The sequence below is a fragment of the Lepidochelys kempii genome, chromosome 3, assembly GCF_965140285.1.
Source record: "Lepidochelys kempii isolate rLepKem1 chromosome 3, rLepKem1.hap1, whole genome shotgun sequence".
NCBI lineage: Eukaryota > Metazoa > Chordata > Testudines > Cheloniidae > Lepidochelys > Lepidochelys kempii.
Window position 1 is genome coordinate 174371037 of NC_136382.1, and position 465052 is coordinate 174836088.

The window sequence follows — 465052 nt, forward strand, 5'->3', positions numbered from 1 at the left end:
TCTGAGAGATCATATTGTTAAGTGTTTGGGGATTAGTGCATAATGAATAAATGTCATCTCAGATTACTAACCTATAATGAGTGCATTCTTTGTTTCTTCTCTTTATTTTCTGGAGGGCAGGGGGGCTTGGAATGTTATTTTAATATACACTTGCTGAGGTTTCTTGAATGTCATCTCCCCCTCCCCCCCATTAGACTATAAGACTAATAATAATAAAACTCAGTGCTCTACTTCTGGATCTGCTTCCAAGTACTACTTATATTGCTCTCTGTCTATTTATACTGTATTCATCACTGTGGGATGGGTATTTATACCTATGTGTGATATCTGAGTACTCTCTAGAGGACACAAGTTTGACATTACAACTTTGCACTGTAAAGACAGAAACCTTGATGTAATGGAGTAATTATGAAGGATGGATTTTTTAGAGGGGATGATACTTTGTGCTTTTGTAATGACAAAGCACTGTACAGACACTAACACTCACAACATTCATATGAGCTAGGTTAGTAAGTATTATTATCCCTATTTCCCAGATGGAGAGACTGAGACCTGGGATAATTAAAGATACTTTTATGAGGTCGCTACAAAATTTAGGACTCTGTCTCTCCTAATCCCATGTGTAGTCCACTTGAATGTTTTACCTTTCAAGAAGATAAACGATGCAAGGACATAACCCAAACTGAACATACTAAATTCAGGGCATTTAAGTATTTACATCAGAAATAAATAGATTCAGATACACTCTTCTGTGTACTTTTACTTTTACTTTTTAAAAAGTGTGCTTTTACTATTTATAACAAACAGGAAGAAGGCATGTAAATACACCAGAGGAATTGTAATCAAGGGAATAGTTCTATACAGATCAATAACAGTACAGCAAAAAGGCAGCCAAAGCAATGCAAGATTAGGGAATTGTTATGAACCCAATTAACACAGGGCTTTTCAATACATAATTAAAAAACCAGGATATCATGGCAGTGTAGAAGATCCTGTTGAGAGGTTTTTCTTCAAGTGCTTGCCCATGTCCATTCCATGTTAAGTGTGTGCGTGCTGTGTGCACTTGTTGCCAGAGATTTTTCCTTCTGGGGTATCCATTGGGCCAGATCTAGCACCCTCTGGAAGTGCACTTATGCACCAGTGTAAGGAGAGCTACTCGCGCCGTACCCTTTCAGTTCCTTCTTACCACCTGTGATGGTTGCTGGAACAACCCTCCTTGGTTCAGCAAGGCTTTCAGACTCCTTTGTTCATAGTAATCATAGTTCAGTGTCTATAGTTAGTATAAATAGATAGTTCCTATCGTTGAGAACAGGGCTGGCTCCAGCGTTTTTGCCACCACAAGCGGCAAAAAATAACAAAAAACCTTGCCGCGGAGGCAGAGTGATGGTGAGGCCACCGAATTGCTGCCAGCAACCGAAGAAGAGTTGCGTCCCCGCCACCGAATTGCCGCCGAGTGTGAAACGCGCTGTGACAGAGCGGCCGCCAAATTCCCGCCGCCGCCAAGGGCGGAGTGCTGCCCCAGAGCCCCATCTCCTGCCGCCCCTTTACATTTGCTGTGCTAGGCACATGCTTGGTTCGCTGGTGCCTAGAGTCGGCCCTGGTTGAGAGACTTCTTTGCCTCAGAGGCCGGTCATGGCCTGGGCTACAAGCCTTGTGCCTCCTGTGGCAAACCTATGCTTGTGACTGACCCGCACTCCAGCTGCTTAAAGTGCTTGGGGGAAACCCATGTGAGGGACAAGTGCCAGATCTGTTGGGACTTCAGACTCCTCACCAAAAAGGACAGGGACATCAAGCTGTAAGCTATCCTCATGGAAGCCAGTGTCAGAACCGAGCCACTTCGATTCGGCACCGAGTACTTCGGTGTCAGCGTGAAGCACTCCCCCAGTGCTGAGCTCTTCCTGCACTGTTCACCATTTCCAGTGCTGACGAAGAAGCACAAGAAGCAGCGCACTGGCAGAGGATGGTCGCCGGTTCAGAAGAGAGACAAACAGAGAGAAGGCAGCATAGTGAGACCTGTGCTGGGCCACTCTTCTTCTCCCTGGCCCATGTTGGCACCGTCAACTCCACCTAGGGGATTGATCTTCTGCTGACACCAGGAAGCCATCTCAGTGCCAGCAGCCTTACAGTGCTATTTACCTTGGGGTCTTTCCAAGCTGCTATGGACCTTCTTTCTCTGCTGGTCCCGCCAACCCAAATGGGACATCTGCCAGCTCCAGCGTCTGGAAGCAGGAGGAAACAAGGAGCATCAGGTGCCTTCCTGGCACCAGGCCATGTGGACCTTCTAGGGGCACACCTTCCCTGATCCCAGTGTCCCAATCTTCAGTGTGTTGCCAGTCCCCAGAACCTCGGCACCATATGGAGATGGAACCAGGTACCGCTCCACCATGCTCAATGAGAGAAGACTCCTCTTCAGAGTCCAAAGGGGAACCTTATGTGCCACTGAAAGCCCACCACTAGTACCCAGTGTATATGCCAACAGACTTTGGTGCTGGGCCCCTGGCCAGCGGGTCACTGGCTGATGTAGTGGCCTTACTGGAACCCCTGGGGGTTCCCCCAATAGCAGGTCCTCCCTCCAACTGCTTCTACTCAGTGGTTTCTGAGAGATGGGCTCCTGCTCCTTTCCACTTGGCACCAGACCCTGACTCCGGTACCAACCTCCAGGAGATGGCTCCAATGGATGTAGTTGAGGAAGAGGAAGGATCTCCTCCTCCTGTGCAAGCTGCCTCCTTTTCCCAGATGAGGCTGTTGCAGGTCCCAGTAGCCTGCTTCTGCAGGATGATTTCAGGGCCCATCAGGACCTTCTGAAGTGGGGTGCTGCAAACTTGGGCCTGGAAATTTGAGAAGCTCAGAGACGTTGCTCAGCCTCGTTGATACTCTGGCTGCAGCAGTTCCATCCAAGGTGGCCCTGCCCATCAATGAGGTGGTGATGGGACTAGTTAAGGCCCTGTGGCAAACTCATCCTTCTCTTCCCCCCCCCCACCACCTCAAAGAGGACAGAAAAGAAGTATTATGCACCAGCAGGAAGATTTGAATACCTGTACTTACATCCCCTCACAGGGTCTCTGGTGGTATCTTCAGTGAATAAAAGGGACAGGCAGGGCCAGTCAAGCGCTCGAAACAAAAAGAAGCTAAGAGACTAGACCTTTTCAGAAGAAAGGTTTATTTAACAGGTAGCCTTCAACTACATATCTCCAACCAGCAAGCTTTGCTGGGGAGATACGGATTTCAATCTGTGCGACTCCTTGACTAAATTCATACAATCATAGAATATCAGGGTTGGAAGAGACCTCAGGAGGTCATCTAGTCCAACCCCCCTGCTCAAAGCAGGACCAACCCCAACTAATTCATCCCAGCCAGGGCTTTGTCAAGCCTGACCTTGAAAACGTATAAGGAAGGAGATTCCACCACCTCCCTAGGTAACACATTCCAGTGCTTCACCACCCTCCTAGTGAAAAAGTTTTTCCTAATATCCAACCTAAACCTCCCCCACTGCAACTTGAGACCATTACTCCATGTTTTGTCATCTGCTACCACTGAGAACAGTCTAGATCCATCCTCTTTGGAACCCTGTTTCAGGTAGTTGAAAGCAGCTATCAAATCCCCCCTCATTCTTCTCTTCTGCAGACTAAACAATCCCAGTTCCCTCAGCCTCTCCTCATAAGTCATGTGTTCCAGTCCCCTAATCATTTTTGTTGCCCTCCGCTGGATGCTTTCCAATTTTTCCACATCCTTCTTGTAGTGTGGGGCCCAAAACAACTCCACCTAGGGGATTGATCTTCTGCTGACACCAGGAAGCCATCTCAGAGCCAGCAGCCTTACAGTGCTATTTACCTTGGGGTCTTTCCAAGCTGCTATGGACCTTCTTTCTCTGCTGGTCCCGCCAACCCAAATGGGACATCTGCCAGCTCCAGCGTCTGGAAGCAGGAGGAAACAAGGAGCATCAGGTGCCTTCCTGGCACCAGGCCATGTGGACCTTCTAGGGGCACACCTTCCCGGATGCAGTGCATCCGGTCTCATGGACTTGTGCTTGTCCAGCTTTTCTAAATAGTGCTGAACCACTTCTTTCTCCACAGAGGGCTGGTCACCTCCTCCCCATGCTGTGCTTCCCAGTGCAGCAGTTTGGGAGCTGACCGTGTTCGTGAAGACAGAGGCAAAAAGAGCATTGAGTACATTAGCTTTTTCCCTCTGTCACTAGGTTGCCTCCCTCGTTCAGTAAGAGGCCTACACTTTCCTTGGATTTCTTCTTGTTGCTAACATACCTGAAGAAACCCTTCTTGTTACTCTTAACATCTCTTGCTAGCTGCAACTCCAAGTGTGATTTGGCCTTCCTTATTTCACTCCTGCATGCCCGAGCCATATTTTTATACTCCTCCCTGGTCATTTGTCCAATCTTCCACTTCTTGTAAGCTTCTTCTTTGTGTTTAAGATCAGCAAGGATTTCACTGTTAAGCCAAGCTGGTCACCTGCCATATTTACTAATCTTTCTACACATCAGGATGGTTTGTTCCTGCAACCTCAATAAGGATTCTTTAAAAGACAGCCAGCTCTCCTGGACTCCTTTCCCCCTCATGTTGTTCTCCCAGGGGATCCTGCCCATCAGTTTCTGAAGGAGTCAAAGTCTGCTTTTCTGAAGTCCATGGTCCGTATTCTGCTGCTCCCCTTTCTTCCTTGTGTCAGGATTCTGAACTCGACCATCTCATGGTCACTGCCTCCCAGGTTCCCATCCACTTTTGCTTCCCCTACTAATTCTTCTCAGTTTGTGAGGAGCAGGTCAAGAAGAGCTCTGCCCCTAGTTGGTTCCTCCAGCACTTGCATCAGGAAATTATCCCCTACACTTTCCAAAAACTTCCTGGATTGTCTGTGCACTGCTGTATTGCTCTCCCAGCTGATATCAGGGTGATCGAAGTCTCCCATGAGAACCAGGGCTTGTGATCTAGTAACTTCTGTTAGTTTCCTGAAGAAAGCCTCGTCCACCTCATCCCCCTGGTCCGGCGGTCTATAGCAGACTCCCACCACAACATCACCCTTGTTGCTCACGCTTCTAAACTTAATCCAGAGACATTCAGGTTTTTCTGCAGTTTCATACTGGAGCTCTGAGCAGTCATACTGCTCTCTTACATACAATGCAACTCCCCCACCTTTTCTGCTCTGCCTGTCCTTCCTGAACAGTTTATATCCATCCATGACCGTACTCCAGTCATGTGAGTTATCCCACCAAGTCTCTGTTATTCCAGTCGTGTCATAATTCCTTGACTGTGCCAGGACTTCCAGTTCTCCCTGCTTGTTTCCCAGGCTTCTTGCATTTGTGTATAGGCACTTAAGGTAACTTGCTGATCGTCCCTCTTTCTCAGTATGAGGCAGGAGTCCTCCCCTCTTGCACTCTTCTGCTCGTGCTTCCTCCCAAAATCCCACTTCTCCACTTACCTCAGGGCTTTGATCTCCTTACCCCAGTGAATCTAGTTTAAAGCCCTCCTCACTAGGTTAGCCAGCCTGCTTGCGAAGATGCTCTTTCCTCTCTTTGTTAGGTGGAGCCCGTCTCTGCCTAGCACTCCTCCTTCTTGGAACACCATCCCATGGTCAAAGAATCCAAAGCCTTCTCTCCGACACCACCTGCATAGCCATTCGTTGACTTCCACAGTTTGACGGTCTCGACCCGGGCCTTTTTCCTTCCACAGGGAGGATGGACCAGTTGCATCTCAAACTCCTTTATCCTTCTTCCCAGAGCCACGTAGTCTTCAGTGATCCACTCACAGTCATTCTTGGCAGCATCATTGGTACCCATGTGGAGAAGCAGGAAGGGGTAGCGATCCGAGGGCTTTGAGTCTCGGCAGTTTCTCTGTCATATCATGAATTCTAGCTCCTAGCAAGCAGCAGACTTCTTGGTTTTTCTGGTCGGGGCGGCAGATAGATGACTCAGTCCCCTGCCCCAAGAGGCAAGGCAGGAGTTCATGACCCTCTTGGAAGAGGGTAAGAACATAGCCAGTACCTCTCTCCAGGCAGCTCCATATGCTGCCAACTCGGCAGCCAGGACAACGTCCTCTGCAGTCACCATGAGGCACTGTTTTTGGCTCCAGTCCTCCAGCGTCTCTTCTGAGGTCTAACATTTACACTCCATCAGCTTCCAGGAAGCACTTCAGGCCTCAGCATCCTCCTTGCTTCTCGGCGCCTCTAAGACAGGAGCCCGACAAAAGAAACGGGAGAGGTTATAAATGATACTCACCACTCCCATCCACCTCATCTTCCCAGTCCTGGTCTCAGAGATACTTGGCATGCCCAAGCAGGCTTTTAGAAGGTGCGCTTAAGGGCATTGTAGCTGTTACCATTTCAAATCCTCCTCCCCTGTTATTTTTGCACCGTCTGTCGCCCTTCCGCCTGGCATGGTCATTCATGACATCAGACCATTGGGTCCTGAGCACAGTGATAGTCAGATAGTCACCCTTGAGTTTCTGTCCCCCATCCCTCCCACCTCACCCCACCCCAGTCCTCGTCCCTCTTCAGGGAGCCTTCTCACAAGCAATCCCTCCTATGTATGTGGGTCATGGAGGACGTTCCTCAAGACTTGAAAGGGAAGAGGTTTTACTCCCAGTATTTCCTAATCCCAAAGGCAAAAAGGAGGTCTCCGACCCATCTTGGACCTGCATAACCTCAATAGATATCTCAAAAAACAGAGGTTCCTCATGGTCTCCCTGGCCTCCATCATTTTCTCCCTGGATCCAGGAGACTGGTACAACGCCCTCAACTTAAAGGATGCATACTTGCACATTTTTATCATCCGTGGCCACATGTTTATAGTGGGTCAACGCCAGTACCAATTTGCCATCCTCCTCTTCGGCCTATCGGCAACCCCATGGGTTTTCTTGAAGTGTATGGCAGATGTAGCAGCCTTCCTCAGGTGGTGAGGTGTACAAATCTATCTGTACCTCAACAACTGGCTGATCAAAGGTTGGTCACAGGCTCAAGTACACAACAGCATCAGCATGGTCTAAGCCACCTTCAGAGCACTGGGTCTGCTGATAAACAAGCAAAAGTCAACTCTTGTCCTGGGTCAGAGAATAGAATTTATTGGGACAGTGCTTGACTTGACCCAAGCCAGGGCCTCCCTGCCAGAGGCCAGATTCCAGACCATGTCAGACCTGAAATCCAAGGTCATGGCCCACCCTTTCACAACAGCTTGGGTGTGCCTCAAGCTGCTGGATCACATGGCGGCTTGTACTTTTGTGGTTCAGCACGCAAGACTGTGTCTCAGGCCTCTCTAGATGTGGCTAGCTTCAGTTTACTCTCCAAGCAGACACCACTTGAACTCATGATCCCTCCCCGGATGCTCGCGTCCCTGGGCTGGTGAAAAGACCCAAGATCAGTGATGATGGGGGTGCTCTTTGATACCCCTCAACTGTCAGTAACCTTAATCTTGGATGCGTTAGACCTAGGGTGGGATGCCCACCTCAACAATCTCAGGACTCAGGGCCTCTGGTCCTGAGAAGAACTCTTCCTGCCCATTAATGTCAGGGAGCTCAGGGGTGTATGCTTAGCATGCCAGATGTTCCTCCCCCAGATCTCAGATGAGGGGGTTCAAGTCCTACTGTGGCATGTTTTACATCAACAAGCAGGGAGTGGCTTGATCTTTGGCCTTGTGTCGGGAGGCCATCCATCTGTGGCACTTCTGTGCGAAGCACTCCATTCATCTCTAGGTGTCATGTCTCCTGGGAGCCTACAATGTACTGGTGGATCACCTCAGCAGACCCTTCTGCTCTCACCACAAGTGGTCCTTCACCCAGAGGTCACCAGATTCATCTTCCAAAGGTGGGAGCCTCCCCAAGTGGACCTGGTCTCCAGGCAGAACATGAAATGCCATCGGTTTTGTTCGCTGCACAGACACAGCCCGTTCTCCCTTTCTGATGCCTTCCTGCTCTTGTAGACAGGCCACCTACTTTACACTTTTTCTCCGATCCCCTTGGTGCACAAGGTCCTCCTAAAAATCAAACAGGATAAGGCAAGAGTTATTCTGATAGCCCTGCCATGGTGGTGCCAGCATTGCTTCGGCACGCTCCTGGATCTTGGTGGCAGCACACTCTCACTCCCACTCCATCCAGACCTGATTCCACAAGACCACAGATGGTTATTTCACCTGAAGCTTGCCTCCCTGCACCTAACCACATGGACGCTGCATGGCTGAACCCGGAAGAACAGACCTGCTTGGAACAGGTTCAGCAGATCTTGCTAGGCAGTAGAAAGTCTTCCACTGGGGCTACCTTCTTGGCCAAGTGGAAGCATTTCTCCCCTTCAGTCTATTTGCTCCACCTAAAACAGCAGGGTCCCCCCTTTGAGCCATTAGCATCATGCTCCCTGACACTTCTCTCCTGGAAGGTTGCCTTCCTGCTGGTGATCACCTCGGCCAGAAGGGTCTCTGAGATCAAGACCTTTAAGTCAGAGCCACCCTACATGGTGTTTTTCAAGGACAAGGTCCAACTGTGCCCCTATCTGGCCTTCCTGCCAAAGATGGTGTCGCAATTCCATAGCAACCAGGTCATTTTCTATCAGTCTTCATCCCAAAGCCTCTCAAAAACTCAGAGGAATGACAGCTTCACTCATTAGACATTAGGTGGGCCCTTGCCTTTTATATTGAGAGGACTAAACCCTTCCACAAATCTACACAACTCTTTGTAGCAATAGCAGAAAGAATGAGAGAGCTATTTGTGACAACCCAAGGGATCTTGTCCTGGATAAACGCCTGTGTTCAAGCTTGCTATGAGCAGGCGAATGACCCAGCTTCGGTCGTCTTAACCACTCATTCCACAAGAGCCCAGGCTTCATCAGCAGCGTTCCTTGTGCATGTCCCAATCCAGGACACCTGCAGAGCTGTGACCTGGTCGTCAGTGCATGCCTTCACATCTACACCATCACCCAACAGGCCCAAGGCAAAGCCAGTTTCAGAAGAGAAGTGTTGCAGACAGCATGTCCATGAACTCTAAGCTCACCTTCAGGGGTACTGCTTGTGAGTCACCTAACATGTAATGGATATGAGCAAGGATTCGGGGTGGGGAAAACAGTTACTAACCTTTCATAACTGTTCAGGATGTGTTGCTCATGTCCATTCCATGACCTACCTTCCTACCCCTCTGTTAGAGTTAACAGGCAAGAAGGACCTGAGCCGGTGGTGTCCCTTATACCAGCACATAGGCACGTGGCTCTGGAGGATGCTAGAACCAGCCTAAAGGATACCACTGAGGGAAAAATCTCCAGAAATGGTGCATGTGGTGCTTATGCACCTAACGTGGAATGGACCATGAGCAATACATCTCGAAGAACAACAGGTATGAAAGGTTAGTAAACGGGTTATTTTGTACACTTACTATACCTAGCACTGAACTTGCTAAAATAATACTATTTTAAGCCTTTACTATGACAGTCAGATTTTATATTTTGATTATAGTTGATAGGTGCTTATTTTGTTTCTAGAAGTAAGACTGCCGGTAGTTGATACCTAAATTAATTCTAGCTGCTGCCTTTAATGGCAAAAACAGAATGAAACTATTCTTTGGCATATTCACAAAGGCGCTTCAAGTGGGTCAAGCCTAATTGGCCACTGAATATTACTATGGTTCCACTAAAATACAGTTGCAGGTGCATAAATTTGATTAGGAACCAGAAGGATGCAAAACAGAGAAGATCAAAAGAGATATTTGTAGGAATTTATATGAATGTTAGTGTTGCATAGGTCTCGTGAGCTCTCTGCACAGAGGTGAATTTCATCAAAAATCTCCATACATACTTTTAAAAAGTCCATTATATTATCATCGTTTGCCAGTAGGAATGTCTGATAATATTTAAAGTGAGGAATGAGGGAAGAGAATAGAGTAATCGTTTAAAATTAATTAATCTGCATTTGCTTTGGGAGGCAGAAATGCAAGGTGTTTGAGATGTATCCCTAATTGTAATTTTTGCTTTTTAAAGTTATTTCCATGGATACACACTTATGGATTCTGTATACTGTACTATGAAGCTTCATAGTGGCTGGAAGCAGATCAAATGAGGTAGCTGCTCTGGAAAGAAATGCATTGTTCCTTCCTCCACATTGAGACATGCCATGCCATTCATTTTATGTATTTAGAGAAAAGTGTACAGTCAGTGTGTTTCAAAGCAGTTCAAAACAAAGTAGTCGTGGACTCAACTGGCTGTATGTTATTTTGTGCACAAAGCTAGTTTGCAATTACAGATTGATTTGATTTGTAGAGATTGTTAGCTGTCCTTATATTTATTGGTCTTCATTATAACATTAAAATGTGTAGCACAGAGTTTAAAATTCTGAAATTGAATAAATGGAGTAGATGAATTTTTAAAAGAGTAAGATAATGTATTGTGGCAAGGCACCTCCTTCATTTCACCAGACTTAGCACTTCCCCCTCTGGTGATGGCGGGCCTGGGAAATCAGCATCACTCTGAGCAGGGTTTGTCTTCTCCCTTCTGTGCGTCTTTGGCTATGTATTGACCTGAGGTAACCACTTCTCAGCTTGTACGGAGAAGGGCCTTTAACGTTCTAGGGCTAATATATCGGCCTTCCAGGACCCTATTGCAGCCGTCCGGCCTGACTTTGTCACAGTATTTACTACTTGGTCCAATTCCTCTTTTGTTCTCACCTTTTCTTTTCTCCTTTCAGCTCTTAGCTTTTCCCCATCACTTGTTACTACCTTGTATTTAAGGCCAAATTCTGCCATCCCTCCCCATGTTGAATAGTACCTTACTCCAGAAATAGGCCCATTAATTTCAGTGCTCATGGAACAAAGTACTGCTCCAGGTGAGTAAGGATATCGGTATCAGCACGATCAAATAGTTTGATGTTCTACTGAAACAATTCTAGGAATCTTCTTGCTATGGTATAGGACTGGCTTTGCGAAGATCAATAAAGATACTTTAAAAAGCCAGCTCAAGCCATTCAGAACTGTGGGTGAGGAGCTCTGGGGTATGTGTGTGGGTAGGTGGCGGGTGTTAATAACATGCATATTTCCTGGCTTTTTTAATTGTTCATCTTCCTAGTGCTGGTCTCTTAAGGCCTTATCCAAAGCCCATTAAAGTCAACGGAACGTTTTCCACTAACTAGATCCAAAGCCCACTGGTGCAGGAATCGGTAGATGCTATTTACTGATGGGGAAAGCTAGCTTACTGTCCCATATTTGAAGTGATCCAGATTAATAGGCTCCCTAAAGCAACACTCATCCAATGCCCTCCCTGCTGGGAGCCACACCTGCAGCTCCAAGTGTAGACATACTCTTAGTTTACAAATTTCTTAGGTGGTCTTAGGAATTTGGGTGTATTGTTGCTGCAAAACCTGCAGGGTCTATTGTGACACTGTATCATGTATGGCACCTTAGAGACTAACCAATTTATTTGAGCATAAGCTTTCGTGAGCTACAACTCACTTCATCGGATGCATACTGTGGAAAGTATAGAAGATCTTTTTATACACACAAAGCATGAAAAAATGGGTGATTATCACTACAAAAGGTTTTCTCTCCCCCCACCCCACTCTCCTGCTGGTAATAGCTTATCTAAAGTGATCACTCTCCTTACAAAGTGTATGATAATCAAGGTGGGCCATTTCCAGCACAAATCCAGGGTTTAACAAGAACGTCTGTGGGGGGGGGGGGGGGTAGGAAAAAACAAGGGGAAATCGGTTACCTTGCATAATGACTTAGCCACTCCCAGTCTCTATTCAAGCCTAAGTTAATTGTATCCAATTTGCAAATGAATTCCAATTCAACAGTCTCTCGCTGAAGTCTGGTTTTGAAGTTTTTTTGTTGTAACATCACAACACACCTCTGAACAACATACTAATCCACAGAGACCTCCTTACCAACACTACAAAAAGAAGGATTCTAGGTGGACTCCTCCTGAAGGTCGAGACAGCAGACTGGACTTCTACATAGAATGCTTCCGCCGACGTGCATGGGCTGAAATTTTGGAAAAGCAGCATCACTTGCCCCACAACCTCAGCCGTGCAGAACACAATGCCATCCACAGCCTCAGAAATAACTCTGACATCATAATCAAAAGGCTGACAAAGGAGGTGCTGTTGTCATCATGAATAGGTCGGAATATGAACAAGAGGCTGGTCGGCAGCTCTCCAACACCACTTTCTGCAAGCCATTACCCTCTGATCCCACTGAGAGTTACCAAAAGAAACTACAGCATTTGCTCAAGAAACTCCCTGAAAAAGCACAAGATCAAATCCGCACAGACACACCCCTGGAACCCCGACCTGGGATATTCTATCTACTACCCAAGATCCATAAACCTGGAAATCCTGGGCGCCCCATCATCTCAGGCATTAGCACCCTGACAGCAGGATTGTCTGGCTATGTAGACTCCCTCCTCAGGCCCTACGCTACCAGCACTCCCAGCTACCTTCGAGACACCACTGACTTCCTGAGGAAACTACAATCCATCGGTGATCTTCCTGATAACACCATCCTGGCCACTATGGATGTAGAAGCCCTCTACACCAACATTCCACACAAAGATGGACTACAAGCCGTCAAGAACACTATCCCCGATAATGTCACGGCTAACCTGGTGGCTGAACTTTGTGACTTTGTCCTTACCCATAACTACTTCACATTTGGGGACAATGTATACCTTCAGATCAGCGGCACTGCTATGGGTACCCGCATGGCCCCACAGTATGCCAACATTTTTATGGCTGATTTAGAACAACGCTTCCTCAGCTCTCGTCCCCTAAAGCCCCTACTCTACTTGCGCTATATTGATGACATCTTCATCATCTGGACCCATGGAAAAGAAGCCCTTGAGGAATTCCACCATGATTTCAACAATTTCCATCCCACCACCAACCTCAGCCTGGTCCAGTCCACACAAGAGATCCACTTCCTGGACACTACAGTGCTAATAAACAATGGTCACATAAACACCACCCTATACCGGAAACCTACTGACCGCTATTCCTACCTGCATGCCTCCAGCTTTCACCCTGACCACACCACACAATCCATCGTCTACAGCCAAGCTCTGCGATACAACCGCATTTGCTCCAACCCCTCAGACAGAGACAAACACCTACAAGATCTCTGTCAAGCTTTCTTACAACTACAATACCCACCTGCAGAAGTGAAGAAACAGATTGATAGAGCCAGAAGAGTTCCCAGAAGTTACCTACTACAGGACAGGCCTAACAAAGAAAATAACAGAACGCCACTAGCCGTCACCTTCAGCCCCCAACTAAAACCCCTCCAACGCATTATTAAGGATCTACAACCTATCCTAAAGGATGACCCAACACTCTCACAAATCTTGGGAGACAGGCCAGTCCTTGCCTACAGACAGCCCCGCAACCTAAAGCAAATACTCACCAACAACCACATACCACACAACAGAACCACTAACCCAGGAACTTATCCTTGCAACAAAGCCCGTTGCCAACTGTGCCCACATATCTATTCAGGGGACACCATCACAGGGCCTAATAACATCAGCCACACTATCAGAGGCTCGTTCACCTGCACATCCACCAATGTGATATATGCCATCATGTGCCAGCAATGCCCCTCTGCCATGTACATTGGTCAAACTGGACAGTCTCTACGTAAAAGAATAAATGGACACAAATCAGATGTCAAGAATTATAACATTCATAAACCAGTCGGAGAACACTTCAATCTCTCTGGTCACGCGATCACAGACATGAAGGTCGCTATCTTAAAACAAAAAAACTTCAAATCCAGACTCCAGCGAGAAACTGCTGAATTGGAATTCATTTGCAAATTGGATACTATTAATTTAGGCTTAAATAGAGACTTGGAGTGGCTAAGTGGAGTAGCCTGTTTCCTCTTGTTTTTTCCTACCCCCCCCCAGATGCTCTGGTTTAACTTGGATTTTAACTTGAAGAGTGGTCAGTTTGGATGAGCTATTACCAGCAGGAGAGTGAGTTTGTGTGTGTATGGGGGTGGGGGGGATGTGAGAACCTGGATTTATGCAGGAAATAGCCCAGCTTGATTGTCATGCACATTGTGTAAAGAGTTGTCACTTTGGATGGGCTATCACCAGCAGGAGAGTGAATTTGTGTAGGGGGGTGGAGGGTGAGAAAACCTGGATTTGTGCTGGAAATCACTTTAGATAAGCTATTACCAGCAGGACAGTGGGGTGGGAATAGGTATTGTTTCATATTCTCTGTGTATATATAAAGCCTGCTGCAGTTTCCACGATATGCATCTGAGGAAGTGAGCTGTAGCTCACGAAAGCTTATGCTCTAATAAATTGGTTAGTCTCTAAGGTGCCACAAGTCCTCCTTTTCTTTTTGCGAATACAGACTAACACGGCTGTTACTCTGAAACATGTGAAAGGAAGCAATTGTTAATGAGTAATCAATGTAAGAAGTAACATTCTGTTACTGAATCATCATTCCTTTGTTGTAGCCATTGAAAGCTGTAACACTGCAAGGAGCTCTAGTCCTGAAAGGAATTCACTCTGAATTTTTTTTAAAAAAAGTGGTCCTTTGAAGTCTGTTGTTAGGTGTGTTCCTGTTCAGCTGGAAAGGCAATACTGAGATCACCTTTTATTCACTCCATGTTAACCCTTTAGTTCACTTACTGCCAACTATATTGACACATCATCATCTTACTGGCATCTCCCTAGCTCCAGGTCCACTTGATCCTTCCTGCTGACTCCCACTCCTCTGGACCCTCCCCATAACTGCACATACACATTCAAAAACGAACTAGGTAAGTTCATGGAGGATAAGTCCATCAATGGCGTCCCTACCTTCTGTTTGCCAGAAGCTGGGAATGAGCGACAGGGGATGGACCACTTGATCATTACCTGTTAGATTCACTCCCTCTGGGGCACCTGGCATTGGCCACTGTCAGAAGACAGGATCTGGGGCTAGATGGACCTTTGGTCTGACCCAGTATGGCTGTTATGTTTTTATTCACCTGAACACCACTACTCAGCCTCAAGGCTAACTTCACCTGACCTACCCCACCCCAGTTCTCCCTAGTGCCTCCTGGGTGACACTCCCACTTCCCTTTCCAGCTCCCCTCCCGCACTACCAGGCAGGGCTTTGGAGCTGTGCTCCGGCTCCGCTCCAGCTCCAGGCAAAAACCTGCAGCTTCACTGCTCCGGAGCTGCTCCGCTCTCCAGCTCTGGGCTCTGCTCTAAACCCTGCTACCAGGCGGCCATTCCTTCTGAATCCTCCCCAACCTGCCTATTACTCTCCTAGTGCACATTAGTTCAGGAATGAGGGGTTTAATCACACTAAGAAATTGATAACAATCCTCATTAACTAAACCCCAATAACCGATTTAAAGTTAAGGAGCCTCATATATTGTAAGGATGGAGAACTTACATACATCTTATTGTTACTTACTTGTACTGTGGCAGCACCTAGGAGCTCCAGTCAGGGACCAGGAGCGGTTGTGCCAGGTGCTGTCAGAACACAGAACAAAACGATACACATTGCTTCAAAGAGCTTTCAGTCGAAGTATACATTTTTTGTAGTTTTCCTTTTGTTGATCTGAGCTCTAGGAAGCTTCTCCTAAGTAGGAAGCTCTCTTGTCTTGTCAGCTTTTGATCTAGCTGCTCCCATTGGCTTCAGAGCTAGGTTACTGCTGAGTCCTGTTGAAAATCACGCTCTAAGAATTCAGTGACTTGATGGGCTCAGAAGCAGAGGAGTGTGTAATTAAATAACCTATTATCATTCTGTAGATCCCCTCTGTTCCCAGTTCTCAAACATTCTGGAATCTGTTGAAGCACCACTCTAATAGGGTTGCAAACAGAACACAGACTAGTTCAAGGCCCTTAATACTACTTCTAAAAGCACTGATTATTCAAACACTAGCAAAAGTTTAGCTAAAAATAATGTTAATAAATTGTAGCACTTCTCAAATGCAGATGCTAAAATGCTTTACGAAGATGAGTAAGCAATTTTATTCTCATCTTGTAGCTGGGAAATTGAGGCACAGAGAGAGTTGTGACTTTTTGTCCAGGGTTACAGAACCAATCAGTGACTGAGCCAGGAATACAACCTGTGGTCTCTTGACTCTTATCCCACCTGCTGAACCACGTGACCTTCACATAGGGCTGATTCTGTGTGGTGCTGAGTACCTCACAAGCTCAAACCTAGGAGGGCTATTTACTCCAAATTTATGACAAAATGAACTTAATTTATTTCAAATTAGTAGCCTCCTAAAATTTACATTTATCTGCCCATCGCCGAATTTGCTCGGTTGCCTTGGAAACAGGAGGTTAATGGTGCAATAAATGGGGGTGAAACGAAAGAGCTGTGGTGCAACAACATAGTAAGCTCTTGATTTAAAATTTTGGATTCTGCCAAGTTTTTTTTTGCTGATCTCTCAATCTAAATTATGGATTTACCCATTTAGAGAACTCTCAATTACATCTGAGACACTCCCAGTAAAATTGCAGCAACATATTCTTCCATAATTTAATCCTCAAACCCAACTAGGCTTGCTTCTCTTAACAACAAAATCTAGGTCTAGGCCTCTCTTTGACTCGTATGATCATAGAGGACTTCGTTGGAAGACAAAATTCTTCTGAAGCCAAAACAGTCTTGGACAGATTTTTCTACAGTTGATGCTTGTGTAGTGCCTGGCACAATGAATCCTGATGGGGCCTCTGGGCGGATATAACACAGATAAATACATGGCAACAGAGCAAAATATTTGATATGTTGCAAGGAGGAGGCGATGATGCTGCTGAAATATCACAGGGCCTGTATGTCCAGCATTGCAATGTATCCTGTTTTCACCTTCCCTATACTGTTAGATTCTCTTGCCATACTAGCTGTTAGAAGTTCCTATAGCTAGTGTATTACAGAAGGTGATACCCAAGCATATACTATCAATTAGAGAACAAAATGCTGATGACAGGTGGGGTGGTATGTGGCAATACAACCCCCAAAAGGGGTTTCTGAAAATCTAAAGGAAAAATGAACGAAGCACTAGGTAATTACAGTATTTCTATTGTTAACTTTTCCTGATGCAGTCCATTTTGCTATCCTGCAGGATTTACACCTGCAGTTGATGGCAGTAGCCTCATTTGTGCTGTAGGAAACCCCATGTTCAGATGTACTCAGGTAGAGTTTTTGTAGGTGCTGAATGGACGTGACGTTATGGGTCAGGCTACACATAGGGCTTTTTGCAGCATGTAAGGACAAAACCATTACCAACATTTTTAGCTTTTCACATCATTGGTGAATTTGGCCTCTTTACTGCCAGTGAGAGAACGTTATTTTCAGGTGTGGATGTATTATTTAAAAGTATATACAGCTATATCAAAAGAATTACTAAAGAGAGATTAAGCAAGTGAACTTTTAAAAATAAATACCCTCCTACCCCTAGAACTTAGGGTGCTTAGTTACTCTTTGGAATTAGACCTTCAGTTTAGCTGCATGATATTTTGCATGCTATCAAACAATAAGCAAGCTGCATGGCAATTGTGTAGCATCAAATAACAGACTTCTTAGTTAATCAGAGCATCTAAATAATTATACATGAGAAATGCTTGTAGAAATTGACCCTTCTGTCGTAGAGAAATAATCATGGCAATCTGTGCATAGATAGTGTGACAGGGTCGGGCCAGATGGCTATAGGAGAGTGATAGAAGGCAGATATGTAAGCCCCAGGCTAAGTAGGTCCTTTTCCCTGGGTAAGGTAACAGGGAAGGTTCCAGAACAATCAGGAACCTTCTGGAGACAATTGAGACAGGCTGATTAGAACATCTGCAGCCAATCAAGAAGCTGCTAGAATCAATTAAGGCAGGCTAATCAGGGCACCTGGGTTTTAAAAAGGAGCTCACTTCAGTTTGTGGTGTGCGTGTGAGGAGCTGGGAGCAAGAGGCACTTGGAGCTGAGAGTGAGAACGCGGACTGTTGGAGGACTGAGATGTACAAGCATTATCAGATACCAGGAGGAAGGTCCTACGGTGAGGGTAAAGAAGGTGTTGGGAGGAGGCCATGGGGAAGTAGCCCAGGAAGTTGTAGCTGTCCCACAGCTGTTCCAGGAGGCACTCTGGACAGCTGCATTCCACAGGGCCCTGGGCTGGAACCAGGAGTAGCGGGCGGGCCCGGGTTCCCCCCAAATCCTCCCAACTCCTGGTCAGACACAGGAGGAGTCAACCTGGACTGTGAATTCAGAAAAACGGCCAAGCTGAGGGCTGCCGTGAAGCTCCAAGGCGAGAAAATCCGCCAATAAGCGCAAGACCCACCAAGGTAGAGCAGGAACTTTGTCACCATAGCTACATTACTACCTCCATACTGATCAGATTTGTTTTCCTATCTGATGCTAGAGTAGATGGCTGTTAGCCGACGGCCAAGGATGTTTGGTGAGGTGCCAGCTATGCCCGTTTATACCATCCGTGACTTTAACCGCTAGGACGCACTGTCCCTTCGCGGCGGGCAGCCCGGGCTAGGCTGACGGATGCCCCAAGGTCCTAACCACCCGTGACTTTAACTGCTAGAGCTCAGAGCTCCTTCGCAGCGGGCAGTCAATACTGACTGACAGGTGCCCCAATGGCAGCACTAAGAGCCTCTCCACACCCGTGACTTTAACTGCTAGAGCTCAGAGCTCCTTCGCAGCGGGCAGCCAGGATTGACTGACAGGTGCCCCAAGAGTTTGCCCCGTGGAGGAGGCACAACTCAACGCTAGGCTCTTAGTACTCTCACCTAATGGCCAGGCTTTAGAGCCAAAACGGCTGAGGTTCTTTAATTGTGTTGGCTGCTTTACAGTAAACCAGAGAAAACAAGTCAGGCTTATGCACAAATGGTTACCAAAATTTATTAAGCTAGATTCTAATCATGTGGTTACAAAATTGCTAGTGCCTACTTATTTAAATGTAGAGATGTTACACACACAAACAAGTTACAAAACTGAAGCCACAATCCCAAAGAAAGAAAACAAAATATAGAGCTCTATTTCAAAATATGTGTACACTAAAGATAGGAGATCAGGTGTGGGTGCTTCTTACCCTCCTTGCATCTCTCGATTCCAGCGGTGCCAAGCCAGGATCGGTCACTCAATTCCGCGGAAAGACGAATAAGGGACAAGTAGGGACCCTCTTAGCTGCAGAAGCCTTGGGAGGCTGTCACTTATCTGACCAGCAGATAGATAGTGAAAAGCACTCAAAAATCATGGTGCTGTAGGTCCCCTACTTATACCTCTGTACTCCTTTATTCTCTTTCTCCTTTCTTATGCCAAATTGAGGCTGGTCTGTCGGGGTGACGCCAGCTTTCACAAGAGTAGTTTACACTTGCAAAGGAGAGAAACAATAAGTTTCGACTACTGGACATTTCTTTTATCAGGGTAAATATTTTCCCACCTAGGATGTTGGTGTGTGTGCATCACGCTATTTAGTTGGGGCTAAGAGCCATGTCTGTCACAGGGCCTCTGCCTGCTGTGAGCTTAATCCTTGTATCTGTTCCCAGAGGCACATTTTAGCAGCACACCTGTGCTTTCACAGCTTCAAAGGCTGTGCTGGAATATATGTTAAGTGCCCTGTTCCTGCTTCCTCCTGTGTTTCCAGCAATGCTGGTCTGAGGGGGGGGGGGGGAAGGGCTGGCTGTCTGGCTACAATGGCACAGCACATGATGCATGTTCCTTCCTTTTAATGTTCTTCAGCTGATCCTGCTAACAAAATCTTAGTGGCAGATCAGCTACAGATAATTATCATCTCTCAACTATAAAACCGCTCAGGGAAACCAGTTCGGAAACTATGAAAGCAAGAAAACAATGTCGAGAGAAGCAGATTTGCCTACAACACCGAGAGTACAAAGGGACTGCTAGGGCCTAATCCTAACCTCAGTGGAAATAGTGTGTGTACAGTACCTCTCAGGATCAGCTCCTCCTTCAGAGGAGGTGGCCACAAAGAAACAAATTTCAGCAAATGTTGTATCTGTATGAGTACGGTGGTAATATTGACTGAGATACAGAACAGTAGTTCAATATTAGTGTAAAACAATAAAGGTCCAGTAGTGACTGAAAACTTTTAATCAGAATAAAAACACCCATTCTCTCATTGGCTGCTTCCCATGTAAATTGGTAAATTGGTAAAAATGCAATGAAAAATTAAGCTTTGCCAATAGTTTCTACACAGTGATATTGGAAATGGCTAGTGTCCTCCCTTATACTTAAAATAGGAAATAACGCTGTGGCAACCAGCTGACATCATTAACAATCGGTTGACTCTTCCATGGTGACCAACCTTCATAACTGCAAGTGAAATCCACACAAATCAAAACTTCAGATTACTCAGTCTGATGGTGGATGGTGCTACTAAAATAAGCCCAGTAGTCAAAGTAGAAGCAAAAAAATGGTTAGTCACAAAGTCACTTAGGGCCTGATTTTCAAATGCAATCAGGAGCCTAAAGAGCTAGACAGGCACCTAGATGGATTTTCAAAAGAACCTAAGCAGGTTATTATCTATGAAAGGAAGGATGGTCCAGTGGTTAGGGCACTAACTGAGACTTGGAAAAAGCTGGGTTCAAGTCCCTGTTCTGCCACATTCTTCCTTTGTGACTTGGACAGGTCACTTAAACCCAAAGTTTTAATGGTATTTAGGCATTCCTGCGCTCACATTTGCAAAACCTAATTGATTTAGGAGCCTAAATCTCATTTTTCAAAAGGAGTTAATCATTTAGTTCCTAAATCCCTTTTAAAGATCTGGGTCTTAGCCTCTCAATTGTAGAGCACCCAGATATTATGGTAATAGGGCCTATGTAAGTCCTGCAGATGATTAAATAGTGTTTAAGCACAAAAAAAGAGAGGCAAAACAGTGCAACATTGTGGCTTTATTCTTTCCTCCACAAAGCATGTTCTCTCTCATCGAATACTTCCTGAAAATAGAACTCTCTAAGTCCTTAGACATAATTATATGATAGCACCCCCCCCCCACCCAGGTAGAAGCTATTTATCCTAACAGTTTAGACACCTAACTGTCATTGAAATCAATTATAATAAGGGGCCTAACCTGCTCAGATGCTTTTGCAAATACCACTGTGTGCCTATCAACATTGTTAGAAATCTGACCCTTGATGACATGGCTAGTGTATGTTCTGCAAAGTAGCAGCTGAATATTCCCTAAGGACTGTCATAAATATAAAGGGAAGGGTAAATACCTTTAAAATCCCTCCTGGCCAGAGGAAATATCCTTTCACCTGTAAAGGGTTAAGAAGCTAGGATAACCTCGCTGGCACCTGACCAAAATGACCAATGAGGAGACAAGATACTTTCAAAAGCTGGGAGGAGGGAGAAAAACAAAGGGTCTCTGTCCGTCTGTGTGATGTTTTTGCCAGGGACAGAACAGGAATGGAGTCTTAGAATTTAGTAAGTAATCTAGCTAGATATGTGTTAGATTATAATTTCTTTAAATGGCTGAGAAATTGAGCGGTGCTGAAAGGAATAGATATTCCTGTCTGTGTGTCTTTTTGTAACTTAAGGTTTTGCCTAGAGGGATTCTCTATGTTTTGAATCTAATTACCCTTTAAGGTATTTACCATCCTGATTTTACAGAGGTGATTCTTTTTACTTCTATTAAAATTCTTCTTTTCAAGAACTGAATGCTTTTTTTCATTGTTCTTAAGATCCAAGGGTTTGGGTCTGTGGTCACCTATGCAAATTGGTGAGGATTTTTACCAAACCTTCCCCAGGAAGTGGGTTGCAAGGGTTGGGAGGATTTTTTGGGGGAAAGACGTTTCCAAACAACGCTTTCCTAATAAAAATAAACCCAGATAAACGTTTGATGGTGGCAGTGGAAGTCCAAGGGCAAAGGGTAAAATAGTTTGTACCTTGGGGAAGTTTTAACCTAAGCTGGTAAAAGTAAGCTTAGGAGGTTTTCATGCAGGTACCCACATCTGTACCCTAGGGTTCAGAGTGGGGAAGGAACCTTGACAAGGACTTATACTGTAAATCTTGCTTGCTACAGTATCTGACACCAAACAGACTAGCTGGCATGCCTGGCTTTGGGCCTGTGGGATGGCATGTCATGCAAGAGGTTAAAGTGGGGCATAGGGGAAGAAAAGAAACATTCAAAATCCTACCAGACTTCATTGCTAATTTGAGATGCTTGCAGTACTCTCATGCTGTGCAGTGTCTTCAAGTTTGAATAATATTCTTTATATTTTATACAAGAGGAAAGTGCAATAAGATCTTTTACTAAATTCATAATGATTTCCTAGCCAGTTTGGAGGGTGATTATTATCAGCTAAGGATGATGATCTGGTTTATAGTATGTATGTCAAGTCACTGTTTGAAAGGCTATTTTGTCATATCATTCATTGCTGAGGTGTCACTGTAGCATTACTGTCTTTCTATATGCATTTATCATCTTCTTCCTCTTTTCCAAGCTAGCTGAGGGTTGGTTCACTGGACCAGTCTTTTTCGGACTTGCAGGTTCAATGCGTGTTTCATATACACTCTGTCCTCCTGTACACAGTCTATCCACTATTTTCATGACTGTTCTCTTGTTTTCCGCCCATGAACTCTAATCTCAAATGCCTTCTAAACAGGATTCCCTTCATCTGTCCTTGGTACATGCCCACACTATCTCAGCATCCTGTCTTTCAGCTTCTCTCTCTGACTATTGATAACATCATTCCACATGTGGTCCAGCAATGTCGCCCCCTCACTGCCCTCAAACATCTCATTTCAGTGTTCAAGACTTCAAGTCTTCTGAGGTGCCTCTCTTGGGCCACCTACATCTCTGATCCTTACAGAAGAGGTGGTCTTGCCATAGATTATCCTTTAAGTAATCTGGACATCTGTTTATCATAAATCACTCCTATCTTGCTCCAGACGTCTCCTGCATTCGGTAGCCTTGCTTGCAGTTCTCTGTGGGGATTTCAGACACATTTGGAAAAATGCAAGTGCTAGGGACAAATTGGTTCCATTCCAAAAAAGCACAAGACTCCCCAAAATGAAGAAGTTCCTGTAAGTCTAACTGCTCTAAAATCTGGTTATGCAGCTCAGTCTCACATGGGTGCATTGAGATAGGCACTAAAATCCATAGTCAGTTACCTAAATAAGTGGCCTGATTTCAGACGTACAGTGCACCCATCTCCTATTTGTTATAGAACACCTAAGATGGACAAAAGGGTACATTTATTTGAGATCAACCTTGTCCTTTGAAAATGCCATTTACAGATGATAAAAACAGGCAGGGCCAGACTGTAACTGATGGGAAATATATCGCATTCCCTCATTAACAGGTCAGATTATTTTTCATGATCAGCTACAGCAGCTCTGCATTCTGTATAGCTGTAAAATATGCCGCTATATAATGTCTAGAAAAAATGCATATAGGAGACCAAATGACTGCTTGGAATACCTGATCTAAGCAAGTATTAACTCTTTCAGCCTGGCTGTGGTTGTGGAAGGAGCTCTAACCCCTAATGAATCAGGGTTACTTTGTTCATGAGTGGTATCACTGATATGTTCTTAGATAATCCATTTTGGTGGCACTTAAGGCCCTATCTTTGTTCCTTTAAAGTACATGTTTTTTAAACTTCGCATTAAAATTTCCCGTGATCCATCCTTCTTCCCAAATGTGTATCCCAAGAGGCCAGACTTGCATCTGTTGTTGGACGGTAGACATAGAATCATAGTATATCAGGGTTGGAAGGGACCCCAGAAGGTCATCTAGTCCAACCCCCTGCTCAAAGCAGGACCAATTCCCAGTTAAATCATCCCAGCCAGGGCTTTGTCAAGCCTGACCTTAAAAACCTCTAAGGAAGGAGATTCTACCACCTCCCTAGGTAACGCATTCCAGTGTTTCACCACCCTCTTAGTGAAAAAGTTTTTCCTAATATCCAATCTAAACCTCCCCCACTGCAACTTGAGACCATTACTCCTCGTTCTGTCATCTGCTACCATTGAGAACAGTCTAGAGCCATCCTCTTTGGAACCCCCTTTCAGGTAGTTGAAAGCAGCTATCAAATCCCCCCTCATTCTTCTCTTCTGCAGGCTAAACAATCCCAGCTCCCTCAGCCTCTCCTCATAACTCATGTGTTCCAGTCCCCTAATCATTTTTGTTGCCCTTCGCTGGACTCTCTCCAATTTATCCACATCCTTCTTGAAGTGTGGGGCCCAAAACTGGACACAGTACTCCAGATGAGGCCTCACCAATGTCGAATAGAGGGGAACGATCACGTCCCTCGATCTGCTCGCTATGCCCCTACTTATACATCCCAAAATGCCATTGGCCTTGTTGGCAACAAGGGCACACTGCTGACTCATATCCAGCTTCTCGTCCACTGTCACCCCTAGGTCCTTTTCTGCAGAACTGCTGCCTAGCCATTCGGTCCCTAGTCTGTAGCTGTGCATTGGGTTCTTCCATCCTAAGTGCAGGACCCTGCACTTATCCTTATTGAACCTCATCAGATTTCTTTTGGCCCAATCCTCCAATTTGTCTAGGTCCTTCTGTATCCTATCCCTCCCCTCCAGCGTATCTACCACTCCTCCCAGTTTAGTATCATCCACAAATTTGCTGAGAGTGCAATCCACACCATCCTCCAGATCATTTATGAAGATATTGAACAAAACCGGCCCCAGGACCGACCCTTGGGGCACTCCACTTGATACCGGCTGCCAACTAGACATGGAGCCATTGATCACTACCCGTTGAGCCCGACAATCTAGCCAGCTTTCTACCCACCTTATAGTGCATGAATGTCCTGTTGAAGGTCCCTTCAACAGATTTGTGTTCATCACCATAGGAACTTCCTGAGATGGAGGAGTTTTAATGGTTCAGCAGGTTTCATTTACATTTAACCACATGCTTGATTTCTGGCTCACCTCCTCCCACCAGTCTGTTCCTTTCTTTGTCCATAAGAATTTTGGAAATTAAAACACAACTATACTCAATTAGCCAACATTAATTAATTAGTTTCTAATCCACTAACTTCCTTAATTAAATCCAGGTTAATTTAAAATGTATTATATCCCTATAGGCATTTTTGGTAACATAATCATAATTATACAATAAATAGTTGATTAAGATCTATGCATATTCATTGTATAATTAGGAATAAATAGTTTAAATTACTGAAGAATTGATTAAGGGATTTAGGAGTTTAGAAATATTTTAAAGGTGGTGAAATCCTCCAGTCTTTACTCATTCCCCTAAGCAGAAAAGCATGTTCAGACAAACCAATAATTTGCCAGCCAGTTATTCAAAGGGATTTACTCAGTTTCTTATGTTGTCTGAAGACGAATGACAAAATCAGATTCACTTGGAAATGTGTGTTTTGTCCTGGACAAATGGTTATAGATGTAACAATAGTGGCACAATGTGGTCAGACATTCAGAGATGGTATCACATCCATGCATGGTTCAAGAATCATACATGATTGAAGTTCAGGAAGCTGTGGCCATGTTTGATGTTCTATGTTTGCAGATTTCAAGAAGAAGAAAGTTCAAGCCCATGATATACTTGTGATTGGGTCCAAATTTGATTTTAACCAATCTCATCAAAATGCTGGATCAGGAGTAAATTACCTGGTTTGGAAAAAATGTGACTGGTTTTAGAGAAAAGATTAATGAAGTCCTGAGACTACTTAATTTCCAAGTGAAAATTTAATAAAAAATCATGCCTAAATACATCAAAAAATTGAAACCCTGGAAACTTTTATAAAATGTACTAGTATTAGGATATTAGGCACAGCAGAATCTTTGGGAAAGGAATTTGTTGTTTGAAAACATTTTCTGTTTGTTGAATTTCCTTGTCTGCTTCATCTCAACAAGGACAATCAAAGCAATTCTGGCATCACTGTGGGATTATGAAGAGGGAAAGGTAGGATTATAATTTTCAGATAAAAGGAATTAATTTTTTTCCTGATGTTAGCAGAACTATTTAAAACCATAGAAGAAAATTCTCAGCACTACACAGTGAATTGTCGTCATTTGGCTATAAAACTTCCATATTGTTTCCAGAAAAACTGAAACTTAACAGATGCTTTTAAATAATTTTAATTTTTACTATGACAATGTAGACATCATCTTATTGGCATAATGAGGTCAAAACCCCCATCATTTAAATGAAGTTGCTAATTTAGACCCCAAACCTATCAAGTCTATGCATGAGTTTATCTTTACTTACCATGAGGCAGATCCTGAGATGGTGTAAATTATCACTGCTCCATTGACTTCAAAAAAGTTATGACAATTACACCAGCTGAAGCTCTGCCTGACTGTAGACTCACTAATGCATGGAGACCCATGGAGCCTGATTGTGTATAAAGTAAAGAACATGCATAAGTCTGTGCAGGACTGGGGTCTTAGGCCCTTATGAGCATATTCTTAGATTCTGGTGATTCTGGGTGTTACCTGGCTATGAACAGACAAAATTTTTGTTTGCAGTGTTGTTGTAGCCATATTGGTCCTAGGATCTTAGAGAGACAAGGTGAGTGAGGTAATATACTTGTGTTGGTGAGAGAGACAAGCTTTTGAGCTTACACAGAGCTGTTCCTCACGTCTGGGTAAGGTACTCACAGAATTGCAGCTAAATACAAAATGGAACAGATTGTCTAGCATAAGGAGTTAATGTTGTAAGAGACCATTCAAGGTGAAGAGGGCAGTTAACACCTCTGGAGTTGTAGGACAAAGTGGGTTATAGACTGTGTTAATGCGCCATAAATTCAGTGTCTATTTTTATGGTAAACTGCACGTGTCTTGTACCTTAGCCCCATCTTGGAATCTGCTGCCTCTGTGCAGAGCCCCATTCACTCATATGAGACACCATGTGAGCACAGCCATGTGCACACATGAAGTGGATTGCAAGATCAGGGATTTATGCTTTATAACACTAGTCTATATTCCTTTATTGTAATCACATGACAGTAATGTTACCTGAGACAATAAAAATATAATTAAACTATATTTTGCTTGCCTCAAAAATTTGCTGTACATTTGGATGATTTTGAAGAATAACATGATTCATTTTGTACTGTTACTGGTGGGCCAGAAATTTAACACATCATTCTTGTTGTCAATGATTAAATCACTCTTTACTGTCACTATTCAGAGTGTTTTATTGGAGCAGGGATTGGGGTGCAACCATACCAGCATGCAAGTCACACCCTAAGTGTCCATGTGCTAGACAGCCCTGCTTCAGCAGTTCTGACCCCACCAGCCTGTGTACAGTCCCACCAACCTTGTTTACAAGAAGCAAGGTGACCCCAACACACTCCAAATTCTGAATTTTTCCAAAACCATGTGTTCTGCAATGTCCATGTGGTCTGCAATTTTCCTGGACAGTTCACAGAAAGTATAAAGTTAGTTTGTTCCTCTAAAGATCCAAAACCTCATCACAGCTTATTAACTTAATTGGAGTAAATTCTCCTGTGATGCTGGCAAATCAGGTGTCAGCTCTTGACAAGATTGCTGGTGTTAGCTAAGAACTAACGAACTTATAGCTGGAGACCAGACTGCCTGACAATTGGCGTAGTCTTGGCAGGTTCAAATGCTACAGGTCAAGTACGTTTATAGATCATAACTAAGGCTACAATTATGTCATGGAGGTCACAGAAGTCACGGAATCTGTGACTTCCATTGACTTCTGTGACATTTTCTGCCCCGGGGCTGGTGCTCCCAGTCAGCGCTGCCCCCTCAGCTGCCCAGCCCTGACTACCCCTTTTGCCAGGGATATTTTTAGTGAAAGAGACCAATCATGGGCTTCTGTGAATTTTTGTTTATTGCCCGTGACCTGTCCATGCCTTTTACTAAAAATATCAGTGACAAAAACGTACCCTTAATCATAACCCTGCCACTGTTAAAAGCTGATATTGAGAGTTTTTAAGTGCTAAAGATTAGTCAAAAAAGTGAACCATAGTCATATGAATGTCTTGACACAACAGACCTTGAAAAATTATGTAAAAATAGGGGAATATCACATTGAAAAAAAACTTCAGATCAGGAATTGAGAGCTTCGCTTCTAGACTTTGTCCAAGGAGCAGGGTCTGAACACCCCAGATGCCACAGGGACTGCTGCAGCATAACTAGTTTGGCTGGAGCTCCTGGAAGCCTAGAAAGAATGTGAGCACTAGATCCTGATGGTGGAAATCCAAATCAAGGAGAAGAAAGAAACCAAGGAGGCTGAGCAGAGAGCCTGCCAAAGATGCAAAGCCACTGCTGAAATTGAGGAGGAAGCTCACTGAAGATGCATAGAACAACTAGAAGCTGAGGAAAGACCATACCAGAAACAGATGTAAACTCATGCATTGCAGCTCAAAGTTCTGGAGCAGCAAAAGCGTCAGGGAATGGGAGAAAGCCTGCCCAATTTATCAAGAGACTGACTTCGTTGGGAGACTGTGTGGGATCCACAAGATCCCAGAGGATAAATGGATGCCTATCCTTGTAACCGGGTTGACAAGTTTATAATGATATAGAGGAAGTTGAGGCTAAAGTGTATAAGAGAATATATTGAAAAGGTTTCAGATCACTCCTGAGTCACATCGACTAAAGTATAGAAATCTTAAAATGTTGGACAATGTCACTTGTGGCATATGTGCATAAGACGAGTAATTATATGAAAAAATAGGTAGTAGGGGCAGGGGCCGAAGGTTGCTATGACAACCTGATCTGGTGGCACAAGAACCATGATTGTGGATGGTCACTGATGAGGTAAAAGTGGCCATCTGTGACAAAAAACCCTCCACGGTTTAGGAGGCAACGGAAATTGCTGATGAATATTTTCAGTTGAGGGCTCATGGGGCGTGCAAACCCCCGGGGAAGGGAAATCCTCCATTCCCCAGGTAAAGAGGGAGGAGTCATCTAGCAATAAACCTAACCCCAATTTTGTCCAAAAAAAAAAAAAAAACTCAAGGGGGCCCAGATTTTAAAATCTCTTACTCTAAGGGAAGGCAGGCAAATCTGCCATCACTCTGTGGCTCCTAACTATGTAAAACTAAATTGCCCCAAATTTAAGGTCACCCCACATTCTGCACCCACAACCCTCACCATGAGTGCCACTGCTACCACTGTGAGTGTTAACACCACCCAGAGGCAGTGGGGGATTAATGCATGGGTCCTGGACAAGTTGAGGGCACTGGGAGGACCAGAACCTGTGCAGAAGTATGTTTGTGGGGCAAAACTGTGGGCCCAACCTCTGCTCCTTCTTTCCCCCAAGGCCCCGCCACCTGGCCAGAAGCCGGAGAGCCAGCCATGGTAAGAGCCACCCAGGAAACCCTGGATCCTCTATCTCTGAGCAGTGCCCCCTGGGAGGTGGAAATATGGGTTGGGGCTGCTCTTGGGACCCCCAGCTCCGTGCCTAGGGCAGGTGGAAGGTCTGGGACTCCTCACTCAGGGCTGCCTGGGTGCACCATTTAGGGTGGAGGGAGCACCTACTCTCCCCACCCCCAAGTTTCCTACCATAGTGCAGTGCAAACAGGAAAGTGAACTGCTGCTCTGTGCTCTCAATGGTGGGAGAAACCTGAAGCCCCTAGCTATAGTCTTTGAAGTTGTTGTTGGCTGACAAGGCTGTCCCTGAGGAGCTGGATCAGCAGCTTCCACACTCCCAGGGCTGTGGGAAACGTAAATTCCCCCGCTGTGTGGGCTGCTGCTTAGGGTGACCATATGTTTTGACCAGGACAGTCCCTTTTCTAAGCCCTGTCCTGGCCATCCCATGTTTTTGGCAAAAGTGGGCATTTGTCCCCTTTCCTTTTGCCAACTTGATCAGTTGGCAAAAGCAAACAAGACACATGCTCACTTTTGTCAAAAAGGTAGGGAGGGTGTGGAGGAACGGGCAGGGGGTGAGTGCTGGTGACAGTGGGGGAGAGGCCAGGCTTGGGTAGGGGGCAGGCAAGGCTCAGGCGACGAATGATGCCAGTCCCAGCCTTGCATGGTGGGGAGGCAGGGCTTGGGCGAGTGGTTTGGGCCAGCCTCACACAGGGGTGCGGGCAAGCTTGGGCTAGTCCCATGCAGTGTCCCGTTTTCCCTTTGAGAAATATGGTCACCCTACTGCTGCTGCTCTGTGCCCAGGAGCAGAAGAGCTGTCTGTATTGCTCTGTCCACCTCCACCCCTTTGCAGAGCGAGTCTAATGAGGTTCCCAAATGCCCTTCCAGCTGGGTGGCTGAGAGCCTGTGTACCCATTAGATACCCCTGCAGCTACAGCAGCGCTAGCAGCCCCAGACCAGAGGGGAACTCAAAGCACTTTGTGTGGAGTAAATAGCTCCTTGTCACCCAGCTGATAGGATGAGAGCCAGGAGAGAGCTGTTTCTGGATAGACTTGGTGGAGAGAAGAGACCTGTTGAGTGCTGATCTCCTTAAGTCTCTCCCATGCAGCTGATCAGTTTATTTTCAGTGTGACGGTCAGTGCTTCTCTTATACATTTCAGTTGCTCCTGATGGAAATCAGAGGAAGTTATTGTACGTACCTTTACTTCTCAATCAGATAATAAAAATGTTTTCTTTCTTGAATTAGTCTGTGTACCACTTGGATTATTTTTAACACAATTCCTGGAGAGCTCTTAATCCTACCAGGTTGTTACAGCCTTGGAACAAGTCTCTTTACTAACTTCCTTAATATCTGAGTATGCCCTAGAAATGACATTGTTTAGAGGGCAAATGTTCTTATATAGTGTCATATTATATTTCATTCAGGCACGGTTAAGAATCATCCAGTTGCGTCACTGTAGATGCATGCTCAGGATTCCTATATTATGTTATAGAACTGAGCAGTTTCCAGAGGCTAAAACAGGCTTTTAGATCAATGATTTGTAATTTTTTAAATTCATTTTTATGGTTTGAATCTTTACACGTTTAGTACCTTGAACTGAAATGTGTTTTCATTTGTGCTGGAGAAATATCAAATGTATTGTATAAACAGATTACAGTGTTTAAGACTTTATGTCTAAATACTGAGTAACTTAATAGGAAAAGAAAACATATCGCCATTGAAAAAAGTGATAATTTTATATGCTGGAGATACACCTTCAGGCGTGTCAGAGCTGATAGGAAACTCATGTTGGCCAATTTCTTGTAATATTTTCTTTCCAATTATAAAAGCTTTTTGTCTTTCCTTTTTTTTAAGCTAGTGCCAAAACGAATTTGTTCTCTAATTTGTTAGTTATTCTGATTTAGAAGAATGTTTGTGGGGAAACTCAACTACTTTAGACTTCATAACTTTTTAATGAGAAATGAGATGTACAAATTAAGAGTGCCTATGTTTGCTTGCTTATAATTTTCCAGAAGGTAATAAAAATGAAAATTAAAAAAGGTATGTGGATATTTTAGGGTGATTGGTGTGATGCTGTAAGGACAGTGATATTGAGCAAATATGCTGCATTAATTTTATTTACTGATAAAAATTATTAGTTCTTGTATTAAGGCTCCAAAACGGATATAGGAAAGTAAATGCAAAGTAATGCACATTGGAAAACATAATCCCAAGTATACATACAAAATGATGGGATCTAAATGAGCTTTTACCACTCAAGAAAGAGATCTTGGAGTCAGTGTGGAAAGTTCTCTGAAAACATCCACTCAATGTACAGTGGCAGTCAAAGAAGCAAACAGAATATTAGGAACCATTAGGAAAGGGATAGATAACAAGACAGAAAATAACATATTGCCTCTATATAAATCCCTGATATGTCCACATCTTGAATATTGTGTGCAGATCTGGTCTTCCCCTCTCAAAAGAGATATATTGGAAAAGGTAAAGAGAAGGGCAACAAAAATGACTGGGGTATGGAACAGCTTCTGTATGACAAGAGATTAAAAAGAATGAAGCTTGGAAAAGAGACAACTAAGGGGATATGATAGAGGTCTATAAAATCTTGACTGGTGTGGAGTAAGTGAATAAGGAAATGTTATTTACTCCCTCATATAACACAAGAACTAGGGGTCACTCAAAGAAATTAATAGGCAGCAGGTTTAAAACAAACAAAAGGAAGTACAGGTTTCAGAGTAGCAGCCGTGTTAGTCTGTATCCGCAAAAAGAAAAGGAGTACTTGTGGCACCTTAGAGACTAACCAATTTATTTGGTTTGAGTGTGTGTTTGCTGGGAGGGCAGTGTGAGAGCCTGAGCGAGTGCCTGATTGGCTGGTAGCCTGCAGGGGGCGGGCACTGGGGCTGTCTGTTTGTTTGTTTCAGGGAAGTCTGGCTGTTTAAAAATAGCCAGAGCTTCACGAACCAGCTGAGCAGCGGGGGACAGCAGAGCAGCACACAGCAGGAGTTTGCCTGGGAGTTCGCCTGGAGTGAGCCCAGTGAGGCTTACATCTTGCCAACTTCTCTGAGGAAGCTCATAGTAAGAAGGTGATATGGAAGGGGGGGGTTCAGCTGTTGTGACCTGCACTGGATGTGCCATGTTTGTCTTTCTTCCATAGGACAGAAGCGACTTTGTCTGTACAAAGTGCAAGCTGGTCTCCATACTGGAAGAGAAGATTGAAGGTCTGGAGCAACAGATAACGACCCTGCGTTGCATACGAGAAACGGAGGATTTTCTGGACAAAAGTCAGGATATGCTTCTACGGGCGCAAAGCTCTAAAGATTTAGAGCAGGTTGCACAGCGGAGCCAAGAGGCCAGTGAAGAAGCTTGGCAACATGTGACCTCCAGAAGAAGAAGGGGGAATGTCCGTGTTCCAGCAACACGGACACAGGTAACTAACCGCTTTCATGTTCTCTCCACAGGTACTGTTGCGGAGAGTGGACCAGATGATATGTCTGGGGGGACAAAGCAGAAGGAGACTCCGCTGGTTGGAAGGCATGAGATGCACTGTCCTGAGATGGGGGGTTCCACGACCACCACTCCCAAGAGAAGGAGGCGGGTGGTGGTGGTCGGGGACTCTCTACTCCGGGGGACTGAGTCATCTATCTGCCGCCCTGACCGGGAAAACCAAGAAGTCTGCTGCTTGCTGGGGGCTAAGATTCATGATGTGACGGAGAGTCTGCCGAGACTCATCAAGCCCTCGGATCACTACCCCTTCCTGCTTCTCCACGTGGGCACCAATGATACTGCCAAGAATGACCTTGAGCAGATCACTGCGGACTACGTGGCTCTGGGAAGAAGGATAAAGGAGTTTGAGGCGCAAGTGGTGTTCTCGTCCATCCTCCCCGTGGAAGGAAAAGGCCTGGGTAGGGACCGTCGAATCGTGGAAGTCGATGAATGGCTACGCAGGTGGTGTCGGAGAGAAGGCTTTGGATTCTTTGACCATGGGATGGTGTTCCATGAAGGAGGAGTGCTAGGCAGAGACGGGCTCCACCTTACGAAGAGAGGGAAGAGCATCTTTGCGAGCAGGCTGGCTAACCTAGTGAGGAGGGCTTTAAACTAGGTTCACCGGGGGAAGGAGACCAAAGCCCTGAGGTAAGTGCGAAAGCGGGATACCGGGAGGAAGCACAGGCAGGAATGTCTGTGAGGGGAGGGCTCCTGCCTCATACTGAGAATGAGGGGCGATCAGCAGGTTATCGCAAGTGCTTATATACGAATGCACAAAGCCTTGGAAACAAGCAGAGAGAACTGGAGGTCCTGGAGATGTCAAGGAATTATGACGTGATTGGAATAACAGAGACTTGGTGGGATAACTCACATGACTGGAGTACTGTCATGGATGGTTATAAACTGTTCAGGAAGGACAGGCAGGGCAGAAAAGGTGGGGGAGTAGCACTGTATGTAAGGGAGCAGTATGACTGCTCAGAGCTCCGGTACGAAACTGCAGAAAAACCTGAGTGTCTCTGGATTAAGTTTAGAAGTGTGAGTAACAAGAGTGATGTAGTGGTGGGAGTCTGCTATAGACCACCAGACCAGGGGGATGAGGTGGATGAGGCTTTCTTCCGGCAGCTCGCGGAAGCTACTAGATCACACGCCCTGGTTCTCATGGGTGACTTTAATTTTCCTGATATCTGCTGGGAGAGCAATACAGCGGTGCATAAACAATCCAGGAAGTTTTTGGAAAGCGTAGGGGACAATTTCCTGGTGCAAGTGCTAGAGGAGCCAACTAGGGGGGGAGCTTTTCTTGACCTGCTGCTCACAAACCGGGAAGAATTAGCAGGGGAAGCAAAAGTGTGTGGCGGTTCAATGACGAGAAAGAACAGAGCTTTAAGCAAGCAAGCGAGCTGGTCTGCTAACGGGCTTCTGCCTGTCAGCTTTCCACCTTCCCCCTTTATTCTTTCTCTCCCCCCGCGCATTACATTCTCCAACAGATAAAAGGAATACACTGGCTTTGTTTAACATTCTTATTTACCAATTTCTATCTACCGCATTCCTTGCTCTCGGGCCTTGAGCCCAGTCCTGGGAGGCTTCCCACGGTTCATGTCATCTGGGCAAGATTCCAAGGCTGATGCCCTTGAAAGGAGCTGTGTGCGCACAGGTCCAGCACAACACTCTGGGTGTTCCCTGAATGTTGCCAAGCGCATGAACCTTGTATGAATCCTACATCCCCTCCTTTTTTGTTTATTTGTGCTCGGCCATCTCATGGTAGCCATCAATTTGCTTTTGCAAGCCACTTAACTCCCGGACAGATGAGGTCATAACTCGTGGAGCCTGCCAGGGCGGTTCTCGACAAAGCCTTAACAAAAAGGAAATACATTGCACACAGCAACAGCAAAAAATGAGCTTAAGAAGGTAAAGTGTAATTGGCCAGGCCCCAATTAGCCATGCTAGAGTACTGGGAAGAGAGGTTCGGGTAAGCAGCGAGCATCATCTCATTCCCAATTTCCTCAGGGTGATGACATACTGGAATAAGGCATGTACCTAACAATTCTTCAGCTGCTACAAAATCAAATAAACAAAAGTGGGTAATATTTGCTATTGAAGCCAATCTTTCCCATAGGTTATATGTCCTTCGGGCCCGTAATGGAGAAAGCGCTCCCGAGTCAACCCCTCCAGGAAATAGCAGGCACAAAAAGCATACAATCAGTACAGAATTAGCAGTAATTTGGGCGAGAATTGCCACAAACAAAGTCTCAGGAGTCTCTGGCTGTTGGTTTGCTGCCAGTCGTCATTGAGCCACGGCAACCAATGCTTTTACTGCTCCCCACGTCACGGGCTGGCTTGGGACGCTTCGCCTCCTCCGTTTCCGTCCCGCCGTTGTCGACCCGGGAGGCACCGCGTTCTCCTCCAAGGTCAGCTGAAACTCCGGTATGGGGTTCGACAGCCCCTGGTGCCACGCCATGCTGTTTCAGTGCCAGTTGCACACACCGGGCCGGAACCCACAACGGTCCTGCAGGGAGAGACACAGCAGCATATCCCCGACCCCAAGTGATTAGAGGTACTGGGCCCAGCCATTGCGGATCGGGCAGCTGACGGTAATAGACATGCGGTCTTTCCAGTACCTCGGATTTGTGAAAATGCCGATCCGTGGGGGTCTGCTGATCTGCATTCAGCGTTAAATTATTTAAAGTAAACAAAAAGGTATGCATTTGTTGCTGAATGTCTCCTAAGGTTTGGAGACGCAGCTCCCCTTGTTTTAATTGTTTGTCAAGGTTTTTAGCGTGTGATTTGCACGTTCAACAATGGGTTGGCCCGTGGAATTATAAGGGATCCCGTGTTTTAGACGGACGTCCCATCGGGTACAAAAAGTGGAGAGGGCTGTGGAGCAATAGGCTGGGGCATTATCCGTTTTTATCTGGCTCGGGCGACCCATAACAGCAAAACAGGCTAGCAAATGGTGAATAACTTTGGGAGTGGCTTCCCCACGCTGTGGGGTCGCCCAGAGGAATCCTGAATAGGTATCAATGGAAACATGTAAAAACGAATAGGGGCGGAATTGTGGCACGTGAGTGACATCCATTTGCCACAGCTGATTCGCCACGGTACCTCTGGGGTTAACGGCATAAGAAAAGGTAGGGGCAGCAGCGGCACGGTGGGGGCAGGAACGAACAATAGAACGTGCATGATCAGCAGGAATATGAAACTATCGGGCCAAAACAGAGGCAGACTGATGAAAAAAGGAATGACTTTCAATGGGGTCAGAAAAAAGGGAATTTACCTGACCACGTAACGTGCGATCGGCGCGCGCATTGCCCTCAGTGAGTAGCCCAGGCAGAGGGGTATGACTGCAAATATGAGCAACAAAATAAGGGAAATTACGAGTGGTGAGGAGATACTGTAAGGACAAAAACAGGCAAAGAAGGTCCGCATCGACCTGAGGGGTAATAAGGGCAAGGGGTAAATGATCAATTACCTGATAAACATAATGCGTGTCCACGATCACATTAAAGGGACAATCAGCAAAAAGTTGAAAGGCCAAAATAACAGCAGCTAGTTCCAAGGACTAGTAAAGCTCTCCAAGCGCTGTGCATGCAAATATTGTTGTACAAGTGAATGAAGCGCTTTCAGCTTTTCTAGGGGGAGGGGGCCACTGGTCAATCCATACGGGCTCTAAGGATTGCCATACCAATGGTAACGCGGATGGCAAGGTGGGTGAGGGAGGATTTTGGGCCATTATATATTAATATCGAGGGTGGTGTCCAGCTTTGTAAGTAAGTCACGGCCCCAAATATTGAGGTGGACAAGGAGCACAAAAGGGCGGATTGTAGCAAGGGCACGGCCTCCAGGTTTAGAGACCGTGACCCAAGACAAACTTTGGCGCCCGGGTTTGCTACCCCCGATCCCCCACAACTCTTTAGAAGGAACTGTTGGCCAACCGACCGGCCACTCCGGATCACGAATCACTGTAATGTCAGCTCCAGTGTCCACCAGCCCTGTAAAAGGAACATTATTTAAGAGAAGTGTTAACTGCGGTTTTGAGGGGCGGACCGACATTGTTAGAGCAACAAGTGGAGAGGACGTGTTGTGAGATGGCGACTGAGCCAGCGTCGATCAAAACCGCCTCCGCCCCAGGCTCGATCCTCTGCGGCTGGCACCTGATAGGGGACTAAAATCAATTGTGCAATTGACCGTCCACGCGGGAGCGACCGTGGAAGATGGGTCCATACCTGAACCTTAATTATGCCGTTGTAATCGGTGTCAATGACCCCTGGGATGACAAAAAAAACCCTGTTTCCCAGCGTGTGAGCGAGAGAGAACCAGACCCACAAATCCAGCAGGGAGAGGTCCCATCACCTGGGTAGGTATGGTGCAAACCTCCCCCGGCAACTGAAAATCAGCGTCCTCCTGCATAATCAAATCAAGCCCTGCACTTCCAGCAGTCGCTGCCCTCATGGAGTCTACGGATTTTAAAGCAGAGGAACAGTTGTCTGAGTGGGAAACACCCCCGTTTGGCCTTGGGTTCGGGGGGAACCCGTCGTGCGGTTTCCCGACCCGCTACGGCACTGATTAGCCCAGTGATAGCCCTTCCGACACTTGGGGCACTTCTTTGAGGGGCGGGCGGGTGCCGTCGATGAGCGGCACTCCCACTGAAAGTGACCCTCCTTACCACAGTGGTAACAACGCTTCCCCTCCTTCCCGCTTTTCCGCAGGGCGGCGGCCAGAACCCCAGCTTTATGTGCTTGAGTTCCGATGTTTTGGCACGCCCGCAGCATGTCCGACAGCTCTAGAATCCCAGAGGCTTGTGCCGCCTGGAGGGCACGGCGGCAATCCTCGTTCGCATTTTCAACCGCCATTTTTAACAGGATCTCCTGAGCTGCCGCAGGGTTATCCACCTGTCGGAGGATAGCCTTCTGCAATCTGTTGGTAAAATCCATAAAGGACTCTGACGCACCCTGACGGATACTGGCAAAGCTTTTGGTAGGCTTGCCTGAATCCGGGACCTTCCGGAAAGCATGCTGGGCGCAGGTGGAAATAATGGGGAAGACGGCCGGAGGGAGTTGAGACTGCATCTGAACAGTAGCAAACTGGTCCTCCCCTGCCAACTGCTCATAAATGACACCTTGCGCTATATATACCTGGGCTTGGCGTTCCGCCATCTGCCGATACTCACTAAGCCAAATAACATACTGACTGGGCGTCAGCATCATGCGCAACAGCGCCTTCCAACCTTCACGGATCAGGGTGTACCCAGTACCTAGCCCTTCAATGAGACCACTTACATACGTGCTAATGAGGCCGAACTCGCGAATCGCTTTCTTTACCTCTCTGATCACCGAGTAGGGCAAACTGACCCAGTTTGCGACCTGGTTGCCCTGGCTATCATCTAGCCAGGTCACTGGACAAACTGAGACCAGATCAGCCAGCTCCCCTGCTGTAAGATCTGAGCGAGTCTTCGCTGCGTGAACCATTTGTTACACCAGCGAAAGCCCCTGAGCAGACGCGGATGACCCTCCGGGGGGCCCCGTAGCATTGGGCCCCACGAGGGGAGGGTGATCACACACCGGCTCCAGTGGGGAAGGCCAGGGAGGCGGTGGTGGTAATAGAGGCACTGGGGGCGAAGCAGGGGGAAGGATGGCTGCAGGAGCGGACGGGGGTGGTGGGATCGGCAGCCCCTCTGTTGGCGCGGGAGAGGGCCTTTCCGAGGCGACACACTGTGTCGCATCGCCATGAGGGGGGATGGCTGCAGGAGCGGACGGGAGTGGCGAGATCACCAGCCTCGCGAGGGAGGGCCTGTCCGAAGCGACACGCTGTATCGCGTCGCGGCAGAGGTGCCAGGCATGTAAAGCCTGCACGGGCGCCCGAGGCTCTTTGTGCAATGTCTGGCCCAACCGCTCCCAGTCCGCTAGCTTAAGGGTTCTGGCTTCAGGGTACCACGGGCACTGGGCACTCACCTCCTGTAGCAGGAGAGTGAGTTCTCGAGTGGGGAAATCATGCTGAGCCTTACGCAGCAAATACTGTAGCTCACTGCGGTGTTGCACTTGCAAAGCAGAGAGGGAGCTTCCCATACTTACCACAATGAAAAATACTCACCGGGATCCGCAAAGCGAATGAGTGACGCATCTGAAACCCTTGCCGGGCGAGGTGAGTGCTGAGGGCCCCACGTTTGGGCGCCAGTTGTGGCGGTTCAATGACAAGACAGAACAGAGCTTTAAGCAAGCAAGCGAGCTGGTCTGCTAACGGGCTTCTGCCTGTCAGCTTTCCACCTTCCCCCTTTATTCTTTCTCTCCCCCCGTGCATTACATTCTCCAACAGATAAAAGGAATACACTGGCTTTGTTTAACATTCTTATTTACCAATTTCTATCTACTGCATTCCTTGCTCTCGGGCCTTGAGCCCAGTCCTGGGAGGCTTCCCACGGTTCATGTCATCTGGGTGAGATTCAAAGGTTGATGCCCTTGAAAGGAGCTGTGTGTGCACAGGTCCAGCACAACACTCCGGGTGTGCCCTGAATGTTGCCAAGCGCATGAACCTTGTATGAATCCTACAAAAGTGGATGGGAATCTGGGAGGCAGTGACCATGAGTTGGTTGAGTTCAGGATCCTGACACAGGGAAGAAAGGTAAGCAGCAGGATACGGACCCTGGACTTCAGGAAAGCAGACTTTGACTCCCTCAGGGAACGGATGGGTAGGATCCCCTGGGGGACTAACATGAAGGGGAAAGGAGTCCAGGAGAGCTGGCTGTATTTCAAGGAATCCCTGTTGAGGTTACAGGGACAAACCATCCCGATGTGTCGAAAGAATAGTAAATATGGCAGGCGACCAGCTTGGCTTAACGGTGAAATCCTAGCGGATCTTAAGCATAAAAAAGAAGCTTACAAGAAGTGGAAGGTTGGACATATGACCAGGGAGGAGTATACAAATATTGCTCGGGCATGTAGGAATGAAATCAGGAGGGCCAAATCGCACCTGGAGCTGCAGCTAGCGAGAGATGTTAAGAGTAACAAGAAGGGTTTCTTCAGGTATGTTGGCAACAAGAAGAAAGCCAAGGAAAGTGTGGGCCCCTTAATGAATGAGGGAGGCAACCTAGTGACAGAGGATGTGGAAAAAGCTAATGTACTCAGTGCTTTTTTTGCCTCTGTCTTCACGAACAAGGTCAGCTCCCAGACTGCTGTGCTGGGCATCACAACATGGGGAATAGATGGCCAGCCCTCTGTGGAGAAAGAGGTGGTTAGGGACTATTTAGAAAAGCTGGACGTGCACAAGTCCATGGGGCCGGACGAGTTGCATCCGAGAGTGCTAAAGGAACTGGCGGCTGTGATTGCAGAACCATTGGCCATTATCTTTGAAAACTCGTGGCGAATGGGGGAAGTCCCGGATGACTGGAAAAAGGCTAATGTAGTGCCAATCTTTAAAAAAGGGAAGAAGGAGGATCCTGGGAACTACAGGCCAGTCAGCCTCACTTCAGTCCCTGGAAAAATCATGGAGCAGGTCCTCAAAGAATCAATCCTGAAGCACTTACATGAGAGGAAAGTGATCAGGAACAGTCAGCATGGATTCACCAAGGGAAGGTCATGCCTGACTAATCTAATCACCTTCTATGATGAGATTACTGGTTCTGTGGATAAAGGGAAAGCAGTGGATGTATTGTTTCTTGACTTTAGCAAAGCTTTTGACACGGTCTCCCACAGTATTCTTGTTAGCAAGTTAAAGAAGTACGGGCTGGATGAATGCACTATAAGATGGGTAGAAAGTTGGCTAGATTGTCGGGCTCAACGGGTAGTGATCAATGGCTCCATGTCTAGTTGGCAGCCGGTGTCAAGTGGAGTGCCCCAGGGGTCGGTCCTGGGGCTGGTTTTGTTCAATATCTTCATAAATGATCTGGAGGATGGTGTGGATTGCACTCTCAGCAAATTTGCGGATGATACTAAACTGTGAGGAGTGGTAGATACGCTGGAGGGCAGGGATAGGATACAGAGGGACCTAGACAAATTGGAGGATTGGGCCAAAAGAAATCTGATGAGGTTCAATAAGGATAAGTGCAGGGTCCTGCACTTAGGACGGAAGAACCCAATGCACAGCTACAGACTAGGGACCGAATGGCTAGGCAGCAGTTCTGCGGAAAAGGACCTAGGGGTGACAGTGGACGAGAAGCTGGATATGAGTCAGCAGTGTGCCCTTGTTGCCAACAAGGCCAATGGCATTTTGGGCTGTATAAGTAGGGGCATTGCCAGCAGATCGAGGGACATGATCGTTCCCCTGTTTTTGACATTGGTGAGGCCTCTTCTGGAGTACTGTGTCCAGTTTTGGGCCCCACACTACAAGAAGGATGTGGATAAATTGGAGAGAGTCCAGCGAAGGGCAACAAAAATGATTAGGGGTCTGGAACACATGACTTATGAGGAGAGGCTGAGGGAACTGGGATTGTTTAGTCTGCAGAAGAGAAGAATGAGGGGGGATTTGATAGCTCCTTTTAACTACCTGAGAGGTGGTTCCAGAGAGGATGGTTCTAGATTATTCTCAGTGGTAGAAGAGGACAGGACAAGGAGTAATGGTCTCAAGTTGCAGTGGGGGAGGTTTAGGTTGGATATTAGGAAAAACTTTTTCACTAGGAGGGTGGTGAAACACTGGAATGCGTTGCCTAGGGAGGTGGTGGAATCTCCTTCCTTAGAAGTTTTTAAGGTCAGGCTTGACAAAGCCCTGGCTGGGATGATTTAATTGGGGATTGGTCCTGCTTTTGAGCAGGGGGTTGGACTAGATGACCTCCTGAGGTCCCTTCCAACCCTGATATTCTATGATTCTATGATTTGTGCATAAGCTTTCGTGAGCTTCGCTGTAGCTCACGAAAGCTTATGCTCAAATAAATTGGTTAGTCTCTAAGGTGCCACAGGTACTCCTTTTTTTAAAAGAAAGTTATGTGTCACAGACTGCACAGTCAAACTGTGGACCTGGTTGCCAAGGGATGTTGTGAAGGCCAAAAATATAACAGGGTTTAAAAAAGAACTAGTTAAATTCATGGAGGATAGGTCCATCAATGGCTATTAGCCAGGATGGGCAGGGATGCAACCCCATACTCTGAGTGTCCCTATCCTCTGTTTGCCAGAAGCTGGGAGTGGATGACCAAGGATGGATCGATCACTCAGTGATTGCCTGTTCTGTTCATTCACACTGAAGTCCTGACATTGGCCACTGTTAGAAGACGGTACTGGGCTAGATGGACCGTTGGTTTGACCCAGTACGGCCATTCTTATGAAACCTCAAGTCTTGGGATTAGAAACACCTTGCTGTATTATCACCTTATTGTTCTAAATTTACATATAAACATAAAATATGGCTTTAATTGGTGTTCGTATATATTTTTGTCTTTCTTTATATAGGAATTAGATACAGTCCTCCTGTCAACTAATTTCTAAGTTATCTGCAAAAAAACGCTACAGTTTTCAGGTGCCTATGTAGCCCCTGGAATCACTGAAATGACTCCCCTGGGCTCTTATCACGGCCTGGCTCTGGCTTCCAATGTGGCCAGGGAGCAGGCCCTTGCAGGGAAGAGGAGGAACAGGGGGTGGGGCCCTGTGGTGATGGGGGTCTAAACCCTGCACCGGGAAGAGACTGCTGCTGCCACTCTCCACCTGCCCCAGGCTGCTATGCCCACGTTAAAAAGTGGGCTGGCATGGCCTTCCCACTTTTACAAGTGTGTGTGTGGGGGCATGGCCCCCTTAGCCCTCTTTGTTCGAGTGCTGCTGGCTGTGGGGGGGCCCAGATGTTCTTTGTATCCGGGGCCCCAATAAATCTTAATCTTGCCCATTATTAAAGAGGGGTTTATCAGAGTGTCTGTAGATATTGTGGGACTTCTCACTAAACTTTCCAGGAATGGAAAGAAATATATACTTCTTGTGGTGGATTCTGCCACCAGACACCCTGAAGCTACAGCCTTGTCTAAGATTGAAGCTGAAACAGTGGCTATAGTTTTATTCACCATTTTTAGCAGAGTAGGTTTTCCCAGAGAAATCTTGACAGACCATAGTTCAAATTTCATGTCTGTAGGCTTTAAAAAGTTGTGGCAATTATGTGGCATGAACCATGTGAGGGCTGCTCCCTATCACGCAGAAATTCACGGGCTTGTGGAAAGATTTAATGGAACTTTAAAATCTGTGCTAAGAATGTGGGTCTCCAGCAGGGGTGAAAGGGAGCCGGTAGGGGCCGGTACTGCGTACCAGTAAGACCCCGCACTGGCCCATACCCAGCCCACAGTAAAGCGTTGCCACGGCAGCGCTTTAATGTCTCTGTCCCTTTTGCCTCCCCTGTCAGCAGCCCTGCTGGTAGGCTCCGTACCGGCAGGGCCACCGACAGAGGGGCCGGAGGGGGCAGCAACGTTAAAGCGCTGCCGCGGCGCTTTAATGTTGCTGCACCCCCCAGTTGGCACTTTAACATTCCTGCCCCTTTTGGCCCCCCCGGCTGCCGACGGGCGGGGGGGAGCAAAGGGAGCAGCTGCCTTGGGGCCAGTGATTTAAAAGGGCCTGCGGCTCCAGACGCTGCTGCTGCTATGGCAGCAGTGGCGTCCAGAGCCCCAGGCCCTTTAAATCAACACGGGAGCCCTGGGCGGCATGGGCCAGCTGGGCTGGTGGGGGGATGCTGACCCCCCCCCAGCCCCGCCCCTTCCACCTGAGGCCCCGCCCCTTCCAGGGGCTGGAGCCACCCTGCCCCATACCGGTAAGTGGCCTCAGTTACTTTCACCCCTGGTCTCCAGGCATGAGACCATTTGGGATGTGTTACTCCCGTGTTTGCTATATGCATACAGAAGTGTTCCCCCAAAGTCTACTGTTTTTTTTTCCCCTTTGATCTCCTGTATGGGAGGCAGGTTAGGGAACCCGTAGATTTGATTCGAGGCTCTTGGGACGGAAGGGCAGAAGAGACAGGGCAGCCTATAGGAGATACTCCTGGGGGAATTCTGTGCCAAAAAAGTTAAAATTCGGAGCACAATATTTTAAAATTCTGCAAAATTCTGCGTATCTATTCGACATTGGTGAGGCCTCATCTGGAGTACTGTGTCCAGTTTTGGGCCCCACACTACAAGAAGGATGTGGATAAATTGGAGAGAGTCCAGCGAAGGGCAACAAAAATGATTAGGGGTCTGGAACACATGACTTATGAGGAGAGGCTGAGGGAGCTGGGATTGTTTAGCCTGCAGAAGAGAAGAATGAGGGGGGATTTGATAGCTGCTTTCAACTACCTGAAAGGGGGTTCCAAAGAGGATGGCTCTAGACTGTTCTCAATGGTAGCAGATGACAGAACGAGGAGTAATGGTCTCAAGTTGCAGTGGGGGAGGTTTAGATTGGATATTAGGAAAAACTTTTTCACTAGGAGGGTGGTGAAACACTGGAATGCGTTACCTAGGGAGGTGGTAGAATCTCCTTCCTTAGAGGTTTTTAAGGTCAGGCTTGACAAAGCCCTGGCTGGGATGATTTAACTGGGAATTGGTCCTGCTTTGAGCAGGGGGTTGGACTAGATGACCTTCTGGGGTCCCTTCCAGCCCTGATATTCTATGATTCTATGATTTGTCAAAATAACACTATATAATCACGCCGGTTTCAATTATTTTGGTAATTTTTTTCAAAATACCTCTCAGCAAGTATGTCTGTAGCATTACAGACAGAAAAATTTCCCCCAGGCGTAGAGAGATAAAGAAACCCTTATGTCAACCTCTATGCTTCTCTGCCGTCTTCCCCCCACAGCCCAGCTGGGGGGGGGGCAGACACTCTCACCCCCTTCCCTCCGGAGCACAACTGTGGGGCCCCCCCAGCCCAGACACTCACACCCCCTCCTCCTCAGAGCCCAGCTGCGGCTCCTCCAACCCAGACACTCTCACCCCCCTAACCCCCAGAGGCCAGCTGCAGGCCCCCCTCCCCCCCGGCCCAGACACTCATCGACTCCTAGAGCTCAGGGATCCAGAAGGAGAAACAGCCTAATGCTGGGTCCCAGGCTTGCATGGAGTTTCCTGCGTACCGCCGCCTCCTTCCTTTAGAGCTTGCTGGGAACTGCAGCTGCTAGGAACCCTCCAGTTCCCTTCCCCTCCCCGCAACCTTGTCTTCTATTTGTGAGCTAGGCTCTGCCAGGTCCAGCAGCCCCTAGGGGCAGCTGACATCTCTGCAGCCCATTTCTGGGGGTGGAGGGGGGAATTCTGCACACCCAACATTAATTTCTGCAAAATTCTGCATTGCACACTGTTGCAGAATTTCCCCAGCAGTAAGGGGAGTATGTCACTTGTTTTAAGGAGAATTTACAGGTTCTGATTAATTTAGTGCAACAGGATCTTTAAAAAAAGTTAGGAAACTCAGAAAGTTTGGTATGATCAGCATACTGAAGAATGGTCGTTTGATACTAGTGATTTGCTGTTAGCGCTAATCCCAGTGAGGAAAAACGAAACACAGGATTATTGGGAAAGACCTTCTGAGGTGATTGAAAGAGTGAATGAAGTCACATATGATGTAAGGAAGCCCAGTGACAGGGGAGCTGTGCAAACAATGCATATCACTATATTAAAATCTTACAATGAAAGAGTGGTGATGGTGGTGAATATTTGTTGTGCTGATGGGGGAATGTTCTCCACCCCTTTAATTGATTTGGTCAGGGAGAGCAGGGAAGAGTACTGGAGAGCACTGAATTTGAGTATGGTTTAAATCCAACCCAAAAGCAGGAAATGCTGGTCCTTTTAAAGCACCACAAAGGTATTTTCCAACCAGCCAGGTTTAACTGACAAGGTTGTACATTCCATTGAAATCTCAGAGCCCCACTCTGCTTCTAGCAGATCATGCCGGGCTAAAGGGGAACTGTAGAGACAAATCCAGGAGGAGGTGGACAGCATGGTAGAAATTAAAGTAATTATTAAGTCAAAAAGCCCTGGGGCATCCCCTATTGTAATGGAACCGAAAAAGGACAAAACAATGAGATTTTGTGTGGATTACAGAAAGCTAAATGCTATGACCCATATCCCACACTCCAAATAGAGGACGTAGTGGATCTATTGCGGGGAGTGAAAAATTCATAAGCACCCTAGATTTGACTTGTGGGTACTGGCAGACTCCCTTAGATGCTGAGGCCCAGGAAAAATCTCCTTTCATAGTAGAGACTGGCCTGTATGAGTGTAAGGTTTTGCCTTTTGGATTAATGAAGGAGTCACATTTCAGAGGCTTTTCAAATGAGGTGGTGTAGGGGTTCCAAATATTTGCCAGAACCTATATAAATTAATGACTTGACTATTTTCAGTAGCTCCTGGCAAGACTACTTAAACCATGTGGGAGTTGTGTTACAAATGCTGAGAGAAGCCAACCTCACTTTCAAGGTCTCCAAATGCAAGATGGGGGCTGTAGAGGTGTCCTACCCTAGGACACGGGAATGGGGGCGGGGGGGGGGTTGATTTGCCCCAACCATTTAAAGGTAAAAGCCATTTGGAGTCGTCCTGCCCCTCAAACCAAGAAGCAGGGGCAATCCTTTATTGGTCTGGCCAACTGTTCCCAGAAGTTTGTAAAAGGGTTTAGTGACATTGTGACCCACATTAACAGACCTCACAAAAAAAGGGAAACCAGACTGGCAGTAATGAAGAGAGGCCTGTGAGAAAGGCTTCCAGAACATAAGAGGCTTTGTCTAAAAAGCTTGTTTTGGTCAGCCCTCATTTCAGCAAACCATTTGTGCTGTGTACTGATGCTTCTACTGTTGTGTTAGGTGCACTACTGATGCAGGATGGGGTGGGGGCCAAGAAGCATCCTGTTGTCTACTTAAGCAAAAAACTGACCCTCACTGAACAAAACTATGCGGTCATCGAGAAAGTATCTATGCCATTGGATGGGCTGGTAAGCAACTTAAACCTTATTTGTGTAATAACAAATTTAATGTTTTATGTGATTACGCCTTTGGAGTCTAGACATACAGGAATTTGACATTAAAATAATTCATATCAAGTGAAAGGAAAATGTAGTGGCTGGTGCCTTGTTGAGAATGGGGGGGAGTGTCAGTAATACCCCTTCCTAAGCCAGTTTTGCATTGACAAACCAGGTGCCTGCTCTTGCCAACACTGCAAGCATTAGCTAAGAACTAACAAACTCATAGCTAGAGACCTGACCTTCACCTGTATGTTAGTTTAGCTCAAAGTAGGTATTAATTTATAAGAATGTGTTTAGTGTATAGACTCTGTGAAATGCTTGTAAATTGCGGCATGCATTAATTTCACTTGCAATGTTGGTATTCCATGCCATAAGAGATTATGTAAGTTTTGCTTTATAACTTTGAAAATGTTTGTTCTGAATTTGTGAACCCAGCCGTGGGAATCACCCTCCCCACTCATCTAGAAGGACTATTAAAATCAGATGAGCCATGAAGGAACATCGTAATACAAAGGACTGGTCAATGGTCCTATTACACCATGGAAATGCTATGTGCAAGGAAGCTCATCCCGTGGACACGGAAGCTGAACAAAAACAAACAAAACAAAGTCACAGGAAAATTTTCCATCTCCTTGCTGTTTGATCGCTGACTGGGCGAGAGAGACCAAACTAAAGCCAAATATCCCTGGGGTTGCCTCCTGGATTGGCCCTGAAAGACACTTGGAATTGATAGATCACTATGACTCTGGCACTCTTAAGATCTAGATGATAACTCACTTGTGTGTATATGTTTGCTTGCTTTAACCTGTAAATAACTCTCATTTCTTTTTCCTAATTAATAAACCTTTAGACAGTTTATTACAGAACTGGCTACAGACGTTGACTTTGGTGTAAGATCTAGGGTACCAACTGATCAAGGATAAGTGACTGGTCTCTTGGGACTGGAAGCAACCTGAATATTATGTGATTTTTGGTGTGTATGACCATTTATCACTAAGTCCACTTTGTCTGGGTGGCGAGATAGATGGGAGAGTCTAAGGGGATTATCTGTGACTCCATGGTAAGACTGTTATACCGAACCAGGAGGTCACATTACTGGCTTGGTGAAATGTAGTTATAGACTGTGCCACCAATTTTTGGTGTCTACCCTGTTTTTGGCAGTCTGCCCTGAGATAGGCACTCACAGTTGTGAGCCACTCCAGACAGCATGGCAACACCCTTCCCTTTAAACTTGGCACTGAGTTGGTTTATAGTAAAAATAAAACAAAGTTATTAATAATAGGACATAGGTTAAGTGATGCCATGTAAAAGGAATAAAGTTAGAAAGGGTAACAAGCAACTGAAAGTGAAAACATGCATCTCAAAGTCTAAAACTTAACACAGCAAAGATACAGGCTTTGTTCTATATTGTTTCTCTCACCAGTCATTCTTCTTCCCAGCCATGCCTGACTTTACCTCAGTCAGGATCTTCCACAAAAGTACAAGTAGATATTTGAGCCATTAGCAATTATGTCTGAAAAGTCATGGAAGACGGGAGACATTCCAGAAGACTGGAAAAAGGCAAATATAGTGCCCATCTATAAAAAAAGGGGAAATAAGGACAACCCAGGGAATTACAGACCAGTCAGCTTAAATTCTGTACCCAGAAAGATAATGGAGCAAATAATTAAGCAATCAATTTGCAAACACCTACAAGATAGTAAGATGATAAATAACAGTCAGCATGGATTTGTCAACAAATCATGTCAAACCAACCTGATAGCTTTCTTTGACAGGGTAACAAGCCTTGTGGATAGGGGGGAAGTGGTAGATGTGGTATATCTTGACTTTAGTAAGGCTTTTGATACTGTCTTGCATGACCTTCTCATAAACAAACTAGGGAAATACAACCTAGATGGAGCTATTATAAGGTGGTTGCATAAATGGTTGGAAAATCATTCCCAGAGAGTAGTTATCAATGGTTCACAGTCATGCTGGAAGGGCATAACAAGTGGGGTCCCGCAGGGATCAGTTCTGGCTCCAGTTCTGTTCAATATCTTCATCAATGATTTAGGTAATGGCATAGAGAGTACACTTACAAAGTTTGTGGACAATACCAAGCTGGGAGGGGTTGCAGTGCTTTGGAAGATAGGATTAAAATTCAAAATGATCTGGATAAACTGGAGAAATGGTCTGAAGTAAATAGGATGAAATTCAACAAGGACAAATGCAAAGTACTCCACTTAGGAAGGAACAATCAGTTGCAGACATACAAAATGGGAAATGACTGCCTAGGAAGGAGTACTGTGGAAAGGGATCTGGGGGTCATAGTGGATTACAAGCTAAATATGAGTCAACAGTGTAACGCTGTTGCAAAAAAAGCAAACATCATTCTGGGATGTTATTAGCAGGGGTGTTGTAAACAAGACACGAGAAGTAATTCTTCCTCTCTACTCTGCGCTGATTAGACCTCAACTGGAGTATTGTGTCCAGTTCTGGGCACCACATTTCAGGAAAGATATGGACAAATTGGAGAAAGTCCAGAGAAGAGCAACAAAAATGATTAAAGGTCTAGAAAACATGACCCATGAGGGAAGATTGAAAAAATTGGGCTGGTTAGTCTGGAGAAGAGAAGACTGAGGGGGGACATGATAACAGTTTTCAAGTACATAAAAGGTTGTTACAAGAAGGAGAGAGAAAAATTGTTCTTGTCCTCTGAGGATAGGACAAGAGGCAATGGGCTTCAATTGCAGCAAGGATGGTTTAGGTTGGACGTTAGGAAAAACTTCCTAACTGTCAGAGTGGTTAGGCACTGGAACAAATTGCCTAGGGAGGTGGTGGAATCTCCATCACTGGGGATTTTTAAGAGCAAGTTGGACAAACATCTGTCAGGGATGGTCTAATAATACTTAGTCCTGCCTTGAGTGTAGGGGGCAGGATTAGATGACCTCTTGAGTCCCCTCCAGTTCTATGATTCCTTTGTCTTCCTAGGTGAAAGGTCTTTGTCTAAGCAGATATCTCACCTATATTGAGTTCCCAGAGACTTGACCTCCCCCTTGGTTGAAGGACCCATCTTTTTCATCTTGCAAGAGTTCTGTTCCTTTGTATCTGCCTTGTGATGGCTGCCAAAGATGGCTTCTGTCTCCCAAAGTTCAATGACTTTGTTTCAAGATCCAGGATGACCTCATGCTGTTCTTCCCTTCCTGTGGACTTCCCATCTCCCTGTATGTAAATAGAGGTTTCATTGTTTTGATTCCACCATGCTTAATTTACATTGGAGACAGATAAATAGCTGCCTTCTCTCCTGTCAGGGAGAAACAGGTTCCCTCCCAGTTTAGCCACAGATTTTAAAACGTATTATGTATCCATATATCCTCATATAGCGTTAATACATACATTTCACAATGCTATTAATCACCAGTGTGCCATTAGCTTTCAGAAAAGACCCCACTCTGTTAACAAATACAGTAATATTGTATACAATCAGTTGATTTAATTCTTTAACACTCAAGGTTCAGCCCTCCTGTCTTTATAGACCAGTGAACGTTTGCAATGGATTCTTCTGAGGGTCACCCCTAAAAGTTGTTGGGATATGTAAGGGTTAAGTTGAGACCTGGGAAACTGCTGGTATGGTATGAGGGAGTAGAAGCATGGGCCGTTTCTACACTTGATAAATAAAGTGCTACCCTTCTCCCTTCCCTTCTCCTTGTTAAGGATTGATAGGTGTTGTAGCTGTATAAGGAATGTGGGGATCTGAAAGATACTCTTTTTGTGTAGAGCAGTGTTATCTCCCCCTCCCTTCCTTTCCCAGCTACATAGACGAGCTCGGGGTCATGGCCCCTTCCTCCCTCCCCTGAAAATTGCTGATTAAGGGAACTTGTGGCAACAATTACTGCAAAGAAATGTGTTTTCAAGGTTAAAATGTGTGTGTATAATATGCGTAATGCTATAATCAGTCAAGAGGGGTGGGTATAATCATAGTATGGGTGTTCGTATGATTTAATAAGGGTTTTGGGGGTATTGTAGCAAAAGTAGGTAAGTTTACATACTAACTTAGATAAAAAGAGAGTGCTATAACTAATCCAGTACTTACTCAACAATTGGGTCGAGGGGAACAAGTACTACAATAAAGAAGCCTGTCTACTCAATCTGCCTCTGGGTCCTCCTGCTCTTCTTCTAACAAAAGTAAAGTTTGTTCAACCTGGGAGGAAGGTGACATGAAGTTTGGTGGTGAAGGAAGCTCCATCCTCTTTCTTTCCCCACTTGGTAGCTTAATAGCTTTGTTTACCTAATATGTAAAAAACCAAACCAAACCAAACCACTTCATTGTTTTTTTCCTGAAGACTGGGCTGGCTGGAGAACCAAATATACACAATCTTTTGCCTAAAGCAAACCTGTATATCAACTTCCCATGACATACCAGGTCCAAACACACTTTAGTCATAATTTGAGCGTATATCCATAATGCCTAATATCTCCCACATACATACATCACACAAGAATATTAATGATCCAGGAGTAATTAGCCTTGAAATAATATCTCACAAGGCATATTTTGTACAAGATTATTACTATAATGTGTAGGGCATGAATATAGGGATGTTTAGGGCTACACCTCCCTGCTTACAATGCTGTAGGAGGGTTAGCTCCTTGCTGACCCGGGGCAGCATATCAAAGCCCACTGTGCTGCAACACCTCACTATGTTTAATTATATCTGAAATGACCATCTTAAGCCCACATATTATGGGGCATCTTCCACCCTCCTTAACATATATACTTCCCCTCACACTTGCTTCTCACCTATCTGGGTCGCCCAGGCCAATAAAGAGTCCTATTACCCCTGAAGATATTTACTCACCTCTCTTACTACTCTTAATCTGCCCTGCTGTCAGTGGAGTGGTGGCCCTCAGCTATTTACCTAGCTGTGCTAGTGCCCGGCCACTCATTGCTGATCCTGTGCCACAGCACTGTCTAGCTGTGCCTCAGTTTCCCTCACCCAGACCAGTAAAGCGTGAAACCAGACATCTTATCACTCAGTCTGCCCTGTTCCCAGCAGAGTTCTGGCCCACAACCACCCTTACCTGTCCCAGTGTCTGTACATGTTAAGCAGTTTTGTGCCACAGCAACATCCAGCTGTGCCTCAGTTTCCCTGCTTTCAGTGGCATTCTGGCCCACAGCTTTCCTAGCTGTGCCAGGGGCTCACCACTCTCCTATTTTATACAATGACTGCACACACACTAGTGTGTAGGGTGTGAATATAGGGGTGCTTAGTGTCATATTTACACTGGGAAGTTTCTCACTCAATCGATAAGGGATTTGCTAAACAAATGTTGTGCCAGAAGTCCAGGCAAGGCCTCTTCTTTTCATGATTGCAGTAGGAGGTAAAAGTCTAGCTTGGCTAGTGTGAGAATGAGCAACTGAAGACACAACTTTGATCAGTTAGCATAAGAAATAAATCTGTATCCTAATAGAACTAGGCTATGACCATGCTTCTTTGCAATAGTTTGCCATTTAGCTGAAGACATCTATTATGCAAAAGAATAGGAGCACTTTGTCCTTTTCATCCTCATTGTACTTTGACGGGTCAGTCAGGTTTATTTATAAACCACAGGCTAATTACTTTGCTTCCCGTTTCACTGAACAAAGGTATGTTGCCACCTCTCCTAGCTTCAGCAAGACTTCTCACAAGGACAAGATGTTCTGAATAAAAATGGCTGAAGAGGAAAGTAAAAACTTCTCTGTTGAGCTGAGTGAGAAAGGAGGTATAGAAAACAAAGGATTTGCTCAAAATGAGGTGCTTAATGAAAAGGAATGCAATGCCAGCCTCCAAGAGGAGATACCAGAAACATGCACTGTCGGCATCAGCTCAGCAGCTGTGCAGAGCCAGGACTGTGAAGTTTTGAAGCCCTTTGCAGGAATGCCTAAGGAAGTCTTGCTTAAATTCTCACGTCAGGCACGGTACAGAGTCACCAGAGAGATCCTCTTCTGGCTCATAATTGCATCTACACCAGTGCTTGTGGGGGCTACAATTGCAATTGTTGCCGTGTCGCCAAAGTGCCTGAGCTGGTGGCAAGCTAGTCCCATTTATCAGATCTACCCACGTTCGTTTAAGGACACCAACAAGGATGGGAATGGTGATCTGAAAGGTGGGTGCTCTACATTTTTGTGACTTTCAGTCCTTGGTTGCATGAAGCTGTATGTATTATATATATTTCTGTTACCACAATCTCTCACTCCCTAAGAAGTGTATTAACAATAGAGGCAGCAACCTGATTAGAGACAGATGGGATCACAAGTTAGCTAATAATCCACAGGTAGCCAGAACTGTGATTATCATTAACCATCTAATTAGGAAGGGCTCAAGTTGTAGAATCTAAACCTTTATCAAAGTTAAAACCTCCCCAAAGTATGCCACTGTTCAGAGCTGGGGTTTTGATTTGGCCCATCAGAGAGAAAAAGAGAGAGAACAGCGGCAAAACTGCAATTTGGATTAGAATTTCCCACCAAAATTTGGGGAGTGTTTGGAACCCAATGTTTTATTGGACAATCAATTAATTGCCATTTTGGATTTTGCTCCATAAAAAATCTGCGGGGAAAAGAAGCCATTAACAAACGAAAGAGTAGGGGAAGAAATGCTATTTTTGAGCCTTTAGGGAGACTCAGTACAAGTGTATCTGATACTACATGGATGGTGCCAAATATTAAGAACTCAGTTGACTCACAGATTTTACTACAAGAAATGGATAGTAAAAGACAAAAAAAATAAAAAGTATATACAACAGGTACTAGACCATCATATCTTCTATCAGGAAGTGAAGAAGAGTGTGTTTCTATAAGTGGATAATATTTGTAATATGCCATGAACATAGATTAATTTTGATTTAAGAGGAGGGAGACTGGTGTGATTTAGGGACTGGAGCAGGGGTCTCAAACACGTGGCCTGCAGGCCGAATGCAGCCCGTGGAGTTATTTCCTGTGGCCTGCCAAACTCCCCTTGGCCCCCTCCCCAAGTGCACCGCATCCCCGCTCCTCCGCCTACCTCCCAGCGCTTCCCGCTGCCAAACGGCTGTTTGGCAGCACTTAGAGTTTCCAGGAGCGAGGGGGAGGAGTGGGGACGTGGCATGCTGAGGGGAGGAGGTAGAGAAGAGGCGGGGCCAGGTCAGGGATTTGGGGAAGGGGTTGGAATTGGGGGTGGGAAGAGGCGGGGCAGGGGCAGGGCCTCATAGAAGGGGTGGAGTGGGAATGGGGGGGAACGGCTTTAACCAAAGTAATTTTAAAAGTAAATGCGTGTTTTGTCGTTTGAGGGAGGTGCATTACTGAGGGTTTATATTTTATTAAAACCCCTCTTCGCATTACAGTTTTTAAAAAGTGAATACATTGACTTTTAATAGCATACTATATTACTCTTCATTTTTTACTATACTTTTGTATCGTTGTATGAAAAGGTTTCAGTGATGTGACCCGTGGGCCAATGTACTAGTCCTCATGTGGCCCTCGTTGTGATTTGAGTTTGAGATCCCTGGACTGGAGAGAGAATTAGAGTGAGTAGTAGAGAAAAAGTACAGGTTAAAAGAAGAAGTGGGTTTTTTACCCACGGAAGCTTATGTGCAAATAAATCTCTTAGCCTTTAAGGTGCCACTGGACTCCTCATTGTTTTTGTGGATACAGACAAACACGGCTACCCCCTGATAATAGGTTAAAAGAGAATGTCTTCTATCTAACTGGAGGTGAAGCCTAGGGCTTTTTCATTTAAATCACACTTCCCTGCTTCTCAGGGTGGTTGTGTGGATTAACTCACATTCCTTGAAAATGAAAAATACATAATACATACATTTTATTAACCTCAACATCTTCCAGGTGTGGGAAACTTAATTTCAACAGAAATGACAATGCTGCCACAGACATGTTGTTTTTGTCCTTGCAAAACAGACTCTCTTTATTTACAGGTATTCAAGAAAAACTGGATCATATCGTGTATTTAAATATAAAAACGATCTGGATTACTTCTGTTTATAAGTCGCCCTTAAAAGACTTTGGGTATGGAGTTGAAGACTTCCAGGACGTTGATGCTATGTTTGGAACGATGAGTGATTTCGAAAATCTGATTGCAGCTATACATGAAAAAGGTAAACTTGAGCTATGGCCTCCCCCCCCCCGCCCTCCCCAAAATGCACTGCTCACACATGGAATGCAGATGTACTTTTCTTCTTTTAATAGGGTTGCCAACTTTCTAATCGCAGAAAAACGGACACCCTTGCCCCTGCCCCTTCCTTGAGACCCTGTCCTCCACTCCCTCCATCCTTCCTCCCTCCGTCGCTTGCTCTCCCCTACCCTCACTCACAGGGGGTTGGGGTGCAGGAGGGGGTGAGGGCTCTGGCTGGGGGTGCTGGTTCCAGGGTGGGGCCAGAAATGAGGGGTTTAGGCTGCAGGGGGGGGTCTAGGCTGGGGCCAAGGGGTTTGGCGTGTGGGAGGGGGCTCAGGCACGGGGTTAGGATGCTGGACAGGGTGCAGGCTCTGGGAGGGGGCTTGGGTGGGGCAGGGAGTTGGGGAATAGGAGGGGGTGTGGGCTCTGGGCGGTGTTTACCTCAGGTGGCTCCTGGGAAGGCTGGCATGTCCCTCCGGCTCTGTGTGCCACCCCCGCACGCAGGTGCTGCCCCTGCAGCTCCCATTGGCTGCGGTTTCCAGCCAATGGGAGGCGTGGAGCTGGTGCTTGCAGCGGGGGCAGCACATGGAGATTCTGTGGCTACCCCTATGCCTAGGAGCTGGAGGGATGCGTTGCCGCTTCCGGGAGCTGCATGTAGTGAGGTAGGGAGCCTGCCTGAGCCACCAACTAGAATTTTTACGGCCCAGCCAGCCACCAGGGTCCCTTTTCAACCAGTTGTTCCAGTCAAAAACTGGACACCTGGCAACCCTAGTTCTGAAGGGATGAGTACTGACTGCAGCATTGCAACCCTTTCTACCAATCTTGCAGAAGCTTCTCCATTAGGGCTTCGTGGAACTTGGCCTATGCAACATGGATGGGAGCTAGGTAGTGGGAGAGGGAAGCCAGTACTACAGCATATGGACTCTGTAGATCCTCTAAAATCCACACAGGTCTCAGGATAGCTACTGGTGTTTTGGGATGAAACTCTTTTCACGTTCCATGTCGTGGGACAGGCCCTGTTCTTTTTGACAGGTTGTATTTATTAGTCCCTGCAGCAGTCTTCTGATGACTGAAGCCTGAGATGCTGTCACTTCCATCTTTGCATCCATAAGCAATAATATTCTTGCTGGAGTTAGAAAATAAAATAAAGAAGATGGGGAAAACTTGGGTTCTTTCCCTGTCGTGACCTACTTTGTTTGTCTGTTTAGATCCCAGTCCCACAAGCATTTATTCAAGCACTTAACTTCATACGGGTGAGTAGTCCCATTAACTACAAAGGGACTGCTCATGTGCGCTAAGTTAAACAGATACATAAGTGACTGTAGGATGGGGCCTGAGTGTCTACACTCTAAAGGATTTCACCAGTATAGGTTATACCAGTTCCCAAAATTAAATGACCTATACTGAAAAAAGGACTTTTTGCTGATATAATAGTATCTAAACTAGGGCTTTTGCTGACATAGCTATGTTGATCAGTGGTGTGACTCTTCTGCTCCTCCCGCCCCCCCCCCTTAACTGACAGCTATGCTGGCAAAACTTTTCCATGTAGACTAGGTCTTAGACTCTAAGCCCTTGAGGACAGCGGCCTCTCTTAATTGTATGTCTGTAAAGCCACCAGTGTTGTTTTGGCTTCTATGTTAATACTGTACATTTTGTGACTTGAGATGTTTTGTTTTGATTTAATCTTTCCCACATTTGATTTGCAAGGTTTAAAGGTGATAATGGATTTAATACCAAACCACACAAGTGACAAACACAGTTGGTTTCAGCTGAGTCGCAATCGGACTGGGAAGTATGCAGATTACTACATCTGGCATGATTGTGCACACACTGATGGGACAATCACTCCTCCCAACAACTGGGTAAATAGAAGGTTTGGGGTCACCTTCAAATCAGAAAATGAGTAGCAAAATCACAGCAATGTTGTGAATATGAAACCATTGTGTGGTAGCTACTGCACACAGCATGTAAACTCAAATCTTTTGTTTCATTAGTAACTTCTGCTTGTATATTTGAGTTCATCTGAACAATGTGAATCAAGATACTAGAATAAGACAGTGAGGCAGCATTGCTTTTCTTCGATTTCCTATGTTTTTAATCTGTTTTGATTTTTGTTCCTCTCCTTTAATTTTGTATCTAATACACTTTGGTATATGGTAGGACTGTCAATTAATCACACTTAACTCAAGTGATTAATGCAAAACAAATTAATAGATTTTTTAAATTGCAGTTTTAATTGCAGTGTTTACCCATACCAATTTATATTTATGATGTGTTTCTACATTGTCAAATATATTGATTCCAATTACAACACAGAATAAAAGTGTACACTGCTCAATTTATATTATTTTGATTAAATACTTGCACTGTAATAAAGATAAGAAATAGTATTTTTCAATTCACCTCATACAAGTACTTTAGTGCAATCTTTATCATGAAAGTGCAACTTACAAACGTAGAATTATTTTTTTCCACATAACTGCACTCAAAAACAAAACAATGTAAAACTTTAGAGCCTACAAGTCCACTCAGTCCTACTTCTTGATCAGCCAATCTTGAAGACAAACAAATTTGTTTACATTTATGGGAGATAATGCTGCCTGCTTATTTACAATGTCATTTGAAAGTGAAATCAGGCATTCACATAGCACTCTTGTAGCCAGCATCACAAGGTATTTATATGCCAGATATGCTAAAAATTTGTATGCCCCTTCATGCTTCAACTTCTCTTTTACAGTGCAAATTGTTGTATTAAAAATAAAATAAAATGAGCACTGTACACTTTGTATTCTGTGTTGTAATTGACAATGTAGAAAATATTTATCATAAATTTAAATTGGTATTCTATTATTAACAGTGCGATTAGAATGGCCATGAATCATGACTTTTTAAAACCTCATGATTATCGTGATTATTTCTTTTAATCATTTGACAGCCCTAGTATATGGGCATTCCATTTGGGGAGCTTCTTCCCAGCAGTCCTTTATGCCAGCCAACTATGATGTCAGAAAAACAAACCAGCACTTTGCTGGATTATTGCTTTCCTTCCTATCTGGCCAAGATGCTGGAAATTGGCTTATCTACTTATTTTCCATGTTTTAATTGGAAATCCAACCATTTACTATATGATAAGAACTTGCATCTTCTAAATAAATGAGTTAAAAACCAATAAATTAACATATTAGGCCATAATTATTTTTAACTTAATAACACAGCGAAAGTTTTGAGAAATACCATGAACATTGTCTCAAATCTAATCCAGATACAGCTGATGACTTTATTATTCTCAAATATTCACTGTTGCTGATATTTCAAAAGAGGCTGTTATGTCAGTTGGGGCTTTGTAGAAACAATAGCCAATAGAAATGCTCCCATAAAACTGAAGAAAATTCTCAGTGAAAACCTGCTTTTAAAAAACATGAATCCTTCCTTTGAGCATTTATAGCACAGACATACCAGCATTATGCTGGTTTATGAGAACTGGTGGAATCTCCATCCTTAGAGGTTTTAAAGGCCCAGCTTGACAAAGCCTTGACTGGGATGATTTGGTTGGTGTTGATCCTGCTCTGAGCAGCAGATTAGACTAGATGACCTCCTGAGGTCTCTTCCAACCCTAATCTTCTATGATTCTATGAACTGAAAATGAAATTGACTGTGAAACTGACTAGTTTATTTTCATGGTTTAACCTGAGAGAAATGCAAAAAGTTAAGAAACATAATTATTTAAAATCCAGTTTACTTTTCACAGTTGTTTTCAGTGTTTATTTTCTAAGCTGTTACTAGTAACAGCAGTGTAACAGCTGCTTCTTAGCACCAATAATAATAATAAATAAGACTACTTTTTTTAAAAGGTATGATGTTTAACTGTACAGTGTCTGTTTAAAACTTAGTGGCACAAAAAAGGCTTCCCATTTCTCTCCATATCTTTTTGTCACAGACGAACAGGAAGAAAAGTCCAGCTCAACACATTGCAAGCTCATCATGTATTTTATAGCATTGTCAATTAATTGAAGTTAACTCACTTGATTAACTCAAAAAAATCAATCATGATTAAAAAATTAATTGTGATTAATCACAGTTTTAATCGCACTGTTAAACAATAGAATACCAATTGAAGTGTATCAAATATTTTGGACGTTTTTCTATATTTGCATATATATTGTATTCTGTGTTGTAATTGAAATCAACATGTATATTATTTTTATTACAAATATTTGCTCTGTAAAATTATAAACAAAAGAAATAGTATTTTTCAATTCACCTCATACAAGTACTTTAGTGCAATCTCTTTGTCATGAAAGTGCAACTTACAAATGTATTTGTTTATTTGTTTTGTTTTTGAGTTCAGTTATGTAACCATGTAAAACTTCAAAGCCTACAAGTCCACTCAGTCCTACTTCCTGTTCAGCCAATTGCTCAGACAAATAAGTTTGTTTACATTTACAGGAGATAATGCTGCCATTTTCTTATTTACAATGTCACCAGAAAGTGAGAACATGCATTTGCATGGCACTTTTGTATCTGGCATTGCAAGGTATTTATGTGCCAGATATGCTAAACATTCGTATGATCCTTCATGCTTCCATTCCAGAGGACATGCTTCAATGCTGATGATGCTCGTAAAAAAAAAAATGCATTAATTAAATTTGTGACTGAACTCGTTGGGGGAGAATTGAATATCCCCTGCTCTGTTTTACCCACATTCTGCCATATATTTCATGTTACAGCAGTCTCGAATGATGACCTAGCACAAGTTGTTCATTTTAAGAACACTTCCATTGCAGATTTCATAAAACGCAAAGAAGGTACCAATGTGAGATTTCTAAAGATAGCTACAGCACTTAACCCAAGTTTAAGAATCCGAAGTACCTTCCAAAATCTAAGAGGGATGAAGTGTGGAGCATGCTTTCGGAAGTCTTAAAAGAGCAACATTCTGATGCAGAAACTACAGAACCCGAACCACCAAAAATGAAAGTCAACCTTCTGTTGGTGGCATCTGACTCAGATAATGCAAATGAACATGTGTTGGTCCGCACTGCCTTGGATTGTTATCGAGCAGAATGCATCATTAGCATGGACTGGAATGGTTCCCTGGAATGGTAGTTGAAGTTGAAGGGACATATGAATCTTTAGCGCACCTGGCATGTAAATATCTTGCAATGCCAGCTACAACAGTGCCATGAGAATGCCTGTTCTCACTTTCAGGTGACATTGTAAACAATAAGTGGGCAGCATTATCTACTGCAGATGTAAATGAACTTGTTTGAGCGATTGGCTGAACAAGAAGTAGGACTGAGTGAACTTGCAGGCTCTGAAGTTTTTCATTGTTTTTGAGTGCAGTTATGGAACAAAAAAAATCTACATTTGTAAGTTGCACTTTCACGACAAAAAAATTGCACTACAGTACTTGTAAGAGATGAATTGAAAAATACTATTTGTTTTGTTTTTTTACAGTGCAAATACTTGTAATAAAAATGAATACAAAGTGAGCACTGTACACTTTGTATTCTGTGTTGTAAATGAAAATAGATTTGAAAATGTACAAAACATCCACAAATATTTGAATAAACGGTACTCTATAATTGTTTATCAATGCGATTAATCACAATTAATTTTTTTAATTGCTTGACAGCCCTAGTATTTTATTAATAGTCCTTTTTATTACTGTTGAAATTCTTAGAAGCACCTAAATTGCTTGTACAAAATATACTAGGCTTGGGAAAAAAATGACAGTCTTATACCAGGATTAAGCAGATTTTTATTATGTTTGGTGAGCAACTTCAAAATTTGAGCAAATAAATATTTATGTAATGTGACAAAGCTCTGTCCATGTCTCCGTGGGTCCTGCAGTTCCTGGCGGATTTTGCTAGCCTCAGAGGCTCACTGTGACCCTCCACGTAGCCCTTCTTTCTCTAGAGGCAAGGGTCACAGCCTACTGAGTCATTTTCATCATAAGCCAGCAAGGGAGGTGAGGAAAAGCCATTCTCCCTTGCACAATCTCTGTTGTCTCCCAGTCTCAGTGATTAATCAGGGGGCCAAAAGCGGGGGAGACCAGGCCCGCCCTCTACTTCGGGCTCCAGCCCATGGACCCTAATAGTATGAGCTATGGTAGATAGACTTTTTAGAAACAGGACATGTACAATTTCCTGGGCTACTTCCCCACAGCATCCCCCACTTCCTCAAGACCCACTTCACTCTACCTCAGGGCCTCCTTCCTTGTGCCTGATATGGTGTGTACTGCTCAGTCTCTCCAACAGCACAACTTCCTCCTGCAGCTCCTGATATGCATGCCCACCTGCCTAACTGGGGGGCTTTTAACTAGTTTCAGCCAACTCCTGATTGGATTCAGGTGTCCCAATCAACCTAGCAGCCATCCTGCTTTCTGGAAAGATCTTAATTGGTCCCAGGTGTCTTAATTGACCTGGAGCAGCTGCCATTTGCTTATTCTGGTAACAGGGATTTGTTTAGCCTGTGGCTAATGTATCTGTCTCCCATTACTTTACTACAGCCATCTGGCCTTGCCCCATCACAATAATAATATGAGATTGACCAAGCACAAGTACGTCTATTAAAGATGATAAATACCAAGGCATAAGCAGAAGTGTACTAGTGTAGATGATTTGCATATGAAAGATCATATATAGCAGCTGTTATGTCTTTGCAGGTTAAATAAGTTAGTAGTAGGAGTAGGTGAAATATATGGAAATTGTTTTACAGTTGTGGATGAGATTTATACTTGTATAGAAATGTGAATTTGTTAAGTTAATGTTAAGGAAAAACATATAATTTAAATGAGGGTATTTTCTGTTTACGTTTATTAATGAAAAAATAGAGTAATATTAAATTCCATTTTTTAGTCATCATGATTTGAAGATGTACTGAGCACATACAGCTCCCATTGACTTCAATGTTTTTCATGTAACATTCATATATGTTCAGTAAATTGGATTTTAAATAGTTATATTGCATATTTACTTTTGCATTTCTCTCCTTTGGACAATGAAAATAGACTAATCAGTTTCAGGCCAACTAACTGTTATGGATAGTAAATGAATACTATTTACTAAGTGATGCATGCCTTTCTATATGCTTGTAAAGCACTGTGTAAATTACAATGCTGTGCAAATGCTCATCATTTCTTAAATAATTAATAATCATCATTTACTTATGTGATCAGGTGAGTGTTTATGGGAATTCCAGTTGGCAATATGATGAGGTGAGAAAGCAATGTTATTTTCACCAGTTTGGGAAAGAACAACCGGATTTAAACTTCCGCAACTCTGCCGTGCAAGAAGAAATCCATGTAAGTATATAATCCACTGCTGCTATTCCAGTAGTAAGGAAATGGTTGGGTTTTATGTTTGTTTTAATTTTTAGAACGTAATTTCTTCATATAGTTGACAATCCAGTGGGAAGCAATTCAAGGATTAGTGTCTATGCAAACAATATAGACAAGGAAGTGTCAACACAAATATACCTGTTTAGGCAAAATCTAAACCATATATTGTAATGCTTCAAGTATCATAGTCTTATCTTTGAAGAGTGTCCTTCTAATTAAGAAAAAGAGGCAGCGTTCCATTGAAAGGGTCACCTACATTGCAGTACCACGGCCTGTAGTCTGCAGTGTTCTGACCATTATTGTATTATACTTTTAAAAGGATTAAACAGATAATATCTAGGATCTAGTTTCTATGTGTGAGGCTTACACAAATGTACACCTCTCCCTGGCTGCTCAAATGCAGACAGCACTCATCTTCTCCTGAGTCCTAAGACAGACACAGGACCTGCCATGTATTTGTTATAATTGTCTTGACCCAGCAGCAAAAAAGTCTCTGCCTCCTGCTGCCCTGGGACTTCTCTACCTGGGTCCCAGCAGCATCATTTCCCTGCGACCCCCTCCTGCTGCCCCAGGACCTTCTCTCTGCTGTAGGCCCTATGTGAAAGGAGGGCTCAGTGGCAGGGCAGGGCTGTCTCTTTAGCCCCGAAGCTCTCACACAGAGCTATGCCAAGCCCTGAAAATCTTGTGATCGGAGGAGTGTCTCACTTCATTGTGACAGCTCTTCCTGAAGCTTCCAAAATACTATGCTTGTGAAGTGTTCACACAGGAGATCATTGCCTTCTCCCAGCTGCTCAGAGGGAACTCCCCTTACCCACCCCACACAGGCTGGGGGAGCTCCCACTTTATCCTCTCCATCTCCCACCCCATCATTGTCCTCTGTACCCCATTCACCTGCAACTTCCAAATCTTTCTCCTGCGCCCCCCAGTGCCCTGCTCCCCCTCACTCCCTCCTTCACTTCTCAGCATTTGGGCTGCTCTCAACAGTCCATGTGGCCCGTCTTGCACCCTGAATCACAGAGTGGCAGCCGTTTTGCCTGTGGGCCTGGCTTCAACCTCATGGAAAATAGTTGGAGGTGGTAGCCAAATTTATTAAGAGCCGCCTGACTTCTAGGCGCAGATAAAGCATAGGAAAAGAGCAGCCATCTTGCTGGCTTCAGCCCCACTGACAGTAATAGGAGATGGTGCCATTTTGAATTAGGGAAAAATCATGAGTTGGCACCTGTCATCGTGTTTTCATGAAACATTAAAAAAATATAGCCCCAAATTGTGAGGGGGTGCTCAAATCATGAGAGTTGGCAATACTGGGCATCTTAGCATGTCTGCAGAAAAATACTCTTCACTAGAACAGTCTAATAGGTTTCAGAAGTGCTGCTGAGCACCACCAGTTCTATCAGTATTTTAAGGAAGAAGAAAACAGTAGGTTCGTGTTTTAAAAAGAAGCTCTATTTCAAAAGGCTGGTGCTTTGTGACTTAATAGGAGACCAGAGCTACTCTGTGACCATATGAAATCTTTTACGTTCTGTGTGGAGAAACCAAACAAGGGAAGCTGCAACAGTCAAGCTTTACCAACACCCTGTCAATGTTCCACAACCAACCTCTGTGTATAAAGATAGTTCAGTCTCCATGGCACAATCCATCCTCCGTGTTTTTGTGCTGGTTCTAATTGAGAGGGTTTTACAATGTGTACAAGTGCTCAGCTGAGACCTCTTTCAGTGCATGAAATCACCATCGAGGCTATTGACATGGTTACCTGCAGTTGTTTTCAGAATTACTGTAAAGGGACAAACAATTCAATAAAATGGAGTATGTCTTAAACTAATAAAATCAGTGAATCTTTAACATGTACTAGTTGAATTCCATCATATTTTTGACCAAAGTCCTGGCTTGTGCAAGTGTATTGTATATGTAATAATAATAAATGGCAGCACTGTGTGCATTTTTATTACTTAGTTGAAAGATATTGTCTGGCACATAGTAACAGTTACACAGATTGCTGCAGGGGGATTAAACTTTGGACTCATCTGTTAAAATTTAGGACTATTAAAATTATAGTAATAAAATAACTATGCAAGCATAATATAATTTTACTGATAATAGCTAAACTCTGAATTTGATAAAGAAATCACAGATCCAAAACCCTTAACTTAGGTAATCATTTTTCATTTTCCAGAAAATAAATCTGAATTATTTTCACATCAGTTAAATAAAAGAGAACAGATTTACGAAGTATTACTGTGTAAAAGAAAACCAGTGTCAAAAGATCTGTGCAGAACAACGAACATTTGTATCAATATGTTCTCATTGTCTGCAGGCTTGATGAGTATGCACCAATCATAGGGCTTAGCAGAATCAGCTTTCTTTACACTCTGTTCCTCTTGATTAGGTATTTACAAACTGCTATAAGGCCCAGATTCTTTGATAGACTAGATTAAAGGTGGCTTCCTGTGAGGTATGGGTTTTCTTCTGTCCCCTGTCCCCCTTGAATGCTTGGAGCAATCATGGCTCTATGTCTATTATGGCTGAAAAATAATTCAAATATTTCCTTTTTGGTAAGACAAACTCAGCCATTGATAGTAGCTTCAATCTAAAATGGTCAGCTTTAACCCTACTAAAACTTGAAATTTAAAAATGATGTATTGTTATATAATGTTATTAGTATGTATTATGTATTTAATAAATTATGTGCAATGTATTGAATTTAATATTTGGAAAGTGGTTTACTCATCAAGAATTATCTCCATTTTATTTTTAGGATATTATCAAATTTTGGCTTGGCAAAGGCATTGATGGGTTTAGTATCAATGCTGTTAAATTTCTTCTAGAAGCAACACACCTGAGAAATGAACCTCAAGTGAATAAATCCCACAATCCGGTAACACATTTTCTGTTTTGAATTTGTTTGCTCCTTATTGTCTTTGGAGATGTATTTATCACTAATACATTTCCCCTTTGAATTGCTAATGGGACTCGCTCTTTTTTTTTTTTCTGGTAGGTTTTGCATTGACAATAAATTACAGTGAAATGTGTACAGATGAGCTTCAGAAGTATATGACTAATTATTTATGGAACTTGCCTTTAGTGGGGGCCCAATAAAGTCAGGAGATGATGCCAACATTGAGATGCAATAACATTACTGAGTTGACAGAAAGATGTGCATCTTGTTGACTTGGCAAGTCACTACAAGAATCTCATTTATATTGCTTCTGCCTGGAATGTGGTATTCAGCAGTATCTACTGTGTGTGTCATGATCACTAGTGTAAACTGGGTTATATAGATTATTCCTCATTTAGATTGATGTGTTCCTCAAATATTTAGCCCCTCATCTAGCACAGCATTAGAGCAATAAATAACTAATGAAGATACAGCTCCAAAACTGTGCCATTAATGTATTATTTAAATGATTCACTAGTTCAGATAGATATTTTGAAATAACTATATTACCCATAGGGCCACAATACTTGCTATCTTTACGCACAATGAGCGGTACCTTGTGAGTAGTCCCACTGAAATCCTCAGGGAGCAAAAACAGGAGTAAAGGTGGCAGAATCAGTGCCTCATTTATCAAAGTCTGTTTCTAGGGAGTAGGGGCTTGGGGCAGTGAGTGGTGCAATCCCTCTCCCCTTTGCAGTCAAGCCAGCTTCAGGGCATGGGAAAGGAAATGCCAGGAGCGTGGGCTACCTTGTATGTTTTTTGCAGCACCACAGTCTCAGGTGAACAGGAGAAAAGAGTAGGTAATATTATCATGCCCCTAGTTTGCTAACAGACTCAGGTAAAGCATTATCTGAAGTGGTGTACTGTCTTTTGATAAACTTTGGAAAATGTAATTCAATGAACATTAGGAGGGCTAATGCAAAGTGTTACATTATTCTTCAAGGAGAGTATCTCAGCATATTCTGAGCTATATCATGACTACACCACCACCCAAGTCGGCATGCATGATATCATCCGCAGTTTCCGGCACACCATGGATAAATTCAGCACAGAGCCTGGCCGATACAGGTAACTCAGTTTGTTAGCATAGCAGTATTGAATTTTCCCTCTAATGCTAAAGGCACAGTCTCACTGGTTGATAAACTGGTTTGTCATGGTAAAATGCTTTTGTAGGAATACCCGCCATTAATAGTGACATATAGGTATGTAATATATAGAAAGAAAAGCAAATTCTTTTCAAAGACAATACTGAATTATTAGATATGTCAAGGTCCAATCTAATTCCATGTAATTCTGATAAACCTCTGCATGGACACAATTTCAATTTTTCTTTTTAAAAGAACCCACTTGTGTGCTCCTTTGTAGGTTTATGGGAACTGAAGCCAATCAGCAGGAAAACATTGAAGCAACAATGATGTATTATGGAACATCTTTTGTCCAAGAATCAGATTTCCCCTTCAACTTCTACCTAATTAACATGGAAAACCTCTCAGGAAATAGTATTTTTGAAACTGTATCTTTGTGGATGAAGAACATGCCCAAAGGAAAATGGCCCAACTGGGCGGTAAGAGTTCAGACATTTAAATGGCCTATTCCTGCTCCTATTACATCCCACAGCAAAGCTCTCATTGGAGTAAGATCAAGCCCAAAATAACTGTAGCTGTGTATCTGTGGAATCTACCATGTTCTCTCAGTACGCAACAGCAATGGCTGTAGCGGGTCCATGTTGTCCATCCCAAGCATATTTACAGGAGTGTGATAAGCATTTTTGCCTAGTTTTAAACATAATCATCAGGCACAAAGTTTTATTCTTTCAAGATAATATTCCACTCCCCTTTCCCTGGCCAAACAGGGTTTGTGACAGGAATGATGTGGGGTTTGGGAAAGGTGACAGAATCCACCTCCAAACCTTCAGGCAAGTTGGAAACAGCTCCACACCACGTCCATGTCTGCTGCTTTAGCTCTGGGACTGAAATAGAGGCTCTGCCCCTATGCACCTTCTACATAGGGGATTGTGGCCTCTGACTCTACTTAACTGTGCATAAAGTGGTTATACCCCTGCCTCTCTTTCCCCCCATGTTGGGCTGTGCAAGCCAAGCTGCCCAAGTGTGCCGGCTCCTTGTACGTCTACCTCCAGTGCAGTGGGATCACCCTAGTCCCAAAGTGCTGAGAGGCTTCCATTGCTCCTATTATAAGCAATGAATGCTACCCTGACAAAACCAGCACTACGCAGCAGAAAGAATAAGTGTGGTCAGCAAAGCAAACGTTGGCAGAAAGACATGAGAAGTGTAACGGAGGGTATTTGTGTTAGAATGGAAGACACAGTTGGCTGGGATGCTAATATATCTGCATTGTTTACTTCTGTCTGTCATGCTGTTGGCAGTATTTCCAGATTTCAGTTGTCAGGCAGAAAATTGTACTGATACAAAAATACTCAAATATTTTCTCTTGATATGGAAGTGAAAGAAAGAAGCCCAATAAACGTAATAGTTTGCATCATAGGATTTAATGTAGAAAACCTTTGAAAATATAAGAAAAAAGATAATACAAAATGGATATGATGATCAAAGGATGCCTTAATATATCTGCATCCTGAGGTTTATAGTTAAAAAAACCTACCTCTTTTACTTAATATGATAAGATCTCCCTCTGCATTCAGTGATAATGGAATAGATTTGCTACCGTTCTACTGCAACATCTTTTTTTTGGGGGGTGGGGGAGAAGCAATAGTAAAACAGTTATGCTACTGAGCACTCTTATCATAAAGCATGTAAGTGCTTGGACAATACAATAGAAATATATGTGAAACTTTTCCTCTGGGACTACTAGCTACCCAGTGCTTTTAACATACATCACTTCACAAGGAAACATAGAGCCAGATGATCCTCACTTACACCTTTATAAATGCAGAACAATTCCACTAGTTTAAATGAAGTTACTCCATGTTTACATTGATGTAAATGAACAGAACTTGTATTAGACCAATGTCATATGGAAGTATTTAGTCCTAGTATGGGCCTTTATTCTTTTATTTTGATATATTATTTTTGTTTAGGTTGGAGACCCTAGCACTTCTCGAATTGCATCTCGGATTGGAAAAGAATACACTAATGTCATAAATATGCTCCTTTTAACTCTTCCTGGGACATCTACAACTTACTATGGTGAAGAAATAGGAATGGAAAATATTGCATCTGAAAATGTAAGTGAAGGACTTATAAATTCAAATCCCCTAAGGAGCACTATTAGGTCTAAGTACACAGAATTTTCCAACAAAAGACTAACTTTTGTTTAATTAAGCACATATATTTCTCATTCCATCCCCAACTGCTGTCGTTTCTAAAATTACTTTCCCCAGTGAAAGGGGAGCAACCACTTGATTCTCATTTATCATCATCTCCATGAAAAGTCAGCATTGAGTGGGAGCACTCTGAATGGCAGATGTTCCTCCTTTATTGGTTTCTTAGTTCTCTCCCATAGTGGGTTTGAGTGGGACTAGCCTTGACTGAGTGATTAAGCGTGTGGGAGAACCAGAGTAGCTTCATCTTCTCATGCCCCTGCACAGAGCTAGTTGTTATCCAGCCCTAGATGACCTGAGCACAAGGACTCATGTGGATAACAGCAACAGTAGGGCTATCCTTCCCAAAGTAGGCTCCACTGCCTCCATCCCCAGCAGGGCTGAAGGAAGTATATGATGTTAAAGGGTGTAGTAGAATAGAATACACATTGCATTCTTGTCGCTAATAGTGATAATACACATCTAGGCACCAAAGCAGTCTGCCTTGGATACTGAAGAGTTCTGTGTTGAGGCAAGGAGTTTCAGTGACAAACCAACCTTTTCTCCTGACCCTGTCCAGTGGATTAATGAGTACTTCTAGCAGTTAAATCTTTTCAGGAAAACTTTGCCTTTCCTTCCAGAAATATGCTGACAAAGCTTCTCAAGGGCTTATTACTACAGATCCCAGACCTTGTCTGCTGCAAACACAAAGCTGCTGCTTAGAAAGGTGTCACCCTTTGGCACAGCCCCCTCTCTCTCTGGGGTGTCAATCGGCATCCCGTTCTGAGCCCTGGGACACAGAAGGGAAGGAAAGATTTCCTTTAATCCTCAGAGACAGGACTTATGAGCAGGGTCTCTGAGAAAGGAGTAGTCATTTCTGAAGTACACTTCTGCAGCCATGAAAATTTACTCCTGGAGGAATTCTGCACCAAAAAATTAAATTCTGGACACAATATTTCAAAAATCTGCAAATTTATTTATCAAAACAAGATAATATAATCACCCCACTTTCAATTATTTTGGTAATTTATTTCAAAGTACCTGTCAGCAAGTATGTCTTTTGTAACAATAGACAAATAAGATTCAGGAAATTTTTTTGATGAATAGATTCCTCACTAGGCATACTAATACAGAACTCTAAGTAATAAGTCATTTAAAAGACAATACAGAACCATATTTCCAGCATCCCTCAGAAGCAGTGCAAACGCTTCGGGGAGTCAAGGGTACCAGAGGAGTTGAGGGAAGTAATTGCTAGGATAGAGTCTGGGTGTGAACTTGGAGGGTTGCTGGGTATGGGTGGGAAAAGTATGGAACAGGGGTTGGGGGGGGGCAGAGAAGGATTGTTAGAGAGCCTCCCCCATGCAGACCCTGGCTTACCCTTAACTTCTCCCATTCAGTCAGGCACATCTGCCCTTGGCCCCATGTGTCCCTGCACCCCCCTCAGCTAGCCCCCCCCATGTCTCTGTGCCCCCACTCAGCCAACCCCCTTCCCCCAAGTGGCCCTACACCCCCCCCCCCACAATCTCCATGTGTTCCTGCACCTCCACTCCCATACAGTCCCTGCCCCAGTCTGTCCTCCCACACTAGCCCTTATGAACCCCTGTCTTTCTCTCTCCATATTTCCTGTCTCCTGACGTGGCCCAAACAGTGCTGTGAAGAAGGCAGGATCTTTCTCTTCTCTTTGGTCGCTGGGGCTGGCCGGGAACTGGCTGCTCTGTTCTAGTGCCACAGTGGCCCCTTGTTGGCAAAAGATAGAACTGCAGTTACTTTCCACCAGAAGTAATTTTTTTCCCTGCAGGGGAAAAAAATTGTGTGGCACAGAATTCCTGTAGGAGTAACAACTGAAGCCCCAGGAGATAAAGTGAGTAAGGTGAGGGAGCATTACAGGGTACAGACATCTTGGATTGATGCTTATCCTGCCTGTCAGATCATGTGAGCAGGAGACACCTAATATCTATATTGCCATAGGAAAGAAAGTGGTACAGCTGGTCAAAATTTTCCTAACAGCTTTTCACTGAGGCCTTTTTTACATGCCCACCCCCTTTTTTTGTGAAATTGCTGAAATGTGTGTGTGAAATAAACTTTTTTAAATTTTAAAAACATGATATCAAATCATTGCAACTGTTGCTAGAGCTTCTGATAATTTAGAGAAGGTAATCAATCAGTCAAAATTTTTGAAAAAAATATTGAAAAATATTCAGGAAATTTTTTTGAAAAAGTCTTTTTTGAACTCATCAAAACAAAACTTGAAAAGCTAGCTTTGTGAAAACTTCCATTTTCTTGATCAGCTGTAATAATTTGTTTTGCAACATAAGCACACATGTCACACTTTCCAAAATTTTAGATAATTTTATGTTTTGCAAGCAAGTTTTGACATTTTTCATTTACCTGTTACAGACCATGAGTTCTAAGAGTATTACTTGCACTTGAGGAAGGAATTCTACAAAAGGACTCATATATTGAAAACTGTAATATATTTACAAAGCACTCATCAGGACAGATTACATTTGCTCAGATAATTATCAAATATAACACACAGTAGAACAGTTAAACACTGATATGCTACTGAATAAGGTACTTAGTCTTCAAATTTAACAAACTTTGATTACTCAAATATTAGTACAGTATCTCTTTCCAGGATCAGATCACTCCATACATCCACTAACTGTATTTGTATCTATCGAAAAATTTACATGGCTCATTACTGTAAAATCTGACCACCTAATAATCATTAATAGCTTTTTGTCCTCACACTACTTCTGGGTGGGGGTAAGCAAGTACTATCCCCATTTCACAGATGGGGAACTGAAGCACAGAGTAGATAAGTAACCAGAAGTCATACAGAAAATTGGCATCTGACCTGGGAATTGAACACAGGTCTTCAGCACCCAGTCCAGTGCCAAATCCATTACATAGTTTTTCCTCCCCCTTTCAGTGATAGCTTTTGATTCTCTCTCCATGATCCATGCACTTGTGGGATTTTTAATTACTTCCTGTCAAGCTTCAAGTCTAGGACCCAATTAAAGTCCCCTATGAGATGAAATAATGACATGAGAGAGAAGTTTGAGCAAAAGATTGTTTAACTGGATCATTCTTTAGCACATTAACAAGGATGTTGTTGAATGGTGCCCAATACTCTCTTATTTTTAGGTGACCTTTCCAGAGAAGTCACCCATGCAGTGGAATGGCAACCTTCATGCCGGCTTCAGTGAGGGTAACACAAGCTGGTTACCTGTTAATCCAGACTACCAAAATGTAAATGTCGAAGTAAGTATTTAAATTAAGGACACAGTCATATGGGTTAAAAAAAAAATGCTAGCAAAATAGCTTCAGCTAAATGAAGCTCTAATTTGTTTTGATTAGTGGAATGTGGCAGTTAAAACTAAAACCAAGAAAAAATTCTGTGGAAGAAAATTGGTAAAAAAAAAAATCTTATTGCAACAGCAAAGGCTATTTTGCCAGCCTTCATTTAACCAGAAGAATACAGTGGTAACTTTTTTTAGTCTAATTCATTTCATTTTTCAACATTAATCTGCAATCTACCCACCCCCATTTTAATTTAGATTAATACAAGTAGGCTTTGTTAAACTTAGCAGGAAAATAAGATGGATGCATTTCTAGCTTTGGATATGTTGTTTTGTCTAAGACAAACTTAGCAGTCGCTGTTACACCAAGTAGGTCAAGTACAGGTATTATTGATCTATAACAGTGAACAACAGCAAGGAAAAAGCACTGGAAACTAATCCATTGGGGGTTACTTCTGCAGCACTGAAGTCAGTGGGAGCAAGATCAAGTCCTTGGTATGGAATGCTTTGCTGACAAGAGCGTATGAAGCACAATGGAAGGAGCAGAGACAGCCTTGTCTCCTCCTCCTACAACTATCGTCGTTGGTGGAGTGGCAAAGGTGTACAATATGGGGAGAGAGAAGGCAGAGTTGTGAAGGTCCCCAAAGGTTGAGGACAAATAGCTTCAACTTGAATCTGTGGAAGGATTTGCAGAGGGGGCTGAGAGTCAGAAAGCTGTGAAGATAATCTTAGAGGTGGTAAGCACTTCTGTACTACAAATGATGTGACTTTTTTTTTTTTTTAACAGGTTCAAAAGACTCAGCCCAACTCAACACTGAATCTGTATCGAGAGCTAAATTTACTTCGCAACAATGAGCTGCCCATTCATAGGGGATGGATGTGCTACATTTGGAATGACAGCAATGTTTTTGTGTATCTGAGGGAATTAGATGGATTAGACACAGTCTTTATAATGGTTCTCAATTTTGGACAGGAATCAATCATCGACCTGAAAGCCCTAGTTTCTGAGCTTCCATCTGAAGCTACCATAAGACTAAGCACTAATTTTAGCAACACTGGTAAAGTTGTAAATACCAAAACAATTAAAACTGAAAAGGGGGAAGGAATTATCCTAGAGTATAAAACAAGGAAGACAGTTCATACTATGGAAGCTTTCCAAGTTAAGTGTTTTGTGGCTGAAAAAGCATGTTATTCTAGTGCCTTGAATATACTTTACATGCACTGCTAAGCGTGAGGGGATGTAGGAAATTTTGTTTTATGCATTTAAGGCAGGAAGTGTTGATTTCAAGTCAATGCTGTGAATAGTGTGGCAATGGCTTTTTAAACTTGCTGGTTTGTGTATTAAATGAACAGCAGCCCCTAAACTAATGTGGCTTAATTGTCTGGCCTCTTTTATTGGTGTGAGCGGATGGCGGAAGGTGCTTAACTTAAGGGTAACCAGCAACCACAGAGGCTAGAGTTTCCAGAGGGATTGTGAACAGGCACCAGAAAGGGTCAGGATCATCCCCCGTAAAGCCATCCCTGATAAGTATTTGTGCAAGGGCAGAACACTAGCCATATGCCTATAGGGCTCCTAGAGGCATTGTGCCTAAGGTATAAAGCTCTTAAGATTTCCTGCTTGAGTTTTGTACCTGTGTACCCCTACTGTAGGCTGTATCTGACTGCCACAACTCAGCCCCAAATCCTGTGGCAGTTTACACTCCACAGTACTTGTTTTGCAAGTTTCCTATTTGTGTAGCAGGCACTGAATTGTCTGAAATAGTTAGAAGCAAATAAGTTGTCAGGTCAGTTTTAAAACAACTCATTTAGGGGAAAGAGAAAATTGAGAGATGATCAAGGCAAATATGTAACAAATTTAAGTGTTTGTTTAGTATCAGCTAGAAGAGAAATTTACTTACTGAACATGTCATAATTAAGGCTAGTCATGGGTTATGCAACTTCACTGGACCTCCTTGACTTCTAGGGCTTCAGGATGGGGGGGGGGCTGGCTGGAACCAGGACACTGCAGCCCCAGTCCCAGGCTTGGCAGGGGCTGGGGCCGTGTGCCCAAGCCCCACAGCTTTTGGCAGGGGTTGCAGCTGGAGCCATGCTCCCCTGTCCCACAGCCATGGCCAGCTCTGGAGCGGGGGCTTGGCCTGTCAGTCACTCCCCCTGCCCATTATTTTTAGTAAAAGTCATGGACAGGTCATGGGCTCTGAATTTTTGTTTAGTGTCCGTGATCTGTCAGTGACTTTTACTAAAACTAACAGAGAAGAATTATGACTAAGGCTAAGATTTTATCAATGAAAATAGAGATGCTGCTCCTCCAATGCAGCAGGGAAGGAACTTACCACCTGGTATGTATGTGTAAGTCAGTAACTCACACAACTGCACTGGAAGCAGGGACCCATTACAGCTGGTTCCTTTGGAGAATGAGTGCTCATTTTTTAAATGTACAGGTATGTGATATAGCTTTTTCAGAAGTCTGTTTTTAAATCTTTCAACAAATTCTGAAATAACTGTGCATGTTAAGTAAACCACTTCAAGTTATTCTCTCTCAAGTCCAAATTCTTTGTATAGAAAAGCAAGGTGGCTTGTAACCTAAAACAATGAAAATTTAGTTAAAAAAATCAGACTACTTATTCTAAAAAAAACCTTTGAATTTCTGTCAAACTCTTCCCACCCTTTTTCTGGCCCCTTCTTACATTATTCACTCTGATAGCCACTGGTGCCACTAAATGCTGCCCTGCAGCAATCTGAGATTTAAACAGATTTTCCTGCTCAATTTTCTTTAGAAAAAAAGCAGCCACTGGGATCTGTAAAGCTTCCCAGTAAAAAAATGTTATTGGGCAGGGGACAGCAGTAACCGTGAAGGAGGTGTCACCAGGTGCTTTGAGCTGATTTGCTTAAACCATAATGCTATTTGCAGAAAGCTTAGGAGTTAAAAAAAAAAAAAAAAAAATCCACTTAAAATCTGGAATTTCTAAAAGACAAATTGCCCCCCACAGTATAAACCAAACTTGCAAAATTTAAAGCTGCAGAAACTCTTTGGTAATTTTCTCAACCACGAAGGCTGACGAGAGCAAATGAAAGGCAGTTTAAATCAGGACATTTTAAGACTTTACAATTGCATGGTGTAAAGCTTTCGCTTTTACTGTACCAATACTTTGCACTATTTAGAGTTGTTCATCCAAAGGTATCAAAGCACTTTACAAACAATTAAAGCTCAGAACACTGGTGAGCAGTACTGTAGTTAAGTACCCCATTTAAAAGATGGCTAAACTGAGGCACAGTGAGGTTAAGTGACTGTCTATGGTCATACACACAGTGAGCCAGGAACAGCAGCTGAGAATTCTAATTCCCAGGCCCATCCAACTCAACCAGTGTTTCTCATTTGTTAGTGCCAGTGTGTATTAAATAATACACAAAATGATGACATCATAGTGTTAGGACAAAAACAAATCTATAATGAAGTGTATACTAACTATAAAAGTGTACAATAGAGGAATCATACCTCATTTAATGAATCCTCCCACAATGGAGCACAATGACTGCCTCCTGCCTGAACATTTAAGATGATATTAGGTATCAGGTTTCCTGAAACAAAAACATTTAATGTCAGTCACTGTTGAATGAACAAGGAGAGGTGGAGCTGTATATGTTATGTGGAGAGGGATGATATTACCACTACCCTGGACAAGATGTTTGTGTAGTTCTGCAAGCAAGAAAATTGAAAATCCAAGTTGTGAGACATTAAACCACAAGTGATGGGTTGGTGGATGAACTATTTGCATTAAATAGTTCCTCCTGATTACATATTTCAGGAAGTATAGTATACATACCCAATTATCTCCATTCTTTTCAGAAGGATTGATTTTCTCTTCATGAGCAAGGCAGGAGCAGCTGCCATCTTTACTTGTTCCCTGCAACTAGGCTCCCAGCTGATGGGAACAGCTAATTTAAGAGCTAAACCTGTGAAAGAGGGCCTCTTCCCCTCATTAGTACAGATTAGTTGGATTCTGTTGTGTTAAATCTTAATTTTAGCATCTGTTACCGAAAGAAAGTTCTTGGCTGGTGATAACTTCTATCAACAATATATAACTTCCGTGCTTGAACAGTCATGTCATTATATCTCCGGGAATAGCATGTCTACAACTTCAGAATGAACAGGGAAATAGTACGTTTGTGCAGGCTCTGAAAAAAAGGGCTTTAAAATTCACAGCAATGAAATGATAGATTAAGTGGATTATTAATTTACTTTTTAAAAAAATCATTGTTTAGCACCCATTAGCTTGACTATTTTAAGGCAAATTTTGGATCCCAAATGGGTGAGTGCCTTTTAAGAATCTGGAGATTGAGTATTAAAAGCTTTAGCCCTACCCATATCATTACAAGTAGGCAGCTTAACCCATACAATAAATATGGGTAGACTAATTTCTCAAGGTTATAGGTACCCTGAATTGCTTCCAACCTTTAGATATTGTGCTTTATATAGTACACACATGCACAGTGGAACAAATTTTCTAAGGAGGTTATGGAATACCTGTCATTAGATGTTTTTAAGAACACGTTAGACAAACACCTGTTAGGGATGGTCTAGGAGCTGCCTCAGTGCAGTGGACTGAACTAGATGACCTATTGAGGTCCCTTCCACTTTTACATTTCATATGATTGATGGATAATTAGTTATGTCACTTTTGTGTGTGCTTATATAACAATGTATATAAAAGACACTTCCACATTACCTTTCTTATTCATGCTTCTAGCATGATCCCTTTCTGCTTTTCTAAGTTTATGAACATATCTTAACAATCCTATCAGTGGTATTCGTTGATCATTTTCATATGCTGTGATTAAAACTGAAGGATAAGCCTAAAACAGAGATGGGGGGAAAAGTTATTAACATTTTCACTTCCTAAAATGTGAACAACCTGAAGAGTTCCACATTGAATCCCTATACTATTACAGTACTTGAAGGCTTATTACTTTTGACAATGATGGAGAAAAGATATCTATCTTCTATATTTAGCATTGTAGCCAGCTTCTTTTTATAAAGCCCTACATTAGCATCCCTATAATTTTAACTTGAAAATTGGTTTGGTCTGAAAACTGCCAGATTTGCCCTCAAGGGACCATCTGCCATGAAGTGATAACTGAAGAGCAGAATACTCTGACCATGCCTGACCCCTCCTAACACAGTCCCTCTGCTGAGAGTCACTGGAGCAGCTCCACAGTTCCTGAGGACTGCCTCACCCATGCAGGAGTGATGCAAAAGGAGCTCTAATCATTTATCAGCTTACTAATAAGCAAATTTAGTTACAATTAAATTTATTTCTTGCTGTTGTCTTAATTTGCAGATAAAAAGAGTCAAATTAGTAACTTTGCATCAAATTAGATGAGTAAGAGTTCACATACACAGAAGACTATCATTAGGGAAGTTATACAGCATTTGTAACCAGCCACAGTTCAGAGAAAATGAATTAGCCATTCAGAGATGACACTGAAACACTTACTTGCACCATATGTCTAGTGACATTACTCGTCTTCCCACAGTGACAATTCCCTAGTCTGGCAGCAAAACTATTTAAAAATCCTCACAAGGGAAGAAACAATATTTTTCATGTTGTGGTTTGTTGTATAATAGGAATAATCTAATACTTTATAGTATGCCAGCAACAAATAACTTTTGAGATTGATTGTCTAAGGGGAGGTTCAATCAATTTCAGCAGCCATTTATGATTTTGTACACTACAAAGCAATATAGATTATTCCTGAAATAATTAGCCAAAGATGGCTTCTTCATATTCAATCAGGATGTATCTTTTAAGAACACATAGTTCACAAGCTCAGAGCCTTTTTTTTAATCAGCTCTCTGGTCCTAAGGCCCTAAAGAATGCATCCTTAGAAAATCCAACTCTGCATTTTCATGATTAAATGCTTTTGTTTGTTTATTCTGTGTGGTACTATACACTGTATTAAGAAAAAGCAGAATGGTTTAATTACTCCTTAGTACCTGTGGCTTAATATTATGATAAGGGCAGTAACTTTTAATGCATTCCATGTACTTTTCATCTGCTAATGGATTTCCCCATTCTTCCTGTTCTTCAATTGTCAGAGGGAGATCAGTGTCCAACATTGTATTTAGAACATCTAGGAAAGGGGCCTAAAAAACAAAACAAGAAGATGGTTTCACAAATTTAAGATACAGTTAACAAAAGAGGACACTGGACCTTCACGTACAGTCCAGTCTACTCTATTAGAATCCACTAAATGTCTGTGAAGGCACAAATTTACGGCCTGACCCAAAGCCCAATGAAGTCAATGGAAAGACTCCTTTAATCCTCTTATAATCATGTAAGCTTGTTCTTCAGGTTAGCAGTGAGCGTCAGAAAAAGTTTTTCCAAATAATTATTTATTCTATGTTGTGTACAGAGGTTGTGTATGTATAAGCACCTCTTGATTCTACTTCTGCTGAAATCCTGAGCCATACTTCCATCTCCTCTCACCTTCACTATGACAACTCTCTTTTCTATAGCCTTCCATAGTCCTACCTCTTCAGGGTAAAGAATGCCTGTCTGCTCCCTCGTATAATGAGATGGCAACATTACCCCCATCCTTGAACAATCTTACACTGAGTAAGAAATTGCTGACCAATTCTGAAATTAGAGAAGATAAAACAAACAGCATGGTTTAACCTCCTATTCCATTAGAAATCAGTCATCTCACCTGTAAAACTATGGCTCTGATGAGGTAAGGATCAGCATTGCACAGAGCTCCTGCAAGAACTCCTCCTGCACTGCTACCTGTTAGTGCTGTATACTTTGGCTGAGAAAATCCTAGTTCATGCAAGAGCATTATACAAGCCTTAAGGTCGTGGAGACCTTTGAGTTTATTATGCATACATCCATCTTTATGCCAGCTCAGGCCTAACTCTCCGCCACCCCTGAAATTTAAAACAATTCAAGTCACAAATGTCACAGAGCTTATGTTTCAAATATTAAGACATCATCATCACCATCTGTGGTAATACAAAATCATGTTTTATTATCCATAACTAACCCTCTCTTCCTTTCTGTCTAGCTACATACAAACACCTACTCACTTCTTCACAGTAAAATGTCTGAGGAAAAAACCCCCAACCTAGTATGTGTGCACTGTGTCTAGAACTGCACATGCACCAATCTGCTTAGTGTGACTATTTCATAAGGTCATCACAGAAGGACTATGAGGGAAGGTCTGCCTGGGTTGTTGTCACAGTAGATCAGTATTTTAAATTACCAAAGTAGATAATATCACTTTAAAATTATATATACACACACACACACACACTTATAAATAATAAAAGGAAACTGTCAGGGAAAAATTACATTTTTCCATCTGTGTGTTACTAATTGATTAAACAATGAAAAATTAAATCAGTTTATTTTTCACCCATTACATTCATTGAGGTGTTGCCTTTCATTCAGTTTGAGTTAGGACACTAGGCAAATCTGTTTCACTTTCTGGTTCAGATACATTTGCACAGTGCTACAATGTGTGGCTGCAAACACTTCAAGGGAGAGTTTAATTCTTTTTTTTTAAAATAATACTTCATTAATATATATATTATTTTGTTAATCGTATGAAATGTCTCAGATATTTTTCACAAACCAGTAATTTTGATCTAAATTATCTTACAGCATCCTTTAATTTAGAACAAAATCCCAACTGAATGAATTGCCAGAATTCTTCATCTGCAATGTTATCATTGTAAAACAAGTAGGACCGGGCTAAGTCATAAGATGTTAACAGAAAAAGAACATGGTTTTCCATTGAGCAATATCAGAATATAAATGTAACTGGACTTAGAAGCTGATTTTATAGTTGAACTAGCCTTATGAGCTACAAATAATATTTCATTGCATTTTCCCTGTTAAAGAACATAACTGAGAAATAATGGAGTTTTCCTGCATCTTTGATCAGATGAATGAATTTTTTAGAACCAAATGAAAGCTGGAAAAAATGACAGCGATAGGATTGTAGCTGAACAGAAAGCAGAGAAGAGTTAGCCAAAAGAGAGACAAGAAATAGGTTATATGCTTGAATACTGTTTTAAAAAGGCAAATGCTTTTCAACAGATATAGATCAAACATGAATGTACGCCACTGGCCTGGGAATAAGAGGGTGATGGTAAATCCTTACACCATGAACATAATAGCAGAAATTATGTTTTTGAGCAAGGACAAGATATGACTTTACAGAAAATGACGTGTGTATTAGAGAAGCCAGATACTGTCAGGGCTAAACTGAAAAATCAAATACAACCATCCTGTAGATAAGTAGAGACACTCAAGCACTGTGCATGGATCTTGTGAATTTAACCTTATTTGCTTTAAGGCATTTGAGTTGTAATAGAATCACTTAATTACCAAAAAGGATACCTATAATTTTATGGAGAGATGGAAACGTGACACTATAGGAATGGCTACAGTACAAGACAGCAAAATTAAAAGGCTCTTCCTAGCTATCCAGATGAGTCTTAAGAATATTGACCATCTGCCTTACAAATAAAAATCTTTATTACATTATATACCTATAACTTACCTAACATGGCAATATGCTAATATCCAACCATCTTCAATTAGCATCAGATTCTCAGCTTTAAAGCTCATGTTCAAATCTATGCCATAAGCTCCATATACATGAACCAGAAGTGGTTTCCTGTGTAGCTCTTTAGAATTTGTATTATAAAAAACTGTAATTGGCACCAAAATTTCATCCTGGAAATGAAGGAGTATTTTACATTAAAGGATGTTTCAGAGTTCACAATGACACATGGCAATGAAAACGTCAATTATTTATTTTAAATGTGTTTTTTTTTATTACAGTAATTTTTCCCCCACTTAGATTGTACAAAGGACTCTTGAAAAATAAAGCGAGAGACTGAACCTCTGCTGGGCTGGTTTACTGACGCAGAGTATAAAAAGTGCAACACCTGAGGTGTTTTTAAAGTATCAAAGTACCCAGCTCTTCCATCCCCTTGTAACACCATCAATATGTATTATGAACTAATAGTTTAGCACTTACTGTAGCAACAAACTTGTTATTAACTTAACATCTCAACTTTTTTAAACTCAGAAGGTTAACTTTTCCCCCTTCTTGACTGATGTATGCTGTACATCATTTTGGCATTTTTTTGTTTGTCATAAAGACATAACACTAATACAATTGTATCATGTCATGTTCAGCTACAGCCTCTTAACTATAGCATACCAGCTCCAAGGTACACCAACTCTAGAAAAAACATTAACACTGCCTTTTCCTGATCTTTTTACTATAGCGCTGGAGAAAACACCTGCTATTCTAGTAAATATGGCACCAGTAGTTCTTTATGGTATTTATTCCCTATTCCCTTCCAGAAAAGTTTCTACAGAGGAGGTAGGGTGTGTGGGGAAGGTAGTGAGGAGGGGAAACAGCTGAAAAATCTTACCTTGCTCTTAGCTTCTAACCGTACAGTGTGGCAATTAATTGTAATTGGTGCCTCCTGCTCAACGAGATGGTTTTCCGCCAACGTATATGCAAAACGTTTAGGGGGTTGTACTGGGGAGGTGAGCTGAAAATAGCAAGTGCTGGCATTGTACTCAGGATGGGGTTCTGACTCAAATGCACAGGCCCATGCAGGTAACTGAGAAAATGAAGATTGTTAATAATCCCAAAAATGTGAAGTGAAACCTTTTACTGCTTTTATAATTATGTCCATTTTCTCCTCTCCAATGAAAAGAGTTGGACATAATGCTTAATTACCTCAGTTTGCATTTAACACAAGCTCCATGTCTTATACATTAAAATGTTTAATGAAACAGCATCAGCAAGTGTAAGAATTTAGCTAATCTTTTTCTAAAGCCACCTAATGAGGTTCAACAATGATTTAAAATGGAATATAAAACCTAATTCCAAAGTTTTTCATAGAGAGGACAAAATAAATACAGCCATATTCAATGGACCATTTAAAAATGGGAATACTGTATTAGCAAGATTTAAAAAAATATATAATTAAGATATTCTCTCTTTAGCAATTACCTTGTACGCTACTGTATTTTTTAACAATTTTCCTTATCTCATTTCCCCTGTGATATATCACTTCTTGTTCAACTTGTAATACAGCCAAGTCAATGTCACTTATTACTCCAGTGCCGTAAGTTGACTCAGTAGTGCTCAGCCACTTAAAACCCCTGCCTCTAACTTTGTTCCTGTGCTAGCCACTGTGAAGAACAAAACCTTTTCTTGGCACATCTACACTCAGAAACTCACTTCTATTATGTTTAAGATCTTTAACTCTACTAAAAATGAAAGGAATCAAGATTCATTCTTTGAGAGCAGCAGGGTCCTGTGTCAAGCCCCCTGCTAGACCACAACTTACTTTAAGTAATTCTGGTTAGCAGGTTGATAGAGGCTTCAAAAATTGTGCCACTAAAAGTCAAAGTTTTACAGAGAAATTGCAGTCCCTTCTCTGAACAATTGATTCAACTGAACAAGATAATTTAAGAAAGCAACAGTCTCAGTGACTGTGCTGAAAGTGTACTATATTTACCTACAGGAACACCATTAGGAAGGAGGTTTGCGGAGTAATTTATTGCAATAAGGCTAAGAATTCTTCAGATTTGTATTTTTGAATAAATACAAAGAAGCAATTTTAAAGCCTGTGGTTGAATTGTTTGTCTGCAGAAATTAAAGTATTTTGATGAGATAGAAATTAAAAGGAAAAAAATCAGAGTCAATGAAAATCTGGCATCTAACAACTAGGAAAAGGAGGAAATATTTATTTTTATCAAGCATATTGCAATAAACATAATTCTTCTAAATTACTTACTATTAGGGTGTGTCAGCATTACACATTGGTTTTCTGAATACTCTTTCAATATAATCTGACTTTGGCTATCTCAGTGGGCCAGATTATGATACCCTAATTCTCACTGCATAGTACCTCACACCACCGGTTGGCCCACTGAAGTCAATGAGACTACTACTTAACCTGAGTAAGGGGATCAGAAACTCGCCTTATGGTAACAGGTCTGACTGTAATATGAGATCACAGAGGACAGTAACATACACTGGAAAGTACAGACAATGGTATGTCACTCTTCTGGTATTCACAGCTTGTCTGTTGCGGACATTAATATTAATTTCTATTTTTATATTAAAAGCCAAATGTGAATGTCTTCACGTAATAAACCAATTATTTTAAAAATAAAATCTAAAATATACCTTAATAGACTGAACAGAATGAGAAACAAGAGAAATCACATTTAAATAAAGATGACCATAGCGTTTCAAAAACATCACACAGTGATCTCTGAACATCTCTAAGTCTATTAGCTTAGTCTTTTCTTGCAACGTGTAAACCAATTGCCAGTTCTCCATACCATAGGAACCAACTGGAGTCTTCATCAACTACAAAATGAAAAAAAACATACATGAATGAAATGACAGGAGTTACAAAAATAATGCATACGCACTTGGGAATTGTCATACTGGAAGGTGTTAATGTCTGCCATCAATCACAGACCTGGTTAAAGTTGATGGGCATGCTAACCATCCTTCCCTTCAGGCTAAATGGGAATGGAAGGAGCAATTAACTGCCCTTTAATATAGTGATTATAACTTGAGACAATAGGAAGCCACTGTCCAAGCAGGTAAGATGTGCGAGCTGAGGGGTTTCCCTGGAACTGAGGGTACAACTCAGGGGGAGTTAGAGGATTGATTGGTTGCAGCTGCATGAATCTGTGTGCGGGTGCTTGTGTGTGTGTGTGGGGGGAGGGGGGGGCAGGGAAACAGCAGTGAGTGTGGCCCTAAGGGGGAGCAAAGAGACAGCTTGTTGGGCCACAGAACTCACTGGAAAGACTGTAAAAAATGGCAAGCTAAGACATTGCCTGTTATTTGTTTCTACTGCATTTAGGGACTCTATATACATTCTTTGTAAACAGGATTGAATAAAAAAAAATCTGATTTGTATAATCAATTTCTCCTAGTAGGCAAAACAACCCAACAAAGTCATGAAAATTGGCTAACTGCTTGGGCCACCAAGGCAACTGTATAAACACTGGTATCTAGCCATCTCTGCTTTCAGTAATGGCTAGTAACTGATTCTTTAGAGGAAGGTGAAGTACCTTCAAAATAGATTTAAGCCAGTTGTGTGAATACTGCACATGCTTATTCAGTTTCTCTGACTTGAGTGTATATAATGAAGAGTGGTATAAACCAGACAGGCAGAATGTTGGCATCTAGTTAGATGTCTATTCCAACAAGGGACAAGACTTCCTGTTTATGTACTAAAACCTATAAATCAAGAAACTGAGCAGCAGTGTTTTTTTTAAAATAAACCTTGCAGTATTTTCTATGAGATTCTAAACATCTCAGCAGGAAAGTCAATAAAAAGATGAAGTGGTGTCCAAGAGGACAATGTATGCACTAAAGACCGGGAATCAAATTGGGTAGTTACAAATTTCTAATGCATATTGTAGAAATGTACATTTGTAGAAGTAAGGTTAGTGCTGATGCAGTGTGATAGACTGATGCCCTGCAGACTAAAATTATTTTTTTTATATCTAACAGCATGGACAATGGCAGTACAAATTTCCTCACACTGCTCAGCCAATGTGCTTCATCACTAACCTGTGGGTGGTATTTTTCCAGTAGACAAGCTAGCTAGCTAGAAATTGCACTGAAACCAACAACATGTTTTAATATAGGCTAAACAACCAGAGTAATAATTTTCAGCCATTACCAGATGGGCTAGAATCAAACTAGCATTCCTAAAGGTGAAATACTCCCATATACGGTTGTTAGTCCTTAGAGCCATGCAGTCCCCTACATGTCTAGGTTTTTTTTTTTTTAAAATCCTCTAGTAAGCTGTCAAACACAAATAAAATCAAATTTCTCACCCTTTACAGATAAATTAAAGTCATACTTCCATGTGATTTGTAGCAGGCATCTGAACCAATACAATACTTCACTCGTTTGTCAGAAGATTACCTTGTATTCCGCAGGTTCTCCGTAAGTAGTAAGAACGTATAATTCATCATTTCTGTGCTCAACATGATAAATGACCCCTTTGGTTCTCTGTTGTACGAGAATAGGTGAATTAAATGGATCGTTACAGTCAACCAACCAAACTTCGGAACTAGTCTTGCTGTTACTGTTGATGGTGAGAAAACGTCTGTCTTTTGTGCAATATATATCCACAAAAAATCTGCATTAAAAAGAGAAAAGGAAGTTCAACTCATGGATTCTTATTTCAAAAAATTCTCAGTTCTGTCAGAATCAAGTAATTCTATCTAAGTCAAGAGGAAGCATATCTAGTGGTTAGGCCAAGGAATGGGAAGTTCAGCACTCCTGGATTCTAGTGGTAGATGTGTTGTCTCCTTCCTGAGATTCAGAAAAATGCACAGTTATAAAAAGCTGGAATCCTCCAAAGCAACAGTGATGAGAGGCAAGTTTTGAAATCAGCTGGACAAGAACAGATTTTCTTGATGTTTTAGGCGAACTGGCAGCTCATCGAGGAATAACCACTAAATAGGCTCAAAAGATGCAAAAAACATATTATGAAAGAACATCAAACTTGCAAACTCTTCTGCCCAAATGAATGGCTTAGTAAAGCATTCGAAATCATCATCTAGAAAACAGGAAAAACTTAACTTTGTTATAGGGAGTAGTGAGAGACAAAGGGTAATGGCAGCTGCTTCAGAGAAAGACAGTGAATCAAAAGTAAACACTGGCTAGTTGTTGACAAACTGCAACCACTGTTATATATTTGCAGCAAATATTGTACAAAGGTTGTCATGTGAGGTGTCTACAAAAAGGTTATGATTTGTTGGTTATGATTATGCTATCTGTACGTATGTATCATTTTGTAGTTGAAGTTATGAATATTGGCTATGTACTTGTATCTCAATGTGTTTTGATTCTAAGTAGCCTCAGTGAAGCATTTGGTTAGCTTCTTGAGAAACGTCTATTCTCAGTAAGTGCCCAGTCAAGAAACACTTAACTGACAATGAACTTTGGGAGACGCCAATCCATACCTGAACTTTCCTGGGAACATTCAAACTAACATGTAAACAATGGTGTCGGCCTGTAAAGAACTGAGTCATGCATGGACATGTGACTTGCCCATGTGACTCCAAACTCCATCTTGCTGCTGTGAATTCCACAGTAAGACAAAGGGGTGTCCTTTCATGGGCAGAGGATATAAAAGGCCCTGAAAACTCCTCCATTTTGTCTTCAATCCTGCTTCTGACCTCTGGAGGGACTTTTTCTACAAACTGAAGCTCTGAACAAAGGACTGAATGACCCATCCCAACTGTGGATGTACTCCAGAGATTTGATTTGAACCTGCAGTTTACTCTATCACTGCTACAAGCCTGAACCAAGAACTTTGCCATTACTGTATGTAATTGATTCCATTTAACCAATTCTAGCTCTCATCTATATTTTTTCCTTTTACGAATAAGCCTTTAGATTTTAGATTCTAAATGATTGGCAACAGTGTAATTTGTGGGTAAGATTGGACTTGTATATTGACCTGGGTCTGGGCTTGGTCCTTTGGGATCAGGAGAACCTCTCTCTTTTACTGGGGTATTGGTTTCCATAACCATTCGTCCCCATAATGAGTGGCACTGGTAGTGATACTGGGAAACTGGAGTGTCTAAGGGAATTGCTTGTATAATCAAAGTCTTTTCTGTTTGGCTGGTTTGGTTTGCCTTGATGTGCAAAGGAACCCCAGCCTTGGGCTGTAACTGCCCTGCTCTAAGCCATTTGTCCTGAACTGATACTCTCAAAAGTGTCCCACCAAAGGCAGCATTGTTACACTAGTATGAGACACAATCCAACTTTGGCTGAGATGCTTAAAACCACTGAGGAAGGAAATGACAATTTTCTTTTCTTTAAAAAGAATATGAGGAGAATATGAAAAAGACCACGGTATGCATCCGATGAAGTGAGCTGTAGCTCACGAAAACTTATGCTCAAATAAATTGGTTAGTCTCTAAGGTGCCACAAGTACTCCTTTTCTTCTTTCTAAAAAAGAAAATGATCTAAATGAAATCTGGTGTGGCAGAAACAAGAAAAAATAAATTTCCTGGAACAAGTAGAAAGAAAAATCTTGGAAGCAGAACACAAAACTCAAGACACAGGGGGACTAATAATCACCCCCTCCCCGCCCCCCCCAAGTTTGTGACCTACAAAACTACTTTAGAAGTAATAACATCTGGCCTTTGAGATGGTGCGATGCTGTGGAGGTACTTAATATTTTCAGTGGGTTCAGTCTGACTGGGGCAGTGATTGGAATGGGAGGGGAGACTGGCATTTTGGTTTGAATATTAGGATAACCTTAGTTGGATCCACTTTGGGATTGACATTGGTAAATATGGGAAAAGAGAAAAGGCATTGTACGTGAGACATTCTGAGCTGTACTGCCTCTTCTTCACTTGCGTGTGCTGCATTCTTCTTAACTGCAGAGGTTTGTAAAAATGTAAAATGAGTTTTAGAGTCATTTCACTCTAGTGGATGTCAGTATCAATGATGCTTTGAGACTCTGGTAATAGGCATGATACCAAAACCTTAGACAGTGTCCTATCAGCCGCTACCAGATCACAGAAAACCAACTGAGTTCTCAGTGTGATACTGTATCTAAGGGGCTAATGTGATCTTTTGATGCATAACCAGAGGAAGCAGGAGTAGGGAGGTGGTATTACCTGGTATTAGTGATTCTATTACTGGAATACTGGGCCCGCTTCAAAAGAGGGGGTTGAAAAATTGGAAAGAGTACAGAAAAGAGTTATAACAACTTGAAGTCTAGAAAACACACCTTATAGTGAAAGACATAAAAAGCTCAGTGTATTTAGTTTATCCAAGAGAAGATTAAGAGGTGAATTGATAACTCTCTACAGATACCTACATAGGAAAAAGATTTCTGATAGCAGATGGCTCTTTATTCTAGCAGCTAAAAGCCTAATGAGAGCCAATGGTTGGAAGCTGAAACCAGATAGATTCAAACTAGAAGTAAACTGCAAATTGTGAACAGTAAGAATAATTAACCACTGGAACAACTTTCCAAGGGATGTGATGCATTCTTCCATCACTTCAAAGCTCTACATTGCATGTCTTTCTAAGACGACATATTATAGCTCAAGCAGAAGATATGGTCTTGATGCAGAAGTTACTGGGTGAGGATCTATGACCTGTGTTATGCAGGCAATCAGACTAGATAATCATTATGGTCCTTTCTCTGGCCTTAAAATCTACAGATAGGAATTAACAAAATCTTTAAAGAGCATTTTCAGGGCTTTAATTTGACTGTGCTGGTAGTTGTCTTCCCCACACCGTCTGTGAATGTTCCAGAGTTAACTACTGTTACTTGTTTGCCTCTCCCCTAGTTCCCCACGGTCCTGCTCTGGTTCATTCCCTTTCCTCCTTTGTGGTGGGGTTAGAGCTTCTAGACTTTGCAGAGAATAAGCCCCCTGGTTACCCATTGCCTACCAGAGTGGAGCACTGCACTCAATCAGCCAGGATTCCATGGAGGTCAGGCCGTAAAGTGTTCCATTCCTTTCACAAAAGTGTAAGGCCCTAGTTTTATTTTTTTAAATTATATTATTAATCAATCTTAACATTTCTAAGAAGCCGAATGCTGCAAATCTCAAGAGCTCACCTGTTCATCTACATCTTCCTGACGTAGAACAGTAACACAGGAGAATTCTTTAACTTCTTTTGCCCACAAAGCAAGTGGTTCAGCTATGCACTGAGCTAGAACATGAACCTTTACACTCAGCTTGCTGTTTGATTTACAGTAATGACTGTGACCCTCAGAACCGTGTCAACAATTTACCCGTGGGGAAGCGTCTGGTCAGTGCAACTTGTTCCGCTTGATTCTGCCACCTGCTTTATAGTTTTATAAAATTGGATGTATAAAGCGCAGTTGGAAAAAGGATCTCGGTTATTTCATCGCAGTTGTACAGCATCAGCCATGCTCCCGTTAAAAAATTATTTCTTTACTGAGAATGTAATTCAGTAAGACAAAACTATCAACATATTTACAATGTACTGTATAAAGCTAGGATCCTCAGAGAGACTAGATCATGCTGTAGGGCTGGAAAACTAGCTCTGCAGTCAATTTAGCAAGAATCTGCTTTTCCTCCTAAACCACTGCTTCCAGAAAGGTTACTGAAAGGTATGCAGTCGACAATAGTTTGATCACACAACGGCTTCACTCGTAGACTACCATAGCACCAAGGCTTAGCCCAAACATTCTTTTTTTAACAAATGTAACCCACACTAACTGTAGAAAAAAATGCTACTGGTTTTCACCAAAGAACATCTTGACCTGAAACTGACCTTGACATTTATGAACCACTAAACAGGTAACCGAGGACAGTTAAATTTAAGCTGATCACAAATCGGACATAGTACATTATCTCCAAGCACACCTGATAATCAGTAACAGAAAAAACAGATTTTACATGATTTAATACATAGCGTGGAAGAAAACATTTTCTAGATTTTCTGAACAATTATGTGTTTATATATTTTATGAAAATTATTATGAATTATAATTCAACACATACAAGAATATATAAGGGATAGTTTAATATGTTTGATGAGAGATATTACCTTGGATCTTGTTCTGTATAAACTATCTCAGCATGTTTTCTATTAGCGAAAGTGGCCAGAAACACCTTATGGCATACAAGGTTCTTCTGACTGGTGTAGAACAGAACATCATTTGTAGCCCATTCTGAAAAAAAGACAAATGCAAGTGAACTACACCACAATATTTTGTGTTATTGAAGGAGTAAAGAAAAGGAAATATTTTGCCCATCCCAAAGCAAGTTTCAGAGGAGATTTGTGAAAAAGTTTGATCTTGGGAATCTAATCTGAGTTTAATTAAGCTAAAAGTTGTATTTCTTTTTTCCTCAATTAAAACTTATTGTTTTCTGGCCATGACGTTAATAGTTCTGATTTGGCTTAAAGAGGAAATCCAGGCTTCTGTGGGTCAGCACTGAAACATCCCACAGCTGTCCATTATCAAGCATTTCCCTTCTGACTTATTACACATTATGCACTTGGAGAAAACACTTTGCATGGGCATGCCAGCTCCAATTCTGTACTGCATAGAACCTCATGAAGTCATTTACACCTGTGCAAGGTGGGTGTGAATAGCTGCCATTCTGATTAAGTAATGTTTTGCACAAGTATACATGGTCACACAAGGTGGAAGACACTGAAGAATCAAGCCTATTTTGCTTTTCCTTTTATAGATTGAATCGTCTGGGCAGATCACCTCAGATTCTAGTCACAATGAGGGAAAATATGCCAGTGGACAGTTCAAGGCACTAGAACAGCCTATGTATGAACACCTACTGAATGGTCAATCTGCTTTATTCTGATCAGTAAATTAGGAAATTTTGCCCAGAGTTTTGCAGTTCATAGGCTTAGCCAAAAGATCACTGAATACAGGATAACGCATCTAAAACCGGTCTCCATACTGGCCAAACAACAATAATAATAATAAAAATAATCAATCAGTATGGACATACATATGGTGTAACAAAGCAGTACACTCTCTTTACTGTATTGCTCTAATATGCTGTAAAGGCAAAGAAGGTTCTCCACTTCCATTTCAGTATTGTGTTGTATATTTTACCAGCAAAACTGAGAGGTAGTAAAGTTTCCTAAGTTAAATTAAAGGCCCCGGGGTCCCAATCAAAGCCTATTGAAGTCAACAGAAGGACTCCTAATTGACTTTGGGGGCTTTCAATTGGGCCCCATATCCTGAAATCAACTGGAACTGCAGTTGTTCAACATTTTAAAATGTATTTGGCACTTGGGTCCTAATTTTCAGAGGTGCTGATCACCCGCACCACTGACTTCAGTTGGAGCTGCAAGTGCTTGCTAAATCAGGCATGAAGGTCCTGATCCTGCAAATGTTTATGTATGTGAATAACTTTACACACATTCACAAGCCTACTGAACTCAACAGGCACATTCACATACATGAAGTTAATCATGTGCATAAATGGTGGCACGATTAGGAACCTTGTGTAACAAAGGAATGCCCATTGAACTAAATGAGCTGCTTTTGTTTGAATTGCAAAAAGGACAATTGTGTAGTATAAAAGACAAACTTTCGAGCCAGTAAATCTTTGTAATCAATTGAGAACCCTGCTGCAGTTTTAAAACGTGTGTGTCTTGATATGACAAGATAGGTAAAAGATATCACCTTACCTACCTTGTCTCTCTCCTGGGACCAACACCGCTACAGCAACAGTTCTTTATAGTGGATATCAATTTCAACACAGCAGTCCTTTATTTTGTTTAAAATATTATTACTGATTCTAAGTTGCAATATATGGAGCATTTTATCTTGCCGTTTTGTGTATTCCACATTACATTTACAGACCACAGTAACTCCTCACTTAAAGTCATCCCGGTTAATATTGTTTCCTTGCTGATCAATTAGGGAACATGCTCGATTAGAGTTGTGCAATGCTCCCTTATAAGGCCATCCTTTGGCAGCCGCCTGCTTTGTCCACTGCTTGCAGGAAGAGCATTCCCTTGCAACCAGCTGGTGAGGGCTTGGAACCAGGGTGGACCAGCAGCCCCCCGCTCCCCTAAGTTCCCTGTGCAACAGCGGCCCAGCAGGCTATCAATTGCCAGCAGTTCAGCTGTTCCTCCCTCCACTGCCTTGGAGCTGCTCTCCAGAGCCTCCTGCTTGCTGGGGTGGGGGGTGGAGGGCGGGGGAGGACAGGGAGGCTAATGTCAGGGTGTCCCCCTCCCCCCTGCTCCCCGCTTACAGAGCAGGGGGGACACAGGACAGGGCTCAGGGAACTTCCTGGCAGCAGCTGCTGTGGTCTCAGCTTGCTGATTAACTTAACAAGGTAGTGTACTTAAGAGTGGTGTCAGCCTATTTAAAAGGGAAATGCGCATCTCTCTCTCTCTCACACACACACAGGGTGTGTGGCTGTCTCCCCTCCCTCCATTCGTGCTGCCTTGTAGAGTGTGAGGCTACATTAACAACGAGTTAACCCTTGAGGGCTCAGCCAATTGCTAGTTCATCATTTAGCAGTAAGGCATTCCCTGGGAAATATCCCACCCTCTGACTCCATCACCTCAACCAAGTTTCACAATCATCATCATTGCTGTGTAAGTATTAAATTGTTTGTTTAAAACTTATACTCTGTGTGTGTGTGTGCATATATTTATAGACTTTTGTCTGGCAAAAAAAATTTCCCTGGAACCAAACCCCACCCTATTTACATTAATTCTTATGGGGAAATTGGATTCACTTAACATCGTTTCGCTTAAAGTTGCATTTTTTAGGAACATAACTACAACGTTAAGTGAGGAGTTACTGTACTTACCAAAACTAAACACATTTGGGATAATATATTCCACCATTGGTAACTTCTCAAGTTTCGTAACAATACAGCTTGACTCTTCAGAATTTGAGCTTTTTATGCTGGTAGCCATATACCTCTGATCTGGGGAAATTCTGATGCGCTGAATAATCGCATCATGAAAACCAAGATCTTCAGTACTGAGTAACATCTCAACACTTCCTTCATCTAGTACACAAAGAATACAGACAATATTATCCAAGAATCAGCACAATGAATCATAAAAGTTTATATTCTGCTAATGATATCCAAAAGTGGAATTTATTAGCATGGAATAGTTCAGGTGTCTTAACATATGTTAATAAACAGAATCATAACTGAGTTTAATGGCATGTGTGAAAAAGATTTTGTTGTTGCTATTTTTAAAAATATTTTTTGATTTGTAAATTTGCCTGAAATGGAGACCATACTTCTGAAGGAAGGTTTAACTTTAAAGTTCAAATTTTTGAGGTATTTGTGTGCAATGAGAGGAGAAATATTTTTCACCCTTTTGGAATTAAAAAAATGGGTGAATTAATTTTGCTTAATTTTTTTCCTCAGCGAAGTGGTCTATTTTGTATAAACCCAAAGTGCTGACTGAAAAAAAAAATCCAGAAATTTATGACCACGTGAAAACAAGAATTTATCATGGAAGTCTCAATATAGCTTTTGCTACTAATGTAAGTTGATAAATACCAGGGAGGGAGAGGAGTTATTTAAGTTAAGTGCCAATGTTGACACAAGAACAAATGGATATAAACTGGCCATCAACAAGTTTAGGTTTGAAGTTAGACCAGAGGTCCCCAAACTGTGGGGTACGCCCGGAGGGCATGGAGGAACGTCTGGGAGGGGTGCAGCAGGGCCTGGACCAATCCATATGGGATGTGGAGAGGGAGTGCCACCCAGCCCCGCTCCAGTCCCACCCCCAGCCGCATCCCTGGCCCTGCGCCTGGCCCCACCCCCAGCCTCAGTGCGGCCCCAGTCCCAAGGCTTGGGGAGGAGTGGAGCTGCACCTGGCCACGGGTCCTGCTGCCAGCCCCCACCACAGCCCGGCTGGGGCTCCACTCCCAGTCTCAGCCCCCAGCTGCAGCCCCAGTCTTGACCCCCTTACCCCGTCCACATCCATGTCCCCGCTCCCGGCCCTGGCAGGGGGCATGGATGGGGTAAGGGGGGGCTGCAACCTCAAAAGTTTGGGGACTGCTGAGTTAGGCAAATGTTTCCAACAATCAGAGGAGTGAAGTTCTGGTACAGCCTTCCAAGGGGAACAGTGGGGGCAAAAAACCTAACTGGCTTAAAGACTGAGCTCGATAAGTTTATGAAGGGGATAGTATGGTGAGACTGCCTACAATGGTATACAACTGATCTGCGACTGCTAGTAGCAAATATGCCCAAGAGCCATTGATGGAGCACTAGATGGGGAGGGCTCTGAGTTACTACAGAAAATTCTTTCCCAGGTGTCTGGCTGGTAAGTCTTGCTGATGTGCTTAGGGTTCAACCAACAGCCATATTTTAGGGCTGCTAGGCGTTTGGTTTTTGACCGGAATGCCCGGTTGAAAAGGGACCTTGGTGGCTCCGGTCAGCACTGGCGACCAGGCCTTAAAAGTCCACTTGGTAGTTTAGCGGGGGCCTGGGGCTAAGGCAGGCTCCCTACCTGCCCCAGCTCTGCATGGCTCCCAGAAGTGGCCGCCAGGTCCCTGCGGCTCCTAGGCGCTGCCCCCTCCCCGAGTGCTGGTTACGCAGCTCCCACTGGCCGGGAACCACGACCAATGGTATCTGCGGGGGGTGGCACCTGTGGGCACAAAGGCAGCACATGGAACCTCCCTGTCTGCCTATGCGACTAGAGGCTGCAGGGACCTGGTGGTCGCTTCCTTGGAGCTGCAGTAAGCGCCACCAGGACCCTGCAACCCTACCCCGGAGTCTCCTCATACTCCCCAAACCCCTTGTTGGATCATATTAAAGAAGTTCTGTATTAAAATCACAAATGAGTTTGATTCCCCATAGTTTAAATTCTAGGGTATTACTAATTAAGAGGTCTCTTGGTTTTTGGTACTGTTTCTCTCCCTCTATGTGTGAAACTTGCAAGCTGCTAATTGTGTTAGTACATTCTAAGACAGAGTCTGTTCTCAAAGCAATACTCTAACAGAAACAGCATCCAGAGACTCCCCACCCTTTTGTTGTATTAACAATTGTGATTAAAGTAGAGATAGAGGATGTATGTGGATGGATGCTTGGTGTGGATAATAACTGAATGATCAGGGAGGTGCTAAGAATCCAGTGTCCATGGGCTGAAGAAGGCGTCAAGTGGAAATAACCAGAGGACCCCCGCAGGGCAGACTGGAATCCACCCAACAGCCTCAAGAATGGGAGAACCAAAGAACAAGGTAACATCTAGCAGCACGGAGCCGTCAGGAATGTGCTATCTGCTGATTGATTCAGCAACAGCATGATGAAGCAATTCCCATAGACTGGCATAGGAAGACATTCCTATAAAAATAGGACTCTAAAAAGTGAGAACTTTGGGGTCTGATTCTGCAAACCAACTTCCAGGAGCACCAGATGAGCATCTGACAAGGCCCTGCTCCCTCCTCATGTCCAGGCCACCTGGCCAGTGGCTTGGCATGAGCAACTCTAAGGCTGGTAACTATGATAACAACCTTGCAGAACCTGTGTGTGTGTGTTTGTATGAATGAATGTGTGAATAAATATGAGATTGAATGGAATGCTATAGCTATAACTAACTGCTTGCTATGATTCTTTCTGTATTCACAATAAATGTGGTATTTTGCCTTTTTCCCTTTAATAAGATCCTGCTGGTTTTTATTTTATTGGTATAACACCCTCACATCCCCTGCCCCATCCCAAGCTCTCAACCCCCGTCACACCCCAACTCCCTTGCCTAGCCTAAAGCCCCCTCCTGCACCCCAAACCCCTCATCCCCAGCCCTCATCCCCCCTGGACCCCAACCTCCTGGCCATCCCAGAGCCCCCTCCTGCACCCCAAACTCCTCATCCCTGGCCTCACCCCCAGCTGAAGCCCTCAGCCCCCATTCCCCCCGAACCTCCTGCCCCAGCCGGTGAAAGTGAGTGAGGGTGGGGAAGATCAAGCAACAGAGAGAGGGGGGATGGAGTGAGTGGGGGGCAGGGCCTCAGAGAAGGGACGGGGCATGGGCAGAGCCTCTGAGAAGAGGTGGGGTAGGGGTGTTCAGTTTTCTGTAATTAGAAAGTTGGCAACCCTAGCCATATTTGGGGTTGGGAAGGAATTTCCCCCCAGGTCAGATTGGCAGAGACCCTTTCCCCCTTCCTCTGCAGCATGGGGCACAGGACACTTGCTAGTTTAAACTAGAGTGAATGGTGGATTCTCTGTAACCTGAAATTTTTAAATCATGGTTTGAGGACTTCAGTAACTCAGCCAGAAGTTATGAGTCTATTACAGGAGGGGGTGGTTGAAGTTCTGCGGCCTGCATTGTGCAGGATGTCAGACTAGACAACCTTATAAAGTTTGAGACTTTTTAATATGTGTAATCATATGACATTAATCCCCAGTTACTGTGCCATTCTTCTTTCTCGATTCTGGAATCTGAAACTTTTACTACTTTTATAAAATGTATTGCTTAAACATTTTATTATGTAAAACACAATTTTGAGCTATTTTTGTTTTAAGTTTTTTTTTAAAAATTAAGTAACAGGGATGATTAAGCTTGAAGCTAAGTAAAGTATCCTAAAGTGTCAATGCATGCGGAAAGATCTGAGCAATTATAATGTCCAAGAAATATCTTACCAACACTTGCTTTTGAACGAAATATGCAGCCATTTTCTTCAAAGTAAACAGAATCCCCAAACCTAATCTGTTAAGCACAAAACAGACATGTTGCCAATATAGGCAGAATTATATCATGGTCGGACCTTAGAAGTCAAAATATTTCCTAAAAGTTACTACAAACAATCTGTTTTCTTTCAGAGTAACAGCTGTGTTAGTCTGTATTTGCAAAAAAAAAAAAAAAAAGTACTTGTGGCACCTTAGAGACTAACCAATTTATTTGAGCATAAGCTTTCGTGAGCTACAGCTCACTTCATCTGTTTTCTGCTGAGGTTATATAGTACATGAATAGGCCTATGGTTTTATGTATAAATAAAATCTAATTCAGCAATATATGCATAATATTTTATATATAAATAAGACAACAAAATATAAAAGATGTGCTTGATACACTTAAGGATTTTGTTAGCCATATTCAGAGGAATGAAAGGAAGTCACACACACAAAGATTTTCTTTTTTTAAGTCAATATACTGTAACACAGTGCTCACCAACCTGTTGATTGCGATCAACTGGTCAATCCTGGAGCATCGGCCAGTCGATCGCGATCTCCTGGCTGCTAAAAGTCTTGCGGTGCAGGGGCTCAGGCAGGCTGCTTACCTGCTGTGGCCCCACACTGCTCCCAGAAGCGGCTGGCACGTCTCTGCAGCCCCTGGGGGAAGGGTGAGTGTGTGTGTGTGTGAGAGGTAGCTCTGTGTGCTGCCTCCGCCCCCGGCACCGTCCCCATGGGGTCGGCGCTTGCAGGCGCAGGCAGTGCATGGAAACCCACTGCCCCCCTCCCTCCCAGGGGCTTCACGCAGAGACGTGCCAGCAGCCATCCACTTCCAGGAGCGGTTTGGGGCCACAGCAGGTAAGCAGCCTGCCTGAGTCCCACTGCGTTGCCGACATTGAGCCGCCTGTGGTAAGCGTCTCCTGGCTGGAGCCTGCATCTTATACCCCCTCCTGCACCTCAACCCCCAGCCGAAAGCTCCCTCCCAGCCCCCGCACCTCCTCCCACACCCCAAGACCCTGCCTCCTCCTGCACCCAAACTCCCTCCCAGAGCCTGCACCCTTCACCCCCTCTCACACAATGCAATCCCAGCCCCCTCCTGCACCCAAACTCCCTCCCAAAGCTTGCACCTGTCACTCCTGCTCTTCAGCCCCTTGCCCCAGGCTCAGCCAATGCACACCCCAGAGCTGAGAATGTTGCACTGATTTGTGACAATCCCTGAAGGATTTTTGATCTATAAACCATAAATGACACTAATAAAAAGTAAAACTCATGAAATGTCCAGTGGATTCTGAGATTAGGTGCAGTGTGACCATATGACCCCTGCACCCAAACTCCCTCCCAGAGCCTGCACCCCAACCCCCTGCCCCATGCTCAGCCTGCACCCCTCCACACACACTCGGAACCCCTTGGCCCCAGCCCAGAGCCTGCACCCCCTCCTGCACCCCAACCCACTGCCCCAGCCCAGTGAGAGTGAGTGAGGGGGAGAGCAAGCGATGGAGGGAGGGGGGAATGGAGTGGGTGGGGCACAGCCTCGGGGAAGGGGCGGGGTAGATCCTGCATTGATCTTAAATTCAAAAAGCCATCTTGTGCGTAAAAAGGTTGGAGACCACTGCTGTAAGAAAGACATTTCTCTGGTAACTACACAAGCAAAAAGCATTATCCTATGAACAGATGACTTAACAGAATTACTCATTACCCAAGCACATGTTATTTGCCTTAATCCTTGTGCCTGCAAACACTTATGTACCATTAAGCACCGGAATAGACTCACTGAAGTAAATAAAAGCTATAACAACATTTACTAATAAGTAATATACAAATAGGAAAAAGTATGCTAACAACTTGGGTTCAATGGGACTATTCACTACTTAACATTAAAATACTCAGAATTGAGTTTAAGGCTCGAGGCCTAAGGGCCCAATCCTGCAAACACATATGCATGTGCTTAACTTTAACTATCGCAAGTAGATCAATTGACATCAATGAGACTACTCCTGGTATTGAAGTTAAGTGTCTCTAGAACTGGAGCCTAAGAGAACAAAGGTCTTGTAGTTTATGTCATCCTATCACTGCATGGAATCAAAACTCCACAATTCAGATACCATTCCCCCCCCCCACCCTAAACTTAATAATGGGTGAAAGCATTTAACTCTTCTCTTGTATCATATAATCCACATTGTTTGCCAAAAGGCCAGTTTAACTTTATCCTATTAGTTTATTATTGCGTCTATTGACTGTGGTGGCATTAAGACTGCTGTTCACGTAAAAGTAGTCAGTTAGATCAAACATACTGCAAGCATATTCCAGACTATTTTATTCATACTTTATAACTATCAAAATATTTAAAAATCAGGACTATGAACATATAACAACTTAACCAAAAACATGTAGTGTAAAGGCATTTCATAGTAGGAACAACTTAACTGACTCTTACTTGTACTAAACTATGATGCATTTAAAAAATTTTTTTGCCACTCACCACTGGGCTGCTCATGCCGAATGTATACTTGTTGTACATTACTTCTAATTTCTTCTTGATTCTTTCTGCTGTATCCATATATCTTGCTGAAGTTACTTTCCAGTTCTCCTGCTCTGATTTCAAAAGATCCTGGTACAAATACGTCAATGCAATCAAACTCTGATTTTAAATGTCCAAAGTTATGGTTGGATGCTCTTTGTCTATCAAGGTCACTTTGCATCACTTATGCAATATAAATCAACTTAAATTGGCTGGGCTGAAATCCATCTCTTTGAAAATCATTTTCAAGTCACCCTTAAAAAAACACCGTCAATGTAAAACAATAACTCATATTTCTGTCTGGAAATATTTCACCTGCTATGTATTTCAAGTAACACCTAAGATTCATATTATTGGAAAAAATTAGAATTTTTTCTCTGCTTTTTGTTTGTTTATTGCATGCATTAGACATGCACACTGTATAAACCATTTTCACTGTTTCCCCTCTACAGTTAGTCAGATAGGTCTTGATCCTTCAGTTAAATCTGTGCAGGTGCAATGGGCTGCCAGTAGATCCAGTTATGGATATAGACTGACTAGTCTGTGTAGACAAGGACAAGTTTTGTTAAGCATTGTGTCAGCTAGTAGTGGTTAAATCCTGGTCTAATCACTCTGGAGATTCTTTATGCAGTTCTATCCTGATACCCTAATAGTATCTTTCCAGCAGCTAGTTAGATTTTAGGAAAAAAGCTACAGTATACTGGGGGTACCCTCTGAGACCTTATCCACCCAGTAGCCTCCAAGACTTTATCTACTTGCTTCCCAAGAACTCAGCTCAATGCTGAACTGGTCACTGAGGTGTTTTTTTTTTAATTGGCATACAATCAAACTATGCTTCAGCTGATCAGGCTCAAGCATAGGGCATGGGTACAGGGAATATTATACACCCAAACTTACACAGAAACTCCCTTCCTTTATATACATGTATACATCACACAGCATTCCCTATACATTACATCACTCATTTTGGGTGGGATTGGTTTGGTCACTTTGTAGGAACCAATTCCAATTTACGCTTTACCTCATCTTGTGTACCAGGTTTATCTTGTCCATGGTTATCTTATCCATTGTAAATTGTTCCCTGGATGTTCCCCCTTATCTGTTTCCAGCCAGCTGATCCATTTACCTCTGATGAAGTGAGCTGTAGCTCACGAAAGCTTATGCTCAAATAATTTGTTAGTCTCTTAAGGTGCCACAAGTCCTCCTTTTCTCTCTAATTCTGTCTCCCAAGAAATGAGGCCTCACACACGTCCAATTACTCATGTCAAGCCAAGGCTATACAGCAATAAAACTGACCCAACTGTGTACTTAGCTATGGAGAAGTACAGAAGCTGACAAGTTGAACTATGTCATTTGTCTCTGAGTATAACTGAAATCCCAATTCCTATCTCAAACCCTTTTGGAAAAAAAAAGTTTCCTTAACATTTGAAACAGTGTGACTGTCATTATTAATATAAGGGTCATGATAGTTGTTGGCATTATATTTATATTTAAACTGCATACCTTGCAGGAAAAGAATCTCCGTGGCACAGTGTGCCCTCGTGAGTCTGTGTTGTTCCATGAATTTCCCAAACACTTTGTAAACTGAAATTCTTGGACTTTTATTTGACTGCAAAGCGCTATTACGGGATCATAGTTACGGTTAAAGTAGTATCGGAAGCAACCAACACTGAACTTCAGAGTCCGGAGAAAAGATTTCACAGTCCGATGCATGGCGCCCAAATCTTCACTTGACTGACTGTACTCACTCTGAACTTTCCAAGAATCCAAATTTATGTCGGATGCAATTAAATTGGGTACCTGATATGTTCAGGGTGAAACGGAAGCAGGGACTTCTTCAAATGTGAACGCTTTAAACCGAAAGGGGCAAAAGATTCAGACTGAACGCTGTAAACTTTAGTTACCATGCGAACGGCAGGGAGAAGAAAAGCAAACCTGCAGCTGCCTCCCCTAGCCCTTTTCAAACAATTCGTTTGTACACTTAGGCAGCGTGTTTCTCCCCCAGGCTGCAGGCTCGCACGGCAGAAGGGCAGGCTCTGGTGGGCCCGGCGGTGGGAGGGCCAGCCGCAGCCATCCTGCCGGGCACTTTCCTGTCCAGATGTGTCACCAGTTCAAAGAGCTTCTGAAACGTGAGAGAGTTTCAAGGCTCACTGAACTGCACCGACACAATTCTTCAGCCCCGGCCAGTGGCGTTAAAGCACCGCATGGAAACACGCCCAAGCCTGCACGAGGAGGAGGAGGAGGAGAGCTCAGCGGCTCCGAGATCCGATCCACCCAGCCGGTCTCCGAGCGCTGGGCACATGCTGACCGCCCACGCCTCCAGCCGGCCCAGGCAGCCGCCGCGACAGACCCTCCCCGGCCTGCTGCGGGCAGGACAGAGACCAGAGAGGTCCTCGCTCGCCCCCGGCGGGGCAGCTGCTGGAAGTGGAACCGGCCGTACAACGGCTCCCACGCCCGGCCGGCACTCGCCCGCTCCGGCACTGGGGAGGAGCCGCGGCTCCCGCCACTTGAGACTCAGCCCGCCGCCGCCCCCGACCAGGCGCGCAAAGATGACATCGTGGAAGAGCGACTCTATCCCGCGCCGAAGCCAGAGACTCACTTGATTTTCCTACCCCCTGAGCTGCCCACAGTCAAGATGATGGCGGGACGCAGACAAAGTCATTCACTGGCATGCCCATAGCCAAGATGGCGTCCGAACCAATACCTCTCTCGATACGCGGCTACCAGCAGTCAAGATGGCGACCAAAGCTGTGCGCTCTGTCGCCATCTTGGTATGGGCAGTTGGCCAGACAGAGACTTACTATAATCCTCCAGGTTGTTGGTTTTAAGACATATTAACGGTTTCTTTGCTATTTTAGCCCAATTTCGTGCCTTGAAACGTTTGCTTTCGGGCACCTGCCCCTTTCGATAACCGTAACTTCATAGAGAAAAGTGGATATGTAACAAATGGGTTTTATTATCGCGGGATGCTCCTTGTAGTAACTCCCCCGAGCTCCTCAAGGTTACAGCAACCCAGGTGAAGTGCCGTATAGGTCAGGGCAGAAACATGCAAGACAAGATTCATAGGAACCTTCTTGCCCTTATCAAAGATGGCTGCTGCCGTCCCTCCTCCCGAGCCTGCGCTGGGAGGGCCTAGCCGCAGCAACTGGAAGCGCAAGTCCCTTCTCTGGGTCGCTGAGCGCACGTCTCCTCCACCCCGCCCCCCTCTGCTTAGCTCCTCTCTGTCTATCCCCGGCTGCTGCTCCCCGCCCGGGGACGGGTCAGTGAGCGGCTCAGGGCTTGTTTCCCCTTGAGCCCCTGGGGGGCTCCCTCAGGTCTTCCCTGCCTGCTCCCAGCAGCCTCAGCATGACTGAGGCTACAGCCTGGCCCGGGAGCATCCCAGCTCCTGTTGCCAGCTGTGAGTCAGGAGGAGGAAAAGGAGAGGGAGACGCTGAGGAAGGTCCGAAAGGAAGGAAACAGGGAGCCGCTAGAGCCCGGTGGAAACTGCTCAGAGAGGTATCGCGCTACTTTACATTTCCTCAAGGCCCTTTCCTCCCAAGGCTGCCGCAGAGCCTGCTAACCTATGCACAAGGCCACTGACATGCAGCCACTTCTGGGGTGGAGGGCGGTAGCTAGGATATCGTCCCATGGCAAAGCTGCCTGTACTGGGGGAGGGGGACTTTGGTCACACACTGTTGATGAGCCCTGCACTTAGGAGAGTGCTTTCCAGGGGTGCTTGAATGTCCATGCACAACAAGGAAGGATGCAGTTTTTAAGGGCTGTTCTGAAAGATTCCCTAATGCTTTCAGTTGCAATTCACCAGGATGAAGGGCTAAGATAACATCACTGGGATCTAGGTTTGTGGGCACAGGGAGTTTAAGTGTTTCAGATCTAGTGCTGAGACCACTAAATCGCCTCCCAGAACACACACTGTGCACTTCCGTAGCAACATGCTTCACCTAAGAGCCACAAAATGCCATGCAATCACTTAGCTTGTTTTCGCAACATTTTGGTACGGTATATTTGCAATGATTAGGGACCTACAGATCTATGACTATTCAAATGAGTGGAATATTAAAAATGGCATTGAAATACAAACAGTGAAACCCTTCACCACAAACTGAGAGAGTCTTAAAAATTAACTTACAATTAAGGCTGTAGTGGTGGACCAAGGGGCATTAGTGCCCATTCCTGCAGGCAGCCCCAACTTCATTGGGGCTCTCTACAGATGCCAGTGTTTGCACATGCAGAGCAAATTGCAGGCTCAGGGCCTTAGGACGCAACTGTTCTGAGCAACTGGAAACTAATGCCTCAAAATAGTATATGTACTGTTAACTGGCATTTCTATTTTTCTATTAATTTTTATTTATTTTTCATAAAGAAACAAAAATGGTAAATGACCTACAGCTTGTATGTTTTCAAATACCGCATCCTGGGCTTGCCAATAGAATTATGGAATTGTGCAATTTTATAGCTTGTCAAAGCTGCAAGATCAGAAAATACTGCATAGACATAACATGTTAGAGTGGGTGTAACCGTAATAAAATAGGAGAAGACATACAAAAATAGGGAGATGAGGGAAGGAGGTGGTGAGGGAGGAGGGGGAAAAAAAGGAGAGGTTAGGTGGAATGGGAACAGACTTTCATCCTAAAGGATCACAAAGTGCTTTATTATACATTAAAGGTAATCAGTGATGCAAACTCTCATGAAAGAAATAATGTGAATAGATGAGAATGGCAGCTTATTTGTTTGTTTTTTGTAAAAGTAGGTTTCTGGTCCTCATGATTGTGGAGAAAAGTTTGAAAACGTGACCTAAATGTTTCCTAGAGACTCTCAACCCAGAAGACAAACAAAAACAACCTAAAATATGATTTTTAAAAAAAGTATCATGATCTCTAAACAAATCTCATGATTTTTGGGTACCTGAATCGTGATTTTTGAACTCTTAAAGTGGATAATTAACAAAGTCTCATAATACTCATGGATGAGCCTTATGGTTAAAGGGACACTTGTTGCCTTAAAACTCACACTTCTCTTTGAAAATGTTTTTGTATACTATTGTTGCATGTGATGCCTAATGCATCAGTCCTGCATTTAGCTCTGTCCTGCACTTGCAAAGAGCCCTATTGAAGTCAGGGTCAGCCTGTGAGGAACCAGTTGTAGGATTGGGACCTAAGATTGACACTGTATAACTGAAAGGCATTAGAGAGAGAGAGGGGTTTTTTGGTATTATCTTTCATTTTGTTTAATCTGTGCATTTGACAACACCTTATGTATAGTCAATTTCCATCTTTGTGTATTCAAATAGAGCCCAGTCCTGCAAACACTTAAAGGTGTGCCTAACACACATGAATAATGCCACTGAGTTCAGTAGGACTGCTCACTTGGGTAATGTTAAGGACAAGCTTAAGTGTTTGTCAGTCTGTGGCCAAAGTAAAATTACTTATGTTTAAGGGTTTGCAAGATTGAGCATAAAGGCCTCAATCCTGAAGACACTTATTCATGTGCTTAACTTTAGTTGAACAAGCAGTCCCATGGCACTAGTTTTGTGCCTAAAGTTAAGCATATGTGTAAGTGTTTTCAGGACTGGGGCCTAAAGGCAGTATGGGTTGGATCCACAAAGGTACTTAGGTGCCTAAACTCCAGACTTAAGGGCCTAAATCCCAGTTTTGGCTCCACTGCAATCTACAAAACTGCAGCTGAATCCTGTAGGTGCCTAAATCCACTTGGCCCCTACGTTTTCAGAATAAAAGTTCACTAATACCTACGTTTCTGCCTCTGGGCATGCATACTGCTGCCTCGCTCTAGGAACTGAGATGCGCATCTCTTCCTGTAAGCCCCAGAGCAATTCACAAACCAGGGGTAGATAGATTTTACATTGCATGCAGGGCCTGATCTAGTTAGTAGGTGTGCTCAGAGGTCACCTACCAGATCAGGTCTTATCCAAAATCTGGTCCAAGAGGAGGTGATTAGAGCACTTGCCTGGGTGTGGGACACACAGGTTCAATTCTCCCCTCTCTGCTGCGGGGAGGGGCGGGAAGGGGAGAGAATTTAAATAGTGGTCTCCTACTACTCAGCAGAAGTGCTCGAACCACTGAGCTCTCTCTCTCTCTCTCTGTCCTGGAAGGTGGATTTTGCACTTGATGTAGCCTACCTCTTCTTAAAGATCACTGTCAGAGATCACTGCCAGTGCAAGCCATCCTCCCACCTCACTGGTAAATGGCTTGGCATCACCAAAGTGGACAACAGGAAAGCAGTATTTTGAAGCAATGCTGACATTCTGCTCTCCAGCAAAATTTGAATTGTGTCACACTAGTTGTGTCTTCACTGGTCTTTTTTTCTTAAAATTTCCTACTGCTGCTGCCTCTGCTTCCATGAATTTAGCTGCACTCAGGGCAGCAGTAAAAAGAGTGGCAGCAGCCACCAACAGCTTCCAGCATTTCAGAGAGAAATAAATTCCTTTTAGTAAATTAATAGATTTTAAATCAAGAAAGATAAGTTATGAGATAATGTAGGCTGACTTATAATACAGGCCATAGAACTTCACCCAGTAATCCCTGCACTGAATCTAAAAACTTGTGGTTTAACTAGGTATATCTTCTGGAAAGACATGCAATTTTGATGTAAAGATTTCAAGTGTTGAAGAATTTACCATACCTTTGCTAAAACTCTTCCTGTGGTTATTTAATCCTCAGTGTTAAAATTTTGCACATAATAGCTTTAGAGTCCAAGGAAATTGAAAAGTCTTCACATCATTTCTTTAGTTTCACATCAGTTTTAATTTATGAAAAAATTCATTTTTTTAGCTCAGTTCTCCCTTTATTTCCTTTGTCAATGATCTGAATACTCTCCCTATCAGTATGTGCTTGGTGGATGATGGTCACTGTTTGCTTCCTCTCATAAATTACAGCAGAACTTCTGTGCAGGAGAAAAGCAACATTAAGGCCCTGATCTTGCAAATATTTACACTAGAAGTGGAATTCACAAAGGAGGTTTAAACACCTTACTACCCCATAGGGTGCCTAAGTCCAACGTTTAGTAATGCTGGTATTCACAAAACCCTTGCTCAGCTGTCGCCTAAAGGTAGGCATCTAAAGTCATGAAGTGCTTGAGTTTCTGCTTTTAAATTCTCCCCTGCAGGATTCACAAACTAGGCATTCCCTGGCTATCTAGCCTTCAGGACTCAAGCTGGTATATGCGCTTAGAGTATGCCTATATCCATGTTAGAGGAGGAGATGGTGCCACTCCCATCCCCCTTATAACCTTTAGCCCAGTGGTTACTGCACTCAATTTGTGGGAGACTTCAGTTCAGTTTCCCTCATTGTCTTATATAGAACAGGCATTTGAATTTGGGTCTCCAGTCTCCCAGGAATGTGCCCTTACCACCTGGGGTGGGTCTTTTTGAATCTCTCCTTTTGAAGCTGTTCCACTGTATATAAATGATTAAATATTAATTGAGCCCAGAGAGAGGGAGTGACTATATAGTCTCATGGTTAGGGCACTCAGATGGGAAACTCATGTTCCAGCTTCTCCGCTCCAATTAATCTATAGTTATTTATACACACTAGAACAGCTCCAACAGAGTCAGAGAGATCACCACCACCATGTTTCTTGAAAAACCATTCACGTGGCTTAGGCACCTAACTCCAGGAGGGGGGTTCATGGCTGTGAATCCCATATGGAGATAGGTGCCTCCCTCTGGTCTGGATTTAGGTGCCTAAGTCTTTTTGAGGGTGGTACTTAGCCAACAGAAATGCTGCAGATCCCTGTGCTCTATCTTTGGCAGCTCCCTGCTCAGCATGCTGGCTTTTGTGAATCCCATTAGGTGCCTAACTCTCCCCATGCATTGAATAGGGAGTCTGGGAGCCTAACTCAGGGTTGTTAATTCCATTAGGTGCCAGGGAGTCTGAATCCTCCAGTGAAGAGGTCCCCAAACTGTGGGGCAAGCCCCCATAGCGGGGTGTGGAGAATGTTTTGGGGGAGGGGTCAGCAGGCCTGGGGGAGAGGGAGTGCCACCCAGTCCTGCTGCCAGTTTTGCTTCAGCCCTAGCCCCAGCTCCTGGCCCCGTCCGCAGCACCAGTGTGGTTCTGCTGCCGGCCCCCACCGCTGCCCGGCTACAGCTCCACTCCTGCCCCACCCTTCCTTGTCCCCTGGCTGCAGCCTTGTTCCCGGCCCGGGGCTGAGTCTGGAGTTGGGGTCAGGCCGGGAGCGGAGCCGCACCTGGCCGTGGGCCCAACTGCCAGTCCCCACTGCATCTTGGCTGTGGCTCTGCTCCCACTCCCGGCCCCAGACCCATCCCTAGTTGTGGCCCCAGCCTTGGCCCCCTTAACCCTGTCCGCGTTATCCTGCCCAGGAGCCACGGCCCCACTCCTGGGTGGGGCACAGACAGAGGTAAGGGGGAGGCACAGTCCTGAAAAGTTTGGGGACCCCTGCTCTAGTGAATCCCTCGCAAGATTCTTCACTTTAAGCATGTGAGTAGTTCAGTTGACTTCACTGTGATTGCTCAGCTGTCTAAGTTATACATCTGCATAGGTGGTAGTAGGATTGGGTTCTTAATTTTAACTTTTTTTTAATGTGTAATTTTGGTTTCCCCTAATTTGGAGCAGTGGCCCTGGAAAGACTGCCCATATGATAGTATTGTGTTATGGATATGTTTGGTTTACCGTGAGATTCTCTGTTGTTGTCCTTTAAGTCAGGACAAGAGGGAATGCCAAATGGGGCTAATGTATCACAGTAATTATATCCACACTACAATTCTGAGCATTTGTTCAGTTTGTTCATAGTAATTATTGTTCTAGTGTTAATACCTCCTCAGCTTTGGAAGTTTTTGTATAGGGAAGGTTTGGTTGGTTCAGTGAGCAAACCTGCCAGCAGGAGGAGCCTTTAGTCTGTTTTTAACGTGCCCTCTCCCCCCCCCCCCACCAAACACAGAAAATAACCAACCCTCCCCTGTCTCCATTCAGTTTTATTGGACAAAATTCCTATAATTATAATTTATGTTAAAGCAGTAGATCCATAATAGGAAATTAAGATTTGCAGGTAAGAAAATAAAAACTGTGAATTCCTTTTGCAGTAAATTATGTAGGCTGGCTATGCACCCCCCACACAAATATTTCCTTTAATTTGTTCTAATTGTACTGCCCATTAATTGTATCATGTACCTGCTTAAAACACAGAAAAATGCAGAGAACTCAGCAGCAGTGTCTGGGGTGATGCATTTCTCTGTGTGTGGGGAGAAGGCTTATGTTTCCTCCTCAACCTGCATGTATCTGTGACCTTTTCCTCTGCAGATTTCTTGCTTCTTCATGTTCTTTATTAGTTCTTCTATAGGTTTTACATGGTCCAATGAACAAAGATCAATTTAATCTTACTGGTCCATCTGAAGAAAAAAATCTGTTTTGCACTCTTTACCAATAATGTTCAGATTAATCCATGAATCACAGAGAGAGAGAGAGAGAGATGGGGACAACCTTCCTTCATATTCTCCTTAAACACAGCACTTTGAGCAGCAGTTCTCAGACGGTGTCTGAACGCCAGTTTCAGGGGAGCCCCGATGCTCCCAGTGGGGCTGTAGCCCCTCCCCCCCATGCAAGCCCTGTGAAATCAGCTTGTGGTTCCCCAGGCGGCTGTGGGCTCTTGGTTGAGAACCGCTGCTCTAGAGCCCTGCACTGATTTAGAAAAAAAAAAACACTTGGATCTGTATCCAATCTGCAAAGATGTTAAACAATACAACTGCTTCCACAGATATAAAGCGAATATCTGCAGATTTGCAGGGCTCTAGTTACCGGTAGCAAATATTGGCTCTTCTACAGTACAGCTAAACTCAGGAGAAGTTTAGATTGGCCAACAGACTGTTTTTTACAATCATGTGGATTATGTTTGAACAGTTGTGAACCCCCAGGGTATATATGGCTCTCTACATGCCCAAGCAGTGCCTCCCACATCTTCACTGCTATTTATACCCATACTAGCTGGGAGTGCAGTGTCTGAACTCTAAATGCCGCCGTAAGTGTAGACATAATTTAAATGAGTGCCAGACACCGTTCAAATATAGTCCACATGGTTGCAAAAAATGGTCTTTCCCCACTGGTGCAGCCTTTCACTACCACACATAGCTATGCACCACAGTGACAAGTGTGGACACAGCCTGCTTTTCCATGTGGCATGCAGCTACACGTGTAGTGCCTGTACTCTACATCCTGCCATAAGTATAGACATAACCTGGGGTTCACTTAGTAGGGCTCTTAGAATTACCTTTTTCCCTTGGAGAGCTAACTCTTTATATTTGTAGATTTGAAACTATGATATCTCAGTGTCTGTAAGACAGAGCAGTTTTACCAGATCTTGCAAAGAATGGTCTGATTTAACACAGGGGGGAAAGGAGGGCATCTTCATTTTTGTTGTTAGTTATAAGCCACTGTTTTAAACAAAGGCTACGTTTTAGTTATGGGTTTTTTTTTAGCAAAAGTCATGGATAGGTCACGGGCAGTAAACAAAAATTCATGGCCCGTGGCCTGTCCATGACTTTTACTATATACCCCTGACTAAAACTTGGACTGGGGGTCCGTGGGTGCTCTGGGGGGCAGGCTGGGGGCTTCGCAGGTGCTGGGGGTGTGTGTGGCCTGGGACCTGTGCTGGTGTGTGGGGTGGTGCGCGGCCCGGACCCATGCTGGGGGAGGGGGTGCGCAGGCGGCAGTGCATGGACTGGGACCCCTGCTGGTGCTGGGGGGTGGGGATGAGCGGCGGCATGCAGCCCGGGACCCGTTTTGGTTGGGGGAGGGTTGGCGGGGCTGGCAGTCTCCCAGCCCACCTCTGACTGGCATGTTCTTGCAGGTTGTGGGGGGAGGGCGGCTAGGGGGGCTCTGCGCGCTGCTCCCGCCACAAGCGCTGGCTCCACAGCTCCCATTGGCCGGGAATTGCAGCCAATGGGAGCTGCGGGGGTGGTGCCTGCAGGTGCGGGCAGCATGCAGAGCCCTGTGGCCCTTCCACCTAGGAGCTGCAGGGACACGCCTCCCAGGAGTCAACCCAGCATAACTCTTAAGTGTCATAGACTTCAATGGGACTACTTATGTACATAAAGATACACATGCTTAAGCATGCTGCTGGACTGGTGCCGTGGGTACTCGATGAGGTCTAGTTGGGTGAAAACTCAGTTTGGATGAGACAGAGATTACTTAGATTTGTGGGGCATGCCTGCCATTTCTCATCAGTTTCTCCTGTTTCTGGATGACTACATAGCAGATGTGGCCAAGATTGCACTTGGCCAGCAGTCTGTCACTATTTATGTTAGCTACAAAGCTTTAGATAAAGCTATTTAGTTTTGTTACCTTGGGATTGGATTACTTTATTGCATTCTATATGGGCTACACCTGAAGACCTCCAGAAGATTCAACTAGTGCAGAATATGGCTCACTTGATTAGTGGAAGGAAATATTTGCTCCTGTCCTGTGTATTGTGCAGTTGCTCCCAATCTCTTACAAGGTGCAATACAGAGTGGTGTTTAAAACATCAAAAGCCCACACTTTGGGACCTGATGAGCTGAGGTACCTCTCTTCTTGTGTGATGGGGATAGAGAGGGTTGACGAATGGAAACATAATTTTGTAAAAGTCAAAGTTGTTTCAATTTTGTAAGGTTCAAAATAGAACTTTTTCAAAAATTTCCAGGAAGTATTCTGAAAAGTTAGAATTTTTGTTCATCCCCTTATTCCCCTTCTTTCCTTTTCAATGAAACCACATTTTTTAAATGGAAAAATTTTGACTAGCTCTTTCTGAGGCGGGTGAGATCAGCTGAGGTACTTGTTCAAAGATTTTCATTTTCCCTATCAGCCTGCTTGAGAGGAATCTTTTGATCTACAAGGCTTGTGTGTTCTCTGTGGCTTTTTAAGGAAAGGTAGAGTAAATAAGGCATTAGGGGCAGTGGTGTTGTAGTGGGGTGGGACTCAGGATATTAGAGAGACAAGGTGAGTGAGGTAATATCTTTTATTGGATCAATTTCTGCTTGAAGTTGGTCCAGTAAAAGATATTCCCTCACCCACCCTTGTCTCTCTAAGGATTTAGGAGGCAATATTAACTTGAAATCAGTCAGTATTTTAAAAAAAGTTAAAACTATTTTTAAATACTACACCTATCCATAAGTCCCTCTGCCAATTTTTGTGGATTTTATAATGATTTTTTATTTTATAAAATGTTTTTATCTCTCCTGTTCTTGTGTGAAAGACTCACACAGACAAAAAGGGGAAAATGAGTTCCTGACTATACAGGGAAACTGGAAACTAACTATAAACAAAATGTTGTCAAATCCACAGAGTAAACATACTAAAAAATTCTGCAATCTCAGTTAGTTATTCTAATGATAAATGTTTTTTAAAAAGTCTGATTTTTTAAAAACTTGTCCCTTAAGTACATTTTTTTGTTCATTCACATGATTGGATGAGGGTAATTTCATGATTTATTTTGAAAGAATTTTGTTTTATTATATATGTACCCATATATACATATACAGAAGCATATTTTTTTTAGTTTGACATAAATGAGATTTGTTAATGAAGCCTTTTTTTCAGGCGTCATTGGGAGTGAAATTTTTTAAAAAGCTGTATTACTTAAACTGTTTCCAGCCAAATTTTAAGCGTTTATCCACTTTGATTACAGTGGAGTAATCAAATAGTTTAGATTATAGCTCTGGATCAACTTTTTTCTTTCTTGTATTTGTCTGTTTCCTTAGTGACCATTTCTCATTTGCTTTGCTCTAAGGTATGCTAGTTATATTATTCCTTGGGAGGGTATTCATTTAAAATGGCATTATATGGTAAGTAAGTGAGCCTTGAAGTTCACTTGGAGGGCATCATGAAAACAGAGAAAACTGTCTTTCAACCTTTCAAAATGTTATCATGACTAGTTCTAGATAGATTTGTTTTTGTCTACAGTTCTACAATAGCAATACCTATATCTTTGTGACTTGTAACACAATTTTGATGCTTCCGGGAGTTGACTTAAGAAAAGAAACCCGGAGTCTTTTGAAAAATACATGGGTGAAATATAACAATACCACATGTTCTCCCTTTAGTCTACATTTTCTTTAATTACATTCAGATTCTTAAAAAATCTGTCCTTCCATTATGTTTTTGATTTTCAGAGCTCTGCTTGATTTTAGTTCTAGTTTGATGAGAAGACATAATTTACAGTTAAAAAAATGTCTTCAAGGAGTGGGTGTTCAGCTAGCTTAGAGAATGTATTTTACAGAATGATTAGAGGAAATGATATGTCTCTGTAGACCAAAGAATGGAAAACAGAGCAGTGTTTTCATACTGTTTTCTCATTCTGTTAGTAATGATTTGCTTTTGCATAATGACAGGTTTCAGAGTAACAGCTGTGTTAGTCTGTATTTGCAAAAAGAAAAGGAGTACTTGTGGCACCTTAGAGACTAACCAATTTATTTGAGCATAAGCTTTCGTGAGCTACAGCTCACTTCATCGGATGACTTTCCATAGTATGCATCCGATGAAGTGAGCTGTAGCTCACGAAAGCTTATGCTCAAATAAATTGGTTATTCGCTAAGGTGCCACAAGTACTCCTTTTCTTTTTGCTTTTGCTTTCCCATAAAATCTAAACTTTTCTGAAAACCAGTCTTGACAGTTTTCTTTAGCTGTTAAGCTGTTCTGATTATTTTTTCTCTTTAAGTATTACACGGTTACCTCATATAAAGAAGGTATTAACACTGATAAAGTAAAATTTGTGTTTTAATTCTACTGTCTCCTTTATGGCAGCCGTCACGCTCCCTTTATGTTTTAGAGTAGGCACATCCGCACTGGGAAAACTGGGATCTGTAATTTGCTGATGAACTTACCCAACCTTTGTCAGTAAAAGTGTAGTGTAGACAGTGCACTACCAACTAGTGTCCTCAGTGCAACATTAGACAATGCTATTGTAAAAATGCCTGCAACCTATCACTGCTGCAGCTTATAATATTGCTTAACAGGTTAAGGTACACCAATGGAGAATTGCTGGTCCATATTTTTATTACTGTAGACAACCCAATGAGCAAGGATTTCACTACAACCTTCTGCAGAAGATTATTGACTTAGTTGAGGTGTGTGTTATCATTTTACTTTGTGTAGTTCTAGTCTGAAAATTTAGCATATAAAAATGGCACCTGATTATATCCAAATAATAAATCCGTTGAGTATTCAGAGCAATATCCATTTACTTTGGTAAATTAAAATACTTTTTTCTTCTCCCCCTTTTTGCTCTTTATCCACTTGTTTGTTAAGTTCCATTTAATTCCATTTATAGGAATTTAATTATAGCTGTGGAAACCCTTTGAAGGCAGTGAATTGCTCAGAAGTCACTGAGGGCAGTATTTGGTCTGTGAAAGATTTTGTAACGGTGATGATGTGGGAAAAGGAAAGAACCCAATTTAATTCTCGGATCCCAGGATAAGTTTCCTGAACTGGCAGTTAGAAAAGCAATCAATGTTTGTTTTTTGTAAAGTGACCACATTTGCTTTGGAAATATTGAAACCTAATATATTCAGCATCCCACACTGCCATTTTTACAGTCTCTTTTCAGAGCTGAAGAACAAGACTGCAGTGCTGCCTTGCTTTTGCTTTGCATTTCAAGACCGATTATACTGTTTGCTGCTTAGCTATTCCCGTTGATTCCAGACTTACCTCTCCAGTAAGATAAGCCCCCAATTGGACATTTTCTTGTGAGCTGTATACTTAATCTTTAATATTTTATCCTTAATTTCAAAGGTTCTGAAGAAAAATCACTTGGAGGATGTGCATCTTCAACAAGTGTCTATAAGAAGGTTTGCATCGTTCAGTCTCTTTTCAGCAGAAGACTGCAAAAGGATTACAGAAGAGGAAACTGGGACTTGGGTTCAATACACAAGTGTCTTTTATCCTGAGTATAGTGTCTCTTTAAGGTAACTGTCATTCCAGTTTTAAGATTCAAGTACTTTTCAACTCTTGCACAGGAATCAAATCTGAAACTCATGATTTATTCTTCCAATATTTGTGTGTATCTAGAGATAAATTTACAAGTAAACTGTGTCAGAGCTTAATCTTAGTTGATCATTATATTAAACAACCTCTCCAGTTTTCATTGGGACTCATTGAGTTGCCAGAGCTAGAAAGCTTCAGTAAAATAGGCATGGATTGAGCACAGCGGAATGCAAATCTAAGAATGTGTTTAATTTTCCCATTAACTTTTTGTTGTGTTGTTAAATTCTCTATTATGTAAACAAAAGCTGATAAAAGTATAACAAAATTGAGTAAATTACTTGACTTTTTAAATCTTAGTAAAAACATTTAATGACCTGACATCATTTACAAATAAATCTCGTAAAGTTGGTGTTTTTTTGTAGTTACAGTAAATTTGTATTCAGTTTTATTTATAATAACATGATTTTCAGAAAACTCTATAATACTAATTTGGAAGCTTTTTAGAAAAGTACAATGAAGACAGATAAAAGTAGCCAATTTCTGCAGGGAGGGTTTATACATTTTATGAAATTGCCAGCAGACTGGTTCTGACACAAGGAATCTGTATAAAAAAAAAAAAAAAAAGCAGCCCTGCAAGAGCTGTTAGCAAGTTTCTAGAAGTCTCTCCAATATTGTAATGAGTTGCCAAAGCAGTAAACTCTTCCATGTACTGTATTTCTCTTTTCTCCCCTCCCACTTCCCTGCTTTATCCTCCTTTCTCTGACTTGTTTGATTTTCTACACACCTATAACTTGTACTCTCCTCAATAGGCATCAGTGAAACAGTAACTTAAGCATCCCTGAAGTGATGCTTGTTCTAAAGCCCCAAATTAGACCTGCTGTGGGTTTAGGATTTTGTGTTCCATGCACAGAGGAGAATATTCTGGAGAGCCTGACTCATTGAAATTATAAAACTCATTTCTGTTTGACTTGTACCTTTAAATTGAAGTTGCTCTTGGGAACTAAGATCTATACAAACAAGTGACCTTCATTAACTATGACATTTTGCTAGTTTACTAAAAAATGCATGCTGGTTATCTTAAAATAGCAGTTAGGTATAAAGCCAAATATCAGATTACTCTCAATCTTAAACTTGAGCCCAAAGAGACTACCCAATTTTTGTTAATTTTCCATTTTTATATTCAGCAGTGCTATATAGCCTCAATAAGTCTTACCCATTGAATAGAGTGTTTGCTGCTGTTAGCAATGTAATCATGGTAAATACAATATTTACTCTGCATGCCATCTGTTTTAGGGAACGCTAGAGATTCATTTCTTAACGCTTCTTCATCAAATTTCCTTTGCTCTCCATTATCAGCTCTGTAAGGCTGTCTCTGCTCGATGTCTCCTAGACTTTGCTAGTTTCAGGCATGAGTTTTAAGGTTATTCCCAAACCCAAGTCACATTTGTGCCAGCATAGGACAGTGTCAGAGAAGCATCAGGCTTGCCCGATTCTCAAATTTGATATTCGTGTGCTTGTACTTGCACCTTCTTCTGTATCATCACTTCAAATGATATTTTATATTTGGTAAATGGTATTTTTTTCACTAATAAAATTATTAGTTACTATATTATCCTAAAGAGACACAATCAACTTAAAAATCTTATACTGTAAACAGACACACATCTTTGCTTATGTTAATTACACTTTAATTTATTAGAAGTAAATACATTGTAAAACTCATGTTTACTTTTCTTTTATCTTTTGCATACCTTTCAGATTGGCCAATGTAAATCAATGAAGCACTATTTTGTGCTGGAGGGAGCTTTCAGAATTCCATATGGGAATGTTGGGATGATTTCCTGGCAGGTTTTCTTCTTCTCTGGGTAATATTAAATGATGCCTACCAGAGATGACTTGTCCCTAGGGCTAAAAAAATACTTTGATCCAGTTGGTTTGCCTTTGGACTGAATCAGTTTGCACTGAATAGCTCATACTTGTCATTTCGAAGAGTGAATGTGTGTGTGGGGGAGGGAAGGCGGCAGGGAGAGGGGCTCTCTAAACTCCCAGAATATTTTTCCAGGAACAAAATGTAAATACCTCCAGCAAAGAGCAGTTTAGTTGAAATTTCTTTAAGTGGAGTTCCTCCCTTCCCTGTGAGAGAGGATTTTATTAAAAGGATAAACAAACTAAGAGGGCTCCACTGTGAGACTTGTGTGCACTGCTGCTTGACCACGGACTGTTTTAGAGCAGCTGATCATTGGGGGAGGAGTGTGTTCACTCATCCTTTGAATTGGGCATTATAGAACTTGAACTTGAATCAGGCAGTGGATAGATCAGTGGACTGAGTTTCAGGAAGCTTGGTTTCTACTCCTGGCACTGCCACTGGCCTGCTGGCTGACCTTGGCCAAGTCACTTCACCTCTCTCTGCCTCAGCTAAGGAAGAAAGGAAGATAAAGCAGGGGGAGGAAAGCTAATGGAAAACACACATTTTTAGATTCTTTGATTTCTACTGATGAAAAGTGCTATATAAGAGCTATGTGGTATTATTATTATTTATTAGTGTATAGTCTTTCCTAATTTCTGTCTTTCCACTGGTTTGAGCAGCCAGTTCTCTTCCATATGTTGTAATACAGTCCTGCCTGTAGTGATGGCTTGTGATGTCTTTATTGCACTTTTTATTGAAGGTTTTTATTTCTCATGGCAATAACATCAGCCAGCAGAGTTGCAGGACTGCACACTTTGATGGCAGAACCTCTGTATGCTGCCTTTCGTAAGAATAATGTACTGCTGTGACCCTATCTAATATTTTGACTTAAGTAGTCTTGGATTTTCATCTACATGTTTTCCCCCAAGCTGTAGGATCTTCCCAGGAAAGCTGATTGCACATCCTGTATGTTTAAAGGGTTGTCACTATTATCTTGACAGGACTAAATACTTAAGAAAGTTCACCAGGTTGCTTGTGGCTTTTGGCAAAAAGTTTAAAGGCCAAGCTATATCAGTTCAAGGGCTATCAAAATGGATCAAATTGTGTATTCAGATATGCTATGACCTAGTTGGAGGAGTTGGACTAAAGATCTTGGAGACTATTTTATTTAGAGTGGTGGCTTCAGCAGAATCTTTTTGTCATGTATAGATTGAAGTGATCTTCCAGACATCTGACAGGAGCTTGATTCATAACTTTACAAATTGTTATTCTCCCAATACAAAGCCGAGATTGGGTGAAGAGAACACTGATAACTTTTCAATGTGATACTTGTTTGCTCTTCTCCTGAGCGTCGTCACTGCTAACTGATCTCCCATGGGGCTGGGGAGGAGGTTTCCCATAGTTGCCAATGTGTAAAACGTTTTGCCAGAGCCAGTTCTAATAAGCTGGAGCTGTGAAGGCCACTAGGCCCCCTTCTACTGCAGGGTGTCATACTTATTCTGGTAAATTGTAGCTTAGATCCTTAGAAGGGAAGGAGAGAAAAGCAGAGGAAAGTAGAATCCTCCAGCAGTTGCCAGACTTCTGGCTTATTTGAAAATTTCTCACTGAAATTTCCTCCTTCCCCCCATTCTGGCCCTTCTCCACCCCAGAGTCCAATTTTGACATGGTATGTAAACCATTTTCCCTTTGTATGCCGAGCACAGTACTGCACTCTGTATTTTTAGCAGGAGGCAGCTGCAGGGTATAGAGCTGGGAGGTAGCTGCCTGAAGGTTGCAGAAGAGCAGCCAATAAGGGGCTGCTAAAGACCAAGGACAGTCTCTGCTGTGCACAGCACAACTGCATCATAGTTGTCAGCTGCCACAGAGCATCATTTTACCTCTCTCTCTTTCCCTTCTCCCTTCATTCAGGGTCTCCTATCTCTCGTTTTCATATCTTTTCCCCCAAGGAAGGTTCCTTTTTTTCAATTCCCTTTTCTTGCCTTCTCTTCCAAGAAGGGCACTTTTCCCACCCTGGGAGTCCCACGTATTCTTAGCCAACCTTCTGAGGTCTCCCTCACTTGACGACTGTGAGCCGCCAGCATCCCTGATTGTGAGGAAGGGCTGTATGTAGATATTTCTGGAGTTGGTTAACACTGCTCCTGTGTCATCCATAGTGTGTCTGTCACTCTACAGATTCCTATCTTCCTATAGCTGTTTCTGCAGGTTCACTGTCTCTTTTTGCCCAGGGGACATTAGGACCTGATCCAGCAAACATTTGCAGGGTTGAACACAAAATATGAAATGACCCAACCTTAAAATGAGCTTGAGAGAGTAATTCTAGATGGCTAGCCAATGGAAAAGCCATGGCACTTCCAAGCACAGACTTATCAGGGTTATCGAGATGAAATTGCTACCATATCATGGGATTCTGAACAAAGCAAATTATACACATCATGACAGTGGAAATTGTAAGTATAACCCACAGTGTCTGTCTGGGTAGTGAAGTATAAGAACATAGCCCAAGTCATCCTATTTTGTCCAGGCACTATCAGCTGTAGTAGAATTATCCCCTGCCATGTGCCACTGCTTTGCATTTCCCCTCCCCCATCTCCCACCACAGTTGATTTTCTTTTCATAGCAAAAAATCGTTCCTAAAAGCTTTAAATGGCTACGTTTCAAAGGCTGGGTTCCTGTTACACACTGTGTCTCAAATACTTGTACTGCTCTGGTTGAATTCTTAATTGAATGTGGTGTCTGACAGTTTTTCTTTCAGTGTTACTTTTAAATAAATTATTGTATTGTAATAAAAATGGCATGAAAGTAGTAAGCCACTTTTCAGGCATGTAACTTTTAAAAAGAATTATCCTCCGCATTGAAATTACTGATGTTTATTCTCAGTGTAAAGATGTGTGTGTGATGTCAGTGTGTGTGGGGTTTTGGGTGGGTTTCTTTTCTTTTTCTTTCTTTCTTCTTTTTCTTTTCGATAAAATTCTGTTTGTCTGCATTGTTACTACTTCAGGGCCCATTCCTGTGGACCCACTGTTCCTGTCTGTCTTTGTGTTTTTGTACTGGACTCCATCCGTTTTAGTAACTGAGTGCCTCCCAAATTAATAGATTGTCATAGTGATGTCCTTCATGAAATATTCAGCTCTTCTTCCTTTTCTGGCTACAGGAAAGAACACTTAGGGTAGGATTTTTGGGGTGGGAGTGATGTGGGATGTGGCAGTAAGGTAAGTGGAGTTGCTAATATCATTCTGGTTGTGGTGGAAAAGCTCTGTCAAAGGGGAAGCCCTTGCACCATGACCTAAATGTGGCCAGACTCTGGTTTAGTCTAATCTGTGCTAGAGGTTAGTTCTGCAGCTGGATTCCTTCAGATGAGTGCCGCATCTCGGACTTTCCCACATTTCATCGTGGGCTTTGTGATCTGGATTGTCCTAGTAGAGTGTAACTGTCTTGGCATTTTTATAACTGAAGATGCTGTCTCTAGTGTATCTGGGAACTCGTTTGTTATGGCTTTGAAGATTGGAATTAAGGCATTGAGTTGGCAGCAGATTAGACTGGGAGTCAGTGGAGGGACCAGAACATAGGGCAGTGTGTTTATGGAAGCCTAGTCCATGGTGAAGGTGGGCAGGGGTACTCTGCACAAACTGAAGTCTTTCCAGTTAATTCCACTTTTCAGTTTCAAATACAGTGAGTTACATTGATCTAGTCTGTGGGTAACAAATACATGCAGCACTGTGGCTTGATACTCATCAGGGAGGGAAGGGGTCGGGTGAAGTTTTCTAGCAGGCTAGATGCGAAAGAAGAATTTTTTTCATCATAGAGGCTATTTGGCTTTTAATTTGGGAGTTGAACAGGACTTCAGGGCTGTGTACTTCTTTGAAGCCTCTGTCTCCCAGTCTCATCTCTTGCAGCTATTATAGGGACTGGAGTGAGCAGACAAGTAAAGTAGTTCTTTCAACTAAAGTAGAAAACTTTTTCTATTCTTAGTTGTGTCTTTGTCAAGCTGCTAGTTTTTAGCAGCTTTTCTTTTTGAGTATGCAACTTCAGTAGCTTTACTGGAAGATTTTTTTTATATAGTGTAAATAATAATTTTTGCTGGTATTTTACAAAACATATAGTAGTAATAAGTGCACTGTTTAATGCCATGCTTCCAAATTGACGTATTCTTATGGAAAGGGAAATTTATTCTTACATTTTAATTTTACATTGAATAGTTCTGGAGATGAGACATTATGGGTTCTGAATATGTTACTTTTCCCATATGCCATGATATCTATCTTTCAAACAGGAGAATTATTTTTATTAGTAAATTTAATGATATTGACTTTTTCACTTTTACAGTCTGTGTTTACTGTTAAATTTCTGGCTGGTTTTAAGCAAGTAGAGAAAAAAGAGTTACTATTCTGGCAGAAAGAAAAGGAGTACTTGTGGCACCTTAGAGACTAACCAATTTATTAGATGCATCTGAGGAAGTGAGCTGTAGCTCACGAAAGCTTATGCTCTAATAAATTGGTTAGTCTCTAAGGTGCCACAAGTACTCCTTTTCTTTTTGTGAATACAGACTAACACGGCTGTTACTCTGAAACCTGTTATTCTGGCAGAATTATTTCCATTGATCAGTAATTTGCTCTAAATATTAAAATGCAAAACTAGAAAGAATAATCTCAACTATTCACAGCAAAGGTTGCATCTCTGCAAAGAATGTTAAGTGCCATTTGTAAAAGATAATCTCTCTCTCTCTCCTAAATGTGAACTTGTAGAAAATAGTATGAAAAGAAATTATCAGAGGATTCTGGACCTTCTGTCCAGAATTGAGGGGCTTGATATTTGTCCCTTTTCAAAGGATTTGTTGAAAAGTGCCTTAAGAATGGGTTCTGGAATTCCTGTTGAAAGGTTTTGAATTCCTACTGAAAGTTTTAGGGATGTAGATATAATGGGAAATGGTTTAAATCTGAAGCATATGATATGAGTAAATTACAAAGGATGACTTCCTCCCTTCCCGCTACTGCTCAGTGAGGGGCAATATGTCGCTTAAGTAGTAAAGGGATCCTTGTACAGGCCAACCTTGCAGAAGTAAATTTAATCCAAAGCAAAGCAGATTTTAAAAAATGATTTGGCAAAGGTACCTAACTCAGGTATCCTTCAGCCAGCAGAGACTGCTCCATTGTGCTCTAAGATTTATGTACTTGAAAAAAGAGTACATGGACAAAGAAGCTGTTGTTTCATTTCTTTACCATACTAAGTTGTGGTTCAAATTGAAGAGAAGAGGTTTTTTTCTGATTTACAAAGAAGCCAAACGTTTGTTTGATATGGAGTTTTGAGATGATAATCCTGCTGAGATTTATCAGTCCTCTTTGTCAGTTGATCCTGATATTTAGCAAGTTATAGCTAATCCTTTGCTAGTTAAACTACACATAGAAGTAATTCTTTACCCTTCCTGCTCTTCCTTTCTGTTACTTCCAGAACTCTAGCTTCATCATGGTCCATGTCAATTGTTAGCTTTTTCTCTGGATTCCTATGTGGAAATATTATTTGGCAGTAGATTTACTTAGCCTTCTTGTTGCTTTATGTTTAGTATATCTGTAAAATAATCATTATATTTTCTTCTCCACTGATTAAACCGAGGACTTATGTTTGTGGAAAATGGGGAAACTTTTTGTTATACAGTTACAGAGTACTGCTAATCTTTTTCTGGTCCTTCTGAATGCCTTTTGTCTTCATGCTTTTGTTTGTTGACTTGTTAAAATGCATTTTAAAAAAAGGTTTGGCAGTTGAGTTTTCTATGTGTTGTGGAGGAAAGGTGCTTTTCACTCTTTAATTTTTCAGATACTTTTCCTCCCTTTTCTAAAATAGTTTAATTTTAAGTATCTGAAGTTCTGTCATGTCCATAGTTGACAATTAGGAATGTTTTTTGTTAAGACAAAGGGAAATATATTGAAAAATATTGTTTACTCCACTTCTTTCTGTGATTTAAGTGCACACCAAGTGCTGTACTCAAGACATACCATGTGTGTTGTAAATCTGAATATTGTACCCTGAAGGCTTGTCTACATGTGGATGTTAAATCAGTTTGTTCATTGTAAGTACACTGAATTAACTATATTGAACTGAAGTGTGTGTGTCCTCACCACTTTGCTATGCTGTCTTGAGGAACTTCTCTTGTTAATCATTATGTCCCACATAGCTCTTTGCTTCTTCAATGTAACCATGCAGCATTCTCGGCAGATATCCCATGGTGCAATTTTCTGCTGCCTGGTTCGATGTATTCTGGAATTTTTCACAAGGTACATGTTGGGGTGCTTGCTGGAACTGGAAAAATGGAACTTTGTTGAGTTTTATAACAACTCAGCTTATTCATTCTTAAATCCTCTTGGATAAATATCATCTGATCCTGGTGTTTTATGTCTTTTTAACTAATTAACTTTGTTTCAGCACTACCTCTTTTGAAACTTCATTCTCTGACAGTACTTCATCTTTATTACATGAAAAGACTAGATCTGAGGGAAGTATCTCCCCAAAATTCTCTGTGAAGACTGATGAAAAGAAATCCTATAACTTCTTTGCAGTGTCCTTATTCTCATTAGTTCCTCCATTAACACTCTTGTAATCCAGTTGATCTACTGATTCTCTTGTAGGCTTTCTGCTTCTGATGTGCTTAAAGAATTTATTTTCACGTACATGGCTATTTGTTCTTCAAGTTCCCTCTTAATTTTCCTAATTTTTATCATGCAAGAATAAGTTTTGTAAATGCTGAAATCTGTGGATTTCTCCCATCTCTTTCAAGTGGTCCAAAATATTACGTATGTTCCCAAGCTTCCTGTATCGGTTTGGAAGCCTGTATTTACTGCATTACTGAAAGACTAGAAAGGCTCTTTTTGACAGAAAGAAATGTCATTTTCCTTCTCTTCTCTATCTCCATGGAGCATGTTTGTATAGAACATGAATTACATCCCTACCTATTCTCTGCTAATTACTGCTATGTCTTCTCTGCAGGATGAGGTATGTAGATACTTGTAGTTGGATCCAAGGTTCATTTTTCTTTCAGAAGTTACCCCATCTTAAGAGTGCAAGAATCTCTTGTTTATGGAAGAGTAAGTTAACTATATTGTAAGGGGAAAGGTGGAATTGTGTGTGTTCCTCATTCATTAACACACATGTTCAGAGAAAGATGATAGCTGAGCTGTCTTCCATTCTTTGTTTACGACTCCTGTTGTTGCCGTGACTACTGAATTAATAGGCTGGCATTCTTGACTCTGTACTTGCCTAAAGAGTAGAATAGGCAAGAAGTCAAGACTGACCTTGTCTTAGATTGTGATTCATCAGTGCAACCAATCCTCTGCTTCAAGAATTGACTCAGAAAAGAAATAAGAATAAAAATCAAGTAACAAAACCCCAGTCAAACAAACAAAAAAATCTCCAAGTTTCCTTGATTCTTTTTTGTTCCCTTTTTCTTTCACCCATTTAATGCTGAGGGCTAATTTTGGTCAGGGGCATGACCTTTGGATCTCTTGCACGCAATCTCCAGTATGCAAATCTCCAGTATATCGCAGATGGCTGTTAATGCCATACATTTTGTTTGCGTGCTGTGGTGTACAGGAATTCACTGTTTTGATGAATTCTCCTCAGGATGTTTAATGGAGTTGTAGTTGTGATTTTGTTGAGATCATGTTACTGTATAGTGTCTCCTGATTTGATTTTCTGAAGGGTTTAGATTTTTTTGAATCATTCACATATATTTGGTTCCACTGGTTGAAAAATTAAGTTTTCCTGAATCTGCTGACTGCACCCAACTCTCAAACCTAAAAACGTACATTTAGGAAATGAAGATGGGGAAGCATAGGAGGGTGTGCGTGTGTGAGAGAGAGAGAGATGGATTGAAACTGCCCAGGGAATTAAGGATGGGGTTCAATCAGAAGAGCAGAGCCAGGATACCAACTTCAGCAGGTGAAAAAAGTAGTGCATGTGGGAACCAAGGAAGAGACTGGGGGCTGCTATAATTCCAAAATCAGTTTATGCAGATATATTTGTTCTCCTTTAGTTACAGTTTGCCACACTCGGTATGTAGTGTTTGAAATTGTGACTCTCACTTTCTGTTCCTTTGATGGTAAGAGATATGGACATCTTTAAAAACTTGTTTGTGCTTATTAGGCATGTGACACCAATTTGTAATGGTTAAAAGGGTGTGCTTCTACTTTCCCATGTTTTGAAAAAGGTGTATTGTATTGAAACACTTAATCAGCATGTCACCTGGCTCTATGACTGGTCCACAGAGAATAAGAGCCTAGTGCTGCTGCCAGCTAATGGAAGTACTCTTCAATGCAAGCAGTAAGGGCCTGTATTTTTGGTGCTGAAGGTCCCTGGTTGTATCTCTGCAGATATTCTGTGCAGGTAGATGGGTACAGTATTTTAAAATAATCTTGGAGGCAATCAAATTATTCTAAACAAATTCTGACAATTTTTTTGTGAATCTAGATTGAAAGCTGTAGCATTTAAATAAATACAATAAACATTTTAGGTACCATTTATTACTGAATTTATATGCAGGTTCTTTTTATGGCTCTTAATGATTTGTTAAACTGTATTCTATAATTTAAGCATATGACATTCTTATCTTGATCGGTAAAATTTAATCTGTTATTCTTGTTTTATGCTGGTGTAACTTCATTTATTTTAATCAAGTTAAACCAGTGTAAAAGCAAAACTTATTAGTCAGTTGGGCCCCATTTGCTTTGTTCTAATAACACAAATGAGTAAATGCATTAAGTTAAGAGTACATATTGTTGCGAATTACACCTGTTAAGTCACGCACACAACTGCTGCGAATTACACCTGTTAGGTCACGCACACAACTGCTGCGAATTACACCTGGTAGGTCACGCACAGTTCGAATCTAGGCTGAGGCACATAAACAAAGTCCACAACTGCCGAGTTCCCAAAAATCACCAAGTTTATTACGCTCGAGCGTGGTGCCCCCCTGCTAGCCAGGAGGGGACCCCGAATACAGATTATACAAAGGTTATATATTTTTAGCAAAGCATGTTGCCCTCGGGCATCGGAAACCTTAGCCAATAAACAAACCCTTTTCTTATCTACCACCTATCCCTGTTTGGTGCATTCCTCATGCTAAACTAGTATGTTAATTACACAGCATGGTCCTAAAGCCATGCATCAGTAACTTTTATTATCAGGATGGAAGGCCTCACATCAAAGTCCAGGAGATAGGGAGTTTGGGGACTGCCAAAGAACAGATACTGGGAGTCAAGGCAGGCTGGAGACAAGGAGGAGGATTTTCACAGGAATGCAGTATCTAAGGAACACTCCTCCTGGTGCATGATGTGCTTGCTTTTAGACAATGGTGGGCCCCAAACCAAAATGGAGTCACATGTGCTAACTTTTCCTTAACAGTCCTCCCTTTTTTTTTTTTACGTCAGTAAGCTATATCGGGGCTGAGTAACCGCGCTGCAGGATTAGCAACTGCCAACAGCACATACTGCAGCATTGTAGGCATACAAAAAATAACGCAAAAACAATAACCGTCAAAAAAAGTAAATACAAAATACGCCGTCCCCAAGTCCCCGCATCCGGTAGCCATGAGGTGACCTCCTGGAATCCGGTGCTGGTATTGTCGAGGCTGACGTGGTGGAATAGGGCTGCCTGTTGCTTGAGGATGTGGATGTCAGTTTCCACCCTATGGCTGATTTACAAATACACAACAGCTTGAGTTGACCAGAGCACAAACCCCGCCCTGGTTTGCAAGAAGATAATCCAGGGCTAAACGGTTTTGCAATGTAGTTTGGGATAGCTGAGTGACTTCACTTTGAAGGGCAGATAGAGCATTTGCAGTAGCATTTGCCATTAGTTCCAAAGCAGCTGAAATGTTAACTATAGCTTTTTCCAGCTCGCTTATTCCCAACCATGGCAGAAACCAACGCACAAAGGAGTGAAAGCCTCTGGGCTGTTGAGAAAAGGGGTTTAAAGGAATACTTCGTCGGTCCCTCCATACTAGATTGCGGATTTCTCCCCGGGTCAGGTTCTGGTGTACTGTCATGGCGGGTACTATAGCCCCTAAGGTACATGTACCACACCATCCTGGTGGGAGAACCTTATAGGCTGTGTGATTGCATAACCAATACCAGCCAGACCCTTGGGGACTGGCCACGGGGTCCTGGAGTAGGTGGAGGGGCCTTCTGCACCAGAGCTGATTTGGGTGGTGTCCTTACACCCCACAAAATTTTCTACAAAAACTGTATTTTCTGTGCCCTTACGTCGTGACACACACAAAGCATAATTACCCTGGGCCACCATATCAATAGACCATCTTTGGATCGTAACATTCCAGTTAAATGTAGTGTTTGCCCATAGCTTAGTTTGGAGTGTTTGATTAAGGGGATTAGGTACACCTACCAACGGGATCCCCTGACCCAAATATGTGGGAGTATGAATACAAATCCAACACCGTGTTCGATTTATACCCTGTTTTATGGCATGGGTTAAATTTAAAAAGCTATCACCCTCCCATCCTTGTACTGGACTTGGGAATAGGGAGAGGAACTCCCCCAGGCAAACCATACCAATGTCGGCATCCTCCTTTATACCATACAAAAAACAACACCACCAATGTAAGTCCGATACACAGGAACACAAGAAGTCCTGGTGGGCTATAAAGGTCCCAATAGCTGGAAAGCTTAGTCCATGGGTTGGTCGTGGTGTTCATGCGTGAAGTGGCTCGTCCAATGGCTTGTCAGGGTCAGGCGGGGGTCCCAGCGCCAACTTAACATAGCTATGATGGATCCAGAAACCTTTACCTGAAAAGGAGTGGTGGCAGATGGTGGGAGTAATGTTCGTGGCTGTAAGGCGTTTTTGGTATTCATACTTGCCTACAAGCACAGATTCCAGCCTCTGGAATAAACCCACCCCACCACTTCACTTCACATTCCCAAGAATACATCCCGTAACTTCCTCCCTGCCAATGTACAATGCTCCGTCTTTGTCACCAAGGCCAATTCTCAGTGTCTTTTGCAGTCAGGAATCCTTGGATCTTGGTGGTTTCAGCAGAGCAGGCGTTCCTTCTTCTCTCTTTTGCAGTCAGGAATCCTTGGATCTTGGTGGTTTCAGCAGAGCAGGCGTTCCTTCTTCTCTCTTGGAACAATCATGGTTTTGCATTATACAGGGGAGAGGTTACTAGCACGTCACCCTGTAGTGCTTTGGTTTCTTTAGCAAATACTGAACGCAGGTTAGCTCTGTCAGTGGACAAGGGAGAGGTTACTAGCACTTCACCTTGTCCTTTTTCCTACTGTCCAAAAGGAGGAAAGAAAAAAAAACCCAGAAGGAGGGACAGGCTGATCAGTAGTCGAAGTGAAGTCATCTCGAGGTGGAGGGGTCTTTTTGCAGTAAGAAACATGGGTCCAGGCAGTCAGTCCTTGGCACTTCACAACGGTGTTGGTAGTTAGCAGGACTTAATAAGGGCCTTTCCAGCATGGGGCCAGAGTAGTCTTTTGTTGATGGACCTTTATGTAGACCCAGTCACCTGGTTTTAACAAATGGCAGGTTTGCTCAGGATTCTTGAAGCAGGACTTTTTACCTGTAAATACAGAGACCTAACACATTTCATTAATGTCTGGCAGTGTGTTGCAGATCTCACAGCTGCTTGGGCTCATTCAAGCCCCCCTCTTTTTTGGCTGTTAGCCAAATCCTAGCTGTGAGTAGTGTCCTTGGGCAGGTCAGTGTCTTATCTTTGAACCGAGCCTGCCAGCTACAGCGTTGAATTAGCTTTTTTCCGTTTTCTTTCTTCTCCCCTTTTTGGCTGTTATTAACCTGCAAAGGAAACTTTCACTTTTTACTCATACACCTTTGTTTAAAAAGGAACACATATACATTGCCCATTATACAGCACTTTAGTCTTATTGTTTAATGTATGCCACATATACCCTTTTAGGAAAATGACTTTATTACAGAGCTTTGGAGCAACAAGCCAGGACAAGCACACCCACTTTTGAGGAGTCTACTTGGTACAACCTCTGGTGTCCAATAGCTTTCCTCCCTCCCCAGCCCTCTGGCTAGAAATTTGACGTAGCCAGAAGGATCCCATGTATAATATGGGGAGTGGGTTAACCTTTCATGTCCTTGCTTCCAAAGACTGTTGGTGTGCAAATTTTAACAACAATTTTTTTTAATTAAAAGATCTGGCCAATGAAAAAAAATTTTTTTTTTACTTAAGTAAATGTATTAAACTTCAGTATATCACATTTTTCTGATATTATCCAAACACTTTGTATTCCAAGTTGAATAAAACAAGTATCTGCATTTTGATTTAACCCTTCTATTTAGTTTTAAACTAAACTGTCCTATGAAAAAATTAAACACAGCAATTCTGGCCACAAAACAAACACCACAAGACAGGACATAGAACACAGAACAGAATTCCTATTGTGCCAGTAAATTCATGAGATGTTGAATTGCTTTTCAGCTGGCATCAGTTTTCTCTGATTTTCTGAAAGACAAAAAAACCCACAGATCTACCCCTTTTGGGCAGTCAGTCATTGCTTAAAATATCTCCTTTTTATACAAATACCCTTGTTAATTGCAGGCAAAACAGAGGAATTACCCATATTTTTCTTGTATTTGTTTTATAGGCAGCCCAGGTTTCAGTGGCCTCTACCTTATCAGTTAGGTAATTTACATTAAAACAAATGCTTTCCGGCTTGCTTTTGGATCCACAGCTTAAAGATTCTTACTTTAAAAAGGGCACAATAAACTTTACCAGACTTTTGATTGCCTTTTACTTTTAACTCCTGCTGTCAAACACACAGCGACCTGAAAAGGAAGACACCACCTATTGTAGTCCCTTGGAGCCTAATAAGATATTAATTAAGTAGCACTGTATAATTGCATTTCTTTGGAAAAGGGCCCATTTTTTCCAAAATGGCTGCAAAGAAACCAAGAATTCTTTTTCTTTCCAGTATTTCACAAAGTTCAACTGCTTAATTCTTTCCAGCAACTACAGAGTTAACTTCTTACTTTCCTTTCTTAAATCACTTGCTTATTTCCCAAAACGACACCCAATTAACTTAGATTTTACCATTCCAAGTATTATTCCGGCATTTACGTTTTCCATTCCTGTAATTATTTACTCTTTTTTCACTATGATCTTCAAGTTTCCAACCTGTTTTCCAATCTCTCTATCTGTCGCCTGCCCACTTGGGCCCGATCCTATTTTTCTCTCTGAACTGTCCCTTCCATGAGCACCAGCTTTGTTTCACTACCAAATTAACAAGGAGGGTGGGCTTCTTAACTAGCCCCCAGCCCTCCTGGTCTCTTTTCTTAAATATTCTCACTTACAAGGACTACCCGAGTCCTCCCCCCATGAGGCTTGTCACCTGGACAGAAAGCATGGCTAATTGTCAAGCAAGGAGGTGACGGGCATAAGTCGGAAAGCCGGAGGAGGGGCAGAAGCAGGCATAGCACAGAGCGGGTCTGGAGACGCCCGAGATGAATAAGAAAAGGAGGAGGAAAGAGGACGTCCTTTTGCACGTGCATAAGCCCAGTTGTCCCTTACATACCAATAATCCATCTGGGCTGGAGCTTTGTTCTCCAGCCTTTTCCTAAGTGCTGTTAATTTTTTCCCAGCAAAGCGACCATCCGGTGGCCATTTTAAAGGTGTTTGAGTTGCTAGTGCTGGCCATTTAACCTCGCACAAGATTACAGCTTTTTTTTTTATTTACCTAACCCATGGGTACCAGAAATATTCCCCCAATTCTTGAGAATTTCAGCCAAAGGGGTCCCCTTACTTACACTCTGCCCAGAACCCATAATGGGCTACCAAAAGGACACCAAATGTGCCACCCTATCGCCTAAGTGACGGCTCACACACCCCCTCCTCGGAGTTCTCAAAGGTGAACTCACCTTGTGCCGGCTGGAGCTGTCCGAGAGGAGGAGTGTAGTCTCGCTTGTTGGGGCGAGCCTAGAGTTCCTTTGTGGTCGCCAAAACTGTTACGAATTACACCTGGTAGGACACGCACACAACTGCTGAGAATTACACCTGGTAGGACACGCACACAAATGCGATGAATTACATCTGGTAGGTCACACACAGTTCGAATCTAGGCTGAGGCACATAAACAAAGTCCACAACTGCCGAGTTCCCAAAACACACCAAGTTTATTACACTCGAGCGTGGTGCCCCCTGCTAGCCAGGAGGGGACCCCGAATACAGATTATACAAAGGTCATATACTTTTAGCAAAGCATGTTGCCCTCGGGCATCGGAAACCTTAGCCAATAAACAAACCCTTTTCTTATCTACCACCTATCCCTGCTTGGTGCATTCCTCATGCTAAACTAGTATGTTAAATACACAGCATGGTCCTAAAGCCATGCATCAGTAACTTTTATTATCAGGATGGGAGGCCTCACATCAAAGGCCAGGAGATAGGGAGTTTGGGGACTGCCAAAGAACAGATACTGGGAGTCAAGGCAGGCTGGAGACAAGGAGGAGGATTTTCACAGGAATGCAGTATTTAAGGAACACTCCTCCTGGTGCATGATGTGCTTGCTTTTAGACAGTGGTGGGCCCCAAACCAAAATGGAGTCACATGTGCTAACTTTTCCTTAACAATATAAATATTAAACATAATTAAAAATCTTGTTTAAGAATTGGGTTTGTTTTTCTCATAATACTTATACTGTATGCAATCTAATTAAGCAAAATTTGCTTGTTTTTAAGAATACTTCAATGTTGAGAATACAATCTCCCAGATTTTAATTCTCACTCTTCATTTTCAGAACACTTCTCATTATCTTCCCCCTAGTGGCTAAAATAATATGTGTTCATGGCATAGTAATGAAAGGTGTAGTGAAAAGATTTGTGAGATATGAACATGTATGGCAAATTCACTGTCTTAGGAGAAGAATATTTTTACTTGTTGGTAAAATGAAAATATCTGTTGTCTTCTAGATGTAACAATGGACTTTTAAATATCGAAGATGTTCTTACAAGTTTTGACAACACAGGGAATGTCTGTAAGTTATTAATTTATTCTATAAGTACGGTGTTGTATGGGGGAAGCCTGATTTTTGTTAATATAAAGCATTACAAAATGACTGTTCTATGACAATCTGTCTTATCTGGGAAACACTGATATTATGGTGATGGTGGCATATAAAACCTTATGGTTGATAAATGCATGTTTATGCCATTTTACATATAAAAATTGTAAAAATGGGCAGGTCTGATCAATGCAAACTTCTGATTTTTGTTTTTCCCTCTTGGCTACAAATTTTGTTTTGGGGCTAAGACATATCTATTGTGCAACAAGTGTTGTGGACATGTTGCTGTACACAGCCAACACTTTAGAAAGAATGAAAACCTCTTGCCCACTAGTTAGCCATAGAAGCAGGTAACTTGCAGCATTTGTATTTCAAGATGTAAAACCATTTGTCCTCCATTTCTTTGAGGAGACACTTTGTAGTATCAGAGAGGGAAGAACTAGAGTAGATTTTCAAGGACCTTATGTTAACCTTCTCTGACTGTGGTGCAGTAACTAATGGTTGGCATTAATGCTGTCAAAACAGACTGTAGATTTTTGACTGAGTACCAATTTACAAATCTTAAATAAATGTACATAATAATCTACTTACTGATAACTTTTAAAACAATGGTATTGAGAAGACCTGTAATATGTTGGAAACAAAAATTTCAAATGGGGAGGGAAAGGAGTAGAAATATTTCTACATGTTTTGAAAGCATCACCATAGTAAAAGTTGTGGGCTATCTCTTGAATAGATAGTCTGTATGTACTATGTGCTTGATCCTTCAGTATCTCATTCTCTATTCCAGGTTTGTTTGTTTTTTTTGGTTGCTTTTTCAATTGAAAGGCTTAAAGAATAAAGTTGGGGGTCTTTAAGGATCACAGAGTCAAGAGACAAGTTCATTTTTTCCTCTCCTCCTCCAAACTATGACATGAGACTATTCTTCTCAAATATGGCTGTTTCACCTCAAAACTCCTGTCTGTTTCTCCAGTTATATTTCAGTGAATACTGACCATTCAGGAGCAGAAAAATATCAATATATTTTTGACTTCAAAGGAAAATAAATCTGAAGTATGGATAGCTGTTTGAGACTAACATTCTGGGCCATCCATTCTTTACTTGGTAGCCTTCTTTTTTTAACACTGCAGACTTTTTCTGCACAGGCCAAAAAATACTTATAAAATGTGTTTTTGAAGTACTGCCAAGTAGGTGAAGTAGTTCACAGATTTCAGAAGAGAAATGAGATCAGAAGGATTTACAAGTAGCCAAGGGAATAATATCAAGGCCAAGGGAAAAAATCCAAATTTTTTAATAAAGGCTTATATCCGGGACAATGTGAGTCACCAGTAGCTGGATAATTAAGACAAGTGAAAGGATTGGGAGGATATATGGATTTATGAGCACGCCTTGGGATTTTTGGGAAAAAACATTTAGTGATACTGAAAATTCTTGTTTAAATGACATCACATTTTCTAAAAGATGACATTATTATAGATTCATAGATTATACGTTATCATAGATTAATAGATTATATGGGCCCAGCAGGGACCATTGTTATTACCTAGTCTGACCTGCTTTATATCACAGGCCATAGGACTTCCTGAATTACTTCCTGTTTGAACTAGAGAATATCTTTTAGAAAAACATCCAGTCTTTATTTTAGAAGTTTCCAGTGATGGAGAGTCCACCACATCCCTAAGTAAGTTGTTCAAATGGTCAGTTACCGTCACTGTTAAAAATTTGCACCTTATTTCTAGTCTGAATTTGACTACTTTTAACTTACAGCTACTGGGTCTTGTTATACCTTTGTCTGCTAGAGAAAAGCGACTTCTATTATCAAATTTTTGTTCCCCATGTGGATACTTGTAGACTGTGATAAAGCCAAGCCATAAACTTCTCTTTGATAAGCTAAATAGATTTCCTCGAGTTTTACACTTATAAGGTATGTTTTTTAATCCTTTAATAATTCTTGTGGCTTTACTCTGAACCCTTTCCAATTTATCAACATCCTTCTTGAATTGTGGATGCCAGAACTGGACACAGTATTCCAGTAGCAGTTGCACCAGTGCCAAATACAGAGGTATTATAACTGCGCTACTCCTACTGTTTATACATCCAAGGCTCTCATTAGCCTTTTTGGCCACAAAATCACATTGGGAGCTCACGTTTAGCTGATTATCCTCCATGTCCAACAAATCTTTTTCAGAGTCACTGCTTCCAAGAATAGATTCCCCCATTTTGTACACGTGGCCTGCATTCTGTGTTCCTGGAAATGTGACTTCACACTTGGCAGTATTGAAACACCTGTTGTTTGCTTGCACCTAGCTTACCAAAGCAATCCAGATCACTCTGGATCAGTGACCTGACCTCTGCATTATTCTCTGTGTAATCTGTAAACTTTATCAGTGGTGATTTTATGTTTTCTTACAGATCACTGATAAAAATATGAAATAGTGTTACGATTATCAACCAAACTTGTAATTTCATTTAAAAAAAAAATCAAGTTAGGTTGATCAGATCTATTTTCCATAATCCATCTTTGTTGGCATTGCTTATATTATCCTCCTTTAATTCTTTATTAATCCTGTAACAGCTGTTCCATTATTTTGCCTAAGATCAATGTCAGGCTGAAAGGCCTTTCACTACTTAGTTCATCCCATTTACCCTTTTAAAATATCCTTATTCTGTGGGCAGTTAGTCCTTCTGCATTTATTGTCTTTAACATTATTTTACAATAAAATGAATACTGTGACTTTTGTGCAGCAGTTTCTAAATTATGTTTAAGGAAATAGTTATTATTAGAGCATTTGCCTAAACATTCTGAGGTTAGATTATTCATTATTTTCTACATGTCTCCTTGGATTTTTCTAGTGTTATGTTTGACCTTATCAACCAGTGTCTGTTTTTAAAGAACTCCACAGCCTCTCTTAAGTGACAGTCCTAAGGTATCCCCTAGCATTTTACAATATTAAATTACTTCTGTTAAGCAACTAACTGTAATGCAACTGGTCAGTGACAGAGTGACCCTAGGCATCCCGCAGAGCCATTCCTAGGGTACGGCGAATTGAGGTGACCGCTCTGGGCCCTGTGCTTTGAGGGGCCCTGCTGGCTGGCATGCATGGGCGGCGCGTGAACCACTGGCTGGGGGAGGCTACCCCCAACCCTGTACCTTCCACCTGAGGGAGAGAGTGCGGCACCGCCACCGCGGCCTCCACGGCCCTGGGAAGGCAGCCAGAGTGGCCCCAGCCCCCTGGAGCCCAGCGGCACTGCCAAAGCAGGGCCTTGGGGGCAAGGAGGGTAGGCACGCCTTGCTGTTTGGGAAGGCACCGCCTTCACTACCTGGCACAATTGGTCATGGAAATGACGGATTCGTCACTTCCACCCCGGGCCCCGCAGCTCCCTAGAGACGGCCCTGGCATCCCGTATTCATACCCCGCACACTATTGCAATGATATTTGTTCAAAATATACCTTGTGAGGTAAAAAACTAATAACACACTGGTTTTTAATATTAACACATGCATTTTACAATTACGTTATATGTAAAATTATGGATTCTTTCTGTGTGATATTAGAACAGAGGTTCTCAAACTGTGGTCTGCAAGCTCCATTCAGGTGGTCCCTGAATAGTTCCCTCTAAGATGTGCACCTGGGTGGCCGCACATGAGAGAATGAAGGGCCACCCACCTAATTAGTGGAGCCACGCAGGCGCGGCTCTACTAATTAGGTGCCTGGACCTTGGAGAAGATGTACATGTAAGGTGAGGTGGTGGCCTTGGGTGGAATAGGGGGTATGGGGAAGGGGCAGTGGGGTGAGAAGAGGGTGTGGGAGGAATTTGGGACATACAGGGCTGTGGCGGCCAGAGAAAGAGGCGACTTTCCCAAGCTCCAGGGCTGCAGCTGCCTGGGAGAGATGGCCCTCCTTCCCAGCCCCAGCACAGGGGCTGCATTAGAAAGTAAGACTATTGATATTAAAATATGAGTTGTATGCTTTTATTTGTAGAACAAAAAAAGTTTATTAAGATTTTTTTTTATGTAGCGCTTTTATCCAAAGCACTTTACAATAGTTAACTAATGGTACAAACACCATTTGGAAAGCTCATTACATGGTCCGCCGAGACCCTCAGCAATTTTCAAGTGGTCTGTGAAAAAAAACATTTGAGAACCACGATATTAGAACCACCATGTTTAATTCCAGACAGCCAAGCCTAGGTAAATGTGATAAACAGGTCTGTCCTAGACAAAGGAATGTGGGCTTACCTCAATTTACATATTAGCAGTAAACAAAGCCATTGAGCTAAACCTGTGGGCTTATTATGATCCTGAACTCAAGAAACAGAAAATTTACATGGCTCCTGCACCCCACAGAGACACAGGAGGCTGAATCCCCAGGAGGCCTTCCAAGACAAAAACAATTCCTTTGGGGATATGAGAAACAGAGAGACACTCAGTCTTTATCCTTCCCCTTAGAGACAAAGGAACCAAACAATTTGATCTCTGTGGTGGATCCTGGTCAGTAAAAGTCTGTGGCAGGCTGGTCAGTAAAAGCTGAAAAGGAGAGTGAAGGTGAGAGAAACAATCTTGAACAAAGACTATATCTAGCTAGATTAAGTCTTTTAGATCCGTGTTTTCATTTTTATTTTCTTGTACCCATTTCTATCTTTATTGCTTCTACTTGGTATCACTTAACCTATGTTTTTTGTTAATAAACTAGATTTATTTTTACTATAAACTAATTGAGTGTTGTGTCTGAAGGGAAGGGTGTGTTTACCCCAGTTAAGTTAATAAGCTGTAATGGACTGACTTTTTTAAAAAGAGCAGCAAACTTAATATCTTCTGTGACTGCAGAGTGGTAGGGGCTTTGCAATGCAGAGAAACATGTCTGAGGAGCTTGGGGGCTAAAGTTCACTGATGGGTACCTGCTAGGTGAGGTTTGGGCTGGGAGAGCCTTGAGGAATTTTCCAGTGAGGAAGACAGATTGGTGTGGCAGGGAGCTGACAGTCTAATTTCTAGTAAAGCTCACTCTTGCTAAGGCAGAGACGTAACACTGTGGCTCACAGCTCCAGCTATCTCCAGCAGTGTGAAAGCAATGAGGAGTCCTTGTGGCACCTTAGAGACTAATAAATTTATTTGGGCTTAAGCTTTCATGGGCTAGAACCCACTTCATAGCCCTTAACCCACTTATAGCCCACAAAGGCTTATACATTTGTTAGTCTCTAAGGTGCCACAAGGACTCCTCGTGGTTTTTGCTGATACAGACTAACATGGCTACCCCTCTGAAACCTGTCTCCAGCAGTGTGTTACAGACAGATACAGCAATGGTCCCATATACAGTAATACCCTTTCCAGCTCAACAGGTCTCCTAGGTATGGACTTTAGTACTCATTAGGGACACACTAAGTACATATAGGTTGTTCACAGCAGACTCTGCTCTTTGCATAGATCTGTACATTGCTGTAGGGTTTTTGCCTGATTAGTAGATAAACATATAAAATGTTTGCATTTTTGTTTTGCCTACCATATACCTCTGCTATATATAGGACCAATGTTTTGGCTACAAGAGAGTTTTTATACATTAAATATATGCTTTTATTAAATATTGATACATAAAATGCTTTATAAAAATAAAATAATTTTAAGTATTTGCACATCAAATGTTCTCTAAACCATAACATCATTTTGGTATCAAATAAGTATGATTTAATATCTTATTTCTTAGCTTTTTCCAGTAAAATTCCCAGCTACCTTTATTAACACAAGCGTCTTTAAAAGACCATTTCTTGTTAGTCTTTTGTGTTGTTGTTTAGTACCTGTTTCACTGTACTTTACTCTTTTTGCCCATAGTTCTTTAAATAGTCCAGTGACATCACTGTACGTCACCAAGAGTAGAATGGTAGAGCAGATGGAAGTACATATTACCTGTTGTTACAACTCCCAGTAGACATTAACTCATTCTAAGGTGAGCCACTAGCTGGCAGCATTATATAAAATATGAATAAACTGCTGTTTAAGAATACATGTGACTGCTTCCAAAAGTATTACCTGATAACAGGTAGGATTCTATGAAAAATGGAATTAAAAAGAACCTTGAATAGTTCTTCCATAGAGCCCATAGAAGTAGCTACAGTAAGCTATGTACATGAGTCTTCTGGCATTAACTTTGGAAACTGCTCCTTTAACGTCTTGCTCAGACTGCACCCTTGTACCTGATTTCTTTCTTTTTCTAAAAAAAATTTCAAAGTATGTATTTTCCATTAAAGGATTACTGCTAGAAGGTGGAAAAATCACAACTGGAAGTCAGTATTATTTATTATTATTATTATTATTTTATAATTATTTATTTATTATTTTTAAAGAATGTGTAGGAGTAGTCTGGGGCAGAGGAATGATCAGTTCATTCTCCATGGACAACAGTGTGGTGTCTGCTAAGAAGGTCATACAGCCCCAGGCTTTATTAACTTTATCATAGGATGCTTCTTTAAAGGAAGTTCTGCGAGCTGTGGCCAACAGGTGAAGCCCTAGCAGCGTGGTCCAGTGCAGCTGTGCTGATATCGTGGGGTGGTATCAGCATGCTCTGGAGGGCAGACACCTTGCTCATTCCATAAAGAGACAATCCCCCATATCAGTAGAATAACGCGGGGGGAAAAGTCTGCAAGGAGGTTCTTTTGAATGTTTCCTCTCTTTGGCCTCCTCCAATAGAAGCAGGCAATCTGGCCCCACAATTGTTATATGATTATATCTTATAGTAGACATCCTTAGATTATTTATTTATTTATTCATTCATTCATTAAAAATAAACCTAATCAAGTGAAGTGACTAAAAGATTAAATTATCAAAAGATTATAAATCTCCCTCATTACTTGCTGCAAGCCTAAACAAATTGCAATGTGTGGGAAGCTGTGACACAAAATTGTTAAGCATTGTGGAGTTTGCAAGTAATATCCACTTGACACCACCATATGCTTTTCACCCAAACAGCATACTCTGGAGTGTTGTCCTGATGTGAAGATGCACATCTACCACAGGAATAAGTTTGCTTAGAAAAATACATTTTTCTCTTGTAAACTTTACAGAAGATTATTTAATTGTGCAAACATTCCTTTGATTTGAAATCACTGTAAGTTCAAGTTTTTGTTTTCTTGTTAGTTGACTTTTGTGTGATTCCATATGAGTGTAAAATTATATGTTGTGGAACTGAAAAAGCAGCAGAGGGTGCTGCAGTTACAGAACTACCCAGGCATATACTCCAAAGTAGCTGCTGCAGTAAGCAGATACAGTTACTGTGAAGACTTAAACTTTCAATGTTTAATAGATAAGTTATAGATTTTTTTTTTAGTTCTAGTGACTAATTCTGTCTTAACTATACTGTAAAACTTCACTGACAGAATATGACTTACTAGAGTCAAACAATACCATATTGTCGTCTTTGCAGCTCCATAAGAATTCTGTCTGAGGCATAGCTATTAGTGGATTCTAACAATGATGGGTTACTTTCTGATTTTCACTAGTAGTTTGTATGATAAATTGCCATTTTTATTATAATATTTCTTTTTTTGAGCATTAGCCACTTATAGTCTCTGCTAGGGTGCAGACGACAATTACACTGATTTGGTAATATGCAAGAACTGATATGGAGAGATTTCCTTGTTGACTTGCTTCTCTGTGAAAAAGAGAAAATAATAATCTTATTTCTCCAAGTTTAGTTAAAAAGGTGTTGGACTTATCTGCTTTTCTAGTTATTGTTTTGTACAATAACATCTTGTAACATATTCATTACATGAGTATACAAATGCAAAACTCTCAGTTCCCAAACTGTTGTACAGTTGAATGTAGTAATGCACTCAGATAAATGAAGGTAAGGGAACGTTAACCTAACATAAATTCCACCCAGGGTAAAATTACATGTTTATTTGTAGAGTTCAAAGGCCAATGTATTTTCTTGATACGTATTTTTTAAAACCTCTTTTGGTTGTTCGCTAAAAATGTCATAGATTGAAACCTCAACACAGATTTCCGAAAGCATGAGGAGTAGATATTTTTCTTGTTACTGAACTCATTTTTTACATTCTATTAATCATAAACAATAGCAAAGACTCTCATTATCTATTGAAATGTTTTTACTCTAGTGAATTTTGATTGAGATGCTAGAAATTCAAAGCATAAGCATAAGAAATAAATTTGTTAGTCTCTAAGGTGCCACAAGTCCTCCTTTTCTTTTTGTGGATACAGACTAACACGGCTGCTATTCTAAAAACATCAATGTCATCTTTTAGAACATAGATATTGTTTTTACAAATTTGATTTCCTCTCCTTCCAAAATGAACTATTTTTGAGTTTTGGAAAATAAGCATGAACTATGTTAACTTTTCTTTCTTTTCTGCTTACTTTCGTACAATAACATCTTGGAAAATGTTAATTACAAAACAGTATCTGCTTTTTCTAGTTGTTGAACACTGTTTTTGTATTGAATTTTGAGAAATAATTTGATGTATGTATTTTCTCTCTCCTGTTCTCCATAATTTTTTTCAATCAATATTTTTTCAAATTATATTCATTTTGTACATTATGATTTTTCATTCTAAATCAATTACTATTAACATAACTTCTACGCCCCAATCTTTTCATATTTTTAGAAATGTGCTGTTGTGGAAGAAAACACAATGGCTAAATTACAGAAAGGAATCACATTTTCTTACACTCTCCTTTCCCCTCAAATAACTGGAAATAGAGGTTTTGTTTTTTTTCCCGGCAGTGGAATGTGAGGTTCTCTTCAGAGGCCTACTAGTTTCTTCAGAGGTCTCACTGGGTAGCTCAAAGATATCTGAGCTCCGCTATGGAGAGCTTGTGGCAGCTACTGATTCATCACGCCTGGAAGGAGATGCCATCAAGCTATCTAGGGAAAAGGGTAGGATGACATCTTTTATCAGCAGGAGAGGTTGCATGCTGCTCCTGCATTTCGTGTAACATGTCATTCAGTTAGCTGCCACAAGGGAGTGAGACACATTCTGCAAGTGCTGATGCAGAAACTCCTCCTTCTCCTCTATTTTTGGGGACATTTGTTTTCTGTGATGGAAGAAGTATTCTCCTCTTGATGCTCCCTGCCCCCATCATTCATCACTAGATGTCCCCCCTAAAATTGCCATTTAGCTTCTTCCTGCGGCTACTCTCGTCTCACATAATTGACATGTAGAATTATTCTTGGTCATGTCAGAACTGCATACCCCTCTGAGAGAGAAATGGGTACAACTTCCAAGCTTTTAAGTGAGCAAATGCAAGATGTGTGACACCTACCACAGTGTGTGAGAGAGAGAAATGATCTATTGTGTACTTCCTGAAGTTGCCCCTTGAAAAGTTACAAATTATCAACTTCCAAGTACAGTGTGTAACTTCCTAAAAATGTATTTTAAAATATAGGCACCTAAAAATTCTGTTTTACTGTGTCTTTTGTACCAGGGCTGCTTCTGGGTCCCGCGCTTCCTTCTAGCAGTGGGTCAGGATAGCAGCTCATCTCTCAGAATTCCTGCCCCCACTCTGTTTACAGTGGGTGGGGAAATTCTGTCTCCAAACGGCCCAGGTGTCCTAATTAACCTGGAGTAACCCCTGCTCAGTTACCACGGGAAGAAGGAGCTGCTTATCCTAAGGCTAATACCTTCCTTCCTACACTCTCCTGTATCTGTCTGGCCTGACCCTGTCATGCTCTGTAGGGGGAAGCCGTAGTAGTGAAAACACTCCGTAGCAGCCCCAGGAAGGAAAAGGTATCCATAGTATAGATACGGTCAGAGGACATAGAATTTGTCTGAGACTTCAAAATTGTATCAAAATAGGTCACATTTTTACCTCTTTTAGTCCACTGCTTCACTTAATATTTTGCACTTCTGTAATGTTTACTATCCAAGGATCTCAAAGTTCTTTACAAATATTAAAGAATTAAGATGCACTACGTTAGGGAAACTATCTCTATCTTACCGATGGAAAATCAGCCTAAGACTGCAGAGGAAGATTTGTGTTAAAAGTGAGAATAAAATCTAGTCCTCCTTCCTGGTGCTGCATACTGTCTACAAGTTGATACTTCCCTATTTACTGAAAAGGGGACATAACACTGGCCTTCCAGCAATCTTTCTGTTCCCTGCTCTCTAAGTCCTGTTGTTCTTCTCACTTACAGGCTTCTGATGAACCATGACCCTAACCCCATAGTTCAAAAAATCTGCTTCTCACCAAAATCAAATAATAATTAAAACTATATAATACAATTCATACTAACATTGTTGGACTCCTTGATTTTTCTGAGGCTATGTCTACACTACTGTGGTAAGTTGATGTATGCTACGCAACTCAAGCTACGTCAATAACATAGATGGAGTCAATATACCTTAGGTCGAGTTACTGTGGGGTCTACATCGTGGGGGATCGATGGGAGAAAATCTCCCGTCTACTTACCTTACTCTTCTCGTCAGGGGTAGAGTACAGGGGTTGACTGGAGAGCAGTCTGCAGTCGATTTGGCTGGTCTTTACTAGACCTGCTAAATCAACCGCTGGTGGATCGATCTCAGAGCGTAGATCCCGGCTGTAGTGTAGACCTGCCCTGAGATGTAACAATGGGTTTTGCAAATCTTTTATCAGATTCTAATCAAAGTCATCCAGACCCAACAGACATTCAGAGGTAGTCCCAGAAGTGACTTTAAGCCACTGTAGACTGTTCTAAATGTTTTCCAGCATATAGCTTGCAGGAGTTATTTTGGAAAAGAAAAGTAGCAGTGGTATTCTGAGGCTCCTCCCACAAGCCAAGATCTACCCCCAGAAAGCCAGATAAGTAAATCATCTAGAAGTTCAAAATGTGATCATGCATGCTCTGCTGGTCATCTTTGGGCTTGGCTCCTACTTGGTGCATCTCAGATTCCTTGCTGAGGTCTCTTGGGCTCCTTGAGCTTTGTTTCCCCTTTGCTCGGCTCAGAAGACCCCTGAGCTCTGCTCCTTCCCCCTGTCTTGTTGGCTTCAGAGGTCAGTTTTGATGGTACTGGAAGGAATAATCTGATATTCTTACAATCACCACCCATTTAGGATTAGAGAAGAGCCAAGAGAATGCATAAAGGATTGGAAAACATGCCTTATTGTGAAAGACTCAAGCAGCTCAATCTGTTTGGCTTATCAGAGAGAAGGTTAAGAGGTGACTTATGTGGGGAACCTATGTGGGGAAACAAAATTTAATAATAGAGTTGTCACAGGGTAACACTGGCCCTTTAAGGGGGAAGAGACCTGAGCACCTGTGACTAGTAAGCACTCCTCAACTCCACACCCTTCAATTTGTCTTAAAAGCAGGCAGCTGGGCCCTGATAGTGAGAGAAGGACCCTAGGGTGAGTCAAAGCTGCCTGGGACTCAGAAAAAGGGCAGGTGAGAGCTGCCTGAGAAGTCCCTGAAGGAAGATAGGAAAGGAATAAGTGGAGAGCCAAGGGTGGCGAGTTATATAGGCCTGTGGTGCCCAGGGTCCAGGAATATTCCTGGGGGCCTGGCTTCACCAACGTTTGGAGCTGGGTCTCTCCCCTGGTCCTGCCTGCCACCCCCATGTGCCTCCTCCGGAGTGTCCCCCGGGCCCTACCTGCCACCCCTGCGTGCCTCCTCCAGGCGTCCCTGCCACCCCTGCGTCCTTCCAGGCGTCCCTGCCTCAAGTGGGCGGCTGTCCTGCAGCTCTGCTCTGCTCTGCGCTCCCTTGCCAGTGGCGGTGGCGGCCACTGCTGCCTACAAGATGAGAGCAGCGCCGGCAGCAGGTTGAGGCGGCTGCTGCACCTGTGGAGGGAGGAGGGAGGGGAGGTGCACACATGATTGGCAGCCATTCCCTCCCCCGCACCCACTTGGAGGCAACGCTGAGGGGGCTTCTGGGATTTGGAGTCTGGACCTCACCTGAGCAGCTGCTGGGGCTTGGGTGAATGTCTGACCGTATGATCTGTGTTCCCCTTCCCTGCCTGCAGCCACCAATCCTGCCCCACATTGGGCAAAGGGCAGCTCCATCCTCCGTGGGGCTACTGTGAGGGGCAGCAGGCTGCAGCAGGGGAGGAGGCCACATGTGATGGCAGCTCCCTCCCCGCAGCACCCACTACAGGGGAGGCAAGGGGCTTCAGGGACCTGAGAGGACCCAGCCCCTAGGAGCACATGCTGTGATGGTGGTGGCTGAGTGTGCTGCTTGGGGAGAGAGGGCTGGGGGACTGTGATGTCCTCCTCTCTGGCCCCAGCCCTGGGGCAGCCTGCCTGCACCCCAAACTCCTCATCCTCAGCCCCGCCCCACCCCAGAGCCTGCACCCCCAGCCAGAGTGCTCACCCCCCCCCGCAGCCCAACCCTCTGCCCCACCGTGAGCAGCCCTCATCCCTGCACCCCAACCCTCTGCCCTAGCCCTGAGCCCCTCTGTCACTCCAAACCCCTCATCCCCAGCCCCAGCCAGAGCTCTCATCTCCCCACGCACCCCCACATTGTGTAATATAGGGAAACTATTAGACACTTACTGTTTCCAGTCCATTTTTACATTATTTTAAAAAATATACATCGGCTTATAAGGCAGGTGTGGGGCGGGGCGGGACTTGGACCTGTTCTGGGCACCACCAAAAATTATACAAACCTGCTGCCCCTGGTGAGAGGTGCCTGAGCACAGTGGAAAGGAGAGACAGAAGGAGCAGCAGAGTTGCTTTGCGGAAACCTGGAGATAACAGACAGCTCTGCTGGCCCTCCCTGGGAAGAGTGAGGAATTGCAAGGAAGCCAGCAGAAGGAGGAGCCTACTGACCTTCCTGAGCCAGAGAGGGTTGAAGGCTGGGAGCTGCAGAGGGAGATGCCTGCTGGAGGGCCAGAAAGGGCTGAAGGCTGGGGTGAGGTGTGGTAAGAGATGCTGGAGCAATACCTGGTAGGTGAGCATGGTGGGTGAGAGAGAGAGACTGGAGCTGCAGAAAGCATGAGAATACTGAGAGACACCGGGGCTGTAAATTGATGGACTGCTGGAGGCTGGGTTTTTTATGGTTTATATTCACAGGGATTTCTTTGTGATAAATTAATCCCACAGGGGCTATTTGTATTCAGAAAGACTATTTGGACTATTTTAGGGAAGCACTGAAGGGAAAACTGAGGCAGGTGCATTGGTTGTGCTGTTCCTACTGCTGGAGTGCACCCTAGGCAGGGGCTGCAATATAACAAGAGGATTCTTCGGTGTAGCAGACAAAGATATAACAGGTTTCAGAGTAACAGCTGTGTTAGTCTGTATTCACTTTAGATAAGCTATTACCAGCAGGGGAGTGGGGTGGGGGGAGGAATTTTTTCATGCTTTGTGTGTGTAAAAAGATCTTCTACACTTTCCACAGTATGCATCCGATGAAGTGAGCTGTAGCTCACGAAAGCTTATGCTCAAATAAATTGGTTAGTCTCTAAGGTGCCACAAGTCCTCCTTTTCTTTTTAAAGATATAACAATATTCTGTAAGTGAAAGTTGAAAGCTAGATAATTTCAGACTAGAAATAAGGTGCAAATTTTGAACAGTAAAGAGAGGGCTTTCCTTCACTGGAAATTTTTAAATCAAGATTGGATGTTTTTTAAGTGATACGGTCTAGTTCAAATAGGAATTCATTCAAGGAAGTTCTCTGGCCTGTGTTATAGAGGAGGTTGGACTAGTGATCACAGTGGTCCTTTCTGGCCTTTATAATTAATTAATCAATCTATGATGTCCCTCACAGTAGCTTGTATAGATCTTCATAATATGAATATGCCCCTCTTCTTTCTAGCATGCATTTATGTGCAGTGTCATATTTAACAATAATGGTATTTCAATTATTGCCCTTGAGCATGTGCGTTAACCCCTTTTGCTAGGAATGGAGCAATTCATACTTCTCTATTGTTCAAGGCTATTGCTGTGTCTGTGACACTCAGGAGTATTCTGAAGGCTTTTTCGAATGATACGGGTTAGAGACTGACTGATTCGAATTTTGTAGCATAATGTGTTAACCTAAAAAACGAACAAAACTAAACATAAAGATAAACGCCTTCTCTCTGAGCTCCACAGGGGCTGGCCTGTTTTGAACCTTAATTGTGTTTTGCCTTTTGTGAATTGCTGGTGGGATTATCTTTTGTGTTGTTCTTGGGTGTAGGTCCAGGTAATTTTACCAAATAGTGTGTCCTAGACTGGCCTTGGTAGTGCTGAGTATTTGCCTAAGATGACTGGCACTGGAACCTCTGAGAGTATGTGCTCAGTCCTGTGTGGAGGAGATGCCTCATATTGCTTCCACTGCCTGAGCTGTGGTACTTGCAACTTATGAAGAGAATCCGGACCAATCCTCCTTTCTACAAAGAAGAATGGTACTTAGCAGTGGAAAATGTTGGGTTACTTCAGGCTCCCAAACCATTGTGGAGCACTTGTCTACAAGGATAAATAGTGAGTCCTTGATTTCTGAGAGAATTATTTAATGGTATTTTAGATTATGGAAATGTGGCACTTTCCGAACTATATCTGAATATTCTGGGGAAAAAAGGGATCATTGCCTAAACTGCCGTCTTTCAAAAGAACGTGCATGATGAGACATCCATTTACCTCTTTGAATCAGGCACTCAGTACACATCCATCTTGCAGGGAGGACATTTGCTGGCTGACCACAAAAGCTATCCTTACATGGATATTACAAGCCAAGTTCTCAAAAACAAATATGGGTAAAGCTTCCCAGGCATGGTGCACATGTGGACAGTGAGATGATTGTGCCTGCAATTTGTGTTCAGTTATCTGTGACCAAGCACTCCAGCTTGTGTGCATTTTAGCTGATTGTTCAAAAAAATTGTTGTGTATGTCATTCCACTGTCATTTTAATCCTAGTAAAAAATGTTTCCAGGATAAATATGCATCTTGGTCCCATGCTTCTTCTGTTCTAGTATTATTGTAATATGAAAAGCACATTGGAACCTCTTCACAATATTCCAACTAAATTATCACAAGGAATTGGATCGTTCCATTTAAATTAATTACAATAATTTTAAGATAGGGTATGACATCGTTAATTAGATTGGTCATAGGAATAGAAGAATTATTATTTTAATTAAATTTAAGAATGAATTTTATTGTAATGTTTGGTAACTTTTCTTAATCACCTTTTAATTGAAAGTGGGTTGGATGACTATTATTAAAGTTGTCATTTTAGCTGGCATATTGTATATACTAAATCTACAATCTTTTTATTTGCTGCACAGCTTTGTTTTGAATCAAATACTTGGATATAATTTCAGAGCAATTAAAATGAATAGCAGCAGGCCAGTTTCTGTTTCATAACTTGAGTTACAGTTACAGTGTATACTGTTGCAGTTAGACAGTATACACTCATTATTTGTATAAGCCTCAATGTACTCTCTCCCTAGTATCTTTTTTTCTTGTATCATTCCACTGTAGAAAATATTTCAAATGTGATACTCTCTTTCTGTGGAGTATAGAGAAATCACATTTATCTAAAATGTTTCTGGGACTTGGAAACATTTAGATTAATGGGATTGTGGATAATCTGAATATTGACTTGGTAAGTGATTCTTGCTGGATGATGTAACCTAGATTCCCAATATAAGGGAGTTTCAGATGAATGGGGTTTACTCTGTACTCCACAAAATTTATGAAGGCATATGATCAGGAAGTTGCCCAAGTTATCCTACATCAGTTATTTTTAGAACACAAAAAGTGGAAACATGAACAAATTGCTAAGGATGAGTAGTAGAAAAGAATAGTACAAGCATGCAGGAACAAAATCACAAAGGCTAAGGCACAAAATGAGTTACACTTATCAAGGAACATAAAAGGCAATAAGAAGAGGTTCTATACATACATTAGGAGCAAGAGAAAGATGAAAGAAAGTGTAGGTCAATTATTTAGCAGGGAAGGAGAACTAATAATGGATGACATCAAGAAGACTGAGGTGTTTAATGCCTATTTTGCTTCTGTCTTCACCAAAAAGATTAACTGTGACCAGATATTTAATTCAGTTAATGCTAAGAACAAGGGGGAAGGAACGCAAACCAGAATAGGAGACGAACAGATTAAACAATATTTAGATAAACTAGATGTATTTAAGTCAACAGAACCTGAAGAAGTTTATCCTAGGATACATGAGGAACTGGCTGAAGCAATATTGGAAGAGTTAACTATTATTTTCAAGAACTCCTAGACAATGTATGAAGCGACGGAAGACTGGAGAAGGCAAACATAGTATCTATCTTTAAAAATGAGAACGAACAGGACCTGGGGAATTATAGATAAATTTGGCAGAATTCAGGGTTTTTGTTTATAATTTAGATTAATAATATTGATATTTATTTTAGAGCATTTTTTTCAATTTTATTGATTTAAATTTTCACAGTTGCAGGAAATTATGGAGGGAGGTCAGATGATAATTATTTAATGATAGCAGAAGTTGAAATTCAACAAGGTAAAGCTTTATAACCATTAAAACACATTGTCAACATCACATGTCAAAATATACAATACACATGTCTAACTTTGCCGATCTGTAAATTTCAGTTATTATTGATGGAAATATTTTTCATTTGTTTAGTGTGTATGGTGAAATTTACTGACATTTACCAATAAAAATCTAATCCTGCCAAACGTAATTATAGACCAGTCAGCCTAACTTCAATATCTGGAAAGATACTGGGACAAATTATTAAACAATCAGTTTGTAAACACCTTGAGGATAATAGTGTAATAAGTAATAGCCAACATGGATTTGTCAAGAACAAAGATGCCAAACCAACCTATTTTCCTCCCTTGATAGCATTACTGGCCTAGTAGATTGGGAGAAGCTGTAAATGTGATATAACTTGAATTTTAGTAAGGGTTTTGACACAGTCCCACATGACATTCTCATAAGTAAACTAGGGAAATGTGGAATAGATGAAATTACTATAAAGTGGTACACAACTGTTTGAAAGAGTAGTTATCAATGGCTCACTGTCACCCTGGGAGGGCGTATCTAGTGGGGTCCTGCAGTGGTCAATCCTTGGTCCATACAATTCAATATTTTACTTAATGACTTGGATAATGGAGTGGAGTGTCTGCTTATAAAATGTGCGGATGACACCAAGCTTGGAGGGGTTGCAAGCACTTCGGAGGACAGGAGGATTAGAATTCAAAACAATCTTGACAAATTGGAGGATTGGTCTAAAATCAGAAAGATGAAACTCAATAAAGGCAAGTACGAAGCGCTACACTTAGGAAGGAAAAGTCAAATGGACAAGTACAAAATGGGAAATAACAGACTTGGTGGTAGTACTGCTGAAAAGGATCTGAGAGTTAAAGTGGTTCACAAATTGAATGTGAATGAACAGTGTGACATAACTGCAAAAAAGGCAATCATCATTCTGGGGTGTATTCATAGGAGTGTCATATATAAGACATTGGAGGTAGTTATTCCACTCTATTTGGCAGTGGTGAGGCCTTAGTTGAAGTACTATGTCCTGTTCTGGGTGCCACACTTTAGGACACAAGAACAAATGTGGATAAACGTGATGATCAGTTATTGTCCATGTCCACTGAAAGTAGGACAAGAATTAATCTTAATCTGTAGCAGGGAGACACCGGTTATATATTAGGAAAAACTTTCTAACTATAAGGATAGTTAATCACTGGAATATGCTTCCAAAGGAGGTTGTGGAATCCCTGTCGTTGGAGGCTTACAAGAACAGGTTGGACAAACACCTGTTAGGGATAGGCTAGGTATACTTGGTCCTGCCTCAGTGTAGGGGACTTGACTAGATGACCTCTTGAGGTCCCTTCCAGCCCTGCATTTCTGTGATTCTGTGAAATGCTAATTCTAACACCCTATGGTGCTTTATATCTGATATTAACCCTGTAATATGGTTACTCTTAAGAGGGTTCTGGCTCTTTTAATCTCCAAAAATTTACTTACCTTTAAAGAGATTCTGTCAACTTGAAATCTAGCCAGTTTTGAAAATTTGCTTCAAGTCCTACCTTTATGCCTGAGTCCCCTTGCCAATTTTTGTGTATTTATAATTATATCTTCCTTTATTCAAGACCTCTTTCTCCCACCATACAAACTAAGGAAACTACCCTGTATAGGGTATTATTATTATTTATTTGTATTACTGTAGTGCCTGTAAGCCCTCTTTGTGTACCAAGACCCATTGTACTATGTACTGTACAAACAGAGCAAAAACATGTTTGCTTCCCCAAGGACCTTACAATCTTAAGTGTCAGAAAGGTGACAACAGGTGGATAAACAATGAAAGAGACTATATGTAGGTCTGATCTAAAGCCCTTTAAAGTCAGTGGAAGTGTGTCCATGGATTTTGAAGTGCTGTGGATCAGGCCCGAAATAAGCAAGCGGTAAAAATGAGGCAGTTAAGCAAGAGTCTCTGTGGGAAATAAAAGGAATTCTGTTGTCCCCATCACCATATGTTTAAGTGCATATAAAGTTATATATGTTTTCTGGTGTGTATAAACCCCTGCAATTTATTTTCTTTTATTACATTTTATCTATTTTTAAGATACTATTACAGTTTGTAAACATGAAAAACACTTTCTTTTAAATTAATCTTGTGCTTCAGACTTCTACAGTATAATGCACATGCATGCACAGTAAATTATGAACTAATTCCCATTTAGAAACAATTCTCTATGGTTTCTAGTAGCAATTCTGTATGCTTACATTGATCAAATTATATAGCAACTCTCATGAATGAGTAATTACAGTAGAACCTCAGTAGCATGGGGGATCCATTGTGAACTAGTGAAATATTTTTTTCTACATGGCTCCAGCCCTTCTACCTTCTCATTCGAAGGGGATTCAGTGATATGAGGTATATTGTAGTTTGCCACACATATGACAAGGGGAATGGCGATGACTATGCATTATGCCAAAGCAGTGTGGCCCCATTCTTATTCTTTTCATGCAAATACACTGAAGACAGTAAGTCAGTGGTTCCCAAACTTGTTCCGCCGCTTGTGCAGGGAAAGCCCCTGGCGGGCCGGGCCTGTTTGTTTACCTGCCACGTCCGCAGGTTCGGCCGATCGTGGCTCCCAGTGGCCGCGGTTCGCTGCTCCAGGCCAGTGGTAGCTGCTGGAAGCGGCGGCCAGTACGTCCCTCAGCCTGCGCCGCTTCCAGCAGCTCCCATTGGCCTGGAGCAGCGAACCGCGGCCAGTGGGAGCCGCGATTGGCCGAACCTGCGGATGCGGCAGGTAAACCAGTCCAGCACGCCAGGGGCTTTCCCTGAACAAGCAGCGGAACAAGTTTGGGAACCACTGCAGTAAGTAAGTGATTATTATTATTATTTGTTGTTGTATTTAGTAGCACCTAAATACAAAACATTTGAATTCTGAGTGTACATAAATAGAAACTGAATTCCTTTAGTGGTGACTGAATAACTGTGGCCCCAGTTCTGCAAATCCGTATGTATGTGATTAACTTTATGAATTAAGTAGTCTTATTGAGTTCCAGTTGAGTTCAGTGGGTTCACTCCTGTGCAGCAAGTTAATGACGTTCATAAGTGATTGCAGGATAAGGGGCCTAAATAAATTTTTCCAGTGTTCAAGCTATTTCCGGTAATAAATAACAACAATGCTTCAGATACTCAAAGCACATTATATTTGTTTTAGGCAAAACTAGCAGATTTTTAAGAGCCCCCATTGTAGGTAATCCTGTTACTGCAGAATAGTGAAAGTGGGTATGTGTGTGTTTTTTTTTTTTTATAAAGGGAGAGTAGTATGCAATAGTGTGTTTTATATAACTTGTAATTCTCTACTTTAACCTTGCCAGTGGCTGCTGAGCATTTATACTAAAGTATTTATTTGTTTTCTGGAGATCATGGTCACTTCATTAGCCATCTTACCATTGTATTTTATTGGAAACTTTTTTTATGCTTGTTTTTCCTGTCCGAATACTATAGAATAGGATAGTCAACAAAGTGACAAAAAGCATGGTTGGGGTTTTTTGTTTTTTTGTTTTTGCTTGTAGTTTCTGTGAAGATGATGGAATGAACTGAAAGAATCATTACACTTAATGTAGAATTCACAGTTGTCTTTTTAATGGAAAGCCACTGTAAGCTTTTCTGCATGTAAATCTTTTTGCTTTGTGGAAGTGAGAGAGAATAATAGCACTAGTTTGAACATCTGTGCTACCCAAGCTTCTCTACGCAACTCTGTCTGCACCTCAGTGCTATTATGCATTCCAATCTTGAGGAGTGACTGCTAATCATGTGTCTTGGTTTTGTGACATGGGCAGATGTCCATGAAGAATTAGGATGAGGCTGTTACTCGCTTTCACTTGTAACATGAGCCAGGGTTTGAACCTCCAGGTGAAAGTGCATTAATCCTACCGTACCGCCCAGCTCCCAACATACTGTAAATGTAACAGACTGTAAACTGACATAAGCCTTCATTATAGGACCCAAGTGTGTTGGTGGTTCTATCACCTGAGAAATGATACTTTGCAAGTCAGAGTCGTCATATGCACTGGAGCAAAATTAATAAGAAGCTAAAGTAACTTTTATAACCTTGTCCTTTGACATTTCATTTTATTGTCTCGCTCTGGCATATGTTTCATGAGTTAAATTCACCTTTGTTTCAGACAGCCTCCACAGAAACCAATGTATTTCTGAAACTTTTAACGTGGAGCTTCCAGTAATGTTAAGTCAGCTTTCAAAACAGTCTTTTACATTAAATACTTAGAGACTCTTTAAGCTTAAATGGTCATCAGAGAAGGTATTTGTTTTTTATTTACACCAATCTTTATAGAGGTTCATCGTGTCTTCATGAGTTTGGTGAGGGGTTGCTTAAGCAGTGCAAGATAATTGATTTCACAATTGATATAAATGTTTCTGTATTCAAATGGCTTCTTATATTAGTGTCACAATTTATGACAACTGCACCTGTATTCCCTCTCTGTGTTGCACCAGAGCTCCTGGCTCCTCAACCATCACCTCTTTGGCCAAGGTCCATTTTGCTTTCTTTCCAGAGGTTATGAATAGCAAAATGGCCCACAGTTAAAGTTACCACATAGCTCTTTATAAGCATGCACATGTTTCTTAAGGTGCAAGCATTACAAGAGACAACATGTGAAAAGCAATAAAATAACTTGCATGCTAAAAAGGTTATCAGAGGTCCCCCCAACTCTCATCTTGGGTTCTGGTATGGATCAGTCCTTCCAACTTTCCCTCAAGGATTGGGGGCCTGTCCATTTGCTGGATCAGAAAAAAGGCCCTGGGTCATTTAAACTCAGGCTGTTTTTCCAGAAGTCCTTTCTTTGTCTGTTTTTCTTTGGAGAATCCAGTTTGAACAAGTATATTCAAATCTCTCTTGGAGGTGGTACCTCTCTGGGGGGATGATAACCTGGCTGATTTGCCTAAATCACCACCCACTCTTTTTGTTTCCTGGAGGAGCTGTGGAAGCCGTCCCCCATGCACTATAACCCAATCATATGTAAACCATTCATTTGAAACAAGGAACCTCAAAGATACTTAAACTTAATTCAATAAGGTCTCCCAAATCAAAGGAGGAAATTGCCGTATCTGTCATAATTTGTAATCAGTTGTAACATCAAATGACCTTGCCATATCTGTACATAAAACATCTTACTATTCATGTAACAAGATATCAGGCACTTGTTATGTGGAGGCTTGCATTGAGATACAGTACATCTCAGAAAGACCTTTCGCCTCTTAAACATTGGAGAAATACAAAGGTTTTCGCCTTTAAGTGGAAACATGAATTGGAAGTAACCAATATCTTCTGTATAACATTCCCCGCCATAAAATGTTCTCCAAGTTTAAAGAATGAAGACTTCAGTGTTTACAAAGGAAACCAATTTCAGTAAGGATATTTCTCGAATTCTTTGTGTGGAATTTAAACTCGGGTTTTTCTTTGAAAAAGAAAAGCGATGTTGGTATAGCCCTGCTTTATCTTTAGATTTATTGCACTGAAAACAACTCCACATTCCTTTTCCTAAAAAATGCATGTGTTACATGGTTTGTTTCTTGATCCCCGGTCCTTCATAGTTACAGCAATTAAACTTCTATTAAATATTGTGTGCAAAGCACAAATTCCAATACCAATACATCTTTTAAACATAGCACAAAAGAAAACAGTATAAAGTTAAAGCAAGGCAAATTTAAAATGCAGCCGTCTGTGTATATAATATTTTAGGGGTCATAACCTCCTTTGCCATAAAACATGCTTGTCTTCTTGATGTTTGCTTGTCTTTGGGAGACAGAACAGAAACCTTCTGGAATTTCTTTAACCGGCCTGAATATTTATAACAAAACTAACTAAACATGTACAGGTATTGTTATATTTTTCAAGCATCCTGGTTATAACATACTTGTAGCTATTTCTTAATAAAGACACAAACAAGCTTGTAATAATTTAAAACAAGTTATAATAATTTTGTTAATATCATTTCTCTTTAACAGCTGCATGATCTAGTGGTTAGATAGTGGGAGTCAGTAGATCAGGCTTCTAATCCAAGTTTTAACAAATTTACTGTGGGACCTTTGTTAAGTCGTGTAGGACTACATTCTCAAAATTGTCCACTAATCTTAGGTGCCTCAAGTTTTCAGTGCCCAACTTTAGACACTTACGGCTTGGTATTCAGAAATGTTAAGTGGATGTTTTCAGAGAACTATCCACAATGACTCCAAGATCTCTTTCTTGAGTGGTAACACCTAATTTAGACCCCATCATTTTATATGTATAGTTGGGATTATGTTTTCCAATGTGCATTACTTTGCCTTTATCAACATTTAATTTCATCTGCCATTTTATTGCCCAGTCACCCAGCGTGACAGGGTTCAATTGGTTCACCGAGCTGCTCGGGGGCAGTGGGGAGCTACTGTCTCACTGGCAGGCCTTGGTCACACCTTTCTGTCACTAGGGAATTAGCGGAGGGCGAGCGCTGGCACGAGTCTGTGGCGCGCCCCTCAGGCAGGGCGAGCGCCGGCACGAGTCTGTGGCGCGCCCCTCAGGCAAGGGTGGGGGAACGCAGGCTCTCCCAACTCCACTGCGTTCCAGCCCAGGGCCCTGACAGTAGTGGGAGGAGAGGGTCCTGCCACTGGGTCAGCGGGGAGCCATCTGCAACACGCTGACCAAATTGACCCACCGCACTGTGCAGTTCTGCCCCGTGGCTACTTCCTATCCGGTCTCTCGAGCGGGTCCCTCTGGTCTCTTCAGCTCGTCAGAGTATTCAGCTGCTGGCAGCTCCAGCTCCAGCTTCCCCTCCGCGTCAGGCTCATGCTGGCCCGGGTTACTGCCTGGCTCCTCCAGTTCCTCCGGATACTCGGCAGCTGGCAGTCCTGGTAGCCCCTGTCCTTCCACCAGCTTAGATTTCTCCTGGTCCAGGGCCTCCCTGGCTCGGCAGCAGGGTCTGAAGGGAACAGCCAGCAGTCTGTGTCTCCCTCCCTCCCTGGTGCTGCCCTGACTGGGCTAAGGGCCCTGCCCTTTATACTTCCTGTCCCACTCCTCCCCTTCCAGGGGTTGGAGTAAGCTTGGTCTGGCCCTGCCCACTCAGGCTGAGAGAGTAGCTCTTTACCCTCTGGTTCGGAGGGAAGCCACCCTGGCTCCCTACACCCAGTTTTGAGAGAAAGTCACCTAATTTTGAGAGAAAACTTAGCTGAACTCTATTGCTTGCCCTGGCAACTTGGTTCACAACAAACTCATGGTAGATTTCCCCACTCCAAAGATTTCCCACTGACTGGTAGCAGTCTGGCGTAGCAAGCTTCCACGGAGCTATCACCTCTCGCTTCTCCACTGTCAGAGCAGCTCTCATTTTAGTATTGCTGCACTTCAGGGCTGGGGAAAGCTCTTCACACAGTTTCTGGAAGTGGTCTTATGCGTTCGAAAGTTCTGCAGAAGCTGTTCGTCATCCCATAGCTGCATAACCATGCGGTCCCTCTAGTCAGTGCTTGTTTCCCAGGCCGAAAAGCGGTGCTCCACCGTCTCGAGGTGATGCGCGACTGTCACCAGCATCTGCAAATTGGTCTGCTCCATGGCTTCCAGCAGGGCTGCTTGCGTGTCATCACATTGTTCCACATGGCGGCTCCTGCTTCGGTTGAGTAAGTACTGCAGAATAAGGTGCGAGGTGTTTGTAATGCTCACAACAACAGTGTAAATGCTTACTATGCTATGGTGTCTGCGCAGGTAACCCAGGCTTATGAAAAAAGGTGTGTAAAAGGCTTGGCTTCTTTGCTGTTGATTTCAGGGAGGGAGGGAGAAAGGGAGTGAGGTAAGTGCATCATGGTAGGCTAACGCCATGTTCCCATAACCACCCGTACAAATGTTTTGGTCCCATGAGGCATTGCAAGCCAAACCCAACATTCCACTCGGCTCCATGCAGTGTGGGATAGCTACCCGCAGTGCAGTGCTCTTTGTGTCAATGCGAATCCTGCTAGTGAGGATATACTCCGCCGACACAGTGAGCATAGTAGGGACATGCAAGATTAACTAGCTTAAATTGGAGGTTCAATGTCGATTTACATAAAATTGACCTAACTTTGTAGTTTAGACATGCCCTTTGTCATGCAACAAGTTTCACTGACTTCAGTGGGCTCATCACATGAATAAAATGAACTGTACTTTCTTGCTCTCAGGTTGATTTAAAAAAAATTCTGAGGTGGGGAGGTGTGACTCACTGGTGCCTAGTAGTGAGTTTTAGCTGGCCTGGCCATTTCAGTGTACCACAACTCACTAATGTCATAACCTGTATCTACAAAGTGTCATGTAAGATATCACTAGAAAGCTAATAACATATTGATCATTCATATTATTGTGTGGTGTATGTATGGAGGACAAATACAAAATTACAAACAAATTGGAAATTATTATTAAAGTGTGTCTGCCAGGCAGGGATGAAGTTACCCCACCCTAGACAAAGGAACTTGGTTCTGCCACCTTGAAGGTCCTTCCAAGATACATTAAGAGATAATGGGAATGCATTTACACAGAAGGTAAACAAAACCATCAAGCTAACAAGGGAAGGAGATTACAGGAACAGATCAGTTTGCATTTTACTAAACACCAATGGGGGAAGAAACCAGCATGGAACTTCTTTCATTACCAGACTCCATGTCTCCTTCGTCACATCCTGAATGAACTTTATACTGGGAATAACCTTCAGAAGTATCCATTTCAAAGGTTCAAGAGAGGAGAAAAGAACCCTAAGTTATCTTTCACCAAAGAAGAAAAGGGAACTAAACACTTTGGACTTTGTGGGAGATCCTGATCAGAGTGGTGGTTAGCCATCATGCTGGAAGGAAGTGGGCTAAGAATTGTACCTTGAAACAAGACTGAGGCTTTGTTAAGTCTTAGTCTCTAGAAAGTGTTGTTCACATTTTATTTGCTTGTAATGATTTCTAACGCTGTCCTTCATACTTGAACTCATGTCAAGTCCCATCTCCTTTTGTTAATAAACTTGTTTTACTTTTAATCTAAACTGATGAAGTACTGTGTTTGAGTTGAAATGATAATTAACATCTGTTAAAATAAGCAGTGCAGTTTGTCTCTTTAGAGAAGCAAACAAACCTTATTATTCCTTTGAATGGTCCAAGAGAGGGCTGAACATTGCAGAACACATGGTTTTGGGAAAATTCAGGACTGGGTGATGTTGGGATCATCTTACCAGATGTAACCAAAGCTGGTGTATACCAGGGTATGGCTGGGTTGTAACAAGCAGGCAGCTGGAATCAGAGTGCTGAGCTGGAGCTGCTTATCACACAGACACTCCAGTACATGTTTGTCTGCTGGCTGGGAGCATCCAGACAAGGGAGCTATAGCAGCAGAGCATTTTAAGGCACCTGGGGTTACAAGACAGGGAATGACACAGCCCCTCACTGGTCTGGATTGCACCCCAGAATGTGACAGGAGGGTGGGAACTTTTAGGTGAAGTAGGAATCCAGGCAGTAGTGATGAGGTATTTCTAATGATGAATATTGTCAAACCCTACAATTGGCACCAGTGCAACTCAGCAGAGAGAAAAATAGGAAATTCTACTCTTCCCTCGCCCTCAAAAAATGGGAATTCTGCCATTTTTTTTTGTGTGGAACATCATGGAGTTACACCTTATGTGACAAATAGAGTAGTTGATTTTCTAAGAACTTTACAACTGTTAGACCACTGTACTAAGAGATCATTGCCTATCATGCTGACAAATATTGTTTCTTTGTAGTCCTCCATCTAACTGTCTGTATCCGCCTGTTGTCTTTTGTTGTATGCTTAGTCTTTGGGACAGTGGTTGTTCTGTGGTTGTACAGTGCCTAGCACACTGAGGTCCTGATCCATGACAAGGGCTCTAAGGCTCTAAGGTAATACAATAATAAATAATAGATTTTACTTCTAAGATACTAAAATGCCAACAGAAATCTGAAAATACTGTTTGCACATGCTGTTGAAATGTACACTCCAAATCTGCAGAATTCAACAAATCATTGGTCTTCTAACCATAAGGTTTAATAGCCTGGATATTGGAAATGAATCAGTCAAGTTTTCTAAGGCTGGAACTTTGCAAACCATTAACCTTATGATGCCTTGCTACTACAGGAATCTCTGAGCAATTTCTGAGCCTCCTCCAACAGTAGATCAAGTAGGAGACTGTTAAATTTTATCCTTAACTTTAAATGATCTTGCTTTTTGTCATTTTTAACATTGTATTTTTTGTTTTTTGTTTGGAGCTGGTAGTGCCACTTACAATTAAGGTGATGTCACATTTCCTGTGATAAGACCGTATTTTCAGTTCCTTATAACTTTGCTCATCTTTAACTGTTTTGACTGAAATTTTCCATGCTGGATGTATGTCTCAGGCTGAAATTTTTTGGATGGTTTCAGCTAAAACAGTTCAGTCATTTCTGAGAAGGACGCTATTAAAAATATGTTGTTTTGCCCATGTTAAAAAATGTTATGGTGACACTTTCTTTGAGAAGCTCTAGCATCCTTAGGGTTAGCATGCTTTGGAACAGGGACTTGAAATTTTTCAGCGGTGTGCCTTTTTCTGTTTTGAGGAAAGTCTGCCCAAATTTGGCCCAATATTTCAGTCCAAGAAGTTAAAATTGGGCAAAGTTATAAGCAACTGAAAAAAGAGTCTCATAATTGGAGGTGTCAATGGGAAGCCTTTAAAAAATCTGTTTGCACATGCTTCGTAAAGAGTTGTTGGAGTTTGGCAGTTATATTTTCTGAAGATTCCATTTGCCCAGGACAATAGGCTCTGAGAAGGAGTTTCCAAGCAATCGGCTTCTGGCTGCTGTGCATGGGTGTGGAGTTGGACACTTGAACTGAGAGCAAGGACGTTGTCTTTCCTGCGGTCCTGATGTTCCACCTGCCGGCACCCAGGCAGTGTGATGGTAGGTGCCATCTGACTCGAATGCCGAGGGTGGGGGGGGTGTAGATTGAGACAAAGAGCCTGGGGAGAGGACACTGGGACTGGAGGCTTGTTGATTGCACACTGGGACTGGGTAGGTAAGGGGACTGGGAGCTGAGGAGGAAACAGGGTAGACCAGGAGGCATTGGCAAGGAGAAAGACAGACTGACATCAGGTGAGAAGTTGGGGGATAGGGTGAGAGACTGGGATTGGGAAACAGTGGGGTGGGAGACAGATCTGACCAGAAGCCGATGAGTGGAGGGACCTGACTGGGGGCAAAGCATGGTGCTTCGGAAGAGTGAGACTGACAAATGGAGCCAGAGGGGAAGGAGACAGATTGGAAGATGAGTCCTGGGAAGGAGACTGGGACTGGGAGCTGGTAGGATGGGGTGGAGGAGACAGATTGGACAAGGCATCTGGGATGGCAGAAGGTACGTTGACCAAGAAAGAAGACTGGGATTTGAATGGGGAGCCCAAGGTGGGAGACTAGGAATTCCTGTACAAGAAGACTGGGACTGGGATGAGAAGTCTCTGACGAGTGGAGATGGGGATTGGCTAATTGAGGAGAATGGGACTGGGAGAAGGAGCTGGGGATGGGGAAGAGATCGGATTGGGACATGGACAAATTGTAGGGGATGGGGCAGCAAGGATCAAACGTGGAGAACAGGCAGATGGGCATGACCACTAGAGAACACTCCACACCAAAGTCAGGAACTGAATCCAAGATTTCTGAATCTTATCATTCCTCTGCTGTCGGCAAATATCTGTGAAACCCACTGGCAACATGTCCCAATCCTCTCTAGTGCCAGCTAACACAGAGGATGACAACCTACTACTCCTGTCGGTTACTCTTTTACGTTAAGTGGCAGAGGTCTCTGCTGTGAATTTAAAGGTTTTAGCTCTGCTGACAACACATGTGAGTGTCTATATGATGCCACATGATGGAAATTGTTTTTTTCAGTTTGCTTTTTCAAAAACCTAGGAAATTACACACAAAAATCTATATTAAAATACCATTATTAAGGTTGCAAAGTCAAGAACTCAAAAGTTAGGGAATGTCAGAATTAAGGTAGCCTATGGAACATTAATTCAGTTCCCTTGTGCATATGCATTATGATAAAGTTTTGATTACATGATTGCATATAACAGGATCCCTGCCTCATTCAGTGCACAGTCAGTGTTCACTGAATAGGAAATGACTCAGTATTTATCAGGAAGGACCTACTCTGTGGAAAAATGGGGTTGTATAGTGAAAGGAGACTGTGTTGTTCTGGAGGACGCTGCCTCCTTTGTGGAAGAGGTTGGAAGGAATGTAGTGAACGAGGCAGAAGACAAGAATGAGACAAGAAAACGGTCTCATAGTTCAGGCAATTGAATGCTGTCTAGGAGAACTGGGTTCTATTCCTGCCTCCACCACAGAGTTCCTGCTATGATGCTACGCAAGTCACTTAAACCAAACTTTTAAGAGAGGGTCACTAATTGTGTTCATCATTTTCTGGTTGACCAACATTAGACGTTGTGGTCTCACTTGCAGAAGTGATGAACATTCACCGCTGTAAGTGAAGTCCATGAGAGCTGTGCTTTAATGTTTAAAGGGCTACATAATGCTAAGTACTGTAAAACAAACAAACAAACAAAAAAATCAGGGCCTTGCAAACTGGGTACTCAGACTAATGGAAACTTTGAAGTTCATCTTTCAGTGCCTCATGTCCTCAAATGTAAAATGACTTCACTTCACGGGTGCTGTGAAAATAAATTAAATAATGTTTGTGAAACACTCAGATAGTGTAGTGATGAACACCACAGAAAAACCCATGAAGAAATTAATAGTTCTATGTTCAGAGCAGGGTTTGAGTAGTGTGCAGTAAATTAGGCACAAGTCCACTCTTAATCAGGAGGTTAAAACAAAATATTGAATAGCTGCTCATTAAATGAGCACCTTCTGTCCTGTGCACTGAATGAGGCAGGGGTCCCATGGAAAAAATAGTTTGAGAGCACGTAAAAACTGTATCATAATACATATGCACAAGGCGGGTGCATTATGTTGCACTGGGAACTTTAATTTTGGCATTCCATCATTTTTGAGTGCTTGACTTTGCAACCTTAATCTTTCGTTTAACAAGGCTTTTTGTGTGTAATTTTATATTTATATCACAGAGATTACAGAATGAATTATATGTTTAAAGATGTCAGTACATGAAAACAATGATTCTACACTTCTTGAAGTGGCCTTTATAGAATGAAAAATGAAATGCCTAGGTAGGAAGTGTACCAAGAAATCATAATATTCCTTTTCAAAGTATATTGCATCTGCATATATTCAGTACAGCACTTCATTTCTAACCCCTAGACACGGAATCATGGTGTGATTCATAATACTGCTATGTTTTAAAATCAAATATTGTTTTGAAAGAGAAATTCTAGTAACGTTGGCTTTGCTGCATATAATAGCCTAGCCGGTGTCTATAGGTTTGATTCTCCAAGTGTCAATCCAAAGGATATGTAAAACCAAGATGTTCTTGTTTTAGCAAATGTCTGTTCTTCGTAACTAGAAGGAAGTCAGACTAGATGATCATTATAGACCCTTCTGGCCTTTAAGTCTATGAGTCTAAGTGCAGGCCTATTTGTTTAAAAAATGATTTGCTGCACTGGTTCTGAATCTTGACTTGCCCTACTTGTTTATCTTGTAGTTAAGAAGCTATCTCTAAAGAGAGTGACTTCTAATTTAGCTGAAGATGTCACATCTCTCTTCCCTAATATTTAGCTAACCCTGTCTTTATTCCAATATTCCAATAATTATGTTTTGAGATAGGGAAAATAAGTGCATGGATAGCCTATGCAATCTATCTAAGTACTATAGACAGTGGAGATGGAAAAGACTTGTTAGGACATCCAGTCACTCTCTCTGCCATTGTAAATATTTCACAATTTCTCCTTTCTAATGTAGGCATCGCTAATTTAACAGGTTCTTTTAATTTTCTCTGTTAGGGTGAGATCCTGTAAATGCTTATTATACTTACAATTGATCATAATCCTTACTACTGCACAATAGCCCACTGAGTTAATGGGACTATTTACGGTAGCAAGTACTGTCCTTGGTGAGAAGGGTATGAAGTATTGGTTCTTGTTTGTGATTGTGATGTAATGAACTCTAGAAAGATACAAAGAATAAGAAGCATTCAGTGAGAACTTTTAAAAGTTAAAACTTTTAGAACAAATATTTGTGTGTATCCTTGAACTTTAGCCAATGGGAATGTGTCTTGTGAAACATTAAAATTATATTGTTGTTCTATGATTAAGGCTGATCTAAGCTGGGGGGAGAGGTAGATACTCTGGAGGATGAGGATAGGGTCTTGAGTGACCTAGACAAATTGGAGGATTGGGCCAGCAGATTGAGGAAAGTGATTATTAGGCACTGGTGAGGCAACATCTGGAGTATTGTGTCCAGTTTTGGGGCCCCCACTACAGAAAGCATGTGGCCAAATTGGAGAGAGTCCAGTGGAGGGCAATGAAAATGATCAGGGCATTGGGGCACGTGGCTTATGGGGAGAGGCTGAGGGAACTGGGCTTGTTTAGTCTGCAGAAGAGAAGAGTGAGGGGGGATTTGATAGCAGCCTTCAACTACCTGACAAGGGGTTCCAAAGAGGATGGAGCTCAGCTGTTCTGAGTGGTGGACAGAACAAGGAGCAATGGTCTCAGGTTGCAGTGCGGGAGGCCTAGGTTGGATATTAGGAAACACTATTTCACTTGGAGGGTGGTGAAGCACTAGAATGGGTTACTAGGGAGGTGGTGGAATCTCCATCCTTAGAGGTTTTTAAGGCCCGGCTTGACAAAGCCCTGGCTGGGATGATTTAGTTGGTGTTGGTCCTGCTTTGAACAGGGAGTTGGACTAGATGACCTCCTGAGGTCTCTTCCAAGCCTAATCTTCTATGATTCTATGATATTTTAAATTGTCACAGGTGCAGGAAATTATGCGGGGGAGGCAGACAGTGGAGGGGGCCAGACAATTTATTTAATGGCAGTAGATGTTGAGTCAAAAAGTTAAAGCATTATAACTTTTAAAACATAAATTGTCAACATCATATCAAAATATGCAAAATAAGTATTCTTAAATTAAACTCTAATATGTTGTCAAGCAGCATTTATCTTACTTTGCCTATCTGAAATTTTGATTATCAACGGATTTTTTTTTTAAATGTTTTGGGTGTATATAGTGAAATTGACATTTACTAATAAAAAATCTAATCCTTCCAAGTCTACTCATATTGCTTAAATGGAAGAGCAAACTGCTGCCAATGACAGAAGCTTGGCACAGTGACTTGGCTGACATGGCAGCTAAAAAGGGGGAAAAATTTTGGAGAAGAGGAATCTCAGACAAATTTGAAAAGATTTGGTCTGACTGTTCAGAAATCTTTTGATTAATTCCTAGTGAAAGGAAACTCAGAAGTTCCTCTCCTTTCTCCTCCCGGCCCTCTTCCTTCCTTTTGCATTCCTTTACATTTTTGTTTTTTGTTGTCTTTTTGTTCTCTCCTTATTTTTTGGGATAAAATAAAATGTAAATGAAAATAATAATTAAACCCTTATTTAGTGCCTACAGCTCTGTTGTAAGACACATAGTGGTACAGTATATTTTTCTGCAGTCATGAATACTAAATACATTGAGATTAAGTTTAATAAAACTAAGCAAGAAAACATTGCTTTCTTTTATTAATGTTTCAAACATTAACCATATGTGGACATAGTAGAAAGCTAGTAATATTATCTATAAATAGACACACCCAAATCATGAGGTTACTTGCAGTCTATTATGTAAAAAAAAAAAAAAAAAAAAAAAAAAGCATTAATGTGCAAAATGATGCTACCAGGTCGTTTGTGTGTGGGAGAGAGAAATACAAATAACACAGAAGGACAAAGCACAAATTAGATTAAAGGTTAGCAAGAGCAATTTGAGTTATCTCTTGTGCTTAAAGTCTGTAAGTTTCACATAACAGAGAGATACATTTTTTAGATCCTTTGCTGATTATATTGTGTGAGGGTCAGTCTTCTGCTCAATTTCTGAAACTTGGGTCAGAATAAAGATTTTAGGGTCACTTCTTCAAGTACCTAAGCCATTACCATGCTCTAATAGGCCTTGATAGCTCATTTTGTAAATTCTTAGCATTAAGCTGGGCATTGTTTGGATTCATTTCAAATCCTCATGTACTCCGAAGGGTTAATCAGCATCTTCAAAATGTTTCTTGTTGGTTATTGTGAACCAAAGTGTTTTAGTTTGTTTTAATATCTTCTCTCAGTGTGAATATACTCTTAAGTGTAATCTGTGTTTGAAATCACTACAGAAATTCAGTATTAAAATTATAGCTGTAGTTAGATTTTTCAAACCTGTATTTAGGGACATAGACAATTCTTATTTACTTGGCTTAATCTCTGTGCCTTGTTTTGAAAGTTACCTTTAATCTGTTTTAAATCCATAAAGGAAATGAATTTTATAGTTAAAGGACATAACATCAAATATCTTGGTGTATCTGGATTCCATTGTATTTAGACATAGGAATTTTAAGCTAAATTCTCAACTCTACTAATTACAGTAAAATAAGAGTTTAGATCGCTGCTCAATTACTTCTTTGTAAAATGTTGTTCTCTGTTACTCATTTACCTTTGTTTGTCTCCCACCATGTTTAAAGGACACTGCCATCAGTTAATTAATCATTTAATTGGAACAATAAAGCAATCATGTAATTAGGCAGCAGAATTCAGTCATCCCCTGAAATTTACAAGTGCATATCAAAAGGGATAAACTGAAATACCAATTTAAATAATTTTTTTTCAGTATCAGTGTGAAAAAGAAACATTTTAATTTAAAATACTTTAGAACTTTGGAGGGCAAAGGGCGGAGTGTCATCTCACCACCAAAAAAAAAAAAAAGTGTGAAGTTCTGACCTTAAAAACAAAAATTGTCATCCAAAAAGTTGTATGTATTTGAAAAAAATAATGTTGAGTGAGTGGAAACTACACTAAAACAATCGTTATATTGTCAAAGCACAGAAATGGGAGACTCACCAAGGTAAATGATAGTAATATTGAAACAAGTCAAGAAAAAGCTCATGTCACTGAGCTTGGGGATACCACAAGAGGGAGTAAGGAACATAATGGCAACATCAGTGCAGAAACTTCATGAAAAGTGACAAGGGGTAGGAGTTTGGAAAGAGGAGTTTATAAAAAGCTTTTGGAAACCAATATTACATTCCTTCTTCTGAGGAAGAGGAGGTTGAATTTGAGCTTGATGGGAATATTGAGAAAAGTACATTAACTTGTGCTTAAATTTAGTGTGTTTTAATGTCGTCTTAATGTGTTTTAAGTCAGGTTTGGGCTCTACAATTTTAACAGATTTGACTAAGGCTTTAATCCTGTAGTCACATCCATAGGAGTGGAGCCTTGTGTTTCTGGTCTATGCTGCAAAGTCCATATTGCTATTTTTAGTGCAGTAGTGTGAGCCCTGCCAACACAAGTCTGTTAATCTGCACTGGGACACTTGCTAATGATGTGTTGTAATGTTAAATCCCCTTATATTTAAGGCTTGTTTTACAATTTTCCATTAATTGAATCAGTCTCTTCTTTGCCCCATCACCTCCTGTTCTTTCAGTCCTTGTGAAGAGGAACACTCACTGCTAGTGCCATCTAGTGATTGGGCAGAGGTGTGGGAAGTTGCCTTCCTCCTAGGCATTTCCCTTTCTTACTACCTGTCTGTCCTGTGTTGGTCTGTCCTTTCAGTGACTCAGTTCTCCGGCCAGGTCACATGTTCAAGTCCACTCCTTTCAGGGTACATATGAAGAGTCTAATAACTGGGAGGTATTTGGGATTAAGTGAGGGATTCAAGGCTTCCTTTTGGGCTGAGGTCTCTTTGTCCTGACCCTTGTATCTTCAGGGTCTTCCCTCAACTAGGTTCCCCATGGCTGGTCTTCTTTAGGAGTAGGTAGGGGAGCCTGGGTCCACCCTTTCCACCGGTCTCCAATCCAGGTTCAGTGGCAGGCAGCTAAATCCTGCACCCTGGAATGCTCTTCAGTGCCTCCTTTCATCATTTCCTACCAATCCTCTCTCTTTCTACAGGGTAAAGTAAAGAATTAGGCACCAAAATAAAGTCTCTGACCTTCAGAGAGTCATAGGTTCTCTTGTTTGTAGGCTCGGTCAGGTCATTTTAGGCAGGCCTCAGGCAGCAAGAGCTCCTATGGTGCTCCTTCTCAGGAGCTCTGAGTGAAGAGCTGCTTACCTCCACTCTGCCTGCCACTGAGACCTGGCCTATATTACAGACTTAGGTTGAAGTAAGCTGCCATGCATTGACTTAGTTGTACATTTGTCAGCCACTGATGTAAGCACTCCATTAGGCCAACATAGCAACAACTCCTCCCTGAGCAGTGTTGAGCACTGGTCGATGTACTAAGATCAATGCAGCATGAATGTAGATGCTGTGTTACATTATGTTGACCCTAACAGTCTTCTGGCAGCTCTCCCACAATGCCCGACACTGACTGCTCTGGTCACAATTGTGAACTCCACTGGCCCAGGGTTACAAAGACTGGAAGGCCCCGCTTCCCTTTAAAGCCCTGTGAATTTTTGAAATGCCTTTTCCAGTTTGTCCATCTTGGTGAACACACCTGGCAGCACTCCATTGTTGTGTGCAACTGCCCAGCTGACAGTGCCAGGTAAATGTTACAGACATGTTCCAGCCTGGAATAGACAGGAGATATGGGCTCTCTTTGGCCTGTAGGGAGATGAGACTATGCTAGCACAACTGTGGACCAGCCATAGAATCATAGACATCCACAAGCAGATTGCACAGGGATACAGGAGAAGGGGTATGATAGGGATCAGCAGCAGTGCCGCGTGAAAGTGAAGGACCTGCATCAGGCATATCAGACGGTCAGGGAGGCCAACAGTCAGTCCGGTGCCAAGTCACAGACCTGTCTCTTCTACAAAATGCTTCATGTCATACTTGGTGGAGACCTCACCACCACCCCATTGTGGATATCTCCATGGAGCCTGAGTCACAGGCCCCTGGTATGAATAGTAAGGACAAGGAGGAGGACGGGGGCCATGGTCTGGTGGGATCCAGCTATGCCAAGAGCCAGGACTTGTTTGAGCCTCCACCACAGTCCAGTCAGTCCTGGCAGTTGACCACGGGCGAGCCCAATGCAGTGGAAGGAACCTCAGCTAAGTGTGTAAATTTATTTCCCATTACAATGATGGCTCCCCCCACCTTAGCAGGACACAGCTATCAACTTTTCATTAATTTACTTATACTTTAAGAGGTAGTGGTAAAACGAAAAGAGAGAGCTTGTTATCTGCTTTTCATTCCCCTCTAGAGTTAGGCTGGGGCAGCCATGCAGAGCAGTTAGTTCTTCGAGTGCTTACACATGTCCATTCTGCTGTAGGTGTGTGCACACCCTGTGCATAGCTGCCTGAATTTTTCCCCTGCTGGTGTCCATTGGGTCGGCTCTAGCGACCCTTGGTGCCATGCACTCATAGCACTGGTATAAGGGGCTGTGCCAAGCCCGTGCTCCTCAGTTCCTTCTTACTACCCGTGATGGCTGTTGGAACTTCCCTCCTTGCTTTGGCAAGACTCTCTTTGCGGTTCTTCTCATAACCTAGTTGTACATAGTTAGTAGTTATAGTTGTTTGTAGAGTAACAGCCGTGTTAGTCTGTATTCGCAAAAAGAAAAGGAGTACTTGTGGCACCTTAGAGACTAACCAATTTATTAGAGCATAAGCTTTCGTGAGCTACAGCTCACTTCATCAGATGCATATCGTGGAAACTGCAGCAGGCTTTATATATACACAGAGAATATGAACCAATACCTCCTCCCACCCCACTGTCCTGCTGGTAATAGCTTATCTAAAGTGATCATCAGGTGGGCCATTTCCAGCACAAATCCAGGTTTTCTCACCCTCCACCCCCCCACACAAATTCACTCTCCTGCTGGTGATAGCCCATCCAAAGTGACAACTCTTTACACAATGTGCATGACAATCAAGTTGGGCTATTTCCTGCACAAATCCAGGTTTTCTCACATCCCCCCACCCCCATACACACACAAACTCACTCTCCTGCTGGTAATAGCTCATCCAAACTGACCACTCTTCAAGTTAAAATCCAAGTTAAACCAGAACATCTGTGGGGGGGGTAGGAAAAAACAAGAGGAAACAGGCTACCTTGCATAATGACTTAGCCACTCCAAGTCTCTATTTAAGCCTAAATTAATAGTATCCAATTTGCAAATGAATTCCAATTCAGCAGTTTCTCGCTGGAGTCTGGATTTGAAGTTTTTTTGTTTTAAGATAGCGACCTTCATGTCTGTGATTGCGTGAGCAGAGAGATTGAAGTGTTCTCCGACTGGTTTATGAATGTTATAATTCTTGACATCTGATTTGTGTCCATTTATTCTTTTACGTAGAGACTTTGGTACATTGTACATTGGTCAAACTGGACAGTCTCTACGTAAAAGAATAAATGGACACAAATCAGATGTCAAGAATTATAACATTCTGATGATCACTTTAGATAAGCTATTACCAGCAGGACAGTGGGGTGGGAGGAGGTATTGGTTCATATTCTCTGTGTATATATAAAGTCTGCTGCAGTTTCCACGATATGCATCTGATGAAGTGAGCTGTAGCTCACGAAAGCTTATGCTCTAATAAATTGGTTAGTCTCTAAGGTGCCACAAGTACTCCTTTTCTTTATAGTTGTTTGTAGTTTTTAATAGTTTTAATAGATTAGTTTTGGGGGACACCTCTCCATTACTGGAGAATCACCCCTCTCCCCAGTATTGGGGCATGCCTCAGTCACTGGGGTTTAAACCCTGCTCCTCCTGTGGTAAGCTGATGCCAACAAGTGACCCACACTTGAGCTGTCTCAGGTGTTTGGGAGAAACCCATAGGAAGGAGCACTGTCAGATCTGCAGGGAGTTAAAACCCCACACTCAAAAAAACCATGCAGTGAGTCTGAAAGTCCTCCTGATGGAGGCAGCACTGAGACCAACCTTGGAGCCGAGATCTGACTGGGCACCGAGTACATCTGCGTCAGTGCATAGTGCACCCCCGGCAAGTGGAGACTCTCAGCACTGCTTCGCCTCACCGGTGCCCAAGAAGAGAAACAGTCGGAACCGAGACAAGAGCTGGGCCCCGGCACCGAAGGGAGATGGGCAAGGACAACGGGATGGAGTGAGACCCATGTCAGGCCTCCTTCCTTCACCGGCACCCCCCAGTCAGCGGCCTCATCTGTACCGCGTACCCCAGCCAGGGAAGTGCCACAGCCCTCTGAAAGACAGTGCACAGAGCACCTTGCAGTGCCATCCATGCCAGAAGCTTATGCGGTGGCTAGAGACTTAATGGCGCTTCCAGTACCGGGGTCGCTGTGGGATCTGGAGGCGGCACTGCTGGCAGACATGGAGGTCCCCTGAGACCGGCACTGAGACCGGTCTGTAGGGGAAAACCTTCCTTGGGCACCTGTAGGGGAAAACCTTCCTTGGACACCTCACCTAGAGCGTCACCATGGCACTGCTCTCCGGCAGCGGGTGGATCGGCACCGCCGTGGTTGCCCCGTTCTTTCACCTCCTCTTCGGAGTCAGAGTCTTGCTACTTCCATTGTCGACACAGCCAAGACTGCTGGCACCACTCTCTGCACCCCCCCTGCCCAAGTGGAGCGAATACTACTATGGCACCACAGGGTGACTGGCCGATGGCACCGTAGGGACCAACACACATGCAGTATGCGTTCCCACCGGGACATGGCTCTAGCTCGAGACGTTCATACTCTGTGGCCTTGCAGGGCCGAGCTTTCCTGGTACTGCATCGAGAACCCGCGCCCAGTACCGACTTCTGGGCTGAACCCGGCACTGGGCAGCAAGAACAGACCCCTCTGGAAGAGGGAGGAGCAGACATTATACTGACACCACATGCTTCCTCCTCCTCCTTGCCTGATGAAGCATTGCTGGCAAAGGAGTTGTCCCCGATACGGGATGATTATAGGACCCACCAGGACTTATTGAAGCACGTAGTGTCCAACTTAAACATCCAGGCAGAGGAAATAAGGGAATCTATTGAGGACTTCCTGGACATCTTTGGAGTGGCATCTCGGGTGGCCCTTCTCCTGCATGATGTGATTATGAAGCCCATAAAATCTTTGTGGCAGAATCCAGCCTCCCTCTCACAGCCAAGCACACAGAACAAAAATATTTTGTACCGGCCAAGGGCTGAGAGTTCTTGTTCTCTCACCCTTCCCCAGGGTCCCTCTTAGTGGTGGCTGTCAAGTCCAGGCGGGACTGACACCAAAGGCAAAAGACCCTAAAAATTAGACCTACTGGGGAGAAAGGCCTAGTCTACAGGGGGATTACAGCTCCAAATAGTGAATCAGCAGGCCCTGTTGGCCCATTATGATTTTAATATGTGGGGATCGATGGACAAACTCATGGACAAACTACCCCAGAATGATAGACAAGAGTTTTTGGCTCTCATTGAGGAGGGCAAGACAGTGGCAAGAACTTCATTTCAGGCATCCCTGGATGCGGCGGATTCTGTGGCAAGGTTCACCTCCATTCCCTCCTTTTCTCTAACACATCTGTCCCATTCTCTCCCCACCAAACACTTTAAAAAAAAATACTGAAGGTGCCTTCCTTTGTAATTAGCATTTTGTTGAGAGGTCTCCTCATTACAACAATGGCTCAATGTTTGGGTCCATTCTTGAAGTGTTTTTTGTAACCTTTGCATGGCCTGTGTTCCAGGTAGAGCATCCCTCATCATTATAACGTACACTATAGTCGAAAGGTCAGATGTGCTTTAATTTCCCCCCACCTAATACATATTCCAGCATGTCCTCTTCTTTGACGTGTATGAGCCACGGTATTCTCATTTATCCCTATACTCTTTGTTAGCTTTGAACAAAGATGTTACATAATTGCAAACTTGGGAGTCAGGTATTAAAGTTTGTTTGTTAGATTTCAGAAGAAGCTGTTTATTTTAGTAGCCAATTTTCCTGTGTGATGAAGTGAAATGTTGAGACGGCAGCTCCTCATCGGTTGGCAAACAATGCCTAAGAATTTAGCTAATGGCCCCCCTTCAGTGCAGAGAATAGATGGCAACAATTGTACTTCCAGACTAAACTAAGAACTACTTGTTTGGCTGCTAGGTGTTAATGCAAATTTGTTCTTCAGCTCATTCAGCCCTAGGGCTCCCATCCTTTGATTTAATTAAATGTAATTGGTTACACTGCTCCTCCCAGGCCCCTGATGTGTTTTTGTTTATTGCTTACTCTTTGCAATAATGCTTCAATTCAAGTCACAAAATGCTGGGTAAATAAGAGCCTTTTATCCTATGTTGGATTTTCAGGGAGATTATTCCCCTCAAATAGTTTAGTTTTACTGTTAAAAGTAAATGACCAGTGAAATAAACTCATTGGGTGGCAAATGTAGCATATCCAGAAGCAAGGAATTAAGTAGGGTAAATTACATGAGATTAGAGCAAGAAATGAAGTTGTAGCATTAAATTAGTAAGGGATTGAAACCAGTGTTGTAAGAGCTATTGACACTTTTAAATGATGCTTCAATTAGTAGGATCATTATTGATGCGCTATTGTATTTTAAAAATTACTTTTTCAAATATTTGTTATGAAATCACTTATAGATTTATGTTTTTGATCCTTTAAAATAATCTGTTAGCTCATAAATATGCAAGAGACATTATTTGGGTTTGAGAAATGCTTGCTTTACTACATAAATGACATTAACATAAAAATTAGGTCAGGATAATTAGAAGATCCTTGCTCCATTTTGAATGAAAAAGAAAATATTCATATCTTTAATTTTAACTTTTTTCTTTTAAATTAATTTTATTAAATATGAATCTGATTCTGACAAAAGCTACTATCTTTTTTTGTATTTACATATTTCATACTGAAGTGGAAAATTGTCTTAAACTTGTATTTTGACCGCCTGAAAATTGGGAGGAACTGAATTGGCATTTGATCAGGCAGCCCATTCATCTGTGCTTTGTAATTCAGCTTTTAGCACCAATCCAACTAGATGGCTTTTTCTCTCTCTCTCTCTTTCCATTAATCAGGCAGAATGTCCCCTCGTAGTCAACCTTTTTGTATAGCACAGCCAGAATAGCTGCCTTCTCTATTACCCTTTCTCGAGTTTTTGCTGTCTTCCGTTAGAACAGATGTACAAGACTTCAGAGACCTTTTTATGAATGCAACAGGCTTTCTAGGCCTCTCTGGGTCACAGGCAGTATTACTCAGATCAATGATGGTGGAAAAGTATGAAATATCCATGATGACGACACAGGTATTTTCAGTGCAGTGTAAGCCTTCTATCCTTCACAATGAGAGAGTTTTCTGGATTTCTTCACAAGGCCCCTTGTAAAACAGTTGCACTGAGGCTTTAGGTTCATTGTGTTGTGTAATGAAAAGGTCAGGCTAATCTTCGGGGGATACCCTCGATGAAAAACAAGTGGCTAGTAATAGCAGATACCAACTAGTCTTTTGGAGGTGGGAAACTGGCTGTCAGTAGACATTAATGATAATAATTCAGGATGAAAATCAGATTCTGTATCAACATTTTGGAAATAAGAGTTGTTAAAGAGCTGAGCAAAGAGCTTTGATCTCTTGCACAAGTCATTTCTAATGCAAATTATTACTCTGTTGTCCAGTACTGCAACAAAGGAGATAGGACACAGACATTTAGCTGTGGCAACTCACGTGATGTTCAAAAACGGTATAGTAACGGAAGTCTTCATATATCAGTCAGACTCCTTAATTTATAGATCCCTGAGCCCATTGAGAACACCTTTGTAGGTGGCAAAGCCTCTAAACTAGCCTTAGCTTGCTGGTCTAAAGCTTGTATTCAGGATGTGTTTTCATATGAAAATTGGGGCTCATTCTATCTGATCCGTACACTTTCTGGGTTGAGAGAAGGGAATCCTTGTTGAGATAGATTTAGAAAGTGAGAGTTCCTTCCAGTTCTCTTTCACCAGATTGACATATTTGCCTCTGCAGAGTAGACATAGCTATGGAATGTTGAGAATGGTGGTCGCTGAGTAATCCTCCTTAGGTTAGATAACAAGTAAACCTGTTCGCAAATTTTCCATTGGAAAATGCTGATTCAACTGAACCAAAACATTTTGTGGGAACATGTTGACTCTGTGAAAAGTTTCTGTGAAGTTTTGATGGAAACCAGGGAGGAAACTTTCTTGGTGCTGAGTCCCTGGGCTCCTATCTTCAGTGCAGGTAGGCTGCCAAAGAGGCTGGAAAAACATTGTTTAGTTTCTGAAACAGACTTTTTTGAAAATTCAAAGGTGGTGACAAGGTGGGTGAGGTGATATCTTTTATTGGGCCAACTTCTGTTGGTGAAAGAGAGACAAGGTGGGTGAGGTGATATCTTTTATTGGGCCAACTTCTGTTGGTGAAAGAGAGAAGCTTTTGAGCTTACACCTCACCCACCTTGTCTCTCTAATATCCTGGTACCGACATGGCCACCGCAACACTGCATAGAACAAAGGAAGATATCAGGGTTTTTCTTTTCCATCTTATGGAAAGTTTTGGATATCTGACTTTTTTGTTCCAGTTCAAAATGAAAAAACATTTTTTTTTCAGAGTGTGAAATTTTCTGCAGGGTGGAAATTCTAGCTTCTGCACTGTTCTAATATAACAAGAATTTTAAAAAGGTATATCAGAACTTCAGAAAGAGTTTCTACCTATAAATGTTTTTTCTGCATCTCTGATGTACCAGTGTGGAATGACCCTTCCTGATGATATCGATATGTCTGGCAGTAACATTTAGGTACATAATTTTGTGTTCTAAATACATATTACTGTTCACATTACACATTTTGCACTGGTTTAGCAATCTTTGGCTTATTTTGTTTTGGTTATGAGTAAGAGCTGCCTTTAATTGTTCAGGGTTGTTTAATGGCTGTCCATTAAGGTTCCTTTCTGTTTCTGAACAGAAGCTTCAACTGAAGAATTGGAGACAAAAATTATAATTTTAAAGAGTTTCTCTTTATTTCCCAATTTTCCCTTTCTCAGCTCTCTTGTGATTCCAATATCTATTTCTGTGGTTTTACTGGTCTTTCATGTAAATATTTGACCATTGTTTTTCTGCAGTGATTTAGTGCTCTAGTTTTATCTTAAATCTCTGGTGTTCCTGAAGGGTGTTGGAAGGAAGAAATATATAAAAATGTTCCACTGTTTATTACCCAAAGAATACGGAATATTGTATATATTTAATTGTAATTTGGTTTTATCTGTACAAGAAATTGTCTGACCAATAATAACTTAAATAATTAGAAATAGATTTTATTTCCAATGTAGTTAACTATCTTCCCAAAGATAGACTCTGGTTAATATTTGCGGGGTATATATTGTATTTTATCAATATGCAATATACAGTTGTCAGAGAAATACATTCTAGAAATACTGTATTTTACTGAAAAAAGAAAAGGAGTACTTGTGGCACCTTAGAGACTAACAAATTTATTTAGCTCACAAAAGCTTATGCTCAAATAAATTTTAGTCTCTAAGGTGCCACACGTACTCCTTTTCTTTTTGCGGATATAGACTAACACGGCTGCTACTCTGAAACCTATATTTTACTGCTTTGTTTGGTACTTGGAGGTATTCTTATGAGTATTACACTGTGACCTGAAAAATTGCTTACATGGTATTATTATATTACATGTATTATATATATATTACCAGATCATTTTAAAGTATGTTTGCTTCTCTTTTTCCACATAGTTTCTATCCTCTTATGTAGGGAAAAATAGTTTCATAGTCTAAAAGCTCTATTTAAAATTGTCACAATGTAATAAGATGCCTCTTGTACATTATGTAAGACCTACTTTCAGTAGGTGAAATGTATTTATATTAATAAAACACAGAAAAAATCATTTCATCAATAGAAGGCCCTATTCAAATTTCTATATGGGGGTCAAAACACTTCCAGAACCAAGAAATGGAACATAAGTAATATTCTGATTCTTAAGCTGTTAGACATAAATATAATGCTTAAAATAGAACTGTACTTATACCCATTGCTAAATAATGGTATTCATTCAGAAATGTAAAAGAATGCATTTCAATTCAAGTCATGGTTAGTCAGAACTCATCCCTGAAATGATCCTTGTTACACTTTTTCTTATACAATGGCGCCCTGCATGCTGCCTCAAACCTGATGCTGGAATGTTGTGAAATGGCATGAACCTCCTGTGAGGGAGAAAGGGCTAGCCATCCCGCTTCTTCTCAAAACCTCTGACAGGAATTTTCTTGCTACAGAAACTGTTATGGTTAATATACTAGTCAAAATCATAAATATTATGTATTCAGTTTAATGCCTTGCAGTCCGTCCTGCATAGGAGATAAAAACAACATGTCATATAATAATTAAGAATTGAGACTACTGTGATTTACTTTCTGCAGATTCAAGTTCCAGGCATGGACACAGATCCATGCTCAGTGGGAATTAATAGAACACATCATCATGAGACATGACCTGAAATAAAATACCTATCTTACATTGTAGGCCAATATCTTTTCAGTTCAGTACTCTTCACTGGAGTCCAATTAATAGGCTGTACTAACTGAGTGAACATCATTGAAGATCATATCAGGAACAGGAGAACGACAACTACGTGTGTGCTTATGATTTGCTTCCTGCATATCAGTTTGCAATTTAATGTTTTTGAATAGCTCCTGTAATGATTTAGTAGGTTTGGTGCCTAGTTTAAAAAAATAATCCTCTTGCATAAGCTTTTGAATTCAAATAGTCAAAAATAAAAATACCAGCAGCATTCCAAAAGAGGTGGGGAGAAAAAGAATAGTTTCAGAAATACCTCTGTTCATCTCTGTTACTCAAAATAGAGGAGACAAGTGGAAAAAAAGTGTTGACCAGTGTGTCTTCCTTGGTTGTCTTCTATGGATAGCAAAATGGTTTGGAAAAAAGTGGAGTTGCCTATTTTTGTGACTCTTCCCTCATCCTTAGACTCAAACTCTTAACGTGTGTGTGTGCTTATGTTTTAAAGGTTTGGCAAAAGACCCTTTTACTTCCCTAATGCACTCTCTCTTCCCTCATCTATCATAATCCCTGCTCTCATCCCCTCTAATCACATTCACCTGTTGTGATTGATCATATGAGGGGAGCTCCAGCAGCCTTCAAGGATCAGCAGATTGGCCTGAGCTGCTTTGGAAAGTGGTGAGCTGTTTTTTTCAGAGGGCAAGCAACTGCTTTGCTCTCCCACCTTTCTGTGAAAATGTGATGTTCTAGCTGGTGGACCTACCGCTCAATATCTCCGTAATGACTGTAAGATGCTGGCTTGTCACCAGCCCATAAAGGAACTATTCCCAGTCCTACACCCAGAGTCTCTTTTCAGGTACAGTTTTATTTCCAAAACATAGTCAAACACAAAAACAGTTCCTCAGCCCACCCTGGGCTATAGATACAAGGGGATTTTCCTCTTTTTCTCTCTGTCCTTATTGTTTCAGGGCCTACCTCAGGATACTTCCTTGCCCTTTTCACTGAATGTGGCTTCTCAGGGATTTCTCCCTTGGAGAGTCCCTTTTTTCCCCAGAGGTTCCCACAACCTCCCCGCCCAGGGGATTCTGGCAGCCTCTCCTAGGGAACTCCACACTGCTCCTGCTCTTCTTCCTTACTGACAAGTCAGCCTGGTTCTATTATAGTCCTAAGTGCTGACCTGACCTCTTAATTGACCAAACTGGAAGCACCTGCTCTAGCACAGGGGAGCTGGACCTGCATCATTTAAAGGGGCCAGCCACCCTGTGACTGTGACAGTTTCTGTGGATTCAGGAGCCTGCCCACCCACATCTGCCTTTAACATTGGGACCAAAAAGAAGTCTGCTTGCCCTTTAACAACATTTTAACACTCTGGGTCTCAAATGCCTCAGTGTCCTCGGATTTTCTGAAATCTACATTCATGTGGAAATAGAGATTTTAGAATACAGATCTGGATTTCTGGTGCAGGACCCATCAGAGCTTTTCAGAGTCCCATTAACCTCTTCAATGACTCTTCACTATGGATTTGAGCTAATATAACTCTTCCATGAAAGTTTAAAGCTGTGAATCAGAATTTTTACTGCTTAGTAAGTTGCAAATTGTCCTCCAAGGCTTGTGTATGGAAGAGGCAACCTAAAGGCATTTGCCAGTGGTTCTCATAACATTTTTTAGTTATTGCCAATATCCAAATTGCATCTTTTCCCTTATATCAAGAACATTTTGAGCTTTTAAAATTTTCACAGACAATTTGTTCTTTAACTTTAAATCCCAGTCCTGTACATAATTCCCGAGTGATACTTTTCAGAGCCTAAAGAGATGAGATGTCAGTGTCATTAAGTGGTTAGTGTAAGAAACATGTGGATTTTATTTGCAGGTGTTTTAATTAATTGCTGCTATTCAGAAATAGTCATGCAACACGTGCACAAAAATGTATGTGCAGTTGTAGTAACTGCATGCATAAATCAGGAATATCTGTGTCAATAATCAGAATGGTAGTCGTGTTAGTCTGTATCAGCAAAAAAAATGAGGAGTCCTTATGGCACCTTAGAGACTTAGAAATTTATTTGGGCATAAGCTTTCTTGGGCTAGAACCCACTCTGCTGTAAGAGCTCTAGCGTAGCCACTCTATGCCAACTGGCGAGAGCTCAGCCATTAACATAATTAATCCACCCCCAAAGAGTGGCGGTAGCTATATTGATGGGAGAAGCTCTTCTGCCAACATGGCGCTGTGCACACTAGTGCTTATGCATCGTAACTTATCTTCCTCAGGGGGAGTGGAATATTTGCACCTCTGTGCACGTCAGTGCGACATAAATTTTGCCAGCACAGTGTAGTGTAGACATAGCCTTACTTTTGAGATTGAGAATCAAGCCCTTAAACTCTTTATCTTCAGTTAATCCCTCTGTAAACATAAGCATAATAATACTTACCTCCCAGGAATGTTGTGAGACTTAATTGTTTGTAAATACACTTTGAGGTCATTGAATTAAATGTACTGTGTATAGCCATTTAAAGACTTAATTTTTTAATTAGAAGTTCTTTGCTAGTATAGGTTACGTGCAGCACTTAATACTGAAAATGAGTATAAGATAGTAGTGAGTCTCTGAGTTGTGAAGTTTTTAGCAATAAAGGCACCTTCTTCAAAGCCTTTTGCTTATTGTGCTTTGTTGTGATTAGAATTATAATCTGAATGACGTCTCAGCGAAAGGTGCTCCTTGAATTTTGATGGCTTTAACAAGTTGAGAGGATCCCTTTGAGTACTCCTCAGCGCTAGAAAAATTGCCTGTTGCTGAGAACCCCTGCAGGCTTTTGCCATGTTTTCAGAAATGGCACTGAACATGGCTTTTCATGTTCTATGCTTGCAGTTAATCCACGTTCAGCACCAATTCAGTCGCACCTATTGTCGTTACCTGTTGTCACCAATGGATAATTTTTCTAGCATAGGCAAGGCTTTTCTTTATATAGCTTTAATTCTTTTTACTGTCTAAACTCTCCATTGCTGATAGTTAAAATCTTAAAATTACATATCCTTCCCTTCTTATTGTCAACTAAATAAAGGAAAATGCTAGGTGTAGGAACAATTCATTTTGTTTAAATTAACCAAATATCAGGTTAGTCATGCGTGGTGCACTGTTGGTTGCTGAGCACAAATTACTTACCTCTGGTGCAGAAAACTGAGTGGCTAGAGTAGCAGGAGGTCGACTGGGTTCATCATGATTTGCTCAAGTTGTGTCAGGTGACTTGGTGGCATAAGGAACGGGAGAGCAGATGGCTGCTGACTGTTCTGTGCTGTGGAGCACAAACCGGCTAACCAGCAACGTCTATACATTGAGCAATTCCTCTTTATAGGCAAAAAGGTAGAAGTTAAGACCCTTGTAAGTAAATGGGGTATTGTGGGGGCCTGGACAATGTGTGTGGAATGGAATAAAGCTTGTAGATTGTTTATCTGGAGGGTGTGGTCTCGATCTGAATTGGGAAGCATTCCAATGTAATAGGCACAATAGGTTTGCCAGCCCTTATGAAGAGACTGGACAAAGTGCAACAGAGGGAGTATCTAGCTTGTAGTGAAGGGGTGGATGAAGGATAAAGTCACTATTCAGGATCTAAATTATGGTGCAGAAGTAGCTGCATCATATTTAAGATTTCATTAAAGGTCTGAAGCTCTTGTTAAAATGGAGCTGTTGTATTTGACTGTTCAAATGCGCAAGGGCCCACTAGATGATCCTGACATCTTGTCACTTCCCCTGCCTGCATTGTCTGTGTTGTCCCCCATTCGTTGTAAAGTATTGATTTGATTTTATAGTTTAATATTAAGGTTATTAAAATGATCTTTGCACAATGCTCTGTGCTACAGATGATAATTATAAGTTTATAATGTTAATTTTTTGTTTTCTTTTTGCATTGTGATTTTTTTGCTTTTCAGTACAAACATTAATAAAAAAAGGAAGTCTCTACTTTATAAAAAAAATTCCTTGAAATGGCAAGGTGGTTTGATGAAAAAATGAATTGATAAACAGACAATAATAGGAGTTGAAAATTACCGTTTGGCAAATTTTCACTGTACTGTATTGTGTATTTCTCTTTGTACCCATTGGTAACTTTGCAAAGAGTCCTGTGGCACCTTATAGATTAACAGATGTACTGGAGCATGAGCTTTTGTGGGTGAATACCCACTTCATCAGATGCATGTAACTTTAGCACCCTAAAGGCAGAATAACTTCCCAGAATAACTGGTAACCATGTTGATCTATTGATAGAATTGATATAAAAGCATATGAGGTCACTATTCAGGTTTTGTGTTACAGAGTGAATTTGATGAAGTTTTTGGAATTTGTTGGTGGTGGAAGTGAAAACCTTACAGACTATTGGAGCATGTTAGTGACGATGTTGTAGGCAATCGGTAGAAAAATAGGTATAAGTTATTCCCCTTAACGTCTTAATGCCATTCCTTTAAGGTTTTGGGTGGATGGTGTGTGGCCTGCCACAATCTTAACTTCCACTAAAGATGTATTTTTTTTTGTAGGTGAATAGACATATGTGAGATGTTGTAGATGCTGGCAACTAGCAGTAGGGTCAGGTGAACTTGAGGAGTGTTGAGTTTGTGTCCCATTTATGGTGGGCTCGTGATTCACTTGTTAGAATGTACAGGATAATGACAGTCTGTTACCCATTTTTGGAAATATAGGTGGGTTACTGTGAACTGGCACATAGATGAAAGATCGGTAGGGATACTGGGGCACAATTAAGGCTTGTGTTGGACTCTTAACTTCAAATCTCCAGAGTTTCTAGCATTTCATTGTTTTTTAAAATTATTACTTCCTTTTAATTGGAACTCAGATACCAGGGTGATGAGCCCAGTATAATGTGATGATTAGATAGGAGCTGAAATGCATCTAACTGCTGGGCTCTGCTGATACACAGCTGCCACTAACTGCTGCTGGTCTCTTACTCAGTTTTATATGCATGATAGCAGCCATAGTTCATTAGGCCTTCAACTTCCATCTCCTTTTTCTTTTCCTTTCTTTTTCCTTTTCTTTCCTTTTCTCCCTCATGGCCACAGGGTAGGGTTGCCAGATGTCAAGTTTTCAACTGGAATGTCTGGCTGAAAAGGGACCCTGGCAGCAGTGCTGACCGGGCCGTTAAAAGTCTGGTCAGCAGCTCAGCAGAGCTAAGGCAGGCTCCCTGCCTGCCGTGACTCTGTGCAGTTGCTGGAAGTAGCGGCATGTCCCCCCTCCAGCTCCTACGTGTAGGGTAGCCAGGGGGCTCTGCACGCTGTCCCCGCCCCAAGTGCCAGCTTCGCAGCTCCCATTGGCCAGGAACCACGGGCAATGGGAGCTGCGGGGGCAGTGCCTGTGGATGGGGCAGCGTGCAGAGCCACATGGCCGTGCCTCTGTGTAGGAGCCGGAAGAGGACATGCTGCTGCTTCCAGGAGCTGCCTGAGGTAAGCTCCTCCTGTATCCTGTCACCCAACCCCCTGCCCACACCTTGATCCCCCTCCTGCCCTCCGAACCCCTCGGTCCTAGCTCTGATCCCACTCCTGCACTCCAAATCCCTCATCCCCAGCCCCACACCAGAGCCTGCACCCCCAGTTGGAACACTCAGCCCCCCACACCCTAAACTCCTGCCCCAGCCTGGAGCACTCTCTTGCACCCTGAACCCCTCATTTTTGGTCCCACCCTGAAACCCGCACCCCCATCCCAGAGCCCATACCCCCTGCCTCATCCCGGAACCCCCTCCCATACTCCAAACCCCTCAGCTCCACCCTGCAGACTGGAGTCCCCTCTTACACCCCAAACCCCTCATCCTGGGCCCCCCCCGAGCCCTTACATCCAGCCAGAGCCCTTACCCCCTCCTGCATCACAACTCACCCTGAACGCCTCATTTCTGGCTCCACCCCAGAGCCCTCACCCCATCCCGCATCCCAACCCACTGCCTCAGCCTGGCGGCCCCTCCCACACCCTGAACTCCTCATTTCTGGCCTCACTCCAGAGCCTGCAACCCCAGCCAGAACCCTCACCCCTTCTGTCACCCCAACCTCCTGAACCAGCCCTGTGAAAATGAGCGAGTGAGTGAGGGTGGGGAGAGTGAGCAATGGGGTGTGTGTGTGTGTGGAGTGAGTGGGGACAGGACTTCAGAGAAGGGGTGGGGTAGGGACTTGGAGGAAGCGTGGGGCAGGGGCTGGGCAAGGGTGTTTGGTTTTGTGTAAGTAGAAAGTTGGCAACCCTACCAGAGGGAGAGAAAGGGAGAGCTATGCCACTTGCTTCTGCATGTGTTAATATTTTGGCCCCACCAGAGAGAGACAGGATTTTTCTATCACCTATATGGAGATCCTGCTGCTGGAGAAATGCGGTAGCATCCACATCCTGATACCTCTAATAGGCCCCACTGAGGCATGGCTGTTGCTGGCAGAAGGTGGGAGCTTGCAGGCATGGCATCTTGGCCCCAGAACCTGATGCTGGTAAAAACTACTTCCCCACTCTTCTGGTGGGGCCAGGGGGGTACATTTCCCTGGAGTGTCCTTCTCCCAGCCAACATGTGCTTGCAGTAGTGTAATGGATTACACTTCTGACTATGGATCATCTCCCTCACCTTGCTGACAAGGATTTCATCTCCCCAGGCAAGAATCTGTTTTCTCTAGTTAAGGTATTTCAAGAGTGATGGTAAAGGGAAAATTGAGTATAATATTTGTTCCATTATTTTTTGATGGATAGATGCTAAACTTACCATGCCAGATGGCAAATGCCAAGCAGATTCATTTTGTGTTTACTCCTGGGGCTTCCTTTTGTAGGGCTTAATCTCTTATCATTCAATAATAAACTGACTATTCTATTTTTTTAAGGAAGTATTTTTAAATTGATCAAACCAAATAAAAATATATTTCATTTCGGCTGACTAATGTTTTCAAAAAATTTGTAAAATAAGTTATCTGCCTTCAAACTAATCCACAATGTCTTTACTGGAACTGGAGCTCTTCTTTCTCTCTGGAGAATCTGATTAAAAATTGTAATGACTTTATGGAAAAAAGAAAGTAGCAAAACAGCAAATGTCTGAAATAAGTAGCAGAACTAGTGAAGAACACTGGCTGTCATTATTCTCTTTTTGCTTCACCATGTAAAGTCCACCTGTTCAGTGAGGACTGTCTCGTTCTGTGAGATCCATCTGTTTATGAATTTTAAACGAAACTCTCATACATAATTTCACTACTGTTTTTAGAACCTCCCTATTTACACGCATACAATCAAATAAAAAATTAAAGTAGAATACTAATTATAATTTGAGGCCAACTAATTGGAAAATACTGTATAGAAGTTTGTTAATATCAGCTTTATATTATGCTATCAATATTGTTCTTAGTACATACTGTATATTTATGAATTTGAGCATCAAGTTCTTTTGAACTAAACATCATATAGTGAATTTACATAAATAAATACTGCTAATGAACACTTATTTATTATTTTGCATTTCAGTGCTATTTACTACCAGATTTTCAAAAACAATAGACAATTTTGTAATCTCGATTATGTAAAACCAGTAGTTTTTTGGGCCCTAGCAACCATTTAATATGCAAATTAGGTATTTTCAGACTTAATGTACTTCATTTTTATAAAACAAATACATCATTAATCTGATTAAGTTCTTGGATAGGAGTGCTATTCTCAGATCATTGTGGATCATTTATTGTTGGGCATACATCCAAAATAAAAGATTCAAGCATGGCACTTACAGTCTAGGTTTAGTAGAACCATTGAAACCTCTAAATGCCATTTTTCAGAAGAATAGAAAGGCACTGCTACTTGTAATTGCAAGCATCGTCTAAAACTTAGCAACATTTCTTATCCTTAATTGCAGTTCTGGGATGATGATGATGATTCAGTGCACAGAAATTGTGCTATGTTGTTCTTTGATTTTGCAAACTGCATGTTAAATGAATAGTGTAATAGGTTGAGCCTACTGTATGATAAATTCTGTCTTTACTGAAGTGACCTGGTTGGTCACCATGAGGCATGTTTTGCCAACAGCTGCAACTGAGGGTAGAATCTGGCCCTGTTTCTGAATTCGGAAGCTGATTGTGGGTGTTAGCTATGTATTATCATGTTAATGGCTGGTTTTAGGTCAGTGTGAAAAATGACAATAGAGAGAAAAAAGCTAATGAGAAGAGAACGTTTATTAATCGTGGTTTGCATATGTATATTCAATTAAAACACAAAGCATCTGTACCTTGTAATGGATTCATGACCATTCACTATTTTTTGGTCACTACTTTTAGTAGTGTAAAACACAATATGGTCAACCAGGATTTAACATTCATAAAAGTCCGATCCTTCTTCCCCATATCCCCAGCAAGAGGAACATACCAGTTAAATTAAATGGGAATCCCCTTTAGGTATATAATAGTACTGCTGGGCCCTCAGTAACAGTCGTACAGCTTGTTGTCCTCTGTTTATGCTCTCAGTGACACCTGTGCAACCTACTAGTCTACAGTGGGTTTCCACAGATAGAGCTAATTAGAAATTGATGCACAAGAAGAATAGACTGGAGGGCCCAAATCTACAAAGGGATTTAGGTGTGGGGAGCTGCCTAGTTAGCCAACAGCAGATGCTGAGGAGAGAGTGTGTCCTATGTCCCGGCTGGAGGAAGGCATCTGTCTCTACTTGGGATCCACAGCGAGGCACCCTCTCCTGCAGTCAGACTGCTATGCCATTTCTTGCAAGAATGCTGACAGCACATGCCTAACACCATACAAAATGGCTCAGGGGAGGGGAGAAGGACTCCCTTATAACCTTTAGTCCAGTGGTTAGGGCACTCACCTGGAATGTGGGAGACTGCAGGTCAAGTCTCCCCTTGGCCTGATGTCAAAAAGGGATTTGAACATAGGTTTCCCATCTCTCAGGTGAGTGCTCTAGCCATGGGACTACAGAGTGATTCTCTTCCCCCCCCCCCTCCCCCAGCATACTTAATTATTTATACACAGGGAATAGAATCATAGAATATCAGGGTTGGAAGGGACCTCAGGAGGTCATCTAGTCCAACACCCTGCTCAAAGCAGGACCAATCCCTAATTTTTGCCCCGATCTCTAAATGGCCCCCTCAAGGATTGAACTCGCAACCCTGGGTTTAACGGGCCAATGCTCAAACCACTGAGCTATGCGTCTCCCCCCCCCCCGCAGACTTAAAGGAAAAGACATAATAGCTTCAACAGGAGAGATTGAGAGAGACCCATATCAGAATATCTCAAAGCCTGGTGGTCAGATTGCTCCGCCCCCACCCATTAGGTATCTTGTGTGGAGTTAGATGTCCTTTGAGAATTCCTACCACTTGAGCCTCACAGGCAAGATAGGCAGTGCAATGCCTCCCTTCCCCTGGTGTGAAGCTCCCACTGTGGTTTAGGCATGAGATAGGTGCTTGGGTGCCTAGACTGAGACTTTGTGTGCATTCCCAGCTGCGGAAATGTAGACACCTAGGGGACTTTGACAGCGGAAATTTAGGCACTGAGGAATTTTAGAGTTAAGTGGCAGCTGAGCAGGGCTTTTGAGGTTCTCAGTGGAGGGCACCTAAATTTTGGACTTAAGCACCTAAGTCCTTTTGGGGATCTGCGCCTAGCTCACTGTCTTTTGGCTGTGTTGGCTTTGCTGTGCTAGCAGGATTTCTGCACTTCTGTCAGTAAAGTCAGTAGATACAGCTCTGAAAACTCAAGGAGAAGACTTGCTGAGTAAGAAGATGCACTTTTTCAATCACTGTTCTCACCATAACCACACTGTAAATACTCAGCAGTACTGCAGAAGATACTCTGGATGCTTTATATAATTACAAGGAAAAGTGAAGTGGCTTTTAAAAGTTAAAATGGGCCTTCATTTTTATCACAGTATAGTTATCAAATGGAGAATCACCATTTTAATTCTTAGATGAGGGCTGGAACACAGGAAGTCTCGGCATTAGTGTGGAGAGGAAATTAGAGATCTTTAAACTTGTTTTAAATTTTTTTAAAAAAAATACATTTTGTTAATTCAGCCAGCTGCAGTGAAATTACAAAATAAAAAATAATAATTCAGAATTTACTTTACAGGGGCATGTGCCCAAATCATTCATTCATATATATGTAATAAACAAACACACCAGGATTTGTACAGACTATCACTTCTTTAAAAAAGTGACAACAGCTAACTTGTAAACTTAGCCCATGCTAGAATCTTGAATAATTTCCCAGTATTTATTTATTATTCCTAGAGCCAGATTCACTTTAAAGTCCAAAATGACCTGAAGAAGTGGCTGCATTTTTTTTTAAAGCTGCGCTTTTTATAATTTCCCTTTTATTGGAATATTTGTTTTCAGAATTTGAAATGTTAAGCTCTGACTTTCAGTCATGACTAACACATGGATTGACCACTTATTTAACTCAAATTCCTGTGAAACAACTTACACAGTTCACCTGATTTTTCTAAGTATTGTCATTAAAATAGTTGGATTTTGCTTTATTGATATTTCACCTAGTTAATCTTAAAAGAATGGGTTCAAGACGCGTTTGGTGGGATATTGTCTTTAATGAGAATACTTTTGAAAGCTAGAGCTTATGCTATAATATTTTAATCACTATTATGATATTAAATATTTTCCAGTGATGTAGGTATAGTACTAAAGATAATGCAATATCACAGTGTCACCCTAGATTACTGCGGTTTTTTGGTCTTGGATTTTTTTCTATTTTCATGGACTTAAGTATTTATAATTTGGAACATATCAATATACATAGTATTTCTATTGTTTTCAGTGCGGGATTGGGAGCTCAGACTAGCTAAAAATACTACATTAGTTTAATTAAAATCTGAAAAGTGCAAAATTAGCTGAATTTGATGTAAGTTAAAATAAAATGAAAAAAGTTGAAAAAATGTGAAATAGAAAAATACTCAATGGATATGTAAATTAAAGGTCCCAAACCTCATTAAAGTCAATGGGACTATTCACCTACTTAAGATTAAGCACATTCATAAATATTAGTAGGTTGGAGGTCCTGTGGACTCAATTCTTGAAAGGTCCTGAGAGCTTCCTAGGAGTTACTGAGCAGCTGCAACTCCTGTTAAAATCAACGGGACTTGTGGCTGCCAAGCAGGTGCACTTGGAGCCTCAAGGCCCAGACATGTATACCTTTTCTGCAAACCTGACATTGATGTGAATGGGAGTTATGCATGCAGAGTTGTGTGGAACCCAGCTTTAAAGATAAGTCCTGTAGTATTTCCACGCACAACCTCCATCCTCAATTTGTTTCACCGAGTTACATACATATAAGGACTAGAACTAGGTGGGTAACTGATTTCCCAACCTGAGAAAATTTTCAAGATTTCAACATTTCCCCCCGTTCTGAATTAGGATGAAACTGTGACCTTCTGAAATTTTTAGGGCTAGAGATAGAAAGAATACTCAATAGCCCTGTGGTTAGGGGGACTCACCTGTTATGTGGGAAACCCAGGTTCTGAATCAGGCACAGAAGGGACTTGGTGAGCACCCCTAATCACATAACTATTGGCTATTCTTGGCAGAAGTGTCTCTCTCTCTCTCTGATTTTGATCAGAAATTCCATCCTGGACCTGAGAAACCTTCCCCTCGAAAGTTTTGTCCAAACCAATACATTCCCATGAAAAGTGTCAGTTTCAATGTATCAGCATTTTCCAACAAAAAGAAAAAAATCTGTCAAAAATTCCTGCCCAGCTGAGACAGAATTTTACAGTACTAGAAATCATCTTAAGTACAGTTTCAACCAGAACATATCTGTTGTCCTAGTCTCTGCATGGTGATTTTACTGCATACTATGTACTTTTGGTTACAGTGGAGACTCCATCTGAAAACTCTCTCACTTGTTCCTGCCAGCCTAAGATAGTTAGCATACTATGTACTTTTGGTTACAGTGGAGACTCCATCTGAAAACTCTCTCACTTGTTCCTGCCAGCCTAAGATAGTTAAGTGTCCTTTATAATAAGCAATCGAGATGGTCAAAGGATTTCTTATCCCAGCTGAATACACTTCAGTAAATATATAAACAGAACTAAGAACTTGGCAAGTGGTCATTTTTTCTTTTGAATGGCCATGATGAATGTGTACATCTGGGGCCAAATGTTGAGGTTCATAATCTCTCACTGAAGTCAATTAATTGATTAATTCATTTAGCAATCTAATATCCATGTGAGGAAATGTGTGGTAAGTGGTTAGCGAAAGAGACTTGCAGCAGGACTCTGTAATCTTATTTTAGGCTCTGCCACTAATTTACCATGTAATCTTGAGCAAATCATTTTAGCCACTCTTTCAAAACTATCCTCTAATTTGGTTGCTGAGCTTGAGATATCTAGGGCCTGATTTTCAAAGGTGCTAAGCACTCATAGCACCAGTTTGCAGTGTTTGAAATATTTTCTTAATTACAGTTTTCCAAATCAGCCAGTGTACAAGGTATACTTGCCCCACTCCCCATGGATGTTTCTCCTCTTTTTCTCCTTTTCTTTCTCCCACATGGCTGCTTCCACCCCCTGTTCTGCCACATCTTTCTTCTCTGATCCCTAAGCAGGCTTCTTTCCCAGGACCTTAGCATTCTTCTTCTTCATTTCCTGGTAGCTACTACACTCTAATGACTTTTTGTGAATACTCTGATATTTGATGTTGTTCTTAAAGACTACTGGGGTCATGTGACTGTAAATCTCAAATTTCAGTTTTTGGTGGTTGTTTTTTTAAAGTAAGTTTCTATTCCTCCTGGTTGTGGTGAAAAGCTTGAAAATGTGGTTCAAGTGTACCAGAACTTCAAAAATAAAAACAGTCTCCCTTCCAACCCTGCCCCTTAATTCCTTGTATTCCTTTTAAAAATCTCATGATTTTGAGGTCTAATTCATGTTTTTAAATGCTTGAAGACTGACAGTGCTGCAGATGGCTCCAGGTGCTCATCCTGCTGAAAACAGCTAAAAGGCAGGCTGAAGATGTGAGGGGCTGGAGTCTGTTGCTGTTGAGATGAGGAGCAGCCAGGGCTGGCGATGGCAGTGGTAGGAAGGAGCAGATAGGTTTAGAAAAGCTAATTCTGTTGCCCCACAGTTCCAGACATTGGCTGGTAAATTTTTTAATGAAAAATGTGTCCCTTTTTTCATAGAAAAATGTTGAATGTCAGAGCTGATCCAAAAATTCTGTCTGGGATTTTCCTGGCCAAACCAAGCATGGTGACAGCTACAGAGGTTTCAGCTGGAAACTGTGGGTACTCATTACTAAGGCTATGATTTTGTCATGGATATTTTTAGTAAAAGTCATGGATAGGTAATGGGCGACAAACAAAAATTCACGGAATTTACTAAAAACATCCCTGACAAAATGGGCAGGGAGGAGGATCCAGCACTCTGCCCTGCCCTGCTGCAGATTGGCAGAGGCCCTGGGGGTTTTTCACCTTCGTCTGCAGCATGGGGCATGGGTCACTTGCTGGAGGATTCTCTGCACCTCGAAGTCTTTAAATCACGATTTGAGGACTTCAGTAGCTCAGACATAGGTTAGAGGTTTGTTACAGGAGTGGGTGAGTGAGATTCTGTGGCCTGTGTTGTGCAGGAGGTCAGACTAGATGATCATAATGGTCCATTCTGACCTTAAAGTCTATGATTCTATGAAGTCTGTAGACTTCTTTTTTTCATCTCAGTCTTATTTAACAACTGATTTAAAATGACATTGTGTGTACCTCTTAGCTTTAAACCAAGTGGACCACCATGTGCCTTAAAATGATCACTGAATAAATTTTGAAAAAGAAAGTAGTTAATGATATAGAGGTTAACGGTAATTGGGATAAAATATAACATAGTTGTACAAAAGGTAGATTGTGTCAGACCAACCCGATCTCCTTCTCTGAGAAGATAATTGATTTTTTTAGACAAAGGAAATTCAATAGATCTAATTTACCTGGATTTCAATAAGGCGTTTAATACAGTTCCACATGGGAAATTATTAGTTAAATTGGAGAAGGTGGGGATTAATATGAGTATTGAAAGGTGGATAAGGAACTGGTTAAAAGGGGGAAACTACAACGGAAAGGCATACTGAAAGGCAAATTGTCAGGCTAGAGGCAGTTTACTAGTAGAGTTTCTCAGGGATCTGTCTTGGGACTAATCTTATTTAATATTTTCATTACTGACCTTGGCACAAAAAGTGGGTGTGTGCTAATAAAATTTGCAGATGACACAAAGTTGGGTGGTATTGCCAATATGGAGGAGGACCAGAATATCATACAAGATATGGATGACTTTGTAAACTGGAGTAATAGAAATGGGATGAAATTTAATAGTGCAAAGTCATGCATTTAGGGGCTAACAACAAAAATTGTTGTTATAAGTTGGGGACGCATGAATTGGAAGTGACAGAGGAGGAGAAAGACCTGGATATATTGGTTGATCGCAGGATGACTATGAGCTGCCAATGTGATGTGGCCATGGAAAAGGCTAAAGCAGTCCTAGGATGCATCAGGTGACATATTTCCACTCGAGACAGGAAAGCGTTAGTACCATTATACAAGGCACTGATGAAATCTCATCTGGAATACTGTGTGCAGTTCTGGTCTCCCATGTGTAAGAAAGATGAATTCAAACTGGAACAGGTACAGAGAAGGGTTGTAGGATGATCCGAGGAATGGAAAACCTACCTTACAAGAGGAGATTCAAAGAGCTTGGCTTGTTTAGCCTAACCAAACACAGGCTGGGGGAGCTATGATTGCTCTCTATAAATACATCACAGGAATAAATACCAGGGAGGGAGAGGAGTTATTTAAATTTAGCACCAATATGGACACAAGAAGACATGGATATAAACTGTCCATCAACAAGTTCAGGCTTGAAATTAGACAAAGATTTGTAACCATCAGGGGAGTGAAGTTCTGGAACAGTCTTTCAAGGGTAGCAATGGGGCAAAAATCCTAACTGGCTTCAAGATTGAGCTTGATAAATTTGTGGAGGGGATGGTATGATGAGACTGCCACCAATGTCATATAGTTGATCTGTTACTGCTAGCAGCAAATATCCCCAATAGCCGGTGATGAGACACTACATGGGGAGGGCTCTGGGTTAGTACAGACAATTCTTTCCCAGGTATTTGTCTGGTGGGTCTTACTCAAATGCTCAGGGTCTAACTAATTGCCATATTTAGGGTCGGAAAGGAATTTTCCCCCGGGTCATATTGGCAGAGACTCTGGGAGAGTTTTGCCTTCCTCTGCAGCATGGGGCATGGGTCACTTGCAGGTTTAAACTAGTGTAAATGGTGGATTCTCTGTAACTTGAAGTCTTTAAACCATGGTTTAAAGACTTCAGCTCAGCCAGAGGCTAGGGTTCTATTACAGGAGTGTGTGGGTGAGGTTCTATAATGCCTACAATGTGCAGGAGGTCAGATTAGATTATCATGATGGTCCCTTCTAATCTTAAAGTCTGAGAGTCTAAAACCAGAGACACTGTTACATAAATAACACAACTTAATTTTACGGTATTATCATGCAAATTCTTAGTCATGTGAGGCGTCTGTGGAAGCCAATGGAAAAATAATAAAAGAAGAAGAGTCTCACAGGATTCAGGATGCAATTCAGGTCAGTGAGGGGTTGTGTCATCACTTGCCCTGCAAACCTGGGTGTCTCACAATTCCTTGCTGCTGTAGCTCCCAGCCTGGGATGCTTACAACCAGCCTATAGGCATGCAGATCACATCCTGAAGTGTCTGTGTGCTAGACAGCCCTGATTCAGCAGCTCTGACCCCAGCAGCCTGTGTATAGTCCCACTTTAGTCTACACCAGCTTTGGTTCCAATCAGCAAGGTGACCCAAATACACTCCTAGTGCCAAATTTTCTCCAAACTGTATGCTCTGTAATTTCCAGCCCTCTCTTGGACAGATTAGAGAAATAAGGTTAGTTTCTTCTTGCAAAGAGACAAAAGCATATCACAGCTTATTAACTTAACTGGGGCAAATACGCTTTTCTCTTTCAAAACAGCACTGAGTTGGTTTACAGTAAAAAAATAAAAAAATTATTACCAATAGGACATAGGTTAAGTGATACCAAGCAAAAGGAATAAAGTTAGAAAGCATGATAAGCAAATAAAAGTGAGAACATGTATTTAAAATTCTAAAACTTAATATAGCAAGATACCGCTTTATTCAAGATGTTTAGTCTCACCAATCTTCCTTCTTCCCTGCCATGTCTGACTTTCTCCGTCAGACCCTTCCACAGAAGTATGAGGCACTGGCTTTCCTTGTCTTTCTAGGTGAAAGGTCTTTGCCTAAGCAGATTTCTCACTTATATTCAGTTTCCAGAGACTTCAATCCCCCCTTGGTTGAGGGACCCATCTTTTTCAGCTTGCAAGAGCTCTGTTCCCTTGTGTCTGACTAGTGATAGATGCCACAGATGGGTTTCTGTCTCTGCTTATATTTTCCAAAGTTCAGTCACCTTGTTTCATGAGGCAGAATGATGTCATGGTGTTCTTCCCTTTCTGTGGGCTTCTCCATCCTCCTGATGATTTGTGTATAAATGGGACTTCAATTTTTTTGATTCCACCCTGCGTAATTTATACAGGAGACAGTCAAATAACTGCCTTCTCTCCTGTCTGGGAGAGAACTTATTTCTCCCTGTTTGGCCTCAGATTTTAAAACATAATATAGTTATGTATTCATATATCTTCATATAGTGTTAATACATACATTTCAGAATTATATCAATCACCAGTGTACCATTAACTTCCAGAAAAGATCTCACTCTATACACTTCTATAATACAGTAATATTGTATGCACATAGTTGATTCAAATGCTTATTATTGGAGGTCTTTACTGTCTTTATAGACCAGTAAATTTTTGCAATGGATTCTTCTGAGAGTTACCCCTAAAAGTAAAGTTCATTCAAGCTGTGAGGAAGGCAACATGGAATCAGGTGCTGAAGGAAGCTCCATGCTGTTTCTTTCCTCTTTTGTTAGCTTAATAGCTTTGTTTACCTTATATGTAAAAATGGACCTTCCTTGTCTTTGCCTGAAGACTGGGCTAGTCAGAGAATCAAATACACATTCCTTTGTTTAAGGCAAACCTGTTTACCAACTCCCATAATATGCCTGGTTTAAACTCACTTTAGTCATAATTCTAGCTTATATATACATAACTCTTAATGTACACCATGTACATTCATCACTCAAGAATATTAATGATCAATTAGTTACTAGTTTTCCAGTGATATCTTACATGGCACCTTTTAGATAGAGATTATAACCATAATGAGTTGGGGTACAGTGAATTGGTCAGGCCAGCTGAAATGTATTACCTGATACCAGTGAGCCTTTTGTCACTGGCACTGGGATTCTCTTACAAAGCCGCAGGAGGGTTAGCCCGCTAGCTGACCCGGATGCAGCAGAGGCCTCTTTCCTGGACAGGGCTTCTGCCACAATATTTGCTTTCCCCTTTATATAGAAGAAACCTGTTTTGTCTGGACAAAACGTCAGAGTATCCATAATTTTTCCTGCTGAGCTGTTACAAACATTTGATAGTAACATTAATGATCATTTTGCTGTGAGATTTCAAACTATATATTACAGTCATTTTGACAATGAATATGACTTTAATATTTTGTATGTTTGTTTTTATAACAACCTGTGAGTCATTTTTGTCCTGGCTCCTTACTCTGTCATTTGACAAGTGGTCCCAATATTTAAGGTCGTGAGTGAGTGAGACTTTACTGGAAGGAATGAGGAGGGTTCTATTGGGAATGTTCTTAATCCATTTGCAGTAGCAATTGAAGGTCTTAATTACCAAGAACAGAATGGGTACACATTTTTCACATGAAAAGTTGTCATTGGAATATGGCCTTTTTTCAAAAATGCAAGTTTTGTGAATAACTGTCAACATATGGGCCATACTTCAGATATTTCAAGAACTTGTATTTTTACCTACATTTTTATAAAAAATTATGTTGGTAAAAATTTCTGTTTTAAAATGTCAATACAAATATGGAAATTTTGTGAAAAAAGAAAATTTAAATAATGTCACCAATATTTTGGGAAAAATTGTGTTAAAAATAGGTCATTTTCATACGAAAAAAGCTTTTTAAAAATTAGCTGTGGAAGTGAAACCATTTTCATACTTCAAAGAAGAATCTGAAAGGGAAAATTTCAGTCAGCATTTGAAATTATTTTAATTTTTTTTTGTTGATTGGAAACTGGTTTTAATGAGAGCCTGGTTAAAACTATTTACAAATAATTTTAATAAAAACATTGGTTAAAAATTATTGGAAATGGGTCCATTTCAAACCCTGTGAAATAGAAACAGTTTTGACATATTTTCACCAAGCTGTTTTGCCATTTTTTCAACCTGCTCTATTCAAGACCTTCAGTGGGTCACAGTATAAATACTTTGTTTATCCTCTGTTCATAACTTCCAGAGACAGCTCTATTCCTCTGGGACAATGAAGCACAAGTCCTCAGGACAACATAAGAATGGCCATACTGGGTCAGACTAAAGGTCCATCTAGCCCAGTATCCTGTCTTCCGACAGTGGCCAATGCCAGGTGCCCCAGAGGGAATGAACAGAATAGGTAATCATCAAGTGATCCATCCTGTTGCCCATTTCCAGCTTCTGGCAATCAGAGGCTAGGGACACCATCCCTGTCCATCCTGGTTAATAGCTGTAAAGGGGCTAGCCGGAGCTCCACCCTCTCTGGGGCGGCGGGGAGCCACGCCGACTCCCTACACCCAGTTGAGGTTTGGGGAATTAGTTCGGCCGTGGGAGTCTCCCTCGGCAGCCCTTGCGGTAACTGAAATAAGCACCGTAAACCCAGGCCCTAGGTCAGGGTGGGGCAAAAATGAGTCTGGTGCTCAGGCCCTCAGGCAGGCTGAGCAGTAGTCGTGCAATAGAAATAAGCCCAGGCCCTAGGTCAGGGTGGGGCAACAATGAGTCAGGCACTCGGCCCCTCAGGCAGGGGTGAGCAGCAAGAGTACAAATAGTATCAATAAGCCCAGGCCCTGGGTCAGGGTGGGGCAACAGTGAGTGAGGCCCTCAGGTAGGGCTGAGCAGCAGCAGAGCGAATGCAGCCTTAATCCCAGGCCCCCAAAGGACTTGGGAGAGCAGGAGACTGCCACCCACGAGTTGGGTGGCAGGGGGGACACAGGCCCTCCCACTCCACTTCATCCCAGCCTGGGGCCCTAGCAGTGGCAGAAGACCCGCTGCTGTGTCAGTGGGGATCCTGGCAGCAACACGCTGACATAAGCACTGGCTGTGCCGCAGCCAAACTAGGGTCGGCTGTCCCCGGGCTACTTCTAGACTCCCCCTCAGGTAGCACCTGCGTCACAGTGGTGTCCTCCAGGGGGTCCAGCACCATGCGTTCCTCGGGGTAGTTGGTGAGAGGCAGGCCCGGCAACTCCTCCGGGTAGCCGGTGTGGGGCAGGTCAGGCCAGTCCTTGGGTGCACCTAGGGCCGCAGGGGCTTCCCAGTCACGGGCTAGGCTGGAGGCATCTGGCCTCCTTGGTGGCTGTCTCTCCAGTGAGTCTGGAGGTCAAGCCTGTGTACTTCTGGGATGCCGCCTGACCCTCTGAGGGGTGGGCTCAGAGTTTCCTAGCTCCATCCACTCTGGCGTCCGGAAGGGCTTGTCCCTCTCCGGGGCGGCGGGGAGCAACACCGCCTCACTACAATAGCCATTGATGGACCTATCCTCCATGAACTTATCTAATTCCTTTTTGAACCCTGTTATAGTCTTGGCCTTCACAACATTCTCTGTCAAGGAGTTCCACAGGTTGACTGTGCGTTTTATGAGAAAATACTTCTCTTTGTTTGTTTTAAATCTGCTGTCTATTAATTTCATTTGGTTAACCCTCATTCTTATGTTATGAGAAGGAGTAAATAACACTTCCTTATTTACATTCTCCACACCAGTCATGATTTTATGAATCTCTATCATATCCTCCCTTAGTCGTCTCTTTTCCAAGCTGAAAAGTCCCAGTCTTATTCATCTCTCCTCTTATGGCAGCAATTCCATACCCCTACATCTGAACAAGCTTGAAATAGAGCATTTGCGATGGTCTTCGGCTATGGACCAACATAACTAAAGAGATAGGACTAAATCCTCATCTGTCATCTCCAGAGCATGTTGCCAAACGCAACTATGGATTCAGGTCTTCCCATAGTTACTAAAGACAAGAAATTACATGCACACTCACAAGAGGAGAAACAGCAGGAAAGAAAACAAAGCAATAAAACTGCCAATAAAGCTACCAAAAAGCTGGGAAATGGAAATAGTAGAAGCCATTATGATAAAGTTAAACACATCTTGATTGCTGTATTCGGAGTTTGGGTACTACATTAACAGGGATCCTACATTTTCTGAAGCTAGATACTGTGGATACAGAGATAATGGGACCTTCTTAATGTTTGGGAAGTTTGTGCAAAAGGGGCGGGGAAGACAGAAGGTAGACTGACTTGGGAAGAAAAGTAATGATAGAGTTGGGATCACAATTATGATAGTGACAGAGCCAAATAATTTTGAACCCTGAATATCTTTAAAATTTGGGTTCTGAAACAGTTCTGAATAGCATATAGTTTGTGCTGTTAGTTATTTACTCTCTCTCTTATGTACATCCTCCTTACCAAATAATCATAAGCCTTTCCATGCTGATCTTCTTAAATAAATTGGTTAATTATTTAGTGCTCTCTTATGTTCCTTATCTCTGGTCTGCAATGCTGTGCATGTCAATGTGACTTCTTTGATTGTATTCATACTCTGTAGGATATATGCCCCTTCCTTCTGTCTCAGGTTAATCTGTGCATGTTTGTTTGGGTTTTCTTTGTTTACCTTTTCATTCTGGGGCTGTAGTTTCCCCCTCTAACAAGCCCTCTTCTACCTTTTTTGCAGTAACTGTCACTTTAACACATTTATTTTCCAGGAAAAAGGAATGAGATGGGCAGCATTCTCTGGGACTGCGTCAGTGTTACTCTGTGGGATGGCCAGCCATGATAGGCTTCAGGATTCTGTTCACTCTGTCTCATCATCTGTTTTCCTTCTAAAGACCAAAGATGTCACCTCTGTTATCTGTTGTGATGAGAAGCCACTAAGATGCTCCCAAACCCAGGTCTTCTGAATAGTTAGTCAATTTGGGTGCCACAATCATATTGTTATAATAAATGTAGTTCTTTAAAAACAAATAAATCCTAATTTACAATCAGACACTTACTTGGTATTAAAAGTAAAGTGTATTAAAAGCCTTGCCAGAAAATAGAATAATAAAAAGCTATTTTCTGACATTTTAGAAATGGATGAACCTCTTAATATATTATTCTTTATTATATTAATGTGTCCAAAAGTCTAGAGCACTTCACAGCAAACAGAGGCATTAACCCTGACAAGAGACAGCCTACACTCTGAGGCCCTGTGCACGTGCAGTTCTCAGTGTAGGATCAGGGTGTAAATCTGAGACCTGACATCAGTAAGGAAGAGTGAAGTGCAGAAAGATTAGGTTTACATTTGTACAATAATTCATGGGTTAAAATCTTGGCTGTGTTGAAGTCAATGGCAAAATTTGTATTGATTTCAGTAGAGGCAGGATTTCACTCAAGGTCAAAACGCACATTATGATAATCTAGTCTGCTCACCTGCGTAACATAAACCATTGAATTTCACTCAGTAATTCCTGAGTGAAATTCTGTAACTTCTGGCTGAGCCAGCGCATGGCATTTAGAAAGACATCCAGTCTTGATTTAAAGATGTTAATGATGGAGTATCCACCACATTCCTAAGAACATTTTCCAGTGGTTAATTATCCTTTGTTAAAAATGTGTACCTTATTTCTCGTCTGAATTTGTCTAGTTTCTGCATTCAGCCGCTGGATCTTGTTATGCCTTTGTTTTCTAGATTAAAAACCTTCTACTATCAAAAGCCTTCTATCCATGCAGGTATTTATAGACAATGAACAAGTCAGTGCTTTACCTTCTCTTTGATAAACTAAATAGAACTTTTTAAATCTGTCATTGTCAGGAAGGTTTTTCAGACCTCAGATTGTTCTTGTGGCTTTTTTCTGATCCCTTTCTGATTTTTCAGTATCCTTTTTAGAACTATGGATACTAGAACTGGATACATTATTCTAATAATGGTCTCACCTAGGTTTGGCAAGCAGGTCACTTGACCGGTCAAGTAATGTCAATTGACCAGACAACTGACTTCCCATTAGTTGACCATCATCAAATATTGTCAAATATTGCAGCAAAAATATCCAGATGTAGGCGGCGGTCTACTTTTTTTATTGTGTCATGGTATCACAGTCACACTAAAATTAATGACAGGTTTCAGAGTAGCAGCCGTGTTAGTCTGTATTCGCAAAAAGAAAAGGAGTACTTGTGGCACCTTAGAGACTAACCAATTTATTTGAGCATAAGCTTTCGTGAGCTACAGCTCACTTCATTGGATGCATCCGATGAAGTGAGCTATAGCTCACAAAAGCTTATGCTCAAATAAATTTGTTAGTCTCTAAGGTGCCACATGTACTGCTTTTCTTTTTACTAAAATTAATAACTTAAATCTGTCACAGTGGTGCTATCTGTTAGCAAACCTACTTAAATATCTTGATCACTCACTTTACTATATGCTAATATCACCTGTTAAGAAAAAGGTGAACTAATTGAAAATTAGGCATCTTAATTGGCTGGAGTTTTCTAGAATAAGCATTGTATGTATGTATATTTTTATTTGTATACCAGGCCATCAGTATACATGGCAGTTTGCAAAGCACATTTTCCAAGTTAAAAGAGAGAGTCCCTGGCCTGAAGATCTTGCAACCTAAACTGACTAGACAAATGTACAGAAATTAACTCAGAAGGGATTGGGGGAGAAAGAGGAGGGTTCATTAAACCTCATTCCCCAACACAAAGAGAAAAGAGGCACAGCCATTAAGCTGCTCATCGAGTTGGCCTGCTGCCTACCTAAGTGCATTTTAAAATGACTTTTTTCTTTTATAGTTGCTTGTGTTTGTTTTATTTCTGTTTAATTTCATTCTTCTTTTCTTTTGTAATTGTTCAGTCTTGAATAACATTAAATGCTAACCTAACATTGATTTTAAAAAGGTAATACTAACTGTTCTTTCATTTTTTAGAATGTCATATCATTGTGTTTTGCATTTTTCTGTGTTAAAATAATTCAGTTAAGTAACTTGTTTTATGTAGTTAGGCATAGGTATCTCTCTAAGGCTAAGCCTCTTAGAGACCGTAAAATCTCACTCTTTTTTGTTACTGTTGTTACTGCTCTAAGAAATTAGTGCTTTAAATGATTTGACCTTTTTGACATTACTTGACAATATTTGTCTAGTCAATTGACCAGTTATTTTTGCATCTATCAAATGCCCAACTCTAGTCTCACCAATGCTGTATACAGAGGTAATACCACCTCCCTATTCATCCACAATTTATGTTAGCTTTCTAAGCCCTGGTCTACACTAGGACTTTAGGTTGAATTTAGCAGCGTTAAATCGATGTAAACCTGCACACGTCCACACGATGAAGCCCTTTATTTCGACTTAAAGGGCTCTTAAAATCGCTTTCCTTATTCCACTCCTGACAAGTGGATTAGCGCTTAAATCGGCCTTGCCGGGTCGAATTTGGGGTACTGTAGACACAATTCGATGGTATTGGCCTCCGGGAGCTATCCCAGAGTGCTCCATTGTGACCGCTCTGGACAGCACTCTCAACTCAGATGCACTGGCCAGGTAGACAGGAAAAGAACCGCGAACTTTTGAATCTTATTTCCTTTTTGGCCAGCGTGGCAAGCTGCAGGTGACCATGCAGAGCTCATCAGCAGACCTGACCATGATGGAGTCCCAGAATCGCAAAAGAGCTCCAGCATGGACCGAACGGGAGGTACAGGATCTGATCGCTGTATGGGGAGAGGAATCCGTGCTATCAGAACTCCGTTCCAGTTTTTGAAATGCCAAAACCTTTGTCAAAATCTCCCAGGGCATGAAGGACAGAGGCCATAACAAGGACCTGAAGCAGTGCCGCATGAAACTTAAGGAGCTGAGGCAAGCCTACCAGAGAGGCGAATGGCCGCTCCGGGTCAGAGCCCCAAACATGCCACTTCTATGATGAGCTGCATGCCATTTTAGGGGGTTCAGCCACCACTACCCCAGCCGTGTTGTTTGACTCCTGCAATGGAGATGGAGGCAACATGGAAGCAGCTTTTGGGGATGAAGAAGATGATGATGATGATGATGAGGTTGTAGATAGCTCACAGCAAGCAAAAGGAGAAACCGGTTTTCCCGACAGCCAGGAACTGTTTCTCACCCTGGACCTGGAGCCAGTACCCACCGAACCCACCCAGGGCTGCATCCCGGACCCGCCAGGCGGAGAAGGGACCTCCGGTGAGTGTACCTTTTAAAATACTATACATGGTTTAAAAGCAAGCATGTGAAAGGATTAATTTGCCCTGGCATTCACAGCTCTCCTGGATGTACTCCCAAAGCCTTTGCAAAAGGTTTCTGGGGAGGGCAGCCTTATTGCGACCTCCATGGCAGGACACTTTACCACTCCAGGCCAGTAACACGTACTCGGGAATCATTGTAGAACAAAGCATTGCAGTGTATGTTTGCTGGCATTCAAACAACATCCGTTCTTTATCTCTCTGTGTTATCCTCAGGAGAGTGAGATATCATTCATGGTCACCTGGTTGAAATAGGGTGCTTTTCTTAAGCGGACATTCAGAGGTGCCCGTTCCTGCTGGGCTGTTTGCCTGTGGCTGAACAGAAATGTTCCCCGCTGTTAGCCACGGGGAGGGGGGAGGGTTGAGGGGGTAGGGTAGCCACGCGGTGGGGGGAGGCAAAATGTGACCTTGTAACGAAAGCACATGTGCTATGTATGTAATGTTAACAGCAAGGTTTACCCTGAAAGAGTGTAGCCACTGTTTTATAAAATGTGTCTTTTTAAATACCGCTGTCCCTTTTTTTTTTCTCCACCAGCTGCATGTGTTTCAATGATCACAGGATCTTCTCCTTCCCAGAGGCTAGTGAAGATTAGAAAGAAAAAAAAAACACACTCGTGATGAAATGTTCTCTGAGCTCATGCTGTCCTCCCACACTGACGGAGCACAGACGAATGCGTGGAGGCAAATAATGTCAGAGTGCAGGAAAGCACAAAATGACCAGGAGGAGAGGTGGCGGGCTGAAGAGAGGGCTGAAGCTCAAATGTGGCGGCAGCGTGATGAGAGGAGGCAGGATTCAATGCTGAGGCTGCTGGAGGATCAAACCAGTATGCTCCTGTGTATGGTTGAGCTGCAGCAAAGGCAGCTGGAGCACAGACTGCCACTACAGCCCCCGTGTAACCAACCACCCTCCTCCCCAAGTTCCATAGCCTCCACACCCAGACGCCCAAGAACGTGGTGGGGTGGCCTCCGACCAACCAGCCACTCCACCACAGAAGATTGGCCAAAAAAAAAAGAAGGCTGGCATTCAATAAATTTTAAAGTTGTAAACTTTTAAAGTGTTGTGTGGCATTTTCCTTCCCTCCTCCACCAGCCCTCCTGGGCTACCTTGGTAGTCCTCCCCCTGCTTGTGTGATGAATGAATAAAGAATGCATGAATGTGAAGCAACAATGACTTTATTGCCTCTGCAAGTGGTGATCGAAGGGAGGAGGGGAGGGTGGTTAGCTTACAGGGAAGTAGAGTGAACCAAGGGGTGGGGGGTTTCATCAAGGAGAAACAAACAGAACTTTCACACCGTAGCCTGGCCTGTCATGAAACTGGTTTTCAAAGCTTCTCTGATGCGCACCGTGCCCACCTGTGCACTTCTGACCGCCCTGGTGTCTGGCTGTGCGTAACCAACAGCCAGGCGATTTGCCTCAACCTCCCACCCCGCCATAAACGTCTCCCCCTTACTCTCACAGATATTGTGGAGCACACAGCAAGCAGTAATAACAGTGGGAATATTGGTTTCGCTGAGGTCTAAGCGAGTCAGTAAACTGCGCCAGCGCGCCTTTAAACGTCCAAATGCACATTCTACCACCATTCTGCACTTGCTCAGCTTGTAGTTGAATAGCTCCTGACTACTGTCCAAGCTGCCTGTGTACGGCTTCATGAGCCATGGCATTAAGGGGTAGGCTGGGTCCCCAAGGATAACTATAGGCATTTCAACATCCCCAACAGTTATTTTCTGTTCTGGAAATAAAGTCCCTTCCTGCAGCTTTTGAAACAGACCAGAGTTCCTGAAGATGTAAGCGTCATGTACCTTTTCCAGTCATCCCACGTTGATGTTGGTGAAACGTCCCTTGTGATCCACCAGAGCTTGCAGCACTATTGAAAAGTACCCCTTACGGTTTATGTACTCGCCGGCTTGGTGCTCCGGTGCCAAGATAGGGATATGGGTTCCGTCTATGGCCCCACCACAGTTAGGGAATCCCATTGCAGCAAAGCCATCCACTATGACCTGCACATTTCCCAGGGTCACTACCCTTGATATCAGCAGATCTTTGGTTGCATTGGCTACTTGCATCACAGAAGCCCCCGCAGTAGATTTGCCCACTCCAAATTGATTCCCAACTGACTGGTAGCTGTCTGGCGTTGCAAGCTTCCACAGGGCTATCGCCGCTTGCTTCTCAACTGTGAGGGCTGCTCTCATCTTGGTATTTATGCGCTTCAGGGCAGGGGAAAGCAAGTCACAAAGTTCCATGAAAGTGCTCTTACACATGCGAAAGTTTCGCAGCCACTGGGAATCGTCCAAGATCTGCAACACTATACGGTCCCACCAGTCTGTGCTTGTTTCCCGAACCCAGAATCGGCGATCCACCACATGAACCTGCCCCATTAGCACCATGATGCATGCATTGGCAGTGCCCATGCTTTGAGAGAAATCTGTGTCCCCATGTCCTGATCACTCACGTGACCGCGCTGACATCGCCTCCTCACCCGGTATCGCTCTGCCGGGTTCTGGTGCTGCATATACTGCTGAATAATGCGTGTGGTGTTTAATGTGCTCCTAATTGCCAAAGTGAGCTGAGTGGCCTCCATGCTTGCCTTGGTATGGCGTCCGCACATAAAATCGCCTGCCTGCTCACCATAAGATGGTTCAATAGGACTGACTGCAGGACGAAAGAGAATGACCTGGTCAAGTCACTCCAAATTTAGTCCCTGCGCCCATGTCTGACCAGGAGCACCTCGGACATGACAATGACGGCTACCAGTCCTACTGTACCGTCTGCTGCCACAAGGCAATGGGTTGATGCTGCTGTGTAGCAATGCAGTACCATGTCTGCCAGCACCCAGGAGACGTACGGTGACGGTTACCTGAGCGGGCTCCATGCTTGCCGGGGTATGGTGTCTGCACAGGTAACTCAAGAAAAAAGGCGCGAAACAATGGTCTGCTGCTGCTTTCACGGAGGGAGGGAGGGAACGGGGGCCTGACGATATGTACCCAGAACCACCCGCGACAATGTTTTAGTCCCATCAGGCATTGGGATCTCAACCCAGAATTCCAATGGGCAGCGGAGACGGCGGGAACTGTGGGATAGCTACCCACAGTGCAACACTCCGGAAGTCGACGCTTGCCTTGGTACTGTGGAAGCACTCCGCCGAGTTAATGCACTTAATGCACTTAGAGCATTTTCTGTGGGGACACACACACTCGAATATATAAAACCGATTTCTAAAAAACTGACTTCTATAAATTCGACCTAATTTCATAAAGTAGACATACCCTTCGCCACAGCATCACATTGGAAGCTTATGTTCAGTAGTTATCTACCAGTACCCCTATGTATTTTGCAGAGTCACCAGTTTCCAGAATACAGTCTCCCATCCTGCATGTCTTTGTTCTTGGATGTATGACCTTACATTTGGTTCTATTAAAACACATTATTCAAATGCATCCAGTTCACTAAACTATCACTATCGCTCTGTATAACTGACCTGACGTTTATCATTATTTATCTCTCCTCCAATTTCTGTGTAATCTATTAGCTTTGCCAGTAATAATTTTATATTTTCTTCCTGATCATTGATAAAGATATTTGGGCAAGCACAGATCCTGGTGGGATCCTATTAGAAACGCCCTCATAAGACGATTATTCCCCATTTTCAATAGCTTTTTAAGATCTATTAGCCAATTTTAATATGCTGTACCTTGATTTTTTGTATAGTGATAACATTTTAAATCAAAATGGAATTGTTACTAAGATTTGCAGAAGTCTAAGTGACAATTTACATACCTTTCATCAACCAGACTTGTACTCTCAACAAAAAATGGTATCAAGTTTGTTAGACAAGACCTATTTTCCATAAATATTGGATTGGAACTAATTATTCTACCAACTTTTAATTAGTTGCTGACTGCAAGTTTTATCAGCCTTTCTATGATTCTGCCCAGGAATTATGTCAGGCTAACTAGTCTAATACTAGGGTCATCCTGTTTATCTGTGTTTAAATATTGTGGTTACTCAGTTAAGGTACATCTTGGTGAATTAGTAAATTTTTTTCTAATATATAAAAGAAGGAAGATAAATGGTGAATTTTCATGAAGGATATAAATGAGAAGAGAGAGCTTGCTTGATGAACAAGAAGAGGAAGAGTGTTTCAGGTCAAATGGTGGCATGGAAAAAGGTATAGTGATGATTAGGGCCCTACCAAATTCACAGCCATGAAAAACACATCACGGACCATGAAATCTGGTCTCCTGCTGTGAAATCTGGTCTTTTGTGTGCTTTTACCCGATACTATACAGATTTCATGGGGGAGACCAGCGTTTCTCAAATTGGGGGTCCTGAACCAAAAAGGAGTTGCAGGGGGGTCACAAGGTTATTTTAGGGGCATCGCGGTATTGCCACCCTTACTACTGTGTTGCCTTCAAAACTGGATACCGGTGGCTGCTGACTGAGGACCCAGCTCTATAGGCAGCAGCTCAGAAGTAAGGATGGCAATACTCAAGAGGGAGGCACTGGTTTCCCTATTACTGACACTGATCGCCGTTCTGATGGTCGTCGTCCTGACACCAATCCCGGTCACTGACACTATGGGAACAATCTCATTCCCACCTCCAATCTCCTTGGCACCGGACCCACTCGCTGCATTGTTGGTACTGGTCCCCTTGGGCAGGAGATCGGTCTCCGGTGTCAGTGGTCTCTAGACAGATCCAGGCCTCGACAGCCCCTCTGTGGTCTCCGGAAGGGGGCTCCTCTGGAACCGAGGGCCTTTTCAGCCTGTCACCTCTATTTCAGTGGAGAGATTGGGCATCTGAGCCAGCATTGGCAGCAGCAGGGCAGTGGCAGCTGGGGCAGTGGCCTGCTCAGTGGCCATGTTGGAATGCTTGCGGGGTTCTAGTCATGACGATGCCCCCTTCGGTACTTTTGTCGGCCGCTGCCACAGGACAGTGGCTATCGGCACTGGGCCTGGTACTGGAAGCACACCCGTTGGCCGAGTCCCAAGAGGCTGTGCCTACTCCCAAACCATCCTCTCCAGCGGAGGAGAAGGAACAGCTCCCCCTTCCCCCCCCCCCCGATACAGCCCTGATGGGGTGGTCACGGTACCCTCCAGCACCAGCCTGTCTGATAACTTTAAGGACCACCAGGCTTTACTCTGGCAGGTGGCCGAAAACCTGGGTCTACAAGTGGAAGAGATGGCTGAACAGGAGGATACTCTATTAAACATCCTGACAGCCTCAACCCCTACCCATATTGCATGACCGGTGCATGAAGGGGTCTTCAAAATTGCCAAGGGCATTTGCAGACTCCCTCCTTCATCCCTTCCACCTCAAGACGGGCTGAGAAAAAGTACTTTATCATGGCCAAAAATTTTTAATATCTTTATACCCACCCGCCCCACGGCTCGCTAGTGGTCTCCACGGCCAATTTAAAGGAGAAGCAAGGGCAATCCGGTTCCACTCCCAAAAATAAGGAGGCCAAGTGGCAGGACTTGTTTGGAAGAAAAATTTATTCCACTGCAAGTGTACAGTTTTGGGTGGCAAACCACCAGGCCCTCTTGGGCCGTTATAACTTCAATTTATGGGACACTCTCCATAAATTTAAGGCATCCCTCCTGCAAGACCAGGCTCAGGAATTCGTCACCCTGGTGCAGGAGGGCATGTTGGTGGCCTGCTGCGCCCTATAGATGGCATGGGATGTGGTGGACTTGGCGGCCAGGGTGGTGGTATCCACGGTAGTAATGAGGTGCAGTTCCTGGCTTCAAACCGCTGGGCTCTCTCAGGAGATGCAGCACGCCATTCAAGACCTTCCTTTTGACGGGAACGGTCTGTTTTCCGATCAGTGTGAGGCAAGGCTGAACGGGATGAAGGACACCAAAGTTACCCTCCGTTCGCTGGGCATTCACACGCCACAGTTAGTGCAGAAGCTGTTCTGGCCGCCCCCGCTGCCAAGTTCATGGTAGCCTCATCCTGAACCTGCCAGAAGAAGGGACAGGGACAGTGCATTTGGTCATTGCCATCCTTCTGCCTCCCGCTCACTTGCACAGCCTAGCCAGGCCAAACATGGCAGGGCAGAAGTGCCTGTTTTGATAGCACACTTGAGAACGATGCCCCAGCCATTTCCCTGGATCTGCTGCTATCTTTCCCCAGCTGCGTTTTTCCCTACCACTTTGCCTGGTTGTGAATTATGTCAGACCGTTGGGTCCTGGACTTAATAGCTCGGGGCTTACCTGGCAATTTTTGGCCATCCCACCCACCCCTTTTCCCCGTCCCTCTTCAGGGACCCTTCTCATGAGCAACTCCTCATTCAGGATGTTGACAGCCTTCTGAGTCTGGGGGCCATGGAGGAGATTCCTCAGGATATGAAAGAAAAGGGGTTCTCCTCCTGATACTTCCTAATCCCAAAAGCAAAAGGTGGCCCCAGACCCATCCTGGACCTGTGCCGCCTCAACAAGTCTCTCAAGAAGTTGAAATTTCGCATGGTCTCCCTGGCCTCCGTCATCCCCTCCCTGGATCCAGGAGACTGGTACACCATGCTCAACTTAAAAGACGCTCACTTCCATATTTCTATATTCCTGGGTCACAGGTGCTTCCTCTGTTTTGTCGTGATAGAGTGCCATTTCCAGTTCATGGTGCTAGCCTTTGGCCTCTCTTCAGCCCCGAGGATGTTCACAAAGTGCATGACGCTGCTTACCTCAGATGTCAGGGGGGACCACCTATTTCCGTAACTTGATGACTGGCTCATCAAAGGCAGGTCTCCGGACCAGGCACAGAGAAGCCTCGACCTGGTGTGCTCCAACTACCGCAACCTGGTCCTGTTGATAAACACAGAAAAGTCCATGTTAACGCCAGTTCAATGCATAGAGTTCTTCGGGGCCATTTCCAGAAGCACTGTTTGGGGCCATGGTGGACCTCATCAGCCATTTAAGAGACCATCCGCTCACTACAGCCCACAGTTGCCTACGTCTGGAGGGGCACACGGCCGCACGCACATACATGGTCAGCCACGCTAAACTTCATCTGCAGCCTCTGCAGGCATGGCTGGCCTCGGTCTATATCCCTAACAGACACTCCCTGGACCAAGTGGTATCGATACCGAGCCATGTCATTTCGTCCCTGAATTGGTGGCTGGACCCTAAGTCGGTGCTGCAGGGGGTTCCTTTCGCATCCCCGTCACTGACTCTGGTCTCCAATGCCTTGGATCTGGGCTGGGGAAACCACCTGGGTGAGCTCACCACCCAGGGCCGCTGGCTACAGGGCGATCTAGTCCTTCATATCAACGCCCGGGAACTCAGAATGGTTCGCCTGGCCTGCCAGGCATTCTTGCCATACCTGAGAGGCAAGGTGGTGCAGGTCCTGATGGACAATACTGCCGTGATGTATTACATCAACAGGAAGGGAGGGGCCAGATCCTCAGCCCTTTATCAGGAAGCGCTCAGCCCTGGGGACTTCTTCGTGCGGCATACCATTCATCTGATCACCGCCCATCTACTGGCTCCAAGAACGTCCTAGCAGATCGCCTCAGCAGGACCTTCTCATCTCTCCACGAGTGGTCCCTCCATCCAGAGGTGGTTGATGTAATTTTCCAAAGGTGGGGAACTCCCCAGGTGGACCTGTTCATGTCCAAGCAGAACAGGAAGTGCCACTGGTTTTGCTCTATCCAGGGTCTGGACAGAAGTTCCCTTTCAGATGCCTTCCTCATCCCTCATGTATGCCTTTCTGCCAGTACCACTGATCCACAGGGTCCTATGAAAGTCAAGCTGGACACAGTGAGAGTTATCCTCATGGTCACTATGTGGCCCTGTCATCACTGGTTCGGCATGTTGTTGGACCTGTCAGTAGCCACCCCTTTTCTGCACCCAGTGTTTTTGTCCAAGGTCGTGACCCAGTTTCATACTGGCCAGGATATATTTTTACCTGTCTTCTGTCCTAAGCCTCATGCATCGGATGAGGAGCGGAGGCTATACACTCTGGACATCAGGAGGGTGCTGGCTTTCTACATAGATAGAACAAAGCTGTTCCGTAAGTCAATGCAGCTGTTCCTGGCTACTGTTATGAGACCAACCGGCAATTGTGAGGGCTCACTTGACAGGGGCACAGGTGTCATCCTCTACCTTCCTGGCATAGGTTCCAATCCAAGAGAATGGAATCGACATGAGCAAGCACTCAATGAATTAAAAACAGTTACCCGCCTTTTGGTAACTATTGTTCTTTGAGATGTGTTGCTCATGTCCATTCTATTCCATTACCCACCCTCCTGCACCTCTGTCGGAGAAGTCGGCAACAAGGAACTGAGAGGGCGTACAGCCGGCAGCACCTGATATACCAGCACATGAGCACGGCACTCAAGGGGGTCACACAGCTGGCCCTACAGATACTGCTAAGGCAAAAATCTCCAATGACCGCACATGTGGGCGCGAACACACCTGCAATGGAATGGACATGAGCAACACATCTCGAAGAACATCAGTTACAAAAAGGTGGTAACTGTTTTTTAGTTCACTTCCTGTTTTCAGAGGGTCATAGCTTGGAAAGCTGGTATAGATAGAGGGCATTCTATACAGAAAAAGGCACATGATATACATAATTATTGTAAATGCATTTAGAATATATGTAATTAATCTTCTGTTTGGTGCCTGATTCTTGTTGAATCAAATGAATACAAGAGCCCAACTGCCTAATTTTTTAAATCATCTTGCTACTCCTGGCAAGATAAACCTATGGGGGATGAAAATGCAGATATTAAAGCTTAAAAACTGTATTCCAGACAGGACAATATTTTATTTTTAAAGAACAAATCTTTATATCACTCAATGCTTCTAAAACTTTTGTAGCTATGCCTTATATATGTGTATATGACGTGTGTGTGTGTGTGTGTATATGTCATATACACACACACACACACACACATATATAAAGTCATATCCACAAAAGGGGTGTGTGTTTTAAAAAATTGAAACTCTGTTCACTTCATCAACTGCCTAGCATTTAAAGTTAAGAGAAAAATGTGAGTGATGGTAGTTTTTAAAGAAAATATCAAAATCTGAGATAACCAAGGATGTGCTCAAGTGGCATGAATATTTCTGTTCCCGATGGGTCAGCTTTAGGGGTCAAGTTGTGAAGAGAAAGCCATCACACACACTTCATCAACACTGTGGAATGAGAGACCAGTGCATTTACTGAGCAATGGATTTCCAGTGAGCATATAAACTAATTGGTGGATGAACATGCCCCAGGAGCAATGATTTTAAGGTCATAGCAGGCTCAGTGAATTGTGCTGACTTACACTGTGTCTCACTGATAGCTGATCTTACCAATGAGTGGTTTAGAGGCATTCAAGCCTGAACTCTCTTCCATGTGCCTTGAATGGCATGTCAGCGGTCACTGTTTCTGACATCCTTTATATTTGTCCAGTCAGCTCTAAATCTTTAGGTTGGGCTTCAGTGTATTCAGGAAAGAAAAGAGAGAAGCAATTATTTTCAGTCATTGAGTTCTGAAGATCTTAGTGTTAATTATGCCAAACACGGTTGGTTCATCAACAAACTAGAAATCTTAATGTGAGGAGAGAGAGGGAGAACTTGAATCAAGATATTTGTAATGACCAAAAGTGTCTCAGTTATAACTTCCTGCTTTTTGAGCTATATTTTACCTCCTCACCCATTACTTTCATATTTACTTTGAGAGCATATACAAAGTAAATATTTAAATATGGGTAACTTTGCAAATTTAAAAACTGCTGTATCTTTAAGAGATTTACTAATGTGGGCCTCAGTAACATACCTTTTACCTTTGGAAGTAGTTTACTTCTCACATGAAATATATTTCTTTTGTTCTGTAGAAATGTTTGCTCCATTTTTTGAGTACTATGCACACAAAATATTATCATGTGTATGAGTGTGTCTATTAAATTTGCAAGTAATTAAAGGAATGCTACAGTAGCTTTAACTCTTTTTTTTTTGTGTGGAAGGGATAGGGAAAGTTAATTTGTTTTATGATTGTTGTTTAACCTCTGAGTTTTACTCCTTAATCTTAATAGTTTAGAAATATAGCTTTATTAAAAAGAAAAGGAGTACTTGTGGCACCTTAGAGACTAACCAATTTATTAATAATGAACTAATAAATTGGTTAGTCTCTAAGGTGCCACAAGTACTCATTTTCTTTTTGCGAATACAGACTAACACGGCTGTTACTCTGAAACATAGCTTTATTAATAATTTTTGAGCTGGCAGGTGCTCCTTGACCAGATGAAATTCTTCAGAAAGTATCCAGTCAAAGTGTTTGAGGTGAGAGAACTGAAAATTCAGTGTGTATGTTCAGCTGTGACTGATAAAATAAAAATAGCCCGAGAATTAAAGTTCTGTTGAAGGCTTAGTTTAAAAAAAAATATTTCCTGTTGATAATTACAGCAATGAAGTAGAAGTGAAATCTTTCAGCCTAAATTTTCAAAATTGTGAACATCCTATTGTATGTATATGTGCATCTGGTGATGGACACATAAGTCAAACATATGTAAATGTATGCATGCACTCTTGAATTTGGAGCCTTCTTAAAAACGGTACAAGATTACATTACTATATTTTTCAAAGACAAACCATTTAGGTTCTAGAAAATATATCTTGTATAGGTGTGATTTTTTTTATTAGTTCTGAAAGTAACTTGAAAATAGAGCATTCATTTCATTTGCATTTATTTTACAGAAAAGTGATTCTGCATCTATTACTCATGTGAGTATCCCCACTAATTTAAGTTAGATTGCACTTTATGATCTTTCTCCAGCAGGATTTTTTCCTAAACATTTATCGGTGTTGCTACCACCAGTTCAGCTGTGTGCTTTGCCATTGAATGAGACACCCAATGGAAGGATCTCTTTTATGGGATCTGGGCTTATTTTAGAAGTCACAGAACTTTTAAAACTTATTTTACAATTGGTAAGCAAATGCAGTCCTCCGCTACACTTGGCAACCCCCTCTTCTCAGATTAACAGGAAATAATCAGAGATAGGATCAAATATGGAATTAATTTATATCCTTTTTATGTGTATTTAAAGAAGCAATATTGTAATTAAAATGGGAGATAAATATTTGTGGAAATCTCCTATAACTATAATAAACAGGATGTCTGTCATCATATTTCCCATCATTATTCTCTATTAATTCATCCTTCTGTCTCTGTTGCAGTTTTATTGTGGAATATCAATATTTAATTAAAAAACTGAAATAATTAAACTAAATTGTTTTATATAATTTGTAATAATGAATTTTTTTTCAAAACAATATTTTTGTGTGTATATCACTAAAAATGGTGACCCACCTGTTGCAGAAACTTAGAAATGAAAGTCATACATTTTAGCTATTATGAATTTTCTCCGCAAGTTGAGGTTATATTAAAATATTAGCGAATACACCCTCATCCCCAATGCTTAGGATGTGAGATAAGCTGAGCAAAGTAGGGGAATTGTGAATTATGGACACAGGCTTGCGTCCTTAACTCAGCCTATTCAACTCAAATAATAGTATATATGCCTTTCCTTGCAGGGGTTAGTGACGTTGTTTTCCCTTGGGGAAGTGGGGAGGATTTTCCTGTGTACCACTATATACTATCTACTCCTCTGGTTCTGTTGTGGTGAAGGAATGCAAAAGAGATGTAGGTTTTGATCTTGGCAGATGAGGAAGGAAGGATCTGTTTTCAAATTATTATTGCATCTGCCAGATAATCAGTGTTGGAGAGCTAGTTTAAAAAAGTAGTCCTTTTTAAGGAGGGATCTGAAGAAGGGCAGTGAAGCTGTTCCAATTGTGAAGATGACATGAAAAATAGAAGTGAAGCTGAAAGTATGTAACAGAAAAAGGGGAGCAGAGTGTACACTAGTGGATGGGGAATAATGGGAAATGGAAGAAGAGATGTAGAAGGGGGCAGATTTGTGCAGAGCCTTGAAGGTAAGTTAGAATTTGATGAAGAAATCTAGCAAAGAGACTTCAGAGGAGCATAATATGATAGGAACAGCAGGAGAAAATGATTAGACTAGAGGGGGAAACAGGTCACATGTAGAAACAGGAGAGAGAGGTGGAGGTTGCAGCAGTCAAGATGAGAAATGAGCAACCTATAGACCAGGGTTTTATCTATTGGAAAAGTCTTAAAGTGAGCCTAGATGGAGGTGGGAGGAGGAGAGAGAGGAATCAAAGCCGACAACGAGGTTGTAGTCTGGAGTGTCTGGGAGAAATGTAGGTTTGTTGATGGTGGGAGAGTAGGGTGACAAAGGATAAAAATTGGGGGAGGAAAGCTAAGTTAATTTTTTGACATATTGCATTTGAGACAGAAGCTGCGAGTCAGAGAAGGAGATATGAGAATCAAGAGTGGGTCAGAGTTTAGGGATGAAGAGAGAGATATGGGGTTGCAGATGAGGTCACACAAGGGGGAGAATATAGGAGAATAGGAGAGGATCTTAAAGGATGCTGACAGAAAGGAAGAGGGGGGAGAGCATGAGAGTCATCCAAAAGACCTAATGAAGTAATGAGAAGTGAAGGAATGTAGATGAGGAAGTATGATGGTATGGATTCATGGAAGCCTGGGGAGAGGAGTGATAGAGAAGAGGGTGACCCATGGTGTCAAAGGCAGGAAAGTGATCAAGATGAGAAAGCATAGGGAAAAGTCCCTTTGATGTGAGAAAGAGATGATCAGTAGTACCTCAGTAAATGCTGTTTCACTAGCGAGTCAGATTGGAGGGGATTTGTCAGAGAGAGCAGCTGCTAAAAAAGCAAAAACAGTAGGAATGCTCAAGGTAATTGGAGGGACAGAGGAGACGGGAGATGCCATGGTAGTTAGAGGGGGAGATGGTCTTAATATTGTTGTTTGTGAAGTGTGGTTTGTGGTTTGTGTGGGGGGCGGGGAGGGGAGGTTGCACGTGTGCTGTTGTGATTTACAGTCTGAAAACTTTGAAATATTTTGACTTTGGTTCTCAAACTCTCACATTCTGTGGAGATGCTTTGAATGTGTAGAGCAGCACAGAATTGTGATAATATCCATTGTTTAACATTGTGGCATGGGCTTCAAATGTGTTATATTCCATTGCAGCTATAGATCTATCTAGGAGCTCATTTTCCAGACATTCTAGTGTATTAGAACCTAAAAATAAGATTTTATTGCACAGATCTTTGCAATTATCTGTGGTAATGACTTCAGGGCAGGTACAATGTCTAGTGCAATCCTAATTGCATTTTTAGTGAGTTGGGACCTCAGGAATAGGCTACAGATAGTCCACTGATTGATTAGTGGTCTACAAGATGTTTCCATTGAAGTCAAACCAATACATTTTTATAGGAGTACAAAAAACCCGCCCTCCCTGATCATTTTTCTTTTGCTCTCCACTAATTTAAAGAGGGAAGAAATTATTTCAGTGGAGTAACTCTCACTTCTCAGTTTCACTCTTACCTCTTTAGCTTTTTCCTAATATTTTTCCCTCTCGCTTCTTCTTCCCACTTTCCATTTAAGTATTTTTTTTTCTAACCCTGCCTTATTCTTCTCAATTTCTCATTCATAGTTCAGTTTCTGGTTCCTCCACTTTATTCCCGCTCTTCTTTGTCCCTTTTTTTTTTCCCTTCCACCATTTCTTTCCATCTCCTCTAAACTGATTTGTCTCCTGTTCTGTTCTTATTTCCTGCTAGTTGTCATTTGAAATATTATAGGACCAGCTTCAAGCTGATCCTGAGATAGTTCATTGAAAATACTGTGAGAACAGCTGAGTTCACCGTATTTTCACTAGTGGTCAGGATGCCCCAAGGAACAAAATACTGCTGTTTTGGTATGAGTTATATGTAATAACAGAAAATATTAAGGCAAGTAAATGGGCTGGATCTCAAACTAAATCGTGTTGTGTGTATCCAATCAATTTTTAACAGTCTCCAAGGGGTCCTGGGGAGGGAAATTGGCCGTATTTAAAAGTAGTTGGTTTCTCATTATATCGCTCAGCTACACCGCCAAAATTAAAAAAACACCAAGCAATTACTAGTTGGTAACACACTTTTAGTACATACAAAAAATGTCCCCTCAATAAATAAATATACAATTTAATTAAGTGATGGGGTAAGGGAGACTTTAAAGATAGATTATATTCACTGTGCTCCTAAATGTTCAAAATAACCAAACAATTCCTTTTAAAAAGAATATTTTTTCTCACTTAGTGGTCTGCAAACATATATGTGTGTAAATGCTTTTTGTGTGCAGCCATATTTATAGTAATCCTTCCCACTTGATGCTGTCACTGGCACACCTTCTACAATCTATCATTTTATCTTTTCATTCTATCAAGGCACAACATACCTAGCTAATCCATCAGAAAGCCCTATCCTTATCAGGCACTCAAGGATGCTTACACTCTAGGGTATGACAGCATTAGACATCACTTACCTTCATAATCTGAAGACTACTTGGGAGAAAAGTCTATTCTGTCTTCAGAGGTGTTTTATGGACACTTGCATCCATTTTTCTGTTTCCTGTGTTTTGCCTTGTGTATGGTAGAAAAAGTACATAAAAAGCTGCAGCACCTAGAATTATCTTTATCTGTTATTATAGCATGGCATTCTTATGGTTGTATGTTTCTCTATTATTTTTCCATCCATCTTGTAGCTTTTCTCAGCTCCCTGCTTTACTCAGCATAGTGAATTAATGACAGTGAAAGCATTATATATTTTTAATGGCAGTATTTAAAAAAACAAGGGTAACAAAAAAGCCAGTTCTTGTAGTTTCCACTTTATTGCTGAGCCTCCTCTTGCTGAGGTGCTTAGATAATACTTTCAGGAGCATCACAAGGCAAAGGCCTCTCTGCACTTTGAGACACCCTCTATGCATACAGTTGCATGGGGATTTTGACACAATAGATCATAGCTGCCTCTCTGGAGGTGTTATAATGTTTTGTGTCAGATGGTGTTTTCTGGAAGATCACCAATGCATTGTAGGTTTCAGAGTAACAGCCGTGTTAGTCTGTCTTTGCAAAAAGAAAAGGAGTACTTGTGGCACCTTAGAGACTAACCAATTTATTTGAGCATGAGCTTTCGTGAGCTACAATGCATCCGATGAAGTGAGCTGTAGCTCACGAAAGCTCATGCTCAAATAAATTGGTTAGTCTCTAAGGTGCCACAAGTACTCCTTTTCTTTTTGCAGTGCATTGTAGTTTTCTCAGGAAATCAGTGGTGACAGGGAGATAGCTCGGCAGAGAGGCCAGGAAGTATGGAGACTGAACTATCCCTCTCACCCTAGAGAGGATGCCCCTAGTTCTGGTTTGAAGAATAATACCAGTGATGTGACTGCTCTGTGGAGAGAAAGCTTCAGTCCCCAGTACTGACACCTTCTGCAAGCTTTCTGTTCATGTAAAGTTTGTTACCAAAGAAAATGTTAAAAATGAATAAATTCTACATTTTAAGAAGCTTTTTCATCATTCTGTGTTCTAAGTACAGTATATATCTTCTTTGACATTTCCTTCCATTTCAGATTTTAGTATTAAAACCACTGGCACGGAGGAGCACTACCTAGAATAGTGCAAAAGACAGATTCATATTTAAAAATTCCATAGAAAGAAAGCTTCACAAAATAAAATGAAAGATTTGGCTTAATTCAATTAGGGAAAAAAAGAGAATTCAATAAAGACTGAGCTCCTCAGGACACCCCTTTGAACAGGGTGTCGCAGAATAGGTTATTTTAGTGGTGTGGCTATAACCAGCCACAATGGGCAGGGGTGAAGACACAGAGCCATTTGTAATTGGGTAACTCTGTTGACTTCATTGGAGTTACTCCTAATGTACACAAATGTAGGTGATACCAGATTCAGGTCCAAAGTCTTAATTTTTAACTCATGCTTCTGGTGTTAGTGTAATCCAAGCTTTTGCACTGACTTTTTTGCCTACTGGTTTTGTGTGCAAATTTTTAGAACATCTGTATGTCTTTTGCCTATTCTTATCTTCTGGGTGTTGACATTTTCCCAGCACGGAAACTTCTTCATTTATACAGTCACATAATTTTAACAAAATGATTAAAAAAATTTCCCATGTGCTGAGACCTTTCATGCTGAACTTCAGCCTCGAGCAAATGCTTTATAGCCAAGTTACAAGCCCGTGGAAATAAAATCTTATATTGAAGATACTGACAGACCCTAAACTCCAACATTGCCAGCAGCCACGTACTTATGTCAGTGATGTTATCTATCCTACATAGGATTGTAGATATTTTTCCATAAGAGGAAGATTTTTAACTATATATACAAGACTATAACCTCTCTCTCTCTCTCTCTCTCTCTCTCTCTCTCTCTAGTTCTGCATCAGCCATTGCTGTTAATGAAAATAAAGATATGTGCAAACAGAAAAGTCAATAAGCTGGCCATAGAATTCATTAGCTATATTTGCAAGTCATCTGTGATTGTTTTGGTAGCTACAGTTCTTTGATATCCTTAAGTCATTCTGGCATTCCTTTGGGTTTATGATATCAGGATGTGTAAGGATGCCTCATTGCAGGTTTTAGGCACCTTTTTCATAATATACTAAATTATATGGTGAATTGTTAAGACAGATTATACATTTCTTAGTTTAAAAGATGTCTAATCGATTAACTATGCTAAAATATCAGTGCATATATGCTTCAGGCATGATTTTTCTAGTTAACATTATTATGTGTTCATAGGGAAAACAATGCTGGTTCATACTATTGGAAATATTGTCTAGGTTGGTGACTTTAGTTTTGTCATTCAGTTACATATTACTTAGAATAAATATATTTGTGAAAGCAAACACAGAGAGATAAATATGCTATATGTGTGTTCAATACTTTTTTTGTTTTACCTTCCATTAAGGCCAGAATTAGTCAGGCACGCATAGAAAATATGTACTAACTTTAAAGTAAAATAAAATTGGTTTTGATTTAGTTCAAGTCAACCATCTCATTTAAAATTAGCCCAGGGGTCTTGTAAAAAATGCTAGTAATCTAAACATAATAATGCACATTGCCCAATTGCTTCTGTGTATGATATAGGTTCAGTGCTGTGGTGCTTTGACAGCCCATTAGTGAATGTAACGAACAGCTATTTTTAAACAGAAAAAATTCAAGTTGACAGCTTGGCAATGAAATTCAGCTAGTGGCATAATTTTTGTTGTCTTCAGTATACAGAGTGGATTTCAGTTTGGTTTAAATAAATTTGTATCATGGACTTCATAGAGCAAACATTTTTCCCATCAGTTTTACTATATACTTTCTGGTGGCTGAATTTTGTAAAAGCCCCAGACGTACACCCACTTCAGAGTAAATTACTTTATGTTAAAAGTTAGCCATTAATAAATAACGCATCTGGCCAATGTCTAAGTTTGAAATATACAATCTTTCTTCCTAACCTAGTGGGGGTTATATACAGGCTTTACTTCTAGAATCACAGACCCGCTATTTTGCAGTAGCTTCGAAGATTGCAGCTTTTGAAGACCTTCAAGATGACTCTGAGTGTGAGCCAATGGCAAACTAAGAGAGGTGTGAGGAAATGTACCTGTGAAATCACCCATGTTTGGTGGTAGATACCTGGAAATGCAGGGCATGCTCCCATCTGTAACTCCCCTTTCATCACCTACAGTCATGTCTGAGTTGGCTCTTGGATTGGACAGCGAATAAGGTTCTGGCCCCTCACTTTGCCTGTGTGAACAGGAGGTGATGCCTGCTCAGGTCTTCTTTTGGCAGCTTGTAGGGAGAGCATTAAGTAAACACTGTGCTCCTGTTCAACCCACTGGAACGGGGAGCACTGAGATGTCTTGGCATCTTTCTTCTTGTGCAGTGTCCCTCTGCTTTGGGGAGGTAAGTGGAAAATACTAATCTGGACTGGCCAACTCCTGGTTTTTGTGGCTTTTGTGGGCAATTGGAAGAAGAATGTTTTCCATCCACTCCCTACCATTGAGAGAAAATCAGCCTCAGTCTGGCCCCTCCCCTGTTGAGATGAGGGGAAAAGAATCCTATTAGCAGCTCTAAAGACCAGCAGTAGGGAGGCCCTACGGGCAGGATGAGGGACAATTTCATACAGGTGAGAAGATGGTGGGGTCACCTCCTCCCTGTGACTACCTACCACCTCCACCTCCCTTGAGGGTAGGCTGTTAAGTGCTGACTAATAATTCTGTGGTGTGTTTCATAGCAGTACTTCCTGTATTGCTTGGCAACTTCCTCCCCTAGCCAGCTGTCCCAGGCATGGACACCTCCTCAACTTCCTGCTTAGCTTCATCAGTCCCACCATTCTGATCACCAGCTCCTCCCCATACCCATAAGCCATATTTCCTCAGCTCCACATCCAAGTTCCTCTCCTCCCTCAGTGTCATGTTCCTATCCTTTGCAAACACAGCAGAGAAGAATAATTTTCTCCATTCCACGTTTTTCTGGGTGAAATTTCATAGCCTGTGTTATTCAGGAGGTCAGGCTACAGGATCACAATGGTTCTTTCTGGCCTTAAAAATCTATGAATCTATAAAATTCTGCCCAGACTCATCTCATTTTCGTACTTCCGTCACCCAGTCTTTGATATCTCAGAGCCCCCTGTTACTACTTCAAGTAATTCCTAACTTTTACACTACTTTTTTCCCTGATGACGTTCATCTCACTCACCACATTATGCCAACTGATGTCTTTTCCACTCTCCTCCAGTAATGTCTGTCCCCAACTCTTACATCTCTGTAATGTCCTGCTTTCTCTCTTCCTTCCTGCTGCCCATAGTACATTCTACCCACCTTGAGTAATCACTTTCCCAAATCTCTCTTTGCTTTGGTGTAAACTTTCTTGCTATGCCCCATAACCCAATAACCCTGGTTTGCTGTCTTCCTGCTTCCCCCATGGTGCCTGCCTCCCATCTCCTGGAATATAGGCAATGTATTGTCTTTTTTTAGTTAGGTCTGCTGTTTTGAATGCTACTTGGTTTTAATAAGGTTGTTTATATAATGTATCTGCCTATATTGCTGTTACTGAGTGACTGTAGAGAAGTGGAGTATGTGTTTCTGACATTTCTGCTTCCTGTCCATTAGTGCTTTGTGTTGTAGCAAATATATGAGGCAAGGGTGTAGGGGATAAATCGCCTTAGTGCTAAATCATCCTTTATTTGACTTGAGTGCATGGGTGACAGGAAACACACTGAGTTTCAATTCACGGCGTTACTTGTAGATTCCAGGCAGCAGCATGTTCCCTCTCCCATTAGAATGAGCAAGTGGTGAGGCCTTCCTATCCCAAAGATCTTGGAACACTTGTGCAGAGAAAGGGAAGTCATACTGAGGTCCGGATGCACAATATACATGTTGACATAACTGCTTCCAGAGTTGTGCTGTGACGGCCTTCACAAACAGCTGTCCCCACTCACTTCACAGAGGAGTGTTTACTTTGCAGCGAGAACCTGCAGAAGACAGTTAGCTAGGTCAGTGTAATTTTTCCATTAGAAAATCCCCTCAGATTTGAAGATGAATGCTGTCCTGCTTTTTGCTTGGGATGCACCTGCAACCAGAACGCCAGCCCTGCTGAGTTCGGATTTAGCAGTGTCCATTAAATTGTGGGGAAGAGAGTGAATACCATGGAGCTGCACCATAATGAGAGTTGTAGGTGTGCATAATTTAATAGATTTGCAACTTAAAGTATCCTACTACAGAATTTCCAATAAACACTAGGTAGTCTCTCTCTCTCTTCTTTATTCTGAAATGCTTTGCCATTTCTTGTGTTTCAGAAGATTCTAACTTGAATTTTACATGTATGTGTGTGCGCAATTTGAGTGAATCAGAGGAAGGCTGCTTGGTAATGAGATAGAGGCAAAAAATAAATCTGATAATTTTCCGCCCTGGACTCTATCTCTTTTGAACACTAGAGATCACATTCCTTTTCTCCTTCAAATGTTTATGAATATGGAAAATCTGCCTGACCCTATACCATGGTGCAACCCTGATATCACCTGGGAAAGAAGGTTCAGCATATGTCTGTAATTAGTTTCCATTGGATTAGGTGCTGCATTTTGCAGAACACCATGATTTGTACTAATTGGCATCTTTGTTGACAGTCATAATAGAGAGTCCAAGGACTGAGAGCCAAATTGCAACCTCCCTAGTCAAAAGCCTCAAAAGGACTAAAATTAAGTGGAAAGCTCTGCTTGCTTGAGGTATTTGCCTGAAGTTTTTTAAGTGAATAAAACCACACAGTTTCTTTCTCCTCCCGTCCCAGCCATGTATCTAGAAAACCCACAGCTGTGGATGCATAGAATAGGCCACATGGGATGTGGAGCAGGGATGATACTTAGGGTGACCATATGTCCCTTTTTTTAAGCCATGAACCTGATTATCAGTTGGCAAGAGCAAACGGGACAAATGCCAAATTGGACAGTTTTGCCAAAGAAGTGGGGTGCGACCCTTGCAGGGGGTGGAGGAATGTGCGGGAGGAAGCAGGTAAGTGGCAGTGCCAGGGTAAGCAGCAGGACTGATGACCGTTTGAGGAGGTGTTTTACTCATTTTACCCTCTCCATAGAAAAGATTGGAAGATTTGATCAGCCTTAAACAGACAACTGAATGAACTTCTCTCTAACAGAGGTTCTTTGATGTCAGGACTGAAGTTGGTTAGTGTGGGACAAGCAACGTACATTGCTCCTAATCATGCTGGACCTGTTCAGTGAATAAACAGAGAACCTCAGTCTCTAGGGCTGTCAGCTTGACATCTATTGCAAACAAGAAATATATATATATACACATACACACATAGCAGACACAGCATATACACTTAAACCTCTTACAAACCATAAATCTGTGACAGCTGGCAGAAAATTTGGGGGATAGAGAAGCCTGATCTGCAATTCAGATAACATGGGACACAATTTTTCTTTTAATTTTTTTAAAATTAATGTTTTACCTCTATAAACCTTCCTTGTACTGGATAATAAATTTCCTTGGTCTGTCATTAAAGATTTTTTTAAAGTAGTTTGGAGAGCTGATGCTTCCCCATTCAGTATAATTGAAAACTGAAGGTATGTCATTACTTGAGCTGGGAAGTGTGACGTATTTAGACTAGGGCTGTCAATTAATCGCTGTTAACTCATGCAAATAACTTAAAAAAATTAATCGCAATTTAAAAATTAATTGTGATTAATCACAGTTTTAATTGCAGTGTTAAACAATAGTCAACCAATTAAAATGTATTAAATATTGTGGATGTTTTTCTACATTTTCATATATATTCTATTCTGTGTTGCAATTGAAATAAAAGTGTATATTATTTTTGATAAATAATTGCACTGTAAAAATGATAAACAAAAGAAATAGTATTTTTCATTTCACCTCATACAAGTCCATAATGCTATCTCTTTGTGGTGAAAGTGCAATTTACAAATCTAGATTTTTTTTGTTATATAACTGCACTCAAAAACAAAACAACGTAAAACTACAAAGCCTACAAATCCACTCAGTCCTACTTCTTGTTCAGCCAATTGCTAAGCCCTGATCTACACTAGGCATTGAGATCGAATTTGGCAGCATTAAATCGATTTAAACCTGCACCCGTCCACATGACGAAGCCCTTTTTTCCTACTTAAAGGGCTCTTAAAATAGATTTCCTTACTCCACCCCCGACAAGGGGATTAGCGCTGAAATCGGCCTTGCTGGGTCGAATTTGGGGTACTGTGGCCGCAATTAGACGGTATTGGCCTCCAGGAGCTATCCCATAGTTCTCCATTGTGACCGCTCTGGACAGCACTCTCAACTCAGATGCACTGACCAGGTAGACAGGAAAAGGCCCGCAAACATTTGAATTTCAATTTCCTGTTTGGCCAGCATAGCAAGCTGCAGGTGACTATGCAGAGCTCATCAGCAGAGGTGACCATGATGGTGTCCCAGAATCGCAGAAGAGCTCCAGCATGGACTGAACGGGAGGTACGGGATCTGATTGCTGTATGGGGAGAGGAATCCATGCTATCAGAACTACGTTCCAATTTTTGAAATGCCAAAACCTTTGTCAAAACCTCCCAGGGCATGAAGGACAGAGGCCATAACAAGGACCTGAAGCAGTGCCACATGAAACTTAAGGAGCTGAGGCAAGCCTACCAGAAAACCAGAGAGGCGAACGGCCACTCCGGGTCAGAGCCCCAAACATGCCACTTCTATGATGAGCTGCATGCCATTTTAGGGGGTTCAGCCACTACTACCCCAGCCGTGTTGTTTGACTCCTTCAATGAAGATGGAGGCAACACGGAAGCAGGTTTTGGGGACGAAGAAGATGATGATGATGATGAGGTTGTAGATCGCTCACAGCAAGCAAGTGGAGAAACCGGTTTTCCTGACAGCCTGTTTCTCACCTTGGACTTGGAGCCAGTACCCCCTGAACCCACGCAAGGCTGCCTCCCAGACCCGCCAGGCGGAGAAGGGACCTCTGGTGAGTGTACCTTTTAAAATACTATACGTGGTTTAAAAGCAAACATGTTTAATGATTAATTTGCCCTGGCATTCACAGCTCTCCTGGATGTACTCCCAAAGCCTTTGCAAAAGGTTTCTGGAGAGGGCAGCCTTATTCCATCCACCATGGTAGGACACTTTACCACTCCAGGCCAGTAGCACATACTCGGGAATCATTGTAGAACAAAGCATTGCAGTGTATGTTTGCTGACATTCAACCAAAATCCGTTCTTTATCTCTCTGTGTTATCCTCAGGAGAGTGATATCATTCATGGTCACCTGGTTGAAATAGGGTGCTTTTCTTAAGCGGACATTCAGAGGTGCCCGTTCCTGCTGGGCTGTTTGCCTGTGGCTGAACAGAAATGTTCCCCGCTGTTAGCCACAGGGCGGGGAGAGGGTGGAGGGGCTAGCCACGTGGTGGGGGGAGGCAAAATGTGACCTTGTAACGAAAGCACATGTGCTATGTATGTAATGTTAACAGCAAGGTTTACCCTGAAAGAGTGTAGCCACTGTTTTATAAAATGTGTCTTTTTAAATACCACTGTCCCTTTTTTTTCTCTCCACCAGCTGCATGTGTTTCAATGATCACAGGATCTTCTCCTTCCCAGAGGCTAGCGAAGATTAGAAGGCGAAAAAAATGCACTCACGATGAAATGTTCTCTGAGCTCATGCTGTCCTCCCACACTGACAGAGCACAGACGAATGCATAGAGGCAGACAATGTCAGAGTGCAGGAAAGCACAAAATGATCGGGAGGAGAGGTGGTGGGCTTGAAGAGAGTAAGTGGCGGGCTGAAGAGAGGGCTGAAGCTGAAAGGTGGCGGCAGCGTGATGAGAGGAGGCAGGATTCAATGCTGAAGCTGCTGAAGGATCAAACTAATATGCTCCAGCGTATGGTTGAGCTGCAGGAAAGGCAGCAGGAGTACAGACTGCTGCTACAACCCCTATGTAACCAACTGCCCTCCTCCCCAAGTTCCACAGCCTCCTCACCCAAACACCCAAGAACGCGGGGGGGGGGAGGGATGGGGGGGACGGGCCTCTGGCCACCCAGCAACTCCACCCCAGAGGATTGCCCAAGCAACAGAAGGCTGGCATTCAATAAGTTTTAAAGTTTTAAACGTCTAAAGTGCTGTGTGTCCTTGTCCTTCTCTCCTCCACCACCCCTCCCAGGCTACCTTGGTAATTATCCTCCTATTTGTGTGATGAATTAATAAAGAATGCATGAATGTGAAGCAACAATGACTTTATTGCCTCTGCAAGTGGTGATCGAAGGGAGGAGGGGAGGGTGGTTAGCTTATAGGGAAGTAGAGTGAACCAAAGGGCGGGGGGTTTCATCAAGGAGAAACAAACAGAACTTTCACACCGTTCCCTGGCCCGTCATGAAACTGGTTTTCAAAGCTTCTCTGATGCGCACTGCGCCCTCCTGTGCGCTTCTAACAGCCCTGGTGTCTGGCTGTGCGTAACCACAGCTAGGCGATTTGCCTCAACCTCCCATCCCGCCATAAACGTCTCCCCCTTACTCTCACAGATATTGTGGAGAGCACAGCAAGCAGTAATAACAGTGGGAATATTGGTTTCGCTGAGGAACACAATGCCATCCACAGCCTCAGAAACAACTCTGACATCATAATCAAAAAGGCTGACAAAGGAGGTGCTGTTGTCATCATGAATAGGTTGGAATATGAACAAGAGGCTGCTCGGCAGCTCTCCAACACCACTTCTAGAAGCCATTACCCTCTGATTCCACTGAGAGTTACCAAAAGAAACTACAGCATTTGCTCAAGAAACTCCCTGAAAAAGCACAAGATCAAATCCACACAGACACACCCCTGGAATCCCAACCTGGGATATTCTATCTACTATCCAAGATCCATAAACCTGGAAATCCTGGGCGCCCCATCATCTCAGGCATTGGCACCCTGACAGCAGGATTGTCTGGCTATGTAAAAAGAAAAGGAGTACTTGTGGCACCTTAGAGACTAACCAATTTATTAGAGCATAAGCTTTCGTGAGCTACAGCTCACTTCCTCAGATGCATATCGTGGAAACTGCAGCAGGCTTTATATATACACAGAGAATATGAACCAATACCTCCTCCCACCCCACTGTCCTGCTGGTAATAGCTTATCTAAAGTGATCATCAGGTGGGCCATTTCCAGCACAAATCCAGGTTTTCTCACCCTCCACCCCCCCACACAAATTCACTCTCCTGCTGGTGATAGCCCATCCAAAGTGACAACTCTTTACACAATGTGCATGACTTTAGGCTTAAATAGAGACTGGGAGTGGCTAAGTCATTATGCAAGGTAGCCTGTTTCCTCTTGTTTTTTCCTACCCCCCCCCTCCGCCCAGATGTTCTGGTTTAACTTGGATTTAAACTTGAAGAGTGGTCAGTTTGGATGAGCTATTACCAGCAGGAGAGTGAGTTTGTGTGTGTATGGGGGTGGGGGGGATGTGAGAAAACCTGGATTTGTGCAGGAAATAGCCCAACTTGATTGTCATGCACATTGTGTAAAGAGTTGTCACTTTGGATGGGCTATCACCAGCAGGAGAGTGAATTTGTGTGGGGGGGTGGAGGGTGAGAAAACCTGGATTTGTGCTGGAAATGGCCCACCTGATAATCACTTTAGATAAGCTATTACCAGCAGGACAGTGGGGTGGGAGGAGGTATTGGTTCATATTCTCTGTGTATATATAAAGCCTGCTGCAGTTTCCACGATATGCATCTGATGAAGTGAGCTGTAGTTCACGAAAGCTTATGCTCTAATAAATTGGTTAGTCTCTAAGGTGCCACAAGTACTCCTTTTCTTTTTGCGAATACAGACTAACATGGCTGTTACTCTGAAATCTGGCTATGTAGACTCCCTCCTCAGGCCCTACGCTACCAGCACTCCCAGCTACCTTCGAGACACCACTGACTTCCTGAGGAAACTACAATCCATCGGTGATCTTCCTGGTAACACCATCCTGGCCACTATGGATGTAGAAGCCCTCTCCACCAACATTCCACACAAAGATGGACTACAAGCTGTCAAGAACACTATCCCCGACAATGTCACGGCTAACCTGGTGGCTGAACTTTGTGACTTTGTCCTTACCCATAACTATTTTACATATGGGGACAATGTATACCTTCAAATCAGCGGCACAGCTATGGGTACCCGCATGGCCCCACTGTATGCCAACATTTTTATGGCTGACTTAGAACAACGCTTCCTCAGCTCTCGTCCCCTAACGCCCCTACTCTACTTGCGCTATATTGATGACATCTTCATCATCTGGACCCATGGAAAAGAAGCCCTTGAGGAATTCCACCACGTTGATGTTGGTGAAACGTCCCTTTGTGATCCACCAGTGCTTGCTGCACTATTGAAAAGTACCCCTTGCGGTTTATGTACTCACCAGCTTGGTGCTCTGGTGCCAAGATAGGGATATGGGTTCCGTCTATGGCCCCACCACAGTTAGGGAATCCCGTTGCAGCAAAGCCATCCACTATCGCCTGCACATTTCCCAGGGTCACTTCCCTTAATATCAGCAGAACTTTGATTGCGTTGGCTACTTGCATCACAGCAGCCCCCACAGTAGATTTGCCCACTCCAAATTGATTCCCGACTGACCGGTAGCTGTCTGGCGTTGCAAGCTTCCACAGGGCTATCACCACTTGCTTCTCAACTGTGAGGGCTGCTCTCATCTTGGTATTCATGCGCTTCAGGGCAGGGGAAAGCAAGTCACATAGTTCCATGAAAGTGCCCTTACGCATGTGAAAGTTTTGCAGCCACTGGGAATCGTCCCAGACCTGCAACACTATGCAGTCCCACCAGTCTGTGCTTGTTTCCCGAGCCCAGAATCAGCGTTCCACCGCATGAACCTGCCCCATTAGCACCATGATGCATGCATTGGCAGGGCACATGCTTTGAGAGAAGTCTGTGTCCATGTCCTCATCACTCTCATCACCAAGCTGACGTTGCCTACTTGCCCGGTTTCGCTTTGAGAGAAGTCTGTGTCCATGTCCTCATCACTCTCATCACCAAGCTGACGTTGCCTACTTGCCCGGTTTCGCTTTGCCTGCATATGCTGGATAATGCATGTGGTGTTTAATGTGCTCCTAATTGCCAAAGTGATCTGAGCGGGCTCCATGCTTGCTGTGGTATGGCATCTGCACAGAAAAAAGGCGCGGAACGACTGTCTGCTGTTGCCCTGACGGAGAGAGGGGCGACTGACAACATGGCTTACAAGGTTGGCTTACAGGGAATTAAAATCAACAAAGGGGGTGGCTTTGCGAGAAACTGAATGGCCCCCTCAAGGATAGAACTCCAAACCTCAAGGATAGAACTCAAAACTGGGTTTAGCAGGCCGTTGATTTCACAGAGGGAGGGAGGGAGGAGCAAATGAGTACAAAACAAATCTGGTCTATTTCTTGTTTTGAGCCACTTCATCTATCTTTATACATCTTGCTGGCAGCAGACTGTGCAATACGACCGCTAGCCATCGTCATCTCCTGGGTGCTCGGCAGAAGACGGTGCAGTATGACTACTGGCCATCGTCTTTTGCTAGTTGCAGGTTAAAAGACAGTGCACTGCCGGTAGGACTCAGTCGCCATGAGATGAAACAAGGGAAATGACCTGGCTGAGTCACTCCCATGTTTTCCCAGGCACCCGGTTAAAAGAGCACCCAGGACTACGTCGACGATGGCTACCAGTCATGCTGCACTGTCTGCTGCCAAAGGGCAATAAACTGCTGCTGTGTAGCAATGCAGTATCACGTCTGCCACACCCAGGAGACATACTGTGATGGTTAGTTGAGCTGGCTTCATGGTTGCCGTGGTATGGCGTCTGCACAGGTAACTCAAGAAAACAGGCGCAAAACGGTTGTCTGCCCTTGCTTTCATGGATGGGATGGGGGCCTGACAATATGTACCCAGAACCACCCGCGACAATGTTTTAGCCCCATCAGGCCCATCAGGCACTGGGATTTCTACCCAGAATCCAAATGGGCAGCAGAGACTGTGGGAACTGTGGGATAGCTACCCACAGTGCAATGCTCCGGAAGTTGACGGTTGCCTCGGTACTGTGGACAAACTCCGCTGACTACATGCACTTAGAACATTTGTGTGGGGACACACACAATCGACTGTATAAAAACGTTTTCTCCAAACCCGACTTCTATAAATTCGACCTAATTTCATAGTGTAGACATACCCTTAGACAAACAAGGTTGTTTACATTTACAGGAGATAGTGCTGCCCTCTTATTTACAATGTCACCAGAAAGTGAGAACAGGCATTTGCATGGCACTTTTGTAGCTGGCATTGCAAGGTATTTATGTGCCAGATATGCAAAAACATTTGTATGCCCCTTCATGCTTCAGCCACCATTCCAGAGGACATGCTTCCATGCTGATGACACTCATTAAAAAAATAATGTGTTAATTAAATTTGTGACTGAACTCCTTGGAGGAAAATTGTATGTCCACTGCTCTGTTTTACCCACATTCTGCTATGTATTTCATGTTATAGCAGTCTCAGATGATGACCCAGCACATGTTGTTAATTTTAAGAATACTTTCACTGTAGATTTGACAAAACGCAAAGCAGGTACCAATGTGAGATTTCTAAAGATAGTTACAGCACTTGACCCAAGGTTTAAGAATCTGAAAGTGCATTCTAAAATCTAAGCAGGATGAGGTATGGAGCATGCTTTCAGAAGTCTTAAAAGAGCAACACTCCGACTTGTAAACTACAGAACCCGAACCACCAAAAAAGAAAATCAACCTTCTGCTAGTGTCATCTGACTCAGATAATGAAAATGAACACACGTCGGTCCCCACTGCTTTGGATTGTTATCAACCCATCATCATCATGGACGCATGTCTTCTGGAATGGTGGTTGAAGCATGAAGGGACATATAGAATCATGAACTGGCAGGGACCTCGAGAGGTCATCTTGTCCAGTCTCCTGAGAAAGATATGAATCTTTAGCGCATCTGGCACTAAATATCTTGCAACGCCAGCTACAACAGTGCCATGAGAAGCCTGTTCTTGTTTTCAGGTGACATTGTAAACAAGAAGCAGGCAGCATTATCTCCTGCAAATGTAAACAAACTTGTTTGTCTGAGCGATTGGGTGAACAAGAAGTAGGACTGAGTGGACTTGCAGGCTCTAAAAGTTTACATTGTTTTATTTTTGAATAAAGTTTTTTTATACATAATTCTATATTTGTAAGTTCAACTTTCATGATAAAGAGATTGCACTAAAGTACTTGTATTAGGTGAATTGAAAAATACTATTTCTTTTGTTTTTTTACAGTGTAAACATTTGTAATAAAAATATAAAGTGAGCACTGTACACTTTGTATTCTGCGTTGTAATTGAAATAAATATATTTGAAAATGTAGAAAACATCCAAAAATATTGAAATAAATGGTATTCTATTATTGTTTAATGTGCGATTAATCGCGATTAATTTTTTTAATTGCTTGACAGCCCTAATTTGGATGTCACCTAAGCTTGCATAGACTTACTCATGCTAGCTGTGCTTGAGCTAGTCCTAGAAATAGCAGTGTGTCAGCCACAGCTAGCTGCCTGAGTATTTGCCCAGGGAGTTGGATGGGATTGAGCTTGGGGCAGCTAGCCTGAGCAGCTGACCATGCTGCTGCAGACATGCTGCTATTTTTAGGTGCTAGGATCAGCAGCGTTACTACAGGCAAGTCTATGCGAGCTGGTAATCACACCTCCCAGTTCCAATGTAGATGTACCCCGAGAGGCCACCAAGTGAAAGATCTGGGTTCAAATACCACACTAAGACCCTGATTCAGCAAAATATTTAAACGTGTGCTTAAGTCCCACATACTTAAAATTAACCAACTTCTTAAATGCTTTGCTGAATTGTAGCCTTGGTTTATTACTTCCAAAGCCAACAAAGGGCTAAAATAGAGGCAGAGGTGATGTCGTCAGCTCATGATGTAGGAAAACTGTGAATTTCATGGGCTGAGCAGCAACATCTCATGGCCATATGGGCATTAAACATTATCTGAATGGAGTTCGCTTCAGCTCTCCTGGCTGGAGGAGATGTGGTAATGTGAAGTCCCTGTTGGAGATTGGAGTTTGGGAGCAGAGGAACTTAACAAGTGAATACTGTACTCCTCCCTAGTATGTACACCTTTTATTTAATGACCTCCCGAACATCAGCATCTAGATGGGCTCCATCTTTGGGTTTGGAGGGCTGAGTGGGAGTTTGATCTCAAATGACTGTGTGGAATTGGGCCAACTTAATGCTGGGTGAGGTGTGATTTTAAAAAAACAAAAACCCGCCCCTCCCCCCAACCACCCATAAATGAATTAGGTTAGTAAAAATATATTTTATTAGAGGCTTCTCCGTTTCAAATTTTCAGAAGTTTAAGCATTATTTTCACAATGTATTTCCTCCTCTTAACTGTCTATTTCCAAGTAGAGCCTACATTGTTGGGGACTGTTGTTCATACAACTCAGTCTCCAGTTATGTCTGCTCTTGTGAAACAGGTTCTCAATCATTCTTTTCAGCATCCACTGTAATCATAACACAAATCCCAGTGATGATGGGCACATAACTCTCTCTCAAATACCAACACCATTTGATAGCTCAACTAGCCAGAGTGTCACTCTACCCCACAGCATGCTGAGCTTAGAATCCTAGAATATCAGGGTTGGAAGGGACCTCAGGAGGTCATCTAGGCCAACCCCCTGCTCAAAGCAGGACCAATCCCCAACTAAATCATCCCAGCCAGGGCTTTGTCAAGCCTAACCTTAAAAACCTCAAAGGAAGGAGATTCCACCACCTCCCTAGGTAATGCATTCCAGTGCTTCACCACCCTCCTAATGAGAAAGTTTTTTGTAATATCCAACCTAAACCTGCACCACTGGAACTTGAGACCATTACTCCTTGTTCTGTCATCTGCTACCACTGAGAACAGTCTAGATCCATCCTCTTTGGACCCCCCCCTTTCAGGTAGTTGAAAGCAGCTATCAAATCCCCCCTTGTTCTTCTCTTCTGCAGACTAAATGATCCCAGTTCCCTCAGCCTCTCCTCATAAGTCATGTGTTCCAATCCCCTAATCATTTTTGTTGCCCTCCGCTGGATGCTTTCCAATTTTTCCACATCTTTCTTGTAGTGTGGGGCCCAAAACTGGACACAGTACTCCAGATGAGGCCTCACCAATGTCGAATAGAGGGGAACGATCACGTCCCTCCATCTGCTGGCAGTGCCCCTACTTATACAGCCCAAAATGCCGTTAGCCTTCTAGGCACACTGTTGACTCATATCCAGCTTCTCGTCCACTGTAACCCCTAGGTCCTTTTCTGCAGAACAGCTGCCTAGCCATTCGGTCCCTAGTCTGTAGCAGTGCATGGGATTCTTCTGTCCTAAGTGCAGGACTCTGCACTTGTCCTTGTTGAACCTCATCAGATTTCTTTTGGCCCAATCCTCTAATTTGTCTAGGTCCCTCTGTATCCTATCCCTATCTTCCAGCGTATCTACCACTCCTCCCAGTTTAGTGTCATCTGCAAACTTGCTGAGGGTGCACTCCACACCATCCTCCAGATCATTAATGAGCTTGTATCAGTTCAGTGCATAGGATCCTAACTATTGCTTGACATGGCTCTTCTGGTTGGTGGAATAAAGCATGGCTGGCTGCTATTCCACAACAGTAAAATAAAGCAGTGCTCTATTTATTAGGAAAGTGATTAAAGTATATGCGGTTCATGGCAAAGTAATACAGTAAAATTATTTTGTGACAATAGCACCTTCAGAAGCAAATATTATTACTGTTACCAGAGGAAAGTGTTTATTCACAAAATATTGTACAAATGAATTTACAAAAGAATTTAAAAGGGAATCCTGAACTGAGGGAAATCTAATCTATACATAAAAACCTTCTCTAAAATGGTTAGGCCCAGCATGAATTTGGCTAAATATAGTTTATTTTTTTACCTCATTCATTTTGTTGTTGCTGGTTTTTCTGCTTTTCTGTTCCATGAATAATAAAGTGCTCTAGTTACCGGTAGTTGTTTGGATAATACCAACTACCACAAATCTCAGGAGAGCAGTTTTTTGAATTGTCCTAACACTACATGAATGTTTTTTTAGAGTATCAGAGAGAGACAAGCAAAGGACCCCTTATAAATACATTATAAAACACTGTTTATATTTGTCCCCACTCTTTCATCCCCAGCCATGTTAGAAAAGCTCCATTCAGTGTCCTTATCCTAGCCTAGAGCATGGAGATGAAGGTGCTGGCATAGAGACAGTGTTTCAGGTTCCAAACTCAAAGCACAGTGTACGGAAGACCAACGCTCCCCTTCTTGCACGGGCTGGCCCAGAGAAGGAACCTGTACTCCTTTGAACCCCTTCCTGCTTGTAAAGAGGAGAAGCTTCACTACAGGTCCTCAAGGAAGTGTGGGGTGAAAGGAGAGTACACCTAGTCAGCTGGCAGAGATGAGGAGCCAGCTCTCCAAGTCCCCAACCTGGATCACTGTGGAAAGGGTCAGGGCCAACCTTGTCCTGCCACAGATGTTTTTTAAATGTATGTTTTTAAAATTTTTGCTTCCCTTTCTCCACTCTCGCCTCTGTGCACATCCAGTGACATTAGAGCAGTCTGTTGGATACTGCCCCAGGAGACGACATATTATTTGTCTGGGCTTTTGCTGTGCTGAGGTTTTGGATAGCAGCTATGCTGTTTTTTAAAGGTCTGTTTGGGAGATATTTGTTTTGTGGTGGCTGGTAATTAATGTGAGGATTGTCTGCTACTAATTGTTGGCAGTACAGTGTGATATGAATTTCCAGGTAAATTATGTTTTAAAAGATGTAACTATGCCTAAAGATATTGGGGAATGTGTGTGTTTTACAAATATGGATATAAATGAATTTCTCATGGGAAAGAGAAAGTGTGTTCAGCCAATCTAACACTCAAACTGGCTGACCAATGTCATACGCTTTATAACTGGTTACATTATTGGTATTTAACCAAGACGTTTTTCAGGAATTGCCAAGTCCTTTACGCAGTTAGAAGGAGAAACAAGATTATGCCTTAATGATACAACATTTGAATCCATGCTTAGAGATACACATTTTCAATAAATATTACATCATCCATGAGAAACAGAATACAGTGATAGATTGATGCACAGTGGCCGCTCTTAAAAACTTGCCAGTTTTACCTTAAAAACTAGATATGATAACCTCAATATCTGCATTATTCCTTTGTGCTTTCCTATACTCACTGTACAAGTGCCTTGGATACTGCAAATACAAAAGCAAAGTTATTTAGTTATCCAAGGCATTTAGATGATTAGAAGAGAGACATCTGTATATTTTTGGAATTCATTCAGATTTTAAACTATGACTTCAAGGAATAATGGACTGAAAAGTGAAACTCAAAGATGAAATTTTCTCTAGGAAATGTTTGGCACCTATTTTGGTAATATTTTGGAACCTGAATATTTATTACTTGCATGTTGCAATGATTATGCTTTGGAAACTGTGTAATTTACTATGTACTGAAAACTTTGTGACATCATTTGATTAATTTAAAAAGCTTTTCAATTAAGATTACTGTGTGTTGCACTTGTGTTAGTATTTGGTTTCTTTTGTTATCTTCTTATATAACATTTCACCAGGTAATTAAATGTATTAATATTAGGAATGTTTATGTTGGCATCCAGTATTCATACAAAATAGGAAGAATATTTAAAACAACTAAGATGTGGCTGGTATAAAATTTATTTTTGTGAGTAGCTTCTGAGCAGAAATCAGAACAGTGTTTTGTTTTTTTTTTAAATCACACTAAAAAAATCATTAAATCAGCACTCTTTTTAGCTAATAGAGTCCTAAGTGATTTTTTTTTCCTACTTAAGGCTATTCTAGATATGCCTGCTAAGTGGATCTAACAGTACTAGTATATTTTATGTTAGCAAGCCACGATAGAAAAGTGCTTGAAGTTCAGGGGGCATTTGTCTCCTTTCTCACAAATTCATTTAAGTACCAGTCTTGCCATAGCTTTAACTGGGGTAGACAACCATACAAATGACTTGAGATAAAATGAAAATAATGGACTGAGCTGGGTGCCGGGGGTGGTAGTTACACTGCATGCACATCAATAAGCATCGAGTGTTATTCTATGCTAATGTAAGCCTGATGGATCAGCTTTCGCTTTTAGCCTAGAGGACCATTAAGCACTGGAAGCTGGGTCAAACTGATATAGTAAGGCAGACGTACCCTAACGGTTGGCAACAGTAGTTAACAAGCAGTAATTTGCTATGTGTGAGACTAATATTGCTTACAATCTTCATGATCAGAACACAGATCAGAGAAGGGATAATACATCTTTGTTTAATTGCTTATTTAAACTCTGTTAATTTTGCAAAACATTGCTAGCATGTAAAAATGAACAAAACACAGAATAGTTGTTTTAGATACAGTGGAGTGTACTTGTTATGTTACAAATATTAATTTGCTGCAAATATTTTCCATAAAATGTAAATAAATTGTTCTAGCAGAATAATGCTTAATTGATGTTATTTCATTTGGAATTAAATGATATGCATAGCTATTGAGTTTATTTTATGACTTTGAACGTATAAAAGTATAAGAAAATCAGAAGTAATTGATTCACAGTAATGATTTGAAGCCAAGTTAGTGCTGTTTTTCTGTGTGTGGGTGACTTTGAAGGGGACTCCCGTGTATTGCCTTGACAAAACCAAGCACTGAAAAATCTTTTTGTTTTGTTTTGTTAACCTCTGACTCACTGTTACCTGATAGATAGACAACATTTAAACATAAGTTTCCTGTTTTGGAGAAACATAGCCAAGATTTAGGAGAATTATTTGTATTCTTTTAACTTTTTTGTTGAAGAAACAAGTCAAAAAGGAAACTGAGTCCCATGAAATGTTTCATGTATGTACATGTTTGTATGGGCTAAGGAAGACATTGGATTTTAAATCAGTAGCCCTTATTTCTGAATCTTTAAAATTCAATTTTTTTCTGAGATTTTCAATATGGTGTTTATTGTATCCAATATTGACTCCTTGTGATGGCCAGAATAACACACACAAATTCTGATGGATATTAACTGAAGTCAGTTTAGCATATTGGTTAAAGTAGTCTCTTAGGTTTCAAAGTTGTTATGTTCAAATCCTCTTGAAATTATAGCCAAAATAGGCTTTGATCCTGCAAGTTCTGTATGGCCAGGTTCCTCATGGAACCCCCGTGAAGTCAGTGTGGGTCTTCCCACAGCTTATCAGATCAGGAACACAGTTGTCAGCGCCTATTCAGCACTGCAATCTCTACTCAGCTCTCGAGTCCCCGGGGCCCTGCACACAGTGCAGTGTTAGCAGGAAGAGTCTTTCCTGCTTTGTTGCTACAAAATGGCTTGGTGGGGGTGCATAGACAGCTCATTCCATTTGTAGATTTGAGGGGATCTTGTTGCTCGTCAGAGACTCAAGATATTGGGTGGTTCTCCCCCTTGTTCCAAAAACATAGGTGGGGTGGAAGGAGTAGAAGTCCACTGGACAACTTCTGTCTCTCAGGTGATGGCTGAAAAAAAATGGCGGCAATGCCTAGGATATGTGGGGCGGGTGAAAGGAAGATGAGGTCCCAGAGCTTCAAGACTGAGCTTTGTATTGTGTGATATTGAGATTCATGTCTCAATATCCTCCAAATAGTAAGAGTTTATTTCTGCTAATAATTACTTGTGGTTAAAGTTTCTGATTTCCAGTTTCTTACTGTAAATATTTTAAGGTTCAGTGACTTAAATAGTCAGGTTAAGCAAAACTGGCTTGTTTTGCCTTCCACCCATTTAACAGCTCCCACATGTTGATTTCCGAAGCATTGCAAGGGAAAAATATTCACCCAAGTTGTGTTCGTCTTAATGTGCCCTTTAAATTGTTTACCATTTGTTTAATAAAGATATTTTCTTACTATTACATCATTTTATAAAGATAAACTTCTTTTCCTGCTAGTCACTTTTTGTGCATGTGAATTATTTTTGTTATGTTAAACGTGCACAAAGAGCACATATTGAAAAGGTCTTTCTTTCTTTCTTTACTCCCTCAAGGAGAACAAAAGTGTCATTTAAAGTTGTTAGTGGATAATCTTACTCTGCAAATCAAGATGAGAATATATCATTTAGCTTTTAGATACTTATAAGAATGTTGAAGATTCATGAGGGTTCAGATAAGATAATAAGACACGTTTTAAATGCATATGAATGAAAGCGTAAAAGGGTGTCTAATTCTTCTTTTGACCCACTCTGTTTTTGGGTACTGAAAAGAGATGCTGCAGCGAGAGAGAGATACTGATTGATTCCTGTTGTCTCATTGTAGCAGGTGTGGCTTGTTAACTCCACCCTGGTTATAAGGAAGTTAGAGTGACTCATTGCAGAGATGGAAATAGATCCTAGGAGGCAGTAGTATTGGCAAAGAAAGTCACATGTTTAGGGAACAAAATTAGGATGACGTTTGTTTTTCGGTTACTCGAGTTACCAGTAAACCCATATCTCAAAAAGAGGTTGTTTGTACCAAATACAGTGTGTGAAGATTCTGTTCAGAGCAGGGCAGGAACTCTACCATCCTATGTATGGCACTGTATTAAGTTTGGCACTTCTGGACACTGTGCATCAAGGGCCTGATCTAAAGTCAATGGAAAGACTTCAGTGAGCTTTGGCTCAGATTCAAAGGAGGAAGATGGAACAACAAATACAACTGCAGCAAACCTAGCTGCAGTTTATAAAAGCACAACAGGTTCAAAACAGCAGCATGCCGACTGCAGTCCAACTGCAAATGCTTCAGGAGCAGCTTCTACAAGAACAAGGGGCCACCAAATGAAATTAATAGGTAGCAAGTTTAAAACAAACACAAGGAAGTATTTTTTCACAAAGTGCACTGTCAACCTCTGGCACTCCTTGCCAGAGGGTATTATGAAGGCCAATACTATAACAGGGTTCAAAAGGGAGCTAGACAGATACACGGAAGATAGGTCCATCAATGGCTATTAGCCAGAATGGGCAGGAATGGTGTCCCTAGCCTCTGTTTGCCAGAAGCTGGGATTGGGTGACAGGGCATGGGTCACTTGATGATAACCTGTCTGTTCATTCCCTTTGGGGCACCTACCATTGGCCACTGTCAGAGGACAGGATACTGGGCTTGATGGACCTTTGGTCTGATCCAGTATGGCCATTCTTATGTTCTTATGTACATATGTTTATCAGTCTAGATGTGCTGCCCAGGCAGAAAGTAAATCCCAGTCCTTTCCTCTCCAAATTGGAGTCAGAAGAGTACACACAGACTTAGCTAATTGAGCAGCAATCTATGGTAGTACAGTGAGTCTAGTCTGGTCTGTTAGATCTGTCCCTTTTCTAACTAAAGGAGCACAAGCCATGTATCAGACCCTGAAGGAGACCTCTAGCAGACTGAGGACAGGAAGGCTATTTTGGAGCACTTGGAGGTCTCAGAGAAATATTGGCAGAAGCTATAAAGTGATCACTGTTCCTCTGTGGTGTAGTTTTTCTTCTTCACCCAATGCCTGATGGATTGAGTAACTTGTTGGCTCAAGCCTGAGATCAGACAATCAGTAGCAGAAATAACAGGACTTAGGTCTGTTGTCTGCTGTGTGCCTGGGAGGGTGCAAATTTGGTGCAAATACTGGGAGGGTGCAAATTTGGGTGCAAATACTGGCCATACTGACAGTGGCTGTAGGGTAGACAGGACTGGCTGTAGGCTGTTCTGCCAGAGGAACAAGCACGACAATAGCCATACCTGAAGGACAGTCGGTTGGATGGGTGGAAGAACTGTCAAAAGAAAACACAAAGGGACTTTGGGCCTACACACAATGTATTTGTTGCGACTCCAATGGAGTCCAAAGAACAAAGATGCTTTCTCTAAATCCATCAGTATCTACCAACCCAAACTCTCATCTATTTGTAGAGCAGAAACATAGGACATATAAAGAAATTAAAAATAAAGAGTTCTACTCCTTTATGGAGTATGACTACACGGCATTTGACTCTGAAGAGACTTGCAGCCTTTCTAAGGCCACAAGGGCCAGAACTCCCAAGTCATATATGGTGTCAATTGAGCTAAAAGGGAGGATGATATCAGTTCTTATAAACCTCAGCATTGGCCAACTTTAACAAGAAAGGCCTGAGTTATTGCAGTTAATAGAGCCTTATTACATTTACTCATGCATAGGAAGGACCCCCCCACAGATGTGTAACTCAGCTGCCAGCCCAGGATAAATTGGGAAATGAATGAATTGACTCTGAGGGTTTGTCTAGACCAGTGGTTTTCCACCTTTTTTCATTTGCAGATCCCTAAAAAATTTCGAATGGAGATGTGGACCTCTTTGGAAATCTTAGACCTAGTCTGTAAACCCCCAGTGGTCCATGGAGCAGAGATTGAAAACCTCTGGTCTATATATAGAGCTAGTGTGCAGCGAGGCCAGTTAGTATATGGCAGGCTAGTGTGCTGTAGATTTACACCCCAGATTACTGTACACTAACTCTCCATAGATAAGTTGTGAGTCAGATGTTCCATTCACTACCTTGACTTGTCTTGGGGATGGACTGGGGACACTTTCTTACCTTCCTAACTCAAGAAGATTGTTCAGGGGATTCATGGATCTCATTCAGGCCTATAGCACAAAAAATGCCTCAGAGAGTAAGAGCATTAGGTCTTCTGGCAGTGACATGGGACTTTGGCCCTAAGTCGACTACAGGAAGGAAAAGAAAGTGAGGGTGTCTTGGGCATTGTTCTGTGTGCGGGGAGGGTTTTTAACCGGGTGTCAAGGTTCTCCTGTTAACCCGTCCTATTAACAGGTTTTGAAAACCTCCAAGGCAATGCTGATTAATTCCCGCCAATTCACTGCAGTAGGTATCAGGGAAGTAGGAGTGCTGCTTTGGTCAGAGGGAACTAGGGTCTGGGACAGAGAGATCTCTTCAGGGAACCCTAGAAACAGCACATGTTGAGGTTTACTTTTTTTAGTTGATGTTTGAGTTACCAATAAAAACAAACACAAGAAAATATGACAAAATATGTTTGTATGGACCCTATTTGGAGCAAGATGGGAGGTCCACCTGATTGTAGGGGTATCCAGTATTCTGTATCTGTTGTCCACATAAGAGCTAATTACTAGTTTTGTTTTATTAAAATATCACTGAAACACTTACAATTTTCTGTGAAACCAAGGGGTTTGGACATACTTGTTGCGAAGTGTCTTAAAGTATTTCTCTTTGGGAGCCTGTATTTGTGAACCAAAGGACAGAATCTATTTAAATACAAGTGATGGCATGTAAATTATGTTTAAAATAGGATTTTAAAAACTGTATAAGCTTATAATGCATTATGATTTTTTAAAAAATACGTCTTCATGATACATTTTAAGACATTTAAAATACGTTCTATCCTTAGGGGAAGCACTGTAGTTCTGCAGTACTTGAGTAGACATAACTTAATACTATACCTACAAAGAAAATCACAGTTTTAAAAATTGTTTATACTGAGTGCTTTCAAAATGAAGACACTCTAAAATTATAAAAGTATGTTGTTACAGATCTGAAGTAGGGGATTTTTAATCATTCTTTGAAGGTCAAGAATCTTGCAAATTGAAATGATCCACATCATAGCCAACATGTGGTCCTTACAAAGCTTTTCATATTGCAATGTCAGTTGAAGGGACCTACAGCATGTGTCTGTTGTGTTGATGTCTGTATTTCAACTCATGTATTTATTAATTTGCTGTGGTACATTAATAGATTTATTTTACTTTTAATGCATCCCATTTAGTGACCTTGTATTAATAAAATTGAGAGATCATAGAAAATGATGACTGTGAATTCTATTTGTTTTTTATTATATCGTCCTGTGGAAGATATTGACCTTCTTAATCACATCAAAGTATTAGATATGACCTACTCTTGTAAAGTAAGTCAAGTAATCATATCCACATTATTTAATAAAATGATATCAATAAAAGAATAAGACATTAAAATGATTATCGGAGGTAAGAGAAAGAAGGGGTAATGCAATAGCTTTTCACTTCTGGAAGGCTGGTTTCAAATAGGTTATGGTCAGAATGAATACAATTTTGGTGATCTTGACTACTAGATAGATTGGATTTTTGGCTATGTTTTCAGACTGTCACACAATTTATAGTTTGATGAGAAGCCCAGGGCTGGTATAGCTAGGTTATTTCAGATCAGAAATAAGATTCCCTGGCAGAATTGTGAGAGTAAGCTTGTAAAACACTTCATTGCCCTGAGCATGACTCTAGCCATTAAAATCAGTATTTTATTTCTATGAAATACTACAATGGCACTGCAATTAAAATATATATTTATGGGTTATACTGTTGTTAAATGTTTAAATTGTAAGCCCTTCTAGGCAGGTTTTGTCTCTTTTCTGTGTTTATACATCACGTGGTAATACCATAATAGAACTATATACTACTACCTGTTATTACTGGTAGAGAAGTAGAAATAATTTGACAAATACTAAGACCACTAGTTTTGTACAAATGATCAGCAGCAGACTAGAGGTGCTCGTATAATGAGCACATTGAAAAGAAACACCCCTTGGAAGGCATACATGACATGCTCAAAGAAGATTAAAATAAAACTTGAAAATAAAAAGAGAACGAGAGATGAAGAACAAGGCATAGGCTTGCAAGTGATACTAAATATGGCTGACTGAGTTAATACTGGGCCAACTGAAGTGGGAGCACTTTCTACATGATTAGATAGATGTAACTTGTGTTTACAACGAACAAAATTTCTGGTCCTCGTTAAGATTCTACAAGGGCCTGACAAAGGTCTGAAATCAATAGGGCTACTTATTGAGTGAGGGTTCTAGAATGGGCTACAATATATTGGATCTCACAGAAACATTTTTTGGAGTGGAGGGGAATTTTAGAATAGAGTTCACTGTTTTCTGGAATCCACAATTAGAGGCTTGAAGGTTGACAGGTCCAAAATATAAGCTACTTCAACAATAACATATTTAAAAACAATCCTCACTTCTGAAAACTACAGAACACCTCATAAAAATGTGGATGTCAACTGAACAAAAGCCCAGGTACTCAGCTGAGCAACTCGCCATCAATAAATTCAGGGTGCTGAATTTATTTGTGATTGTTCACTTTAATGTCACACTGTCCCTCTGTTCTGTCTGGATACTTTGTTCCTACAAGTAGGTATTTTACTGAAATGTGTAAAAATCCACACAAGATGTGAGGAGCCAGTTAGAATGGAGAGGAAGGCATAAAAGGTGGTCGCACCATTTGTGTCTTCAAAGAGAAACAAAGATACTAGCTAAATCAGCCTATTGAAGACCATACCAGAGCAGAATTTGATGAATTTAGGGTATTATTTAGGCATTGAGTATAAAATGAGAATTTTTCAGTGCTTGGCTAGTATAGGTTTTTATATAAATAGCAATTAAAAGTTGTTACACAGTTACAAACAAAATGAAGAGAGATGCTCTTCTTTTCTCTTTTGAAGGGGGTGATTGTACTTGTAGGATTCCTCATAGAACTTTAAACACTGGTGAGCAACAAAAAATGTGCTCATGTTTCTCTCTCTCTCTCTCTCTCTCTTTTTTTTGTTAACTCTATCACTCTTTGTACCTGTACAATCTGTATCAACTGATCTGTGGTGGACAGAGAGCAAATTGCTTCTTTTTGTCTGTGGTTCTTTTTGTTGTCTTTTCTGCCTAATTTTTCAGTATGCTATAGTAGTATTTCTTTGTATTTGAGACCTCCAGTAAGTGTGTTTATATGGTTTGCATACCACTCGCTTTGTTTGGTGGTGTTTATCCTCTCTCTCTTTTTGTCCTTGTTTTTATATTTCCTCTTTGCTGTGTGCTGCAATCAGAGATGTAGAGTTGAGGAATGAATTCGATGAGTCCTGCTGTTGAACTCAAGTCTCCTAGTTCACAGCAGTGCTGCGACAGTACAGTGTACAGTAGTTCTATTTATTTTCATAGTAAGAGTGCTACTTGCTTCTCACTGAGTGGGTCTCTGTTACTAGAATCTGTTTGGTGTAAGACTACTTTACTTTGGCTTATAAATATATTAAAGCCCTTTGAATCTGCCCTTTGTTTTAGCCTTTTTTCTTTATAACATTGGCAAAGCAAGCTTCTCAGATACTAAACTATAATGAAGGCAGCATGTATTTAAATCTAATCAGCATCACCAGGATTAAAATGCAATGGGGGAAAATGTCATTTTGTAAGGTTCCGCATTTCTTACTAATGAAGTGAGTAGATGAGTAGCTTTATTGTCTTCTTTATTCATGAATCAAGAAAATTGCACTGTAATTCTTTCTCTACAATGCCTGCATTTGGAATTGTCAGAGGTACAGATCTAAAAAAGCTCAACAACAAAAGTGAGAAGTCTTGTGTTGTGCTTTTAATTATTATTTTCCTTGTATATTACTATGTCTGGCATTACTTGGGAATTTTGGGATGAAAACATTTTAATGTTTTTTTATTGTGCCGTTTTAAAGGCTATTCAAGTGGCTCTTTGGGGGAAAATATTGCATAACAGGCTGTGTCTTAGTTAAATGGTTGGTACCTTCTATCCCCTTCCTACCCTTTTTCTTTCCAGTTATGCCTCAGAATAAAATATCTCTAGCTGGTGTTGCTAATAAACATTGCACTGGATTACACAATATTTATTAGCAACTGGGGAATCTTCACTTGCCAGCAAACTTGCATGTATTGAACTGAATGAGTAAAGTTCAGGGGCTGATATATTTTCCTACCCCAAATCACCTTGCTGCTTGGGCTCCAGGCAGAAGTTGGAGTTTGTTTTACAAAACATGAAAAAGCTTTTAAACTAATGTCTTTGAGGTAAATCTGCAGCAAAAGTGAGGACACCTGCTGTTAAGAAAAGCGCTTGCACATTCAGCACACTTACATCCCCAATAGAGGGAACTGCTGAGTAAAATGCTGTCCACTATTGTTCAGATCCTATAGATGGCAGCAGTTCATGCAATTTAAGAACATAACAATGGAATCATTTATGGGTATGAGAATAAAGCTGTCATGAACCAAACTAATGGGGCCTTTATACTGTAAAGTGTTCCTCTTTGAAATATGATATGTGAGACAAAATTACATCTTAGTTTCACTTTTAAGATTTAAGTAGCTCATCTTTCTTTTAAGTTATATTTTATATTTTCAATCTTGTCCCCAGCCAAGTTTGAAAAGATCCATAATTTTATGGTATCACTTTATGAAGTACACAAAGCTAAGTAACCCAAGGGAAAAGACTGTGTGGTACTTTATTTTAAAATATTACAATGACCTAATGTTAATTCTGAACATTGTACCTGTGTTGCAAAATCCTGGTCACTACACAAACATACATCTGATGGGCAGGAGTCTGACTGGTAATGTACTAAAAATTGTTGCTCCAATTTGAGAAGCCCAGTTGAACCCAGGTTGTCATTCTAAATTAAATGCTGATTTTGGCCCAGTGTGAATAATACACAGTTTGATAAAGCTTAAATTCTTTGCAAGGGAGAGACTCAGAACTGAGGTAGCATGTTTATTGAATTGCTTCTCTCTAGAGAGAAGCTTGTCACTTGACCTTAAACATAAGAGCTAAGTTAAATTGGACCAACTGAATTGCTATATACTAAATATAAAATGTCCTTTTATTGTACACTTATTGGTGCAAATAGCTATATTGTTTTTACTTTTCAGCTTAAATAAAACTTTAAAAATGAATTTAATCTCTAACCTTGGCTTTTTTCACAATGAAATTCATAGCACAACACTAGAAATGTTCTTTCAGGATATGTGAAGGCCCTGCTGCTGAAATGCAGATTTCTTTTTATTTTGATATTAAAATTATTCTGAGAACTTGTACACAGTGATTTATGCAATTTACGGTGGCAACCAGTGAACCTCCTCATCACCTACTTGTTTAAAAAGAAAGGAGTGAAATCACCTTGCCCACTGCATCATTTGAGATAAAACTCTAAGAAATGGGCATCCTACTATCACAATGAGACAATCCATAAAAACTATCGTGCCTGTTTACTTTGGTCTGAAGGTCAATCTTCCTTTGTTGGATAAATGCAGTGTTGTACTGTACTTCAGATATAAATATATCCTGACAAGAGAGAACATTTGTCTATCTAGCATTTTCTTTCCATTAAATACTTCACCTGTACTTTAGGACATGTATGCACACTCGTTATGCCTGAAAGTATAAAAGTTAAAAACTCTGAAAGTTTATACTTATTAGTGTATGTAATGTTAATGCAAAATGAATTTTTAAAGAAAAGTTGGAGATATATTAAAAGCCATTTTACAGATAAGAAAGTAAAAATAAGGCTCCTATACCATGCAATTTTAGTCTATTTAGCAGTCATACTGTACTTTTTTGGGGTACTTAGAATCATAGAATCATAGAATATCAGGGTTGGAAGGGACCTCAGGAGATCATCTAGTCCAACCCCCTGCTCAAAGCAGGACCAATCCCCAATTTTTGCCCCAGATCCCTAAATGGCCCCCTCAAGGATTGAACTCACAACCCTGGGTTTAGCAGGCCAATGCTCAAACCACTGAGCTATGGCAGGGACTAACTTAATTTTAATCACATAAAATTATTGAGTAAAAGCTGAAAATGCACATGATTGTTATTTTAAAAACAGAGATTTTTTTATCAGAAATACATTGCTTAATATGTGTTTTGGCCCTGATCCTGCATGGTGCTGAACAGTTCACAGAAGTTGCTAAGTGCCCTCAACTCTCTTTTGAAGTTTGACTATTTTCAGTGAACCATGTCTACACTACAACCTTAAATCAACCTAGATTAGGTTGACTTACAGCCACTGCGGTAATTACTTCTGTTGGTGGTGCGTGTCCTCACCAGGAGCGATTTCATCGACTGAGGAGGAGCAGTGGGGGAGGGGGAAGGGGATGGGGAGGTGGGAGACTGAGAGCCAAGGCTCTCAGCTCCACTTAGCTCCCTGCCCGGAGCTCAGCTGCCCTCCGGGCTTCTCTCCTTCCCTCTCCCAGCTGGGAGCTGGGGGGAAAGCTGCCTGTGGCTTCTTGTCTCCAGTGGGGAGATCCACACCTAGAGTCTGGTCAGCTGCTGTGCTCCTGGAGGGGAACCAAAAGCTTAGGGATGCAGCAGAGCTCCCAGCATGGAGCCGGGAGCCCAGGCCCCAGCCCAAGGTGGGAGCCTGGTTGGCAGCTGGGCTTGGAGCAGAGGCCTGGCAGCAGCCCAGCTGGGAGCTGGATGTTCTTGTCAATTTTACAGCTCCAGGGGAGCCATGAAACTGACAAGACAGCCAACTGCTGATGTAAGTAACTACTTGTTTACATGGACACTGTGTCGCCCTAACTACACCGACATAAGTCCTACACCTCTTGTGGTGGAGGAGTTCTGTCGGTGTAGTAGAGCATCTACATTAGTGAGACAAGGCTGTAGTGTGTACACTGACATAGTTAGGTCTACATAAACTGCCTTAAGTCAACTTAACTGTGTAGTGTAGACCAGGGCTTAATAAAGTAGTTCAGCAAGACTGTGACTAATTAATAAATACCATTTGAGTAGTTCTGTATGGTTATCTTTTAATGTGTTTTGAAAAATGAGGCACAACCAAAGCAGCTAAGTGGGTCAAATCATACTTGCCTTCTTCGTGCAAATAGCTCCACTGACATATGTGGGCCTACTTGTATGAGTCAGGCAAGTAGGATTTGGACCTCTGTGTGTTTTTTCTTTTTTCTTTCTTTCTGTATGTTAAACTATGTGTATGTATATATTTTACTTACACACACATGGTTTATTTAAATTCTGATCCTGAAGCATGATTAATTAGCATAGACCCCTTTCACCTTTCCTTGGATTCTGCATGGGCACAGAGATCCAGTTAGACTGTAAGGCCCCATTCATGGTTGGTTTGAAGGTGCAGTTGAGGAGGATTTGATTAAATAATATATTATAAGCAACTATGAAAATACAAGATAAACTTCAGGAAATCAACTATTAGTTCTAATGACAGATGTTTAAGTACCCAAACATTTTAACTCTCTTATTAAAAGAGGAAGGAGAAACACATTTTTAAAAAGATTTGAAGTTGTAGTGGAATATAATTTTAGGTAAAACTTCCCAACTAGTCCAAACAGTGAGATCTGCTCAGCTCTTCCCTTCTTATGTTAGAACATATAATTAACAGTCAGGAAGATTATTTTCTTAATTCTGATAGGTCCATATGGTTAAATGCTCACTTCAAAATACTTCTGAGTAGACAAAAAGGCATTATTGGGTGGTTAGTATCTCATTTTAAATAACTGAAAAGGTAATAAAATTGGTTCAGAATTGTGCAAAAAACCTGATTTCCCCCCCCCCGCCCCCACTACAAGTAGTGACAGATAATGAATTATAGGCATTCTTATAGCCAAATATTGGAATGTCAGTCATTAGGTATCTCTGTTACTCTCTTCACCTGTAAACCTAAGACTGTTTAAACTCTGAGAAGCTTAGTTTATGGCATGAATTTTATAGCGCATCAAATAGGATCCTGATCCACTGCCTTCAGATGTTCCATGCTGCTCAGGATCAGGCTGATACTTTGGGAAAATATGCACTTACAGAAACTGAATTAAGACTTGCACAGGGAAGAGAGCCATTTTTGTAAATCTTTTTATTTTTCTTCAAAAAGCTTTTGGTTTTTGGAAATATTTCATTCTTTTTTATTGAATGCAAACACTTATTCATTTCAAATTTAGAATTTTCTTTGTTTTCTGGGGATCGGGGTTACAATAGAATAAATTATGTCTAGGATTTTTTTAACTTTTTCATTGTTCTTCTTTCCTTTTGCTGTTTTGTAACTTTTCAGTACTTCCTTAACTTTGGGAAAAGTTCCAAAATAGCAAAAGAAAAGTGAAGCTCTGGAACTCAGTCACTGTATACTTTCCAAAGTTGGAGAAGTTTTGATGGGACACCAATTCAGAACTGATTTGTAGGCTACTACCATCTCCTTCACTTCTAATGACACCTACACAAAATTAGATAGATTAAGAAGCCAATCAGGGATAGTTTATTCTATTGTGTGTGTGTGTGGTGGTCATATTTTTGATGCATCTCTTTCCCTCTCCATGTTTTAAGTTGCTTGCTTTAGCAATCTGTAAGTTTTTTGGAGTAGGCACTGAGTCTTCCTGTGTGTGTGGATATGCCTAACACATTTTGGATGTTCCTGAAATTAATAACAATAAAACTAGTCATTCTTAGGCACTACAAAGATATGGCACAATCCTGAAACTGTTACTTATGTGAGAAGTTCTTGCAGTTGCAAGTATTGACTTCATGAGAAAATGTGCATGAATAAGGTTTGTAGATCTGGGTCTATATAAAAATAACCACAATTTGAAACATGCATTATGTCTAATTGTATAGCTTCTCAATAACTACCAACCAACAAACAATTTTCCTCCCAAAGACTGCAAGAGCTTTTCAGTAAATAGAGTCTGTGAACCTATGAGTCTTTAGTCTAACCATTAAGGACTGACCTCTTTTCCCTCAGCAAGGTATCTGCTGGCCATATTTATAAGCTCCCTCAATTGGCCTGAGCTGAGATGGAAACCTGAAAGAGGTGTCATCATGGACCCCTTGTAAAAACGTCACAGACGTCCTGTGGGCTCAAGACTTCCATTTGAGAGCCCTCCCACTGACCCAAGTTGCCAATACCAATATCATTATGTTTTCAAAATAATGTTTAATAACTAGACATACCCTTTAACAGGTGCTTCTATGGTTTGCTCAAGTTCATTGTTTCTTAGATCCCGTAAAATAAAAGTTATTGGGTCACATGCATTAGCACCCTCCAGAACTCAATATTTAGTATCTTCTGTTTACACCTGGGTTCTAGGAGAAAGCCTAGGTTGCTTAAAGAGATCTCTGTTGCACAGTTTCAGTAGGCGGTGTTTCCTCCCTTTTTTCATCTACTTAGTGTTCAGTACATCCCCAAGAAAACATTTTGTAGGATTCATTTAAAATTAATATTGGTTTAGATATTGGCTTATGGTTGGCTTTTGACCTGAAGCAAGCATAAGGGTTAATACCTCTTATGTTTTTATCCTATCTAGTGTGACTGTACATATTGTTTATATAAATGTCTAATAATTTTTGTCATTAAATTAAGCTCTTTATCTTAATATGCAAATTCCACAGGTTGTTTTATATTTAAATTTAAAATTGGTAGCTTTCTAATTTAATTGCGTATGATGCCCGTCTCTGAACTATTCCTATTTCTGCTATGTATTATATATATATTAAAGCTAAGAGCATTCCACGGAGTTATGTTATATTTCATTATTATTCTTAATAATCTTTTCTCTTTTGACCACAACCATGAATTGAACAGATATTTTCACCGAGCTTTGCACATGATACAAAGGTACATGGAGATAGTACAGTTAATTTGGCATTCATTAATGTGTATGCTCAGTACAAATTTCTTCCTTCTAACATGCAAAATGTTGCACTTGTCTATATTAAAATACATCTGCCATCATGCTACCAAGCTTGGTTTTGTTGTTTTTTTCCTGGGGTTTTCTCTAGTCTTGACTAAACTGAATGATTTTGTCATCTGCTAATATTACTATCTCAATATTCATTCTCTTTCATATAATTAATAAATATATTGACAGCACTGATCCTTACATGGATACTTGGGTAGCTCACTGTATTATCCTCCTTCCATGTTGAAAATTGACCATTTAATCCAAATCTTTGTTTTCTGTCTCTTAGGTCCTGGTCCTGAAACTGGCTCTGGGAACTTGAGAGTCTGCCTGGGCAGAGTCAGTTGCACAATGAGGACCATAACCAACCTATAATCTATGATGGAATACTTTTTCTTATACCATTATTACTGAGTTTCTTAATTGCTTTCTGCTGTGGACTTTATCAAAGGATTCTGAAAGTCCAGATAAATTATATCTACAAGTTCTCCTTTATTCACTATTGCTGATACCTGCAAAGAATCATAATAGAGAGGCATGATTTTTCCTTACAAAAGCCATGCTGATCTATCTTTACTATATCATATTCATCTTGGTGTTTAGAACTGTCTTCAGTTATTTTTTCAATTAATTTACATTATGTGCGGTACATTGCGTTTTTTAAAGCATTAGCTATCTTCCAGTTCAGTAGCTGATTTCTGTGATAGAAGTATGCATATATAGTTAGCAATTCAAGTTAGCCACAAACTACTTTAGGATTCTCCAGTAAGCACTGGCTTTTTTTTAACCACCTGGAAGTCTAAAAGATTTTTATTTACATGGCTGGGAGAGCTTGCCAGTGTTTAGAAGTAATCAATTACTGTAATTATTTCATTTTAAAAGTAATCTAATTACATGTAACTAATAACCCTGAGAACATGAAGGTAACCACACTGAAACAGTGAACATACAATTATTACTCTTGGGTGAATTCTGCGCCACTGCGCATGCACAGAATTTATGTCCCCCGCAGATTTCTTTGCTTCCCTGCAGAAAAATGACTTTCTGATGTGGAAGCAAAGCGAAGCCACAAGAGCGGGCATGCGATCCTCCCCAGCAGTTTGTTTCCAGTGCCCAGGGCAGCCAGCAGAGAGGTAAATCACCATAGGGCAGCAGGTAGGATTGGGGAGGACCCGGCTGCTGACTCCTACCCTGTGCTGGGCTCAGCTGCTAGTCCCAGCTGGGCTGGGGAGGACAGGACTTCCTCTTCCCCTACAAGGCAGCTGGGGCCATGTCAGACCCACCCCCAGATTTCTCCCCCAGCTGTTGGAAGCTCTGCAAACTCCCCCACTCCCATGCCCATCACTTCTCAACTGCAGTGGGATGGATCACTGTATGGAGAGCTCCTCCCCCATCCTCCCAACCCCTGTGCATCCAGAACCCCTCATACCCAGAACCTCCCACAGAGCCTCACTCCCCCAACATTGAGAACCCCCCCGCGACAAGCCTCACTCCCCCTGCACCTGGACTACCCCGATCTGCCACCTCTGTGCAGCCAGTGGCCTGTGCTCCCCAATGCCATGCTGGAACTTCTACATTTATTTGACAAATACAGTTTGCAGAATTTTAAAATATTGTGTGCAGAATTTTTAATTTTTTGGCGCAGAGTGCCCTCAGGAGTATAATCATTATTGCGTTATTCTTATTAAAGCTTTTACCAGTTAAGTACAGCACGGCATATATTTTCCTTATTAATTTATATTTTAATTAATTTCTACTTTTTATTGCACCTTATTCTGTAATATTTCTGTCTTGCCGTTCTTTGTCCCCATCAGATCTTGGAAAATTTTCAGAGTGGCTGAAGGGTGCTGTTCTGTGGATTCAGTTCAATGTAGACTTATCCCTTCCCTGCCAGATGATGATTCCAGAGTGATTACAGTAGTCTACATCCTCTAATCATCTCATGAATCTGATTTGCACTAAACATTACTATTTTTTGTGTGTCCATTACCATAATTTTCTATTTTAGAAAACTGTGTCATGGAACTATAACAACTAGCAACAATTGGAAAAGTTTATAATACTGTTTGGTCACAGAAAGCGGAAAGATAATTTTAAAAAGTGCTCTTTCTACACATTAAAAGAAAAAGGGATACAATGTGAGTTAAATATAACATTTCAATATTAAAATTGCAATAATGTATCTCTACAGACTGATTTGGATTATCTTAGTTCAGAGCTGGAGGTAGATGCACCGATTTTCTTGAAATACAAATTAGGTATGTATATTAGATAAACCATCAGAGCTTTGTATGTTGTGTGTAAACTTAAAAAAATATATGATGGGAAATTGAGTGGCTCCAGGGATTGGCCCTGGAATATTTAGTAGAGCTATATGGTGTAGAAATGGGTATTGAGACATAGATGTAAAACTGTCACATCAAAATTTGAAATCAAGAGAAACTCTAAGTTTCACATGATTATCACAAAGTAATCTAATTACATGTAACTAATAACCCTGAGAACATGAAGGTAACCACACTGAAACAGTGAACATACAATTATTACTCTTGGGTGAATTCTGCGCCACTGCGCATGCACAGAATTTATGCATTAGTGAGAGATCTCACTCCAAACAACATCCTCTGCCCTCTCTCTTGTACCTTTAGTTGTCTATCGTAATACTCCTGAAGTCTTCAGAAGCAATTGACTTGGGGCTTGGCACCAATTCAGATATTTTTGGGGGTATGTGTGCAATTCCAGTCCATGTACCCTGCCCCTCAGCCAGGACCCCATTCTGGTCCTCTCTTGTGTCCCCGCCCCCCTCCCACAAGGATACTGGGTTTGCCTTGGCCAAGGAGTCTCCCCTCTCTCTGACCCATGCAGTGCATCAGCTGGGGTCACCAGGAGTCAAGTTCTCAGCAGACTCCCCTGCACTCTGCTGTATGGGAACAGACTTCCTGTGTGCCAGTTGGCATTTGACTCGCCATCCCTGCAACTGCAAGGGCCAAATTTCAGTGGTGTTGTGACCCTGTGTGCCAAGTCACAACACTACTCACTGAAATTTGGCCTGGCTGCCCCTCCATCTGTGTGGAGGGGCCAGCGGCTCAAATTTCAGGGGTGTTGCAACCATGCAGCTGGAGCAGGATTTAGTACAGGACCACCGCTTAAAAGTGGTCAAGTCATTCCCTCTCCCTTCCCCCCCACTTGTTGGCCTATGAAACTTTGGGGGGAAGGGCGGTTTACCCTCTCCCGCGGAGCCCTCCCCCTAATTGGTGCCACTGGGTCTTGCCATTCTGAGTGTAGCAACTCCTAAATCCTAAGTGCTCTGGGGAGAGTTAGGTCCCTATGAAAGGCATCCTTAGAAGCCAGCAAGCTGCATGGGGAGTGGTATAAGGTAGCCAGGAAAGAGATGGGTCTTAAACTTCCCATTTTGAGTCTTTGGGGTGTGGTAACTAGGCCTATTTATTGCTCCTGTTCCCGTTCCATCGGAATATTGTTCAGGTCAGGAGGCTGCTTTGTCCTCAACTTCCGTCACAAGGCAGGGAGGAAGGATGGTCTGGTGGGTATGGGAATGAACTGTCTTTGGAAGATCTGGATTCAATTCCTGCCTGTGCTACAGACTTTCTTTGTGACCTAGTACAAATCACTTGTGGCCTGATCCAGAACTCATGAAGTCAATGGAAAGACTCTGAGTTTAATGGGTTTAGACCAGGGATCTTAAACTCAACTCACCACGAGGGCCACATGAGGACTAGTACATTGGCCCTAGGGCCGCATCACTGAAATCTTTTCATACAGTGATACAAATGTAGTCAAAAATGAAAAAAATGAAGAGTAATATAGTATGCTATTAAAAGTCAACATATTAACTTTTTTAAAACTGTAATGCGAAGAGGGGTTTTAATAAAATATAAGCACTCAGTAATGCACCTCCATCAAACGACAAAACATGCATTTACTTTTAGAATTACTTTGGTTAAAGCCCCCCTCCCTCTGCCTCTGGCCCCACCCCCACTCCACCCCTTCCATGAGGCCCTGCCCCTGCCCTGCCTCTTCCCACCCCTTCCACACCCCCATTCCAACCTCTCCCCCGAAGTGCCCGCCCCAAACCCACCCCCTCCCTGACCCTATTCCAACCCCTTCCCCAAATCCCCGCCCCGGCCCCGCCTCTTCTCCGCCTCCTCCCCTAAGCGCACAGCGTCCCCAATCCTCCTCCTCCCTCTTGGAAAGACCTAACAGCTGTTTGGCGGCGGGAAGCACTGGGAGGTAGGCAGAGGAGCAGGGATGCAGTGCACTTGCGGGGTCGGAGAGTGGAGGGGGGAGCTTGGCTACCGGTGGAGTTGGCGCCTATGGTGGGCCGCGGGAACGGCCTCTGGACCACGTGTTTAGGACCCTTCATTTAGACTGACCTTTAATGTTTGTGCCTCAGTCCCAGTCTTCTGATTGTAGCTTGTGTCTCTTTCTCCCCTCCTTTGTCTGTCTTGCCTAGTTAAACTGCAAGCTGTTTGGCAGGGATTATTTTACTGTATATTTGTACAGTTCCTAACACAGTGGGGCATAGATCTTAGTTGAGGATCCTGCGTTAGTGATGCTGCTGTGGCATGAGACATTGTATATACAACATTTCAGTAACTGGGTGATGTGGTTATCTTAGGTTCCAGACTGTAGTAATACACAGGAGAGTGCCAGCAGTAATGAGAACCAGAACTGTTTTCTTTCCTGCTTCAGAATGCAGGTGTGTAGGTTGGCTGTCTACTTCCTTTCAGAGATTTCCAATGATTGAGCACCCAGTGGGCCTGCTTACTGAACACCTTTACCCCAGACTCAGGTTGAGAAGGAGCAGTTCATCTGGTCACTCACTGAAAAGCCCAGGAGCTGGGGTAGTCATCCACCCAGTGAAAACTACTTGCCACATTCCTACTCCACAAGAGCACCTAAAGTTAAGTGAGTTAAGTAGGCAGGTCCAGATTTGTAATCCCCTTATTTTTCAGGCTTATCTTTTTGAACTTCCACATAAAAGATGCAAAACCAAAATGGTTTATCAAATCCCCCTGCCTAATTTGTACCCCAAGCAAATTAGTATGCACTCTGGAGCATTATATTGGTAACTTCTTTATCTCCTTTTTCTCTCTCACTTTTTACCCCTAGTAATATACAGAATGTGCAGTGTAGCTTCCACTTTCTCTTTCAGCTAGAAAGAAAATTCATTGTGTCTTCTTAAAAGTTAAGTACTCTCTTGAGTGTTTTTTTGGAACTTGGGATGTTGTATTAGCTTGTCTTAGTTCTTTTAATCAGTATATGTCTATTATTTAAGGTATGGGGCTTTGTTGCTAGGTTTCCTATATTGGGACACTTGATATTCTTATAAAGCAAATGTTTTCTTAAATCCGTGGATAAAAACAAATTGCAGGATTCTGTTAACTATGGCAGTAATTAAATACTGGAAACTGCTGAAAACAGTGTTCAATCTGAGTGATTTGTAAAGAGGGGATATAGCCCTTTTAGGGAATCTGCATGTATCATATAGAGAGAAAATTCTTAAAAAAACTAGCCATTTAGTACATTCCAAAGATGAAACCTTTGTTCTTCAGAACAATCTTTGAGCCAGACCAACAGAATATCCAAAGAGGGGGCATGAATTCAACCAAAAGCAGATTAAACTCTCAATGTAACTCCTTCGCTTCCAACATTATTTGGAACTAAGAATTTCACCTGTTCCAAAGCATTTTTAAAGCTGAAAATTCAGAATGAGTGTTCTTTTCCAAGGCAGCCCTGGTTACAGAAACATCTTTCATTCTCTCCTTGCAAATCAACATCCTGAAGCATGGAAGCAGTTATGCTTTAGGACAGATAAATAGGCGGCAGAAATTACCCAGTTCCCTCAAACTAACAATTCTGGAAATTCTATCCAGTAATCATAAAATTTAGTAATGGGAAATACCTATTATGTAATCTTTTGCATTGCCTTCCAAGATCGTTGAAAAAAAAGGTAACAGTTTTTTTCCACTCACATTCTAAATGTCTCAAGCAATGAGGTTTCTGCTAAATTTCCTGGAGACTATTCTTGAGTCCAGCAGAACTCACTATTAGGAATCTGTATTGATGTTCAGACTAAATTTTACTTTGCTATTCCTGCATATAGCTGTTCTCCCCTGCCACCTCCTCAATCTATGATATTAAACAGTTCTTCTCTCTACTTAGTTTTTACACCTTTAAAAATATTGGTATACTGTCGTCATATCTTTCCTTTAGTCATTGGTGACACAGAAACGATCTCAAAGAATATCAAGGTTGGAAAGTTGAGCCCTCAAAAGTTAGGAGATGCCAGAATTAAGATTGCCTGTGCAACCTTAATTTGGCTGCCTTCTGTATATGCATTATGACGCGGTGTTTAATTACATGATCACATACTATTTCTCTCACAGGATACGTGCCCCATTCAGTACACAGGATGGACTGTGTTCACTTAATCAGCTGCTATTTAATATTGTGTTTTCTCTTTATTGTCCAATGTGTGGCCCCATGCTTTATTTACTGCACACTATACAAACCCTGCTGTAAAAGCAATATTAATAATTTCATCAAGGCTATTTCTATGGTGCTCATTACTATACTATGTGAGTGCTTCACAGATCTTAATTTATCTTCACAATACCCTATAAGGTGAGGGTTTGATATTATATCTATTTTACAGATAGGCAAAGAGACATGATTAAAAGTTTCCACTAATTTCGGGCTCCCTATCTGAGAATTTTTGACCTGATTTTTCAAAGTACTTAGTATTATCAAGCACTTCCTATGTTTAAAGAACAGCTCCCATTGGCTTCAGTTGCAGCCCTGAGTGCTCAACACTTCTGCAAATCAAACCTCAGGAATCTCAGATCAGGCACAAAGAAATGAGGAACACACGATCAGTGGCCATCTATGAAAAGTTTGGCCTAAGTGACTTGACTAGCATCACATAGGAACTTTGTGGCAGAGGCAGAACCCAGTTCTCCAGCTCAGCATTCAACTGCCTTAAAACTGTCTTTTCTCTTCGACAATTCCTTGCCTCATTCACTAAATAGCTTCCAGCTTCTGCAGCAAATGAAGCAGGGGTCATGTTTGGTGTGGGTTTTGTTTTTTTAAACAAAAAATCCAAGTGATGTAATGTCCCAGTCACGATCTTAGGATAAACAAGAGAGTGAGCACTTGCCTGCTTGCAATTTATTAAAAGTTGTGTGTGTCTTGGATCCAGGTGACATCCATAGATTGTGCACACATGAGAAGGGAAGCAGTGGCAGCATCCTGATATATTAGTGGGGGATTAGGTTGCCCCTCAGGATTCCTGCCTGTAAGAGTCCAGTTTTTTCATTAGATGAATAGTTTGTTTGGGGCAGAATACACTGGGATTGCTTTTTTAGGAGGGGAACCATATAATTAAGTTGAAAGAGGCTGGGGATAGGTTGATAAAATTAATTTGATGGGTGTGATCAGGTGGAATGCTCATGTCAAAAAGTCACCACTACTGAGGTCAGGTTTATTAACAAAAATGGGATTCTAAAATAAACATGAAAGCCCAGCCAAAATCTCCTCCTCTGTTTTGGCCACCTCCATAGTTATTCTATGCAAGCGTAAGCTTTCTGCCCTCGCAAGGCTGTTCCTTGCCTTTTTTTCCCTCAGGACCTGTCTGTCCCAAACTTGTAACTGTCTCTAGCTAAGGGCTGCTTCTGCTTTCCCAATGTCTAATCAGTGCTGCTGCTGCACTAGAGAGTCAAAAGACCCCCACTTAACATTTTCTAAGCAGGATCAACATTTTCAGGGTGTTTTGGGTAGACTGTGTGAGGGAATTGATTTCCTGAGGATGGGTGATGCACAGGGGGGCTAGAATGCGAATGGGCAGGAAGCAGACATGTTTTGTTTGCGGGCTAATCCTTATGCTCTCATTCATTGCACAAGTAGAATTATTACAGGGTTCTTTATTATCTGCTTTTCTGGTATCCCCTACGTGTCATCAAGCCTTTCTCTGGGTGTGCAGCAATGGGAGGAGTTAGTCTTACATTGCCTAATGATCAGTTGAATTGTCCCCAGTACCCTTGGCAGAATCCTGAGTTCAGCATTCAAGCCGGGGAAGATAATGATCCAACCAGCGGACCAAATTTGTTGATGAATCCTGGTCACGTGCCACCTGAGGCACGTTGTGCATACGCTAAGAAGACAACTAAGATAATGTTCCAGAAAGCTCAAAATGAATACCTTTTTTCTAAAGTAGATTTTGTACTTGAGTTTTTGGAATAAATACTTTGTATAGATTACTGGTTTTTTTTGTTTTGTTTTTGCTTTGTAATTCTTTAAAGGAGATAGATGAAACCGTAATAATGAAGGGCTAGAGTCTGCCTGGCCTTTATGTGGGTGCATAGAGGAAGTAGGGTGACCAGACAGCAAGTGTGAAAAATAGGGACAGGAGGTGGTGGTGGGGGGGTAATAGGAACTTATATAAGAAAAAGACCCAAAAATCGGGACTGTCCCTATAAAATCGGGACATCTGGTCACTCTAGGGGGAAGGGCCAATGAGCCTTCTTCTCTCGCTCCACTCTTCTACTTTGCATGGCATAGGAAAAATCCCAATTCCTGTTCTTGGGGGAGTGCAGGATCCTTACTCCATAAGGGACATACAACACTCCAAGGAGGCAGTGAGGAGGTTAGTCCACAATTCCACTCTGATTTGCATCAGGCGGCTGCATGAGGTATGATAAATTTGTCTCCGCATAGGGAATTAGTAGCCGAATGTCTCCTGGTGTTTCTGTGGGGCAGTAGAGCTCTACACTTTCCCCTGTATAATGCCGGGCCTAGAAAACACAAATCCTTAATGAAGAAATTTAGTACATTTTTACCAATTATTTTGTATATAGCTTTAGCCAAAAAGAGACAGTTTTAACTTTAATTTATTTTAGCACGTCAAATGACATGCTGTTGAACCTATAACATTTGGTAATAGGTCAAGAGTTTTCAATAATTAAGTAATTTAGTTTAATTTTTTTAACACAAATAACACCTTTTCATACATTTTATACAAACTTCAAACAACATATGTTTTATCTTAATGCCTAATAAGAAGAAATTTGTTACATTAAAGTGCATGCTGTTTGCTTGTGCATTTGAAATACCAGTCATTTTATAGCAATTTTGAGTTATTTTTCTGTCACTTTGTATTCCCATTCAAAGAGACATACAGAAACCCTCACTCAGAACAACTCCCTTAGGGTTTACACATGGATGTCAGCAGTGGTGAGCAGGAGGCGTAGTGCACAATAAGCGTAGGTCATAAAAATGTCAACTTTTAGTAACTTGCATGTATTATTATCCTATATTGTGTTCCCTTGAAATTCAGAAAGTGTCATTTTGTTACTTTTTTTAAGGTTAGATGGGCAAAAGAGACCGATACTTTTTTCTTACTTGTATTTTTTTTTAAACTGCTGGATACATCCCCATCCCATTAACCATGGCCAGAATTATAGCTAATATTGATATCTAGTGAGAAGGCCATGTGTTAGCAATATCAAACGCTCATAGCTAGACCTTTATAGTGCTGAAAGAGAAATCATAAACATTTGCTTATTTTTGTTGTTGAAACCAGCGTGCTGATGTTGTTTTAGCCAGAGAAAGTGCTAATCAATAAGGGAACAAATTACAGCTGGGTACCATTTTTATTTGTGCCAAGATACAAAGTTTAGAGTGTTTGGATCTGTGATTTTGGTTTGGTTGTGTCTCTACAGGATCACATGCTGAGAGGTCCCCATGCAACAGCTACCTTGTCTCACAACAGAACCTTTGAGGTTTGGGTCCTATTTGGAACCAGCATAGAAGGCAGAGACCAAGAGGCTCAAAAATGGGAAACAGTTTTCAATTCTTTTATTTTGAGTCATAAGTTAGGTTTTCTCCTTTTTACACTGTTTTCCTTGAAGTCAAATATCCTCCTTTCCCCTCTGTTGTCCACACACAAGTATTCATGAGTCTTTGGCCTCCTTTAATAGGCATGTGCTGGGAACTTAGATTGGTAAACTCTTTGGAGCCTAAACTGTCTCTTTGTTATGTGTTTGTGTAGCACCTGTCACAGAAAAGCCCTCGTCTATTGTTGGACCCCCATGCAGTACTGCAATACAAATAATAATAATAATTAATGACTACATGCTGATCCCAGCACCTATCAAATATAGATTGATGAATAAGAAGAATTAGCTCTGTCCTTTCCTGCAGTGTCTAGCTCCTTTCAACCTGAGTGACATTCCTTTCTTTCTATGCCTCAATTTAAACCCTGCTCTTGACTCCATTTCTTCTGGCCCTACTCCTCCTTGTCCTTGTTTCTTTCCCATCTGGCCTCATCCTTCCCTTCTTTTCTTCCAGTACCTGCCCCTGATTTCTTCTTTCCCCACAAACCAGCTGGAAATCCCTCTTCTCCAAGGCCAGTAATCAGTGGAAAAGATATGTCTTTGTAGGATTTCAGATAGTCATTTTAAAAAAAAGTTTTAAGGTAGATAGGTCCTTGGGGAATCAGGGCAGTTGCACTGGGAGCCTTCAAAACAGCAGGAAGGAAGCAAATAGAGATGTCTTGTGTCTGCAGGTGCTGCTGCCTGACCCAGCTGAAAGCTGGCACAGAGACCTGCTTCTGTAGCTACAACTCTCAGGGTTTCCTGCAAGTTAATGCTGGGCTGAACAAGGGCCTGAACTGGCTGACAAGCCCAACCATAGACTGGACTGGGAGACACAAGGGAATTTCCAGAGCCCCATTAGCACCACCATGACTATCTTTTGCAGTGCTGCAAAACCTCATGGATGAGTGGGTGAAAGTAGACTGCATCCCTATGCAGGCTTGACAGTTATATTCTGCATCTTCCCACCGAAGATTAGAGGCACAAGGGGGGTGAGAGCCAATCTTAATGGGAAAAGAAAATCCTAAAGCCCATCTCCTTCAGGGGACTCCCTTCCAACCATATGAGGGTGAGGGCAGCCCATCTCCACAGGCAGGCTTGCCAAAGGAGATGGGGGTGACATTGTGAAGAAGATGTAAATAACTGTGGTTTGAGCAAATACATGTTGGAAATCTTAAACATTATCCATCATATATGATCAAGTTATTCATTATCTCGTTTATTTTTTATTAAGTAAACTCAATCAGCAGTCTCTCCTACTCTGTATTTCAAGTCAATTTCACCAGTAATGCTCACTTCTCAATGAATCTGCAACGTCCTTCTCATTTCAGAATGGAACATATGGTTGCTACCCTGACACTATTCTCCTGACTAGACTGAATAGTTACAGTGGAAACTCTGGAATCTAACTGTATGTGCAGCGCACTGTCTCAATCCCCCCTCCCTTTTTTTAAACTATCTACTTGTAATCTTTCTCTTTGTATTTAATCTCCTCTCCATGCTTTCTGCAGTGAAGCATGATGCTGACACAATGCATATGCCAGTATCTATTTTTGGGGTGGAGGCAAGAATTTCCCTTTTCTTCTCCTAACCCAATAAAAAGCTTCTTTGCCAAACAACAATTAGTATTCAGTGATCTTCTGCCTTGGATTTTCTTCTTCTCTTGTAAAGTGAAATTAGATTGTCTCTTCCTAACCCAGAATAGGCCATGGAAATGGCTGTCCCTGTCTTTGGCCCAACATTTTAATAAAATTAACAGTAATATTTTACTAGTTTCTCAATAAAAGCTCTTAGAACCTCTCTCTCCAATGACTAATTTTTGAAAAATTGACACAAAGTATGTTTATTTAACCAGTGCAGCTTCTCTTTTATGCAAGAATAGATCAGGGCTATTGAAATGAATTGATCCTTTCCTGTTCTACAACAATGCAGTGATGACACTGATGCACAGTGCAGTCAATACTTAAAGAGAAGAACAGCAGCTATCAAGCTAGCAAGGGTAAATACTCCCTGCTGCTCAGAAGAAGAAAATTCACTCTTTATCGTTTTGTAAACAATCTTTTAAGAGCTAGTTCAGTGGAGGAAATATGGTCAGATTTCATATATATTTTATATACAGTTTGTGGTAGTCCCTTATAACTGATACACCCTTAGGGAAACCTAGTCTTGTAAGAGTGAGCTACTTCAGTGGTTTACAGCTCTACAGCTCTGAACATCACAGAAGTGTTAATAATATACTGTGGTGGTTCTGTATGCTTTTAAGGGAATATTAATTTTGAATGATCACTGCTCTCGATATTTAAATATGCTTTAGTTATTTTCAGATAAACTTATGCATTTATGTTAAGTCAGATAAGAGGAGGGAATTCAGAGATGAGCGCCACACTGTTCTGAACTCAATGCATTAGGTAGTACAGGAATCTCAGATCAGTGATGATTTCAGTGCCCTGTAACATAATCATATAGAGAGAGCTTGTGAAAATCTTTCATCTGAAAGATTTTAGATTAAAATTGGCTGCCTTTATTTTGTCTAGAAATATTTTGTTTTGAAATTTCCAGATTTTTGACAAAGAAAAGAAAACCAAACAAATGTATTTTTTGGTTTTTGAAAATGAAAATACTTTTTCTTCTTTCTCACCATTTCCCCTCCCATTTTCCTAGCTTTCTTTCTTTCTTTCTTTCTTATTTTGCTAATGAAAAAGGACAAGCGAGAAAATGTTCAGTTTGGGGTTTTTTAGTAAAAAAAAAAAAATCAATTTTTTTGGATTTCTTGCCCCAAAGTGTTTTGTAAAGCATACTTACTGTTTTTCACAAGCTTTGCTTATGTGCTACAATTCTAGGGTAAAATGGAGTCAAAGATGGAATAGCCGTCTTAAATTGGATTTGTCTTCCTTATTGCTTCAAAGGCCAGGAGGCCTGGGGTCATCCAGTCCTGTTCAGTTAGCCCTCCCCCGCTATACCTACATTGGATGTGGGACTTAAGGGAGGAAAGCCAACAGTTGAGGACTGGCTGGGAAGGAGTGTCCCTGAGCCAGAGGGGAGAGGAGGTCCTCTCCAACCTTGAGCATCTAGGTAGGAGACTCTGGGAGGTGGCTGCAGTCAGTTGCAAGTTGCAGAGAGCAGGGATCTCCTGCAGGAAAAAGACTACAGCCAGATAGGTTTGGTAGTGGCCTGCCAAAGCAGAAAAGGAATTGAACTTTGAGCATGACCCAGCTAGAGGGCTGAGACACTTGAATCTCCAGGAGAGATGGAAGACTTCAGTGAAGGGAAACAGAAGCAAGGCATGATAAAGCCAAGCCAGGGCACAAGAGGGGAAGAGGGAGGCAGCAACCCGGTAACACTTATAGTAATTAAATGACACCCGCAACAAATATTTGAATGTACAGTGTTTTAATGCAATTTTCTTTTGTTTGTTTTTTTAACATTTTTCCACACTTGTATTGGTTCATGATTTTTCCTTGCAGCTGATACCATGTCAATGAATTTGTTATTACCCAACCTCAATGCAGACAGAAACAAAATGCTTTGAAGAAAATAAAAATAGTTTTCATTTTAAATAAATATTGTTCTGTGACTGATTGTTGTCAGTCCTGACTGAAGTGTTCCTCTCACTGAGCAATGTCAGAAGGGTGGCAGGAAAGCACAGTTCAGGATTTTTGCACCCTCCAGGACATCCAACTTGCATGAGAAATCTCTTCAGCTATATCTTCTTTAATTCTAACCCCTTTGTGCCACTCAGGGCTCAACCTTGACCCTTTGCCTTCCCAGACTTCGGTCTCTACCAAATTTTGTAGCATGGCTCCTTACTTTTGCATTCCAACACAATCCTATCCTAAAGGCCTGCTGTACCCTACTTTGTATCACTTCCGTCACTATTATGAAATTGCTCTTCTCATCTTCTAGGCCTTTCATGGTCAAAGCTTCATTTATTTCTGTCATCTCATCTTTCACTGTTCTTGTTCTTATTACTCTGCCAATTCTGGCCTCTTCTCATTGCATCATTCCTCTCCTGTATTGGAGGCTTATCCTTTGCTGCAACTACACCAGCTTTTTGTAACGGTTTGTCCACCTGCCTCATTGGTTCAGCATCTCTTTTAAAATGCAGCATAAAACACTTCTCCCTTACCCTGCCCAGAACCAATACATTGTTGATAATTTCCACAGATTGGGCCTTCACCCATCCTCCATGATTGTCCTTGTTTACTATCATCATTTTCTCCTATCATAACTCCTTATTGTCATACTAGTATTGTCATAGCTGCCGTGCATGATGAGAGAGAGTTGCATGAGTGGTACAGTATACAATTAAATTGTATTTTATCTATTTGCCTTTATCTCTTTCCTGGTTCTTACTTTGAGAAGGCAAATATGGAGCAGATAACATGCTCTTAAAAATAGCAAGTTGAAATTAATTTAGTATTTATAACAGATTCTCCTGAGAGAATTTACGTTAGAAGATAGCTTATTCCTATCTATGTTTTGTGAACAAGACTTTAAGTTTTTGAAATTATACTAGTGTTAATTTACTTTGTAGATATTTTTGCCTTTTCATAGGTTCTTCCTTGGACACTGATGTGGTTTTCTATAATTTAGTTATGTATTTATTTTTGTTTAATAACTGTAGACTGAGTAATTCCTTGCCCAATGAAATAAGAAAGTTATTGTTTTGCTGTTACCTTGTCCTCTGCCCTTCCTCCCACCTCTTGGTCACTTGTGTTGTCCGTGTGTTATAGAGTCTAGACTATGAACTCTTTGGGGGAAGTGACTCTCTCTTTTTAATAAGTATTTGTACAGTTTGTACAGTGTAACACAATGGCGCCTTGATCCCTGATTGGGACCTTGGGCAGTACCATCATACAAGTAGTAAATGTATAAATCAACCTTAGTAGTATTATTTAGGGGGAGGTTTTCAAAGGGACAAGGGGCAGTTGCATGTCCAATGCTCATTGAAATTCAGTAAGAGTTGGATGCTTAGCTCCCATTTGTATCTTTGAAAAATCTCCCCTTTGCTGAATATCAGCCTGGAGTTATAGCCTAAATATTCAGTTTCTGCAGAGTTGTATTCTCATTCACAACTGTTTCCAGAGTTGACTATTAGAACCATGTCCTAATAGTTCTTTTCTTTTTCAACCTATTCAAGGATATCTGAAGACCTTGAGTAGCACAAAATAAAAATATATTTGACAGTCATGTAGTCCTTTCAGTTTAAATCTAGTGGTACCACAAATAAATATATTTTCATTCTATCCTCTCTCTCTTAATTTATATGTTTACTTTCATCCCTGTTTTAAAAACTTCCTGATGACTGAATTCCCTATGACTTCAGTGGGGCCTGGATTTCACCCCTGCCTTCTATTTGGTCTGGGTGTAGGGGTGTGTGTGTGAGAGAGAGAGAGTCATGCTGTCCTAATCTAGATTTCATATACTATAGTCCATACTTAGTTACAAAGGGTATTCTGAAACGAATGGTCCCATTTCCTCCCTAAAGTAATAATCACCATACATGGGAGTTGTATCTTTGCTTGTAGCACATGGTTTTTTTGCTAAGTAATCTTTTTCAATTAAATAGAAATTAAAAATCTACTGAAATGTATTAATTATTTATTTGCATTGGAGAAATGCTCAAAGGCCTCAGTAAGAAGCAAGGGGGGCTATACAGACATGTAGGTTGATACACTCTCTGTCCCAAGAACTTCCAATGTAATGTTGTCTAAAATTCTTAAATGTTATAGTTAGATCTGAATAATTAGAAAACATAAATTATTGTAATCGGGATAAATGTAGGAAAAATGGTCTGGCAATTAAAATATGCTGATCTAAATGTTACTATAATACTCAGTATGAACAGTGATGAGCTGCCAAAATCTTAACAACGGGTTCCCTCCTCACCCCACGAGGGGGTCGTTGCCCACCCGTGCCCCCGGGACTCCTGCCCCATCCAACCCCCCCGCATTCCTTGACGCCCCCGCCAGTACCCCTGCCCCATCCACCCCCCTCCCCTGACCTCTGACTGCCCCCAGAACTGGGCAGGAGGATCTCGTGGGCCACCGTAGTGGGTGCCCACCCCACCACTAAGAGCCAGAGGCACCTGCCAGGGGGCAAGGTGGAAAGTCCCGGTGATGCTTACCTGGGGCAGCTCCCAGGAAGCATCCGGCAGGTCCCTCTGGCTCCTAGGGGCAGGGGAGCATAGCTGGGGGGGAGCAGGGGGAGCGGCCGCTCCCCCACTGATCACATCAAAAGTGGCGCCTTAGGCGACGACTCCCTGGGTGCTCCGGGGCTGGAGCACCCACGGGGAAAATTTGGTGCGTGCAGAGCACCCCCCGGCAGCTCCCCGCCCTGCGCCCGGCCCCAGCTCACCTCCGCTCCACCTCCTCCCCTGAACGCACTGCCCTGCTCTGCTTCTCCACTCCCCCCCTCCACCCCGGCTTCCTGCAAATCAGCTGTTTGGCGGGAAGCCGGGGAGGACTGAGAAGCAGTCCATGGCTTCACACTCAGCGGAGGTGAGCTGGGGCGGGGAGCAGTTCCCCTGTGGCCCTCCCCCCCCCCCCAGGTTACCTGCTGCAGCGTGGGTGATCCTCCTCGTGCCCCTCCCACCTGAGCTCACCTCTGCTCTGCCTCCCTGGGCCTGAGCAGGAAGCCACCGCTTGCTTCTCAGCATGCCCCAGCTTCCTGCGCGAACAGCTGATTTGCGGGAAGCCGCGGGGGGAGGGGGTTGTGCAGAGAAGCAGAGCAGGGCGGCACGTTCAGGGGAGAAGGCGGAGGCGGGGGCGGAGCGGAGGTGAGCTCGGGCCAGGGGTGGGGCGGGGAGCTGCTGGTGGGTGCTCTGTACCCATCAAATTTTCCCCTTGGGTGCTCCAGGGCTGGAGCACCCGTGGAGTCGGCGCCTAAGGCGCCACTTTTGGCTGGTTAAATTTAGAAGCCCTTTTTGAACCGGTTGTCCCCTGCGGAACAACCGGTTCTAAAAGGGCTTCTAAATTTAACAACAGGGTTCTAGCGAACCGGTGCAAACCGGCTCCAGTTCACCACTGGGTATGAACCTCAGGCCAGAAAACCCTGAGAAAGTTTCAACAATCACCATTTAAATACATAGTCTTTGAAAGAATTTGCTTCAATAGGAGAACACTTTAACCACCTAAAAACAACTGGACAATATCTCTTATACATGTTGCAGAAATTAAGTAGAACTTCCTTGAAATTAACAAGGGATGTTCTTTGTCATGCAACAGTTTAATTTGTATCTTAAACTGACAGAATTCTGCATGCTATCATGTTCTTATTTTTTATTTTTGTTTTTCCTGAACTTAGAGTTTCCATTTATTTTTCATTACTTTGTCAGATTACATAACTCTTTTGAACTTCACCTTATATTAGTCAGTTTTCTGTATACTCAATATGCCTTGAAGAAATGATCATACTGTTTCTGGTATCCTGGAAAATAAAATATACGGTAGCTGTGAAAGGTGATTGCTCGAATGAACGTTTGTTAAGGTCTGAGAAATATCTAGGTTTTCACTAGAGCTCTAATGGAAAGATTGCTACTGACTTTGAAGACCCAGTATTTTAAACAATATTTTTTGAAGAATATGAGAAGGAAAGAAAGAGAGACTCCTATTCCTAACCCCATACACCTCAGAAAAAAACTTGAAAAGGCTTTTTCCCCAGAGTAACGTTTAGTATACCAATGTAATTGATATGTAGGGCTTTCGAGAGTGCAAGTGTCCTTAACTGTCTGATTAGAATAGGAGTACTTGTGGCACCTTAGAGACTAACAAATTTATTAGAGCATAAGCTTTCATGGCTACAGCCCACTTCATCGAATGCATAGAATGGAACATACAGTAAAAAGAGATATACATACAGAGAAGGTGGAAGTTGCCATACAAACTGTAAGAGGCTAATTAATTAAGATGAGCTATTATCAGCAGGAGAAAAAAACTTTTGTAGTGATAATCAAGATGGCCCATTTACACAGTTGACAAGAATGTGTGAGGATACTTAACATGGGGAAATAGATTCAATATGTGTAATGACCGAGCTGCTCTGAAACCTGTCTGATTAGAATTTCTGTTGGATGGTGCTTAGCAAGGTATGATGTGCTCAGATGAAATGTATTGAGTGAGTGCACATTAGTGACAAATAAGAGTGGGAAAAATGCCTCAGAACATGTCATCATTGAGAACACAGAGTTTTGTGTGTAGAATACTGAATGAGAACAAAAGTAGTGGGGTACAGAATCTGCGGGGATGTAATAATGCTTATTTTATGTTCCCAACCTATATGATGGTTTTAAACATTTATTTCTTAATTTTTGATTATTTTTTTCATACATAAAATATTGTGATCTGTTTTTGACCACATATGAACAACTGTATGCCCAATATGATGGTGAACAATTATTAACTAACTTAAATAGCCAGGATGGATTAAATAGCTGTTGCTGGAAAGCGTTTTGCAATGCATTAGCAGTATAAGGTATATAAAAGTTGAAATACTTGCAACATTTTGCAGCTCTGAGAAGCAACAGCCTGTATAAACTCACTGGTAAAATGTTCATGATGCAGTTCTGATACCTGTATTATAGGAGTCTGATATATCCGCATGCCCCTTTCTCTGTTTCTGCTCTTTTCTTTGGAGTTGCAAATTCCTCTTCCAAAATGAAAATGGGGCCCAGTTATGTGTATGTTTAAAGATATTCAAGGAATCACAAACTATTTTTATATTTATGTTTTCGATCACATATGCTCTTTTTTATCTTGCTGTTTTCTGTCCTATTTTTGGTGTTCTGTATGTCTTGAATGCCAAAGTTAATGTAGGTTTCAGAGTAGCAGCCGTGTTAGTCTGTATTCGCAAAAAGAAAAGGAGGACTTGTGGCACCTTAGAGACTAACAAATTTATTTGATCATAAGCTTTCGTGAGCTACAGCTCACTTCATCGGATGCATGCAGTGATACAAAATCAGTAACATTTTATGTGATGATAACATTCAGCTTTTAGGTGGATAAACCAAAGAAGACTCCATATTAGTCACTGGATTGTTTAAAATAATATATTTTAAAACTTCTGATTTTATTCTCTAATTAAAAGGAGATCCATATATTTCTTAATTCTTTACAGCTATCCTGGTTTTTCTGATGGTTTTGTTTCCTGTTCCAGTAGCCCTAGTTCTTTAAACTAAATGTTGGTAACTCTCTTTGTTGACATTCTGATGAGTGGCATATGACTTGTTTTACAATACAAGAATGTTAGCTTGTTGGAGTGGGTGATTCCCTGGCTCTGCCATTGCTTTGCTGAGTGACTTTGGGTAGGTCACCTAGCATCTCTGTGCCTCTGTTTACTTACCTGTAAAATAGGTATAATAGTGCTTATCTGCCTTACGTTGGTAGTGTTTACAAAGCTCTTTTATGGTCTCATATGAAAGGTGCAAGTGCATAACATTATTTATTATTATATTAAAAGTTCATCATTTTAATTAAAGATTTTGGGCCAAGTGTTCCTGCAGTGCAGTACACAAAGTGCAGGTCAGGGATGTGTTTGCAACAGTGGTTTAAAGATCATCTTTGCACTCCTATGGTCTTGGTATCCTTGTGCAGTCTCTGTGCAGGGATGATGTCCTTGCACAGATCCCTGGAGAAGCTTGGGAGCTGTTCTAACTTACGGCAGCTGTAAATGCCCACAAAGGGCAAAAAGCCACTTCCAAGAATCTGTGTGAAGTCATACCACCTTTACTCTGGCCATTGATTCTTTCTCTGCTATACCAATAGCGAGAATGAGTGATGTAACCACTGTAGCTCTCGCCACTGGAAGATCATTATTACAAAGGAGTGATCCCCACTGGACTGCTTGAATGGGTTAGGGCTAAATTCTACCTGCTGTGTGGTGCAAAGCAGCCATATTGCACTTCAGAATGTGTCCCTTCTTCACGTTGAGAACTAAATATTAAAATACGAGCAGATTCTCTTCTTATTTTTGCAAATTGTGATGATTTGGGGATCTGTACAATCTATGAATTCCCTGTGCCAATATGGACACTCTGTATATATCTTTATCAAGCTGAAACTCCATTTTGAATGTGCAGCTCTTTGCCTTCTGTTAACTCCATGTTGGACTGAAATTCTAAGGGGCAGTGGCTCAGGGCTACCAATAGATTGTTAAACCTTGATGGTACTCTGTTCAAGAAGAAACATATTGAGACAAAAGGCTGGCTCCTACCTAGGAGAACTGATGTATCAGGAGAGAGGTCACCTGGCAACAAAGTCACCTGATATGGGTCTGTGGTCACCTGCTGAGGCTGATTGCAGAGTCACCTGGCAACGGGGGCTGGAGGTTATAAAAGAAAGGGTCTCTCAGCAGTCAATTTAGAGGGAGAGAACAGACCAGACTAGAGATTCCATGTTCAGGAGGGCAGAGGAGAGAGGAAGAATCTTGGGCCCTGGACTCCTTAGAGAACTCTTGCCTATTCCCAAAGAACTCCCCAGAGTGGTGAGGAAACTGAGGCAGGGAGAATGCAGATAGATGTTTTTATTATTTCCTGTAGATCTGTGTATCCCTTGTGCTATTAAGTAAAGAGTAACAGTGTTTTAGAATCCTGTTCAAAGTCTGTGTGTGTGTCTGTTTGCTTTTACTGTTGCATACCTCTTTGAAGAGGAATACTGTAAACCTGACTGCTCATACCTTCAATGGGATTCTGAGGAATATGCAAAAGCCACTGGAGAAGCTTTGAGGAGACATCACTGTTTCAGGGTCTAGGCAGTTGGATTGAGGGGGGGATCCGCACTGGCAAGAGGGATGTCAGATATGAGATCTGCACCTCGAGTGCATTCCTAGAGGCCCAAAGCCAGGAATAGTGCCTAAATTATGTCTAGCCCGTAGGGCATGTAGGATTCAGCATTGGATCCGCTCACAGCAGTCTACCAGATCTGTGGCACAATGAAACCACTACAGAAATATATTTAAAAATACATAGCAGTTATTTTAGACATGTTTGCTCTGAAGCAATTACGAAGTAGCACAAAAAGTGTCATATAATAGCATTTGGCTTTGGATAAGCAAAGTGCATTCTTTATGACACAAACCTCTATTAAGCCACTTACACAGATTATCCGCCAAAAAATGTCTTGTCTTTGGTCTCAGTATGACTGACAACCAATTGCAAAGCAACATAAAAACTGCCATAGACTCAGTGAAATGACATTATTTTATCTGTTATTGAAAACATGGCTATAAATTGCACTGAAGGAAAACTACAGTATTTTCTCCAAAAGCTCTTGAACTAAAATTATGCTTCAACCCACTAAACATAAATGTAAATTGTTTTACAAGATTAGTATATTTTTAAAAAGGGTTTGCAGTAGGATAGCCGTATCTTCAGTTCCATAGGAATTTACCCCTCTACTACAATGTACATGTGGAATGATCCAGAATTTTCTTCACACAGTGTAGTATTTGATCCCTTCTAATTCGAAGGGTACATCTACACAGCAGGTGGGAGCGTGCTTTCCAGCATGGGTAGACAGAAGTACGCTGGCTCTGCTGAAGCTAGCATGGGAAAAAATAGTTGTGTAGGGTGGGGGAAGCGTGGGTTGCTCAGGCAGGCCACCAGGTACATACAAGCTCCTGGCTAACCTATTATTTTTAGTGGGGCTAGCTTGAGCAGAGCTAGTGCGTGTTTGCCTACCCATGCTAGGGAGCATGCTCCCAGCTGCAGTGCAGACATGCCCTTAGATGGAACAGTATTCAGAATAATACAGTCATAGATGTTAGAGAAAGGAAAAGTCTTGAAGTCTTGCACATCTCCCTACAATTATGGGGTTGTTCCTAATAGTAAATTATATAGAGGGCTTAGTACTCTCTAGTTTTAAATTTTTCATTAAGTGTGTTTTCTTTGAGAAACTGTTCTGTAGTGTCACAATTGACTTCACTTGTAGGATTTTTTCTATATATTTCTTGTGTTCATCCCTGTCCTCCGTTTTATAACCATCGTAATCAATCCCACCTCCTCCTTGCTGGTTACAGGTTTCAAATATTTCTAGTGTGTCATATCCCACAGTCAATGGGAGTTTTCCCATTGACTTCAGTAGGACTTGATTTTACTCAGAGGGTTTTTAGGTCTCTCCTTGAGTCACTCTTTCTAGCCAATTAATAATCTTCCTTGATTTTTTAAATTAATTCCTGCCCATGTATAGACATTTTTGTATATATAATTCTTGGCAATTTAATAATACTCCGGATGCTGCCTCATCATTACTATAATACAATTAGATTATAACCTCCCCTGGGATCACTCTGTATAGGCAGTCCAAAGCTGTGTAAGCTTTTCATTTGCCATCATAACACATTGCTTGTTCTCCGTAGTCATCTCTTGATCTTTTTTGATATTGCTGCTCTCCACATATCTCCCACACACTGAATGCATCCAAATTTCAAAGTAGACACAGCATGAATATGCAGTCCTCATTGATTTATCAGGCAAATTACTATACCTCTTTCTCCATAGCATTTCTATCAAAGAAATTGTCCTAGGTGTCAAACTGTTTGTCCAGTGACTGAAAGGTTTCATGCGGTTCTCTGTTGTTATTTATATGTATATGGAGAAAATTGCCATATATGAGTAATTTGAAAAAAATTCAACAATTTCAGCAGTAGTGATCTAGAAACTGAATGGGTTGAAAACACAATATTCCAGTGCACTGCTGCATATGTAATGTATGTGCAGCATATGCTGAGGTCTTTTTCAAAACATTTACATTAAACCTGTCAAGTATTTATGAACAGCAAAAATTAATTTCCCCCAGTTCTGTCATCAGTTAGAGAAATGGATTTCAGCACTGAAGACTGTCAGTGTTTCCTGAGTACCAGAACAGCTCGCTTCAATGTCATAGAATTACACCAGGTGGCCTGCTAAGAGTCAGCTTAATGTGATTTCAAATGATAGGGTAGGGAATGTGAGGGAAATTAAAATAGTATCATACTTATGATTTAAAAGCAAGTTAATTACAAGGGCTTGTTAATAAACAAAGAAAAATCCAGGCTGTATTATCTGTTGTATAGCATATCAATAATGAACATGATACTATAAAAAATAAAATTTAACACTACGTAACTTTGAGTTGGCTAGGAAATATTTAATTAAATTGTTGACAGATGTTAGGCTTACTAATGGCTTTTTGTATTTTGAAAGAATTGTTAAATGTTGTTCCTAGCTTTTAAATTGTTAGTAAAAGACCATTGTTTAACTGACAAGATTAACACAGTTGTAGCCATTTTCTCTCTAAAATTGTTGATGATTTGCTTGATGCAAATGAAAAAGCATTTGAACGCAGCCAGCCAATGCTTTGAAATCAAAATCTCTACATCTACACCTATGGTCCAGTAATTTCTATCTGTTCTAATGCTTCATTCCAAATTCCTTCACTCCCATTTTCTAAGCTGTTCATGACTCTCTGGGTTCTTTCAAATAGGTGCTCATCACTCAGTAAAAGGTGGCAGATACTTTTTTTTTTCCCTCTTGATGGGCTAGTGTTGATTAGTCCCTGCTGCACTAATGCAGGCATTGTATCTGTTGTGCTCAAAGATGACTAAAGTTTAGTATTGCCAGAGTTAATTCATAGGTGGTTATTCATATACCTGACATCTGACTACTTACTACTCATGTCAAAATACTTTTATGATCAAGAATGCCTTATACTGACTTGTGTATTGAAAAAGGAAAGGAGAGCATAGTGCTTTAATTTATGTCTTGAAAAATGGGTTAAGGAACTGGACAGGCATATTTATTTCAATTAAGAAATCTTTTGCTTGTTCTAAAACTTGAAAATTATTTCAAGAGCAGCACTCTGATTCAGTGGATAAGGTACAGACCTGAGAGTTATCAAGAGACCTGACTTCTAGTACTCTCTTTGCCACTGACATGTCAGGTGGCTTTGGGCAAATCATTTAACTCTTTGTGCCTCCGTTTCCTCATCTGTAAAAGGAGGTTGATACTGTCATTCTCCCAGTAAAGCACTTATCTTTGGATAAAAAGTGCCCTACAAGTGTTAAAGTACAGTATTCATTGTACGGAATTTAATAGAGAAGCTTGACATTAAAAGTAGGCCAATCATTTTGAACGAAATGTTTTTATTTCTGAAATGGCCCTTGAAATTCTGGATAATAATTTCCTGTTATTGGAAAGACACTTGTTGACGAGGTAAAACCAAATGTACTGAAGGCACTTCGTTACATTTTGTACTATCATACAGTTGCCCTCACTGCTCCAGGATTCCAGGGATCAGACTTCTAATTGGCATGTACTGTGAAAATAATTTGTAAATTTCTCAAAAGGTCACTCCTGTAACTGAGGAGATACATCTGATACATTTAAATTTATAATGGAAATGTTGGCAATATTTTGATCCTATTTATTTATTTACATTTGGTGTGCTGAATAAATATACTGAATAAATAAATAAGTATTAATAAAACAGGAGGACAACTGACTGTAAGTCTTGCTTATTATGAAGCCATAATACGCAAAATACACTTCTGATTCTGCACAGCACAGTTAAAGGACATGCATCATCTTACTGAGTTTCCAGTTTTTGTTTTTGAACCATATAATCTTTTCAACAGTAAATGAGAGGTTGTTGGGCAGAATTCCTCTCCTTTTGAACTTTGGTCATACTTCATTTAAAAAAAAATGGAAGTAATTGTATTGTATGAATTAAAGCTTTGCTTCTATATCTTTATGCCAAAACGTGATCCATAAAATGTAACTCATCACATTCTTTGAAGCCACTTAGAAGGAAAAAATGGTTGATATCCATTTCTTCCCTGGGATGTTGTATGCAATGTGTAAATGCCTCCGAAACTGGAAAATGCATGAAACAGTGACAGAGAATATGCCAAAGGAGATTGTATGTCTTCCTGCATATTTACATATTATAAAAATAAAAGAAATACCTATTATGGAAATATCAATTGAAGCATAAAACCTTTTACAGTCATGAGTTATTTCAAACAATTCTGACCATAAAAGTTGAAATACTTGTTTATGAATAGTCTGTTCTATCAAAAGCATCAATTTAAATGTATTCATATTGTACATTTTAAGCCCTACCTCATCTTATATCAAAAGTATCTGGGTAGGCAAATCCATATTAATGAATTTAATAGCTCTTACATTGTGCTTTATTGGTACATCTTCAAAGCACTATAAACACTACTTAATCTCAATAGTTTTTCTATCCTAAATAACAAATACAAAGGACAGGCAGAACAGACTGAGGTGGATAACTTGTAAGTACTCCCATTCGAGACCCCATTGCTTTGTTGAATTAGGGCCTTATGGGGATTCTCTCAGTAGAGTCAGGACTATGATATATTCAATATCTCTCTTCCATTTTAATTGTCTTCTAAAGAGCTCTGAAGGATTGCGTTCTCAGAATTCTGAGCATTCAGGAACTTTTGGCTGTCAGAATGAGAATATAGTGTTCAGAGTAAAATTGCTGGTAAGGTTGGTGAGCAACCTTGCATTTAAATCTGACTTGCACACCACTTTGCAAGGTTTTCTTCAAGCCACTACAATATTTTGTTTGTTTTTTATAATCATCTTTGCACAATCAGAAGAATGAGTGAACTAACTGTCTACAATTTCTCTAAGCTTCAATTTTTAATTTTTCACAAAACATGATTCTTAGCATGATGCTTGTATTTCCACTGAAGTATCTCCAAGTTTTCATTTTAAGATATGCCAAAGACTATGGCTAAATTTAAAGGAAGCGAATGTCAGAGAGGTAGGTAGACAATAGGTAGACCTTGAAAGTTTAGACTCTTGGATAAGACTTTTGAGCTGGGAGACTGAAACAAGGAATGTTTTATGGAATTTAAATGGAGCAAGTGCTGAATTTTAGCTCCTTCTGACCAGACGTTTTTTGCAGAACAGAGCAAGGTTCTTGCCTCTAGAGATTTGTAGTGTGGCAATAAGTTCTTTGTCAGTTGTGTTATCAAATATGAACTGACTTGAGAGCTGGTTGAAAAGGAGAGCTTCTCTCTGAAAGGGGGATTTGGTCTGATGACTTCCAGATAAACAAAATTATTGAAGCAACAGAACTTGAGGGTGCTAGGACCTGCAATTCATTATTGCCCTACACAAATTCATCCCAGACAGACCCTAAATTGAAAGAAAATGTAAGGGAATACCCCTGTAGCTTACCAAGGAGTTAGGGACCTACAAGAGAAGCAAGGTACAACTGAGCATGGGTGGCTGAGTGACCAAAGTTCAAGCCCAAGCATTACATCATCTTTGTATATGGTGGAAAGAGCCATATATAGTTGGGAAAATTAATCATTTCTGAGGCTGCCCTCCAAAAACCACAACAATAAAAAAAACCTGGAACTATGTTCTTGTTGTTGTGATTTTGAATTTACACACAAGTGAAATTGATGGGAAGTCAAAAATTTAGCAGTTTTTGCAAACTTTCTTACACAGCTTTATTATGATGCAGAGTTTCTATCAGAATGCTTGTGAGTAGCAAGTTTGCCATAAATTCTAATCCTGCCAACACCTTCACCACTTGCACTTTTTCGTGCCTCCTGACTAATAGTTTGCTCTCTGGTACCTACTTGGGACCCAGCTCAATAGAGTATGGATTGCTATTGGACAAACAATGCTAGTGGCAGAAGACACAGTTTTGCTATATTCAAGCACCAATACCAGTGGAGCTAGCTGCAGAGAGAAAAAAGTTTGCCCAGTAGCATGAATAGTAAGTGTATTTGGCCATCTGAATATTCTCTCAGCCTTCCTCCTCCCTCTACATTCAACCTCAAAACAGGCTCAGATTCCCAGACCATCACTTACAATTGTCGTCTTGGTGGTTTGGGAGAGATCCTGGTGGCTTTGTATCTCTCTTCCCTACAATGTTTCTAGGGGCAGGGATGATGGGCTAGGGGCTTTCTTCTTCCCAGCTTTAGTCTTCTCAGGGAAGAAAGAACAAATTCCCCCCGCAACACAGCAGGAAAATCTTCTATTCCTGTGGCTGCTATATTGCTCCTGGACTGTAAGAGCTTGTCCATGTGGAGACTTAGTGGAGACATCATGCAGGACTGCAGCCCAGGGCCCCAAGCCCTGCCACGCAGGTCTGAAGCCTAAGCAACTTAGCTTTGTGGCGTCGGGCCCCAGGCAATTGCCCTGCTTACTACCCACTAACACCGGCCCTGGCTTTTATATGCAAAGAAACTGTTGTTGTGGCACAGCTGGGCCATGGAGTTTTTATAGCATGTTGGGAGGGCTTCAGAAAGAAAAAGGACGAGAACCCCGCTGTAGTGCACTTTGATATACTGCTGTTTGAAACAGTTCATGAGAATACACCACAGAGCTTCTAGTGCACTACAGCATGGTCCACACTGACAGTTAGTATGTGGCAGGCTAGTGCCCTGTAGATTTACACCAGGGCTTGCCATGCACTAACTCTTCATGTGGACAAGTGCGAAGGTGCTCCAGATGGTCCTGCGCGTGATAAAGTACGGAAACTCTGGGGAAACCTTCCACATGATATAGATCTTGTCTTTTCTTTGAATTGTAGTGTTCTGACTAGACTTAGCAAAAATGGGAATTTCTGTCCCATGATATTTCAACGTTAGTTTTTGCCTCAAATTTGGACAATTCAGGTTGAATTCACCCAAAATAAAATATATATATATTTTCCCAATGGAAATTTTTTTTGCAAAATCAAAATTTTCTCTCCGAAAATTTACATGTAGCAGGAAATGTTTTTTCCATTGAAAAATCCTTTCAATTCCTGACCACCTCTCATCCTTACTTGGCCCCTATAACTTCAGGATGGAGCTCTTATAGTGCGGCTTTGTGATTTCTATCAGCTCTTCACTAACCAGAATATTACCATCTACTATATAACATTTCCATTATAAGCACCATCTTTACTCTTGCATTGGAAATGAGTGCTGAAGATCTTTATTTTTCTAGTAGCTGCTGCTAGACATTTTGCCACTGCTACAAGATCAGTTGTTTTCATCTATTTAAATTATATAATCTTTTCAATGGCATCCATTTTAGTATGGTAAAATCCTAGTATCCAGGTAGATAGTCTATCATTCTGAATAAATTATCTTTTCCATTTAAGAGAAGGGGAGGGGAGGGAAGAGGTGGAAAGAGCCAGAAAGACTTTAAATGACAAATAATTCTGTATTAAATAAAAGTACAAGAATAAACATAATTCTCTGCATTTAATCTGTATCACTTCTTGTTTTAATCATTATGTAGAAATTAGCCAGTGCTTAGATTTCATATGTACATAACACTGGGTTGGTTAAAAGCCTTGTAACTTATTTTCACCGGTCAACTTGTCCCTATTAACCAGAATTTCTGTTAGTACTGTCCCAGTTCAGTAGCAGCCATTACTATTCAGTGCAGGTTCTTATACTGTGCCCATCACTGTGGTATCCAAGTACCTTCCAAAATATTTATTATCATTAGGCTAAACCCGTTCTCTCCAGTAAAGCAACCTTCTTGATGAAGAGCATTCCAATTAAATGGTGTCCAATAAGGTTTTCTCCTTGGTCACATTTGAGGTTTTCTGTCAGAAATCAACACAAACGTTTTATTTAAATTTTCTTCACTAATTATAACTTCTAAATCTATTGTAAGTAAAGTTTAAGGACGCATAGGAGGAAATCTTGGTCCCACTGGAGTCAATAGCAAAACTCCTGTTGACTTCAGTGGAACCAGGATTTCACCCCATAATCTTTTATAAACTGACTTCAAATCTGTTCTCATCCTTACATCTCATCTCATTAACAGTATCACTCCAATTTCGATTTTTAGGCTCCTCAAGGCAGAGAGCTTGTCTATACTCTGTTTGTACAACTCCATGCCATCTATGGCAGTATTTAACTATCAATAACTGTACTGGCCTCCCAGATTCTCAAATATAATCCATACCCAGATATTAATCTTGAATATTTATCTTTTTTGTAGTAAGTCATAATATGGTTTAATGCTATTAATTTTGCAAGCCTATTACTTGTAATGATAATAATCTTTATTGTTTTAATTGTTGATTTAAGGCAACAACCCCAAATCCTAACTTTGCTTCAAATTGTGTACTCATTTCCAGTTGGAATTCTGGTTTTCTAGAAAAGGATGTACTATTGGGTGTAATACTGAAAATTCCCACAAATTTGTTGCCTGACATATTTTAAAATGAAAAAAAAACAACCCACGTATTTTGAGGTTTATTCAACATGCTCTACAATTATAATATTTATTGAAAAATCTGAGAGAGCCAAGGCTCCCTTGTGGTGTTGGGTTTTGTCAGGAGCGGATTTACCATGAAACAAACGATGTGGTGGCACGAGGCCCCCAACGACTGGGGGGTCCCCAAAATGCTCAACAGAGGTCATCTGACAATCTGCCCCTGAGTCCCGGCCAGCGATACAGCAGGGCTCAGACAGGCAGGCTGCTCCCGGAAGTGGCCAGCTGCTGGCATGTCTCTGTGACCCTGGTGGGAGGGAGGCAGCTCCGCACGCTGCCCCCTCCCCACAAGGCATGCTCAGGGATGTGCCAGCAGCGGGGCTAAGGTGGCTCCCTGCCTGCTCTGCCTCCCTCCCTCTTCACTGCTGGAAGTGGCTGGCATGTCCCTGTGGCCCCTGAGGGGAGGGTGTGTCTCCGCATGCTGCCCTTGCCCTGAGTGCCAACTCTGGACTGCCATTGGCCGGGAACTGCGGCCAATGGGAGCTGCGGGGGCAGCGTTTGCAAGCACCGGTGCATGGAGACCTCCACCCCCGCCTAGGAATCACTGCCGGGGGCGGGGGTGGTGGTGTGCTAGTCATTTTGGGAGCCTATTTGTTGGAGAAGATGAATTTTAAAATGTGGTGTGTATGAAAAACGCATTGTCTTTTAGAAAATAAAAGTGCTGTCGATGTCTTCACAAAACAAAATGGTGATGGTGAGACAATAATTTGAGATGAAAATATTTTTTGAAAATAGGTGGCACAAAAATTAAAACTCAAGACATGTTTCTATTAATAGTAGAAACAGAGCACTGCTTCTGAGCCTTTCCAGAAGGTATCATTTGACTTAGATCTGTTATGGGGAAAATTTCTATGTAGATTGTCAGCTTTTGGCAATAATATTCGGTAGCTTCTGCTCTGGCTTGAACAATAATAATAATTTAAATGGAGGCCCCTAGAATCAGACCCCATGACATCTCTTGGGTACAAACTAGATACATGGCTTTGGCCAACTGTAGGTTCAAAGTCTGACATTTAACCTTGAAAAGATCTTTTGTTGGCCCGCAGCTGCAGTTGTCCTTGTCCTGGACTTGCCAACCTTTAGTATTATTTACAATGGTCAACATTTTTGTGTGCTGCTCCTCTTCCGTGACATACGTCAGGCTAGGCTCAGCCTCATTCTGCCATGACCATTTCCATCATCACAAGCCCTTGATCTGTTTCACGTGTTATGGAATCGATAAATCTCATCCCTAAAGAGTCCAGCAGGCCTTTGATTCCTGACCTGACATTTGCTAATGCTATTCCTGATGACCTGCCACTACGGATCTTCAGAACTGCACTCTGTGTTTGACAACACTCATAATATGAATCAATATTTAGCATTCAGTAAGTGAGCTGGGGAGTCATTTTATTGCTGCAAAAGGCTACATTGCCCCTGGGCATCTGTCAGAAATGGGTAGTTATTAATAGCCCTCTCTTTTCACTTAGCATAGTCAGTAGGGGTCAGGCATGAAATGATTTAATCAGTTTATGATATCTGTGACAGAGAGCACTTAAAATGTAATCACAAAATTTAGGAAGAAGTGTCCCTGGGCTGTAGTAATGTTTTCCTCGTTTAATTTTCTCTGAGGTTGATACAATACACTGGGAGGTTGACCAGGTTACAAAACGACCCTTATTTTGTACTCTCTTACTTCATGTGTATCTCAGCATTTTTTGTATTTAAAGGAAAAAATATGTTTAAATTGCAGAGCGTCAAGTGCCCTCCTCGTGGATTGTGGTGATCATCTTGGAAAAACCTCTGTGAACATGAGTTTGTGGGCAGGATGAAAGGAGATGATGAATTTCACAAGTCTAAAAGGGGACAGAACTGGCCCAAAGTAGCAAGTTACACAGATTCATTCTTGCAAAGTTTAGAAATCTTGAAAAAATTGGGTGCATTAGTTAAATTTGCCATGACTGGTTCTTACAGAGAAGATCACCATAGGTGTCACTGACCAGCTCCATTTTCTTGACCAATGTGTTAAGCACAAACAGACTTTTCTTTAATCTCTAGCATTTCTTCTCTTTTCACCTACTTTGTCTAAAACATAGCTGGATATCCTGGACAATGAATGTAAAATCTCACTCTCCAATCGGGAGAGTTTCTCTGTGTCATCCTTGCAATATTCTGGGGGTGTTTCACAGAATAAAATTTTGTTTCACACTTTTGCCCTTTTTGGCGGGATCACTTCAAGAATCCTTTTCCATTGACCACAGAATAAAGATAATGTTCCTTTCTCTTCTTTAATGGTTGTTCCTTTATTCCAGATGCTGAGGTTGTGACTGTGAGAGTAATCGTGTGATGTTCTATAGTGTGTCTTTGTTGCATCTCCCTAAAATATGCATTGATTTCATTAGTAATTAAGAATGAAAACAGCTGTTTCTGGGTATCAGCTGTGCTAGTCTCAGGTGCATTATTTTAGATGGGATGTATTATGGCAGCTTCATCAGCCATTTCCCATGAATCTAGGTAATTCCTGTGCACTAGCTTCTCATGTAAAAGGACCACTCAGTGAACAAGAAATACTCCTTTTCTTTATAAGCAAAGTGTATTTTCTTTTTGCAAATACAGACTAACACGGCTGCTACTCTGAAACCTGTCACTTTGCTTATAGATTGGGAATGTGCTGCTTTGTTCAACTACATTACAGACAGAGAAGGGGGGAAAACACACATTCACTAAACAGGAGATAAGAGGGAGTGGAGCATGGATCCAACCCATAATACTCTGAGTAACCCACTTATTCCATTGTTGACTACTTTACTACATCCCTACACTCTTAATTTACAGCATGGAAGTAGTCTTTTAAATAAGTAGGGGTCTTTTCTCTCTTACGGGTCAGGACCTCTCTGCAGCAGATGGAGATGCTTCCAGGGGCCGAGACCCACTGCACACAGTCTCTTGGTCCAGCAATTCTGTAGATATCTCTGTCTTGAACATTTCTGGCAAAACTGCATCCTCTCATGGCTTCAGCTTCTTTAGGTGGTCAACATTCATGGGCAAAAGCTCTGGTGATTGCACATCACTCTGCAAGTGAACATGATCCTGATGTCATCTTACAGTTCAACCATCTCATTATTGGACTGTAAAACTCAAGGGTCCACTTTTGTCTAGGATAGTACATGAAATCTACATCGGCTGGCAAGTACTGGGTTCTTTGGGCCCAGCTCTCTGTCTTTAGCATCATAGTCATGGTTCTGTTTTTGAAAACCTGGCTTCCTTAACACTTCGCCCTCCATGCTAGGATGAATTAAGTCCAGATGAGTTCTTATCTTTCTTCCCATCAATGCCCATCATAGTTTGGGGAAGTGTTAAGCCAGTTTTGTTTCAAAGCTCCCATTAAGCATCATTTTCATCCCTTTTAAAAGTCCTCACAGCTCTCTCTGCTAGGCCTTTGGAAGCTGGATGATATGAGGAAGCTTGAATATCTTCAATCCCATTTTTACTATGAAAGACTTTTAACCCTATGCTTGTAAATTTGTACCATTGTCTGTGACAGGCACTCCCAGTAGGCTTTGTGTGGCAAAGGTCTCTCTGAGCTTTTCACAGGTAGCTGTGGAGGTTATCACATGCACTTCTAATTATGTCAAATGTGCATCCACTAGGATTAAAAATATTTTTCCTATATATGGACTTTCAAAGTCAATATATATGCAGAACGTTTCCCCAGGTCAAAGGCTAACACGGCAGCCAGGGTGCTGCCATGGCCAGCCTGCCCTGGTTTTCACTGACGAGTCCCACAAGTGGTTTGTGATCTCTCAGCTGGTTTTGTGACATATGAAATTAGAACTGCCATACTCTGAGGACATGATTTCAGTTCAACGTCCTGCTCATAATCTTTAGATAAATCTGGGAATATTTTTCCTGAGATCTCAATAAACAGCCAATGTATACTTTGTTTATTTTAGATCCAGCCTGAATTCAACTAGAGCACTTGACTTCCTCAATGTTTCCAAAGGCTTATTTTCCCTTCCTCTCATGGAATGATCATGCTATCTTACTGTCACTAATTTTGACTTCCTGAAACTGAGATAGATATTTTGAGTTCCTGAACTTTGTCGACATGAGGACATCGTTTCCTTAACTTATTTGTACTGTACAAAGCAGACTAGATATGAGCAGTGCAATTTTCCCTTAATTGCTCCTTTAGGAATAATTCAGCAAGTGGCAGTGTGTATGATTGAAAGTACAAGAGTAAAAAGTCTGGTAGGTGATGCTGTAAGGATAATTTCATTTTTCCCTGCTCAACACTTAGTGCTTGTTCATAAGTGTCTTTTTTGGTGTGTGTGCTGATCTTTCTGCAGCTACTTCTGTAAAAGGAGGGTAAGGTGCTACTATTTTATGTTTAGTTTAGTTGAACTTTATAAATTGTGGAATTCTTCTGCAGTGGAGTGTTTGCTTTTAGCTACTTTGACTATTAATCGCAACAAAGAAGTATTTCCTATCTTTTTCATTAAAACAAATATAAACATGCCGCTGTATTCTGTACTTGAGTTGTATTTTCACTCATGTAGAGTTGACGTTAGTGACACATTCTTTCATACAAATCGGTACAGCCTTGTATTTTTTGCTTGCTGTCTTTTCAAGTCCTGGCCACAAGAAAGAGTTTCTTTCTCAGGCCTATATGCCACACATTCTAGAGTGTTCTTTCTGTGGAGCTTGCTGCTCAGCATGGGATACAGTTTTCCTTCTGTGTCAAATCTGCTGAGGGTATGAATCTTTTTCAGCCACCACAAGAGAGTCTTGGTTCTTTAGTTCAAGCTGTCGTAGCTCACACTTTTAACTCTTTCCTGGTTCAAGATGGTGACTATCACACTTCCATTCTTTCTTGGTAGTGGTAAAGTGCTATCAATCCTAGTTCTCAAATTAAGCAACTTTGTTCTGTTGAAGGTTGATCTTTTCTCACTTCATATGGATAAAAACTGCCTTAACAATAAAATTTTGGCCTGTCATTCATTGTGTCCTACTTTGTTTCTTGCAAAATAGAGACAGTCACCACTGTGTGAAGCTTCATGTTCACAGATTTACCATATAATGCCATTTTAATAGCCAGTTCTTCCTGCTCCCAGGCAACGTAGGCTCTGTTCTGGCATTCGTTGAAGTCAGTAGGACCCTTTCTGTTGACTTCAATGCAGTCTGGATCAAGCCCATAGATTGCAAATATTCCCAGACAGTCATTCTTCGTAGAGATGGAAGTCTGTCTTCCCCTCAGTATATGGAGGTGATTTCTGCGGTGGTGTGCAATATTCCCAATTTTGGACCATACAACACACTTTTCTTCCTTATAGTTACTGCTGTGAGGTATTGTCTTTCCCCCTTGTTTATAATATGTTATCACTCCTGTAACACTTTTCTTTTCCTTGATTTCTTTTGCTTATGAATACACTGAAGAAATATTTTAAGATACTTGTTTTTTTGTTTTATCAGAAGCTTCTGGTTTTGCTATACCAGGTATTCTGCTTATCCTAGTTGATTGTATGGTGGTGTTTCCTTGTATTTCTAATATATATTGCATGGCCCTCTCCTTTTCTAATGCTGTTTCACAGGCTGACGACTCCTCTCTAATCCCCCACATCCAGGCCATATGCAAATCGTGGTGGTGCTTCTTCACATCTCCAAGGTCCATTGTTTTTTCCCATCTCCACAGCCAAATATCTCATTGAGACCTTTATTAAGTCCTACCTTGGCTAGTGCAACATCCTCCTTTCTAGGATCCCAAATACATTGCCTTCATGTTCATATAAAATGCAGCTGCTAAACTCATTTTCCTTGTGTGTTGATTTCTATTATAGGCTCCCCACTTTGAATTCTTCCAATGGCTCCCCAACTGCTATTGCGTACAAGTAGAGCTTCTTGTAGCTACTTTTGAAGCTTTAATTAACTCTGCCTTCCCTGTCTATCCTCCCTTGTTCACATTACCCTCTGTTCTCTCTATTCTGCCAGTGCTTCCAGCCTTGTCCACTGTTTGTCAGCTTCGCGCACAATCACCTACATGCCTTCTTCCACAAACTTAGAGTCGATAAGTTATCGATAGACACACACTTTCTTGCTTATCTTCAGTATTTCACGAACGGTCTCCAGTGGTCCAGCCTCTCCAAGGGATTAAAAATCTTTGTTTTCCTCACGTACTATAACATGTGGGATGTGATACTGAAGTCATTTTCTTTTCTATTCAATAGAATACTTCTCTTTTTTATGTTCACAAATTCATTGCCAACTTAGTGGCACGGATGCGTGTTTTTTGTAAGGAAAGACAGAAACCTTGACGTTTACTGTCAACAGTCCACCATGCTTTATTGTTCACTCTTCAAATGCAAACATAAACAAATTCCTGTTAATAGCATTTCCTGTGCCATCTACCACAAAAGAGTTCCCACTAAAGAATCATTGAACATTATGGGCCCAAATCTGCCACTCTAATGGCTTGTCTACATGGGAAGTTAAGGCAAATTAGCTAACAGTGTGATTTTAAAGTGCATTGGGGCTTGTCTATGTGTTGTGACAATGGACAGTAGACAGGGGTGATTTCTAAAGCACATCAATGTATTGTGCACTAACTGGCCCTTTTAGACCCTGCTGGCATGAACTAAAAGTTCCGTAGTGCAGTTAAGGAGCACAAGGGAACTTTTAGTTCTCACCAGCAGGGTCTACATGGGTCACTTAGTGCACAACACATTGGAGCACTTTAGAAATCACACCCCTCTAGTGCAGATTTCTGTGCTGTATAGACAAGCCCCTCGATAAAGTGCTCTAATTCTGTGCAGGGATGCTGTCATACAGAAGTAAGGAGGCCTTAGTTTGCTTCAGCTAATGAACTAAAGCCACGTTACTTCTGAATAATAGTGTCCACACAGGGGTTTAATGAACTTTAACTAATGCCTGATGCACTTTAAATGTAAACCTTTAGTTAATTTGGCTTACTTTTCATTGTAGAAAACTCTAACTCAGATTGGCTAGTCTTGCTTTTCAAGAAGTCCAATTGATTTCAGTGAAACTACTTGCAGAGTTAGGTAGTCTGCAAGCGTGAATAAGGATGATGAAATCTGGTTACCCCTTGCTGTATTGCAGCATATGAAGTATATATATTGTGTGATAGCTATGATACTGTTTTATTATATAATATCGAAAGGGATCTCATGAATTCTGTAGTAAAAGACAAACTTGAGCTGGGGCCAATGGCTCCATATGATTTTTATTTTTTTTTTTAAAGCAGGATGTGTTGCAACTATTGCATTCATTTTGTTGCACAGCAAATGTGGAGTGGATTGGGGAGTTTTTAACTTGAAGGGGGAAAAAAACCAAACAACCCTGAATCTTGACCTTTGATTGTAGTGCTTTCTTCATTTTATTATCACAATAGTTAAGAGTGTACTTTATGCCTCTCTGATCAAAATCTAATTTAACCTTGACCTTGTAGCTGGTAGAATATCTGTTAGATGTATGGAAAATCTTGAGGCAATTACATTTAGTATTCCTATGTTACATAAGTTTTGACCTTTTGACCACCTTACTCGTCATTTGAATAGTCACATTTAATGGAAGTATTCTTTTCTTTTCTTACATCTTTGGGTATTTTTTTCTGTCCAAGAAGTGTTTCTGATTTTTTGTTAAAACAAAAAACTAATTAACAGGATTTTAGTTGGCTGGTTGACCAAGAAACACAGGAAAGTTTGCCCTAGGTATCATGTGAATCAATAATAACAACCAAATATTGTCATAGATTTTTTTTTAGTTCCAAAATTGATATGAGAAGATGGAAGGAAATTATTACATCAAACCCACAAATATTTCTGTGTCTTAACAAAAATGATTTTATTTGAATGAGAATGAAGTATAGTAGAATGGCAGTCAACAGAAAAAGATGCAGGATTCTTTGAATAAATTATTGGGTACAAATTATTCACTTAGCATTTACAGTGACATATTCCCATTGATTTGTGGGGAATTTGAATAAAAACCAAGTGAAAGCTGACTGAGAATTTGGCCAATAATGTTTCCATTATTTGCATTTAGTGCTTATTTTGTTTTTCCTGCATAATTTCTTACATTCATTTGTTTTATCTTGCGATGGCCTATTCATAGACTTAATAGACACTCTGTTAATCTGACCATGATGATATGTCACGTTGTGTGTATAGAGCGACATTGTGCAGGAAGAATCAGAACGATTTAAAGCACCTCTTGAATGTGAAGATCTAGAGAGAAGGTTGAGTTGGAGATGATGTCCAGGTTCTCAGCCTGAGTGATAGGGAAGTTGGTACTGTAGAACCTCAGAATACGAAAACCATCTGAAATGTTCATAAATCTGAACAAAACGTTATGGTTCTTTCAAACGTTTACAACTGAACACTGGCTTAATACAGATTTGAAGCTTTACTATGCAGAAGAAAAATGCTGCTTTCCCTTTATTTTTTTAGTAGTTTATGTTTAACACAGTACTCTACTTTATTTGCTTTTGCTTTTTTTTTTTTTTTTTAATCTCTGCTGCTTCCTGATTGTATACTTCTGGTTCCAAATGAGGTGTGTGGTTGACCGGTCAGTTTATAAGTCTGGTGGTGTTAACTCTGAGGTTCTACTGTAGTTGTTGTCCACAGTGATTGACAAAGGAGCAAGGGGGGAACTTTTGAGGAGAGATAAAGAGCTCTGTTTTGGCCATATTGCACTTAGTCTGACAGCTGGACGTGCCCGAGAAGATGTCAAAGAGACACGCTGAAATTTTAGTTTGTACAGGAGGAGACAGATCTGTAGTGAAGAGGCAGATCTGTGAGACATCAGCACAGAGCTGATAGCTAAGGTTGTCTTAGTGAATGAGACTGCCCAGAGACAAGAGGTAGGAGACAAGTGTAGGCACCAAAGATGGAACCTTTGGGACCCGCACAGGAAGTTAGAGAGGGGATAAGGAGGATAGTCTGAATGACATGCTGAAGGAGCAGTTAGAATAGTAGGAAGAGAACCAAGGAAGGACTGAGTCATGAAAGCCTTTGGAGGACAAGATTTGAAGAAGAGGAGCATAGTCAATAGTGTAACAGGTGGCTAACAGGTTGAGGATGATGGGGATGGAGTGCTGGTTTTGAGCTTTGGCAGGAAGAAATAATTAGAAACTTTGGTGAGAGCCATTTCAATGGAGTGCAAGGGGGCAGAAACCAGGCTGAAAAGTCTAGGATGGAACTGGAGTAGAAGACACTCCAGACAGCCATTATAGACAATGGTTTCAATGAGGTTAGAAATGAAAGGAGGTCTGTTGGTAGTTGGAGAGACAAATGAGCTCAAGCACTATGAGATGCATAGTATGCTTTTGAGTGCTGTAAAATGAGAAATAATTAAAATTATCTATACATTTTAAGTATATATAAATCCTCATTTACTTTCTCTATGTATTTCGGTCAATGCCTTTACATTATTGGTTTAATTATTCCTTTGAGCTTCTTTCATTTAAAAATATATATATTCCAACTGAACATTTTTTGGTATAATTTTGTACACGTTTCTACTGGTGTTAAACCAAAATGCTAACTTGTCAGGGACTGTTAGCAAAAAAAGAATCTCCTTGTGTGTGCAAATTTCCATGGAATAAAAATGTTAGATATATGCTACAGTTCTGAACGGTGTGACATATAGAAGTCTTTGTTCGAAAAATCTGTCATTTTCAGCAAGTGGCAGACACTATGCTCAAGTGCCTGTAATTGACCAGTACAACATTGACCTCTGACACCCAGTTGACTGAGTGACCCAGAAGGTTATATAGGTAGGTAGCACATAAAATCCCCATGTCAGGCTTTCTCAAGTAACTGGAATGTCTGTGACATGAGGGTAAACTACCCATAACTGACTTCTAAAAAACCTATCCGAAAATCTAACCCTCTGGAAAGGTCTACATTGTATACAGCATTACCCATTGACTTTGAGATATATCTTGCTTTTGTTCAGAGTATGACATGATTAGATTTCTTGAAAGTTACAAATACTTCATCAGAATTGTATTTCACGGCCAAGGATCACTAAATAGATGAATGGCAAGATTCATAGAGGCTTTGTCTCTTTTTTTCCTTTTACCTCCTTATGTGAGATGTTGCTTTGCTATATAGAATATCTGTTGGAATGTCACACTGCAGTTATAAAATGACACATAATTGTTAATAGAGAGATTAGAAATTAAGGTGAAAAAGACCTGGTAATCCATATCACCAAGTCCATTTTCCTGATGGTGCAGTTATTGTTCTGTGTAGTACATAAATAAGTCATAATCAGCAATATAAAAATGATTGAAAAGGATTGTTTAGATAAAAAGAGTAATTTGTACTTTATTTAAAAAATACAGCTTCTTTATTTAAAAAATACAGTTATATGCACCCATTTATAGTTCATTTCTTGGGATCTTTTTTTTAGACAGCCCAGTATAAGATCCATTATAACACTAATCCAAGCTTTTGGAATATTATTGACTCACTCTACATCATTCCACCAAATTTCATTGTGCAATTTGTAAAAAATAAATAACATTTATTTCATTTCTGAGGGAAAACAGCATATGCCTTTCACTATAATGTAAAAGATCAAAACAGCCATTTCAGAATTTCTCTCAAGGAATCCTCCCCTCAGTAAATCCATACGATTTGTTTATCATCCCTTCCCTACCAACACTTGTACCCAAATGCTGAGATGGCAGTAGGCCCCTGTCACTGGAAAATAGGCCAATAGGTTATGGATACCAAACAATATCTGAATGAAGACCTAGCATGCTGAAAAGATTGGGACTGTTTAGCTTGGAAAAGAGATGACTAAGGGGAGATATGATAGAGGTCTATAAAATCAGGAATGGTGTGGAGAGAGTGAATAAGGAAGTATAACACAACACAAGAACCAGGGTTCGCCTAATGAAATAAATAGGCAGCAAGTTTAAAACAAAAAAAGGAAGTACATTTCACACAATGCACAGTCAACCTGTGGAACTCACTGTGAGAGGATGTTGTGAAGGCCAAAACTATAACTGGGTTCAAAAAATAATTAGATACATTCACGGAGGATAGGTCCATGAATGGATGTTAGCCAAGATGGTCAGGGACACAGCCCCATGTCCTGAGTATCCCTAAACCTCTGACTCCCAAATGCTGGCACTGGATGACAGGAAATGGATAACTTGATGATTGCCCTGTTCTGTTCATTCCCTTTGAACCACTGGCGACTGTTGGAGGACAGAATACTGGGCTAGATTATGGTTTGATCTAGTTAGGCCATTCTTACATTCATATGTTCTTATGAGGTAATTGCAATGAAACAAAAATGATTACCATTAAAAGATCAATATTTATCAATACTTACCATACAATGGACCAGATTGCTCAAGTCCCCAGACAGGTTCCAATGTGATGAAAACTCCTGAAGTTTCCATAACCTAGTTTCATGCAGATTATTCGGGCTGGAGGCAGGTTTGTCCTTTTCCCAGAACCCATATATCCCTATATTAGCAGAATTGTAGGGTATCTGCTGAAGGCTAGGGTCCATCTACATGGAGGTTCTGTGTTTCACATTGTGCCCGAGGCACCTACTATCCCTCCCTCATTGTCCTATCAACACAGCCACTGGCCTCTGCCGTTGGAATCCCCCTCCTAAAGTATGAACTTTTTGACAGATTCCTCATAGTATTAATAATAAGGAATGGTACACTTATCCCCTCCCCCAACCCCCGCTATGCCTTTTTCTGCTTATTTAGCCTTAGTGGAGGACTTTTCATGTGGGACAATGGCACAGAAATGGCATTCTTTCTCTGCCCTTCTGCTTCTATGCTTGCTGGGGAAAATCTGTCCATGAATGCTTCTTGTGATGCATGGATCCATCTGGCTCACTGGTATCTGAAATAGTGCATCTTTCTGTATAAGTAAAAAAGGAAGTAACTGTAGTTATGTGGTATATTTTTGTAAACAGTGACTTTTTAAATGATGACCACAGTTTACATTACAATGGACTACAGGTGATTCAATCCAAGGTGGAAGCATTTGCCCTGACAAATAGGCAACCAGCTGAAAAACTATTTCCTGCAACTTCCCCGGATATAATGGATTTGATTGTTCTCCTTTGTCTAAGTGATGGCAAGAAACACAAAAAAGACACTTTGCATAATTTAGTTTTGCATGAGAGACCTTCATTCCCTTATGCTGCATTTATATGGGAAGCATATGAAGGAACAAGCACAGAAAATAGCTTAGCCATGGATCAAATTAGATGGGTACAGTGATATGCACACATTGTGAGACAGTACATTAAAATACCTGTTAGCAGAACCCTGACAAGCGTGAAAGGAAAACTGTGTCCTGTCTTTTAGGATGATCAATTGTAGTGTTGTTGTCATTCAGCCACAGAAGACACTGCCCTGTGTTGATCAGTCTCTATTCCCTTAGTGCATACTAAATTCTATCATTAGTATGTCATCCAGGTGAGTGAGTTCCCATGTGGAGGCATACAGCGGGTGCTTCCCTTCCTGCCCTGCAGTAGTTGTGAGAGGTATATGCTAATCCTGAAGGTCTAAGGAGTTTTAAGAGAGGGAATTCTAGTTCCTCGTTCATGTTTAGTCTATAAAGCTATTGTGCCATAAAGGTCTGCAGAGAGCTTCTGGGTTAACAAACCAGAACCTGGGATCTTGGCTGACTACAGTATTGTCTCTTACCTTCTGTATACTATATTTACTCGCTTCATCCAGCCATCATAGCCAACTTTGATGCTGCATCTGTCTACACTACGAAATTAGGTCGAATTTATAGAAGTCGGTTTTTTAGAAATCGGTTTTATATATTCGAGTGTGTGTGTCCCCACAGAAAATGCTCTAAGTGCATTAAGTGCATTAACTCAGCGGAGTGCTTCCACAGTACTGAGGCAAGCATCGACTTCCGGAGTGTTGCACTGTGGGTAGCTATCCCACAGTTCCCTCAGTCTCCGCTGCCCATTGGAATTCTGGGTTGAGATCCCAATGCCTGATGGGGCTAAAACATTGTCACGGGTGGTTCTGGGTACATATCGTCAGGCCCCCGTTCCCACCCTCCCTCCATGAAAGCAAGGGCAGACAATCGTTTCGCACCTTTTTTCCTGAGTTACCTGTGCAGACGCCATACCACGGCAAGCATGGAGCCCGCTCAGGTAACCATCACCCTATGTCTCCTGGGTGCTGGCAGACGCGGTACTGCATTGCTACACAGCAGCAGCAACCCATTGCCTTGTGGCAGCAGATGGTGCAATAGGACTGGTAGCTGTCATCGTCATGTCTGAGGTGCTCCTGGTCGGCTCTGTGAGGTTGATCAGGAGCGCCTGGGCAGACATGGGCGCAGGGACTAAATTTGGAGTGACTTGATCAGGTCATTCTCTTTAGTCCTGCAGTCAGTCCTATTGAACCATCTTATGGTGAGCAGGCAGGTGATACGGATTGCTAGCAGTCCTATTGCATCATCTTCTGCCTGGCAGCCATGAGATGTGGATGGCATGCAGTCCTTCTGCACTGTCTGCTGCCAGCCAAAGATGTAAAAGACAGATTGAGTATATCAAAACAAGAAATAGACCAGATTTGTTTTGTACTCATTTGCAACACCCCCCCCCCCCCATCTAGGGGACTCATTCCTCTATGTCACACTGCAGTCACTCACAGAGAAGGTGCAGCGAGGTAAATCTACCCATGTATCAATCAGAGGCCAGACTAACCTCCTTGTTCTAATAAGAACAATAACTTAGGTGCACCATTTCTTATTGGAACCCTCCGTGAAGTCCTGCCTGAAATACTTCTTGATGTAAAGCCACCCCCTTTGTTGAATTTAACTCCCTGTAAGCCAGCCCTGTAAGCTGTGTCGTCAGTCGCCCCTCCCTGCGTCAGAGCAACGGCAAACAATCGTGCATCTGAGTTAAGAGTGCTGTCCAGAGCAGTCACAATGGAGCACTCTGGGATAGCTCCCGGAGGCCAATACTGTCGAATTGTGTCCACAGTACCCCAAATTCGACCCGGCAAGGCCGATTTAAGCGCTAATCCACTTGTCAGGGGTGGAGTAAGGAAATCGATTTTAAGAGCCCTTTAAGTCGAAATAAAGGGCTTCATCATGTGGACGGGTGCAGGTTTACATCGATTTAACACTGCTAAATTTGACCTAAAGTCCTAGTGTAGACCAGGGCTAAGTCTTCTTCCAGGGAACTGCAGAGACTGCTCCAACCCTGCTGCCCTGGATGTGAATGAGGCCCCAAGTGGCAGGGAGGAGGTGGGGCCATTGTTCTGCCATCCATCCCCAAACCATCAGGTTGTGGAGGCAGTTGGCTGCAGAAAGCAAACTGCACCCTGTGAAAGGGTGAAATAAAGACTGTTCTGCCGCTGTGTGCTTGGCAGCGCCTAGTCTGGTGTTCCTGTCATTTTGGCACTTCCGCTGCCTCCCCCTCCATCCCCTCATTGCCCTTGGCCTCTGCTGCCTTCCAGGCTCCCACTCATCGCCCCTGACCCCAAGCAACCTTCCACAGCCTCGCACCCGAGGCCCGCCCCACTGCTTGTCTCTAGACCCCGGCTCCCCCTGACCACAGTGCCCTGAGCGATCACCCACGTCACCTACCTGCATGGCTCTGCTATACCCCATGCTGTAGTCTGTGTCCTACAAAGGGTCAAAATAAGGCTCTTGACCTTAAAATGGCTTTCAGAAAATTATGCATTTTAGAACGTATCTTTTAAAAAAGATAAAAAGGAAGGGTAACGGGATAGTGTGTCCTGGAATACAGGAGCATTTCCAAAGCCCAAAGTGTCCTTTATGACAGTGTTTTAGGCTAAGGAGTGGTGGTTGAATAATTATTTGTTTTTATAGAAACTAAGTTTTTTAAGACTGTCAAGGCACTTCAGTTTAAGCCAGGATTTTAAAATATGCAAAACATATTTTCATGCTGGTGTAATGAAATTGCTGTTTAGAGTATTAATCATCAGGAGGGGATGAAAGTTAGAAGCAGATTTGAGCCCACATAAACTGATGGATTAAGTATTCATCCATTTGTACACTACTGGAAAAGTGCATTTTTTGTTATTGAGGAATGTGACTATAAACATGTTTTTTATACATGATGATATATTTCTTGCTCTGACTGTTTCTTTTGGTTGCCTTTCCTTGTGCGATCATGAACTTCTGATGTCTCTATACTGTACAAATACAGAACCAAATTCTGCCCTCAGCTATACTCCTGTAAGCCCATCAGAGTTACCAGTGATGAGGTTTTATGAGTGGAAGTGAGGCAAAATTTAGCTCAGTGTCCTGCCACAGAGTAAATTATAATAAAATATTTTAGTTTGTAGCTACCACAGGCTAGCAAATACTTGATGGCTTTTGTTCGTGCCCAGTGGGGTAGGGGTTGTGGGCATGTTTTTTTTTAACCTTTTATTATAGGTCACTATTTGGTATATGGGTATTTTATTCTGCTACCAGGATTATTCCTTTATCACGCATTAATTCTGGTGGATTTTACTGTAAATTCAGGGCCCGAAGATACACTGCGTGGTTAATTTATTCTTTTTTAAACTGGATTACTCCCATATCGGGTATTTAGTAGAAGTCAACGTAAATGTATTTAGGAAAAAATATCCACCTTATAAGTAATGTTTTCTTCCCCAGTACAATGAAGTCCACTTAAATGAATACCTGATATGAAAATAATCCTGTTAAAATAGAACAAATGTACTCTGCACCAGTCTCACTGAATTCTGAAAAACCCTGATTGATAAATACCCGATTAATGAATAATCCTGTTAGATGAATAAAATCCCAGTGTGCCAAATAGAGAAATACACAGCAATCATGATCAGACTTGTTACAGGAAAATTGGAGATGAGTAAATCTTCTGTGCTAATAATTTATGAAAAAATTATGATGAAATGCCTCTTCCTTCAGCAACAATAGGCAATTCCTCCTTTTAGAGGAATATATTCATGGAATACTTTCAAATAACAGATTAAAAGGGTTTATGAAAAATTACTGTCTGTGTCCCATCATAGTGGAAATAGTCTTTAATTTACGTAAAAGGAATAAGTTGACTGGAAGTAAAGCCACTAACACCTCACCACAGAATGTTTTCTGATTTCTATGTGTATTTCATCTGAATTTCTGATTAAAGAGTTTGAATGCTTGTTTTATGCCATGTGAAAGAAAACCTACTAATTAAAAAAACCCTCCAAGAACATATTAGCTCGAGTGAAGTTTGACAATTAGATTAAATGTTTTAACATTTGAAATTTAATGTTGTTCACATTACAAATCTAAAGTGTACCTGTTAGTTATAGGTCACAGGCTGTTTTGAAAATTTACACTCCCTCCCCCCGGGATATTTTTCTTAGAACTGTATGTTTGTTTTTTTCTATCAAAGCTGAAAAGGCCCTTTTTATTCACATGTTTTGAATAAAGGCCAAATGTGTGAAACACTAACCTTTGTGGGGGGAAAAACTCAAAAGTCATCACTTGGAACAATTAATTAAAGATGGGTGAACAAAGTTTAAAGTTACAAAATAAGAGCCCAATCCTGCAAACACGTGTGCCTGTGAATAACATTACTCACATGAATAGTCCCACTGGACTTGATGGGCAAGTCAGGGCATAAATCTTCTCACATCTCCAAGTATTTTCAGGATTGGGCCTGAATACAAATGCTATGCAATGATTAGTTTGTGGTTGAGGGGGGCTGTGTTTTCAACTCTATTTACTTTGGAGCTTGTTTATTGTGGGAATAATTAGATCCTGTCAGGCTCAATAGCTCTTAGCTCCTGTAGCTGCCAAGGGCTTCTGTGACTAGGCTTCAGAGCATAAAAGGTTAAGACTTAGTTCTATCCTCCTTTTGTTACCTGACCTCATTGGAATGACCATACTGTGCTGTCCGGAGGACCAATTCTGAGATTTAAAATCATTAGTCTCCCTTACATATGTAAAGGTACTTAGCAGATACAATCTGAATGACTATGAGGGTGGATTTGCATAATCATGTAGAACTGTCATTTGATTTACTCCTAAAGGTATCCTCTTTAACAAGGTTTTCTTCAGGTAGAAGAACATATGAAGAAGGAATATGTTTTTAACCACACAGGTTTGATTGAACTATACTCTGACTGTGTTCATCTGAGGTAGGATTTATAATTGGGTCTCTTAAATTCATATACTGCATATTTCCATTCATTCAAGCACAGTTTTAATATGTAAAGCATTTGCTCTTTTCTTGAGAAGATTTCTGTTTCTTTATGTATTTTTGAAATCTTTCTATCTGGCATTTTTGTAAATTTATAAACAAAAAATTGCAGCTAATTGAAATAGCCAGAATACATAAAATGAAACTACAATTATTTCCCTTTCTTGTATCCATAGTTCAGAAATGCTAAGTTGTGGAATAGATGCTTTCTCTGGTTTTATGTGTAAGAAATAAGGCATACACAAATAGAGTAAAAAATGCAAATAAATATACATATCTACGCATGGATAGAGAGATGTATATTAAAAAAAAAGTACTTAGGGTTTCCACTGGCAACAGTCTATACAGACTCTACTGTCTACACTAAAAATGGCCCATGAAAGACTCTAGGTATATTCACAGGTCTATCAATCGAGTCAGGACTGGCCTTAGGGAAAATAGCACCCTGGGTAAACTTGCATTTTGGCACTTCCACTGCCTCTCCCTCCATCCCCTCATTGCCCTTGGCCTCCGCTGTCTTCCCGGGCTCCTCCACATCGCCCTTGGCCCCCACTGCCTCCCCAGCCATCTCCCCATCCCTCCTGGCCCCTGCTCCCTCCCAGGACTCTCCCCCCCCCCATCATCCCCAGGCCCCGCTTCCTTCTCCCCATTGCCGCCTCGCACCCCAGGCCTGCCCCACTCCTTGCCTCTTGACTCTCTGACCACGGTGCCCTGGGAGATTGCCCAGGTCACCCACCAGCAAGACTGGCCCTGAATCTGGGTTCCTATTCTGTCTCAGTCACTGTGGTACCTGTGCCTCACAAAATCAGTTGTAGCTTTTTAAAGGTTGGTGATTTCATTCTTGAGTACAAAGAATTACACTTAAGTCTGGAGGCCATGAATGTGTGTATCACCATGGTTGTGTCTGAATTTGATAGGAGAGAGGGCACAGTTGTCTTGTCATTTTTAGACAGGGCATTTTTCACAGTTGTGGCTATTTGGGTAAGCAGAAGTAGTGAAGAGGCTAGGAGTCAGCCACCTCAGTGCTCTGTCTAAATGATTTGAGGGCAGAGTGATTTATGGATCTGGTGAGTTCTTCATAGATTTCCAGGCCAGAAGGGACCATTCTGATCATCCAGTCTGACCTCATGTGTAACACAATCCACAGAACTTCCCCAAAATAATTCATAGAGCATATCTTTTAGAAAAACATCTAATCTGATCCTTGGTAAATTGTTCCAATAGCTAATTACTCTCACTGTTAAAAATTTATGACTTATTTCCAGTCTGAATATGTCAAGCTTCAACTTCCTGTCATTGGATGATCTTGGACCTTTGTCCGCCAGATTGAAGAGCCCATTATTAAATATTTGTGCCCCAGATAGGTAACTATAGACAATAATCAAGTCACCCCTTAACCTTTGTGACGGAATGTACCCCTGTATTCACATCTTACACGCCATTGTAATAATCTTTGTACAAAATATGCCTTGTGAGGTATCATTTGTAATCTAGTACTTCAAACAGCATGCAGGTTACACCCTGAGTGTCTGTGTATAGCCACAGCCCTGGTCCAGCAACTCTGACCCCAGAAACGCATTAGCAAACAGCAGCCACACTCTGGCTTCCAGAAGCCTTGGTTACAACTTGGAGGGTGACCCCACACACTCCCAGTCCTCAATTTTCCACGAAAAACATGTGTTCTGCACTGTCTAGCCCTTACCTGGACAGTCCAGATATATTAGGTCCATTGTACTTCTAAGGGGATCAATATACAACAGTCTGCAACCTTAACTGAAGTTACTCAAAGAATTCCCAACACTGAATTTAACTGAAGAATAAAACAAGTTTATTTAACTATAAAAAGAGATTTTAAGTGAGTACAAGGATAAGGCATTAAAGTCAGAAATGGTTACAAGAGAAATAAAGATAAAACGCTTTCTAAACTTTACAAATTAGACTTGGTTCAAGGTGAAGTCCCTTACTATAAGTTTCCAGTAACGCTGCTGACCAAACTCCCCAGCCAGGATCTGCTCCCAAAGTTCAACAGCTGTTTCTTTCATCCTCTTAGGTGAAAAGAGAGAGAAGGATAGGGAGGGATCACTTAGGGTGTTTTTGCCCCTCACTTTTATAGTTCAATTATCCATTGAAATGCAATTTCAATTTCTACCCCTAGATAAAGTTCTAGATAAAGTGAGGATGGAGACATGAGGTCTGGTAGTCGAAGAGATTGCATGCTGTTTCTTCTCACTTCTGTTTGCTGAAATGCAGATTTTCCTTGTCTCCTGTCTTTCCCCTCTCGCTGTCTAAGGACCCTGGTCTAGATTGTATTCTGGAATGTCATAACCTGATCATGGTTACACTGAACAGATTGAGCTCCTTGCGTCTGTCAATATAAGGCATGTCAATATATGAGTCTGTCAATATAATCCTTTTAATCACTCTCATGACTCTTCTCTGAACCCTCTCCAATTTATCAACATCCTCCTTGAATTGTGGCTGCCAGAATACACAGGTAAAATAATGTCTCTGCTCCTACTCAAGATTCCCCTGTTTATCCATCCAAAGATTGCATTTGTCCTTTTGGCTACAGCATTGCTTTGGGAGTTCATGTTCAGATGATTATCCAGCATTACCCCAAAATCTGTTTGAGTCACTGCTTCCCAGGAGGATTCCCCATCCTGTAAGTATGGTTGACATTCTTTGTTCCTAGGTATATACATTTACATTTAGCCATATTAAAAAACACCCCTTTTTTGCTTGCACCCAACCTACCAAGTGATACAGCTCGCTCCATATCAGTGACCTGTCCTCTTCATTATATACTACTCCTCCAATTTTTGTGTCACCTGCAAACTTTAGCAGTAGTGATTTTGTTTTCTGCCAATTCATTAATAACAATGTTAACTAGATTAGGGCCACAAACTGATCCTTACGGTAGCTCACTAGAAATACACCTGTTTGATGAAGCTTCCCATTTACAATTACATTTTGAGACCTATCAGTTAGCCAGTTTTTAATCCATTTAATGTGTGTCATGTTAATTTTATATTTTAATATCTTAATAAAAATGTCATGTGCTACCAAGTCAAATGCCTTACTAAAGTCTAAGTATATTACATCAACGCTATATCCTTTGTCAGTAATCTCATCAGGAAAACATATTAGATTAGTTTGACAGGATCTATTTTCCATAAATCCATGTTGATTGGCATTGATTATATTACCCTCATTTAATTCTTTATTAATTGAGTCTTGTATCAGCTGCTCCATTATCTTGCCTGGGATTGATGTCAGACTGACAGTCATATAATTGCCAGGGTCATCCTGTTTACATTTTTAAAATATTGGCACAACATTACCCTTTGTTCAGTCTTCTGGAACTTCCTCAGTGTTCCAAGACTTACTGAAAAGTAACATTCTTCATAATGCTTCCCTCTCCACACCATCAGCATCTCAGTTTTTCTCCAATTCAACTTATCTGGGTACTCCTTGCCCGGTTGCTGATCTCTGTCAATCTATCTGATCTCTATCAATCTATGATGTGGAGGTAATGAACATCTGAGTGTCACCTGTGTGTTGGTGACATTTTGTTTTATAGTGTCACTAGCTGACTTCTTATAGATGTGAGAGCCAACAATACTCAACTGGTAAATGTTCTTAGGTGCCTATCACGACTTTCTGGGTGTGGTTTGAGGACAATGGCTTCAGCCATTTCCAGTCACATCTCAGAGGCAGAAAAGCTGGGTTCCAGGGTGAACCATATCAAATGCCGTGGAGAAGTCCAACAGTATGAGTATAGATGTATGACTCTTTTCCATAACAAGAGAAGATTACCGTTACTGCCCTTTCTGTTTTATATCCCCAATGGAAGCCAGATTAAAGGGCTACAGGATGTTGGCAGCATTTAGGTGGAGTTGGAGGTTATCCTTGGCAAGCTTCTCAGTTTGCTTGCTCAGGAACGGGAGGTTATATACTTAGTTGAGTTGAATGATATCTTCTGAAGAATTAGCTGGACTGCTTTAGGCATGCTTTAGGATAGGATGGTAGATTTCTGTCCATAATGAGGTCGACTATATCAATTAGTAGGGATCCCAGATACTTTCAACTCACTTTTACAAGCCAAAGAGAGCAAGCATGGATCAGTCAAAAGTGGTCATTCTGTTTTCTGTGTGGCCTCTACCACTATTTTGTGAATGGATGAAATGCAGGCAGGAAAGATATTGTGATTAGTTGCTCATGTAGACAGAGGCAACCATGTGTGGATTAGGTTACTGTTGTAGATAGAACCAAATAGTTGTCAGCATAAAACCTGCGAGACCTGTGGTGGAATGAGGAATGCTGGCTTTAACTCATGATGAGAATGGTTTGTCCTATAAAAAATTATAACCAAACCATTTTCAATTCCAGTTGAGAAATGTCTGGAGGGGATCTGGGGTTATCAGTGATTCTCAATCATTATTGTCTAAAATGGATATCACGCTTGTGAGATGCCACTGATGTTTCTTACATCCCCTTCTACATTATTGTAAATGTAAAATCCTGTAGTATAATAGCTGATACACTGCATATTGTAAAAACATATTCTAAATATCTGTGAAATGATTTACTAACACATCTAGTAACCAAGACTGGGCTTTTCAAAGGAGCTCAAGGAAGTTCAGTTGGGCATCTAACTCCCTTAGGCTTCTTTTGAAAATCCTACCTAAATATTAAATGTAACCTAGTAATCCTTAATAATCTTGTATTATATAAAAATTCTTATACTGACAACTTGTAGTAAACTAAGTGTATGTGTGCAGGAGAATGTGAGGGGTGGGGGGGAGACTGGGATGTGTATGTTGTGTGTGCAGAAAAATGTGGTGGGCAGAAGAGGGGTGTAAACTGGTGTGTGTGTCATATATGAGGGGGAGTGTGGAAGTCAGGACCTGGTGTAAACTGGCCATTACATTCTGGCTAGTTTGTGTTGCTTTGGTGTGGGGTAAAGCAACCAAAGAACACTAGTGAATCTGACTCTAAAAGTTAAATTAAAGAAAAAAAAATACATAGAATCATAGAATATCAGGGTTGGAAGGGACCCCAGAAGGTCATCTAGTCCAACCCCCTGCTCGAAGCAGGACCAATTCCCAGTTAAATCATCCCAGCCAGGGCTTTGTCAAGCCTGACCTTAAAAACCTCTAAGGAAGGAGATTCTACCACCTCCCTAGGTAACGCATTCCAGTGTTTCACCACCCTCTTAGTGAAAAAGTTTTTCCTAATATCCAATCTAAACCTCCCCCACGGCAACTTGAGACCATTACTCCTCGTTCTGTCATCTGCTGCCATTGAGAACAGTCTAGAGCCATCCTCTTTGGAACCCCCTTTCAGGTAGTTGAAAGCAGCTATCAAATCCCCCCTCATTCTTCTCTTCTGCAGGCTAAACAATCCCAGCTCCCTCAGCCTCTCCTCATAACTCATGTGTTCCAGACCCCTAATCATTTTTGTTGCCCTTCGCTGGGTTCTCTCCAATTTATCCACATCCTTCTTGAAGTGTGGGGCCCAAAACTGGACACAGTACTCCAGATGAGGCCTCACCAATGTCGAATAGAGGGGAACGATCACGTCCCTCGATCTGCTCGCTATGCCCCTACTTATACATCCCCAAATGCCATTGGCCTTCTTGGCAACAAGGGCACACTGCTGACTCATATCCAGCTTCTCGTCCACTGTCACCCCTAGGTCCTTTTCCGCAGAACTGCTGCCTAGCCATTCGGTCCCTAGTCTGTAGCTGTGCATTGGGTTCTTCCGTCCTAAGTGCAGGACCCTGCACTTATCCTTATTGAACCTCATCAGATTTCTTTTGGCCCAATCCTCCAATTTGTCTAGGTCCTTCTGTATCCTATCCCTCCCTTCCAGCATATCTACCACTCCTCCCAGTTTAGTATCATCTGCAAATTTGCTGAGAGTGCAATCCACACCATCCTCCAGATCATTTATGAAGATATTGAACAAAACCGGCCCCAGGACCGACCCTTGGGGCACTCCACTTGATACTGGCTGCCAACTAGACATGGAGCCATTGATCACTACCCGTTGAGCCCGACAATCTAGCCAGCTTTCTACCCACCTTATAGTGCATTCATCCAGCCCATACTTCCTTAACTTGCTGACAAGAATACTGTGGGAGACCGTGTCAAAAGCTTTGCTAAAGTCAAGAAACAATACATCCACTGCTTTCCCTTCATCCTCAGAACCAGTAATCTCATCATAAAAGGCGATTAGATTAGTCAGGCATGACCTTCCCTTGGTGAATCCATGCTGGCTGTTCCTGATCACTTTCCTCTCATGCAAGTGCTTCAGGATTGATTCTTTGAGGACCTGCTCCATGATTTTTCCAGGGACTGAGGTGAGGCTGACTGGCCTGTAGTTCCCAGGATCCTCCTTCTTCCCTTTTTTAAAGATTGGCACTACATTAGTAAATTAGTGTACATTTTATACTACATATCGTGAAATCGTTAGAAATATCACATGGTAACTTTCTCTTTGTGTTTCTTATTTAGTGTTCATGTAATGTAATTAAAACAAAATCAAAACAACAACACCACCACCACAACACACACCAAGGAAATTCCCAGATAAAATGTATCTTAAGATGGAGTTAAGGTTGAATACATGTCAATTCTACTAATGTATGAGTAAAAACACTACAGGGATAGTTTTAATTGTCTCAAAAATAAACATTGCCAACCCAGGAAAATCAGAGTTAAGGCTAAACTTAAAAGGAATCCAGACCTGGTAAGGTACGCAAATGCTCAATTATGGTACCTGAATGACCTTAAAAGTTAATGGCCTTGGAGTATCATCATGAGGACAGAAAAATGAAAAAAAAATCTCATGTGTCTTTAAAAATCAGTTTTCATTTAAGCTGGGACAATAAACGTGATTGTGCATATATTGCATGGCATCTCTACAGGTGTGAATACACTGTAGTCTGAAAATTGCCTACTTTTTGTGAAACACATGGAACTAAATTTAAAAGACAAAATTTCTTTTTCTGTCAGACTGTTCCCTCTCTGCCCTTCATTTTTAACCCTGGAGTAGCTAGCTCCCTCTTCTGTGCAACCCAAATGGTTCCATCTGAAGCCAAAGGAGAGGCTTTAATGCTGGGAATGATTGAGGAATTACTTATGAAGATAGTTGTGTATTTTGATAATTCAGGAAAATGAATGAGCAATTTTAAAATAGGTTGTAAAGTATTTAATATTACAATTCACATTATTTTACCACAATTCATACAATTTGAATGTTATATGTCAATTATACAATTTTTATTAGAAAATTTTGTATATGTATGTTGCACATTGTAATTTAGTTGTGAGACTGTTGAATTCCAAGCAGGAATTATGTTGCATTCATTTCACTTCTTGGAATTCTTATCAGCAAATTAGAGCACTCATTTTTTTTTCTCTTGCCCATCTTATGAGCATTAGTGTAAAAGTTTGACAGTGAAATATCATAGTGGCAACTGGAGAGATCTGAAGCAGACCTAGTATTCTAGGCTTGGGACTGGTGGTGGCTGAGTAGGTCACTGAGAAGTTGAATTTTCATTGATGGGGTGGGGGAACTGTGCTGGCACTGGCTGAGTCATAAAGCTGAGGAACTCCTTCTTTCCTGCTCTTCCAACTGGAGGTAAGGTGCTAAAATGACAGTAGCTATAAGGGAGGGATTGAAACACCTCTTCAGAAAGCTAGTTAAATCTGGTAATTGGATGTCATTCCTGGTGTAGAGATCGAGGGATAACTACATTGGACATGAATACTAGTCCATGTTTACATGGATGCTGGGAGAAATTAACTTTTTTTTTCCAGAGTGCAAATCGGGGTAGAGGAAGTGGCAGATAAAAAAGATTTGAAGAAATACACATGTACTGATCAACTGAACAAAGGACTGTTAACTGATCAACTGAAGTAGCACTATTAACCCTCTGTTGCTAGGATCTGTGTGTATCAAATAATCTGGAATGCTTACGTCAAAAGAGGTGATCTCAGGAATGTTATAGCTGACACAAGAACATAAATGGAAAAACTACATATGAATACGTTTGTGAAGGAAAGTTTAGTAAACAGTAGTAAAAATAAAATGAAATTCAGTATCATGATTGAAATGCTTCAGAAACTGAAATAATAGAGTGGCTGCAGTGTTAGAACTGAGACACATTTCTTTGATATGTTTCAGTGCTGTCACCACGGTGTCTTTTCTTTTTTTTTTTTAACAATATCAGCTATTATTTATACACATACAATTTCTGGTCAGATTAGGGTGGAAGGTTGTGGTACCCACATGTATAAAATAGTATAATAATGTTCTATTCTTTTTGGAACAAATTTGTTACACAAAATGTCAGATGAGTCATTTCGTTCATGTCAGATATTTGAAAGTAATGGAAAGATGCCAAAGTGAAAGCCCAGTAATTCATGCACTGGTGTAATGGAGCAAATGAAATGCAAAGCTCTTGTACAGGTCCAATTTCAGCACCAAATGCTTACCTGTCAGTCAATAAAATTGTCCCTGAATAAAAATGAACCCATCTGAGAGGGAAAGGATTTCAATAAACATCAAATTCTTTAAATCTCTCGCAAGGTAGAAGAAGGTCTAAGAAAGAAGATTTGAAGAAAGAAAGTAATGTTGAAAAGGAAATCTTAGAGTAGCCTTAGAGCAAGCTGGAAATCACATATGTATTGCTGACTGAGAAAGGTTTTGGTTTGTCCTTACTCTTTGGTATTGCACCTGTTTCTTATCTCTTATCTACCTGGACAGGCAGGTGATTTCCCCATGGACTGTGAAAGATTTGGCCAATCAGTGATTTGAAGGGAAAGTTTTGGATAGGTAACTTATTGACTTCTGGTTGCAGCTGCAGGTTGCATTTGTAGAAGAGCTGAATAAAAGTGTAAGTCATGAAATGCCAAAATCAGAAATACCTATCTAGGTATCATTATTATGGTTCAAAGTTTCTGTAATCTCCCTGAAGAACTATTCATTTAGATCTTGGGAGAACATCTTACAGTAATGTGGCTGTTTTCTTACAAGGTTTAAAAAGCAAATATTAAAGATAAGAATATGATGCTTAGCGTACTATACAGCTGGTAAAAGAACAGGAGTACTTGTGGCACCTTAGAGATTAAAAAATGTATTTGAGCATAAGCTTTCTTGGGCTACAGCCCACTTCATCGGATGCATGCAGTGGAAAATACAGTAGGATGATTTTATATACACAGAGAACATGAAACAATGGGTGTTACCATACACATTATAACGAGAGTGATCAGTTAAGGTGAGCTATACATGTTCTCTGTGTATATAAAATCGTCCTACTGTATTTTCCACTGCGTGCATCTGATGAAGTGGGCTGTAGTCCATGAAAGTTTATGCTCAAATAAATTTGTTAGTCTCTAAGGTGCCACAAGTACTCCTGTTCTTTTTGCGGATACAGACTAACACGGCTGCTACTCTGAAACCTGTACAGCTGATGTGCTTCAGAGTTCAGATTGCCATAGTATCCTGACCTCCCATTTTATTAAGTCGTGATGTGTTCCAGGTTTCAAATGTCTGCTTCACGTTTCTGTGTGGCAAGACTGAGAGGCTTACAGGAGCCTGCACAGCTATTGAAAACCTGTAATAACTAGTTCTTCTCAATGTTAATGCATTGAGAATGAACTAGCAATCAGGACTAAAAAAATAAAGTGTGCAATATTAGAAAAGCTAATAATTAAATCAAGCTAAGTTGCATATACTTAGGGCTACTCTAATGCTTGAAAAATTATGACTCTGGAGAAAATTTACATTAAACCCTCTTAACCGATGCATGTGAAACAAAGGAAAACCATGGTCACAGTACTGAATTTATTTTAATCCTCTGGCTCAAGTGGTTCATTCCTTGTACTTGTGAATCTAGAAATAATCATACTTGTATCAATCTATATTCCATGACTTTTGTAAGCTGTGAAAATAGTGTTTTTCATTAAATTGTCACTTATTATTGTTCATTTAGGGCTACTAACATAGAAAAATGTTTCATCTACAATGAAGAATAGGGACAATTTGATGTTTTCTTTTGATGCTGTTTGTTGATATCTAGACCACTGCAGCTTGATTGCCTAACATTAAACCTATAATAACAGTGCAATCATAGCAGTATCATCATGAATGTCGTTACAATAGAAACAACATTTACACGGCTTCAGAATGGTAATTATCAAACTTTTTGTCATGAAGCGCTTATTTGCTAGCATTGATCTGCCCCGGTCAGTTGTTAGCTCTTCTCATCTGAGGTGTATTGATTGTATAATCAGTAGATAGAGGCTGCGGGCAGATGAAATTCAGTGTTGTTGGGAAAATTATTGGCTGCTTGCCTGTTGACCTGGACCCTGCTGGTTGTACCTTAGACATTGGTGGGATTATTACTCATTTCAGTGACCCTACTTTGACAGAAAACTCTGTATCATTATAAAAGATAAATGCCATCCTGGTTTGCTGTAGATGTGGTTGAATACACAGGAGTCAGTTTGCAGCTACACTGAAAATCTCATGCATAAAAGTGTATTTAAAACAAGTTCTAAAGACAATAAAGTCTCTGATTTTTTCTATTTGTGTATATACTCTAGATATGTATATGTGGTAAATGGATATAGAGACTCTTCTAAGTATACCGACAGAAATACATTTTAAGTATAGTACTTTATATTGGACATTAAGCATGCAGAGGATACCAGTAGGTAGATACCATGATTTTGATACCTGCACATTTTTAAAAACAATTATTTTTAATTGATCTGAATCATGGTTCTAATCAAGGAATGTGAGCAATGTATGCTTACCAGGGTGATCAAGCTAAGCCCAACATCTGACTACAGACTGTTCTTCCACACCCAAATTCCTGTTCTAGCATGAATAATTTCTTGAACCTGTTCCCATTTCCTTTGATTTGGTTTTTCTTTCATATTTTCTCTCCTTTTACCCTACTTAGCTAAGTGCATCTGAATACTGTTATGTCTGGGTAGTAGAATCAATATATTTAAATTTGCAATCGGAAAACTGACTTTATAGAGGAATAAAAATGTAATATAGCAATAATGTATGTGTGAGGGGGAAAGGTTATTAATTATTAATTAGATGCAAATATAGTTAAAACGGGCGTCCTGCATGTGTTCATATTGGGATTTTTACTATGCAAAAATAATGGAAAAGGTTACTAATATAAACAGCATTTAAGAAGGGAGACTTATACTATAGTGTACACTAGAATTATTGACTATAAAGTAAGCCCTCTCGCTCATGGAAGGAGGGTAGCTGGAGATCCATGGATAGTTCTGCATCCCTGAATGGAGCCAACTGTGCCTTGTTTAGCAGAGGCACTGTACTTTCCGGCAGTGCCTGGTCCATTGTATTGTAAAGGTCAGTCATTACCTGCACATTGTATTTAAACCACCTCCTCACAGCAAGTAGTCTTATCAGGATGACCAGCAGCTTTACAATACTAATGGCTCTGCATTCTGCTGAAGCCATGATAATAATACTTAGCACTTACATAGCAATTTACGTCTTCAAAATGCTGTACAAAAATTAGCTAATTAATGATGTGGGGAACAATATACAAATAGTACTATATGGCCTTCTGAATATAGAATGTGTGACCTTAATTTAATTGTTTGAAACAATGGACTTACCTTTAAAAGCACAGAATGCAATGGTATACTGTAAGTGCACAAATGATATAGTGTAACTTATATTGTACAATTCGTTTAAAATCTCTAAGATAGCTCACCTATGAAAATGAGACCTTTCACAGCAGTGTAGTTTTTAACTTGATCAAATAATATTTTAAATTACAAAAACCCTAAAAAAGTAGCATCAAAGATGTACCAAAGCTAATGTATTTTGTTCTGTCAATGTATATGAGTTTATCCATATTTTGTATGAGAAAACTGAATTATATGGCAGGTGAGAAAGCAAAACGTAGGAGAAAAAGAAGCATCTTTGGATAAGGGTGGTTAGAAAAAATGAGGCTTTGTTCTTGCTCTGACAGAGAAAATTTGTTTCAAAAACATTTATGAAATTATTACAAAATACAGTGTAAGAGAAAAGAAAACTGTAATACAGGTGTCACGCACATATCCAAGGCTCTTCCATTGCTAGTCTGTGTAATTTCTTGAAATGTTTTCTGGGCAGTATTATCATCAAAAGCTAAAGGTCTCTTGTCTCATCAAGAAGATAAGTGTCTATAGAAGCAGTTCTCAGCCAGGGGTCTGAGCCCCCTGGGAGGCCATGAGCAGGTTTCAGAGGTGTGCCAAGCAGGGCTGGCATTAGACTCAGTGGGACCCAGGGCAGAAAGCCGAAGCCCCACCAGCTCGGGCTGAAGCCAAACTCTGAGCACCTTAACTTCACGGGGCCCTCTGTGGCATGGGACCCTGGGCAATTGCCCTGCTTGCTACCCCTTAATACCAGCCCTGGCTTTTATATGCAGAAAAACAGTTGTGGCACAGGTGGGCTGTGGAGCTTTTATAGCATGTTGCGGGGGCCTCAGAAAGAAAAAGGTAGAGAACCCCTGATCTATAGTACATTGCACGAGCCCTGATGCACACCATAGTTATTAAGAAAAACAATGAAGTTTATATTTCATGGTGAAGAATCTATAACTTCTTATACAATTAAAGGGGCAAATTTTGCCTTTGCAGGTGCAAAAAGGGTCTGGGTGGTTCCGGTAATTTGATACATCCTCTTCTCCAAGGATCTTGATGGCCAAAGGTGGAGTCCACAGGACTGTCCTGGATGGTGTCTTATTTACTGGAGGATCGCACTGATGCTTATTTAGGCCAAGCACATTGCACACATCCAGGGCTTTTTGCATCCTGCATTCCCTTCCACAAGTTCCCTGTGTGCCACCTTCCCATCCCTTTCTGTTTCAGGGACTCCCTGAAACCCCACCCCTCAGGCCAGGGGCTGTGTTTGTCCACTATTCCCCCCCATGCCAGGGTCCCCCTTTTCCTCCCTCATCTCCAGAGGAGGTGTTGATTGGTTAATATTAAATTCTTGTATGTGGAAGCTCATTGGGACATAGACTGTCTTTTATGTTGTTTTGTGTTTGTACAGCATCTAGCCCAGTAGTGTCTTGGTCCATTGCTGCTGTTCCTAGATGCCATGATAATACAAGTAATAAATAACAATAACTATTTTTGAGGAATGAATTGAGGTTAGTGTACAGAATGTGCTGACTGGTTAACTTACATATGGACAAAGTGCTGGGTTTGAAGAGGGTTAAATAGAAAAAAGTCCTAACAGGAAAGCAAGACAATGAGAGACCAACAGACTCATAGACTTTAAGGCCAGAAGGAACCATCACCTACTCTGACCTCCTGCACATCACAGGCCACAGAACCTCACCTGCCCACTCCTGCCATAGGCCATAACCTCAGGCTGAGTTACTGAAGTCCTCAAATCTTGATTTAAAGACTTCAAGTCACAGAGAAGCCACCAATTATTCTAATTAAAATCAAGAAGTGAGAAACGAATAGAGTGAGTCCTACTAACAAAGAGTTTGATTTGTGTTGGAACTAGACATTTATTGTATGAATGGGGGTAAATGTTAAAATAATAGAACAGGATATTTAAAAAAACCCCACAGTCAGTGAACAGGAAGTTGGAAAATGACTGCATTCTTGAATTAATTATTTTTGAGGGAGCAAGCACACTTTTTTTCAACTTGAAGTTAAAAGTGACAAACAAAATGCTGATTTGCAGAAATTAGCATGTTTAGAGCTAGTTGGTCACATTTAAACTTGTTTGGTTTGTAAACACTGTCTGGGGATTTGAGGGTGATTGCAAATGAAGTGGTGAAGATGAGCCAAGTATAACAGAAAGGGCCAAATGAACCTAGAACACAGTAGCCATCAAGTTCCAGAGGGAGTTCAAAGAGGGAGAGAGAGTTGAGACCAGACTATCCTACTATCCATTTTTTGGCCAAATATTATGGCTTTTAGGTATGCTCTCCAGATTCTTTGCCTTTCCTGTAGAGCCTCCTTGGCCAGTTGCCAGGGTAGACAGAGCTGGAGGTTGAGAGTCTCTCACTTCCTGCTGGCCTATCAGTGTCTTCCTGCCCCCTCCATTTTTGCCTTTACTCCCAGCAGGATCCAGTGTGAGGCAAACCCACAGTCAGATCAGGGCTGCTCACTCAGTTGCCACAACTGACCCCTCCAACAAAGCCTGCAGTGACTCAACCCTTAAGCTCGCTGCATCAGCCTGTCCCTGGGGAGGGTCTGGGTCAGGGGAACCATTGGCACAGGTATTTCACTGACCCTGCCAGAGCTGCCAGTTAGTCTGTGCAACTGCACTACTGGGACAGGAACCCTCCTGCTGCCTCTGGTGTTACATACTCCCTATTCTTCCAGCCTACCCTTTATCTGGTTCCTGTTCCTGACCCAGCCTTGCCCAAGCTTTGTTACAGTCCCACTCCAGGTTATCCGTGCCCTACTCTGACCTTGCTCCAGCCCTGCTACAGTCCCACTCCAGCTCTGCATCTGTCTCCTGACCCAAAAGCCCTCAGACTGACTCCAATTGCTTCCATTTGCATATGGACCCAGTTCTGACCCATGTCCTGTCCCTGGACCCTGGCTTCACCACTACCCTCGGCCCAGTCCTGACTGTACGGCCAGCTCCAACCAACAGGCCTGACCACCTTGAACCCAGAGCCTGACACACAGAGGAAACTGGAGGAGAAGCCCTGGTTAAAGGGGGCGGGGGGGGGGAGGGAGGAAGAGAAGGAATTGTAGTACAGAGATCTGAACAGCAGGAGCACCTGCAGAAACTGTGAATTTGGAACTTGTCTGGCTTTTGTGTGTGTGTGTGGCGGGGGGGGGGGGGGAGATTATATCTACAAAGGGTTGAGAGACTGGGCAGGGAAAGGAGAATTGAGAAAGGAAATCTGAAGTTGTGGGAGGTGTTGGGAATGAGGAGAACGAGTAAACTGATGGGCTGGTTAGGGAGGAGAAGTGAAGGTCAAAGGGAGGAGTGAAGGAATGTATAAGGAGGAGAATAGAGGGACACTATAGGAAGGAGCTGTGAGGAACTAGAAAAACATGGCCACCATTCCTATGTTTCCACTTTTCCGTTCATCAGTAGCATAACTGCACAGTGATTCAAGAAAATTCTTTTTGCAGCACTTCCACCATTGAAAGCTGAATGCTCTGCTTCTACTGAATTGAGGGTCCTTTCTGTCCTGGAAGCAATTTCCATAATACAAATAGTTTTCTTTTACTGTAAAAATTGAAAGCATTAATCAACTAACTTATTGCTAATTTAATAACTTGACAAATAACCAAAATTGAATGTTCAGTAGATTAAGGGCCCAGTCCAACACCCATTCACATAAATGGAAAAGCCTTCCTTTGGTTTTAAATAGAGCTAGATCCCTAATTATTTGCTCAAAGTAATGACATAGGCTGCTTGGTGGAAAACCAAGTAAATGTGAATAAAGTGTGAAGTAGAAGATTAATGAGATTTTCATATTTTACAGTACATTACAACCTCTTTTGACAGGATATCATAACATTTTATAAATTTTCATTAATAACCATCACAATGCCCATGAGGTAAGTATGCACTGTCCCCTTCTACGGATGTTGCAGATGTTATGTAACTTGGCCAAAGCTACACAGCCAGTGAATAACAGAGCTGGAAGTATAACCCAAGAGTCTAGGTTCTGATTCCAATGATTTAACGACTAAATGATAGTTCTTTTCAAAGGATATGTCAAGACCTAAACTCAGAATTCCTTATAAATTGTTTTTTTACCAGCAGTAACCCACCAGACCAGCCTAATAAGAGAGGTATTGGGTTTTGTAGTGCATTTTGTAAGGATTCTTGTCAGCTTTCATTTCATGGTTAATATTTATTTTACTAGCAGTGTAAAACTATTATGACTTTTGATTAATAAAGTTTACATTGTGTTTGCCAAGAAAAAATGCCTACTTTGCTAAAAATTAAAAATCTCAGAGTTTTCCATTTGCTGGCCAAACAATACACATATATAAATACTTGCAATTTATTTTTACAATAATAAAAAACACCAAAGCCTGTGATAAGTAACAATTTTTGAAAATGATAGTCTTTACCTTAAATAATGTGACACATTTGTTTCTGGGAGAATCACAACAAATTGCATCCTTTGAGAAGACATTTTGTGTTAAAGAGCGGTGTGCCGCTAAATAGTTAGTCAACATTTAGTTTATGAAGAAAAACATTTAAAATTCTGTAATAAAACAATTTCTGTTTTCCAGTATGTAAGTGATTAAGTAAACATTAATCATCCTGCCACAAAACTAAGCTGCATGGAAAAAAATGTTTGCATTGGTTATGATGTGACTTTGTAAGTAAAATGACTGTTTTTCCCCTAAAATTTCTGTGTGGGGACATGCTCCTGAAACATGTGACTTATGACACATACTGTAAAAGTTGTGGACTTTTCTGAAACTTCCCAGGTGCAGCAGTCATCACCGGGTTGATTACAGACTACATAATAGCAACCTCCTTCCCATGAGCTTTCCTTTTTCCTTATTCTTTCAGGTTTTTTTAATTTAAATTTTCTAATATTTTTGTTCTCTACTTGCTCTGACTTCTCTGAGTGTGTGCCTTGCAATCCTTGCTCAAAGATCATGGTGCTCTGAAGTGCTCGGATAATCACAATATTTGAAATAGCAAAGGATGTACATCTCTGGTAAACTCCACTCCAGTTTCATGTGATGTCTCCATACAGAAATCAGAAGAATGTAAGAACGGCCATACTGGGTCAGACCAAGAGTCCATCTAGCTCAGTATCCTGTCTTCTGATAGTGGCCAAAGCCAGGTGCTTCAGAGAGAATGAACAGAACAGGCAATTGCTGAGTGATCCATTACCTGTTGTCTAGTCCCAGCTTCTGGCAGTCAGAGGTGTAGGGACACTCAGGGCATGGGGTTGTGTCCCTGACCCTCTTGGCTAATAGCCATTGATGGACCTGTACTCCATGGACTTATCTAATTCTTTTTTTAACCCAGTTATACTTTGGCCTTTACAACAACCCTTGGAAACCTGATTTCTACTGTTTGACTGTATATTGTGAGAATAAGTACTCCCCTATGTTTGTTTTAAACCTGCTGCCTATTAATTTCATTGCGTGACCCCTAATTCTTCTCTTATGTGAAGGGGTAATAACATGAGGTCTTGGAGACTCCCTAAGTCTTGGGAAAATCTCAAGAAGGTATGACCGTTCATAAGATCCTTTAGGATCTAAAATAATAAGAAACACTATTTAGAGTAACAAAGTGACCAAAACATTAACAATTTTGGCAAACAATGTAGGAATCTTCTCAGAGGAGGATATTTTTTTAAGAACCCTGGTGACTGAAAATCACAGAATCCTTATAAAGTAATTTGGGGGCCCTGTAGTGTCCATGTAGACTGGCTTTGCTAGATTCATATTAACTTGTTGCAGTGATATCTCAGATGCTTCTAAAGATACACATTTGAAGTCATCCCCACACTGGCTCTGAAAAGAGGAACCCCACGTGAAGCTGACTTTCATCTCTGATAAAGTTTTTTGAAGATAAGCATTTTGGAAAAAGCAGTTGTGGAGCAGAATAAACACATGATTCCACCCTAAAAAGAAGCTAGAAATTGCAGTAGAGGATGTAACCAAGGACTTTGCTTTTGTCAGCTTGGACAAAGGCAAACCAAGAGAGGCTCCTGTTATGATACAATCTGCAGCTAGGGTTTTTGATTTCAAAAGGGCTGACTTTCAAAAGTTAAGGAAATTAGTTAGGGAAGTGGATTGGACTGAAGAATTTATGGATCTAAAGGTAGAGGAGGCCTGGGATTATTTTAAATCAAAGCTGCAGAAGCTATCAGAAGCCTGCATCCCAAGTAAGGGGAAAAAAATCATAGGCAGGAGTTATAGACCAAGCTGGATGAGCAAGCATCTCAGAGAGGTGATTAAGAAAAAGCAGAAAGCATATAGGGAGTGGAAGAAGGGAGGGATCAGCAAGGAAAGCTACCTTATTGAGGTCAGAACATGTAGGGATAAAGTGAGACAGGCTAAAAGTCAAGTAGAGTTGGACCTTGCAAAGGGAATTAAAACCAATAGTAAAAGGTTCTATAGTCATATAAATAAGAAGAAAACAAAGAAAGAAGAAGTGGGACCGCTAAACACTGAGGATGGAGTGGAGGTCAAGGATAGTCTAGGCATGGCCCAATATCTAAACAAATACTTTGCCTCAGTCTTTAATAAGACTAAAGAAGATCTTAGGGATAATGGTAGCATGACAAATGGGAATGAGGATATGGAGGTAGACATCACCATATTTGAGGTAGAAGCGAAACTCAAACAGCTTAATGGGACTAAATCGGGGGGCCCAGATAATCTTCATCCAAGAATATTAAAGGAATTGGCACAAGAAATTGCAAGCCCATTAGCAAGAATTTTTAATGAATCTGTAAACTCAGGGGTTGTACTGTATGATTGGAGAATTGCTAACATAGTTCCTATTTTTCAGAAAGGGAAAAAAAGTGATCTGGGTAATTATAGGCCTGTTAGTTTGACATCTGTAGTATGCAAGGTCTTGGAAAAAATTTTGAAGGAGAAGGTAGTTAAGGACATTGAAGTCAATGGTAAATGGGGCAAAATACAACATGGTTTTACAAAAGGTAGATCGTGCCAAACCAACCTGATCTCCTCCTTTGAGAAAGTAACAGATTTTTTAGACAAAAGAAACACAGTGGATCTAATTTACCTAGATTTTAGTAAGGCATTTGATACCGTGCCACATGGGGAATTATTAGTTAAATTGGATAAGATGGGGATCAATAGGAAAATTGAAAGGTGGATAAGGAATTGGTTAAAGGGGAGACTACAACGGGTCATACTGAAAGGTGAACTGTCAGGCTGGAGGGAGGTTACCAGTGGAGTTCCTCAAGGATCGGTTTGGGGACCAATCTTATCGAATCTTTTTATTACTGACCTTGGCACAAAAAGTGGGAGTGTGCTAATAAAGTTTGCGGATGATACAAAGCTTGGAGGTATTGCCAATTTAGAGAAGGACAGGGATACCCTACAGGAGGATCTGGATGACCTTGTAAACTGGAGTAATAGTAATAGGATGAAATTTAATAGTGAGAAGTGTAAGGTCATGCATTTAAGGATTAATAACAAGAATTTTAGTTATAAGCTAGGGACGCATCAATTAGAAGTAACGGAGGAGGAAAAGGACCTTGGAGTATTGGTTGATCATAGGATGACTATGAGCCGCCAATGTGATATGGCTGTGAAAAAAGCTAATGCGGTCTTGGGATGCATCAGGAGAGGTATTTCCAGTAGGGATAAGGAGGTTTTAGTACCGTTATACAAGGCACTGGTGAGACCTCACCTGGAATACTGTGTGCAATTCTGGTCTCCCATTTTTAAGAAGGATGAATTCAAACTGTAACAGGTACAGAGAAGGGTTACTAGGATGATCTGAGGAATGGAAAACTTGTCTTATGAAAGGAGACTCAGGGAGCTTTAGCCTAACTAAAAGAAGGTTGAGGGGGAGATATGATTGCTCTCTATAAATATATCAGAGGGATAAATACCAGAGAGGGAGAGGAATTATTTAAGCTCAGTACCAATGTGGACACAAGAACAAATGGATATAAACTGGCCACTAGGAAATTTAGACTAGAAATTAGATGAAGGTTTTTAACCATCAGAGGAGTGAAGTTTTGGAATAGCCTTCCAAGGGAACCAGTGGGGGCAAAAGATCTATCTGGCTTTAAGATTAAACTCGATAAGTTTATGGAAGAGATGGTATGATGGGATAACATGGTTTTGGTAATTAAATATTCATAAATAGGCCCAATGGCCAGTGATGAGCTATTAGATGGGGTGAGATCCGACTTACCCAGGAAAGAATTTTCTGTAGTATCTGGCTGATGAATCTTGCCCATATGCTCAGGGTTTAGCTGATAGCCATATTTGGGGTCGGGAAGGAATTTTCCTCCAGGGCAGATTGGAAGACGCCCTGGAGGTTTTTCGCCTTCCTCTGTAGCATGGGGCACGGGTCACTTGCTGGAGGATTCTCTGCTCCTTGAAGTCTTTAAACTACAATTTGAGGACTTCAATAGCACAGATATAGGTGTGAGGGTTTTTTTTGTAGGAGTGATGGGTGAAATTCTGTGGCCTGCGTTGTGCAGGAGGTCAGACTAGATGATCATAACGGTCCCTTCTGACCTAAATATCTGTGAATCTATGAATCTATTACAGACACTTGCATAAAAGATTTATGCAGGCATGGGGCGGAGGGTGTGTCAAGCCAAGTCCTACTAGAATATCAGCCTGGTTATTTACTAGGTTACTGTCCCATACCATGCAGAACAGATCTGAGAATGTATGTTAAATCTCTTAACCCAATGGTACAAAATTATCATAGACTGGTAGCTACTGGAAATTAATTATCTTCTAGAAAATGAAAATGAAATAGAATTCTCCAAGGCACCAGGCAAAGTATGTCCCCTCTTATATCTCCAGGAATATATCAAAGCAAGACCATATGGATCAGGCAATACCACACCTGCTAGAGACAGGGACTATAGAGAAAGGTAGTGGATTATCAGCTCTATTGTATTGTTTCTGCCAACAAGAGATGGAAGAGTAAAGGCTCAGATATCTCAGCATGTACACAAAAAAGTCAAGTTTCTGGATGGAGACTCTAATTTCGTGTTCCTTAGGTTATTGTAACATCCATTTACTTAGCATTGATGTTGACATTCTCATCAGGCTTTTTCATCAGAAATGTCATGAATTCTTCTATCAAAAGAGCCATTTTTAATATAGAATTTTGTCATTTGACTTCTTAACGGTTCCTAGAGTCTTCATCAAGCTGTTACTGATAGCAACTGCAGCAGTCAGGAGAAAGACCTATTGATCTATATGGGTAATGTTCACATCAAGATGAGAAATGGCAGACAAGTTCTCAGCTAATGATGAAACAACCAAATGAAGAATGAATTTGTGTTTTAAACCTGTAGAGCATCCTGGAGCTCAACAGGTTTTTAACTCATCTGGTAGTAAAGTTAAACACAAGTATTCATTGATTTTGATCCCCATTTTCTCCAGTCAAATAGAATAAAGGAGTCTGAGAAATTTGGGAGGTAAGCTCACCTTTGAAAGTAACTCAAACAGCAAGACGAAAGGGCCACTCAACACCATCAAGGACTTTTTCTGCTTTGATGAACACAGCCACCCTCCCTTTCCATTTCCCCTTCAGAATGTTTAAAATGTTAAATAACCATCTGTTATCTCCCATTGTCAACCTCAAATAAGCCACATCTGGTCATTGTTAACCAAATATGGTATTATTTAAAGTTTGAGAATTTTGATGAAAATCTTCATGTCATTATTAACAAATAATGGGGCTTGTGAAAACCATGTTAGCAATCCCATCTGATTACATTAACATAAAACATTGCTTTTCCTGGCTTATGAATCACCATGAGAAAAACCCTAGAAAGTTCTGGTGAAAGAGCTTCTTTTTCTCAAGGAATAAAAAAATTCTGTTTAAAATAGATTAAACCATGTCAGACAAATTTCACTGAGAACTTTTCTGAATAGAGTGCATTTCCTGACTCTGTCTTTGCATCAACCCCTTCTCTGAGAGAGCTCAGAGTTTTCTTATAATTGTTCTCCACTACCGAGAGAGCAATTTGATCCAAGAATGTGTCTAGCTGTAGAGAATTCTTAACTGAGATTGAACTGTAGACATTACTGCAAAATTTCTCAAACATTCCCATTAATACTCTATTGTTCTTAATAAACAAATCATCTTAGTAAATTTCCCTAGTATGAGCCTTAAGCCTCTTATAGTTGACAATTTGACAGTATTAACCAACAGTTTTTTCCCTTGTTACCATACTCACACATGTGGTATACATGAATGCCCCCTCCATCCAGAGCTATCTGCAGAACACCTAACTGACCCTGTGTCTTTTAAGAGCTTTGTAAACTCCATTACGTCCCACTCTTCTTTTTATGTTCAACATCCAGCATTGTTTCTTCTTTCAAGTGTCAGGTTTCTATCTGTTGCTATTTTGTGTAATGCAAAGTGAACAAAATTATCTGGGTTCTCTTACATTCATTTGTAGCCCAGAACACAAAGTCAGAGAATGATCCCTCTTTTCAATAATCTCCCACAAATTATACTATGACAAATGTGAGTATATAGGGAACCTCAATACAGCTATGTAGAAAGCAATCATTTCCCTAAATGAAGCTTGCTTACAACTGTACAAGTGATTACAGATATAGTATAAGAGATCAAAGATCTGACATTTCCATCTTGGATTCTTCTGATTTTAAAGCCCATGCATTCAGGACAGAAAAATTAAAGAAATAAGCAATGTGATTCTGTGTTCTATGGGGAAAGAAGGTATATTACATTCATTTTGTATTATTTGAAAGATATATTCCATTCCTCATGCTGTAAACATTTACAGATGTTGCTGGTTTTATTTGAGTTAAGTCTTTTTTTTTTTTTTACAGTAACTGATTCAGTCCTAAGGGGACCAATCTATCCAGGTCATCATCCAAGATAACATTAAAATCCTGGGCTATCAGATGAATAATAATAATTAATAATAATGCAATATGGACAGTAAAAGTTTATTTAAAAAAAGGTCTTCAATTGGAGTTTTATTGCTTCCTGAAAGGAAGCATCAATTAAAATATTACCTGGGTAGATTAACTCTTTGAGATACAGATCTCTCAGGATACTTTTTAATTGGATATAGAAGCAGAGTGAATGTCCTTGGAACTGTTTGTATATTGACACCTTTACGTCTTTTAAGGAGTTCATCCTGAAATATTTTGACCCTTAGAAGCATATTTGGTTTTTGATTTAAGACAGACTGCAAGCCACTTTTGAAGAAGTTAGGGCTACAAACAGCTTTAACCAACCCCTTGATTGTTCTGAAATAAAAAGCTTCCAGAGCACTCATTTTTAGTATTTCTGTAACCACTGAATTTATAACTATCATAAACTCCTGAGCCCTGACCCATTTTTAACTGGTAGGATTTCTTATTATAAAGGCAGTTTTAAGCCTAGCCTCTACAATTTATTGCATTACTTAATCCAGACGTTTTAGCCTCCTTTGTGAACATACAAAGCTGAATCCTCCCTGTTTTTTTCTAACTGATCAGCACAAGTTGGACTCTCAATATAAATCATACAAAGATGTTAATTAAGAAACTCATTGTTAGTCACATAGTTAGTCACTGTATTCCATTCTGGTCACCTCATCTCATACAGGTTATAGCATGAACAGAAAGGGCCCATAGAAGAACAAAAACAATAAAATTATTAGAGACCTAGAAAGTCTCCCATATGAAGAGAGATTAAAAAGAATATGGACTATATAGTTTACATAGAGCAGATGAATAAGTGGTTACATGATAAAGGTATATAAAACAAAAAATGGTTTAGGGCAGATAAATTGGTAGCTTCTATTTTTTATATTTTTTCTTATACTAAAAGGTGAAATCATTTAATTCAAATAACTTTTGTTTCATAGTTTCATAGAGACTCTGAAAAAGATTTCAGGGTTGTGGTGGATAGTCAGCTTAACATGAGCTACCAGTGCGACGCTGGGACTAAAAAGGCTAATGTGACCTTTGGATGAATGAACAGGGTAGTCTCGAGTAGGAGTAGAGAGGTCACCTTTCCTCTGTCTTTGGCGCTGGTGCCACTGAACTGTGTTCAGTTCTCGTGTCCACAATTCAGGGAGGATGTTGATAAATTGAAGAGGGGTCAGAGAAGAGCCATGAGAATGATAAAAGGATTAGAAAACGATTTATAGTGATAGACTCAAGGAGCTGAATCTGTTTATTTAACAAAAAGAAGGTTAAGAGGCGGCTGGATTACAATCTATAAGTATCTACATGGAGAGCAAATATTTAATCTAGCAGAGAAAGGTATTACATGATCCACTGCTGGAAATTGAAGTTAAACAAATTCAATCTGGAAATAAGCCGTACCTTTTTAACAGTGAGAGTAGTTAACCATTGGAGCAGCTTACCAAGGATCATGGTGGATTCTCTATCACTGGCAATTTTAAAATCAGGATTGAATGTTTTTCTAAAAGATACAGTCTAGGAATTAGTTTTGTGAAGTTGTGGCTTGTGATATACAGAAAGTCAGACTAGATGATCAAAATGGTTCCTTCTGGCCTTGGAATCTATGAATCTATTAGTCAAAAACTTCCATAGTCTTTGTGCAGTCATGTACCAATGAAAATGATAGAATTTACAAACTGTGAGTTTGTGAATGCCCGCGATAGTGTCCAGAAATTTACATGCAATTGATTTGTGCACAGAAATGGAAGCTGGTTTTGAAAATTTAGTGGTGGCTATGAATTGTACACCTAAAACCGCTAACTTTAGCCATCATTTGGCACACAGTTGCACGTACAAACAGTGTTACATTTTTGACTGGTGATGCTTAAGAGCCTCACTACTTTATAATTTAACGATAATATAACAACAACTGAGTGGTCTTAAGACCGTTGCCAATTTTTATAGTATACAAGTTCACATTCAATAAAATTAGGTACCCTAATTTAAATGAACATTTAAATGAAATTAATGTATTTACACATATATGTAGTAGTGAGTTATAAATACTCTATTTGCAATGCTTTATTCTCCATTATTTACTGATTATTTATCAAATCATATTGATTAATTTTACTTTAAATTTCCATTGTATTGTGGGAAAAAGAGGAGGTTCAAATGTCTCAGATAATTGGTTATGGTTATAGAACATCTAAATTCTAGGTATCACCCAGGAATCCAACACTGGTTGTTAGTGTCTGGCTTTTGTAGTATGTGTTTAGTAGTTTAAGTTCATTTCCTAGTGGACTATTATCCAGATCCAAGCCGCACCACTACAGAGACTGTTAGCTTCTCACCCCTGCAAGTTCTCTTTTATGGTACATTGTTGGTTAGCAGGGGTGAAAGTAAGTTAGAGGGCTTACTGGTACGCCGGAGTCCTGAGCAGGGGGCATGGCCTCAACTGGAAGAGGCAGGGCCTTAAATCCCCGGGCCCTTTAAATCTTGATTTAAAGGGCTAGGGCTCCAGCTGCGGTAGTGGCGGCTGGGAGCCCGGGGCCCTTTAAATCACCCCCAAACTATCAGCTGCAGAGGTGGCTGGGAGCCCTGGGGTTCAGGGGTGATTTAAAGGGCCCAGGGCTCCAGCTGCTGCCGCAGCGGAGCCCCGAGCCCTTTAAATCACTGAGGAGCCCTGGGGACTCCTGGCTGCCACCGCTACCCTGGGGCTCTGGGCTCTGGCAGAGCTTTAAAGGGCCTGGGGCTCCGCTGTGGTAGCAGCTGCCGGAGCCCTGAGCCCTTTAAATCCCTGCCTGAGCCCTGCTGCCGGGCTCCATTGGGGATTTAAAGGACCCCAGGGCTCCAGCTGCCGATACCACCCCGGCCCTTTAAATGCCCACTGGAGCCCCACCGCTGCTACCCCAGGAGTTGGGGAGCAGGGCTCCGGCGGGGATTTAAAGGGCTTGGGGCTCCAGCCGCCGCTACCGCCCCAGCCCTTTAAATCCCATCCAGAGCCCCGCCGCCGCTACCCCAGGGCTTCGGCAGCAGGGCTCAGGCAGGGATTTAAAGGGCCCCGGGAGGATAGTGGGGGCTGGAGCTCTGGGGCCCTTTAAATCCCCGCCCGAGCCCGCCACTGCCGCTACCCCAGGGCTCAGGCAGCAGGGCTCAGGCAGGGATTTAAAGGGCCCCAAGGCAGTAGCAGCAGCTGGAGCTCCAGGGCCCTTTAAATCACCGCCAGTGCCCCGCCACCGCTACTCCAGGGCTCGGGCAGCAGGGCTCAGGCAGGGATTTAAAGGGCCCCGGGGCAGTAGTGGCGGCTGGAGCTCCAGGGCCCTTTAAATCCCCTCCGCAGCCCCGCCGCTGCTACCCCAGGGCTTTAAATTGCCCTCTGGGAAAGCCGGCCCTGGTACGGTGCACTGGCTCTTACCAGTACGCCGTACTGGGGCGTACCGGCTTACTTTCACCTCTGTTGGTTAGTGTGAGGAAGTTTTTGCTGCTCATTTTTGCCCAAGCCCTGCTCACTCTTTCTGTGAATAAATAGGATATTTTGGCACCTTTCAGAGGAACTTAGGAATTGACATATGGGGTAAATTGGGACAGACAGAAGCAACCTGGCCCCAGGGAAAGTTTACCCCTCATCCCCAGTACTTAGAGTTTGTCTTAAGCCCTGAAGCGTGAAGGCTTATATTTTTTCCAATGGTTAAATTTTTTTTTAATATTTATTGTGATAACTCTGGGTAATCTTTTTATCCACACAAATGTCTAAACCTTTTTTGAATGCTGCCAGGATGTTTGTCTGTCTATCTTAGTTACTTATATATTACCCATTACCATAGTATCTGAGCACCTCACAATCTTTAATATATTTATCCTCACAACATAGCTATGGGTAGGATAGTGTTATTACCTCCATTTTATACCTGGGGAACTGAGGCACAGAGAAAATAAGGCAGTAGTTCTCAAACTTTTTTATTGGTGACCCCCCTTTCACAAAGCAAGCCTCTGAGTGCTACCTTATGAATTAAAAAGCCTTTTAAAATATTTAATACTATTATAAATGCTGGAGTGAAGCGTGGTTTGGGGTGGAGGCTGACAGCTCGCAACCCCCCATGTAATAACCTCATGACCCCCTGAGGGGTCCCAACCCCCAGTTTGAGAACCCCTGGAATAAGGTGTGTGTAGACCTCTTAGCATGGGTATAAATAGCAGTGTAGACCCTGAGGCGTGGGTTAGGTGGATAACATAAAGACACATCTGACTGGGTGGGTATGTACTCTACTCAGCTCTATACTTGTGCCAGTCATGCTTCCCTGTCTACACTGCTGTTATTAGCAGTGCCATGTCCCACTGCCTCCCTGCTGCTAGAGCTTTTCCTCACCACAGGGAAAAACTCCGTCAGCAGCAAAACACTGTGGTAGGGGAAAGGCAGTGAGGAAGCCTTTCCCCTCTGCCAGACCATTTCACTGCCATGTGTAGATACATTCCGTAGTGTGGATGCAGCCGCACATTGCAGCATTTAGCTACCTGTTCGCTATATCTTGCTGCCAGTGTGTTGTGTAGACATTGTGTAAGTAATATATCCTGTGGCAATGATTTCTCCATACCATTTGTGTGTAGTGGGGAAAAAATAGTCCTTTATGTTAGATTTGAATTATTCCACATTTCATTTTCATTAAATGTCCCCTTATTCTTGTATTACAAGGCCAGGTGAATAGAAGATCCCAATGTACATTCTCTGTATCATTCATTATTTTGTGTACTTTTATCATGTACCCTTTTATTCATCTCCTCTTAAGATAAACAATCCCAATCTTTTTAGTCTTTCCTCATATGAAAGTTTTTTCATGTCCCAAATCATTCTCACTGTCAGCCTCTGAACTTCCTCTAACTATGCTAATTTGGAGTACGTTTACACTGAATACCCCCCCTCAATAACCTGTGACAGCAAGTCTCAGTGCCCAGGACAACTGACATGGGCTCATGGGGCTTGCGCTGCAGGGCTAAAAATAGCAGTGTAGTTGTTCCTGCTCTGGCTGGAGCCTGGGCTCTGAGATCCTCCTCTTTGCCAGGTCCCACAGCCTGGGCTCCAGTCCTAGTGGGAACGTCTGCAGTGTTATTTTTTAGCCCTGTAGCACAAGCCCAATGAGCCCAAGTCAGTTGATCCTAACAGCATCCCAAAGCAAGAGGGCAGGGGTCTCCCTGGTATCTGGAAATGCTTTTCAGCTGGTCCAACAAGTTCAGTATATCCTAAATCACTAATCACTTACCTGTTATTGAAAGGTATCAGGCAAGGTATCACTAGACAGCTAATAACATACTGATCATTAATATTATTGTGTGGTGTATGTACAGAGGACAAATTCAAAATTGCAAACATATTGAGAATTATATTCTTAAAGTGTGGCTGTCAAGCAGGGCTGAAATTACCCTACTACAGACAAAGGACTGTGGTTCTGCAACCTTGACGGTATTTCCAAGATACATTAAGAGACAATGGGAATGGTTTTACATAAGAGGTAAACAAACCATCATGGGGGGAGGGAGAGATTGCAGTAACAGATCAGTTTTCATGTTAGTGAACACCAGTATGGAACCTCCTTCACCATGGGACTCCATGTCTCCTTCCTCACAGATTGAATTAATTTTACTTTGGGGCGGCGGGTGGGGGAGAGGAATCTTCAGAAGAATCCATTTCAGAGGTTCATTGGACTATAAAAAAGATGGGCAAAGAGCCCCAAGTTATATTTCACCTAAGAAGAAAAGGAAGTGAGCACCAGAGGGGTGATCAGCTGTCTTGTTGGAAGACAGTGTGATAAGAATGTTACCTCTGTAATTTTGTTAAGTTTTAGCCTCTACAATGTGTTTTTCACCTTTATTTGCTTGTAACAATTTCTAACACTGTCCTTCTAACTTGAACACACTTAAAATCCCATCTCCTTTTGTTAATAAACTTATTTTACTTTTAATCTAAACCAACCTAGTGCTGTGTTTGAACTGAAGTGATTGTTAAATCCAGTTAAAGCGATAAGTGGTGCAGTTTGTCTTTTTAGTGGTGCAAACGAACCTTATTATTCCTCCGAATGGGCCAGAAGAGGGCTGAACATTGCAGAGCACATGGTCTGGGGAAAACTGGGGATTGGGGCTTGTGGGGTCATCTTGTCAGGTGTAACCATGGCTGGTGGTGGTGCACTGTAGTGTCTGTGTGATAAGCAGCTCTGGACCACCCACTGTGGGGCGTCGGGTGGGGGAGAGGAATCTTCAGAAGAATCCATTTCAGAGGTTCACTGGGAGCATCGGATAAGGGAGCTACAGCAGCAGAGCATTTTAAGTCACCCAGGGTTGCAAGGCAGGTGACGTTACAACCTCTGACTGGTCTGGAGGGCACCCCATAATGTGACAAGATTGTGGTAATTTTAAGCCATCTTTGTGTCCTCTCAATCCTGAGCTTCTTTGAGGATCCCTGGAGTAATTTAGATAGCCCTAAGAGCGAGTCTAACCTTCAGTCAGCAGATGTAGGCATACCTGAGCTATCTTTGACTGAGCTAACTTCCTAAAAATAACAGTGAAGCTGCAGCAGCATGAGCAGTGGCAAAGGCTAGGCACTGAAGTTCATACCCAGGATCCTGGAACTTCTCGGCTTCACTGCTGTTTTTAGCAACCTAGCTCCAACAAAGTTGGCTTTGTATGTCTACACTTGCTGCAATCACACCTCCCTGTTGCATTATAGGTGTATTTTAAGCCTAAATTATGGCTCTCCAGGTTGCCCTGCAGACCACAGCACTGTTTGAAATCCTTGTGGGACAGATATGGCAGCTTCCTACAGTATCCTTGTTGAATTAAGTTTAAGTATCTTTGGAGTCCATTGTATTAAATGCAAAGGTTATGTGTTATTGTGGGCCTGGATGATCAAAGGACTGTATTGAACAATGTGGCAGACAAGAATGGTCTTTTGGGAAAATATATGTAAATATATTTCTTGGGAAATACCTTAGGAGAGGTGAATGCAAATTCCTCCCTTCTGGGAATGCAAATACCCAAACTTATGAAGCTGTACCCTGAGGAAGGGACCATTGTCTACTGATTATCCAGAATCTGAAGCTCAAAGACCCAAGCTTTATAACAGAAAGATTAAGCTATGCATTTGCTTAGGTGCTTGTTCTAAGCTAAAGCTTATTATGAACTTGTATAAAAAAACCCAACTATGTGGGATTTAAAAGACTGACTCCTACCAAAGCCCCTGCAGGGATGATCTCTGATAAACTTATTTGCATGTGTGTAGGTTCTTTTATTTTTTAAATATGTTTTCTCTGTAATGCTTTCACCTAAAAAATATATATGCTTTCTTAGAAAGAACTGTATGGTAACTTGTAACTGTGGACAATTATGTTGTTTATAATCTTCAAAGAGTAAGTGAAGTGCAGACACTGTCCTGGTTAGGCAGTGGGGTTTATTGGAAATAACACAATGAAGGCAGGGAACTGTGCAGCCTGGAAAAACCCTGATCAGGAGGGAGAGAGACGTGGGTCTCTGCTCAGGAGAGGTGACGGTTGGGAGCCAGATGCCTAAAAATGGATGCCCTTCCTAGATCACAGAGGGGAGAATACAGGTGGAGTTCTGAACTGTGACACCCTGCAGCACTGCATACTTTGTCCCTGACTTATGTCTTTCTTCCCACAGACCCAGCTCTGGTATGCCTCCGATGGCAAGGGCCAGGGCTTGTGAGGGGTCTTAGCGGGGCTGTCTTCAGAGTACCAGTGATGGGGAGAATCTTCTGACAGATGGAATTGGGACTTTTATGACATGCTGTCCCTCCCCCCACACCACAGCTTGAGTGATGAAGACTGCACCCAAATCTATTATAGGTGTCACAGATAGCAACATCTAAGGTTAAGTTGCCTTTGCATCATTAGACCTTGTTTTCAGTTGCTTATAGTTTTGCCAAATTTAACTGTTTGGGCTGCTCAGTGCCTGCATTTTTTTTTATGTTAGCACAGAGTGGGTCTGTCATCCTGGAGAGGCAGCTGGGTCAAATTTGAGTGGCGTTGCAACCTTGTGCCAGGTCGCAGTGCTACTTAAAGTTGGCCTGGACACCCCTCTATCTGAAATACTGGGTAAAAAGCATCCCTGTTGGCAACCCATGGTGAAGGTGACTGGTATAAGGATCTGATGGTGTGGAGGGGTGGGAGACTGAGACTGGGACAAGGACAGGCTGGAGGAGCCAGGGCAGAAGTCAAATTTGTGGTAGAAATTTCCGTAACCACTAGAGTACTTTCCTCTCAGAACCTACACTAGAACCTTCAGTCTCAACATTCCTCTGCTGTCAGCAAATATTTGTGAAATCCACGGGCAAAATGTGTGCCTTGTCTCTCTCTGTCTTGTGGCTGGCCCACATATAGAATGACAACCTATTACTGCTACCAGTTACTCTGTTGGCCCCCGTGGCAGGAGTCTGTGATGTGGATCTAAGGTTCCAAGCTATGTGGAGTTTGATTATGGTTCCATGTGATGGATTTTTTTTTAGTTTGCTTTTTAAAATAACTAGGAAATTGCATACAAAAACTACATTAAAAGAATATGAAGGATGCACAATCAGGTAGTTAAAAGTGAGGAAGGGCCAGAATTAACATTATTAACACAGGACCTCTAACTCATTCAGAGCACAGCATGGATGTTGCTTGCAGAATGACTAGCTGCTCAATATTTTGTTTTATCCTCATTGTTCAGTGTGTGGCCCTGGGCCTTATTTACTGCATACTATTCAAACACAGTACTGGATACAGAAATATTCATTTCCTTATGGGCTTTTCCTTGGTGCTCATCACTGTAGCATCTGAGTGCTTTACAAACTTTAATGAACTTATTTTCACACCATTCCTATTAGGTGAGGTGGTATGATCATCCCCATTTTACAGATGGGGAAATGAGGCACAGTATGTCAAAAATCTGAACTAATTTTGGGTGCCCAGTACAAGCTGACTGGTGCCTAATTTTTTTTCAGAGAACTTATGGCACTTTTGTTCAGAGCAAAATTGTTCAGTATTTCTGCAAATCAGACCCCCAGGTGTCTCAAGGTGGGAACCCAGAAAGTGAGTCTTTCATTATATGATGTGTGCGTTTTATGATACTGTGTATATGTATGTGCTTCAATTAAACACTGTTGCATATATGACTGTAAGATATGAATTCTGTTCCCAACAGTCTCTTATACTGTAAGTGATTTTTCTCAGCTGAGGTAATCAACAGAGTCTCTACCTTTTTGATTATTTGGCTGCATCTTTGACTTGTTCTCTGCTTTCTATTGTTCGTAGTTCAAATGTTTTCATTTACTGTGTGTAGTTACAGTTTTTTAAAGAAAGCAGTATTCCACATTGATTTTTTTCTGAGGGCATTTGCCTTATTAAAGTGAATTTAGTCTTTCTGAGATGTACCAGCCTGACAGCCCCACAGCTAGAAGTCTATCTCCACAGAAATGGTGGCTTAAACAACACTGCAACTTCCTTTACCACCCTTCTAGGATGTCTATATGCTGTTCAGGATGGGGAGGCAAAGCCCTGCAGGAGTAAGAAGATAGTTCACTTTTCATGTGCATTCAATACTTGGCATCTCTGAGACTTTCAACAAGGGAATTAATTATGATGATTGTTTTATATCTGTTAGTATGTGTTATGTTCTGGTTGCTTTTGAGATACCAAACACGTAGCTCTTGCTTTGTATTTATTAGGCATGGGAATCTACGCAGTAGCAGCATTTACCTTCATAGACTGGGCAAATTAATTCCTGTATAACCCACACACAAATCTTCTCCAGTGTCAGAGGTTTTCAAAACAGTCTAGGGAATTTAGACATTTATCTTTCTTTCATTTTAATGGACCATGTCTTTCTAAATCCTCTAGACTGGTTTGGAGTCTCAACCAAAAAATTCTTTTTTGCTTCTTTAAATTAGTAGTGAGGACACTAGTTTAAGCAGTTTGTGGTGTTCAGAAGGTATGGTGCTGCTTACATTACTCACCTTGTGATTACTGCTTTGAAGGGTTCAATAATTTTCTGGAGGCTTTGAAAGCCCTACTGAAGCAGACACTATGGGTCACATGGCTCAAAAATGGATATTTATACACCATACTCTCTGCAGAGCCATAGTAATTAATACTGACCTTTAATTACAGCTTTGTTTACTGATTTAAATGTTTTCTATGAAGCACCCTTTTCATTTAATATTTTATCTATTAAAAATAAACACTGCAGGAAAAGGTAATGTCAAACTGTTTCATCTGAAAGCTCTCATAAAATTTAGAAGATATCAAAAGTATTTATTATCCTGTTTTTCATGAAGTGAATCAAAGGCAAATTTATCCAGTGTTCTTTCTAAAATTCTGTACCTAACATTTCTTGATTAGGAAACATTTTGGTTTTTTTTTCAAGATTTTATTTTTTTATTTTGAAGCGTTGTAATTGTTCTGGCTTTCATTTCATGCCTGGGACATGTGAAAAAAATCAAATAAAGGTATGCTCTCCATCTCCAATGAATTTGCCTAGTAGTATGTGTTTCTCATTAGTCACTAGTCAATCTTCAATGGGGTTAATCTGTATACAGTCACTTCGTTTTTGAGTCATCTGGAGCACCACTTGGTCATAGCCTCAGCTGAAGTAGGTGTGTGGGTGGAGAAAGCTTCTTAAACAAAAGAGCAGATGTTTATAAATTAACTTCTTAGCCTTCCCAGGCATAAAGTGTCTTCTTCGTGTACTTGGGCGTTCATGTTTTTGCACAGGAAGCTGGGCAGCAACAGACAGAATTATTAGACTGAGACTAAAGTTAAAACTAATGTCTTAATTAGTAGGCTGAAATTGATAGAGGGGAGTGTAGGCAGAAAAAGAAAATTAGGATAGAAGTGACATGTGGGCAGTGAAAAGCTCTCCACATGGTATGTCAAACAAAAAGAAAAGCTATTTACTCTAATTTAAGCTTATCTAAAGCATCATACTGTATCCGAAATGCTTGTTTTAATCTTATTTTATCTTTCAACATGTAATATTTATACACACTTGTAACAGTTAAACCACTTTTAATGGATGAATTTTCATTTAAAAATAAAAAAGATGTTCTCTGCTTCAAGCAGCAGGTGTGTTTTTAATCTTTAATAGGTCACCTTCCCAAGTGCAAGCAGGCAAGCTGTTATTGATCAAAGAGGTTTTGTTGGGTAGCTCTCAGATTATTGAGTGACAAACTTTATTGAATTTGACTTAACAGAAGTCAGAAGACAGCTGAAGCATAAGAGCTTGCACTACCATCAGAGTCATTTTACGACAGCCAGGGAGCAAAGCTCAGAGATGGATACTGAGCTCTTTGCTAGCCCTTGGAGATTAACTGAACAGCCTTCCTACCAATTCCCAAGCCTGTCAGCAGAACCAATTAGATTTTCAACCAGTAGACAAGAAGGGTGGCACTTGGGGACCTTTTTGCTTTAGGTTGAAGGCTTTTCAGACTGCGATGAGATGACATTGATGATGACACGTTGAGCATTGGTTGGTTTTAAGACAAGTTAAATTAGCAGTCTTGAAATGATTCCAACTGTCTCCCGACTTCTCACTGTTGCCATATTCAGTGGATCCTGTCAGAAGCAGGTTGATGACTTAATAGTCTTTCTTGAGTGGATTTGAGCACTTTGGCTGTGTGTTTATGTGTAGTTGTCATGCTTAAAATATTCATATGAAGGTTTGAAATATTTATTTGAAGGCGCCTTCTGCAGAGTTCAGCAGTAAGGCTCTCAGTGATTCTGCCTACTTTTCCCCCCCTTTTTGCTGCTCTAAGCAGTTATTTCTAAAAACTGCCTTTAACTGTATCCAATCTGTATTTGATGACATTGTTTCTTGTAGCTATCGATCACGTTGTGCACTTAAGAAGTTTAAGAGTTTATTTGGCATTTTACTTTCAGAGCTCAAACCTACAACTTCAAATCCCACCTGTATACACATTACTATAGTTCTGAGACCATTTCAGATCAGGAAGGGTGTATTCATCTTGTACTATCTTGTAATCATTTTGTAATCTTTGATTCTAATCCAAACAGGTTGGGTTAGATACTGAAGAAAGGGAAATGGAGAAGGAGAGAGGAGTGTAAGATGAAGTCCTATAGCAATTAAATTGCCTCAGGCTCTTGAAGCAAGTGAACAAGATATCACTGAGAAGCTTTTCTTTGTATTTTAAAGGGACTTGGTATTTACAGAAATACTTTGTCTGAATGGATTGGCCCTGGTATATATTAAAAGGATCTCAAGAGATTAATTTCAAGAAAACATCTGAACATTAAATGTTCAGTTTATTGTAAGAAACTTTAACCACACAGAAACAAACTTGCAGTTTAATCAACATGAAATTGTTTTACTACAATAAAAATAATGTGCTTTTAACATTGCACATTTTTAAAATGTCAAGGTATTAAAGATTAAGGGTAATATTTTCATATCTTGATGCCTGAAATTAGGCTCCTAAATCCATATTCAGGCACTAAATTTAGGCTTTTAAATCCATAATTAGTCACTAAAATAAGGGCCTTAATATGAATTTAAGAGCTTGACTTTAGGCACTCCTAGTAGGAAAATGTTTATGTTATTTCCATGGCCTTTGTAGGCTTACCAATAACTCTGACTTTGATTTTGCGGTCAGAAAGCCCCCCATACACACACCTTTTTTTAAAATTATGATTTGGGGGAAAATATACCTACATTTTGCAGAAATTAATTCCAAGTACTTTCCTAAGGACTGGCATGATTATGCTACAAGAAGGCTGCCTGTCAGTTGAAAGGACATAAATTGATGTACATACCCAAACAACAATTTTCTGTTTATTTAAGAAGTTATACCATACTATTCAGCATAGTAGCTGAGTAGCTAACAAAAAATTTGCCACCGCCAAGATATAAAGGCCTTCCTAGGGAATGTCCAGCTGAGGCGCAAAGAAGAGGATTTTGTTGTTCTTCTATTGCTATCTTGTTTTTCTTGTGGATGTGCAAAAGATAAATTGGAAAAGTGTTTTACATTTTGCTCTGAAAATGCAGTCCATCTGATTTCCTATGGAAGTGAATTCTAAAGTCTTGAGCCAGCTGCTGAGAAACTTTTGTATCCTGATCTCATGAGTGTTATCATCAATGTTGAGATCATAGTTGGATGCAGAGGCAGGGTGCTCGGACTAGAATGAACCTTGGGTGGTAAGTCAGTGACTTGCTATATGTGTGTGGTGTGGGTCAAGGCATTTCACCTCTCTGCCTCAGTTTCCTCATTTGTAAAATTAGGATATTATCTTTACACCAGACTGAGGTTATATGGTTCATTTAGTTAATGTTTGTAAATGCTTTGGAGATTTTGTGTGTTATATAAATGTTTAAAATAATAATAATATTTCCTGAGTAATATAGCTGTCCTGGAGATTGTTGCCACAGAGAGAGAGAGAGAGTGAGTGAGAGGACGTCACTTAGGTTGTCTGGGACAGTTCCGTGAAGAGCTTTAAAGATTATCTCCAAGCCTTTGGATTTGACCTTGTATTTCATAGGGTGCCATTACTATGAATGAAACTCTAGGATGAAGTGCTTACTGCAAACAGTGTTGTGAGGAGGTGTCCTGCTGCAATCTGGGCCAGTTCAAACCTTTGTGTACGGTCAGAGTGCTCATTATAATATCAGTGCTTAGTGTTTATATACACCACTTTCCATATATGGCAAAGCTCGGTAAGCTTTGTTATCCCTATTTCAGAGAGGGGAAAGAGGCACAGAAGGGTAAAGTGGCTAGCTCAAGGTCATGTGTCAGCGACATAGCTGGGAATATAACTCTGCCTTCCTCCCAGCTGTTAGTCTTGTGCTCTATCCATTAAACCATGCTGCTTCCTAGGTATGGAGTCATAGATTATAAGGCCAGAAGGGCCCATGTGGTCCACGAGTCTGGCATCTTGCATAATACTGACCATAGGACTTCCTTGAATTGATTCCTGTTTGAACTAGATCAAAGTTTTTTAAAAAACAGCCAATTTTTAATCTAAAAATTTTGAGTGGTAGAGAATGTAACACAATCCTTCTTATTCAATATTCCCCTGGATTACTGCATACATCCAATGAATGCATTAGTTCTTTTGACCACCGCATCACACTGGGAGCTCATGTTAGTTGATTATCCACCATGTCCTTTCAGGTCTTTTTGCGAGTCACTGTTTTCCAGGTGAGAGTCCCCCACTCTGTATGTATGAGCTGTATTTTTTGTTTGTAGATGTATGACTTTACATTTGGTCATACTAAAATGCATATTGTTTGCTTGCACCCAACTTGATCCTGATCACTATGTATCAGTGACCTGTCCTCTTCATTATTTACCAGTCACTCAAGCTTCATTGGAGTAGGGACTTGAATTTCCTACATCCCAGGAAGTGCCCTAACCACTTGGCTATAGAGTCAATCTCTCTGGAGTAGCTTCAAGAGGAGATTGAAAGAGAGCTCTATCCTAGACTACTAAATACTAGTTAGAATGGTTAGAAAACACATCTGTGGTGTGGGAGACCCAAGTTCAAATCACTATTTCAGATTCTCCAAATCGGGCAGAGTGTGGTTTTGAAAACAAGTCTACCACATCCCAGGTGAGCCTCCTGACTATTGTGTATCTTGGGAAACCCCCTACCCCATCTTCAGACAGAAAAATCCTAATCTGGTTGCCTCCAGATGTCTTTTGTGCAAGGCCTGATCAGGTCAGTGTGCTCTGCGAACACTTGCTGGATTAAGACTCGCAGGCATGATAGGTTGGGGAATGCCTAATTTGAGAATCCTGTTGGGGCTTCTGCGTGTGCTAGGTCACCGAGCATCTTGGCATCCTCAGGACTTTATGCATGCCCACTAGCAGAAACTTTGGTGCATAGGGACTTTTAAGTTTTAGTCTTAAAAGAGTATTTTTACTTTTGTTTGCTTGTAATCCTATCATTATTCCTTGTATTTGGTATCATTTAAACTTATGACTTCGGGTTTAATAAACTTATTTTACTATAAACCAGTTCAGTGCAGTGATTGAAGAGAAGGGTGTATTAACTCCACTTATACGAACAGTCTGCGCTGTATTGTCTTTTTAAAGGAGCAATGAATTTAATAAGGTTCTATGAGTGCTACAGGACAGACATTTGGGGAAAATTCAGGACTGGGAGGTGTTGGGTCATTTACAGCAAAGTACCTGGGTGGTGGAAGCCAGAGCGTGATCTTCATGCTTCTAGGTGGGCTGTTGGTGTCTAGGCTGTGAGTCAAAGCAGCATAGCGTTTAGGGTGCCCAGAGTTCCAAGACAGGCAGTGACACAACCCTTTAATGCTCTGGGTTTAACCCCAAAGTGTCACAAGTCCATAATCAAAATGTCATGTGGTACCAAATCAAATGCCTTGCAGAAATCTATTACATGAACACTATTACCTTTATCAGCAACATTTGTAATCTCCTCAAAAATAAATATCAGGTTAATTTGAGAAGATCTATTTTCCATGAACACTACTGGAAAGGAAAGTATTTCATCTTCATCATATGACATGACTATATCATCCTGCTTTTTCCCAAATACAAACAGAAATATTTATTGAAACATCCGTCTCTTTTGTATTGACAATTTTACCATTTCCATCTTGTAATAGATCAAAACCATTATTAGGATTCATGTTGCTCCTAATATACTTGAAAAACTCCTTATTGACCTTTAACTGTATGCCCATTGATTTCTCCTTGTGTCCTTTTGCTTTCCTTATCAATTTTCAACAATTTCTACCTTCTAATTTATTGTTCATTGCTATCAACTTCCTCTTTTTCCATTTCTTATGCTGGGTTTATTTTTAACCAGCATAGGCTTCTTTCTCAGTTGTGGAATTGTGGATTTTTGTGGCATTTAATAAAATATTCAGAAACATTTCCCAATTGTTGTTGTGATTTTTCTGTTCAAATTCTTTCTCCTAGCTGATTTGACTCCTGAGTGTTTTAAACTTTGTGAAATTGTCCCTTTTAAAGCACCGTGTGTGTGTATACCTATGTAAAATATTTACTGGTTGACTCTTTATTCTTTTTTAACACAACAAAGGTAATCAAGTCATGATCACTTGCATCCAAGCAATGACTAATTTTTAATTCTGAGATCAATTCCTGCTTAGTGCCAAGATGAGTGTTGAATGCAATACTTTCTAAGTTCAGAAATTTCCATTTATAATTTTTAGAAATTCCTAGAACATTTTAGTACTGACAGCATGAGCCCTCCAACATATGTCATTCAGAAGTCCCCCATGATAACAGCTTTTTCCCCTACACATTATATATTTGTGCTTAAGGAGCTGGGCATCCTGTTCTCTATGTGATTTGGTGGTCTGTCACAGACACCAATTAATACCACATCTTATGCTTCATCTGCTAGGACTTGAATCCATAAGCATTCAAGGTCATTTCTTTTTGAGTTGTCAGTGACTTGGAAACAGGTAATACCATTTTTGAGATAGAGTGCCCTTCCCCTCCTGTTTTGCCCACTCACTCCTTCCTTAATAGGTTATACCTTAACTTTAACATTTCAGTCATGCAAATCTTCTCACCAGGTTTCAGGAATACTAACTAGGTTGAATTTGTGTTCATAAATGAGCAATTCCAGTTCCGATTATTTATTACTCGGGCTCCTAGCATTTCTTCTCTTCGCATCCCTTGGTGTCTTGATTACTTTTGTTCTCAGCATCATGATTTAGTTCTAAATGAGTGCCCATTTGTTCCCCTTTTCATCCTCTTCTTTACTTGTTAGTTTAACACTTTCCTGACTAGTTTAGCCAATCTGTCCCCTAGAAGATTGGTTCCCCTTCTACCAAGATGGAGGCCATCTAAACTGTACACCCCTCTCTCCCCATGCAAGGTGGACCAGTGTTCCATCAAACCAAAACCACTTACCTAACCAATAGTTCACTTCCAGATTCTTCTGCCTTCTGTCTTCCTTCACTCACAAGACAGGAAGAATCTCCAAGAAGATCACTTGGACATTCTTCTACTTGATCACTCTTCCAGGTTTTCTAAAATAGTCAATATTCTGTGAAACAGTGTATTAGTGCTGATATACAGCATCACAACTGGATCCTTGCCTGTTGATTTCAGAAGCTTATCCAGTCTTAGAGTCACGTCTCGTGACTTGGCTCCAGAAAGAAAGCACACCCTCCTGTTATCCACATGTCCTTTGCTGAATGTTCTTCCTATACTTCAAGGACTGTCTGCCTTCCTTGAACAATTGGAGATCTCTTTGTAGGCATGTTTGATTTGTGACAAAGTTCTTCCTCAGCCTTGGTGGGTCCTGTGTTTTCTGGCAGATTTGCTCAACTCAGAGGTTCATGGCAGCTCTCAGTTTGGCTGCTTTTGCTAGAGGTTCAAACCTGCCGTTCACTCAGCTAACCTCATCACTGGTCAGCACGAGAGAAATGGAGAACAATCTCCACAGTCTCTGTTGTCCCACCTAGTGGGTCGGGGACAGGTCAAATCCCTTTCCAAATTAGACCTTCCTTCTGGTGTGTCTCATAGACCAGGTCAACTCCTTCTGTGTCAGATAGGGAGTTGGTGGGAATCTGGGTTCGCCCTCTACACTGGGTTCCAGCCCAGGGCCCTGTGGATAGCAGCTGTCTACAACATCTCCTGTATCAGCTGCATGACAGTTACAACTCCCTGGGCTACTTCCCCATTGCCTCCCCCCAGCACTTTCTTTATCCTCACCACAGGACCTTCCTCCTGAAGCCTGATAACGCTTGTACTCCTCAGTCCTCCAGCAGCATGCCGTCTCACTCCTTGCGTGCCCCTCACTAACAGATGGGAGGGCCTTTTTAAACCAGGTGTCCTGATTAGCCTGCCTGCCTTAATTGATTCTAATAAGTTCTTAATTGGCTCCAGGTGTCTTAATTAGCTTGCCTGTCTTACTTGGTTCTAGCAGGTTCCTGATTGCTCTAGGGCAGCCCCTGCTCTCGTCATTCAGGGAACAGAAAACTATTCATCTAGTGGCCAGTATATGTGCCCTCTACCAGACTACTGCACCCAACTGGTCTAGGTCTGTCACATATTGTATTGTAGTTTGGGTTGAGCAGTCATCCACAGGTTTGCCCTATGCAGCTTCCTATTCCATTTCAACAACTGAAGCGTGAGAAATATTTTCTGCAGTTTCCAAGCTGAGACCATGATAATGATTAAATACTTCTGGCTGTGGATGTTCGCCTGGTCCTCTTCTCTCTGGTGGCGGTTACCTGCCCATTTTCTTCTGCCTCTACCTGTGTGGAATACGTTTTGTCCTCTTGTCTCTGGTGGTTACAAACTGCCAAGCCTATTCTCTGGTTTCCACACTCTGGTTCCTTCTTAGCTAATTGCTTTCCTTCTTGAACATCAGGTGGTGATGCTTCCTGAATCTGGTTGGCCACGAACTCCTCAGCCTCTCCAATGCTTTATAGTTAAGGCAGGAAATTAATTATTTAATGACAGTAGATGTTGAGATTAAAAACGTTTGTTTAATAACCATTAAAACACAAACTGTCAACATCCTATGTCAAAATTTTATCCTTAAACAAACTCTAAGAAGTTCTCTAGCAGCATTTTTCTTACTTTGCCTATTTGTAAATTTCAGTTATCATTGACGGAAATACTTTTCACCAGTTTGTGAGTGTCCAGTAAAATCGATGTTTATCGACATTTACTGATAAAGATCTAATCCTTCCAAATTTATTTATAGTGTTTGTACTTTTCCTTCTGGACCAAAATCTTTTCCTCCAGGACAGCCACCAGGTTCCACTTCATACAGAGGAAATCATTCATTTGGGCAGAAACAAAAACATAGCAAATCCATTGCAGGTCCCAGCCACTGTTTGATCATTGGCCATCACGGTAATGAGCATAGAACTGTACCTAGATTGAAAGCCTCACAAACTCCCTCTGAAACTCCCATTTCACTGAGCAAGAGTTTACCAGGCAACTGACTCACATACTAAACTTTGCTGTTCTATTCCATCTCCTCGCTAACAGGTGGTGATTAGCCAAGGCTGCCACAATCCAACCCAGATAAAAGTATGGATCACTGAAGTTAAGTTAGCATCTTACAGGGTTACCAGCTACTAATGAATATGAGTTACTTGAAGGTAGTTTGTGTTTCCCACTTGTTTGTTTTCTTGAGTCTGGTTGTGTTGAGGGAAGTTATGCCTCCAGATCTCCGCATGGAGGACACCTTCTATGTATGGATCTCCTTCCTTCATGTGCAGAAGGGGGGCCCAGCAGTTACCAGTTATACTACAAATAATTTGGTCTTTAATCAGTCCAAATGTACAGTGAGATATACTATATATATATATATATATATATATATATATATATATATATATTGCAATTAGTTGCAGCCAAATGTAACTAAAAGCAATCAAGACACTCTCAAATAGGGCCTTGAATGCACTAAAGTATCTCCTGGTTGTTTCACTGTCAGATATCAAGCAAGTAACTTACTAACTCAGTTACACCTCTTGTAAATTGGGGATAATAATATTTACTGCACAGGGATTTTGCAACCATTAATTAGTTGTTTGTACAGTACTTCAAAGAAGAGAAGTGTGAAGTATAATTATTATTTTAACAGCCAATAGACAAGTGGTTAGAGCACTCTCCCAGGATGTGAGAGACCCTCATTCAAATCCCCCCTCTGCCCAATGTACAGCAGGGATTTGAGTTGAGGTCTCCCACCTCCCAAGTGTCCTAACACTGGGCTATGCCTATATAGTGTTATGGGACAGGGCTCTCTCTCTGGGATCTCCTGTGGAAGCTATTCTACTCTGTGAAAGATAATTAAATATTCTTTGAATCAGGACTGGAACCTGGTCTCCCAGGAGACTGCCCATAACCACTGGACTGTAGAGTCATTCTGATTCTCTCTCTGGTCCAATGAATATTTAAGTGTTTTATAAAAGCGGAGCAGCTTCAATAGGAGAGATTGAAAGAGATCTGCCACCAGAATACTCCCTTGGTTAGGGCACTGCCCTGGGAGATGAGACAGCTGGGTGAAGTCACTGCTCCACGTCAGGCAGTATGCGTATGAGAGTCAGTGCCTCCCACCTCCCAGGAGAGTTTTCTAACCAAGTGGCTATTGGATATTACAGGGATCACCACCATGAGATTTGTGCAGGGCCTGATCCATTAGGTATGCTTTGAGAACACTTGATGGAGCAGGCACTGCAGGCCAGGTAGGTGAGGGAACATCTAACCGGGGAATCCTACTGGGGTTTGGGCATGAGCTGGATGTAGGCAGTTTTGAACATGCACCAGCAGAAATTTATTCACTTATAAGATTAGAATAAGGTGGATAGAAAGCAGTTTTGAGGAATTAAATCTTGGACTTAAAAGCCTAAAGTGACAGTTAGTTCCCCAATTATCAGGGACTTAGTTGTGGTGATAGTACTGGTTGTATGAGTTTAAATGCAGGTGGGAAATGGATGAAGTGATGGTGCTGTTAAAACAGGGCAGCTAAGGTGATGCTCTAAATCCTAGAGAAAGGGTCAGGTTAGGGCATTTGATTTGCAATTGCATGCAGCAGGCTTCCCTGCTCCAGAGACACCTGAAAGGAGGAGAGAAGTAGGAGATGGGAAGCTGGTTCCCCAATGGTGCTAATAGTAAATCAAGTACTTTAAGACATCTCTTCCTCTAGCTGAAAACAGGGTTTCCTGTGCCTTTTTATCTACCCTTCCCTTACAGTGGTCCAACACGTCACATATTTCAGTTTTTGGGCTATCACTCTAAAACACTGTTGTGATTTTTTTTAAGCTAGGGTCCTACTGACAAGTAGCATTGCCTCATCCATCCTCACCAAACTCATACACGCACAGTGACTAGTCATTTAGACATCCCCTCCACTTCCCAAATGGCTGAGATGTTCCTTTGAGCAAGAAGGTGGGTTAGAGGCATTCTCTTCTGGCTGTAACAGGCTCCCATCATGGAAGCTGGGATCCTGCTTGTCAGCAGCAGCAGAATTTGCTGCTTCTGCCTCCTATCCCAGACATCATCAAAAGGTCAGACCCTGAGGGTAGAGTCATCAAAAATAACCTTAAGATGCATATTGTTTTTTAGACGTTGCCTTGCCAATTAAAGATTCCTGATTTGTAAAGTTGTTCGTGAGAGAAACATTATAATGACTCAGCCTGTATTTTTGGCAACAGCATTACTGAGGCGTGTAGCTGAGATTAAGGAGCTTGTGTATGGTGGTTTTGGGGATTGAATTAAAATATTGAGAGTCAGAAGTCTAAATTTACTGCCTAATCTAGTTACCTTTTATCAACAGCAATAGCTCTATTGACTGCATTCTTAAATTTAACTAAGGGACTCGTTACATGAAGTCCAGTGGAGTTTTGCCACTCACTTCTATGGGGCCACGATATCACTCCTTATGTTTTAATATATACTTTTAATACAGAATATGTTAAAAGGGGGAAGATAGTTATTTTCCAACCTTGGGCTGAAAACTCTGAGAGAGGGCAAAAGAGGGAGAAAACACAGTGAGGATTCTTTCATGGAAATTCCCCAGCATCATTGCGCTGGAGGGAAAGCATGCCAAAGTTGGCCCTTCCAAAAGGAACAAGCCAATTTTCCAACCTTGGGCTGAAAACTCTGAGAGAGGGCAAAAGAGGGAGAAAACACAGTGAGGATTCTTTCATGGAAATTCCCCAGCATCATTGCGCTGGAGGGAAAGCATGCCAAAGTTGGCCCTTCCAAAAGGAACAAGCCACAGGACCCAACCAAAGACGTCTCAGGAGGCCATCTGTATTGAGGCCCCACACCCCTGCAGCAGCTCTGGCCTTCAGAGATGATCACACCCTGGTCCCGTGCAGTGGGTGCCCTGTGACCAGGTACTCTTCCCAGACATTCCTGTTCCCGTAACAAGATTCTTGCCAAAATGGGCCTGACTTTGTAGAAAACAGTGGCCATTTTTATCCAAGTGTGGAATCTGCACTAAATACAGAAAATATAATGCATAACTACTGACATTACATGAGATGCCAGATTACATTTGGTCTGAGGCTGGCACAGATATTTTTAAATTAAGTGGGAAAAATTACCTCTTCTTTATGGGGTACTACCCCTTTTTAAAAAAAATAAATTGAGCCCAATCCATCAAGTAGCAATGTAATAACACATTACAAATTGTAGTTTGCGCCTAGTGGCATTTCAATTGAGTAAATAAAGGATAACAGCCCACAATTCATCAGGTGGCACACTTTAGCATTTCAGTTCAAGCACACCATGTCAGGTCTTTTCTATACTCAATCAAACGGATTAGCAGAAAAGTTAGTACAATGACCTTGATTTTAAAAAATAATCCCTGGTGGGGTGAATTGAGCCATATTTAGCATTTTTAGACTATCACAATGTACCTCACAGTGTTTTTTGAGAGTCACTGATACAGAGACTGATAGACAGAAGGAAATAAAGGTTAATGCCAACATCTAAAAAGCTTCCTGAGCCAAAGACCATTAACAGAAAAGTAAAGATCTACAGCTCAGGAAACTAGAACAGAAGATATAATACCAGAAATGCCAAACCATTACCCTGTTGGAAGACCCTTATATGCTAGATTCCAAACAGAAAGTGGTTGGCAAGCTGCTAAGGTAACAGTTAACTTTTTGCACCAAGGTCAGATGTCATATCCACCTTTGGGTTAGTTCCATCTAAATAAAACTAAAGACACTGTTTCTGTTTCTTGGGGACATCTGGACTACCGCTGACAGTAGTAACACACACCCATGGATTCACTGACAACGAAAAACTCCAGGGGTGAAATCCTGGCCTGAAGAAATCTTGACGAGCTCTGTGTAGCTTGAAGGCTTGTCTCTTTAACCAACAGAATTTGGTCCAATAAAAGATATTACCTCACCCACTCTGTCTCTCTAATGTCCTGGGACTAACACAGCTATAATAACACTAAAAATATATGTCTTTGTTAAAATGGAGGATGCAACTGTAGCCACTAGCATATTGACAGGGGTATTAACCTCTTTCAATCCTGAACAGTGTCATGTGAATGGATGAAATGAAGACCCGTCTATCACCAGCCCTTCTCTGTGTCACACTTCTTTTACAAATATGACATTTGGCAGCTTACAACCTGTTTTAATACTTGTGACTAGTGACCAAGTCATCATACAGCTAGTTGTATTTTACTTGTTTCAGCAATGTATTACAGTAGCTGGCAAGAAGAGAACTGACACATCTATGGCCTATGGCAAAAAAACAAGCAATTAGGAGAATCAGTATTGGATTACATCATTTTAAAGCAGATTCATTGTGAGTGACCTGAGTTAACTTTCACACAGTGAATATTGCAACAGTTTTAATCTTTTCAAAACATCTTGTGTGCAAAAATTAATTATAATCTTGGTTGAATTATTTTTGACACCCAGAAAAACATGAAAGACCATCCTTGAAGAGCTTCTTGATAGGAAGAGAATATGTCATAACTATTCTTTTGAAACTGAAATTATTTTCATTTAGCTTCATTATTTGCCTGGTTATAAGAGCAATCCCATCAAATAAATGTAAAATTTCCATTCTCTGTCTAGTTAACTTATTAAATTGTCTGTTACTAAGAGGTAGCACTCAAAATGTGGTGAACACGTTTCTAACACAGAAGAAGATGAAGTCTCTGCCCTCAGGAGCATACAGTTTAAGAAGCCAAAGACAGACAAAGGGTGGGAGAAAGGGATGAAACATACAGACAAAGTTATCCTTGTGGTGATAGACATCTTATTAGATGCAAGATTTTGTTGTTGTTTTTCACAAGTTAAACACAATGGGGCAGATTCTTGGTTCCACTCTGGCCATTTTGTCCTGCTCAGACAAGGCAAAGGGCTTCAGGTCATAAGTAACCAGAACAGAATTCCACTGGTGGAGGGAAGCTTGTTGCTGACATAAAGTTGACTGAGCTAGCACCAGTGCCAGCTACATCACCCCATATTCAGCATAAGGGAGGTATTGTGTGTGGGGCAGGAGTGGGGAGAAGATCTGCTATGGCTTGCCTATGCTCGCTAGCATAAGGCCCCTACTGGCATACCTTATGCTATTAGCATACATTAGTGCAGACCCTGAACTGCTCTAACTCCTGTTGGAGCTGATCACTGTAAAACTATAGAGCTGCATGCAGATTCTCTAGGGGTCCCACAGCCCTGAGCTAATTGGAACTCAGATGCAGGTAAGAATCATGCCTAAATTAAGTTAAAAGTTAAAAAATTACTTCGACAAGTTAGATGTCTTCAAGTCACTAGGGCCTGTTGAAATACATCCTAGAATATTCAAGGAGCTGACTGAGGACATATCTGAGTCATTAGCAATTATCTTTGAAAAGTCATGGAAGATGGGAGAGATTCCAGTGGACTGGGAAAGGGCAAATATAGTGCCAAGGGAAATAAGGACAAACTGGGGAATTACAGACCAATCAGCTTAACTTCAGTACCCGGAAAGATAATGAAGCAAATAATTAAGCAATCCGTTAGCAAACACCTGGATGATAAGGTGATAAGTAACAGTCACCATGGATTTGTCAAGAACAAATTTTGTCAAACCAACCTAATAGTTTTCTTTGACAGGGTAACAAGCCTTGTGGATAGGGGGGGAAGTGGTAGATATGGTATATCTTAATTTTAGTAAGGCTTTTGATACTGTCTCACATGACCTTCTCATAAACAAACTAGGGAAATACAACCTAGATGGACCTACTATAAGGGGGGGTGCATACCTGGTTGGAAAACCATTTCCAGACAGTAGTTGTCAGTGGTTCACAGTCAAGCTGGAAGGGCATATCAAGTGAGGTCCCACAGAGATCAGTTCTGGGTTTGGTTCAATATCTTCATCAATGATTTAGATAATGGAGGATAGGAATAAAATTCAAAATGATCTGGACAAACTGGAGAAATGGTCTGAAGTAAATAGGATGAAATGCAATAAGGACAAATGCAAAGTACTCCACTTAGGAAGGAACAATCAACTGCACATGTACAAAATGGGGAATGACTGCTTAGGAAGGAGTAATACAGAAAGGGATCTGGGGGTTATAGTGGATCACAAGCTAAAGTGTAACACTTGCAAAAAAAGCAATCATTCCGGGATGTATAGCAAGAGTATTGTAAACAAGACACAAGAAGTAATTCTTCCACTCTACTCCACTCTGATTAGGCCTCAACTGGAGTGCTGTGTCCAGTTCTGGGTGCCACATTTCAGGAAAGATGTGAACAAACTGGAGAAAGTCCAGAGAAGAGCAACAAAAATGATTAAAGGTCAAGAAAACATGACCTATGAGAAAAGATTGAGAAAATTGGGTTTGTTTAGTTTGGAGAAGAGAAGACTGAGAAAGGGACATGATAACAGTTTTCAAATACATAAAAGGTTGTTAAAAGGAGAAGGGAGAAAAATTGTCCTCCGTAATCTCTGAGGATAGGACAAGAAGCAATGGGCTTAAATTGCAGCAGGGGCAATTTATGTTGGACATTAGGAAAAACTTCCTAACTGTCAGGGTGGTTAAGCTCTGGAATAAATTGCCTAGGGAGGTTGTGGAATCTCCATCATTGGAGATTTTTAAGAGCAGGTTAAACAAATATTTGTCAGGGACAGTCTAGATCAGTGGTTCTCAACCAGGGGTATGCGTACCCCTGGGGGTACACAGAGGTCTTCCAGGGGATACATCAACTCATCTAGATATTTCCCTAGATTTACAGGCTCCATAAAAAGCACTAGCAAAGTCAGTGAAAACTAAAATTTCATACAGACAGTGACTTGTTTATAATGCTCTACATACTGTACACTGAAATGTAAGTTCAATATTTATATTCCAATTGATTTTATAATTATATGGTAACATGAGAAAGTAAGCAATTTTTCAGTAATAGTGTGCTCTGACACATTTGTATTTTAATGTCTGATTTTGTAAGCAAGTAGTTTTTAAGTGAGATGAAACTTGGACTATACAAGACAAATCAGACGGCTGAAAGGGGTACAGTAGTCTAGAAAGGTTGAGAGCCACTGGTATAGATAATACTTAGTCCTGCCATGAGTGCAAGGGACTGGACTAGATGACCTCTCAAGGTCCCTTCCAGTGCTACTATTCTATGATTCTAAAGTCCCTCATCCTTGCCTAAGTTCCCATCCCTCCATCCTTTCTTTACCATTCATCCTCCTTCCTTCCTCCACCCCAGCATCCCCACAGCAGTACCTCCTCCCTGTAACGCAGGTCCATAGTCTGGGAATCACTTTTACTCCTCCTTCTCCCTTACCCTATATATCCAAGCTGTATTCAAATCCTTCCAGTTATTTTTCAAAAATGTTTCTAAGGTGTATCCATTTCCTTTTGTCCCTACATGTGATGATGAGAGGGAAGCCTAGAACTTACCTCAGCCATCTAGCATGTTAAAACTACCACTGCCTTCTCTACACTAAGACTTTAACAGGTTAGCTAACACGTGCTAAAAACACATCTTTCTTCTTAATGTACACATAGCCTTTATGTAAGGGTCTTTCCCAGAGCAGCCTTGCCCACATTTTGTCTGTCATGTGGAGGAAGTCAGGGCTCTGTCTTTAGACAGTTCCACAGACTTGGATGCCATGACTTGTAGAGAGCCAGTCCCTACCCTCCAGTGATTCCTGGTGTCCCTTGTCCTTAACAGTTTAAATCACAGTCTTGTGGCATTGCTCATTTCAACCTTTTTTATCTCTCAAGGCTGATACTTCAGACTTGCCTGAAGTGGAAGGGATTTCCCTTCCCGATGCCACAGCATCCGCCTGCAGGCCTGTGCTAATGCAGAAAATGATTCTGGAATCAGTCAGTTTGAGGAAGGGGAAATCTGAGGTGGATTCAGATACTGTTGTAGTTAGACTTTGTAAAGGGATAATCTTATAATGTGAGTTAAGTATTTGTATGGCTTGGCTTTCAGAGGTACTGAGCAACTTCACCATTTATTTTCCAGTCAGAATATCTGTTTTTCTTGACACAGCAAATGACAGTTCAGTGAAGATAAATTATCCCCAAGAATTTTAAGTTAAAACAAAAACAGAAACTTCTGGCATGTGTCTGGAAACACTACTACATTTCTGATTTTCTATTTTATGTCAGCCTTTCACAAGATTGATATGGTTTAGAAATATTTGTGTTTTTGAACATCTTTGTGATACTTTAACAGTAACATCTTTTTATATAAACCTGAGTAGATAAGATGGTATTATCATACTCATGATCAGCTAACTCTTCTGTATAGTACTGATATATTATGTGATTTGATATTAATACAATATGAAAAGATAGAAAAACTGCAAATAATGATAGTATAGTGAAATGCCATTTCTGCCCAATCCACCAGAGTTGCACTGGCATGCTTTTTTTCAAGGCTATCTTGCATGGTGTTGGGGCCTTTAGTGGTCAAACAGTAAAGTCATTTACCCTGTAGAGAGGTTTTACCAGTACATCATGCTTCATACACCACGACTTAATTGTTCATGAAAATCAAATAGGACCGAGGTGTGCCAAACAAATCTTAAAGCCTCATTTGGGAGTTTGTCACTCATTTTCAGTAAAACACACCCTTGTTCTCATGAGTCTGTAAGACTTTAATTTGAGGTATTAAAATACTACAAAAAATAAAGTGTGAGATGAAGAATGAAGTTTTGTCCCTCAGAAAGCACTTGACGGACATTGTGGCCTTCCAGCCAAACATACTTAGTTGTTCTAGAGATTAAAGGGAACGCTTCCATGAAAGTAGTGGAGTAGCTATTATTTACTAAACTCAGCTTGTTTTAAATATAATTATATTGGGTGAAATTCAACCCTCTACAGAAAGCTATACTGCTTTATGACTTAGGAGCAAATATAATCCTACAGTAGCCAGCCTGAGTAGTTGAGCCAGGTACAGGGTGGATATCCAGAGGGAAGAAATCCTCGCTTGAAACCGCAGAGGGGTTGTGGAGCTGCACTGTGAAGGCTATTTTAATGGAGCGGCTCACTGCCAATGTAGAGAGAGCTACTATATGGCTCCATCTGCTTGATTCTAGAGGCAAGAAAATGCACATTTAGCTTCCAGGTACCAGCTGCTGGCCCTTACGAGCCAGTTTGATTCCTAAACTTCAGGTCTTCATGCCTCTAGCAGCAAGCTGGCAGCTGTGCAATCCCTCTCCCTGTTTCTACTGGGATCCTTTCTGTTTCATTTGGTTTTCACTCTGCCCAGCCCCTCAATCCGTCCACATTCAGTTCCTTATCTTTGGACTCAGTGCCACCATTCATTCCCAGTCCACCGGTGGCTGCATCACTATGCATTCTTCCTTATGTAGCCTCATTATTATTATGTGCTCATTAGACTGAAATACTCTTATACCTCACCAAAGTCTCATAGACCCTTCCACTTCTTCTTTGGAGTCAGCACCCACTCCTTCTCCTATGCCTTCCAAGTAGGGTGACCAAATAGCAAGTGTCAAAAATCAGGACAGGGGGTGGGGGGTAATAGGTGCCTATATATGAAAAAGCCCCCAAAATCGGGACTGTCCCTATAAAATCGGGACATCTGGTCACCCTACTTCTAGGGAAGATAATACTGACAGTCTCCACCACCTCTTTTGACTTCTCTATGCTTCATGCTCTACCCCCAATATAGAATGATAAGAAAAAGCACTCCAAAAAGTCCAAGAAATCCATAAAGTTCACATGTAAATAGTCTCACCTTCAGAGGAAACCAGAAGCTCTTCTTCCTATCCCTCACCCTGTGAAGAGACAGATATGAACAAAGGGAAGCAGAACTACATCAGCACACACTAGGTAAGTTTTAATTTGTGCCAGTGAGATCTACCGAGGGCAGTTAGAGCACTACACCTCAGAGCACTGTATATGCACGTTCCTATAGACCAGTCTGCAACACTTCTCCCAGAAATCTGCCTCTGATGCAAAAAAGTGGTTGGGCCATGGCCCAGGTGGCTCCCCCAGGCTCTATGGCCTATGACTTTGAATATTCTGATGAGAAACCAGATGGGGAAGTGGATGAGAGCTGACAAGTAGAGCTGGTTGGAAATTTTTCTGCTAAATGGAAGTTGCCACTTTGTCAAAACCAAAATGGTAAGTGGGAAAGGGTCAACAAATTCCAACAAATGTCTTGTTTCAAAAAAAAAATTGGAGAAAAAAGTTTCAACGTTGTTCAAATGTCCTATTTTGACAATTTTAAATAAAAAATTCTGGTTTTTTTTGTTCAAACCAAGATTTTGTTTTCAAATGTATACCAGTTATAGTAAACAATCCCTTAAAATTTAAAAGGTTGAAATTGAAATGAAACATTTCAAAAGTGGTGAAACTAAATGTTTCAGTTGACCCAAACTGACATTTTTTTTACTGTTGGTTCTCAGAAATGTTGGAGATTTTGAAAATTTTCCCAAAACAGGAAAGCCATTTCCCATCAAGTTACCTAAAAGGGACCCTAAGATGTTCAAGAAATCTAGGGAGAAGTGGACTATTCTTATTTCAAAGTTCTTTGAAAAGACTATTGATTCACAATAGTTGTGTCCAGATAATAAGCACTGAACCCCCTGTAGGTCTAAATTTTCAAGTGACCTGATTTAATTATGCCTCAGTTTTTGAGTGTCCAATTTGAGGTACCTCAAAAGGACCTGAATTTCAGAATGCATCGAGTACCAACCCTTTGAAAAGGTTGCTGCTTTAATATGTCTCAAGTTGGGCACTCAAAAATTGAGGAACTTTTGAAAATTTGAGTTATAAAGCCCAGAAAGACAAGTATCTCAAATTTTCCTCAGTATGCAAAATCAACGTTACAGTGTCAAAACTAATTAAAAGGTGGTTCTGTCTATCTCTGTCTCTACCCTCACAGATTAAATTACCAGTGTGGTCACAGCCAAGGCCTCTGTTGGGTCTGCCCAGATACAATCCTGATTAAATTTAAAAGCTATGTGTATGTCACCAATAATTCAGAATGGGTTGCTGCTTGAAAATTCATTGAACAAATGATTTATAGTAACCATAACTGTTCAGGGTAGAAGGTACAATGTACTTCTCTTTCTAGATTAGTCTAAAAGAGGCAGATTGGTATGTCATAGATCAAAAGGCTTTTGTACAGTAGTTAAATGTTACTGTTGTACATGTGAAAAAGCAAAGCCTATGAAAATTTCATGTTTAATTCAGCTGTTTTGAATTAAAACTGAATGGAATTTCTTTTCAACTGCTTAGAGTGTTAATTCACTACAATTTCATTTCAGTAAGATCGAGTAAAAATGTTTTGTGGTGTCATTTTATATAATCAGTCTTTTTTATCTGGTTTCTTTCTTGGCAAGTAAATAAATATTTTAAATGTAATTGGTTTAATTATGTGCATCGAACAACTTTATGTAGAGCTTCATGTCATGTCACATTTTTTCCTTAGTATATTTTTTTACAAAATCTATTTTAATTGTATAAAGTACTCTCCCAAAATAATTATTGGCTCTGCTCTGTGATAGAAGAGGCAGGGCTATTGTTATGCTTTCAACCATTACTATTCATACACTCTGACAATGATTCTTCCACCTATTTTAAAAAAACGTAGTTAGTGTTAAAATAAATAATGCCACAGCATTTTATTAGCTTATTTATATGTTCAGTGATGTAAACTGGAAACAGAATCAAAATCTTGTTCATATTTACAACAAATGCATTTCATTACCCTTAGACTTAAATTACTTCATTCCAAAGAATATTCTACAGAGGCAACTAAGATGATTTCTCTGGTTCTATAGCAAATGAGGTAGAGAGCATGTGAGGGGGAAACTGATTTCTCAGTAGGGAGGAGTTAGGCCTCAAGTATTCATTCCACCATGATCCTATAGGACATATATATACTGCTATCAGGTGTAGACGTATCAAAGTTAGCTCAAGTAACAATAGCAGTGAAGCCGGGGCGGCACATGGTGGCATGGACTAGCCACTTGAGTATGTCTGTCCATGTTCCAGGAGCTTCACCACTATTGTTACTCAAACTAGCTAAATCAAAGCTAGCTCAGATATGTCTACAAGGCAGCAATCATACCTCCCAGTTTCAGTGTAGATATATCCATAGCGGGGTAGATGGATGGAGAAAGCCAGCTACCGACAGCCTTCTTTACAGCAGAGCTCAGTGGTGCATTCTCTACTTATATTTGCTGTATACGCTTTTGCAAAAATGCCTCTTGAAGATAATATAATGCACAATATTCCTTTCAGATTGTATTTTTTCCAAATAGATTATTTTGAAATGTTTTTCTTTTGATCTCATACTCTTTTCCCACTATGAAAATCCTGTGCTCATGTAACATTGCCTCCCCCTTTTCTTTTCATACTTGTGTGCTCTGAAAATAATGGTGCTTCGATATCGGATTTTAGATCAATTGCTTTTCTTCTATTTTGCTCATTTCAGATGGCAGCTTTTTGCATAAAAATAAAACAACCTCCCTGACTATAACTGTAAAAATAATAATTAATATCTAGCTCTTATGTAGCACTTTTCGTCACATACTATTCACCTTGCAACATTGCCTTTCCAAGTACATACTATTTTACTTTGTTATTAGATTACATCTTTAATAAGACATGGTTTGTCTGAGAGACAAAGCCATGTTTTAAGTGTGGCTCCATACAGTAAAAATATTACTGTGGGTCTCTGTGTGCAGTGTCTCAATATCTCCAAGTTTGTATTTGTACGTTTTACATGTAAAGATTTTTTCCTAACTCTACCAGCCCTGAAAACCCATCCTGATCCCTGAAAGTCAAGATGAAGTCTTTTCTTCTTGAGAATCATCTGCTGGCCAAATTGTCCCTTCTTTACCCCTATACAGCCTCATCAAAAGCTACAGGGGTTGCACAGGTGTAACTCAGGATACAGTTTGGCCTCCAGGACCCTTTTTCTTCTGATGGTCATGCGCAAGCAGTCATGGGTCTCAGATCACAGTGCAAGTTAGCAGATACATTTTTTCACTTACAGATTGAGCAAATCTAAGATGCAAGATGCTGAGATATAATAAATGTAGAATCCCACAACAGCATGACAATGCAGTGACTTCTCAGCATTATGGGTGTCACATTGTTAGGATCACCACTGGAAATAACAGCCATAGTTCTTTGTACTGGATGATATATAAAAATGGCAACACTTGGTAGATGCCCCCAGGTGTTTGTCCATTTGTTAGCCCCATTTAAAATGACTGGAAAATTAACATTTCAGTGGTTTCGACCTGAAATGTTTTCATGAACTCTGGATTAGGATTGTGTGGCAATATTCTCAAATTAGGCCAGCAATACTGATGAAAAATCACATTTTTGTGCATCTGCAACAAAATGGTATGGTTAGCCCTTTCTCTCCTAAATTGATCTATTCAGCTAATGCACTGTTGGTATTGTCACCAGAACCAGATACCCCAACTCCCTAATTCAGCTGAAGATTTTCTTTCCTGCTGTCTCTTCCCATAGCAGAGCCACTGACTAGCTTATCAGCAGCATCAGTGAAGGGTCTGCTCCTTAAATCAGAAGGGGAAAAATGCTCAATCTAATATAAAACATTTTTTAAAAAAAATCATATTTAAAAAACTCCTAAGATATGTCTTTTAATGTATCTAACCTTTATAGCTTTTAAAGAAAATAATGCCAACACTTTAAGATGGAACTTAATTTTAAACTCACACTGTCGTGTGCAGGTATTGCAGTGGTCTTCCGATATTAGTTCATGTAGGAAATGTGGCCTCGTGATTAGAGTAGAGAACTTGAAGTTATGAAATCCTGGCTTCCTTTCCCTTCTTTGACACGTCAGCTGTCTGTAAAAGGGGTGTGGTTATACATGATGGTACCTACCTCATAGGGGTGTTGTGAGAAATAATGTGTACTCCTTACTAAGGCAAAACTCATCACTCACTTTAGTAGGAATTTTATTTAAGTAAGGATTGCATGTTTGGGTCCCATTTAGTCTGCAACACATAGGCAGAACTGGTGATGATGAGTTCAGAATAATTAAATTTTACTCTATTTCTGAGTTTTTTGTCTTCGGTTCTTTCATGCAAGGGGTAGGAGAAATGAGATGAAGGGCGCCACGTGCTGCAGGAGACATGGAGATGTACCCCTTCACCATGCAAAGTCATGCACTGGGTCCATGGCCAAGCAGCCCATTGAGTTATACATAGGCACGGGAACTAGGGGTGTGGGAGGTGCTGCAGCACCCCCAGGTTTTAGGCATGGCTCTGCTCCCACCCCCACATGCGGGGTCCCAACCCCACGCCCGGGGCTCTGCTTCTGGCCTCCAACACAGGGTCCCAGCTGCCGGCCCCGTGCCCGAGGCTCTGCTCCCAGCTCCGCACATGGAGTCTCAGCCCCGCACCTTGGGTTCTACTTCTGGCCCCCCCATGCAGAGTCCTGGCTGCAGCTCCGCACCTGGGGCTCCGCTCCCAGCCCCACATGCAGGGTCCTGGCTGCAGCCCCATACCTGGGACTGCACTCCCGGCCCCGCAGCAGGGTCCCGGCGCACCCAGGGCTCTGCTCTCGGCCCCCTCCCTCACAGAGTCCCGGCTGCTGCCCCAAGGCCAGGACTCCTCCCCTGGCCCACACCAACCCTATAGCCCTCTGAGCATCTCCATGGAGTGTCCAATCCCTGGTGCACTGGATATTCCCAGGATCCCCCAGTCCATTGCATCCAAAGAAACAGTACACAAAACTGAGTTTCACCTCAGATCACCACTCTGCTTAACTCACAGCACTTGGGTATGTTATTAGTGAAATAAACTTATACTTGATTTAGCAAAGCATAGAGATTCAAGCAATAGCAAATATAAGTATTGGACACAAATGATTATATACAAGATAAGATCATAACACTCAATTTAGGGCCTAGAATTAATACACAAGATATTGTCATATTTAGTAGTGTATTGCTCACCCAAAATTCTTGCAATACTTGACAGCCAGACTGGTTGTGACCCTTCTTTCATGAGACATGCATGTTGTCAGTTTGCCTCCTAGCTGAAGGATTCAGTGTGAATTCCAAGATATAGCAGACCAATCCTTCGTCTTTATTCATAAACAGGACACTTCTTTGCTGTTTGCTTCTTCCTGTAGATTTCCTCCTTGTAGATTTTACAATCTCTCAGTTTGGACCTGGCTCAGTATGCAAATATGCATACAGGCTGAGGCATACAATACACAAATGGCCAGACAGGGAGATAGGTTTCTGTTACCTCCTGCCAGAAAGGAACATCATCTTGGTATGGCACCTCCTGGTGACCTGTCTTAACTCCTAGACCTTATGAGCATAATTTTTGGTATAGGTACATATCTCCCTAAATGTTATTCATCCATGCATTTTGCAATGATTATGATGACCACTATTTTGAGAGTGTCCTCACATGCCATCCTTCAGAGACCTGTTTTGCAGATATGTGACCCAGGAATCCCTGCAAAACCTTATGCATCCCCTTGTGCCCTCTGCCAGTTGGCACCCAGGGGGCTCTGGGTCACAAGAGGAGCTTGCCATTCTATACATTCTTCTGTGATGGTCCTTAGTGTGAATAACTGACGTACACAGGATCTCTTTGGGCCTGAATCTGGACTGTTCATCTCTAAGCTTTGCATCCATTCCCTCTTCCATGCTGTTCAGTATCACACTGCAGAAAGCTTTCCCTGCAGCAGAGAGTAATGTAATTCCTCTCCGGTTGTTACAGTCAGTAAGATCACCCTTTTTGGGTATTCTGATAAAGATTCTATCTGTCCACTGGGCAGGAGGGATCTCTTTTTCTCACACTTCATTGAACAGTTCTGTCAGTTTCATAAGGATGGTGGTATCAAATGTTTTAGCATTCCTGCTGTTATTTGATCATCTCCTGCCACTTTGTTACTTTTCCATTTTTTGACTGCAGCCTGCACTACTGACATTTCTGCTGAACTTATGTTAATGTCAAGTTGATCAGGTTTGCATGTTTCATCAAAATCTGATGCTGAGTTGGGCCTCTGTCTATTGCGAACTTCTTTGAAATGCTCTGCCAATCTGTTTTGCTGTTCTACCTCAGTTGTAAGCATTTTTCTATCTTTGCTTTTTATTGGCCCATGTCCTGTTTTTTAATTTCCACACAGGGATCTAGTCACATAAACAACTCTGGTTTCCTATCACTGCAACAGCTTCAGCTGCTCGATCTTCAATATATCTCCATGTATCTTTCCTTGTGTTGTTTTTCACTGCTTTGTCAGCTTTCTTATATTACCTCTTTGCTTTTTCTAATAGTTGTTGGTCTTAGCATTCATAAGTTTTCCTATTAGTACTTTTTTTCCTTTCTGATCTGTTTAGCATCCAGCATCATTATACCTCTAGCTCACTAGATAAGGGTGGGTAAGGGCAGGGCTAGAACTGAACCAAATGGTAACTCACTAGCAGCTAGCAAACAGAGTATTTTCTGGCACTAACAACAAGCAGAAGCCATCCCTCTCCACACTCTGGCAGGCAAGAGCCAATCAGTCAGCCAATCATTGATGGCTCTGCCATCAACAGCACTGGGACAGACTCCATTTTTGGATGCCAAGTGAGATAGCCTACCCCACTCACACAATCAGGGGAAGGGGGAAAGGGAACAAGAAAGGAGCAGCACCTTCTCCTCTCCCTCCCTCATATACACACCCTGCTGGAAGGGAGAGGGGGAACCAGGGACAGTATGTGTAGCACTGCCCACAATTGCTCCTGGTTGGAGAGCTTCTCCTCCCACCATCTGGATTTGGGGAAGGAGTATTGTCCCCATTGCTTCCAGACCCATTGAAGTCGCAGCCCAGGTAGTGAGATGACCATTGTGTTGAGATCTACTGTTAAATACACCAAATGCAAAATGCCTCCCTCTTCAAAACATTTCTTACGTTCAATTACAGTAGTATAAGCGAGGCATGAAAATTGTGACATTTTAAAACTCTTAAATGTAAACCAGCAGTGATATTTTCATCTTGAAGAAACATTATTTTGATCCATTCTCAACTTTTTGATATCTTTCCGACTCTGAAATATTTACAGCCAAATTCCAAAGGAAATATTAACTCTGGGCACGAGAGAAGAAAATTCTATTTTTACATTTGACAGACTGTCTATTCTGTTGTTATTGTCATGTTTGTTCTATCAATAAACTGTGGATTTATTTGGGTAATTCCTATTAATGTTAGCATAAATCCCCTGTTCAGTGTTGGGTAACTAAACTCTTTAGTCTTCAGTAGGTACCGTTTCATGATAGCACTTTGAAAAATATTCAGAGTTTTTCCTTTGCTGATACCAAATGAAAACCTGTACTTGGTTTGACTCCCCCATGTTAAATTGTGTAGGTCCAAAGTAAAATGATTGGAGAAAGTTGGTATTTTGACTCATAAATGAAATTCTAGACTTCAAATCCCAGTTACAAAGCTTTAAAATTCCTTTTATTATGGAAAAATCATTCACAGTTCTGTACTTCAGTTGAGTTTTGCACGTAAAGCAAAGATTCAATTATTTTGTTATATTTGAAGAATACACCATATTCTCCCCAAAATTACACATACTCTTTGGGCACAGAATTAATTTTCTGAGAATTTAAAAGTACATCTGCTAATTCATTTGAATTAAAATTAGTTTATGCATGAGTCCTTTGAGAAATTTAGCACACTGCGTCACATTTTTTTGTCCCAAATGATCTTATTAATGGCATAGTATAGATTCTTCAAACTTCTCACATAGTTACAACTCACTGAAATCGTGTTCCCAGGCTAGATTTGAAGATTTTTTTTTTTAGCATTCATGGTAATTTTTTTTGTTATTCTTCACCACTGAAATTTGGTGAGACCTGCCCCCGTCCAAATGGTTGCCATTTTTCATTGCCCTTAATGGGATCAAAGTCACAGTGGCCCTCAGCAGAGGTGCACTCTTTCAAGAAGGCTTGTGCTTCCCATTGTTCCCAGTAGAAGTGAAACCAAACTGTCTGCAGCTAAGACAGACAACATAGGGAGTACGCAAACAATTTTAGCTCTGTCCTGTAATCACACCATGAGGGAACAAAAATGAGCAATTTAATTTAAAAATTTCTTTAAAAATCAGTTTAAATTTAATCTCATTACAAACATTATTATGCAGAAATCATAACTGTAGATAAATTGCATGGTGTCACTAAAGTGCAGAGTAAAGGTTATGTGGGTGCCATAAATGTACATTTCTATGCCTTAATATTCTTGGATTTCATTTAAATTGAACCTTAATTCTGAATTCTTGGATTTGTGATTCTTATTTCTGGAATAATTGCAACAGTCTTGTAATACGTTTATCCTGAAATTACTGGTATATGTACTCTTAACCTTAACTCCAGTTTAATGTTGCTTTTATCTGGGAATTGTTAATAGGACCAATACTGCAAATATCCAATACATTAAAATTGACAGAATCCTGACATCTTTGTAAATATAAAGAACATTTTTACTAGTTTATTTAAAAAATAGTCCAAATCTATAAAGTAGGAAAAGTTGTGGAGATGTTTGACAAATAAATATGTCCTTTAATCTCTTTAATTCTACCGTGAAATATGATAGGTCCACACCCTTTTTTCTTTACTGTTACAAGTAGTCTCATTCTGCTTTCAGTCAGACTATGTAAAGCAGGAGTAACTCCACTGATTTTGCTGGCTCATTAACCTCTGCTGGGCCTATTATTGTGACTAAGATGAAAAAATATTAGCAAATACGTTGTTTTATTAGTAATAGTTTATTATATTTAATTTTATTTTTAGACAGTGGTAATTATTTTTCTAGGAGGAGTCACTTAAATTCTTTAGTAATACTGCTGTGAGGATTACTATTTTAGGACTAGATCCTACTCCAATTTTATTCAATACGAGCTTCGTGTTTCATATCAGTGAAGCAGGACTGATCCCATACCTTCCCAATTTGGGAGCAAAAGAAAAAGTGATCATAATTGAAAAGAATTGGTGATCAGTTTTTATTAAGGACCATCACTGAAAAATACAGTGTAGAGCAGAAAATTATATTTCTCAATAATAAACATGCTGCTGCTTACAGATATCTGGCGGATTATTCCCATGAAGGGAATATACACTTCTGTTTGGCTTGATGTCAAACTGTTTCTTGCTGGAGGCAACAATGCCGGTGGAGCTTGTTCCGACCTCATTTTCTTCTGTTTCACCCGTTTTTTTCATGCCATTTGTTAGCATAAACCATGGATATTTTTAAAAATGAAAAATAAATCATAGCAACACATCCTATAAAAAAGCAGGGAAAATTCTTATTTTTCTGTTGATGGGCCATTGTACTAATGCAACTTGCATCGGTAAACTTCAAGGAATATATCATAATTTTGTTTGGAATGTGATATATCATCACAAAATAGGAAGGAAGTGAAGAGACATAAAGGTAGGCACTAAAGGAAGTATTCCTATCACTTTCACCAGTGTAATTCCATTGACTTTAATGAACATACTCCTGGATAACACCAATGTAAGTGAGATCAGAATTATGTCCAGTCTGCTCTGCTTGCTCAGCTTGATGGGTTTATGATTTTAATAGTGTGACATAAAAATGTGTAGATAACTTCTTCAGTAGCTTTAGTATCTGATGGCCAGAAAAGCCAGCAGGCTGGTTTATTTTTAAATCCCAGTCTGACTGACTTCATGAGGGAAAGGGTGCCACAGGTCAAAAGCCAGGAGTATAATCTTTCTTGTGATACTATGGAAGAATAATATGAAAACAAACCATATCAAAGAACACAGTGCAAGGATACAGCTAACGATTGTCCATGAATATGAATTCTGTTTCAGGCTGTAGAAAAGAGATGATAGAAGTGACCACAATTTAACTAGGTTTAACATCCAGGGGGCAGGCAGGGTACCAGAAAGTGACACAGTGATACTAAACTTTTGAAAGGGAGGTTTTCAATAGAATGAGTAGATTAATCAAAAAGTCTATAAAGTTAAAAGTGAAGGAAATAAAGTCGCTAGATGTGGGATGGATGCTACATATGAACAATAACAGAGTCTCAGAAGACATGCATGTCCCTGAACAAAAGCAAACAAACAAACACTGGAAGGCAATGATTAAACCAATATGGCCAAATGTCAATGTTTGAGAGGCTATTGGAGCCAAACAAAAATTCAAAATTTGGAAAACTGACCCTAGTGAATCCAATCAATAGCAATATAAATTATAGCAGGCATTAAGTAAGAGGGAAATTGGATTTCTAAGAGCAAATAGCTAATCATGTAAAATCAAACAACTTAGTCTTTAAGTATATCAGAAGCAGGAAGTGTGCAAAATAACTGGTGGGTCTGCTGGATCAACAATGGTTAGAAGGAGTAATTAAAGGTATGTCTACATTTAAACGCTGCAGCGGAACCGCTGCGCTACTACAGTTGTGCTGCCGTAGTGCTTCAGTGTAGACACTACCTATGCCGACTGCAGGGATTCTCCTGTCAGCATAGGTAATCTACCTCCCAGAGAGGCAGTAGCTAGGGTGATGGAAGAATTCTTCTGTTGACCTAATGCTGTCTGTGCTGGGGTTAAATTGGCTTAGCTATGCCTCTCAGGGGTGTGGATTTTTCACCCCTCTGAGCCATGTAAGCTGATTTAATTTTCTAGTGTAGATGAGGCCTAAGGAACATAAGGATTTTGCTGAGAAGCAAAATGATACTTAATTGGGGATTGGTCCTGCTTTGAGCAGGGGGTTGGACTAGATGACCTCCTGAGGTCCCTTCCAACCCTGATATTCTATGATTCTATGATATCTTTGTACCAGTCTTCACCTCTGAGGATGTTGAGGAGATGCCTACCGCACACCTGTTCTCTTTCTGTTGACAAAGATGGGGGTACTCTCAGCCGTAGGTGCCAACTTATAGTTTTCCCCCGCTCTGCCTGAGGCTTCACCCCCAGCCTACCCCTCCCCCGAGGCCCCTCAGTGACCTGGCAAAATCTGAAAAAGAATATATAATATAAACTTTGAGCACAAATTGAAATGGTCATGGTAGTTTGAAGAAAAAATGAATTGACAGAAACTTATAAGTTAAAAAATCAAAGTTTTGCAGTTTTTCACTGGATTATCTTACTTTTCTTTGTACCCCTTTTGCAAGAAATCTAAACCATTCCAAGGGTCTCTCCTTACACATATTATTGCTCCTTATGTACTGATTGTGTGAATATCAGTTATACGTAGGTAATATTTGTCTATGGAGGATTTTGTAACTTCTGAACTACAGCTAAACATTTTGTACCAAGTTAAACCCACTGAAATTGATGACAGATCTATGCTACCTCAAGAAATACCCCTTTATTCTCTGGAAAAGTTGGGAAAGAGGATACCAAGAGTTCAAATCTCACCTCTTTTAACTGCTGTTTGAATTTGCCTGCACTTTACTACTTGTGCCAATTTTATTGACTAAGGCAGTGGTTTTCAAACTGGGGTATGTGTAGTCCTAGCGGTACATGAGCTGTTGTCGGGGGTATGTAAAGAAAATCCTGTAATGGCGGGCAACGCATTTTATTTAGTAAGCCTTGGCAATCTAATCATAGACATATCATTACCCTATCTCAGATGGGGCTGGCTATGCAGTACACTACATTATTTGGAAAGTGGTATGCAGCCTCAAAAGTTTGAAAACCACTGGATTAAAGCCGTGAACCCCCACATAGACAGGAGTCAGGGAAGAGCTGCTGAATATTCTTTCTCAGACCCCATTTTTAAAATACTTCAGCTGAGCACTTATGCAGGATCACTACAGGCCCAGAACCCACATCTCTAAGCAGGGGCACTGGAATAGGGGGGGCCAGAGTGCCATGGCCCTCCCAGGTCCATCCACTTTTCAGCAGGGGCCCGGGACCACACCCTGCCTCTTCCCCCCGAGGCCCGACCCCCCCAGCCAGGCCGGCAGCTGGAGCCCGGCCAGGAAGCCGGGGCAACTGTTGGGAGCCATGGACCATCCACCTGCCTGGGGTGAGAGGGTGGAGAGCAGCTTCCAGCCCATGTCCCTGCCCCACGGGGCCTACCCCCCTTGCCCAGGGCAGAAACGGTCACGGCTCCCCACAGCTACCCAGGGCTCTTACCTGGACCCAGCTCTGGCTGCTCATAACAGACTGGTGATCATACAGTTGGTTACTGGGCCACTTCATAACAAGGCTTACTTGATCAGCTAAGATTCTGGAGCAAGATACTTTCCTCTCTGAGTCTAAACTCTTTATTGTTGTTATTATTTGGATTATAGTAGAACTTATGGGTCCCAACTGAGATCAGGGCCCCAGTATGGCAGGTACTAGTCCTTGCCCTGGAGAGTATGTGATCTGAATAGAAAAGATAGAGAAAAGGTGAGAGGGAAAAAGAATGACTGAGAGGTGAAATGACTTGCTCAAGGTCACACAAGAATTCAGGATTCCTGATTTCCCAAGTCAGTGTCCTATCCACTAGACCATGCTGTTTCCCAAGATGATGGATGTCCATAGTGTTACATGGAGTGTTCATGATCTATAACCTTTTCCGCAATCTCAGAGTAGTGTCTTGCCTAGGGGCCTGATTCTCCTTTCAGGAAAGTGTATGGTGTAATTGCATTGATTTCAGTAGAGTTATTTTTGATTTCTAACTGAGATCAGAATCAAGCTCTTTGTGTTTTGCGGTTATGCTATAGTAGCTAGATGGACCTTTGTTCGTATTGGAACTAGTCCTACTATGTGCATACATATATTGCTTGTGTACTCTATATGATATGCATACTGGAGGCCAAATCCTGAGGTCTTACTGAGCTTTTAGTCAAACTGCTCCTGACTTTCTCACAGCAAAGAATTGATATTAAGCTCTTATATCTGCAGAACTGAAAAGTTTTATTTACAAAAGGGGGTAAGTATCGCTGACCCCACTTTCCAAATAGGGAGACCAAGGCAAAGAGAGGTGAAGTGACTTGCCCAGGGTCACACGACAGGTCAGTGGCACAACCTGGAAGAAATCTAGGTCTCCTGACTCTTAGTCCTGTAGTGGTCCCTCACTCTCCAGTGGGGAGGGAGACTACTCTGCCTCATTGTAGGGTGGTAGTCTTTGGGCTCAGGCCACCCCGGTGGGATCCGTCTAACAAAAGCAACCACACAACAATAATCCAGGCTCCTGTCCCCACCTAAAGAGGGCGCGTCTTTAGTCCTCAGCCCATTCTGTTGGGGCTGACATCAATTAACAATCTGAGGCCCCTGCCCTCGGGCAGGGCCAGACTAGTAGCAGGCTATCTCCTATGCCTCTGGGTCAAGGCAGCCAGCAAGTATATACAGTCTGTAGTCTTAGCCCTTTGGGTGGGGCAGAGCACGGAGCAGGCTCTAGCCTAAGTTTGGGGCTCAGGCAGCCAGCAAACACATACAGGCTCAGTGTTCAGGTAGGGGTGAGCCACCCACACAGTCTCAGGGGCTCCAAAAGGGGTTGAGTACCCACCAGGCAGTCTAGGGTGCTGACAGGGGTGTTCAGGGAGGACAAGCCTCCTGCCTAAGGTGGAGACTCAGCCACCCCAGGAGTTGGGGTAGCAGGGGGACGCAGGCCTGCCCTACTCTACAGTGTCCCAGCCCAAGGCCCTAGCAGTGGCAGAGAGGTCTGCCACTGGGTCGGTGGGGATCCAGCCACAATGCACCAACCTAGAAGCGGTCAGCCTTGTAGCCGGGCAGTTGTCAGCTGCCCCTGGGCAATTTCCTACTTCCCCAGGGTTTGGTACCTTGGGTATCCACCAGTCCTCAGTTTCCTCTAGGTAGACAGTCAACAGTAGTCCTGGTAACTCCTCATCTGGGTCCTTCTCCTCCAGGGGCAAGGGTTGACAGAGCATAGGTTCAGCTCCTGGGTGTCAAAAGAAGACAGAGGCATCCATCTCCTCTGCTGGCTCCTACTCAACTGAGCTGCAGAGCCCTCCCTTTATACTTCCTGTCCCACCCTGGTACTTCCAGCAAGGGGGGAAGGGGCGGGCCGGGTTCGGCTCCGCCCACCCAAGGGAGTGTAGTGGTCCCTCGCTCTCCAGTCTGGAGGGAGGCCACTCTGCCTCACTACAGGCCAATTTTTACTTCAGTGAGAATTTACCCAAGTTAGGGCTTAGTAAACTATTGGCCCCTGATTCTTTTCTCACTTACACCCATTTAAATCAGGAATTTTCTGGTGTGTGTAAAACTGATGTGAGATCAGAAGCAGGTGTTGATTAAGAATCCCAGGATTCAGCCATATGGTTGAATATGGGTTTTTTTTTGTAAAGACATAGGATTTGTCACACTAGATCAGAACAGTAGTCTGTCAAGTTCAGCAGTGTGCCTCCAGCAGTGGCCATCACCTGATGCTGTAGAGAAGTAACAATCCCCCATAGTATAGCCAGGCAACTGTGCAGTTCTTTACAACCCTTCAGAAATCAGTTTATACCCTGAGGCATGATATTTGATTATCTCATTTTAGCATGCATAACTACAAATGTTATTATTAGAGATATGCCCAAACAAAAACCTGGATCAGACCTCCCTTGAACTTTGAGATAGTTCAGATTCATATTTGGATCTAAATTTAGATCCAAACTATCCTGGTCAGGCCAGTATATTGATCATACACGTATCCTGGTCTTTTTCAAAATCCAACCATAGCATTTGACTTAATGGGGTAAATTCACATTTGGTATAACTCCAGTTACACCAGGAAATAATATGGTCCAGTGTGTGTGTGTGTGTGGCGGGTTACTATTATATTTATTATCTCCATACCTTTTATTATAACAAAATTGTTATGTTGTCATTTTCACACCTTTTTATAGTTGACTTCTTGTAATATTTACATTATTTTTTGTGTGCATTCTTCCTAAAACTGGCAATTATGAGGATAACCAGTATTTCAATTTTGGGTGTTTCACTAAAGTGTTAGTATTGATTACCAGAACTAGTGACATTTCTTTGACAAGAGATAAAGAAAGAAGAAAGACCTTCTATTTTGTTACCCTTGAAATCAAACCTGATCACATTAACTATTATTTTTATTTGTATGTGTTGCTTGTTATATCACCTTCATCGCATTCGATAACTAGAGTAAAGCAAATTGATTTCCCTAGTTCCTGCCGTGAGGTGGCTCATAATGAAAGGTAGGCGACTCAGCTAATTTCCACAGTGGCACAAGGTTCAGAATGAGTTGCTGAAATGTAACAACACATTTCTTTCTTTCTATTTTTTCATTAACACGAAGAACTGTTATTTAGGCAATGGGAAGAAAATACTGTATTTTCTTTCCTACAATCCAGCCATTACTGTAGAAATACTCGAAAGCCTGTCCTGCTTCTTCTTTCTTATATATCCCATGAATTCCCACTGCCACTGCTTTTTCTTTGTATTTACATAATTTTAATGTTTTCCTTCTGTTTAGAAATTTTGCATCTCAGAAATAGATACAATTTAGCCAAATAAGAGAGATCAAAATAGGGGTTTAAGTTATAATTGACTTTGTTCGTTTTCGTTTGTTTTCTAATTCTGGAACTTGAATTTCTCTTTCTCTTCCATTTATTACACCAATCTCTAACGTATCCTCCATAACGATACCGAGGACATAAGCTGACAGTAAAAACACAATAAAAGAATTCATACAAGATACATGACACGATCATTGTTATTAACTGACACTTTGGCCCAAATATTCGAATGTGTACACTCTGGTAATGCTTGATGAACACACACCAATCAAGATGTGTGTGCGTACAAATCCCTGACTTTCACAGATGAATAGGATGTGGCATTAGCACAAGAGAAATATAGGTTTATATATCTAAGTAATTCACATGTTTTAATCATATTTTTATTATAAAGCATATGCTTCCCATCAGCTGATCAGCCTTTAGGATCCACTAATATTTTGACACATTCTAAACTTGCTAAGAACATTTTCTTTGGGACTTTGGTAGGATTCCCTCATTTATTATTTTGTCCTCCTAACCAAGAGTATTGGTCGTGATGTTATATTGTCACTTCATGACACAAACATCCCTTGTGATGGTGCATTACAACAAAATATCAGAAAATAATGACATTGCAAGAGCTCTGAAAATATTCAGAACTATTTCAATTTATGTGCAGTTCTTTTGGTTTCAAGATATCCTCATCAAAAAGGGGACTGTTCCACAAAAATCACAGGTAGGAGGTTGTATTTTAAGAGTATGTCTATGTGTAATGCATTTTTTAAATGCTTTAATGCTAACTGCAGAAATCTTTAATCCTTAATTAATACATGCCATCAAGAACAACTCTTGGATGGCAGAACCACTCAGCTTTATTTTATGCTTCTTCACCCATACAACTCATGAGAAGATAATTTTACCCTATAAGAATTCCCCTGATGTCTTCTGTTAATTTATATTGTGTAAATTCTGTATATTAAGATCTGTCCAAAGTATTACTAGCATGTCAAGTTGTAGTCTTCTTACTTTGCAAAATCCAGACATGCTAGCAATACTGGAGGAATTGACATGAAAAGTCCTTTGAATTTGATCCTTTGGTTGATTACAATATATAAAGTCAATGTTTAGAATTTGGATGGATCACACACAAATTCTTAGCAAGAGTACAATGCAAACTGATGACAGCATATGGGATCATTATTGTCTTCCATATAAGGTGTCAATACAAAAGAAGGGTGATATAGATAAAGAAGTCCAATGCATGCCTGTTAAGGCTGAATGTCCAGAAAAAGTAGCAATTTCATGTAAAGGACTAGCTACCCTCTCTTGCATACTTGGTTAATATGCATTTCCTCGTTTACATAAGCGACAGAAAGTAACTAAGTTATAACACACCGTGCACTATCTATCTATCCTCGGTTCTTTTGATATCATTGTCTCCATCTCAATCATCAGTACTATGTGATTTTTTTTCCTTGAAAGAAAAGAAGTCCACAAGAACTCCACAAACCCCCAAGAAACAGCCAATGTTAGAGGGGGACGTTAGTCTCATCCCCTGTTGCATCTGGATATCTTTTATGTGGGAACTCTGGCTTGTGTAAAATGGAACAAAGTTGGATAAAAATGTGACATGTTAATTAAGTAAATACATAAAATCGATGCTGTCTGGTTAGATCTAAACCCAAGACATTTTGTTACATGTGTGGGCAGGCAGTTAAGAATATCATGGGGCTTTCGACCCCTCTGGCCAAGATTTCCTGGCCAAATCCAAATTGGATAATTTTGCCCTAGCACTTACAAATCTGGTTGCAGTTGTAGTCACCTTTTCCCTCCACATTCCTTTTATACTGTCCGGTTTGGCTAATGTGCATGGCAGAGGGGCATTGCTGGCACATGATAGCATATATCACATTGGTAGATGTGCAGGTGAACAAGCCCCTGATGGCGTAGCTAATGTGATTAGGTCCTATGATGGTGTCACTTGAATAAATATGTGGACAGAGTTGGCATCGGGCTTTGTTGCAAGGATAGTTTCCTGGGTTAGTGTTTTTGCTGTGTGGTGTGTGGTTGCTGGTGAGGATTTGCTTCAGGTCGGGGGGCTGTCTGTAAGCGACGACTGGTCTGTATCCCAAGATCTGTGAGAGTGAGGGATCATTTTTCAGGATAGGTTGTAAATCTAGAAATAGGTGTGGGTGAGGACAAAGTCACAAAGATCAGCCACCAGGTTTGCCATGACAAAAAGGGAGGGAGGGATAGCTCAGTGGTTAGAGCATTGGCCTGCTAAACTTGAGGGGGCCATTTAGGGATCTGGGACAAAAATAGGGGATTGGTCCTGCTTTGAGCAGGGGGTTGGACTAGATGACCTCCTGAGGTCCCTTCCAACCCTGATATTCTATGACATTATTGGGGATACTGTTCTTGACATCTTGTAGATGTAGAAGCCCTCTACACCAACATTCCACACAAAGATGGACTATGAGATATCAGGACCAGTATCCCTGATAATGTCATGGCAAACCTGGTGGCTGACCTTTGTGACTTTGTCCTCACCCACAACTATTTCACATTTGGGGACTATATATACCTTCAAATCAGTGGCATTGCTATGGGTACTCTCATGGCCCCCCAGTATGCTAACATTTTTATGGCTGACTTAGAACAACGCTTCCTTAGCTCTTGTCCCCTAACGCCCCTACTCTACTTGCATTACATTGATGACATCTTCATCATCTGGACCCATGGAAAAGAAGCCCCTGAGGAATTCCACCATGATTTCAACAATTTCCATCCCACCATCAACCTCAGCCTAGACCAATCCACACAAGCGGTCCATTTCCTGGACACTACTGTGCTAATAAGCGATGGTCACATAAACACCACCCTGTACCGGAAACCTACTGACCGCTATACTTACCTACATGCCTCCAGCTTCCATCCAGGACATACCACACGATCCATTATCTACAGCCAAGCTCTACGATACAACCGCATTTGCTCCAGTCCCTCAGACAGAGACAAACGCCTACAAGATCTCTATCAAGCATTCTTAAAACTACAATACCCACCTGCTGAAGTGAAAAAACAGATTGACAGAGCCAGAAGAGTATGCAAAAGTCACGTACTACAGGACAGGCCCAACAAAGAAAATAACATAACGCCACTAGCTGTCACCTTCAGCCCCCAACTTAAACCTCTCCAGCGCATCATCAAAGATTTACAACCTATCCTGAAAAATGATCCCTCACTCTCACAGATCTTGGGAGACAGACCAGTCATCACTTACAGACAGCCCCCCAACCTGCAGCAAATCCTCACCAGCAACCACACACCACACAACAAAAACACTAACCCAGGAACCTATCCTTGCAACAAAGCCCATTGCCAACTGTGTCCACATATCTATTCAGGGGACAGCATCATAGGGCCTAATCACATCAGCCACACTATCAGAGGCTCATTCACCTGCACATCTACCAATGTGATATATGCCATCATGTGCCAGCAATGCCCCTCTGCCATGTACATTGGCCAAATGGGACAATCTCTACACAAAAGAGGGGGGAGGGATAGCTCAGTGGTTTGAGCTTTGGCCTGCTAAACCCAGGGTTGTGAGTTCAATCCTTGAGTGGGCCATTTAGGGATCTGGGGCAAAAATTGGGGATTGGTCCTGCTTTGAGCAGGGGGTTGGACTAGATGACCTCCTGTGGTCCCTTCCAACCCTGATATTCTATGAAAAGAATAAATGGACACAAATCTGACATCAGGAATCATAACATTCAAAAACTGGTAGGAGGACACTTCAACCTCTCTGGCCAGTCAGTAAAAGATTTAAGGGTGGCAATTTTGCAACAGAAAAGCTTCAAAAACAGACTCCAACAAGAAACTGCTGAGCTTGAATTAATATGCAAACTAGATACCATTAACCTGGGTTTGAATAGAGACTGGGAGTGGCTGGGTCATTACACATATTGAATCTACTTCCTTAAGTTAAGTATCCTCACACCTTCTTGTCAACTGTCTAAATGGGCCATCTTGATTATCACTACAAAAGTTTTTTTCTCCTGCTGATAATAGCTCATCTTAAGTAATTAGCCTCTCACAGTTTGTATGGTAACTTCCCACTTATCTGTATATATATCTATCTATCTTACTATATGTTCCATTCTTTGCGTCCAGTGAAGTGGGCTGTAGCCCACGAAAGCTTATGCTCTAATAAATTTGTTAGTCTCTAAGGTGCCACAAGTACTCCTGTTCTTTTTGTGGATACAGACTAACATGGCTGCTACTCTGAAACCTCTCATGACTTCAGTGGGTATTGGTTCAGATATTATAGCTCCAGTTTGCACCAGTACCTACTAATGCAGATTCGTGATGTGGGTTCCTATTGGCCTGAAAGGAACTTCCAGTGGGATCAGGGATTCATGCTAGTGTAGAATCTTGACCTGTTGCTCTAACTTTCAGTTGCACAAAAATAAATCAAGCTAAATTTATTGCTGTATTTTCAATGGTGGGTTGGGCTGGGAGAATGGGGTGAGCCAGAGTCTGTGGGAATTTATCACAACCATCAGTAAGACCATTCCCATAGTGAAGGAAAAGATCAAGAGCAGTTAAAGTTTGTCTCTACAATTGATTCAATAATTTTATATTTTATGTGACTTGTCAAGTTCATTTCTGGTGACTGTATTTCAAAATTGCCTTAATTTCAAAATAAGGCTGTTTCAATTTTTGCTGTCAAAGCTCATGGAAGAATCAGTGCCTAAGTTTTTATAAAGGAAAATGCTATTTGAAAGCAGTGCAAAGGAATCTACTGAATGTCATTTCACAGTTTTTCTTTACAAATTTTCAGGAAAACCTACATAAGTCTAATACAGAATGCTGCCTGCAAAACTGAAACCTAGCATACTTGTTTAATTTAAAATTATGCTTTTGTAGTCAGAGTGGCTCCAAATAATAAATATAGATTGGCTTTTGAGTTGTACTCAGCAAGACATTTCCTCTTACTTGATGACTGTGTTCACTTCAGTTAGCAACAATCAGACCTTTTTTTGGCACTAGGCAGTTGCCCATTTTAATTGATTGATTGACTATGTTTTCATGATCACAAAACTCTAGACATTATTTGTAAAAGATAGCAATAATATTTTTTCTTTTTATTTAAATTATGCTTTTTTCATTTGTTTTCAATTAAACTTGAACTATACTCTAATCCTTATGAAATAAACACACTGGTATTATTTTATCTTCAAGTATAGCCTTCTGCTAGTTGCTCTTGCAATTTGGATTTACAAGGGGATGGATATATTTCTACATACAGTTGTCATTGTGTGTGTCTGTACCTGACAATCTCCAAGAAGCAAAAGTAGATATGGTCAAGGATTAGAAGAAATAGTAACAACTCCCATGCTACCATTCTAAAGAATGATTCAGTGTGTTAATTGTTTTGGAAGCAAGAATCTAGATCTAATTTCCAGAAAATGAGTCTGATATGCCTCAGAGTTAGAAATGTCCAGTCATACTAACAGCTCCTCAAACTCATGGGGAACCAGGAGAGGGATACTTAATGGACAAATCTCTTTGGTGCAGGAAGACACAAAACAGAATGGTTTTCTTGTTATCCATTCCCAACAAGACTGACTCCAGTTCATTTGTTTCATTGTGTGGCTCTAAATAGAGGATGCAAATTTTCTAGTGCTGAAGCATTGCCACATCACAATCTAATATTTTGGGGTTTTTTTTCTTTTAAAATGTTCTTGATTTTGTTTATTGTGTAATCAGAAGTCCATTAAATGCTTTTTTAAAGTAGATCTGTTCATTTTTAATCTATGGGTACTTCTTCCTCCATGAACAATTTATGTTTTGTAATTATCTATATTGTATTGTTTATTCACTTAAATTATCCTTACTTCACCCTGACTTTTTAAAAGGCCACCTGCCTGAAAGCTTACTTTTCTATTCACTGTATTTTTATAAAGCAGCTTTTTATATAACTGATTCTGTCTTAAGCTAGAGAACCTCAACAGATACATATGAGCAATGAATTTAGACTAGGTGATCTGAGTTATAACTTCATTATGAGTGTGTTAAAAGATTTCAAGACAGTAAGAATCAAATTCAAGCCAAGGATAACCTACCACCTACAAGAGAATTGAAAACTTTGGAATTATACTGTAAGGTCTTCTAAAATTTATATAGTAGAGTATCTAAGTATGTTGTGAAGAGTAAATTAAACCTTGACTGGCAGATCATCCAGGGGAGCTGTCCAAGGTAGCTGGCTACAGTAGGCAATCATGAAGAGAACTTATCATACACAGAAACTGATTTTGATTTTTTGCATCAGAAGTTGCTCTATTGGAGTGAATGGAATTACATCGGCATTATATCAGTGTAAATGAGAGTAAAATCAGATCCTTCCATTTATAAACTATTCATACAAATAATAATGCTGGGTCACACAAATTTGCATATCAATGAAAAAATAATATTGGTCCTGTTGTTGGTAGAAGTACAATGGACAATGTATGTATAGTCAGTCAGATATTGAGAAATACCTCTACTGCATTGCTTTTCAGTTTTCATGGAATAAGTAGATAGCAAACATAATGATTAGTCATAATGACGTATATGAGGTTTCTGGATATGGCCATGTGTCTAATATGACAGACAGTACATACTACTATCTAAAATGATTCAGTGCTTACCACAAATAGTGAAGGTTGTTTGCTTTTTGAAGTATGGTATGTCTTGGTGCTATGAGCCAGCTTACTAACTAATAGGTGAGAAAGGGAGATATGGTTCTTTTGTCCAAACAGAAGGGTTGAATGCCTTGCTTTTCTCTTATTTCTGAGGTGTGCCATCAAGTTCTAAAGACCATCTGCTTGGGTGCTCTAACATTTCTCTTCCTCAGCCTGCCTAACATAGAACAGTGCTTCTGGATAACTTAGCACTCTGCCTACAAAGCTACATTTTTATAATTTTGTTCCTATTTTCTTTTCTGTCATCTTAGCAGTAGGTGAATAGGTATCTATGTGTTTGCCTTTTGTAAATTCTTCTAACTTAGTCACTCTTTCCTGGAGGCCGTCCCTCCCCAATGACTATAGAAGAGTCCTTCAACTTTTGCTGCACCCAGTGCACAGTACTGCAGCAATGCTATATCAATTCTGAGGCAGACGTTCCCAAACTTGCATCAGTCTAGTAGGATCCAGCTTGTTTCCAAACTTTCCAGCCAAATGAAAAATTCCAGCACTCATCTTTGCCCGTATTGAAATTGTCAGTTTGCTGAGAGCAAATAACTGGACTAATCTTTCTTTTGAATAAAGAACCTCAAAGGCTATCCTCAAAAAGTCAGTCGTAACTTCTTTCCCACACCATTGGACAGGTTACAGTAAAATTGTGCACGGCAGTGCAGTTGAGAAAAAAAATTCTGAATAAGCTTTAAGTGGCTAATACTGTGGAATTGTAATAAATAGTAACAAAAATTGTAGCTAATTTTTTTCATAGAAGTCTTTCTTCCTTCAATAAAGTCTCTTACATATAATAATAGCTCTTTGAAAATTGATAGTCTTCTGTCACTTTCTGGATTTAATAGTGCATGTTAGGGTATGGAGTAGGTAGGCACAATCACACTCGAAGAAAAATGGATCAATTAAACACAAACTCAAATTTCATACTTAAAAGTTACATTCTTCTTGTGTCTTCATCATACAAAACAGGTGTGCAGATGGAAAATGTGAATTTTAGTTATGGAAATAAAAATAATAAATAATAATTTAAGACTTTGGCTATTAGATTACAGCATACAATTACCAAACATTTAATTGTCTAAAATTAAAAGAAGTACTGTTAGTTTTATCTTTCAGTTAATAATTAACTCTTAACAAAAAGTAAATGCTTAGAATGTGCCAAGTTAGAAAATTAATTCTCACAGTGACAGAAGGTTGAGTATTTTTGCAAGTAGGAGTGAACTTCATATTCCAGTCTTTATTGCCTTGTGCAAGTAACACATTGGAAGCAGACTAGATATTGTATACTATTTCAGTAAAATTTAGGCTTGCCCATATTATCAGCAATATTCACAGTTGGTTCCTAGCAGAATGCAAGCCACGCTTGCCTGTGAATAAATATCATTCTGACTGTGCAGGATGATAATTGCTCTGCCTGCACTTCCTTTGGCACCACTGATCTTTGCTAAATGGTTGGGTAAAGCACATTTTTGTACAAATGTCAAGCACTTCTGATATCTTTTATATTTAGTTTGAAGAAAATTCATGCAAAGCTGAGTGTCATTGCTGGCAATATCTTTATTAATTTCCTGAAATGACACAAATATAGTAGGTTTCCCCTTTTGTATGGGAGACCTATTTTAAGCAAGGTTTCTTCTTTCTTTTTTGGAATGACACAGACTGCTATGTATTGGGATATCAGGTAACTGACTTCAAACAGAAGACAAATTCAGTAAAGTGAAAATGATTGTGATAGTTCTCTAATTTTCCCCACAGTGTATGTAAAACTGACTTTTAAAGTGTCTAGTGGATAATGGATCACGTAAGGTCAGTACTAGCCATAGCTGTTATGGCTATTATTTTCTCTTTTCATGGGAGGGTGCTCAGCAAAATGAGATTGTCACACTCTTTTTTGTGAGAGGACAGCGACAGACAGTTAAAAGCCTCTTCATGTAAGGATGTTATTTCATAAAGACACCAGCACTGGATTATCCCCTTCACTTTAAACTTCTGCCAGCTTGTACAAAGAGATAAAACAAAATAGCCCCAGTCCCAGGGGTGGAGAAGTGCTGGCCAGATCTGCCCATGTCCACAGCTTTCATTTTGATTAGTCACATGTGAGGAAAATTCACTTAGGCTGAGAGGTAAATTTAATACCAGTTATGCCCATGCTGTTCATATCACAACCATTTTCACATGATGCCACTTAATTCCCTAAGAAGCAGAAAGGTAAATCGGTGGCTGGCTAGCTAAGGTGTCATAATGCATTAGGACCAGGGCTCGCTGCAGGGGATAATGGTTCTGATTGCTGTTGACTCATGTCTCCACCAACTGCCTCATGTAAAATAAGTGACATTTAAAAGGCATCAAGATGTGAGACGAGGTTAAAAAAAAAAGGAGGAGAAGAAAAAGCACAGTACTAAACTTGCCACCTGAACGTAAAGTCCCTTTTTCACCCTAAGTGATATAAAATGATAATTCAACATGCCATGGGTGACCTGCACTAAGCTTTTAACTTCCTGTCTTGTGTTTTTAGAGAAAATCTCTAAAATTGCTTCTGGGAACTGCTCCAACATATTATCATTTCTTTCTTTTTTTCTTTTTTTTTTAAAACTTTTATTCTTTTGCCCTGAGATATCAGCCTATTCATCTTTTAAAAAGCTTAAGGCTGAATCAAGTTAGGCAATGGTATACAACAAGAGGCAGCCTCGTCTCTGAAGGCCCATTTAAGTCTATTTTTATAAAGAGAATCAAATTCCAGTTTACAGTAAGCATATGCTTCAGTTGACATCTGTTTCTAAGACTTCGATGCTTTGTTTGCATAACAGGCACCAATAAATGGCCTTGTTTTAAGTCTGCTCACTCAGTTGTATTTGGGTTGTTCAGCTGGGGATTTGAGTTGCAGCTGATCCCCTACCGTTCATAGCAGATAGGAAAGGAAAAAAATTGGAGCAACCCAGTCCTATTTATTAATGCAGATTTTAACATTCTCAATGAACCACTTACACAGTGCTAGATGACAACCAAATCCGTGTTTGCTCAGGCAGACAAGAGGTGTATGCTTCAAAGTATTGAATTAAATATTATAAAAGTTTTTGATATAATGTTTTCTTTTATGCCATTGGTCTGTTATTCAACTAAAAATATTCAGACTTGGGAAGAGCCTGTAAATATTATAAACTGAATGGATCATGTGTAACAAATTTATTTACTCTGGCACTATATAAATATATAGTATAATAATAATTGATATTTTATATTACTGGATTGAAATCTCCATAAGAATTTTATAATTCTGTCATCAAAATAATAAATAACAATAATAGTTATTGTTTCTTTATATAGGGTCATAAACATGCCTGGTGTTTTACATATACATAAGGCATGGTCCCTGCCCTGATGATGTTACAATCGAAAGTATATTAAGAGCACAGCTCTATTCTGTTCTTAAGAAACAGGTGTGACATTTTTTCATGGGAAGGTGATGAAAGAAAACGGATTGAAATGGATTCAAATGTATATGTTGCGTTTACATCTTGCAAAACGCAGGCACTGTTGATTCAGAAGTTACATTTTGCTATAGCTGTAGTACATTTCCCTATCATCTGTAATATAAAGTACATTTCACGCAAACAAAAAGAAATGCCTTCAAACCAGAAAGAAACCTATACAGAGGACAAAACTGTAATAGTTGTGGCACAACTGCTCATAACATCATTTTTATTCATCGTACGGTACCTCTAGTGTGTTTATAGCAGTAATGTGAGCACTCATTCTCTTTAGCATGCTGAAATTCCCCCCACCCTCTAAATTATTGTATAGAGCTCTGTAATAGTTTACTGAATGTGCAACATTTTCAAGTGGGTTTACTTATCAACTTTTTCTAGTGGTACCAACAGCAGTAGTATGAAATGTATCTACTCCATTTACTCTTATCCAATGCACCTACTTTCTTTTTTCCCTTTAATTTTTATATATGGTAAAAATTTCATTGAAGAGAGATTTTAGATGACAGGGCTGTAATTTTAAACCCAATAGAAGAGGTGTAAGCAATTTGAGCTTAGCTGAAGCATAATCTTAGGTTGTCAAGAAGAAACCCATTCTCCCTATGCTAATCAATCAGTATATCAACCGACCAATCATCTCCTCAGCTTAGCATATATCCTAAGGTTTGATATATCTATTAACTGCCCATCATGTAGCTGGTCTCTGGATGATGAGATTCTCTCTATCTTGGCATTTGGAGGCAGACAACTGAGCTATCACAGCTGCGGATAAATACCAAAGTAGAGATTTCAGTTCTGTTCCTGAGAGCAAAGACAATCCCGGAATATAGAACCGATTCCCAGAAGAGAATACATAGAAAATTATTACATTTTCAACACTGTGTCGTGTGTGACAATTGTATATATTCATGATTTTTTCCAAAACAAAAACAGGAAATTACTCTTTTGTTCCTGAAACTCTGGCAGTATAAAATAAGTGCTGGAATTTGTTGTCAACTGCTAATTACAATAGAGATGACATACAAACAAGTGAGTGAATAAATAAAAATAAGGACTTTCCCCCTATTATTAGTGTACTGACACCTTACTGACAAAGGAGAACTTTATGAAAACCACAGTAGCACAATACATTTGATCCTGAAAAAAGAGCATTCATTTTAGAAGATTACACACCTACCTCTCCGTTTTAAAAGTCACAAGCTCAAATCTCATTTAGAGAAAAATAATATAACTATTGCATGAGCTGTCTGCTAATATGTGAGCTTGGCATACAAGTTCAAGTGTTTCAAGAAATGTCTGAGTGAGAAGATCTGTAGAAACAGAGAACAGTTTGGCTTTGCGGTTACTGAAAGTCAGAGCATACCTGAAAGAATGAAGTGGCCTAAATTAGATATTGAAGCAGATTCTGCCCAGAGGTCATAATCACCATGGAACTGAACATATACAGTGAAATCCTCATACTTAGACCACAGTATTAAAAAGACACTGGGCCAGATTCAACCTTTGTATAAGCAGTCCAATTCTGTTGAAGTCAGTGGGGTTGTGCCCACTTTCATCAGACTCAATTTGATCCGCTATCTTCAGGGTATTCTCTTTGGTAGGCATTCATGGTGTTAGTTAACCTGTTGTTTTGTGCGTCTAAAATTTTTAACTAAAATATTAGAACTGACATTATTTATATCAAGAGAAAATCTTATTTATCCTTCACAGAATTAAATTGCTACAGTTTTATAGTTATTTGTTTTATATGATTGTTGGTGGGAGGAGGCGTTGCTGTTAGGTGTTTTTTTTTCCCCTAAACAAAAAATGAGGCCAAAATGAATTCATGCTGTTGGATTGTCTGAAATATGTAGTCTATGCACAGAAGAGCAGCATAAGTCAATAGAGTACATCATGACTTTTTCATAGAGATTAGCCAAAGTACATTATTCTTGATTTAGGACACTTCTTCATCCCAGCATGAAAAAGTTGGTGTTTATGCAACCCAGATCTTTTTCAGCTGAAAACTAGTATCCCTGTGAGGTTTGGTGCAGCTTTGTTGCTCTTTTGCATTAGCTCTGACTTGGTAAATATGACCAACTGAGTCAAAATTGCAAATTTTATCGCAGTTAAGTGAGAGATACGAAAAAAATCTTTGAAAAGCATTTCTTAATTTTTGAAGCCTCTCTAGAAGCCAAATTCTGCTCCCATTGTCTTCATACTTCCCGTGCACGTTCACGTGCGTTTGAGGGCACAATTTGCTTCTAAGTGGCATTGTCAGTGTAATACTGCTTTAATGGAGGCTACTTTGTCTCTCAAAAAATAAATTAACAAATGAATATTTTAAACATTGTACTAGATCCTCAGCTCGTGTACACTGATGATGCTGAGTTACACCAGCTGAAGATCTGGCCCATTGTATTTAGTGCTAATGAAAAGTACCAGGGTGATAGCTATAGAGATTAAAATCTATTCATTCTCAAAACAGGCACATCCGGGGCAACTGCAATGCAAGCTCCCTCACACTGCCCCACGAATGCAGGTCTTCATGCTTATTTAACCCTGGCTCTTTGGCAGAAGACTATTAAAAATGCTTTCACTTACTGTACGTGTCAGTGTTGTTTTTCTTCTAATTCTTCCAGTCTGGATGCAGATCTCACACAGATCAATGTCAATACACGGCTGAGAATATTAAGAAGTGATTCACCCCTGTGCAGAGGTTCCACCAAGGAGCGCTGCATCACTTAAATCCCATGTTAAGGGTGTCAGTGGGACTTAAATGGTATTAAAACTTTCCAGGGGTCCTATGCAGTCAACTGAAAATGGTGTGGCTTTTAGCAGATGGCACAACGTAGCATTGATTGCAGATATAATTAGAAGGGAGAAAAGGTTGATTAAATATAGGGATCTGAATATTCCATGTGGAACACAGGGCACAGTCTCCTCTGCCAGAGCATAAGGCCCCAAATACTGCGGAATTCCATTGCGCCAGGGCCTGGTTATGGAAAGGCTGCATAAGGAGACTCTACCCATATGAACACTGTGGCTATCTACAACAGCAACACAGATTGGGAGAGGCAGAGGCCAAACAAGTGGGTGATCTATGTGGTGATCTATGTGGCGTGGATCCACTGGCGGATAAACCATTCGTCGTGAAACACAGAAGTCATTAGAGTGCAAGGACTGTGGTGTTTGTATAGATTAATAAAAAACAGATATCGTAAGTACTCATCTCAAGCTATGGATGCTTCTTCCAAAACTTGGACTTAACCAAAAAAAAAAAAAAAAAGCAAACATCTACACACAATCAATCCCATATCAAAGTTATTTAGCTTGAGTGTTAGCACTCAAGTTCCACGGTATGCATCCGATGAAGTGAGCTGTAGCTCACGAAAGCTCATGCTCAAATAAATTGGTTAATCTCTAAGGTGCCACAAGTACTCCTTTTCTTTTTGCAAAGACAGACTAACACAGCTGTTACTCTGAAACCTAGCACCTCCACAGTCATAAATAGATCCATCCCCCAAACTTTACAGTCCCAAACTAATAAACAATCCCATCCTTTCCAAATGCTCAAGAAAAAAAAGTAATAATATTTGTAACCAAGGTTTGGATCTGTGATTGCTCTACAGGTTTTGAGGATTCTCTTCCCCTCTGCTAATACAACCCACCTGTGCCAAGCTTGTCTTCTGATACACATTGATTTCACCCATACATAGCAAAATAAGAATATTGGAATTGACTAGGAACTGATACAAGCCTACAACTGAGATAAATATGATTTTATCCATAGGATATTGTGAATGCCTAAGAAGCACTCTTAGAAAAACCTCTTTTGTTTATAGAACTTTCTGTATGGGAAACAAATACATATGCATATACTCAGGATTCATGACTACATGTTTGAATGGAAAAGCTATCCATTCAGCTATCATAGAATATTTTCTCTTTACACTTCTCAAAATGAGTGCTCATTTAAATCAGATATTATGAAAACCCAATGGCTAATCCTAAATTCAGGTATACTACCACTCTAGCTAGGCAGATTGCTACTTGATCATCCTAAGATGCTCCCTTATCCATTATTGGATCTGAAAAAGAGGAGGATTAAGAATTATCTGACTTCTCAGTTAATGTGCAAATCATCTAAAAGCTCAGCTTAGGAAGGTCTTAGAATGCTATACAGCACTAAAATAATAATGTCTTAGAATTTTTAAAAGCTTAAATATACACTATCACATTTTAAAGTGTTATTGGAAAATAGTGTTTTGTGGTTTATATACAAGATATCCTTTTATTATCTCGGTGTGTTTTTATAATTATATCTGAAAATCTTTTAATTCTATTTTTAATTACCATTTTGTACTGCAATTCAAAGTTGTCACTTGGACAAACTCACTTTGTTGAAACTTAGTATCTAAAATATAATACTTGCAATTGTTCAGCGCAGACTAGAATGTTTTTAGTTTTTAGTTTTCCATAATATTAATATCTGGTATTTCCCTTTACCTTTGTATATGTTGAAAAAACTACACTGAAAAGGTTGAAATACTTTTTCCCCCATTTTCTGGAGAGAAGGGAGAGACTATGAACCAGAAGACATGCTCTTAATGTTCCATCTTTGCATTTTTAGGCTAGCACTGCAGTTTGCTTTTGCAACATTCATTTTATCATTTCCATCATTCAGATATGTATACTTGCCTTTCAAAATCTGTGAAAAGTATTTAAAAAGAAAAGAGAAATTGTTAGTATTTCAAAACCCTATTATAATAAATTTTCAAATACGTCAGACACATCTTTGTTAAAATTAAACCAAGGATTGGTTTTGAGCGAATAGCCCTATATCCTTACAGATGCTGTGGATGGATGCATCTAAGCTGCTTATTATATTGATGGGTTTTGCTGCTCTGCAGCAAATGAAAACAGGCAGCTGCTTCCTCCATCAAAGCAAAAAGCAGCCTGAGTTTTTATTAAACGAGTGTTCATTTCTTCTATTGCCAAAATTCTTACACAAAACAAAAGAGCAGTTTTAGCACATTATTGCTTAACTAGACATGAACAACTGACAGCAAGTGATAAGCCTGTCTGCTTTTCACAACTGGTAATCATTTTTGGAATAGATGTTTTAATATAGTTGAATATAAAATTTTGTAATTTACATCTACAATGGTACGTAAATTTATAGATCCAGTTTGTTGCAGGAGAGTGAAGGCTATAATCACAAAAGGCTTGTTCCAGTGTTGTTTAATTTTTAATGACTATTTGAAAACTGGGTAAAGAAAACTAAATCAAATTCATTCATTTGAAAAAAGGTGTTAAAGACAATCAAACAAGTAGGTTTGTACAGTTTGATGATTCTACATATAGCTGTACATTTACAGCTTTTACTTGTTACTGTATTTCCACATCAGTTCCACACAGCCTCTTAAGTTTGTGCTGTAAAAGAAATTTGCAGATTGCAGACCATCATGTTTCCCTCCTAGTCATGAATAATAATGAGGATGAAAGTGAGAGATATAGTGCTGAGGCCATTTTGCCCAGGCTGAAGATCTCAGCCAGTGCTTATACATATTTTTCAATGATCTGAATATCATAAATTCCATTTCAGATTGAGAGAAAGACAAGGGTTTGTATAAAACATATGTGGAGAGGGAAAAGTGTGGAGATGTGTTCCTTTTTATAGCCTCAATTTCTCTAGTATTCTTTTACCTTTTGAAACTCACTTGTGGTGGTTCCTGCTGTGGGAAGGGGAATATTGTCCCTCTGGTGTAGGCACAAATTGCTCCTCTTCACTGGATTTAAAGGAGGAGGTGGGTGAGAGTGGACAGAATTTACATGTAGAAAAGTTCAGGTGCAAGCTGATACCCACTTAACAAGTGTACTTAGTCTAAAACGTTCAAAACTGGGTGTTTAATGTTAGACACCTGGGATCAGATTTTCAAAAGAGCTCAACCCTCAGGAGCTACCCTTTTGAAAATCTGGCCCCAGTTGTGAGTGTTGAGGCCTTGTGAAAATTTGCCTCCTACTTCCATGTTTAAATACCTTAATGAAAGTGACCCCTCATTCAGAGATGCCAAGCACCCACAGCTCCCATTCACTTTCACTGTAGTCTAAATGTGGATGTAAGTGGCTGAATTTAGGCCTCCGGATTTGAAAATTATAAATTAAAACATTGACAAAACAAGAAGAGATGGTTAATCATTCGCATCTCTCCTTCCTGCCTGCTTCATTTTACTATGCTGATCAGACTCCTGTGATTGGGCTAGCATAAAAGGGATTTTGTATAATAAACTTTCTTTCTCTGACTCTAACATTTTATATCTGAAAACTATTCATACCAGTAGTAACTTGTTACATCTATTTGTTCTTTTTCAGATACAATCCACTGAAAATGGGTACCTAGGCATCATGGATTAATACACTACCCTTTCACTTACATTCCACTTTTGTGTGATATGACTTAATTAGTGAAAATGAAGTCTTTTGATCCTATCATTGATCTCAGTACACATTTTTGGTGACATAACAAAATTAGAGAAGGGCTGAAGCTGTGATATTTGGGCGATGTTTAGGTCTCGGAGGATTTTTGGACCCACCATGCAAACTCATCGTACATAGTCAATCATGAGTGGCACTAATCTTTCCTCAAGAAAGGCCCAAGATAGGAATATTAGGAGTGTTGCTCATCAGAAATGAGGTGCATTGACAAAACTGTGTGAGGAAACTTGATTACTCTCTGTCCATTTTATATTTAGCTCTCACCATGCTATTCATTCCCCACTTTCATACTTTTTTTTCCCATTTGTAAGTGAATTTAGTGCTCAGTAAACAGAGGGACTGATAGCATTGGCTAAGGCCAGGCATAGGGCTAAGAGGCATTCTGCAATTTCCCCCATACAACTCTTCCATTATATCTCAATGTTGACCTGAACTATCAGTTCTTCTCCAGTCCTAGATCTCTCTTAAGTATACTATACACAGTCTCTCGTGCTAAATTGTGTGGTGGTGATGCACACAAAAGGGGATTGGAATGAGAGCATCAAACTCATTTTCCATTGTGACCTATTGTAAACTAGGATATGAATGTAAGCCACGGTCTCTGGAGTTGAAAACAAAGAGTTAAACTTTTCATACTTTAAAAGCACAATTGTAAATATGTTACAATAAGAGTAAAAGGACACAGTTGTAAATTACCTAGAATATAAGTATTCTAGTAAGCAGACATGTTTGTTTTTCTATATTTTTCTGCAGTTGAGGATAAAATGTATCTTGTAGCGGTTGTAAACCTAGGAATTACAGTGCATCTTCCTCCTTTTTGTGAATTTAGTGCTCTTGAAAAGCACTGGATTGACAGCCCTGGAGACTGAAACCTTTTATCCACAGAAGAGGTACAGCACAGGCAGTAATAAAGGTTCCCCGCATTGCCCCAGCAATATGCCTCAAACCTGACCTCTAGGGGTGAAAGAGAAGTTAATTCTCTGTGGCCCAGCTCAATCCTTGGCACCTCTGCTGAGATTACCAATATGGTTGCCAGTTAGTACCAATAATGTTGGTCATTGTTATTGTGATACAGATACTTGCTCACTATGGACTGGACTGAGATTGTTTGGTGTAGCTGGGAGGTGGCACAGAGTAGCTACAGTGACCCTATACCTCCCAAGGATTCCCCCTGTGCAGGGGGAAGTCACAGCTAGCTGAATCAGCTGGGTTTATGACTCCTTTGTGACAGTGGAGCAGCGCAAAGAGGCATACTGGCTCCTTCTGTACAGATGCAAATATATTGGATTTTGTATACTGAGAGTATTCTAACAATATGCTGCTTTTTTGGAGAAGCTTTGTAACAGTTTTTAGTCTGTGAGTTTTCAAATGGGCAACACTACTCTTTAACATAAGTCGTTAAGAACCAAATAAGGGACAAGTAAAAATAGTGGATGAAGGATCTTTAAAAAGAGTTGGATAATTCCTTTTCAACCGAAAGTTTTCTGTAACCTCCTGTTCATGGTTCATCATTTTTCATGCCAGTAACTGACTGTAATAGAGTAGGAACAACAGTTGGTTTGGTTTTGCCTGAAATGATGATGTCCCTCACAATGAGATTAAGTTGCAAGTGTTCCTTTCACGCCTGCTTTAAATTCCTATTAGGCCACATACCACTAAGGCTGCTAAAAGAGGGGCTGTGCTGAAGCAGAAGGAATGGAAGGCACCATTTCAGGGCACCAACTCTGCCATGAGTACTGTGGCAAAGGCAACTCCTTTGTGGGCTTTATTCCTGGCTTTGCCATAGACTTATTGTGTGACCTCATTGAGCAAGTCACCTAATCTCTGTGCCTCAATTCTCCATCTGTAAAACAGGGATAATAGTACTCATGACTTCAAAGGATTCTCGTGAGCCTAAGTCCAGTAATGTTGGCAAGATGCTCTGATACGATAGTCTGGAGATGAGTGCTAGAGAAATATGTATAAATAAAATAAAGATCACATCTTTCACCACCCCTCCCATCTAGTAATTAAGGTGCTCACATGCCAGTACAATCATAATGAGCATTGTGTAGCTACCTAGAGCCAGTGGTTCTGGCAGTGTATTGCACCTCTTCTGACAATCACTGCAAAAGAATCAGGATGGAGTGGAGCAATGGACTACTTTGCACCAGCAAGCAAAAGGAAGTTGCAGTGGGCATAAAGGCAGCACAGCAGCTGTATTCCTGGGAATTCTGGGAGGCTTTGTGCCTCCCTCCTCAATCTCACCAAGTACGGTACATCTACACATGCACAAACACACCCTGACATGAAGGGCAGCTGTAAAGTCCAATAGAGCCATTGCCTATTTTTTCCTGCACAATTGTTCTGATGTAAAGAGGTGCAGTTATTCTCGTACATGCAAAGGTGTAAGTTTGTAAACAAGCATTTGCATGTATAAATGCAGTAGTATTTGCACATCCAAATAGGTGCTCATCCAATTTTATGCATGTAAAATCAGAGGCCTCTTTTTGTTAATTGTACCCAGAAGTCTTGACAGTATTTTTGCATGAAACAAAACCCATATGCACATGTAGGTGTATGTTTGTATAGTAGGTAGTAATAGTTAATATTTTTGTCTCTGAAGAATTAGTGCTATATGCTAACTACTGTGGATTTTGACGTAGTATTATAACAGAACTGAGCATTTGTTTTCTCTCTAATCAGAAACTATACTATTTTATAGTTTGACTGTGTTACAAACGTAGGTCGCAATGTTGAAAAATGTAGGTCAGAATGAAAGAGTAGAAGGCAGAGTGCAAACGCCTCCACCTGGATCTTTAAGCTTATCCCTTTTCTGAAAGCAGTCAAAGAGGCTTACCTACCTGTTCAGGCAAGAGAAGCTTTTCCTTTTACTAAAATTAACAAAGGTATTCTTGCTGCTGGCTTAGTTGGTAGCACAGTGTGCTTCCACACTTGAGACCTGGGTTCGGGAGAGATCTTCTGACTCCTGCTTCTTTAGCTGGCAGTGTATTGGATCATTATGGAGGTGATACTTTCCCCTAAGGGGGAGGAGAAAGGTGCAGTTTGTGTTCCTAGCAGCTGGTTATAAATTGGCACTGTTGTTTTTAGAAGATGCCGTTTCCTTTCTCCCAGTGTTGGGGCAAGTACTGGTATAAGCAGCTGCTGCCACGAGGAAGTAAGTATTAACACTGTGTGGTGGCAGGGTGAAGGAACTGGTGTCCAACTGGAAAAGATTTGGTGAATACTTTGACTTCCGTCAGGCTGTCCTTCAATCAAAGCCACATCAAAGTGAAAAGCATTTCATTTTGGACAGTGGGCGACAAGCTCAGACACTCTGGGCCCTCTGCTACAAAAACAAGTATTTGTGAATCATTTTGACTAAAGGTTTGCTATATTTTTTTAATGTGGATTGTAGGGTATTACAAATGGTCCTGAATAAACCACTTATTCACTAAACACCAGAAACCACTGTTGTTGCTTGAGTACACGCCTATCAGTTGTAAACTGAAACATTCTTATATTACTCACTTAAATATTTAAATAGTTATTATATTTAATGTAAAATCTGTCATTTTAACATATTTCAATGCTCAAAAAAAACCGAAGAGAAAATCCTCTAGCATACTTAGTGTACATATTGCTGAGAAACGGGTAATTGTGTATGAATATGTGATTTTAACCCTTGGTGTATCTTAGAAAAATAGCAGATTTTCAGACACCATGTAAATCTAAATTACAGTGAACTTGACAAATAATAATGTTCCTTCAATGCTTTTGGTAGGTATGTGAACCAACACTAATTAACATATTAAATTGTACATATCTGATCTTTTTTTATTCAGAAATGGCTCACAAACTACAGGCCAAATCCTGAAGTCCTTGCTAGGTATTTATTCATTCCTCACACTGGCAAAACTTTCATAGGTACTCAGCAACCTTAAGGATTTGGCTGTTAGTCTTCACTGACAGCTTTGACAGAGGAAACTGAACAATTCTTTCAGGTTTTGGCCTATATAATATATATATATATATATATATATATATATATATATATATATATATAAACACAAAGCAAGGTAGCCAGCTGTGGGAAACTGAGGGTAGCAATTGAATGGACTGGGTTGCTCTTGGGGATGACAGTCAGGCTGCACAGTGATTTAGAGAAAGGGAAGTGTTGGCCAAGAACACTATGGGGCAAAACTCCATTCTTATAAAGTGAGTTATGATATCTTTTATGACTTTGAAGAACTGAAGGGTTTTTCAAAATATATGATCTGAAAGATCCACATACATAGTAAGTTTTATACTCACTTTTTCTGACTGGATCCTTCAGAAGGGTGGCAGGACTAAGTCTATGTCTATACTGCGCTCTCATGAGGACTATAGGAGGTGTGAATTGCAGAGCACACCAAAGATTTGTGCTCTAACTGCCCTGTGTGGATGCTGCAGACATGAACTAAAAGGTATCTAGTTCACGTTAAGGTAGTTCTCTTTCTAACAGGGTTACATTACAGTGTAGTTAGAGTGCAACTCTTTGGCATGCTTTGTCATTCACACCCCACAGTCCACACTGTGGTACTGTGTAGACAAGCCCTGAGTTTACCCTGCCAGTATTTGAATCTGTTTTAATGTACTAGATAATGTTTATATGTACCACTGCCTTCTACTGGATGGAATATCAAACTTATTCAGATATGTATGTCAGGTTTCAGAGTAACAGCCGTGTTAGTCTGTATTCGCAAAAAGAAAAGGCGTACTTGTGGCACCTTAGAGACTAACCAATTTATTTGAGCATAAGCTTTCGTGAGCTACAGCTCACTTCATCGGATGCAAGGCACTGCATTTAGCCGTATGGAGTGGAAATCTATCAACTGCATGAAAAAACTTGATGCATCCAATGAAGTGAGCTGTAGCTCACGGAAGCTTATGCTCAAATAAATTGGTTAGTCTCTAAGGTGCCACAAGTACTCCTTTTCTTTTTGAGATATGTATGTGATTGTTTGTCTCTGTTGACTGCAGCCCATCAAGGATATGAACCCCAATGCTAATATAGCTAATGGAGAGTCTCCTATAGCTAAGAAACACTGTAAGTTAGCACCATCTTGTAGGTTTCCCATTGTGGGTTTATGTCTGATCTTTGTTGTCTGTTGACATTGTAAGCTGCAAAAGGCATGGACTGGGCCTTGCTTTGTGTCCTATATGTCACTGAGCCCATTGTTTTGGTGCTTAAGAAATAATAAATAATAATAATTAATGACCAATGTTGTGGGGACCTTGGGTTTTTTTATTAGAAGGTTCAGAGTTCAATTGCTATTAATGACCAAAAGTTCATACACACTGTGCAAAATACCTGAAAATGTTAAAGTTATGGAATCATTACAATTGGCATCTGATGGTTGGTTCTGAAATCTTCATTCTCCCGTATCTGAGGTTTACTGCTTTGCCTGGCCTGGGAGAATATAATGTACTGTCTAATGAAATGTGTATTACTGCATCCTGCTGATTGGAACTGGCCCACAGGGACATATAAGTCCTATTACTACAACAAGTACTGAAATTTGTGGAATATGATGACTGTATAGTATGTGTAGCCACAGAATTATTACGATGTGGTTATTTCAAACTATTAAGACATTTGCTAGGGAGAATTACTGGGACTTTGTAATGGCAATATTACTTATTGTGTTCCCTTCTTCAGGTCATTTCTTAGTTTCAGGGAACTTTGAAATGAGGAAATAGAAAAAGTTTATGCACTGTTGAAATATCACAAGTTGCTATTTGTTGAATAACCTTTATACTGTCTCTAAGAATTGATTGGGTCTTTTGTTGAGAGTGGAACCCTTTTCTGGAAGTCTTATCCAAAAATAGGAACTTTGGGTCTTTCTACCTTTTTAATTTCAGGCTGCCTATTTTCAGGTGTCACCCCACCTCTTTGCTTATGGTAGCTTTGAATTATAGACTTTCACTGTATTCCTCTGAGATTGCAGTGTCACTTTTAGTGGCCTGTAGGAATGAACAAAACTTAGGCATAAACTTCCTCTTCCCGTTTACCTCCCCAGCAGATGAGAGTATATGATCTATGAAGTTCTTAGTTCCAAACAGGCACAAGTGTCCATAGTTTGCTTCTGAAGCCAGGTCACTCTCATGGAAAGTCATTGTGCTATCCATTGAGCTAGCAGGCCAGCCCAAGCTGTGATGTACGAATTGATATATAGGAGTGTTCTTTCACTACCAATAATAATGAAGGAAAAAACACACAAATATAACTTTTCCTCAGAGTCACTGCACGTTTCATAACTGAATATAATTCAATTGAAAAAGTTAGAAGTTATTCTCTATTCTTTTTTGGATTTATAAATGGGAGTAGTAAATAGAAATTTGGGAATGATTTTACCTCCTTATACGGCTTTGGTGAGACCAATACTGAAATATTGCATCCACTTGTGGTGTTCATGCCTTAAAAAGGAAATTGAAAAATGGAGGGGGTGCAGAAAAGAGCCACAAAAATGATTGAAGGACTGAAGAAAATACTTTACAGTAAGAGACTTAAAGAACTCAATCTGTTTCACTTATGAAATAGAAGATTGAAAGGTGACTTGAGAACAGTGTATAAGTACCTTCATGGGGAGGAAATACAGGGTACTAAAGGACTCTTTAATCTAATGCAGAAAGGCATAACGAGAATCAGTGACTGGAAGCTGAAGCCAGACAAACTCAGATTAGAAATTAGACATACACATTGAACAGTGAGAATGATTAATCACTGGAGCAGACTATCAGGGAAATGGTGGATTCTTCATCTTTTGATGTCTTCATATCAAGTTGGGATGCCTTTCTGGAAGAGATGCTTTAGTCAAACAAGTTATTGGCTCAATACAGGAGGAATTGGATGAAATTGAATGGCCCGTGATATACAGGAGGTCAGACGATGATTTTATGGTCCCTTCTGGCCTTAAACTCTATGAATCTATTGAGTTGTTGCCTACCAATAGTTATTGAGGCTGAAAATGTCAAATACATGGTATAAAACTGATGTTTCTTAGAATTTGATTGTATTTCATGTTTATAATATTGATGCTGGTGCCTAATTTTGAAACAAGTAGACAGCTATGGATTAGCCTGCCAATGTCCATATAAAGTCTGTTGCTGGGTGTCTTAGGCTTTGTCTATACTGGAACTTTGTTGGCAAAACTTTTGTCTTTCAAGGGTGTTAAAAAAACACGCCCGAACGACAAAAGTTTTACCGACAAAAAGCACTGGTGTGAACAGCGCTTTGTTGGCAGGAGTGCTCCCTTGCTGACAAAGCTCCTGCCACTTGTTGGGGGTAGAAGTTTTTTGTTGGCAGGAGAGCTCTCTCATGCTGACAAACAGCAGCTGCACTGTGCGGCTTTTAGTGGCATGGCGAGAGTGGCACACCTGTGTCGCTAAAAGGTGGGTAGTGTAGACAGAGCCGTAGAAGCATTGCTATTGTAAGTCTTGTCGTTTCTTTATTCTCTGATACTGTGGCATATTTTAAAAATAAAATAAAATAAATCCAATAAAAGATCGGTTTGGTACAGATCTAACCAACAGCTATTAAATATTAATGACACATTTCAGAGGACACCTTTTTTTATTCTAAAAAAGCAAATATCTTTATGTTTTATAGGTATCTGGCCTTCTGAAGAGGTGCTAGCTTACTACTGCCTCAAGCAAAATCAAATGTTCAGGTACACAGAATTGAACATAAAAGATGCTTTCAAATCTGTTAGTTTTATTGTATCTACATGGTAAAGATTGCTATGATTTAAATCTTAAAATTAAATTTAAAGAGTTCAAGGTGAAAGCATGTTGCTCTTAACAAAGAATTTTGAGCTGCCTTTGGGTATTAATATTGCACAGCAAGCTTTTTGCTATATGTCAAAGACTTTTGATTTCCACTCAAGGCGTTTTATTCCACTTTGATTTTTGGGAAACAAAAGTGAAGCTCCAATCGATCATTACTGATTGTGAAGGTCAGGAAAAGTAAAAGACACTCTTTAAACTGATTTCTGTTGGGAAAGCAAGAAAAGTATTATCTGATAAAGTACATCATATTCATATTATATAGTGATGCACGTGTACCCCATTTTTGTGTCATTCTGCATTTTATGTATTTATTTTTTCCCATATTTATATAACATGCCTATCAAACACTCGCTAGCCACTCTTACAGTAACAAAAAATAAATCAAGCCCTAAATTCTTTCCACTCTTCTGGGGACAAAGAGGGCCCTGTGCTCAGTGGAATCCCTGCAGTTCCATTGTAGAGGAGCAATGGTGTAGGGTTTGGGTTGTAGGTGGAGTCCATCTGCACACAAGCTCCCAACACAGTTGTGAACAACTGTTCTTTGAGGGTCAGGTGGAGACAGGCAGGAGCAAAGCTAATGGATTTACTGCTGCTTATATTCACCAATCATTGGCCCTGGCCTTCATAAGGCAGTGCAAGACCTGAAGAGGTTATTTCAGCTTTGATACCACAGTAGTAGCAACAGAGCTTCTCCACTTTGTCCCCCAGCCTGGCATAAAGGCTTCCTCTGTCACTTGCCCCAGAGGGTCACTTTCCACCAATGCCTGGTTCAGGCAGCTACTTGTCCCCCAGGTTGCCTGTTACTGATCCATGTTGCACACAAGGTACTGCTGTGGGCGTGCACTGTGGATCACTGTATTCCATTTTTTAAAAAGCTGTCTCTACCAAAGTCCCTACAAAAGTCTGGGTGTAGTACTCAGAGCTGCTGAGCAATCAAAACTTCCATTAAAGCCAATGGCAGTTCCACCTAGTCATCTCTTGTCAGGATCAGACCTACTGTGCAGTAAACTCAGAGTTGATAGGTGTTCCATATAGGTTTTAATTTAAATTTTATAAAAATCACCAAATCTATATTTACTTGACTGGTTCCAAAAGAGCTGTTAATCCTCAGCATGCATGTTTGAATAAATTCTCTTATATATATATATACATACACACACACATATAATATGCATTTACATTATTGGTTCAATAATACCCTTTTTTTAAAATTCATTGGGGACATGCTGAATTGTAATTGCTGTAAAGGATAATAACTATTAAATGCAAAATGTGGATTGTACATTTTTTCATTAATCGCTACCCGTTTAAAAACCCTAAACCTAAAGGAAAAAGTGTGAGAAAATAATCTTATAAGATTAAAATAAAATTAAAAACATTCTTGTAAGATTTCTATAAAATGAAATACATGAAATACAAATAAATTCAGAGTCTAAGCTGCAGACCGTCTCTATTTTTAATTTTCCTTTTTATGTTTAGGCATTGTTTGGGCTCCCAAGTATGTTTATATTTTATAGAGAGACATTTACATCACTTCCATAAAACCAGTGGTCTTTATGCAAGTGAAGTGTGTAAGGTCTAAGGGAAACAAATCCATCCCATTCCCAGACTGGATTTCAGTATGTGGGATGCAGCAGAGAGATCTATGTGGCCTGGACTAATGGACACAGTCCCTAAAAATCACTTGTAGTGTCTGTTGGGAAATTATTTTTCCCCACCAAAAATTGAATTAAAACAAATCTATTTTTGTTGTTTTCATCAAAAAATTTCAGCTTTTTCATTTTTTCAACAAAAATATCCATTTAATTGAAAAGCCATTTTCTGTCAAAAAATGTTTCAGTGGAAAATTTTCTACCAGCTATAATCACTTGCCGTAGGTGTAATTGGAAATCCCATGATCCCACCCTCAACACTGCCCTATATGCTGGCCTAGGTGATGTCAGCGCACAGTCACCTCTGCCCCCCTCACCAGCATGCCATCGGTTTGGAGACAGCGCTAATGTGAACATTCTATTGATGGCTCCCCCCATGCAGCTCCCATCATGCAGGTTCTCCACACTAACGTATATTTCATCCATATATATAGCACATGTGTTATTATTATTGGTAATGCTGGTGCACAATAGGCTAATTTAAGAAAAGCATGTCACAGCAGATACTGAGCCGTAATTCTGAGTTCTCTTGCTTTTCTGGGTTCAGATTAGGCTCTTGACATTACTTCACCTTAATTTTCAGTGGTTTAACTGTACGTTGTTCCAGTGTTGTTTCTAAGAGTATTGTTTGTATAGCACTTGCAATTTAAGTGCTCCTTGAGAAATCTAAATACTTCACATTTAAGGTATGTGGCTTGTTTTAAAATTTGTTGTATTTTTTTTTCAAAATATAAAGAATTTTCTCGCTATGTCTATATATAGATATAAATAATATTAATTTCCCCATTTACTTGTCTAACTGTTTTTGAAAGAATGAATGTGGATTAACAATGTTATCCTTTCCTAACAATTATCTTTCGCTACTCTAGCTAGTTTAGTTCTAAAAGACAGCGCCATTGACAAGGGGAAAAAAGGGAACCTTCCCAGATTTTTCAGCTCAGCGGTGGTAATGTTGCACTGAACACTAATGAGGGAACCCCTACTGATTTGCCTGCTTTGTGACTTTTCTATTTCATAATTATTTTTAAAACGCAAACGACATGAGGTAGCCTAGTCGTGTCTCTACAACTTCCTGGTAGCTCAGTTCGTCCTGCAGATGGCAATTTGTTCTTGTAACATATATGTCTCTCTGACCATTTTCATCTAATTTGTATGGGTTCTACCATTTCCTTTCTCTCTTTCAGGGACCTTGCTGTGTGTGAGCTAGGGGGTGGCATGACGTGCTTGGCTGGGCTCATGGTAGGTCTTTTCTCAATTCCAATCCCATTCAGAGGGAGGAACAAAAGAAATAATGTTCCACTGCCTCCAACTGCTGGGTCAGAGAACTGTCAACAGCATCAGCTGCAGTCAAGCTGCAGAGTCTTGAGAGACCTTCTAGATTGACTTGCTTTCGCATCATATTGATTTTATGGTTGCCTCGATGAGCAGAAACATTTTACCTCAGTGTAGTCAATATCTCTTGTTGTGACATTCCAGGCCATGTACGGTCTGTCTTTCATTGCCATGGATGAAGCATTTTTTTTTTCCAGTGTATAGTCCCATTTGCTAAGATACAGGAATAGCCTGGCGAATCACAGTTGGAGCACCATGATATAGCTGCTAATGTTTTGCCTGCATTATTACACCAACAAACATGATCCAGAGCTCTCAGTAATTAGATTCTTTTGAATTAGATTGGCCATTCAGGAGCGTCGTTCACCATTCTCTGGGTTCTGAGTCATGTATTCAGGAGATATTATGTAGCAGTGCAGTGCATTAGACAAGTTTTTATGTCTCTACAAATAAAAGCATATTGTTACACTGATTGGCATTTGACAAACCTGTCGCTCTTATACAATGTGTCGAGGTTACAGCCCAATGTGCGAGCATGTCAAAGCTCACAAAAAAATTACCCTTACAAAGCCATCTGCCTGCAATGCAAAGTTATATGAAGGGCATCAGGCAGTCAGACAGAAGCAAGCTGAAAGGCAGAGTGACAGCCTTGTATGATGGCTCTACTAGATAAACAGAAGCCCGCAAATGAAAGCCTCTCAGAATACCATCATCCGCTGTCACAATGCAATTACGGAACAGAATGATAGCAAGATAGAGGCTCCCGCAAATGGAATGATAAAAGTATTGACTGATTTGATTGAATGATTAAAATAATGCAGACATAAAATGAAAAAAGATTGAAGATTGTTACAGAGAAATAGGTGAGGAAGCATGATACTGAAGGCTTGTCACTCCTGTCTTCACTTCCACACAGACAAGCATATTTGCTCATTGTTTGCTGTGCTCTTTTTTTCAGGTTGCTATTTCTGCAGATGTCAAAGAAGTTCTGTTAACTGATGGAAATGAAAAGGCCATCAAAAGTATCCTTATTCAGATAGAAAACTGGTTTGTTGTGCTCATTCCTTTTTACTGGCTGAGTAACAATTGATATAAAGAAAGACAGCATGGGGTATATTAAAAAAAAAGTCTCCACCATGAGTAATTAAAAACCAGAAAGATATAACATTTCTTGAATGAAACTAAAATTTTTCCTATAATAAATTCCACACTTCCTTCTTGGATTAAAAAAAAAGTACATGTTGGTAGAGAGAAAGCAGCAAGTACAGTGATATATATTTGTCTAATGGTTAAGTGTTCAGAGAATCCATTTTTTAATGTTCCATGTTATCGAAAGTACAGCAGTAAACCAAATAATTAACTCCCTCTCAACATTTATTCTTTTTGCTAGATTTTTTGTACCGAACATGCTTTCATATATTAACCATTTACAATATGTCCAATATAGATATATTTTCATAGTATTCACAGTATATACTATTACATGCACAGTACCATTATTACAACTAACTTATAACTACCTATACATTATCCACATACTCTAATCAATTATCAGTTTGGCATTATTTATCTTAATGTAAGGTTATAAAACCACTCTCCTCTATGTACTATTTTATTATATTTCTTGTATTATATTAGAATAAATCATTATTATGCCATCCTAATATGTACACAGAATTCAGAAAATTGAACTGTCCTTTGGCTAAGTGAGAGAGAAAGTGAGCATGATTTGTGGCCACATTATATGTCTACAGTAGTACAAGAACTGATGTATATAGTGAATATTAATATCTGTTAGAAACTGGGAGGATAAAGTGGAAGGTATTTTTTTTCCTTGGTGATCTTTAAATTTGCTTTTGCAGGAAGAATAGTTGTTCAATTTTTGGCCACTGCAATGTCACAATTATTTAGATTTATGATTTGTATGTACGTGAACACTAGCATAATGAGTACTTATTTTTTCATTAAATTAAACTCTGTTGTGGATTATTTAAAAAAATGAAATTTGCAATTATGTAAGGTTGTTAAAATGGGAGACATGGCAGTGCAAGAATATTAGCCAGCAGCCTTTAAAAACACTTATGTTCTCAGAGGTAACTCAGCCAGCTATAATTGCCTAAAATACTTCAACAATTTCATGGAGAATAACAGCCAATCACAAATCATTTCCTTTACAACTTGAAAAATGCTCCATAAAAATGCCCCTTTTCTCAAAAACGGAGGGTTTTAGTTATGAATCCTAGATTGTTTCTAAATTCTAAATGTTTACATTAGTGATCTGATGCCGGGCAATTGCAGTATCCTGTGTTGTTTCATGTAACTGTATTATATCACACTTCTAGCCATGTGTCATTGTGGAAATAAAAAATATGAGGGGGAAAAAGGTTTTCAAAACGAACGTAGCAAAATAAGTTGATGTTTGACAAAAGTATGGCTAGTTAACCAAAAAAAACAAACAAAAAACCTTATACCATGAAGAGTTTCAGTTTGGTTTTAGTAATAATCACCTCTGCAAATATCTCATTTAACAGATCCTGTAAGTACATCTGAACTTTTACGAAATTGTTGAAGTCTTCTGCATCAAGGGTATGAACTGATATGTGCTAAAACATTCACTCATTGCATTGAATTAAATGATCAAAGTGTTTTTTGTTCCTCAAAAGGATATCAGTTAATATCACCTAATTAAGGAAGTTAAGTGCCCACACTTTTTCTTGGAAATACCTTATATTTTCTAAAATCCTACAAGACGTCTTAAAGTCTGTACTGACTCTGTTAGCCTTTCAGAGAAGTGCTTGCTGAAAGCTTCTAAAAAGTTCCCCCCCCCACCCCCCGCCCCATTTAAACAGTTGGTACTCTGGAGCTCAGCGTTCAAAGTGCTCCTATTGTACTGCATTTTACAATGTCTTTAATATAGCAGGGTGCCAAAGTGAAGCAGATTTAAAACTTTACAGTGTAGGAGGAATGTGCTCCTGGAAGAGTGCGTAATAAAATGTATGTTGAATGTTATGTATTTTAATGGACTTCACTGATAGTTTTATGTTCTGTCTTATGGTAATTTTATTTTTGCATTCTTTGCTATAGTAACTAACTATAAAACAATTATAGACAAAATTCTGATCTGTTACATCCATGCCATCCCCACTGAAATCAGGGGATTTCTATTGGAGTAACTGAGAACAAAATCTAGCCCCAAATGTCCAAAATTACCAAAAGTAATGATTTATTTCTCATAACTTTTATGATAGTTTTGGTATATTTTAGTAATTTATTGTACCAAGTTATATTAACATTGCTAAATTATTGTTTCCTTTTCTGGATTCTGCTCTTCAGGAATGGTTAATGTCTAGTATTTTGCTTTATTATTGAGGTATTATTGATTAAAATAACCTTATTTTAAAAATTACTGTTTACATCTTCCCTTTAAATTTCTTAGGAATTTTAAATTACATGGCAGTCATACTATAATATCCAAAAATTACTTTCCAAAAAGTAAAAGTGGTTGTCAACAAAAAGAAAAAAAAAATCACTGTCAGAAACCAGGAAATCACCAAGCAAGCCTGCTAATTATTCCTAATGGGCAAGATGAGCACATTAAGAAACAAATGAATACATCAGTGAAATGTAATTGAAAATCGACCTGGCAATAGTGCATTGCATCTGAGTATCTGCCTTTGTATTATCATCATCATCATAATTATTGTTGTTGTTGTTATTGCAATTCAGTGAGCGTAACTAACTGCCTTGCTTTGTGTATTCTTAAGCTTTTGAGGATCTGATTTTTCTTTTAATTTCTGACACCATTCATATTATTTTCCAAACTGTTACATGTCTGTTTTTGGCTGGTAGATGAGGAATTCACTCTGTATATTGTGAATGCTTATATTAGCATAGTATATTCATATGTTATTAGACTATTACATGACTAACTTCCTTAAAATTAAACAAAGGTGTTGGTCTGTCACTCTTCACCATACATGTACATTTGAAGTATTATCCACTTTTATATAAAAATATATTTAAAGTGATAAATGAGCTTATGACATGAGGTGCTGAGAATTTTTAAAATCCTAAATGATCCTCTGACATATACAATTAACTCATTTAAAAGGTTTCATCCATTGTGCTTATCACAGGTAGCTCCAAATTGTGTAATAGATCATAACACAGGGGTGGCCAACCTGAGCCTGAGAAGGAGCCAGAATTTACCAATGTACGTTGCCAAAGAGCCACAGTAATACGCCAGCAGCCCCCCAATCAGCTCCCCCGGCTCCCAGCGCCTCCCGCCCACCAGCAGCCCTGCCCTCCCTCCCCATACCTCCCGACCAGCTGTTTCCTGGTGTGCAGGAGGCTTTGCGGGGGAGGAGCGAGAGCACGGCAGGCTCAGGGGAGGGGGCGGGAAGGAGTGGAGTGGGGGCAGGGCCTGTGGCAGAGCCAGGGGTTGAGCAGCGAGCCCCCCCCCCCCGGGCACACTGGAAAGTTGGCGCCTGTCGCTCCAGCCCCGGAGTCGGTGCCTGTATAAGGAGCCGCCTATTAACTTCTGAAGAGCTGCATGTGGAGCCAGAGGTTGGCCACCCCGGTCATAACATATAATTATATGGAGAATGTGGGTACAAACTGGTTCCTGCAAAGACAGATTTCCTTGCTTTTGTCAGCTTCAGTCAGAACTTTATCCTTAATTTAGTATGAGTGTAGTTGTCGAATTAAAGTTCCTTTTTAATTCTATAAATAAAGATAATATAAAAAGAGAAAGGATTAGACCTTTCAAGGGAAAGTTAAAGAGGGACCTGAACTGGGTCATCGGATCTAAGCCCCTTTTTAAACTTTGGGGTGATATTGATCTCAATCTGTATTTTGCAGCTTGGGCCATATCTCTGTGATGAATCCAAACCAGAACACCAAATGCGAACCTCCTAAAACAGTTGGAAAGTTCGGAATCAGCTCAGAATTTCCAGATCCACAGATCAGGCCCATTTCTAAGAAAAGTAGCCAACTGATTCATTAATGTAATGTACCTTCCAGTTTTAGCTCTATTTCTCACTGTGCACTGATGACGTGAACTACTCTATCTAGAATTGTGTGACAAGCTTCAGTGCCTGAAAGTATCAGTAATACAAAGTGCTGACACGGTACACTGTAATGACCATTAAAATAATAAATAATAATGAAGTGTATGGATCTCTCAACAATCATGATAAATCTAGGTTATAAAGGCCAAGTTCAGCCTGAATCTCTTAAGATATGGGTTTGTATATGTATTTAAAATACATAATGTTAAAATGTTTACTAAAATTATTAATAGTTTTTTCAGAATTATATAAATTTACTGCACTGAGGCTAATTTATCAGCTGTATTATCTCTACTAACAAAATAACATGTTCTGCTTATGAGATTAGTCATGCCCTTCTTTTGCTCTACAGGTACATGCTGTACCTCATGGGATTCCATTGAATGCCATGGAAACACTTCAAACGGTGTGTCCAGACTGTGGAGAGGTTAATTTATAACACTCTTCGATCAACAGTTTTTTGATTTTCTGTTACACAAAATAAATGTCAATTGTCTTTACTTCCACATTATTCACTTAGAAATTTTTCCTAAAATATCTATTCCTGTATAGTCAGTATCATTAGGTAGGTTAATTATGTAATTTCAGGGGACATATTAGTTAGTCACTTCTTAATCATCAAAACATAGCATTATTTAATTTGCATGCAGAAAAGTTCACACTGAAAAATTCAACTACATATGTGAACTTCAGTAACATCTTTCTTTAGTACCACTGATTTGATTTTCTCCACTTTCTTCCATGACATAAGAATGGCCATACGGTCAGACCAACGGTCCATATAGCCCAGTATCCTGTCTCCGACAGTGGCCGGTAGTAGAGCGTCAGGGTGAGTGTACGGAACAGGGCAGCTGGAGTGATTCACCCCTGCCATCCCTTCCCGGCTTCTGACAGTCAGAGGTTTAGGGTCACCCTGAGCATGATGACATGTAACAAAAAAAGCCACCATTGTTTTGGTTCATTCATATAAACTGCCTGTGTGATTAGACATTTCTAACGTCCCTGTATATCTGAGCACCTTGCACTGGTCTTGCTTTGCTATGCTGATTTTAGTGATTATTGTAAGAGTGAGAAGTTATTTTAGAGGAGATTAATGCTTTTTGAACTGGATGCCAGTATCTATTAGGAACAGGGACAGGTCCTAACATTGATATTTGTGTCATATTTGTGAATGAATCAGATACATTGAGGTTCAGATATATTTTTGTTTGTCCTCCCAAGACTATTTCAGTACCTTGCCACCCCCATTCATTCCAACAGTACTCTTTACCACTAGCCACAAGTACCGTCCTAAGTTGTGGAGATTCTCCCTCCAACCAAAGAGGACTGGGTCAAGCTCCTTCTGAAATCAATCAGTGCCACTCCTTGTTTTGGTTAGCGGGGGACTGGCTACGGGGGAATCAAAATCTGTGTCCTGAGTTTCCAGACTGGAAGAGGCTGAGAATGAAGCAAAGACAACACTCTTTTTCAGCCCATGTGCCACCTATTGCTCACAACAAACCAGAAACTCCACTGAGTATACGTCACTGTGCTCCTGCTGACTGCTCCATTTTCACACAAAAAGAAAAGGAGGACTTGTGGCACCTTAGAGACTAACCAATTTATTTGAGCATGAGCTTTCGTGAGCTACAGCTCACTTCATCGGATGCATCCGATGAAGTGAGCTGTAGCTCACGAAAGCTCATGCTCATCGGATGCATCCGATGAAGTGAGCTGTAGCTCACGAAAGCTCATGCTCAAATAAATTGGTTAGTCTCTAAGGTGCCACAAGTACTCCTTTTCTTTTTGCGAATACAGACTAACACGGCTGTTACTCTGAAACGTTTTCACACAGACCATCACAGCCAGGAGCCAAATGCCTGGGTGTTGTTTCAGGGAGGAATTCAACGTCTTGAGCTCCTGAAGTGTCTGCCCAGTGAGCTACTTGCACATCTCAAGCTAAACAATGTTAAAAAAAAACCCATGCAAAATAAACAGCACATGGTCTGCTGTGCGGACCGGTCTGCGTCCATAGTATGTATCCCAAGAGGTATTATGGTTGTGCTGCTGCTGCTTCCTGTTTTTTGTTTTTGTTTTAAACTCGTAGTTAGCTTTACGAATACATAAGGCCTGAAAAACCCTTGTTTAAAACAACCCAGAAAAAGGATAGAGGATGGGCATGGATAAATTTGGTGAGTTACTGGCAAGGGCTATCAGAGTACTTCTGCCGTAGCGCTATACCTGCATTACTTCACTATGAACACAGATTATGGAAGACCTAATAGGTCAAAGACACGATGAAGACATTAACAATTAGGGTAGGGGAAGTCCTTTTGATTAAATCATTATTTTTATGCTAATTTCATGGATGTTTCTTAACAAGTATGTTACAGATGTAAGTGACATCATCATCAGAAATCAAAATGCAGGAGTATTTAAGGCTCAGACTGTATCAAGCTGGTAAGATATTTTAAAAGCTGCTGATGAATTGTTTGTATAAAATTATACTGTGAAGTGAATGCAGAAATGTGAGTTATAATATCTCTATTGGCAAGGAAGATAACTGTACAGTATCAATTATCCAGGCTAGTAATTTGCGGTTCATGGGAAGGGAATTTATTACACTAAAGGAAGCATCAAGTCCTGAATTCTGGTACCATACCACTATTCAGGACGAGATTGTGTCCTTTAATTTAAGGAATTATGCTCCTGGGTGTAAAATAAATAAATAAATAAATAATCATAACATCTGCATGGTGGTCCCCAAATGTACATGTGGCCCTCACCTGTGAGGAGTCTTAGCAAAGAGCAATTATACATGAATAATACAGTACAGTTTTTGCTGACTGCATATATGTGTGTGTTTGTGTTTCCAGATATGCTGAGAACTCTGGAAAAAAATCTGAATTGAAATTGGGATAGTAGTACATAAAATATATTTATCTCAACTGAATTGCTTTTTGGCCTAGAGAGTACAATATAATTAATCTTGGCCACATGTGACATACTATTTTTCTTCCTTTTAATTTTTTAAAATATACAATATGTCTTTCAGCATTAGAAAGCTGTTCACTGGTTGAAAACTGCCTAGTTGTGAGGCATTGTGGTCAGTTGTACTGAATGTGGGGCAAGGAGTAAGGGTTAATATTTTCAAAAGCGCCTAAATCATTTAAGAGCCAATGCCTTATTTTCAAAAGACTCCTCCTCACTCCTACTGAAAGTCAGTAGGACTTAGGTTCCTAAGTGACTTTGGTGGTGTTGAAAATTTTACTCCAAGAATTCTTCCATTCTAATCTTGGTTGTGCCAATTCTTCTGCTGAGAGGTCTTAACCTCTCTGCCTCATTTTCCCTTACTCTATCAAATGTGCGTGGTATTGACTTACCTGACAGAAGTCTTCTGAGGATTAGCTAAAATACTTACAACGTTTTGATGTATGTCATTACAAAATTGCTAGATAATGTTTGGCACTATTAAAGAACTGTTTTTATTTTGAGTGCTTGCTCATGTCCATTCCATGCTAGATGTGTGCACACCATGTGCACAATTGCCATAGATTTTCCAGTGGTATCCATAGAGCATAGTGGTATCAGTGGTATCCGTAGGGCCAGCTCTAGCACCCTCAGTTCCTTCTTACCACCCATGACAGTTGCTGGAACTATCCTTCTTGCTGTGGCAAGGCTTTTCTTTCCCACTGGTTGGACTTTCTTGGTCATATTCTGTATAGTTATCATAGTTAGTGTATATAGTTTTTAGAGTTAGTGTATATAGGAGTGATAGTATTTGTCCCTGTTGACAAGGGACTTTTCACCCCCAGGGCTGGGCATGCCCCGGTCCCCAGGCTTCAAGCTGTATGCCTTTTGCCGCAAGCTGGTGGCAGTTAGTTACCTGCACACTAGCTGTCTAACATGTCTGAGGGAGTCTTACCTCAGAGAGGTACCAGAATTGCAGGGACTTCATACCCTGTACCAAGAAGGACAGGGATATTCAACTGAAAGCCATTCTTTTGGAGGCAGGCCTCAGACCAGCCTCGGAGTTGAGCTGCTCCAAATCAGTGTCGAGTATTTCGGCATTTGTGTGGAGTGCTCCCCCGGCACCATGTTCTTCCCAGAACCGTTCTCCATCCCCAGTGCCAAGGAAGAAACATAAAAAACAGCGCACCGACAAAGGGCGTTCTTCAGTGCCGAAGAGAGACAAGCAGGGAAGGACTGGTGTGGTGAGACCCATGTCGGGTCACTTGTCCTCTCCTGAGCCGCTGATGGCTCCACAGACTCCACCTAGAGTGCCGAGTCTAGTAGGGGACCTGCCACCTACTCCGGGGAGCAGCTGTGGGGCCAGATGGTTGCTGGCCCCCTCAACACTGGAGGCCTTTTAGGCAGCGAAGGATCTGCTGTCTTTCCCAATCCTGCTGACCCCTCAAGGACCCTCGCCAGCTAACATTACCGAATTAGAAAGGAACAAGGTCCAGCAGGCCTCTTCCGGTGCAGGCCTTCTCCTCATTGTCCCTGGATGAGGCGGTTGTAGGCCCTAGTACCCAGCTCCCTCAAGACGACTTCCTGGCCCACCAGGACCTCCTGAAAAGAGTCACGGATAACTTGGGTCTGGAGATTAAAGAGCTTCAGGAGTTGGCGCACAGCCTGATTGACATCCTGGCTGCTGCTGCTCCCTCCAGAGTAGCCTTACCCATAAATGAAACAGTGTTAGGGCCCATTAATATACTGTGGAAGACCCCTTCTTCTCTGCTCCCCCACCTCAAAGAGAGCAGAGAAGAAATACTATATTCCAGCAAGCGGTTTTGACTATCTTTACTCACACCCTCCCCCAGGATCTCCAGTTGTGTTGGTGGTGAATGAGTGGGAAAGATGGGGCAGTCGAGCATTAATGTCAAAAATAAAGAAGCTAAGAGACTGGACCTGTTTGGATGGAAGGTTTATTCAATGGGCAGTCTCCAACTATGTATCTCCAACCAGCAGACTCTACTGGGGAGGTACGATTTTAATCTCTGGGATTCCCTGTCCAAATTTAAATACTCCCATCCACAGGAATCGAGGCTGGAATTTGTGGCCATCTTAGAGGAGGGCAAAACTGTGTCCAGGATCTCCCGTCAGGCGACTCTGAATGCAGCCGACTCAGCAGCCAGGACTGTGGCATCAGCAGTCACCATGAGGTGCTGTTTGTGGCTGCAATTGTCTGGCCTTCCTCAAAAGGTTCAGTAATCTGTCCAGGACCACCCTTTTGAGGGCTCCTCCTTGTTTTCTGATCAGACAGACTCGAAGCTCCATGGTCTCAAGGACAAAAGTTACACTTCATTCCTTAGGCCTTTACATACTACTAGCCTCCAGGAAGCATTCCAGGCCCTAGCAACATCCCAGGTTCATGGCATCTCCAAGGTAGGAGCCCTACAAAAAAAAGGGAAAAGGTTATAAAAAATGACAACCCCTCCCACCTATCTCTGCCTCCCAGTTGGGCTCTCAAAGATATTCCAGTGGGTCCAGGCAGGCCTTCTGAAGGTATGTCTGACTGCATTATACCAGTCTCAGCACTGGATCCATCCCCTCTTTTGTTTTTGGACCACCTGTTGCCCTCCAGCCCAGTGTGGTCATAGACCGTTGGGTACTGAGTACAGTAACAGTCAGTTACACCCTTCAGTTTTCATCCAACCCCCTGTCCCTCTTCAGGGACCCTTCTCACAAGCAGCTTCTCATCTAAGAGATACAAGCCCTCCTATGTGTGAGTGTCGTGGAGGAGGTTCTTTGAGACTTGAGAGGGAAGGGGTTTTACACTCAATGTTCCCTAATCCCAAAGGCCCATGGGGGTGGGGGCGGGGAGAGGCTACAGCCCATCCTGGATCTGTGTTGCCTCAACAAATATCTCAAGAAACTGAGGTTTTGTATGGTCTCTTTGGTCCATCATTTCCTCTCTGGATCGAGGAGACTGGTATGCCACCCTTGACTTAAAGGACGCCTATTTCCACATCTCTATCTTCCGCGGTCATAGAAAATTTCTCAGGTTCATAGTGGAACAACACAACTACCAATTCACCGCTCTTCCCTCCGGTCTATCGGCAGCCCCCTGGGTCTTCACAAAGTGTATGGCGGTGGTGGCAGCCTTCCTCAGGCATTGAAGTGTGCAACTTTACCCATACCTCGACAACTGGCTGATCAAAGGTCAGTTGCAGGATCAGGTGCAGCACAGCATCAGCACAGTACCAGGCCGCCTTCCAGATGCTGCGTCTGTTGATAAATGAGCAGAAGTCAGCCCTGGTCCTGGATCAGAGAATAGAGTTCATCGGGGCAGTGCTCGATCCAAACCAGGCCAACGCCTGCCTACTGGAAGCCTGTTTCCAAGCTATGTCGAACCTGAGTTCCAAGGTCACAATCCACTCACTAGTGACTGCTCGGGTCTGCCTCAAGCTGCTGGATCACATGGTGGCATGGTGCAGCATGCAAGGCTAGTCTCAGACTCTTTCAGTTGTGGCCGGCTTAAGTCTACATCCTAAGCAGACACCTCCTGGACTGGATACTCACGATTCCGCTTCCGGTCCTCGCTTCGCTGACGTGGTGGAGAGATTCAGAATCTGTAATGAAAGGGGTACCCTTTGCTGCCCCTCATACGTTGGTAACCTTAGTCTTAGATGCGTCAGACCTGGGGTGGGGAGTCTTTGGCACTTTGGCAGTCTCAGGACTTGGGGCCTCTGTTCCCAGACAGAACTCTCCCTGCATATGAATGTTAGGGAACTCAGGGCGATATGCTTGGCTTGCCAGGTCTTCATTCCCCAGATCTCAGGCATAGCAGTGCAGCTCTTGACAGACAACACAGCATCAGTGTTTTGTATCAAAAAGCAGGGAGGGACTCTCACAGGTCAGTGTATACGAAGCTGTGATTTTCCTTACTATCCTCTGGCATGGAGTGGTAAGGGTAAGGATGCAGCACATGATGCTATGTGGAATGTTAGGGAGATGTAGGGGGCTGTTAAACTGGAGTTCTCCATTAACTGAAAAGGGAGGCAAGCCTGTGATTATTGGACCTGAAGATCAACAAGAGTGTGCAGTATCTGTGTTTGCTGCCTGAGAAGCCCCATAATGTCCTGGCGCATCTCTTGCTCAGACTCTTGAGCCTTTCTCCTATTGGATCTTTCCTTCTTTATGCTGCCTGCCATATTTGTCCTCTATTCATGGTCTGATGCAGCACTGATTTGCAGGATCTCACTGGTCATGTTGTCCCTTGTCCACACAGTCCAGCAGCTGCACATAAAACACACACATATATCATTGGATTTACAATCATGACAGAACGGGAAAAATAAATTCCTTTCCTTATTTCAAGAAAAATTTTAAATCAGACATGCTTATTGATACTTCCGCTTTGAAGCATCTCTGCACAACACCATTCTCCAGCACCAGCCATGGTGAATATGGCCTTCCAGAGGAGGTGGGGGAAAATGAGGAGGGAATTTTTCAGTTGCATGAAACAATGAAATTTTGGCCCTTATTTCCATGGGTAAAGAACATAAGAACAGCCATACTGGGTTAGACCAATGGTCCATCTAGCCCACTATCCTATCTTCTGACAGTGGTCAATGCCAGATTTATATAGTGGTATTATGATATTTACCATCTTATTATCTATCCCTTTCCTAATGGTTCCTAACATTCTATTACGTTTTTTGACTGATGCTGCATGTTGAGTGGATGTTTTCAGAGAACTATCCACAATGACTCCAAGATCTCTTTCTTGAGTGGTAACAGCTAATTTTAGGCCCCATCATTTTGTATGATTTATTGTGATTTCATTTTCCAGTGTGCATTACTTTGCGTTTATCAACATTGAATTTCACCTGCCATTTTGTTGCCCGGTCATCCAGTTTTGTGAGATCCCTTTGTAATTCTTTGCAGTCTGCTTTGGACTTAACTATCTTGAGTAATTTTGTATCATCTCCAACTTTGCCACCTCACTGTTTACCCCTTTTTCCAGATCATTTCTGAGTATGTTGGACAGCATTGGTCCCAGTACGGACCCCTGAGGGACACTACTGTTTACCTGTATCCATTCTGAAAGCTGACCATTTAGTCTTAGCCTTTGTTTCCTGTCTTTTAACCAGTTACTGATCCATGAGAGGTCCTTCCCTCTTATTCCAAGACTGCTTACTTTGCTTAAGAGCCTTTGGTGAGGGACCTTATCAAAGGCTTTCTGAAAGTCCAAGTACAATATATCCACTGGATCACCCTTGTTCACATGTTTTTGACCCCCTCAGAGAAATCTTATGGATTGGAGAGGCATGATTTCACTTTTCAAAAGCTGTTTTGACTTCCCCAACAAATTGTGTACAAGAACAGGGCAGTGGCACTGAGTACTGGCACCTTTGTCCACATGTGGTGGTGGTGATTTTAGCTGATATCTGACTCCTGAGGGTAATAAAGGCACAGAGAGCCCAGCTGTTGCTGGCATCCTGAAGCCAGCCAGTTCCATATGCCACTAGCCTATTTATTACAATAGTGCCTGTCTAAGTCACTGTGGCATGGTGTGAGGAAAATATTCTAACTTGTAGGAAGCAGTAAGACTGCCTCCCTAGAAACCTTTGTGAGAGGATTGCAGAGTTTCATTGAGAATTTTTGGGAGGATACAAAGGACATCCCTATGTACTGTGACAAAGTTCCTCCTCTGCCTTGGTGGGTTCTGTGCTTTCTGGCGGATTTGCTCGCCTCAGAGGTTTATGGAAGTCCTCAGTTTGGTTCCTTTTGTTAGTGGCACAAACCTGCCAGTCACTCGGCTAACCTCGTCACTGGCCAGCATGGGGAAAAGGAGGAGAACAATCCCCGCAGTCTCTGCTGGCCAACCTAATGGGTCGGGGGACAGGCCAGAGACCTTCCCCTCTGGTGGGACCGACAGTCCAGATCAACTCCTCTTATATCAAATAGGGAGTTGGGGGGATGGGGGCAACCCGGGCCCGCTCTCTACTCTGGGTTCCAGCCCAGGGCTCTGTGGATTGCAGATGTCTATAGTGTCTCCTGTAACAGCTGTGTGACAGCTACAACTCCCTGGGCTACTTCCCCATGGCCTCCTCCCAACACCTTCTTTGTCCTCACCGCAGGACCTCCCTCCTGATGTCTAATAATGCTTGTACTTCTCAACTTCTTGTGCACCTCTTGCTCCCAGCTCCTCGCAGGCACCTCATTAACTGAAGTCCTTTTTAAAACCAGGTGCCGTGAATAGCCTGTCTGTCCTAATTGATTCTGGTAGCTTCTTAATTGGCTCCAGGTGTCCTAATTAGCCTGCCTTAATTGGTTCCAGCAACTTCCTGATTATTCTGGAACAGCCTGTTATCTTACTCAGGGAAAAGGGATCTGCTTAATCTGGGGCTAATATAACTACCTTCTATCACTCTCCTGTTGCCATTTGGCCTGACCCTGTCACAGTACATAAACAAACTGCTCTGCATGGCTCCACCTCCTCTGTCCAACCCTTCAGGGGAAAGGAAAGCAGATAACAACTCTACCTCTGTTTGTTGTACCACTACCTCGCCTTGTATGAGTAGAACAATGAAAAGTCAACACCTGTGTACTGATAACTTGGGGTTGGGCCGGGTGCCATCTTTACATTTAAACAGTGTAGGGAAATCCATGCACACACTTACTCAAGATTTCTTCCACTTCACCAGGCTTGTCCAGGCTTCATCAGACTGGCTAGATTGTAGTGAAGTCTCAAACAGGACCTGTCTTGTTGCATAACTTGAACCTCTGCCATGTGTTTCTCTCCTCATCCTCCTCTTCTTCCTCCATGCTGTTCACAGCAGAGGGCCCCTTGGAGGTATCCATAGTGGTCTGTGGGGTGCTTGTGGGGTGTCTGCCAAGTATAGCATGCAGCATTATAAAAGCGGCAGGTCTATGGCTCGGCACCAGACCAATTCTTGTCCTCCCTGTGCTTAAGGTAAGCCTGAAGCAGTTTGCATTCATGCAGCACTGCTGCTTAACCCTGACCTACCTGGTTGCCTGCTTCTCCTGGACAATCTTTTCATAGATGTCCACATCTACAGCTGGTCCATAGCTGTTCCTGCACCTCCTGTCTACTCCATGCAGGAGTACATCTAGTCCATGGAGCCAGCATGGTCAGCTGGGCAGTTGCACACAACAAGGGAGGGCTGCTAGATATGAACGCCAAGTTGGGCAATCAGGAAAAGGCATTTCAAAGGTACACTGAGGTTTTAAAAGGGGATGGGGTGGCTTCTGGTCTCCATGACTCCTGCACAGCAGAGTTCGCAATTGTGACCAAATCGATCACTGTTGGGCATTATGGGACAGCTGCTGGAGGGCTGTTAAGGTCAGTATAGTGACTCAATATCTACACTCACACTGTGTCAACCTCAGTAGGTTGACCATGGCTCAACACTGTTTGAGGAGGTGATGTTACTGCATTGCTGTAATGGAGGGCTTTCATTGGCTGGAGACAAATTTGAGCATACACACATGCCCAAAGAGAGCAACACAAGATGACTTATATTGACCTACCTTTGTAGTATAGACCAGGCCAGACCGACATAAACTAAACTGAAAAAAGGCACTGTTATTCTGGAATAAATGTGTCCACACAGGGAGTTGTAATGGTATAATAACTGTAGTGGCCTAAATTCACACCTTAGTTTATACTGATATAACTTTCCTGTGCAGACAAGCCCTTAGGGTAGGCACATGCAATTGATAGCTAGAAATTATTTACATTCATTAGGATGTAAATACACACAGCTTAGCTATATCTGTGCATTACCACAATTGCTTGCGAAACAGAGCTAGCAGATGCACATCCCAGAGATAATCTTTTAGGTTCCAAACCTTGAAGATGCTAAGCATCTCCTGTGAACACTCTTAAACACTCAACTCCTCTTGGGATGGGCTCCTTCATATGGTATGTCTGGCCATAGGATGATCCATTCTGGATGTTTCAGATTGCCATTTATTTTGTATAGGACTTCATTCCTTGTCAAGATTTCAAACCTGGTCTTTTAGATATCAATCAAAAGCACATTTTCCATCCTGTCCTCGTTTACATTTATCTAATGCTTAAGGTCATTTGTGATCATTTGAGTGTATTTCAGCATATGGAATCAGTGAATAATAGATTTCAGCTCCATGCTGTGAAGAAAGATTGTGTTTTTACAAGACATAATGTTTACTGGGTGTTAATAATCGCTAATTAATAAACATATCTAGGCTCCTAAAATGTTGCATTTTAAGGTATAAAAATGTCAAGTGTTTATCTTATTGAGTGCAATAATATTTTCTGCCTTCTCTACATAAAATAATTAAATTATAAAAATAAGTGACGTATTGTACCAAATGCCAAATATACTTTATTTAAAGTTTAGATGTAAATTCTCAGTAAAGTCTTTTCTATGGTTAACGCACCTGTTTTATAAAATAGTCTATATTATAACAAATACAAATGTGGCATTCTACTTCTCATAGATAATGCCTATTTTTCATTTCTTCTATATTAATCAAGCTCAGTTTCTCCTTTCAGTATTAAGTCTAAACTCTGCTTAGGTGCTAGCACAAGAGTAGTGAATGGATGAGTCTTTCAACTCCATGATGTATTAAGAAGATACTTAATTAAGATACTTGCTACTGTCTCAAAGCTACAAGGAAACCTGAAAGAGTAGATGGAATGGCTTCAGTACTATAACCACTTTTTGGACTTTCCCACCTCATAGAATGTTAGCCATTTAAGGCTAGACTGGCAAATGCACAAGAAAATATACTGTACTACAGGGAACAATCTACTAGTGGCATTGGGACGTGGACTTAGATAACATACTGTACACTTCTTTGTTTATTTATTTAGACTCATACAAATTATAAAACAAGCACCCATCCAATTCTCTGGAACTCTTGAGAACTCTGTTATACTTTATGACAATAGATATTAAGGTAAACAATTTACTCCAGGGGTAACTGGTCTACTGTACAGTTATGTATTTATCTGTAGTGTCTAGAAGGGTAGTCAGGATTCCTTGCTAATGCTTATTGGTGATATGTAATAATAATGCCACTAAATTACTACGTGCTAATAGATAGTTGCAAGAGTTGGACAAATTATTCATGCTGCATAATGTATTTGATTACTTTAACCCTTTGTCCTGTACCCAAATTATCCATGAACTGAGTTAGGTATGCTCTAGAATTTAACATATGAATGATAACGATTTCAGGTGTTATAATATCAACAATTAGTAGTTCTAATAATCTATTTTAGAATTTTGCACTGCTGCCCATCACCATAGTATCTGAGCACATTCTTCATTAATTAGATTGGCAATAGCAAAGCCTGTAGTGGACTTCAGGAAGTCTCTGGCTCTTTTTCTTTTTCACATTACAGAAAGCTCTGCTTGAGGTAGGGTTTTGGGTTTGGAGGTAAGTGGAGAACAGTTGTTGCAAATGTTATTCTAGTTATGGTGGAAAAGCTTTATCAAAGAGGAAGATTTGTATTGTTTTCTAAAGATTGACAGACTCTGGATTGCTCTAATTTCCTGTGGAAATTTGTTTTATAGGCAGAGTCTCCTGATGGAGATGGGTGAATCAGTTCATAAAAGAAAAATCTTATTACTATTATGTATTTATTTATTATTTATGGTAACATCTATGAACCCCATCATGTACCGGGGAATCACTGTGGTAGGTACTACACAAACACATAACAAAGAGGAAGCCCTCCTCCTCAAAGAGTTTACAGTCTAAGAAAAGAGGCAATAAGTTGACACAACAGAAGGACAATGGAAGCACACATGCTTACACACACCTGAATCTTTACTTGGGTTGGATAATACAAAATACTATATGTTAGTTATATATTTGTATTAGTGTGTAGGAATTGCAGTCAAGGATCAGGGCTTCATTGTGCTAGATTCTGTACAAATAAGTGTCAAAAAGACAGTCCTTCCCACAAAGAGCTTACAGTTTAAGTGCATATCTTTCTTCTAAGACTCTGTGTGTTTTACTCATGTGCGGAACAGTAGGAAAATGTCTGCAGATGAACAACTGAGGCAAACAGCTTATGTGACTTATTCAAGGGCACACAACATGTCAGTAGTGGAGCTGGGAATAAAACCCAGAACTCCTGATTCTATGCTTTAACTGCTAGGCCACACATCCCTCAGTCCACTCCCCACACGTCCCTTCCTCCATAACTTGTCTTTCGCCCCTAGACTGTCAACATGACAGTGCTTTTCTTTTCCCACAGTGGTTGTCAAATAATCAAACTTCCCAAACTCTCTTCTTCCCTATGACCATCTCATAGGCTTTATCTACCAGAGAATCTTTAGTGATAGGGTGACCATATTTCCCTATGCTGACTACGGGACAACTGGTAAAATTACTCAGATTCAAGTGAGTTCAACAGCAATCAGTCAGAACTATGCAGTACAAATATTCAAATTAACATCAAATTGATTGAGCCCCTGTTAAAAAGAAATACTGCATAGCTGGATTCTTTTTATTTACGTTCCTATCTTTAAGACTTTAGGGTCCAGACAGAGAGGGGTGACACACACACCCTTACCTCCCACATACTCACTGGGAGAAGCGACATACACACACTCCCATATACCTCTCTCACACGGGGGGTGACCGACTGACCTGCCCCTCCCTGCCCGGCGCTCTGCACCCTTCATGCCTGGCTGGGCCCCTGGGATGGACCCGCCTCTCCTGGTACCTGGCGCTGGGTCTTCCCGAGGCAACACGTGGACGGGTGGTATGCAGGGTCACATGCCCCCTCCCGCCCTGATTTCTGCCAGGGTTCACACCAGAATGTGGCCAGCAGCAGCCTTTTGGCACTGTGCGGGAGGGAAGGGATGGGAGCTGCTTCCAGCCACAGGGGAAGAGGAGGCGGGGAAGGGATAACCTGGGCCATGTCTTTGCAGAACTCATCTCTTCTCTCTGGCCCCCTCCCACCCCCCCACACCCCTCCCTGCAATCCCTGTGGCTGGAAGCAGCTTGTCTCTTCCTGCCTGTGCAGTGTCAAAAGGCAGCTAACACCTCCAGGCTGCTGCTGGCCACCTACATAACCCAGCCACCTCCTGTCTGCCCCATGTTACAGTGTGGGCAGGAAGGGGTTAAGCCCTAACAAAGCATTGCGCACCAGGGCCCAGGGAAGCTGACTGCAGGGGCTTCAGCGAACCCGGCCAGAGAAGTGGCTCAGCAGGGGAAGGTGTCTAGGGAATGGAGCAGCCCCGGCGCTCCCTGGGGGCTCCACCCAGAGCAGTGGGGAGGGGGGCGCGAAGAGGGTGCTAAACCCCTGACCAGGAGGCTGCTGTGGAACCTGCAGGTTTGGAGTGGGAACAGGCTGGAAATCACTTCCCAACAGTCCAGAACTTAGCGGCTTCCCCGTGCCTGCGCTGTTCGGGGCTTTGGCACACTCAGGGCTTGGCTTCTCCTGGCCAGTGCCGCAGGCCAGAGGGTCTTGGGTGTTCCCAGGGGCACCAGCCCAGCCAGAGGCAGTGGGAGAAGCAAGGAGCCTGCCAGCCAGGCTGTTGGTGAGCTCAGCGCTCTGACCAGAGGCTGGTTTTCCACACAGTGCTGGGAGTGGGACGTGCCCGCCGGGGGTGGGGTGGGGATTTGGAGGAGCAGTGCGGCCTGGGGGGAGGGCGAAGAGGCAAAGCAGGGAGAGGACAGTGAGAGGCAGAGCACATAAAGGGCCGATGGGTGGACAGCAGAGGTGACACATAACCAGCTGCTGCCTGGCACCTGTCTGCCCTTGCCAGCCACTGCAGTTCACAGCACTCAGCTGGTGCTGGCCTGAAGCTGGATGGGAACAGGGCCCTGCTGGCCGAGAGCCGACACGCAGCAGGGGCTGTGCTGATGGACCAGCAGGGGGAGCAGCTGCCCTGTGCGTTGCATCTTTGCACTGCCACTAGCCTTGTGCACCCACCCCCGACGTCGGCCATTGGACCTCCCCCCTCACCGCTGGTGGGCGGGCAGCTGGCGAGCAGGGATCCAGCCAGCAGCAGGACCTACCAGTACCGATGGAAGGAGACAGAAAATATGGGACAATTTGCCTGTTTTTAAGAAAAGTCAGGACACCCGCAGGAGGGCTTAAATATGGTACTGTCCCTTTAAAAACGGGACATCTCGTCACACTATTTATTGAAAATCTCACTGCAACCATGTTGCAGGGGCCTGACTGCTATCAGAGTCAAATCTTGCAGCCAGTGGGTTGCACAGTGCATCCTGAAGTGCCCAGCCTCAAGATATGTGGAATTCGGATGTATGGTGGCAACAACAGATGACTTCTAAACTGCTTGGCCTCTGTCAGGATCTTCAGATGCTTGGAAGGGTTTTTGGTGGAGATGTCTACTGGAGGATTAAAGATTGTGGATAGGGAGGGGCCCACACATGGGATTAGGTTAGGACTGGATTTCTGGGCATGCTGTAGGTATTAAACCAGTTGCTTTTTTGGAGCAGGGAAGGAATTTTCTTCTTCTCGCCAAACTGGAGATAGTGGTGTGACATTTTCACCTTCTTCACAGCATCCTGGAGGGTCAGTAGGCTATGTTAGTAATACTGTACTTCTCACAACTGCATATGATCCAGTGTGCAGTTAAATAAGTGGCCAGTTCCTAGATAAACCCAAGACTCGGAACAGGAATAGGCTGAAGATGGAACATCTCTTAGGGATTCTGCATGGGGAGGGGGTGGGCCTGAATGTCTGGTACAGGAAGGAGCCCTCTTTGCCCTCATCCTGTGTATGAGGGAAGGGTGATGGTAAGTTTCAGTGACGGTGCTTGAACCTCAATTGGTCATTTGGGGCTAAGTAAAGTCTCTACCCCTTAAGGAAGGCAGATCCACTCTAGTCAGTCCTTGCTAGATGTTTTACCCAGTAGTATTGATTTAATAAAGTTTTAAAAGACTTTCTTATATTTTGTCTTTCTTGCTGCTGCTGTGTCCTGGTCAAAATATCTAAAGAACCAAAAAAGAGACAGACCTACAAGCCATATGCAGGAAGAAAAAAAATATATAGGGGGGAAGGAAAAAAATAGCACAAGCAATTTCTGCAACTATAGGATGATGTATCGTGCTGGTCTTCTCTTGGACCATGCAAGCTATGTCTTTAGTATACTTTCAGTTTGCATAGTCCTTTGGTATTTTGTCAGGCTGGAGAGGCAGAGTAGCTGCAGGCAGCCGATATAAGAAAGCTGATGCCTTTCTTTGAAGGAATTTAAGATAAAGTGTGGCTGACAGTTTTTTGTATAAAGTTATGTTTCTATGGTATTCACATCTGTTTTCAATAAACATGAACTAAAATTAACTCATAGGACTAGACAGTTCTTCGTCACAGGATACAAAATTGCCTTCTGTGCTTTGTATCATTGGTATAATGCTTTACACCTTGCTGAGTTCATAAGCCTGAAGAGGATAGTGTGTCTGTTCTCAAATGGAGAGAGCAGTCCTGACAAGGATGTTATAATGCTGCTGTATTTCTATTTTTTGTTTTTGTTTTTAAAGAAGAATAGGAAATGTTTTGTTTTGGAATAAATCATGCTCTTGGCAAGTCCGTAAAGTACAGCAGAGAGGTCTTTCTATTTCTTTATCTCTCCTACCCCCAATGTGGCACTGAGTTTACCAAGTGAGAAGTTAGAATTTAGAGAGGGCTGTTATTCCTGCTCTTTTTGGTGGATTTCCATCCTTTTTAGCTGTCATACACTGGACATTGCCTCTTCTTGGCTTCCATTAGTAACCATATTCCCATCTTCTCTGTGTATCATGGTGCTGCGCTGATAGATGGTCAACGGATTAGTTTTCCCTGTTTTCAACATGCTGCTCCCCTTCAACAGTGCTCCCAACTAAACAAATCCAGAGACATGAGAAAAATGGGGCAGGCTTTAAATTTTGACAAAATACCATTAGGGACATACAGAAGAATCTTACACGAGGAATAGAGAGGTGTTTTAACCTTTGGATATGTCCTTAGTGTGATCATTACTCAAATACTGTGTCCAGTTCTGATGTATACTCTTTAAAAAGGATTATTGAAAAACTCGAAAGGGTTCAGAAAAGAGACACAAGAATGATTCAAGGTCTAGAAACATCTTACAGTGAGAGACTTAAGGATCTTCAATTTATTCAGCTACTCAAACAGAAGGTTAAGAGATAACTTGATCAGGATCCATAAGTATCTGCATAAGGAGAAGATTTCTAATAGAAGCAGAAGAAAATATGGAAATTGAAGTTAGACAAATTCAAATGTTAAATAAGGTACAGATTTTTATCAGTAAAAGTAATTAACTTTTGGAAGAATTTATCAAGGGCTGTGGTGGATTCTCAAACACTTGAAGTCTTTAAATCAAAACTGGATATATTTCTAAAAGATATGCCCTAGTTTACTCAGAAGCTCTGTGCTTCTTGCAGGAATTACTAAGTGAAATTCTATGGCATGTGGTAAGCAGGAAGTCAGACAAGATGGTCTGGAAGAAAGGAAAGGAAAGGAAAGGAAAGGAAGGAAAGCAGCAGAATACGGACCCTGCACTTCAAAAAAGCAGACTTTGACTCTCTTAGGGGACTGATTGGCAGGATCCCCTGGGAGAATAACATGAAGGGGAAAGTAGTCTAGGAGAGCTGGCTGTATTTTAAAGAATCCTTATTGAGGTTGCAGGAACAAAGTATCCCGATGTGTAGAAAGAATAGTAAATATGGCAGGCGACCAGCTTGGCTTAACAGTGAAATCCTTGCTGATCTTAAACACAAAAAAGAAGCTTACAAAAAGTGGAAGATTGGACAAATGACCAGGGAGGAAATATAAAAATATTGCTCAGGCATGCAGGAGTGAAATCAGGAAGGCCGAATCACACTTGGAGTTGCAGCTAGCAAGGGATGTTAAGAGTAACAAGAATGATTTCTTCAGGTATGTTAGCAACAAGAAGAAGGTCAAAGAAAGTGTGGGCCCCTTACTGAATGGTGGAGGAAACCTAGTGACAGAGGATGTGGAAAAAAGCAAATGTACTCAATGTTTTTTTTGCCTCTGTCTTCACGAACAAGGACAGCTCCCAGACTACTGCACTGGGCAGCACAGCATGGGGAGGAGGTGACCAGCCCTCTGTGGAGAAAGAAGTGGTTCAGGACTATTTAGAAAAGCTGGATGAGCACAAGTCCATGGGGCTGGATGCGCTGCATCCGAGTGTGCTAAAGGAGTTGGTGGATGTGATTGCAGAGCCATTGGCCATTATCTTTGAAAACTCATGGCGAAACGGGGAGGTCCTGGATGACTGAAAAAAGGCTAATGTAGTGCCCATCTTTAAGAAAGGGAAGGAGGATCCGGGGAACTACAGGCCAGTCAGCCTCACCTCAGTCCCTGGAAAAATCATGGAGCAGATCCTCAAGGAAACAATTTTGAAGCACTTAGAGGAGAGGAAAGTGATCAGGAACAGTCAGCATGGATTCACCAAGGGCAAGTCACGCCTGACTAACCTAATTGCCTTCTATGAGGAGATAACTGGCTCTGTGGATGAGGGGAAAGCAGTGGACGTGTTATTCCTTGACTTTAGCAAAGCTTTTGATATGGTCTCCCACTTGCCAGCAAGTTAAAGAAGGATGAATGGACTATAAGGTGGATATAAAATCATCGGCTAGATCATCGGGCTCAACAAGTAGTGATAAATAAGTAGTGATAAGTAGTGTGTAGTAGGCAGCCGGTATCAAGTGGAGTGCCCCAAGGGTCGGTCCTGGGGTAGGTTTTGTTCAATATCTTCATTTCGGATCTGGAAGATGGCGTGGACTGCACCCTCAGCAAGTTTTCAGGTGACACTAAACTGGGAGGAGTGGTAAATATGCTGGAAGGTAGGGATAGGATACAGAGGGACCTAGACAAATTAGAGTATTGGGCCAAAAGAAATCTGATGAGGTTCAACAAGGACAAGTGCAGAGTCCTGCACTTAGGATGGAAGAATCCCATGCACGGCTACAGACTAGGGACCGAGTGGCTAGGCAGCCGTTCTGCAGAAAAGGACCTAGGGGTTACAGTGGACGAGAAGCTGGATATGAGCCAACAGTGTGCCCTTGTTGCCAAGAAGGCTAACGGCATTTTGAGCTGTATAAATAGGAGCATTGCCAGCAGATCGAGGAACGTGATCATTCCCCTCTATTTGGCATTGGTGAGGCCCCATCTGCAGTACTCTGTCCAGTTTTGGGCCTCACACTACAAGAAGGATGTGGAAAAATTGGCAGAAGTCCAGCAGAGGGTAACAAAAATGATTAGGGGGCTGGAGCGCATGATTTATGAGGAGAGGCTGAGGGAACTGGGATTATTTAGTCTGCAGAAGAGAAGAATGAGGGGGGATTTGATAGCTGCTTTGAACTACCTGAAAGGGAGTTCCAAAGAGGATGGATCTAGACTGTTCTCAGTGGTACCAGATGACAGAACTAGGAGTAATGGTCTCAAGTTGCAGTAGGGGAGGTTTAGGTTGGATCTTAGGAAAAACTTTTTCAGTAGAAAGGTGGTGAAGCACTGGAATGGGTTACCTAGGGAGGTGGTTGAATCTGCTTCCTTAGAGATTTTTAAGGTCAGGCTTGACAAAGCCCTGGCTGGGATGATTTAGTTGGGGATTGGTCTTGCTTTGAGCAGGGGATTGGACTAGATGACCTCCTGAGGTCCCTTCCAACCCTGATATTCTCTGATTCTATGATGATCACTGTGGTCCCTTCTACTCTTAAAATCTAGGAAACTTCTCACCCACATATGCCTCTCTTGCCATCGCCTCCTCCCCTCTCATTCCTTATGGGCCTACCTCTGCTTACTCTTCCCTTCATATCTTTTCTGCTCTCAGTTTTTTATCTTTCATTCTTCCCCTTGTTCATGGAATACCTCCTATTTCCCATCTGGCAAATGCCTGCCTTCCTTCCTTTCCTTCAATTTTCTCCTCTAAATCCATTTATGTGAACTCTTTATACACTGATCTCATCAGTAACACTGTGCCTGTGCCATCCTGTGTTTTGAAATGTATTTTATTATATAATACTGGTTTGAATTAGAATTTAAGAATGTAAGCACCATCCATCCTGTGCACTGCATGAAGCAGGGGTCCTGTGGAAATAGTGAACATGTAAGTAAAGACTGTATCATAATACATATGCACAGGGGGAACAAATTAAGGTTGCATAGGCAACCTTCATTCTGACATTTCCTAATTCCTTATTGCTTGACTTTGCAACTCCATTGTCATTGTTTTAACAAAAGGGTTCTGTTTGTAATATTTATAGACATATATACATTGTTCTTTTATTTTTTTTAAAATGAAATGCACATCAAGTGTGGAACATTTGTGCATGCAAAATGGAGAATTGTATCTTAGAAATGGGATATTTATATTCCAAATGGCCTCTTACTTAAACAGATGTGCATTTTGATATGCAGCTGATGTGTGCACAAATTTAGTCAGCCAGTTTGGAAAATTTGGTGCTAAAAATTGTAGCAATGGCTTAATTTAACTGTATCTCTCCTCTCCATCTGAACTTTATTAGAATATGTTGTACAGGTAGTCTCAGCACCAGCCAGCCCCTCCTAAAAGTTCTGATGTTTTTCATTGTTTCTTTATAGTTAATCTATTGCCAGAATGCCTACAGTCACAGCAGGTTACATCAAAACAAAGACAAAAGTGCACACTGGAACAATGCTGTCTCATTAATTTTTTTGGGGGGGGGAAGAAGGGGGGTAATGTTGAGAATTAATTATTTTCTCAGGCACAGTACTCATCATTGATGAAGTTCATCCCATGTGGAGAACAAGTACAAGACCTAAGCACTTTTTAATTCCCAAAATAGGACCCAAGTGGGATTTCAGTGACCATTGGCCTTGTGCTGGTCCTCTGCAGAAGACTGAATATCACCCAATATCCCCAGACAAAATAATTTGCCAGTATCATTTTGAAAATATAGTCCTAAGATTTTTACTCAGAACCACAGGCATGAAGGAGGCAAGCAATTGTGTCCTCCGGTTTTAAAATAACAACTTTTATCAAGGGAAGCCCAAATTGCTGTCCAGCCTCTTGGCTTATTTATGCAGAACTGAGGAGTATGGACTGAACACTGAGGGGAAACAAGCTGGCCTTCCTGCATGATAATGTGTTAATGACTAGGAACATGCTTGTTTGCACTCACACATGCAGTCACCCACACTGCCTTACACAATCTTTTATACATACTTGCACACACAAAAGCTAATAGTTTTCATAAACTAAAACCTAAATTCACTTACTAAAAAAAGTGGGGAGAGAGGAACCCCAAATGTTGTTGCTCAGATGCCATGTGAAACAAGATTTTGTTTTTTATTTTAAGCAAGTCAACCACATCATTTGCATCTCTTGCACCATTGTTGTTCCCGTCTGATTTTATGCTCTCACTTTCTCTGTGTGTGACTACTACAGCACTAACTTTGTGTCTACTAGAACCTGCATCAGCCTTTGCCAGAACCGCTCAGGGGAAATTGGAGGCATACATAACTTTTGTGATGAATCTACTTATCTTGTTCTGTCAGTGAAAATTATCTATGTGGACACATTAAGAAGACAACCACTGAGTCACAGAAATGAGATAATGCAAACACACCCAAAATAACAGAATCTGCTAAAACATATCTTAATCTGTAGCTTATTTTCCAAGAAATGACAACTATGTGGAGAAGATGGATCTTTGTCTACTATACCTGTCCTTGCAGCATTTGCCATCTTTGATTTGCCTCTTTGAAATGGAAGGAAACATTTTCATGGGCTTTGGTGGTGCTTAAAGAAAGGATGCCCTTCTAGTCCTTGTTCTCTCATTTGTCCTTTTCCTGATGTTTTTATCACAGTTCTACTTACTTGACACAAATCACATTCTCTGGATTAGCTATCAATTCAAAAGAGAAAAGAGAAATAAAATATGGAAATGGTTTGATTCTTTTAATTTTTGTGTGTGAATCTATTGCTTTTGAGTGGTGGTGGATTGACAGCAAAGGAGCTTGAAACAGCAGCGTGCATTTCCTCATACTGTTTTACTATGCTTCATTCCTGATCTGGAAAAGCCATATTTGTGGGTGAGAGGATAGTTCATTCTACATGGCTCATTCAGTCCTTGTCGTCTTTGCTGGGACTGCCATTAAGGTTGCTAATTACAGTAATGGGTTTGGATGTGGCTACTTTTGCTCTGGGAACTGGTCAAGCTCATTTGATATAGACCATATCATCTACTATCAGCTTGGTCTGGATATGAACCAAACCACCCACAGCCTTCCAAACCCCCCGCTCTCCCCCCACTTTTTTAAAAAAGAGAAAAATGGTTAAAATGTTTTTTGTTATATAGTGACCTAAACAAAAACAAAACAAAACAGAAAAATCCACCCCCCTTTTTAAAATGGGGTTCAGATGTGTTTTCACCAAAGCTTGCTTAATTTATTTTAATTGCGGGAACCTAAACCTGAATTTTTTAAGTGGTGCCTATTTATAGTCACCTGACTTAGTTACATTAGAAAGGATTTCCCTTATACTGCCTTGAGCTGCAAAGGTTTTATTTTTAGTGAAAAAGTCTATTTGGATATGGCTTACTCAAAAAGAACCTCATGGAAAACATACTTTCCTAATCTTACAAAATATTCAGCTCTTGCCATCTTGAAGTTTCCCCTCACAAGGTCTATAGAGCTTTTTGTAGCTTTCAAAGCTTTGATTTTACTGGAATAACAAACAAAGTGTAAGCCAACATTTTAAAGTTTCAGAAACTCTCCTGGGAACTCCTTCCTCCTGTGCTCTCTTCTCATCCAAGATGGCTACTTTGAAGAGGGTAGAGAGAGACTATGGCTGTCAGATATTTGAAAGAACAGTATCACCGAGGGTAATGTGTAGAAATGAAGCCAAACTATTCCTCTGGATGTAATTCCAAACTTTTGGGTGCCCAAATATAGATCCAAATATTGTGGCTTGGGACTGTCTCCAATAATTGGTGACTAAAAGCCATTCCTTTGTTCTTTTTACACACTAAAATATAGCATTTCATAGCTGTAAATTTGCACAAAAAGATTATTTATACTGAGCACATTTTAAAATTTCAAAAATGTTCAGAGGACTTCCATCTTCTTAAGAGTGCAGTCAAGATGGCTGACTCACAGCTTTAAAAGCTTCTTTATAGCACAGTATTTAACATGGTAGTACTTTTAAGATAAGGACACTTCTAAAAAAAGTTCATTTAGTCTGGTATATTCCAATCTCACGGTGCTGCCCCTTTGTACTTTCTATGACGGTTTCTTAGTCACTTGTATCCCTTAAGTGCAGAAACAATGGCTCCTTCCTTTAGCCTGCCTCCAATTCCCTCAGCTCTGGCACAGAGGTGAAGAATCATTGATAAAGATGTTCCCTTGCTCATTAGAAGGTTAGTGCCTGAGATGAACTTGGAAATCTTGAGCCTGTGAGTATCTCACTTAATCACGCCAACGGGAACTTCTCCAGCTAATTATTTGTTCAGCACCAGGGTTTCTGAGCTGTCATTTAACCATGCAAATGCCTGTTTGTGCTTGCAGTAGGGGTGGATGTGCAAATTTTGCAGGTGCCAAACTTAGATAATTTGTCCCTAAAATTCTTCTGACTCTTTAGGGCTAGATCAGATGTTTGCATTCTGTGTGCTCAACAGGCAGTAAATGTGGGAGAGCCATTCTCAGGGGAAGGCATCTGTGCCTTCAGTACAGTTCATATAAGGCACAAAGTGTGAGGGTTAAAAAAATTTCCAAACCCTTATTTGGTCTGATCTGATCACTCTTTGTGTGGCAATTAGAACTAAACATGGCCTTTAAGACTCAGCATTCATCTATGAATTTCCAGTTCTGTTTCAGGAGTCTCAAAATTAAAGTGAGAGCTAAAAAACCCACAAAACTTACCTTTACCTTATTTTTCGCCATTCTAACCTAAGTTTCCACGGAAACAGGGTTGAAAAAGCCGCTGGTAGCCAGCAGGCATCCAGCAACTGGGAGTGAGAACTCTCTTTTGTCACTTTTCACTACTGGCTGTCTGCTGAGTACTCAAAGTGCCAGTTTGCAAAGCCACCTAGGTTTGTAAAATCTGTACGACGTTCAATTTGAGGGGGAAATAATAAATTAACCAACTCTTCCCCCCTCCCTCCCCTTGGTTTGGCACAATAAGTTCCAGGAGGGTAAATTGGCTAATGAGTTCTGATCTGTTCAGTTACGCTGATACCAACATAGGCAGAAGCTTTGCCAGCCAATCAGATTTCTCCTTTCGTAATTTCCATTTTATAAAGTTGTATATCTCATTGTCATTTGTGTGTGTGTGTGTGTGCGCGTGTGAATGCTTATGTTGTAGTACTGTAATTCTTTGTATTGTAGGTAGGGTGACCAAATGTCCCATTTTGTGGCCCAGACAGTCCCTTTTTTAAGCCCTGTCCCGGCCATCCTTTGACTTTTTGGGGGCAAAAGTGGGGCTTTTGTCCCATTTGCTCCTACAACACAAATGCCCACGTCTGTGAAAAAAAAATGGGGTGTGGTGCACAGGAGCATGCGGGGGGCAAGCAGTGATGTCAGCCCCGCGTGGCCCCAAACCCACAGGGGGAGAAGGGACTCAGGCCAGCCCCACACGGTGTCCCTTTTCCCCTTTAGGAAATATGGTCACCCTAATGGAAGGGATATTTGTGTGTGCTTAGGCTGTAGTACTATAATTCTTTGTTTTGCAGGCTCCCATTTTTTGCATTACATAGGCCATGTACCCCCCTTTTCTTATATATACAGGGGACTGGTTTTCAGTGAACATATTATCACTGATTCAGGCCTGCTGAGAGCAATTCCAGGCCCCAGGGCAGAACAGTCCGTGGGCCCCCCAGGCATGCACAAGCCGAGCCTGAGCGGACGCGGTCTGCCTGACATTTGCGCAGTGCTATGCTTGTGCTGGCTGGTGCCCAGCAAGCTGCTGGCTGTGCTGCTGGGCGCGCTTTTCCAGCACGGCCAGGGCTTCCACGTGCCCACCCAGTAGGGTTGCCAACTCTCTAATTGTGCAAACTGAAAGACCCTTGCCCTGCCCCTTCTCTGAGCACCTGCCCCCTCCTCACTCCATGTCCTCCCCTCCATTGCTCGCTCTCCCCCACCCTCACTCACTTTCACCAGGCTGGGGTAGGGGGTTGGGGTGTGGGAGGGTGTGTGGGGTGCAGGCTCTGGGAGGGAGTTTGGGTGTAGGAGGGGTCGGGCTCTGGGAGAGAGTTTGGGTGTGGGAGGGGGTTCTGGCTCTGGCAGGGAGTTTGGGTGCGGGGTTTGGGGTCTAGGCTGGAGCAGGGGCTTGGGATGCAGGAGGGGGGTCAGGGAGTTAGCGCTTACCTCGGGCGACTCCCGAAAGTGCCCGGTACACCCCTCTGGCAGTGGCTCCTAGGTGGGGCACCGCCCCCGCAGCTCCCATTGGCCGCAGTTCCTGGCCAATGGGAACTGTGGAGTCAGCACTCAGGGTGGGGACAACATGTGGAGACCCCCTCCCCAGGGGCCACAGGCCCAGGGATGTGCCGGCCACTTCCAGGAACGGCGCGGAGTGAGGGCAGGCTTAGCCCCGCTGGGCTGCCATCAGGAGAAGGGGGCCCCCGGGCTCTTTTAAATTGCCATGGCTCTTTTAAATTGCCCCCTCCCCCCCCCCCCCCGGTCAGTGGGCCTGTGACTGATTCTCATTTAAATATCAGGAGTAGTGTGTGAATGGAAATGGCTTTTGACCAGAAGTAGAATAGAGCTGCTAGAAAACTGAGGAGTCTGTTTGGTCAAGACCCATAAAAAACAGATAAGTATGTACAAATGGACATAATCAGAACAGACCCTGGTTGCCTCCTTCAGCCCCCACCCCAGGTGTTTTCCCCATAAATGTTTATCTCCTTTCTTTCATGAATAACCAGAAAATGAAAAAAAGGGGAACAGAGTCTGTATAAAAAGAGAGAGAGCTTTGAATCTTTGCATAGGGTAATGTTATTATAAATGTTTCACAAATTCCAATGCTAATTACAGATTTTAATTGGGAGCAAAGTGCGGAAATTCTTCATGACAGCCACACAATACAGCCGCCTTCATAAACAAAACAGAACTTTGAACATATGTGCATTTTTGGCTATTATTAAATGTCTTAGAATTAAATAACTTATCACCTATGAGAGAATAGGTGTTGACAGAGTCAGTACTGGTGTGTTTTTAAGCTTGCCTAAGGCAACATAGCTGGCATTGAAGTTAAGCTTGGCATTCTTTCTCCCCCTCCTTTCTCCCTCAAGCCCAGGAGAATGCTCACTTCATCAATGAGACTTGTCTGCCAGACACAACAGAGATCCTTGAATTCACTACATTTATTTTGCGATTTTGTATTGCAGTCAGATCAACAATGCTTTGATTTAACTACATGATACACAGGTGTTAAGGGCCAAAACATACAGAACAATTCCAGTGGCTCTGGTTCAGAATATACTATTTTTTGGTGATCCAGTGATGAGAAGCTGTATAGACTGTCTTTATGTTTGAATAAAGATATAGTTCTTCAGCTTCAAGATTTCAGAACTAAAAAAGATGTATAATATTCAAGCATGTTTCAGTATTTTTGTATCTTCCTTTTAAAATGATGTGTATATACTTTAAAAAACAATTTTATATACCACATAACAATAATGTTAATGCTTTAAAAAAATCCAAAGATGAAAAATGTAAGTCTAATTTTTTTAATCTTTTTTTTCCTCTAGCGTTTTACGATGGGATAATGAGACAGATGTCTCTCAACTGGAAGGACATTTTGACATTGTTATGTGTGCTGACTGGTAAGTACATAAAAATCATAAAACTCATCTTAGAAAAAATAGCTTTGCTGGAGTAATTGTACTGCGTTGCTTGCTGATGGCTAAGCAAAGTCAACAAATGAAGCACAAAGCCACCTTAACCTCAACAAATTAATATTCATCTCCATGTGACAGTTATAAGGTAGTCTTCTATCACACAGTAACTTCTACCACATTATTTCCCAAAGATTGATTTTGAGAAGCATTTCCATTTTCTGGAATTGCCTCTGTTTCATGCTTGACGTATCAGTAAATGGACGACTTAGGCAAATTGCAAATAATTATGGCTCAGTGAGGAACAGTCTGGAGAAAAGGGAGTTTATCAACACAAACAGCTCAATTAGCTTACTTCTTAGGAAAGATCTGACTATTGATATAAGGGGATGAATATTTTGCTCCTCAGAAAATCTTTGCAGAGGAAAAAGATTTTCAAAATCTTTTTGCATCACATTCTGTTTCTTAAATCAATTCAACAACAGTATTGATAAGCATACACTGAAAATGATGGTCACATTATTACACAGGTAAATATTGTTAATAATAAGAGAATGCTTAGTACAAATTAGAGCACAATACTTAATTTGTGACTGAATGGTTTCATGTTAAATTCTAATATAGATTCTATTTAAATATATCAATAGATTTGGCTGTGGACACAGACCAATTTTTTATATTGACGGTGCAGATTCATCCTGTCCTCTGAGTGACTGCATGCCCACTTTCAAAACAGTGCATTCTTAATTATAAATGAAGAAAGCTAGAAAATGTAGGTGCAAGTTTCAGTTAAAAAGGGGGAAGATAATTTTAAAAGAAATCCTTCCTTACATAATTCATATTTGTTTTTGATTCTTTAGATTGCCGTAACAGAATAAAAATGTTTCTATTCTGAGGCATGTAATTATTGTAAGAGTCCAAATTCTGAACATAATGACTTCACAGCATAGTTGAATTCCGCAGATTTCTGACTCTTACTAAGAAATAATTAAAAGGAAAAGGGGTGGAGGGGTGGAAGAAACTGTTTATTGTCTTTCTAAACAATGCACTTTTAAATTGGCTTCTCAGAAACATTTTCACTATGTTTGGTGGTGGGGCATTGCTTTTGTTTTTTTTAAAGAAAATTGTTGGGGGGGTTTTCAGAAAAAATATTGATTTTCTTTAATAAGGGGTAAAGAGTATTTATTCATCTTTCGTCCTTTATGGCTACCTATTTCTTGGCTTGTACTGAATGCAACAGTGCTTCCTTTCCCTTAGCATTTAATTTCATAAAAGTTCTTTGTTCCCAAAAAGGACAGAGATGGGTTTCTAACTAATCGCTGATAATGTGCCTCAGAGATGCATCATCTGATTAAAATAAGGAGCTAAACAACACCATATGATTTCAGCAAGTAATTTAGTAAATGCCTTCCTCACCAAATATTAGACTGGATACTCCAGGTTTCATTGCACAGATGAAGTTAATGCTGGGCAGGATTAGATCAGATTAAGTATGAAAGTCAGATCAGAGTGCTGGTGGACATGAGCAGGAGGGCAGTAGTCTTCTCGGAGGCTTAGACAAGGCTCGCATATGGATGTTCTCCAGATTATGTGGGTGAAGCAAGGTCTTGCCAAGAGATTTAGAGTTAAATTTGTTCTTCACACAAATATCAAAACAACCTGGCTGTGCCATCTCTTGTATTCTTGATACTCACACCATGTCATCCTATTTGTACTGGGGAGAATAGCAGAGGGAGCCAGACTTAAGTCATTTTTTCATTAATATTCTTGCCTAATACTCCACCCAGCCTGTTTGGAAATAGTGTACTTTCATTAGGAAACAAAGGATCATACATGACAGATAAAATCCTAATGCATGTTCAATCTCTGGGTTTTGTACATTCATTTTGAAGCATTTAAGATACAGGTAAGTGAATAAATATTTATAGATTTTTAATAAATAGCTACATGAGGGTTCATTTAAAACACAGATTTTTTATACACAAATTACCTTTATATTTAGTGCTCCTAGTGCCAAAATGCAAATATACACCCATTCTTTAATAAGCATGAAATCACTGTAACATTTCTCACTTTTTAAAAATCATTGATTCAATAACAGAAACTAATAATTTACCCAATATGTTACCAGAGTTAGTTAAAAAAATGTAGAATACATTTATCAAAATATCATCTTTTTATTTTCATGTTTTTCTCTCCCAAAGTAAAGAATCACCTCAGAATTGCTGGAGTTATTTTATTTTTCTGAGTTTTGGGGCTGCCATTCCAGAGGAAAAGAAATCACTTTCCATAGAGTTCTTCAGGTGACACCTAAAGTATGCAGTGATAAAAATAGATAGAATAGATTGCATTTAGACCTATCACATAGGTCACTGTCAGTCGATAAAATCTGGGATTAGAATAGAGAAATATAAAGTAAAAATCTGAGTTCAAATATTAGGTACATGGATAAAATCTATGTCTGGTTCTCTGAATAGCTAACCAGTGGTACTGCTTGATCCCATTTACATGAAAACAAGCTCTATTCATTCCAAACCCACACTGAGGTTCAAGTAAAAATATACATGATTACAACAAGCAGCAATTTGTTTATATTCTTAAATCATTCATATATTCATATATTTACATTCAAACATTCATAAACCTTCTGTGCAGGGGTGGAAAATAAGTTATTTCCCTGAACAGACAGCCTATTAGTTCACAGCTACATTTAGTAGCCCAACTTGATTATAAAATAAATAAGAGGCAAACTGTGAAAGCAAGTTAGTTAACCATTCAGGGTTTTGACAATAAAAATAGTTTCATGGTTCAGCAGTTCCAAATAATTTGCAAAATGTCACCTTTGAGATAAAAATAAGGGGAAAAATATTGGAGGGGCCATATCTGTGATAAAGATGCTCTTGAAAAAACATCAGTATACTGGAGTATTTTACTCTTGCGTCCCTAATCTCAGGCTCTTGTGGGGGAGAAGGGGACTTCTCAGCCCACAGGACTTTCAGTGGCACATGTCGTGGGGTGCAATAAATGCAGGCACAGGAATTGTAAAAGTGAGATTGAATAGAATAGAGGAGAGAGAAAGAGATGGGTCCACCCTGTACAGGCCACAAAGAAGACTCTTCTTAGGTTCTTGAGTGCCCCAGATTTCTGGACTTACTGAAAATACAGGATATATTATTTTCCTGATTAAGAAAAAATGAATGTGATGTTATTTTTTTTAATTAAATGTCAAAGAGAAACTTGGGGAGGGTGAGGTTGACGTCGGGGTAAAGGGAAAAATTGTTGGCCTTTCAATTTTCTGTTGTAAACAGCTATGATTGGACTATAGGTTCAGACTAAGCATATCGGTAGTCCCATCAAAATCAGTGAGACTATTCCTGTGTCTAGGCACATGCATAAGTATTTGCATGATGGAAGCCTAGGGGCCCAAATCCACATTCCTTTCACTGCCAAATTTCCCCCTGAAGTCACTGAGGGTTGTGATTCACTGGGAATGCAGGATTGAGCTCCAGTTACTGATTGACTTCATGACATTGGCGTGTACTATACTGTATTTAATATAAGAATTCCTTTCTACCGGAATGCAGTAAGATCTCTGTCCTTGAGTTTAGAGTAACGTGTCATTGTTCATTTTAAGATTACCTTTGTACATGCATTTCAATTGCAGTGAAATCTGATGGTGTGGAAATAAGAATTTTTTTACCTAATGAATGTTTTTCAGAGTATGACAGCTCTACAGTTGAAGCGGCGCAAAAAGATAAATGACTCTGTACATTAGGTGCTGCAAATGATTGCAAGTCATGTCTGAAGTACCATTTGTAAACTATCCCATTGTACTTAGCTTTTGCTGCATATGCTAAAGGAAAAGAGAGTTGACCTGATAGCCTATAAAATATAAACATATGCCCACTGTTCAGAGGCACTAGTAATACTAAGACCCAAAAAGATGGGATAAACCGTATCAGCCTTAACCTAGCTGAGAATTCTTTACTGTTTTTCTTTGTTGTAGCTTACCATTACTTCCACACAGTTTTTGTGTAAGCATTTTTTCTTGTTTTAATGGTAGGTTTTCATAAAAGGAAAACATTCAGAAAAAAAGAGTTGTTTTAAAAAAAGAAAAAGAAAAGATGGAGCTGACAAAGGTGGCCTATAATTCCATATAGATGTAATATAATAACCACACTGGCTAAGAGCCAGTAACCCTACTCCAGCTTCTTTACTGCTTGGACCAAACACTTCTGTCCTGACCTGTAAAATGCTTGTGTTCCTATCCTGGGTCTCTGCTATCAGAGACTTCCTATTACAGAAATCTGAGGCATTTTGTTTTGTGGACAAAAATTCATTAGGAGCTTGGTTAAGAAGACTATCAAACCACTGATGAGCTAAGCCAAATTTGAAGTGCAGTTTCCAGAAATGAAAGACAAGTGCAATAGACCAGCATATCACTTAATTCAGGGGTTCTCTGAATTTTTTTGGTGGCAGAATGTGCCACACTGACACTTTTTCCTAAAATTATTTATTTTTCCTAAAGTTAATAAAGTAATATGCACATATATACATCCAAATCATTGTAATTTATTTATGTAAGGTTTTGGGGTTTTTTTTGCAGACTCAATAATAAAAATAATGCACAGTTATTTCTACTCTTTACTGGATCTAACAGAATAGAAACACAAATAAGGTGCTTTGCACAGTTCTTGTCTTTTGTTTCTTTTGCTTTTTTTGGTAAAAGCGGTTGTCTGTACAATAATTCTGAAGTAAATTTAAAAATGCTTTGACATAATAGAAGTCCAAACAATAATGAAAACCGTATCTGGGTGGCTTGGGTCTGGGGAGGGGAGGCATGGCTGTGGCTGGGCCCGAGCTTCTCCGGGCAGGTGATGGGGCTCGGGGCTTTGGATGGACTGGAGCTTCTCTGGCTGAGGGGGCCAGGCACTCTGGGCTTTGTCCAGCCTGGGGCTCCTCTGGGCAGGTGTGGAAGGGACGGGGGGGTCTCGGGACTTCAGCCAGCCTGGGGTTTCTCCGGCCAAAGGGGGGGGCACTCAGGGCAGTGGGCTTGTGGCTCCAGTCACATGGGGGGGACAGAAGATCTCGGGGCTCTGGCTGCTGGGGGTGGGGAGTGGGGGCAGAAGGGGTGGAGTCAGGGGCTAGCCTCCCCAAAGGGGGGCTCCACCCACTGCCCATGCGTCCGCCACTCACCCCCTCACCCCTTCTCCTGCTGCTCACCTCTGGATCCCTCCTCAGTCCCCCACGCACCGCTTGCCTCCTCTTACCCCCCACCTGCTGCTCGCCTCCTCACTCCCCTGCCACAGACACCCTCCTGCCCACCAGCAGAAGCCCCAGTCACTGGGTGGCTCACTGCTCATGTCCTCACTCCCCTGCTCGCAGCCAGACCCCCACCCACCTTGTCATCCTGCTGCTGGCTCGCCACTCACCTTCCTTACTCCCCCGCCACTTACCCCACCGCTTGCCTCCTCCTCCCCCCACCTCCTCACTCCACCCCTGCTTGCCTCCTCACTCCACCCCTGCTCACCTCCTCACTCCCTCGCTTGCAACCAGACCCTTCCCACCCTCCTCTGCTGCTGGCTCACCGCTCGCCTCCTTACTCCCTTGCCACTCACCCTGCCACTTGCCTCCTCCTTCCCCCGCCTCCTCACTCCACCCCTGCTTGCCTCCTGCCACCTCACTCCATCCCTGCTCGCCTCCTCACTCCCTTGCTCGCAACCAGACCCTTCCCACCCTCCTCTGCTGCTGGCTCACCGCTCGCCTCCTTCCTCCCTCGCCACTCACCCTGCCGCTCACCTCCAGTCACTGGAAATGTACTAGTCCTAATGCCAGACAAAATGACCACAAACAGGATAGTGTGAGGGAGAGGGAATTGTCTCCCTCATTCCATCCCCAGCAGTTGCAATGTTCATAGGTGCAATTTTGGATTCACTCAGTGAAGAAAACTCACATGGCTACTTCTGAAGCTTTAAAAGCTTTGTTTCTCTTGGTGGTGCTTTTATGGCTTCAAAATAGTCTACAAGCTTTCATGCCTCTGACAAGCAATTCTAGAGGCATCCCACAAATTCTGTAAAATTCTGGAGCTTGCCATGCAGGCCCAACCCCAGTGTAGTCTGACTGAACCATACTTTACTCATTGAATCAGGAACACACTCTTCAGCCTCTCAGCCAAACAGTGAATTCTTAATTTACTGTATCTCCTCTACTGAATTCTAATAAAACCTTTAAGAGTGGGGCTAATGGCTGCGGGGATTGGTAACGGGAATTGATAGTTTTGTCACTTCTCAGATGCTCAGCCTCAGGAATTGTTCTGAATTTCACTACTGCCCGCAGCTCTATTTCTGCAGAATTTAAGCTTTCATTTTTTAAAAAGGACAATATTAGAAATTGAAGGCCTAAGGTATCTAAACTACTTATACAGTCCCCATTACAGTAGTATCTGGGCACCTCATAATCTTTAATGTATTTATCCTTACAACACCCCTGTAAAGTATGGAAGTTTTACAGATGTGGCACAGAGAGACAAAGGTTCAGGTTCTCAAAGGTATTTAACTCCCTAAGTTTTTGTCTACACAGTAATTAAATAGCTATGGCTAGCCTGGTTCAGCTTACGCCAGCTCATGGGACTGTAAAATTGCTGGGTAGACATTCTGGCTCGGGCTGGATTCTGTGTAGACATTCTGGCTCTGGATCCCACAAGCAGGGGGGGAAGGTCCCAGAGCTTGGGCTCCAGCCCAAGCCCTAAAGTCTACACAGCAATTTTTAGCCCTGCAGTCCGAGCCTGTGAGCCTGAATCAGCTGACCCAGGCCAGCTACAGCTGTGCTGTGGGTCTTTTATTCCAGTGTAGATGTACACTTTGTAACTTTCCCAAGGTCACATAGAAAGACTGGGGCACAGCAGCGAATTGAACCCAGGTCTCATTCCCAGGTCCCTAATCACTGGATCATAATTCCGCTCTATCCTTCCTCTAAATAAGGCACCCAAATACTAATATAACCTGATTTTCAGAATGCTTGGCACTTCTAGAAATCAGTCCACTTTTATGTAGGTACATAACAGATGTGAAAGTTATGGCCAAAGTTCCTAGTGCTGAGAGTTTGAAGAAAACTCTTCATATGTGAACTGATTCAGGACTGTCTGCCTGTATCTCCAGACACAGAAGTAATGGCTCTGAAAGCTTTGTGAACTGCTCCCCTTCATCGCAATGGGGTGTTGACTCTGAAACCTAATAATGATTTAATGTCAACATTATTAACTATGTTATTATTGATAATTTTAGCAGAAATATCTAGCTATTCTGGGATTGTGGACAGCGTATGGGGTCAGAGATGGTGTCTGAGTACAGTGCCATCATCTTTTATTATCTTTCCTGCACCCGCTCTAATTTTTCAACTGTTGTAACCATTTCCTCCTGCAGGGAGTTGGATGGAACTTCAGTGAAGTTACTGAAATTAGTAGAAATTGTTGAAATTGTGAGGAAAAAAATAACATTTCTGTGACCTGCTTGACACAGTTCTTTAGACAGGAGCCTTTCATATCTAGGTCACTGATATGAATGCAGGCCAGGGTAGTAATTACTGAAAAGCATTACCATCTGATGGCCATTCATGGGCCATGGGAATTGCACTTGCAGTCTCAGTTCATCTCTAATACACAGCTATCTACAGATATCCAATATGAGTGATTGGCACCCTTTTTGGCTGTCTCAACACATATGCTAATGAATTAACGGGCATGCAGAATGAAGTACCTCTCAGCTTTAGGGGTAGTCCCTCCAGAACAGTGCTGAAGCACATTGGTAGCACCTTTTGGGGAAGCTGTCTTTGCTGTACCCATTCTGTGGGTAAATAGAAGACTCCAGTCTTGAGATATGACAATTCTGCACTGACTTTCTTTGCTCTATTTGAACAGTCCCTGTCACAATGGGGCCCTGGCCTCTAGAAGCTACTGTAGCATAAATAAATAAATTAAATAAACTGACTATAAATATTTTAAAAGAAAAGGGGGAAAACCCATGAGTAGGACACTAAATGCAATGTAAAGTAAACTTAAAAAACAAACCAACCCTCTACTTGGTAGTCAGACCTTTCTATACAAAAGAGCATGTGAAATGCTAACCTTGCATTACAGTATATTGATCCTGATTTCTGATATCCTAGCTATTAAAAGACAAGTGTATATGATCAGTGAATTCCTGTCACATAAAGAACTCTTTCATGCCAATATTTTGGCTTTAGCTTTAGATAACATTTATTGCAAGCTTCAGTTATGTTTGTTTGTTTGTTTGTTTTCTATTAAAAAGTACATGAATTGGAAGGCAATTTAGATCTCAGTTTCTCCTTTTCAGTATTGTGTAAACATACGTAATTAGCCTTGTATTTATCTGCATTAGTATCATTAGAATTGAAAACCCATTTTAATCTGGATTCTGTTCTCTTCTCAATGTCAGCCTGTTTCTGGACCGGTACAGAGCTAGCCTTGTTGATGCAATAAAGAGATTACTCCAACCCAGTGTAAGTATGTTTCTATTTTCTCCTGAACACTGGCTTCAGAATAATTAGTCTGTGCACAATGATTGAGGGAGTAATGGAATGGCAGGATTAATGTCATGTAATACTTTAATACTTATTATGTCCAACTTCAATTGAGTCTTCTAATCTATCAGATTCTTTCCTAATCATAAACTAGGAAACTTCTTATACTTGGCCTTCTGATAAGGAACACAGTGGGTAGTAAAATAAATGAAACCGCTTCAAAGATAGCATGAGATTATTTTTATCAAAGCGTTTCTTGAGTATTTTCCTTTGATAACAATGTCTTCATATTAAAGTAAAAGTATAATATTGAAAGTTTTTATGTTAGCTTCTGTCATTTATAATCCCTTCAAGAGTAACCTTTGCCACTGTGTATATATTTATTGTGAAGGAACATTTTTCTTTTCATTTCTGTTTATATTAAATGAATAAAACCCTTAAATATATCTATAGCACACAACTTGTTTTCTTCATGAAATAAGCCATGTATTTACATATTATAAATGTTAGGGAAAATTAAAGCGAAGCACTGTATGAAATGCTACACACATTTCTACATTTATTTATGTGGGTGAGGAAATTGCTCTGTATATATAAAAGCTTAGTCTACCAGACTGTTATACTAAACTATGAAGACGTAGAATCAAAAGGAGGAATTAATATGCATATACTTAAAATAAACTTTAATCTCAAGAATTAAAAGCCTCAATTCTACAATTTAAAATATATATGGTGAATGCTTTCCATAGGCATTCAAAACATGATCTAACTGCTTGCATTTAACGTGCTAATCTTCCATAAGAGAAACCTCCCATTTTAACATGAAAACCAATGCATGTGAACAAGGCTTTTTCTAAACTGTATTTTAAAATCTCTATTCTGCTTATTTTTTCATATTACAAACAATTTCTTCTATTAAAAAATAGACACATAGACAAAAACCTGATAAGACATAAGAAAGCGAATAATTTTAGTCGCGTAAGTAATCCCATTCACGTCTAAGCGTGACTGGGGTCCTATTCTTGGCTTTGTCACAGACTTCCTCAGTGGCCTAGAGCAAGTCACTTAGGACTAAATCGTTGTACTGCATATAAACCAGTGGGGCTGTGTGTCCAGGAGCAAAGGAGGAATGTGATCACAGTGAAACCATTGGACTGGCTGTAATATGAGCACTCCCTACCTAGTGAGGCCAGATCTGTTGGTGGCATGGAAGGACCATTGCTTTGTCCTCTCCCTTCCCCTTCCGGGGAAGCTAGCATTGCTAGCCTTAGTGTCTGGTCCCTGCATGGGTGTACAAAGTAAGGGGCAGGAGCTCTTTTTCCCCTGCTTCCCTAGGTTCTGGTCACAGTGTATCCCTTAACCTCTCTCTTTGTGTCTCAGTTTCCTATGTATAACATGGGGATAACACTACTTACCTCAAAGGGATGTTGTGAGGTTTAACTCATGATGGGTCCAGTTCAGCAAAGCATTTAAGCATGTACTTAACCCCATTCCTGTTCAGCAAAGCACTTAAACGTGAAATCTCAAATTCCATTGAGCCAATGGGATTTTTACACATGCTGCATAGGGAAGAACAGAAGCATGTGCTTACATGCTTGACTTAGTCATCATTCTAAACAATGTTATTTACATGAAAAGAAAAACAAAATGAACAATTGATTCTTTCATCAGTTATAATAGCCCTAAAATATGTAGTTTCATCAGTACTGTAGCCCTAAAATTCTTTCATCAGTATTGTAGCCCTAAAATATAAGTCTTATGCACTAGCTACCATGGAATTTCACAGATTTTCTTTAAGTTCAGTATTACCCTTTCTCTTAAGTCCCTTAAATTAATTAGTCTGTTTCAACCAAGAAAACCACCGTATACTTAAAAGTTTATGTGTGGCCAAGCTGATAAAGACTCAAGCCAGAATTACATCAACATGGAAAATAAGAACCATCTTTAATAGTGTCCAGGTGAACCAGCAGCACAAATCAGAGATGCAAGAGTTTCATGTTGTATGTTAAGCCATGTATCATCACATCATTCCTTCTATAGCTTTTAATAAAGGACTTCAGGGAGAATAATGGACAATAAAGCTAAAATGAAAATTGAGGTAAGCACAAAATATGGGTATCCCTATTAAGCTGACTGGAGGGGGAATTCAGCATAAGCAATAAATCCTAATTTACCTTTTAGAAAAACTATTTTCCCTCCATTTTTGAAATCCCCTGGCACTTCCTGGTTCATTAAACACATCCCAAGATCCCTCATTCTTTGATAATACTTATATTAGAAGATTCATGGTATCTATCATTCACAGAATGATGCATTCTGGGACAACTTTAATATTGTCAAGAAATACCAGCAGATTCCATGGGGTGGGAAGGAGAATGTTTAAAAAAAATCAATAGTTTTTGGATGATAAACCATATAGACTAACATAAACCATAAACTCTCACAAAAATCCTTTCCCATACTTGGATCCAGATGGTAGTCCCTTTTGTCTATTTGGAAATGAGAAACTACAATGAAGAGTCATAGATAAGGCACAAGGGCACATAATAATTATACAATAAATTATTTCCTTGCTGTTGGAATTCAGTTATAAGAAGGACATTCTGTACATTGTAGCAGAGGGAAAACCAGAAACAAATTTGAGAAGGAGTTTGATCAGCAAATTGAGTTCCATACAGCAATGCTACATATTTTATAACCAACTTCTCACTGATAATAGAATACTTCACAAGTGGCTGTGTGACACCAATTCCTTAGCAACACAGATGTCAGGCACTGGAAGCCAAGGATGTAATGTAAACTGGCATTATTCATACTTAAATACTATCTTTAAACTGCAACCAACAGGTTGTCTGTCAAAGTCTGATTTAGAGGGCTTGGGTATAAGTAGGGTACACCAAGAAAAGCTACAGATTTATGGGTGCTACAATATTGAAAAGCCAAAGAAACTGCATTGCTGCAGAATTGTTAAGAATTCAGGAATCTTGTAGAATTTATGATATTTTACTTCAGAAACTAACCACAACTTACTGCACGATTTCAAACCCCCTGGTTATATCTAAAAACACTGTGAATGTAAATGAATTAGCTCAGGGCATAATTCTTCTTTACACTAAGGTCACTTTGCACTACTCTGGCAGTGTAAAGTGGCCACAAATTACATTTACACTCACTTTAAAGCCCTTTAGCTGTGCCAGAGCAGTGTAAAGTGGTCACTGTGTGACTGAGAATTAGGATATGTCTATACTTAAAATGCTACAGTGGCTGTAGTCCACCTCCCCAGACAATGATAGCTAGCTCAAGGGAAGAATTCTTCCATTGACCTTGCACTGTCTACACCAGGGGTTAGGTCTGCATAGTTGCATCTCTCAGGGGTGTGGATTTTTCGCTCACAAGAGATATAGCTTTGCTGATGTTAGTTTGCAGTGTAGACTAGCCCGTAGGCTCTCAGTTTTTATGTTGGCAAATTTCTTTTGAATTGATAGGTTTAAATTTAATGCCAATAAATGGCTTTATTTTACCACTTTTTTTTGCTTGCATTGAAATATGTTTTTAATTTTACTGTCAGAACATTTATTGACTTGTAAATTTCCTTTATAACATTGCAGTTATTTAGGCTCTGATCCAGCAATGGTCTGTTCCTGTGGACTCCCAGTGAAGTCCATGGAACTCTATGTCAGTGTAAGGTTCTGCCTGAACAGAGCAGGCAGGCTTGGGACCTTAATAACTAGTGACAAATAAACCAGTAATTAGTTACAGGGACAGTCATCTTGAAAATCACACTTCTGTCTTGTTTTTATCTGCTAGCATTACAGTAACACCTAAAATCATTATAACTGAAAGAGATTAGAGAGGCGGAAGTATTTTTTCAATTTTTCACTTCTTGCATTTGCTAGCACTTTGATCCTAATTTAGGAAAACATTTAAGCAAGTGCTTCACTTTAAACTCACTTCTTGAATTGGGGTCTTTGCATCTAACCAATTTCCCTTTTTCCCCTATATGATCAGTGAATTCCCATTGTTGTTTTTGTTTAGGAACAGCAGAGAGAAAAACTTTTTTTTTTTTTTAAATTAGCAGGACGGCTCAGGTCATTTCATCTGAAGCTACTTTTTAACCCATTTTTTTAAGTTGCCTAGATTTCAAGATTGTAGTGTCCTTTTAATAGACCAAAGAACAAAGTTGTTATTGGTCTAACAAAGCAATTAACCACAATACCTATTTGTTTTGAAGGGATTATTCTAGTTATAATCCTAATCAATGATTTGTTGTAGCATTTATCAGTTAAGGACCAGATGCTCAGCTAGAGTAAATTGGGATAGACCCATTGAAATCAATTGAGCTATCCTGATTTACACCAGGGGAAGCTTTGGCCTGAAAAGTCAAATGTACCATGATTTAGATAAAATGTCATTCACATTTTTGAAGTTTTAATGTATGGTACAACTTTTCAACCCAATTCAGATAGGTTTTTAATATGGTGTTTAGTTCTAGTATGTTCATTCTAATATGTTTTTTTGGATTTAATTTGAAAGGGATTAGTCGACATAGAATGTGAAAGGAATGTCTTCATAGAATGCTGAGTCTAATTTTAAACTGTACTGATAACATTATTGTGTGAGTATTGCATTCTCATAAAAATTGCTGGAGTGTGGGCTGAGGGAAACAGTATGTTGGGGCCTGGCTCTGGCCAATCCTCCATACAAGAGGTTCCGCATTTCTTTCCATGTGTCAGCTAGCGTGTTCTGCGGTCAGCAGGCTCAGACCCTGAGTGGAGGAAGTGCTTTGCAAACAGTACCCCAATGGTGAAGGACCTCAAGAAGATAAGAAGTTCCAAAGGGTGTCCCTGTCTTCTGTAACATGGAGCATTATCAGGGTGGGAAGATCTTCAGTTGAAGACCCCCCTTAAGAGAAGACTATTTAGATGTGTGACATTGAAGAGGGTCGTGTGATGCTAAAATGTTAGGAAGGTTTGGCACATTTCACTCTGATTGTGCATTTCCTTTTGTTTAATGTTTTACTTCACAATCTGGGCTCATATTATGATCTAAACTTTGCTAGGGCAATTCCACTGACTTTCTCTGCACCCAGTTACACCTTATTATTAGTCATGGAATAATAGAAAAAGTGTCAAAAGACTTCTTCGGTCTACTTGCCCATCTGTTTGCTGATTGAGGATTATTCCTTACAGTACATTTTCTAGTGCACTGTCAGATCTAATATGAACTCTCTCTAAAGTTGGGGCAGTCACTCCTTAATTTAGGAGACTATTTACTGTTTTGTAGACCTCACTGTGAGGATGCTTCCTTGATATCTGACCTAAACATTCCTTTTCCTAATTTCATCCCCTTATTCCTACTTATGTCTTAACATACCATGCTAAATAATTCCCTCCTTAGTATTTACACCCTTTAAATATTTGTAGACCTCGTTCTTGTTCATCTTAGTTGTCACATAGCCTAGCTAACTATTTATCAGTCCCTCCAGCCGTTCCCCTCACCACCACTACACCCTCCTTCGAGTTTCTGATAATGTGGTTCCCAGAACAAAATCCAGTATCAGGGTTGCCTACAGTTGTAGAAAGAGAGGAAGAATAGTCCAGGGGCTAGGGCACTAGCCTAGTCCATAGGAGACCTGAAGTCAAGTCCCTGCTTTGCCACAGACTTCATGTGTGACTTTGGGCAGGTCACCTCGGCTCTCTGTGCTTCAGTTCCCCCCTCTGTAAAATGGGAATACTTTAGGGTGTTAGAGGATAAATACATTAGAGAATGTGAGGTGCCACATAGGTACTTTAGCTGTCTAGATAGATAGAACCTTCATTTCCATGATGTGCTGTCTCTGAATATGTGTTTATACATCTCAAAGTTACATGAGCCACATTACACTGCAAGCACATATCTAATTTGATGTCCACTATCACCATTAAGTATCTTTCAGTGTTACAGCTTTCCAGGATCTTTCCATTCTCTTGAATTGTTCTGACCACTTTTTCCCCCAGACATAACTAGCATACATTTCTCAAGCTGACTATCAATTTGTTATGTCCTGTTCATTTTTCTGACTTATCTAGATCTCCATTTATTATTTCGTTGTCTCCTTGGTGATTACTGCACCCACCTCGCAATTTAGCATCAACTGTGAATTTCATTAACATGCTCTTTAACCTCCCATTAGTATCAATGTTAAATAAAACAGGACCTACCACTGAACCTTGTGGCACCCAACTAAATAGCTTCTTTCAATTCAATACATTGTTATTTAATGTTAACATTTGTTTAGAGTCATTCAGCCAGTTTTCATTCCATGTGACAGAATTCATATTGAGCCAATCTGAATTAATTTTGCAAGCAAGATTTTAAGAGATGCTTTAGCAAGTGTCATAGCCTCTGGACTAAAATTTAGTGTTGCTGTGGGGGCGGAGGAAGAGTGTCTAAAATCCATCACATCAGAGTAAAGTCTTGTGTGTTCTCTTCATACAAAAGGATGAACAAAAATTTAGTTAATGGACCTTCTCGTATTGCCCGGACATGAAAAATGGCCAGATCGTCTTGAATGATTCAACATTTCTGTGCATGAACATTTTTGTTGGCAGTTTTGTTGTAGCCTTGTTGGTCCACGATATTAGTGATAAAGTGAGTGAGGTAATATTTTTAATTGGATCAAGCTCTTGAGCTTACACAGAGCTCTTCTTCAGGTCTGGGAAAGGTCCTGGGGACTAGAGATCCTTTCCAAGACCTGAAAAAGAGCTCTATATAAGCTTGAAAGTTTGCTGCTTTCACCCACAAAAGTTGGTCCAGTTAAAGATATTACCTCACCGATCTTGTCTCTTTGTATGAACAGTAAGCTGTGTTTGAAATATGGTTTGCAGATATTGGGCCAAATTGTTGAGGTGCACAGGTGATGTAAAGTACATATTTTTATACAAAGATTGAGTCTGATTCTCCTCTAACTTCTGCTGGTTTTACACTGTTGTAATTCCTAATTTAACCAGATATAAGAGAGAGGAAAATCAATCCCGGTGTTTGTATGATGCCTTGCAATCAAACAGATGGATTTTGCTAGTGCAATCAAACAGATGGATTTTGCAATGTATGTATGTGATAAATGATTTTTCTGTGTTTTATTTAAATAACATAGAGTAACAGGTATTGTGTGAAAAGGATCAAACTTATTGCAATTGGCCATTTTCGGATTAAAATGTTTATTTGCGGCCTTCTATTTTGCAGTCCTTTAATCAGAGAAATCATGCACATTCTGAACAGTTAGATTTATGAATAGTATATAAATGCTTTTCCCAGGGAAAAATTACTTTTTCAGCAGGAATATATTAAAAGATTACTCAGGGTATGTTATATCTGGTTCCCTTCCAATTTTAAAAATGTGTAAATTCTCTTTTTAATGTTCTAGGGGAAAGCAATGGTATTTGCTCCACTCAGAGGGAATACTTTAAACCAGTTTTGCAATCTAGCTGAAAAAGCTGGTTTCTCTGTCCAAAGACATGAAAATTATGATGAACATATTTCGAACTTCCACTCCAAGGTTAGTTTTCTGCTTGTGTTAGATAACACTTTAATCCGCATTGCATTTTGAAGAGATCATGGTCCTTTTGGCAGGTAACCTAAATGTTTGATTAAAGTACTCCTTAGGTGTGCTGTTTCTGAACAGCTATTTGGTATCTGATTATTTTGTGTGGTAGAACCATCCTTTATCTTTGCCTCTCTAGAAGAGTTTTACAGAAGCATCTCCTGTTTACCGTTTTTATATAACCAGTCTTTTTATTCAGTAGAGTCTAATTTATGGGATCCATTTCTTATTTTTATTTGTTGGTTAGTCACCTATATATATCTGGCAAACTAACATTTACATTTTAATAAAAAGCTTGCAACTTTTAACTAGGTTAAATACTGAAATAAATAGAAGGTGAATGTCTAATTGTATCATATCATAACTTAAATCCTTATCTCTGGTTGCTTTATGGCTGGGTCAGTTGGCAGCTTCAAACTGCTAAATCTCATACAGAATTTCACAGTTGTGGGGTTATATGTCAGATTGAGGCACTACAAGATTTAGGTCAAAAGCACTTATCTGAGCGTGGTTTCTAAGCTTACTTACATAAAGCTACTGTTATCAGTCTCTTTTTTTATTATTTATAGGTGTAGGGTAATACAGGACACAGAAACGAAGGTATTTCATAAAAAACTTTTTAGGAATCTTATTTTCCAGTATACATGCAGCAGTGCTTATCAAAATCATATTATTACTTGCATTTTTTAGATCACTATTTCATACCTTAAAGAAATCCACTGTGGTGGGCCCATTTGACCTCAGATATTACTTTTAACCCCTCACAGTTTTGCAAGTATTTCCCGTGCAAAATACAGGCCTTCTCAGAATTTAATCTTGATTTCCTTGTGGGAAAACAGCTACATGTTTTAGATACGTACCCCTGCACCATAACATAGGAATTAGATTATATTAGAAATATATATGCACATGATATTCTAAAGGAAAAGGTCAAAGTACTTTCTTTGATTGTGTAATTTTCACATTAATAAACTTCTCCTGTCAAAACTGACTAGCTACATGTACACAAAATCACATAATTTAACGAAATTGATGCAGTGAGCCTGATTATTGTCGCACTTACATCAGCCTGTTTTACATCAGGCTAACTTAACTGACTTCAGTGGAGTTACTCCTAATTTACATCAGCATCAATGAGATCAGAAAATCAGGCCCAGGGTCATCCTTCCCAGCCATCAACTAGCACTTTTTCTTCCGCCGTCCCCTGGAAAGGGATGCAGTTTTTCTCCCATTGTTTCATGGTGGGCATAGTTTTTCTCCCTTTGCTCCCTGCACCCAGATCTCCAGCCAGGACATCTGGGAGAAAGAGCTGTTGGTATCTTCACCCAGCAATTGGCTCACAAATGAAGTGACTTTTTTATTCCGCTGTGAAATGCAAACATATTTTATCTCTCTTTCCTTTTCTTCTGGTGTGAGGAAAGAAAATCCTAGGGACATTTCACTGCATGGGTGCATTCTAATATGTGCTCTACCTCGTGCCACAGGCTAGACACAAGAATAATATTTTGTTTATTATTATTTATTAAATTATGGGTGTCTTTAACCTCATTTGAAAACATAAGAAATATAAACTTCCAAACTGTTTTTTTTTTAATGCACTTCTTGTGTTGCACATTTTTGTGCTATTTAAGAGAGGGCCTCTTCAGTATTTGCTGATGTCCAAATCCTGATCTCTCTTTCTGTCATCATGATATCTAAGTACAAAATGCCTCTCTGCCAAAGGGCTTTGTGTAGGGAATTACATAACGGTTCAGGGATGAAATTCATCCTCCTTTCCTCTCTCTCGTCCCACCCCCATGTACTCGTGCTCAAAATTGGAGGCAAGGCTGGGAGTGCCTGTGCAACCTGGCCAGGGCCACTGGGTCAGCCTGTAGATGGAGGTCTGGTGGATCCATGTAGTTCACCTTGAGACAAGGTCCACACCTCCTGCATGCCCATGAGAGCTAGTATAGAGCTTGGCAATATGGTACAGAGAGAGCTGTGGGATCTTCCTTCAAGCCTCTTGGCTTTCCAAGTCTCCTAACTCAGTGGAAATGTGATGATACATCTGTTGTATTTCTGTCTTCCTTAAGCTCTGGGAGTGAGCGCCAAAGTTGGCCCTAAGACAGCATTGTTTATCTTTTACAGCGCAGTCGTTACAAATAGCAAACGGATTTTTGCTTCCTTTTCATTCAGAGGACAAGAATATCAACTGCTTCGGGTTTCACTGCTGCCTCTAGCAAGATGGTGCATCGTGTCACCTGAGCAAATGGGAACATAGTCTCCTTGCGTGCGATAAATGAAGGCAAACACAGTTACCTTTCACAGAATATATACTGAAATGGCAGTGTATAGTTATAAAATATTGTATACAGTGGGCCAGATTCCCAGATAGAGCTATGCTGATTTATATCAGCTGAGAGTAAGGCTTGGTTGTTTACTTTTCTAGTTTTTATAATCTAAGAAAACCTAAAATTCAGTGCTCATTTTCACACAAAATATGGGTAAATCTCTCCCATAATTTAGACAAGACCATTAAAAAAAAGGCCCTGGAGGGTGTGGTAGATTAATAAGCATCTTCCTGAAGACAGAGTAAATTATAGAGAAATGACGAGCCAGAAAAAAACTGTTAATTATCTCCATGTAAATCAAAAACACTCTGTTTTAAAGAAGCAAACATTTTTGCAGAGTATTGATCCAATCATTGAACTGATGTTCTTTTTGTCACTTGAACCTTTGTTGTATTTTTACATTCATGCTTAAAAGTACAGTTTAAAAGTTTTGCATGTTTAGCAGGAATCAGTTTTCTTCACATGTGTCTCCTTCCAAACCTCATCTTTCCCAGGATGAGTTTGCTCCCAAATGAAGGATAGGCGTTTTCCTTCAGGCTTCATGTTATCCTCTTATCCCTACTGTTTTGGAATAGAGCGTAACCAGCTGGAGAACTGTAAGAAGCCTGATAATGCAGCTATTTTCTGCTGTCCCGTCTTAATCTTGTTACACAAATGGTCATGAAGAGATTCATGAATTTTAATTTTGCCCTCTGTATTAGTGCCTCATGTCACTCATACACAGCTGCCTTCTATGGGGAGTTGTTCACCCCTCCTCCTACAACAGGGGGAAAAATTAGTTACAATCTTGGCAGTAGAGCAAGTATCAAAAAAAAAAAAAAATCTCCACAGATTTAGGCAACCACCCATGAAGCTGATTAACAGTCAGTGATCAGGAGGAACAGCTTTGCCTCTTAAACTTTTCACCTCTCATTGTTAGCTGTGAAATTTTATTTCCGTTAAAAAGCAAGCCTGTAATCAAAACTGTGCCATTCTACACTTTATGCCAGTGCTTTAGTTAAATTGTACCCACATCACGGAATCAGCCTGTTCAGGAGGCAAACAGCATAAGGTAGGGGTATGTTTCTGAAACATTGTTTTTTAATTTGTACTTGCAAAGAAAGACAAATACTTTTTACCTATATTCAGGCTAGTTGGTACATAACTATGTCACCTTGAGAATATTAAGTACATAATTTATGTTCTATAATGATATGCCTTAGGAAATATTAACTTTAAATGTGAATAAAAATATTCTCAGCCTTTTATACTATCTCATTTGCATGTATCTATATTTCAATCACTTTCCCCCCCAAAGTTTCAGGAGCTTTTCCTTCCTAGAAACTATGTTGTTGTGTATATAATGAAAACAGACTTGGAAAGGCTGTGACATGAGCTCAGGACATTATGTCAAAAGAATGGTCACATTGCACCTCTGCTTATCTATTCAAAATGCCACATTACAAGTGGCTGGCGCTTATAATCTGTACGGTGTGCTGTTGATAATTGTGGATACTGTAAAGGGTAAACAGTAAACAGTGGATACTGTAAAGGGTAAACTCCTGCTGCTGCTATTCACCCTGTAGGTCTGAGCGTGTTACATCCAATTATGAGGTAAAGCACAATGCTGCTAATAGCAGCTATGTAATTTATTTCAGTCCTAGTAGGCACTGTTTTTGCCTACAAAATTGAAAAATTGTTTTATTCACAATTTGCTTTTTGTTCATTTGTATAAAAAGGTGCTTTTTCATTTCACAAAATTATACTCATTAATTGGGCACAGATGTGCAACCTTGGTAAATGGAATTACTCTTACACTGCATAACATTTCATATTGAAACAGGTATTTTCAAACTGTTTTGTATGTGTTTTTAGTACTCTGACCTTACATTTCCACTTACACTGTGTGACAGGTTATAATATATTTCCGTGTGGCTTTTTATTTATTTATTTAGCATCTCTGTCTCTTCTGAGAGTTGAGGTGCATCTGGACTCTGATTAAATACTGTAACGGATCCTCTATGCTGGCCGCCAGAGGTCACTATAGAATCCAGGTTAAAAGTAGCATGGGGGCATATGGTTTCTGTCACATCCCCAAACAAGATTTATTTAGCCTATATATTACTCTGGGGGCTTTCCTGTATAGAGAATTCTTCATCCTATGTATTACTGTATTTGATATAGTTAAGTGGATCAACTAACACAAAACTAGTCTAAAGGAAGTGCATAGAAATAGTAGTATTTACCTTTTCCTTCCTCCAGGAAATTATTCAGCTGTACTATCCTCCAGTCCAGATATATATTTGGGTGCTCCTCTTCCATTCCAACAAGTAAAAGAGAAAGGTTCAAGAGAGAGAAATTAGCGGATGTATCCCATTCATTCTGTTTTTGTTAAAGAAAATCTGTTGACTAATTTTGCTGGATTTCTGTCTTAATGAAATAGTGGAGTTCATGAAACTCTATGCTCTGAATAAAATGTATAGTTTGCTGGTGTAAAAGCTGCCAGGATACTGTGAAATTGATGAGTAATCCTGTGCAAACAAAGTGAACCACCTGTGGTAAAGTTAAAGATCTTGGGAAGCAGATTGTCATTACTTTAGTAATTATACTCAAACACTTCTTAGTAAAGTGGATTAGAATTTAAAGAATAGATCAGTTTTATGTTCCACTATGAAAAAGGAAATGTGTGTTAATTGCTCATGGACAGTAGCTTACACTGAGACATGTCAGAGTTGAAGAATATGCTATGTAAAGGACCTTTGGTGAAATAATTTTAGTAATTGTGTGACATAGACCAACTAAAATCCTTAATCCATTCCATGGAGAAAAAAGGCATAACAATTTTGATTAAGAACCGTATTGATCTTTAATCTGGTATTTCTTATGTTTTTCTAATTTGTGTCAGTATTAAATGCACATTTTTGCATTTCCCCCCTTTGACATTGTATTTAAACAAATGATAAAAATTTAACTTTTTTAAACTTTATAAAACCTTTATAAAAACTTATAAAAAGTAATATTTTGGGGAGAATCGTTTATGGGAGAATAGTTCATTTATCAGTATAATATGTATTTATATATTTTAAATGTATTTACAAGAATAACTTTAGCTGAATAAGCCATTCTAGTCAACTGCCTGAACACACATTTATAATTAAAAAAAATATTTTGAGTATGTATCAGAAACGCTCAGATAACCTAGTCCTAGCAGTGCAAATGGTTCTGCTCTAATTACTGGTGCCGCTATAATTCTGTATTAGTAAAAGAATTTTTGAATTGCACATCATTAATAAATAAAACCATCAGAAGCTGCAATATAGCCTTTGAAATGGCTTAGGCCCATATAAACCTTCCTGTTGTGTCAAGGTATTACAGGGGTCCCCAAACAGTTGGTGATCTTAAATACTAAATCTGCTGCAATACTGAGGCACTACGGGGTAGGTTAAGGATGAAGTTTCAGCCTTCATTCTGAATGTCCTTGCTTTGTGGATTTAAGTCAGACCCTAAATCTCATTTGAATCTGGTTTAATTAATTGAGTAATGCAGTAATTTGTGAATATATAACTCAGACATTTTTATAAGCAACATGCCACTTTTTCCTTCCTCAGTTGGGAAAAATGCACTTACAAACCTGTGATAATTATTTTGATATACAATCCTGTAACTGTGATAGTATTTGACATTAAGCTTTTTGGAGGTTTTAAGCTGTTTAATCAGTTGTAATATTGTTCACACTAAGAAATATAGTTAGCTAAGAAGTAAACATCATTTTGTGTCAGTAGTTTAAAAATGTGTTAACACTGGTTTGCTTACTTGTTCCATTTTTTATTTGCAGTTGAAAAAAGAAGAAAAAGATACATATGAAGAAAACATCCATTACCCCTTTCTTCTTGTTTTAACCAAACATGAATAGAAGATGAAATCATTTTTTTTTAAAAAGGACAAATGAAAACTAATTATGTGTGTGTGTGATTTATTTTTTCTGAGTGGCTATCATAAAATATGATAAGGAAAATTTGTTTCATTTATTGCAGTGAGGAAACCTTGTGAGACTTTCTGTATGTCATTTTAGGAACTTAGTTTTTCTCAATTATATTTCCACCTTAAAAAAACGACATGCATATATTTACAAAGCTCTACAGCTAGTTTTCCTTCTCTCTCATGCCTTTCAGCTTGCATGTTTGTTAATCTCTCTAAACATGATTTCTTTGTTTGTATTTGAAAACACATACATCATATGCTTTGTGGTTGCATTTGACCAGTTGAAAGTGCTAAAGCTTTCTCATTCAGTTAGGGAGCAAATAGTTTCCTCTTTAAAGTTTTCCTTTAAAAAGTGCACACGTCACCTCATAGATTTTTCTTTTGCCTTTCTTGAATTTTCCCTGTTGATTTTTCTATCCATGCAAAATTGAAATGTTCTAACTTGTTTTGGTGATTTCTTTTTTTTCTTTTCTTTCTTTTTTTTTTTTTGCAGCAGTGTACTTTTTACCACTGTAGATATATAAGAAATTATGCATCGGACAAAAGCCTCATAAACTGACCATTTGTCCTTTGGACACAATAGCTTGCCCAGCCCTCTGCTCCTCCTCTCCAATTATGTGTGATTAGTCTCAGTGTGTTGTGTCAAGAAGGGGGAGTGTGCTGAGTGCTTATTATCTGGTTAGGTACAAGAAGAGCACATTTAGGCTCTGACTATGAATGAAAAGTGAGCCTTTATCAGGACTAAAATCTAACTGCTGCTGTTCTACAAACCTCTCTTTAAAAATAGATCTTGTCCTAAGACATTCTGAACGCTATGGCAACTAGGGAATTTTCTTTTAATGCAATCAAACAATCATCTTATTCAAATTGGGTGTGTATTGTGATATACTGTGATTCACAATACACAATGTTTTGTAAATGTTTAATATAGCACTGAGAGAGGACAGCTTTCCTACAAAGAAACATGATCATATTCTTCTTTTCTAATGGTTTAATAATATGTTCTAATGATTTCTTGAAATAGCAAGCTGGATCTTTAAGCACAATCTCTTTAACCAAAACACTTTTAGAATGGTAAAAAACCCCAATCAGATACTTAGTATTGTTAAATGTGCAGTTTCCTATTGAAATACATTAAAACAATTATGTTTGGTCAATTCTCTTCCTCTCACATTTAACAAACTGAGCTATATGTAAACCACTAGCTTATACAAGTTCTTTTCTCTTCAGGACTATCCTCAAACAAATTTTTTCCCCACCAGTTTGCATGTCCTTGTAATCAACACTTTTTATGCTCCATTAGAGCACCTAGATGGATCTCAGAAGGCATAGGTCAAGTCGCAGTTAGATCATACATTTCTTTCTCACAAAAACTTGAATTGCAATGCCAAGTGATGGGCTAACATCACAATAACAGCAATTTATTCCTCTTTTGATAAAACAGCAGTCTATTCTCCGTATTAGATAAAGACCAGGGGCAATGCAAACCAGCCATTTATCCTAGTAGTTCAGCAGTAGATCTCCTTTATGGATGTTGTGGGTTTCATGTTCAAACTCTTGATAGAAGAATATTTTCTGATAAGAAATAAGGAGCATTTAGGAATATTTAAGGCTGTTGTAAAGATACTTTTCATCAGTTTTTGTTCTGTTTGGACATACAGCAAAGGACATGTTTTCCCTAAGGAATGGGTACAAGGAAATCTTTGTAACCAACAAAGAAAAGCCAAAGACATAGTGAAATATGAAAATATGTAGATCCTCTCTGCCTTTATAAGAAGGGCTTGAGAATATTCTCTACAATATAATCTAATAAAGACATATAGTTGCCAGAAATAAAACTATTGTCATTGGAAATGGCATTTTTGTTCTTTATTCCTCCAGGGAATAAGCAAGTTTACTAAAATGAACAGCTAGTTATTGCTTTTTTTATAAAAAAAACCTGTCTGTAGTGTTAGTATAAGCTGTTGCACTAGGTGCTGGCTATCTTCCTTTAAGAGTGTACTTGATGGAGTTTTACCAAAGAACACATCTGGGGTTTGATTCTGTGAACACTTACACCCGGTAGCTCAACAGTGAGTACAGCTACTCATGTGCCTAAAAGTTTATAGGATTGGGCCCCTAATTTGTAATTTTCCACTGATTGTCAGTATTAGGTTAAATATTTGTTAATTTCAAAATCTGTACTGTAAAGGTATACAATTGGAGGGGTTTCTTGTGTGTGTATTTTAAGCATTGTTTTGTAAAGGACATCTCTCAGATTTACTGTCTTTAGAAGGTACTGGAAACACTTTCTGATTTCTCAAATTTTAATAAAAAGGCAATGATTTTTTAATTAAGATGCTAAAGATCTCTGCTTAAAGAAAGTTATGTTCATAGGTCACCAAAAGAAGCTTATTAAAAATAAATGTGTCAAAGTCCTGTATGTGTCCTGCTTTAACTGTATTTTTAATGTGATACAGATTGCGTCATTCTTTAAAGGAATATTAGGATTGCGTAACTGATATTTGTAAGGCACTCTGAAGATGAAAAGCATGGTTTAAATACTAAGTATTATTATTCCTTTGTTATCTTTGGCAGCCAATGGGAATGTTTTCCGGCTATACTGAAAGAAGGACAGGAGACACTTGATATAGTCTGGGACTACCCAGCAGATAAAAGTGTACAGTGTAGTTAACTACATGATCATTTCAACATCTACCTGGGAGACCTTCTGCCAGCTCCTCTCTTTTTCCATCCAGGTCCCCAGCCTGGGATCTTACCATCCCCCCGCCACCACTTGAACAAAAGTTAAGGTGGGCTATAAGAAAGGGGGTTGGCTCCCTGCCGTACCAGTCTAGGATCCCCAACCCTCGCCCCATTCCACTCTTTTAACCAGCATCTCCTTTAAGTCCTTTACCAGGACATTTATCTGGTCACTGTATTCCTTCTCTATGGAGTATCTGCACTGCACAGCCGCCCCACACTTACATAGTGAGTTGCAAAATCATAGCCTAACTCTCTTCCCTACTCACCATAACAAAGACCCTCCCGAACCCGCTGTGGGGAAGGTGAAAAAAGCCCCACTCCACCTTGGGCAATCTGGTGGTGAGGGAAAAATTCCTTCCTAGCCCACGGAGAAAGGAGCAGCTAGTGTGATGACCATAGCAGGTCCTGACCACCTCCAAGAGGATGGAGGGTGGGTGCTGCTCCGCCTGACCTGGGAAAAAGGGGCTTCTCTCACCAGGCTTGCCCCTTTTCAATCCAGTCCCTAGGGATGCGTCAGGGATGACCCATGCCCCCTTTTGCTGTAGCTTTTGAGCTTTGCTCCCCCTACCAGCCATAAAGCACTATTCCTTCTTCCCCAGCAAGCCAGAAAACTCCACCCTCACCCCCCACTTAAAGGTGCAGTGTGGTCATTAGGCTGATGTAAGTTTTCCTTTACATATGTAATGAACTTCTGATGGAGATCGCTTCTTCCTCCATAATCAGATTAAAATGGCTACTTGTGATCCTCGTCATATCAGAATCTGTTGCAATGGGAATGTTTTTGTATTCCCTGGCAGTCAGCTATAATCTTTAGACTATGAAATGTGAAAAGAAATAGTTGCTTACATGAAAGAAAAGTCCACTTCATCCAAAGTATGTAATATATCTGTATTTGCATAGGAGATCTTGACCAGGGTACCTGAAAGAAGGGGTGCTGGAACAATTTGCATAGTGGGGGTGCTGAGAGCCATTGAACCAAACTGTAAACCTTGTATAGGATGGAAACCACTTCAAGCCAGGGGGTGAGGCAGCACCTCCAGCACTCCTAGTTCCAGCACCTATGCGTGAAAGGTTATGATGCCAATCTTTTCGTTAACATTTTGATAGAATGTAAAAATAAAGCTTTAAGGGAGGGGAGCAAATTTGTGAGGAAGGATGGTCTTATGGATGAGGCACATGTCTCAGAGTCAAGAAACGTTATAACTGATACCAGCTTAGTTATAAAATTTCTGTGTGGCCTTGGGCGGGTCAAATAGGGTGGCCTGTCTGACATGCCTGTGTTGGGACGGAATGGGGAGTAACATCCTGTGCAGCCTCTCTAGACCTTGAGCTTGGCAATTTATGGGTAAGCAAGTGCTTCATGCCGATTGCAGCTTCCCTTCACTGCTACATAGAGAAAAGCTTTCATTGTTCCTAAGGGCAGGGAGTAGGCAGAACCTTTACTCCACCTCCTCAGCATGCCAACCAGTACCACTAATTTAACATGAGGGGGAAGCGACCAGTAGTAATCTGCTACTGGCCAAGGCCTTGAGCATTTCATCCTGAAGCAAGAGAGTAGCAGCCACATTCCTCCCCTTATACGGGGCAAATTGTAAGTGCATGATTTAGCCTTCATCTTTTGGTGCCTCCCACTTCTCATCTTTAAGAATGGGGAGTGAGGGAGTGGCTAAGCTGAATCAATCATTGCTTCCAAAGTGCTTTAAGAACCTCAGTTGGAAGATGCTGTAGAAGTGATTTATGTGGAGAGTAGCCATATCTGGTAGGTTTTTTTCCCCTCAGAATTGGCAGGGGCAGAATTTGTCATTCTGAACTTGTTGATTCCGGTATTAGATTCAATGGTTGATTAAGATAGCGACAGCTCTTCACTGCCATATTTCAACAGCCTGAGGCCTGTCCTAAATTGACCAACTTATTTGAACGGATTGACAAGGTTGGTTTCAAATGCTAGCTTTTGTTGTTATTATTTGTGTTATGATAGCACTTACAGATCCCAACCAAGAGTGGGGTCAATGCTAGGCACTGTTCAAACCTAAAGAGCCAATCTGTACACTGACAAGTGCACAACCTAAATAAATAAAGGGTGAGAGAAAGAAAATATCATTATACCCCATTTTGCAGATGGGGGATTTGAGGTACATCGAGGTTAAGTGACTTGCCCACAGCTACAGAGACCCAAGTGTGTGACACAGTCCAGAATTGAACCCAGATTTTCTGAGTCTCACGGCTGTGTCTTAACCAGAATATTCCTTTCCTCTCTGACCACTGTTTTTTTTCTTCAAATAGCTGAATGTAACAAACTTCCTAAAACACTTTTTTCTTTTTAAAAACATTTAGCCTTTTCAAGCTTTTTGCTTAGTTAGCAGCTGGATTACTGCCAAAAAGCCTAACGCATTGTAAGGGCTGGATCAGCAGTGGACATTTTCCATCTATGTCGAACAGGGATGTTGGATCCTCATTATCCTTCGCGAGTGTAATCTGTGTGGAAAGTAGAGGGAAGATGCACAAACAGTAGTCCAGATGGCATTCCACAGCCTGAGAAGATACATTTTAACCCATGAATCTAGGTTAAACTCAACAGATGCAAAGGCCCCCAAACACAAAGAGCTGTTGTGGCCAACAACGGTGGAACAGCAACATTTGTTAGCATAGTACTTTAATAAATAACAAATATTTGAAAAAGAAATAAACTTACATTTGCTGAATTTTTTCTGCTGATACTGATATTAAATCAATGCAATAACAATTGTAAACGATGGCTTATTAAAACAAAACAAAAAGGGTGCTCTGTGTTAGACATATGCCTCCTTTAGCTCTAAAATTTTGTTTCAGCATGCCAAGTTACTAGCAAAGAATAGATTTTAGCATTCTATTTGCTTTGTGCCCTGATAGCACATGAATTCTAAGAGGCTGTTATTTTTTTCTCTGACTTCAATTAATGTACTTTTAAAATGATTAAACATATCATGCTGTGACTTCTAAAATGTCAACAAGCCTGTAAACTTGGGAGACAGGAATGTAATAAAATAGGTAATAGGAGATTCAATAGTTAATAGAAGCCCTGAAGTGTGAGTGTATACAGTAGCTCTATATTGGAAACTGTGCAAATGAAGATGGCTTAGTATTGCAAACTGAGGAAGAAAATTGTTTTTAATTAGCACCTTCATAAGAACTGCTGATTAATACTGTTTGGTTTGGTGAAAAGCTTTCAGCTGAGTAATTTGTACAGCCATTACAACAGTTTTGTTAGACCAGGACTCCTGTTGTTAAACACAAACAGCAGATGATAATGGTGGAAGATGAGTTTGTCATGTAACAATTTACCTATTGAAAAAAGCTTTATGTAAAACCCAATACAGTAGGTACCAGCAGAAATCACGTATTTTAAATCCTTCCAAAATTGCAGTGTGCCATGCTAGTGTGATTTTTTTCATGGACTAGAAACAGATTTTATATCATTTATAAAATTATATATACAACTTAAAGGTGTTTATGCATGGACAGACCACTTTACTTGTAATGCTTTACATCAGGACAGTGAAGTGCTTAGGTATTTAAACACCTTCTAAGTATACAAAGCGGGTTTAAAAATTGAAATGTAATTAAGTAATATTGTTCACATGCAAATGTATGTGTGTGGCTTATGCACTGAAATTATGTTCCATGTTTGTGCAAGGTGTAGCATTTATACCTAAGGTTTTAAGGAGATTTTTCCCAGAACAACTATTATCTACTGCTTTTGCTTACCGGTTTTTTCAATTGACAATTAAAAATAAAAACGCTTTATCCATATCTGGTAATATGGGAACATGCATATTTTAGTTACCCCCTGTTAGATGTCTAGTGCAGTGTATAGAAACAGAAGAACTTTTAGTAAATGAATAACAATAAAGGAATATGTGCACTAAATTATTATACTAACTAAGGATGGTAAGAACTGTAAATTATTGGAGTGCCGTAATAGAACGTGAGAGTTTTTCTGTAGACAGGCCTTCGGGGTAATAACAAGGGTTGAGACTCACGACAGTGCCAAATAAGCTTTAGACAGCATAATAGTCTGCAAAGAAAAGCCACAGAGCACTAATGTGAAAGAAGAGCTGTCCACCACATGCAGCAAAAATCACCGAAGGTCATTTTATGGTAGCAATTGTGACATAAAATTGGTGGTCATGCTACATGTCTAATACTCAGCACAGCTTTATAAATGATGGGCCCCTAGCGATGGCTGTCATTAAGTGCTTTCATCATAATAAACTTTAAACTGTTGGCATTATGAATCGCCAGCCAGCTTCAGCTGTTCGTTGGATGGAGCTTGCAGTGCCTTAAGTGTGACAAGGCCTATTAGGAACTGCAACCATGTTTCAAGCGTACTTGGCTTTCCCACTCCTGGGGTGATTGCTGCCTATTAAACGGCATCTGGGAAGATTTTCCTCCAGCAATCTCTGATCAAGAGCTTTTTTGGGCTTTGACCTGCATTTCCTTCAAGACTTTCTCTGAGGAGTTTTATAAGAGCAAAACTCCAGAGGATTTATAGCCACTTCTGATTAATACCTTTTCAGTTTTTCTAGCAACTCTCCCACTGCTGCATGGAGAAAAGCTTTCATTGTTCCTAAGGTGCTTATTTGTGACCTTTTCTCTGCTTTCTGATTCCCTCGAACACGTTCTCAGTAAAATCCTTCATATGTAACCAAGACAGTTGTTGAAGCTGTTGCAGCTTTATATAGAGTGGCTTTTATATATACACATATTTTAAATACATAAACTTAGGACAGACTCCTCCCTTGTAAATTTCAAAATTAATATCACAGCTTAGCAGCAATCCAGTTAAAAATAAGCAATCTCAACTCATTTGCCTCTATGGCAATTGATAGAGTGCTCGTTCCATCAAAGGTAGATACACAACAGCACCCTAGGGCTCCAGCAGTGTGATGTGTGTGTGTGTGTGTATGTCATATAAGCCTCTCCTTCAAACCACCTCCTTCCCAAAACCCTAGGAGAAGAAATGGGCCTTGTCAGGTAACTGCACAGTTCATATATCTGTGCTGCTCTGGCAGATCAAAATGGGGAAAGCAAGTTCCAAAGTGGAAAGGCCTTCATGGAGATTGCCATGCCAGCAGCTCCCGCTCTTTTATGGTAAGGTTGCCTTGGCTTCAATTCCTCTGCTGACGGCAGCCATGGCATCATGGCAGTGGGAGAGTGGCACTGCCTCAGGTAACTGGGTTTCAAACCACTCAGAGTTTTTAAAGGCGAAGGCCGACATCTGGAATCTCACAGGTAGCCAGAGCAGCTCGCAGAGCATTGGTGTAGCATGCTCCCAGCATGACACTCCTCTTGGTGAAACGGCCCTGGCATTCTGCACCGGCTTCAGTTTCTGAGTAGTCACAAGATGTGGGCACATTCCAGTGGTCTAAAGTGCATCTGTAATTACTACACTGTTGAAATATAAAGATACATATAAAGATTTCATGAGCCAAATTATATTTTCATTATCCTTATGCACGTGAAGACTTAATTTCTATAAATCTTCCAGTGGCTTAGAATTAAATCATATTAGTGTGAATTATGCATGTTTAGGGATCACTCCTCTAAGAACTTGTAGTATTTAATTTACAAGGACTATACATTTTTCAACTCTTTTTAACAAGGAACTTTAACTTTAACTACTTTGTGTATGAGAGAGAGAGTGTGTGTGTGTATGAGAGAAAGTGTGTGTGTATGAGTGTGTGTGTGTGTGTGTGTGTTTTTAAACTGGAAACAAAAAAAGCTCTCTGCTTTCTTCAGAAACCTTTATGGGTGACTCAGGTGGTGTTGTAAGGGTAAAAGCTTTCAGTGTGCAAGAACCAGTCTAATACTCTTATGAACATCTCTTTTAATCCAAGTAATGTAATAGTAGACGTTTTAGATGAATGTCTCAGATGTAGACAATTAACAAACTAAATTGCAAAACCTTTGAGAGATTAGAATTAGAAACCAGCCAGAAGCACCTTGGGGTTCTTGGGTGTGGAGCAGGGTTCTTAAAGCAGAGGTTCCTATCATGAAGTGCATCAGCTTCTGAGTTATTTCAAATGAGGAGATAATAGCTGTTGTCATTAGACATAGTTGTGGACTTAGCTCCTCTGGGAGGCACGTATGCAAAGTTAAATATTAATAATGGAAATAGGAGTCCTGATCTGAAATGCTTGGATCTCTAAACTGAATGTGAACAAAACCAAACAAGTAAACAATAAATAAAGGACATCAAAGTGAAAGAAAACTGAGCAGAAATACCTGGGTGTTTTAATTTACTATAATACTCATCACTGAAACAATGTAACACTTTTCATGTTCAAAGTCCTTTTTTCAAACTGGACAATTAATCCTCACAACAGTCTTATGGAAGAGGTAATTAAGTATCATTTTTTCCCTTTCCCCATATGGGGAAACTGAGGTAGGGAGGTTAAGTGATTTGCAGAAGGTGTCAGTGTCAGAGCCTGGATTAGAATTCAGGGTTTCCTGAATCCCAGTCTTGTGCCTGAACCACAGAACCACAGCGCTCTCAGACTTTTTTATACAAACCAGGTACTTGTTTTAACCCGATAGCTGTGACTTATGCTATGACAGATTTTATTTAGTATATACTGACCAGCTCAATGCTTTTAGCAAGAGAAGTAAGTACAAAATATAAACTAGCATGTAAGGTGCATATTTCCAGAAGTGTTTTAGCTCTCTCTAGTGTGCTTCAGGGGTCAGCCATCCATCTTCCAAGTGTTGGGGAAGGACATTGGAAATATTGGGGGGAACTCTGTCATATTTTTGTGGAAAAACTGACTGGAGTTTTCTGTTCTGGGGGAATGCTGGATCTTCTGCATTCATTTCTTTGGGATTTTTAACTAACTCCTTGACTGCTGGTTTGGCAGAAATCTATAGAAAAACAAGATTGACAATTTTGGAATATACACCATGTATCTCTAGAATCCTGTAGATGGTTCATTTTGTGTCAGAAGCTTTAGGAACAGGCCCATAATTAAAACATGTTCAGAGTGTATTTTTAAAGAAGGGTATACATGAAACATAGGAAATACACTAATAATGTGCAAGTGTATTTAACTTTTGTAACAATTCAGATGATGCCAAAAGAGGAAGCAAAGTGGGTGAGTTATTCTTCCACTCTCATGGGACAAGACATTGACGATTCAGCAGGTATCTTTGCAGAGGTCAGGTGCTGGTAACATGACTCCACAGCACCCCATAACAGGATATATGCAACCATCCTCCAGCCTGGAGGCAAGACACCACCATGTCATTACATAGAAATGGAAATATTGGGAAATAAAAAGGAAATAGGGCATGGTAAACCCCAATATCCTTCCTGCTTATGTCTTGTGACAGGAATGCTAGCAAACATGTGGGCATAGAGTCCATCCTGGACTAAAGACCACAGGAAAGCATAGAAATGACGGGCCATATTGTACTGTGATTTACCTGGTGGAGAGCAAAGATATGAGAAGGAAGTTACCAATAATAGAGGTGGGGAACCAAAGCCTGAGCCCCGCTGCCCTGGGCAGGGGAGACCAAACCCTAAGTCTGAGCTCCGCCCCTGGGGGTCAGGGAAGCCAAAGCTTGAGGGCTTCAGCCCTGGGCAGGAGGGCTCTGACTTTGGCTTCAGCCCCGGGCCCCAGCAACTGTAACGACAACCCTGCTGACCCCATTAAAACAGGGTCGTGACCCACAGTTTGAGAACCACTGCATTAAGCAATATGAGAACGGCAGGTTGGTCATGACCCGGTGCTATAGGAAAGCACTTCTTATACAAATCCCCTTTCAGTACCTACACACTACCTCTTTCCAAACCCTGGTATCAATACCCATTATTGTGATAATTGTCTTACAATTGATTTGAACTTGGAAATCATCAAAAAGAAGCATTACACCTGAGCCCACGGAAATTGCTCATGTAGCAAAGGCCTGTTTATATAAGATGGTTGGGTGTATGCCTCGTTTAGACCTCTCTGTGGCCTTCCTCTGGGCCTCCTGAGGCAGTTCCTTCTAGGCAGCCATGAGTTAAGTAGGACCTTACTACCCTGTGACTGGTATATCTTATCTCAATTAACATGTTCCTGCTGTTGCCCAAACCTGATCTGCTGTGTGTCTGCCTACCTGCTGACACAGCAACTCACTTGTCAGCTGTAGCTCCATCTGAAAGGTGGACTGCAAATGAAGCAAAACTGGGGAGGAGGGAAGGACGGGGGCAGCCACAGCCCTTTATTATTCCTTATGATGTGTAAAGAGCATCTGCCTGATTTAAAAGCAAAAGGTAACAACATTAGCCTCCCCCCCACCCCCACATTCTTTTCTCTCAACTCTGAAACTTCCGGTTCTTCACTTCCTACTCTTTCTGGAGGACCTAGAAGGGAACTAGATATGTCAGAGGAGCTGTAGCAATTCCACCCTCAGCTGAGTGGCAGGAGATGCTGTCTTAGATGGTATGCTTCATGTAACCAGTAGCTTACCTAAAACTCAGCAACCCCTACCCCTCAGGAGCACTGAAACTGAGGTAACAGTCTGACCTGACATTACCCTTCACGTCTTTCAAATATCTTGCCAAGGTCCTCCTGAAAGAGGAAGCAATGAATTGGGGTGAAATCCTGGACTTGTTGAAGTCAACAGGAGTTTTGCTATTCACATCAACGGAGCCAGGGTTTCACCGCAGATATCTCAAATGCCAAAAGCAATAGGGATGGTGGCCATCTTTATACAGCACAAAGGAGCACTAAAGGGCACAAGCAAAAAGAAAGTTTGGGTTTGTAGTTCATGTAACACTGAGCTAGGTAGCAGAGTACAAATAACTTAGGCCTCTATTCTGCAAGATACTTCAGCGTGTGCTTAACTGTAAACTTGTGGATAATCCCATTGACTTCATTTGTACTATTCACATGCTTAAAGTTATACAAGTGCTTAAGTACCTTGTTGCATTGGGGCCTAAAAAGCTTAGCATACTGTAGCGCTGGGTCATACTTTTCTCCTACTTACTCTCCCTGGAAATCAATTACAGTAGTTGCCAGATATGTCTGCTTCTTCAGGAATCTAAGAGGTACCTTCAATGTTACTTGTTTGCGTGAAAAATATCACATTTGCTATATATAGCGTTCAGATGTTCTGATCTCTAGTTCCATATGTTGTCACATATGAACAAGAGAAAAAAAAATCTGTTCTTTGTGAGAGATTCGGGAGACTAACTCCTGTTCCGAGTTTGAAAGAAAAAGTTATCATTGCATAGGGTGCTGTGGTGTGGAGGTGGGAGATAATCACACACCCAGAGTGATCCTCCTGTAGTCACAAAGAACAAGAACAAGGGAGGAATGGAGTGTTACCTAAGCAGCTTTAGGGGCTCTCTTAGCCTCTCACCTTTAGTCCGGTGCAATAGAGCACACTGTATCAACTCCAGCCCTTAATGTTAAGAGGTCGAGAGGTGGATACTTTGAGAAGTAGGTTTAACAGGTAATACATTGAGGGGCTTGGGAGATAACACTTTGCCATGTTGTTCACACATCCCCACACGTGCCTGGTAGAGGAGACAGGACTGTCCTTGCTTTCCTGAAAGGACAATAACAGTGAAGGAATTCTACCCAGACTTATCATGTCTTACTCTCCACACTTAACAAGTAAGCTTTATTGAAAAAGATAAATCATGATTTACCCATTACCCACCTGCAGCTTACTGGGACTGTCCTAAGGTAGCTGGATAAATTAAAGAATTAAGAGCTGAACACAGCGTGGGTGGGTCCTGAATAGATCACCACAAGAGTTGTGATGCTGCTGCTGAGAACAGGCCATCTTCAAATGCGTGCTGTGGCTTTGTTTTCAATTGCTATAATCCCCCCATGTGAAATACCTTGGCGAATGAGCCAGGCGCTGTCAAAAGCTACTTCTCCTAGCATTGCTGCTTCCTTCACCTTTAGTTTTTGTGCAGTGCGGAGACAGTAAAAACACTTACCCATATGAATTGTTGGGCCTCTCGAAATTTCCTGCTAAGAGTTGCCTACCGGGGATTTTAGTACTATTTCCTCCTTGTCACTGATATGATATTGTCATATGATATTATCGTGCTTGCTATTGAGACGAGATGCTGGTTACTTTTCGAGGGACAGTGTGACTGTGTCTTTTGCTACTTTCTAGCCACAAGGTCAGGATTACAACCTCCTAATAATACTCAGCATTTATATAGTACTTTGTGTTTCCAAAATATTATGCAAACATTAACTAATTAGTTCTCACAGCACCAATTAGTGGTGTGTAACTGTGAGTATCCCTATTTAAAAGCAAGGGACTAAGACACAGAGCTATAGCAGCTCGCCTAAAGCCACACACTGAGTCAGTGGCAAAGCCAAGATTAGACTTCAGGAATTGTTCTTGGCTCCTGGTCCAGTGCATAACCACTTGTCAATGATGCCTTTGGCAAGCAGCCAACATAGCCATTGGAGACAAAATTTGCAAATTTGCAGAAAGGAAGGTTGGAGATCACGTACAATTGCGGCAACTTTACATACAAATTATATATGTGCATGAACAAATGGCTAGTTAGGTGTCTAAATGACTATTTATTCCGGGACTTACCACTTGCATGTGTGCTAGTGACACCTGTGTAGAAATATAATTGAGAAAATATCACTGGAAAATATCTTGATTTGAAGCTTAACTGTTCCTTTTCTTAATTTAATCTCATTACTTATAGTAATACCCACTTCTACAACCCTAAATAACTCCTTTCTAACTTTGGTGTTTGCGCCCTTTAAATATTTATATTCCCCACTCCTCGGCAGTGCCTGCTCTTGTAATCTTTCCTCATAGCTCAGTCCCAATTTGTCTGAATTAAGGTGACCTTCTTTGTGTATCTGCTATATCCTGAGGCTAAAAAGCAAGCTGCCTCCTCTCACAACCAAGAAAGACACCGCTCTGCAGTCAACGACTTATACCACTGTAAACCCAGAGTAAGTGAGCGGAGAAGAGATTGAAGATAACAACATACAAAAGACGTTAAAAGTTAAGCATGTAAATGAAAGCTTTGTTGGATCAGGGCCTCTATGCTTGAGGATGATGGTGGGCAAGCAGGGGAAATAGCATGGGCAATGGGTCTGCAGACAATGCAGAGCCGTTGCCAGAGACTCTCCGTGTGTAGAACCTCTGTCCCCTCTGCTTCATATCACATAGTAGCAGTTGGAGCTTGGGTATACCCAGCTGCTGCTAGTCAGATCTGTGGATTCCAGTAGATTTTACAACATACATCCTGTTGGCCCTTGTACTGTATCATCCCAGAATTTGGCGTTAAGTGAGGAGGGAGATACTGCTTTGCTGCGTTTTCTCATTCCATTAACTACAGCTCTTTCCCAGGTTCTCACCGTGGCTCCTAGCATGGCTCTTCTAGCATGAGTCTTGGAGCCTGGCACGTGATACATACCTTACTCATGTGGAAGCAGCTCAAATTTCATGAGGAGAGATTGATCCCTCCTGCAGGCAACATGCTCTCCATCCTATTAATTCCCAATGCAGGTCTTTGTTTCTACCCCATGGGAGGAAAATAATGCTCCATCCCTAACCACACCTGGATTTGGAAACAACAAAGCTCCACGTCCAATCTGGCATCTTTAAAAGTAGCTGATTTGCTAACCCTCTCATGAGGACTAAAGCCAGGGTGAATAGGGCTAAAGACTGCAACTTTAATTAGTTTTTGCAAGTTATCAAGCAGAAACCTCACCTGTTCCAAAAAGAAAACTACTGTACTTATTACAAAACCATGTGACAATCACAGCTACTGGGAGGTCAGGTGCTGAGCGGAAGACACTAACCAGTGCCCATGGGGCTGAGGCCTAGGCATGGAAGGCCAGACATGGGGGCTGCCGTCAAGCAATCTCTCTCGCATTCTCCCTGAGGCCAGCACAAGCAGGGCTGGCTCCAGGCACCAGCGAAGGCAGCAGGTGCCTGGGACGGCCAATAGAAAGGGGCGGCACTCCTTGCGTTACTGGGGCAGCACGTTCGGGTCTTCGGCGGCAATTCGGCGGCGAGTCCTCCATTCCCTCTCTTCCTCTTCGGTGGCAATTCGGCGGCAGCTCAGGCGGGTTTTTCTTTTTCCCTCGCCACTTGGAGCAGCAAAAAAGCTGGAGCCGGCCCTGACCATAAGGGCAGATGATCTCCTGTGAAGTCTTTGCTGGATGAGTCAGGCAAATATATTCCTTCTGAAGGGCACATTATTTAGGTTGGTTTGTTTGGGGAAGACCAGCTATTCTCCATGGCTACATTTGGTTAGACAGAAAAAAAGGGCTGCTCTTATCCCATTGAAATAAAGGATGGGGCCCAAATTGTGTATGTAGGGCATTCTCAGCTCCTCCTACACCGAGATCCATAGCCATGGGAACACCAGACTAAGAGCCTTAGAGTAAATCACAGCAGCCTCTGTGTTGGAAACTCTCATGCTGATTAACAACGCTTAATAAATAAGTTTGAGAGAAAAATTAAATGTGTGAGTCATTGTTGAGCAGTCTAATTAGGGGCCGTCTAACCACATACGCAGTGTGCAGAAAAGAAGGAAATTAAAAAACAAAAAAGAGTATCTATAAGTATAGTGAGAGTAAGCTATTATTATTATTTATTTTATTTACTACTTGTATTACAGTAGTACCTACTGGTCTCAATTGAGATCAGGGCCCCAAAACAATAAGGACCAAAAAAGAGATTGCATAAAATACCCACAATTCAATTCTTACCACAATTCAAGTGGAGATCAGGAGAAAAGAATAAATAGGTGGTGAAGGAAACCTCAGCACATTGGAAGCAGGTTAAATTGTATTTTATTACTTTATCTGGCATTTTTATTTTATAGTTGCAATGCCAAGGTTCAGTCCTGCAACTTTCACTCATGAAATAAAGGTCGCAGAATCAGGGCCTCTAGTTCTAGTACAAGCCTTAGGAAAATATAACTAGGAGATTATCGGTGTTTCTCCTAAGTAGATGATACACAAAAAACTCTGTTAACTCACAAAGAAGCACACACTCATTGAAGTAGGAATCTAACTGGTGCTGTGCCCTCTGTGTAGGCCTTTCAGGTTCTAGACATCGGTGTGAACCAGCACACACATTTTAGAAGGTGAGTTTTCTCTCAGTCACAGATCCTGCACTCGGAAATCCTCTCTCAAGAATGTTGTGACCCAAAACTGCTTCCACTGAAGTAAAATCACCAATTGATTCCAAGGGGAACAGGATCATGCTACGAGTGTTGTGTTCAGCAGCTACAATTCCAGCTGCTTTATAAAATTAAAGCAAAAGCGCCCCTTTATTTTCTGACACGAGAGCTCAGATGTCACAGCATGGAGTGAGTATGAGAAATGAACTAAAATAGAATAGAAGTAATTGCGTATCATAGGAATATTCAGAAACTGAGGACTGACTAACAGATTAGAATTTAATATGAGATATTTTAATTGTTACCACTTTAGTGTTTAGATTTCCTAAGAATGTGAACACTTATTAATATTCTATACTAATGTTTCAAAGAGATTTTCGGGGAAGCTTTTTTAAAATTCCCACATTCTGAATATTTAATTTGTATTTTATTTTTTAATCCGAGGAAGACCAGGACTTTAATTTCAGATTAATGACATTCTTCATTTGAATGAGAATTTCATTAGATTAGCTTGTGAACTTTTAAAGCAGGTTGTATTATATGTCTAGAGGAAACAATTTGTGTGACAGACTATCCTTCATAATCTCCCTCTTCAGACTTCTGGTAACAAAAGACTCTGAATACTGAAGATGTTTTGTGGGAGGGGAAACACTTTCCAAACAAGTAGTTTCTCTATTCCAGCCCAGGTAACAAAGAGGCCTCGGGAATTGTCAGAGGCCTTGTCAGAACTAGCCTATAGGTTTTAGAGCCACCTGCTGTTTAAGCCATTGGTCAATAGATTAACGGCTGCTAGTACTAAGTGTTTAGAAAAGCAAGTTATGTGGCAGAACAAACAAAATCAACCCACACTTAACACATGTTAATTCAAAATTGAATAAATCTGCACTGGGCACGGTAAAACAATAAAAAAAAAGGGGGAAAGCTCTTTGCACACGCTTGCCCACCAAGCAAAGTATCAGATAAAAACTCTTCGTGGCATCCGAAACAACAGGAAAATACTCTATTTACTGTGTAAAACTCCCTCGACACATTTACCCACCAGTCTCCTTTCTTTCCCTCGAGTTTTCTCATGCTGGTTTTGAATATGCACCTTTTGGGTGATTTCAAAACCACATTCATATGGGACACGATTATAAAGGTGCTGGAGTAAATCCACAGTAAAGTGCTTTTAGGGATGATCCAATGCTAAAGGACTTAGCTAGCCACAAAAGTAGGTGATTGCACATGCACGTGTGCACCACAGCCTAGTGTACAACAAGACAAAAGATTCAACAAACCACAGCACAAAACATAGATGTTTTCCGTCCCTCGCCTATGCAGAAAGGCCTGTGCTGCTGCTATCTGAGACTTTCCATTGATGTCACTGTGGGGGTTGGGCTTCCTAGGCTATCTGAGGATGAGGTCATAATGGGTGAGTTTCTTGAATTCCAGATATGTAACCTGAGGAACTGAGATTTGTGTGGCTGTCCTGTGCTATGGTTGGATGAGGGGCCAAATACAACCATAGGGCAACTCTGCTTCCATTATGCATGTGCATCTGACTGCTAGAGTGGGATAAGCACAACTATCGTGCCCCCCCAGCCCTAATGCCCTCTTCTGTGAGAGCATATTCGGAGCTGCCATGGGGGTACTATCCCAGCATGCAGAAGGTGCACGAGACTTTGAATGGCTGCTCCACTCAAGTCCATTCTCCCCATACGTCGCTGTCACAGTGGTTCCATGGCACAGAGGGCCTGGTGTGGACCTCCCACCACTTCGAGGAATGGAAGGGGGTGGGATTAGAAATGGAGGTTTGTGGTTACACACGCGGGCAAGACTGCCCTCATTTGCACCTGTGCAACCCTATTGACTTCAATAGGGATTGTCAGGTGAAATCAAGGACAGAACTTGGAACACAGGGGAATAAGAATTGCAGTGCTGTTTTGTGAGAGACAGCTTAGTATTGGCTGAAATAATTCTCTTTTTGCATTATGATGCACAGAATAACAGCAGCGTGTGTCTCTGTCATGATGGGCTATCATAAAGTCTTCTATGTGCTGTAAGTACGAAGCCCAAAAGTCTAAGTGATGAAAACACACGAGAAATGTCTATGTCCCAGCACTGCACGCCCTGTGATAAAAACCTTTTAAATACAATTTGTAAGGGTCCTATGTCAATATAATTAGGGAGAAAAATAAAAGGAGGGAATGTATTAGCATTGTGGTGCCACTAAAAATATCTCAGTGTAATGAAATGAAATGTAAATTAGGTGTTTATATAAACTTTCAAAAACAAAATGTATTAATTAATATTTAATGGTATGTTTTCCAGGTCTCCTCTTCTTGTTTAAAAAAGGAACCCTCCCCACAAACTGCCATCTGTCACATTCCTTATCTTAGTGGCAGTTACTTGTGGTGGGAGACTGGGGCTCTGGGATTTCCTTATGCCATTTGACAATGGAAGATAAAGGTACAGTCTCCATTTTTGCATATAAACAAACACACGCCTGGAGCAATTCAAGGAAACACTTGGATAGCGTAGTCTCACACTGACAGGGCACCTCCAGTTCACCCAGCTGCAAAATGGGTATCTTATCAATTGGGTTAGGGCAGTCAAAAGCGGTTGGACATGATGCTGGCCACATCATTCCCATATGTACTTTTGGCTATGAAACTGATTTGCCTTAACTGCATCAGCCTGATGAGCCATCAACTCAGTAGACATTCGATTTTGACTATATGGTTTCAGGACCTTATCTTGTCATAGGAGTCAAAGCTATTGCTATTTATCTGTCTCATAGGCCAGGCTTCCAGTGGATTTTGGAAAGATCTGGAGAGGCTGTCATTGGAATACTTTCCCATTTTTGTCAGGTAATCTACTTTTTTCAAATTAGGCCCTTTCCCTCTCTTATATTTCATTTTCTGAGTTGAGACTGCAAATCAGTGATTGGTTTATGATTTTCCCCACGTGGTTTATAATCATGGGAGACAGGCTCTTGTAGGCTGTGTGAGGTGCAGATTAGAGAAGTTCCCAGATTAACACAAGTAAGGAGCAGTGGCAGTCCAGTGATGCCTTCCCATGCATTTGGGGGTTCAAGGAAGAGTGCTGGGAAGGAGGGAACCATTGTAGCATGCCCCACTACCCCCAAAATCTGGTGTATTTCTAGGCAGTTAACGTTGGTCCAAACAGGAGTCATATTATTGTTTGTTTTTATCCTAGGAGCACCCATAATGAGTTGAGACCAGTACAAATGTACAAGAAAACACAGTCCCTGCCCCATAGAGCTGACAATCTAAGGGGACAGGAAATATATAAAGGGAGTGGGAAGGGGAGAGTGATAAGACTCAGCCAAAATATATACTTAGCCCAAAACAGTCAGCTGCCCCTTAGGGCACACATACAGCAAGGCATCCCAATGACAGTACCACTTCCAGGGGGCAGGGAAACAGAGGGAACAGCGTGGAGGATCAAATTTTCTGTGTGGATTGCCCAGGATCCAACAGGTTGGAGCATGGTTTCCATGTGGACATTTAGGCCCTGATCCCATAGACACTTACTTAACAAAGTACATGGAAAACCCCACTGGGTCCCAGTGGAGTCTCTATGTTGTTCTAAGGGTTTGAGGGCTGCGGCCCCTCCCGTCCCTAGGGATGCAAACCTCCCGAGGGAAGAATGCAGCTACAATGCTATGAAATGCTCCTTGCAGACCTTGTCAAACTGTTTACCCGCCTCCCATGGGTTTTTTCCACAGTAGGGGAGCATTTAGCCCTACATACACACAGATAAGATAAATGATTTATTGTAGCACAATAGGTATTGCTCTTCTATCAGCTGCCATTATGAAGCTTGAGCTGATGGTTGCAGCAAGATATTTTAATGTTAGGAATAGCTTTAAAAAGACATTTATTTTGGATTCCTAAGCTATGTCAAAGCCCCCTACATTTCTGCAGATAACTGGGGTCAGCAAAATGCTAAGACCTTTTCAAACTCCCTGTCTGCCATCTCGGTAAAGGAAGGCAAATGGAGAGTTAAAATCAGAGGTCTGTGCACAAAACGAATCTGTCAGGGATCTGAACAGGAGCAGGTCTGAATAGTCTTTAACTCCAAGATATAGTCTCTGGAGAGGAAACATAGCATGGAACCAGGATCATGCACATGTTCTGTAATAAACACACATACATTAGTATATCTCTGTCATTTGTAGCATCCTTTCCCAGGAATGTGGGTGAGCATCTGTCTTTGCAGCTGACGCCAATGCTGGTTTTCAGCCAGTCATTTAGCAAGGTAGTGAACAGGATCTCCTTTGACAGGCATAAACTCCAGCTAGACCTGGAATGCAGTATTCAAGTGGTAAAAATTAAAGAGGTACAAAATGTAGCATTTCTGGTTTGTTGGTTAGTGTCCCTGGATTTCCCCAGGTTGTCAAACTGGTCTGAACAGTGTTAGAAATGGATATTATCTGAATAGTCCACCTCCCCTTAATGCAACATTTGCCTTCTAAACACGTTAATTAATGACAATAGCCAAGACAAACGTTGAGTAAATAAATACATTTTTAGATGCTTCTTTGTTTAGAAGCAGAAAACAGTCTATTCTTGGATTTGTTACTTGAGGGTCTTAATTTTTCTTTATTTCCTAGAAGTAAAGAAACCTACATTCAACACGCTGTATTCACTCAAAAACCTGCTGATTCTAATATCATTCCCCCTTGAGGATGTAAAGTTAAGGTATCTTTACAAACAAGCTGATTTTGGATCATTTCATATTCTGTTCGGTGTGCTTGGTACTTTGGAGGGCACGAAGGCAGCGCACCTCTCTTGCATTTTTTTTTAAAAATCTACACTCATTCATAGTTAATGTAGAGGAACATTTTCCCCAATGCCACACGTATGTTTTGTTTGTTTCCCCTTGAATATGAGGCAGTGAGGTTGGAAGGGGGGCGGGGGTGATGGAAAAGTGACCTAGATCATCAAGGTCTCCTTAACTGTTCAGCAGTGGGAAAGAATCAGAATGCACTCAAAGGGGGGAGAGAGAGAGAAAACAAACCCCAGCTGATGACTGTCCTTCTGAGCCTTTCCAATCACAGGCTAGCAGTTAAAATAATACTCACCTACTGGGCATCCAGTGGAGTTGATCTACCTTTTCTGCTGGGAGGTTCATGTCTACTCAAGCCTGATTAATCGGATGCAAGCCCTGAGTGATCCCAAATATAACGCATAACAGCTACACCTGTTTATCAAGCCAGTTCATTTCCCTTCCCCTATTCCACACTGAAAAGGAGCATTAATTAAAACAGTAAACAAACGAGCTCCTATTCTAAATCAGAGCTGCAGGCAAAGGAGAGATAACTTAGGCTCTTGAGAAGGGGGATTTTCAGTTAATTTATGGACTCTACTGTCACTCTCAAGGCAAGGGAGCTTACTTAGCTGGGAAATTGAAGCAGACAGGCTTTGTCTAAACATTTCTTTTTTGCAGAATATCTTTTTTTTTCCTATTTGAATTTTTAATCGGATTCTCATTACATTTTAGGAAGGAAATTGCTAGATTTTTCCAATTTTCTCGTGACTCATGCAGCTTCTTTGTAAAAGGAAAATAAAATCAGTGTTTTAAAAACTGGAGGTATAAAACTGAAGGGTGAATGTGCTTACATCCTTCTGTTATGAGGGGAAATGTTCCCGCATCTATTAGCAAATTATGCCAAACTATGTTGATGTGATGTGGATACAGCTGCATCTTTTATCCTTATTTAGTATTTCAGTAGCACCATAAGTGTGCATATTGCTTTACAGATGTAGATCCTGATCTTGGAATGGCGTCCATGTGGGTGGAACCCTGAGCCCATTTTTAAACCCATACAGAGAGATAGATCCACATGGGTGATGGAGTCTGCCTGAGTAGATGCAGTTGCAGGATGGAGCCAAAGAGAGGAGCTTACAGTATAAGGCCCTGATTTTGCAGGCTGTTCTGCAAATATGGACTGCTATGCCTGTAAAGGTCTGCCCATGTGGAACAGCTTGAAGCATTGGGGCCAAAGGGTCCAGTCCAATTTGTCTTTCTCCCTCCAGAATTCGCAGTGAATATAATGGGAGCGCTGATGGGAATAAGGCAGACAGGATAAGGCCGGATTCTGGCAGTGCCACAGACCCTCCATGCACAGAACTCTCAGGTCCTGTGTGAGACAACAACCTGAAGGGCCGATCCTCCACTGATAGATCACACTGGCAAATCTCCCACACGAATGAGGTTGCAGGGTCAAGGCTTCAATTAGTCTATACATTATTACTATGATTAAAATGAAGACATAAATATACCTAATTTGTTGTTTAATAAACAAAGATAGAAGCAAAGATAAAGAGGCAAGGCCCAAAGAGGACTTACATGTCAGGTTTCCATTGAAAATTAAGGGACATAGGGCTCTCAATTCCCCTTTTTTTTGTTTGAAAAAATCTCCCACCAAATAGCTGCAAAACAACCTAGAGTTTGACTTACTTTACTATGTTATGAGGTGCTTTTCAAGCCACGTGCATGGTGGAAAGTCTTTATACTATGTACAAAACAAAATAATACTGAAATGGAAGATGGTTTAATTTTCTACCATCAAGGATTTGTCATGTAAAGGGCTGTCTCTCTCTGGAATAAAACTATTGTTTTGCAACTTACAGTGCTGTTGGGACTCTCTATCTAGGCTAATTAATATATTTGATAGATGTTTTATTTTATTCTAATCTGAGATTTACAATTCTTCAGTTTGTGAAATCACAGTAAAATTGTAGTTTTCATAAAATTATAGACAGTCCAAGAAAAAAAATTCTGTAAATCTTTGTCATTTCCTATGTAAACCTACTTTAAAAATACAGGAATGTCTTGTACATATTTCAAGTCATCTTGCTTTTCCTTGTGGCATATCCAGTAATCATGTTGACAAATTAATGGTAGAGAATTAGTTGTACATTAAAGATTTAAATTATATTATGCAGCACATTGTCATAAAATGATATAAAACAATAGAAAAATAAATGTAAATTAATTCAAGTTACTGACATGTAAAACACTAGACTGACATCTGTACACTTAATAACTTGTACAGCTACCATCCTTTAAAACATAAAGTAAATGTTAGGTACAAACCCATTGGGAAAGTAGTACAGCAAAATCTGTGTTTTGCTGCGAATGAAGAGTGAGGCAAAGGAAGTATCTTCCCAGTGTTTATGAATTTTAGTGGGCTGGCCAAACTGCAACTTGGGAGCTAAATAAACAAATGTGTCCAGAATCATTCCATTGTAACTTCAAGGGAACCCTACAGAAGTTTCCTTTATCAAACAGAATGAATAACTTGTAATGACAATACTCAGGGTTTTGTATTATCCCACCGTGAACTAAAAACTGAGTTCCTGTAAATAACAAAGTGAAATTGCTTCCAGGGGCACAGCCCTCAGACTTACAAGGGGTTTGCAGACTACTGTGCAAACTAATTATAAGGATTCAGTTTCCTGGTATGAAGGAATGTATTACCTGCAGCAAAGGATGCATAAAATATCAGGAACCAGAGGCACTAGGAGGAAGCCGACTGCCATAGTGAATTCAAGCCCTAGCTCTAGGTTTATACCCACAATCCAGGCCCATGCTGAGAGACTAATCACTTGGCCATTCTTAGTGCTGTTGTCCAATCAGCCCCTGAATAGCAAAACTTCACAATGCAGAGTATGAATTAGAAATGTGGGTGCAGACTTTTTTTGCAACAATACCTAACTGGGCCTTTCAGCAAGGACAACTAATGGACAAAAGCAGGGCGGAAATTGGAGTAACTTTTGGAGGCCCTTGCAGCTCTTGTC

The 465052-nt window shown here is 41.2% G+C and overlaps 4 protein-coding genes and 1 long non-coding RNA gene across 5 annotated transcripts; 4 read left to right on the top strand and 1 right to left on the bottom strand.

Moving 5' to 3' along the window:
- The first annotated feature begins 52137 nt into the window (after positions 1–52137).
- Positions 52138–72878, top strand: SLC3A1 (solute carrier family 3 member 1). Its single transcript, XM_073339104.2, has 10 exons — positions 52138–52660; positions 54461–54640; positions 56365–56519; positions 61835–61960; positions 64749–64868; positions 65872–65996; positions 66294–66492; positions 67984–68130; positions 71356–71472; positions 72298–72878. Exons 1-10 carry the CDS (start codon positions 52225–52227, stop codon positions 72736–72738), a joined length of 2046 nt encoding a protein of 681 aa, XP_073195205.1. The 5' UTR covers positions 52138–52224; the 3' UTR covers positions 72739–72878.
- PREPL (prolyl endopeptidase like) lies at positions 70542–101237 on the bottom strand. The gene is given in 15 exon segments (XM_073339103.2): positions 70542–74090; positions 75004–75086; positions 76235–76361; positions 77503–77652; positions 78216–78432; positions 80073–80248; positions 80959–81153; positions 82734–82919; positions 84501–84717; positions 89130–89253; positions 91880–92083; positions 95672–95738; positions 98181–98309; positions 99723–100022; positions 100025–101237. Coding segments are annotated over 15 exon segments (2331 nt in total). The 5' UTR covers positions 100127–101237; the 3' UTR covers positions 70542–74036.
- Positions 101238–101301: 64 nt separating this feature from the next.
- CAMKMT (calmodulin-lysine N-methyltransferase) lies at positions 101302–443732 on the top strand. Its single transcript, XM_073339105.1, has 11 exons — positions 101302–101714; positions 112949–113121; positions 129981–130045; positions 383942–384002; positions 386957–387011; positions 388063–388126; positions 394546–394612; positions 418850–418924; positions 427390–427453; positions 434880–435011; positions 441201–443732. The coding sequence occupies exons 1-11, from the start codon at positions 101565–101567 to the stop codon at positions 441276–441278; spliced, it is 984 nt and encodes a 327-aa protein (XP_073195206.1). The 5' UTR covers positions 101302–101564; the 3' UTR covers positions 441279–443732.
- On the top strand, positions 176661–199840 carry LOC140909553 (uncharacterized). The gene is made up of 5 exons (XR_012158262.1): positions 176661–177316; positions 194853–195038; positions 195818–195858; positions 197713–198311; positions 198906–199840. It is a non-coding gene; the product is annotated as an uncharacterized LOC140909553 (long non-coding RNA).
- On the top strand, positions 219570–221753 carry LOC144930388 (uncharacterized). Its single transcript, XM_078851945.1, has 2 exons — positions 219570–220740; positions 221328–221753. Exons 1-2 carry the CDS (start codon positions 220341–220343, stop codon positions 221468–221470), a joined length of 543 nt encoding a protein of 180 aa, XP_078708071.1. The 5' UTR covers positions 219570–220340; the 3' UTR covers positions 221471–221753.
- Positions 443733–465052: the final 21320 nt, after the last annotated feature.

Excerpts from the sequence above, each read along its gene's own strand:
- SLC3A1 (XM_073339104.2), top strand. The coding sequence starts at position 52,225 with ATGGCTGAAGAGGAAAGTAAAAACTTCTCTGTTGAGCTGAGTGAGAAA. Across the intron at positions 61,961-64,748 it reads CCGTGCAAGAAGAAATCCAT|GATATTATCAAATTTTGGCT; the intron begins GTAAGTATATAA and ends TTTTATTTTTAG. Across the intron at positions 68,131-71,355 it reads AAAATATTGCATCTGAAAAT|GTGACCTTTCCAGAGAAGTC; the intron begins GTAAGTGAAGGA and ends TCTTATTTTTAG.
- CAMKMT (XM_073339105.1), top strand. The coding sequence starts at position 101,565 with ATGACTGAGGCTACAGCCTGGCCCGGGAGCATCCCAGCTCCTGTTGCC. Across the intron at positions 101,715-112,948 it reads GGTGGAAACTGCTCAGAGAG|GTTCTGAAGAAAAATCACTT; the intron begins GTATCGCGCTAC and ends TTAATTTCAAAG. Across the intron at positions 435,012-441,200 it reads TTTCGAACTTCCACTCCAAG|TTGAAAAAAGAAGAAAAAGA; the intron begins GTTAGTTTTCTG and ends TTTTATTTGCAG.
- LOC144930388 (XM_078851945.1), top strand. The coding sequence starts at position 220,341 with ATGAAGGACAGAGGCCATAACAAGGACCTGAAGCAGTGCCACATGAAA. Across the intron at positions 220,741-221,327 it reads AGGCGGAGAAGGGACCTCTG|CTGCATGTGTTTCAATGATC; the intron begins GTGAGTGTACCT and ends TCTCTCCACCAG.